The sequence below is a fragment of the Chlamydotis macqueenii genome, chromosome 10, assembly GCF_036417535.1.
Source record: "Chlamydotis macqueenii isolate bChlMac1 chromosome 10, bChlMac1.mat, whole genome shotgun sequence".
Lineage (NCBI taxonomy): Eukaryota > Metazoa > Chordata > Aves > Otidiformes > Otididae > Chlamydotis > Chlamydotis macqueenii.
Genome location: NC_141565.1, coordinates 20,596,685 through 21,173,400, shown reverse-complemented (window position 1 = coordinate 21,173,400; position 576,716 = coordinate 20,596,685). Strand labels below are relative to the sequence as shown.

At 42.0% G+C, this 576,716-nt stretch overlaps 4 protein-coding genes and 1 long non-coding RNA gene across 11 annotated transcripts; 3 read left to right on the top strand and 2 right to left on the bottom strand.

The window, feature by feature from the left end:
- The first annotated feature begins 35,647 nt into the window (after nt 1-35,647).
- LOC147599569 (uncharacterized) lies at nt 35,648-44,671 on the top strand. The gene is made up of 4 exons (XR_015259561.1): nt 35,648-36,430; nt 36,508-37,003; nt 39,342-39,485; nt 44,535-44,671. It is a non-coding gene; the product is annotated as an uncharacterized LOC147599569 (long non-coding RNA).
- A 22,496-nt stretch (nt 44,672-67,167) lies between these two features.
- CRBN (cereblon) lies at nt 67,168-90,396 on the top strand. Of its 3 annotated transcripts, XM_086755573.1 has the most exons (13): nt 67,168-67,321; nt 70,334-70,446; nt 70,599-70,801; nt 71,688-71,837; nt 74,868-75,030; nt 78,032-78,094; nt 78,829-78,913; nt 80,558-80,673; nt 83,692-83,756; nt 85,251-85,382; nt 86,903-87,496; nt 87,597-87,733; nt 88,324-90,396. In XM_086755573.1, exons 1-11 carry the CDS (start codon nt 67,255-67,257, stop codon nt 87,084-87,086), a joined length of 1,341 nt encoding a protein of 446 aa, XP_086611699.1. In that variant the 5' UTR covers nt 67,168-67,254; the 3' UTR covers nt 87,087-87,496; nt 87,597-87,733; nt 88,324-90,396. The 3 variants fall into 3 exon arrangements, with proteins under 3 accessions (XP_086611699.1, XP_086611698.1, XP_086611700.1); XM_086755572.1 differs by having other exon boundaries at nt 86,903-87,733; XM_086755574.1 differs by having other exon boundaries at nt 67,226-67,321; nt 70,337-70,446; nt 86,903-87,733.
- A 7,278-nt stretch (nt 90,397-97,674) lies between these two features.
- Nucleotides 97,675-102,744, bottom strand: TRNT1 (tRNA nucleotidyl transferase 1). Of its 3 annotated transcripts, none has more exons than XM_086755826.1 (8): nt 102,620-102,744; nt 102,380-102,527; nt 101,608-101,801; nt 100,886-101,024; nt 100,515-100,641; nt 100,106-100,299; nt 99,629-99,879; nt 97,675-98,495 (listed from the first exon to the last, which is right to left on the bottom strand). In XM_086755826.1, the coding sequence occupies exons 2-8, from the start codon at nt 102,525-102,527 to the stop codon at nt 98,247-98,249; spliced, it is 1,302 nt and encodes a 433-aa protein (XP_086611952.1). In that variant the 5' UTR covers nt 102,620-102,744; the 3' UTR covers nt 97,675-98,246. The 3 variants fall into 3 exon arrangements, with proteins under 3 accessions (XP_086611952.1, XP_086611953.1, XP_086611954.1); XM_086755827.1 differs by having other exon boundaries at nt 102,380-102,495; nt 102,620-102,738; XM_086755828.1 differs by lacking the exons at nt 102,380-102,527; nt 102,620-102,744 and adding an exon at nt 101,940-102,176.
- Nucleotides 102,745-107,169: 4,425 nt separating this feature from the next.
- IL5RA (interleukin 5 receptor subunit alpha) lies at nt 107,170-122,044 on the top strand. Its single transcript, XM_010123440.2, has 10 exons — nt 107,170-107,281; nt 108,626-108,771; nt 109,346-109,484; nt 110,009-110,141; nt 110,217-110,407; nt 110,806-110,951; nt 111,603-111,738; nt 114,766-114,862; nt 119,922-120,003; nt 121,907-122,044. The coding sequence occupies exons 1-10, from the start codon at nt 107,170-107,172 to the stop codon at nt 121,997-121,999; spliced, it is 1,275 nt and encodes a 424-aa protein (XP_010121742.2). The 3' UTR covers nt 122,000-122,044.
- A 3,120-nt stretch (nt 122,045-125,164) lies between these two features.
- Nucleotides 125,165-446,463, bottom strand: LOC104482062 (contactin-4). Of its 3 annotated transcripts, XM_086755278.1 has the most exons (24): nt 446,391-446,463; nt 407,852-407,896; nt 272,966-273,104; nt 239,310-239,436; nt 238,083-238,258; nt 218,801-218,896; nt 200,533-200,736; nt 194,063-194,165; nt 193,268-193,452; nt 184,017-184,153; nt 182,491-182,620; nt 179,211-179,361; nt 161,294-161,421; nt 139,680-139,855; nt 137,100-137,220; nt 135,388-135,546; nt 134,489-134,638; nt 133,497-133,567; nt 131,693-131,927; nt 131,047-131,162; nt 130,416-130,602; nt 129,810-129,922; nt 128,183-128,351; nt 125,165-127,002 (listed from the first exon to the last, which is right to left on the bottom strand). In XM_086755278.1, exons 3-24 carry the CDS (start codon nt 273,018-273,020, stop codon nt 126,902-126,904), a joined length of 3,090 nt encoding a protein of 1,029 aa, XP_086611404.1. In that variant the 5' UTR covers nt 273,021-273,104; nt 407,852-407,896; nt 446,391-446,463; the 3' UTR covers nt 125,165-126,901. The 3 variants fall into 3 exon arrangements, with proteins under 3 accessions (XP_086611404.1, XP_086611403.1, XP_086611405.1); XM_086755277.1 differs by lacking the exons at nt 407,852-407,896; nt 446,391-446,463 and adding an exon at nt 356,052-356,150; XM_086755279.1 differs by lacking the exons at nt 238,083-238,258; nt 239,310-239,436; nt 407,852-407,896; nt 446,391-446,463 and adding an exon at nt 356,052-356,150.
- Between the last annotated feature and the right edge of the window lie 130,253 nt (nt 446,464-576,716).

The following is a 576,716-nucleotide window of genomic DNA, read 5'->3' as shown; positions in this document are numbered from 1 at the left end:
CCTTCCTGCTCCGTTCAGTCCTGCCCCAAAGATCTCCATCATTGTTTGAGTTTCTGCTGCTCCCTCGTGCTCCCTGCTCGTGATTCCTGCCAAGTTTGGGGACAGTAGCCAAGTGTCGGGTGCCTTCAGCACTGCACTGTATCGGCAGACTAACAGACTCCAGCAGATGTAAACCATGTCAGAAAAGCTTTATTCAACTAAAACTAATACTTAGAGGAGCCATCTCCAGCAGGTCCCAAAAACAAGCCAGATGGTCACAGCTGGCACGGGCTGTGAGCTCACAGCTGGCTGGCAGTCTTGCCCCGGGGACTCCCGCTTGGTGTCTTCACACCAGTGCGGTGACATGGTCTGTAGTTCTGGAGGTTTCCCTTCTTAATTGTAATTGTGACAAACTGGGAGCTGTTTGCAAGCGCTGACCCCCGTGAGTAGCTGGGGAGCACATGGCTTCTCCTCTTCCACCACGTCCAGGAGCAAGTAGTCCCCTGTCAGGCTTTTGTTTCTTGCCGTGACAACAAAGCTGTCGCACGATGAAGCTCTGATGAGAGGTTACTGGCAAACCGCACGCGTTTGCCCACATGCTTTTGATCAGAGGCTGGTCCCTGTCACTGCTTTCTGGCTGGCTGGACTTTGAAAGTGCCTTTGATCCATCTGTGCCAATGAAATGGAGTTGTTTGAAGTCTTTGATCCTTTCTGTGGGCAAACTGTGCCCAGGAAACTTGATGGGCTCGGGATATTGCTGAGGATTTCTTCCATTTTAAAAGTCACAAAAAGCAGGATTCAGCAGCTTTTCCTGTTGACTTGTTTGTGTTGTCTGAGTAGACTCAAGCAAGGGCATTCTACACTAGTTGGTATGTTGGTGTTGAAACCCATCCCTCTGTTGCTCCCATCATCTACAGGACCATCCATTTTCAGGTGTGGCCTTGAGAAAGATGGAAATCTGGCCAGAACAAGATGGACATTTTAAATGTTGCTGCGGGTTTGTTGACAGGCACAGGCTCCTCAGATGAGACGAGAGCCGATGCGGGTGTGGGGTGCCCTGTGCTCAGGTTTTATTTCAGAGGTGCTTGGCGCACTGTATGATGCCACGTTCCCCAAAATCCCTGGGTTCATGCTGTATGCATGTTCTCTGCACATACATTTATTTTTAACTATAATATCCTGTGTTTCCTACCTAGCTATGTTACCAAAGCAGTTTTATTCCTTGGCAAATAAAGGAGACAGGTGGGTAAGTATAGATGTGTTTCTTAACAGCCACCTTTGTGACAAAATTGCCAACTAAATCTTCACACGACACAGGAAGTGACTGCAAGTATTCGAGTCACATTCGGACAGCGAAGCCCACTGCACGCAGCTTTAATTACAATATTTCTCTCAAACACAGGCTTTCTCTCATGGTTTGTTTTTCTGAACATTGTTTAAAGAACTGATGAAAGGGCTGAAAACTTTTCAAACTTTCCTTTTCCTAGGGTCTCTTCAGCTCAGTCTTTCATCACACTGTCAATAAATGGTTGAAAAGGACTCTTCTGAACTGCAGCAGGAGGGAGGAGGAAGAGGGGAAAATAATGATATCACCAAATGGAAACTCTTTCAAGTTCCCTTTAATTGCAGAGGGCACAGGGAGCTGATTCAGTTTTTAATTCTCTGATCTCTTGCTCTCCCCAAAGGGACCAGTCGCCCTTTTCTCCCACATCACACATGATTTTCCCAGAGCGTTGAGCCCAGCAGAGCAAAACGGGGTGGACACCCGGCTCCCTCCTTGGGGCTCCTGTGCTGCACAGAACCTTTCCGGATGGGATTTCAGCAGGGGAGCAGTGCCCTTGGCTGCCCACAATCCAGGGAAGGCAGGGCCAGGTCAATAGAAAAGCTCTCCTGCAAGCCCCAAGGGCTTTCTCTGGTTAAGGTGGTCTTTCTCCCATGGTTCCGTACCAGAGCTGGTCCACCTTCATCACCTGACCTTCACGTTTGACCTCTTCTTCACAATAACATAGCAATAAAACCAGATGTCCTCTAAACCTAATTCGAAGTGCTGGGACCTTCCTGCAGCCCTCACGGGCCCAACCAGACCCTGCTTGGCTACCGGGGTGCCCCAGCCTCACACTGGCTCTCGTTTTGCTATTGGTGTGCAGCACCCACCACGCAGGGATGCTTCCTACTCATTTAGGCACCTGGTAAGCTGTTTTCCCTGCTTTTTATCTTTCAGACAATAAGATAGAGGTTTTGGAGCAGAATGGAGAGGATGTGGGAGGGTACATCACATTTAGGTTTATTGTATTTAAGCTAGATAATGAAAGACCCGTGTGTGCGCAGAAGCATTTTGGCATTATTTTAGGAGTCTCTTCTAGATAGCTGGCTTCCTTAGTAAGAAGCTACGACATTTTTTTGGAACCTTGTGGAATATTGTATTTGTTAGAAATGTCCTTATGCAGTATCTTTCCATCTTGTCAGTGCTGGTTAACCACAGCTGCTTTGGTGCCTCACCTGCCCATCTGTGAGATGGCAAGAGTTACGTGTCCAACTTGACCAAGAGAAAACGATAAAACCCCCTAAAACTGCTGGAATATCACCACTGCCCACCAAGGAGCTGCTCAACTAAACGTACCAAGCATGCCCTGACCGCATCTTCTGGGGCGAATCATCAGGGGCTGAAAACTGCTCAAGGAGCCCTTTCTGCCGTTGAAAAGGCTGAGGATTATCATTGGAACAGGTCCGCGGGCAGAAACATGAAGCATAAAGCTTTAAATTCAAGTCACACTGATAAGTATAACAAATAAAAGAGACCAAATTCCCTTAAAAAATGAGATTACAGAGGCTGGGGGGAAGAAATATTTTGAAGGAAGTTAAAGAGAAGTTAATCTGCTTTTATGTAATTTGTTTCCCTATTCTTCCTGAGCTGACTTGCTTTGGAGACAGCTGCTTTCAAGGTTGACAGCCGTGCATATGGTTGGGAGGGCTGGAACTGGCAGCCCATCGCCTGACAGAATAACGGCTAATGGGAAAAATAGCAGGGTATATAATTTACAGATGATACGACCACATCAAAATCAGTGAAACACAAACTATTAGTTTTTACAGTCTCCAGATTGCTGTCTGTTGTGATCTGCTCCTCCTGACTGCTCCCCCGTCGCGCTGCTGGTCACCTCCCCTCCCATCGGCACCCGCAGCGGGGAGGACAACCATGAGCCGTGGGGCAGGACAAGACTGAGGTCTCAATTTTGGAGGTTTGTGTATTTTAGATATGGCCAGAAGCCAAAGCATCAGTACCACCAGGTCCATGTCTACACAGAAAGAGAGTCTGCGCGTCAGCAGCATGGTGGGCGCCCCGAAGTCTGTAACCCATAGCTCCTTCCTCTTCCACCCTTAGGAGAAGCAATCACAAATCGGGTAATAAAGCTGGTAAAGACACAGAGTCTGGTTACACCAGCAGGATTTGACCTTCTACAAATATCCCTATCTTTCCTGTTGGAAAATTTTCGGAAAAAAAATTGCCCTTGAAAAAACGAGTGTTTTTCTGAGCGTACTGTTATTTTAAATCTGGGCAGAACCTCTTCTTCATGCTGACTTTCTCCCTTAGTTTTTCTCAGTGGGGGAAATGACAGTAAAAAGCGTGAGAGAGTGGGAACCATGAAATGCAGACATGGAATCTGGGAAAAAAAAGGGCTTTTGCTAAAAACTGGAAATATTTAATGTCCAAATAAATGGCTTTCTATACAAATATCCATTTATTGTGAACACACCAGTTCCTATTTTTTCATTGGAAAAAACCCAAAAGTGTTTTGTTAACCCCTCTGTTCCTCTCAAAAAAACAGGAATGTGGCAAAACCCAAGGGCACGGGGAGGCGATCGTGTTGTGGACGCAGGGACTGCATCCCTTCCTTCCCGGGATGACAAAGGGAAGAGGCTTCTTCCCTCGCAAATGCCCGTGCTACCCTTGAGGTGATCTGTATGATTCATCCTGCGCTACGTGTTGAATTGTCCATGTTGGAGAAACAAATGCCAGTCTTACTGAGGCGTGAGTCTGAGCTGAATCCTGCCCCAGGGCTGAAGGTTTTATTAGGCTAAACTCAGCTCCTCCTGACATTACCGCTCTGTTTGTTATTCCCCACGCAGGGAATTCAGCTGGCCGGCGTGAGCTGCCGTGATGTTTTCTTCTTGCAGATTCACGGCTGCACCAGGTAAGCAGTATGTTACATCTGAAATATGTTCTGCATGGGTTGGAGAGTGTCGTGCCGCTGTTGAACCTCTCGAAAGCGCCCCGGCGGCACGCAGGCTGGCGTGGAGCACGGTTAATATCGATTCCTCCAGTCGCATTGTGTTACAGAGCATGGCCTCACAAAGGAGGAAATTACTCCGGCAGGCCCAGCGAGTGTAAAAACTGCCATGTCATTTAACAGACGTGGTGCCAGAGCTTTTAGAGTATTGTCCAAATCTTTTGAAATCCTGTTTGCGCTAACAAGGCTCTGTGCTCCCGATGAAGCAAGCCATGTACATTAGCTTTATTGTCAAGACGTGGCGCAGAGCATTTATTGCTTTTGGCTCGTGTACGGTGTGGGATTATTCTCTGAGTTTACACAAGACAGTCTATTTGTAGTTGAAAGTGAATTATTTGCTCATTAGTGGTTCAGAAAAGTCTGCTTGCTCCCACAACGAGAGGCAGCTTGGGCTTCTCAGTGTGATGGAACATGTTTGCTTTAGTCCATGCTTGACAGGCTCAGAGCGTCTTCAGGGGGGGTCCGGAAGACATGGGAGTAGGAAAATCTGCAGCTACTGTAAGAAAAATATCAATCTTTGTTGTTGTTTTTGCTCTTCTTGCAGCACCACCATCCCACTCTGAGGTCTGTGTGTGCCGGAGGAGGGAGGTGGAGGCAGAGACAGACAGTGATGCTCTGGACAGCCTCAGCCTCTCCGGTCACTTGGTCTTCCTCGGCGTGTTAGTTACGGTGAGCTCAGCCCAGCTGCAGCAGCCTGCCCTGGTCTTAGATTTTAAACTCACTTTGCATCTCTTAGAAAGTGTTCTCTGAATCAGAAAATATGGCAGATGGCAGCTGATGCGACGAAAATGCTCTTCAGTGCCAGTTTTAAGTAAGTACATAAGTTTTCATTATATGTATTAAAAAAAGACAACACTCTATTTCAAAGGAAAATAGGAATATGCCTAATCCTTCCCTGAGTTGTTCCCAGGTGTTTGAACCCCAGTCAGATAAAATCCCCTTGGTTTGATGGGGCAGCGTGCCGCACCATGCCCCCCCTTCGGCCGCAGCGGAAGCGGCCGCAGCCGGGAGCGGGGCTCGCAGCCCCGAGCCAGGCCAAGAGCTGCTGAGCGTGACGGGGGGGGACGTCGGCCGAAAACTGCACCCTGCCTTTTCTGCTGGCCCCTGGGACTCTGCGCAAGCTCTGTCAAACTGCAAAGCTGATTTTCTGAGTGTTTAGCAGGAACGCAGGCAAGCTTTTGGAAAAGGATGGGAATTTTCCACTGACTCATATTTATTTGTTTCATGAAACTGCAGCACTCGAACATTATAGTCTTTTATCTTACTGGTTGGTTTTTTTTGGTGTTTTTATTTTTTTTTCCTGAAAGAAAATACCAGTGCTGTTCAGTAGGCTTAGCATATTTTGCCTCTCCTGGCTGGAGCCCTTGCCGCTCACCTATTTCCTAAAGAATCATTTCTCACCACTGCCAACCTCCAGATGTTCACGGACAAACAGGGCTGGACTGCTTTGCCATGACACGGGCAAGTTCCTGATTTTCAGTTTCAGTTTTTTCTGGTGTGATTTCTGTCATACAAGGGTAGAATATTTAGAAATAACAGTATTGTGAGAATAAGCTGCAGCAATCCTCTACTGCCAGCCCCAACTGCTGAGTGACAAACGCAGGAAACCGTTGCCCAGATGTGGGCAGCTGTGTGGACACAGACATCGATGGATATTCGAGGAGTGGATTGCTGCGAGGGCTGGTTATTTGTGTGTAGACAGCTGCAATGCTGGGTATAGACCTGAGACAAGTTTTGCACGGCTCTGACTTCAGTGGAAGGAAAGCGTTTTATAGCAGAGACTGAAAACTCCATTAGGAAAAGCTGTAGACAATGACCTGGTGTCCGTTCACTGTGCCTTTGGTGTGTAGGATCATGGTTTTGAGTTCCACTTCCTCTCTATCTGTTTAAACCACTGGGAACAAGGATTAGTCTTTACTTGGAGATTTTAATATTCAAGGGTACATTAAGACAACAGTGTCCTGATGTTAGATGACTATTAAGCACTAAATTCTATCAAATCCTCCAGCAGCATTAGTCAAATCAAGCCCGAAGTCCAAAAAGCTTTATACTTTCTCCAAAGTAATTACACCACAGTATCACCTTCGAAGCCACGTTGTTCTTTGTTAATCAATAAATTCCTGGATACGTCGGCTGGAGAAGTTCTAGCCTGGTTAGTCGCAGCGCTCCCTTGGCCAAGCCATGAGTGAACAGCAGATTCTCATGGCTGAGTTTCAAAACCACTAAACAAAATGGAAATGTTGATGTTCCTTATTGATTTTATTCTTTGCTGCCATGGAATGGTGCTAGTGGGAGCTGTTGTAATCGCATTACTTTAAAACTTACTTACAGAAGGAAGTGCTTAATTTATCCCCCTTTTTCCATTCCCAGAGTGATACGATATCAAGGTATTAGCTGTGTTTAGTGTAGAACAGCCCTTCTCTTTTTGGTTTTCTCACTGTGTTTGTGTAATTAATTTCTTATCACTCCTTATGATCTTTTTTTTTAGAAAAAATTCTGCATGTTTTAATTTCCTAAAGTAATCACTCATATTCATTATGGAATAGAATAGACAATGACTGTTGACGATAGAACCCCCAAATATTTCCAATTTCTGGAAATATCTATCAAAAACTACATTTACTGAAGATTCATCTAAAACTCCCTGTGCTGCCAGGTCACAGATATGTGCCTGTATAGCCTGCGTGTCTTCGGGATTCCAGTCAGACAGACCGATACCGGTTTAACTGAAAACCTAGGAAATGCTGCATTTTGAGTGATATATCCTCTGATGAGCTGTGAGGTTAAATGCTTATTCTGATTTGATTCTTTACCGCCTTCTCCATTTTGCATCAGCTCAAGCCGGGTGTGAAATGATGGGAAATCCAAATGGCAGGTTTGTCTGCCCGCCCTCCACTGATTCATAGCAGTGTGAGTGATTGGAGCGAGCACAACAGAGAAAGAGTAATTAGACTTTAATTGCCCCTGATTAGTCATATTAGTGGCAATTTCAATGGGCAAAGTGTCTGTGGAAGCCATCCCCTGTCATTAATCAAAGGTGTTTGTGGGGCTGGAAGCGACCCTGACGCAGGTCACCAAACTGCTGATTTCCTTCCAGTGCAAGAGCGAACCCAGCTCATCAGCAGCTGCTCAGAGCCGCCTTGAGCCGCAATTGCGCTTCCCACGTTGCCCACGTTCCTGTTGCGTTCTGCTCGTGTTCATGTCCAGTCTGGCTCTGCATCCTCAGGAGCCCACGGTGGACACCTGAGCCTGAAGGAAGGGTCTAGAGCAGGACGAGTTACATCCCTGCTCAGCCCTGCCACCATCACTTCCCTGTGGAAAGCATGCCAGCTCCTTGCAAAAACACGTCCTACCATGAACAAGGTTTTTGATCTCTAGAGCCAAATTTCATAGAATTGTAGGAATTTTAAGGTTGGAAGAGACCTTCAAGATTGTCAAGTCCAACCGTCAACCTAACACCACCATGCCTACTAAACCATGTCCTAGAGTGCCACATCTACATGTTCTTTGAACACCTCCAGCTATGGTGACTCCACCACTGCCCTGGGCAGCCTGTTCCAGTGCCTGACCACTCTTTCAGTAAAGAAATTTTTCCTAATATCCAATCTAAACTTCCCCTGCCACAACTTGAGGCCATTTCCTCTTGTCCTATCACAAGTTATTTGGGAGAAGGAACCAACACCTGCCTCCCTACAACCTCCTTTCAGGTGATTGTAGAGAGCAATGAGGTCTCCCCTCAGGTTTAACCCTCTCCTGGCTGTGTCCTGACTGCATTCCCTGCCATTGCTGGGCAGCAAGCGGCTCTGAACCCCAGCAATTCCCCCCGGTCTCCCGCTGACCATCAGTAACTGCTTTTGGAAGGAGTAACGCGTTCCTGCTGACTTGGCTGGATGGCAGCAAATCTTGATACCTGCCTCTGGCAGCCTGGCTCCTGGGTTTATAGTGATGTATTTACTTTAGCACCTAGAGTAAATGAATTATATTAAGCCTCTGCAAATGGTCATAAATATGATCGTCTATGTGAGCTGAGGTAATTGCCTGCTTTATATATGTGTTTATCTTCACCACATTGCATACACAATGTGCATTGTGTCAAAAAGATGATGAAAAGCGGCCGTAACGCTCCTGAACCGCATAAGTCTCTTTAGTTTATGACTGAGGCTCGGAGTTATCTCATGCAAAGTTAGCCACAGTAGGTTAATATAAATTAACATACTTATAAAATGTCAAGGAGCATTAATTGATAATTTCGGAGGTGTACCTTGCTAAATACCAATTCAGTTCTGAAACCTGTCTCTGCAAGTTCAATAGATGGAAAATAATGCTTATTCATGAATGGCTTATGTAACCTGGCATTAAATTACATGGCAGCCAGAGCTAGCTGCTACAGATGGTCTTTTTATAAAACAAGGTGTCAAAAAGAAAGCTTCCAGCCCCACGAGGGAACTTCTGGGCTGGGTATTCAGCACTTCGGAAAACCAGGGCACATCATCTTGTGTGTAAATATCGACTTACTAACCTAATTCTGGACCCACTTTGGAAAGAGAACTGACCTATATAAAAACATCTAACATCAGCAGCTTCTCCTGCCTTCCAGCCCACCCGCTCCCCCACCATGTTCCTCCTCTGGAAGATGGAGATGACGCTGAGTATCTCCAGTTGAGAAAGGTGAAGCAAGCTAAGGTTTATTTATTTCAACAATTAGGAAGATGTTGCTGGGTTCCTTGGCCCATCCTACAGCCTGAGCAGTGTTACAGCTGGTAGTAGTCAGTGTAACGGGCCAGTTTGGAGGTGCCCAGACTAATATGAATTGTTAATTACCATAAGCCTGGGTTATTAAAAACCCCAGCTTCTCTCTTCCCTGCTTTTTGCCAGGTGCCAGAGAAGTGCTGACATCTCTACGAGAAGGTTATCTGCTCCCCTCTCCAGCTTCTGCTGCTTCCAGTATAAGTGTGGTCAGCTCAGCGCCGCAGTGTGCCAGCTTTCTGAGCTCCTGGGCACTTTATTGCCTGCCTAGACAAAGTTAAGTAAGGCTGAAGGATGAGATTTGAAAGCATTTATTGATTTATTTCTTTAATATTTTGTTATTTCTTTTCCATCAGTGCAGTATTTACTTTATTTAGCGTACTGCGGTGTAAGTGCATTCACAGAAAATGATGCACATAATGTTATTTTCACATCTAGGCATACGGATGTGAAATGAAAGATTGCCTGTAACTCAGTTAAAATAAGGAGCACAAACACCGTCGAGGAAAACTCTGCTCTGTGAGCTCAACGCTCTGCAGCTATCACGCTCCGACTGCCCGAGTTGCGGTGGGGAAGGGCAGACCTTCCCCGGCACGGCATGGAGGGGTGGGCATCCGGAGCATCGCTGGAGTTTGCAGTATTTGGGGTCCCAGAGCTGTGCAGTAGTGGGTTTCTATGGCAACTGGCTGGTAAAGCCAGAGATGGGGGAGCCTGCCCTGCTGCACCTGCAGCTTTTACCTGTTTTTTTTACTTTCTTTCATGTTTTTCCTCTTCTGGTTTTTGTGTCGTTGCTGTTGAAAGGCAGGGTTTATTTTCCTGTCTTCTGCCGCTCACAAACTTGATGAAGGGCTGTAGGGCGCCGGGTGCATTTGTCTGTGGGCGCTCAGGAACCCTGTTCCTGTGGCCACCCGCGTGATTCTCCCACCACGCCAGGGACCGCAGCAAGCCCTTTGTGTTGCCAGTGTGGGTTTGCCTTGGCATGTTCAAGAAACTGGTTGTGTTTCTTCCTTGTTTGCTCCCTGATGCCTGCACGGCACATGGGACACCAAACCCTTCCCATTTCGGACCTTCCCTGCTTCTTGAAAATATGGATGAACTTAAATTTCCCTAAGTCCACCTCTTTTATGCTGTATTTATATAGGAAGAAGCAACTGTTGGTTTAATTACCACCACGCGGTGGCAGGCGGCCTTTAGGGATGAAATATGGGCTGGACCCGTGGCTGGTGGGGTGGGCTGCAAGATGTCCCTGGGCAACCTGCTGTAGCTGCCCCTGCTTGATGAAGGGTGGGACGGGGTGGTCTCCAGAGGCCCCTGCCGCCCTTGGTTGCCCTGTGACTTGGTGACTCCACAATCCACATCTATAACTTTGGGGCAGCGTCTACCCCATCATGCTAGTGGTAGTTCCAGTGCATGGTAGGGGCTTGTCCACGTCCTGAAGATCTCCCTAGAACAGGGAGGATAGAGGAAGGACAGGGCAAGAGCAGAGCAGGGAGGCAAGCTGTGGTGGCCAGTGCGATCAGACAAGTGTCAGCCCCTCAAGGCTTTTTGGGAGCAAACCAGGCAGGTACGTGGCCCTTGCCGAGCAGAAATACCATTCAGCGTAACACAAACATGGAAACTGCTCTTCCCTCTGTACCTGCAACGTTCCCACTGCGCTCATCTCCTGTACCGCACCGTAATGGGGTCTAGTTTTATACGCGATACCAGTAATCATTTTGTCTTCTCTTGCTTTTGAAACATTAGGGGAAAAAAAAAAAGAAAAGCTTTAAACCATCTGTGAAGCAACTGTTTCAAATTAAATTTTGTGATAAAAACAAATGAAGTATCATTGAGAAGAGGCAAGGCAGACTTGCCCTGAGAACAGAACAATAACAAATTCACGGTGACGATGGCGCAATGTGTATTGTTCCTCGACAGCGCACCAAATGTCCCCGCTGTCATTAGGGCAATTAGCTGCAGTTACTGGGAATCTTAAAACGTGTCTTTCCCCGTCCACGTGAGACCACTCCTCCAAGGTCTTACGCATGCTAATGAAAGAATTCAGCTCAGCTATCAGGAATTATGTACTGACACATATTCCTAGAGATGCTGCTGGAAAAAAAAAAAAAATCTATTTTGCAGAGCTGCTGCGATGCTTGCTGCAGATATGAATATTGCAGAGCGTGCAGCCTGTCTCTGGTGGGTTGCTTGCCCATGAAATTGCCCATGAAATGGGAATCTATTGTTTATCATGCTAATTAGTAACCTGGAAAGTTTATTTAAAGGTCACTAGAAAGCAGGGAGAAATATCATAATGTGTTAATGGAAAAAAAATTCAAGAGGCCCTAGGGGGTTTGGATTCTTTAGTAGAATATTATTCCTAATATTTAAGATACTTTCAGAGATGTGCATTAAATTAATAATGGAGATGAAGGAATGTTTTAATGTAACTTAGTGTGAAAGTAACCTTTAGAATCTATTTTATTCATAGATTTTTGCATCAAAGGTCCTCCAATGATTAGTTTTCAAACTTAAAGGTTTTAATAGCAAAATAAGAAATAATAACTGTAAGGCTTCTTTGAAATACTTAATGAAATACTGTTCTTTAAAGCACTAGATGGCTTCCAAATGCCACTAGCACTTCAAAGAGCGGTATTCTTCACAGTATTGCTATACAGTGTTTCTGTTCAGCTTTCTGCACTGTGCACAGCTGACTCATTTTGTGTAGTGCAGAAATATTTTCACATGGGCAAAATCAAGGTATTGTTCTATTCCAGCAAATCTCTGTACTGGAAAACTGTGCTTAGTCCTGTTTAAATGCAAGTTAATTTGATGTTAGAGGCGGTTCCTTGGCCTTCCGGATTCCAGAACAAACTTTTTTTTTTTTAAAGTCATCTGTAGCTGCCAGATGTAATTATTGTAGCTGTAATTGCTTTCTACGCCAGGCCTCTGGAGGAGGAGCTGCACAGCAGGTCACTGGGTACGGGCACTCACAAGCAAGCGAGAAAGATCCTTCATCAGCGAGGTCCCTGGAAGGGAGCGTGTAAGTTTTGTCCGTTGAGCAGAAAAATTGGCAATTAAAGTGGGATAGAATCATAAAATCATTACGGTTGGAAAAGATCTCCAAGATCATCAAGTCCAACTGTCAACCCAACACCACCATGCCTACTAAACCACGTCCTGAAGTGTCATGTCCGCATGGTTTTTTAACACCTCCAGGGACGGTGACCCCACCACTTCCCTGGGCAGCCTGTTCCAGTGCCTGACCACTCTTTCAGTAAAGAAACCACCACACAGATACTGCAGAGAGAGAAGTTCCTCCTTGGATGCTATAAAATAAAAGAGCAGGATTCGGCCCCTTCCAGCAGCCCGGGGAGGCAGAGGGCACCACTGAAGGGCAGCTGGCATCTCATGCTTGAATCCCCTTACAGGAGGGCTGCTAATCGTAAATTCAAGCATGCAGAGGATTAATTGTCAGCTGGTGTTGGAGATAAGAAATTTCTCTCTGATCTGGGCAGGGGGTAACTTTGTGTATTTTCCTGTGTTATTCTCCTCTTACCATTGTTCAGAACACAAAGTGAACCTCTGTGTGAGGAAATGGGATAAATGATTTTACTGATGTTGGAAAAGAAAAAAGAAAAGAACCACCACAATTTGCCAGTGCAAGTCTTCAAAGAGGAGAAATTGTTAATTAGGAAATTACTACATAAAAAAATATAATTGTGGAGGCCAGACAGTTCTTAAAAGCTAGCCCGTAGTTTTACAGCCTGCCTGCAGCAAAGGGTTATACGTAATCTGCCCCAGCAGACTCAGGTTCCTCGCCTACTGGCATTGTAGGAAAATGAGTGAATTTAGGTAATTAGTAGAGCTGGTGATTGCCAGGGCCCTCTCGGTCATGACCAGCTCCTCACTGGCTTGTGGCTGCCCTTTTCTCTCTGTAAGTTCACGCTTTAGTTTGCTCTCCGTCCGGAATGGACAAATCCTGGTAAGGCCGCTAAAGCATGAACAAACTAATCAGACCAGTCTCGTACTGGTTTGCAGTATCAAACTCAGCATCACAATGAACAAGTTAGAGTTGCTGAATTTTAAACCATTCCTCTTACAGATTTGTAGGACACATGCAAAATACGTTATTTCAATATGTGAAAGAAAAATCATGGCACCACTGTAATAATGGCAAAGCAAATGGGGCAGTCAGAAATAATTAACTCCATGGAAAGCTCCAAAGTTTGTTCATCGGGCTGTCCCAGTAGACGTGGCTTCTTTACAGGAGTTTCTAACGCAATGAATGGTGCCAGTCAATGTGGTTTCTTATGTGGGGGGAAAATGTTGGTACTTGAAGTCATAAAACAACGTGGCCTTAGGAGTTTCACTGTCACCTTCAACAGGAGCTGAGACACAGTCACTAACTGGGAACTTCTATACAGCATTTACACTGATGAACATGGAGGATGGGCCTTTTCGGTTTATTTAAAATTTAAAAAAAAAAAAAAATTGCCTGTAGCCTTGCATGCCTTTGCAAGCATAAGGCTGCCAGCCCACATACCCCGTAAAAAAGCCAACGCTTTGTTTTAAATTAGCACCCAACTTCTTGCCAAAGGAAACAGAAGCAGCAAGCCAGTCATCTGCGCTTCTCTGCCTCTGGTCGCCCAACAGGCCGCTTGGGCTGAGTGTGGAAAGCAAACGCCTGCAAGGAAGGACATTTACGCAGTGCAGAAGAAACATGCTTATATCCATCTGCTGAACAGTACGTCCCGACTAACCATCCAAGGAATGAGAGATCCCTGTGCTTTTTGCACGCCTTCTGTTAAGGAAAGGCTGTATGTCTTTGACCAGTATATTCAGAAAATAGAAACAATGCTCAAATACCGTTTCATGGCATTCTCTGGTTTTCCTTTTTTTCCGTAAACGTTGTTGTCAGCACTTGTGAAAAGACATTAGCAATGAGTCCATTGCATCCCAACACATGAAGGACAGGTTTTAATTATTTTCCCTGTCCTAAAACAGTTTCTTAACAGTCCTACAGAAATCTCATCTTGATTTCCATCCTAAAGTAATTAAGGACAAATTGCAAATCAATGTAACAATGTATTTCTTTACTCGTTTGTTCATTCTCTAGAAGAATGGTGCTTAGAGGAGCCACTCCCTTGAACGAGTATGCTGAGCGAGATCTTAATGTCCTGAAAAAGCAGAAACTTGCCATTGGTCTTTGCTCACTCCCTGTATCTGTTTTGGACCATATCAGTGCATATCAATAAAGTAAAACCAAATGTGATTGATTGAAGTCTAGAGGAAGCTACAGTGGGCGTTTCTGATTTTGACAGCCGTCCTTATGCTCGTTGGTCTTCTCCAAGCCCAACCAAGTGGCTCCTGTAGTGCAGAGGAGTGTTGTGGAGTCCATTTTCCCGAGCAGCGGAAGAGGTAGCTTTCTGTCTGTATAGGTTTATTTTCCTTTATTACAGTAAAAGGAACACGCACTGAAGCGGAATTTGAAGTCACTGGCGGAAAAAAAAAAAGGCAGCAAGATCACATGAAGGCAACTGGAGGAACTGTAAAGTGTCAGCAATGGATGGAATAGTAATGAGGGAGTTAGATAAAAGGCAGGGAATATGTAACACTTTGAAAAGTAAAAAGATAAGCAAAGCAAAATGCCCAGTGAATATGCCGGTGACAGTATCCCAGCAACAATAAATTCTGCTTGTGATAGGGCAGGCTGAGAAAAAGCCAGGGATTGATGATTTTCTAATCTCCTGCCAAAAAAAAATGTGGTTGCTGGTACCACTGCATAGTCTCGAGTGTAATGTGGAGAAGTTGTATAGGTATGTATGACTTGTTTGCAGCAGCTACTGCCAAGAAAATTATTCAGAGAGATAGAAGCTGACAGACAGTACGGATGGTCTGCGTTAGAGCTTCTTGAAGAGCTATCTGTTGGCTGTGAGAATTAATTTGACTTCCAGTTCAGGTGGAAGATGCTGACAAAGAAGTCATCTTGCTGGATGGGCAATTCTGGGATTATGTTTTCTGCACAGAAGTGATGTTGGCCTCTTAGCTTATCTGCTCCCAGGAAAAAGGAATGGGATGGCTGGTTGCTGCGTGGATCGGTTTATCAATGTAACAGGGTCTTACGGATTAAAATAAATGGGAATTTCCTGTGGATGAACATCTGTGTGGCAGTCAAGGGTATCAAACAGAAGATGACTAGCACATTTTTTGAGGAAGGGGAGAAACGATGCTCGTGCAGGTATATTGGGTATTCTACTAGTGTAAGGAAAGAAAGTGATAAATAGTCAGATGTGTCAGAACCTGAATGGAGGAATAATAGCTGTCAGTAGTGAAAGACATTGAATTAGGTGGATTCCCGCTTCTAGAAATTTTCTATGTTTATTATTGATGGCACTGAAAGTTTTATTTCCTTGGTTTTTGTGCTTCTGCAGTGATCTGGTTAGTATATCAATATGGAAAGGCAGGTGACAGAAGGATTCTGGAAGGAAAGTGAAAAATGCCATCAATGAGCCAGAACAACAGCTGTGCACTGGCAAGGAGTACAAAGACAGGTAAGAAAAACTGGAGATAATCCTAAATGAAGACGAATTTGCTTTTCTAGTTGTCACTAAAACATGTTGGAAAGAGTCTCAGGAAACAGCAAGTCACTATTTCCACAGGCTTTCTAAATCTCTGAGCCTTTTTTCCCTTACCTGATGTCCTAGACCAGATTTTAAAGGTACCTGAACACCAAGAGGTTCTACTTTGTATATAGAAAATTCATTTGTCCCCTATTCAAACTCGTGCCCGTCTGTCAAATTGGAAAATTCTGCCCTGTATCCTCTGGTGAGGGATGCTGAAATGGGTGCAGTGGTTCTCACAGGGAGAGGCCATGTGCAGGTACTTCAGATTGCTCCATAGTGAAATGAATAATTTTTGGACTTTCTAAACATCATTTTAAGTTTCCCTGAACTTTTAAAGTTGGGTATTTAATGAAATAAAAAGAAAGAAATACTAGTATAGATAAATGTCAGGTGAGACACCCTGAGAAACGCTCTGGCAGGTCATGCCACTTCAGCACCAGCTTTTGGGGAAGAGAGCGGGGTCGGCAGCGCTGCCTTCTCTGATGATAGTCTGAAATTGAAATACCATCTCTCCCTCTTGGAGCATATTTAAGTGGAAGTGCATTGCCCTCTTGGGCACCTAGATTTTTATAACTGATCTCTGAGAAATTACTAAGCCAATCTTCTGTCTCCACTTATATAAATAAAAACCCAAAGACTGAAGGCAGCTACTTTTTTGAGTGGAAGAGACCAAGTACAGCCCTGCATGCTTCAAAAAGCTGCGATGTAAAACAGCAGAATTATGTTTTCCTTTTTTGTCAAGAGTAATTTCAGTTCCAGATATGCAGATATTTTTTTTTCTTCTCCAAATGTGCAATCAGTTTTTGCCAGAAATGAGAAATTGATTGGTTTTTGAACAGTCTTGTGCTCCAGGTCAGCTTGATAACCTGGGGAACGGCAGGCTAATGACAGTTTAACACCCATTAACAGACCGCTTTATAACAGATTAGCATTCCGGGTCTGTTCAATTGATAATTACAATTATTAAATCTCTGAGCTTGCGTGCACTTTTGAACAGGAGTTTGGTACCTTGGTTTACGCTGGAGAAGGAAATGCACAGACATGGATCATGGAAGTGTTCTAGCTGATCAGGACGGTAAGTGTACTAAATTTGAGCTTGCTCTTGCAGTGTGCTTGCAGGTGACACCCTCCCAGGTGGACGTCGCTATATAAACGCCTGTTTCAGTCTTGGCTGAGCACAGCTGCAAGCAGAGATGGAGATTTAACGTGTTGCTGTGGTGCAGATAAGCTGTGAAAGGCATTTGTGCTGCAGAACAGCTCTGTTTGTCCTTGCTCCAGGATCCCTGGTTTCCGACTGATGGATTTCCCACCTGCTCAGGCCAGTTATTTTCAACATTTAGCACTGGTAGCTGAAGTCAGGCTCTCAAATATGCACTTTGCTGTTGGGAAAACTGACGGTGAGAAGTGCTTGGTGAGAGGAGCTCCGTACTGACACTTACAGTGAGATGCTCAAACGAGTTCAACGTCCAGCGCGACTGTCTCCTGAATTCTTTGGGAAAGATCCATTTGGCCTTGATTCCTTCGGGAAATGCAAGTGCTGCTGCTGTAGTGATTCCCGTAAATGGTTTACGGCAGGGGGGCTGCTGGCACCCAAGCGTGATGGTGGTTATCTTTGGGCAGAGCATGGAGAAGTCAGTGTGACAGACCCGCTGGCTGTGGGGACGTGCAGTCATGTCTCTGGTCACTTTGTCCTGGTGGGTTACTGGTCACAGGATCTCCTTTGTAATTCTTGGCTTACTGTTGACTTTCTGCATCTCACTTAATTTCGTTGACCTCCTTTCATAAACACTGTGAAATCTCGTTATGAGAAATGCACAGGGTGAGCTCTCTTTGTGGTTATTTTTAAAATATTCAGGCAGTGGTCAGAGCTAGCACAGCAGGGGAGCTTTGCAAATGGAGCCTGTTTGGGTATTTCTTTGGCCTTGCTACAGATTAATAAAATAAACCATTTGATGCGTGTGGCACCAACCCTGGAGAGCAGCAATCCAAACCCCACTTCCTCTGGAGGGTGGATTTCAGTATCGCTAAGGAGCCAGGATCTGTCCTGGCAACGGGGCGAAAGAGGTTTAAAAGAAAACTGGATTTTTGAACTAAAAGTGTATTGTTTGGCTTGAACGGCTGGATTGATTTCATCATACCACACTGTACCAAAATGACTGGGTGTATGCGTGGTGCAGCCTCCAGCCTGGGTGACAGGGTTTTTTTTCAAGGAGCTAAACAGATGCCTGCAAGCAGAGGCTACAGTTAAAAATTGTCAACATCTTCCTTTACCCCAGCAGAGCCCACACCCCCTGTTCTTGACATTTCATAGAATGGCACGCGCAGTGAACATCACTGTTCTCGCCTTGTTTGAAAACAATCGTAGCAGAACAACAAGGAGGTGAAATCATAACGATAAGTAGCATTAATCATGCAACAACTGTAAATAAAAAAAGCCTTGCCTTTTCCCAGTAATGGCTCGCTGGGGTTTAAGTATGATGAGGGACAACGCTGTGATCTGCGCTGTCTCGCTGGGACGTCCCCGCCTGTAGAAATCCCAGCAGCAGAGAGGATCAGGTGGATCACAGAGAGGAACATCCCTGTGGGATAAAGTCCCCTGGGGCCTCTGGGTACCGCGTTGTCTGAGCACAGCGAGCCCTTCGAGAGGTGGCGGGGGCGAGGCAGGGATGCTCGACCAGCTTTAGCCGCTGCTTCTTGCTTGAGCCTGGGTAGGCTGAGGGTGCAGCTGGGGCCCCAAAATAATGTTACAGCTCCCCAGAGAGTGGCAGGGCTAGCTGTGGCAGGGGGAAAGCTGCCTTAGGACAGGAGACTTCAAATCGATGGCTTGTATTTCTAGTACTAAAAGGTGCTCCGAATTTTGAAAATCTATAGGTGAGATTCTTAAATTCAAGAAGAATTTAATGAGTTTGACAATCTTGTCAGAAGGAGATGGAATTAGCATACAACACAACTTGGTTACTAAGGGATTACAGTAAAAAAAACAGTGATGTGTATGTAGGGTGCCTTAAGAGAGCCCATATCATAGGGCTGAAAGCAATTTTGGGCTAAATCAGCTGGGAAAAAGAATTTGGCAGAAAAATGGGAATAATTAGGAAAGTTGACTAGAAGTACAGAATTTCTCAATCGAGGAGGTAGCTGCTGCTTTGAGAAACCTTTGCCTTGTTCAGAAAATTAGAAATTTGTTTCCCTTCGATGTGACCAGGGAAGAACTTTTCCCTTCTCCTGCATGTCACAGGGCGTTCAGTGTCATCGCTTGCTGCTCACCAGAAGGCAGACCAGACCCTCTGCTGATACACCTAAAATATAACTAAGTTGTGCAATGTGCTCTGTGGGGCATGGAACAGATGTTGGAGAGCACAGCTGCTAGTCGTCCTTATTGTTAGTCACTCACAGCTTTCCAGGGCCTAGCATCTCTCTGTGGCTGTATTAAGGAACATTTTCTATCCCCACCATGCCTCAGATGAGCTCTTCAGCTCGCGGTGTCTCCTGATTCCCCAGCTGGGACCTCCTGCCCTCGGTGTTGCTCCCTTTGACTTTGACATGTCTGACTGATTGAGGAGTCGGGTTGATGTGCTGTAAAAGGTGTCGCTTTTAGTTGTCAGCAAGAAGACTGATTGCTGACTCAGGTGGTAAAATGGGTAATGAAACAACGGGATCCTCAGATGCATCAGCTCTTCCCTCCCCAGAGGAGGTGGTGGGCCAGGTCCTCAGCTTGGGTGAGCAGAGGCAGCAGAGCGGCCACAGGTCAGGCTTGCAAGATGTTAACTCTTGCTAATAATACCTTATTTTCTGCTTTCTTTGCCACATATCAAATATTGTAATTGTTTGGGGGTTGTGTCCTGGCGAGGATAAGAGGAGGACGGATTTCAGACCTCTTGGAAAGTCCTTGTCTGTGATTGAAAGCCTGCAGACAAGACTGTTTCTTACAAACGTCTTCATAATACTTAACATTCAATAGAGTAAAAGGAGAATAATGAGCACCACAGCTATCCCAGGTTAGTAATTACCACCATCATTATTAATTTTCCAGAGCAATCTCGTCAAATGAGTCATTATTATCTCAATTCCTTAGCCAGGACTGATTGATTCTTTCTCCCTGTTGTGCCTAATTTCATGTAATGTCTGAGCACAATATAGAACTATAGAGCTGGTGTAATTCTAATGTAGAATAATTCTAAACATCCAAATCCCTTGCCTACAGCTCTGCTTAGATCCGATGCTTTATACTACTTAATTGAAAGAAATACCCCCATTAAAAAAAAAAGTCATGTTATTTTAAAGATGTCTGTGATTATGTCAAAGGAAGAAAAATTGTGTATCAGAAGTGATTTATTTTCATGTAAATTCCACAAACATATCTATCACTGTCCTTCATTCAAACTCTCCAAATAATTCTCTTGCCTCTCCACAACATAGTATAAGCTGCATTGAATTAGCCCCAACAACTGCACTGTTTCTGCAGCTGAGTCATTCTGTGCAAAAAAAGAAGTGTTTCTGCCCATTTTGGGTGTGAACTGATCCCCAGCCCCAGCTCCTGGATGCGTTCATCCCAGCTGTAGCCGGTAAGCAGGGAACGCACCACGAAGTACTGGTGAAACACTTGGTGGGTCAAGTGATGCTCTATCGCCTGGCGAGCGGCTGCGCAGCTCCAGTGCAGGCTGGAAGAAACAAGGGGATGGTTGTTAAAGGTACTGTCTCTTCTAACACAGCCCAAATCCTGTCACTTCCCGCTCCTTGGAATTCCACTGGAGACGGGGATTTATGCCCAGGATCTGGCCGGTGTGTTTCAATGTTATCTCTGTGTTGGCACCAACCAGGATCTTCACAGCGCCTTGCAGAAATGGGATGACATAGTCTGAAATAAGTGTTGATAATCTCATTCATTTAAACCATTTTCAAGGAAGGAATATCTTGGTTAGTCTTTGGTTGTGTGAATTTTTTTGGAGGAGAAGCTAAATGTGAAGTTTTTCCAGCTCTGTTTCATTAGCTCGCTCTTTGCTGTCTTCTGTCAGCGGCGCCAAGTGTGAAGACGCTCACTGCAAGACTAGGAGAAGGATCTCCGTAGGGGTGGTAACATTTCTTGCTTCTACAGAAATGTTGAGGTAGATAAGGTGGAGATTCCTTTTCCTTTGAAAAACTGGAAAACTTCTTGTTTGGTGGTTTTTTGGTGGTGGTTTTTTTTTTTTTTGGAGCTGGAGGGAAGGAAAGGAGAAGGAGACAGCAGTTATTTTACAACTTTGACCTTTTTGTCTCTCGGACTTCAACCATGATCAGACTGGAGAGGAAAAGAGTAGGCTGAAACCAGGCGCAGCAAGCACTGGACCTTTTTGCTTAGGCTAGAGAGATACGATGGTTTAATCCTGAACCAGCGGCTTAGGAATCGTGGTCTGTGTTGGCAGGACAGGCTCATGTGCCCCTTTGTCAGCGGCATGTGCACCAGTTACAGCTGTACAGATGTTAAGGCCCCCTTAGTGCTGCCGGACCCCGTGGGCCAGGGGTGCGAGCTGAATTTTATAGGCAGGAACGGGGCCTTGGGTTTTCGTGCCTGAGCTCAGCAACGTGCAAAGCATCAAAGAGGCTGCTCGCTTCTTCCCGCATGCTGAGCATCCTTTATTCCCAGCCCTGCTCGGGGAGGAGGGATGGGAAGCTCCGTGTCGCCATTTCTTGACTTTGCGTCCCTGGAACCAGCCCTTTTCCAGCGGCAGGTGCGTCCCGGTGCCAGGCTGGCCTGTGTCTGCGCTGACATTTACAGATAGCGGTGTAGGTTGCTCTGAACCGAATTGAGGGGAATCAAAAATATTGAATAGGACAGTAAATAGATGAGGAGAGAGCTTGCAGCGTCTCAGTATCTTGGCCAGTTCTCGCCCCAGGTACAGCCGGCCCCATATCTCTTGCTCCCCTGATGTGAGACGTCCTATTCCTCAAAGCTTATTGCATAAAAACTGTAACATGTATGTTAAAATTTTACGATTTCCAGATTTTAATAGGCATACTTCATAATATTTGTGCTGCCTTCTTGGAGATGTGTTTCTACTGCAAATTTCTGCTTTTTCTGCTGCTCCTCTCTGCCATACAGATTCAGTCAGTAAGGAGAAACTAAGGTGATAGTTTTACATACAATTTTTTCTTATTTACAGTAAATGACAATACCCTGTTTATAGTAATTGTCACCCAGGGCACTGACTAGGTTTGAGATGTGGAAACTAAAGCAAAGAGAGCCTTGAACTCATCAGAGAGTCCCTACGGCCCGTGGCGTCGGGACTAAACCGCTCCTGCCTCCAGGCATGTGAGTGGCTCAGCTGAAATCAGTGACAAAGTCTGCTCAAAGGGTGTGTTCATAGGGGCAACAGGCTGAGGATTGTGGCAACATGGCTTGGTTAAAAAAAAAAAAAAAAAAAAAACCAACAAAAAACCACAAAACAAACAAACAAAACCCCCAAAACCAACCAAACAAATACAAAACAAAACAAACAAACAAAAAAAACCACACACAAAAAACCCCAAAACTAAAGAAAACAGTTGTGGTATGACAGGAATCTGAATATAAGTTAAAGTAAATGCAACTTCTTGTGTACAACCAAGATAAATCTCCACATTTTTATAATAAATGTTACTTTATGGCAATCACCATATGCTACCTCTAGTCCTGTTTCGAGTATAAATCATAACAAGTGTGTACCTTAAAATGCTTTATTGTCTTTTTATGGCCACATATGGCTGCTATTCCTTCCATTTGTGATTAATTTTTTTAATGGTTCCCCCTAGAACCTAAAAAATAATTAAAACTAATGAATACTCTGCAGTGACAGTAAAGGAATGAGCATGTTGCCTCCATTCTCACTTTCCAGATCTGATCAAAAGCAAGCGTCGAGCTGTGAAGTGGTGACACTGACATTTTGTACTGAGCTTCCGACCACCTCCTGAGACCAAACGATGACTTTGGGGAAGATAATGAAATTAGAGTTTGCATTGTTTCACAGGAATAGTGCTGAGAGGATAGAATTAAAATTAGTTGAAGTCACAGTGTTTATTTCTTAGCAGAGTCTTTTTTCAGAAATTAACCTCAGACAGTCCTGCCCCGTCGGAGCATCTCCAGTGCCACAACTAATGTGAGCCTGGACTCACAATCCAGAGCTGTGACTCAAAGCAAGAACGCTGCCTCGTAAACGTGGTTTTATCTGCCCTCCAAAACTGTGTGGGTTTGATTTATTTTATTTACTTTTTTTTTTTTTCCTCCAGTACGCTTGGGTTTTGAGCTTATGCATGTGTTTTGCATGGAAGCACAGCTGGCTTTTAGCATTTCTTAAAAACCTCTAAAATACACTTCTCAAAACTAATATTTATCTGTAAAGGATGTAATTAAAGTGGAGTGGGAGGGGGAGGGTGTTGCTGTGCATATATCTGCCACTCTCCTGCAGCTCACAGTGGCTTTGAAATGAAACTTAAGGGGAATAATTGACAACAAAGTGCTAGACAGAGGTTAAAGTGTCATTACCGCAGGAGGAAACCTTCAAACATCCCAGTTGGTGGGGGACTGGCCAGGGCTGCGGCCGGTGGGCATGGGTGAAAAGCAAGCTCCCCAGGCAGCCTTGACCTACCTTCGTTCATTTGTATATCTGCCTGCACGTGAGCACGTGGGGGCTTGAATTTATCCTGAGTTTTGCATGTCTGTTGCGCAGGACATGAGCGACATTGGCTTCCCCAAACTATCTCCTCCTCCTCCTTCTTCACGCTGGAGCAGACCTGCAGCGCCGACCTTTCTGTCCCACTTCTTGGCCAGTTGCATCAATAAATACAGTTTTTCTACTAGAAAAGGTTTAATTACAAGAATAAGGAAATAATGGCTAATAAGAAAGTATCATCATCTGCGTAACTGATGGGGGAATAAGTAAGTTAAACAGCATTCAAGAAGTCAGTAGTAGAGCTGTGGTATTGAATCCCTCTTCTGAATTCCAGTTGGACACATTAAGCTTGATACCGTTGCTTACTCTTTTATGCCTCATGTTGATTCATTTCTGATTATAAGAGTTGTAACTATTTAACTCAACCTGCTTTACAAGCAAGGTAAAACCAGAGCTTTAGGGAAGTGCTTTTCCATTTCCAAAAGTATTTGCTAATTGATTCCAAAGGGAGAACCAGTAATAGTTAAAAACCAGAAATGGGTAAGGAAAAAAAAGGTTGTTGAGGTCAACGTCAAGATACTGCCAGGTGATCAAATCTTACTGTCCTGACTCCTTTTTAAAAAAAACACTTTGACCATAAATTTGCCATTTTCTGTATTAGGTTCTCTGGGAGCTTCCCCTCGTACAGCGATACAATATCATGAGTTAAAGTGAACCAAATCTAAACTGTTGTGGCACGTAAAAACAGCAAACAAAGGCAGGCAGCTTTTTTCCCTAAGCCCCTGAGATTTATTCTGACAGTTTGCAACTAGATGAAATGGATAATGGAAGTCCCTTGTCACAATAACTCAGTTTAAATGTATTGTCAGATTAATAGACTCAGTTATCCACTCTTCCAAGGAGAAAAATGACTTGTGGTTTCAAATCATGCCGTCGCTCATGGCATCCGATCAAATTAACCAAACGGGCCAAATCTGGGCTCCCAGCAGAAGCGAGGCATTTTATGCATTGTGTCATCAAAAAAAAAAGAGTTTATTTCATTATTTTTAATGCTGGCCAAATGATTTCCAATTGCCACAGCAACATCTGTCAGTGACTGCGCAGCTGATCGTGGCACGACGCCCCGGTACGGAGCCATTCTGCGTGGCCCCGCCGGCTTGGCCGTGGCTTCCAGAGGTGTCAGGAGATGGAGGTGATGGCGGACCATGCACATCCCCATCCCCGCATGCAGGGAGGTCGGTCCTGCGCGTTCTCACCCCATCTCGTTGCGGTGCGTGGCCCTCAGCTGAGCCGAGTGCCCAGGCAAAGGCGCGGAGTCAGCTAATTGAGCTGCTGCTTAACCAGGGTGATGGAACCCGCTCCTAAAGGGACTGCGGGGCTGTATTTTCACTGCCTCAGATGGATACGGAGGAGTGGGAGTTCATAGCTGGTGGAAACTTGGCTTGCTGACTTTCTGCAGAGTTTGTAAAGCATTCTGTAGGATTTAACCTGGCCGGCTCACAAAAATCCCTGCGGGAAAGCTCTCCCTGTCCTTCCAAATCCAGGGAGAAAGTGTGCTAGACCACGTCTGTTCGTACCTCTCTTGTCTTTTCGCTAAATCATCTCAGGAGATTATTTCACTCTCTTTTCAAGGTCACGACTTGGTTCAGCGTTACTCAAGACAGACACATAAGTTCTCACTGGGATGTGTCCGGGCAGGGCGTTCATGGGAATGAAGCTACAGCAAACCATTCAGGGAAAGGCCAAATTCAGGATAAACGAAGCAGCCCCTTTCTCCTGCTCTTGGCTGTGGTTTTTCAGCAGGGCAGGAATCGCTGAGCCGCGGGCGGACATCCTGGCTGCGGGAGCAGCAGTGATGCTGGTGGCTGGGGCTGCCCGGGCAGTGCCGTCCCCCAGTCCAGCTCCATCCCTGCACAGCGTGTGGGCTGCAGGCTGCTGCACATCTTTATGTGGGGCTGGCCGGGGTTTTTCAGGGGAGTTTTCATACTCTGGTTTGCATGTTGTCCAAAAAACAAATCCGACTTTGCAGTCCATCCATCTGTCGCAGGTGGTGCTGCGTTTAAGAAGCAGGGTTGTTTATTAACGCTCGTGGAGTGAATTATCCCGGTTTACGTCTGGAGAGCGGCAAATTGTTGGATTTAATAGCTCTAAGCTCCTCTGATCTGCAATCACTGTCTGCTGGGTTTTTTGATGTGACAAAGCATTGTGCGCAGTACTGCAAGGATCCTTCCTCAGCCTCTCCGGGGGAATCCTGCTGTCAGGCTGCAAATGTACGTTGTCTGAGATGTGTAATTTTGAAGTCTAAACCTCTGAGAGCTCACGACACTCTGAGGCAGCAGTTTACTTTCAAAGCCACCTCTCTGCCTGTACTTGCCACCACTTGTGATTTAGCGCTGCCGCTTGCATTTCCTCCACTGAAAGTCACAAGGTTTACTTCCTAAAAATCTCATCATCTTCCTTTAATTAGGCATTTTCACACAATGAACCATAGGGAAGTCAATGGAGAAGGTGTCATTATGCACCGCAGCCTGGTCCAGTGGATGCTGATTGATAAAGCTGGCAGATGGGTAGATCCTCGGCTTTGAAGACTGGATTTTCTTCTGAAACCATCAAATAAGACAGGCAGAAGAACTAAATGGCAGGGAAGATGTGCAGCGCAGCTCCTTCCCCACGTTACCAGAGGTTGCTCAGGTCAGTGAGGTTTCCACCTCAGCATTTCCTTCTCTGATTTTTTTCAAGTCTATTTTTACTGATGCCAGCTGCTGCTTGCCCCTAAACATGGCTTCATTTAAGTGATTGTCCCTGAGAGGAGGAAATGATATCCAGCTCGGTGCCTGAGCCTGAAGTCAAAGTCAGTCAGCTTATCTCCGTTGCACTAGTTGTCTATAAACCACTTCATACAGAAGGGTGAGGAGACACAACTTCATAAACAGAAGTTCATAAGGGGTAATGGTTTTAAACTAAAAGAGAGCAGATTCAGACTGGACATAAGGAAGAAATGTTTTACGCTGAGGGTGGTGGAGCACTGTCCCAGGTTGCCCAGAGAGGCGGTGGATGCCCCATCCCTGGAAACATCCCCAGGTTGGACGGGGCTCTGAGCAACCTGATCTGGTTGGAGATGTCACTGCTTCTTGCAGGGGAGTTGAACTGGGTGGGTTTTAACGGTCCCTTCCCACCCAAACCTTTCTGTGATTCTATTAAAATAATGGGATTTTTAACCAGCTTAGCCTTTGTTCTTGCAATTTTACATTTCCTGTTTCCCATCCTAGCTGTTGTGCAGGGCCTCCTCTTTCTTCTGCTTTCCATGAAGCCTCTATCTTCCATTTCATTTTGTCTTGTCTTTGCACATCTCCATCTTCCATTTTCTTTAAGAATGTAGATACTGTTCCACTATTTTGGATTTTTTTCCCCACAAAGCTACCAGAGTTGTTACGGAGATTGGGTCTGTGATCTGAATTCCTATGTGAAATTCTACACGTATTGGTTTAAGAAAGCTCTTGAAGAGCAGGTGGTCAACAGCAGGTTTGCGTTGAGCGCTGTCCCACACCAGGCTGTTGCAAAAATGTTTTGTCCTCTGAAACATGTAGGTTAACATGGCGTTTCTGTAAAACCTTCCCTAGAACCGTTGATTCCCAGGAATGCCTGGAAGGGTTCTCCACGTGGGTGCGTGGAACCCATGGCACAAACAGTGATGGAGATGTTTGTGCAACCCTCTCTTGAGCAGCAAAATTGCTGAGCATAGCATATCCCGGAAGCACATGGGAGCTCTTTTCTTTTAAACTGTAACAGTGAAATAAGAAAAAAAGCCCAGTGAAGCAGAAGCTTCTGCATTTTTATTTTTGCTCTTAACATGTAAAAATAGAAGCACCTGCTGCCTGCTGGGCTCGTTAAATGTCTTTATTTTCATAAATCACCACGGTAGAATTTGAATTATTTACTCGGTAAACTTGAGGCTACATTAATTTCCATTCTCCCATTTTTTGTAACCAGTTTTTTGTGCATTACCTTTGGAGCCGTTTCCCACTCACCTTTTGTTCAGTGCGCGCTTTGGCTTCCCGCGCAGTCCCCTCGGTGACTGCAGGGGTTTCGTGAACTTCAAAAGCTGCCTGAAATGTCAGCCACACGCAGCCTTTCTGCAGCCGCTAAATTATGGATCAGAATACAGCAGATCAAACCATTCAGAATTATTCACTTGTTGGGCTTTGCTTGGTGAAGCAATAAAAATCTCTGCATTTCTTCTTTGGCAATATGTGGGGTGGTTGTTTTACGTGCTCCAGAGTAACGTTATCGGGCTATGTGGGTGTGTGTGTAATTTTTTTTTTTTTTTTCAGTGAGGCACTTCAATCAAAGCTTCATTCTACTGTAAACCCAATTAGCTTCTGTCTGCCAAGTCAGCTTGACTGTCTGCAAGAATGTATGGAAGGCTATGAATAATTGCTAAACTCGGTTTTCTTTCTATCTAAGAAATGCCACGAGGCTTTTGTTACCACTAGATAAACCCTCTGCGCTTGTCTCTGAGGTTCCAGCTGAAGACACTCGTTCAAAAGTCATAAATGTGTTTGAATAGTATTCCGTGTGTGAAGAGGCTGGGTAAAAAGCGAGTGCTTTCTTTGCTTTGGAGCAGAGGGTTGCTGAACCCAGAGCCTGGGCTCCTCCAAACGCTCAGGGGTTTTGCCATTCGCAAAGTGGGAGCAGGACTGAGAATTAATATCGCCATATTGCACGTGGCTGCAGGATAGGGCCGTTACTGGAGGAGAACACTAGCAGGGCTGTCTCCTGTGTCATACAAGAGGAAAAGTTAGAAAATGAAATGCTCCAACAATACGCGTGGAAAATGGGTCACCTACTTTGTGCGAGGAAGCGCGCAGGGTGCTCTCACTGTATTTTACTGTGCCACGTGGCAGTTTCTAGCCATTTGGATGTGGTTTCGCAGCCGGGACGATATCATGTGAGAACGTCGGGCTGTGCTGGCGTACGGGGTGCTGGTTACTCGACACCCCTGGCTGGGGTGGGGGACAGCCAGCGGGCCGGGCTGTTAGGGGTGACATCGGAGGTGTCTGTGGGACTCAGCTGCACAAGCCACCCAAACTCATCCCATCCCTAAGGTGTGCGCTGTAGATCCTCTTGCTTTTGGCCAGTTAGTGAGTGTAGGATGTATTTCCTCAGGTAAGAGAGGTTGGCCATGCTGATATACTCGATTGGTTTAGATAGAACATGACTTGTCCATCTGCGATGGCTTCTCCCTTAAGAATTTACTTGCCTTTCCACTGTGCATGCATAATATCCCTATTTTTTCCTCTCCATCTACAGGCCACCTAAAAAGTTGTCAGAGGGAGGTGGCGAGTCACCCATCTAACTTGAGTTGTGAGTCCCCTTCTCGTTTTTCCCACTGGATTGTGATTTCTGTTAGCATCCCTCAAGGATGATCATATTCCAGTGACACCTTAAAGACTCTCCAGCTGTTTTCTTTCAAAAAAATTTTTTTACATTTCTTTTCCTTCGAGTCTAAGATTCAAAAAGTGATACAACACTCTGTGTGATGGCCATTGGTGGTGAGCTGTGCGACAAGATTTCGATGCTTCAGGGAAAAGGTTGGCTGTTTTGCAAGATTTGAAAATGCTCAGATTTTTATTACTTAAGTGTTAAATGATGTGTATTTACACTGACACACACATATAGGCAGCATCTTTTTTCCAGATGTGGCATTATATAAAGACTCACAACATTATTCCATTTGTCTTTTGTAGTGTCCGCCAAATGTTTGCACTAAGATTGAAAAATTTAGATATGACAATATTTCCAGTGCTACAGAGGAAGATGTGATTTTGACTAATTTTATTACAGCAGGTATGTAAGTGAACGCCTGCTTGGACAACTCTTATCCAAGTTGCACAACGCAGGAGTGACAGCGTGATTCCCAGCAGCAGAAGTCAGTGCCACACTGGTTTGTCACGGCTCCAGCTTCCCTTTTCCTACACGAATGACGGCGTGTCTGTTGTCCCCTCTACGTAGTCATCTGTCAACAACGGCTTTCTCAATTTCTTCCAGTGTCTATGTGGGGGTGGCACGGAGGAGCAGGTGATACCTGAGAATAGAACATTATCAACAGGGGAAGGTTTCATTTTCTTCAAATAGAAACCATGTCTGAATAGCTGCAAGACTCAGACACTGTGAAATCTAGAGGGAAATTTTAGTCTTGGCTCTTTTTGTGGGATTATCTAAAAATCACACGTACGGCCCGTTTATTTTGGAAAATGTATTGACAGACTGATGACTGCTGCTCCTATATCTGGGTGTGAACAACAATATAGAGCCCAAGAAGACTCGGTGGTCCTCTAGTGACTCTTCCAAGCAATGTAAAGCACCATACAGTGTATAGGAAAAGGGGGACAGCCCTCAACACTAGCCATGAGAGGAATTTCAGTCGATGGAGGACTTGTCCCAGGCAGCTCCTAGTAGTTGTTTGTTGCGGTTAGGGAATGAAACTTACAGGTTAATGTGATGAGCAGTAGTTCAGCATCATGATTCGGTGGGATCCTGCCAGTGCTGGAGGGCAGGACCACAGCGATGTTTGTGCTGTCAGTCCTTGGAGCCTCACTTCTTGCCAGGCAGACCTCCTCACTTCTTTTTTTTTTTTTTTGCTCTTCAGAGCTTCCGCTCTGTTTGTGTTGGTCCTTGGTCCTGGTGGCATCTAAGTAGGTATGATTTACCTGGGACGAAAATTGTCAAAGGACTGTGTTGGGGGGTCCAGAAAAATGGTCATGCTGCTGCTTCTCTAGTTCATTAGTAATTGTTTTGGTACATTCATTACGTTATCACAAACTGTACTTTGTCCTGGGAGAGTATGCCGTTGACTAAACTGTCAATGGTAGTGCATAGTTAGAGAGCTCCTTCTCCATCTGGACTGCCACAAGTCCATGGGACCGGACGGGCTCCATCCTAGGGTGCTAAGGGAGTTGGTGGGGGTGATTGCCGAGCCGCTCTCGGCCATCTACCAGCGGTCCTGGTTATCTGGGGAGGTCCCGGAGGACTGGAGGCTTGCCGATGTGACTCCCATCTACAAGAAGGGCCGTAAGGAGGATCCGGGGAACTACAGGCCTGTCAGCCTGACCTCAGTACCTGGGAAAGTTATGGAGCAAATCATCTTGGGTGAGATCACTCGGCATATGAGTGGCATCCAGGGGATCAGGCCCAGCCAGCACGGGTTCACGAAAGGCAGGTCATGCTTGACCAACCTCATTTCCTTTTATGACTGGGTGACCAGACTGGTGGATGAAGGAAAGGCTGTTGATGTGGTCTACCTGGACTTCAGCAAGGCCTTTGACACGGTCTCTCACAGTATTCTCCTAGGGAAACTGGCTGCCTGTGGACTGGATAGGTATACCCTTCTTTGGATAAAGAATTGGCTAGGGGGCCGTGCCCAGCGGGTGGTGGTTAATGGAGTCAAGTCCAGCTGGCAGCCTGTTACAAGTGGTGTCCCCCAGGGGTCGGTACTTGGGCCCATCTTGTTCAATATCTTTACTGATGACCTAGACGAGGGGATTGAGTGTACCCTCAGTAAGTTTGCAGATGACACCAAGTTGGGTGGCGGTGTTGATCTGCCTGAGGGTAGGGAGGCCCTTCAGAGGGATCTGGATAGGCTGGATCGCTGGGCTGAGCTGAATGGCATGAGGTTCAACAAGGCCAAGTGTCGGGTCCTGCACTTTGGCCACAATAACCCCATGCAGCGCTATAGGCTCGGAGCTGAGTGGCTGGAGGACTGTGAAGAGGAAAGGGACCTGGGGGTGTTGGTTGATGCTCAGCTGAACATGAGCCGACAGTGTGCCCAGGTGGCCAAGAGGGCCAACGGCATCCTGGCCTGCATTAGAAATAGTGTGGCCAGCAGGAGCAGGGAGGTAATCATCCCCCTGTATTTGGCACTGGTGAGGCCGCACCTTGAGTATTGTGTTCAGTTTTGGGCCCCTCACTACAAGAAAGACATTGAAGCCCTGGAACGTGTCCAGAGAAGGGCAACAAAGCTGGTGAGGGGTCTGGAGCACAAGTCTTATGAGGAGCGGCTGAGAGAGTTGGGATTGTTTAGTCTGAAGAAGAGGAGGCTCAGGGGAGACCTCATTGCACTCTATAGCTTCCTGAAGGCAGGTTGTGATGAACAGGGGTTTGGCCTCTTCTCCCAGGCAACAAGCAGGACCCGAGGAAATGGCCACAAGTTGTACCAGAGGAGGTTTAGATTGGACTTGAGGAAAAACTTTTTCTCTCAAAGAGTGGTAAGGCACTGGAACGGCCTGCCCAGGGAGGTGGTGGAGTCTCCGTCCCTGGCAGTGTTCAAGAGGCGGCTTGATGAGAAGCTACAGGATATGGTTTAGTAGCTGTGGCAGCAATGGTAGTGGGAAGACGGTTGGACTAGATGATCTTATAGGTCCCATCCAACCATGTGATTCTATGATTCTATGATAAAAAACAGCTGAGAAAGTAGGGATCATTTCAGTAGCTGTTAATGAACTACAGCCCTGCTTAGCTGATAGAGTCTTCAGAGAAAGGAAAGATAAAGAGATTTTGTCTTTTTTCAAGTAATATTACTATTATTGATTAGGTGCAAGAGAAGTTTTACTCCCATTTATTTTAATTTCTGGCCAATTACGGAGTCTCTGGGCGCAAACTCCATGCATCTCAGCTGAGGTCCTCAGGGCACGCAGCCAGGGCTGGCTGCTCAGACCTATGGGAAACCCAGGAGCGGGGCTCCAGCTCCTCCAGCGCGTTCTTCAGGCCTTTTACTTATCTCCTCTTCACATGCCACTGCCTGGAATGAGTTTTTATGACTTTTTGCCTATTAAAAAGGTACTAGGAGCCTAACTCGGGTTGGGCTTTGTGGTGGGAATTGGTGGGACGCACGTCTCGGCAGAATTGAGCACGCTTCTCTTAGCGTTTCGTACCTAAGGAGAGGTCTGGAATTGAAGAACATGTGGAAGCTATTTCAGAAGATTTATATATATGTAGATATATATATATAGTGCTTTAAATGCAATTAGGGAGATTCAACTAAAGGTTTTACATTAGCTCGTTAAAGCATGGCAGCTGTACCTGATCCTCTTGGCAAGGGACCACAGTTTGCTAAATGAGGAGAGATCACACAGCTGCCCTGCTCCCGGCCACGTCTTGGGCTGTGGTGTTCTGGGGTGGGAGGGTGGCAGACAGGCTCCTGCAAGGAATCCCAAAAATCTCCTCGGATGGATTTAGCAGCGCGATATTTTATATAATCAATATATAGATTATTGTTGTTGTTTCTAGTCCAGCAAACGACTCAAGCAGCGGGAGCGCAGCACGTGCAGCCGTGGATTTGTGTGGAGGAATTCTGGCAGCTGGGCTGACAACTGTACCCAAAGAATGAAGTGTGGGATTTTTAATTTCGTTGGAGTGTTGAAGCATGTGCTGCAGTTTTTGGATGTGTTAGAATTGATACGGAGGTACTCTGCAGCATGCAAAACCTGTGTGTGCTGCTCCCGGCTTTGTCCGCGGCGTCCATTGTCCTCCTGGGAGGCAGAGCTTGGGTGGCACTGCAGAAATGGGAACATGGAGACAGCCTGGAGCTCTTGGAGTGTCTTTGGGACTGCGGCAGTGGTACCGGGGTGGCTGGATGGGGCAGTTGGTTCTGCGGGAACCCCGAGTTGTGGGAGAGCCCAGTTCAGCAGAGCCGCTGGAAGATCCCATGGGAATGCTACGGCCTGGCCCTGCCAGTCCTCAGGGCCATCTGAGCGGAACGGAGACGCGTTGGCCACTCCTCGCTTTTGATGGCTCAGCTCTGCTCAGCTGCAGCTTAGAGCCAATTAATTTTATGAATCCTATTTGTAGCTCATGTTCCTCCTTATATAATCCTCATTTGTTTCAAATGAGCTGAGAGTGTGCCCCTGAGATTCTAAACATACCTCTTTATTAAAGTTTAAACAGGAATTGTTACCTACAGAACCTAAACTTAGCACTAATGTATGAAATGAGATGAAGAGGATGTGTTAGATAACACGGCACTGTAAAGAGAGGGGGAGCGGGTGACTGTGTCGTGTTACGAACATCGGCATTAATGATCTATCGTATTTATTTCTCCAGTAAGCAGAAGTAGATTAAAAACAAAAATGCAGGAGTTAATTGGGTGATTGCACAGCCATCGGTCTTCGCTTTTGTTCTCCGCTCCCCGGGAAGCCATGCGCTGCCGGAGCGACAGTTGTGAATAACAGGGCGCCGCTGGAGCAGCGTCTTTCTTACCAGCTGCATCAAACCCGGGGAGTGAAAACAATTTTAATGAAGCCTCATCCCATTTGGGTCTTGGGGAGCAAGCAGCCCGACTGGGGACACAAGCCTGGCTGCATGGACCTGTCACCTCCTCGCTGGCCTCCCTCTGTCCTCGGAAGGGGCTTGGAGAGCAGTTTTATAGCTGATAAAGGCAACTGGGAATCGTGTGTTAGCGCTGCTTTGCTGCACGACACATGTCCGACGCTGCTGAGGTCGCTGGGTGCCCGAGTCGGGACATCGATCTCGCCTGCCAGCTCCGAGATTCCTTTCGCAGGCTTGTGGCTCGTTTTCCAAGGATATTCCTGTTCAGCCCAAAGTGGGAGAGAAACCAGATAGTTTAAGGTATTGAAGATTTTAATGAGCCAAACCGAAAAATGTTCAGCTTTTCTAATAAGCACATGGTTAAAGAGCACGCGGAGGAGAGGAAGGCAGCAGCGACCTCGCAGCTCAGGAAACAGCGGCTTTTGCTGCCGTCGTGACCATGGCATACCTCTCTGAAATCAACAAAAGTCAATCCTGCCTCAGAGCGATCGATTGCTTTGAGACCGCGGCAGAATTTTTCTCCAAAATGTGAATTCAATGAGAGTCTTACAAATTATGAAAGCCCTAGATGTGAGGCACATGAATTTTCAAGCATATTTTCTCAGCTGTTGTGGGAGCAAGGAAGAGAAGTGGAGAAGATCAGTGGTTATCTGTGGGGCCTGCAGTGGAGTTTCTGTACCTGGAGAAGCAGTGCTGCTTAATTCCTGTCCCATCATGGAGTCTCTGGGTGCAAACTCCATAGCGTGGAGGTGCTGGGCCTCCTCCAGGCACAGGAACAGGGGGAAGGGACTTTTTTGGGGGAAGTTTTTGGAGATCTACTTTAGCAAGGTGTTTTCTGCCCTTCCTCTACCTCACTTTAAAGCTGGCTGGATGTGTGTGGAAGGCAAATTCCCTACTCCCACAAGCAGCTCTCCCTGCAAAACTTGTTAAGGTGAATTCAGTTGCAAGAGTGTGTAGGAGAAAAGATTTGTTTTTCCTTTGAGGAATGTTAGGATATTTGTCAGCTCCTCTCCATTAGAAACCTAACACATTCGGAGGTAAAGATGAAAAGTGAAAACCCATTAAGATCAGATGAAAGGATGGAAATTGTCATTCAGGTAACCCAGCTCCCTTAACACTGTCACCATGGAGATCCCCGAACATCTTCTGCTCCTTGCATGCCAAGTGCCCAGAAACGCCGGTTTGGTAATTGGCATCGTATTTCTCTGGGTACGTTGTGCTCATCTGTGGAATAATCCTCACCAGGTCCTGAATGGTTTCGGATAACTAGCGGTAACATATTGAATCAGACGATTCGGTGTTGATTTCCAGTCCGAGGACCGTTTGATGTGTTTCCATAGAACTGTGTGATCGATGAATCAAGTAGCATAACGTTCTGCTGTGGCTTGCTCTATGCTCCTTGTACTTTCACATTTCTAACTTGGAAAAATATCTTTGCATGGCAGTACCTGCTCAGAAGGCTGTGTGAACCCAGCCTTAACTTTTTTTTTTTTTTTGGTAGGTTGGTGCATGTGGGCTCAAACATACTTTACACAATAAATATGATTAGACGTAGCCTTTTAGATTGTCTTTATAATCTGCCTTCAATGCATTAGGTAGCTGTCTTTGAGGAGTTCAGCTGGTGCATTTCCACCTCTTCCCACCCAGCCTGTTCCAGGGTTGCCAGCAGAGAGGTGTCACGCTTGTGGCTGTACCTTTAAATGAAATCAAAATTTGTCTTTCATCCTCTTGTGTCCCTAAAACAAGCCAGTCCTACTGTCATTATTAGCATTGTCATTAAGACCAGTTTGGATACAAATCAAGACAAAGACGCAGTGACTTCATCAAAGCAACGCAAATCCAGATAAAGTTTCTAATTCAACTTCTATGCTTTGAAATAAATCCTCAGAGCATCAATTACTGTATCTGTTGTAAAGCAATTACTATCAGCCTCCATTGTGCCCCTTTACACGTATAATTTAATTATTATTTTTGCTTTAAAAAGTAGGATAAGGAATTTTACAGTTCCTCAAGAAGAACTAAAGCAGACAACAACAACAACAAAAAATTCTGTAAAAGCAGAAATTGCTTTCTTTCGTAATCAGGTTGATTAGACTCATGTATAATCACACACAGCAGGTGGGAAGATTAACATTTCACTAATTCCTAGTGGTCATTACTGCAAGGAAATTTAATCTGCGGAGTTCACAAGGATTGGAGTTGCATGCTGGTAAAGCTCATTTAAAAGACAGAGCAAAACCAACACAACTTTATATTCTGGAACCCAGTTTTACTCAAAACTGGTTTGGCCTGCAGGCAATGTGCGTACACCCAGTATCTTCTCCTTAATTGAAAAATAGATTTGTATTGATCAGGACCACTTAACAAGCACATTCAGAACCGGTGCCTGTTCTCGGTTACTTTGGTGGGGAATACTGGCAGACCCGCACTGGGTTAAGCTGGTTGATAAGATAATTTATTATTTTTTTTTTAGAGCAAATCTATTTTTTTCTATGTGGGGGCTGTGTTAGTACACAGCACTAATAGATTCATTTATCATATTTGGATCAATTCAGAATAATTCTGCTGAAGTTGAACAAGTTTTTCATTTTTTATATGAAAACAAAACATGACATAATTATTACGATCAGATTCTGCTTCACTAACCAGGATATGGGGTTTTTTCATTCAAAAGTAAAAAAAAAACAGTTGAAAAAAAAGCCCAGCAACTCCTGATGTGAAAGTTGTGGTCATCTGCCACTCCTGCACCTATACCTCTAACCTCTGGACTTCTTTCTTCTAGTATCCACCAGCAGCAGACTTTCCATTAACATTTGGTGGCACAGCTCAGGGTAGTGTGGAGCGCTTGAAGGAATACTGGATGTGGGTAAGTGGGGGCGACTACTCCACTTTTTCACTTGTGCGGGGTCTAGCTGAGATTTAGCTGTGTTTTCTGTCTCCCAGGAGGAAGAGTGAAAAGGAAGGCAGTGATAAGTCTAAAATTGACAGCGTTACTGAATGGGAGGTGGAAGCAGACCCCAAGTTCAGTAGAATAAGCAACACGCTCCTCATTCACCTAGGACTGGCTCCTTGTGCTGCATTGCCTGGGAGATTCCAATGGTACAGACCCATCTGAAGTTGGAGTAGAAAGATGGGGAGAAGTTTAAATTGGGCATGTTGTAATCTGTATACTAGGACAAATCATAATGAGATATGGCTCTAGCACCACAAAACAGGTAGCCCATGGCCAAGTACCTCTCTTTTCAACATCGTCGCTAGCAGAAGTTGCTTCGAAGACATCTCCTAATAAAGCATCTCATCCCACTCATACCCACTGAAGAGCCTTTTGTGCATATCTCAGAGCATCGCCCGTGTGAGAAGCTGGGAGGTGGGACCTGCACCGAGTCCATGAAGCCGTGTTGCTGTTCCTGTGCTGCTGCAGAGGTCTTAGAGACAAGAGGTAAGGTCTCACCATGGGGCAGAGCTGGCTCGGCTCGATGGTCGTCCCTCCAGCGAGAGCCCGAGCTGCTGTTCTGCACGGAGGATCTCCTCTGGTCCTAGGGCTGCAGCGACTCTCCTGTTGACTTGGTTGGGCCCATTAAGTTCATTTTCTTACCTGGTGCTTTAAGGGTAAAATTACACTCCTTCAATCTGTGCAGTTAAAAGTATAGTTGAGCTAGATTGTTAAAAAATTATTAAAAGTGACCAGATGGCCCAGGAGCTGGATTTGGCTGAGTTAGAATACAGATAGCGAGGTATCCCTCCAAACGTAACAAGTGACCGCTGAGCGTATGCTTTATTAGAGTTTTATTGAACATCAGAGATTTTTACTGTGATAATCACGATGATGACTTTACAGTGATACAATGCTGGTGTCCTTTACCCACACAAAGCTTCAGTCAGTCTGGTGGGACTGGAGATGCTTTCTGGTTCCTTGCAGGCCCACGGACTTGCACAAAAATGTGGCTGAAGCTCAAACCGCTGGCCCAGACCCGCTGCTCTGCCAAAATTATGCTAAGGTCGGAATTGCTGAGGTTGTTATGAGGGTAAACAAAATAAAAATAAACTCCTGCTCTTGCAAGAGTTACCGCCACTTGACTTTCAAACTCTGGGTGCAGAATAACAGCCACAAAATATGCAGTGTGAATCAAAGCAAGTTAAGCACAGCTAAACTAGGTTAGTAGTGGTGTAGATGGGGGTTTAAAAATCAGGAACAGCTAAAAATATGACTGCGCTAAAAATATTAATGCTGCATTAGCCTGATAAAGGGACTGATTTTTGTAAGTCAGCCTTCACTCAGTGTCTGTCCCAACCCACGAGTGCAGCCTGCTCTTTGAAAAGATAGGTTGAGCATTCTGCTTTAGTTGTGGCCAAAATACTAAGTAATAAATTCAAATAATTGGATGAATGCACAGTACTTAATCCTCACAGCCATGCACAGTTTGAAAACGTTACTGGGATTTAAGCGACAGAGTTGCCAAGGAGAGGCAGGAGGTATGCCCCCGCGGCAGAATTTACATCCCCCCTACAATTAGGTAGCTTGAACCCACAACGAACGGTGGGGTGACCCACCCAGACTAATGGGGTGCGCTGACCCACCGCCGGGAAATGATTGCCCAGCTCCTGCCCTCCAACAGTCCGGCGTCCCGGCTCCGTGCCCACAGTTAGGTCATGTGGGCACTTGCCAGAGTGTCCCATCTTTGGGATAAGAAAAGATGGACAGGAGACTTGCGGGGCTCTGGGAGAACTTAAGGGATGAGTGAACAGGGAGGCATCAAAGATGCAAAGATAACAAAATTAACAAGTAAATGAAGAGGCGAGTTATAACATCAATATGCACAGTAATGAGCGACAATGAATCACCAGAGATCTGCTGCTTTAATGACCCTGTTGTAAAAGTGACAGCCCTGAGCTATTTCAGACCACGTATACTGAATTTTGGCTGATGCTTATCAGTTTATATGCAAGAAAATTTATAGCATCCAACCTAAATGAAACAGTGCTTTGGACAAGAAGGAATGGATTGCAGGTGCAAACAAGCATGAAATGAAAATCTGCTAATGAGTTTCCATTAGCAGCTAAATACATAATCGAATAATTTTTAGCCAACGTAGGGCGATGAGAAAATCAATTTATTCCTCATAAGTACTTCTATATGGATTGATGCTCTAGTACATCCAGAGCTGGTTTTGTTAAGTGAAAGCTGAGCTTCTGATTCAGTTAAAGCTGGGCTAATAGCAGCAGAACATGGGTTTACTTTTACTGAATAGGAATGGAATATATTTTCTTTGGAAACCCTAAATAACATGAGGCAAAATGAGACATTAGTTAATATGGAGTACTTCCATCTGAAAGCTAGAGACTAAAATATTTCCGAAAGATTGACTAGCACTGGCACATCTGAATTTACTTACCAATATCTATTAGCATTGTTCTTCATCTGCTCTTGAAGCAATGGTTTCCTCAATTTCCCTTCTTTTACCTTAAAGAGCCTCTAACCTGAGTTTTCTTTGCGTGGTGTTTTCCCACCTTATCGAACAATGGTAAATATTTCTGCTTCACCTATGGAAACCCTGATTTCAAGGCTCTCAGAGCCATATACATAAACAAAACAGCTTTGAAAAGCTGGTTGGAAAGTGTTGGTGAGGATTCTGCCGCAGAAGACACTTCGGTGTTAACGAGGCACTACTCCAGCACCATGTGCGAGAACGGCAAAAAAATGGCATGTTTCATGAATGAAATTTGTACCAAGAAACTGGCTAAGATGTACAGCACCAATAATCTAATGTTTCTTCCAGGCCAGATTCTTCACCTGTACTTCCAGCAAGGTACGTGTCCATGGACCTCATGGGGCTGCTCATGGAGGAAGCACTGTTCCCCAAAGCGGAGCTCAGCTGGGCAGAATTTGGCCTCCGCTGTCCAGTGGATTTAATTACGGAGAGGTATGTGGGTTTCTGCTGCATCCCCTCGGAAGCACAGCCTTGTGAGCCAAAAGCACTTGGTACTTTCCAGGGCAAGATACTGAAATCAAGAGGGATTTTAAACGGGATAGGTTTGGAAACTGACATTAATCGTAACGTTTTAAGGCTCAGTAGTTTATTGGTCAATGTATGCACAATGTTTACCAAACCAGAAGTCAAAGGAAGTAATGATAATGGAGAAGGAGAAAACCAAACACTTTTTAGCACCCTTTTTTTCAAGGAGAGATTCATTGTGATAACTCAGCCTTACTAAGTTTGAAAAACACTGATTGATGTGGTGGGGATCCTAGATCAGCAGTAGTTGTTTGATCGGGACAGATTTCAGTGGATGTTATTTCTCAGTGGATCTTGTATGCGGAAGCTGCAGCTTCTAATAAGCTGAAAACCAAATAGACTTGTTTGGACACACAATATTTCTAGCCAAGCTTTCAATAAATGCATGGCTGCATATAAATCTCCCATTTTAGCATGACAAATACATCCCCTCATAACAGAAACTTCGGCAAACTCTGAATGGAAATGTTCTGGCTGGTGGCAGTCCGAACGAGGAAGAGACTGGAGCACAATCAGCCTTAATAATTGAATTAAATGCCTCGTGTTTGGTGGCCAGCTCTTGCACGCTGGTAGCTCCTTGCTCCACAAACGGCCGTGTTGAATCCAATGGAGTGACAGCTTGTCTTCATCACGCTTTGCATTTGACACCATCCCGAAAGGATTTGTGAATTTGTCAAACTGAAATATAGCCCATTCGCTACTGAAGTCAGCTTCCTCCGGTGTTGAAAGCCCATAACTCTGCAAGACAACTGTGTGGAGTGGGCAGTGATGAACAACGCGCTGCGGAAACCGTGAAGGACAATGGGGCAGGTGCAGTGCAATGATCTACCTTGACATTTTGTAGGAATGTGGGAGTTTTTACAAGCCAGTTTCTGAAAAATACAACATGGCATCTCTCTTGTATGCAGAATTTCAAGTGTGGGTTTGTTCTGAAAGCAGAGCCTTTAGCTTTAGGCACCTGCCAGATCCGCGGGCTGTAAGGCAGGAGAAAAAAAATCCTCTTTTGACCCCCCCCCAAAAAGATATATGAGAAGTGAATAAATGCTATATTTCCAACACTAGAAGAGATTACTGCCTTTAGTCTGGATCATACCTCTGCCACAGAGTATGGCTTCATCAGAAAGTGGTGGTGGCAGCGAGAACGTGGGGTGTCCCGGTGGGCTGCTGCCTGTGGCCACGTGTCATCCACGTTATCCTTGTCCCTTCTTTGGCACTGCACCCTGCTTCGCCCACACAAAGATGCCCAAAGATGGATGGAGAATTAATTCTCAGATCCATGGAGGCTGCTATTCTCGGGCTCACACGCGGGATATTTCCTCCTGAATTACTGTAACTTTCTGCAGAACAAATGCCTGATTGAGAATATTGAGAAGACACATCTTTTTTTATGGTTTTTACCCGTTATTACTGTAGTAATGATGGCTTTCAGGGAACTGGAGATGGCTCTGTCAGAGGTGGTAATGGCAGTTCTGAGCTGTTGATTGCCTCCACATTGTGCCATTTCATCACATTTGATAGAGACATCTCCGTTCTGTGAAAGCCGTCGGTGATTCAGTGATAATACAAAAATCAGAGCGGATTCCAGGCACTTTCCGCGATGTTCCGAGATGTTCCTGTACCGTACAGAGTGAGATTATGTCTTTATGGAGATTCAATATAAAACACACTTGAGAATACCTCATTTTCCTAAGAAGCCGTTTGTCTCTGTGATTTTTTTTTTTTTTTTTTTTTTTTTTAACCAAAGTGAGACATGAATTACTGGACACTATTTGGATATGGCTGAAATTTTTGAGGCTCATTTGCCTCAATTTTTCTGAGAAAATGCCTGCATTTTGGACCCATTCCAATGGCACTTTTCCATTGACTCCGGTTGGTGTTGTATGAAAACTTAGCATGCTCTACGGCTGGCAAACGAGAAAACAAAGTTATTTCTGTGACTTTCTCCAGAACTGTGATTGCTGGAGTCATTTGGCAATACTCACAAGCTCTTCCCAAATGCACTTGCATGGACGCTGTGTGCAGACAAGCGATGACAGGCAAGGAACACAAGAAAGCCAAAATATTAGTTGGTTCCCAAGTAAGTTTTGTGAAAGCATTTGAAATGTCTGCACAGCCTATCTAGCCCCATCCTGAAGCGCCAGCTAATGCATGTCTGCCTTTCCATCTTCCTCTAAAACTCTAAATGAGAAACAAATAGAATTTTTGTAACCTCATATAGCCACTGCCATACCCCAGTGTACCAGCCAGCATCCTTTATCTCTCACCAGCTGGAAATCTCGCATTTTCATTGCCCTGCATCACCAGATGCATTCATCAAACATGACAAATGCCTCCAAAACACTAAATCACACCACTTGATCTCAATGGGCTACATAATCATTGTCATACTGACAATAAATTTGAAAATATCTGTGTTCCATACCCAAATACCTACAGCTCCTGCCAGGGCTGAGAAACTGCAGGAGGAAAACTGAATCTTAAATTAAGTTTAAGAGTTTTTCAGTCCATCAAAAATCTGATAAACTCATGAATTTTTGCGAGGCTTTCTGATTTATTTTTAGGAAAAAAAAAAAGTATTTTTTTTCCTACCCACAGGAATGATTCATGGTGTAAGAGACGTTTTGCAAGGATAAGGTTGTAGCTTAGTAAGCGCAAAAATGCAGAAGGGAAAAACGCTGGACTGCTCTCCTGGGGAGGTGCCAGTTTTGTGGCTCTGCCCATGCATTGCTCCCTGATGCTCCTGCGTCCCAGAGGACCCGCACCTGCCCCAGGGTGGCATCCTAAGGGATTAGCAATACCTTTACAGCTTCCAGGGGGAGGGAAATGCCGCAGAGCATCCTCCTCCTTGCTCTGTTTGATGGGACCCTGCACCCGAAAGGCAGTGGCAGGAAAACGCTGAAGTTGTCGCAGGTCAAACTTTGGTATCGCTTAAAAAAAAAGAAGAAGTTGGGCTGTGGACACATGAGCAAATAGCCCTAAGGATCCAATTTATCAACTGACCTGGGAGAACCACATCTTTTCTGCAGTGAAAGCCAGGCAACTCAAGGTAACTTGATAACCTTAATTAAAGAAATTCTCATTTTCTTTGGAGTTGGTTGAGGCTAGCAGAGCGGCACTACCTCAGATAACCTTATTTCATCCAGGAGCATGGTGATAGCCCACAGTGAAGTAAACTTTTTACTTCCAGGGAGCCAGCGCTCCACGGTAAGAGTTTAAACCGATGCTTTAAAACGAGTTCAGTAGAAGGTGCGTGAACGTAAACGTTTCCTCTTCAGTGTTTATAACCCAAACTCAGAAGCCTTGTGTTTGTATGTAGGATTACAACATGGACATGTAGGAAGTCTTTGTTTTAAGTGCACACGTGAACTTTGATTTTTTTAAAAGTAGATTTATATGCACATATGTGCGTACACAAAGACATTGTCTCAAAAGCAAATATACCATTTGCTGCTGTGCCGTTATACAGCATTTTCTCAGGCCTCTACTGAGGGCTGTTTATTGCATTTTTAATTTTAAGTTGGGTCAAAACCTGCCTGGGATTTTTCACTGTGTTTTTGCCACCCCGTTCCCCCTAAAGCTGAGCGCGTGATTTTGCTGTTAAAAAGATGCTGATTTTGCAAGAATGCAAAACCTGTGCTGACATCAGTGGGAGCTGTGTATCGGGAGCGATTAAAGACCAAAGCTGATGATATGACTGTGTGGTAATTAGCCTGGGATCTGGGAAACGAGTACTCTTTGCTCTGCAACTCTTCTTAAGGTGACCAAAAGCCCAGTCCTGCTGATCATCTGCACCGTGAACTTCTGGAGTCATCTCCCGGCAGCTGCCCAGTTTGACCTTGAAAGCCAGGATGGACGTCCAGAGAAGAGGGCAGGAATCCAGCCTGTCCTTGACTCTAAGCCTATGTACGGGGCGCGATGGGCCAGGCTCCGCCAGCAGCCACGGCCTCGGCCTCTCCCTGTAAAGAGTATTTTGGAAGAAGCAGAAAAATGCTTTGTGCTGTTGAAATATCAAAAATGACTTGGGACAGCAGAATGTAAATAACTGAATGACCAAATCGGCTTTCTCTGCCTGGAAGAGATCCATAACATCTTTTGAATGGCTCTGACCTCAGCTGGCCTGTACCTCCTGCCCTGCCCTGACACTGCTAGGCTCCCGGCACTGCCACATTTGTCCAAATGATGGCCTTTCGAAGAATAATGCCCCTCTACTCAAGGTTGGGAAGTGGCTGAATCAGCAAAAGCAGCGCTTGGAAGTTCTCCTGGGAGGCTGTGGTCTCAAGCACTGGTCAGGACCACATCCAGCTCAGCCCCTCAGAAATGCCAACACTGCAAACCACGCTGGTGAGATGTCAGGCTGTACTCTTACCCGTTAAAAACCCCACGGATAACCTCCCTTGCTGTAGAGTGAAATAGGAACCTGTATTTTTTGATTTCCACACGGAAACCCGTTAACCTCTGGATGCAAAGCTGCTTTCCACACCGGCAGGCATCCAAGCCAGATGCCGTTTTCAAGTGAACTTGTCATTAATGTGACTGTGTGTGTACAACAGGCAAGTCGTTAAAGAGAATATTTATTTTAAAAATTAATAATGCTAGTGGTCATTGAATTATGTGAAATGCTCGCACTTATTGCTTTGACTTTTTCCATGGGTATTCCCGTGTCACTGAAAGGAAGGGGTGGTCCTCTAATACTGGCTGAAGCACAATCCAAACCCCGCCACTGTTGATGCAATACAGCTTTTAACCTGAGCAAACCAGTCCAAAATTAATTTTATTCCTTTAAATTAAATGATTTTTTAATCAAAATAATTGATTAGCTATGGTTATAGTTTCACTCCTAAAAATACTTAAGGTCTCGCTGCCTCTGTTTTAGAAGTATTTATTTCAGCAGAGAGAAGTTGTTTTCAACGACTGATCAGAACTTTGTCATTTGTCTCTTCTTCCTGTCGCTGACAGAAGGAATCTGCTCTTCCCACCTCTGCAAAGGTCGCGGTCAGAGCATTCACAAAACACCCGGTTTCGCTTGAGGTTTTGCGCTTAGCGATGTACAAGGGGTTGAGAAGGACTGAGAAACGGGACACTATGTGTAGGACACTGCATCCATATGAAAATGTAAGCACTTGGCTTTTTTTTTTAATGAGCACTTGTCTTTTTTTTTAACGAAATGTAACATAAATAATGGCAGAAGAGATATGAAGGTGGTGTGGGCAGGATTTGGAGAGGGAGGAAAAAAACCCTCATTTTATCCAATCCAGCTCACCAGTCTCCTGTGGGTGGACTAATTTTAGAGATAATTGTTACATGATTTCCTGAATATAATCTATTGTTATCTGTGCCCTGCAAAATAAAGCCGTGCCTAATTCTGGATAACCACAGGGATGACTTCATAGTTACACTGAAATGAGAATGAGGGCTTGTTAACGATCGTTAAAGATCACATCACTTAATCCTGTGCTCTTGGTAGCTAAACCAAACAAGTCACGAGGGGGTACGGGCTCCTTCCAGCGTGGGCCGCAGCCTCCGTTAATTCTGGCGGCAGGGAGAGAGGAAGATGCCTCTGGTCACGCATCTCACCTTGGTGCCACGGTACCAGCCAAGTGTTTGAGATTTGTCAATTAGCACGGGCTAATTTGCTATTCTGCTTGTGTAACTAGTCTGCAACCTGGAGCAAAGGGTTGAAAGGCCAGGTCCTGCTGCTGCTGAGAGCGCTTCTGAAGTGCTAAGAGCCTCTGCCTCCCCGAACAGCAGATGTGCGACATGTTCTGAAGGCAGGTGGAAATCACTGGCCAGAAAATGCTCCAGCTCCAACGGGAGCTGCTGGGAGCTTGATGGGCTCAAGGTTAAAAAAAAAAAGACCGCTGTGGAAAAGTACCAACAACTCAGGAGGTGATGCTGCTGTTTTTCCTGCTTTCCAGTGTTTTTGTAGCTTCAGGTGTGATGCTGCACTTTACTGAAACCTTTGAGTTAAGTGATGGAGGGAGAGATGATTCGCCGTAAGGAGCGAACAATAGAATCATGTTATCTGTGGTTTCCAGTAGAAAAGACCGGGGAAGCAATCAGCTCTCCTTTCCTCTCCAAAAACAGGTCCTGGGAGCTCGTTAGACTGAAATAACATGATGAAGAGCTAAAGTTCACCTAACAAAGTAAAGCAAATTATTGTCAGCTTACTGGAAATGATTAATAGATTGAAATTAATTTTGTCAAATAGTTGTGAACAAAAACGAAAGAAAATTATAAGAAAAAAACCACAACTTTGAGAGATGTTTCTGACTTTCCTTTTCAAAATGGTGCTTTCATTTCACAGTTAGCTAAAAAAAAAAATGCAGTCCTGGAGGCTTTTAAGGACTGTAACACCTAACCAAGCTGATAAAAGCTACTAAGTCACCTTGAAATATGTTTTTCACCTTGAAATATGTTTTTCAAATGATTAGCCAATGAAACTTTTTGGAGGGAGTTAGTCAACCCAAAAATATATTTTATTGCCTTTTTCCTTTACTTGCTTTGGCTACAAAGTGAAAAAAATTTCTCATGATTTTGTAGAGACCATCAAACTGGTCCCACCTGCACCGCCAGTTCAGAATTTACTACCAACTTATTTAGCTTTATGGTGCTCAGATTCAACAGAAAGGTAAAACTCTTATGAGCTTTTTTTTTTTTAAATCCTGCTCCTTTTTTTTTTTTTTTTTTGAAGCCTAGGAGGCACATAAAATGCAATTCTCAGCAGGACGGTAATTGGGAGAAAAATGTAATAGATGGTCCACGTTTCTCTTTGAAGTTCCCATTGATCAGTGTTGCTGAGACTATTTTTCTAATCCATAACTCAGGAACATGAAGGAATTGTCACTTTATTCTTTGGGTGTATGTGGTTCACCTCCTAAGAAAACAGACTCTGGGCTCCTGAGTAGCCTTTAGTGAGGTTTTTCTTGGAAGATGGTATAAAATGGGGAAGAATCAGGACCCCAGTTGCAGTATTTTCTTGAATACAAATTTTCCTGATGTTAACCAAAACAGTAGTGGTTTTATGATTTCTTTTTTTTTTATGTCTGAATTTTGTGTAAGGAAAACTGCATCTGCTTCCTTCCACCCAAAGAATGTGCTTTCAGCCAGTCGAGCGTTAATTAGGAGACAATTACTCCACCTCCTGTCCACTGGAGAGGCAGCTTGTGTTGAAAAACCAAACCTTTCACAAAGAGGGAAAAAACAGCTGTCCAAACAATGTTTAAGAAAGAGATTTTTTTTTTAATGTTCACATTAGTTGAATCTATGTGTAATAACTTGTTTTCATAATGAAGCCAGTTAGCAGGATGATTTTTCACGCCCCTAATTGCCACAGCTATGATGGCAAACCTGCCAAAGGAGCTGTGGCCACGGCTGTGAAAAAGATCAGGGAGATACAGCCTGATGCTTAACCCGCACCGGGCGCATTTTGCACCATTGCACTTACAAGATGGACTCTTCAGACCCGCTTTTTCCGGCGCACCTTGGCAGCTTTGCACGCGGTGGCTGGAAGGTACGGAGACTGGAAGCACTGCTTGAACTGGAACTAGCAGAGCTGCTCGGAGCAACCAAAGCACCCAGGCTGTGCCACGCTGAAGACACCAGCTCGGCTTTCGTCAGCATCTGTATGGTTGAGCAGCCGCGCTCGGCTTGGAGCAGCTCTTGGGAGTCTCATTCTCACTCTAAAATGAGTCTAAAATTCAGGGACTGGGAAACCAAAACACCTGACTTTGTCTCAATTTCTGTCCCTGTGCTAATGACAGGCAATCTAAATACTGGGACGCTGCGCAGAAAAATCAGGGGAGAACTGATCAAGGTTGACTGTAGAGGAAGCACATTTGGATCTTGCAGTCAGGAAAGACCAGGAGAGGGATATTCTATTTTCTGTGAGCTTTCAGGTTGCCTTGCAGTCTCCAAACCAGAAGACAGCGGATTTCTTGTAAATATTTAATGACGGAGCCTGACCTGCCACACACGGTGCTGCGCTGCGTGAAGGTAAAGACCGGCAGCAATCTTCCAATATTTAAATATGCCTGTTCTGGAAATGCATCTAAAATGTCTGCTCCTGTCACAGAGGCACTGGCTTTTTTAATCAGTGTGTGACAGTTTAATGCCACCTAACATCTAGGTGTTATTTCTGGGATGCTGGTTAACTTCATTAGTGAAAACTGTTCACACAAAAAAAGTGGCAGGGATGCCAAGCTGCTGTCAGCAGAGGCCAGTGTATCACTAACGTATATTTGTTTGTCTTCTCTAACGTATATGTATTGGTCTTTTAGTTTTTTCATTGTTTTGAAGCTTGCTGTGTAGTGGCAAAGGCGTAACCGCTATTCTGTCCATGGTGGACAGTGACATTAAATACGATTTTCTGGCTGGAATAGTCCCTCTGAAGTGAATAATCTATAGGTGTGTTGTGCACATTACTTTGCAGAAATAGGAAGGCAGCTTCCTATAAATTTTCACTGAGGATGGCATTGCTTCCACCATGGTGTGGGCAGCAGGGCTCAAGATGCTGGGAAGAAAATGCTCCAGGCGTTTCTTCCTCATCTTCCCGCACGCTAGCCCTGTGCAGTGCTGACAGCGAGCTTGCCTTTTCTTTTGCTCCTGTCAGTGGGAAATCAGTGCAATCCCAGCACATTGCCCTGTATTTCCTGTGCAGGGACATCAATACGCTCGTGAGCTGGTCTGCAGCTTGCATTCCCCCTTTTCCACCGTCCCTCCTCGTGCCGGCCGCAGACCTGGACCCGCGGGAGGAGGAAGCCCTTGGCTCCCCTCGCAGGGGTGGGATTTGCACAGCCATCAGCTGTGTTTCCAAGGTGGCTCTGTATATATTTTATTTTACCCAATCTGATTCTTATTATGGATTTTTTTTTGTTTGTTTCTGAGGATTCTTCACTCAAACCAGTCACCAGTAGGGCTTTACATGATAGGAAACGCAGGAAACTGTGTAAAAGGAATAAAACCCGCAGCACTGCTCCTCTTTCTGTTGCAGGGGAATCATGGAGGCAGGTTTTCCCAACCATCACCGCCGGCAGAAAGACCACGGACTTGTCGTGTGCTTGCAAGGACGCAAGCCACGTGACAAGGGTTGGGTTTGGTCCTTCTTGGCATTCCCAGCCCTCCTCTGTGAGCCTGGGGCTGGGGAAGGGCAGGGGAGGGAGGTGGGATGCAGGAAGATGGTGAGAGCCCAGTGGGTGAGCGAGGAAGGTGGGACAGGGAGTGTGGGAAAGTAGGAAGGGAAATAAAAAGAACAGAAAATGGGAAGAAAAAAGATAGTGAAGTGTAGCATGTGAAGAAGAGAAAGGTATTTGTGTATTCTTCACTCTTTCGGGTAGCTGGAGTGGGTGTCTATCATGGTTCTGTCTCCGTTTGATAAAACAGGTATTGGCGTTTGAGTTCTGATGAAGATTTAATGGTTTCCAGCCCTTGCAGGTGGGACGAGGGTGGTCGTTGTCCACTGCCTCTGGGTGCTCAGCAACCGCCCCGGTGCCTCAGCACAGGAAAAAACTCCGGGTGTGAAAACCCATCTGGGAGACGCACGGATACTTGCAGTTTACCAGGAGTTTGTATTGATCAGGGTGACGATGTAATTTTGTTTTGTGCCGAACAATCCAGCGTTTGGAATTGAGACCTGTCAGGAGCCGAATGACTTAGCAGAGCAAATGGAAAAGAGCAGGGCTGTAAAACCGCACGAAAATTCACGGCGTGCTCAACACGCGGGCGTGCTGTGAGAAACTGGACCGGACGCAAACTGCCCTGCCACGCAAATCCCAGTCAATGCGCTGATAAATTATCCCGCTGAACCCCGGTGCCTCACTCGATATTTCTTAAAATAGACGTGATTTCGGAGGCATGGGAAGGCATACATTTTCACCTTAAGCGATGCACAGTGGGAGGTATTGTGGAATTAATAAGGAGTGTACAGATGAGCTTTGTAGCAGCCTTACTGCATTTATTTCACATATAGACTGCTAAACCGCCCTAAAATGGCTGTAACTGAAAAGGGACCCACTTGATCCGTGTAACACCATTTCCCTTCTCCAGTATGTCTTCTGAAAGGACAGTACCATATTTTTTTCATAAGTATAAATCAAGGAATTGCCAGAAAACTACTAGTTCCCAGCACTACTGTATTGACCTAAACCCCCACACAGCAAGTTCACCTCACTGCGCCGGTCGCAGACCCCATGCCAGTTGGTCGCTGCGCAGCGTCTCTGCCCTGCCGTGGGCTCCCGTAGCCTTTCAGGAGCCCCAGGTCTCCTCCTGGACTTCAGTGCCGGCCTCCAAACTCTGCCTGAAGGTCTTAATCAGCTCCTCAGGCGTCTCAGGCTGGATTTTCATCCTCTCCAACGCTCCCTACAGCGTTTGCTGCGGTTGTCACCCAGCTCAGCTTCTGGCCACCCCCTGCTCCTTTGTGCTTAAGCAAAAGATAATGGTTGGAGAGACACTAAGGGTTCAAAGGCAATGGCCAAAGTGTTTTAATGTCCTATATCTTTGCTGTTTATCTTGGGCAACTAGAAAAAATCAGGAAAAATGAGCAAAGGCAGAGATATTTGAGCAAAAGAACCTATGAAGTCTTTGGAGTGGCACCACCGTGGGCTGGGCTGATGGCTGTTAAAGCCTTTCTGAGCAAGGAGGGTGTACTACAAAGATAAAGCCCGGTGGTTTGGATGCTGTTTGTGAGTTCAGCGGTTCAGCGTGGCAGCCAGCTTTTGCAAGAGTCCCACTTGACAGCAGGCCAAGCATCGACGAAGCAGCATCGCAGCATCGTTACATTTACAGTACTAACGGGAGTGAGAGCAGAGGGTGTTACACAGTTTAACGGAGGGGGCTTTCAAATGCAGTCATACGATTTCAGGAACTATTCAGATCCCTGTAAAACCCTGTCATCCCAGATTACACTTAGTTAAATTACAGACTATCTTTCCAGCCAGTGTGACCGTGCCACGTTTCCATCCAGGGGCAATTTGTCCTCTGTGTGGAGGGGACCCATGAGTGCTCTGAGGCCGTAATTCCCGGGAGGGAGCTGGCTCTGCTGGAGGGGGATTGATGCTCACCGTGCTCATCGGCTCTCCCTGGCCCGCGGCCGTGCGTGCTGGGAATTTGGGGGAGGTTTGGAGGCGGGGATGAAAACCACCAAATGTAAGGAGAAATTTGGAGTGACACTTGACAGCTTTTCTGTTTTGTGAATTCTGGAGGAATTTGAATTGCATGATATGCTTTCACTTGCAAATGTTTCAGATTTGTTATTTTTCCCTTTCCCACATATTTTAAGCTTATAGCATTGCATAATCTTTTTTTTTTTTTTCCTCCTCTGTCCTTGCAGAGGAACGAGCAGATAGCAATACCTCAGGAATAATTCCCTTGCAACAGCAGTCTATGTCTGACTGAAGACAAAATAATCCAGAAGATGTTAATAGTTTTAATTTCCAGTTGTGTAAGAGCTGATGCTTCTGGAAGGGTGTGATCTTTAAACCTGTAGTAAACGTAGGCGTGTCTCAGCAGAGCTCTGCGGGAGCTCCGTCTTTGTAAGGGGAGCAAAACGTTGGAGCTATGAGGTTGTTTTGAAGTACAGTAACTTATAGAAGAGCAACTGGAGAAAAATAAGCAGATATTAAATGGAAAGGACTGCAATGCAATTCAGTCCTGGGGTGGTTTGCGCAAAGAAAGGGCAGGAGAAGCCAAATGTTTAAGGAGGGCTGGAAGGGGATATTAGACAACAGTGGGAGATGTTTAGATAAACAATAAACAACCTGCTGAGCACAAGGATTAAGGGATCAGTGGGAGAGAGGCGTAAAAAGAAATGAAGGGAGGAAAAAAAGGATTGCAATGAAATGCTGAGAGGATGTGGCCCTCAACTCGTGCAAACTGCATGAACTTCCTTGCCGTCAGGGATGAGCGGCTCCCGGAATGGGCAAAACGCTGGTGGCCATCAAGGAGTTTTTCCAAACTAGTGGTAGAAGAGACAAGTAAAATTGAAACTCGTAAATGTTATGGTGGGGAGCAAGACAGAAGGAAATGGGCATTTTTTTCTTAATGCCAGCTGGTGCCTTGTCTTTCATGGAAGAGGAAGAGGAGGAGGTTGGCTTTTCCATGGGAGAAGAGAAGGATGGTAAGTTGTCGAGGAAACAATTATATCTCCTGGCATGATGTGATGGGGGAATTTGATCATCTCTTGATAACAACAGAAATGTCTCTGCAAAAATGCTGTGCTATCCTGGTAAAAAAAAAAAAAAAAGAGTCAGCAGAGTGTAGTTCTGTGCCCTCCTAAAATGACCATGGCCTTGGAAGGTCCTTTGAGGCCAAGCACGGTTACTGGAGCATCTCTGCTTTGCATCCAGCCCGCTGTGCGATACGTCACAAGCAGTGACAGAGCAGTTAGTACACAGGGACACTTCGCTGTTATTTCCTTTTCTCATTTTGGTTTTTTTTTTTTTTTTTTTTTTTTTTTATTAAGCTCCACTGCTGGAAATACTCCTAGGATACTGAAAATAAACCTCTCTTTCCTACCAGCTCTGATTTCTGCTTAGCCATTTACCAAACGCTGCTTTTAATTGATGGACCACCTCCGGAGCGAGGAGACCCGGAGCCGCCGCCGGCACCGTCCGGTGGCTGCCTCGCCACCACACTTCGGGCTCTTTGCAATCACGCTAAAAAGCATTTCAGTGGGAAAAGTGCCATCTCCACCTTCTTCCACTGATTGAAGCTTTCCTGTTAATGCCAGGCATTTTCCTTTCCGCTGTGCGCAGTATAAATCCCGTTTTAGCTTTGCGCGATGTTCATTGGGCTCTGTGGGCTATTGTGGAGTTATTCCACTGTTGCTGAGAGAATTTGGATCCCTTCCTATTATTTGTCTTTATTCTAGGGAATAAACACACCGGCATTTTCTGCGGATGTGCCTCCTCTACCAAAAAAATTCCCCCACCGCACCAGAAATCAGTGCAAGCACAAAAGACGGAGGTGGAAACAATCTGAAAATGCCAGACTGGCTTTTTGGAAATGACGCTGTTGACATTTTGTGTTTACGTTATCAAAACCATTGCGTGTGTGCTTTGGGGAGCAAAGCCGTGGGGCAAGGGGGGTTTGCTAGGGTTCCCCACCACCCCCACTCCTCAGACATCAGGCAGTTGCTGTTCTTGCTCTTCTTTGCCCAGGAAATTCCTCCCGGTAGTCACTCTCACTCCTTTCTTGTGTTTTATTTTGAAAAATTAAATTGCTATTCCAGTGTCCTGTGATGAATGTGGCCCTGTCGTCGTATTTAACGTCCCCTTGGATAACATTTAAATACGTAACGGCAAACCGAGCTGTGATAAACCTCTCGCAATGAGTCGAGAGCAGGCTCGTTTACAAAAGTACTTCAGTAGGAATTAGAATAAAATTTCCGTTTCCCACAGTTACATTCTGATTCTAGTTGCCATTAACCTACTCAAAAACCCATTTGGTATTTCAAGATTTAGTAAATCATTGTGGTTTCCAATTAACTTCCATACTCCAGACAACGTAACGTGACTAATTTCATTCAGCTCTGTTGTTTAATAAACATCCAAACAATTCCTTATTTCTGAGTCACAAAGAAATGTGCCGTTATATTATATTGCGCACATGGTAGTGGGCAAAAGGAAAATTACTGGAGAGAAATTCCTCTTGGTTCTTTGGTTTATCAGCTTCGGAGACGCGATGCCCTGTGAGCGATAGGCACCGGGAATCAGCTGGCATTATTTGCAAGAAGGACGCACTGGGAGGTTTGGCTGCCTAAGCAAAGGCACCGCAGGGGTCAGCTGGATGCTTTGCAGCCCGGAGGGTGTAGGGGTGACTCTGAGCTGTGATTATTTCCGTCAGAGAGACAAGTGAGGGGAGCTGGGCCGCCGGAACAGCCGTCAGAGATGGGACGGGCTGGTGGACTCAGGCTGTTCATTATTCCCTAATTAGAAAGACTATTTAAAAGACAAAAGTTATAGAATAATATACACCAGAAGATTTATCTACTTCCAAAGTCTCTGAAAACATACTTAAATCTTGGGAGTTACTGCCCACCTTTCGCATCGTTCTCATCGGCTGCAGCGGGAGCCGTAGCGCTGACGCTTCAGATAACTGCATGATATAGCTCAGCCCTAAACCCCTGAACAGCAAATACATCAGGACTAACTGTAAAACTTCATGGAGGATTAGAGAACATATTAAGCCAATAGTTCTGTAGTTATTAGGGGCTTTTAAGGTAATCGATACTTTCCAGCCATATTAGTGCCTATGATGATGAAAGATGACATTAATACCCAACTCTTCTTTTTTTTTTGGTGTATTTATGTATATCCTTTCTGTAGTCAGCCCTGCTAGAATCAATAGTGATACAAAGAATACGGTTATTTAAAAAATGTCATCAATATTGATTTGCTTATTACTGCTACTTTCAAGTGGAGCTTGATTTCAGGGAAAAAAAAAGTACTTTTCCACACCAAAGAATTACCTGTCACCCTAAAACTCTGCAGTGCCACCTGACTTCGCCTATGGAGATATTCATGGTTAGTAGTGTGCTAATGCAGCAAAAACCGGTTTAGAATTAGTGAATCCTAAAAATAGGATTACTAAGATTAATTCTCAGAATTCTTTAGAGTTACAGGACATTTTATGCCCACAAAGCATTGCACAGATGTTAATTAAATCGATATCACTCAGTCCTTATATGCATGCAGTTATGAATAATTTAATTATTTTGTCAATGGAATAGATTCTTTGCTTTTTGATTATGTTTCAAACAATTGAGACAGTCACCCTACGTACAACCTTTAGGCTCAATCTTTTTTATTCTGGCAGCTCAGGAATATGACCGGTCAAAGGACAAACTTTGTCCTTTGCAGCAGCAGTGTTATTGCATGTACTTTCTTTTGTTTCCCACTAATCATCTGCTGGCTTCCTTCTGTATTTCTCAGGTAGGAATTAGCTTAAAAATTCCGGTGGTATCTCAGTGTTCGTCTCCGCACACCCAGGACCTTGTCTGTGAGCTTCTCGTTTCCCTGCTTGTCCAGTTCCCCAAACTGCTTATTTATTTGCCTGATGGCAGCTTACAGTTTCAATGAGTCCAACCACAACAACAGAAATATTAGAAACCTGTCTGTATCTCTTCGCTTGCGATTGTGTTTGCTCCAGAAATTAATCAAAGGAAGTACTCAAGACAGAAACTGCCCATAAAGAAAAAAAAAATCCACGTGCCGCAGGAATATCAGGCTGTACCTGCTGGTTCCGTCTCTGGTAAGCAATATTGTAATGCGTTAATGGACACTGACACTTTCTCTGCCTCTTCTGTTGCCTTGGCGCAAGGGTTTGAGGGAAGCGGTGTCACCAGCACTGCTGCAGCACAGCAGCCACGCACGGCCGGTCCTCGTGTGCCCCAGAGCCTGCCCAGTGCGGTGGCTTCTGCTGAACTGCACCCCTTCATCGTTCCTGTGCAAGGAACCCCGTGTTGGATGCGGTATTCTCGATGGGGTCTAAGGAGCGCTGGATAAAGGGGGTAAGCGTTTCCCTTGAGCTGTTATCTTGTTCGTGCGGCTTCGGATGCTGCCGGCTGAGGCTCCATGCTCTCTCCCAGCAGCCCAGGTCCCCCTCAGCAGGGCTGTTCCCCAGCCCGCGTTACGCAAGGTGTTGTTCCTTCTCAGGCGCTGGGCTTTGCACGCGCCCATGTTCAGTTCGGTACGCCTTCGGTCAGCCTGGCCCTCCAGCCTGTTTAATTCTCTCCAAGTAGGAAGCGCATTGACTGATTGCCCTGATTCGATGCCATCTGCAAACTTGACAGGGATGCCTCCTCCAGGCTGGTGCTAAAGGTGCTACAGGGGACAAAGCTGGAAGGGAAGGCTGGCCCAACACCTTCAGAGAACACTGCAATAATTTCAGTTAATGTCTCCATTGAACGGTATCCTTTAGTTCTTCTGTAATTAACAAAATCATAAACATTGCCACCTAATTCCATCAAGACTGGCTGTGGGATCTGCAGGGCTTGCTTTACATGTGTTACAGACAACGTGTGTTGGGGCAATGAGCAGCAGGTCTGTTTAACCTCGCAGTTTTCTTGTTTGAGCGTGACTGTTTCCAGTGAAGTGCAGGGTTTATTGGCATGCAGCGGTTGCTCAGCCTCCGAGCGAGTGCCAGTGAATGAGGAGTGGATGCATTTAACTGATTATGGAATGCAGAACTGTGTGATTTTGGCTAGATTTAAATAACATTGGGCTACAAGAATCTTGTTTCCAACCCACTTGTATGTTCTGATGGACACAGGGACTCAGACTCTTGCAGCAGTTGCCAGCTGGAATTTCCCTTGGAAATTAGCCCCCAGATACCTTAGGATTTTCCCACACAATTTGTCCCTTTCTGACCAATTCTAAGGCAGCTGGAAGATGGTTTCTTGCTAACTACAGTGAGGTTTGAAAATGAAAGGAGCTCCTCCTTAAAAACATCCCTGAATCCACTGCTTTTAGAAGCTGTCTTGGGAAATGGTGCAAAACTGCTCCCAAAAATAAAATGGTTGGAAAGAGCAAGAGAGTGGACACACTGTGAAACCACTGAACCATTTATGCTAAAACCAGTTACCCCAGCGGGTCCTAGCACAAGGCATGAAGCACGTGATACGGAGTAAATCAGGCTGTGGTGCACTTGGAGCGTTTCCGACATGGAAACCTAGGAATTACCATTAACTTTCTAAACCTGTGCTTAGTGTTAAAATCCTGTTGTGTCTCTAGACTACTGGGGCAGAAAGTACCTTTTTCTAACAAACGGTAAACATCTCTGAAATGCAACGAGGAAGGCGTCTCCGTTGGGACATTGATTCTCGCTCCTCTCGCCGTCGTGGCCGGTCTGGGCTGAATGCAATTAGACACGATCCATGCACTCAGGGGAAGCAAGGCTGCTTTTCTCTAACTCAGCCTTCTTCAGCTCCTAATAAATAGGACGTTAAAAGAGAATTATTCTGTTTTACATTTTAGAAGATGGCTAGTTTTCTTCCATTTGAGTGTCAGACCCTGATGATCACGTCAGTGAAAACATTTCTAGTCAGGCCTCTTTTTATTTCAATCCATTCTTATCTGGGGGAAGAAGAAAACAGAAAGAAGACACAGCAAACACAGCATTTAGCCGACCTCCCACCATACATCATTTGTATAGCTTTTGCTCCATCTTTCCAAAAGGCCATTTAGCGTAATACCTCCTTCCATTTTTCATTTCCTCACGTTACAGGTGCTGTGGGGATGATTTTCAAAAGAACAATGGAATGACATTTTACCTGACTTTGGAAATGAATTCAGCAACGGTTTAGCAGTCTCAAGCCTTTTGTGCCTTTGATTTGCCTTCCATAATATGGGATGTAAGATACCTTAACAAAACAATAAAAAATTAAAAATGAGACAATACATACAGTTTTCTATCCCACTAGATTTTTTAAAGCCATTAGTAAATTCCTTATATGCCCGTATTTGTAATAAAAGATTAATTGACTAATTGAATTTTCAGAAATTTTGGCAAAGACGAAATGAACTGGCCTCCATTCTAGTTGGTTTAACTAAATGTCAAAAAAAAATACATGTACTAAATACATTATTTAAAAAACAGTCTGAAAAAAAGCAGGCCTAGCTGTGTGATACATATTTAGACACTATATATTTAAGCCATGTTAGATCCTACAATATTATATCTACATGAAATAGAATGAATGAAAAAGGGGCACAAGTAATGGGTATTTACCATTTGAAACATCTTGTGCAGAGTATTTCCATTTTTCAGAAGGTGTATTTCCCTCCCATTCCCAGCAGAGGTTTTCACCGCCGCTTTATCTGAAGTCCTTTAAAGCTGTTAGTTTGGCGTTTCACGAGGAGATTCTCTCAGGTAGAGGAATCCTCTTAATGTGAGGGTTATGCTGGTAAAGGGAAAATACTACTCTATAAGTAGTTTTGTACATGAGAGAGGGTGTGTGACAGAGGTTTCCTTATCCATACAGCTGCCAGCAGGGCCCTTTTTTTTCTTCCAGCAGAGACGAAACTGGATGGACTGCAAACGTAGGGCAATGGGGCAATCCGAAGACCTCTCTGAGGCCGTAACGACCCTCCCAACGGGACTCAGCTCTACCAGTAGTCACAGGTTCCCATGCTGGGTAACACCACAAGAGCAAGACTGGGATTGTCATCAATCTGCATGGCTGAAACTTGTGTGCGATGTGAAGGTGGCAGCTTTAAGATTAGACTATAGACTGGTATAAGCTTGATATAGCTGGTGTCTCCAGTACGAGCTGTGAGGCCTGATTCTCTGTGATTTTCCAGCTCTCTCATGTCACCCATGTTCTTTAGAGTGGCTGAAAAGCAGTGAAAGAGTTTCCTGAGATTCCTGTCAGAGTGTGAATGTTCTGAAGTATCCCACCAGGAGATGGTAAAGAACACGTTGAGGCAGATGGAAAGCACAGCTAATCTCGCTGTGCCTAATACACCATTACCTATGGTCATCTAGGTTGCTCTAATGTATGTGAGGGTCAAGGACGATTCAAGTCCTGCAAAAGCAAGAGCAAAATGAGAACTGTAAAAGTGTAAGAGATCAGACTGTTATCTCTGATAAACCTTCTTTGTGGCTTACACCAGCTGTGGACACACCAGGTCTGTGCCAGCCTCCATCTGAAAGCTATGGACACATCTCATGGTGGCCCATGCAAACCACGGTGGTTTCCAGGGCAAGTCAAGGAAGCCCTAACAGAATTTGTTGCTTTCAGGCTCTTGAATCAGCATGGTGTAGCTGGAGCTCTGCTCAACACCACTGCTGCTTTTCACCTTCTTCCAGTCTCTTCAAAGTGCCGTTCCCTACAGCCACAGGAGTGCTGGGAGCAGCTCAGGATCCGGCTGTAGGGCCCATCTTTAATTTACATCAGCAACTGTAAAGCTGCCCATGGACAACACTGATCTACAGCTCTATTTGTAAGAGCAGCAGTCACAGAGGAACAGGTCTTGGCCCCTTTTCTCAGAAGGGTACACTCATCTCTAGGCTGTCTGGACGCTCTGGATTTATGTGGAGGCAATACTCCCAAAGGACACGGGGTCTCTTTGACTTGGTATACCCTTCAGCTAGCATTACCTCAAATGGAGTTTTTCCTCACTTTCTAGTCTCTTTATCAAACGAAATTTCTGTTTATAGTCACATTTGCTTTCCGTGCCATGCTGTCTGTCACTTGTTTTGAATGTGGGGTTTGCACACATGCCAAGGAGTATGTTACTTGGCAAGAGTTCACTGGCAAGAGAATTTGCTCCTACGCATAGTAATAGGCATGTTTGGCTAATAGGCTCTTTGTCTGAAAGCCCTTTGCATATTCAGAGCTGCTCATTTGTCACGCTAGCCTGACCTAGACAGCAAATATTAAAAAAGGGTCGTAAATATGCCCTGTGCTTAGCAGAATGCCAACTGAAGCAAGCGTTAACTGCTCCATGATAAACTAGTCATCTGCCGCTCTTTAACTTCACACGCGTTGTCCAACCGCACTTATTTCTAGAACAGTTCTCCTCTCCATCACTGACTTTATTTCACTTTTGGAATTGCCTTACTCTGTTGTCTGTGTTCTCTCAGAGTACATTTAACACTGAAATGGACAACTCTGGTGATGACCTTTGAAGGTCCCTTCCAACTCTAACCATTCTATGATTCTATGATTCTATGTCGTAGTTTTGGGATGGCAAATTTGGTAACCTGGTATATATGAAGCAGACAGCTTAGGATCTGTTCCGGTTTTACAATGAAAAGAATTTTTCCCGATTTGCTGGGTGTGGAATCGGGAATTTTACCCGACTTTGCGGGTAATACCCGCGTTACCTGGCACGTCTTCCTAATTTGTGCAACGAAGGAATGTCCTTGGGCATGTGGAGATGGCAAGTGTCTTTAGTGTTGGGATCAAAAGGGATTTCAGAGCCCTGGGTTCTACAGTCAAAGACTCTGGGGCTCAAGTGGTATTCTCCTCTATCCTCCCGGTCGAAGGGCAGGGGCCTGAAAGGGCCAGGCGTATCTGGCAAGTCAACTCGTGGCTCAGGGAGTGGTGTTACAGCCAGGGCTTTGGGTATCTTGACCATGGGGCGTGCTTTGAGAAGCCTGGGCTGCTAGGGCCGGATGGCGTACACCTAAATGAGAATGGGAAGACTGTGCTTGGACGTAGGCTTGCCAGACTTGTCCGGAGGGCTTTAAACTAGTGTTGCTGGGGGAGGGGGAGCACAGTTCAGCCCACGGCTATCGGCATGGCGCCAGTGCCAGCACCAAGCGCCCAGAAGTCAGGGAAGGATCGCAGGTAGGTGCAAATAAACCTAATCTGTGATACCCACCTTTCTTACAGGGGACAACGAATCCTAGCACAGGAGCTGGCGGTGCTCATCGACAGATCTTTAAACTAGCTACGAAGGGGGAAGGGGACAAAACAAGGCCCTCAAGGGAAGAGCCCAGGGGAACGGTGCTCGATCTGGGGCTGAGGCAGCCGTCTCGGCTGAAGTGCATGTACACCAATGCACGCAGCATGAGTAACAAACAGGAGGAGCTGGAAGCGATTGTGCGGCAGGATAACTGTGACCTGGTTGCCATTACTGAAACGTGGTGGGACCACTCCCACGACTGGAGTGCTGTGATGGAAGGCTACAAGCTCTTCAGAAGGGATAGACGAGGAAGGAAGGGTGGTGGTGTGGCCCTTTATATTAAAGACTGTTTTGACGTTGAAGAGCTTGGAGTTGGGAATGATACAGTTGAGTGTCTATGGATAAGGATAAGAGGAAAGGCCTGTAGGAGTGACATCGTGGTGGGGGTCTGTTATAGACCGCCTAATCAGGATGAAGAGAAGGACGAGGCGTTCTATGGGCAGCTTGAGCAAGTCGCGCAATCGCCAGCACTCGTTCTTGTGGGAGACTTCAACTTCCCTGATATATGCTGGGAATATCATACAGCGCACAGGAAACAGTCCAAAAGGTTCCTAGAGGGTGTGGAAGATAGTTTCCTTATGCAGCTGGTACGAGAGCCTAGCAGGGGTGGTGCCCTGATTGACCTACTCTTTACTAACAGAGAAGGTCTGGTGGGAGACGTGAAGGTTGGGCACTGTCTTGGGCAGAGCGACCATGAAATTGTAGAATTCTCTATTCTTGGAGATGTCAGAAGGATCACTAGCAGAACGGCTATCCTGAACTTCAAGAGGGCGGACTTTGACTTGTTCAGGACGCTTGTTGCGAGGGTCCCTTGGGAGTCGCTCCTTAAGGGTAAAGGGGTCCAGGAAGCCTGGACGCTCCTCAAGATGGAGATCTTAAAGGCACAAGAACAGGCTGTTCCTGAATGCTGTAAGGCGAGCCGTAGGGGAAGAAGACCGGTGTGGATGAACCGGGAACTATTGTTGAGGCTCCAGAAGAAAAAGAGAGTCTATGTCCTCTGGAAGAAGGGACAGGCTACTTGGAGAGATTACAAAGAAGTTTCTAAGGTATGCAGGGAGGAAGTTAGGAAGGCAAAAGCTCAGCATGAACTCAGATTGGCCACTGCAGTAAAAGAGAACAAGAAATCCTTTTACAAATATATCAGTGGCAAGAGAAGAAATAAGGAGCATTTACACCCTTTACTTGATGCAGCGGGGAATGTGATCACTGAGGATAAGGAGAAGGCTGAGGTCCTCAACGCCTTCTTTACTTCTGCCTTTAATAGGCAGATCAGTTATCCTCAGGGCACTTTATGCCCTAATCTGGAAGTCTGGGATGCCAGGCCGAGTACACCCCCTGTGGTACAGGTGGAGACAGTTAGAGAGCTCCTTCTCCATCTGGACTGCCACAAGTCCGTGGGACCGGACGGGCTCCATCCTAGGGTGCTAAGGGAGTTGGTGGGGGTGATTGCCGAGCCGCTCTCGGCCATCTACCAGCGGTCCTGGTTATCTGGGGAGGTCCCGGAGGACTGGAGGCTTGCCGATGTGACTCCCATCTACAAGAAGGGCCGTAAGGAGGATCCGGGGAACTACAGGCCTGTCAGCCTGACCTCAGTACCTGGGAAAGTTATGGAGCAAATCATCTTGGGTGAGATCACTCGGCATATGAGTGGCATCCAGGGGATCAGGCCCAGCCAGCACGGGTTCACGAAAGGCAGGTCATGCTTGACCAACCTCATTTCCTTTTATGACTGGGTGACCAGACTGGTGGATGAAGGAAAGGCTGTTGATGTGGTCTACCTGGACTTCAGCAAGGCCTTTGACACGGTCTCTCACAGTATTCTCCTAGGGAAACTGGCTGCCTGTGGACTGGGTAGGTATACCCTTCTTTGGATAAAGAATTGGCTAGGGGGCCGTGCCCAGCGGGTGGTGGTTAATGGAGTCAAGTCCAGCTGGCAGCCTGTTACAAGTGGTGTCCCCCAGGGGTCGGTACTTGGGCCCATCTTGTTCAATATCTTTACTGATGACCTAGACGAGGGGATTGAGTGTACCCTCAGTAAGTTTGCAGATGACACCAAGTTGGGTGGCGGTGTTGATCTGCCTGAGGGTAGGGAGGCCCTTCAGAGGGATCTGGATAGGCTGGATCGCTGGGCTGAGCTGAATGGCATGAGGTTCAACAAGGCCAAGTGTCGGGTCCTGCACTTTGGCCACAATAACCCCATGCAGCGCTATAGGCTCGGAGCTGAGTGGCTGGAGGACTGTGAAGAGGAAAGGGACCTGGGGGTGTTGGTTGATGCTCAGCTGAACATGAGCCGACAGTGTGCCCAGGTGGCCAAGAGGGCCAACGGCATCCTGGCCTGCATTAGAAATAGTGTGGCCAGCAGGAGCAGGGAGGTAATCATCCCCCTGTATTTGGCACTGGTGAGGCCGCACCTTGAGTATTGTGTTCAGTTTTGGGCCCCTCACTACAAGAAAGACATTGAAGCCCTGGAACGTGTCCAGAGAAGGGCAACAAAGCTGGTGAGGGGTCTGGAGCACAAGTCTTATGAGGAGCGGCTGAGAGAGTTGGGATTGTTTAGTCTGAAGAAGAGGAGGCTCAGGGGAGACCTCATTGCACTGTATAGCTTCCTGAAGGCAGGTTGTGATGAACAGGGGTTTGGCCTCTTCTCCCAGGCAACAAGCAGGACCCGAGGAAATGGCCACAAGTTGTACCAGAGGAGGTTTAGATTGGACTTGAGGAAAAACTTTTTCTCTCAAAGAGTGGTAAGGCACTGGAACGGCCTGCCCAGGGAGGTGGTGGAGTCTCCGTCCCTGGCAGTGTTCAGGAGGCGGCTTGATGAGAAGCTACAGGATATGGTTTAGTAGCTGTGGCAGCAATGGTAGTGGGAAGACGGTTGGACTAGATGATCTTATAGGTCCCATCCAACCATGTGATTATATGATTCTATGATTCTATGACTCCCTGCTTACTGGTATGAAGATGGCTTCGTATATTTTTTGTAGCTGGCTTTTTTTTTTTTTTCATTACTAAGGTATAGATTTTCTTTTTGTCCTGCAACTGCTTTCTTACTGTCAGTATTGAATAAGCAGCCTGAAGGTTGAGAATCACTTTTTACTTTGAAATACTTAGACATATTACTTTGTTCTGTCTAGAACGAGAGGGTTTGGGTGTATAACAAGCCAATTTATTGGCAGAGTAGAAATCAATTGCGTACATACACAGGATTTTTTCTATTTTAATTAGATTATACAGACTAGTTTTTAAACCAAAGTAGTCAAAACAGCATGTTGTAGAAACACACAAAACGCCTATTTAAATGGATTAGGTCAGAGATCAAACTTTTCCGTTGTTTGCTGAGAATCCCCTAAAAATAGAAATCCCAGAGCTAACAGTGCAGCACAGCTGACTGATTAATTCTCACAAAAAACCAAAATCTGCGAAAGTGTATGTTACAGCACCATCTAGTGCCTCTCAGCTCAGCTGTAGAGTAAATTAATTTAATTTTCCACTTAATTCAAGTACGTAGGTGGAGAAGAGGGAGTGCATTGGCTGCTTCTACATTCTGACAACTTATTTTCTCTCAACCAGCGCTGAGATAGAAGGGAGCCAAGGGATGTAAATGAGCTTTGGCATTTTACGCGGCAAAGCTCTTGTCAGTGTAGCTGCTGTTAGTTCCTCCTCTTTTATCCTCTTCCCAGTCACATCGTTTTTCTTCCTGAGGATAGCGGGGAATTGGACACAGGAGTCCGTATGCTGAGAAAACGGGAGGAAAAGTACTGCGATTAAATAGCAAAGTGACCAAATGGTGTATTTTTGGGGGGTAGAGTCGTATTTTGGGTAGAGCATACATTCTGTTCTGTGTGCATGAACGACTGACAAGTGGGAGGCTGGTGTTCTTTTGCAAACACCTTTTGTTGAGAACTGCACCCCTAATTAATGTACTTGTCTCAGGTAACCAGCACCCAAACGTTGGTTTTCTTCATCCCAAGTCTGACCATTAGCAACACCAGATGAAATTCTAACCATTGCTACATTCAATGTCCTTTACGTTGCTGTCCTTTTCTGTGTTTTTTTTCTTTTAGATTGGCGATTAATGTCCTCCAACTCCAAACTGCTAAGAGGTTAATCAACAGCAGCTTTGCAATTAGCTATTCCCAACCATCAAGTGCGAGACGTACAAGAGGCAGTGTGAATGTGGGCATTAAACCCCACAAGGACTGGTGGCATGGTATTTAAACTTTGTTTCTACATCAAGATTCTTACAAATAGCACTCCTGAAATAAAATTAAAATTCATCACAGCTGGCTGTGTGTATCTGATAAACAGCTACTGAAAATAAAAAAAAAGCCCTTCATCACACTGAAGTGCTCCGACTTCATGTAAATTACAGTAATTTTTGCCACTCACAGACAGATTGGCACTGACCAGATTAACCAACACACTCTGGAATACACATATAATTGCCCTCACCAATTTAATAAAATAACTTGGTATTTACACAGTTGCTCTTTAATCTACAAACTGCTGCCTTCTCTTTTTAACCCAACCCAGGGTTAATACTGCTGGAAGAGGAGGAAATGCCTTCCAGTGATTCCAGTCTGAGTTCGGGAACACATGATAATAAATGTAAATATTTATGTTAAATGAATTTTCTAGCAGGTTTAGGTTAAAAACCTAAAAATCAATCATGCCTTAGCATATTTAATAAACATCCTGACACTAACATGTAACCTAATAGAAGTCACATATCCCAAGAAAAATCTTCTGCCCCTGTAGGAGAGGCTGGTGGATATAATGCCTGTAATTTATAGTCAGAGACTAAATTAGAGTTAATACCTAATTTGGGGTTTTGGATTTAGATTTAAGGCACTGGCTAGAATTAGACATGCAGCACATGAACATAGCTCTTAGCAGAGTTAGGATCATAAAGAGATGCAGGATCACCCAAAATAAGAACTAGGGAACTCGGGGTTTGGTTCCGGAGTTTGCAGTTCTCATCATTGTATTACAATTACTATCGTATTTAGCGTTTTCTGAAAGAAACTCCAGCTCCTTCAGTCGTGTGAATTATTTGAGAATCTCAGTAGCCATTAAAAAATAAGTTCTGTCCCTCAAGACTGCAGAAACAAGCTTAAAAGTGTGACTTAAATGTACCCGCAGCAATTAAGTAAAAAAACCAACAGAACTCAAAATAGATTAGCATATTAAAAGAAGCAAAAAATATTTAGCATAATGTTTTGTAATGAAACCCCAGGGTCTGGAGAAGAAATGGCTCATATTTTTGTAATACTTCAGTTTGCCAGACAGCAACCCAGCCTGACAACAAAAAACATTTTATTTTTTTTTTATTATGGTGTGTTTAACAGGTACAATACCCTGCAATGATGTTCATTACCCTGAGATAATGCAGAAAGAGTTATGGAACCATAACTTAACCATTTAAGTGATTATTGTATTCTTATACATGCTTAATGTATCCTCACAGGCATGTTTGTGATACATTCCTCGTTTGGCAAACATGATATTGACTGTTGCTCTAAAGGCTTATTCAGGTCAGTATAGATGGTATTTTGAAATTTCCCACCCATGATGATAAGGAAATTAGGCTGCTATTTATCTTTAAAATGTGTTTTTCTAAAATGCTTTAATTCTGGGGAAAAAAAAAAAAATAGTATTTTGCTTGCTGCCTTACCATTGGTTTACTCTTGTCACTGGTCCAGGGAGAATATTATTGCTGAACTGAAACTGGATATATTAAAGAGAACAGCAGAAAGTATAGAATTTTGCCCTGAAAAAAATAAAATGGCCGTATTTGGGAGACAACAGGGCTGAGGTTTTGTGGAACTGTGAAATGTTTGGGAGCGCTGTACAAGATTTTGTGATTTGTAACAGTCTCCAAAGAACACCAAAAGCGATAAAAAGTAAGCCTTTTAGTAGAAAGGGAGAGATCCCAGAGCCATGATCTGACAGGTTTGTTTGTTTGTTTTAAAGGGGAAGGTAATGATAATAAATCATGAGACAAGAGCATTTGTGTAAGAGTTGGGCAGTGCAGCCCTACCCAACTGACTTTTTGGGGCATATCAACTGGGTTTGTATCCCACTAGAAAGCAGAACATCCCATGAGCCATTTTTGGTGACAAGTCTCAACCATTTTCTCTCAGCAGCACTACAAAACACAGTCTTTTTTTTTTTTTTTTTGAGTAAACAATTATTTTTACTAAAATCTCACTTCTCAAAAAGAGGGAACCACTACTTGTGCACCAGTGAGGCACAGTACGTGCCACGTACACCGCAGCTGAGGTCTGGCACTGCAGAAGACACTGAGCCATGGATCCACCTCTGAGCAACCACCCAGATGTTTTTCTGAGGCAGAAGCCTGGCACTAGTCCTGCTTTTGGGAAGGAGGTATTAGAAGCCGGTGCCGGTTGGTACAGCGGCGTGCCCGAGGAGCGGAGCTGGGGTTTCAGGGCAGAAGGCCGGCGATGGGCTGGTGGGATCAGCTGGGTATTCGGTTGCAGGATGCAGAGCGGTGAGGCCCAGTTGTGTAGATGTACTGAGGCCTATCCCAGGAATAATTTGGGTCATTTCAACCTTTCTGTGTCCCAGCCCTGGCTCCTCTCTACCCCGCATCTCCACGCCAGTGAGATCTGGTCTCCCTTAGGGCTCTCTGCCAGGACTGCACCTAACGAACCGTGGTGTTTACCGTTTCTGCTGCAAGCTGTTTACCCAAACGGTGATCCACCGTGGATTTTATTCACACCCTCCCGCCCCCTCTCCCGGAACTCAAGGACGGGGCGCCAGGCACGAAGCGCTTTAGGCAGCCGAAGCGGCTGTCACCCCGCCAGGCTCAGCGCCCGGCCCGGAGCAGCCACGGCCGCGGCCCCTGAGGCGAGCCAGCACCCGGGAGCCGGTGGGGCCTTGTCCCCTGCCAGCCCCCCCGAGCCCTGGTCCCCGCCGTCCCCTGTCACCCTTTGAGCCCCGAGGGCCTCCAGACGGCGCCGGGAGACCCGTCCCTCCTCGGGGGACACAGCCCGGCCGCCCTCGCCTCAGCGCGGGACAGCCCCGTGCCTCCGCGCCCGTCCCTCCCGCTCCGCGAAGCCTTTCGCACGGCGTGCAGTATAAAATAAACCCGCGGGGAGCCGGGGAGTGATGGCTCGGAGCCCCGAGAACCAGCGGCCCCCTCCGGGAAGCACCGCTAGAGGCCGCGGCTCCCGGGCTCGCTCCGGCTCCTCCTCCCGCCTTCCCCCGCCCCGCGCCGGCCGCTTCCCAGGCTCCTCTCCGGGTAAACAGCGATGGCCGCCGAGGAAGGAGGTGGCGAGCCCCATAACAACATGGGGAATCATCTACAGCTGGTGCCCGGTAATGGCCGCGGCAGGCTGGCAGCGCCGGGATGGGGAGCCGGCGGGGCTCCGGGGTGGGCGTGAGGCGCCAGCCCGGGCAAGGGGGCCGGGCCCCGCTGCGTGGGCGGGATCGGGGGGGAAGGGGCGGTGGGGAGGCGATGTGGGGCGCGGGGGCTGCTTGCCGCGGGGCCGGGGGGCTGTGTGGGGAGCAGGGGGGCTGTGGGGAGCCGGGCGGCCTTGCTGGCTGGGTCATGGCTCAGGGAGCCACAGGGTGCCTGCGGCAGCCGGCGGCTGTTGGCCGCTTACAGCCCGGGCTGGTACCGGTCAGTGGTTTGTGCTGGAGGCTGTAGAGCGGCCTGGCTTCTCCGTCCACCTACACCGGTGTAATTCCTGGGGTGGGTACCTCTTGCATAATAACGTGCGGGGTTTTTTTTTCTGATTTAGCATTTGGTGCCTCCCAGCTGACAGGAGGCCGTATGGTTTTGGAAGCAGCTCGTGCTAAACTGGGAAAAAAAAAAAAAACAACCAAACCGTTTATTTCAGAATAAGCATTCAAAGGAGAAAATAGCAGTAAGCCTTGCCAATAACCATTGTAATTTCCTATAGCAGGAAATTCTATGAGCATTTTATGCCTGTATATCGAAAATAACATAAAATCATGGAATGGTTTGGGTGAGAAGGGACTATTAAAGGGCATCCAGTCCAACCCCCCTGCGAGGAGCAGGGACATCTCCAACCAGATCAGGTTGCTCCCTGAATATTTTAGGAAATACAGCCTTAATATTTCCTACCTGGTTCCTGTTTCCGGTTGGTTTTTCTTTTGTTTGTTTTGTTTTTTTTCTTTAATGAGGTTCTTACTTCTTCTTTTCTGCACGAAGACTTGGAGAGTAGGTTTGGTAGTGCTGGTGGACCAGGATGAGCATCCAGCAATGCCTAACCTGCCACGAAGGAAACTGAGCCTTGCCATGCAGTGTGCCTTTGGCACTTGCGTTTCCCTTGTTTCGGTGTGCTGGAGGTCTCACTAATCTTGAAATAAAATTAACAGAAATTATATATCATTAAGGGTGTAAAAGATGCCATTTCTTTTGCTTTCCATCTCCTGTTCCTGTAGTGTGATCGAGGAGGAGAGCGAAGCCGGTGGTGTTTTTTTGACGTTCACATGGTGCTGCTGCAGTGGAATGAGTCATCGCTCCTCTCTGCCACCACGCAGCAGCTAGTGTGCAGTTTTGGCAAGAAAGAGCAAAAGTTTGCAGGGCACAGTTATTTCTAATCAACTGTTGTTAATTCCTTTTGTGTTCAGAAAAACAAGTGAAACAGCGTCTCTCTAAAAGGCTATTAAAACTGCCAGTGATTGATGTAACTTGATGAGAGTGCATGCAGCCCAGAATATAGTTTTTAATGAAGTCAGCTTCCCTCCTCCACCCTGCACTGCTGCCCTAGAACCAAGCAAAAGCTTCCTGCTCTTTCCCTCTGTCACGCTAAGCAAAATGCTGGCTGTTTTGTACGTCTTAAACATTTTGTGATCGTTGGTAGTTAGGGCTTTTAACTGAATATAATGGAAGAGAAAATTAATCTAGAAATTGAGTAATTTTTATGGTAATTAGGAAGATGATATCTTATTGCTTTAACTTCTGTAACCTCCTTTGTTGTCGTGCTGGATAATTTTTTGTTGAGATAAATACAATACGGGATGGATCCATAGCATCAGCACGTCATGCAGTGCCTCCTACAGAGGAGGTTCTGTAAACTATGCAATATTTAAAGAAAAAAAAAGTTATGTGAAGCAGAAAGAAGACCGTGGACTAAACATTTTGTAAAGAATACATTTAACAAATGCGTCTGAAGGCTGAAGAGAGAAAGAAAAGATTCTCCAAAACCAACTTGTAATGTCTTCTTCATTGTTCTCTTGTCCTCCCACTCTCGGAAATAGTAAGGTCTCAGTAAAAGAGGGCGGTGGTGCTCCCATTTCTGAAGGAAGACTCCTTCCTTCTGGAGCATTTTTTTTTTTTTTTGTAAGATTTGCCTATAGTCCCTTTAAGATAATATAATCACCCCGCCTTTTAAGTTTTCAACTGTGGATTGTTTCTTAAGAAGATACTGATTGCAAAGACAGGCCACTAGACTGACAGTTGTACAGATATTTTTCTGCCTGTCTTGTAATCTAATAGCTTTCAAGATCTAAATGGTGTTTTTCAGCACCGTTGGGATTATCCGTTACCTAGCAGCTACTGGTGTAAGAATCCTGCAGATTTGGGTTGCAAAATTTATTATGAAATCTATTTTAAATAGATAGAGCACGGTGTGTAAATACTGTTTGCATGAAAGAAATAGGATCAAGTAATACAGTTACAAGAGTGTGCTAGTTACATTGCATTTGTTTTGGGGGACTATTTGCAGGCATACATTGTAGGGTAATGCACAGAACAGTCAGTGAAACCAGCGTTTTAGCAATAGGTATATTTTATTTTCTGTAGTAGTTGCCTTTGCTGGGGGTGTGTGTGTGTGTTTGGTATACACGCAGGGGAGGCTGACAATGAAATTGTTTAAAATACCAGTGGAAGTCTTCGCATGAATATAGAGCTTCAGATTACTTTTAACTCGCTTGTTTTATGTGTGCAGTTCTATTGTTCAGGTTTGTATCACTCTATTTTTTATATTCAGCATCCTACAGAAAATTAAGTTACCTGGCATATGGGTGTACAGGCAGAAGACATTTCGAATGGAGATAAGGAAATACTTCTTAAGGAAAATCTGAGCTGACAGAATTTATTTATTTATTTTTCATCCAAGCAAAGTTGTTCTTTAGCTTTTCAAAAATAAATTACCAGCTTTTGACCCTTTCTGTACATCGCTGATTTTGCTGTAACAGCCAGAAAATTATTTTTCACAAGTTTACAAATACAAAAGTTGTTTCCCTGTGAAAGGCTGTAGCCTGGGAGTATTGAATGCGTTTCTGTGATTCTCTGATTTTTCTCAGTATCTTAGGCTTTGCTGGTCGTTTTCTACACAGTATTCTGTATGTGCTTATTAGCAGAGAGCGAGGAGGAGGATGACAATGAAATGGAAGTTGAAGATCAAGATAGTAAAGAAGCTGAAAAGCCAAACATCATTAATTTTGATACCAGTTTGCCAACATCACATGTGGTATGTTCTTTATGTGTCATTCATTAAATACATCTTGAAGAGGTTTTGTGTAATTCTGTTGTAATATCCTTAAGCCAAAGACCTAATTTTATTTTTATCCTTGTCTGTCACCAAAACTTCTTATACTTCTGTCATTTCCTTACTGTTTTCAGTATTTAGGTTCTGATATGGAAGAGTTTCATGGAAGAACAGTGCATGATGATGACAGCTGTCAGGTGATTCCAGTGTTGCCTCATGTGATGGTGATGTTGATTCCTGGACAGACGTTACCTCTTCAGCTTTTTCGCCCTCAAGAGGTTAGCATGGTGCGGAATTTAATTCAGAAAGACAGAACGTTTGCTGTTCTTGCATACAGGTAAAATACACGAGTGGGTTTACTGATGGTATGCAGCATGTGTTTTTAGCACAGTTTCTTTGGATGCCACATCAAAAGCAGATGGTTGCATCAGTTCTGTGATGAATAAAATAAGTTGTGGTTTGAAATTTTTTGACAAAAATTGTCTTCCAGTACGTAATGAAAAAGTTTTCATGTCGTGCTGGGTAGCTGCTTGCCAGTAGCACGTATTTGTATAGAGAAACAGTAAATGTTGATTTGCTTTCCTTGTTTGAGCATCCTTTTGATTTCAGCAACTATTTGAATGCACTGATCCATTTTGCTTAAAGAATAAGCCTTGATTTGAAATGTAAAAATTAGGTTCTTGTTTTGAGAACTCTATTGTTGTAAAGGTGCATTTGCTTGTTTTGTGTATAGATTAACAAGCACAGACAAATGTTTCTCAGTAGAGTTGAGAGACAGGAGGTGACAGAAAAGCAGAAAAGATAAAGGCTAATCTGTGCCAAAAGAAGTTAGGAATATTCCTCCCTTTTCCCGGAATTTACTATGGTTTAATTACATAAGAGGTAGGAACAGTTACTGGTAGAAAGTCAATCTAAAGAATTTTGTTACTTTCAGTATCTGTGTTTCAAGTGCAGATACATAGATCCCTTTGTTCCCAGAATTTCACCTCTAGACCCTAAAATAAAACCAAGTCAGCTGCCAAAAACCCCCAACCAAACAAAACATTAGAAGTTGCTTTTAAAATGGAAAACTAATGGTTGCAGTGAGTTGAAGGTATTTTACCAAATTTACTTTTTTGATAAATCTTATTGTGTACAGTCAGTGCAGGTAGACTAACTTGTGAAATCAGAATGAGCAATGCTGTTTGGAGGGTAGGTAACCTTTCTCATTCTGTTACTTTTAGTAATGTACGTGAAAGGGAAGCACATTTTGGAACAACAGCAGAAATATATGCCTACAGAGAAGAGCAGGAGTATGGAATTGAAACTGTCAAAGTGAAAGCAATAGGAAGACAGAGGTTCAAGGTGCTGGAAATAAGAACACAGTCAGATGGGTAAGAAAATTCTGTATTTAATTTTACGTACTGTAAATCTTGCTTCACCAAAACATTTACATTTTATAGATATTAATCCAATGCTTGATCAGTAGCTTCTCTGCTCATTAAGGACTTCTGACATTTCCTGTTCCAGGACTCATGTTTTAGCTGTTCGTAATTTTGCTATAGAAATCTCTAAAGAATGTCTACCTGTAGTGTGAGAGAAAACATCTGTCAGAATGACTTTGTTTCTGAAAATTAAGTTGGGAAAAAGGTTTTGATTTGCCTGCATCAGAAGTTCTAAAGCTTTATTTCAAAATCTCTCACATCCTTGTTTCAAACCCGATGTGAAATGAGAGGATACAGTATGAAGTGTGTGCCTTCTGTTACCTCCCTGGTAGCAACCAGATTCCGTTCCTTTGAAAAACTGGAACTCTCATTTTCTGAAAGGCGACCTTTCCGGAGACGATCTGCATGGGATGTGTTCCACTTCATACCTTTATGTGCAGTTGCAGCTCTGAAAGGCTGGAGGCAAGATTCTGACAGTAGAGATGATAATAGTATGCTTGTCTATTTTTGTACTTTGAGTGATCTTTGACTACTGAGCCTCAACAGTGTCCGGAAGGGTTCAGCTGCACCTTTCAGCTGTGGAGAGGAGAGTAACTGTGCCCAGAGGGGCGGTGGTTTTCATGAGAAGCTGCCCATGAAGGGGGTGGACTGGAGTCTGGTAATAATAGTGGAGAAGCAAGTCACTTCTCTTGTTTTTTTTTTCCCTTTGTAAAACATAAAAGCACACTGAGATTTCTGGATAAATATTTGAATATGAAAATAGAGTCTTGATTTTTGCTAACTACAAGCAGCCCATCGTTTTGGGTTTCTCAGACACTACATCTTGTTCATTTTAACCATTGTCACAGTTTAGTACATCCTTACCTTCAGCAAGTCTTACCTCTTCCTTTTTGATGGTTCACTGATACTTCACTGATAGAAAAGTCCTACTTCTGTTACTGTTTGACACTTCTTTTCATGTGCTTGTCAAACACACTCAACTCAGCTTTGATAGGAGTATTCTCTTCTCTTCTGTATTCGAGTCCTGTTCTTTTCTGTATTGCAATACAGAAAATATTGTGATACCTGTGATATTTAGAGAATTCTCTTCTAGCCAGTTTCATCGTATTATGTAATTAATACCTTTGCCCATTTATAAAAGTGACTGGGACCCTTAGCTTTTAGTTAACAGTATGCTGAGCCTTCTGTCATTTTCAAGTTCTTCTTGACATCGTGCTCTGCACCATACGTTGCATCGTGGCCTCTGTCAGCGTCACTATCCGGAGATGCAGGCTCCAGACATTGATTCTGTGAGCACATAACAGTTCTTACCACAATTGCTAGTGGGTTTTGTAATCTTTTCTGCAAGGCATATAACATCTTACTCCAGATCTGTAAATCTGAAGGTCATTATCTGTATTCTGCTATTGTTCAGTATGGTGGCATTGCTTTAGAAGAGACTTAGGAGTAGTCTGAGCTCAACATTTTCATGTGCTTTTATGACCTGCAGCTGAAGAAGTTAAGCTACTTGCTATTTATCACTGTCTAACATTTAGTTACAAATAATATTCCAAATTTTACAGCTTTGAAAAAACATTGCTTGAACACAAGATGGCAGTACTTGGACAACTACAGTAACAACGGCGTGGTTACTGAGAATTCAGTATCCAGAAGCTGCTACAGCATTCTACTGTGGTGATTTTATATTTACTGACTAGCAGAAAACACAGCATGTTCACAAGTTTCATTCATAAGTAGGAATTTTTAAATGTATAAAATAAAGGAGGTGAGATTGATTGGCAGTAATTTGCTGCCACTTTTTTCTGTATGTCAGAGGGACTTAAGAAGGAAATCGGATGGAAGAAGAATGTAACATTCATCTGCACAAATAAAGCATTCTCATTAAGATCACGTTCCTATTTTTCATATATTCAAGGCAAGTAACAAAACCAACAAGCATTAACAGTCTAAAATTCTTTTTGCTAAAGAGGGAAAAGTACTGAGCTTCTGAGCAAGAAAAAAATTCCATAGTTTTTGGTGTTTCTGATCACTAAGTGCTTATTGTAAAACATCATTTCGTAATTTATAGTAAGCTAACAGAGTTCAGTGTTGTCCCTGTAAGTAGAATTGGAGATTTGTAATGACATACATCTTAATATTTCAGGATTTCTGATGCGTAGTAGTGTTAAAATGTGAAGTCCTTCCTGCTTGTCAGTATTCTTAATAGCCACGTAACTGTTGCTGAACTTTGTGGGATAGGTGACCTGGTTGATGCTAGGATATTAAAAGATCATGGGAATCTATATCCTATTTCTGCTGATTTGGAACTCTAGCCAAGCACATTTTAGCTGAACTTCCCTTCTGAGGGTTTGATATGTAGTAGCTGACTGTTAGTTTAGACCAGAAGTAACTTGAGGAGACAAAAATCTAAAAATACAATGCTGAGATGGTAGAATATCCTACTGTGTCGCCACTGCCAATCTGTCTTTAATTCTATCCACCGCAAACCCAACAGATACCTAATGCTCTAAAATACAAAGACAGCCTGTTGTATCCCATGGAAGAAGTAGCTGACTCTGAGACAGAGAGGAAAAAACCCAGCAAAGAAACTTTTGCTGAAAAAATTAAAGCGGTGATCTTTGTAGAGTTCTGTATGCCAGTGAAAAAAATATTTGGAAGACAGCTAATTCTGGGTTTTAAAGGAAAAGGAAAAACAGACATTGCTTCTATCTTCAATTTAGGTCTACCAAAGTCTAGTCAGTACAGTGGCTTTAATAATTTAGCAAATGGCATGAGATAATCTGTGTTCTAGAATAGCATGTGTTTGGTTTGCTACAGATATGCTGCGTGTTCCCTCAGGTGATTTGGTTTACATTAGTACAACTTTGAAAATCTGATGAAATGGATTGCTGCTTAAATTCTATAGTTCTATGTAGTGATTAATCTATTACGCATCTTTTCTTTTTTTTTTTTTTTTTTTTTTTTTTTCTCTTTTGTCAGAATCCAGCAGGCTAAAGTACAGATCCTTCCTGAGCGCGTGCTGCCTTCAACCATGTCGGCGGTACAGCTGCAGTCTCTCAGCCGATGCCATGTACTTCCTTCTTCGAAACCTACAGCGTGGCAGGACCGAGCTATACGTCAGTGGTGGCAAAAATATCAAAAGGTTAGAAGCTAGTTATGGACTTAAAAAAAAAAAATATGGCATTTTGAAAATTAATATAAAATTCCATCTGCTCATCTTTAGAGGATGCATAATTGGAGTTCTGGATGCCAGCCTCCTGCTTTTCTTGCACACTGTGATTGTTTATCAGCTGTCAACAATGGGGAAATACATTATTTGTATTATGAGTTCTCTTTGGCTTTATTCACAGTATTATTAGATTAATATTATTACATAATAATTCGTGTAATAGTACCATTATTTTTTTACATCATCAAAACACCTCAAAGAGAGCGCTGGTTGGTAAAGTTTGGAGATGATGTGTTGGTGGGGAAAAAACAGTAAGTGTGTAAGATTTTATTTGTAGGCAGGTCAAAGAAGCGTCTTGACTTTTGCTGAAACTGCTTTGATGATAAAAATATTGGCAATCAGTATTGACAGTGCCAGTGCTCTTGCTTTGTGCTTGTGCTAATGGCTTGGTTTTGAAAGTTAGAAGGTTTTTGTAACTGATATCAGCTAGAAGAGACTTTTAAAGAGCGGAGTTGGTTTAGAGGTGACTCCCAAATTTCAGTGATGAAACAGAAGACCTTTAGTGTCTTAGTTTGGAATCATCATTCTGTTTGCTAATTTGGCTTTAAAACTTGTATCAGTTCAAGGATTGACTTACATACCTGCAGCTACTTGTGCGTGGAAAATGTGAATGTTTTTTTTTTTAAAAGTATGCAGACTTCATGCTTCTTTAGACAGCTTCCAGAATTTTATTTACTTCACTCTGATTTAAAAAAAAACAAAGCAACAAACAACAGTAATGGAGAAATAGTCATTATCAAGATGTTGGTGTTTCCATTAGGGAATTAGCTTTTCCTTTTGCTTCACTGACACAGATTCTGTCTTTGCTTGTTTACACTTTTTTTGCATCCCTGTAGCTGTGACAGTAGTTGGCACTGGGGGAATTCACACTAAGATTGTAGGACAGAATTTTCAAGAGTCCTAAGTGGCTGGTGCCAGGCCTAAGCTACAAACTTCTGCATTGCTCAGGGGAATAATAAGGTGTGATTTGTGCTAGAGACAGCTGTGCTGCTTAAAAGGTGCTAAAAGATGCATTTATACAAGTGAATGTGCACTTTTACCAGTATACAGCGTTGTCCTTTAGGAGTCTGAAATAACACGTCCTGTCAAAAGGATCATTTTGCTGGGATAAGTTATGTTCCCATAATAAGGACCATGCTAGCATATCGTACTAGCGTAGTTATTCCAGGGAAAGCCTTTCGAGTGCAAACCTAACTCCTTTTCAGGCACCGTGCGGGCTTTTCAGAGACTCTCGTTAACAGTGGGCAAGTATGCACGGTAAGATTAGTAGGACAGGAGTTAGCGCTGAGGTCGGTAGGAGAGGGTGTGGTAAAACAGGACGACCTGAGACTTTTAAAAAAAAAAATTAAATTGTTACTTATTAATTAATTTATTATTTATTTAACCTGCCATTTTGGTCAGTGGCACGTAAGAAGAAAGATGTCTTGAAGTCTTCTGTATCTGTAGAGATCTTTGGAACTCCCTCCGGCAATTAATATAGAAATCTAGTAACTCTCCTCGTTGTCAGATGCAGTTAAGGTTTGGATTTGTTTGAGGTTTTTTTTCTTCAGTGGTTTTGAACTCTGTAGGGAAAAAAAAAAAATTAGTGATAACAAAAAGCTATTGATTCTCAGAGTTCATCTACGAGTTAACAAGCCCAGAAAACCCAAGCTTAGTGGGGGTGTGGACAGAAGTCTCTCTCCAAGGCTGAGTCTGTCTGATGGTAGCTGAAATGCAGTGTACCTGCTGTAAGAATGTTTGGTGGGTTGAGATACAGATCCAGAGTAGGGGCATTGTCCTACTGGCCTCTCTTACTCTATTGATTTCAGCAGAACTGTGACTGTTTCCAGTGTGACAGGCTGTACTTCTGTATGTTTGCTAATATAATGAGAAACATAGAAAATGGAATTTTTAAGACCGATTTCAGCTCCATACAAGACCTGACCTTGTGTTAGCTGTTAGAGAAAATATACTTGTTAATTAAAACAATAACTTGAGTTTTGGTGTTCTTGAGTTCTCTGTTCAGAGTACCATTTCTTTGCTGTGGATCTTAGTTTTTATTGCCTGATTTTTCTCATTTGTAAAATAAGGATAGTTGCCCTCAAAGGGAAAATGAAAATTTAATTTGTAAGTATTTATAGAACAATTTGAGACCTTCTTTTGGAAAGCAGTGGGTTTATGTAGTGTACTGCTTTTTAGATTTTTATTAACCTAAATCTATAATTGTAAGTGTTCTGAAGTCATTGTAGAGAATTGGTTAACTAAACAAATAACCTTACACTGCTGGAAATTTGGTGGGTAAGGAATTCAAATTTTGTTAATCAGTAATTGTTCTGCTGTGAGAAAGCATCCTCTGCAACTCTGAACTTGCCTGTTGGTATTTTCAGTTATGTTTTTAACAGATTCGTTTTCCATTTAAAAGATACTGTCATGTATCCTTTAAATTTACGTATGTCTGCTTAAAATACCTGATACAGCCCATTAGCCTCTTCATTTCATTTTGACTACAATGATAGGAATAGTTTAATCACCTTACATAGTGGTTTGCTGTGGTTGCTGAAGTACCAACAATTCATGGAGCTGAGGAACAGATGCACTATCTAATAGTACTTAAATGTTTTGAACTGTCTAAATTTCAGATAGATGCCCTTTTGAAAGGCATAATTTCTTATTCCTGAACATTAGAAATACTTTTAATGCTGAGACAGGATTTCTGAGAAAATCCATATATTGTCTGCCTTGTGCTGACATCTTAGCTCTCAATGCGTTTGGGAAGTGGTTTGGAAGCTTCACGTTCCGGTACTGGTCCTGATGGTGATAATTTGTTGTATCTTTAAATAATCAGGTACCTCTTCTCTGTTTTACTTGTTTGAACAAGAACTGTCACTAAAATCTCGTAGCGTTAAATAATAAATATTTGTGTGTTTGATTTTAGAGGAAGTTCCACTGTGCAAGTTTGACATCTTGGCCGCCTTGGCTCTACTCGCTGTATGATGCTGTAAGTTCACCCTATATATTAGCAAATAATCTACAATTAGTTGTATGTTTTCCAGTATCTATTTATTGGATAATGTAAAAGCTTTAATTTTGTTAGCTCATAAGTTGCATTTTTAAAAAGTGTATAGTTTTCAGTTTACTGTTAAAAGAGCAGGAAGGGCTTCCCCCTCTGTATCGTTGTTCCCTCACGCTAGAGCTTGTGTCTGGGGTGGAGAACAGAGATTCAGGCTCCTGTTGTGTTGTCTCAGAGCAAAAACTCCATCCTCTATCCCACATGCTCCAGGTGAGTGTGCTAAGCACCAGGGTGCTGGATAGTCCTAGGTTTCTTTCCTGTGGGAGTTGGTTTGCTCTTTAAAAAGTGCATATTTCTTTATATACATATGTATGTATGTTGATTAATACGTACAGTAATTGGTGTAGGAGAGGCAGAAGTAGGGAGGAGGCTAGCCCTCATCCCATTTGTACAGTTCTGGAAATTGAGCGGTTGTCTCCTTATCTCAAATGAGAATTACAACCACCCTGGGCCATGAGTTCATTTTGGCCCGCTTCCCATCCCTGTTTTGCTCTTAGTTTAGCATGCGTAGATACCAAATGAGTCTGTAATTATTGTAAGTCTTAAAAGCTAATGTCCACTTAGGGAAAATAGCTTACTCTACATTTTGCTTCCTTTTTTTTTTTTTCCTAAGAAAACAGAAATACTTATGTATTTAAATTAGGCTTTTCTTCTAACAAAAGGAAACCTTGATGGAAAGAGTCAAGAGGCAGCTACATGAATGGGATGAAAATCTTAAAGATGAATCTCTTCCGACAAACCCAATAGGTATGATGTTGTTTAGCTTACGGACCCAATATTTTCTTTTTTTTTTTTTTTTTGTGTTTCCTAAGAAGACAAAACTTAGATAATTACCAATTGGCAGTCTATCCCTCACTTCCCATTGCCAATAAATTTTGATGATTAACTTTGACAAAAGGATGATGGAGCTTTTAAAGACATAAACATCCTCAAACTGTGCAGAGACATGTTCAGTAAAAGAAATAGAATTCCATCGTGCTCCGTGGCAGGAGGAATGGGATCTGAATGTTTCATAAGAAAACGAGCCAAAAGCATACTAGATTTTAGAAATTATTTTCATGTCATTCTAAGTGTTAGTATATATAATCTCTTTGTTCTTACTTCTTATTGCCTCTTATCAGACATTAGGGAAAATACCACCAGTAACCTAATCTCAAGAAAGCTGGGATCAAATTTAATGCCTTAGCTGACCTTGGGGTTATGCCCTGGTGAACAAGTCTCTTCTCCCTGCAGATCTCTGGGATCTAATCAGATGGAAATTTCAGTTGAAGTCTTTCTAAAGGGAAAACATTGTTTCCTGTGTAGACTCTCAAATGCCTGTAAGGGTTCAAACCACAACTTTCAGCTAAAGTCAGTTAAGCACCAAATACAGATCTGGGCTCAAAAGTTTTGATATACATGAAACTCTCATTTGTGATTTGCCTAAAGTAGTGTTTGAAATTACTTCCCGTCTGCTTTGCCCAGAGCACCATCTATGGAAAGCATATAAAATAATCTGAAAACAAACAAAGAAATCCAGTATTTCTTGGCACTTCTTTTCTCATGATTCACAACACACTGATATTTTGCTGACTTAAATTTTCAGCTTTTGAATTCTTTCACAGGCTGTGAGGAATGGGATGATTTCCAGCTTAGCAAGGTTTTTGTTAGCTGAATTAAAGAATTACTGTAGTGAAGTCCTCTATCTTTTGTGTTTGTGCCTTTTAATAACCTATTGAAGTATCTGAAAAATTACTATCATATTAGAACTCTTTTTAAAAAGAAAAAAAACAAGTCTGTCTTCTTGACAATATTTTTTTGATCTAATTTTGGACTGCATTCAAATGTACCAAAAAACCTCCAGAAGGAAGTGTATACAGAGTGTATCTTTTTCCTTCTCACAATATAACAGTAAGGAATACTTTCTTAGTACCAATGTGACTAATATAACTTGGTTGTAATTTATGAAGGAGGTGTATGGAGGTTTTTCTCTTTATTTTTTCTTTCTCTTACTAAAGCATGCCTTTCTTTTTGCCAAAAAAAAAAAAAAAAAAGAGGAAGTGCAAGCATAAAGATAACCAGTGGTGGTTGGAAAACTCAGTAATTTACTGTCAGAGTGGAAATCTGTATCAGACGACGTTCTCCAGGTGTCTGTTCTGATTTTAGAATACATTACGTTACCAGTGTGGTTTGGTCTCTGTCACTGGTGATCTTTAAGTGGGGATTAGACAAATGTCTTAGAAGAGGTTTTACATGTACATGATCCAGCCTTAGGGCAGAAGGATGTACCAAAATGACCTTTAAAAATCTATTATAAACCTCAGTTTTAGCATTCTATCTGTAGCTGAGTAGAAGCAGTAGCTTTTGTTTCTCTTTACAATTCTAACAGGCCTGATACTTTCTCATTTCTAGATTTTTCTTACAGAGTTGCCGCTTGCCTGCCAATTGATGATGCGTTACGCATACAGTTGCTTAAAATAGGTAGTGCTGTTCAGCGACTCCGGTGTGAATTAGATATCATGAACAAAGTGAGTATTTCTTCTTTACATGCCATTAAATTCTTCTCACAAAAAAAAATAATAGAAGTGGCCGTTACAATCTGTAATCAAAATTTATGGAACTTCCAAATAATACTTCTAGAGAGTGAATCTGGGTGTTCTGTTGTTTCTTTAGAAGTTTGCTTAAGAGCGAAAATGCTCTCTATATGTTTGGCAGCAAGCACGAAACATATAATAATATTTGCTTTTGTTAGAAATAATATTTCAGCACCTCACAGCACATTTTTAGCCAAGAGGTGGTGCTAGAGGTCCAGTGTTGCTCATAACCATCTTATGAACATCATAACCCCGTATTGACAGTATAATACACCCAGTCAAGTAGCGTTGTGCCATGGAAACTTGTGGATTTTGTAACAAAAGATAAATCTTTGTAGTGCTGAGCTATTGAGTAGAAATCTAAGTATTGGACTGAAAGGATTTTTGCAAAAGACGTGTTGTTAGGCAATACCTTCTTAAGATGTTCAAAAACTTGTCTTCCCTTCTTTGCATGGCCGTGTAATGCTGTAGATGTAGGACATGAAAGTTATTTTTACATAGTATGTTTCTTACATAATACTAGTTATAGTATGTATTATTATAACTTACAGAGCAACTAAGTAGCAGTCAACCTCATGTTGAATCCAACTCTTCTAGGAAGGGCATTTGAAACATCATCTCCAACAGCAGTTCGGATTGCTATGTTCTTTCCAAAGAGAAAACATGGAAAGAGCCATTGGTGCAAATACAAGTTTTACCTGTAAACTTGCTTGTGTGTTTGACAGTAGTGGCTGCGATATTTACTATTCAATTTTTGAATGGAGAGACAAATTACTATTTTGCTAATACATTCATTTCAGAAAGAATAGCCGTAGACATCCTGCTTGACCTTCAGCTAGCTGGGGATACCAACGTACCGTCCCGAACGTCAGTATGGCGTAACCTCAGTCAGTGTTGGGTTTGTCTGCTGGATATAGGGCAGGGGAAATTTTGCCCGTTTGCCTAAAAAGTACTGACTGTTTTTGAAGAAAAGAGAGCAAGGGGATCATCTTAATATTGTTCCTCTTCCCAAAGTTCATGCACCAAAAGTCTAAAAGGGACTACACAGAGAAGAGGAGACAGAAAATCTCTCTTGCAAATTCTGAGAGAGAAACGGACAGCTTTTTTGTGTGAGGCTCTGTAACCGGATTAAACTTCATTTGTCTTCAGTGAGTCAGAGACTTAGAACATATTCTGATATTCAGGTACTACGAAGAATGGTTCATGTTCAGTACATTGTATATTTTCTATAAATCCCAAAGAGACAAGAGGACTTAAGTTACCCTCATAAAATAATAAAGTAAAGTTGATTTTTAGCCTAAACCAAAAAGATTTTCTTTGTCAACATGTGACATTTTGTTTTCTAAATGTGTTTAACTCTTCTGTATTAGTGTGAGAATGGTAAGTGCATTATGTTTTTTTACAATTTTTAGCAACATTTATTTTGGTGAAATGTACTCTTTTTTTAAGCCAGGGTTCCTTAATGACAGGGAGCGCTCTGGTAACAGCATGTATTTTGGTGTGCTTGGAAGGATGGTCCTAACATGTTTCATTGTTCAGAACGTAATGTACAGTAATGTCAGTGATCACAGGAGCTGATACGTTTGCTTTTGTCTTTGGTATCAGTAAATTGGTTTGTACTTTAGTAGCTCGTTCTGTTATTACAAACAGTTAGCTGTTTCTGTGCTCATTTTTAATGGAATGTACGTCACTCACAAGTATAATGCTTCTGCGAATTCCCCTTGAGAGTGCTACTTGTAGTAATTGGACAGTTTTGGAAATGGAGGGATGGAATGAAGTAGCTGTCTAAATTGGATTCTGAGAGGGATATCGGAGCATTAGATTATAATCTCTGAGTAGGGTGATTTAAAAGAGTGAACGATAGCAGGCATTAAAGGTCTCTGTAAGAGAGACAGGCCAAGTGAGCTTTAAGAAGGGAAGTGAAGAGAGCTGGCTTATGATAAATAGTATCTGTATAGCAGAGCAATTATCCTGCCTCAGTCTCCAAGATGAGTAGACAGTGTTTTTGAAGTGTGGGGCAGAACCCACGTCACCTGCAAGAAAGAAGCTGGAGGAAACGGAACTGCAGCAGCAAGGCCAGAGCATCTGTGCAGAGGAAAGGAGAGAGGAAAGACTGGCAGAAACCGGTGTAGTATCACGGGTGGAGTCAGAGCTCAGGGAGACTCAGAAGCACAAGCTGTGATTTACTCCGAGTTTTAAAAGGAAATGTGCTCACACAGCGACTTGTGCAAGTGAGGATCCTAGATGCAGCATTTTGTTCCGAAATCTAGTGGATCATTTTTGGGTCATTTCATATACATTCCCCTTAGAAAGAGGTAGAAGTAATGCACCTCCTGAAAATTAATAGTAGTGTTCTACTTAACTGATTTAAATGCTTATTTTCTGGGCAATGTCAGTGATGAACTGATTTTGTCCTACTTCCTAGAAATTGTAGGGGATATAGATTAATCTGTTACGATCTTTAAGCAAAAGATCAATACATCTTACATATTTTTCTTGAGGAAATTAAAACCACATACAGTACTCTCAAATTTTAGAAAACTTAATGGTTGCATTTGTACTCATCTGCCTTTTCTGTGTTATGTCTTAGAATAGCAAAGGCTTTTTTTTTCTGCTTTAACTTTTAAAGAACTTGGAAGGTTAACTAATGAGTCGGCCTTCTATTACCTTTGTGTAATCAGATCGTCTTCCGTGTGTGGATTTTTTTGGGGTGGGGGAAATATATAAAAGTTTTGTCTTTTAGATAACAATTATTGTTTACCATAAAGTGCACAGAAAAAACTTTTCTCCTTTGATAGAAAGAGAAAATGTAAGTAACTGTTGCCCAGATAAACAAAAGATTTGGTACAAAGTTTATTTGGAGGGAAGGGCAGAGACATTTTTATTAGTTGCTGCTGTGCTGACAAGCGTCTGGAAATTAATGAAATTGCCCTCTTTGTTTTTCTTTTCAAGTGTACATCTCTCTGTTGTAAGCAATGCCAAGACACAGAAATAACTACCAAGAATGAAATATTCAGGTGAGTTTATTGCTTTTAATCTTTGGGAGGTTCTTGATCAGAAACATTGGCACAGCAAAACAGATTAGGCTAGGTTATGTCTTACAACTGTTGTGTTTTCCACAATGTTAATAAAATTTAAGTAAATATTTATAGGGGAGTTTCTTTATGAAAGACGACAGGTTACTTGAGCTTTTTAAATAAAAAGTTAGTAAATCTAGGTATCAGCATGTACCTTGTAACAGAAATCAGTGGGAAAGGCCATGTTACGTCACCTAGTCCAGCACCTTGTCATTGAAGAGTGATGCACTCTGTGGTGAGTTTTGAAATATAAATTTATTACAGATGAAACTTAGGATCTCCTGAACTTTATTCAGAAATAATAGGACAAAAAATTATTTCTCAGCACTTCTTCTTGACTTCTGTCTGTCAGCAGCAGATGAAAATGCACAGAGTGGCTCCCAGGATGATGTTGTGTAAGGAAATTGCCTATTTATGTCATTACGCATTGTGATACTTATTTTTTATTTTAAGAATATAGAGTTTAATCCTAATAACTGCACTAGGCAGTAATTTCCCATTATATATTTGACCTGTGCAATATCTTTCATGTTCAATAATAAGAAGACCGTATATTTTCCAAATAATTCCTGGCAGTCTTGTCAGTATTTTAATCTTGAATGACTAATATCTGTCCAACACCTACGATAATGTGAAGGATAAAAGATGTATTGGTTTAACAAAACAAGACTCCCTACAGTTTTCCTGTATCAGTGTGATAAGAAGCTGATGTGGTAATTAAAAGCTCTTTCTTACCTTGTAATCAAATGGTGGATTCCAGAAACAGCAATTCCTGCTGTGTCAGTTTGATGTGCTTTAACAGAAGAGTGGTGAGAAGTTACTGTAATGAATGGACATTTTTGCTTATTTTTAAAGTCAGGTTTAGGAGTATCAATATAGATGTCACTTGTGTTGGAAGCAGCAGGTAAAATAAATGAATCTGTCCTGCTTTTTTTTTTTAACTGAACTGAGCTGTACATTTTTGAGGGAGAGATTAATAACTGCCTTAAATGAAGTAGTTTCCATAGCATCCTGTCAGCTATCTTCTAAGTAACTTGTCCCGTTTAACAAACAGCTGGGCGAGGTTCATCTGAACACAGGAATATTTTAATCCTTACTCCCAATAATATATTTTTAAATACCTTTTCTGAAGTAGGGACTTAAGTAGATAACATGAATAACTTATGTCAGTGAGGAATGCACTGGATTTTTAACACTGGACACTTAAATTTCTGAAATTGTAAGAAAATTTGACCAATGATATTTTACATTAGCATGTATTTTCTTTCTGTTTTCAGTAATATAAATAAAGGTACTTTTTTTTTACAGCCTAAAGTGGTTCGTTTGCTATGGAAAATAGTTTTAAGCATGATTGGCACTTTTGTTGACATTTGACAGCCTGTGATTTCTGTTTCTTCCTTGAACTTTGACAAAACTGTGAATTGTCTGTTGCAGTTTATCGCTGTGCGGACCCATGGCAGCGTACGTGAATCCCCACGGGTACATCCACGAAACCCTTACTGTATATAAAGCCTGCAACCTGAATCTCAGTGGGCGAGCGTCCACGGAGCACAGCTGGTTTCCTGGGTAATAACAGTTAAAAGAAATTTTGTTAGGAAATGACAGAAATTTGGTTGTAAGTGTATTCCTGTGAGTGTGGAATAAGAAATATACAATTTTTGAAACATATGTCATCATTTCGCTCCTATTAAAAAATAGGAAAGTATACAGAATAAAATGGAAAATTCATATAGAATGTTTTCAGAATTTTTCTTTAATTTAAAAAAAAATGTCTAAGTCTTGAAATTTTAAAACCTAGTCTAGCATCTGAGAGCTATAAACAGGATATATGTCTGGGAGTTTCTTTGTGTACCGTTTTGTATAAGCCACAACTAATATCATTATTGCTGTTTCCGTGCAGCTTTCCTTGATCATAAAGTAAATCAAGTGCAAATAGAAAACAGAATATATAAATGCAGTTATTCTACTGAGATACTTTTTTTTTTAAATCTAAAAATGGTATAAATGCTCCATTAATTTAATTTAAAAATCACTAACATTCTAATATAATTACCTTTTAATTTATTTATGGATGGGTTTTTTAAATTTGTTTTGTTCTCTGAAAGAGCAGCAGAATTAACTGTCGGGATGTTAAAGTTTGCCTAATAGTGAAGCTTAAACTGGTAGCTGAAACTTAATTTTTGTGGCTAGACCAACATGCTGCAGATGCTCAGTCAACTATATTTGACTTTTAGTTTCACAAAGATATTCTTCATAGCTTCATAAAAATATTCTTTAAATATATTTTCACGAGGTCACTTTTCTGTGTGGTCCTTTCTGTACCACAGTGTCCGAAATCATTCTTCTGTCCCTGTGCCTGTCATGTTCTGTTCTAAAGCAACATAAAATAATGTGTTGCGATATTTGTAGCCAGGCCAAGGTTCTTGACTAATGCGTGTACACATTTACTCTTCCATTTTCTCGTGTTCATCGTGGGTTGGGTTTTTTTTTCTGGGTTATCATGTAGCACTGAGTAATGACTTGGAGGGTGTGTGCCATATCTGTCACAAGACATGCACACTTTAAGACTCCCTGAAGAAAACTTGTGGCTTGTAATATCTGGAGTTAATTTTTCTCATCCTTATGGGTTTTCTCAGTTCTTTTCTTCTATGAGGGTTTTGAAATATTCATTTTCTGCCTTATAAGGCTGTTAAAGGAAAGCTGCATTGCTCTGGAAAGAGCTATTCTCAGTTAATCCAGGAGCAGTGCAAAAATTACTTTAATTTCTGTTAAGTCACTGACTCTCTGAGAACCATTTTCAGACTGTTCTTTAAGGCACACAGCATTTCATCATAGTGTTGAAATGTGCTAATAAAATGCTTTAGTTGCTTTCTCTACTTGAAGGCTGATTTTTTTTTTTTTTTAATATTTGAGTTGTTATTTTTCTAAGATATGCAGAGATTTAGTTGCGAGCTGAGCACCTTGATTCCCAAAGAGAGCTTGAGACTGGTATTCCCTTCTTACCTGATGAGTGAGCTGTGTTCCAATGTGTTTAAAATGCCTTTTCCTGACATGTTAGCATCACCCTCTTGTTTTGTTTCTGGCAGGTATGCCTGGACGATAGCCCAGTGCAGAATCTGTGGGAACCACATGGGATGGAAATTCACAGCTACCAAAAAGGATATGTCACCTCAGAAATTCTGGGGACTGACACGGTCTGCTCTCCTGCCTCGGATTCCGGAAGCGGAGGACGACTCGAGCCACGATAGATCACCGTTACTTTGCCTGTAGTCTAGTAACCTGCTCTGGAGATGAACAGGCAGTAGTCTCTCTCTTAAATGCATCTTCTCGTTCTGCTTCTGATGCTTACTTAAACTTAAAAACCCGAGAACCTACACCCACACACAGAAAACAGCTAAACAAGCAGGCTCACTACGTTTGGGGTTGGTGTGCATTCACATTGCTGTTGTTTCACGCACGGAGAACTGAAGGTTGAATCTTGAAAGTGACAGCTGAGGAGAGGAGGTGGCGCGGGACACCGAGAAACCGATCTGATCCATCTGGACAGACTTGAGACTGAACTTTCTCCTTCCTTGTATAATTTCAGAAAATGTTTGCTGCTATCAGCTTGCAGAAAGATGGTGGGGGGAAACTAAAATTACAAATAAACAGAGTATAATTTATGCAATATATGTGTGACGGTAAGATACCAGTTACTTACTGCGGAGTGTTTCCCATAATATACACGTTTTTGCTGAAAATCCCTCTCTCTAACTATATGTGGAATACTTCGAATTTTAGGCTTGTGCTATTTCTCAGCTGTGTGCTGAGTAAGCATGAAAGAGTATGAGACCGAAGTATCTCTGCTGACTGGTGTCGCGTGGGTAACGTCAGTGGCAGTGCGCCAGCGGGCAGAAGGAACTCGTGTGAAGTATTCGGTCCTTACCAGTTGTCTGATCTATTTAGTCTATTATTGACTTTAGTCTATTATTTGACTTTAGAAGTCTTAAATTTTAAACTATTTATAAAAAAAAAATATACAAATCAGTCCTAGAACATAAGCTACATTGTCATTTACTGTTGAATGTGCTTATATTTACTCTTCAAAATGATTTCTGTGAAGATGAGTTTGCCAGCATACATGTCCAGCGTTCTGTGAGTTGCTCTCTGAAACACATACCTGTGGAGATTTTTCAGTAGTAGTTATTTTGACAAGGGGGAGGCAACATCCCTTTCTTTTTTTTTTCTTTTTTTTTTTTTTCCTGTTTGTTTTACACTTTTGTGTCATAAAGTGAAATTTCACAGTGTTGCCCTTACCTTACAGAGAGGAAAAGTTTCTAAATAAAACAGAAATCAAAGGCAGTGCACGCTCTCTGTGTTACAGGAATCGTGTGCCAACGTTTGGCAGCTTTTGCTATCGATGCATCAGGATTTTTTTCCCTCAAAATGCACTTTGGTGACAGAAACTGAAGATACGCACTTTTTTTTTCTTTTGAAGCTTTCTCATTCACTCTTTATTTCTTCACAGAAAATCTTTGAGAACCTGCATTGTTAAATGTAACGACACAGAATTACTCAAGACGTGAGACATCAGCCGCTCCTTGCTGGTTCTCCGTCAGGCCCGTACGTCACACGTGTGGCACGGACAGATGGCGCGGGTGAAGGGCTCAGACCCCTCTTCGAGAGGAGGACGAGTAGCTGGTGTGAGTGGCAGTGGGGCAGCTCCTGCAGCGCTGCTGAGGAAACGCCCGGCTGTGAAAAGCTGCTAGGTGCTGAAGGGCCGTTAAGGCGGTTTGTTACGCTAGGTACGCAGAAACTAATGACTGTGTAACTCAGGTTCCGTTCTTTGAAGCCTTCTACCTCTGTGCTTCTGTGATAACTGGTGTTCTCTCCGTAGGCATCTCTAATCCCGCAGTTAATTCTGTGTGCTGCTCTGACTTGCCTGTGAACTGTGAAAAGCAATACTACTTTGAATAGAATTCTGAACAAATAGAGGGTGAATGATGGCTCATTTTCTTCAAGAAAACATTCTGGATTTTGGTTTTGTCTCTGTAATAAGCTTTCAAAAGGCTGAAAGGATGAGCACTAAAACTAATGCGAGAGACTGTGAAACCTCTGTACTCTGGTAACCACTGAAATCCTGCTTGGCTTTCCCCTCACGCCCTGCACATGCACACACACACACCATGTACACACAACACGCACGTGTGTGCATGCAGGCACACACACGACGTAGCTGTGGGCTTGGTTTGTTTTTCCCCTCGAGGATACCTGCCATCTCTTGTTCCGTTACCCTCAGTAGGGCTTGTGAGTGGCAAGACGTCTGAGGCTGCTTTGAGGTACCTTCTGCCGCCGCTCGATCTAAGCGCTCACTGAGGGTACGGTGAGTGAGGTTTTCAAAATGACTTTTCTCAGCTATCGCTGAACTCCGTCAGGTCTTTGGGGTTTTGGCTGAGCCTTTTGGGTTGCCTCAACTGAAAATGGCATTACGCTGGCAACGTTTGAATATGAAATACACATATTTTTGGTATTGTGTACATATAGTCAAATGTAAAATAATCAAGTGAGATGTCAGGAGTAAATTTAGCACTAATTGAATTTTATTGAAGATGATGCTGTTCCATCCTCCTAACCTTCTGTGTAGTGTTCGCCATTTCAAAGTCCACGACACTTTCCGGGTTGAAAACAAGGGTGATTCAGGTTGCTGCATAGAAGACGAATCCTGCCGTGGTGAGGCTGGCAGTTACAGTGCTATGCGTGTAAAACTGCTCAAAACGTGCAGCGTGTGACTTACAGGGTGGATATGGAGTCATGGATGGATCTACACGTTGGTTAATACTTTCTATGCTGCTTTTCTCCTTTTTGGAGAGGAAACTACTGGATTGGGATTGTTACTGACAAATACGGACATCATATGCTTTTGAGAGCTGAGTACAAAGGAAATCACATTTTTGTGGTAATTTCCTGTATTATTTACTATATTCATTGGTTGGCATGTAGCGTCTTGCATTAATTAATCAAATTGACTTGCTGGCTGCTGCCCAAAGGGGACATTTTTATCTCTCCCACCGTAATCTCTGTCCTTCTGATGCAAGAGCGAGGAATCAGGCCATCGCAGGGCTGGTGTCCTGGCTGCACGGCCACATCTGCGTCAGGTCTGACAGAGGGAGGAGGACCTCTCGGGGACAGACGAGGGGCTGCCCGGTGCAGCAGCGGCTCTTGGCTGCGTTGGAGGACACGTAGCATAGAGCTGCTCGTTTTCAAGCTGTCATTGCGATAGCGCAAAGCCGTCACACAATCTGAGCCTGTAATATCGCAAGATTTCATGTCTTTTAGTTTGGTTTTGATGAATGGGTAGAATCACAATAGGACATGTGCACACTTGGTCTGAAACATGTTCAAACGCTCCGCTGTTTGTTTTTAACAATGCTATTTTTGTATGATGTGCTGCAATTCACGTTGTTCCTCACTGGATTTTTCGCCTGTGTTTAATTGCTTTGTAAAAGCTGCGGAAGGGGTAGCACGTTCTCCACTTTAACTTTTCAGAAAACTCTTGTGGCTTGCAAACATTTGCAAAGAATAAAATTCAGTTTGTTTCAAAGCTTGTGGTTTTGTTGGTTTTTTTTTTGCTGATTGTTGTGAGATGCTGGGGAAAATAATTTTAAGCTGGATAAACATTGTCCTAGGCACTGTGCTGAGGACAGTTTAAGCGGGGAAGAAGGGAAGTTTCTCTTCACAGGTTACACCCATGGAGCTGATGGTTGTCGCAGGGCTGTTCCATTGTGGGTTAACCAGCAGGACCAGAAATGCATCTCAAGAATCTGGTTTATTCACCAGTTTTATGAGGAGGGTGCTCTCTGGACTGCGTTAAGATGGAATCAGCGACATCATACAGTTCTAGCTTAACGCACAGTGCCAAAGCCTGATTTGCTGTTAGAAGGCTTAAATTCCGTGTATGAAATAGACTTTATCCTGCTCAAAACACAACACACAGCTTAATTTTTCCTTTGTGGCAGTTTTCAAAATGTCCTTATTGCTGCCTTGGAGCTGGGACGGTGTCGTCTATTTTGCCTTTGGGCGGGCGGTCGCAATGGTGCTTAGTGCTGCTCTCCCAGAGCTGCGACGGGGAGGGATGATGGCCCCGCGTGGCTGGCCCAGACGCCGTAAGTCCGCAGCCCTGCGTGGGAGGCTGCCTCCCTGCTGTCCAGTAGTTCTTAGTTGACTTGCTAAACAATTTTTTTTGAGTAAACTCTCTGTTTTTCCAATCTTTTCAAAGCAGACACGCGAGGTCACTTAGCTTTGGCCTTTCCTTGTCCCAGATGAGACCTTGCAGGTTTCCCAGGTACCTGCTCCGTTTGCGGATGCTGTTTTCTTGCCGACTGCGCCGCTGATGCGGGATTTTCCCTACAGCAGAATTTTTTTTGTCTCACTGGAGCTCTGCAGCATGCCATGGGCTTCCCCTTTCTTCTGTATTTTCATCCTTTGCATCTTCTGAGAGCTCAGGATCGCTGTGCGATGGTGTCCACACCTTCCTTGGGTAGCAGGAATTCTACCTGCTCTGTTAGAAAAGAAGTCTTGCCCCTTTTTTTTTTTTTTCTTTCCCTAGGCATTAAACAAAATCGTGAACATAGAGTTTATGATGAGCATCACCACGTCACTGCTCCACAAAACCATGGGCAGGGGGCTGTGTGAGAGCCATGGAGAGGGCCCGCTTCCCAGCCGCCTCTTGCCGTACAACTGTGGCTAATGAAGCTGCAGGATGGCTAGTTTAGGCGACACGCAGGTAGTGGAACGTGTGAATTGAATTTCAGCCCCTTAAAGAGCTACTGTCTGACCACGTTATGAAGAAATTGTCTGAAATGTCAAAGCTTTACATCCTTGTCCTCTTGCTCGGCCCGATAATGAAGGACGCTGTGGGTCGCTCCACCACCGACGCTCTGCCGAGGTAACATCCCACTGGAACTGGAGGCAGCTTTTTAAGGGAGGAAAAGGCATTATTGTTATACTACAGCCAGTCACGCTTCATGGCGTTCCGTAGGTGCTCTCCCAGAAGTGGTAAATAGAACTTTTAGAGCACTTTTAGAGGACAAACTCCGGCTGTGTCTGGGTATCACGGCCCCTGTCTCCCTAGGGACGCAGTTGCTGGGCTGTGTACATTGTCCCCACCTGTAACACCCCAGCTCCTCCTGTCGAGGAACACCAGGGTGGTGGTGCCATCAAGAAGGTGCTTGAACCCTAAACCCTCGAGAACCCCCACCTTGGCATTAAGGAGCCATTTATGCCTTTATGAGGAAGTAAATTAAGGCTAATAATCCTGCTTTTATGTTCAGCCAGCAGAATGCCTGTGTACAGCACACATTTACTGTGTGAGCTACAGAGAGTGGAGGCCTCACTCTCGTTGAGCGGAACTGAGCCAAGGACCACAGATTGACAAAAAATTCCTAAATGTTTGGGAAATAAGGAACAGTTCCTGTGCGTGCTGGCAGTGTTTCTGGATATGACCCTGCTCCACTGTGTCACTGCGCTTTGGGACCACGGTGCAGTGCCCGGCCAGCCCCAGGCTTCCTGTGGGAGCAAGGACACGGAGGGGGCACGGAAAAATGGAACAACTGGTTGGCTTTGGAATGTTGTGGTTGTTCAAGATACATATGCGATTGATACATTTTATTTTATTTTATTTTAATTGTCCATGAGTAAACATAAAGGCAGGTGAAGCAGATGAGCGGACCAGGGGTGGGGGTGGCGAGGGCGGTGGTGAGAGAGAGATATAGCTAGGTATAGATAGAGAGATATAGATAGGTATAGATAGATATATATAGAGATATCTAGATATAGCTATAGATATACACACACACGTGCAAATAAATATGTGTGTGTGTGTGTGTCTCTGTGTGTGTGTACATACATATACACACCTCTCCAAACCCCCCCCGTGTGTACACAGACCCCCCATATATATATATGCACATTTATTAATAGCTAACTACCCCATATTCACACCTCTCGTGTGTGTAAAAAAAAAAAAAAAAAAATTTTTTTTATATATATACACACACAGAGCATGTGTGTATGTGTGAGCCTATATATATATATTTTTTTTTTTTTTTTTTTATCCCCCCAGTATAATGCACACACATGCCCCAACACACTCCCGTGTGTATGTAGCCACACAAGCGTGTGCGCCTTGTTAGACAGCAACCACCACCGTGATGAACCCTTGCACTTTGGGGATGACTCCCCTCCCCGTGCGCCCCTGCCCGCTGGGGCACTGTGGCACACACTCTCTACGTTATTTTTTTCTGTCTGGCTATCTATATATTTACTACATATATGGATTTGTATGTATATATTGGGGGCGGGGGGGGTGTACACAGAGAGGCTACAGTGGGGTTGTGTCTATAGATGTATAGACACAGCCTCCCACTGTGCACATGCATGCACACACACACATATATTGTTTAACTATGGCTCCTAAAGTATATATACACACACTCTATGTGTGTATGTTTATATATATGTATTTATATATTTTTAATATATACACACACTCTGTCTGTATATATATTTTTTAATCATAGAATCATAGAACGGTTAGGGTTGGAAGGGACCTTCAAAGGTCATCTTGTCCAACCCCCCTGCAAGAAGCAGGGACATCCCCGACTAGATCAGGTTGCTCAGAGCATCATCCAGCCTGGCCTTGAACGATTCCAGGGATGGGGCATCCACCACCTCTCTGGGCAACCTGTTCCAGTGCTCTACAACTCTCATTGTAAAAAATTTTTTTCTCATATCTAATCTAAACCTACCTCCTTCTAATTTAAACCCATTACCCCTTGTTCTATCACAACAGGCCCTACTGAACAGCTTCTCCCCATCTTTCTTGTAGGCCCCCTTGAGGTACTGGAAGGCTGCTATAAGGTCTCCCCAGAGCCTCCTCTTCTCCAGGCTGAACAGCCCCAACTCTCTCAGCCTGTCCTCATAGGAGAGGTGCTCCAGCCCTCTGATCATCTTTGTGGCCCTCCTCTGGACCCTTTCCAACTGGTCCATGTCCTTCTTGTGTTGGGGACTCCAGAACTGGACGCAGTACTCCAGGTGGGGTCTCACCAGGGCAGAGTAGAGGGGCAGAATCACCTCCCTCAACCTGCTGGCCACGCTCCTCTTGATGCAGCCCAGGATGTGGTTGGCCTTCTGGGCCGCAAGGGCGCATTGCCCACTCATGTTGAACCTCTCGTCTACCAACACTCCCAGGTCTTTCTCCTCAGGGCTGCTCTCGATCCAATCCCCGCCCAGCCTGTATTTGTGCTTGGGATTGCCACTACCCAGATGCAGGACCTTGCACTTGGCCTGGTTGAATGTCATGAGGTTGGCACGGGCCCACCTATCCAGCCTGTCCAGGTCCCTCTGGATGGCATCCCTCCCTTCCAGCGAGCCGACAGCACCATACAGCTTGGTATCATCGGCGAACTTGCTGAGGGTGCACTCTATCCCACTGTCCATGTCGCCGACAAAGATGTTGAACAGGGCCGGGCCCAACACGGACCCCTGAGGGACGCCACTGGTGACCGGTCTCCACATGGACATTGAGCCGTTGACCACCATTCTCTGAGTGCGGCCATCCAGCCAACTCCTTATCCACCGAGTGGTCCATCCATCGAACCCATGTCTCTCCTGTTTAGAGAGAAGGATGTCATGCGGGACAGTGTCAAATGCCTTGCACAAGTCCAGGTAGATGATATCCGTTGCCCGTCCCTTGTCCACCGATGCTGTTACCCCGTCATAAAAGGCCACCAAATTGGTCAGGCACGATCTGCCCTTGGTGAAGCCATGTTGGCTGTCACCAACCACCTCCTTGCTCTCCATGTGCCTTAGCATGGTTTCCAGGAGAATCTGCTCCATGACCTTGCCAGGCACGGAGGTGAGGCTGACCGGCCTGTAGTTGCCCGGGGTATGTATACATTATATAAAATGTATATATACATTATATAAAAATGTATATATACATTATATAAAAAAAAAAACCACACAGTCACCTCCAAACCCTATCACACATCGACACACAAAAAATCTGTGGCTCCTAAACTTCATATGTGTATATATATATATATATAAAATAATATTTAACTATATATTTAATAGTATATTGATATAAATATTACTTTATTTACTAAATATAGATATTACACACCCACAGTGTGCATCTCTCGCTCTATCTATGAAGTACAGGCGCCACAGATAGATACAGCTCTCATGTACATATGTGTGTGTGTATCCCACTATAAATCCCAGCTCTCAGCGAAGGGCAGCGAGGCAGAGCGGGGGGAGCGTCGGTGGCAGGAGGACGCTGGGGTCCTGGCCTCCCCGGCGCAGACCCCCGTCCTCCCCAGGGCCTGCGCTGCGGAGATCTCGGCGTGCTGCGGTTAGCATTTTCCTCTTCTCTCTGCTCCAGGCCCGAGGTTTATGGGCTCTGCGGGGAGACTCAGCTGTGCCCTTTCCCCTGCAAACGCAGCCAAGCCAATCCGGCCCTTTAATCATTTTTACAGATCATTACATCTTGAGAAAAATGGTAAAACCCTTCATTAATCCTCAGCAGCCATCTGCGAGGGGAAGCAGTTTGTGTTATTCACCATCCTGCCCTTCGCAGGCAGGTTCCTGCCAGGGCGGCCTGGGGTGCAGGGGGACGGCACCCTCCAGCGCAGGGGCTCTGGGTGCCCGGGGTGCTTTGCTCTGGGGGTGGGCTGCGTTCCTGTTCTGCTGCTCCAGGCAGCAGCATTTCTATTGAAAATTAGCTTCACCCATAGGTAAACCAGTTTGCTTCATCATTTGCAAACTTTTCAGGTAAATCCCCTTCTAAGGACAAGTGGGTGTCCGGGAGGTGTCATTCTTTAACCTTTTTCCAACAGACCCGAATAGCGATGGACTTCACCTTGCTGCTGGGGAGCCGGGGACAGCCACCAACCAGCAAAGCCACGTGGAAAAACTCTGATGATGTGTAACGTTAATCAAAACACATTGTCAAGCAATCCCTTGGAGAAGAGCGCTTTACTTGGCCATGTATGTATCAAACAGCTTCATCTCTCATCTCCCCATCTGATATTTAAATAGTTCGTACTCCGTAAGTATTTATTCAAACACATTTTTCCAGAACTCAAGATGGAGAACTCAACACTGCTTACTTAAGATATGCTGTTATTTCGATTTAATGCCATTTCATTTTACTAGGATTTAACTTCTTTGGAATGTAGCAACACAGGGATGCTGGATAGACCAACTGGAAACCTCAAGCACAACCCGATTTTTAAATGAGCTATTTGAGCAAATGTGCTAACTGCGCTGAATTCAAAGCAGGCCTGCTTCATTATGACAGTTACAGAACAATCTGTCTGTGCTGTTTTTCACGAGCACTGGAGATTGTAAAGGTTTCAAGCTTGTGTCCTTAAAAATCTTCCCTCCAAGTGGAGTTTGATCCTGACAAAAATTTTGGGTAAGGCAAAGGTGCTAATATCTTACTCCCTCCACAGAAGTTGCCTTAAAGGATGCAGTTTTGTCACGTGTTCTTTAAGATCCTGCTGTAGCAGGGAATTTTATTACTTGTCTCCCTCCCAACATTTCAGTAGTTTGATAAATTGCACAAGAAGGCTTCAATTTAATTACATAATTAAATCAAAGACTATCATATTCTTATGAGATTTGCCGTACTAACAAACCCTTTTTTCCTTCCCTTGTTATCCTGCTGAAATTCCTAAGTACTTTCAGAAAGATTTATTTAAGTAATTGACTTCCTAGGAAAAGGGGGAAAAAATGCTGCTGGGAAGTTAACTGCATGAAATCATGAAATGCTGATTTTTTTTTTTTTTTTGTGGCGCTGCTCTGGTGTTATTGCCATCTAGTGTTGCAAAATGGTATCTGAGAAAAATGAAATAAAATTATTAGTTGCCATGGTTTTGTAGGAAAACTTAAACCTGCAATAACGTTTATATACACAGGAGATGCTCTCAGTTCGAGCCGTTCCTTTGGGGTTGTTTAAGGCACACCAAAAAACCCTAGGGATGTTAGCAGCTGTTTGTTATGACCAGCCCGGAACGGCACTGCTTCAAAACCCTCTCTTCTGCAGCGTTAACTGATGGCTGCTGTTCAGAGTACAAACTCTTCGCTGAGCACAGCATGAGCTACGCTAACAATTCTCTCCTTGTCTTAGCTTCCTTCTCTCCCTCAGCTTTAACCAATCCCCTTTACTTCTTGTATTTCCCAAAATGTTATAAATACATTTCTTTATTAATTTTGAAAGGGAAAATTTTTTTAGAATTTCCTTTTGAATTTACTTCAGAGTGCACTTTTAATGTGGATCTATTCAGGCAGAAGAAACTTCTGGATAATGAACACAGAACCGACACAGGGAAGATGCTGATGTGACAGTAGCAGGGATGTCAAGACTTCTTCCCAAAATAATCCTACTGCTTTAAGCAGAACACCTGCAAAGCAGAGAGGAGGTGAACGCCTCTGGGTCTCAGTGCTGCGAGTTACCGGAAAAGAGGTGGGGAGAATTTCTGAGGGCACTGGTTGTTTCTCGAAAGCACTAGAACTCTGAGCGTGACAGAGCCACAGGCTCCAGTGCAGGTTCCCTCTGTTGAGGCACACCAAAACCATCACCTGAGCTCCACTTGTACCTCACTGGGAAAGAAAAAGGAAATAAAGTTGCAGTCAACTACCACACACAGCAGGGGAAAAGGCAGGGAGCCTGGATCTTCCTTCCCTTCTACTGCTAACAGTATATTTCACACGCAAAGCTGAAAACATCCTGAAGAACCCTTCACCAGTTTTCTACGCATTTAGTTATTCAGCGACAAACAAGTTACTAAAAAAGTACTGAATAGAGAAGAAGTTCATGATACTGACTCAGCCAAGTCATCCTTTTAATCTAAAATTGTTTCTGGAATTATGGAAAATAAAAATCTTTATAGAAAAGTCTTATTTTACATGGTAAGACTGTTCAGGAACCGCTGGAGTGAGTATTTCCATCTGGTATCTAGTTTGAATTACAAAGAGACCTAGAGCTCGTTATTTCTAGACACTTTATCACTCTTCTAGGCACAACAAACTCCCATGATTTTATCTAGGGGATAGAAACTTTTTTTTTTAATATGTAGCAAAGTCTGAGAAAAATCTTGGTGTCACCTCTAATGCCCCAGAGATAAGACAAAGTAGTAAATAATTCTCATTAAAATACTATAAAAAAAGAAGTAAGAGAATGTGGAATTTGGCAAATGACATTTTACATTACTACAAAATTAAATCTCTCCTTGCAGAAATCAGGAGTATCAGGAGAACTGCGTGGTCTGAAGATCTCAAATACGACAAACGCTATATTGGCTGCGACAACAGTGACAGAATATTTACTGCTATCTCAGTTACACTTAGAGCAGGGCAGAAACAGTTCTCTACTATGATTCAATTTTATAACTTCTTCAGGCAACTTAACAGTTCTTCTTTATCCATGTGGTAGCCACTCTTCTTCCATTCATCCCTTAACTGCTGTAACGCCGCTCCAATTTCTTTCCCAGAAGACACACCCATTTTTCTTAAATCATGGCCGCTAACAGGAAAAGAAGGCACAGTCCATTGCTGAATTTCTCTTAAAAGATGTTCTTCTCCTTGGTATTTCAGAAGCTCACAGATCTTGGAATTTGTATTAGCTTCCCTAGACTAAAAGACAAAAAAAAAAAGAGAGAGGATTTACTATGAAATAGAAGAAAACAGCTCAAACTGCTCAACATTGTATTATTCCCATGACATCTTATTAGGTATGTTATTAATCATCTGGATGATTAATTGGAACCTTGAAAGCAAGGATCTCTCGTGCCTCACAAGTTTTAAAACTCAGTCCTAACTTGGAGGCTCTGGGAGATCCTTGGGCACTTCCTGAATTCCAGGCAACAGCTGTAACTATTACCTCCACATAACCTCCAACTAGAGAGGAACCATTACCCTTCCTGTGGGAGACAGGCCTCACTGCAGACTGAATTTCACATAAAACATGAGACAGGATCTGCATCTCAAGAGATTCCAACTTTTTGAGGGAGAGGGGTAGATCAGCTGGGACAGCACAGCCAACTGTCTTGTCCCTAGGTATGTTCACAGGGAACTTCTGTTCCAGATGACTGAATATGGCATTTTTCAGCCTGACTTTTAAATCCAGTCAAAAAGTTGCTACGGAACACACGGTGCTTGGAACTGCTAAAAATATAGTGGGGTTGGTTGGTTGCTTGAAATAATTTCTAAAAAAATAATTTAAAGGCTCAATATTTTGGATGGGAAAGAAAAAAGCTTCTGAAATGTCTGCTATCTATCCTCTTGCAAAACTGAACTCTACTAAAGGCAAAGAATTTTTTTATACCAAAGTTTCTGCTTTGTGTTGCAGAGACATGCCAGAACGTTTGCAATAGCTCTTGTTAATTTCTGGTCCCCTCTCCAGAGGAAAAACAAAGGGGAAAACCAAACCAAACCAACCCAACCCTACCTTAGTTAACTGGAACTGGTATCAGCAATGCAGAAGGATATTCTGCCAGTTACTGTGACAGTATTACACTGGGAGCAATCCAAATTTGGATAATATTTTTTGTCAGTACATCCCATCTTTCTGATTAAAATATCACAGTCTTTAAAACCCTGGTAAAAATCTGCCTAAGGCAAATAAACAAGCCTGCTGATGGAATCGCTCTTACTTGACTCTTTGAGACCCTTTCATTCCACCAGGCATTGTCATCTCTGCTACTCCGTAAAACTGGAAATCCAGTTTACTGTGAACAACAAAATAAAGTAATAGGAAATGCACTTACATCCATTATAAAATCCTGATATGGTCTAAGCGGCTCCGGACCTGTAGCTTTTGTTAACTCTTGCCGGTGCTTCACTAAAAAAAGGCCAAGGTTTTTTTCTTCTTTTGAGATTTTCAGTCTCAGATCAAGGTTTGTGACATCATCCTTCACCTTAAATAACGCTGTCAGAACAGTCATTGGTTTTGGAGACAGATTTTGAATACTTTTAGTGACTCTGGCAAATTCCTCTAAATTTCCATCAAGAGGTAGTCCTAAAGGGATACACACAAGAGAAGGGCAAGAAAGAGTGTTAATGAGAAATCCGGATGCTAACAAAGGAAAAACAAAACAAAACAAAACAAAACAACATAAAAAAAAAAAACACGAACCAAATGCAATTTCTTTCTGGATAAAAACAAGTTTTATCGCACTTTGCTATGCTGCAGTTCTGTTTGTATGTGATATAGGAGTAGGAAATCAACCTTCATTTCACTTTACCTATGTATTGGGCAATATCCAGCTCATACATAAGTTGAATCAAATGATTTACATGGTTTCCAAGAAGAATTTTTTTCAGTTCCACCCAAATCCTTTCTCCTGATATTCCAGCCAAACCTTTGGCATTTTCTTTAATTGCCTGCAGTGTAGTAGGTTCATGATCACCAGGATCTTCTGCGATTCTTCCATAAAATCTGTCCAAATAAAACCCCTGTACGTTAGATGGAGAACAATCATTCCATTTATTATTGCTGCTCAGAGAATCAATATCATGACAGTGTTAAATATTCTAACTTACAATACTAGAGGAAACTTAACGATATGATAATTGCAACTCTTTTTACATGTTTCTGAAATCTTCTACAAGGCTTAGTTCGGTTCTTTATCCAGGAAAGGCAAAACCTCGTACCTGAAATATCTCAGGATTCGTAAATAATCTTCTTGTATTCTCTCACTTGCCTTTCCCACAAACCTGATTTTCTTGTTTTTCAAGTCTTCGTATCCATTAAAAAAATCATACAGCATCCCATCCAAACCTAGAAGAACAAAACCCAGAAGAATATGAATTTACAAACACGGCTGGCACAACTAAACACTCTAATTTGAAAATACAGAAGACAAGTTGTGTGGTTTGACCTGTTTTGTCAGATCTTCTCTCATATTTGTACAGACTTCTCAGCTGACAGCAGTACAAACAAACAAAACGGAAACAGACAGAATTTACTGGCTTAATTTGTAAAGCAGCGTTTCATCTAAATATTATCTTTTCAAAGAGTTTACCTAAGAACATGGAATTGACAGTCAGGTCCCTCCTTTCAGCATCCTTTTCCCAATCAGTGGTGAATTCCACCTCTGCATGCCGTCCATCGGTGACAACATCTACTCTAAGAGTAGTAATTTCAAAATTCTGTTCATGGAGCTGAAAATCCCACAGACATTGTTATTTCACCACAATCATGAACATAAACGTAAAAGCTATACATTTACATATTCTTTCAGCCTCATGTTGGTTTGCATGTACTCAGCTTGAACACTAACTATACAAATGCGTACCATGTTTTCACACAGAGCAGACAATCAAGAAATACAAACATCTGAAAATAATCCTTGCATTATTAATTTTCTAGATAGTCTGCAGAAATCTTCCTGCACAAGATGGAATGAGCAAGCCAGAGGAAGCAATACTCGGGACATCGGGAGCAGAAAACACTTGAATCAACTTCCCCACATTATCTGAACACGTGGGCAGCGTTTGTTATCTTTCCTAGTGAGGACACAGCAGTATGGATGGGTTACGCAGAGGTAACGTGCATTAAAATATGGTATTTAACTGAATTCCACAAACAGAGAGTAAGCAAAAACCCATTCCATACTTTAAACTGGGGCCTCCTTTAAGCCCTTACTGTGATACTTCAAAAAAGAAAGAGCGTGCTACCAGATTTCTACTGGTTATGCTGCACATTCACAGACACAGTTAGAACAGATCCAAGTAATGAACCAACCCTGGCAGTAATGGTTCCATGTTTTTCTCCTTTGTTATTGATCAGACGAACACCAGCAGATGTGAACATTTCCTTCATCTCTGATGGTGTAGCTGTAGTGGCAAAATCTATATCTTGTGGTGTCATTCCGCTTAGTAAATCCCTCACGGCACCTCCTGCTATTCTCAGCTCATAGTTCTTCTTCTCAAACAATTCTGGGAAGAAAAGCAAAACTATAAAGCACTCTCTAAAATAAAAGCCATAGCATGCTGTTAGCCATAGCCTACTTTTTCACAAATTAAGATCACAGATGTGGGAATACACACTCAAACATGCACTAAGTATGTACGCACCTCACAGCTTCACGCGAAATGCGCAGATTAGACACGCAGCTGAGCACCCACAGGAATTTTCCCAATCATTTCTGATACATTTTTCCGGGGTATTTCTGATAATCTAAACTAACTAGGTTGCTAATTGAGACTAGAGGACTCTGGGCTGTGGAACATTTTTAACATTTTAGCCAACACAGGAACAGTGCTTAGTTTCCTTCTGGCTGAGCACAGCGAACTGTGAACCCAAATTTCTTCAGGGATAACACCCCACCGCAGCCACCCAATCCCCTGCCCGCTTCTCCGGCAAGGGGACGGGGCCTGTGCCCGCAGCAGCGAGGTGCGAGGCCCGCACTGGCCGGCGTTTTGTCCCCCCGCCCCGCCACCGCAAGCGGGGCCACTGCGAGGGCCGCGGCCGGGCCCCGCGGATGCCCGGACCCCGGCCCCGGGGCCGCACTCACCCGCCACGCTGCACAGCCCCGGAGTGAAGAGCGCTTGGAACTGGGGGGACTGCAGCTTCATGGCGCCCGGCGCTCGGTGCCGCAACCGGAACGGCGGGAGCTGCCGCAGCCCGGCCCTGCAGAGCAAAAGCAACGCCTCAGCCCGCATCTGAGGAAGAAATACATGCGTCAGCCATGCCGGGCCTCGGGGACCTCCGCTCCCCCCCCCCCCCCCGGGCCCCCTGCCCGCACCCAACCCACCCGCGGGGTTCTGAGGCGGCGGCCCTAGACCCGAAGAGCCGGTTCCTGCCGCCCGGCCTCGCCCCGGCGCTCAGCGATGAGCTCAGCGGCGCGACGCGGCCCGGCCCGCCCCTTCCCCCGGCGGGGAGAGACCGGTCCCGGCAGAGGGGAGGACCTCCCCCTCTGCCGTGCGGTGGGAGCTCGGGGTGGTCTGTGTCCCGGGACAGAAGAGATTTTGCAGGGTTTTTCTGCTGAGGAGCCGCAGGAAGCCCTCAGAGAGCCGCCAGCCCGGGAACGCGGATGAGCGTTTGTCCCGAGAAATACAGCACGAAATAAGGGAGTTGCAAAAGAAACTGTACCAAACATTAAAGAATTACGTGGCTTGATTTCTGTTTAGAGAAAAAGAGGATCACAAAGGGAAGAAAGAAAGAAAAAAAATCAATGTATTTTGATAATGACACAACCATGACAAAAGAAATGGAATAATTACGCCACTGCAGCGCTTGTGGGATCCCTTCAAAAGGCGCCGAAACAGCCTAACGCTGGTGTTAGGCTTGGCGGCTGCTGAACTGCGAGAAGCAACTCAGTATAGTTTAAATATTATGCATACGTTTGTCAGCCTAGATTGATGTAAGTTTACTGTGTGGAGATGTATGGAGAAGATAAGATAATATGCGAGTCCTGGGGGGTTGGTGCAGTTCAGGGAGCCAGTCCTTCCCTCCTCACAACTGCAATTTCACTGCTGCGAAATTACTGAAATGTCACTGCGTTTGGCAAACTGCACATCCCCCGGGGCTCAGGAGAACCACAGCTCTCATCTCTCCTCTGAGGAGGCATCTCAGAAAGTCTTCTCTGCAAAAGTCTTCTCCTCGCTGGTGCTTTTTAGGCTCTCGCAGTGTTCTTTTTGCTTCTCTTCGCCTGCTCCCTGGCTTTCTTAAGCGCAGTATCTGAGCTGGACACAGTGCACGTGAGTGGAGGCTTTATCAGCGCTCTGCAGAGCGGAAGGATTACTTCATGTGTCTTGCAGAGGACACTCTGTTTTAGCTGGCATGGGGTGGCTTTTTCACACGTGCATGACATTGTTTTTTCCTCTTGTGACACTCCAAAACTCCAGATCCTTTTCTATGGAATGGATACCTCATCAGTCGATAATTGTTTATTCACAGCTAGTAATTTACAGTCGGTAATGCCTAAATGCAGTTGAGAGCTTGTCCATATTGAACTGCACCCAATTTCCACCAATTTGTCAGGAACTTTTTTAACTCTAGTTTAGCCTCCAAAGCACTCACCCCTCCCAGGTTGCGTCACCCGCACATTTAATAGCGTTCTCTGTACTTGCCATCCGGCTTGTTAGTGAATGTAAGTCAGTAGCCGCCTTCTCATCCTTTCTGTAACCCCATTACATACAGCCCCACTTTTTTCAGGGTCTTCTCTATGCCCCTGGGTTGGTTTCCGCTGCTTGTCCTGCTTGTGAGCCCGTGTTACCCAACCCCAGGATCACAGCTTAAAGCGCTCAGCACGAGGTTAGAAAGCTGGTCTTGCTCTGGTACGGGTAACTTCTCAAAGAACCACTGATGTCCACATGGCTGCATGGCAAGAGCGTTGGTATAAAACTGTTGGACAAAACCCACACAGTTTTCAAGCAACGTTTGGATTTGGTTTTCTAGGGGAAGAACAATTTGGGATACCAGCAGTGGTTTGTAGGTAGCTGGCTGTAGATTATTTCTTTGCACTTAGTCGTTAAACATTCCTGCTTTTGCAAAGCTATTAGAGAATTATCAGACTATGGCATATAATTAATCCTCAATAAGTAAAGTAAAACAATTTCTGGGCTATGTGCTCGTAAGGAGCCTTCCATCCTGTGGTTAAATCTGTAGTTCCCTTTTTCAATGCTTATCATCTGCCATCACTTCTGAAGTACCTATCACATTTGTACTTGAAAGACAGCAGTTATGAAAGAAACCCCCAGGGAGATGACCCAGAGGATGTCTGAACAAACGGAGCAGACTCTTCACGGAACTTTTGAGACTCCACAGGTAACCTCCTGGGATAGCTGTTGTGGTTTGTTTTTTTTTCTTCTTCTTGTGCTTTGTTTGAAGACTGCAAAGGTCCCGCTTTTCAAAGTCAGCTTTGCCTTACACTGGGAATTGCATCTGGAACCTGCTTCTGACCAGTGGCCTGAGGTAGTGGGACACGTCAGCTCTAAGTAAGAAAATAATCCCCTTTTAGGGGTGTTTTATGTAGTTTGGATTTCTGCCGTGTTTTAAGGAGTATTTGCTTTACGAAGGGAATCTATCTTTTACCTTCTGCTTATTACTTTCTACTGTATATAACCAAACCATAACATAATTAAGGCTTTTATTTGTCCTGAGAACTTACTATATCAATTTTTATGAGGAGCGTAATCTTCTTGTAGATTTCTAGTTAATGTCTTTACTTGAACACACTAATTTTGATTCTCTTTTCAGTAATTTCTCACGTGAAACACACAGAGGATCACAGGCTGCAAGGTGTTCCTATAGGTTGTGGTCTTACACAGCTATGGAAATACCTCTTCCAAAAGCTGTATTTTCTATCTTAGTCTGATAGCAAGAAAAAGAAAAATAGCATTCATGAAAACAAGGCAGGGAAATATAAGTTGATAAGAAAAACAGGGATAATAATTGAAAACGAATCTGTATTACAGTAACGTTTTGTATTCAGTTACAAATCAGTAAACTGCTGCTCAGAAAATGTTAGATCTCTGGCTAATACATGCATACTTTTAGACAGCAAAAGTACCTTTGAAAAGTTGATCTTTAGGATCTTTTCAAAAGTACAGGGAAAAGAATGTGATCAGGAAGAATCAGAATCCCTGTTTTTCGAGGACAAAGTAAAAAAAAAATCTATAGATAGCCAAACCCACTTAAAGTAAACCCAAGAGAAAGCACCAACATACTGACGTTACTGAAGTTAGTAGATGTGAAGCCTAAGCAGTTGTAAAACATGAGGCTTGTTAAAGATTAAAAAAAAAAATAACATACTGAAGTTATTTTTTTTTTTTAAGTGAGTTTTCTTAGCAGTGGAACTAATGGAGCTTCTTTCCCAAAATCTCGTAGTTGTACTGGATAAAACTCTGACTGCACCTGGGGAACGCAGCCTGTTCCTCCGCCCCTCTCCTACACGAGTGGAATGCCTTTGGTGGGTTCTCGTGTCTTTCTCTCCACAAAATGCCCTCCAGAATAATGTCATCTTGTGAAGCAGAGGTCTGCATGCTATTCAGGTGAGAAAATCCAAAAGAATAGGCTTTTCACACATGGTCATGCCATAGGAAACAGTCTTGGAGCCATGGTGTAGGCATACATGTACAGTGTGAGTAATAATTACCTGATTGTGATTCACGTACATTTTGGAAGAACCAAAATGTCTTTCAGTAATCCAACATCCATAAAAGCAAACCCTGCCTCCCCGGAAATAATCCATTAGCAAACTCCAGAGGTACAGTTGGCCTCGTGCACATTTTGGCTGGCAGAATAGTAGACACATACAAAATATGAATGCAGATAATGAGTGGACTTGGACATTAAGAAACACACTGCCTTGTAGATTGTGTATCATTTTAATGAATTCAGCATTCATGCACCATTTTCAGAAATAGTTACTGTATAGCAAAAGTACTCCAACTGTGATCAATTGGAGTGCTTCCAGTCCCTGGGTTATTTACTGGAGTACTGATGGGTTAAAGATGCTTTCTCTGCTCATTGCCATCTGAAAATATTATGTTTTCCATACGAGCAATTGCTGTAGTGCCCCAGGGAAGTCGTGTGATTGGGCTGGGAGGGCGTATTTCTCTTCGGTAAGAACATTTTGGAAAGCTGCTGTTCTGTATTTCCATGTTGTTTATATTAGGTTATACATGAATGATTACACACAGATTTTTTTTCTCCCCGTACTTAATGAAACAATCTGTAGGAAGCATAAGAACACGCTGGTTTTAAGCATTAAAAATAGTTGTTCATTTAAATTAGAAACAAACAAAATAGTTTCTCTTACACCCAATAATTAACACTGGAAAATTAGCCTTGAGGTGAGCACTGAGACTGCTTTGGTGAGCTTTACTGAAGTAGAAACTGGAACGTAAATTCCAGTAAGTAGCCATTTTCTATATAATGGCAGATAAAAATATGGTTATTTCTGTTCTTTGAGTAAATGGGACTCTTCTGAAAGCCAGTACACCTGAACCTGACTCACTCCTCTCTGTGGGGAGATGTCATAAATCCAGGACTGCTGCTCTGAACATCCACACGTGACGGTGTTTGAAACCAGTAGCTTTTTCCAAGAGGGCTGGCAAAAGCAAAGGGAGCAAAATGAAATGTGGTTGGTGGTGCTTATATTTAGTATAGCCATGACAAGTTACATTTTCCTGCAAGGAAAAGAGAAGAGTCTGTCCCCTGCAAGGTGGCAGTTTCATTCCTTTGATCATATGGATCTACCATGCTCCATGGTTTGCGTGCTTAATGCTTGGGATTGTGTTCCTTTTTAGCTGTCAGGCTCCGTGAAATGGTGACAAGGCACGTGTGCCGATACATTTCATGTCCGTTCTCATTTACCATCCAAAGACCATGGCCAGCACGATGAGAGTTTGTCTGATCCTCCTTTGGACAATGAACTTGGTTCAGGCAGACGTACCTCAAGCTGCAGGAGGTAAGGCATTTTCCTTCTACCAGCGTGTAGCCTTAGCACCAGTGGGTGACCGAGGCCCCTCTACGCCTTGGTCAAGTGTGCTATTCTACACATAAATAAGGCAGTCCATGGCCCACCATGAGTACAAGACCACAGATGACCATGCTGTGTTAACGTGCTTCCTGGGACAGTTGTACCCTGTCTCAGTCAGATTGCTCCAGCCAGTGCCTGAAGACCGTTTTGCTTTGAGCGGGAAGAACCATGAGGCACGTAGACACAACTTGTGCCATGCCGCTTGCCCTCTGGGTTGGAAAGTAGTTCCTGGTCTGGTTTGTTCAACAATTTAACCCACCCAGAACAAAGGCGTTATTCCAGATAGCGATTTTACTTTCAGGAACAAAACTGCAGCTAGCTGCAGAAACATGGCGACACAAAGTGTCACTGGTGTAATCCTGGTATATTGACTACCTTAATGGTGACATTTTTTGTGGGCATCTCAACAAGGAACATTGTAGGGGGAGCAGTTCAGGGTGGTTTGTGTCAGGGTTTTCTGAGCCTTTATGAGGCAGTTTTCCTAATGCAAGGTGCATGCTTGAACTAGTGGGCATCAAAGGTTGAAATTGTAGGAGAAGAGAAGTGGGGACTGATGTCCCTCAGCTGCCTTGGAGATGGTAAGTAAGGGAGGGCAGGCTCTGAAGAACTGTAGAAATGGAGGGGAGTAGATTGATTATTTCATTGCCTTGCTATTTTTATGCTAACATTTTCCCCCAGCATGAGATCTTCCTCATTTCCATATGAGCTCCAGGAATCCCTCTTGCTCTGTCATTTGAAATTATCATTCCCATCCTTCTATGTTTTCTTCCATTTGCTCTTAATTCCTCTGTTCATAATTTTGTTTCTTCTCTAACATATAACTTCTTGTGGCTGTCAGCCTTCTCTTTGAAAGCCCCCACGTTATGCTCTTCTGCAAGCTGATGTGGGTGAGAGAATTGTTCATATGGTTCATCGCTTGATCAGCCCCGTTTCAGTACAGATGCCTAGTGTCTATGTGGCTACGAGGATCAAGCTGAAAAATCTGAACCTAATTAACGAGCCAAATGTAATATATCATTGTGCTTTTCAAGTTGAAACTTGTAAAAATTCATTTTTAGGCTATGTTTTAAGTAAACTCTTATTTCATGAAATTTTGATTGTGATTTAAATATATTTTTCAAATATTAGAAACATTTTGTAAGAAGCTGATGAGAGAATATAATATTTAAATGAAATTATTTACTTGTATTGCTCATTGCTGGTGAACTGCTATTGCTCTAAACAGTTCACTGGTTTACTATGTTATAAATATTTTTGTTTTCTCCCTCACAGTTCAGGTTTTCCCTCCTGTTAACTTCACCCTTACAGTCTCTGCATTAGCACAAGTACTTTTACACTGGAAACCAAACCCTGATCAAGAACAAAAAAACTACACTATAAGATATGATGTGAAAATCCTAAGCCCTGTGCCTGAAGAGGTAAGATAAACAATAAGTCCAGTATCCTAAGAAGGTTAAATTCCTGTCAAGTTAAACATGTTGCACCAAACTGGGGCGCAGTAGGCATGATGTCTCTTGAACGATTGGCATATTGAATAATTTATTCTCCTATATCATAAACAAATACTTTGAGCACTGGATAGATTCCCGTTCAGCTATGCTTACGGGTACAGATCTGCTGGGACAAGGGTTAGCCTGGGAACTGGCAGTCTCTGCACCATTCATCTTTGAGGGAAGCTGGATACTGGTTTTAGGTGATATTGCTCCCTGTTCGAGTCAGCTCACTTAATTCACATTACTGCCAGGGTATCACTAAAATGTCAGAACACATTTCATCACAGGTGCATGCTATAGAGACGTTTTTGGTAAGATAAGGGTCCTGCTGTCTTAAAGGAGAAACATTACGCCCTTCTTGTGTGGATTATTTGTACCCTCTAGCTTTAGACAGTTAATATAACCAGCTAAGCTAGCTGCCTGGTTTGCCTCTTTGCAGGCTCCTTAATTCAGCTTCCATTGCAGGCAATGCCTATTTGATTTTTATTTTTATTTCAAGTATGATACAAAGAAGACTCACAGTATCCGAACAGTTGCACTTCACAATGGTTTCTCTGCGCACGTTCGGACATTACTTCTCCATAATGACCTTCAGATGAGAAGTGACTGGGTGATGGAAAAAATCCCGCCTCCGCCAGGTAAGAAGAAATGCTGGGGAGGTCTGAATTTTATGTTCTGCTCTGGTCTGTGGATTAGACATCAAAAGGTGACAGGTTTAATACTCAAAAAATGCAGCATTTTCCCCTCTGCCTGCTACACTGATCTTACAAAATGATTTAATCCAGGCCTGTCTCTACTGCTCTGGAGCCTGGAGTACAATCTGGAGGTGCAGAACATGGATAACTCATAAAAATTTTTTAAAAAATTCCTTGCTAAGACTAAGAGAACCTACTTTCATACACTCTAGGATATTAAAAGTTCATGTTGCCCTGGTGTACATGAAATATATAATGGTGCTGTGTGGTACAGCTGTACTGACACGGTTTGGGAATTTTCATCCATCCATAACTGATAGACCCGTGTGATAAGGAAGAGACGTGGATACAATAGACACAGACATATCGGACCAAAGACTGTAACCAAAGTGTTTTAGCAATATGATTTTCTTACGACTTCTGTAGTAAGATTTTTCTTTCTGCTTTATAATTCCTTGACTCTCTAGGTGCTCCAGAGACATCTGTCACTAATTTGTCCTGTGTCACTCACATCACCATTTCTAGTACTGTTTCTCTCCATTGCACTTGGCTTCCTGGCCAAGGGGCACCAGAAGATACCAAGTACTTTCTGTTTTACAGGTTGGTGTTTTCTCCCATTTTAGTCAGCAAATAATTTATTTAAGAGCATCATGTCTCACGAGTGTTTCAATTTAGATATGAAATGTACACTGAAGAATGTCAGGATTACATCAAAGACAAGCGGAACAGGAATACTGAGTGCAGGTTTTCAGTGACTCATATAGATCCTGAGGAGATTGACAATCTCATTGTGATACACATTAACGGGTCTAGCAAGTATGCGGCAATCAAGCCTTTTCAGCAGTTATTTAACCAAAATGCCATTGGTGAGTAGAAATATATATATATATTTAATTTAAAAATGTCAAGCAGGATTGTCAAAAGATTTGTGAGAGAATATTACTGGATTGAATGGTTCTTGATGCAGGTGAAAGTATGTGCTGGTTTTGCATAGGCTTCTTAATGAAATTGGAAGAGACTCTTAAGACAGAAATTGGGTGGTTTTAACTAGCTTTGATTTTAATAATCTATTTTAAATTATAGAATGACCAAAAAAATAGACTAGAAAAGACAATTAATCCTTATCTTTTCTGTACAAAATGTGAAATAAATTCCAGGACGATAGGTCCTATTTGGAAACACTATCAGGTTAACAAATGCTCCAATTTTTAGTATTTAAACTTTGCTCTATAAATAACTTACTAGCACAGTTTTCTTTTTGTAGAGAAAGTGAATGTTCCCAGAAATGTCACTGTACTCTTAGAAAAAAACGATCTCCTGGCCACGTGGGAGAAGCCAATTTCTCCTTTCCCTAAAGAATGTTTTGAATACGAATTTTACCTCCGCAACTTGAAGTCAGGTAACAAGCAGGTAATTGCTGCTCTGATGCCCAAGTATTACTTAGCGTTCCTGTCTCGGAGCTGACTGTCCTGTAGAGCTGGAATTTGCCTTTGTGCAACCTGAGGAAAAAGGTCTTCATATTCATGGATATGTTACAAATTTAAAAACATTTAAAATAGAAGCTCCAATTAATACATTTTTGAAACTATAGACTTTTGTTGAAACTTGTGTCTCATTTGTGACTAGGGTTCAGCCAAAGTCTCATCGTTTTTTTTTTATTTTTCTTCTTTTTTTTCTGGACATCATTTATGTCTGCAGCAAACTATCCCCAAGAGACCTAGGACAGACCTAGAAGGACAAAAACTGGAGTTACTCAGTTTTATGCATCTGGTTTCAGAACAGCAGGAGGATGGACAATCCTGAAAATCCAGCATTAAGTGTCTTAAGGAAGAAAGCAAAAATGAAGCATCTTTCAAGAATTAGTCATGAAATATTGGTGTATTATGAGAGAAATTACACCTATAAAAATAGAGATCTTACTTCAAAAGCAAAGCCAGATGCTCACAGTTACTCTAATAAAGGAGTTTTAAAAAAATAAAACGATAAGCATGATTAAAGCTTGTTTTCTGAATTGTTTAGTCTTAAGTAATCTATAACAGTAAAATATTGTTTTCCTAACAGATACTGAAAATATCCTCAAACGACTTCAGATTACGGATTGATGTTACCAGCAGGTATTCCATACAAATAAGAGCTAATCACCACATTTGTTGTATGAGAGGATTTTGGAGTGACTGGAGTGAAATTATTTATGTTGGTAAGAACAACACGCTTCTGTCTTGTAGTGAATGTTATTAGATTGCTGGAAAGCAAACGCTGCCTAATCATGAGCACGCACAACACCAAGGAATTTTAATAGAAGCAAGGAAAATAGGTATTTGAAGAAAGAACCTGACTTGTTAATGCCAAGGGGAGTTAAGTATGTGTTCCATTAAAAATAATAATTAAAAAACAATCTCCCAGGCAAGCTTTTGGACACATGGAGAGGTTTTTTAGACAGTGTTTTGTTTTTACATGCTTATGTTTTCAGAGACTGCTTTAAACTAGCTTAAGGCTTAAATTATAGGTAAGGCCTTTTAGTTGCATTATTTCTTTAGTTTTTACATGTGTTTCCCTGGCATGCATCGCGATATTCTTGATGGAAGTTAATATGAGTGATCCTGTCAAATTTACTGGAGCTATCTGAACTCTTAAATGTTTGGGGGGAAAAAATGAGCATGGTTTTAGCATCTTTAGAACATGATGATTTGCCCCACTTTGTTCTGTATTTCCTGCTTGCTGAACGTGTTTTTCTGGAAATAACAGTTTCCTTATCATGGCACGTTATCAACTGTTTCTTCTTAGACATCCTCCTTTGCTCTTATCTTTTGAGTTTCTTAACTTCCTGATTTTCACTGAAAAAAAAAAAAAGTCCGTAACACTCTCCTGTTTACTGCACTTTTCCCTCTTATATCTATTTGCTAGCGAATGTGATTAAATCTGCTGGTGTTTTGCTGCCTTATTCTTAACACATCCCCTTGACCTTCCCAGCTGGATCCATGGCACTGACCAGCCCTTGGGAAGAGGCTCAGCAACCCGAACACTCACCCAAGATGGGGGGTGCTGACTGAATATTAATTAAGAAAACTGGGTCTATTTATTAGCCTCACCCACCAACCAGAGAAATATTCTGATGAGACCAACTTCAAGACCAGTAGATCTCTTCTGAGCCTATACCCTGAGAAAAACACTGGCCTAGGCTGCCCGTCCTGCAGCAGCAATCCTCCAACTCTCTTACCGACTGAAACACAATTCTGGTTTCATGCCTTGGGCTGTGGCCATCAAACCCTGTGAGATGCAGCCATACGCTGCCAAAGCGGGCATTGTAAATCTGCACCATGACACCAGCTGTCTCTAAAAGGTTGTTGAGAAGCATTACAGTCAAAGAAAGCTAGATAAAAATCGTTAGTGTAGCCAGGTGGGCTGGACACCCTCATTAACTACGCATGGCAGCCCAAAACTAATCCAATCTGAAGCTGTAGGAGTGTGGACAGCCACTGCCTGGGCTCACGGTTTAAAAGATCCACAGGTCACATTTGGGGCTGAGAAGTACTTCACAGCACATTTGTACTGCCTGGATTCTGCTTTACCAGCAAGGCTGAAAGATTTGAGGGTCTCTCTGTGTCAGCTGGAGTATTTTTGGGGCTGTCTTGGCCCCACAGTGTGACAATGACTGAGGAACCTGGAAGTATCGCTGTTATGGACGCCTCTACTCATGCACTGCAAATATCAGATATGGAAAATTCATTCTGATGGTAAAAAAACCAACAGTTAGTCTTCCATAAAAATTTACTTAAATCTCAAAAATATCCAAGGACAGGTCAAATTGCTTCAGTTTTTCCTATGAAAAGGGGATTTTAGAGCTTGTTGCAGCTCACTGACACAAGACAAGTTACTGGGATGTCCCCAGAGCCACAGCACGGCCTCTACAATTCCTGCTTCTCCCACACCTTACTCCAAGTTACAGTGAGACTCAGTGTTGCCTGATCATGCCTTTTTGAGGCCGTTGCCAGCTGACGTAACATGGAAGAGACTTAGGACCCTTCCATTTTTGGTTTGGAAAACAGAGACACTTCCCAGCTGTCACGCTGGGAGGCTTAAAATTGGTTTATGGGACTTAACCACTTTCCACAGTTTGCTGCCCCAGTCATCCTCAAGACTTACACTCAAGGACATCCTAAATCTTATTTTCTTGAAAGAAAAGCTGTAACATTGAAGACAAAATAAACCATCCTGAGGCATTTGTAATGGCAGGATTGACTGTGTACCCCCGTGGGGATGGTACGGAGGCGCAGGACGGATCACAGGCCTGCTCACGGCACCATCCCCACGCTGCTCTCGGTGGAGACAGCAGACTCAGCTCCTTGTTTCTCAGAAACAAATCTGGCCACAGTTGGATATTGTTTTGTCTGCAGCACCAATAAACCCACCACTCCTGCCACTGGCCGATTTACGTCCTTTCAATTACCTGGTAATGGCAGTGCTGACACCTCGATGCGTAGGACAGGTAGTTATCGTCGGCACACATGGACTCGTCAGCCTTTTGAAACCGCAGTTCAACGTAAATGGTTTTGTTATGTGGCATAATGTGGCACAAAATAATGCCCGAGGTCACCGAGTGATGCCTTTTGAAAACAGAAACACTGACCTTGATAGAAATACCTGTGTCTGCTCACAGGCAGAGGCAGCAGAGAAAGTCTGCCAGAGGAAATGCATCAGCAGCCAGCTCACAAGAAAAATGGGAGGTTTCCATGTCTTTTTTACATGCAAGCTGATGAAGCTGGAGAAATCCAGTTCCTGGCTAGAAAGGATTAACAGAAATGAAGAATGGTTTAATGGAAAACATACAGTTTGTGCCAGAGATTATCAGCAAACCACGTCTTTGCTGAGTACCAGTCGCGTGCTTGCTGCATGGCATCACGTGTCTCAGGGTGGCAGCTACAGAGCGTGTCGTCTTCGTGGTGCTGGTGGGCCTGGCTCCTCACGCTTCTCGGCTTGTTCTCTCCTTCACATTAAGATGAAGAAAATTTATTCTTGAAATTAGGAAGTCCGTTTCATGGGAAGTGTTCTTGAAGCTGTGCGTTTTGTTTCTAATTCTAGATCCCAGGTCTCCATCACTGGCATGTTAATTTGTGATCTGAGCACAACCCCATAAAACAGCTGATGAAATTGTTTGTAAGAGTGTGTTTAAAACAATCTGCACTATAATAATATATTTAATTTCTTTTTTTTTCTTGAAATTCAGGGCAAAACAAACTGGAGAATTCCGTAGTCTGGATTCTCACTGCGCTTTGTGTGTCCACGTGCTGCACATTCTTGCTCGTTGCTATAATATGCAAAACGTAAGTATCACCGTCTTCTTTTTAATTACAATATAACTAAGGACTACGTGTTCAACAGGGGTGGGAGGATGTTACAAGCTTTGCTTAATTTTAAGAAAGGGCACTGATTTTGGTATTCACATATAATTATATTAAGCAAAAGCACTGAATAAGTGATAATCAGCCTCATTAATCATCAATAATAACATTCAGCAAAATTGGTGGGGTAAGAAGGTTATTCAATTTAATCTTAAACAACAAACCCTTATACTGAGTGAGGCAAATTTGTTAAAAATCTGTTTTTCCTTATCTCATTTCTTCACTTAAATGAGTCTGGTTGGGTCAATGATTTCCCCAGGAGGACTCTGTTTTTAACCCTGGTGAAGGCTGCCGAGAGCATCTTTCATGGCTAAAATGTACAGGCCAATATTTTCCCAGTCTTTCCTAGTTCACCCTGCACACCTACACTCTATATCAGGCCCTGGGCATGTGGTCTGAGTTTTGGTTGACATCAAGGAGTGCGGTAGATGCTTTGAAGAGGTAAAAATTTGGTGCTTTTGTGCCTGCTGCTCCTCTTGACCCCTTTACAGGAGTGAGTGCCTTGAACTATTGATTGCTGTGAGTTTTTAAACTATTTGTTTAGTTTATTTTTAATTACTACAGAGGCTATGGATGCCATGTAGTAAACACAGCTGCCATACAGCCAAACTTCCCAAAATGTGAAGAAACCCAGATACGCTTTGGATTGCTGTAGCTGTGACTAGTCAAATCATAAGTGATGAATTAAAGAGTCAATGTAATTACAAAGCTTCTCCCCTGAAACACGCATCAAGCTGCAATTATCAGTCCTCAATAGACACAGCTCCCAGTAATGTAAATGCTGTCCTCAACTCTGCTAATCTCTTATTAATTTCTTTAATGCCTTTTAATTTATTGGTCATCCTGATGTGTCCTTGGCTATTTTCCTTTCCATATTGCATTACCTTTATCAAATAAAGGTTTGTCCACAGGAATGCTATATTAGAATAACTGTTATTAACTCTCCCTAAAGTGGCTGGTGTCTATAATAACCTGGTCTGAAGTCAATTTAATTGGCGTAGTGCATCTCAATAAGCAATCCTTTCTGGCACAAGATAGATTAACTCTCCAGAGAGTTTATTCACGTTGTGCTTTGTGTGCAGCTGTTGCCAGCTATGCAGCCTGGATGTAGTGGTGGAAATCATAGAAATCCCCAAAGTGCTCTTACTCACACCACTGATTCTTTTATGGACTGACCTGTCTGTAAAGCTATAGGTCCTCTGCTGCTCCAGCGTCATCTTCATCTGCTCTCTCCTCTCAATTTGGGACACCAAAACACCAACACCAGTTAGTTCCAGCAGCAGCTAATAGCAGTCATACTGCTCCGTGTTTTCCCATGGAGTTCTGCAAGTGTTTGGATATTATGCAGTTACCCCCTGCAGAGATCCTGAAGTAGATATAGGGGAAGAGATCAGTATAAGGGAAGACTTCTACTCAAGCAAGGACCAGCTCAAAGATGCTGTGCTAATGCATTTTACAAATTTTAATACGTTAGGCAAATTTAAGCTAGCTTTTCCGGGTTCAGCTGCTTCATGCTACATTGGTTGCTTCCAGGACTGGAACTATATAATTCCCTAGCACCCAAAGGCTCATTACAGTCCATCTTCGCCAAAGTGATGACAATTTTATCTGCCTCATGCACTGAATTTCATGAAGTTGCTAGCTTTACTCCACCCTTCCCAAGCTGTTTCATGCTCAGTGTCCTTGCCACGTCTCTAATCCTCCAGCCTGCCCTGGGAGGAGGTGGGAAATGTGAGAAGATGAAATGCAGTGCTTAGCCTGCTCATTTGTTGTATCTGCAGATATTAAAAAAAAAGAAAAATAGAACAGGTTCCCAAGATCAGTTTCATTAATAGTCTCAGTTTTTACTGCTCTTGAATATTCACAAAATGTGCTATGCAATTGAAGCCACAGAATTGTTTCAAATTTCATACGATTTGAAGGCATTTAAGGAATTTCATTATGGCAAAGAGTTCTATATTTTTTTCTGTGTACTTCCTGGAGACTGCAGGCATCAGAGGTTCAGACCACTCTTGGTGAGAAATGCTACAAGGCAAAGTAGCCCTCTGGGACTGTTTGGATAGTCTTTTCCCTTCACTTGCAGCAGCTGATGGGATTACCATCTTGATAAAAAGCATGATTGAATGTTTTCCTAGTTTGCCCTGCATCTTTACGAATGAGCATCCTGTGTACTTCTTCAGGCTGTGCCTTGGAATTACATTTCTCCTGGAGGTGAGCCCACGGGAGGATGTAGTTAATAACTCGCTCCCAGCTGCTCTCCACTTAACTGACATGAGGCCTGCCAGCAGCCCTCCGTTCCCTGAAATCTATGCGGTCGCCCCCACCTCCGGCAGGTACCCCTCCCTCTCCTGCACCCCACGACCAGCACGCACCAGCCATCCACTACTGGGAGGTCATTTGGAAAACGTCACGGGGAATCTCAGGGGAGCAAGACACTAGAAAAGACACTCTAACGTACTGTGAAAACAAATATTTTATCAGTCTCATTGCAGCGGTTAGAAGAGGGAAAAGAAGAACTTGTTGTCTTACTTATTTCTCTTTATTTATCTTTGGCCTTTTCATGTCACAGCCTGTGGGAAAAGTGGCAAATTTCAGAAAGGCAGACACAGCACAACAGCTAGAGGCCCTGAAACGCTGAGTTAAGGCGCGAGGGTCCCGTGGGGTATTTCCAGAGCCTGAAGGTCCAGGTAGCGCTAATGGAAAGGGCCGTGCTCTAACCCGTGTAGAGACAAGCAGAGATATCTGGAATGTTTTTTAATCACATAACTCCAACTTTTCAGTGTTCTACAAAAAAAGAACAGGAGCTGTCTAAGGGCAGCACTGACACCACCCCCACCATCGCCTTACTGCAAAGACTCCTGCACCTAGGGGCAAGCAGCCCCCACGAACCCAGGTGTCCTTCTGCCTCATTTCTGTTGGGCGCTTGTGCGCCCCTCCTTAAGTGTTTCTGTTCCAGAAGCGACGTGTGACTTATGCTTTTTGCTGACTCAATAAATAATTTTTATATGGCTCCATCAACATCTTTTATTGACAAACAGCACAACTAGGAATGCGTCAGTCCCAAACAAAACCCAATCTTCTTGGCTACGTTGCACAGCAATAGCATAAACCAAAACCAGAGTCAGAGCTGAAATGAGACACAGGTCAAATAATTTGGGCATGGTTTAGTGGACATGGTGGTGTTAGGTTGATGGTTGGAGCTGCTGATCTTGGAGGTCTTTTCCAACCTTAAAGATTCTATGATGCTATGTGGCCTCCAGGCCCTTCCTCCTGAAAGGCTTGGGAGAAATGATGGACTGCAGGAGCCGTGAGGCAGTGGCGCTTGCAAACATAACCTGGGTATGGTCACAAAGACCTGACCCTTAGCAGGAAAGCTGGGAAGAGTCGAGATGATGCCAGGTGCTGCAGTGTTAATGTTGTCACTCATCCCCGTCCCACTCCTGAGTTACACCAGGGCCACGCTAGTAACGGTGACCACAGAGCTTGGCTTGTCCTCTGCAGCCAGCAATGGCTGGACTGCGTTCAGCATCTCAACAAAGGGGATGCAAACGTCTGCTAAAAACAACTCACACCCTGCTTTTCCTCCCCATATTCCCAGTTCTGGCTGTACGTCTCCATCACAAACCCTTGTCCGTGTGCAGCAATGGGGAGACATCCCGTAGCTTTCTTGGTCACATCTATCGTGCCAGCAGTGCTATGTCCCTTCCCTTCCCCTAATTATTAGTTAAACATCACTGTCTCCCTCAAGGCAACAGCAGCTCAGCCAGGAAGGTTTAGCTCCAAACTGATAGTCAGAAAATATTATTCCTCCTCTCCTCCCTGGTGAGGAGGAATAATAGGCTAAAAGACAAACTTGACAGAACTCAGAAAGCTTTTGGAAGAAGAATCGTCATAAGAACATAATCACTCAACTAACCAGACATCAGCCAGGAAAACTGCCACAAAATAAACGGGGCAGAGGAGCAGATCTGCCCTTGGTCCCAGCAGCGACGGTACAGGAGGGGTGCAGCTCGGGCTCTGCCTCGGCCACTTCTCTGCCCCACGGACGCTGGGCTAGCTCCGCAGAACAAGTGCTGCATACTAATTCTGGGCTAAATGCTATAATCTTCACTCAGGCCAAGTTCCCATTAAAATATGGCCCTATTTGGACATTGTGCTGTCCAGGGGTGGAGATAAGGAATGCATCTCAGTGATTTAAATGTGAAGTCTGTACTCTGGGATATATCAAAGACAAGAAAAAGTTCACTCTGCAGCACTTGCTATCACACAAATACACACACCTGCATGCTTGAGCCAGACCAAAGGGTGTCAGGTAGGAAAGGAGGATCTCACAGGGCATTAGCAGGATGAATTATTACAATGCTACGCAGAGCCGTTTGCTGTCAGCCATCTCCAGTCCCGTTCCTTGCCTCTTCCTTGTTCCCTCAGCACACAATTATTTACGGTTGCTCTCCTACCGCAAGACGCGGGCAGATTGTGTCCAGAAACCAAAGTCTGAGCGAGAGGCAGCCTGTCTTGAACGTCCAAACAAGGCACACGGCAACGCAGCCCTTGGGAAGAACATGAGCGTTAACAGACAGAGCAGAGCAATTAATTTCTCTCCAAGACAGACCTATTGCTGGCTGTTAAAGCTGCGGTGATGGCCTCTCAGATAAGACCTCCCAGCCCAGCTCTCTGCTGTGGCTGCGATGAAAGAGGATGATGAGGGAGAGTGTCAGCCCACCGCCTCTTTGCAAATCCCCCAGAAGTGTCCTGGTAGGGCAGGCACAGCTGCCCAGACCTCAGGGTGTCCGCTAGTGGACCATTATCCATTATGTTCATCCCTTTTGAACCTGCTGCTGCTATCAGATGCTGACGACTGAGGAGGGCTGGCAGTGCAAGGAGAGCTGCCTTCTCACGGGGCTAAACGTGCTGCCCATCGGGCACATCATCCATCAGAAAAAGCAGTTCTTTCACAGCCCTCCCCTACTGTTTTTTGCAGAAACCACATATGGAGTAAACTGTTTCCACCAATTCCAACACCCAGCAACAAATTCAGAGATCCCTACCCAAATGAGTATGAGGTAAAATAACATTTTAGTCACTCTTTTTCTTTTTTTTTTTTTTTTTTTTTTTACTAGAAGGAACGCTTGTGTTTGTGTGCTGCTCTTCCCCTGTAAGTTTGGGAGCTTGTTGCTGCTCAGCTAAAGCCTTTTGACCACTTAGAATTTCTGATGTCCATATTAACTGCGGGCTACGTTGTCAAATATGTTGTGAAAGTGGGAAATCCGTGGGTGCAGTTAAGGTAACGATGTGCACAGCCCTAACTGCGAGCGTAACATGGAGATAGCCATCGCATTTAGCAATCTGTGAGGCTGCTCTTGCAATCGTGCCTGCTGTGGTGGGGTCTCACCTGGCCGGCCATCTCCTCTGCCAAGGACAGGTCCCAGCCCGCAGTGGCTCTGGTTCTGGCTTTGTTTGCAAATGAAGTGTTTTGGGAGGGTGGTATAAAAACAAAGAGAAGGATTAAGTGCTATTGCCGAGTGCTTTTCTAATAGGCAACGAATTTCAGGCCCAGGGTGCCGTACCCACGGCTCTGCCTTTCATACGGAGACGCAGTGCAGTCGCTCTGCCCTCCGAGCACGGCCAGGCAGGCAGCTCTGCCTTGCCAGGGACTGCAGGCTGAGTCCTGGAAAGCCGATTTATTTTGTGAAACCTAACAATGGGAAATGTCTTGGTCCTACTGTTAAGCTGGGCTTAAGCCTTATTATGTTTGCTGGTACTTCCTGATAAATACGTTTGCCTCACAGATAAGAGAAAACTCCTCATTATCTGCTTAAGAGAAGTGCTGCTCAGTAACTTGATTTTAATTTGTCCCCTTAGAGCAGGGGTTTGATTTTTTTGGGCATTGTTCTTTCCATGGACTCATCAAGGAAACGGGCTTAAGAGATTATCATATGATGTTTGTTTTTAATTAAAGTCACAGGTATAAAATAACACGACTTAGGGTATCACAAATAAGAACAGGAGAAATAGCAAATATTAACACTGCAGCTAGAAAATGGGAGCTTACAAAGGCTGTTTCACATTATCCAGAGCTGCACTGGCTTGCATTTAGTCGTCTCTATTTAAAGCGAGCTGGGTGCAGGTAGGCGATACCGGCTGGTGGCACCGCAGCCGCAGGAGAGGTGGCACCGGCAGGGAGAGGTGACAGCACAGCCCGGGAGAGGGAAACCCCCAGCAGCTGTTTGTTGTGAGCACCCAGTTCCTAAATTCATGACGTAAACGGCAGGGTGAGGTGACGAAAGCCCAGCGCAGCGATGGTGGCAGCGCGGCCCGTGGGAACCACGCTCAGCCCCAAGGAGCGGCTCTGCCACCCGTCACCTCCGCGGGCTTCCCAGCAGCTCAGCTACGGCTTCCTGCGTCCTTCCATGAATCACCCCATCCCCACTTGCGCAACTCTGCTCAGCACCGAGGGGTCTGGATCTGGCCCCACAAGTGGGCTTGGCTGCTGTGTATTCGGACAAATTCCTGCGCCTCGTAACACGTCCTGCAGCTCCTCCCGGGGTTCTTTGTCCTTGGCTACAGAGACCTGTCCGGTGGGCCACCCTGCTCAACTGTGTTGTGCAAAACATGCCAAACGGGAAATCTGTGGCGCAGGGTGATGCTGGCCAGGGAACAGAGTGATGAGCAGCCTTGCCAGAAGTTCAGCGGGAATGTGAGTTTTCTGGCAAAACTCTTCTGTTGAACCCATTGCTCTTTCTCAGCTCTTGCCTTACGAAACATTTTGGGTGAATCCCTCTTTAAATGCACCAGCTTGAAACATGGTGTTTCGCAAAACGCACTGTTAAGTGAGGGCTTTGCGGCATTTGTTTCATAACAAATATTCCACGCAGTCGTGACTCCTCTCTCTGAATTAGTGCAGTTTAATTAGTAACCTCAGTTTACCTCCCAGCCCGCCAGCTAAATGTGGTCTTTGCTTTCCAGAGAGCACGTACCTGCACCAGCGAGACGGAGACCGAGTTCGGCAGCTTTGCTGAAGATCTCTACTGCAACGCACTCGACGACTCTGTCTTCTGAGAGGCCGCGGGGCTGGCGAGGCTGCGCGGCCCCGGCACGTCGCCCACCGTCACTGGAGCCGGCTTCGTGTCACCTCCGCGTTTCCAACGGGGGAGGAGGACTTGCTTCCACGAGGTGCCTTGCATAATGATAAGCTATTAAACAAAACATCCCTGTTTAAGCAGGATATATGTACATGGTACAAGGAAAAAAAAATTCTGGAAAAGAGCTAATAGCTATTTTTTATGGTTGACAGCTTAATCTTTTGGGTTTTTGTTTTGTTTTAAAGACTTCTGACAATGCAAGACACACAATGCAAACTGGGACTTGGCGCAGCTGTGCGCATGGCAGCCCTGGTCCCTGGCAGTGGCCACGGTGGGTCACGTATTAGGAAAAGCGTAGAACAAGCTGTAGAGCACCCCAGTGCTGTCATCCCCGGTGCTTCACGGCTGCAGCGCAGCCCTCGTGGGAGTGGGACTCGCACTTGCCTTCACCGATACACTTCGCAGTGACACAGCGTGAACTCTCCAGATAACCTGAATAACCTCTGTGGAAATGCAATGCATTGATGAAGGAAGCGTCTAGCGGCGCTGCGTGAGAGCGGAGAGCTGTGAAGCCAGACTGGTCCCGCGCGGGGACTGCTTGATCGGTGCCAGGCCGTACCCCTCTTGTACCGCATGAAGGTTTTACTCGGCGCTCGTCCGGGACTGCAGTCTGGGTGCTGCGAGACCCCGGCTTCAGTACGAAACAAGAGCTTCACCTGCGTCTCTGGTGCTCCCTTCTCCTGAAGGAGGGAGTGCCACAGGGATGGGTAGGCTCTGGAAGAGCACCTGGCTGCCCACCCGGCTGCTCACCCGAGGTCACGGGTGGGAGGAGGCACGGGAGATGCGTTGGCTCATTTTCAGTCCAAGGCTTCTTTGCAGGCTCTTACTTTTGACATCAGCTGGCAGCATCTGAGAAAGGAGAAGAAGAGGTCATTTGTGCTTCCTGGCACGAGAGATTAAAGCTGAAGAGAGGGAAAAAAAGCTGAAAAAAAAAAGAAAAATGGCACAAGCTCATAAACTTCCTCGATTGCACCTACAAAACAAAACAGCCTGGGAACGCAGAAATTTCAACTGTACAGTAATTAAAGAAATGTGCCAAGGACTTCTTGGGGCTCTTAAGAGGCTTTCTGAGCTGCAAGGAACTGGGCTTCTCCTTCGTGTGCAACTTCAGCTGCCGTCAGGGAATTTTGAAAAGCCAAGCCCAATATCGCAACCCATTTTTCTTCGCTATCTGTTGCTCCATCCTAAATGAACTAAGTCTGAGACAGCATCACTCTCTGTTTCTGATTTGTTTACTTGCATTGTGTAATCCACAAAGTGAGTTACCAAATAAACCTCCTGCCTCAAACCACTTGAAAACAACTTGGGCTTCGACTTCCCTGGCTCTGGACCACGAAGCTCTCCTGTTCCTGCTGCCAAGAAACCTCCTGCCCGTCGAGCTAGCCAGAGGTGGGGCTGAACACATTAACCAAGGAAAAAAAGAAAGATTTGACCCAGCAAGTAAGTTGTTTCAAAAGTGCTGAATGCAATGGAGGTCCCAGGTGCTACAGACCAAAAAAAAAATGGTAATAAATGAGCCAGTTCTCATCTGGATGAAATAGCATGGCTCCATCTAAATTAATATAGCTCATTAGTATAACAAAGTTTGTGTCTCAAATGTCTCTCCTGCCTGTGATTTTAATGGTTTTGAGGTGCCCAGCTTTAACAGTCTAAAATCAGAATTTCATTAGTAGAATCCTAAAAATGAGACTAGAGAGAATTCATTTACTGTAATGTATTTTATGTCACACCTTCAAATGGCCTAACAAATAAGATTTCTAAATATAATTCCATTCCCATGGCATTATATTTAGAATGGCAAGATATTGCAGAGCTTAATGCAAGGTATTTAGGTATATTTTGCATTTGAGCTGCACATTTGGCTGTATGAAGGCGCGTGTGTGAAGGCTCAGCACTTACTGGTGAAGGCAGCGGCAGGCTCAGGCAGCCGCGGCGTTCCCGGAGCGCACAGACATGGATCTGTGTTGCTGATAAGGATGTGCATCACGGGAAAACAACAGGTAGAAATGCAACGAGCCGGTGGTGATGAGAAAACCCATGGGGACGTTCACCTGATCAGCAAGGGCACGGCAGGCCCTCCGTGCTTCCAGGGAGGACGAGTTCCCTCGGGGATGGGAAGGGCTTGGTCGCTTGGAAAGCCGGCAGATGCGTTACGCTTATTCTAGAAAATAAAATGGAGCTGGTGTGAAGCAGCAGGAGCATCTTCATTTTCCCAGCCAGGATCTGTCCACGTAGGGTGAGGGAAGCAATTCCTGCCTCCTCACAGCCACAATACCCGGAGCAAAGCGGCTTCCTTTCAGGCAGCGAGGGAGGAAAAGCAACGTGTTCAGTACATCCCCGGCAGTTCCTTCTCATCGGCACGTGCCGCTCGCAAGCTCCGCAGTGGGAAGGATGCAAAGGCAGGCCACGCTCATGTTGCATTTGGCCACTCTTAGGCCAGCCCACACCACCTGTGAAGCTGCCCATCCCCAAACTCCTAGATCAGGGTTACCCGTTTTGTGCCCGGAGCGTACAGAAATACTTACTGTGCGGTTTTTCTTCTTTAAACCCAGCCGCAAACCCAGTGCACTCCTCCTGCTGCGGCTTTCCCCTCTGCCTCAGCCGCAGGAGCGTGCCCCTCGCCCCCCTCCAGAGACGGCAATTTTAAATTTGCTTTTTAAAAACTGAATTGTGTTACCAGGCCACTTTATTTTTAAGCTTCAGAGATTGCAAAAGTGCAATATTGCTCCTTCGAAACGCAGAACACAATCGTGCAACTCCTGCGCTGCCCCCCAAAGAATCAGAATTAGAAAAGTGCGTCTGGTGGATTTAGCGATTTCCAGCAAATTTCCACCCCAAATTCACCCACGCAGGTATTTATTTTTTTGGCCACTTTTGGAAGCGGTGTTAGACCAGAGATATATAAAAAGATTTATTTTTTTTTTTCCTGCCTCCACAAAAATAATATTAAACCAACTGTTCTATTTTACATCTTCACATCAGATATATCTTACCCCCCCAGCAGGCGCTGCCTAATGCTGTGGGGAAATTTGTCAGCGGGTACAACGAAACGTGGAGGAAAAATGCTCCCGGAACACAGGTATCTTTACAAATGACAGAATATTTATTACCAATACCTTTAAAAAAAGATTACATCTGCTAGATCACTGATAAATATCATTTACACTGGGGAGAAAACTACAGAAGCTTTTTTTTTTTGTTCCATTTTTCTTGTTTTTGTCGTTTTTTTTGGTGGTGGTTTTTTTTTTTGTCTTTTTTTTTTTACATAGAAGTAACCATATCAAACTAAGAAAGGAACACAGCTTGAAATACTGACAATATTTCTCTGGTCAACACCCCTGACTTTTACACAAGTGGAATCTTGATTATGAGTTACTGAATAAATATATTTAGAAGGTCTAAAAGTTAACTGTATTATTTTGTAAGCAAAAAAGACGAGTTACAGGCAAATTCAAGCTATCAGGAAAAAAAAATAATATTAAACCACTGCAGCGCATTTAAACTTGAAAATTTTATAGAAAATTCCGTTGCCTTTTACCAGCGTTATCCCATCTGAGTGAACTTACAAAATTACCCCGTAGTAACAAACAGTCCTTCTCTTAAGAAGAATTATTTTGCTGTGGATATTGGTGTTCTCTGGCGTGAGTCTCTTTTGCCTTCAGGCGTCCATGAAGAGTCTCTACAGAATGGCAGACTTCCTAGCAGAGAACTGCCAGGAGATCCCCCTCCCCGCGGACAGCCTGCACCTCCCGACGCATGGCACAGCTCCTCTGGTGCTCTCGGTCCGGCCCAGATTTCCTAAGCGTAATGACGAAGGATGATGAGTCATGACCCAATGCACGTGGAAAGCAAGCACGTGTTCGGCCAACAGACCTAGGGCAGCTTTACATCTCGGAGTTGCTGTATTCTGGTTTCCTTGGGATCAAATCCCCCAAAGGCGAGGTGGATTTAGCTGGGTTTACACCCAATGGTGAGAACCGCATCAGTCGCACGCTCCTTCGGGTACCTGTCCCTTTTTGTCACTAGAGGCAGAGCTCGCATCTTTGTAGTATCTTCATTCCTACCCAATTTAGTGCTAATTATGATAAAGACAAAGCTATTTCAAGACAGTAACCGTGGACCCTTGCTGCATGGTGCCGGCATATTAGCTACATGTCCTGTAGTCCACAACCAACCAAAATTCTTGTATTTTTTCAAGACTATAGTGTTCTTACTGAGTATTTTGAGTTTGTCTTGCTTAGACCTCTGAATAAAATCTTGTGTGTTACAAGCACTTGATTTAACACAAGAGTCATCGTAACTGCCATGTAAATACAGCCGCACTACGAACCCAATCTGGACCAGTTCTGCCTTGCGTAGCCTCGTAAAACTGTACAGTGAAGTTGCAGTCAATTTACCAAGAACAACTTTGAACTCTCCATCAGAAAGGAAAAAATTCCAAACAATATTCTCATGATAATGTCGTCCATAGCATTTTATAGCAGAGGAAAAATTAATATCTACATCATATGTTAACTTTAAAAAATTCTATAAAACACTAAATATATAATAAAAAATATGCATATAAGGACATATGTAAACTGCTTTGGTAACATCATATTACAGATGTTTTCAGTGCATTGCAGAGTTTCCAAGGAAACTTCAGACAAAGCTATATTTGCTTTGAGGAAGTACTGTATAATGCCATTCCTAAAGAAGCATAAACATTTTTCCAGTAGTAAGATGTACTCAGACCACAATATTACTTAGTACTGGGTGTCTTCAAAACAACTAGCTAAATGTTGCTTATATTATAAACAAGTCCGTAAGGTAATTTTTGTCATAAACTGGACCGAGCTGTGAGCGATATCATTATTGTGCTGATGGCTGACAGTGTACAGGCGTTGGAGGTCGAGGCGCCGGATCCTCTCGCGTACGCATCTGAGCCAAGGAGAGAGGGGGAGAAGAGAGGCCAGCGGTGAGGAGAGCAGCCTGCATTAACCCAAACCTCTCCTCCCTCCCCCAAGCTGTAATTCTGGTTCCTCCGATGAAGCGCAGGGGTGGCAGGAAGGTCGGAACTCCCGGGATGCTCGGAGCCCACGCGCAGTCCCCTCCTCCTGCCTCAATAACCCCCTGGTTACTGGGTTTCACCTCTCTAACAGACTTTTTGGTTTAACTTAAATTCCTGCTGCTGTTACATTGAGGCTACTTTCACAATTCTATTACTCCATGACCGGTTTACTACTTTTTTTTTTTTTTTAATGGCACCAGCCTGGCAGGATCTGGCTCCTGGAGGAGCTGCGTCCCTGCTCCGTGGCCCCACGCGTTTAGCCGAATAGGAACTGGCGTGTGTTCCCGCTCTCCTGTGTCTGCTGATTAAATCCCTCTGTATGGTTTATCCAGCCACAGTGCACAACCATGGTGGAGATAACTCTGGTCTCACCCAGGGTTTTTACATCGCTGTAATTTCAATGCCACGTTCCTGCATTGCAGAGGCTCCTGATTTAATGCAGCTTATAAACTCTGGCATTATTAATGGAAGATGGGACATGGAGATTTTACAAAAGCAATGTTGTGTAATAAAATACTCTCTTTTTTGTTTGTTCTTCCACACAACCTCATTTCCCTAAATAAATATTTATGCATCCAACACACAATGGAATATGGCGATACAGTAGCCTTATAAATTTAAAAGCCTCTGAACACTGCATTTTCTATTTTGTTACAGTGAATCGCAGTGGAACAATACATTCAACATATATATGAGTATGGAAGTAAGAGAGTGGAAAGCGTCCAGAACTCTTAAATCCAAATATAACTACTTATGATGGCATTTGTTATGGTTTAATCTTGACTCAGGATGAAATCAGAATTGTGGAATGCCATGACTGCAGGTCCCAGGTAAGCCTGGGTTTCAGCTCCCTGCCTGGGAGAGGACTGGACCCACAGCCTGCCCCTGCTCGGCTCCAAGGCTCAGGTTCATCCCTGTTTGCAGACGCAAACGGTGACTGGGGGGAAGTGGGTCTGCCCCACCAGCGCGTGAGGAGCACAGGGGCCGGGGACGCTGGCTCCCCGCAGCGCAGCAGGAGCGGGCACCAACCCCGGTTCCTCCCGTCCTTACTTGATATCTTTGGAATTCGGATTTGTTCGCTGCTGCTGCCATCGCCGCCGTCGCTGTACGGCTTTATCTCTACGATGTAGTCCTCGTTGAACGGCAGGGAGAGCTCCACCGAGGTTTTATTCGTTTCTATTACAGATGTGCTGCTCTGCCTGTTCCACCTGTACAAAACCTGCAGCAAAGGGGAGAGAGGAGAGGAGGCAGAAATGGCAGGGATGTCCATTGCCCTAAGGGTGTCCAGCTATGGGGGTTTTGCTGGTCACCAGCACAGCGGTGACCGTGCCCAGGCGGGGAGGGGACACTGGGAGGAGGGCGATGCCGATGCGCAACACGAAACGTGGCACCGGTACCGGGTGGAGCCCCTTGGTGGAATCTTCAGCTTCATAAAGCAAAAATAAATCCCTCAGCTTATGTAGAGAGGTCAAAATCTATATTTCTTCAGGAAACTGAGTTGGGGTATTTGATGCAGTGTCATGACCAGCTTCACAGAATAATTGACTTTTTTTAATTACCTTCTTAGATCTGGGAATTCTACTAATTTCAATCACAATTGTGACATAAAACAAAAGATTTCCAGAGAAAAAAGAAAAAAGTTGGGCAATGTTTTGCTGTGATTCAGGAAAGAAATGTGGCTGTGTTATCCTAACACTGAGTTAAAAGAGGACTTTTTAGAAACCCACTAGACTAGAGTTTGCTTTTTCAGGGTGATGAGTCTCTCTCATCCTCTTTCAATTGACTTCTTAATTTGCATTTCAAACATAAAATACATAGTGAAAAGTTGATCCAAACTGCTGAGGTTCATCTAAGGTTTTGACTGAAAACCCTGAGGAATTACTTTTGATAATCCGATACAGTGCCGAAATTCGGGGGAGCTGGCATGGGCTGGTAGCGTGAATGCCACTGGCATTCCAGCTTGTGAACAAAATAGGAAGCATGACCGGGTTCTTCATCGTTTCAAGCTCTGGTGAAAAACGCTTGCACAACTCAACCCTCAAGACAACGGCTGGCAATTGCACACCGACGTCTTCTTTGGGCCAAATTAAACCCTTGGGTAACGTGATGGAGCTGAATCCTTCCCAAGATTTCTCTCTAGTTAAATTTACCCTATTAACACTGCTCCTAATGAGGATTCTCTTTCTTTTCCTTTTGGCTTTGCTTTCTGGAGAAAATGGGACCTATTAGCAACAGTGTTTTGTTTATCTGCAATTAAGGAGTAAACGGCAGCCTTTGGAAGGTCTCCACTAAAGGCAGGAGAGCAGTCCTGCAGGTTGGGAGCTGCCGAGGGAAGGAGCAGGTGAAGATCATGGGCTCAGACCCCCACAGGTGCTTGTGGGGGCGAGCATCACTGGGGCCAGGGTGAGCAGCTGGCAGAATGTGCTCACTCTACACAGGTATGGCTTCTGTTTCTGGAGGAATGCTCCAGTTTTAACCTGGAAAACTATGCAATGACCATGAAAAACACCCCGTCTGGTGTTACTATAAACCCCAACTTGACACTAGATTCATGGAAATGTTCCTTATAGCCCCATACCAGAATCCAGCGACAGCTCAGTGAGGATTCACTGCAGGACCAGAGTGGTGAGGGAGGAGGTGCAGGGCAGTAGATGTCCCGTGCTGACAAAATACTCACTTTGTAGCCCCTCACTTCTGACTCGTTGTCCAGTGCTTTCACTTGGTCCCAGTTCAGTATGATCTTGGAGTCAGATGAATTCCATATGATGTTCCCAGGGGGCTGACTCGGTGCTGTACCGAAACATACACAGCATTTTATTACCAAAGAGCAGTTTCCTAGTTGGATCCCTTCCAGTACCAATGTGGCTTTCACCACTGTAGCTGAGTGTGCCCAGGCTCCTATCGCTCTGGAAAGCTAATGAGCTGTTTCACTGATCGGTGTCCTCAAGGTCACAGGAGGTGTGACACAACACAGTGCTCTAAATGAATAAAGGATTCAATCTGTTGCTCAACATGCCTGAGACCAGAAGAAAAAAGCCCTCTTGAATGAAGAGATAAATATTTAATTTTCCTGCACAGCTGTGGTTTCAGTTTTGCATGCTCTGCTTACTTAACACAGGGACGAAAAATAATAATAAAAAAAGGCTCATAAGCCTTGTGCACAAAAACTCAGCAAAGAAAAGTCTGACAGCTCCTTCAGACTCAAGAAAGCTTGAAAATGAGAGAGGGGATCGCTGGCAGAAAGCCTCCCAGGCAAGAGTCCCCCATCCTCACAGACACTCACGTGGCTTTTTGGTTGTGACATTGACCGCGGCGCTGGAGGGGCCGGTCCCAGCCGTGTTGTACGCTCTAACTGCCAAGTGATAGAGCGCGTTGCCTCTCAGGTTGGTGACTTTTGTAGACGTCTGATTGCCAACCGTTCGAATCCTTTTCGCACTGTCTTCCCTTTCATCGTGTCTCCAACATCTGACCTGAGAAGCAGAGCAGGTACGAGTTCACCTCCAGCCGCAGGCTGGCAGCACCACTGTCGTTTCCAGCGCTAACTCCGGCACTTCTGCCCAAAGTGCAAGTGCTATGGGGACAGAATCTGCACCAGGTTACAATCCCTTCTCGTTTCTTTCTAGAAACCAGCTTGACTGCAGCGCTCCCTCCCCAGGACCTCGGATGCCAGCTGGCCATGGAAGCACATTCACGCAGTGTTCCCTCAGCAAGCTCTGCTCTCTGTTCTCAGCCAGATTACATACAGAAAAATCTATAATCATTTACAGCATGTACTGAACAGACAAAAAAAAAAAAAGCAAATACGGGAACCCGTCTGCCCCATGGCTGGTGGGAGCAGAACTGAGATACCACAACACATCTCCGCATCTATTCAACACTTAATACTGAAGGGATGCTGCGCTGCGTTTCCATACCTCATATCCCTGTATTCTTCCTTTGTGCTGGTTCTCCTGAGGGGGAGCCCAAGAAACTTCAACGTCTGAGGCAGAAAGACTTCTGGCTGAAACAGTGGTTGGGGCTCTCGTTGGCTCTGGGTAGAGGAGTTAAAAATAAAATTAAGAGTTTTCAATTTTATGTTCAATTAGTCCCAAACGTCAAGGGATTTATTTTCTTCATTGCACGAGAAAAGAAGCAAGCGACCAAAACAAACTTCCACATCTCAAAACGATGGCCTGTCAGCCTGTGCCAGACGGCCCCACTCCTCTGCTGAAGAAATAATAAGATGTCATTACTAAGCTCAACCCAGGATACCATGTACTGTAATTAGGACAAGAGGGAACATTTTCTAATCAGTGGACATTAATTCATACCAAATCTCAGCGGAATTCTTTCCAGATTACATATTACTTTTCCGTTAATATCAAATTTCATTACGATTAATGTTATTTTAATGACTATCAAAAGAATTAATCATGGCTCGCCATTTATTATAAATCAGAGCAAGGATTAGGTATCAAAGGATATGTCAAGGTGGATACCAAACCCTTTCAGACCCGGTCAGCCCCCCGTGTCCAGCAGTGGGGAGGAGGGAGAGGCGGTGGGGTTGGCTCCTGGCTCTACCTTCCTCTGCCGAGTAGACGACTGTCACGGGGCTGAAGGACCCTTCCCCCTTGTTGTTGTACACCCCCACTTTAACTTCGTAGGGGGAGAAGGGCGGCAAGGTCTCGTTGCGGAAGACGTATCTGGCAGCATCCGGGGAGGCCACAACGGTCTGCATCCAGCTGACGGTGCCGAAGGGGCGGAAGGCCACCACGTATCCAAAGCCGCCTCCGTTCTGCAGCTCCTCGGGCACTGTCTGTGGGCAGGCAGATCGTGGGAGAAAGGGCACGCGTTTATCTCCTGGTCTGTATGCTGGCTATTGCTCTTGGTCCTTCTAAAGCTACTGTCCTAAACAGAGCATTGGAGACGGGAGGTGGCTGCATTCCTACTTTATTTCTAACCGAAATTCATCCCATCCCATCTGTGCTAGAGCCTCGCTGCTCCGCGAGCTCCCTGTAGTCATGGGGGAAAGCAGCATTTCTGGAAAACACTTTGCCTAAGACTTAATTCACCTTCATAGGCTCCCACGTTCCCCCAGTGACTAGAAGGAGCCTCCACTAACGAGGGCTGGTGGTCCCTCGCTGGCCCATTGCTATGCGGTGACCCAGATCAGGTCAACCGACTATCCGCGTCCCGTAAGACGTGACCTGTTAGAGATCGCAATGGCAGGGAGCAGCTTGTCACAAACGCCACGGAGAAGGGCAGGTAAGTGCTAGGTAACAGCTGAAAGAAACAATCTGTCACCTCCAGGTCACTTCTGGACACATGGACGCTTCCTGCTCTCAGGGTTCCAGCCCCCTAAAAGCTGCATCAAAAACCAAAGCCTCAATGTATTAAAATAATCTGTAATTATGGGCACTCTCCCACAGATGTCCATGGTGCTTGAGCACGTGCAGGGGTTACTTTTGGTAACTGCTTCCTATCTGCCTTGTAAAGCTCAAAAAAATACACCAGACCATAAAGAAAAGGCCTCTGAACATTTAAGAAAGTAAACTGACTGTTCTATCAAAATACAAATTATATTTTGTGCAAATTACCACTCAAAGTCACGGCTGATGTTCTTGCTCTGTGTGTTTTTGAAACATATTGTGCTATCTTTAGGAGACACGGCATAGCTAATTAGTCCAACGGAGGAGGAAATTTAGCACATTGAGCTGTGTGGTAAGGACAAAAACCCATTTATAGTTTTTTAATAACCTTAAAAATATCTCTGGCGATTCATTCTGCCAGCTTGGTCAGAAATAGTGTTAAGTGGAAGTGTTAGCATGTCTAGTGAAGTTCATTATTAGGAAAAATATGCCAGCTGCATCACATCATAACATGAAAATATGAGCAGACAAATGATTAAAGTTCTAACCCTGGCTGCCTTAAGGAATATTAAGCATTTTTCATCTCTGTATCTCCTCTTGCTGGCTTTCATTAGCAGCAATGAAAGCCAGCATGCAGCGCTTTGTGTAACTCTTAACTATTTGCTGCCACGTAACCCGGTACAGAGATAAGGGCTGCAGCTGGGGAGCCAGCCACAACGATTCTCAAGAAGGTCAGGACGTGGCAAGCCTGCCCTCACAAACTCTGTTTCATCCCTCAGGTGGTTTCTGCCCATCCATGTTTTGCCGTACGCGTACGGATGCGCTCAAGTCGGGGAGAGCTGAGCTTGCGTTGAAGCAGTGATGCGCAGCCCCCCGCAGTCCCTTGCTCAGTGGTAATAGCTGGGCTTTTTTTTAGCTCAAACTGTTTGAAATCTACAGAAGCTTCATTGGGGTCTTCAAGTGCGCATCTAGGTGAGGACCATATTAATGTTCCTCTCAGTTTGGACTCCGCTTACCTCCCAAGTAATAACCAGCTCAGACTTGGTTCCTCCACCTCCACTGACGTTAGCCGGTGTCACTTCAGGAACTGCAAAAAAAGATGCAGAAGATGCATCTGGAGACTTCAAAAACCAGAAAAGCGCGTTGAAGTGAAGCAGACCTACGCAGCAGCGGGGCTCTGCTGGCCTTCCTCTGCTGAGTACCAGAAATGCTATTAGGAAATGACTCATTTGCCATGGCAAACAGCACATTAAAAGTCTGTCAATAATAGTATGTTAAAATTGTGTCAATTAACTTGTGTATTCAGTCACTAATTGTTTAGTTTAAACATTTATCTTCTATAAAAATGGGCTTTTATTTATTTTCACATTCCACATTCTGTTCCATTACAGGCTAGAATTGAACAGAGGAGCCACCTACCAGGGGTCCCCCATATCCGAGGCACACATCCCTGCCACCACCACGCTGAGCCCGTGCCTTGAAGACAAACCTTCCATAAGCCCATGAAATGCTCCAACCCATTGGGCAGCCCAGGGTGGCTGCTCCAACACTGATTGCCCACAGGGTGAGGTTCAAGTTACTCCAAGAGCCACAGGAGCCCCCAGAATCAAGGGACAGCTGATGCTCCAGCTGTGAAGCTCAAACTCCTGCTCTCAGTGAGCTCCAGAGTTTCCACCACACTGATCATGGGAAACCACCTCATCAATGGATACTGGGCAGTATTTTCCCGAAAACCTGCTCAAATACCTTTTTTTTTTGAAAATCATTGCTTTCTGCAGGGAAAGGGCATGAAGTCTTCCTATACTCCAGGAGTCACGGAGCGAGCAACAAAGCCCATCAGGAGCTCCACAACTTCCCCTGCCTGCTCTGTGCACACAAATAACACATGTGAGGGAGGAGAGCAACAGGCGCAGAAAGCGCTCCTCAGCTTCCTCCAGCACAGCACACCCGTTAGCGCCGATGAGCATCTGTTCAACAAGATCGAACTCAGTTGCCCACCACTACTTACGAGCTTCTTCAGTTCTTCTCTTCTCTGAAGGTCTGCTGGGTTCTCCAATCCCAATCAGGTTGGCAGCCACGACTCGGAATTCATACTCGACCCAAGGGTTCAGCCCCACCACTGTCGCCGTGAACGTCCTGCCATCGATGATCTCTGGCACTAGGAGACAGCCACAGGTCAGGAAGGCAACGAAGCCCACTAAAATTATTAAAGCCTGCTGAGAAAAGGTCATAGGTATCTGAAACCCTTAAAAGGGAGGGATTAACGTAGACACCAAGGAATAATGACTTATAAACCTTTTCTCATTTTTCTAACATTTTGTTAACTGTAAAGAAGTAAAAGAGGCAGCATTAAAACATTGTGCTTTCAGCACAAGAATTCCTGCTATTAAAGGGTTTCTCCTAAATTGCCACTTTTTTGAAAACAAAGCGTCAAGACAACAGGTTTAAAAGGTTTTTATTTTGCTCTTTTTAAAACACACTGTTCCCTCTAATGGTTACTGGAACAAAATTAACCTCTGACGGAATGAGCAATTACATCATGGGATTTTTCCCTCTATCAGGAAATAATTCTACTTAAAGATAGGCCAGATGACACAGGCTGTCCCTGAGGGATGTCTTTATAGACCACAATTACTGTTGTATATCTCCAGCCTGGCAACAAAAGATAGGAATTCATTCTGTTTTCCCTTAAACATTCATGAGAAAAATGGATGAGTAATAGCACTGACTGTCCCCTAAATCTTTGGGTTGCCAAACTTGGAACTAGTTAATAAGACCAATGCTCTGCAGCCAGTGAAATTGCTTTTCACGTCAGGGCACAGAGCTGCTCTGCTCGGCCCACGCGTGGGTGCCGACAGATGTGTTTTCCATCGGCAGAGCTCTTTGGGGGCCAGGTGATGGACCTACCTGTGCTCACCGCTTGCCACCCCACCGAGAAGGGGGTCCTTGCTTGTACCACATACATGGTAATAGGGCTGTGGTTGTCTGCTCCTGGCCTCCAGGACAGCTGAGCGGTGGTGTCGGTGATTTCATCTATCGTCACGGCTTCTGGTGGACCTGGGGGACCTGTTGGAAGAATTACAGGAGAGCACGATAGGACATTCCCATCAGAGAGAGGACCTCTCTCCTGTATCGTATGGCCGTTACTGTCCATAGTGGTACCTGAGATGAAATCTCTCCCCAAAAGCATCATCTCAGACTCTCTTGCAATTCACTCCGTGGACTAAAATTATTCTCATATGATATTCAGAGAGCTGGACATGTTTAAATATCTCAAATACCCCGAAACCTTCCAATATCATGTCTTTAAAATGAAAGATTCAGCAAGTCTAGGCAGATTTAATTTCTCAGAAATTAAAACTTTAAATTGTTTTGCTGGGGGGAGCAGCCACGCAAAGCAGCCTCACGGGGCAGTCAGCTCCTCCAGTCCCCCAGCGCCAGTTACACCAGAGAAATGAAATTTCAGTGGATCTGTCACAAATTCCTCCTGCTGCTTGGCGGAGGCTGAAACAAACTGTCTTCACTTCATGTCGTGGAATAACCACGGTTATTCCCAACATTTCAGAATATATTTCTCTGCAGGGTGCAGGATACAGTAGGGCAAGAAAGGGAAAAATTATCAGTTACTGATTTACCAGATATTTTTAGGCTGCTGACAGACATGCAACAAAACCCCATCCTGAACAAGTGGGCTGATCTCTGCATACTGTAACTAAAATATTTTAAAAAAAACTTTTAAAAATTATTCTGAAGGCTCTGTTCCTGCTATTCACCTCCCCTCCCAGTCTCACACGGATATTTCCCATTTTTTTGCAGTCGGTGAGATGGTACTGCACAACTCTCAGCGCAGCCGCAGGACTGCTGACCTGGATGGAGACATCCCTGTTGATGTTTTTAGTAAGCGACAAGATCAGTATTTTTACCATCATCTTCTGAGAATTTAATGTTCCTTCTGTTTGTTTACAGAGCCAGCACTAGGGAAATTACCTAACCGAGGCACCCGTCAGGAGGCTGTTTTGAAATGTTTGTGCAAAACGAAAAAAAAAAATAATCTGAAGTCATGCTGCAGCAAAACCTCGAGAGTCAAAGTAATGGGGAGCAACCTCCTGGGGAGCAGAGCAGCGGCATCGCGGCCTCCGGGGCCCAGCTCTTCGTACAGCGCGCAACAGCGAACGTCTGCGCTTGTACCGCTATGGGGGAACCGCGGCAAACAGCGTAACAATATTGTGAGGAAACCAGAAATGCCCAGCTACAGACAAGGGCACATTTCTCAGTGGAAGTTCAGGGCCTAATCTCGCACATTTTCAGCAGTTCATCAAACAAATGAGCTCCGCTGGCACGAGCCTTGCATTCAGGACACGAACAAGTATGAGTGTGTTTACCTGTGCTGTTGTGTGAGTATGTGCATATAAAAGAATCTTTACCTGCACTGTTTGAAAACGTGATATGAACGTTTACATCATGAGCGTGTACTTAGAGCTCATTTCTTAGATTAATTACAAGATGCTGGGATCCCAATGCACGTCTCCGAGCCCAGGAATTGTCTTACCAGCAGCAGAAGATAGGGAAAAAAAAAAAGTAATTTTACAACATCAACAACAGTAACAAAATTCAAATACCTCTTACAATCAGGTCTGCAGCGGCCGATAGCTTGTCCACACTTGTTTGCACCATGCAGACATATTTCCCAGCATGCTTCAGCTGGATGCTCCTGATCATCAAATCGCCAGCTGAATCCTGCTGATAAAGTCGGGAAAAGTGGTTACAATCACTTTTTAACGAGCGCCAAACATCATTATCACATGAGGGACACTGTGACTAATGGATTTACTTTACACCGGCTGATGAAAACACTAGTAATGCAAGCCGTGGCCTATTAAAATTATGTGAGCCTGCCTTGAAGATAAGAGCGGGAGTGTTTCTAAAATTACAGCTCCTACCAGGGGCAGAGGAGCCTGGTTCCGGTCCGTTAAGCAGTTTCCCCATTAAAACAATGTGACAGAGCTGATGCAGGGCAGGTTCGCTCCGATTCCTCCTTTATCTCTCTGGATATCCGATTTATAGCCTCTCTGGCATTCAGAGGCCCAGGTTGTGTCTAAGTCTATCATGTAAATGGAAACCAGCCCAAATTATGGGACATCTGCAATAGTTTCACGGCTTTGTACTACGGCCAGCATTTTGATTGCCTGGCGTTTTTTGTGCTAAAGATCACGAGAACAGCACTCTCCAAGGAAATCTCGCACCACCTAACAGCAGTAATTTGTTTTCCAAATGCCGAGTGCATGTCTGATTAACTGTTGAATAGAACTAATTAGGTTTCTGTATGTAAAGGAAGCGGAAAAAACTCTCTCTAAATTTTTCTCCAGACACAAAGCATTTGATACTTCAAAAATCTCAGGGTAACCTTGTGTGATTGTGGCTTTCTGACTGAAGAATATTAATGAAATTTGTAATTTTGGCTTTGCAGGCCAATCAGGCACAGTCGCCAAGAAGAGCCGTTGCTGCTGATGTGTGCCCTAGGCATCAATCTTTAAGCACATCTTTTAATGATTTTTTTTTTTTTTAAGGGATAACAGCAAGGCTTGTAAGTTGTATTTCCTTTTCCTTTCAGTATTAAATTTCACTCCTGACAGATGTAAACATGGCCTGCCAGTCTGCCTGAAACACGTGTCTCTGTAAAACCTCCCTTGGACCAACATGCAAAACCCTTTCCAGTTTTCTACCTCTGCTGAAAATTTGTTGCATTTCTTTCCTTCTTCTTCTTGCTACCTTCACCCAATAAAAGTGGAAAAAAATCATCAGGAAGGATGAGAAAACATGTTCAAATTGCAATTAAGTTTGAAATTAAACTCCCCAAGTCCTGCCTAATACGCAACAGGCTAAATTAGATGAAAACTGAACTGCAAAAGAGAATGATTACAAAGGAAAGCAAGCTTTTTACTCATCTTTCAGACATAGCCTGTGAAACCGCTGCTCCTCTTTCAGTAAAAAACTATTTGGAGATTATTTTTTAGTTAGAAGAATGGCATGAGAAGCTGGGGCAGGTCCTGAGGTACCTCTTACAATACTGACCCTCTCTGATTCCCAAAATTTGCGCCACAACGTCTTCAAGAAATCTAAAACTACTAGAAAAGCCGTAACAACCTGCCCTTTACAACTGAGGTAAAAGCAGAGAAAACCAAGCACGGAAGGACCATCGTGGGCATTCTTTCCTTGCTGTAGGCTCTCTGGTCCTAAACCTTCCTGGAGAGGCAGAAAATGACAAATGAGCCAAGCAGATTTTTTCCTCTCCTAACGAAGGGAAGTGATTCCTACTCTCGCTGCCTTTTCTTCCCCACAGCTGCCGCTTGATCGTGGTCCTGAGCGACAGCGGTGGCCAGGGCTGTATTTAATGGGCAGCCTAACCAGCCTAACCATTTCACACCTGACTCTTCTCCTAGCTATCAGATTTCCACAAACACCATCTTTTCAATTTTCAAATACACAATCCTCTGGACATCAGAAAAGTTTGCATCGACAATGGGTACTGACTGTGTTTCCCATAAACAAATAAACATACAAACCAAATGACGCGAACACACCAGTTTGACATTGCCAGGAAACGTGCACACATAAGACTGAAAAGAAACGTCATCTCCGACAGCTGTGATGTTTGTAATGCTACGCAAGTTATTTTGTGTAAAGGAAAAATACTTATTCTAAGCGTGTGGTGGCAAGAGGAGGACACAGACGGAGACAGATAAACATGCCAGTAAGCACTGCTGGAACAAATTTGAGGCTATTGTCTGATTTCTCACTATTTTCTGTATAAATACAAAGTTCTACACTTGTTATATTTTACATTTCTTCTACTGCTATGGTCAGAGAAAAACTATTTTGGACTTTTTCCTTGAATGACAAGGCTTTTTTTTTTTTTTTTTTTTTTTTTTGCAATGAGAAAACATACGTCTTCTGACACACAGCTCACTGTAATGTGAATGCGTCGTTCACGTGAGCAGATCTGTCACGCCATTAAGAAATTATAACAATTTTACACCAATGAAGTAGTGTACTGGCAATGCTCATCTTCTCACTCTGTAAGACACAAGATAACATCTCCTATTACTAACTTAGTCAAGTCCATTCCTTCTATTAGTAGCCCTTTCCTACGTTATCCACGGTCATTTCTGCGAGGCGATTGCTTTAGTATTAATACTTACCCCTCCAACTCTTTCAAAGTGATCCCCATCCTTTTCAAAGTCTATCAGGTGTCCATTAAACGACCAGGTAAACATGATATCTAGCGAGTGATCATGAGATACCTGACAGGGCAAGACAATGCTTTCCCCAACAGTGACATCCATGCTGAAAGGTGACACCATAACCCGGGTTGGATCTACAAACAAAGAAAACAAATGGGAAAGAAAGAGCATTAATCCTGTCCCGAGAAATGGAGAGACACGTGGAGCTGAAAAAGATCGTGAGCAGTCTATCGCAACCATAGCATTGCCACCAGAACTCGAAAAATTTGCAGTGATCACTTAGGAAGATCATTAATGCAACAAGTGAGCTATGACATCTTTGATTTTATCCTCCGATACCTTTCTTTTTTTGTTGGATTGAAACACTGTTAATAAACCTTCCAGAATCCTCTTCCAGCCACTACCCTGACGAACAAGAAAAGAAAAGGCTGCAAAAGAGAGCAGCAGATCTAAAAGGCTTGGTTAACATTTTTGAAAAAACTTGAGAGATCAGAGATTATTTTATTGGATTCTTCTTACTTCAAAGATTTGTTTCACAGTCACACATTGCTCACCATGGTTATAAAAAAACCCCTGTTTTGTTGTTCCTAAATTAAGTGTTGCCTTAAGAAAACTTTCTCAATGTAAAATCTCCAAAACCAGAACGAAGAAGGGTATATAAAAAACATGAGTGATATGTGGTTGGACCTGGAAAGGGAAAGATCAGACTAACATTATTGTATGTTATGTTTACTGAAAACTCGGTGCTTGTTTAGAATACTGGCCACGTCCTCTGTCTGATGGATGGTTTTACATTTTAAATCCAGGTAGTTTTCTTCATGCGAGGAGGGCCCACACAAAGAATAAATGATGAGCGATACCAACCAAACCTTTCACACCATGGAAACCAAAACTCTACCCCAATAAGCCGAGTTCTATAGCAATGCCAGACAGAGGGGTTTTGGGGTGCGACGTAGCTCTGGGTGTAGTAACTCCTCTGCCTGACGTAAGGCTGATTTGGGTCAGTTCCGTCAGATTTTAGTCAGGCTGACTCTCTTTTTAGGACCTCTGTGGTCTTACACAAGATGTCACTGACCTGTTGAGTGAGAACTGAGCAAGTATTTTGGGGAGGTGAAGCAGAAGAAAAGTGAGAAAGGACATTGTCCTAAACACAGCATTTCCAAAGAAAGCCCCCAAACCTCTGGGTATCTGTGACATAGTGAGTTCTGTCTGTTAAATACCAGCAGCAGCACGTATCAGCTCCACCTCGGGCTTCAGGACTAATCCCTTTTTCACAGCTGGAATTCACATGGATCTTTTACCACTGGTTTAATTGTCTATTTTTTCACTTTAGTCGTGCAGTATGAGCAAAATGGTGGCACAGAAAGATGAGCCATGACACATTATGCAGACTTCAGCTCCTCATCTGTGCCCGTGAATTCCTTCTGCCTCTAAAGTTAACATTTGTCTTTGATTTCTGTTGACAAAAATGCCGTAATTTTTCTCTACAGGGCCTCAGAGGAAATGAAAAGGAGAAAAAATACTGCTTAACAATGAGACCAAAAGTCTGAAAATCAGATAGAGATAGATATTTTTTCTTATTCCATACACTATTCTACACAGCTGTCATGCTAAAATACTATGAGCATTATTCATTTTCTGGTACATGAAACCAAAATCTTAACTACTTCTTCCAGAGAGTATTGGCTGGCTGCTTAATTCTCTGCTAAAATAATAAGGACACAGCAACAGAGATACGCAGCGGGCAGAACTACTCACCGAAATTCAAGGGATGCGAAGCCGTTCCTGGGTTTTCAAAGACCTTACCAAGAGTCTACAGGAGGCAGTGAAAAAGATTTCATCGCTGCCTTGAACAGGCTTCAGATCAAGTCCTGAGGGACTCAGCTGTATCACCTTGGACAAATTTAATTCATCTATATTTTGGTTTCACTGCTAACAAAATAGAGTAACTCTTAGCAGAACCACAGTAAGTGTTATGGTGCTTAAGTAATTAATAAAAGTAAAACATTTTAAGTTTCTCAGGTGAAAGGCAGTATAAGTGCAAGTTACTAAAATATTGTTTAATTCTTGTTGAGACTTATGACATAGTTTTTGATTATAACCGATGTATCAGGGTTTTACAGTCACTTGGATGGCAACTACTGAAACTCAAGAAGCCTGGAGCGTCCCAAGCTCAGGATGCTCCAGCAGTGCCCACACCTGCAGTGGGCTCAGGCACAGAATCACTGAAACTCCTTTCAGCATCTGAAGTTCATCCTCTGCCCCGTTCAAAGCCTGGATGAAATATTTATGAAGAGCTTGACTTGGAGATGAAAGGGGTGCCTCCCACCGAGCCCGGAGCACTCTGACATGAATCCCACAATGATCCACGTAAGCCATGGTCCTTAACAAGAGCCAGCACCAGGTTTTGCTGTAGCCAAGCCTTGCCTCCATGGCACTTTCTGCATGAGGAGAGAAGTCTGCACTGTAAAGCTGATTCTTCACTCTGCAATGCATACGGTTTATAAACATATAAAGAATGAAAACATGGGTGTTTGCTAAAGACCTGCTTTCCAGAGCAGCTTAGCACAGCACAGTGGACGTAGGAACTGCAAGTGCCCGGTGCCACCGAAAATCAGGCCCCCAGCTCTTAATCCAGTCATGTCAAGAAGCATTGCAACGGAATTGCTGAGCACAGGAGGTTGCGGGATGGACTGACACAGTGTAGCGATGCATGGCACGCGGGAAGGGCTCTGACCCAAGCCACGCTCAGCAGCGGCGCGAGTAGCGGCAATGCGCTTTACAAATCACCCAGGGAGAACCCATCTCTTCTCAAGGACTGGGAAAGCTGAAAAAACAAAAACATCTCCCCCCCTTTAATAACCCTAGCAGGGCAGAAATGGAAAATGTTACTCGGAAGCCGGCTGTGGGCAGCCGAGTGTAGGCACGCCTTGGCGATCCGCAGCCAAGCGGTAATCAGAATTATTAGATTTGCATTTTCAAAACCTGTAACATTGGGCACTTTCAAAATGATGGCGAGTGCTTTAATGATACCAAAATCATGTCGGTTAGCATCCAAGTCAAAAATAAAAAATAAAACCTGATGATTGTTTTTTTTTTCTGAGCTAGCTACTCATTTATTTATTGTCCACTGGCAAGGCAAGAGAGATGATTCTAGGGAGCCAGATACTACGAGAGCGCTGATCTTAATGCCCTGTCACCATCCCGTCCCTACCAAGTGCAGGTTAGTGTCCTCAGATGCCTTTGCTTAGTAAGGGCACTATTAGCAAGGACAGTTAATTAAAAAAATATTGTGATTTTGGTGACATTTTGAGATGATAGTTACCTTTGTAGCACTCCAGTGCATTTTGAGGTAGTTTTTAAAATAATTCCGAAAGATCCACTTGCAGGTAAATGGTAAGAAGTACTAATGGCAATGTCACCCCTTATGGCTGGCTGCGGAGGGAAGCAGTGCCTGGCATTTCCCAGCTCTCCTTTGGGAAGAATAGACAGAAAACAAGTAAAATTGTTCCAGATCACTTCTGAGAAAGTTTGTCTGGCATTACTGAGAAATTTTTTTAGACAAGGAATAAGTGATTAGCATGTGCTAGCGGGAATGCTCTCAAGGGATGAAAAGCCCGCTGTCATCAGGAGGTAAAGTAATCTGGTTTTCAGTCTCAAATAGGAAACGGGAAAAAAATAACTACTTTGTAAATGCAAACCTATTCAGTAGGTGTCCTGTAGGTACAGCAAATGCAGTGATGGTGGAGATGAGCAGGTTTACGTTGGTCTGGGCTTGGCCACAGAGGAAGAGGAGAGGTGACCTTTCCTGCACGGTACTGAGAAGGGCAGGAGCGTGGGGATGGACACTCTGCACCCGGGTCACCGTGGTCTGCAGGTGTCACTGACGGCACAGGGAAACCAGAAAGCTCCCTCAGCCTGCTTTGTGTGACAGAAACAGCACTTTTTCTGTTCCACACGCAGTCTTCCTTGCGCGCCAGGCAGGCTGGTGGCTTCTGGAGCCGTCTGGTTTGAGCGGCATGAACACTAGCAGGAAGGGTCCTCAGCTGGCGGACCCACGTGGGACACCATTGCCATTGGCCCCGGCCTCGCTACGGGGTGCACTGGGGCGACCTGAGCTTTCCTTACCCGCTTTTGTCCTGTGTTACATCCCTTTGTTTTAACGCTGCAGAGAATTTGGTATATTTCTGACTTATTTCCTATATTTGGTTTATACTAGAAGAGATGTTTAACAAAGTTTTCTTGCCAGCTTTCCATTTGGAAGAGGAACCGGAGGCGAACAGCATTTCCCATCTGTAGGAAGGCTGTAATTGCTTCGCCTCGTCCCCTGCTAACGGGAGCCCGTCATTAGCTGTTAGCTCCGCCTGCGTTTGGCGTCTCGTTTCGGGAAGCAGTGATGCGTCTCCAAGCTGCAAACCAGCGGGCTGCGACGCCGCGGGTACTGTCTGCGGGTAACAACTATCCAACCTCAGAAGAAACCATCCCACCCTGATGTCCTATTGATTGCGTGTCCGTTAGGAGGGATTACTCGTTTGTGCGTTGTGGCTCACGCAGCGCCGTGTTGTGTCGCATTGATCTGAAGGACACGACACAGCGGGACACAGTCTGCAGTGGCACGACATAAGTGACATAAAACGAATCAGAGCCTGATACTCAGAAATAATGAAATAAAATACTTTTTTTCTTTTTCAAATAGGTCAGTCCAGAGCATGCGAGTATCTTCTGAATGATACAAGAGGACCAGTGCAAAGCAAGAAGCGCTGTCACATCTATTGTGCCCCTCAGCAAGATTTTAACTGACCAGAAGGTTTTTTTCCCCACCTAGAGACAGGCAGACCTGTTGGCGTTAGACGGCTACTTGGCATCCCGTTTCCAGATCTGCCCATTTCCAGTTTGGCTCAGCTGCGAAGGCTGCATCCTCCGCTCTGCAGGGAAGGGATTCAGCGATGCTCGTAACCGCAGTGCCTTTCATTTCAGGATCTCCAAGTGCTCAGTAATCAATGAGATATGCTTTGCCAGCCCTGGCTGCTGAAGGAACATAGAGTGTTTGACTATAATAAAAGGTTGAACTGGAACACGCTCAGGAGATACAGCTCCTGTTGTTGGCCTCAAATCAGTGGAACTGAGCATCTCAGAGACAGATTTTTAAAAAGGAGATAATGTCAGCATTTCCAATGCTGGTTTCTGAAACCTGTGCACCTAATACCTGAATGTTTATTTAGACATCTGCCCCAACCTAGAGAAGGAGGTCAAAGGAGAATGAAGAAAAGAGAAGACTCACATTTTGATGTATTTATCCAGGGTAAAAACCTGAAGAAATCAGAACTCCCCCTAAAACTTCGTGGTGCCTTCAGACTGTTCTACTTACAAGGGACATTTGCCAAGATCTTGCAAAGGCTTATTCCTTCCTTTCCTCTTCCAGCCTTGCCCATTTCACTTTATTCAACATTTGTTTGCACGTTCATGCTGCTAGGTTTGGTGAATGGATGCTAATGGGAATTTCGTAAAAGATCCTCCACTGAAGGTCTGCAGCATGTAGCCCTCTCCCCTTTACTCTTTCACCTCAGCAGGCAAAGTCTGTTGTAAATATTCATGGCTTTGTAGGGGAAAGCATTGCAAAAAACCACAAATCAGCCAGTGAAAACAGGAGAGGAGCAGACCATACAGCCCAAAGGCACTTCAGCACACGAGGCTCTGGCTCCCTGCATCCCAACTGCGACAGGAGCGTGTCCGGGCATCCGTTAGCCGTTTAACAAAAGCCAGTGCGGGTGGCAAAGTAATTTCGGGTTCAAGCGTGAATGCTCAAGTGCAAGAGTTTGTGTTCAATTAGCAGATGCTTCAAACAAGCAGGTAAGACCAAGGTAAGGGATGCCAAGCATACAGGGCTGCATCCACCACAAGAGAAAATGGACAGAGTGCTGCTTTTCCTCGGGCTGGATTTCCGTTCACATTGCTGATATTCCTTATGTGGCCCTGGGCAGATAAGCACTAGTTTCAAGTTTGATTAACCATCTAATTAACCAATTCTATTAAATAGCCATTAGGGTTAGGGTTAGGGTTCAGAGCTGAACTGCAGTCGAGGTACAAGTCGTTAACATATTTCTTAAACTGGCATGGAAGAAGAGCTTCCCACGGATTGAAAACTGCTTAAACTTGATGTAAGAGCCTCCCTCCCAGGAGCTGATGCCTCCCACCTCCCAGACAGGGACCAGGCAGGCAATCAAGGGATTGCATTTCTGTATACCCAAATACCTGTTCTTTGTGTGGCTGAATAACAAATGAAGGTTAATTTAAATCTGAAAACACATTAAGAATGGAACTGCATCAAAGGATACTGGGGAGGGATGCGCCATTATAGCAAATTCAGAGACAAAATACATGAAAATAGATCCACTCCACCGAGAGTACAGAGAGTGTTACTTAAATAACAAGAGGGCACAATACTTCATTTTAACCTCCATTTTACCTGGCGCGATGCAATCTTATCAAACTCTCTCCATGCAATTGTGACAAAGAAAATCATATGTAATGGGGTCTGGAAATGACAATCAAATCTGTCACTCACAGAAACGTGTACTTGCTCTTTATAGCAGCACGCTACAGTGCCTGATTGCACGACAAAACCCAAACACCTTCTCTATCTCTTTGCATTTCAGACTAAAATAAAAGCCACTTCACTTCAGAAGTGCCTTAAATGAAATCGGTGTATTTGACAAATGACTGAACCGTTTGTGACACGCTTCATAGATAACTCAGTGAATTCAAGGTGTTACCTTTTGTGGGCTATTGATTGCAACTAGCTGATATCTGTCTTTTCAAGTATGGAATAATCTACTGTCATTGCAAAAATGATGGCCATCTTACCGAGAAGGTTAATCAGATACAGGAGAAATCATATCTAATCTTTGATAAATTGCAAGTCGCTCAAGGATCAATCACCGCTCCCCTTGTCACATCAGCCACAGGTAATCGTGCCAATGTAATGCCAGGCAGTTTGCCGTGCAGCCCGTGTACAGAGTGGCCAACAGCACTTTTCCCCTTGGTACAGTTTAGCCTGCAGAGATGGTTGATTTATGGCACTTTTAAATATGTTTTGAATAGTAATGACCATAAATAAAAAATTTTCGAAGAGAAACTGAGCAGCAATAATATGATACGCAGGCACACAAACCACAAAATGTTGCAGGAGGCAGAAAGCTGAGACCTACTGAATAAATGGTCATTATTAGATGAAAAAACCACCTGGGATGATTCCAAAGTCAAACTTCTGCCATTTAGCAGCTTTACCACTTCTCAACCCTACTTCTAAAATACAAACCCATTCCAGTTCAGCAGGTTCTCTGCTGCTTCCAGAGGCCTTAACCCTCAGGTTTGGTGAGTGTGTGCTGTTGAGCTGTAATGAGCAATCAGGACTTACTCCCTTACTCTAACTTTCCCCATTTCTAATGTACAATTCCTTTTTGCCCTTCCTCCCTCCAGCTCTTGGCAGATGTCAAAGGAAAAAAAAAAAGTTATTGACTGAAAGCGAGCTATGAAGATTCACTAACTTCAGTTAAGTACCCAATGTACTTGTTTATTAAAAGAGTTTGAATCTCCATCGGAACACAAAACTCAATACAAAAACCCGAAGAACAACGTAGATAGTGTCCCACTGGAACTCAGGGCTATCTGTCAACAGGAAAAATGACCATTTCCATTGTCACCATGGAGTGTTCATCTCCTGCTGGTATTACAACGGCTTATCTGCTGGGTGGGTCGCTGCATCCATCCTGTGAATGTGTTCAACCCAAGGGTTTCTCTAAAGCAGCATCTGCTCCTACTATTTTATAATTAGAATATAATTAGTAGAAGTTCTCGCAAATAGCTCCCATAGAGAAATGACTCTACCACAGAAAGAAAAATCTAAAATTCCCAAGCTATTCACAATCTGCACTAAAAAGAAATCTGGGCACTTCTCTAGTGCCTCAGGAAATTACATCCAGACAACAAGACATAATTAAGAAGTTGTTACGCATTGGGCAGGACAAGGCATGATAATTTGCGGGCAGGCAAGGCAATCAAGTATGCAAATAACTTCCAAAAAATTATTTTCAGTTAAAAAAAATCTTAGGCCAGCTCAAAAAGTCAACCTCAAATTAAAAAAATCAAACTTTTTAATAAACTAAACACCTAGAAAAAGTTATTGCTGTCACAGGTAACATCTCATTTTCTTCTAGTTAAAATTATTTTAAATCAAAATTGAATTGTTTAAATGAAATGTGATTTCAAACAGAAAACGGATGCCTCTAGTTAATGATAACACTGGTCTCTTGCTCAAGTTGTACGTATAAATAACAGAAAAGTTTAAGCCTATTCAGGTCAACTTGTGGAAAATATACATTATCAAAAAGTACCTGCAAGTTTAAGTCAAATCAAGAAAGCCCAATAGCACTTACACCAACACAGCTACAAACCTCTGGAATGTACAAGTATCCAAAAAATTAAGACAGCCAAGAGGAAGAAAAGCAAGAGAGAGGCGGTGATTTTACCTCTCTTTAGTGGGGTATCCAAACCTGCAGGCTTGCACACGGCTCTTGTGAGGGGCAAGCCCCTTAAACACTAGTTTGACTATTTAGACTCTGAATCACAACCAAATACAAACAGGTAAGCTTAACAGAATTTCATCAAAAAGAGAATCAGATCAGCAAAAGAGGAGGAAGAGCAGAGAGTGAAGAGCAAGGCTGCTCGGTGTGGTAAAGGCCAGCACGAGCACAGACCTCGGAGCGAGAGGGAATGAAATGAGTTCTCCTCCTTACTTTCTGTCTGACCTTGAGCAAGTCATTAAAAGTCTCTGCTGCCTTATTTGTCCAGCCTATACAATGGAAATAAGACCTTCATTATAAACTGTTTTGTCGTCTTATACCACTGTGCACAGCAGATATTTTTATTTAAGATTAACTTTTTCTTGAAACCCTGCTGAGACTTCCACACTACCACAGGCAAGATGAAAGCCCAGACACCTATTTCTGAACAAATCAAGTGACAGTAAGAACAGAACCAACAAAACAAACCTTGAAAAAAAGATTTCTGGGCCACAAAGATCTAATTTGTTTCCTGGTGAAGGGAAGATTTCTCAAAGTCCTGTGCTGTCTTGCACAGAAGTGACTCGTGTCTCCATGTTCCAATTAATTAGTGACACACTGAGAAGGCAAATCCTTCTTCTGAGGGATGTGCTACTGTTTCACTCTCTTGTTGGTTGGGCCCTGGTCCTGATGTTACAGGAAGGGGCAGGATGGATCACACGTGAAATGAAAATAGCAACCTCCAAGACCATCCTGTCATTATAACTTGCTCAAAATCCCCAGCTCCTACTCTGCTGAATAAATATTCAATACAGAGCACCATTAAAAAGTGTCCCTGACATTTCTCCTGTTATATGACATTTCACTTCAAATTAGCCACAAGTTTTTCTTGTGTAAATCACTTTGAAACAAGAATCAAGATCCAACTTGCGAAGATACCCGCAAAGAGGAGGAGCAAATAGTGTGTCAGCGCTACCGTCTCTCCTCTCAGCCTGGTTTCAGTGATGGACGAGTTTGGTCCTGAGCACACAAGAGACTTTCTACTGCACACTTAGACATGAAAGGAACTGAAATTTTAATTGATTAAATACTTCTGACTTTCTAAATAAACTCAAATAAAGATTATTATTGAGCTATATTCACAATGAAGCTAGAAGAAAACATGGTACTAAAACCTACAACTTTGATCACTTGTTCTTCATGACAGAGTTAACTTCAAATATAATGAAAACAAAATTCATATTCCAAATGTATGCGTGACAGAGAATGAACCCAAGCCACGGCCAGTTAATTCAGTGACAAAACCTCCTTGTATTTCTGAGCCAACCTGCTTGAGTCACGAACACTCATATCCATGTCATATTCCCAAATGACTAGCTTGAATGCTGCGATACGCTACACCTAGAACTTCACCTTCTGGTGGTGTCTGGTATCAAATTCTCTCTGCCGTCATGGTTTCGGGATTAAGAAAAGGGACTCTAGACTCTGTATTAACTTTGATGGGATTGCTCATAATCTTACTTAAATTGCATGAGAAGAGGCATAAATCAGGTCCCAGGAGTCCCTAATACTGCAAGCACCACCTCGTCATTGTTCAGCAGCGACTTAGTTGCCCTCTGATGTGTCAAAACCCATCACTCCTAGTCTTAATCCATGCGCCACTTGGCTGTTATTATCTGATAAGAACTTTGACTAACCTGTTTGCAATCCAGCTAGGCGCAGGGAGAAAAAACTCACAACAGCTCAAAACCTCAGAAGTTCAGATCTGCTAAGCTGCTTCCAAAAATGCTTCAGAGAAAATACACAAAAGCAGTGGTATTTCCCCAAGTACTGTCCCAAATTCTTTTCTTCAACACTCTCATGCTTTTTCCTCCTGCGACAGAAAATGTGCTTTCTAAACACTCCTCTGTATCTTTGATGTTTAAGAGACAGCCTTCAGGCCAGTCTGTTCTTAGTCGCTATTTCCAAGGATATAAAGTTCTTAGGATAAGAGAGTCATTATCACTTTTCCTCTTTTTTTCTCCAACACGACTTCCTTCATCTTCACCTGAAACACAGACTGTCAGTCACTTTCTCAATTCATATCACGTTTAGATAATTATCTCCCCTATCCCTAACTGCACAGCAATTACTTTGGTGTGGAGAGAAGTGGCTCTAGGGAGACCTGCCCCTGTCTTCCTCAACAGGACCATACACTACAATGATCTCAGTTTTCTCTGTTGCATTGTTTTATCTTAGAGTATGGCAGTAATTTACCCAAGATTTCTGGGATTCCCATGAAACTAATGTCTGGAAGTTCATCTCACTGCATGCGTTGGAAAAGGACAAACTGTATCCTCCTTTGGGATGAAGATCAAACTCATAACGTTAGTAGACTTACAATGTGAGTTTCTTGAGCAAAGAAAAGACATGAGATACAACTGTCACATTTTGTTTTCTAGAAACCAAAATAGTTCAATGAAACTAAAAGCTCTAGGAGACAAATCTTCCACTGCTAGAAATTCCTGGTAACTCCACAAATATACACAAAGCTGCAGGAACTGAGATATGGCCCCTTATATCCAAGCCCAGTTGGACTCCTTATATCTTAAGTAGCCCTTACGTGTGCAGAGTCAGCAGCACGAACTGTGAACTGCCAGAGCCGCCGGCACGGGAGATGTCAACCAGCTCAGTTACCTCCAGCTGCCTGATTCTCTTGATTATGCTCCTGTCTTGCTCTGCGTGGCGGCACAGCCTCGTTAACTGGGTTGTACCAAGACGGTTCGTCCTGCAGATCTCAGCTTTTCCTACTTCTTGTAGCAGCTCTTCCTCAAGGGCTAAAGTAATCCTCTGTAACAGCTAGGGAAATGGGTGGAAAATGTTCAGACACATTCCCTTTCTCATGAATTTGTAACTGTCCCCAGTCTGATAGCAATTTCCAGTTAACAAGCTCTGGCTAAGTTTTTTTCACCTATGAAATTAACTATCGGATAGAACAGTTTGTTCCTTATGCATTATATACAATCCCATACATAAACACACACACATAATCAAATGCGCTACCTTTATTTTGATTAAAATATCTATCAGAAGTCCTTGATCTATAGCTTCATTTTAACTATGTTAGGTTTTCATTTATATTCAAAAACTGAAAAATATTTTAACCTTTCTGAAAGAGAACATGTTAAAATAAATTGAAGCAAGTTGATGAAAAGTGTTAATTAACCTGCTTTTGTCTCATTAAGAGTCTGTGTTTAACCTACAGGTCATCTCTGTCAGCTAATGTATGGATTTGATCTTCAGTGATGAGCTAAACAGCACAATCTTATATCGATGACTGAGAACTCCTGAACCTCTTGCTTTCCTGGCAGAGGACAAGAAAATTCCTAAAACAAAAGCACCGAGCTTTTTAAGGAATCTGTTCTAAACCTTTTTTATTTCAGGAGAGGTTGTAATAATGCTGACTCAGCAAAACATTGTGGGTTTAAGATAAAAATACAGAACAAAAATGTGAAATTTTTTTTTTCCCTTTCTACAAGGTATACAGACATAATGGTTGAACTTTTCTAAAAAAAAGAAAAGGATTTTTTTTTTTCCACATTATGTGCTGAATCAGCTGTATTTATAATCATCAGCCACTGGCTCTTATCTTGACTTCCTTATTTACCTCTGCAGTTTTCAGTTTTAAGACCCCTGACACGCCTGAAGGTTGGCTGGGGGTTGGAGGGACATAGAGGAGAAAGAGGAGGGTGGTGGGGAGAAGAATCTGCTACATTTGCCATTTTCCAGAGCAAATATTTCCCCCCAACTGGCACTCTCTACATCAGAATCAGATAGGCAAAGTAGCTGGAGAAGCTGCTCCTAAGAGTCAATATATTTATAATTCTGCTTTTAAAAATATAACTCTAATAATGGCAGAAACAAGTCCAAAATTGGCAAGAGAGATGGGCTGGAGATCTATGCTTTTTAATATCAAGCTCTTCACCAAGACGACTTTAACCATGTTAATGGCTAAATCACACTGATTGTAAACCAGCCAAAATGAGGCAATTAGTAAGGCCTCTGACGGCCACAGAGAACGAAATGCATGAGGTTTTCAGTGCAAGGCAGATGGATATCTTCAATATATTTCTTATTGTCTGGTTGTGGTAACACATTCAATTAAACTGAATCAGTACTACAGAAGACCCTTTGAATTGCGTGAAAAAAATTAATTGTCTGCTGCAAATTTAATGAAGCTTAACAGTTGTATTATGTTTACAAGTTTTATTTGCTATGATCAGTAAATGTTTACAAGAAAAAAAAAACCCTAACTTATTTCATTTAACTAGCCCTAAGAGCAAACCACTGATATTTTACAGCTGATTTCATTTACATGTTTCTTTGCCACTTACTGTTTTTGTCCTTAGCATCTGAACTGATTTTTTTTCTCTCCCAAATAGGAAAGCGACAGCTCTTGCTGTGCTGTTCAGTCATGAGTTGCTGTGAGTTAAGTCTCACTCAACAGTTTGACCACAAACTTGTGTTATGACACAGTTCCCAAAGGGGCCAATGGCAATGCTCAGAGATGGGTTGGTTCCTCCAGCGTTTGCTGTGCTCCTCATCAATTTTTGAGCAAGGTCACCGACCTTCCCTGGCACAACGCAGCCAATAGTCCATGGTTGTCGTGTTTGACAAGTTCACATCATGGAAATCAAAAGCCAAAGGCGTGTCTGAGCAGACCTGAGGAGGGGTGGCTTTGGGGAAGGCTCAACAGCAGAGGAGGCATCTGCCTCTCATTTTGCAACTTCTGTAATGTCAGAATAATTACAACCTTTTTGCTTCAATTACCTGTCAGAAAAATGGAAATGTTGACATGACACACAGCTATTTCATCTTCCCTGGGAAGCTTTGGGGGCTGACCTGATTTTTCTGATGACCTCAGGTTCTCACCTGAATGGAGCTGGGAGAAAAACCAAATGTTTACCAGACTCTGGTGTAACAACGTGCAGAGATGCACCCTCCAGCTCTGAAACACAAAGGTGAGATGCTCACAGCTGCAGAAGGCAATTTGGATAGGCGTCGTATAACAACCTTGACTGTGGCTTGCGGTTGGAAATGAACAGGTCAGTTGCCTGAAACTACAAAATACTTGATTAAACCTTCTGTTTGAAGTGCCATATGGAGAAGAGCTCCTTAAAAGCTCCCAGGACACTGAGGTATCTACTGGATACCAGCCCCATCATCAGCTTCTACTTGAAGTTTTTCCACCCAGGGTTTGTTAAGGAAATCCAGCAAAGTGCGGCCTGAAGCGTTGGAGTTACCACGATTGAGGGGAGGGAGGAGTACATGCGGCAGATGCACAGCTCGCTCATTTATAATTGTGCCTTTCATGCAACGCTTTGAGTCATAATTTTACTTAAACCTAGCAAAAGACTCTTAATTGTGTCCTAGAAATAATTGGTGTCCGTGGAAATAGTCCAATTAGAGCTGAATAAGTTCCTTTGCAATTTTACAACCAAAGATTATTGCTTTCATTGTCAATTGTTAAAATCAAGCATTTGCGACTAGTTGTGAGTTAGAAGTCAAGAAAGATTTTCAAACTTAAAAATAAGTTATATTTCCTAAACATGAGAATACAGCAGCATGCACTCATGAATAAATCAGTGCTTACATATCTCTGTCTCTCTCTAATCCTTTTTTGCCTATAAACCCCTGATTTAGACATTCTAGAGAACAACAGTTTATACTCTAAATTGACTTTTTCTGCCTGAAATTCTTTAAACAATGTGCTACACCTGATAAGGAATATTCATTCATGTCTGGACTACATATAAAAACTGTGTCCAGCAACTGCTAAAACCCCCCTTGAATAATAATAGAACTTCTTTTGCCTTTTTCAGAGTTCTGAGACTTTGGTTAAGCGCAGAAAATTTTGGCTTTGATACCAGCCGAACGCACACATCGTGTGCTATCCAGTGTAATTACAAAAAGGCCATAAAATATGGACAGCCCCGAAGTGCTGCTCTGAGATTATTCCTTTAAACTCTGCCTCTCTTTTTCAAATTATATTTTGTGCTATCAACACCAGGTGTCATTTAACCAGGTCCTTTCTTAGGGGCTGAGGCATAGCCAACATGAATTTAAATTAGATTGAGTTGAACAGTGAGGACAGAAAAAGAAAGACCTTGCATGACCTTAAACACTGCTGGATCAAGACCGACCTCGGAAAGAGCGACAGAGGGGCTGTTCTTGTTTCAAAATGACTAACCACCAAACCCACGACATGTGGAGGGATGTGTACAGAAAGTGCCTGCCTCAGCTTTCTGGGACAGCTTTCCATATGAGCAAAGAACCATCAATGTATGTGATGGGGAAAAAAATCAGGGAGGTGTAGAGAGGGTTTCTGGTAATGTAGATTGTGGTTAAATGGGTCAACAGATTTAGGTATCTGCTGCGTTGTTCCCCTGCTTAGTGTGAAAAAACTCAACAGCTTAAGGAAAATATGTCTTACCTTCCCTCTTGGGAAAAAAGTTAACCCCCCATCCGACGCAACTGATACTCCAGTTACTCAGAAGTAGTAATGATATAGTTGAAAACAGCTGCTAAAATTCATGGCACTAATTTGTACTCACTGATTAAAAACAAAATAAACCAAAAAAAGGGACATTCACGAAAATACACACTCCTTGCTGAAAGATTAGCATTTTGTACAACTGCAAAGTAAACCCACTGCACAGTTCCTCCGCGGCCAGATCCATCCAGTACACCCTAACACGGGGAGTCGCTTCGTTAACACACCCAACACCTCTGCAGAGGGAGGTGGACATATCTCAAAAAAAAGTTATGTATTTTTGACTAAGAGAAAATCATGTTTATTAAACTCCACCTCATTTATTGATGGAGTCAGTAATGGCGCTATTTGAGCACTGGCTTCGCTGTAGGCAAGTCCAGCATTTGCTGAGCTCAGTGGCACAAATGGCCAGGGCGTTAAGATTTAAGGCTGGCACTGAAGCCAGATCAGATGCTAAAGAACACAGTCAGCAATACCAGCTCTCTTATGCAGAATCAGTGTCTGTGATAACGGAAATAAACTACTTTTTAAGTATAAGCCAAGATATAGACAGACATACATCCTAAGGATGGAAATAATTATGTAAGATCACAACTGTGATCTAAAACTCATACAATAACACTCTGAATATTCATTCTGGATTGAGTTTATCTATGAATATCCAACAGAAAGAACTGGAGTAATGATAATGTGTAAACATTTCCTGAAGAATAAGAGAATTCTCTGAACACCTGTGAGGTATATCATTCAGATGGCATGATTTTCCATGTGATTTTGATCTATTTTGAGTTTTATTATTTAGACTACTAGAACATGAAAGTCTATGTGGACCCTTAATTTATAAACAAATAATACGCTGAAAAAAAAAATCAAACTGAAGGCATTATACTAAGTTGTCTTTAACACAATTAAAGGGGTTATGATGACATCTTCAAAGGTAAAAAGACCTACACATGACTGAAACCCTACTCCTGTGAAATTCAATAGCCGTTGTTTCATTACGGTTTCATGGTGCACACGTGTCTGCGACCAGCCTCTGCGCCGTTCAGCTTCAGAGGGCTGGTGGGTACGAAGGTACCACGTTCACCTCAGCCCAACCGAAGAACATTACGCTCAAATAGAAAAGCAATTCTCTTTCATTGTACATGTGCTCGTTAGCACATTCCAGCTTACAGTATTATGTGGAAATTAAGCCACAAATGACTTGAAGAAACCCTGCACCATGCGTTATCAGCCACGTTCAAAACAAAACTTCTGAAACATGCAATAGCAGACAGATGGTCAGTCATTAGGAAGCGATGTCTCTCCACTGGCACATACCTGTGGAGCTGGAGAACTGAATTCTTCAGTTCTTTATGGGCAGTGTACAATTGATAATCTCTGAAGATGAAAAAATGGTTATTCCTTATCTACTAAAACAACCCATAGCAGTACAAATCTACTCTAGCCCCATGGATATGAGGCAAGCACAAGACATTTTCCAAAGAACACTGACCAAGCGATGCTGAAACGGTGACAACCACCGATGGCAAGGTGGGCCAGGAAGCCTGTCGAATCCCACCAACACCGTTTTTACAGAGTGTGAAGGCTGTGTCCATACTGATCAGCACAGCACTGCCTCTGACCTATGAGCCCAGCTACTTGTAAAGGACTGGAATAACACAGTAAAAATTGCAGGTTTAAAGGCAGTAACGTTTGAAGTCTCTGAAAAGTTACTCGATAACGGGCCAGAATTTACAGTACTTCATCAATTGTTTCAATTTCAAATGCAATACACCAATTCAAATTCAACGTTCACACAAAGGAATAGGTGTGGAATGGAAAATATGCAATTTTATAGAAAATAATTTGGATTACTGTGCTGGATAAAATCAAGACTATCAGCCTATTCAGGCGTGAGGAAAAAATAACCTACTGACATTATTTTTGTATTCTTTTACTGCCATAGTGCTACGGATACCAGCTAACTAAAGTTCTCTCGCTTTCACTGCCTTGAGCCCTCCCATGACAGTCCAAACGAGACGAGCTAATGGCAGTAAGAAAATGTTAAAGGTGCATCATAATGAAACAGGCAAAGTCATCGGAACTTGCTCTTGTCAGAGATGCAACAACGTGACCGGAATTGCTGCTCTTCCTGACAAAACAGAAATGAACAGACTCTACCAAGCATTCACATGCTCTTTCTGCCCATAAAACCACAGAGATAAGGGGACTGGAAAGGCCTGGATCATCCTGCTCTGCAATCTAAGGCAACTGGATAATAAATGGTATGAAAAGCCGTTCCTGGCAGACCGGAGTGCTTTGAAACCTGAGAGCATCTCCAACGCTGTACAATCCCTGCCACGGCTGGTTCCATACCACACAGCTCCAAGTACAGAAGCAGCATCAGCCCTGCTCACCTCTGCAACCATCCATCTGCCGGAGCGCGACACGTTGCTGCTGCCCACTTGGAAATTACAGAGGACCACACCATGACGCTCCAGGCTGTGGAGTCAAGCTGAATGATTAGATTTAGAGACAAACTTATATATAAATGTATATTAAAATGTATATAAATACATATTTAGATAGACAGATAGATTTATTACTCAGAACACAGCCAAAAGGAAAGCAGATGTTTGAGAAGCAGCCACACGTGTCAAGGGTGGGTGCCTCCAACATCCCAAGAGCAAAGCTGGCCACAGGCTCATCCAGATATTTAGTGTTCCTGCTGGCAAAGAAGCTGCATGACAAGGGTTTTCTTATCCTGTGAAAGAAACAGTGGCAATACGCTATTGTCATCTGCATTCCTTATTCCTTTTCATTAGCTTGTTTGTGCTGCTTCTTCCACACCTAATGCTGCCAGAGAAACTTCATTTGGGTCTTGGTCATTGCTACCGAAGGGCACGAGCTGGGACGCTGGCACCAGGAACCTCTCCTCGCACTTCCTATAGTCAGAGCTTTTATTGCAACATCCTTGAAATTAGTTTCCTATTTCAGAGGTGCTGCTGTATTAGCCAGTTTATATCCCTGCATTACATACAACCTCATATTTACAGTCTGCGCCTGTTTACGCTATTTGTCATTTAATCCCCTGGTACTTAGAAAGCCTATAGTTTTCTTTGTGTTTGAAGAATCGAACATTTAGCCTCAAGTACAGGAAAAAATGGAAAAAAAAGATGGAAAATTAATATTTATATATGACATGTAAATACATACCATGTTTTACATAGCTCTGAACACTGGCTGCGGGATTCTCCTCTATCCTTACAAATTCAATCCTGCTTTTGAATTTAAAGGTCAAACTGTACATGCAAGTTTGCAAGATTTCAGGTCTCGGAGGCCAGAGCGGTTCTCATTTAGCACCAACCAACTGAACAAACCCAAACCACAATCTCACTGGTTTGGAAAACCACCAAAGTTCACCAGTTCTGACAGCAGCATGTTAATACACAGCCCTGTGGGCACCCATCAGAATTTCATATTTTTTAAGCTGTCTACTCATGCATAATATGAATATTTATTCCCCTCTCTCTGGTTGTTTGCCAGAGATTCATTTTAAGCTCTTGGTTCTGGTGTAACAGAAGTTCTCCTGCTTCTCCCATCCTTGCCTACACTGTCTTTGACACCGTCGCCATCTCTCCCTTAGAAAGACAATTAAGAAAAAACAAAACATATCCTGCAATGTTAATGGAAGAACATAGGAAGGTTAGAAAAAAAATGTCTTTCGACCTTCACAGTTTTTCACTCAATGACATACGATGAGTTAGAAAAGTATATAAGCATATCTTAAGGTCAAAAAACTCATCAGCTGATAAATTAGTCTTTTTGTACACCAGAAATCTGAGTTAAAATAAGGTATTCAGTCATATTTCCGTCAAAATTCGCCAGTGTTTTACTTAGGGTGGAGAAACTCAAGCATTTCAGTATAAAATACAATATTTTACACAGTTCATTTGGAGTTCAGAATAGTTTCTGCTCTTTTATACTTTTTATGGGATAGACTTTGAAATTGCATTTCTCAGTTTGCTGCTAATATCCACATCTTGGGCTTAAGAGTTTATTCTCTGCTTCATGGCCATGTGTCGCTCCCATTAATGCTAATGGAATCGAGTTAAAACGGAGCACTGAGGGAGAAAAAAGTACTTGCTAATCCTTTATAACCTTACGGCAAAGGAAAGTGGTTTGTAAGCCACGTGAACCCAAAGATCAGGTTCAATAGCTGCTGACTATTGTGCAGCAATAGTTCGGGGGGAGGTTCGGGGGTGTTCTTTGGGTGCTGCTGGGAAGAAAGGATAAGCCAGGAACTACAGAAGCATGGCTCTTCAAGAGCAGAAACGAAACACGGTCTTGTTTTCACCAATTGGCTTTTTTTTTACGGCGGTACAAGTGGTTCCTGAACTGGCGACCCTGATTCAACGCCCTTGGTGCCTTGCAGCACTCCGAAAATAGAGCGAGATAGTTAGATTAGATCTTAGGAAAAAATGTTTTACAATGAGGGTGGTGGAACACTGGCCCAGGTTGCCCAGAGAGGTGGTGGATGCCCCATCCCTGGAAATGTTTAAGGCCAGGTTGGCCGGGGCTCTGAGCAACCTGATCTGGTTGGAGATGTCCCTGCTTCTTCCAGGGGGTTGGACTGGGTGGCCTTTGAAGGTGCCTTCCAACCCAAACCATTCTATGATTCTATGAAAACTGGGATGTCCTCAGCCTGGAGTCGAGAAGCCGGTGCCCCCTGCTGTGAGCATGTGTCACCCTCCTGTGGTCCAGGGAAGGACTTTTGGGCTGTGTTCACGGTTTCATTCTCCAGTTTTGCTCTGGGGCAGACAGAAGCCCATTGACCATTTTAATAACAGACAAGGTCTTTTACACGTTTGCTTTCCCCTGAACCTTGCTTTTTCTTAGCTGTTTGCTGTGGGTGCCTCCTTAGGACAAGGCAGATTAAGAAAAGGCAGAGCCAGCTCCCACACAGATCTAATGCCGATCCTCACTCGTCTCTGTTTTTGTTTGCAGGGACCAACGTGGACAAATGCCATACAAGCTATCCAACCCAACCCCGAGCCTGGGGAAGCCTTGGTGTCGATACGCTACAGAAGGTCCGAAGGGGTAACACTGCCCTCCACCCCGGGTGTAAGGGAAGCAGAAGGGCCGAGTGCCACAAAGCACAACCCCCAAAAAAGCCCATCTGACCATAAATCTCTGACTGGACAGCTAAGGCAGAGGCAAACATTTTGCTCTGAGAAAAAGCTGCCGCTCTCACCGACAGTTTATAGCTGTGACAGGGGCTCAACCAGCTTTATCAGCGCTTGCTGGATCCTGACATTACTTGCTGAAATGTGCTCCGGCTATAAAAACCACAGATTAAAACTTGCATTGAAACACTTTCAAGTATTCCCTGTGTACCATAAAAATAATTGACAGGGAGAGCCTCTACCCAAACACTATCCATCAATGCCAATATATGGGAGAATTAAAACTGACAGCGTTAGAGCCCTGTGATTGATTTATTGCTTTGTAATCAATCTTTCCTGATTTGTTATCCAATATAGGTTTTTCCCTAAATAAGAAGGAGATGGAGAGTGATTATAAGTGTAATAATCTATATATTCATTGTCTATAATAATTCATCAGACACTGGACTACTCATAAGCAGGCCAAAAACTAATTTAAGACATTCGTCTGTGTCTCTCATTGTTTATCAAATTATTACTTTAAATATTTTTGTCACACATTACAGCTTTTCCTTTTGAAAAAAATATTTGACAGAAAAATTCTGAACACACATGGATAAACAGTTTGAACTCCTGAAATGCAGCAATTCAGCCCTGGATAAGAAATAATGAAATTAAATCAGAGTTTGTGCATCTTTTCAAAAATTGTGACATTGGATTGCAAGGGTGAAACTCTGGCATCATTCTGCAACAAGAGAAGATGTATTAAAGAGTTCAGAAGGTTTTCTAAAAGATAACAGAAGCTTAGGAACAGCAAGAAAAAATGAAGCTGAACTAGATAAGACGTTTTTAAACGACACCACCTTATCTCAGGATGCGGAGGGCAACCTTTCTCCACAGGTACGCCACGGCTTTACGCACGTCCTTTGGAAAACTAAATCCTAGGACACAGCTGGCTGCAGCCACAGCAAATATTTCTCAGGCACTATTGCTGGCCATCGCTAGACACAAGTCAACGACATGGACCAGGGACCTGGCATTGTATTACAATGTCCACATCATCCGCAGTATAATTTTAAACCACGTGTGAAAACAAATGCATTAACGAGCTGTAAGCACCATCAGTCAAGTGCCACCACAGACACCTTCTTGCTGTTAACGCTGTCGCCCACCCATGGGGCCCAGCAAGTTTCTGAGGTGCAGAAGACACTTTAATCCCTCTGGGCTCCGCTTGCATCAGCATCAAAGGGGATCAGCACGCGTGGGGCTGCTTGGGATGCTCTTAGACGGTAAAATGGAGTATCAGTCACACGCAATCACAATTGCAATTACCTTTCACAACCAAGCTTCCCGTGCTGCTTGCTGTCCCAAAGTGGTTTGTGGCCACGCAGGTGTAACTCCCCGCATCGGACTTGGTGACGTTGACAATCCGGAGGCTCCCATCGTCCAAAACGGTGATTCTGGAAAGACAGCAGACACAAAAGGTGTGTATTTTTTTTTAAGTTAACATAAAACTCTTTCGAGTCTGCGTTAATTATTGATGGTTCAAATAACAGACAATCCGTTGCCTGTTACAGCGGGAGTTTAGCTGACAGAAATCTCTCAGGACGCAATTCATAAATACTGAATACATCATTTACATTGGTTTTCTGTGTCTTTACTTGAGGGCAACTTTAATTTACACACCAGCAGCTTGTGTAGGTTTTGCACGGGTCTGTCCTTTGATATCCAGCGCTCACCATGACAACCCTTGCAACATGTGGTACACGGGCCACAGCTAAACATCTCCACGCTCGCTGCTTAACAATGTAAAAGCTTCTGCCAAACAGATGCAGTGAAGCAGGTGTTTCATGGGTGCTTTTTTTTCCAAAAAGGCTGATGGCTTTTCAGCAAGGGTACCACGCTGCCAAGCTTCCCCTCTGCGCTCTCCGCCTCTCTGCCTGCAGTATAACTCAGCTTATCTGCAGTTGCACTTGCAGGTTTAAAAAACAATTAAAAAAAAAAAAATCCTGTTTCTTTCCCATCCTCTCCTCACATACGTACTCCCCATACATGTCTCTCGGAGGGCGGGAGGCTGGCACGTTAATTCCCAGCCCCTCCTTGTGCACAAGGGCCGCACTTTAGGCTCGCCTTGTGTTGTGCTTTTGTTTCTCATGAACTGGCTTTGCCTCCTCTTCCATTTTCTTCTGCTCTGCTCTAAGTCAATGAAAACAGAAAACCTGATCTTGCCCAGTAAATCCCATCAAAATATGAATGACTTGTGTCCACACACTTGGAGGCATAATTTAAGGAGACTCCAGAAAAATCCTTCCCCCAGCCTAATATCACCTCCTTTGGCAAAACAGGTGGTTATATGCTCAATATCACATCTTGCAGCACGCTCTGCTTTCTCCCCTTCAGCCACTTTCAAACCTGCATTGAAAATTTTCTATTAATTCCTGCCTTCTCCTGCTCAATTATTTCCCAGTTTAACTAATTTGAAAGAAAATGAAGAAGCCTTCACGCATCCTTAATGCCAATCAAGCTCTGCGCAACTGGATTGAGAAATTAGGAGGAAAGAAACTTGGCAAACACCACTTGAACCACTGCAGAGAGACTACGATGACGGTACGGAGCGAGAAGGAGGAAGACTGTGCAAGATGCTCCGACAGCATCCACCAACCCTCTGTCCTGGCTGGCCTCTCCCTGACCTGCTCTTGCAGCAGCCCAATGACGGTCAGACCAGCTGGCAGAGACCGGGAACAGCGGTTGTATTTCACACATCAGTAGCGGTGATACTAATAGAAGTTTCTCAACTGGCTTATAGGTCTCCAAATTGTTGCAGTCAGTAACGTTCACTACTGTAATTTATTTTTTTGCAGGAGTCCAGTGCCATATATTTGCTTCTGCAGCAGTTACTCCAGCTCAATAATTGGAAGAGAGTAGCGTATAGCTACTTGTCTCTTATCTTTGCTCCTCCATTGGCACAAATCAATGCCCGTGTTACATCAAACGTGCACTGGAGCACAGGACTTGCCACACTGGCCTCCAGTGCAGGAGCCCAGGCAGCAGCAGCACCAGGCGCTCCCAAGGAATTATTTACTGCTGTTATCAATTTCAGGTCTTCAGAAACAACAGCGCCTTTCTGAAAAGCTGAAAGTGCCCTTGGGGTGCATTAAAATTCAAATCAATAGGAACGACAGCACAAGCTCAGCAATGTGCTGCAGCTCCAGCAGGACCACCTGGCTCCAGCACTGCCCCTGCCAGGCTCTGCACTCACTCCCTCAGCATTTTTGCCATCTCAAGAAATCCAGAAAAAAAGTGATGTTTTAGACTATTTCTGTACAGTTGAGATTTTTATTTTATTTATGTTGTAATTTCAGCCATATGGTTGAAACCTATTTACCAGATAATCTCTTCCATAGATCATTTTAATTGCATCTGTTGATGAAACCAGCTTAAATTTCAGATTTAATGCCTTTTCTGTCTCTATCTTTTTCATGCTATCGGTTTCCTTCTAAGTCGTCTTTATTCCCAATGCAAAATTAGTTTGTAGTTAATGTGGTCTGGACCACCCTAGAGACAACCTTTGGATGAGGACAGCCAATCCACCGTTGCCTTTGGCACATCTCTGGGAGCTACTGCTGTCTTTATTTCCTTCCATTTCCAAGCTGAAAGCCACGGCTGGCTGGGTTTACAATTTGAGCACACGGGCATCCTTTAACTCTGGTAACACACTGCAAAGGGTTCAGGTGGGACTTGCACCGAGTTCTTAAAATCCATCTCCAGAGAATCTCCAGGCGTGTTTAATTCTCATCTGGTAACTAAGTAATTCCCTGCACACTCCTGTAAATAACCAGCATTAAAACTGACAAACAACTGAGCAAGTGAACCAACTTTTTAAAAAGTAAATCAGGTCATTAAAACCTTACTGTGACTCATTGATTAGGAGGCTTTATGGTTATGTAGCTTTTTTTTTGCTGAGGGTGCTTTTTCCTGCGCTGAATGTTTTCTCCTCTAATTCGAACCCAAAGTGTTATAAGTTAACAAGTAATTATTTTAACACTTTGAAATTTGTTACAGTTAGTTGAGAAAGTAGGAAGGACTTTCACTGATTTTGCTAATTCACAATTTCTTTTTTTTTTTTTTTTTGCAGACATATCTGCATTAAATGAGAGGAGAGGCTCATTTCAGGCCACTGAGGGCTCTCAAACTGCTAATTGGCTTGAAAGCAAACATCCCTTCATCAACCACTTTCAGCAGTTTGGTTGAAAAAGTTCTTTCAAGACACAAAGTTCAAATTAAATGAAGCACTGTTGAGTACACTTTCTTCCTCTTCTGAAATACACCCTCAGAACGTTTTCTAATAAGATGCCTAGGAAGACATAAAAATAACCCACGTTTCCAATAAACATGTGTATTACTTCAGAGGGCTGGCTGCTGAGTATGCACCTCTTTAAACCATCACAAACTCAAAAAATGAGCTATTGATTTGGTACAGAACGTTCTGGGTTCCCTGACACTACTAACAACAATGGTGGTAACAACCACTAAAAATGTAAATCCCTTCTGGTACAGGTTAATGCAACTGCTCTACTGATAACGTGGCTCATGGTCACCACTAATATCAGAAAAATAATCAAAGAAGATAAAAATATCCATTTGAAAAAAGATGATATAAGATAGTTTAGCATCCTTATATAAAGAAAGGTCATCTCTTTTAAAGATAGCATTTGTAAGAGAGAATCTGTTGGTCTGTGTTGTCAACTGGAGATTTGAGGTCCACAGAGAGCAGAGAGCCATCTGAAATTAGGAGATAAAAGGATTGTTTGTTTCCTAAACCAAAGCTTTGGGTTCTTCCCCAGGAAGAGCTGACCTTGTCAGTGTTTTGATCAAAACTCTTCTGGGGACAAAGGACCTTTAAAAATGCTGAAAGCATTCCTCCCTAGCCTTCCTCGCCCATTTTTTTTTGTCACTGCAGCAGCAAGGTTGCAAGCTGAACACTTTGCATTTCCCTGAAGAAGCCTTTTCCAAAGCCAGCAGGCACACAGGTTCCACAGCAGCTTCTCGTTGGTTCTCCGTGCCCGACGACTGTGTGTGCCCTTTGCCAGCTCTGCCTGAATTGATGTGTCTTGAGCTGTTTGTCTATTTGGTTGGTGTGAACCTTGAAAAATACATCAAGGAGAAAGATGCATCTTTATGCTTGCCAAATACAGAAGTGTGTCCTCCAGCTGCAGAGTGGTGTCATTCAAAGATGCCCAAGCCACCTAGTAAGGATCTACCCTGGCATCATGGCCACACCTGCCCGCATGGCCAGCTGTCTGGACCAATAGAGCAATACCAACTTGCCCAGTACCTCCAGCACCAGCTGGAGATGGATGGAAGAGGTCAGGAAAATCTGGAACAGTATGAGGAAAAATAGCAGTGCATAATCATTTTGGTGTGATCTATTCACACTTATTTTTCAGCTCGTGATACATCTGCCATATCTGTTAAGTCGCCCATCAGCAGGTTATGTTACCTCCAACCCCAAATAGAGCACAATAAATCTGATGCGTGCAGCTCACCGCAGCATTCCCCACCACTGGGCAGGATTCCCAGGAGCAGATAAATATTTCTCAGTCCGTAACATATGCGTTTAGAGACAGAATACGTCCTGTGGAGATCAGTAAGAGTTTTATCACCGACTTTGTGAAAATGAGATCAAGCCCTTATTTGGAATATAAACGATGACTGAAAACTGCAAAACTCCCAGAGCACATAATAAAACTAAGTATCATTAATTATCTCCAGCCCAGCTCCAAGGAAATCTGACCTTTGGGTGTCAGACTGCATCACTTGCATCTACCAAAGCATGCCTACAACCTGCTACTCAAGTTTGACCCCATGCTTTGACGGAACACTTGCTTAAAAATCCCAGACTCATAATATCTACTGTAACATCTTGCCCTGTTATTTAATTAAAAGAAAATCTATGCAGGTCCAGGAACCAAATACATCACCACTGCAGAGCCAGGGGTTGCTCAACCTCACCCGCACCTTGCAGCCGCCCGGTGAAAGCCTTCGCGGGGATAAGTAGCAGGTCTACGCGCTAACCTTTTCACCGCGAATTATAGTCTAACTCGCAAAGTCCACACACCCCCGACACATCTGCACCAGACAGATGATACTGCAGGTATCCCGCAATATATTCTTCTCAGCTTGCCCTCTATTTTCCGTTCAGCAGATGGAAACCTGTGGAATACAAACGGACTACAAATGCAGTGCATGTGGCAGGCTGCGCGCAACGGGGCATCCCAGGGGATGCAGCGTGCAGGCGGGCAGCACACCTATGGGTCCACAGATTAGGGCTCAAGTGACTTTTTTTTTTTACCTCTCAAAAGATTTTATTAGCACTGTTGTAATGAAATAAGGTATGTTGTTTCTTATCTCATAATTTTAGCATTTTAATTTACGAAATACAAGTGTAAATGCACTTGGTTTCACTGTTGATTAAACACATGCATCTGAAATATTTCATGCTTAGCCAAGTGAATATTTAATTCCCCCCCGCCTCAAGAAACAATGCTTAGGATGTCTGATCTTTTTTTCTATTGCAGGGAGAAAAGACGTCTTAGAGTAAGCATTTAAATGAATTTCAGTTGGACGAAACACACACTGAGTGCAATTTGAGATAAAACTACCATTGATCCCTTCATGTACAGCCTTTGTGGCAGTGGCTGACATGGCTATTGAAAAATACTGTGGTGCCAGAGTTCTCCTAAGAGATAATCCATCTTCTGAGAGAGGATTTAGGTTAAATGTACCTGTGAAAAACAGTGTATTTCAGCTGACATGATGAATGGCCCATTGTCCATCCTCCGGAGCCTTGCTTCGGCTGGGGGGGGTTGGAAGCAGAGGAAGAAAGCAAAAGCACCAGACTCGACTGCAATCTCAGCGGTGTTTTGCTTAGCCTTTTCTCATAGTTCAGAGGCAGGAATATCTAGAGCAATTTTCAGCCTAACAGCAACTTTACTTCATGCCACAACTCTACTGCAAATGTAAATGATTCCAGGCAATTGCATTATTTATCAAATTATTTCTATCACATGTCTTTGCAGCAGGTTATTACCTTTTTAATAACGCTTCCCATGCAATGAGGCAGAGACTGGGATTATTAAAATGATCTCATAAATGCAGTATTGGCCATTAAGCTATTTCAGGAAAACACAGTGACATTTAGAAATACTCACAGGTTTGGCCGAGAGGGGGGATTTACTGCTCAGAGCACAGCCATCCCCAAAATCAGGGATGCCGCTCACGAGTACCTGCTCGTCACTTGAAGAATGGGCTGGTTCGGAGTATGGTCCACAGCTAATAATTTCTGTGGCCCTGGGATGCTGTCTTTGTGTGTGCCTACAATCTTTATGTTGCATAAATAAATAATAGTAAGGTCAGAGCTTTCTGCTTCATAAAATTAATGCCTGTTAAAGTATACGCCGAAGTCAAAGCCAACTTCTTGGAGCTTCTCTCAATACCCTTGATGGTCCCTGGTGTGCAGGGAGGAGAGGGCAATGGGAAAGCCCTGATCCTAACCCTCAGCACCTTGTCACGCCATCTGAGACTTCCCACTCTACATCAATACAAGCCAAAACCACTCAGCATTGCCCTGTAAACAGACAGGTCTTTCCAGGCTTGGGCTTCATCCACATCCTGTTACTCCAGATGTTTCTGAAAATGGGTGAGAAAGGGATGGTGTCAACACTGCCACTAATGTGGGACACCAACACATCCTGAGGGCTATGGCCACGATGGCAAGAAGAGCAAGGATGGGATATGTTGGGTCCGTGCCTAACATCTGTTATGATAATTCTGAGTGAAACACAGAATTATACTGTCCGTTGGATTGGCACTACAGGGGTTTCCATTTGACCATCCATCTAAACTCACAACTGATGTGGACAGTGGTCTTCTCCGGGACCTGTTAGTTTTGGCTCACATAACTGTCTACAGCTTCTTCAGTACTTATTTGTCTGTAACTACTTGTCTTTTCACGGTTCACAGAAAAGCCTGAGCTAATTTAGAGCCTCAGTCAAAGACCATTTAATTTAGTGCGTGTCTTTCTCTTGGTGAAAGCATGCATTAGATAAGGCCTTCCTTATCCATGACAACTGGCAGGTCTCTTAACAGCAAACTCTCTATAATTAATTTTCAGGTAAGAACTATATTTGCTCAAAATAAACTGAGGTAAAATCTTGTTCCGTTGCGTTCAGTAGAACATTTCCCACGAGCTTTGCTGGAGATACATTTTAAATAGAGCTAAAGAGCCTGAGAATTAAGTGTTTGAACTCCTGAGGTTGTGTGTGGCACAACTACGTAGGGCTGCTGGGGGTCTCTTGTTGTGGGAGTGCTTCTCATTCCGTAAAATATATATATTTTGTCCAAGGAAAAACACTGGCTGGATAAGACACTGAAGAACATGACCTTTGCCCCACTGTCACTAGTACGTCGGAGTCATGGAGGACACCAGGAGGTTTACTGCTAAATTACAGCAACAGTGAATTGGCTGTGCACCTACTGCACAGAACTTGGGTTCATTTGGCATTTTCTGAGCTCTGGGACTACAACAGGAAAGCATAAAGAATTGAAACGAGCCTTTTGGAAGGTCTTCCTAGGTAATAGCTGCCCTTACCTTGCTGCATCAAAAAATACGGAGTACTACACTTTTTGTTTTCTTACTTTGTTCTTGATATTGATCTCTGACAAAACACTAAGAACTCTTCTTCTAGGGATGTGAACTGTGTTTACATCTTAGGCTTTTAATTTACAGGCTTGCTAAGTATGAAGAATTAAAGCTAAGGAGAGTTAAATTGCAATTCTTTCAGATTATCACAAAAAACTGTAAATATTATGCTAGATAGAGAGGGAAAAAATAGAATATATTTTGCTCAGAAAAATATTTTTGAGAAAATAGTAGAGGCCCCCTTGGCAACATCAAACAACATAACTCCACCGAATTCAATATCAGCTTAAACTAGTCACGGATCTGGCATCCTAAGTTCTCCCACAATTTTCTTCTTCAACAAATTGTTTATCTGCAATGACGGAGTAGTCCAAATAAATAATACTGCATCCAGCCAATATAAACACAAAAGCTGTGCTTTGTCATCGTCTTCTCTTTTGTCCATAAATTTTTAAGACAAGTCTGGAAGTGACAAAACCTCATCCCAAAGGAACGGGGCGCCGGGAGGGAAAGAAGGGAGCATTTACAGCTATTAGAGACTTCATGTAAATTGTTTAAAGATGCCTAGAGTCATAATTCAAATACAGAAATATCCCTAGGTTATCTAAGAGCAGCAGCTCTCTACAAAATATCTTTCTTAAGGGATGCTGATAATGGGGAGAAACAAATGAAAACCAAATAGAAACACTTCTAGGGACCCTGAAGGAAATGAGTAGGCTGTCGTGAATTTCAAATAATAGAAATCTTCTGCCTTCTCTCCCTTACTGCTCTTTTTTTTTTCACTACACACAAAATAAAATAAATACAGTAAGAAAGATCATGTCATGAAAACAAATATTTGAGGAGGCAAAGGAAAGCTCGTTTTTACAGCTTTCATTCCTGAGACATGAGGCAACGATAATTTGAGCTATATGGGAAGATTTTGCAAGTCTAGAAGGGTCCAGTGGTGCAAAGAGCCAACTTTCCCTTGATTTTGGTGGGAAATGAAGACCATCCTCTATGGGAAACTGCCCTTTTGACACAGCTCTTCAACTTTGCTATTTATTTTTACAGACTAATTTCACCATTTGCCATAGCCGTGACAGCCGCGAGGACGCTGTGAAGGCTGGGGATGCTCTGCACCCACAGCCCCAGGACTTCTCCCCTGGAGCGGCTCTTGCTGGTGGCAGCGGAAGGGCAAAGCACACTTGCAAACCATCCCATGAAAGGCTGAAACATCTCTTTACGCTCAAGTTCCCACCCAGAGACACACTGCTCCCCACAAAGCGAGGTGAATCTTGTGTAGAAAGCAACAGGTGCTGTGAAGCATTCAGTCTACCTGATGTTCAGTGAAATATTTGCTGTGCTCATCCTTCCAGGCCAGTAACTATAGCCAGACGAACAGAGATTAAGTGACTTCTCCCAGTCTATGAAGAGGAACAGTGGAAATCCGAGGAATCAAATTTGGAAGTGCAGCCTCCAGCCACCCTCGCCAACAACTCCTTCCTTGATGAGGACAAGCCATCACCCTCTACCTACAGCAAATGCTTTGGATGTTTGGAGAACATGAGCATTAAAGGGAGCTCCACTGAAGCCCATAAAAATTATTGTATTATGAAAAAAAAAATCTGTGCAAGATTTTCTGTGCTGACACAAACCATTTCTGGAAGCATTCGTGAGATCAGAGCGGAAGCAGTAAATGCATTCTCAGCTTATTTGTTCCAGCTGATACCACCCAAATAGAAGCCCAAAGGCATGGTCTTTCAAAGATAAGACATCTTTTTCTCTAGATTTAACAAAAAAACCGCTCACAGTAAAGATAAATTACCCACTCCACTTGTAATTGATATTAACATAGATCTGCAAGATCCAGAGGCACATTTACATCACTTAAAAATGATGTTTAAATAATCATCAAAAATATCACCAAGTCTGGTAGGTTGGCCAAGAAGTTCATTAGGATCCTTTTTCCCCTGTAGACATATAATTATTTCATTGGATTTAAACATGTGTTTCTTAAAGTGTAAAATCATTTACACTTACAAGTTTCTCTAACTGTAAAATCATTTCCTTGCTCTTTATCATGAAAAAATCCAAGAGAAGAAACACTTGATAATAATTTTTTCCTTCAAAATGCGACAGACTTACTAAAATCATTATTAGTATTTTCTTCAATTGGAGGACAAGCATGAACCACGCATCAATTTCAAAGTGCATTTAGGAGACTAATTACAGGCATTTATTTTTGAAAGCGCTGGCTGCAGCACGCGCTCACAACGGAGAGAAATCTGCCTCGCTGCTGGGAGCCAGATCCTGCCGCCGTCGGCACAACAGCACTGCGGGGAGGAACGTGCTCTTTCCTGGAGCGTCCTTACAGAGAGGAAGAAATAATTTGTAGCTCTATGCATGGTACCTAGAGATGAATTTAATAATCGTAATAAAGATGAGACACCTCAAGCAGGAAAAGCGGCAGCTGTTTAACAGCACGCAGCAAGTGCCAGTGTTTCCGTTAAGGACGTGTAAACATGGGACACGTCCTGCCACGCTCTGGAGCTCTGACGCCTCTGAGACGGGGCTCTCTGGATGTTCTGTCCTCTCCTTTTGCCCACCAAGCAGGGCTCTACTTTTAAAATTAATACACAAGCCTCAAAGTAAAAGCCTGTTGACTTCTCTAGATACCTTGGGTCACAGCAGCACCATGAGTTTGGTCAAACCATGGCTGGGCTGTGGTCGCAAGCTCGTTCCAGCAGCAGCAATGATATCCTACATGTGTATCACCAAATACTGCAATAACACCACGCTGAAAACAATCTGCTGGGAAAACAGGAACAGATTGCTGATGTTACAGGAGATTGTGTCAAGGTGTGAGAGTCTCTCTCATTTCTGGAACACCAGCTGAAACTTGGCACAGGTTGGGATCACATTAATCGGCATCTCCGGTGTGCTCGACAATAGTTTGTGGCTGGTTATAGGAAATAAATTTCTAGCTCTACAGGGGTAGAGAAATGAAATTGCAAATTTTAGGGATCCCCATAATTACTTTACACGTACAAAACAAAACGGCACTGAGCCTGGATTCTACATAACTCTCTAACCCTTCTCTGATAATGTTTTGCTAGAAACATTTGCCCAAGACAAAGCAAGAATGAACTGGAGCTGCTGACATACTATTATTGAATGGTTTGGGTGGGAAGGGACCTTCAAAGCCCATCCAGCCCAACCCTCCTGCAAGGAGCAGGGACATCTCCAACCAGATCAGGTTGCTCAGAGCCCCGGCCAACCTGGCCTGGGATGTTTCCAGGGATGGGGCACCCCACCACCTCTCTGGGCAAGCTGGGCCAGTGTCAGTGCTGAAGAAAGGTTCAATCATCAGAAAGCTGCTAGAGTGAGGCAGATGGACAGCCAAGCATTGTGGAGAGACCATTTATAGGGTTACGCACACAAGTGTACAATAGATATCTCCAACTACAAAAGCAACACGACTTACTGTCTTTGCCAGATACACACAAATAAAACAGGTCCATTTAACTGTCCTCAAGAAGTGAGGAAAAGTTAGTGCCCTACTCCTAAAGAGAAGTATGGGAAACCTGACCGGTTTCCACCAACAGATTTCAGATCATACCAATCAGTGGTTTTTACTGTTGCACACAATAAACTACAAGTGCTTAGTGTTGAGCTGACAGACCCACAGCCACGATGAGCTTATGTTAAAGCATCCTGTCACGTTCCAGAACAACACAGAGCTAAAACCAGCTTCTGCTGGGAAACAAACAGTCCATGGACATGAGGCCACCAAGCCTAGGACGATTGCTTTCCAAGACCTCCGACCATTGAATCAAGTGGTTTCCTGGTTCATTTTAGCTTTCTTTTTGCAGAAAATTGATTAAAGTAAGTTGACACGCTGGTTATTTCAGATGTTCCAATGAAGTAGAGCCATCTTCTGCCACTGTCTCTGAAAACTAAGACAAATGCTGCATTGTCGATTCAAACTTCAAAAAGCTATTTGCAGGGTGTCATTTTTCATTTTGCCTAGGCAGGATTGTAATGAAAACTCGACAGGTTATTGATGGTTTGGTTACCTGTCTGCCTTACAGAAATTGCACAGGTGCTTTATTTAAGAAAAAAAAAAAAAAGAAAAAAAGAGAGTCAACACAATTAATGCAAAACAATGATAGGAAGCATCCTTTGTGGTTTTGTTTTCTGCTGAAGTGTCACTAGACTGTGTATTCAAAAACCACTTCTGGCAATTTATCTCTCAAGTAATCAGTATAAAGATATTACCATGGTTTGTACCCTGGCACCAGACTGGGAAAGATGCGCTGTCTTGTCCTATTGCCATTTTCTTTCTGGCTGTTTAAAGCAATTAACCACTAATTAGGAAGTTTGAGGCAACAAATAAAAAATTGGAATTTATACAACTTTTAAAACTCAAGACACACTGAAAGAATAAGAGAAAAGCCTTTCTCTTTTCTTATCCCATTCCACAGTTTTTCCTTCTCAAAATGACATAGCACTGAAGAGGATATGTTAAAATTCCTGTTACAAAAACGATACCTCAGGGGTCTGTAAAGCAACAACCCTGGTGAGGAAGCCCTTAGGATGTGAACTCTCGAGAAAACCACAGCTAACCTCTCCCAGAGATAAAAGTCTTTCTGAACAGTTTTGAAGTGCAGAAGATAACAAAAAAAAAAAAAAAAAAAAAAAGAAAGGGGAGAGCTTTCTGCTTTTCTTTGGCCACAGTCACTCCAGCTCCTGGGAGCAGACACTGCTGCGTGGGCAAAGCCCCATCTGAACAGATCCAAGAGACTTTCAGCTACAGCTGCCTGGTTTCCCACAACCCTGAGCACCAGGCTCCTGATCTTCCTGGAGACCTCAAGCAGCAAATTGCGTCTCGTCTGCCTAGGCTGGGATTTCAGTGCGGCCCTCTAAGGTTTTTGTTTGCGGATGGGTACAAAGCCTCACGTCCTCAGCAGGGTCCATTGCTCCTTCCCAGTCTCAAGTCCTCATCTTCTTTTCAGAAGCCATCAGGGCACCTGGAGGTTCAAAACTGAACTTACACTTCCAGATCACCTCAGACTGTAGGCTACAGTGTAGAGCAGCGATGAAATACATGGAAAAATCTGGACCTAAATTACTTAAATCCTGAAGCACAAAAGTTTTGAAAATACATCGTGACCACTTTTTGGAAGTGCAGTTCTCTCTCCTGAACGTTATTTGACAAGGTCCGAGTTGCCTGGGCACTCTTTACCCTTCCAAATGCTTCTGTGACTGGACTCAATCGGTAAACACCTCTATCTGCTGCTTTTCTGTGCTTTTATTGGTTTTCAGCTAAAAAAAAAAAAAAAAAGAATCTTCCTGCTTTAAGCAGTATGGCTTTGTGTGTGCAAGAGTGTGCTCGTAGATCATGAAGCTTGTCAAGAGTGCAAGATAATGGGACCAACTGGGAAAATTTCCATGAAGATAGCGAGCATGCCTGGAGTCTCTAGGTCAGATCCTGCTCTAACAAAGTGCACTATCAGGGTCCCTTTCCACGGAAACTCGTTTAATTAAGATAACAGATGTTGCTATTATACAAGTCCTAGTGAGTGGCTGTTTAATTGGACACTTTCATATTCTTTGCTACCAGCACAGAACATCATTTGTTTTTTTATGAATTTCCTTCCTTACAATTAAACTGTACAAACAATGCACTGTATATTCATAGCAAAGAAACAGCTCTAACGATGTAAGGCCTTTACGGGAACAAGAACGGGAGAAGAGCAATTTGTTTGAGGGCTTAAAAGTACAATTATTTTTCTGTCCCAAACCGAGTGTCTGGTGGCAGGGTAAATGTGACTTCCAATAGCTTTAGGAGAACATCAGGAATGAAGCCCGTTGTGTTTGTATTTTAAACATTCCCTTTTTCCAAGGGATCACACATTAGATTTTGAGGCATGCAAGCTCTTACCAAGTGCACGAGATAGTCAACAACACTGCCAGCCCCGCTCCACCCACCGCGACGATGCCCGGAAGCACCCCAAAAACCATAAGACTAGCAAAAGGATAGTATTTCTCTAAATAAATGCTTTCTTGCACACAGTCTACATTGCCTGGAGTTGAGGAGCAAGGGAGAATGAGCACAGCAGGAAGCCATGGGAGACCAGGAGACTGAAACACGATGTCTCCCTCGTCTCCTCTTGACCCGTACAATGCTACAGCTTCACCTTCTGGGAAATGACAGTATTTCTCTGACAGATGGGTATCTAACATGAAACACACTGTCAGAAATAAAGAAATGTAATTATTACCATTATGACATGTAAATAAAGTCCAAAACAAGCAGCTGAGAAAACAGGAGACTTGCAAGGAAAGTGATGCAAACCTGGCACGACCAAGCAGCACCCAACAACGCCTTCCAACGCTACTCTAGCAAAACCATTCCACGCCTACAGCAAAATACATCCCTTGGCCAATTCCATGAGAAATTTTCTTAAGATACTCGAACAAAATGGCCTTTGGCGTTAAGTTACTAAGAGACAGTTCAATCCGTGCAGTCGAATGACAGAACGCCCCAGTTTCTGGATGCAGATCAGAGGACCAGTCTCGGCTCCAAAGTCAAACCCCATAGCCGAGCCCTTGGACACCGCACACCTCTGTGACAGTACCTGCAGATTTGCTAGGCTGCAACAGTTTTTTCACGGGCTATGGAAAATAATATGAAAATCAAGGGAGATTTAATTGATTTAAAATGAACGGTTTTAAATTAAGTGGTGAATTAACTAGTTTAAAGTATTTTCAAATCTATAGTTCAAAGAGAATCACAGTTCCACTGCAGGACGCTCCTGCATCAGTTTGGAGCGTGGGAGCAGCTGTGACAGAGGCTTATTTTAATTTCAGCCGGCAGCGCTCTGCGTAGCTCCAGGATTTGCCTCTAATCACACACAGCCTGATTCTCCCTCCCGCACCCAGGAAATCCGAACGAGCGAGCTGGCAACTACAGCAACTTCTGATTTCCACCACTGCGAGGATGACCCCCTCACACTTGCAACCGAGCGCAGTTCTCTGTGGGAGCCGGGCTGTAATTATGAAGAAACTGAAAGGTTTCTGAGATAAGATCACCTGAAAATAAAGGTTTTAAAGTACTAGTCTCAGTAACAAATTTATCTAACGTTGTGGCATTAGAAGTAATTGAATTATTATGAGGGGATTAACAAAATCCTGCAAGAACAATCTGACTGCCATGACTTCCCCTCCTACTCCTGCCGATGAATAATATATACCATGTAATGCCAGGCAATAATTGTCACAAATGGGAAATACCGCGAACCGGAGGATGCTGGGCAGTAGGAGCTCAGGAGTTTAAAGGAAAAACTCTCCATTAAAGACTCCCTTTCATTCACTTGGGTGTTTTGCAGAGGTCGTCAATTAATGGAAGTTTTTCCAGACTTGTGGGTAACTATAGATTTCTATTTTATATTGGTAAATCTCACGTAAAATTACCCTCTACCTCTGTCACTCCCACTGACATTTAATAATGATTGATTTGGCTTCTGAGACAGCTCTGGAGCGAAGTATAGGCACAGTTCAAATCATCTGTCTTTCACATGGTGTAATAATTGCAGAAGACCATGTCTCTGATATAATGCCTGTATGATGCCTATATCCTGTGTATATGATGCCATAGACTCTACGTACGTTATATCCAAAAACTCACTTGACATTATTTCATAGAATCAGAAGGACGAAGATGCAACATTATAAGACCAAAGTGCCACTGAGATATAAATAAAAACCATAATTCCTGGCTCTACAGTCTGTGCACGCCTCACTTGAGGATTTTTTTGCCTGGTTTTAAATGCCAGCTGGGCAGCAACAGTCTCCTCGATCTCACAGGCATCACTTCTGAGTCACACTGATGTAGTTGGGACACGAGAAAAGAGAGCTTATGTAATGGGATCCCAGCTCCTCGACACCACTTTTCTCCTGTTGTATAGATAAAGAGATCAGAAGTTAAACATATCTGGATATATTACTAGAGGAGATCCAAACGGTAAGTGAAAAACATTCTGAACTCAACTCAAATATTTCTCTCTCTGAGGAACGATCTGACATGTCTCAAAGACACATGGCAGTTTTGCCATGACCAGAAGGCACCACTTCCATCTTGAGCTCCCAGTGCTTGGTGGCTTCTGGAACAACTCATCATTTGTATATTACCGTCTGCACAGCTTTGTGGTGACCATTCCTATCCAAAAGGTATCCCCTGATCCCAAGTGAGGGTTTCCCAGAGGGTAGGTGTATTTTAGTTATGTCTCCTGTCCAGATGGAGTGGAAGGTGGGAGACACTGTGGCAGGCAGCAGACTCACCTACTCTTACTGTACCAGAGGCCCTAGGAGGCTGACTCATACCGAGTGGCGTTAACAGGACTGAAGACCTTTCCCACAGAGTGTAACAGCCACTTTGCACTGAAATGTGAAGGCAGGATCAAGGATAGAAAGTGATCTCTGCATCTTTTCCCATATAGAAACAGTCCTTGTTTCCAAGCAGCATTTGCAGTACATCTATATCTGTGCTATAGCTGTTTCTATATACAATTTACCTTCCTGAGTCAGCCTACTAACATTATTTTGACTCAGTTAGGCCTCTGAGGCAGGATTTCCATTATTATGGAGATTAACTGCCTTTAATGACTGCAATAATGTAATTGTACCCCAGGGCAGAATTCCTAATAACAGAATTGTGCAGTTCTCAACCACCAGTAAGAGATACCCTCAGGGCAGGTTATTCATTAGGGGTGCAGCACACACTACCTGAGCCTCCAGAGAAGAATATGAAATCTAAACCAATAAAGCTCTTTTTTTTTTTTTTTTTTTTTTTTATTTCCATGGTAGTCTCTGCCCTCTAGGCAAACATTGAACACCACACTTAATTTTGCCTCCTGGACAGCAGTAGCCTCCAGAACGACAGTCCTGGCAGCAAAATCTGACGTCCACTATTTCTGTCTCTAGCAAGGAGCCCCTAACATTACACTCCATCTGAAAGTCACACAAGCCCCAGGAGAAATGTTCGAGCAATTGCCATGGTAGCCATCAGGCCGTACATCAGAATTGAGAGCAAGGACTGACACATTAATGTTGCTGTGAACTCCACCTGGAATTGGAAGGGCCATCTATATTGATTAACCTTCTTACGATCAAGTTCAGTTTGGAGAAGTATCCAGATATTCAGGTGCCTCTCAAACTCAAAGGACTCTTTAACGGCATTTTAACCAGAGATTTCCTTTAAGTTTCTTCTCCCATGCCTGTCTCAAAGTTCTGTTTTCTGCCCTAGATGAAGAGATTTCAGCAACAGCTTTTCTTGGCATCTTTCTTCCTAGATTTCAACAGATTTTTTCAGCAGCCAAGAAAGTTCTGAAGCCCACACATAAGTGTGGGTGTAGCGTGGATGTACTGGGACTGGACTCCAGTCACTGCTGCTGTCCCCTGGGATGATGGGGAGAAGATAACGTTTCAGCAACCGAAGAAACCAGAAATACAGCAACGTTAAGCAGAGGACCAGGCACTTGGCCTCTCCAGCCCCTGTGAAGTCAGACAGTGCTGATGAACAATGCCACAATCATAGAAAACAATATAATTTCCTAATCATATATTTCACACAGTCTCCAGGTAGAGACTGCAAAGATGGTGCTGCTAATAAACACGATGGTGAGGATTCAACACTCGTCCCCACAGGAGACACAATGAACCGCATATAAGAACTAAATGGGTCCAACTGCCAGGTCAACGGAGCGGTGTTCATTAAGACATTTTGCCAGATAGGTCCTGCTGGATGATCTGGCTGGCAGAAAAACCCCTGGGCTGAAGCAGCAGAAAATTTCACACCTGCTTGGGCACATTTCACGTCTGGTTTCCCATCCAGGGCTTGGTGCCTGGGTGGGAGGCTCCCGGTCCTGACATGACGCGCTTGGCAGAATGAGCGCCGACACCTCAGCCTTGCTGCCGTTTGCGTTTGAGCTCCGCGCTGAGCTGCTCAGAGGAGTGTGCTGTACTCACAACCCATCCTCCCAGGCACAGCCTAAAGTCTGCCTGCGCACGGGGACTATGCCCAGCAGACAGCAAGGTATGTGGTATCTAGTACACATTATACACCTGCCTATACGCCTCAGAAGAAGGTTGGTCAGGAAAATGCTGTAGGACTGCCAAATTAATTACTGACCCCAAATAATTCCTGTTTGTGGGACATTGAGTAATGTACCAGAGTAGAGTAACTTGCAGTGGACGGTTTTATCTCTTGGCAATTTTTTTTTTTTAAAAACAACAGCTATTTAAGAGGAACGCAGAGAGTAAAATATTTGCTTTTTAGAATATATCAGCTTCTTGGCAGGGATGCTTTACTGGTAGACAGAGACGGGGATGAACACAATAGGAACAGAAATCTCACCCCATCTCCTCGAGACCGAACACTGGCTGTTTTCACTTTTATCTGCAAGTCAATTTTGGGAAGCTATTAATGACAAACTTAGCTTGCATTGCTGAAAGCCCCTGGGTTGGAGCAGGCTAATGAAAGAAATGGTTACTGTAAGACTTTACCTCTCGTTTTCTCTTAGGATGTCTTTTCCTTTCTTCCAGGAATAAGTAGGTCTTGGGGAAGCTTTCGGTTTGCACTCAATGATTACTTCACCGCCCACTTTAACAAGAGTTAACTTTTTCAAGAGTGTTTTGGAAAAGTCTGGACCAATGGCTGAAAAAAAAACAAACAACAAACAAACAAAAAACCAAACAACACAAAACAAACAGATCAGAATCTCCTCTGGAAAAACCAAAGTCAGGCTTTTTTGAACATTACAATATTTCTCACCTACAGTTCCTAAATGATCTGACTTTATAAACTTTGCACACATACGGATGGTGCAAGCAGACACCTGAACGCTTCAGCTCTTCCCTCGTTCAGAAATGCATGTTGAGCTACAAACCTCAGACAGCAGCAACCTCGGCAGGCAGCAGAAACCCGGTGTCACGCACATCTTATTCGGTGCAGCACCTCGAAGAACCACGCATGCCTTCCAATTCCTGCCTCAAGAGACTTTTAATGATTTGTTTGATGGGAAGTGATGGCAGGCAGAGCTTTGAGGTGGCTGCCCCTAGACTGACTCTGGTGGTGAACTCCCCAAAGATGACCAGAAGGTTTTTTTTTTATATCAAGTGGACGATTAATTTTTTTCAATACAAAAAGCTCAAAGCGAATAGGTGAGGCAGCTTAAGAGTTTTATGAACAACTCTTGCCCTGTTACCCATTGATAATGGGATGGGCTTTATGATCGAATAGATCTCATCTTCCACTTTCACAAGTCAGAGTTCACTAATCTCTGAGCTGTCTTGTCTTCTATGTCTCATTGCAGATGGCTGACTTCACTTTAGCACAGAGGAAAACATGTATGTTTTTAAAGACTATAAAAGAACCATCTGAAACACCAGCTGTGTAAAATATTTCAAAATTAAAGGTGGCGTCTTGAGGACGACTTCACACCAAGCCACTCAGACACAGATGGATTATTATTTATATCACATTATCATAATTAATACACTATCATTTCTGGAAATAATTTCTCAGATGATTTTCCAATATTTATGGGCAAAACAGATTTTTGAATAACCCTGTTATTTCCATGTCTGTAACGAACAATTTAGACTGAGTTTTTTGCAAGTCATTTGCTGTCTCCTTCTTGGTCCCGCATGAGGTAGAGGTGTTTCACAATATGGGTTTTATTCTGTGATGTTTAAAGCGTTGTCATCTGATGTTTAGAAACTCTGGGCTCACTTCTCAGCACCACCACAGCTTCCCTGCGCTGCTTCAGGGGTAATGCATTTAATTTCTTTACACTTTGTTTGTAAAATTAGGATTTTAATTACCTTTTTTTTTTTTCCACTCTAAGCCCATCCTTCCTTTTTTTTATTTTTTTATTTTTTTTTGAACATTCAGCCTGAAAACTCTTTAAGGCAATGACTGCACCTTACTATACATTTTTACAATGCCTAGGGCAACAGGATCTTGGTTTTCACTGAAGACTTCAGGCAACGTAACTGGCAAAAATAATAAAGAATCACTCTGAGAAAAGCTCTATAATTTTCCATTTCTCTTTTTCATTTAATTTTGCTATAAGTCTCACTTGCTATTAGTGTTTTTTAATAATTTCAAGTGCTTAACTTCAGGACCTTTTAAAAGAACCATTTTTATACTCAAAGATCTGTTTAAAAGCTAGCATTTCTCAGTGAGAGCTCGGAATAGTGACCTCCTTTGAAAACACTAGTGAAAAGGAAAGCATGCTGTTTTTCTTTAAAAAAATGCCAAATTAAATCACAGTTCCATAGAAATTAACCTGCAGTGCACCATTCCAGTACTTTTCACGTGACGTGAAGAAGCAAGATTGCACAACCCAGATGAGAAGCCAGCCAAATACCAGTTACCTAGCAGATTTTTAAGAGCAGGCTCTCCAAGGTCTTTGCTTTTTGTGTGGACACAAGTTCAGCCCCTGGGTACTGCAGGGCTGCCAGGCACGGGGAAATACCAGAGGAACCCCCCAACATGGGCTAAGCCTCTGCCTTCCTCCCAAATGCTCATTTTTACCAGGGTTTTGAATAGACAGGAAAAGCATCAGTGGGTTTATTTCGATTTCTTTCACGCAGCAACACATCCAATAAATCTTAGCACTGTGAAGTCTCATTTATTGAGCATTATTGTATTTTTCTTGAACAGCAACAATGACAATCTCTCAAATGAATTTTTTTTTCCTATGCAGGCATCTATCACTGCTGATAAAAAATGACCGTTATTGAAAACGCCATAATCAGAAAAGACCTCATTCTTTGTTCTTCAGGATAAAGCAGGGAATGATGGTATTGAACATTCACTTTGAAAACAACTAAACTGCTATTTTGTAATCATGAATTCTATTTAACCCATTGAAATTACATATCTATGCTGACATTTCGGTTCCCAGGCCTATCACTTCTACAAGAGCAATGTTTGTGGATGAGGTACCTCTGGAGATGGTCCCATCCCACCCCTGCTCAAGCAGGGGCAGCTACAGCAGGTTGCCCAGGGCCATGTCCAGCTGGGTGTTGAGTATCTCCAGGGTTGGAGATGGCACAGTCTCCCTGGGCAACATGTTCTAGCATTCAGCCAACCACATAGTAAAGAAGTTTTTATTATGTTTAAATGGTATTTCCTATGTTTCGGTTTGTGCCCATTGACACTTGTCCTGGCACTGGGCACCACTGAGAAGAGCCTGTCTCTGTAATCTCTAATCCCTCTCATCAGGTATTTAACCACCTAGACTCACAGAAGCTTCTCCTGATATGAACTGGGACAAGTAGGGTAGGTGTACACAAGCATGTGGGACAGAAGTTGATTTTCCTTGGTGAGGGTTTGGGACAGGAGCGTGACAATTTTCATTAGAATGGTGAAAGGTCTATGCAACTTGGGTGGTTTTTCAACATTTCCTCAAGAGTATCAGACTCTGCAGCCCACGCGCAGGCAGTTACTGTCCAATATGCTCTGAACTGCAAGACTCTAGTTTCTCCATAAACATTCCGAACCAGCAAGAGGTTGAGTGAGCTTGCCAGCTCTCCATGCTCAGTCACCTGGGCGAATACAGGAAGGTGGGATGATTTAAAAAAAAAAAAAATAAAAAAATCTGTTCTCTGTCAATTCACTTTCTCAAGTTTTCATTTCATGCCTTACTTAAAACCAACAACTTGTCAAAGATCCTCAGTAGCACTTCTGCTTCAGATGCTGAAACTTGGCAAAACCAGCTTGGATGAAGGCTTTGCTGGTTTTGGAAGGTTTGCACGTACAGGAAAGTAAACTTACCTATGACACTCAGTTCTGCACTGGCAAAAATGATGCCGTGTCTGTTTTCCGCTACACACTGATACATGCCGGCGTCCGACAGGCTGACGTTCGTTATTGTAAGTGAGCCCTGCTCTAGCTGAACTCTGCCCTGTAGGAAACAGCCAAACAAATAAGAAACTAAATAAAGAAACTCCTCCTTGGAATAGAAACTCAGCAGTTCTTGTGCCATATTTTGTACCAAGGTGCACAAAAAAATAGTAGTAGTAATTGAAAGAATTTGCATGCTCCAATCTATTTGTCTGCCAGCTAAATTTATGTCATACTGAATGGTAAAACCAATACAGGAGTTGGTAAATGCAATTTAAGTTGGAGGACTTTTCCTTGACTTCTCATTGATTTACTACCCAAACCATTTAGATTAATATCCCTTTCAAGTAGATAAACTTGAATCAAAAATGCACTTTTGTTCCATGGCGGCATACCACAGCCAACCGTACTCTTTAAAACAATGGTGTTTTGTGTATATGTGGCAGTGAAGACAGGTTGCCATCTTAGCTAGCACAGAGAGAAACACTGAAAATCCTCTGCAGTTTTCTTAAAACAATATAGATGTTAATAATTTAACAATCCTTTACTTCATATCAGCCACTAATGTGATGAAAGTACAAGACCATCTGCTAGTGGCCAGCATGAAGCAAGCAAAATTAGCGTGTGGAACAAAAGAGCAGGGTACCATTTGTCAGCCTAAGGAAATGGAGCTCCTGTTATCCATTTTAATAAGTACAGCAAAGTGTTTTCTCCCTCCCCAGGAGTTTCATCATTTAAGAAAATAGTAACATAAAGAGCTATTGGCTTTCTACTTGGCTGCAGGGTGGAAATTTAATGTTTGTGCAATCTTTATCGGAGTTTGATCAAATCTGGGCTGCCACGTTCTTTCATAATAAAAGAAGGGGAAAAAATGCCAGCTACTGTGAAACCAATGCTTTGGTGACATGTTTTAGTCTGTGGTTCTAATGGGGGGGTCATGGGACTGAGCAAGCCCCTCCAGCAAGAGGCTGGGCAGATGAGAGGGGCTGTGTTTCCCTGGCTCCTGTACATCACCCATGGCAGAAGGAATGGGAACACCATTGGAGATCAGAGAAACACTAAGTTGACCTGAACATCACAAATTTAAAAAAAAAAAAAAAAATTAATCCAGGGGGATCATTTTCTGGCCACAGACTCCACAGTCCCACTTGGCCATTCCCTCTTCTTCACAAGGATCTCTCCACCCTTAGGTTTGTATCATGGCCCCTTCATTTCAGTGAGGACCTCTGAACTTAGAGCTGTTGTGTGTCCTACATGTCACTAAGACCAGCTCTCCTGAAGCCGTTTCAGAGGCATGGCAAGGAATTGCCTACACAGCGGGAGGATTTCAGAGCACCACCCTTTCTATTTCCACTCAAAAAGCAAAAACATGTAGAAATCAGAAAGCTGGTGGAGCATGAAAGCACTTGCAGAGCTTGCGACCCTCCTCCCGGGCAAAGGGCTCCAGTGGTGCCTACCTGGGGCAGCAGCGGCTCGCCGTCCTTCAGCCAGCGGTACGAGGGCTTCGGTCTCCCGCTCGCTCGGCATTCCCAGGCAACGCTTTCCTCTATGGCTGCGTGTGCATCGCTGATTTTCTGAATCCAGTTTGGCTGAGCTGCAATGCAGAAGTAATGAATAAAGCCTCGTGTATGTAACCAACAGCGTGCTCTCCAAATGGCCATTTATTTCTTTATTAGCACATTTAAGAGGTGGATTTAATAACATGCTTAATAATTATTAAAGATTAATTCTTTTTTTCCAGTTCTGCTTTCTGAAGTTGGCATGTGCGAGATCAGATCTTGTTTTCATTTTATTTTTAACAAAAACACTTAATGAAAAAAAGCAGCTTCAGAAATCCTGATCATCGTACAAAACCAAAGCAACAGTTCTCAGTGGAATAAACGACACTGTTAGACCCTGGTCCTTCAAAAAGAGACATTGTCTTCTTCAGGATCTATATGATTCGAAGCTTCCATCTATAGGCTTCAAAGCTCTAAAGTTTATCATCCAACTTCAATGTCTGTGATTTAGAACTACCTCTGCACTGAAATTAAGGTTATTCCAGAAACTTAGGCCTGCACGAATAAATAGGCACTACTTCAGGTCCAAATTTAAGTCTTTTCTTAGGTTTGGGCCACATCTACAAGTACTGCCACAGGAAGATCTTCCATGTACATGAAAAGTCTTTGGACTCAATAATTGTATTAATGTCATTGAACAAACCTGGAGTGCAAAAGCAGATACCAGAGATACATTTTGGTAGAATTTGGTGAAAACTGGCACTGTCAGTTTTCAGACACTTATGAAATTATATTTTTCAGTTGTGTTTCACATATTTGTAACAGAGTTTATTGCTGGTTTTTTTTTTTTAATACAGCTTAAGTTTAGCCATACAAAACCTCTGACTTTCATACATTACCTTCACAGACTCCATCAGTCTGACGTATCTACAACACTTTTCAGAAAGTCCCATTAAAAAAGAGAGTGACTTCAAGGTTTTAAATGCTCATTTGCCCTATTTTGACATGAGAAAAATCGGAGACCTAGTAGGAAGACATTACCAGCAGAGGTCTCCAAGAACCTGGTTAATACTTTTCCCCATGTAATCAGATGAAAAAAAAAAAAAAAAAAGATTACTCAAAGACAGGTAACAACTTTATACATCTTCTTTGGATAGGGACAAGGGGCAGAGAAAGGTGTGAAACGATAAATTAAAAAATAACACACCAAAATGGTAAGTTTAACACAGAGTTGGCAGGATTATACCTAAAATATTGGTATGGCTGCCATCACGTGATGCTGGATATACGCATTCAGAGAGCTGAGTGTTCAGGCTGTGACAGATGTGTGCTTAATCCCACACCTACCGCACCGCATGCTTTCCTTCTCGCAGTGCTGACAAACAACAGCGCATAGAAGAAAGAATTTTGCACAGCATCTTAACTCCACAGGACTTGCAAAAAAGCAAAGGCAACCTGAATGTAATGACAGTGCAGAAGCAAAAGCAGCAGCTGAAAAGGAGAAGCAAGCGGTGTTTACTTCTCCGACTACCCCTCCTGCCCCCGTAATATTTTAAACTTGTTTATTATCTGTCTCTGAAGAGATATGGAAGGGAAAGCGTTTAAATGTAGGAAGATGAAAGTCAATTCTGTCATCTGGAGTAAGAACTTTAACAATTCTGTCAAACTGAGACACCCTGTGCAACTGCAGCCCGTTCAGTGGCTCAAGGACATTTGCAAATTACTCAGGAATTTACATATTTACTATTCTAATGGCATCTAAGCCATCATTTTGAAGAGAGTCATCTGATACCGTTCAAAGGAGCTCTTTAAAATCACACAGATCCTTTTGCCTTTTTTTTTTTGCAGCACTGAGTGTTTTACTGATTTCCCACACGAAAACAAAAACATTCAGACAAAACAACTGAGAACAACCTGTAAAGCAAGAAAATCCATGAAAGGTAAGGTGTGCTCTGTAATATATAAATGTAAAAATAAAGAAAATTCTCCTGTTAGGAGCAAAGAGAACTCAATACTTATCCTTATTTCAGGCAGACTCTGCAAATAAGGAAAATTCTCATCCAACGCAGCAAAAGTCTTTCCCTGTCCACTCTTTCTGCTGCATTTTGCTGGTTACACATCCGGCAAACCGGTTAAACTTTCTATCCTAAAGCCATTTACGATGCAGACAACAACAGAATAAGCATAATAGGTAAAAAAAAAAAAATCTCAGTGAAAGGCAGAGGAGTCCTTTGTTTCACAGGAGCTTTGTTCTCTGCTGCTCTTTGGAAGACTTTTCTAATTAGGTCAACCTCTCCTTTCAACAGTTCATTTCAGAGAATAGCAGGCACGCTCTTGACTTAATCTTGAATAATACACAAGGGTTGGTTCATGTAACAAATATGTCTGAGCCACCAAATGAGAGGCACCATAATATAATGAAATTTGACAGCCTCCCATTGGGGATCATGCCAAGACATGGTAACGTGACACAAGATTTCCAGCACGATAATTAAAGTAATTCTAATAAGGCTATGAAACCAGCTCCACGCTACAACATTTTCTGGTACAGTGAAACTATTTGAGATAATGATAAGGTTTAACTTGTGACTGGTAGTAGGTGTTCTAGAAAAAGTACTTCAGATCATTTCAGTGGCACTAAGCACAGAGGAATTACTTCATAGGATGGGTTTGGAAAGATTTTGGCCCTATTAGGAGTATTTACATGTTACTGGTCTTGGTTGGAAACATCCCAGAGGAAAAATTTGGTACTGAAGAAAGAAATTACGTGGAATCAGATTAAGAATTCATCTGAATTGAAAGAAAAAAAATCATATGCTAAATGTATAAAGTGGAAAAGAAAGCTTAAAAATATAAGCCTGATATACACAAGGACAGTAATTAGATTAAAAAAAATCCCCTTCCTAGGTGATGAGAGCTGTCTGGAATTTACACTAAGAGGGATGGAAGAAAAATTATGGCAGCAGCTAGAAAAAAACCTGTTTACCTTTGATCACCTTCCAGTTTTCACTAGTGCAAAGTGAGGCATTTGAGACCAGGGAAGTACGCCCAAATACACTCCTACTTCTCTAAGACCAAAAAACCAGAATGAGTCTGCCCTTCACTGTAATAAATTAAAAGGCAAAAGTAAGCACTGGAAACATGGACCAGAAACCATGTCCTAAAGGTATTTGAAAATGAACAACAACCGGTGATGATACATCACGTCAGAAACGAGAAACAAAAGCAAAGAATTATGGGAGCTATGTGAGAAATAAACCAGAAAGAAATCTGCAGGACTTTGCGATCGTCAGTGAGTTCAAAACAACGAAAAAGACCAAGGCAAATGAAGTACTAATACATATACAGAATCCAATTCTCGGCCGGTGTATATTGATTTCAGTGTTCCTAAGCCAATTTATAGCAGCTGATGACCTAGTGCAGGCTGTGCAATTCATCATTAATGGCAGATGAAAGGCTGAATGATTTGTCCATTACTATATCTCTTCTAAGGAGATTGAGACTGAGCCCAGGATCAGAAAAGTCGAAAGACCAGAAAGCCAAGCATAAGTAGTAAGAAAAACAGATGGGAAAAATGCATAAGTAATTAAAAATAAAGAATGCAGCCAGTGCATAAGGTTTGTGCAGACAACTGCACACATCATCCTGGTCCAAATGAGGATGTAGCTTCTGCAAACAAAATCCATATGTCCCTAATTTGTTATCATTCCCAATGATCACAGGAACATGAAACAAGACTTCAAGTTATCACTTTTCCTCTTCTCTTCCTTTCCTCCCCTTAATCCCTTCCTCCTGACCTCTACTGCCAATTAAGGACTATTTGAAATCTATACAACTCTAAAGCTGTGCAAATCCTCCACCAAAATAATTTGCTTGAATGTTGCCCCTAAATGATCTCCATTTGTCTGCATCTTTGGAAAGTTCACCGGATAGTGCCACTCAGGCAGGTTGTTTCCTTCCTGCCTCTCCAGAAAACTGACCATAACAAACCAGTCTGGGAGTTCTGCTGGGGACTAAAATATTCAATATCAGAGGAAAATCTGAAGGAGTTAACCTAGCTGATAAACACTACTTAAATTGTCCCTACCTCTTATTTACCTCCTGTTCCATAAGCTATTCTGCACCATTATGTGATTTTCTCCCCAGTTACGCTGAGCACCACAGGACTGTAGGTATTACAGGCAAGTTCATAAAGACCAGTCCTCAGGGATTTAGTTTTTTTTTTATTCCTGATGCTCTAGACTTCAGCTACCCAGGGGAGTAAGGAGGATGTGGGGTGCTCTATGAGTAGCCTTCACATTTCATTTCTCATACCTATTTCTATTTTTGCTTCTCCTGCTGGAGAGCTATTTTCCAAGGCAAAATTATAATAATTTGAGCACTTTTTCTGAATCTGCTAAAAATTGATTTCTCTATAAGTAGGTTTCCAGCAATCCCTTGGAAAAAGAAAAGTGAAGGAGAAACATGCCTGTTCTCTGTGCAGAAACTTGTTCTGGATGCCAGACTTCCCTCGGGCAGTGAATTATTCAAAACTCAGGAGTTACACCCTCGTGTGCCGAAGTCTGAGAAAATGCATATTCCACTGGCACGAGTCAAGACATCCTCCCTCGGAGCAGTGATTTTCCTCAGGGTGAGTGTAACCAACCAACACCCGGCACTGCAATGATTGCTCCCAAGCCCAGCTGTCCCTTTCCAGAAGGACGGATTTGGCTGCTGCCAAGTGTTTAAGGGGTGGTTAACCAAAAGTTAAATTGGTACAATATTTTGAAACACCACAAGATTTGAGAACTTTAAATAAAATGAACATGGAGAGGCTTGTAGGTGAGAAAACAATTGGTAATTTTCTGTGTAACAGGTAGAAAACTGGGTTTTCTAGTGAGGCATGTAAATTACAATTAATTATAATACATATTTGGCCTATTTATGTGAGTTTTCTTGTATTTTTATCAGTCCAGAATTCACTTTATTTCAAGTGGCTTTGAATTTTCAGGAAATTATTTGTGACCTGGGGCCTAAATGGAGTACAGACATGCAACTCCTTGATTTTCACTTATGCAAATCTCATTTTTAGACCTTTAACCATAACGAAGAGCATAACACAATTTACGTTTTAGGTTGTTTCATAGAATGGCATAAAATAGCTTTCACACAAACAAAACACAGGCCCACTGATGAAAGCGGGACTCTTTTCTCTGCAAAATTAAGGAGCTGCATAAATTCCGCGTGGGACTTTGATTTGAGAAGTATTTAATCTGAAAAGCAGTCCAGCCAATTAAATGGCTTCTGCTGAATATCTTACAAAATGCTGCAAAGAACTGTAATTAGTTACAAATAACTCCATGTCTCTGCTAATGCGGATGCTGCTGCGCTGACACTTTTATAGAAACCATTTTAACTGCAATTTTTTCCTCCTTGCCTGGGCTTGCCACCAAGATGCTGGGCAGGAGCAGATGAGCTCAGGCGAGGGAGATACTGGAGGACCCCAGAGCAACATTGGTGATGCCAAGTCAGTACCCACATCTTCACCAGCCGAAACCAAATCATTTAGGTACTTGGATATTTTCCGTCTCTTCCAGGCTGTGTAAGATAGTGTTGATCTGACTTGAAAGCTCTATGCCAAGCTGGGGATGGCGAGGCTCTGGTCCATCATGGGAAAGGCATTGAGCACAGGTATAAGCAGCCTCAACACCACCTTATGAGTTCATTGTGCTTCTGCCCATTGCCTCTTGTCCTATGCTCAGGATAACCTTTGGGTTGTGACTGACTGACAAAGGAAGACTGAAATGGCATCTAAACTTCACATGAATGAAACAATATCCACAACGATAATGAACAAGCATCTCCTTGATGCTGGTTTTGTGAACAAAAAGGAAATGTCTTTTTAAATTAGCTAGCTAAGGTAATCTGTTTACTGTATGTCTGCCAAAAGAGAAAAAAAATTGTTGGCGTTGCATTTTACTCAGGATATAAATTTTAGCCTCGCAGAGCGTTATCAAACTTAAAATTTATGAGCAGCTACATTAAAAATAGAATCAGGTCAATGGGAGTGCTTCCGAAACGCTGCGGATCAAAACACACAGCCGACGGCGTGGCGGACCCTTGCTGCCAAGCTCAATGGAAAAGCAGGTGCTTGAAACAGAGCTGTCGGCGCAGCCGGCGCCGTGGCAGCGACACGCTCAAGCCGCGACGAGGCAGAGTCCCGCCGGGGACCTCACCTGCCTCAGCCGCGGGGATCAACCCGGCCTGGCTCAGGAAGACTGGGGTCCACGGGGAACAGGCTGCAAAGTCAGGAATGCGGCACGACGTGCATTTACAGCTGCTAATGAGAATGGGAAATAAGAGGTTCTGCACTTCAATTTGCTAGTTCTCAGGAGCTAATGGGAGGTATGTGGTGTCTGGTTAGGAACGGCAGACAGAACAGGAGACTTATGGCAAGAACACAAGTAATACGTCGTTCAGAGTTATAATAGTCAAGGAAACAGGTATAAGTCACTGTAATTGCATTAACATTAACATGTTTTCTGTTGTGTAGCTCTATCTATCAAGTAGGACATACAGCACTCAGAACAAATGCTCCTGAAGAGCAATAAAACACGGCCTGTTGCAGGGGCTCGAAGCACAGAAAACGGAGGAAGAACAGATCTAGCACATTTAATTAACCTTTCCTGCTGCAATGAGAATGTCAAACAACTTCGGTGTCACTGATATGCTAAGAGAGGAAAAAATAAACATTGATACAAGAACAAAATACAGAAAAAAAAAGTCAATCTTCCCTGACAACTTCCAGGAGCACTGAAAGAAGCTGACAATGGAGACAATGCTGGGTTATCTACAGCGAGCAGGCAAATTTGTATTTAATTTTCTTTGTCTTCTTTTTTTAAAATTTATTTTGTACTATGCAGCGAGGCAGATAACTGAGTTTAAAGGAGTCATGCTGTTAGACCAAGATCACAATCTCCAGGGTACGCGTGGTGACAGAGCACGTCACTGTGTGGAGGCCGCATGCCTGACTGCCGCATCGTCCTTCACAGTGTTCCCTTCCCCGGGAAAAGCTCTGCCAATATTACAGTTGTATTTCAATAACAATATAACACTTCTCAGCTTTAAAAAGAAAATTTAAGGAAAATGACTTACTTTCAGTTTCAACTATTCATACAAAATGTTATAGTAAGTTACCTTCCCTAAAAGAATTCTGCTGCCACGTGAAAGCCCAGAGCCTAGCTTGCAGAAAGCCAATTTTTTTTTTAGAGAGATCTGTTTTCAGTACTAAATGACTGCCAAAAACAAGCTATCCTTGAAAACTGAATACTTATAAACTAGTAACTCATCATCCTCAAGACAAGGACGATATTTTAGTCAATTATCTTTAAAAGCAGTAACCAGCAGAGATGGCAGGCTAACACCTCTCCATAAGGAACTCCTCTGCTCACATGAAGAAAAGCGGATGGAAAGATAGTTCTCCGCATCACAGAGAGAGGAGGATGCTCCTCTTCCCATCAAATCTTGACCTTCTTTGCTGAAATGCCATCTTGAGTGTGAAAACCAGCACTAGCCATGGTGGCAGCTTTTGTGTAGGATCTGCTGTCCTCCAGGAATGGCATCCAGACTGGTAAACTCATTACAGTAATTAGATTATAATACAATATATGCTGTGGTGGGAGTATACCAAAGGCCCGATTTACTGCTTTGCAAGAAAGGCAGCTTTGGCCGTGGGTTGAGCAAAACAGTACGAATGACAAGTCTTTTCATTTACTGTTCACATGGGAAAACTCAGGAGAAACAGGCATTGTTTGAGGAACAGAAAAATAAATCTTCAAGTCTTTTAATTAAAAAAAACCAAAAAACCTAGTCTGAATCAACCCCAGATTCTTTCCTCAACATGGAAGATTTCACTTTGTTCTTGCTATTTCACTCCTTTTTATTGCTTTGTCATTTTTGTATTTTACTGAATTTTAAAAGAAGTGTTCACTTAAAATGAAGCCCCAAAAGTTCTGATTTCTAAATGAAATGTCTTTTAGAAGTATTTCTAATTTTAAAACATCCCTATATATGTCTTTAAAAAAAATAATTACATTACTCACCAAATTCAGTCCAGTTTTGCCAGGAGGGTTAGTTCTCAAAATCTTTTTCTGTGGCAAATTTACTACAAATCAAACATATTCTTCTCATCTCTGGAGTTCAACCCAGTCTTCCCTGCTGACAGAAGTTGCGCCCTCAGGAACATTTTTGGGGAGAAAACATTAAATTTTTCTCCATGCGTTCGATAAAGAACGACACTCTGCTACGCTCCTGAAGATGATATCAGGGCAGTAAGAAAACAAAGACTTTTATGGTGGTGGGGAGGTCTCTGCACGCTTTCTTGCAGGGTTTGTAACCTGCAGCCTTCTCCCCTCCAAAAAATACCAAACAGAAACCAAGTACCGAACCACCAGCCCATTTGTACCCCTAAAACCCCTCTCTGTGAGTCTTCTTCACCTCTAGGCGGGTAAGTTCACAGGTAGAACTTTCCTCCCACAAGTTTGGTTCATCTCCTAGAAGCATTTAATTCACTTCACAAGATGGGGCTGTTTCCAGCAGAAATTTGGGGATGGGCAAACGCTTCTACCAAGATTAGAGATACTAATGTGTCTTCTACTTAACACAGAAGGGTGAGGAAGCTGATCTTTTAGATTTTTGTCGTGCCTGGACCAATGGCTCTGCTTTCAGTGTCAGAAGAGCAGACGTAGGAAATCTCTGGGTGAAGAGGACTCTGCCAGCTCCAAACAAGGTTAAATCCCAACTTCCCAGGCTGTGCAAGCAGTGAGCCCTCTTGAAAGCAGTCCTTAATTGGTTGTAAGCAATTAACATTTATTAACACAAGCTGAGGCGACACACAGATAATAAATCCCAAGTTGTAAGCACCAGGATACCTGCTTTACCCTCACAGCCACAAGAAGGCAAACGAGCCGTTTGCAAGCGTTCTCTGCGTGTTACCATGCCAATGTCCTCCTAGCAATCTGCTTTTGTTCCAGCCGCTTCGATTCCCAGTGAATATGCATCATTCAGACAGGTTTTATTTCAAATTACACCCTTTTTGAGATGTGCTGTTTGTAAAAGAAAGTAATTTTAAAAATACCCCCTCCCCCCAAAAAAATGACTTTCTCACAAAATATTTACTGCATATTGCACTTGGTACAATAAAACCCCCTGAAAGCAGGCAGTCTGCTTACCATAAAATGTCAGCTGTCCTCGTACCACGTTTTTCCCTCTCACATTTTCGGCTACGCACTCATAGAGCCCAGCATCTTCTTGCTGAAAATTTGGGATTTCCAGAAGCCCGCTTGATCTGTGTCTCCTGGCTTTTCTGGGTATCTGCTTCCCATCTGCTCTCTTCCAGCTAATGGTAGGAACTGGGCTAAATAGGAAAAATAAAGCAAAATAAGACTCACAGAAAAAAAGCTATGGGACTTGTCCTGATAAGCTCTTGTCTGATCGACTTAACAGTTTCACGTTTGAGGATGAAGAAGACATGGTGAGTCTGAAGACTCTTGTACAGGATCTGGAGCAATTTTATTGAGTGCCTTGCATATAATATAAATATACATATGTATACCAATGGTGTACCACTCACATAGGCTTAAAAGTAAGAGACTGTATATTATAAACGTGCTGTTTTGAGAAAGTTGAATTTTGGGCTCTGCTGTGACAATGCACCCATTTTCCCACCTGTCCCACATTTCATTTTGGAAGCGTTGCCAGCGTTTACTCTAGAAACAACAGATGTGTTTGTGTGAGAGCTCCAAAACAGGAGATGCACAAACACATCTTTACTAAATAAGTCACATCATCTCTCTTCTGTGGGAGTTTATATTTTTGGTGAGCAAAGCCCCTGCTCCCCAAGTCCCTTGTGTTACGAATGCTTGCAGTAACTCCTGCTGAGGGAGTTTGCCAGCCTTGCAAACGCTACAGTACAGCACTATGAAAGCGAGAAGCTGGAGGAACAATATGAATGGATCAAAACTTACTTCCCCAAGGCAAAGCACTCCAGTTTCACCGTTGTTCCTTTTGCAGATGGAACTGTTTCTGGAAACTGCACTTCTATTTTCGGCTCGTATTCTCCCATCACCCCTGTGAACATAAAATAGATGCTAAGGCTTGCTTGAATTTTTGCAATAAATTTGCAAGTGTTCCTGTGCTAGCAGAGAGCTGTTCTATACATCATTACTTGCCCAATTAATCCATTCATTTTAAACATGGCCTGTTTCTAACAGCCGTGCAGCGTGTGCTCTTTTCCCATTTACTGCCAGAGGAAAATCTGAACCAGCGCTCCACACCATCTGCCAAAGATTAAAATTTCTTCATGGCTCTGTTACTTTTTGCCTTTGACTACGCAGGATTTTTGCAGGTGACTTGTGAAATAAGGAAAGCAATAATAAGGGAGGTTCACTACCTTCTAGAAAATGAAATGCGGAACAAATAGCCTTTAGAAAAAGTTTTAAAAGCACTGGCGCTAATCAAGGCTTCTATTAACTTCAATGATTCAGATGCGCAGAGATCATATACTCTTCGGATAATTTCTTTATTTTTACTGCCCCAGTAAATCACGGATCGTGGCAGCCTCTTTACGAAATTGTGTTTAAAAATTTGTGCACATAAAAAGGCCATTATATTCATGATAAATGGCTGCATTTCCAGTCGCTGCACTGTCTTAAAACCAGCACATATAATCTCACCAATAGTGATTATCAGCTAATTGATGATTGCAGTTTAAGTCCTAACTGCGCGGCACGTCCTGGACATTGGCCAAGTGCGGGGCAGGCGGGGAGCGCGCGGGCGGCGAGGCGGGAATGGAGCTGGATCAGGGCAGGCGAATGCCGCCGGTACGCACAAATACAGAAATGAGAGCGCATGAGTAACACTGAAATGAGATAGCACGGGTTTGCAGAGATATTCGGGGAAGTCAGGGCTGCTGAGGGTGGCCTGTGACTGCAGAGCAGCTTTCTGTCCCTCTGCTTTGCAAAAAGGATGCCAAAAAAGCCTTTTTTTTCCCCTCTACTTTTTCACAGTTAGAGTTTAAAAGCTGAAAATGCTCAGTGTGAGGGCTTGTTGACCTGTATATTACCTGTTCTGGTGCAACAGCGGGTTACATCACCTTTCTCCCAACCCATTAATTGAAATGAGCATTGCTGATACGTTATATAAAGAGCAGTTGCTGCACGACATTTGTTATCAAAATCAAATGCATTTATTAACGACGTGAATATTCCCTTCATCGTCGTGTCCTGGTCAGCATGTATATCAGGAAATCCATGAGCCACTCCAGCATTTACGCTGTATACAAACAAGAATTAAGGGGCACACTACATGTTAGCCCTCTGCTGTTTTACCAGCGTTACTGGAAACTCCAGCCAGTTAAAAATCAGGACTCATACCTGGAAAAATCCCAAGGCTCCCACTGCGAGTATAACCTACCCATGTACATATAGATATAGGGTACGCTGCGAGTCCTGCCGCCTCTGCTTTAGAGAAACATCAGTGCAGCTGAGATACCTCCATCCCGAACCCAAGACCACTTCCACGCAGACAAGCCTTATTTTTCCTGCTGTTCCTGGGCGATTCAACATCTGACTTCACCGTGCAGGTGGAAGGGACAGGGAAGGAAATAAAAGACTAAAATAGACAGCCGGTTTGCAGCTTAGAGAACGCTTCCAGTGTCATGGCACATCTACATGTTTGCATTTCAGAGGCTTTCATATTTTTCTTCCAATTTCAAGGCTTTAAAAGGTGCTTTTGGATGAAAGTCCCAGGAACTCAGAAGCAAGCTAATTTGTCTGAGGAGATGATATGCATTTCCTGACAACACCTGTGAAATGTTAAAGTTTAATTGGCCCATACAGCTGCCGCTGATGGTAATTTTATTCCAGGACTATTTCATTTCTTTCCTACAATTACTGTTTTAATTCTGATGTAAAAATCCAAAGTGCATTTTAAAGAGAAGAAGTAAAATGCACTGAAGAGCGGTGGCTCTCAACACCTGGGTGCTCCTGAGAAGCTTTGGCTGGTGTTCGCTGCAGGGTTGGGGTGGCCCCACAGGGTCCCAAAGGTGTGGTGGTGGCGGGGGGACGGCACCACCGGGTACCCACTGCCCTTTTAGGGGGATGCGATGCAGAGATTGTGACCTTGATGGGGATGGGGCAGCCAGGCGATGGACACTGGTTTGTTTGGAAAAGAGCCACTCAAATTTAAATTCTTTTTCCCTCTGAGCTGCAGTAAGTGCTACAGTCCTACTGGACACCTTACTTCAAGCTTTAGGATCATTCTCAGCCTTTGGTCCCATACACATTTAGCTATCTATTGTATTTCCCAGCATGAAAAAAGCTCAGAGAGCCCTCTTCTCCACAACTGGTCCCAACTGGTATGAACGATGAAGGGCAAACTCCCATCTGCAGAATCCAAGCCGAAACCCAGTCTCAGTACCTTGGGAAATCTAGAAAACCATCGTAACTCTTACTTTTTCCTTTTGTACGCTAGCACTTACATGATGTGAAAGGGGAAGCTGCTCGTCATTCCTGAAGACCTGTGCTGGAATATGGGTGCACAGGTCCCAAATTATAAATGTCTGGTTTCAGAGACTGCTGCAAAAAGATTTAAATCTGCAAGGAGGCAAGCATCCTCACCTCCACAAATCCAAACAGCTCCATGAAAATACTTAAAAAGGGAGTGCTTGCATGCATTTGTGGGAGGGAATTAAGGGGGAAAATATCCTTTTCCCAGCACACACCGCACTTTGTATGCTGTATTTATCATCATCAGATAAGCTCTGTCCACAGAAGCAGAGAGCTCACACTGGTCACAACAGCTGTCTCTGCACGGTCTGTTCCTACCACCATCCCATAACCTTCTACGATATTTATCTCTCCAAGGAGAAAAACTCCCTGGGGATAACTAATGGGATAAGAGGCACCTTCTGCTTCCGCAGCACAGCAGCAGGGAAGGAACACGAGTTTGGGCGACAAGAGCATCTACCACTGGTTACCTAAAGCTGCTGGAGATCTGTAACTCCCAAGCCCTGCGGCTGAAGACATGCAAAGGAGAAGCACAAAAGGCACAGGTGGGGAAAGCAATCTGCCTGCAGGATCTGATTTCATCCCCCACACCTGTATCTCTTCCTTTCACAGATTACAGCTCAACAGCCCGACATTGTGAAGCAAGCAGCACTTGAAAAAAGAACATGCTGAAAAGCTGTTTTTCCAGGCTGATTATATTCAAGTAAAATAACCACGACAAAGACAGCAGGTATTCAACGTATAAAGCCTAAATGATTCATGACTTGGTCTGGAAAAATTACTGCCATAAACTGAAGATGAAAAGTGAGAAGAAAGCTCAGGGTTCTTGCTGGTGAGGTTTCAGCCCTGTGCATGCAGCCCTGCGCACCCGGACCAGCGAGCAGCTCCGGGGAACGAGGGCCGTTCGTTAGTTCGAGGAGCAGTTTGAACACTGGCTACAGTAAGAATACCCACTGTGTGATTTGTACACTTCTCTGTCAAAAAAAAAGAAAGAAATTCTTGATATAGAACAGCATAGGTTCAGTCAAACTGAGCATTTGAACTCTGCTTTCTTCCTGCAGCTCTGCAATTGAGAATTTTTCAAGTTTTCGAGGGAGAGATTATCATCAGTACAAAAGGAAAGGGACTTCTCTTCTCTCTTCAACCCAGTGTGAAATAATTAAAACAAAAAAAACCCCCAAATATAGGCACTATCCTTAGTTCTGTGTAACCAATATTCCTTTTGGGTAGTATCTTACTCCATCATTTGTTTCTTTCAAGGTAACAGGGCTACATATCAACTACAGGGACCCATAACTAATTCTGCATGACAGAATTAATTGTTTTTCAGTTTAACAAATACATTTTCCAGTTTAAAAATAACTTTGATTCTTGAGAAAAACAGACATTTCACAAGGAGATTGTTGTAAAGTATCTGGATTTTTTTTGAATTCACTAAAAATATTTCAATACGAAGCCAACCAGGCAATAACTTAGCGGACGTCCCCCACCCTTTCTTCCAAGCTGCCGCTGCGGTACCCTGTGCCCACCCCGGGCAGCAGCCGCAGGAGCTGCTCAGTACACGTGAAGCCGTCGGGAGAGGTACATGCTGAACTTTTTTTCCACTTAACTCACTAATTGAAATTAAATGGAACTGAAAAATTAATTGTTGATGAGCTAGCCTCAGAGCCTACTAATTTAATGATAAAGTGTTGTAAGGAAAACAACACGTCATATATATGAAGATACACTGGACATGTCAGATTTGAATATAAAAGATAAACAGGACAACTTTGCCAGGGGAAATACAATGCGCCTTGCATTTTACTCATTTCTGTTGTTCTCACTTCTGAAGCAACATATATAATTTCTCTTTTCAAGTGTGACAGTGTGTTATATCCAGATTTTACAGGGTTATTCTATGCAGAATGAAAAATTGAGACCTGCTGATTTTTAAAATGAAGCTTGCCTGTAATCCTAGTGCAATCCTATTTTTGAAAATACAGATTTAGCCCATGTTCAGCTTTCCAGTACAGCCATCTTTGGCTCTACAGACACACCAGCGCCTTTCTTGTTTAACTCAGGAACGTATTCCCCAGCCCCTCAGAGGTTCCATTAAAGTTTCAGATCTTTAACAAACAGCAGAGTGCACTTCAAAGGAGTCGGAGGACGTTCCTGCGAATCACCTCAGGAAGGCAATCGGTCCCTGTAAATAAAGCAGAGCGCGCGGCAGAGCGAGGCGTTGGGTAAAGCCCTTGGTGAGGTGCTCGACAACCAGGCCGCCTGGCAATCATCCCCGCACCGGCCCCTTCGCAGAGCAGAAGCAGACATCGACCTTGGCTGTGGTAAATGGAGGCACTTTCAGCTAGGTAAAGTTTGCATAGAAGTCAAAATATTTCTTCTTCAATGTTGAAAGTGTTAATATGAGACAAATTTAAATATTCTTCTTCATCCTTCATACATTATCATAGAATCATAGAACGGTTAGGGTTGGAAGGGACCTTCAAAGGTCATCTTGTCCAACCCCCCTGCAAGGAGCAGGGACATCCCTGACTAGATCAGGTTGCTCAGAGCCTCATCCAGCCTGGCCTTGAACGTTTCCAGGGATGGGGCCTCCACCACCTTTCTGGGCAACCTGTTCCAGTGTTCTATAACTCGCATCATAAAAATTTTTTTCCTAATATCCAATCTAAATCTACCCCCCTCTATTTTAAAACCATTACTCCTTGTCCTATCGCAACAGGCCCTACTAAACAGCCTCTCCCCATCTTTCTTGTAGCCCCCCTGAGGTACTGGAAGACCGCTATCAGGTCTCCCTGGAGCCTCCTCTTCTCCAGGCTGAACAGCCCCAACTCTCTCAGCCTGTCCTCATAAGAGATGTGCTCCAGCCCTTTGATCATCTTTGTGGCCCTCCTCTGGACCTTCTCCAACTGGTCCATGTCCTTCTTGTGTTGGGGGCTCCAGAACTGGACACAGTACTCCAGGTACTTACTATCAGACTTACCCTGGACCTAGAGGGACAGATTTACTGTCACTGCGTTTACAGAAAGGCAGCCTCCCCTGTCACTGAGAGCAAGCAGATGTGGCACAGACCTGGAAAACCAGCTGTCCTCACCCCTCCCAGCCTAACCCTGATGCTTTCTCATCAAAATGTTTCCCAACTTCCCATTCACAGGAGCTGTGTTAATAGGAAAGGGACGGCTACGGGCAGAAGCCTGGCAGCAACGAGTTCGTATTTTACAAGCGAGGAATTTTTGTGAAATTCCACTAGGTGACAATGGATATTCTTCTAGAATAAGTTTCTAATAACGCATTTCTATTTCTGGAACAAATGTCCGATCTGTTATCCTTTAAACAGACAAATTTAATTTCTTCTTAATTGCAAATTAACATGCAAATTTATTTTTCTTATCTACTCAAAAATGATGACGATACAATTCAATTGTCTGTATAAATTTAGAAATCCTCTTTTGGTTTCTTCTTGCTTTTTTGTATTATTCCACAGACTACTAAAAATAGCACTAATTCTGCTGGGAAATACAGCCTGAGCTAACAGTTACCGAAACAACAAAGTGTTTTTGTTCGCTTTTGGGCTGCATAAAATGAGCAAAATTGTAGTGTAGAAAAACTCTAAAATCTATTTTAGTTCCTGTCTTGGCCAAGCGTCGCCAGGTTTTTCTTTTGTAATTATTTTCTGATACTGAGAGTTGTTCCAGTGGTGGGAAGAGCAACCTTGGCCACAGCATCATAAACCCCACCACTGTCTGTGACTTTGAACCACAGCTAAAGCGGAAGACTCCAGCCTCATCAAGCCTCTGGGAAGGGGACAATCTCTCCCTTTACTCTGATATAAATATTTCAGGCTATTTCTGAATTTCTGGGTGACAGCCAGTCAAAGAAAAAAAGAACTCTCCAACCTCGGCACCCAATTCCCCTCCTCTAAGGCCTACCGTCATTCCTGAGGATGAGCGGGGTGGGGGGACCCAGGACCCTGCTGTTGGTCACTGTGTTCGTCACCACGCATGTGTAGTTGCCCACATCTGAAGCTTCTACCTTCGCGATGTACAAATTCCCAGTCTCTTGTGAAACAAAGCGGCGATTGTCCTGGTGTACGAAGGTCGGGTACTCGTTGAAGATCCAGGCATAGGTGAGCTCTGGAAGCAGAAGGTACCACCAGCGTTAGTGACAGGATGCACATCCCCACGGCGCATTGATTGATCGCTGGGTCCATCCTGGACCAGAGCTAGAGCCCTGAAAATTATTTTTTCCCTGCCCGCTTTGGTTAGGGAACTTGGATATATCACAGCCCATGAAATGATAAAAAGGCTAACATTTTGCAAGTTTTCATCTTTATGGCTAGAAATATAAATTTCCAACTGGGACACTTCTGAGCCTGCACGTGGATCTACTATTCACATTGTTCCTTCAGATTCTTCCAATCCAACATCTAACGCATTTATAAGATTCTCACCATTTTGTCACGAACATTTCAGCCTCACTCATGACTTTTTTTTCTTTCTTCTTATTTTTTTTTTTCCTTTAAAGAGAGTTTGGAGGAGGATCTGTCATGCTGTCCTATCACACACTATACATTTTATTCCTTTGGAATTTCTGAATCAGCAAGAAACCCAATACTAAATTAAGCAGCTGTAATCTTCTATATGACTAATTAGATAGTACTCTGTATTTTATAAGGTATCTTTGGAAGTTATTTGAGGAATAAAAAAATAAGTGAGAGATGCCACAAGTGGTTGCAGACTTTGTAAGCAAGGTTATTGCAATATAACCCTATTATATTTGCCTAAGACTATGCCCAATCACCCTTTAAATGCTTGAAGAACTAACGTGAATACAAGATTGCTGCTGTTTTCCAAGCAAACACTAATTATACTAAAAAGCATATTCTTAGTTTAATACTCTAATGAGTTATAACTGTAATTGACCTCAACTACCATTAGGCACTTTGGAAAATACATTCTGTCCTCATGTTCCACTGTTTACATATATAAGAGGCTGAATGCAGATTGTTGGTTTTTAGTTATTTATTTTTAACAACGGGATTACAAAAAGCCTGCTTAGACTTTTAGGAAGATATGATAATTACGTTTATGTGGGAATATCTACTCATCATATTTACACATGTGCATCTAATTATAAGTAACCTCATGCTGATGTCAAGAGGATACTCAGAGCAAACAACCTACCACTTCTCAGCTGGCTTATTTTTTCCTGCAAGTAGCTAAGGTTTGGGGTTTTTTTTTAATTTACTCTTGATGAACAATTATGTTCTTCCTCCAGAAGCATCCAGCAATAGTGCAAATAAACATCACTGCCCTGGAATGCACAGAGGCCTTTAAATTTGAGAGAATCTTCACACAGCAGGCTTCTGCCAAAGCCCCCCGAGCTCTGTGATACGACAACCTTTTGCATTGAATGTGGAATGGGGAATTGACCACATGTTCCACAGAAAACACAGAACTGGGAGGGTCCTTCTGGCTCAACAATCTCCTTCCCACCCTGTCCTCCCTCAGAAGGACATAGGTCTATTCACAAATACACCCTAGAAGCAGCAAGGTTTTTGTTCCTACTTCTCTGTTGTAAATTGGTATTACTTTAACCGCTAAGAACCCTCTAATTTCCAGGTTAAAAATTTTCGTTACTAGTCTACAGCTATGTGCTTCTGTGCTAATGATGCCTCCAGCTTAAAGTGTTCTTGCCTCTTCGCTGGTGAGAGCCATCAAGAGCCCTTCTGCCTTCATTTTCAAGACAGGCTTTCCAACCTTACGAGCATTGTAGTAGCTTTTCCTAGCCTCTGCCTTAGTTAAAAGTCTTGAATATTCATGTCCTTTGAGCTAGGTTGGAAATCCCAGGTATGCAAGTCACAGCAGAACAGAAGACAAATGTAAAGTTGTACAATAGTAAAGGGGTCTGATCAAAGGGAGCACCAAAGGGTGATGCTCTGGGATTCCTCCACACAGAGGAACCCAACGCAAGGAGTACTAAAGGAGCCCTATTTCTAGAGTGCAGAACATCAAAATTTCCCCGGAAGTCATCTTCAAACTCTATCAATCTGGCCACATAAAACTGAGGAACATAATGGAAATCTGATGTTACAGCTCTGCTTTCCTTTCAGTGTCCAGAAAAAAAACCTGCCTGAATTACACAGAATGGGATATTAGGAGCAGTCCATTATCGCTATATAATATTCAAAACAACTGGGTAATTCTTTCTCTCTTAAATAACATGGGACTGATGGAATATAGAGCACAGGGAATAACACAGATCAGAGCATCTGTAAGTGCATTTGCTTGTGTAGCAACATGTAAATAAATACTATATCAAACTCACTTTGATTTCCTTGGAGATCCTAGTGCAATATTTATGGCTTTTCAAACTTGACGGATTTCTTTTGATAAGGTTTCACATACTAATTGCTCTGGAAGTGATAGACAGTTCACATCCCATAGGCAATTTGTAACAACTGTGTAAACAGACACTTGAAATACAGCCCGAGTCGGCTCCTGGTGACTGCGCGTGATGGAAACGTTTACCGAAGTTACAGACACAGTCTTTCAGTACAAAGAACCAGCACTAATGGGCAATTCATGGTTCTCTAATTACACACTAGACTCTACATCCTTGAGGAATTTATTACAAACTTCTCCATTCTAATTCAGGTCCCCTTTTCATGCAATTTCCCCTAATTTACAACACTTTTAATTTCCCCTTTAAAGCACATTCAAGTAGGTCTCTAAAACACAGAGTATTATCCGATGATTTCTGACCCATATTTGCTGTTTTTAAAGAGAAGAAACCCTGCCAGCTGCAATCCCACTGCTGGCACAGAGCACTTGGTCCTCCACTGCTAAGACCCATTTTGTACTTTGATACCGTACTTTTCTTCATTGTCCTGATGGCCTGGATTTCCATGATAGATTAGAATGAGATGAATATTTTTGGGTGGTAAATCTTCACTTTTGTAATGATTATCAGCAAGGACAGGAGGATGGAGAAATTACTTGTACATTTTCGGTACAGATGGTCTATGCATCCTGGCTCAAGCCACCATGAAACGCAAGATACTAAACCCCAAATCTTTTCTTGCTCTACCAACCACATGAAGAGCCTTTTTCATCTACACAAATCCATGCTGATGGACTACATGCACTTGGGTACTTGGAATACCCACACTACCGTATGCTAGAAGGAGGAAAGTGGATTTCTTTTTCCCAAACCAATGCAGATTTCTGTGCACAAGGTCCCAGGTTGCTAGGTATTTGATCGACTGGTTCAGAGCAGAGACAACAGAGATGGGGAAGAGTATCCTAAATTAGTTAGCATCACTCACCTATTGCAAAGGAGCCTATGGAAAACTCGGGCTTGTGAAGAGCAGTGGAGGAGGCGAGCACACGGGCATGTTAGTAGAAGCTTGATTTGACCTTGGCCAAGATGGATGGTGGAAGCGATGGGCACAAACATGCAGAGCTGTGAATCACTCCCAGATCAGACACATGGCAGGAAGGCCCATGCACACCAGCAGATCATTGACCTCTTCTCCATGCTCCCTCCCCTGCCACTACAGTACAGGCTTTCGGGAGAAGCTCAATCACAGAGATAACACTTACCATTAATATTTATGTGGCTAGGCTAGTGATCGGCAGGAGAATATGAGAGGCAGGAGGTGGCTGGCAGGCCGTACGCCTCAAACTTCCATCTATGCAGCATCAGGCAGGAACAGGCTTGATTGAAAGCCCCGCCACCAGCGTTTTACTGAAGTTGCTATTTGCAAACTTGTGTTACTTCAACGTGCGTGGCAGTAATGCCAAAAAAAGAAGCCAGAAGCCTTTTTCTTCATTTCTTTGATCTCTCTCAGAGATAAAAATCTCTGAGATTTTATATCTTACCTCACACCAGTTGCTCCCCCACACGCTACAGAGAACCCTGGGCTCAGGCTACTGCTGCGTTTCAGGACCAAACGTACCAGCCACAAACACATACCGTGTATCGCACACAAATATCAATGAGTATTTGAAAATAAAACCCAAGGCCTCTGCCGCTATTGCATGGCTAGACATCACAATTTAACAAAATTCAGAGCAGTCAGCATTTGCCATCAACTTTAGCAATTAAAAAGGAAATAAATTATTCAAGCCACTCGAATATAGATTTAGGATGTTTAAGGATGCCTTTTCAATTTTATTACTAGAGTGCAGACAAATTTTTTCTTTTCTTTTCTCAAGAACAAATGGGTCTGAGCAGAGAAACACAGCGGCCGCATGCCGCACTGCAGAGTGGAGGGCGGCTGCGTTTCCGGAGCAGCCACCCGCCACTTGGCTCACCCCGGGCAAAATGAGATGCCAAATATAGAAGTTCCATCACTTTGCCTTGCTGCACGGTTTTTACCTGGGTTTTTATTTGCTTGGCAAAGCACGCAGCCCTCTCTGGTCTGCTTTTTCCCATTGCATTCAGATCTTGTCGTTTTGCTAAAGCTTTTGGTGATAAACTTGATTAAAGCACGAGTCTCTCCTGTGCTCCCCCAGAACACTCTGCTCCGGACAAGAGACAAAACTAAAGACACTGTAAATTTTAAACTTTCTCTAAATGACAGCAAGCAGTTAAAAAATGTTACTGAAAGCTGAACAGAAATTCTGCTATGAGTAATTATTATAATTAGACCATATGGTTTGCCAAAATAATCTCTGGTCTTCTGTCCTGTTACATGCATACTATTTTGTCTTTGCCTTGTCTTTGCTTTTAGTACAAAAAACTTTTTTCTTGACTTTTTTGGTTTTTTTTTTTAAAGCTCTTTTCCATAAAGTCAGGGCTGCCACTTAAAAAGGTCTCTGTAGCTATTATGGGAAAAGCTATTAAATCACCACGATTATGGTAACCAGAAAGCTGAATAGAAGAATGAAATTTTGAAATTAGTATTAGCCAAAAAATGGGGTTCATTTATAATTTTTAATAAGAACAGTGTGTTACAATACACTATTATTTTTTATACGCATTACTGAAAGTTACGGGGATGAATCCAATCTTTGACTATTCCCATAATTTCTATATTATCTCCTACTATGTCACTCACAAGTTGGACAGGCAGGAACTGTTTCTCAGTGTGAAATAAAAGATTTGCAGCATTTCCTGTAAATCTTGATGCACAAAAATTATGGTTCATTACACATGGCAAGAAACAAACATGAAATTAAGAAAACCCTCCCTTCCTAACAGTCCCGAGCAACCCAAACAGTAGTTGCAGTAGCACAGCATTTCGGAAGAGCAGTCTGTAATTTTGAGATGTTTTCAAACGAAAGGTGAAGCTCAACCTGCTATGTTATAAATCATAGAATGGAATAAATGAGAATTTAAATCCAGATACGGCGAACACAGCTCTGACTCAGGTTTGCACTTTCCTTGACGATGTACTTCCATAAAATTATGACTTTTTTTTTTTAATTTTTCAAATACAATTTATTCTTATTTACTGTCTACGGGAAGTGCTGAAGTTTTTCTCTCTATTTTACTCCAATCTCTGCTTTCCCTGTCATAGATGGGATCTTTCCAGATCGAGATGACAGCAATAGGGAAGTCACAGGAAGTTTTTCCTGGAGTGAAGCGATTCCCTTCAGCCCTCAGCTGCTGCAGTGCAACCAAGGGTAGTGAGGAACTGGATCCAGCATCATGCTTTTATATGATTTAGTATAGAAACACATCTCTTGGCTCTGTGTGTGTTACCGTCTGTGCCTGACGCAACCCAGGTTTCCATGAGAGAAGCTGGTACACACGTGAGCTCACCCCCTCTTCACCTTCCAGCATTTGCTGCACTCCAGACTGGGAAGTACCAAACCTTCACACCTACTATTCATTTTATGTATTCAGGTAGTATAACAACATTTTGCCATAGAAAACCCAACCACACCCCACGCCCACCTCCAGCACGCAGTTCACAAAAGCCACTCACACTGCAAAGTCATATCCAAGTCTGGCCAATACAATTTTCACTGATACAGAACAGGTTAACAGAGCGAGGGAAGAACCTGGCCATCTGTAGCTTCAGTCACTTGCAATGAATCCTAATGAAAAACTTTGCCCTGGCAGAACAGGACTGTGGTAAAAACGCTGGCACGTGCAGCTAACGCCTTGTTAATACGCCCTGCAGACACCTCTGTGCACCCTGCGATGGGCTCGAGTGGGTAATATCTGTCAATAGCAATGTTGTATAAACATCATAAAAGACTCATTTTTGGTAACAATTTGTAGACTTTTCTTTTTTTTTTAACTCTGATTGCTTGCAGTCCTTGGTGTTCAAATTTCTCTTAAGTGGCACTAACAGGGTGTTTTGATGGTGACAGTAAATTTGGGCAATGAGAGAGCATAATTGATTATCTGATGAGCGTCCTGTGAATTTATTCTGTATTCTCAACTTGCTTACTAAATTTTGCTGACTGCTTGTAGGGGACCTTCAAAATTTCAAATGTCACTCTGATTTGATTAAGCAATCAACATCCCATGAATAACATAACACGAGCTGGAAAAGAAGCTCAATACACCACAATACGCTGAGAGTGCACTGGGAAAAAGAAAGGATTATCAGGCAAAGACAAATCCCTGGCACAACGTAGGATGTACGTGGCCCTACCCAAACCTCCGCAGCTCCTTTCCACCCATATCAGTTGTCTGCTGGCAAGTGCGCTGCAGTTTCTGGGGTTTTTGACCATTTTTCTCTTTTCTAGTTTTATTTTAATAATAAAGCTACCTGAATTATGTCTAGTACGTATTTTTTTTTTTTGTGGGCCTACAGACCGTTTCACTGCCCTGCTAGCACTTTGGATCAATGTGTTATCTTTGCTTCTTAAATAATTGTTGAATAATTTAAAAGAACCAATATGGATGCAAACATCACTCGGTCATTCTCCTCTGGACTCTTTGTCACACAGGGCCACCCAGCCACACAATACCACAGCTTCCGTGCCTTGAATGCAAGTTTTAATAAAAAGAATAATTAATTGTGAATAAGATTAAAGTTAATAACACTTTTTTGGATGAACCCTCACCTATGCTAAACCTGATGATGCAGTTACTCAGCAGCCAGCGATAATTATTCTCGTAAACGTAACTGTGCGGATGTGTGCGTTAGTGCTGGTTTACGGTAACAGGAAAGTTGGATACATATGTACATGGCACTAACGAGTCCGAAGTGTGCAAGAATGAGGAAAATGTATAAATCGGCCAAGTTCTGTGTCAGACTCATCCTCACAGCAATTTGCAACGCGTGCAGGGCTGTGGTTGCTTCCCAGCCCCTCAACTCCACACGCATAAAGTATGTAGAGCTTCATGTATGGGTAATTAAAAAGGTGAGAGGTCTTCATTACCTGAAGCCTAATCAATAATCAGCTGTATCTGCTCCATCTCTATTTTTCTCTATCTCTAAAATAGTTAAATATTTGATGGTTGTACACAATTGACCTGGCTTATCTCTTGCAAACAGCTTCCAGCCCCAGTCGATGGCTGGCTATGCCGGCTGCAGTGCCACTGGGAACATTAATGACTACAGCACTGCGCTGTCGGGGATTTGGATGAAATTTTAACTTGAAGTTTCCTCAGGGAGAAAAATCAACAGCAGCCTTTATCTATGACTGAACGGAAAATGTTATGAGATGGAGAGTCCCATGCTGTTTTATTTACTACAATTAAATACATAAACCCATTTCAAAAATGGCTGATGGGCAGCAGATACCCTCCAGCAGCCCTGTCAATCCAGCATGCAGGCTGCCAGGTTTTGGAAGAAACTGCACAGTTTTTTTGTCTGACAAACTTCATAAACTATCTTATAGAAATTTACAGCTTGGCTTGTTCTTGCCTGAAAAGAAAACCCAACCCAACCCAACTCAAGCTGCATTTGTCAAAAGGGCTTACAATGCATTGGGGGAACCACGTTCAGTGTTTACTGAAATTGGTGAACCTTGTCCAGGATGAGATTTGATGCCACTTAGTTTCATGTACCTCTGGTTTAAACTTAAATTTTTGGAGTTAGGATCAACCCAGTAATGACTCAGCTGCTCTTAGACCAGAGTCTGGTCAGTCCCCCTGGTTGTGCCCCTTCCAACAGAAATGCAACCTTGACCTGCACCAACCAATGATGATGCTCCAGACACTTGGAAAGCTGGGTTGCTGGGCCTGGCAAGAGAGATACTGTTCCACTGAAGAAGGAAATTATGAATTGGAAGCTTATTTCTGCTGAGGAATGGGAAATTATCAGACAGGCAATCCTGGAATGGAACACTACCACCCCGGCATAAAGGAGCACTCATGGGTAGACGCAGCAGCTGATTCATGGTGAAATAAACATTTCAGGAAAATCCTACCAGCATGCAACGTAATGTGCCATGTAACTACGTCAAGCCAACCTTAAAAAAGAGCAACAATGCAGAAAGCACCCACAAGTGGGTGAAGACCTATACATTTGCTCCAACCTTCATCCTTACTAATCACGCAGCACTGTACTTCTGGAAGCCAGGAGACGTGTGCTTGGTCTCCTGTGACACTGATGCCAGCCCTAGATGATTCCACAGCTTTTCCCAGTGAGCAATGTATAGGTGTTTGATGCCCTCTCTGTCTGTAAATTGATTTCAATAAGGGAACTTGAGTTAAAAAAAAAAAAAAAAAAAATCTTGATGTGGTCTACAGAGTGGCATCAACATCCTTCCAAAGAAACAGTCATCTTCACCTGTCAGCCAGAGATAAAGCACCTCCCTGGCAGATACTGTCAGTGGCAAATGGAAAGGAGAGAGAGATCAGCCCCAACAAAGATAAAGGGGGCTGGACTGAAGCTGCTAATTACTTATGGGTAAACATAAAATGAGAATAATAAGCTGTAAGCTGGGCATGTGCATAAACACCACACTGATTTTTAATTCTGCGCTGTGTTTTTCCTTTGTAGGATTCAATCATTTCTCCTATCTTCCAGGCTTGTTCTACATAAAGTGCTGCACACATCACCTTAAGGAATGACTCTCAGATTTAATCCATCAGTTTGTTTTCTGTTTAAAGTCAGAGCGAGTTAGCCTAAAAATCTTTTTTTTTTTTTTGTGCACTTGCTTCAGTAAAGCTAAGGGTCCCTGGACTTGTTTTAAAACGTATTTCAATGTGACCTAGCTAATCCTTTAATACCAGCTTTCACTACCTTTGATCAGTCTCTTACTGTAGCTAGAAGAGATTAGATCAAACCTTTAAAAAAATAAAGTTGGTTGCAGACAATTTTCTTACTGCAGTGAATTGATATTATGATCAACTCCAAGGCTGAAATATCTGGCCAAGCTGAGCGTGTGGCGTGTCCTTTGGGGGAGATCTCTGCACGGACAGGCACCGCTACGTGATGCCATGGCACTCGCCTGTAGTACACAGCAAAAACCCATTCTGTCCACATACTTCATAGACAAACAAGTGTTTTGATGTCTACCAGCTGAAAACAACATCATGGTTGCACATTCAGACGTTCTACATGTATCAGGTAACAGAAAATGCCAAAACCAAGACCCCCATTTATATTCCAACAACAAAATATCACCTCCATAGGAAGGAGTGCTCATGCAGCCAGGACAATTGACTTACAAGAAGCGCTACATGTATCCAGGGATCTGGAAAACCAAATTTTATTGCAAAAGCGGAGATACAGCAATGCTGTGTTTGTGTCCACAACACACTTTCTGCTATGGCCATTTCAAGGGGGCTGAACGTAGATGAGGCTCTGGCTGCTTCTGAGAGCTTTGTCTGAGGAGGCCGACTAAAGCTGGGTTTGGGGAGTAAGGGTGGTTGCAACGTGGTTAGCAGAGCCTGGGAGCTTGACTCAGATCTCTAATTTATTTCATAAAGAGATCACAAGATGTTACAACTTTCGATAAATGCCTATCGACTGAATTCTGTCAGACGACAGATTTCACTCATCTTTAGCCAGCCTCTGCCAGCTCTACCCCCAAAATGCCATTTCATTCTTCATTTAGTGCCGACTGCCGCTGAACAGGGGAATAAACCACATGACTAGCTCACAGATGATTCCTTTTTAAAGATGTCATGAGCTGTCACTGATAAATAAAAAAAATCCATTAATGTCAGGTTCCTTATTATTTCAGTATTTCCAAGGTCTTTACTGGAGAGTGGAGCCTCTTCCCTCGCAGCCTGTGACAGCCCAGCTAGGGTATGAACGGATAATGGTAGGTGGTTGGTAGGAACCTTGCAATGGTGCCGACACTGAAGGTGGTGAACGACATATACTGGTTAAAAATTTGGATCTGAACGCCCATGCCGAAGTCCTGTTCTTGACTGTGACCTTATTCTGCAACTCCCGCTCACAAAATTCATCCCTGCTGAAACGAGGCAGATCACCTACACCAACTCAAGTGCTTAAATCAGTGTAAATCTAAAATGATCTTGGCATTTGTGTTATTGGAAATATTAATAATTTCATAAATTTCTGAATTAAAACACCACTGCATGTTCTCTGTGTTGTCAGAAATATCAGGTCGAAGCATTCCCAAGTTAGGGAAGAGTTTATTCGTATCCCCAAATATGTTGATAAAATTGAGCACAAACTGAATCAGCAGTTTTAGAGAAAGGATTATGTCAGATTAATTTTAATCTAATCCATTTCTATCTCCTGAGAAGCTTTTACTTCTTGCTTTTAATAATTTAAACAGTGACTGTGGCACAGTATAAAAAATAAATGATGTGAGATGCACTTTAAGTAGAAGTTACAACTCTCAATCACTTCTTATTTAAATGAGAGTTTCATATGCCTGATTTTAAGTTTAATGAAACCTATTTTTGCTGAACTGTAATAATCTTCAACACATGGAACCAGATGCAGATTAATTACGCTCTCCTTCATCTCCCAGAGCCGGTGAGGAAGCCCCGTGTCTGACTCACTGGCTCTCCGTAACGCTGCTACAGAAGGAGGTATCTTAGTAAATTTTGGGCTGTCAAGAAGAAATGCTCCCAGGCACTGATGGTTTTCAAAGATAACAGAGAAGCAACTGTATGGTTGCCACTATAGGACGGGGAGTAAAAGGGCAAAAATACTTGACAGCAACTAAAGAAAACCTTGTTCCAAAGCACTCCTGGCCAAGCAGTGCTGCTCGGGGAGTGAAAGCCCCATACATTGATGCTCTGAGGGTACGAAAATACCTGATAATTGCCATTTTCCTTCTGCACTGTTCTGATTAGTTTTCTCAATTTTTCTCCCCTCCTTCCTTGTGCTACGCAGTGGGGGCTGTATAAACACAACAGAATACAACACGTGGTCTGTGCGATAGATTATTTACAAGACAAACCCTTCAAACCATTCATCACAGAAGAGAGGCCATCAGCCATACTTACAGCCAAAATATTTTCACTGTTTCCAGCCCATGAAGTGCCCATCATCACTTAAAAAAAAAAAATAGGAGAGAAAAACTGACCAGATGAGTAAGCATGCACTAATCATTTTTCTGCAGAGCACAGAAGTGGTCTTAGCAGCATTGTAATCAGTAAAGTGCTTTCTGAAAACATGTCTGGTGTCCACACTTCACTACCTGCTGTACAGCACGAAAGGCTGAGATTGAGATGAAATCAGAATTGCCATCTCTTCTGTCAAATGCTAAAATTTAGTTAGTTCTACTTGATTAAGCTGTGCAACAGAACTAAAAGTTCTCCTAGCTACTAGGAAAAAAAAAAGGCAGGAGAGAAGGAGAAAACCTGAACACATCCATTATGTGAAAAGATGTGAGAATAGTTCTCTGTCAACATTTCAGCTCACAGACACCGACTCCACGGCCGTGATTCAAACAGGAGTAATGGCATCAGATGGGAAAGAGTTATTTGAACAACTGAGCTTTAATGTATCTCCTCCTCTTTGGGAAGATGGAATTTCACAAGTGTATTGAGAACATGGGCACTGCAGAGAGACAGAAAACTTACTTTCCTTTAACTCTTGCCTTTTTTTCAGTCATTGACATGGTCCCTAGATGCTCAGGAAGGTCACCCAACTCTGCAGCAAGAAGCAGAGACATAAGGTGTCCGGGGAATTGAGGTTCAGGACTAGAAATCGTGTTGGGAAGGTTCAGTTCCTGGGTCACCAGGAACTTTGTTAGAGGCCCTAAGCAAGTGGGCAGGAGAAGACACACTGTCTAGAAACATCAGCAGGTTTCCATCTGCATATCTAAGCACTTTGCTATCTAAAAAAGCTTTCAGCTGACTTATTTCTCCCATAGATTACTGAGATACATTAGGACGAGTAAGAATAAATACGCTACAGATGTGATGAGTGATGGTATGGGCTACGGACAGAGAGATCTCAGAATAATACATACCTCTAGGGATTGCAAAGGGAACACAATTTAAACCATAGAATCTTTAAGGTTGGAAAAGACCTCTAAGATCACCAAGTCTAACTATCAACCCAACACCGCCATGCCTACTAAACCATGTCCTGAAGTGCCATGTCTACAGGTTCTTTGAACACCTCCAGGAATGGTGACTGCACCACTTCCCTGAGCAGCCTGTTCCAGTGCCTGACCACACTTTCAGTACCGAAGTGTTTCCTGATACCCAACCTAAATAATCCAGTAAGTGAGAGATAATTTTCACCAGTTTTCTGTGTACGTTCACAATTTCTCACAGCTCTTGGAAACCTCAGTCTCTAACTCTATAGGGTTTTCCCACAAGGGCAGGAAGGCAAACGGCATGGGAACATCGTGTATAGAGAGCTTTCTAAAGATGAACCAAGAGAAAACTGGGGGAGGTGGGGAGTGAAGGAAATCTTAAGAAAAGTTCATTTATCTTCCCAAAGAAGGGAGGGGGAAGGATTTACAGACTCGTTTAATCTGCATGCTTATGGGTGTGCTTCCAACCCATCACGTGAAACGTGCATACCTTCCTAGGATTGTATTTTTTTTAATCTCTAGACTCACAATGAAATCCCAGGGATGTTAGAAGATATTTGAAAACTGCAGTTGTTAAAATATTAACTAACTTTGCCCTGACTCAAATAAATCTAATAAATGTGTCAGCTAAATGACGCAGTTCCCACAAACTTCAATGAAAAGAACTATTTGGCACAAAGAAATGTTTTGGTCTTAAAATTTGGAGATGAAGTTAAAAGGACAGCGACCTCCAAATACTTCCCAGGCATATCCCCTATGGAATGTAACTCATATTCAAAGCCTTGAGAAACGCAATTGAGTGCTTGCTTAATTTTTTTTTGAAGGTTTTTGTTGTTTTTTGGACTAACTTTATCTTGCCAAATAAATATCTCTTGCCAAATTTGATTAACAATTCTGAAAAAAAAGTAAACAAGAAAAGCTGACCTGTTTCCCCCTGCAAGGGTCCTCTGAAAAGAAAAACATTTTCACCAACAGCTTCAACTGAACACTCTATTTTATGTTTTGAAATGCTTCATGGTTTCTAAACATATCTAAGTGTAATAAAAAGGCTTAAAAATACAATGGAATGAAACACCTTGGACAAACCAAAGGTTGTTCGTTCTGGTTTTTTTTCCGTTTTGGCTGATAACCCCCTCCCCAATCGATTACCGCTACAGCTCCTCTGAAGAGCGATAGGAGATGATATTGATCCAGCAGGGCTTTGAAAATGTAAAGAAAGTTAGCATTGTTTTTACAGCATTCAAATTATACAGCTCATCCTACGGCATGCTGAGATACCTTAACTAGTCCCATCAAAAAAGTCACAAAAACTTCCTGGCGTTCCTCCCATTCCCAAACCAGTTATTATGATTCAGTTACTGGGGACTGCCCAGTTAATGCTGTGGTAGCAGCCAGCGCCTGCGATGGGGACACTCGTATGTTTGTTGTGACAAAACCAAAGCCAAATTTTAGCTACATGCATACTTTTAGGGTTTTTGTCTGTTCTCTCTTATCCACTTAAATACCTCCACAGCTGCTCATCGTGCTGTTACACAGATCCCGATGCCATGTCCCCATAGCAATGCGTACTCTTAGATTATTTTTTCCCCAGAGCTTCACAGGCAGAATGGTCAACACACATCCATCGTTAGGCTTTTGATTAAAAAAGCAGTGGAAATAATGAGGGAAAATCCTTCACGCGCAGGGTAATTATCTCAGAAAAATGCTAACGACCCAGGTAGGTTTCTACGCTGTTTTTCTAGTTCTTACATTGATTTAGTGCACGTAGGTGAATAAATGGGGAAGGCGAAAAAGGAAAAAAAAAAAAAAAAAAAGAACGGAAAAAGTCTAACAGACAAGGCACTGTAAATACAACAAGGCTGGCTTTGGGTTCTTAGGCATGCATTGCTCCAAGATACAACAGAAAGCAGAAGATACAACAGAAGCAAATGTTTGATTTGCATTTATTCTGTTTTTCAGTCCAGCGACTTCCTGAGCTCCAGATGAACAATTATTTTTCAAATTTCCAGCACTCGGCAAGCACTTCATCTCAGGAGGCAATCGCATCATTATGCTGCTTAACAAAATGTAACACCAGGACGCACTGACCTGACAAACCAGTGACTCCCTGCTGAAACCAGGCTGCAAGAACCACACATTTCATTTTCATCCCGGGGGAGTGGGGTGGGGGGGGAAGCCCGGATTCATATGCTGCATCTCCAACTCATTTAAACTAAAAATTGAGACCAGACACGGTGATGCCCAAACTGTTCTGTGCAAGCTGTACGCAGCCCATTTGATGATACTGAAAATACTTGTTAAGCATTTGGACTCATTTTCAGGATGAATTTATTGCAATATTTAAATAGGAGGAAGCTATTTATTTGGCATCGTTAAGAAGGAAAAAAAAAATCCTCAACAACTAATGTATGTAGGCCAGCATTATTTCACTTTTAGGTGCCAGCTCTTTAAATATGGATGTTTTCAAGAGCAAAGTATTAGGGCGAACTACAGTTGAAAGAATAAAGGTCTGGATGCAGACAGACTTATTTTTAAATTAAATCCACAAATTTTAAGACCAAGATGACCAGTGACACAACAATGGACAGGAAATCATTCCCTTCTAATTTACTACTTTCATCAACTCTCTTCAGCTAAGGGGGCTCTGAGCCTTGCCACTTGAGCCACCTCAGAACAAAGGAGACCCCCAGAGGCTGTCCTAAACTCTGTGCTCAGCAATCGGCCAGGGTGTGGTTGTTTTGGTTTTGGGTTTTTTTTTTTTTTAACAGTTTTACTGAACATCCTGATCATCAAAACAGCAGCTACTCTCAGATTGAACACTTTTGCTTTTTAACATTTTTAAGATGTCCTTTTCAACACAGAACAGAAACTAAAGTCAAAACCTAAAAAAAACCAGGGTAGATTTTTTTTTCCTGTCCCCCCAAGACAGTCCTGCACTTCAGTGTTGGTCATTAATGTCCCCAGGCACTTTTTGCAAGGATGATGAAGTTAGGTTTGCTGTCCTAATCGAATTGCAAAATAAATAATTGCATTTTCTCCATCTTAATGCCACTCGCACTGTCAATGAGATATATTATTTTTCACTTCTAACCCAAATGGTTTTTACTGTTGCACTCCAACGTTAAACGCTTGCAATGTTATATCCCAGCGGCGGGATCCTGGGATATTGGAAGGAACTGATCTCTACAGCTTTGCTTTGCAAACACTCCTCGGACCCTGGGGATGGGAGCTGCCGATGAAACACGGCAGTTTTCCGACATGCAGCTACTTCCCAGTGACATCTGATATTCTCTTACGAATCTCCATCTGCCCAGAGCTGCAACAGGAGACAGCGGTGGTAATTGTGCAGTGACTGCTAGAGACCAAATAGCTTTGGTTACACTGGGAGACGTGCAGTTGGCTAACGGAAACACGAGGCACACGACTGAAAAGCATTAACTTTGCAGTTGTGGCTTTTAAAATTCATCCTTATTTCTAACCTTGGGAAGAAGGAAAAGGAGGAAGGAAGAGAAAAAGAGAATATTGCCACAGAGAAGATTAATTCCTGCAGAACAAGAGTCTCAGCCTGACTTTACTGGGCCTATTTTGACTTTCCATCAAATACTTTCTATGCAAAACAGAAAACAACCACCGGCACAACTCCAGCCCAGCTTAGTTACAAAACTGTAATAGTATCAATTTAGACTAATTGTGGATCTGGCTACAATTGAGATAATTTTCTAGCTGGAATAGAGCAAGTCATAGATGCTAGTCATGTAGGATGTCATCTCCCATCCAAATGACTGAGGGAAATAATTACCCCTCAGTTTTCTGGGCACCAGAAACGCGCTTACCTCCTGGTTACTGTAGGATGCTCTCCCTACCGAACCCAAACTGGAAATAACACCAGCACCTCTCTGAAATGCTTTTGTATCACCAGCATATGCACCAAGGCCAAAACTTTCTCCTGAATCACCTGAACAAACGTAACACCACGTCCTTCTCACTGCTTACACAAACCACCACCAGACGCCACATGTCCACACAAGAGGTTCTTGCTGCAAAGACTTCTTATGGCAAACCAGAAACCTCTCAGCAACAGCAGAGCGAAGCTTTGCTAAGGAGACAAGGACAAACGTGCATGATTCCTGCCTCATCTCGACATTCTCCCAGCCTGCTCGCCTGGGGAGAAATGGGAGTCAGCTCCACATGGCCATCAGTGCCAGCAGGAGCGGGCTGTGTCGGTGGGATTTGTTCTTCTAACTGGAAAAGGGCATAAAAACTCATGCCTTGGCTCTTCAGAGAAGCACAGCTCCATACCCAGCCACCCCAGGCCTTCCTGAACTTGGCCTGTTGCCACTGTCCATCGTTGTGCAGCACAATTTGTTTGGGATAAGGTGAGGGAGAGCACTGCTCCCTAGCCTCACGTTCAAGGCACTGGGATGAATGGGGTTTAAGGATCATGAAGCCTTTCTGTCCCAAATTTCCCCTTTTTTTTTTTTTTTTTTTTGCTATGGAAATAAAGCTAAAACTGATGCTTCACCCATAGCACTGCAGACTGAAAATGAGATTGTGACTGATCGACAACGTGTTTTCAGCAGTTTTTGATATCTAGCTTTGGCAGCTTCCTCATCAGATGTGCCAATGAGATTCACCTGAAGGGGCTGAGGGGCCAGCTCCATCCATGCAGACCAGAGGGCACCTAATTTGGGGGTATAGTTAACACTAGAGGAGCCAGTTTCATAAAAGTTAGATACTGTGATGACGAGTAATTTCGTGGCCTTGCTATCACAGGTGCAAGAACACCTTCAAGTAAAGAACATAAAAAATCTGAGATACTGAAACTCTCATGACAATCTCTGAACTAAAAAGAAAAACGCCATCTGAAGGCAAAGGTGGGAGAGGCCCTAGCTGCATAAGCATGTGGGTAGGTATGTTTGCCATGTAGCCCCTTCCTCACACTACATAAAAGCAAGGTTTCACGCTGGTCTGCCCTCCAGCTGGTCCGACACAAGTGAAAGAAGCTCTGTAAACACTTGTCTTTTCCTATCTGAGCAATAAAAGCAGCCTAAAAACAAACAGCTCGCCAGTCAATTTTCATCCCGCTGATGAGGACAGACAGATTTCAAAGTAGGATTGCAAATTTCTTTAAAAGGGACACAGATCCATAAGAGATGACCGCTTGTTCATGACATACGGAAAGACCCCCTGATGAGAGAGCCACTCGCAATGGCTGGTTGTTGACTGCAGCGGTTAGTGGCTCCTCTCCTACAACACTCTTCCTTGTCTCCACCTCCCATAAAAACAGCAGGAAGAAATTTATTCCAGAAATAAAACACCATACAAGACGTGGACAATTGCTAACAGATCCAGAGTACCCGGAGACAAAAACAGTGATAATGAGTGTTTGAAAAAAATAAATGATAACGCAAAGATGATGCACAAAAGTGGCTCTGTCAGCAACCTTCAACCTTTTTGCAGAAGACACACCTAGGCCACCTAGAGAAAGGCTTCTAAAAGTTGCACAAGATCTTGGTCACACCTTCTATATAAGCACACGTTGCTTTAGTTTCCATCAGCTCATCTCCTAAGTGCATATTTGTATGCAGTAAAATGAGGCTCTTTCTCTGCATTTACACCCAACTGGAGATCCCCCAGTGCGTTCAGTCAATAAGACCATGAAGAATGACCCATTTAGTCAGGCTGGCACTGCCTTGGCCTTCTCGTTAAGGTGTGCCATTTTAAACCTCCTGAAACATACCCCGAGAACAAAAACCTTGTAAACGGCTCCTCAAGTGCTGAAAGTAAGAGAAGAAAACTGCTTTACCTCCAGAATGCGGTGGTGGTCCACACAGCAGCACCATACCCTGGCCCTGGCGCACGGACACTGTGCTTCTCGTTCTGGTTTTGAAGTTCTCAAGATCTGCCAAGAGATAAAGAACTCAATTAAAGGGAGATTAATGGGTTTTACTCATGGGAAGGAAAGAAGGTTTATCAGGAGTTTGCTGCATGACACAGAAACAAAGCAAACATCAGCTTGGAAGGTGGGGTGGTGGGACCTGGGTGGAATACACGGGGCACTGAGAAGCTGCTGTGGCACCATCAGAAGAGCAAAAGGATCAGGAAAAGTCTCTACATTGTGTAGAAATCCTTCCTTTCCCACAAGGACACCTCTTGTAGTAGCTGTACGTTAGCCACACAGGGCTTTAATTAAATTAAATTCCTCCTGCCACCCCTCTCTCCTTTTCCCCTCCTTCAGGGACCATGCACTGCACAAACGCAACTCCCTCTCTCCTCTCCTTGCACACTGAATTCACAAAACTTGCTGTTAAGTGACGAGGTGACTCCGTGAGCCAGCAGCGGCCCCAGGTATCGACCGTCACCACGGCTGCTGCGTGGGAGCACCAATGCACGGAATTGCTTCGGTAGCCTTTTATCTTTAACAGCCCTCTGCATTTCAGTTTTCATTTTTTTTTTTTTTTTGGCTTTCAGTGCAGCTGAGCTGTGGTTTGGTGATTACAAACCTGTTGCCAATGCAGTTGGGAACCAGAGAAAACACACAGGTGATAAATATTGAACAGCAGGAACTAGCAGGAACATCATTATAAGGTTACAAGGATGAAAAATTAAGCCTTGGTTTTCATCCTCTCTTGAAAATGTTTTCTGGAAGCACTGGCATGTGTGGTTAAAATAAATAAATAAATAAATAAAATTAGAAGAAGTCACTGCTTCGTTTTAGAAACCTTATTCGAGGACCCTTCCTGCTAAAGCCAAATTCAGGACAAATCCAGGCAAACGGGGAACTACAGCGGAAGCAGTGAGCAACAATTTTGTACAGCGCTAGCAGTAGCTGTGGGATTTCTAGCACAGCTCTGCCATACCCTTACGCTGATGTTACCTAATTCTTGGGATCTTATTATTAATCCAGCTTTTTCATTTGCATTTTAGCAGATAAATATTGGGGGGGGGGGGGCTTAAAAAACCTGCTGCACTGCAGGGAATTGCTTGTGAAAACAAAACTGCTCCAGACTCATCACCCTCCCGCCTCTCCTCTGCCAATGGCCGCAGACGGAGGCAATGCCAACCAAACCCAGGCGGTGCTGCGCTTCATTAGGTGCTAAGGGTGCTGCATCGTCAAACCCTCCGGGCAAAAGGGGTTCACACGGCAGGTTCAAAACTACACTTGAGTTTAAAAACAGTCCAGTTTTAACCTGAGCTGCTTGTCCAGACTCAGTGTAGCGAACAAGGAGACAATCAAGCATGAGTTTCCCAGTCTCAAGTGACAGTCTAAATCTTAAACTTTATACAGGGCGATTTTCTTTGTCCTTCTGTCTTTTTTTTTTTTTTTTTGGACAAGGAAAAAAAAAGACAAAAGGAAAACAGAAGAAAATTCATTATTAATGAAAATAAAAAGATATAATTTTTCTATCTTAAGTTCTACAATAAGTAGAATGGCTCTTTTCAGGAACCACTATTACATTGCTCTGGCCACCAGCCAGTCCCACAGATTTAAATATATTTAAATAAATTTTGAGTGCATACAGGCACAAGAGTGGAGCCCATCCTCACTGAGGACAGCTGCATAAGGAATAACATCCTAAAACCAAAATATCACCTGGAGGAATACATGTGGTATTGAGAAATATTTTTACATAAATATTATTTCCAATGAACGAGTAAGTAAAACCAAAACAAGTCTCAATCAAAGTAGATGCTTTATATATATATATTTATACACATACACACATATATATGCATTAGGAAGAAAATTGCAGAAGCCTTCATAAGTCTCAAATAATATTTAATGGAAGATTCTCCATATCTCTATTTAGCTACTAATATCTTCATGTTGACAGAACTAATACATTAAGCCATATACAAACACACATAAAATATTTTAGAGGTTATACGGAATTCACTTTTCAGGCCCAAATCTTAGAAAAAGCCAATGACATGACAGGAAAATTGCGTCAGCCCTGAGCCTGCGTGTTCGAGCCCGCTTACGCAGCGCTCCCGGGAATTGTCCCGTTAATCACAGGGGAGGGGGTGGGAACGGTCTTTCACTGATCATAAAAACCAGCCACCTGCTTGGTGACCCCACAGCTCCTGACTGTGAGAGTACAGAGAGAAAGTGAATGACTAAATAGTTTAAATGCAAATTTGGTCCTCTAACCTTTTTTTTTTCGCAAGGAAGAAATAACCCTATTTGTGAAAAAGCAGATAGCCATGTATTTATGACAAGAAAAGGACTGCTACCAGGAAAAGAAGTCTCTGCTCGGATGAACAACTAGGAAATGATGGAAGAACAGTCAAAATCAATTGGAGGCAGCAAACAAAGCAGAGCATACATCACTGTCGCTCGCAGTGCAAACTATCAAGCTTTCAAAGTCAGTTGTCAATTCCGAAAAGCCTCCTGCACGTGATTAAAATCCAAGTAAACCAAGGAGATTCAGTAATAATAAGAAAGCCTGATGTCTCATCAGACTGATTAGGCTGATTATGCTCATGCATTCCAAAAATCTGCACTTGAAATTAATTTTTGCAATACCTAACTAGTAACTTGAATTAACAATTATATCATTAAGATTTTATTAATAAGAAACTTCATTTAAACACCACCTTGCAATCTTTCCCAGGAAATCAGGAACAACATCAGCGTTGTTGAAGGGTTACAGAGCGCACAGATGAGCAATGTGCGGATTCGAGAGGCTCTCCTCTGCTGTCACACGCTGACAAAAACCTTTCCTACAAACTTCTGCAGAATATTGCACTGAAATTTTGTACCACTGAATTCCCTGCTAAACGAAATTAAACGCACTTGCGGAAAACCACCCCGCAGGAGGCTTTAACACAGAAGTAGCACTCTAAGACTTTTTTCCACGTGTTTGTTATCTTCCTCCAAGAGAAACACAGCTTCTAGTGCCTCTCTAACCCCTGCCCGGAGAGTAAGAAATTATTCTCTATACTTTTGACATTAAAAATCAATGGGACAGCAAAAGAAGAAGAAGAAAAAATAACCGTCACAGCTGCAAAACGACTCTGAATCACAGTGTAAATTGTTTGGCTGTATGTCTCCCCTGACAAGAGCCTTAAGTTCCACTTTGCCTTGCAACCAAGCCCGAAGATCCTGGCTAACATAGATTTTTGTTCTTATTTGACAAGTTAAAAAAAAAAAATCATAAAAACACCAGAAGACCTATTAAGCCAGCACGCTCAATTATTTCTTGGCACACTTACAACAAACAGTAAGCGTGTTTGGAAGAAGGCTTGAAGCAAGACTGTCATACCTCTGCATTTCCTTGATAAGAGCTCTTTCCACTGGAAATTGCACTTGAGCAGAAGTAGGTGGCCACGGAAATCAGAGGTTTGCAGGTATCTGGCTGTGGGATCTGCCACTGTGCCTGAGCAGATGCCCCCACAACACACGCATGGCCACGCAGCACATGCCATACAGGACTGGCCTCTACCCGTATTCTTCTCACTGTGTCATATTTTAACTTCTTTAAAAAAATTTTTATTGTTTCCTACTCCTTCTTGTTATGTTCTTCCACACTTTACTGTTTATCCATTTCTCCTAAGTACATTGTCAATGAGATCACCAACTCCTGACACAGACTTTTGCCTGTATTTTGGAAAAAAAAAACAAACAAAACCCAACATCAAAAACCTCACAGACGGTGATAAAAAGGAAGCCATGTTCCAGGGTCCTGCACCCTCTAGCCCTCAGATGCACACCATACTGGGAAGGAGGAGGGGGTCTGGAAGCCAGCGTGATGCCCACTAACAGACCCGAGAGTCCTAGAGGTTTTCTTCCTGGGACTTGGCTACATAGTATGTAAGAAACCTGAAAATAATTGCATTATGATTAAGTACCCCACAGGGTACTAAATACCTTATAATAGAAATAAAAGACACTGTCATTTAGGTGGTTTCCAGTTAAATGTTAGACATAATGCAATGAGCATCGGCAAACACAAGAGAGAACAAAATGAAGCAAAACAGTGCCTGGAAGTGGTAAGTTCATTAAGTTTAACATGCAGGCACCTTTGTGACTTAATTAGAGTTTTCAGGGTGTGAATTGCTTCAATTACAGTGATGTATCATTGCATAGATCAAAAAAGAAAGGAGCTTTAATTTCAATAAAAATATTTGTACATGTAACTAACAAAACGCGACCAGAATTGGCGACTGCTTACGCGAATAGAAACTGCTTCTGGTTGGAGCCAGGATCCCCACGTCTGCTTTTGGCGAAAATACGCCACCAGCTCAGGGATTTGTGGCACTAGGCACTATATGTTTCTATTCATAGGGTCAAAAAGGACAGCAGAGGCAAGAACGATGTACACTTACCCCAACTAATCAAAGCAGCACATCTGCTCGAAAAATCCTAGGTCACCCGCACCAATGAGTAACTCCCATATTGGGCTTTTATTTTAAATGTGTGATCTGAGACAATCAACATCGGATATTTGTATGACTGTTAAGAAAAGAATACAGTTGCATATTAATTTTTGGGCTATAACCTGGGAGTTCTCTATTTGGAAAGCAACTTTCAAAATTGACTAAGGCAAACCACTGAGGAAGAAAATATTCACACTTTCCAATCCTGGAGGTCAATGTCCTGCCAAAGCTTATCGGGAGCACGCAATACTAAACCAATGACTCCACTGAAACCAGAAAAATATTGTGTAAGTTACTCCAGTAACTCCAGCATCACATGAGGATGTGATTAGTAATGTTCTCAGTGCAAAGAGGAGAATACAACAAGGAGGCTTAACAGGAATGGAAACAGGTTATCACAATTAATGCTGTTACGCAGATCTCATTTAATGAATGAGCAAGAATGCCATTTAACCTTCATCATCTCCACAGCATCACGTCTAAATCAGACTTAACAGAGCCACGTGAGTATAAAGCCGTACGTATTTAACCTGTGAAGATGACATTCATTTGTACCACTGACACCGCTGTCCCAGCGATTGCATGACTTTGGGGAAGTCATCTAAGTTCTCTGCGTCAAAGTTTGCCTGTCGCTAAGGACAAGTACTTTGTGCATCTCAGAAGAGACTTAATTAGCTATTATTTGCACAAAAACTTGACATCTGATGCTGAAATGCACTGCAGTGCCATACGCTATTAGCACGTGCACACCAACACTCACCCTTTAATATGAACTTGAATGTCTTCTCCTGCATTGCTAGATTTTTCTGTAGCCTCCATTGAAACTCTGCCTTAATGTTTCGTGACACAACTGACACAGGTCCCGCTAAGTGATGCCAGTCTGATACAGATGCTTATTCCTCAAAAACTCTCAAAAGCCCAGAAAGTGCCAGCAGGAGCTGTCGATCCCATCAGGTTTTCGGTTTGGGTAGGGTATTGCACTGAATGACCTCCTTCCTGAACCTCAAATGTGGTTTAATGAAAACTTAAACAACCTGAAACGATCCAAAGCCCCTTAAGACTGGGTAGTTTGTTTCAGTAAACGGCATACGGAAATTTTAATCAAAAACATATGGCTTTTCATAGTTACAATTATCCAACTTTGGCTAGAGTAATGCAAAATTTCCCCGAGTTTTACACAAAAAAACCCCAGTCTTTATAGCAAAGAAGATTCAATTATAAGCAAATAAAAAGTGCTGTAGCCTTTTATCCTTCATTAGGACCTATTTGAGTTTGTACTTTATTTATGAAACCTGTTAATTCTTTTTCTAAACAACCACTAGGTAAGTCCTAGAAATCAAAGTTTACTCTTTAAAAGAAATAATTCACAGATGACATCCCAGTATGAGCAAGCAAGCCCAGATCAGCGCACTTCCCTGCAAGGTCCCACTGCTTGAGCAGAGTTTGACCTCTGCTTTTTGTGTTTGCATCCCTTCTCATTCACAGCTCCACTCATTGCTCTGCTGTTAAGACCTCTGCCCAAGCAGCGCGGTTCCAGCATTCGGACCCGAGGCCGCCTTGGTACCCGTTACGGGCTACAACGTGGAAATAACTCAGCTGCCGAACGCGGCGTGCCCTGGGAACCAGACCTGGAAACAAGGAGGCTTCCCTCAGGAGGCTACATGTCTCAGGTTTTTGGTGATTTGACAGAGATCTCTATGTTTGATGAGAGCTAAGCTCTGTTTTGCCTTTCTTTGTTTGCTGGAGGAGGGTTTCCATGGTTTGCCTTTTTTTTTAATGCATAGCATATTTTTAGAATCCAAAATCCATAATTATACCAGTTCTGAAACTGAGCTCTTTAAGCAAGAGGGCTATTTTAGAACTATTAAACCCAGAAATCTTATAGGAAAAGTAGATGAATAGTAGCTGATTCAAATGGATGGTGACAGGTGTCTGCACGTCTTTTAGAAAGCCAATTTCTGTGACTACACCACGGAGAAGGAAGCACTGCTGTACGCTGCCTTGAACGGCATACTGTCAAAAACTCATACACCGCTAGCAAACCCTTTGTCATTACGTTTAACGGGTTTTTTTCCTAATGATTAGAAAAACAATGTCAATGCTATTTTTATCTATTATTCTTGTTCAACTGGTATGAAACGATTTCTCCTTTTACTATATTCTAATGAAAACATACACACATCAATCATTTCTTTATACATCACTGAATTCTAATTTCCAAAAGAAAACACGACTAATATTCAGGCTTAGAGGAAAAAAAAATGCTAGTGGCTTTTATGCTGCTATATTTTACTTAAAGTCTATCTCTAGAGACTTCTGTAAAATGAATTTGATAACACACCAGTTATACTCCTCTGCTGAGTCGATGTTAATAGCAGGTAGCTACCAAAGCATAATATCTGTATGTCTATCGCTGTTTTCAAATGGATCAGAGTGAGCTATTCAATCAACCCTGACAGAGGATGTGTGCTTGAAGGGAAAACAAGGGATGGACCCCGAGAATACAACTGCAAGGTAACCGCAGAGGCCTTGCTGGTGCAGCCGCGGGATGGAAACAGATGCGTCCAAGCTGCGAGCACAACCCGCAGCTCCCCCTCAGCACAGGAAGGCACCTTGGGACGGAGCAGAAAAGTGGGTTTGCGTGGAACATGGAGAATCACAAGCAAGAACACATCCATGTAAAACACAGTAAAACTCGGAGATCGCAGAGGCAGGAATCAGTGAAGAACGAGCAGTTGACACAGCACAGTAGCAAACTTATAAAAACATCCACAAGTCAGGCCCAGTCAGGGGGAAAAAAACCCCCACCACCATCACACTCTCCAAAGCGTCTCCAAAGACAGGCCAGGGGCTGTGGCCCCCTTCTCCTGGGAAGGCTGACAACGGCCAGTTTTGGTCCAGGAGCAGCACAGGAAGGGAACAAGGCAGATGCCACCCACACGTGCTAGACTGTGTGCACCATTGCAACTGTGTAATTAGTGGGAATTAGCAATAATGCGATACTATGCACTTTAGCCTTAGTATCATTGTAACTGTACTAAAAATATGTCTTCCATTACGTTATTAATACTTCAGTTAGAAGTATGAATCTTTTCATCAGAATTTTTTAAAGGAATTTTTAGCCCATATAAACTGGACGGGGTCTTTGGTACTTTACCCTTGAGGTTTGCTTGTAATTTGGATACAGAAAACTTGAACGGTTAAAAAAGAATTTGATAAGAACTGACAAACCAGAAGACTAAACCTTGTTCACCGGCAATTTTGAGTATTCTTTAGTGGACAAAACACCACCTTCACTACATACAGTAAATGAACTTTGAACCACCCACACAACAGGAAATAAAGATATTGGTAAGGGGTTGTTACGTCTTCATAGATGTGAAACGCACAATCCACTCATGTACACAGACACAGCCAAGACTCCTGAAGTCAATTTTCAAGCATGACTTAAAGAGATTTATGGAGCATAATGGGGTTTGCCTTCTCATAACCCTTCTATAATTTTAAGATGATCCCAGCAATCTAAGATTCAGAAGGATGTTGAAGGTCATACGCAGTCCTAGAACCAAGGTCAATGGGAGATTTTTATTATTAAAGACCACATGACTTATCTTCAGGGTATTCTGAATGGGTTTGCGATGACACCTCGTTCAACAAAAAAAGAGCGACCAGAGAGCTTGGCCAGCTTTTGCTGGTTCAGACTGAATAAAGAACCTTCTACCAAGAGACAGCTATATGCCCTCTCTCAAATTGTTTTCATCAAATTTGCATAACTCTCCACATATAACAGAGCATACTTTCATATCCTGGACACAATACACAACCAGATGGACACAGAAGTCATTTGCATCGCTGCCCATGGAATAATACAACTTCATTGGCTGTAGACTATAAACTATGCCAATTTGGCCCATAAAATAGTCTTGAAGATGAGATTCTAGTGCATCTCAGTCAATTTCAGATTTTAGAGGACATTGGTTTGAAGAAATCATAGCCCGTCTACACGAAGGCAGGCTGAAAGCACTTTAACTGATGACTAGCACCCACAAAAGCATTAAAGCTTTTTGCTCTCAAAACACTTGACAAGATTTGCCTCCTGATATTTACGACCCTAATATCTCTAAACACTCTCTCTATAAAACCTGTGTGTGACTTTTTGAAAGCAGGGTTTTATGTCATCCCTTTCACAAACACACAAAGACTAAGTTCTTCTGCCCATGTCCTTGCTGGTGTGTCAAGACTACACAGCGGGCTATGCCGCTTGGAATAAAACCGCCTTTGATACAGAGCTTAATAGAATTTTAGTTTAAGAGCTGGTGTTCTAATGAATAATTTTTAGAGTCACTGATTTGAGAAATAGTTTACAAGTCTGGGGATGAAAGCTTTCTAATATGACCTTTAGAACAGAAATTTCACTGGGGTTTCTACTTCTCAGGGAAAAAAAAAAAGTTTTAGAGGTAAACATCTTGAATTTTCCTACCCTGCCTCTCCTCTGGAAAACATTTTTGCTTGGACTTTATTATTGCAGGCATATATTGAAGGTATTGCCTGTGCAACTTTACCAAGTGGCCAGGTCCAGTTTGGACTTCTAGACCTTTCCTTTCCCTGATCTTTCCTGCACAGAAACTGCTATCGTTCTCACAAGACACAAAAATTCTCAGATGAGCCTTTGCCACGGGGGCATCTGCAGCTGAAGGATTTTCATGGTGGGCTTTGCTTTGAAGGCTCAACCTAGCTACGTAGGAGAGATGCGTAGCTGGAGGAGTGGCAGGTCTGAACTCCAGCCAGACGTCCTCAGAGGAGGCACGCTGCCTCCTGCCAGGGAGAAGGGTTCACAGCTCCTCCCATCTGAGCCAGGAGCAAACTGCAACGGCCACACTTGGGTTAGAAAAGGAGAAGACTGGCGTGTTGGTATGCGAGCCAAGATCCTGTTTTTCTCCCCGGCTCTCCCCGTCACTCACATCTCTGACCTATGTATCATCTTGGACTTTGACACCTCTATCTGGGTTCTCTTATTGAGGCTATGTTTAAATCTTGACAGGTCTTCCTGACCACCATCTATCAAAGACAAACTGATTTGTCTACCTGCATGGCTAAAATTCCTCCTCAGGCTTTTGCCTTGCATTCCAAAGCCTATGACAGCTTTTCCTCGAGCGTTACCAATGCTGCTGGCCAACACGCAACTGTGGGAGTCACGGATCCTCGTGCTATGGTTGGATCTCCTTCTCCTTCCTCTGCCACAGCAAGCATGAGCTGCTTGTCCTCGCCGGGACGGCTCCTCCTGGCACACCGTATCCTCGGTGCCTCGCTGGGATTTGATCCGTGCTTTCAAATAGGCAACAAGGCTTTTTTTTTTTTCTTTCTTCATGCCACTCATCTTACTGGGGAACAGGGGCTTTCAGCAGTACCTGCCAAGGCACCTACTGTCCTCTTCCTAAACCAAACTACTCTTTTTACGATGCTACCAAAATAAAAGAAAAAATCCTCCTTGACTTTATGTTCCATTTCATAAAAGTTGCCTGTTTACTATCCTTCCGTAGGAAATATTTCAAACATTCATTTTGAAGCAACTCTCCTGCTTGAGACAAAATGCTGAGGACTCAGAAAATTTTATTTTACTGCTTTAATCTGGAAAATCTGGGCAGATGTTTCCCCTTGGGTTGACTTGAATGGAGTCACTTCACTCAGAATTTTTTTAATATTTTCCTAGCAAAACAATGCCTTATCCTCACACTTTCTTCCAGCACAGAGGACTTTGCAGTATTTCTACTGGCACCAGGAGATACTGCACAGCCCCCTCTCACTTCATAGCTGAGCATTAACATTGCAGATGCCCCGTGCGTTCCCCACCGGAGCATGCTCTGCTGCACCTTCTTACTTTGCGCAGCTAAACGAATGCAAATTCAGACCTCAGATAATGTAAAATAATGTGACACAAGCTAGATGTTTCAAAGAACAATTTCCCTTTACTTGATAGAAACACAAATGAAAAGAACCCCACAGAGATTCTGGTCCTCAGACGGTATCTGGCAGTTCAGCTTGCCGATGGAAATGCACATTACGATGCTACGCAGCACCACTTAAAGGGGAGAGATTTTTTTATTCTGTTCATCTCTCACGTTTAATGAATTATGAAATGGCAGTCACGTTTGTTGCAGACAGGAAAACTAACATGGGACAACTTCTGACAAACACATTTAAAGCTCTGCTGTCCTTCGCATGCCAATACTGACTCCCTGTTTCTGCTCTCCAGAAGGAAAATAGGAAAGAAAAAAAATAAAACAATGAAAAAGCAGCCACTAGCATAAAATTGTTCTGTATTGGCCTTGCATCCCAGCAACAGGAACAGAAATTTTCTTACAGATTCCACCTCCGGCCTTTGGGTACAGTCTGCGCTTGACCAGGGGGTCCTGTAACTGCTATTTTCCATACGTTTAGAGACAATCCTGATTTGCACTGATACAGAAACGGCAAGAATCAACCTAAGGTCCTTCCAGGTCCAGTTGGAGTTTTTCACAGCACCCTGAGATGGTTTAGCACAAAGATGATGTTCTCAAGACTAGAAAGAGTTTCACCTAACGACAGAGCTTTTTGGAAGGAAAGCTTACATCACTGGACCTTGGCACACTGGGACCAAATCAGTCCATTTAAGCGTTCACTTTAAACAAACACCTACAGCTGCATTTCATTCTTAAAGATCCAGCCCCTCAATATAAAAATATGAATGTATTTTGAATACATGTTATTTCACACATTAAAGGCAAAATTAATAAATATGGAGAGAGACAGGAAAAAACTGTGAACAAGCCTGTTCCCTAAATTTCTAAACTACAAGAGAAGCCACGGCCCTGCGACCGACCAGCGGTCCCATCTCACCACAGCCCAGCGGCCGCTCTCTTGCCCAGCCCAGCATCTCCCAGCCGCAGCCCTCCAATGCCTCCCCATGCAATGCTCCCGGCTCTCCGCAGAGTTATTTTTGCATGATACAGACCGAAACAGACTTCCTAAATAACACTGCAGGATCACAAGATTACTAGCTTTGAGAGAAGGTGATTAGTTACAAATGCCCTGCCACTGCTTTAAGTATTCGTCTTATTTATAACCCTTGGGTGGAAACAAAGCAAGTGTAAATCCTACGTTTCTGTTCTAAGTCAAGGGTCCTTCTATCACAGATGAAAGTAAAGTAGGTTACGTATCTATCCTCTGCTACATACTCCCTGTTGGTCCTATTCATTAAAAAAAACAAAAAAAAAAAACCAAAACGAAAAAGAGCAGCTTACGTGAGGCCTAGCCTAGTTTTCTGCCCATGGGAGACTGCCTGGCAAATGTGCAGAGGTAGGGAGCTGGTTTTCTAACACTGCTCACTGCACTTTGCACAGCTGAGTTAAGATTTCAGAAAAAAAAATTTGCTTGTTCCCTTGTGAAGAACACAGCCTGCGTCACACCAAACCCAGTCACAGGGGCTCAAACACAGCAGTGTCTAATTTTGGGTAAAACCATCAGGCCCTTCATGGATATAAATGGTGTTTTTCCTGTAAACAACACCAGAGGAGGAATTAGGGACTCCATTTACATGCATATAGGAAGAATCATAGCATCACAGAAGGGTTTGGGTGGGAAGGGACCTTCAAAGCCCACCCAGCCCAACCCCCTTGCAAGGAGCAGGGACATCTCCAACCAGATCAGGTTGCTCACAGCCCCGTCCAACCTGGCCTGGAATGTTTCCAGGGATGGGGTATCCACCACCTCTCTGGGCAACTTGGGCCAGTGCTCCACCACCCTCAGCATAAAATTTTTTTCCTTATATCTAATCTAAATCTATCTCCCTCTATTTTGAAACCATTACCCCTTGTCCTGTCATAACAGGCCCTACTGAAGAGGTTCTCCCTGTCTTTCCCTCTAGGCCCCCTTTAGGTACTGAAGACACTCTCAAATTTGTTGTAACTAGTCCCAAATCTTATCTGATGGACTAGACAATTTTAACATAGCTTCGCAGGAACGGGAACACCACAAATAGCTCATGTCCTACTCTTACAAGCCGTGAGCTGACACAGCCTCCCCCACCGCAGTGCAGGCATGGAGCTCCCACCCAGGACACTACAGACTCCCACTCCATGTACCCTGCGGGGACTTTTCATGAGTGCTCCCACAGAGAACCAGAACAAGGGAGGAGGCAGGAGAAGGTGCCGAACTGGGTTTCTGCCATTCACAAGCAGAAAGTCCTTGAAAAAATAAACTTCCTGAAGAGGGTGAGGGTGGGTGACCAACGGGCTGCCGAGGGATAAGCAGAGCCACGCACGCCCGCCGTCCCAGCTGCAGTCTGACTCCAGGAAAAGAAAAAAACCAAACCCAAACCCTCCGTCTCCTTAATTTCCAGGAGGTTTAAAAACACATCATCTTTTCTCAACACTCAGACGTTAGTAATCACTGCGGAAATGATTTAATTTGCGTGCCGAATGCCTCATTCAGCCGAGCGGCAGCGCATCGCTTCATTGATCAATCAATGCGATTGTTGTTGCGCTTGTTTGTTTAGGCAAGGCAAGGCAGACACTTTGGCGGTTTTCTGAAAATGTTTTCATTATTAATTGTTCTTGAAAGAATTACTTCATTGATCATTTAATCTCCAAAAAGAAAATGAATGCACTTCAGGGCAATAAGAGGGTACAACAGTAAAGAATTTGAGCAGCAATTATAATTTGTTTCTTAGCAACTAATAGCAAAAATTACGGGATTTGCTCGGATACAAGATATAACAGGAATCATTCCAGCAATGGGAATACTGAAAAAAATCCTTTTCAGTATAATGTTGGGAGCGATTTTCTTTTTCTACAATCACAGCGAAATTATTTTGGGACGGTAGGTCAAAGCCCCAAAGTATTCTCATTACAACTGCATTATTACTGTATTTTCTGCTGCCATTTGCACTGCACAGCGCTGAGCCCTAGCTACTAATTCATGCAGAACAATTATTTTCACAGAAACACTTCTATAAAACAAATTCCTTTAACAAAATGTGAGTTTTCAGGAACGATAGTGTGATTCCCTGCAGTTAGGAGTATGTTCATGGTAATGAAGAAGAAAGGTAGAGTTTCTACAAATGAATAACCCAATGGAAAATGTACAAAAGTTACGTCTGAGGCTGCTGCCCTGGTCAGAAGTGGAAAGAAGCCCAACTCCAAACCCTGCCCTGCAGGCAGGGTTTAATCTTCAAACAGAGTAAAACAGTTCAGGCTAAATTCCACGCACAAGATCAGCCATTTCGCTTGACCGGGGCCATCTGCAGGAGGTGGAGGAGGAGACCTTTGCCCTTTCATTTCATCTCATCTGCCCGCAGCGTGCGACAGTTTGCTGCTGCTCCAGCACCCTCTGAGGACACTCCCCTTCATCGCCATCCTTGGGCCTCATTTCTGTTCAGTAAATTGGTACCTCAGCTTTCTGCACACCTCCCTATCACCTTTGCGAACTGCAGAGCATACCCATAGCATTAGCATAGACCTCAATTTACAGATTCGAAGGAAACTCCTTCATAGACAATTGCTACGGTTTGGAAAGGCACCGACTTCAGAGAAGGGTCGCTGCGCAGAGCAGAAGAAAGGACACGGACTGTCCTCCCAGTGCGGGGGCACGACAATGCGCAAAATGCTAAAAACCCTGGAAAAGTAGATCCCATTTCTCTAACAGCTCATGTTTCACAGATAGCACTTTTAGGTAGTTTTTAAAACAACAGGGGAAAAACAATGGTATGACCGAAAAACTGCACTGATTTGAACTTGATTTTTCTCTTTGGACACTCATTTTAAAATCAGCAGCATGTGACCACAGCACTGATGAGAAAGGCAATGACTACTGCATGGCTACTCATCCACGTCTCTGGAGGGTTTATTTTTAAACCACCATTCCAGCAGGTAGCACCATCTTTGTGTGTTTTCAGGTTAAACTGCAAATCCTGCTGAGGAGTTTAGGGCCAAATGGAGTCTAGTTATCACAGCAGGGAAAGGATATTTCATCTACCAGCACTGGGGATGGCTCCACGGGAGAAGACAGGGGTCATCTGCCAGGAGAGCAGAGCAGAGCCTTGGCCCCATCCCCATGATGAATTAGCTGCCGCAGGTGGAGGCAGTGATGGGGCAGACACAGTCCGGAAACCCCTCAGGACAGGGGGCAAAGAGGGGCCCAGACTCACGCTCCACACTGCTCCTGGAGATGTGCAAAGCTTTGGCAGTAAAAACAAACCGCAGCCTCAGCAAGGTAAAATAAATATCAGAGTTAATCTCTAATTAGAGTTGTTATGCTATGGGCGCTCAGAAATCAGCTGGAAGGCAGGATAATAATCATCATTTGCTTTGCTGGGGAGAGTCCTGTCTCACTCATCCCACCCCACCAATGGGATTGTAAAAAAATAGACCTGGCCATCACTTAGCAAAGAATTACAGACAGAAGGGGAAAATTTACTTAGTCTTTTCATCCCGTAACTCATTTCCACCAGCGTGGCTCATTTTGTGCAGGTCTGACTGGCCGGCCCTTTTCTTCGTTACCAGCCTTCGGTCAAGCAAGAGCAAACCCAAAGACAGTGGACGAGCTGCAAGCCGGCACTGGCTGTGGTCGCCCACACACAGCGACAGACTGGGGGCTTCTGCAAAGACACATCTGGTGAGAAGCCATCGGGGCTGGGCTGCCCGAAAGCACAATCCTTTGGACACCTACCACACTCAACAGTCGATAGAAGGGGAGGAGCAAGAGATTTGGAAGCCCTTGGGTCATCACCCGCACAGGGCAGGGAGTACACACGTAGTCCGGATGATCAGTAGTAGCTGCAAGCAAGGAAGATCAGCACTGGCAGAGGCTACCAAAATAAGAGAAACTAAATCTTCCTATGTAGTCCTCCAAATACCCACTCCTGAGAAGGGTCTGTGAACGTGCAGAACAGGCTGGCGAGCTTCTCCAAGGACGGTCATCAACACTGCCTTGCACTGGGCACAGACAAACTCTTGGAGCCCTTCCCAGCACTCAACTTTGGGATTTTATGCCTACAGAGACGTGAGTATAAATGCAACTTTCAGCACCTGTGTGCACTTATCTTCCATTTTGTAAATTATCTCACAGTGAGTGAGATATTTCAGTAGAAATAATTTGGCAAGGATGCCTGTTCAAAGTGCACCCCACTCCCGGCGTCCCGCTCTTCTGCCCGCAGCCAAGAGCCGCTCAGCATCTTCGAGTGCTGCCAAAGGGACGGGAAGCTGAGCAGGCGGAACAACCTGCAGATTCATCGCTTTCCGAGGGGTATGGTCCAGCCCTGGTGCCACTGAAGATCAATACAAGTTTTATCTCCGACTTAAATGGAAGCAGGATCCGGGCCATGGTAAACAGCTTTAATCACATGTCTGAACGGGTGGGTACATCTCTAAACTGCAGCATCAGAGCTGCACTTCTTTCCAGGCATAACTTCTTATTGATTTCAGTGTTATTTCCGAACAGAAACTACGGTACAGTGAATAAAATTGTCAAGCTAAGCCCCATCCTCTAAAATAAAAAGCCCATAATTTAATCTAGTTCAGCTGTGTTTTCGTATATCATTTTGGAGAAGCCATTATTAGAATCCATACTCAGAGTTTAAGGATTTTTTTTTTTTTATTTTCTGAGAGCCTGTATTGCTATAAGCACAGGGTTTAGGGTAGCATTAGTCCATATTCTGTTTGGCACAGCAGATTCCTCACTTTACAAAAATATGTTCAATTTCAGAGACAACTAGTATCAGAGGGAAAAAAAATGAGAACAAATTTGAAATGTAAATGATATATCACAAAGCAAGTATTGGGGGAAAATATTAGCACTTTTATCATAATGAGTTTGTAACCTAAATACATATTTCAAGGATTAAATTGCTGACCCTCTCTGACCTCCACAGGAGGCTGAATAGCTAGATCACAGTTTAATCTTCAGTGAAAACGCGAGAGAAGAATAACTCAGCCCTGGAAGAATGAATGAACGTATATTAATGATGCCTCAGGATTCAGAATTTAACCCTTAAAAGGAGGAAAAAAAGCTCAACCCCAGACATTAGTTTCAAAAGACTCAGTGATAACTTTCCTCAGAAATAAAAATGAGAACACAAAAATCACGCAACATACCGGAAATCTGGAAAATAACAGATTGCTGGGAGAAAGGGGGGAAGCTACGGACAGGTTAAGCAGTACAGTCCTCAGGCTCTAAGCAAACCGCTTTCCACCGTTAAAGCATAACATGTAACACAGCGGGGCGTACGCGACCACGCTGAAGCCCTGGAGCTGAGTGGGAGACTGTGTGTGCAATCCAGGTGCCAGACAAGGGTGTAAATTCAAAGACAATAACTTGATAAAAGGGAAAAATCCTGAGAGAGCAACCGAGAGCAAACAGGTTTAAGAGAGCTCTCCAGTGGTCAGAAAGATTCCTCCCCATACGGTGTTTCAGGTTAGTCCACGCAGAACCTACAGAAGACCACTAAAAAATGATCACGTTTGGAACAAAACCCCTTAAAGGTGAGCAGTTATACTAAGCAGTGCTACTGCATCCACATGTCTTGGACGTCAAGGCTGAAAAACACAGATTACTAACACAGATGCTCATTTTTATTGGTTCTTAGAAGCAGAGCTTTTATAATAAATTTAAGCCACTCTGCGTATTTCATAATTCAGCTAATTCTGGTTGCAATGCCTTTGATTATACACAAAATGACTTACTGTTTTGTGAAAGCAAAGCACAGAGTCTACCTTGAAAAATGCTGGTTTTTCTATTGAATCCAAATGTTTCTAAACTGGTTATGCTATTTTAGCAATCTAAAATAAATTTTAGAAATCAAAAATAAAAAATTTATTCAAGTTCCCCATCATTACTTTAACTGGAAAATAACAAGCTTTGGTTTTGAATTCAATCTTCTTAACTAAGAATCAGTCAAATCAAATTTCCATTCGGTCAACTAGAAAACCTGAAAGATTTTTGCCGGATGTATCACTCATCAAGACAGATAAATTAATCATAGAATCATAGAATACCAGGTTGGAAGGGACCTCAAGGATCATCTGGTCCAACCTCTCCTTGCCAAAGCACTGTCTAGACAAGATGGCCCAGCATCCTCCCCAGCTGAGTCTTAAAAGTGTCCAGTGTTGGGACAGACAGACTTTAATAAACTTTCTGTGTCTGAAGGAAAGATAAAATGTTAAAGGTTGATAGTTTCTCAATTTTCGCACAGAACTCTGTGTTATTTAGTGTCTAACAATTCAAACTAGCAAGGAAGTTGACATATTTCCACTCAAGTGAGTAGCAACTGCAGGTGCCAGCATCAGCATCCTCCATCCCAGTCCCTTTGAAGCCTGGGACCGGAGTATAAGTAGCTGCAACCCAGTACCCAGCTTGTCCTTCAACAATTGACTCCAGCAAACAGTGCGACCCCAGCCAAGGGGTGCTGAAGTGCTTGGCTTTCAGTGATGCTTCCCAGGCTCCCCCCGATAGCTAGCAGAAGGCCGTGAGCTGTAAGACGCGCTCTCTCCAGAGCAGCAGACCAACGCAATATTTATGAAGTGATCACCTTGACATAGCTAAATCTGGAGTGATGAGATTGGTCTGGAGGAAGCTGTTTATTACTCATCCAGAGTGAAAATGCACCTTCAGTCACCACAAAACACACGCAGGTCAAAAGCAAGTGGATAATATATCGTGAACTACGTGTGGAGACAGAGGACTTGCCTTTACTCCCAGTAATATTTCTCATTACAAATTGCCTCTCTATATTGTGTGAACCCGGTGTTTATCGGCATTTTTAGCTTTTTACTTTCGCAGCTGGAGCACATCAACTTATCGTACCAGATGGTGAAAAGCATCTTTCATTAAGCTCTACCGTTAGTGATGGCTTCACGCCTGGGAATGGGCTGCTTTGAACTCCCGCACGCGCAGACAAGGATATTTCATAGTAGGTCCTGACGCAATTACTAAGCTGCTCTGTACACCCCTCCCAGGACAACGGCACAGAGAAATCGCAGAGATGATGGGTGAATAAGCCCCTATATCTATTCTCTGCCTTTACCTCTGCAACTACCTGAGAAAAAAATATGACTCATGGTCCTGTGTTATCATTTGCCCATTCTTTCAGATTTTATTCTGTACCTCAAAACGGCTTTTCGTAATTTCATATAATGCTGATTCACATCAAGACCTGTGTCTTTTGTTGTCCTTAGCTTTCGGCAAGAAGCTGCAACTCTGATTTTAACCCAGAATAAATACGAAGCAGCCTGTTTTCCCTTTTACACAGAGTCAAAAAATATCACCCGTACCTGAAAGGACATATACCTAAGTACTGAAATGTAGGACTTGTGAAAACTGTCGCTGTGAATTTATTCCTTATAAGGAGTACACTCCTTCAAATATTTTGAAGCTTTAACTCTCCAAGAAAAGGAAAAATCAATGGTGAGACCTCATTTGCCAGAAACTTTCCTAGGTGGCCTCTTTCTCAAGGAAGAAAACATTTTGCCCCACATACTACATCTAATTTTAGGTAGACAATCATAAACCAAGGCATCTATTCCTCATTCACATTTCCCCTCTAAATCCAGGTGTTTTCTTTACTCCAGGAACAGCTCAGAGAATACCACATAACGCGTTAGAAAAGGTTAGGGAAGCAGGCATTGCTCTCAGTTTTCCTAGCACGCCGCAGGAACCGAGGCCACGTTGTTACTTACAAGCAAACTGAAGCTTTGCTTCTCTGCTGACAATCGTTCCAAACGGGTTTGTTGCTACACACTGGTACGTTCCAGTATCTTGCGTTTTATTGGGATTATTGATCAACAGGTTGCCTTCCACCACGCTGTAGCGGTAATCCATACGGATGTCAATACTGGTTCCATTTAACTTCCACCTATAGGACAAAATGCCAAAGTTAAATTCTGCTAATATTAATGGATACTCTTGGGTATTTGAAAATATAACATGTAGTAAATAAAGACTTGAAATGTCTTTGACTACTTATTAATAAAAAAAAAGCATGAAAATTGCAAATTTCCTGCACAGCATTGAAATATTCCAGTATTTAACCGAAAGAGCAATATCCTTGACACATATTTCAGTCTCTGATATGATTAATATTTCTGTCGTTGCTAGTGCTGCTGCTCTTTGGAATTAATCATTTTGCAAAGTGAAGTCCCCGAAACAGGATCTTTAAACCCTTGGAGTCCCCTGAGGTTTGTTTTCCTCTCCCAGCTCACTGGCTGGCTGTTTTTAAATTTAAGGAAATTCACTCACAGCAGATGTTGTCACAAACCAGGGCACAGAGAAACTCCAGCAACTCTCATCCCCAGAAGCCCTTGACGGAGCACGGGAGGCAGCCCCAGCCGTGTAGCAGCTCCCTTTCCCAGAACATACAGAGGAACAACTTGAATTTGTTCACATGAGTGAACCAACAGAGTTTATTGCACTAAACAGTCGGTCATGTCAGAAGACAGCACAGTGGCTGAGGTCTGATAACTCTAATCGGTTTCAGAGTGGCATTTACTTTGGTGAAAAAAATGAGAAAGGCAGTAAAGGAAAAAAAAAGCCAGCAGCCTAAATGATTTACAGAAGCACTGTGGTAGTATGGCATCTTTTTTTCTAAGGATCCCAAAGCAGTTGCTGAAGTTGAAAAAAAAAATTTTTGGTCCGTATTTATGGAAAAGGATGGTTAATCTGGGAGCCAAGACTATTCATAATCCCTTTCTAACCTTTTGGAACTCTTGGCCAAATTTTGCAATTGTGTGGCAACACATGGCAATTTCCTGACGCCCCTATTTTTTTTTCCCCCTGTTCTCAGCATTGTGACAGACTCCAGGGGCATCACTGAGTTACACTGCATGATACACACAGGAGAAGGGCTCTTGAGGGATACGGCTGTAGCATGGAAATTGGGCTAAAGAACACTTAAACAGGCAACAAACCCAATGGTTGGTCTGGGATTTCCTTTTACTTCGCAGCTCAGCTTCACTTTCTTTTCCTCTGAATCCAAGGGGAAGATCACGCTGTTGGGCTCCTGAAGGAAAACTGGCCCGTGCAGTGTGTTGTCGTCTGTGTTAAACAGAGGAAAAACGTGACAGATACTTGATGGAAACTCCACATACCTGGTGTTAAAACATAAAATAGTTTCTTAGCAGCAAGAGGCCATGCATCATTCACCCTAGAAAAGATGTGATAATGACAGGTTTTTTTAGAACAGCCAGATTTTTTTTTCCAAAAGCCATTGAACCTCACATGGAGTCAGCATTCATAAAAACATTTGTGCATTAAATAAAGCACAGATTGAAACTTTACCTAAAGTTCAAACAAAGGGGAAAAGGCATGATTCCATTGTGACAGCACAGCTCACTTGAAATCAGAATGCTTAGTTTCACTTTTAAACACTAAAATATTTTCTCTGTAAATTAAAACCTCTCATTATTAAATGTAGCTACAGAAAGTAAGGGCTTTCTGTCTTTTAGCTGAAAGGAAGGAGTCTTGCTTTTCTCTGATCATTTTCTGTGGGGCAACGAGCAATCGCATGGGCCATCAGGGTGCTGCTGCCGGTACAGGCGGCTCCCTCGCTGCCGAGGGCAGGGACACGCGGGGACGCGAGCATGGACATCACTTTGGCCGTCAGGATGGATACGCAGGAAATTTGCAGGTATAAGAGGTCAGAGGAGAATGAATAAGTGAAATATAAAGATGATGGGATGTACAAAAAAAAAAAAGAACAAAAAGGAATGAAGAGAAGATGATGCATCTTTCCGCTGGGAGGAAGGTGAGAATGAATGTGAATAGCCCTCCTATCTCCCAACACTGGAAATCAGTTGGATTTGTTAGGGACAGAACAATAGCTCTTTACTCCAGGGAGAAAATTCTGTCATCTCCACAGAAGGATTTCAGAGAGACTTTGCCAGAAAGATTATAATGGAGCAACCTCTCCCCCAAGTCTCCTCCTTCAGGCACCACCACAAAAGGGAACGCACTAAGCATACAGTCGTATCAGTTGTATTTATCTTTATTTTTAATTATATGTTAACAATATCTGACTGAGACTCATCTATTATTCAAAACACATTTCACATAATCTCTAGCTTTAAAATTATACCTGTGTGCAAGTTACTGCTGCTGGCAGAAAAAGATAATAATAACCATAAAGCATACAGGGCTAGATGATGATATCCTGACTTGTTTCCTGGACTGAGGGCTGCTTCGCTCCTCAGTCTCATTCAGTGTAAGAAAGAACATTACAATCTGGACCATAAAGATCATAGCTCTGAGTACTGTATTAATGGGACTGAAAACAAAAGAATAAAAATACATTTTAATTTGTTTAGTTTTCTAATTGTAAAATACAGAAGCTGTCCTGCCACTCACGTCCCATGTAAGAGTCGCTTCAAGTCCCATAGGCAAGGAGCTTGATCGTGCTGGGACAGGGACAAGCCAGAGCATCCCAGCTAATCCAGTTAGCAAACTGTGCTGACTGAGACATGTGTTGCATCAGCTGCGTCATCTGCTTCACACCCCACAAAGGAGTCAAGACACGCTATGCTGTCGTTCGCAATTATCGTGTGATCATTTATACTGATCACACCAAGCGAACGGTCAGGTTCTTGGTCCTCCTCCCATCATAGCAAAAGACACCTTGCATTAAAAAGTAGACAGCTCATCTGCTTGAGTTGGGAAACAGACACACAAGGGTCCAAACGCAGACAGAAAACACGTCCCCACATGTCCAGGACATCACTTCACTGCAGGATGAGGGCCCAGACTGCTGTGGTGTCGTGTCTTAGGGTGAGACGTTGGCCTTCAAAGTGCAGTGAAACTGGTCCGTACAATGGCACAGGTGTTGGACAGGGAGTTACATTTGTAAGAAACATTACAACCTGCCTTTATCATTACTGAGCAAAGTACAGTTTAGAAAAATATCATCAGACACGGAAGACAGAGAACCACAAAAGTCACAAAAAGGTTTTCACATAGGTGAAAAAACTAAAAAAACTTCATTTGCCTAAGCTAAAACGGAAGCCCACATGAAACCCCTCTCCAAATACTACAACATCTACTGTTGACACTGTTAAACGTTCAAGTTTTACATGGCAAAAATGTTCTGCCCTTCCTGTCAGCCAGCAAGAAGAAAAGCCCTGGTGCAACTTTTTGGCTTTCAAGAGACCAGTGTTAGGTCAGGCAGGGAGAGGCTCTGAGAGCAGCTGACAGCGTATCAGAACATGAGAGGAGGAAAAACCTTGCAACACTGGGTAGATAAAATTATTTTGAGTGCTTTTCGTCTTTCTCTCATTAGTGCCTGTGTACAACCACGATAAGCAAGTCTGAACCATTTAATGTCCAGCCTGTAGAGCTCTTTTGCTCCAGTCTAATGAGTGATTGAAATCACTGCAGCCCAATTCCCAATGCAGTCTGTGACAAGAGCTGAGTCACAGTACCTTGCAGAAAAGGAGGATTTGGTTCAAAGAACACTAAATATTCACTAATAAATAAAACAAATGGCTGTCTAGATTCTTACAGACAGAAAACTAAAAGTACCTGTACCCTATATCATCCGTTTTTGACTGACATACAATGCTACTCCTTACACATTTGTTACTGTCCTGGGAAAATATAATAAGTAACCTTCCCGGACAAGCTAAGTGTTGAGACACTCTCCCAGTGATAGATTTTATTTTTCTGAGTTACATTTCTTTTCCTCGAGCCCGAAATGAGTTAACCCAGAATAAACACTGAGCTGCCCTCAGCTTAAGACAAGTTGCAAACAAGATTGGTTACCAAACAGCACTTTTTTTTTTTTTTTTTTTTTTTACCTCCTGTCAGATGAAACAAATGTACTACTGCTCTGGGTCTGCTTCCTTTGAGAGAAGTGTATTTCTTTCAGCGAGACGCAGGATATAGGAAATTTCAGTAGATTTCACGATAAAAGAGATTTTTAAACGCAGTACAAGGTGGATGCCCATATGCTGCTGGACAGAATGTGACAGATAATTCAGAAGAACATTCTGCTATCCTAGTTTCTGCTGAAATATAGGTTGTTTTTTTTTTTCCCTAGGGAATCACAAAATCTACTTAAAATGTCAGATTAATTTAAACACATTCCAAATGAAGCATATTTTCTGTGTCCTTCCACCACCCTGAACCTGAGAGCCAGCAATCCAGAAGGACGCTCAATGCTTGTTGTCTTTCTGTGCTTTTGAGGAACTGAAACACGAAGAAGGTCAAATGAGGTTAATCCACATGAACAGGTGAGGCCATGCCTGTTCTCTCTGAACATTCAGCCCGGTGATGGATATCGTTACCTAAATAGAACTGCTTTAATTGCCATTGAAAGTTATGGCCAATTTGAGAGGAGGTTTAATTGAATATTCCACACTTTAGGGAAAGATAATAACCAAACTGAAGAGAGAATTCTTGGAGTATATCCAGTGTAAATGATAAAAATCCTTCCCTTGTTTGCTGCCGAGGGAATTGGTTTCTGCTACGTACGCTGCCGTGTTTTTGTACAGTGCTACAAGCTGGTATTTCTTCAAGACAAAACTGCACCTTGGGAAGAGCAACTCTTCAGGAAACTGGAAAGTGAAATGGAAAGGACAGCTCAAGGGCATCGCTGATTAACACAGCAGCCTGCTCCTCAAGGTTAGATAGCTGCATTACATCCTCCTGAGCAGGGAAAGATCAAATTGGCTGGTTCACTCTAATTTTTTTGCCTATCACTTCTATTAACATCAACCGCACGCACAAATGGTGCTAATGGCTTTGAAATGATAAGAAAGAAATTTTTACACCAGATATTCCTACTAAAAACAATTCTGGAGAATTCTTAATGAACAAGACCTGCTTAAGGTGCTTCCCACACTGAAGCAACAAAAAATGTGTTTCCAAAAAAGGCAATTTTAAGAGTCCTGTATGAAGCGTTATTTCTAAGGGAAGCGCCTCGTAGCTCCACATCTTCGGAGACAGTCACCCCGTCGGGCTGCTGATCGTTCCTGTCCACCACTGCACTGTGTTGACCCACACATTTAAGAACGAATTAAGAAAGAGAATAAACCAACAAAAATCACATACTTTAACCAGGAGCAATGGGAGCAAGCTAGGAGGCTCCTTCCTTCTCATCATCACCACCGCATAAGCTGCACTTTCTGCAGATTCACTGTAATACTCCGCGCCGTGGGAGCAAAACACCCTCCAAGAGATCTTGTCAGAGACTTTCCCTGCACGCTTGCTGCCAGGCCGAGAAGCTGGATGAGCAAGAGAGCCACCACCTCTCTCCAAAACCCCTTGCAGCACCTGCCATCCAGCTGCAGGATTGGGCTTTTGTTTTGTTGCACCCTTCAAGTCTCCAAGAGGGACCACGAGCCAGATGGCTCCTCCCACAACCACCTCTCTTTTCTGACTTTTATTGTCCAGATCGCTGTTGTACAAAGTACAAGTGCAGTTAAAGTGGAAAGCCATGCCTGACAGGTGACATCTGACAGGCCAGCATCTGATACCCGAGTTCAAAAGCAGTGTCAGCTACTCCTCAGAGACAGCAACACAACCATAAAAATTCAGAGGCTCAGAAGACAGGAAGAAATAAATCTTCACTCTCCTAAATGCCAGCGTGGAAGAGCTCCAGAATTTGAAATGGAGACAGTAATGGTCTGATGACTCTATTTACGAGTGATCCGAGTATCTGGAGCGGTTTGAATTAGAGGCAGGGTTAAACACATCCACCTCGCCGTGAGCGTGCTCTGACCCCCGTGGGAAGCCCGGGGTCCATCGGTTAGGGGAGGTCAGGACCCAGCCTGCCAGCTGCTTCCGCCCAGGCCCTGTGACGCCGGAGCCAACACGCAAATGCCAACCGCGGGTCAGGCTCCAGCTCGAGGAGCTCATCTGCGAAGCCTCTCATTCAGCCTGTACCGCAGCGGTATCGTAATTTCACTTATTTAAATACCACATGATTAATTACAGCAAATGTCAGCCAGTTAGCACTTTTCAAATCAAATGTTGCTACCTAATCTGTACAAGCAAAAGCAAGCTTTCGCTGTGCCTCGTCTACTGGGTCTAGACAGCCAGGAGGAGGCGATTCCCAATGCAGCATAATGAGTGACTTGTCCTACGACAAAAATCTTATTTAATAGAACAAAATTTGTGTTCTCTTAGTAAGTCAACAGCATGATTATGATCACAGATGTTCTCTTCAGCATATGATAAAAGTACACTTCTCCGCTACCGCAGAAAATCACAAGTTTCTTCACCAAGCAGACTTCTCCCTGAGTCATCCCAGCTGACATCAGGAAAATAAACAGACAAACTTGCACTGCTCTGGTAAGGATGCTATCAGCCCATGATAAAGCTATGAATAATTAAGACAACAACAGTAGTAATTGTAATAAAAATACAACAGAAGAGCATCGGGGCACCTGCAGGTCCTCTGCCAAAAGATCAGTTACAAAAGACAACACAGAACCGGCCACCGGCTCATTAAGGATCAGGTTATTTCTCAATCCCCAGTGCCGAAATAGTAGAAACAACAAAAGGGATATTTTTGAAAGGTACTTTAAAATACATAAACAAGAGTTAGGCTTGTTCTGATGTCTTATAAGTTCAGCTCTAGCCCTGAGGAAATCATTCAGCAGAGGTATATATCCAACACTAGAAACACAAGATTGTGACAGGAAATTAAAATACTGTCCCTACCCAGCACAATACACTTATTGTTAACACTGGGCAGTAATAAAATAAAAAAGAAGCACATTTTTCTTCTTGAGGTAACAAAGATACACATTCTGTTTATAGGAAATGAATAATATCACAGTTTCATCACGGTTCTCAAAAGCTGCTGCATAGCACGTCTGTTCTCAACGTGTTCAAACAAGTTCTGTCACTCGGAATAAGGACACTAAACCCGCGTTATCTAAAAACCTACTGTAAACGGTTTGTTTCTCTATTATCTAAATAACGATCTATGAAAGAAGTGATCAGCCTTGTCGTGCGCATTCATCTCTCAGACTTGAGCTGTGACCAGAAATCCAGGCTCCAGGGTGCCACCAACACATAGCTGAACCGAGCCCAGGTTGCTTGCTGGATACATTTTTCCTTGGTTACTTTCTTCATTCTCCCCTGAGGCCATCGCTATAACAACTCAAGGTTCTGTGTCATTACTTAATTGGTTAAATCTGCTGGTTACAAGAACAAAAACAGTCACACACTTGCATTAGCTCATGTTTCTTTTGTTTCACCAGTGTACACATAGACAAAATTATTCTAGGGACCAAACACCGGGGCTACTAAAACCCCTCTGTGAAAGGAAGTGAAATGCCAGGGATGCTGGACATCACCCGCAAGGGCTGTGCTCATTCACAGAAAACTCCCTGCTGCGCACTTCCCCAACCGTACCTGAACATCTTGAAAATGGCACTTGCCAATGCAAATGTTGTCGCTTTGTCGCTCTGCTTTTGAATACCATGGGTTTAAGAACTGAGTTCAGGGCATCTCCGATGACTGGATTACACAGAGCCTTAGATGAAATATTGGTGTTTAGTGTATTTCATGGGGTTTTTGGTTGGTTTTTTTTTTTATTTTTTTTTTTATTAATTCTTTCAGCTCTCAACGGAGCAGGTCAGTCAATAACAGAGAAACTGTGAGGACTGTTCCCAGGGCCTACAAGTCCTAACCGCACCTGTCTCTCAAAGCTGGAAGCTGATACTGGGCTGATTTTTTTCCATCTCTGTTGAAAACAAGTCCTGGACGCAATGGGAAAAGATGGGCAAAGACTGTGGTTCAAGCGGGAAATGGCTTTTGCATAGTAAGAGATCCGAATCTGTGAAATTCGTTCAGAAAGCTGTCGCCAGCATCCTAGACTATAAAGAAACCTTTGTATTTACAGCTGGTTGGTGCGGCATTGCCTTGGTCATGTCTGACCAAGCCCCAGAACAGCACATCACTGCAGTTACATTCAACCGCTCCTTCCAACTCCTCCCGAAGCCTGCAGATCCCTCCAGCGCTGGGTGTCTCGTGTGGAGACGATATTATAAATGTTTCAAAGGTCTGTACTAATTACCTATTGACTTATTAGTAAAATTTAAGGTGCTGATATAATTGCTGCCTTCCAAGAACACATATCGTTATTGTAAGGTTTTCAGTTGTCCTGAGTATGACAGGGAGGATAAAGTGGATATAAAAAAAAAAAAAAAAAAAAAAAAGAAAAAGCAGAAGTAGTAGGTCTGTCTGCATATTTTAAAGCCACGTATTTCCTTTCTGCAATACCTCCCGGAACTTCAACTGATTTTAATCCTTTGTGTAATAAGGAAGGTGTGTAAAAGTCAGGCTAAGAAACGCTATCCTCCCCCACCCCACTAGCGGACAGTAAAAAGTCATGAAATACTCATATCAAAAAAGCCTCTTTCCCTTAAAATCCTGGAGCCTTAGAAAAGAGAAGTCCCTGGGGCAATAACCTATAATCTCTGTATCATCTATTGCTTGAAAACCAAAGACAACTCTGGCAATGTGTACAGGCTCCCAATTGATTGAGGAGCCCAGCTCTGCAGAAACCTTCAAGGTGAAAGGAACTCTCTGGCACGTCGCTTCAAGGTGAAGCCCATTTTTTTGGTTTTCGGTTTAAGGACACTGACAGAAGTAAAGCTGATTCCTGCCAACCTTTCATCTGGCTATTTACAGAGAAATTCAAGCAATGGATTCCCTTCTCAAATATTTGTGAATAAGCAGATGAGTTACCAGCACCTCGCGAGTGACGCAGCACTGCACTCGGGTAGCAGCGCGCGAGGGATAATCGGTCTGGCACACTTCAAGCAAAAGACTGGGGAACTTAATTTGCACTATGTCACTGGCCAGAAAATGCACGTACGGCGGTTCAGTTTGTCAACGAAGCACTGTAAATCTGCTTTGCTGGGTCACGGGCACACATTTTGCAATTACAGCAAGAAAACACAGTGCTGTGTACAAGAGAATACATCGGAGATGACTTTGACATTTAGTTGCACAGTATTAAGAGAAGCCATGCTGAGAGCTGTCGTAACAAGCCCTTACTTACGCCCGGAGCAGGCAGTGCTGCTGAGTAATTATGGGAATACCAGGAACGCTTTTTCCCAGGAGGAGACCAGCACTCAGCTAGCATGTCTTACTGCCACCACACAGGCAAAAAATTTAAAAAAAGATGACCAAAGCAGAGGGTAAACCACCGGTTTGTCAACTCCACACACAACACGCACACTTCTCCTTGTCTGCTTGGGTTTGCCAGTGTTCGCACATTTCTGTATCCCTGGGACAACACTGCAATAGGACAGAGGTGGTGGAGTTCCATCATCTCCTGTTGGAGCTGTGCCTTCTCCAATGTCAGCCATCTGAAGGCGTAGTCAGGTGCAGTCAAGGTGTGCAGCTTTTATTTCATTGACAACTCTTTAACAGAGCTGAGTGTGTGAAAGCAGAGACTGTGCTACCACAGCCATGGGTCTGCCCATCACTGAACGCTTGGAAGAATGAGGTACCTGTCTCTCCTGGACAACTTCAAAAATCTCTCCTGTGGTGCGCTCTCTGCCTCTGGTTCCTCTGCATTTGCCTGTGATTCTGCAGAAGAGCTATTTTATTTTCATCTAAAATAGCCTAGACTGTGTTAGATGCACTCCGTTTAAATATCTTCAAAAAATAATTCTGACCTGGCAAGCCTGTTTTAAAAAAACCTGAAGAATAAAGGTAGTGTCCATCTAAATCAAGGCAGCTGGAGTTGTTTACTTAATTCTTTCAACCTTTTAAAAGCATACAAACTTTGGAAGAAAGAAGCTGCTTTTCAGAAAGATTTTTTAATATATAAGGGCTACTTTGAAAAAAATAAGAGAAAAGAAAAGGCTGAATTAAATTGTTAACACATTCCAGGGGAAAAAAAAAAAAAAAAGCTCAGAATTTGCAATTTTTCTAACTGAATTTCAATATAAAGAAAGAATAAGAAAAGAGTACAGGGGAGAAGAGAACAGTTTCTTCCAAAATACACGCACATCTGCAGCTATTAAGGACAACACTTGTTTCTTCTCAAGCCCTGGGAAGGCTTCAGGGACCACCCCACCTGTACTTTGGTGGTGGAGCCCTTCATAGCCCCCTCCAAACTCCTCCACTTGGGATACACGTAGCTCCCTACATCATACAAAATTCAACAAGATGTTTCACACGTGGCTCCATGTGCAAATACCTGACGTTCAGTAACGTGGGAATAAGGTGAGCACAGGTTTTGCGTCCTCTCTAGCACAGACTGCCGGCACAGAAGTCTTTTAAGCATTTTCCTCATTACAAATCAGCATTTTTGTTACTATTTCTAGGAAGTTCAGCCCTTGCCTTAAGGAAAACAGGCAATATATCAACGTAACAAATTACAGCGTAACCAGAAGAATGATGAGAGAGGAAAATCTCATGTTTGCAATGTTATATGTTTATATTTTTGGTGCAAAATTGCCAGCATCACCTTGTAACGGTCTCTGGCTGCCTTGGATACAAGTCTGATAGCATCCTGAGTACCTGGGGTTTAAACAGAACCAACTTATTTAGGGAAAGACAATAACCACTCTTTTAAAGTCATACAAAGAGGCAAATCAAAGCCACCCTTGCAGTCACAGCTGTACTGCACACCCTCTCGAAATGTGCCAGGCATCGCGCTGCACTGCGTGACGATGCTGAGCAGGCTCCTGGCCGCGGACAGGAAAACCTCACCAGCTCTTCCCACTGCTGCTAAGGCAAGAAAGCGTTTAATCCTCTAAACAGGATACGACGCTATAATCTCCAGATGGTTACGTTACATAAAATGGATTTAAGGTTTTTGAAGTCTGCTGTTGGGACACCAGGCTGGCACCTCAGCTGGTGTAAATCTCCAGAACTTCACTGAAGTCAGTGGAACTGCACGAATTCAGGGCACACTGGAGGAGCTGTCCTTCAGTATTTTTTTAATTATATTTTTTTAAATGTTTCTGTAATCCTCAGCAGAGGAAGAACACAAAGTGTTCCCGCTCTACAGAGGGCGATTCCCTGCACAGAGAAGCCGTGGGGCACCGGGAAGCTGCTGCGGCTCCGGCTGCCGGCATGCACCAGCCTCCGGTACCGCGTCCCGCTCTGCGCAGCCGCCCCCAGCACAGGGACCTGCAGCACCCACAGAGACTGCCCAGCTCTTTCTGAAAGTCACCATTTATCCCCATTTATTCCGTTGGGTCACCTCTGCAGAGGGACCAGACCTTCCCACGCGCATCTGGCATTAAAATTAACACCACTGAATGCCAAATTGATGGGCAGCTTTAATAAAGTTCCCAGAGTTCAATCCGTAAAACATCAAAAGAGCAACCGCGAGTACAATTTGTACAACCTGCCCAAGTATTCCTTTAATTTTTTAAAATGTTATGAACTTTAAGTAATGCAGCAGGGAAAAGATATTAGTAATAGCTGTCAGAAACCTGACTTTTATGACTTCTTACACTGCAACCTGGCACCCCCGAAAACTGCTCAGATCGATGGCATTTCTAAGTAAAAATTTTTCCCTGTCTGGTACAACACAACAGGTTAAGCTTTCAAACATTCTCTGCTCACACTTCAGCAGCAGCGTGGTGTGGTTGCCCCAGAGGCAGAGTTGATCTTGAACGGTCGATTGAAACCTCCACCACCCCGCGCAGCTTTGGGAAGAGACGCTCCTTTTTAAGGTGTTTCTTATAAGAGGAGAAAACTGCTCCTGGAAAAAAAAGAGTCCTTAATGCAATGTAAGGACATCAAAGACCAGCAATTACCCGGCCCATCCAAAGGATAAAATGTCACTTTTATTTGCTTATGGAGACATCTGGTTCTTCACCTGGAGGATGCCAATATTTCAAACACAAATTATCCAAAAATTATCCAAAACATAGTGACTTATGAACACGTAATTCAGATTAGACTTTGTCTTGACGCAAATAGTATTTTTCTAGCAACTATTCGCAAAATAGTGTCACCATAGTACATACAATGATCTACCACACCTTCCAAGGTGTTCCCACTACCAGGGAGAAGTCAGGCGAGTAGCAGGTGGCAGCAGCAGCATTTTACGGGAGTCTGTCCTCTCCGCGTGCCCGCACGGAGAACTGCCTGCATCCTATCACCCAGGGGCACTGAGGATAAACACGAAATAATTGCATCTCCGGAGATGAAATATAGCTGGTTGCCTCTTGTTTTGCTGCTAGACAAAGGACATTGCAAAAAGCTCTGAAGCAGTGCACTGCAATAAAATGATTACAGAGATAAAAATCAAATCCAATATCAATAAGGAGAGTAAGTTAAAAGTCAAATGGAAGGGAGATGACATATTTTTTTTAAGAGAAAGTAATCTGACCAAGCTTTATTACTTTAGTATTAAAACCCAATTTATTTTATTGTTCAACATGAAATTATATGTTTTACTGCGTCGCTGTGATCCAGTGAAATAAATCAGCCACTAACGTCCACTTATGCCAAACCAACAAGTCACTGAAGCCTTTATAAAAAGTCATATATTAGAACTCCAGTGCAAACTAATGAACGTTATCCTATGCTGTGTTTTACTATCAATAGCCCAGAATATCAGGAAGATGCCAAAATAGTGAGGCAAATCATCTGCAGCACTTCGGCAACTGGGAGACAACCAGCTCCAGGATAGCATTTGCAATTTTTCTTTTGGTAAATCACATGTCAGAAGTTAAAAGTGAGAAAATTAATGAAAATCATACAATTTCATTCTAGTGAAGAGAAGTGTTAAAGGGTAATCGAAATAATGTGCACTGCTTCAGCAATTTTTTTCATTACAATTAAAAAAAATAATAGCTTTCTCTGGTTTGAAGACTAAAGATTACGCGGGATTGAGAACGCACTAAGAACAACCTCCTGACTGTTTTTTTTCAGATGTTTCAAAGACAAAAAGGAATTTCTATAAGCAGCCTTTTATCTGGAACAGAGAGCTCTGGTTTGAAGTTCTTCAGGAAGTACACCGCCGCCCTTCCTAACACCGAATATGCAGCCAAAGTAATTAAACCCAGAACAGCTCTTCACCAACGGCTTTGGTAGCACTCAGCTGTCTCGTTAGCGCTCTGTTCCACCAACAGTAAGAAATCAAAACCACGGAGGAAGTTTCTCTTGACCCGTTTGCTGCTCAACCCGTCGGACCTGAGAGTGCTTCAAACGAGAAGTGCCAGTGCTCGCAGCATCGCGGCTGCCGGAGAAGTTTGTAAGAGCGCCGAGGAGGCGGCCAAAAATAGTTCAAAGACCCGAGGATGAATGTGTTTTTTTTTAAACTGCTGCCTTTTTGAATATGCAAGGGATGGAAATAATACTACATAATTAATACATACGAGAATATATAACAAAAATAGTGCTACGTTATCTGCTGATGCACATTAGCAGCAGCATTACTGTGTAATAATATAGCGTGGAAGAAAGCCCCCAGCCAGCTGGATAAACAGGATGGCTTCCTTCATGTGGGTTGGACACAGCGGTGGCTTCATACTACAAGCACATTTGTTACCCTCAGACCTTAAATACACACATCCTTCATTCCTCAGTCACAATCCCCCTCATCGAGTAAGATCTTTGCCGAAGTTGGAAACGTAAAACGTGACCTAAACCTGGTCTTGTTTATTCCACACCACCACATCCCTTCGCACCACCGTGCTACGCAATGTAGCTGTTTACAAAGCTGGATACTCTACCACCTGGAGAATTTTGCTCGTCACTCACGAACCAAGCCCACGGCAGATTCACCACCCGCTGCCGGCGCAGGCAATGGCTGTGGCTCCCTGAAGAGCGGCTTCAAACACCATCCCTGCCTTGGGCATTTGGAGCTGGGGAAGCCTTTGCCTCAGAATGAGTCCCAGATTCTTCAATTGCATTTTTTTTTCATCTCCATCATCCATTAGAAAACTATAATGGGTTCCAATGGCAATCTAACTTGTTGACTGGATATTGTGTAACTTTAATTAGGATTTCAAAGAATGTACCTGAGCTATGCAATGAAAAAAAAAAATTTAAAATGTATTTTATACACAGTTGCAGCCATTTGCAGCCCAGAAACGACACCTTTTGCCTGCTATAGTGTAAGTGAAAATGCAGCCCTATAATTAGAACAAGAATTGACTGCAACAGTCAAGCTGTTACAGTCATGTGTTAAATGCTGACTTCACTGACACCTCAACAGGTTTCTGGTCCTTGCAATTAACGAGATTTTTTTTTCCCTATATTAAGTCAACTACTAATTAGTTACTATATCCTCCAACAAACAGACTTAAAAGCTTGTAAGTTGGGGTTATTTTTGTTAGTATTGCTACCATTTTAACTTTCTTGTCCTTTGAACTTCTATGTAAATTGTTCCTTAACTCCTTACTCAGTACAAACACCCCCTTCACTTCTCCCACGTAAGCAAACGCATGCTGGGTTATTGCCACAGCTGTATTACTTTGCTTACCTCCAGAAAATAATTGCAAATATTTTAATACTAACGAACGAATGTGTACAGTGAAAAGGACACCGTGACCATGTCTCTATGCATGGTAATGCAGTAAATACTTCCCTTAAATATTTCTCTAATCCCACAGAGGATTTTTTGCATCCTGCTGGGTTTATTCAGTGGAAAACCAGCAAGCGCCTTCTTAAACAAGCCAATGCTTTCCTCCTGAAGAAGAGGAGACCGACCAAGATAAGCAGTTGGGGACAGGATCCATGCCCCATGGCATGTACCCCACACCCTGCGTGGGTACCGGCAGTTTGCTCGGAAAACTCCTTTCCACCCCGTGCCCCCGGCAGGTCCCACCTCCACTCCCCACAGCTGTTCCACCAACTTCCAATTCACAAAAGCAAAACCTCTTTAGAACCAAAATAAATACTAATCTTAAATTCAATGTACCCTGACAGCAAATAAGTTTGCTGTGCTTACTTCAGCATGAATAAAAAGCCCGCAAGGAGACTCCTACATAAGAGTATATTTACAAGTTCCATTACCCACTGGAGAGATTGATGCAATAAACCTATAATAAAAAGCCTCGTGTTATGGATTTCTCTAATGTTTCTTATCAAACAGCCTGTATTATCTTGGCTTGTGTACTCAATTTAAAATAGGTTTTCAATAAGTGCCTCAGAGCTAGAGGTCATTTTCACTCCGTTCTCCAGCGCGCGGGGATGCGTGCTGTCTTTTCCTGCCCTTAGAAACCAAAAGCTGTTCGTAGCTTGGTCAAGCACGGTTTACAAAGCAGGCAGGCGGAGAGATTAGAGAGAACAAGCGAGGGAATATATTATCTCTATACCTATTCACACCATACCGCTATGCCAAAGCTACTGGGGCACTGGCCGTGTTACACTGTTTTTATTAGGAAGCAGAAGGGTGTAGTTGCTCCTCATGACATAAAGCCAGCACACAGAAATTGTTTTGCCACCGGTTGTCACCTTGTTTGTATTTCACGTCATCCAGCTGCAACATAGCTGGGGTGTTTCCCTGTGTCCTGCAGGCAGACTGCCCTGGATCTGCAGCTGTTACTGCACTTTTTAGGTGGAAATAGTACAAAATGGCACAACAAATGCAGCATTTGGAGATGCAGGCAATTGCTAAGCACTGGTATCTTTTTTTTTTTTTTTTCCCTCGGCACCAGATTTAGCTGATAACCAATAGCTGCTAATTAGGATCCAATGCATTTTTCCTTAGGATATATTTCAAATCAGTGCAACGTAATTATGGTAATATTTTCCTCATTTATTAAATCATTTAAATACGTTATTTTGTAAAATTAATTCTTAATCCCTTACTCCGCAATGCCCCCTGCTCAGTTGGAAGCAGCTTCATGGACCTACGTACGCCGATTTTTTGTTCATCTCCCTTTCACTGACACAATTTCTGGTAAAGCCTCTTGAACTAACTATTCCGTCCCAGTACGATCCATCCACTGTCATCACGGAGTGTTTTTTCTCCGATTTCAATGAACATGGGATATGCAGCCCAATTGTCTACTGATGTCAAGCAGAGAGAAAGAAACCATATGGATTTTTAGGCTTTGTGTGTCAACTGTTTGTAATCATAGAATCATAGAATGGTTAGGGTTGGAAGGGACCTTCAAAGGTTCCCCTTGTAATCAAGTCTTCCTGTCATTAAATATCCAATAGTAGTAATAAAAGCCCACAACTCTTATACAAAGAGAATAAAAGTGGGTTTTTAGTAACAATTAACATTTTGCAGAACAAGCTGCTCAAAATGTTGAAATCAAATAAAAGCTGAGATGTACAGTTAGGCAAACATGCAATAAAGTGGTTGGGAATTAAACTGAAATCAAGACCCTTAATTTTATGAGGGCAGCAGATCCTCTGCCATCGGTCGCATTGTGACAAGGGTGGAAGGCACTCGGAGGGGAGCAGCCAGCTTGCCATGAGAAAAGGTTAAAAATAGGTACACTATTGTACATCAAATTGATGCACTGGAGAGATTGCTTTTTTTTTTTTCCTGTGTTATTTAATAGCCTCTGAAAGGGAGAGGATGCTCAGGACCAAGTTTTAATGCCATCATCTTGAACAAATTATAATAAAAGAAAATTCAAATCCTCGATAATGTAAGTGTTTTTACCACTAATGTGAATCCAACCCTAACAAATTAAAACAGGAAGAATTAATTGGATATGCAAATAAGATTATTCAGTATATAAATCTAATTACATACCAATTTGCTTTAACAGCATGAAAAAGAAAAAAAAACATTCTTTGTAAATTAATTGTTTTAAAAACCACCTGTAGCACAACAAAGTGGAAAGGTTGTATCTTAAAGGTACTCATTGTCAGCACTAATAAAAGAAATAATTTGGAAGATCTCCCGAAGAGTACCTTTCTAATGGGCACCCTGCTTAGTCCTCTGATTTACGATATTCTGTTATTGGTTTTCAAACACACACCAAAACACTGCCTCGCCTTCTGTTTTCCCCTCCAGCAAGAGATCCAAACACAACAGGTTGATCTTCAAAATACGAGGGGACTCCAGTCACAAACCCTGACTTTGCTGAGCTGGGGCAGACTGACACTGGTGCCTGACCACAGAAAACCAGTGACACTGACTCTGCAGACTGGGGTGGCACCAGAGCCACCACGGATCTTGCCAGCAGCGATCATTCACCGCGCTCATACCCATCCCTTTCAGGTGTCTCTGTCACCTTTAGAAAACAAAAAGGGACAAAGGAGTAATTAGCAGAACACCACACTGCAGCGAGGGAGATTTCTCCAGGGGAAAAGAAGCCTGTTAATTTTGAGCCTTTTGTGTCTGAGAAGCAAATTACACAGATAGTCAATTTACTTCTTTGAATAAGTACTTGTCAGTAAGAGTAAAAATCATAAATGAGATCACTGCAATTGATTAAGACACAGAATAGCTGATGCCGTAATTACTGCCCGGTGTGCCATCTCTGATAAAGGGTCCCAATCACCCGTTTTCATTGACTGTACATTGAATTTTGTCATGTAGCTCTGGTTCCTTGATTCACAAATTGGCCATCTAAAATGCGCTGGTCCACGGTTATCCGTGGGGGTTACTTTGTACCTGGAGGTTTTTGAAAGCAGCAGCAGCTGTATCCAGACACACTGCAATCCCTTTACAGGCATCGTCTGCTCCATCTCCATAGGTGACGTGGCTCCATGCTGGAAACAGAATAATCACCGTACGCACCCGCCGCAGCCTTACTTCGGGTGAAAACTAATGTGATCTTCAATATGGCTGATCCTCCCGCGAAGGATGCGCGCCGCAGAGGATTACGTTTTTATTGCTATATCACAGCTTCTTTAGGGAAATCAGAGAGTGTTCTAATTAACCAGCCCCCACACAGCCACCCCTCCACTCCTGCTTTGAGTGCATGTGCTGAACCATAAACACCTAATTCTGAGTCACATTATCAAGCAGGTTGTGGTTATGCTTATCCTTGTATGTATTCTTCTTGTTTTCCAGTCCAACACACACACAAAAAATGTTTTACCAACATGTATTTTTTTTATTGCTCACATTACTGAAAGAAAAGACTCAAAATTCCTGTAGTTTTTCTTTCATCCCTCTGCATTTTCAAGGGGTACTTAAAAAAATAACTTTTTAAAAAATTGACTTTTAAAGAAATTTGTAAAGCCTTGTCTTTTTCTACAATTTCTCTGCTGCTGGGGAAATCTGAGCTGATTTTTAATGGAAACACTGAGATTTACAAATTAGCACAGCCTGACACCTCACACTTTTTGGCACGTTCCCTTGGGCAATTTGGTCCTCCACCCTTGTTACTGTTTTCTCACTGGGTTTGGTTCTTCACCTCTCTGCTTTTTTGGGAAGCGCAATGAATCAAGCATTGATGACTCTCTGGTAGAAGTCCAAACAAGCAAACATTTGTACACAAACATTTTCATGACCATAAAACAGTTGCACAACAAGCAGAAATAAAACTCTGCTTCCTACAAGGGCAATACAACCCCAGCAAACAAAATCGTGCTCCTACCCACAAGAATGCTTTGCTCTCCTGGTGCTCTGTCACAACGCGCTTCGCTTTCCTTGCGTTGCCAATAAATGCAGAAATTTGGTGAACAGAGAGGGGTTTCTCTTCACTTAAAGTCTCTGTACAGAGTTTGTTTGCAGCATTTACTGTATATTTTAGATTGTCTTAATAATGAAAGAGAGTTCAAGTTGAGCATTTTATAGTTACAGAGACACTGGCGAGACATTTGTATGGTTTAGCAAACGCATTTTTCATTTCAGGACAGGCTGGATGCTAACACATTTCTATAGTGACATTAATACGTATTTTATTCCTTTTAATGCTATGTGGGCAGCTGCACAGGAACTAGTGAATTTACATGAGATCTTCTGAAGTCTTCAGAAACAACTTAAAGACTTATTAAACGACAACATTCTGTCCACAGCAAACAAGGACTGCGAGGGACGAGACGCAACTCCTGCAGAGTACGCCAGCGGGGCTTCCTCTGCATCCTCGAGTATGATGGCAGAAAATGCTTTGTTGTTTTCTCTTAATTTTTCCACTTCCCCACGGGCTCAGTGAGGCAGCTCTCAGGTGCGTGCATCTCATGCCTACGCTCAGAGCCTCCAAGCACCTCAAGGTCCTCAGGCACCCGCGCTCCTCAAGTTCCTCACGCTGTCCCTGCAGCCCCAGTACACGTGGAGAACTTGGAGCGGCACAACCCCTGCTACCGGTGACAAGGCCACATGCACGCCCAGCAAACAATGCCCAACAACCCCGGTGCCGCTGCTGCACCAGCGGGTCACAGGGACCAGAGCCCGAAATACAGAGCAGCCACCCAGCCACCACACCCCAACACCCAGAGCCCCTCTGCTGCGCTTCCAGATGCCCCAACTCATTTTCCTCACACACAAAAAAAAAGCTTCTGAAAAATGTAAACAGAATTAAATCAGGCAAAACCACAATGAACATTAATGCAAAACTTCAGCCTTTTGGACTCTGCTTTCCTACAGGAAGCTATTTTTGCCAGAATCTCTGTCCTGGTAATTATTGAGCACACAAAGATCTCAGCTCTTGTAATTTCACTGATTTGGACTGGCATGTTTTATTAGGTGACATACATAAAAAAAAAAAAGGCATTTTTAAAGCTCTGCTTTGACATCTCTCAAATTACATAAAATCCTTGCTAACTGCTGTAATGGTAACTGCTATGTTTCCCCATGTCTTCTCTTAAATACTTTTAGAAGAAAGCAGTAAAATGCCAGAGAACATCTACACTTAAAAATAAGAAGAGGTGATTAAGTTTTACCAGTAATTGGATCTCACATTAAGAAAAGTTAAATTTAAAAAAAAGTGTTAAAAGCCTCTGCCATCGTTTTAAACACAACACCTTGCAAGAACTGTGAACGCTGCTGCTGACTCCGATGTGTAAGACCTCGCAGGCTAACAGCCTTTCACAAATCAATCCTGCAAAACACTGACAAGCACATTCAGCCCGCGTCGTCGAGAAAAAACAACGCTACAAGCACACTTTGTACACAGCAAGCACGTTTAACAAACAGCACAACCACACCTGCACCGAAACACCGAGTTCAATGGGCGATGCAACAAACCGAACTTGCGACTTCAAATAAAATTTTAAAAGTTTGGTTCAATATCACTTAAAAATCAATAACGAGAAACACAGAAATTGGATTACTTCCTGCAATGATGCCGTTAGAACGTCTTTATTCCAGTAATACCTTCCAGTGCCAAGGCGGAGGTGAAGATTTCTCCTGCCCAAACCCCAGGTCAGATTCTTGCCTTTATTTACCTTGGTTAGGCAACTCCTGACCTTTTCAAACTGTCCAAGCAGCACTGTAACATCAGGACTTCATCCCACAGACACGCCATGCTCCACCGGCACACGCTACAGATGTTTACAGCTGCATGCCCACATGAAGTCTGTCCCAAGCTCCTGCAGCCCTGCCCATGGTTTCCTCAGCTCCTGCCTCTGGGCTGCACCGGTTTCTGACTCCGCTCGGGACGGTCGCAACGCTAAATGCAACAGCATGCTGAAGACAAGACTGGCCTGCTTTCTCTCTCTCTGAGTTTGAGCTGATTCCCGATGACATTCATAGAGGGAGAAAGGGTATTTTGGTTTTTTTTAAAAGCAGGATCTCATTGATTTTCAATGTCATTTCTACTCCAGGATGGAATTCACCATTTTGGGGTGAGAAGAAATACAAAATTTTGACCCAACAGACAATTTGTCAACTCTTGCTGACAAAGCACTTTGATCACACAAGTGAGCTCCAAAGCCTTCACCAGTATAACATCCAAGTACCCCATTTCCTGCACCCTGTAGTGTTTGAATTAATGTAATACCTGACAAAGGTTGCTGTTTCAGGAGGAAAGAATTGCATGCTTTGCCTCACACACATCTTGTCCTTTGCATTCATTGGCATGCATGGACATTTTAAAAAGGAGACATCAGCCACGTGCTTTAAACGTGGTCTGGGTTATGAAGGAGCAGCTAAAATGGAGTGCAGAATGCTTCTTCTAGTGCTTTTCAGACATGGATATGATTTTAAGTAATTCTACACAGTCTTACCTAGTTTGTACTACACACGTACAGTACCTTCTAACTCCTCTTTCCTCCTAAGTAACTTTGGCCGGCTTTGCAGCGTTCCTCTTGGCACGCTTCGGCAGCGCGGATGCTCGGCTCGGTGCCCTTGGCTCCCTGTCCCCAGGCCCCGTGATGCAACCCAGGCTCACTCTTGCTGCTTCTCCCTCGTTGCCATTTCACAAGTCCCAGTAATTCCTCGTTCATCCACCACTCCTTCTCGCAGAACAAAACATGTTTGTAAACAAACATCCATCACAGTTGTTTGCACACTTCTGTATTTTTATTCCCCTCGACCTTTTTTTTGCTCACTGCTGTTTTGATAAATACAACTGTGTTTGAGTAACCATCATCTGGTGCTGCACTGCAATTAGCACCAAAAGGGGTGGTAAATAATTACAAGATTATTTAGTGATTCATAAGCTGCAGAAATGATTTAGCTAGTGGTGAAATACAGACAGAAAAGCAAGACAGAGTAAACCAGAAGAAGGACAGCAGAACGTGGAAATCCTGTGTCATTAAAACACAATGAGCCAGCTCCTCAGCTGATTTAAACTGGCATTCTCTGACAGAAGTCAATATAATGACTTGCACTGTTGGAGGACCGGGGTTATTTGTCAGGTCTGACAAACATTTTCTTCCTCAAGCGCTACAGGGGATGCAGGACTCTGCAGGGAGCGATGGGGAGGGCTCTGCCAGGCCATCCAAGAGGCCGTGTTCCAGGTGAAGCATCTTTCCACAGCACAGAATCATGGAACGGTTTGGGTTGGAAGGGACATTCAAGATCATCCAAGTCCCAACCCCCCTGCCCTGGGCAGGGACCCCTTCCACCAGACCAGGTTGCTCACAGCCCCATCCAACCTGGCCTGGAGCACTGCCAGGGATGGGGCATCCACAGCTTCTCGGGGCATCCTGTGCCAGTGCCTCACCACGCTCCTAATGAATAATTTATTCCTTATGTCCAGTCTGAATCTACCTCCTTCTAATTTAAAACCATGACCCCTTGTCCTATCACAACAGGCCCTGCTGAACAGCCTCTCCCCACCTTTCCTGCAGCCCCCTTTGGGCACTGGGAGGCCACTCTCAGGTCTCCCCAGAGCCTCCTCTGCTCCAGGCTGAACAGCCCCAGCTCTCTCAGCCTGCCCTCACAGGAGAGGTGCTCCAGCCCAAATCTGCACCAACTGAAGCTGTTTATCTTATGCCACTCACATCAGCGCTGATCTCAAGTGCTTGCGATACACAACTCCGCATAAAGATACTGCGTTGACCAAACATCAGCAAAACATCTGTTGCATGCATCAGTGCAAGCTCAACATTTACCTGTATGGCTGGAGCTTTGACAAATTATAAACTCACGTTACAAAGTCGCTTCCTAGTTCTGGGAGCTGGTGAGACAAGCATATTAAACGAGCGATAAAATGCAACTTAATGGGGTCGATGTTAAATTAGTTTCAATTATCAAAACCCACTTTAACAAAATGAATGCTTGGCTTGCATCCAGTATTCACATAATTCACATGGGAAAGTGCTAGGTTCTCTCCCCTCCCGCTAACTGATGGCACATTGCTCCTTTGCCTTTCGTTAGGGAATAACTTCCATATTCCATCCGAAGTACATGAACGTACCAACAAAACCCAGAAAAAAGAAAACGTACGAGTTCATGCAGAATTGCAGTAGAGATCAAGAAATATGACTGTAAACTTGATGGAGCAAAGACAGTATTAATAAATTTTGGAAAATTCTATGCAGATTATTTTCCAATTAGTTGCTTGATGAGTGTTATCACAAGGATATCACAACAACTAAGAAAATACAGAGAGAACCTCTGCTTTTCACTACGACAAGAAGGGGACATAGGCTTTATAATGTGTACCAGGCTATTTAGATCTCGAAAGTAAAAAAAGCCAACATTAGTTGGCTTAGACCCAGTGCCTGCCCCCCCAACACCACTACCCACTATCACGTATGGAAAACATGAGAACCTGCACAGTTTTTCCAATTTATAAAACAAGAGACATAGCCATTACCAATAACTGTCCTTGACCACTTGACTTGAGAGCTGCAGTTGGGCTTTCTGACTCAGAAGAGGCAGCATCTTTATATTGCTGCGGAGAGTATTTTTATTACGGTTGAGGAATACATATTTCAGTAACAGTTTGATTACATGCTGCACTGCCTTTTAGACTTGTTTTCTCTGCTTAAGTACTTCAGTATTCCTAATCCAGAGGACCTGAATAGAGCCAAGACATGCAAACATACACACAGCTGCAAAACACCTTCCAGCTCGCTTCCCACATCCAGGCGCCCTGGTTACAACAGGACCCCTCGGGCTGTCCTTCAAGACCCTATGAACCCTGCCCACCCTCAACTCTCCCTTTTTTATGTCCATAAGAGATTTTGGGGAGTCTCTTTCAATCATTCTTTCAGAGATGTTAGCCATCATTTCCATATGGGCAGATACACCACTCCTCAGCCTGCGCTCTGGTCTCACATCTCTACCTCTTTCATAGGTTATTTCTTCCCTCAGGAAGAAAACTGTGAGAACAGAGCTTTTTAAGTCTTTTTTCCTACTTTTAAAAACTTTCATTATCAGTAAGTATCATCCCTTTCAGCGATGTCTGCAATTTGAAAGTTACCTGTATTTACTTTCTCTGGCTATGGTCATGGTGTACTTGTGCATCAACCAAAAAGAAGTCTGGAGACCACTGACACACTACGGGCATTAGATCTGTCATGTTCAACAGGATTGTACAATCACAACAAATGTGCGAGATGAAAGAACGCGATACTTCCATTTATTGCCAAATCACCGCAACCTGGACTTTAGCAGTAAAGCTCAGAAATAAAACAAAGTCGTCATTTGTTTCATATATAACTCCCCATTTAAGGGACATTTTAAAAAATAATCTGATGTAGGTTACTTGACATTTGGAAGCAATTTTTCCATAGCTGAAGAAGTGCATACTTCTCATCTTCATTCCACCCATGCGTCCAGCCGCCTCCTCCAGCCCCTTTTTATCTTGCTGTGTCTTCTGCATTACTCCCTGCTTTCAGATCCCAGAAAGCCCAGCCATCAACCTCCCTTCTTTAAAGTCCCTCTTCAGATGTTTTCTAGCAAAACCCACACAGTGTGAACCCAGAGAAAATGCCGTTCCACGTGGACTGTATGAAAAATGGAAGGTGAGTGAATGCTACAGGAATAAAGCTTGATCCGGCTCTCAGCGAGCTTTTCATGTTGTCCGTTTACACAGACAGCAAGCTTGCAGGGGCAGGAATAATTTATTCTTCCAAGTCTCTCTGAACACCCATTATATTATCTGCTTTTCAAAAGTGAAACCAACCATCATATTCTGAACTTTGTCAGAGAGCTATTTTGCAGCCATGAAATGCTTAGAAGGTACAAATTAAAAGATGGTATGGCAGGTATTTCAGAGGCAAAGAGGAAGCCACCGAAATTCATGCCGTACCCAACACGCATCAGAGTTGAAACAAAGCTTTCTCAGATGTACTGCTTTTTCCAGCTCTGCGACACGGACAGAGGATGCTTTTTATAAATGACAATTTCCCGTTAAACAGATGCAAATTTTCATACATTTAAACTTGGAATGAAGACACATCAATATATTAAGACAGATATATTTTTCATACTTTCACTGATACCTGGAAAGTTTAATTAAGTTGAAAGTCACCAACTTCAGCTGAAAATGCTGACTGCTGGCTGGTTAATTAGTTGCCTGTCTCATTGATTAGCAACTTCTGCAGTACGCGATTATAAATGGTTGTAATGTCTGCCTTGCTTCACAGCCTAATTAATATGATATAGGCTATTTAAAAATAGTGTCTTAGTTTGATTTATGAAATTAAATATGTATATTTTACTGCAAGATAAAAAATTTCAAATACAGAAGAAAAAACAAATTGAAGCACTGAAGTGATCATGTTCAGATTTTGCTTTTTCATCATAATACACAGGAAAGCTTTTCTAAAACTTGCAATAATGAGTCAGTACAGCCTGTCATGACTATATCCTTAATTTCAGGGCACGGACTGTCACAGCATTTGACAAACGCTTCCATAAACCAGCTTTAAACAACGTTCAGATGAATGAGCTGCACTACAGCATTCTGTGCTCTATTCGTTAACGGCAGTATTTATTGCGAGCAGCCCACTTCCTTGCCATAGACTGACTTTGAGCACAAACTTGCAAGAATCTATCAGCACTTGTTCTATTAATGTCCCAAATTCCATAAGACCTAGAACACTTGCGACAACCAGCTGCAGAAGGCAATGTGTTTTTCTGTGGGAGACCCTACAAAATCACATGGATGTTGTGAAAAGCCTCACTTTCTGCTATGGATGACATCAGCCAGTGAGGCTCTGCCAGCCTATTTACACGTTTAGCTGTCAGTGAAGGGTAATTCTGTTATCACCCACATTTATAGCGTTATAATTATCAAAGTTGAATTGACCCGTTCCCCTTTTATTCTGCTTGGATGATCACCCTTGATTGCTGCTTAGCCGAAAGACCTTTATCCAAATAATAACGATCGTTGCCAACATCATTTTCAGTCAAGTTAACGCTCCGCGGCATGAGGGAAGGGCAGAAGGCAAAACCAAGGGATTTAACCCCACAGGTCTGAGTGGAAAACTAATGGTTCTCCCAGTGGCTCCGGTTACTCTTCTAAATGATGAAAACATCCACGAAAGCATGGAGAAACAGGAAAGAAATGTTGTACCCACACAGGGCAGTGTCAGGGGATGAAATGTTTACACAGAGAGGTTTCTGACTAGTTACGCCAGACTTTCCCCAGCCATTCAAGATAAACAGCAGCAAACACAAGCTTCCAAACAAAAATCCCAGAAAGTGGGAGAACAAAGTTTTGCATGCAATGAATACATGTATCATTATTTCTAAATAAACACTGTAGCCCAGTACTGCAGTTCTCAGACCACACAAAGATGCCGTTGCCTAAATCCAACCCCAGAGACAGAGCCAGCAACAAACCTCAGCGCCCATGCCGGCAGGTTTTGCATTGCACCGCATCTCTCACCTTCTCGCTCTCCCTCAACGACCACGCAAGCGTTACCAAACGAGGTCCCTTTCCAGTAATATTTAGATTTTCTAAGAATCATGCAGTACTTTACCTATACAGGAATACACCAATCACCTCAATTTTTGCCATAAAACTTCATTTTTATGGGCAATTAAGAAGTATTTTGGGTCCATATTCTCCCCAATTTGATAGATGTTTGGAAAAGTAGGTATTTTTGTAACTCCCTAAATGAAATTTAATTTCAATACCTACATACTAATTCAAATGCAAAGAAGCTAAATTGAAAAGAGACATCACATAAAATGCACAGGGGAACAATACATAGCCAGATAGTTTGAACATCTGCTTATAAAAATGTCTGTATAGTCTCTTTTTTATTTAAAGTGCATAATCTTACCTCAATAACTTTGAGAAAGATCTAATTAAACTTGCCCAGATGGACTCACGATTTAAACAGAGAAAAACATAACATACCTAAATCATCTGTATGTAAAAGAGAAATGAGAAAGTTGCATTGATATGGCCTCTAACTTTATAATTTGGGAAATTATGGCCTAAATCAGCGTCAGGTCACATTTGGCAAGGGCTTCATTGCTGCCAGATCAGGAATGTGAAATGTGTACAGACCTCTTGTGAGGCTGTCAAATCCTCTGCAATCACAGGGAAACTTGCCATGTAATCCCTAAATAAGCATAAATTACACATAACCACATACATTTTCTTAGCTCCCCTTTACAGCTGAGTGATACTGTAGAATCCCGTTTTGGCAGCTGAAGTCTTCTGGTTTCTGTTTGAACTCATTTTTGCCCACCTCAGATATATAATTTTTCTTATCCCAGTGCCCTCTTCGCTTGAAGAATTCATCCCCTCTGAAGCTTCTTCCCCTCTCACTCTTTATTTCCCTAGTTTAAGCCCTTCTCTTTTTACCTCCAGCTTTGGTTGCTTCCTGCTAGAATTACACGTCCTCTGGCTTCAAACCTCTGTACTATAATACGCACCATCATATTAATATTAGTTATTACTATTAATGTCACCCATCACCACTGACAGCACCTCAAAAGCACCTTTAGTTCTGTTTCCACATTTTGACATATTAAGGAAGCTTCTGTCCATCCTTAGAGACAGTCTAGGCTTGCCCAGGAAACACAGCAGACTGGCATTGCCGAAGGAGAAGAAAGCACCGCATGAAGTTCCTAGCAGGGTTTTCAGTGCAGCAGCAAAATTTGACAGGCTTGGAAGAGAAGACGTGGGCAGGTGCACTTGGCAGTGGTGACGACCCTGCTTCTTTGACGTTTTGTCCCAAATTGAAATGAGAATTTTAATTGTACGAAGTTTGTAGAACTGTTCCCTAGCATTAGAGGAATGCTTTCTGGCTGGAGTTCAAGACACCTTAGCTCTAATGAGCAACTAAAAGTAGAAGGAAAGGACCTTCCCTGGTGTCGATGAAGGGAATGGACCTCTGCCAGCTCCTGCATCACTTCCACGGCATGTCTCGGGATCCCACACTGCCAACCATTATCCACAGCAAACTGGAATGCTCACTGGCTTTGCTTCACCACTTACAGCTGTTCTTACCTCAAAAGCTGTTACTTTTACAGCAGCATGTCCCATTACACCACAACAACTATCAGCTGTAACTAAATTGTCCCTTGGCATGGCGAAAGCACATTTATCACAGATCAGTTTAACCATATTCAACAGGTGGCAGTGGTGCTGGGGACACAGGTGGAGCTGATGCTGGAGTTGAACCAGTGGTTACCAGTTTCAGGGATTTTAATGTCACCCTGGAGTCCAGCCTCTGACAGGAAATAGATAAAACATAATTCCATGACCATTAAAAAAAAAATTAACAGAATTTCCCACAATAAGGGCTGTCCCCCTGCAGAAGTGACCTGTATCTTCGTCCAAGCGACCCATCTCCATCCCACCATTTACTGTCCTCTCCTGCCGGCAGCAGCCTGCCCCAGCTGTGACTAAGAGCAGCCTTTTATTCCAGAAGATGCCTGCCCAAAGCCCTTCACTGAAGTAACTATTACACACCACCCTTTATTGACAATTTAAAGCGCATTTTTAGACAGTTTTAAAAAACTTTAAAAGATTAAAACTTAAAAAGACTTTTTAAAAGTCTGAAGCAAAATCAGTGCAATAATCTCCAGCAGCGTATTTGCTCAGGTGGTAAGGTTGTATGATGCTAAGTACTCTATTTTCAGTGGAAAATCTATACTCCCAGCCAGCACACCGTGTTGTTGGTGTTACGTCACAGCTCTCCCGTGACCTTATCACCCACCAATATGGCAGATTCTTTAGGGAACCTCAGTAGAACCATGACATGAGAAAGCTGTTACAATCAAACTTTATTTTAACCTAGACCCTGTGCAGAGTGGGTCATTTTGCAAAACTTGTCCTCGAGGCCCTCTGCAGATCAGGTCGTTTTAACAAACACCCAAAACCCTCTGCGAACCGGTCATTTTAAGACATTCACCATGATTTGAGCTCAGAGGAAGCTTACAAAACTCACTCAGCCCTTGGTGGAGCCACCAATGGCAGCGTTTTCCCTCACCCCAGGCCCGTGGCACCAGACCGGCAGCCACTCTGCCCTGTCCCTGTTGCTGCGCGATTTTATGGGTGGCATGGTCTTGTATGTGTTCCCTGTCCTGCTGCTTCCACTGTCCTGACCCAAGGACTCCTTTAAATGAGAGGCGAGTACGTGACCAGCCCACCAACGGCTAATAGCTGCCTGCCCCAAAATGGCGCACTTGGGGTGAGATGCAGGGGGGGCCCTGGTCACAGCTCTAAGGTATCTGAAAATACAGGAGCTTAAAGTGAACAAAAAAACCCACTTGAATAATTCAGGAAAAACCCCAAACCATTAAGGAGAAGCCAGATCTCATCAGCAAAGCCTTCTCCAGCGACAGCTTACCAAGTGCCACGCAGCCGAGGGCCGGGTCGTGTTTGAGAAGTGATTATATTAATCAGCATCATTCAGCGCTTTATCTGTTCCAAGTGCTATGCAAACATTAATTAGGCAGTCGGGTACAGAAATGCAAAGTGCTGCAAAACTGACCAAAATATAAATTAATTAATTATGGAACTGCAACAGATTAATCATTTTCCAGCTACCCGCTAACATCAAAGCGCCAGTCGTGGGAACTACACAGCACCAGAAAAAATGCTGAACAAATTGAATTGCTGCATCGCTTATAGGAGACCATCATTTAATATGTACAACAGTACTTCTTGGTTTAATTATTTATATTCAGACATGAAATTAGCAGAATTTCTTTTGTACGTAACCTACATCTGCTTGAATAGAAGCATGAATTCAAATAGGCCTGTGAATATTCATCTTTGTACAAATTTTGAGGTTTAATTTTTCACAGAGCTGGATGCCTGATTTCATTGGAATGTATTGATATAAATTATGGTGATTTTTATCTAACAATGGAAAACACTTGAATATATATATATTTTTTTTTTTTTTCTCCAGGAATTACACAGCCATGCTTTAAACATTCTGGTCTGAACCACTGCTGAGGTATTGGTTATGCTGTATCAGCGTGTGACAGAGGAGAAAGAATGCCTGGACAGGAATTCATAGACTATTTTCCTACTAAAAAATGTTTTGGGAAAAAAATACCAAAAAAATAACCCACATTGAAAATAAGCTCTATAGAAATATTTCTAGGGTTTTTTTTTCTGTTTTTTTTTTCCTCTTGTGTGCATATTTCTAGATTAGCAAACTGCAGTTTTCAGCAGATAAAATCTGAAAAAATGCTTTTGTTCCACCTTAATAAAAAATGTGATAGAATTTGATATTGAAGCAATATTGTCCCTAGATTTGCAGAATTAAGTGCGAGTGTTGCTGGTATATCAGAAAACCAGTAACAGGCTTCTCTGTACAGACAGTCAAACAGCCCATTAATAAATACCTATCTAACTCCTGCTCTCATGGCTGAAACGATCTATAAATGTACATGTGGTCTTCTTCATATTAATTCATCCTAACCTTTCAGACGTGCGAGGCAAAGCAGCTAGTATCTAATTCTGGACAATTGTGAAACTCTAGCTTTTCACCTCACAGAGCATAAATATGTACAGAAATTGCCAGGTGACCTATGCAAACCACTCTGGGATGGCAACGCTGCTATCTCTAAGTTTCAGGATCACCTTCCATGTTCCAATAAAAAATTGCCAGTAACCTTCGTCCAGCCCATTTAATGTGTTGACAAACTTGTGGAAACAGAAGCGTTATTATAGAGCTACAAGATAAATTCCTTTATTGAAGTTATTGTGTTTACGCAGTGCTTGCTAAGAAAAAAGGAGGGCCAGACTTGCTGGTGTGATGCGTTTGTTGTGAGCAAAGATCTTTCTTTTTAAACGGCAAGAACAAATGGAAGGCCAGAAACCAAAGGTTTCTGAAACCAAGAAAAAGCTGAGACGGAGACCGGGGACAGGAGAACAAGCCAGACTCTGGCCACATGCACAGCGGAGCATAAACACTTCTCAAAAGCTACTAGGTTCCTTTTTTGTTTTCTGCCAAAATACAAGTGGATCTTCACGGTTAAATTCCATTATAAAATATGCATTGCACACTCACACAGCTAATGCGTCTATGCAACTGCAGCTTATTAACATGCAAATATGACTTCAGCACGGAAGCTCACTGCTACAGGAAGTTAATGAGGCAAAGAATTTCATAAGAGTCACAAAAATACAGAAATTTTCCTTTCATACTTGTCCACTGCATTACAGGCCTACGGCCTACGCCCCATCCCCAGTAACAGAAGCCTGTTTGGCCTTTTCTCTCCCCGTCGCTGTTCCCAAGCTGTACACAAACGCATTGAGGGTACACAACAGCTACGTGTTTGACGTTAACAAAGTCATGACTTGAAGACCTGTGTGTTATTTTTCACACCTCTTCAGCCTCTCATCTTACTCTCCCAGACTTAAAATGATCACCGCCACTACTGCTATTTAAGGAGTCTGACAGCCCTAACAAATCAGAGTTATTTGGCACCAAAGGGATAATTTGCAGTTACTGCTTCCAGAGCTGACACCTGAAGAAAAGACTCCTGAAAACATAATCAGAAACCCTGAACTGATATACATCAACTATCGGGTCCAAAGAAAGCATCGTTAGTTTTTATCAGTATGACCTCAGAACAACGAGAGAGAAAAGCAATCTGGAAAATACAGTCCCAGGCTGGGTGATGGATTGAAAGGGGGAGACAAGCTCAGAAAGACCTTTAGCAGCACTGCTGCCTTTCCGAGGGAGGCTGCATACCTCCCAAAATTAGTAGTAGATTTGCACCCCTACCTAGCTGGCGTAAGTACGTCCCGGGATTGATTTAGCTTTCTGAGTGTTTTATCCTGCTGTGAAGAACTGTAATATCTGAACACCCAGTACATAAAATCAATAGCAATATCCCACGTGAACTGTGAACAGCTCTGGCACGTCTTCCTTCTCCCGGCACGTTGGGAGCGGCCGATAACTGGTACCTTTAATGACACGTTTGGATGCTCTAAGTGCTTTGGGTTTGACAGCTGTTTAATGGCTTGAATGGCACGAATTTGGAAGTTTGCATGCAATTTCTAATGAACAGATGTTCATTTAGGAAGAGGAAAAAAAAAAAAAAAAAAGAAAAAAAAAGCCCAAGTAGCTGCTGGGACTGGCAGCAGTGGGAGCCCACCGGCTATGCCCAAAGTGGCACTGGGGCCACTGCCGCACGGGGACAGTGGGGCTGCTCGCCTCCACCGGGAGTTTTGACAGGGCAACCCACAAAAAGGTCATCCTCTACTAGCTGTGCTGCTCTCTGCGGCAGAGACAAGGATGAGAGTGATATCCTGGGCTGTGTGTCTGACACTGGGTAGAAGAAAAGTATTCCATTTTCAGGTTTAAGCTTATTGTCACAGGTAATTCAATACTTAACAGTTTCCCAGTTATCTGAGGGTCCACAAGGCCCTATGGAGGGTTGTTAGGTAACTTTTCTGCATCTTATTTTTACCTTTTTTTTTTTATAATTCAACAAATAATCTTTTTTTTTTTCTCAAGGATGAGTCAATAGTTTAATCAACATGAAAATAAAATACTACTTCCTAATTGTTTTAGGTTTTTTTTTGTTTGTTTGTGTTTTTTTTTTCTTTTTTAAACTTAGAGAAGAATTCAAGAGAAGAGTAACGAGTATCTATTGTAGACAGAAGGAAAGCTTCCATCCCTCCTGGGTAGCTTCAAAGTAGAGCCACTGTGGAGGGCAGCGGGAGGAGTGGTGTCCAGGAGAAGTGGGCAGCCTCAGGCTCCCCCATGCCTCCCTGCTTCTGAGCAGGACACAGCTTGGGAAGTTACCAGTCTCCTTTCAGCTTTTTCCTTGGGATCCACACATGAGGTTCTCCAAGAACCATAATTATCAACAGAGGCAAAGAAGCATCCTAAAACTAGGTCAAAAAAAAGAAAAAAAAAAAAAAGAACATAAAAAATAAAAATACCAAAATTAAGAGGGCTGAAGGTTTGTCTACAACCTTTTGTTTTACAGCTTTGTGCCTTTTGCATGAGACTGTGGAGCTGCTAAATAGCAACTCCTAAAACCAAGTACTTTACGGTCACCTCCTCCCATCTTGCAGAGTGCATCCATGCAGAACAAGATGATGCGAAGTTGTCCAGTACAGATTTCTCCTTAATTTTGGAATATTTAACAGCCAGATCTGAATGTTTTCACATAGTCCATAACACCACAGCGCTATGGAGAACACTCGCACAGTCCAGGAAGCATCCTGAGAGCATTAGTGAACAGCAGTGTCAAAAGAAGCCAGCTCAAACCACGTCCTTCAGCAAAATGAAACCTCACTCATCACCTAACAAAAAACTCAAAACTTTTGGCACTCCTCACCCCATAACTCTATTAAATCTCCCTCAGCAGGACAGAGAAACCGATGTCGTGCCCTGAAGATTTTCAGTGCACTGCAAAGATGAGAAAAAAATGCTGTTGCAGAATAGTGTGGGGAAAGTCAGTACTCATGAGATGCATTTTTCTACAAAACAGATGTTCAAGATAAGGACAATCCCCCAAACACATCCTCCTGAAACTTTATTTTGCTGACCCTAGACATTTTGCAGTAAATATTTTAAGTAAATTACAGTAAATATTTTGCATGCTTTCGTTTTTCCACTATTTTGTTTATTTGCTTAAAATAAAGGCTCATACTTCATGTATTCCCGCAGCCTGACTTCTCTAGGGTTGCAATTTCTGAAACACGTGTGGCACTGCATTGCAGAATCTCTCTGCCTCCAATTTTCTGCCAGCTCAGAATCTGTCATAGCACATTTAGAAAGACTTGAAACCCAATTTCCAAAATAGGTACCTGTAAGTACCGGCATAAAAGTGGCTTTGTGTTCAGTAGAGCTAAGTAAAAGAAAGTAAACACTATTATAAGTAGTTTGCTATTACCTAAAATTCTGAAAAAGTACCCTGACAATGTGCACGTATAAAAGGGAAGAAAGCACAAGGTACTAAAAGCAGTAGAATATTTGAGTGCCAAGCAGCAGATAAATTAGAGCAATCCAGATGAACACCAAGGTGACATAAACATTAATTAAAATATTAACACCCCCTCTCAGAACAAAATACATCTTAAAGAATAATGATACCAATTCAAGGAGGAAATAAGCAATAATCTCTGAATGGGAAAGACAGACTCAAAATAGACTTTGACAGCCCAGAGCCAGGGGTGGAACAACATAAGCCAGGTTCCCCCAGCTCACCGAGCAGCAGCCTACAAGCATCTCCTTGCACATCAGAATCGCAGAATGGTTTGGGTGGGAAGGGACTGTTAAAGCCCACCCAGTCCAACCCCCCTGCAAGGAGCAGCGACATCTCCAATCAGATCAGATTGCTCAGAGCCCCGTCCAACGTGGCCTTGAGAAGGTCAGCAAGGCTTTGGTGCAAGCTTTGCTGACCCTCTGCAAATCTGCAACATCTTCCAAGAATTGTTTCAGCTCCGGGAAAAAGGCACATTCCTCGGAAATTTTTTTGCCAGGAATGCTCAAAACATTGCAACTCTCAGGGAAGAAAAAGTTAAACAAGGGCAGTTATATCGCTGAAATATGTTATTCTAATTATTTGTTAAATGGAGCAAGGTCTTAGCTGTAACATAACACCGTTTTAATGGGATTTAAAGCTAAACTCCATGTAGGTTTAATTGAGCATTGAAACACATAGCACAAAACACGGGAAAACAACTTTCATCAACAGCAACTTTGAACTGGAAATGTGTAGAGCAGACCTTTGAAACATTTCGCTTTTGCTGCAGAGATCAACAGGAAAAGGAGCTTGTTAAGAGCATCAGCTCGATCTGTTCAGCACCCTTTCGTAACGCCGGGCATGGAGCAGGGACCTATTTTGCCATTTCATCACTGGCGGATAAAATGCGGTGCACTTTTGCATTAGTGTGAAATACAGGAGCATTCTTAAATCAAAAGTTTTCAAGTGACACTTTACCTGCGAGGCACACCATGAATGATTGCAGCACAAGCAGTTCCCATAGCAACCTCATCTTCAGCTTCCTGGGTTAGAGGAGATGAGTCCGGTAACTACAGAAGAGAACAGGGCTCCTTGGAAATTTTAGGCAATCTTTAATCTGTAAAAGAGAAAAGACAGATTACAAGGAGACTTTAGATTGCTGCTCCTTCCCCTTTTGGCAGTTTGTTTTTCTTTCCAGGAAAGTTGCATCTGAAAGCCAACAAAGAAACTTTTTAAACATTTCATTTAAAATCATTCTGATGAATGATTTGTAAATTGGGTTTACTCTGCAAGTTCTACTAACAATCATCACCACCATCTTCAGGTCAAAGCTGTAGATCTGAAGAACAAAAAAAAGAAGATTGTCAGCAGAAGTAAACAGAAACTTCCAGTGTAAATCAAATTTGCAGAAGTAGAGGTCTATGTACACTGGGTACCAGATGAGAATTACAAACTGTAATCCCAATCTGCATCTTCCACTTGGCTGCTGTGAGATTCCTTCTGCCTCTCAATTCTGTCACCAGCAGACTCACTCACTGCCTCTCTGGAGTAATCTGAAGTGTAGTTAGTTAACTCCGCAGATCACAGTTAACAGGACAGTTACAGGAACTGCTCTCACTTTTCCCTACAAACATCACACAGTACGTGAAGGACACTGTCTCTGTTAGGTGACACTTTCTAGGAAATGTTCCCACACTGCTCGGAAAAGGGGACAATTTTCCCATTTCACCCCCATTGTGATTGCCCAAAAATTCTTCCAAAAAAGTCCTTATATCATCTCCAGGTGAAACTTGATTTTTTTCTTCCTTGCACTCTATCACAACTTGTAAATAGTTTACATTTGTAAGCAGGCGATTTCAAGACTTCCTCAGCTTATCAGTGCAAAGTACCCCCCCAGAGCAACCCAGAGGGGACAAAAAATGCCTCCTTTTATGAAAGGAACCTTTTCCAGAGCAGACATTTAAATATTAAAAATAACTAAATCAAGTCAGACACACATTCTTATAATTTATGCATAGCACTGAAGGCTGGAAGTTCAGGGACCTTCATGCTCACAAGACAAACTGCGTGACTAATAGCATGTGAAGGGGTATCATGAGAGGTCTCAGATTGCTTTTGTGAGTTAAAATTGGTAAGATTCTTCTAATAAAGTCAGGTTCAATGCACTGAAAAGACTAAGAATCTTCATCTTCTGATCTGAAGATGCAACTTGGAAGGGGCAGAGATTAATTGAATATATTCCTCTATTCTCACATGGACTGATTAGGCTGGCTGGGGGCCAGCAGGAAGGACTAATCAATGAAAACTAATAACATCTTAAGTGAATGATTAGAGAATTACTTATTAGTTTTTGAGGAAAAAGTCATCATAGACCTTTACATTGATTGACATCAATAAGCAGTTAGTCTCTGTGTTTATAGCAAACTCAAGAAACATAATTTTTACCCTATATAGTTTTCAAACATGGACAAACGCTGTTGCTCCTCTGAGCACCAAATTCTGCTGGTTGTAGCTGCACCCGTTTCTACCAAAGGCAAGTCACTCTTGGTTTGACACTAGCTTGGGTGAGATTTGAGATAAATCTTGTATTCACCAGCCGCTGCTGAAATTCTTCTGTGTCCTCCTTTTCCCACGTATTACTCCCATCAATAAGCCCATCGTGCCACTCGTGGGGCTCTCCCCTTCATTACACCACAACATGTTACGATTGCTCTCCTTGCTCTCTGCAATAAGCTACATGGGACTGCAACAGAACAATCACTTGCAGCCTTCGATACCTCATTAAAAACACAAGAGGCGCAGCACTTACCAACTTAACCTAGTGCCAGGAACCCATTGACAGCACCTGCAGACCCGTCTGCAATCTGCCCGCGCAGGGACGGGCTGAACAGAATCACTCCTGCTATGTGGATTAATAACAGCAGCACTCAAGCTTCTCACAGTGCCGGTGGCAAGAAAAGTATTATATCTGCCTTTTGGTTAAAAAAAAAAACCCCTAGGAATATAAAAACCTGGACCTGACCAAAGTCCAGCAAAATGCCTCCATTTATTCCGTTTGCTTTGGGGACGGTGCTTCTGGAGACCTGATGGAGACGAGGGACAATACTTCATGGGAGACCACGAAGACAGCTGTCCCATTTGCAGTTCCCAAGGCTGTCTGCATAACATCCCTGACACTCCCCCTCAAATGAGGATTGTTCTTTTGGTATTTTATTCCCTGGTTTTCCATAGATGCAAGAAAATTCTTGGACAATCTTTAATTTATTACTCCTTCCCACTGCAGCTTCTTCTCTTACCAGAGCTTTTCCTGTGTCACCACCCCCTTTGGGAAAAATTCTAGCTACGTCGTGGTTTTTGCAAACTGATTTTTTCTCTGCTTTGGAAATCATGCTTGTCTAAGCATTTTAAGCACTAATAGAAAACATTTCAAAATTACTAATGTAAATTAGTTTTTCACTTATAAGGGCATTAAAAATAGCAGGCTCTTCCTTTTCTCCCAAGATGTTTTGACACAATCACTGGGTCTTGCTTTCAGCCAAAAATAAAAGCTACGCTAAAAATATACTTTTTTTAAATTTTTTTTTTTTAGTATTCAGCACAGTTAATTATTAAGCCCAGTGAAAAAGCTGAAAGTCTTCCCTATTACTTGGTTATCCAAAACATAATCCAGAGAACTGGCAGGCATCAGAAGGTCACGCATGTGCTTCAAAGAAAAATTTCTGCTATCTGAATAGAAACCAGTTGCTTCCAGTATCAATGAACTGTCTATACATGGCATTTGTGATGCCTGTTGGTATTTCCATCGATGTTAATGGGAACTCCATGCACTTATAGCAAAGTATATACTCTGTGGGAATTACCTTAGAACGTATTTCTAGAAGAGGCGCTAGCATGTATCATTTTCTAAATACATGGAATAGTACTGCATTCTGTTGTCATGGCCAGAATTGCTATCGCTGAATTAATATTGAAGCTTCAGAAGCACCATCTTCTCAGTGTTCTGTAATATCCCTCCCAGAAGCAGCACTGAAAATGGGCACCTGGAGACCAGCGGGTACCATCAGACCTGCCAGCACAACCACAAACCAATCCACACCCCAACTTCATGGCTCCATCTCCTAACACGGGCTCATACATTAGAGAACGTTTCCCTGAAGAGAAATGATGCCTGTCTTGGCATAAAAAGTAGTGAAAAGTAAATTAGATGATTACCATTAAAAATATTTTCTTGAGGTTAAAATATGGTGGTATTCAAGATATGGCTGCACTTTCATTTCTCATGATAGTTCCCTATTTCACATGTGAATGAGTCCAATCTTCAAAATGTTTTCCTGAAAACATAGCTGCTATTCGTATCATCAGGGCCATTGTTCAGAGCTGTGTAAAAACCGTTGAAACACCTTGACTTTTTATGGCAACAGCTTTAGGAAAGGCAACATTTGTGCACGAGCAAAAGATATATAATTGAAAAGATCCTTCCCGTTTCTAAATGTTTTCCAACTATGAAGTCCCAAGGGAGTTTGCTCTGCTTCTGAAGGAGAATATGAGACACCTGAAAACTTGCAGAGTTTAATATTTCATTTCTAGAAGGAAGCATATGCAGTTTCAGCACTACACAAGTTATGTTTTCAAGATGAAAATGAGATAGCTGTGCTTCGGTTTGGAAGTGCATCCCATTAGAAAACGTAGTGCCAACACGTGTGTGCAGACATCTTTTTAACTTCACTTTTGGCAATGCAGCCATCGAAAATTCTTTTGAAAGGCACCTTTGTTTGTAATTGGATTCTGAGGAAGAAAGTTGACACTAAGAGCTCTGACTACGATCTGGTATAAGGGAAAGAAGAAAAAAAAAAAGATCCATGCAGTAGAAGTATTTGTGGTGAATTTTTCTGAGTTAGTAGGCATAGCTCTATCAGAAATTCCTTTTGGATGTTTAATAATTAGCACTTCTGAAAAAAAAAAACCAAAATAGAAATGAAAAATCTAAGTCTAAGGTACATGGATGCATTCAGAACATGAAAAATACTTTTGTAGATATAATTTGCACTATATGAACTCCTAATTTTGTGAATAATCTGAAGGAAAATTCACAAAACGTGCCTAAGATCCCTAAGTATTGCAGCAGTAGCAAGAAGCAAGCCTTAGCAAACACCTCACGTTTTCCTGCTGCACATTGGTGTGCTGCACAGTGCCAATTCTGCTAAACTCCAAAATAAATCACTGCTAATGAAGCATGCTGCACATACAGACAGCAACAGGCATCTTTTAATCACCTCAAAGGAAGAGCTAAGGGTAAGCACAAAACACACTGAGCGCTAACATCTGAGTTGTCAGATTTAAGGTGGTGCCTACCCTCCGACTGTCACAGATCGGACCTGAGGGCAAGAGTAAATATCTGACACGAATGCACTGCTTTCCTGAAGAGCAACATTAATTCATGGTGCCAAAACGTCCAAAAACTTACTTAGCTTTTTAAAGAGCAGCACAGTATCTTAAAAATAATCTTCAGGCTTGGATGCAGAAGAGAGAACCACGCTAAGGGTTACCCAACTACTGTCTGGTTACACAGAACTTGGGGCCGTACAGCTTCTGAGAGGACATGATGTTTCCAAGCTTTGGTAAAAGGGCATACGGCAAACGTACGCAAGAACGTACTGGATGCACATCGCAGGTCAAGTCTAGAAAGACCAGTCTCAGCAAAATCTGAGCACCAAGGTTTAGCCTAAACTCAAATTCATCTCCTCGACACAAAAAAAAAAAAAAGTAGAAAATAAGCCCCAGAAAGTTTTCTGAGGCTCAAAAGAAACCCTTCTCCCTAAGATGAAGATAACTTCTCCAAATAAACACATACAAAAAGGTCTATTTCCATCAAAGGTGTGGTTGCTAGATGCTTCACAAATCTTAGTAACATAACTAAAAAGAACTCTGCAAAGCTACACTAAAATGCCGTTATCCATTCCCACGTCTCCAAACATACTTTCCAAAAGTTTACAGACTTCACAGACCCGGCAGTGCAGGAGTCAGTCCTGTTTTCTGATGGGACACTATAACGTGTGTTTGTTTAAGCTTTTAACACCCAAGGAGCAGAGTTAAGAGAAATATTGGAAAGGAAATACTTCGCTGTAAGTGAAATGATTTAACTTCAGAAGATTTTAAACCTTTTACTTGAACTTCTGATTTTTGACCCCTTCACACCACATCCAATGGACAATGCAGTCATTTTTGTCACAACAACTACAATGAAGTAGACTGGCCACCAGTTCCTTTAGAGTCCCCAAAATGCTCCAAAGAACAAGGCATCCTCTCTGGGAAGAGACATTCACGAAACCCAGTGTTCACTGGTAGCACAGCTTACCTCGTCCTCCTTAGGGTACGCCTGCCACACTTCCCTCAAATGATTTTAAGGAGGGAGGATTTTGAAAATTTAAATTCTGGGAGAGGACTTAACACCAAAATTCATTTCTCCTCCTCACTATGTGGCAGGCAAAATTATCTGCTTATTTTTAAGGACAGATACACACACAGTCTGCCTGCATGCAGTCTATCTGTGACCGGAACTCACCCTTGCAGATCTCTTTGCAGGACAGGTGGTTTTTCTATTTTATCACTTTGGAAATCTCCAGTTTAGACTTCACCTGAGGCCAATTCCTTAACTTTACTGAAGGGTGGCCAAAACTGACGGAAAAGTCATAGTTGGAGGGTAATTATTGAAAGTTCACTGACAAAATGAGTCTGTCCTTGGTCTCAGCTTTCCCAGCATTTTTATTAATAGCGATGGTGGAGAAGAAGGTGTGCTTATTCAGTCTGCTGGTGACACTAAGAGGCTGCAGGTACCTCTGAGGATGTGAACGTAATTCAAAATCATCTTGACCAACTGAACATAAAACCAGACTAAAAGAGAAAGATGGAATCAAGTAAAAGACAAGCTCTGCGTACTGCATTAAATAGTTTGCTGTGTTAAATAGCACAAACACATGCTGGGGAGCAACCGTCCGGATGACAGCTCTGCACCGACCCACACATGTCTGAACATGTCAGCAACGCCCTGTGACTGCATGAGCAAAAAACCCTGCCCAGGATGCGTAAACCAGGTCTGCAGGTCCTTTTCATCTGAAGATTCCTGCTAGGTAAGCAACCTGTCACTCTCCCCAGCACTAGGGGCTCAGATGCAGTGTTACATGTATGCACATAGTGCTGCACGTCAAGGAAGATTTGCCCCAAACAGAAGCATCCAAAGCAGAACATCACAAAGGATTAGAGGTCCATAAAACATGTCCCATAGATAAAAACCAAATAGACTTGCTTAGCTTGAAGAATAATGAAGAGAAAAATACCAACGGTATTAAAAGATGTAAGAGACTGTTGGAAATAGAAAGAAATTTGGAAGCGGATGGAGAGAATTCCAAACACTGGGATTCTCCAGACCCATTGCTGCTGGGTATGAGGCAAGATTGTTCCCCATCTGACTCAGAAATTGGAAGAACAATAACCTCAAGCCTGCAATAATTAACTGAAACTCACTCAGACTAAATGGTAGCATGGAGATGACCTCCATAAATGAAAGTTAAAGAAACTGGTCAGCTTAAGTAAGGGGTCACGGAGCAAAAGTAATGAGGCTTATTTCATGTAACAGACAAACAAGGTTTTTCTTAAATGAAATTGCTTTATCTGTGAAAATGGTTAAACAGTGTTATTCCAGGAGACAAGCACGAGGAATTCATTCACACCAAGATTGTGGCAGATAGAAAATGCTAACAGCAGTTAGGGAAAGGAGCAGGATTAGATCTCATTCAATGGGACTACAGTTCAATACGTCAGTCCATAAGGATGCAAAAATACCCTTCTCACAGCTTACTGTTCAAAAGCAATGAGGAGGTTGGACACTTTTGTGAGCATGTTAGCGTGAGGGGCAGGAATGGCATCATCTAGGGTAGACCAGCGAGACCCCAGCAGTCATGGAAGAGATGATTCTGAAGGGCTCTGAATCGTCCAAGATGCTTACACCACAGGCGGCTTTTGAACGTGTTGCTCAGAAATAGCTGGTAGCCCATGCTGCTAGAGAACATCGCTGTGATACACTCCTCCAAGAAGCACCCTGGGTATGGGCAGCTCTGGTCCCTCCCTGGCCCTGGCCCAGATTCAGCAAAGCTTCAGATTTCTAACCCGGATCCAGCCTCTCAATACTCCGCTGAGTCCAGGCCTGTGCGTTCGGAGAGGCACAGGCTCTCTTCAGCAGATGCAATCAGTGACCCGCAAAACTGAACATCCAAAAATAGAAGGTGCCTAAAAGATTTGTCCCCGAAAGTGTAAATCTTCAAAGTAATAACTTTTTGATGTACACATTGCTGAATTTTTTCAGCACTCAAAAGACAGGTTTTTTTCTGCTGTGGTAGCTGTTGTTATGTGTCCTGAGATAAATACTGGCCTTCCCTTTCACATAAGGGAAGAGAAAAGGGAATTTGAAAAGACGGCCCAGGGAGATGAAGGGTAGGGGGAGTGTGCTGGTGGCATCTCTCACCGAGCTCTCCTCGTTCTCACAGCACGTCTGTCAGATCCTGATCTATCTCAAGCTGCTTTGCTGAAATTATCCCTTCTGGAGTTGCACTTATACACAATTCACACATTATGAAATATATACAACATATTGTGCCTGATAAAACAAATGACACATATGGAGCATGTTTCTGAGACACACTTATGATAAATGGGAATGAAATGCTTCAAAAAATTAATTATCTTAAAAAAAAAAAGAGACTGAGAAAAACAATGTCAGTTTTTACATCGTGTTTCCTCCTTTGGGCATTCATTCATATTCACTAGATAGAGATTTCATTTCACTGCATCAAGGAAGTTACAGCACCTCAACAAGATGCAAGATCCCAACTCTCTCCAGTCATTTGTATTTGTCAGGCTGCTGGGTCTTTGTCAGTGCGCTGTGACTGAGCCACCTCCTCACCGTCACGCACCCGCCACCGCTCGGTCCCCACCCAAGGAGGATGCCGAGGGACACATGCACACGGGAAGCGAGGGTTACATCCGTCAGATTAAGACAATCAATATAATTCTAACAATGCCAGCACAGATTGCTGAAGGAATAACTCAGTAGGCACCCACTGCTGTGAATTACAATCCCTAGAGTTTAAATACAGTTTTTTCTACTCCCTTGCCTGGATGCAAGTGCTCTGTAACATGCTCATGCTATATATCCCCTAAGAAACTGGCTGGTGGGCCAGCTCTGCTCATAGTGGGGCACGTAGGGAGCATCCTTGTTGCTGATGTGCATAGAAGGAACCATCCCTGACACCATCCCTTCCTGATTTGTTAGATTAGAAACTCTTAGAAGCAACACACCTACTTTATCTTTATGCAGAATCTTACACCACAGCTTAAAACACAATTAGAGACTTTGGATTATACAAAAATAGTCAGCTAATAACAGGCACGCACACTTTTAACATTTTACCTGACCACACTTAATCATCAGCCAGAACAACTTAACGGAAGCAAGCAATCCATCTCAAACGCTGCGTATTCCCGGCTGCTCAACACCTCCCTTTACCCTCTGAACCCGTGAATTAGAGCACAACTTTCCAGCGAAGAAAAAATGAAAGCAATTAAAGCTTTTTAATTACTAGCCACTAACTACCACACACCAGCCTATTACAACCCTTACTCTTTGTTTCTTGCTCCCAGGAAACGATAATTGCCCTGGAAAACCTGAATAATTTGTAAGCATGCATCATCTCTAGGTAGGAAGACTTGAGCAACTAAAGGCAAGTCTAAATGAAGGCTACTGGTGTTAATTAGGGTCACTATATATTGTTCTACCTTTGCCATGGGAAGGGATGTATCGGGAAACACTCACCTGAGGCAGCACCTACCAGATAACACCCAGCTTTTCTCAACACAAGAAAAGTCCATCACACTACAAACTCAGGAGACACTTGTCTCAAACCAGGAGTAACGTTATCGTAATAAAAAGCTGCAGGCAGTGAAACTGCATAGCCTGGCATTTTCTACAAATCAGAAATTACTCTTTTTTAGAGAGTCTTTTACTGAAGATGGTCTAGAACAGTTACCTTAAAACTCACCAATTCTAAAACAATTCCCAGCTTCACGCAGAGTACAATTTTCAGTGCAGTATTGGAAATGAATGGCCATCCTGTATATCCCAGCAATAAAGGATAAACTCTGCATAAAATGCCAGCTTTAGAGACAGCAAAACTAGCTTGAAGTGAAAACGATATTTGAGTTGGTATTCTGTAGATCCAGCTCTTTTCTCCTAGCCATATCACTGATCCATCACCAATGGAAGCAGTCTATGAAGCCCATTACATGTTCAATTTTTTTTTTCTTCCTTTTTTTTTTTCCTGATAGCAAAGACCGTCAGTGACAGACCTGAACGCAGAGCAGAGCACACGACCAAACCTGGCTGCCAGGCAGGACCCTCCAGCCACCTCTGAAGCAAACCCAGCCCATCCTGGTCTCCCAGCAGCCTCTTCCCACCAGAGAATACATATGCGCTGGCAAACACCAGGATACAAAAATAAACTGTCAGCCAAAGCAGGGTATAAACCACCATCTGACTTCTGATCATAAATTTCCTAAAGAACTAAGGGTTCATTTATTGCTGTTTTAGTTCAACAGAACGTTGCACCAAAGAAACAAGGCTCAAGGGATTCTGCGTGACAATGAAGATGTTTTTATCCCTAGGTCACTGCTTCAAGATAATGAATCGAGACAGCTTCTCTCTCTGAACAGAGACAGATGAGTAACATTCCAAGTTATCATTCACATTTGAATGGGTTCATTCCCAAAATACACATTAGAGAGCATTATCTTGTCCAGAAGACAAAAAAAATGATGTGAAAATACTGAAGATATTTCTGGAATATCAGAATCTAAAAAATCAGCATCTTAATGACATTTTACTTTTCACTTCTGGAGCTTACAAAATAATCCATTGTACTTCAAAGACGAAAGGAGAGCTTTCTCCGTGGAAGTTCCACAGGGGGAATTGAGCGCATTGGATACGCATGCACGTTATGAAGAGCGCTTTGCTCGGACCGCCAACTTCCTTCAGTGCTACAAACTGGATGTTTCTTAAGAGAGCATAAAATGGAATTTTGAAAGGAAAAACAACAAGCAAGTTTATTAACTTTGAAAAGTTGATAAGCCAGTCTCGTACTCAGCGCATTCCTGGGAACGCGCACTATAAAAACAATTCCCTCATCACCTATTACCGGCAGAAGGTTTCAAAACCAGGTAATTGAGGTGTTTGGACCCAGGATTGTTTTTAACTGTTTTGCTAAATTCAAAAATCATCTAGGGAAAGGAAAAAAAAAACCACTAACCATTTTGATATCCCTGTTACAAGATTATTTCGTGTTTTGTTTTCCGGTCAAAGTTTATTTTAAAAGGTTGACTAGAATTCAAGTGTTTGAAGGGAACTGCTTTCCCCCTCTGACTTTTCCAAGGACAAGGTTGAGAGCTTAGTGCTTTGTTTCTGCTGGGATGCCATTAAAGTTTCACTCATCTCAGACAAAAAGAAAACTTCAACTGATTTTTCAAACTAATGGCATCCAGTGAGCCATATATATTTTGTTCTTACTGACAAAAAAAAGGCTTCTACAGCAGTTGGAAGCAGAAGTAAAGGAATAGATTTAACTCCCTAGTATCTCCTGGCAGACTGAGGCCTACATTCTAGCTCTTAGGGGATCTTTTAAAAAATTAACATGGTCCAAAATTAAGAGCTGGGTAAAGAGTAGCTAAAAGTTCAATGTGCCTGTGTTTATTAAAAAGTGAAACCTATACTTCAGTGATTGTATCTCATAACAATTTTAGAGGACTTTGAGGTGGCACTGCAAAATATTTTCTGAAATATTTCCAGCTGACAACCCTTTGGTATGTTTATTCACGTTGAATTTGAGATTCACAGCCTGGGAAGAGTAATGTCCCAGAAGACTTTTGCAAATAATCAAAACAAGTTATATATCAAATATTCAAAACAATAACCAAGCTGATCTAAATGATCAGCTACGCACGGTGGGCGCCAGAACGGCACACGGCTGAGGCCCATGGCCTGACCCCTGTGACCCATTGCTCATCCGGGATACCGAGTTCTTCATGAAACCCCTCAATTCCTGAACTATGAAAAATCAGCTGCAGAAAATATTTCTCACAACTTCTTGTTACTCCTCTTGTATAAAATATTAAAAATATATTTTAAGCTGTGAATACTTACATAAAGTTCTAAAAAATCCACTAAACTTATTTTGTGATAAATGTACCTCATTTTTCACTCTTTAAAAAAACCCCCAGATATATTTACTTCTAATGGGCCTGTCCAATATACAGCTATATTTAGCATTATCTATATAAAATTTTTATTCAAGCAACACTAAAATACAAATCAACCATGTACAAAATCTATTTATTTTTTTTTTAATTGCTGGCAGTAAGTAGGATTGAATAACAAACGTAAACTCCTGGGCCTGGCTCTCAGAGGATGCAATGCCCAGGGAATAGCTGCTTATTCTAGAACTCAGAGAAGACATTTTGCCCCTCAAAGCTTTTCAGTATTTTCCTCTAGCAGAATTTAAGGTAAGAAACACCAGAATCATGCAGGAAAAAAAAAAAGTATATACATTTTGCACATTTTACATGCGTTGCGTGGCCAGCTCACACGCTGTCTGGTAGCTTAAATCTGTTTCACAAAGGTACCGAGCTGGGGTTGCTCTGCACCACATTTCAAGTTGGTGAGGAGATCCCGGCAATCTTAACTCTGCATTGTGCTAGCCCAGAAATCTTGATGCATCTTAGTAGCACTCTTATTTACATAATCTTTAAAGCAAGTTTCTGTATGCATATTTAAAACACAACGTGGCTGCTCTACCCTTGCCTCCGGCTGTCAATTGGTTTGTAAGAGACAAAAACTATCTTGGGGCGGTTCAAACGCTGTACTACAAATGAGCCCTGACAAAAGTTTGACATGAGGTGTCGGAAAGCACTCCCTGCTCTGCAGGTTGTCTTCCCATGAACCCTTTCCTTGAGAGGCAAAGCTCAGATCGCATGGACTCCTTTAACACGGCTGCCTTCACAGTCATGTCTCCACCATGCCTGGCATCCTGTTTACAGGATTAAATCCTATTTTATTTGCATTTGAAGGTGGCGGCAGTGCCCTTGCCTTCAACCTTACGTTTCGGCTGCTCTCAGCAGTTCTCCTGCCTGCAGCATGCGTTCGGTACTCCATCCTCACCACCTTCATGTCTGGAGTTGGCGGCGGCACAGTTTTAAGGTGCAAAGCCAAACGGCTCTGCTGTTTTTGTGAAACTAAGGAACCCACGCAATAAGACAACACAGAGAAATATGAGAATTTTACAGACTCCCAACCTGCTTTTCCTCCAGCTATCAGTGGACTGTTTCCAGCAGTGAGGCCGGGATCACACACGGGTTTATCAAGTGAAGGCGCTGGACGCCTCTTGCACGTCCTTTGGGATCTTTCTTACTGCAGAAATAGTGATGTAACCATTTCCTTTGCCAGTCTAAAGACACAGCTGTGTAAAATCTTGTTTGTGATATTTTGCTATCAAGTAGCCTGCTTTTAAACCTAAAAGTGTTAGTTGCACAAAAAAAAAAAAAAAAAAAAAAGGGAAGTTAAAAAGTTAAAAGGGAAGCAGATAAATGGAGGTCTTGCCTTGACCATGGACATACAGAATGGGCTAATTTAGCCTCAAAATCAGTTGATTGGAATGGTTCAGATCTTCAGCCTGGACTAGACTGAAGTTTTTCCTCCCACTGGGAGAGTAAATCTTCCAAAACCAACCACGGAAGCAGCCATAGGAAGAGCACCAAAGGCTAAAAGGATCTGTTTGCCATGGCAGTACCACCACCTGATAGCAGCTCTGACGGAGAAGCAAACCAAGGCTCAGTGTAGAAAGAGAAGTGAGCGCTGCTGCTCAGGCAATGATGTCTCCTGGGGTTATTGAGTTTGAACTCAGAGAAGAAATAGGGTGTAAGAGGAATCATATTGGCCTCTTCATAGATAGGAACTTCATCAGCAATTTTGAAACCTTCCCAATTGCAGATGACTACAGTTGAAAACAAGTGCCGTGGGCATGGCAGTGGGCACCTGCCTGATCTGGCTGGAGGTGACGGCCACCAAGAGCCACACCTGCCCATCACTGCTGGGGACACCCGGAGCTGGAGGAGTCATGGTCATGCTTGGCTTTGCGCCTAGGAGCTCCTTGGAGATACCTCCTGCCGGGACAATAAATCTCTGCAGAAGATGATTTAAAAACTGTATCTGGGCCCCGAGTGACTTGCTATAAAAGTAAGGGGTGGGTAGGAGCTCCTGGCGATTTCAGGTGAGGCGAGTTGTCTCCGTGATGCAAAGCGTGACCAGCAGACCAACAACACGCAGGGCGCACAGCAAAACAAAATGGCTCCTGTGACACCTCTGCGTAATCACTGCCGTTATTTGGTACGTTCCATAATGCAATCCTTTTGCTCTGATTTAATTACTAAACATAAAAGGAAATAAACTTCAGAACAAAAACGAAGAAATTACACTGCATGTAATTTATGGGCGCTATTCTTCAGCTGAATGCCATAAAACCCTGCGTGTTTACGATACCCTATTAGGGGGCTGAAAACAGGCTTGCATTTGCCTATATTGACTATTGCAGATGATGTGATATTACTGCCTTTTCCTGCCTCTGCCATTTTTCATAAAAGTAGTGTATTTGTTTAAAGACATCCTTGAAAAAGGAAAAAAAAAAGAAAAAAGAAAAAAGAAAAAAATTGAAAAAAAAAAAGGGGAAAAAAGAAAAAACGGGAAAAAAAAAAGAAAAAAAAAAAGGCTGGCTGTGTTCTCCCTCATTGCCTGAGGCTGTCAAGCTGGAAAGTGTCGAGCAGCTGGCAGAAGTACACAAAAGAAGGGGGCACCACGCAGTTTTGTTTGCAATTTGGAATCAGTTATTGGAGGAAGCAACCCCACGGCCAGACAAAACAAGAACCACCTCTGCAGTGGATAACTATGTCAAGTGATCTGAGCCGCACGGTGTTGCAGGAATGGCTGGGTGGCAGCGTGAGGATTTATTGAGATATCACATTAAGCGTTTGGTTTTCTTGTCATAGGAAACAGATGAAAGGAAATAAGGTTTGCAAACTTGACTGCAGCATTGATTTATGTATAACAGCTTCAAAACGCATGAAGAGAAACATGTGTTCATGCTATCCCCGGCTTAGGGCTCCGCGTACCCTCCACTCCTGTGAGCAGAAGACCTGCAAGGAACAGAGGATGCTCCCGTTGCCTCTTGGAAGCTGCTCCCCCTTCCCAAGCCACAGCCATGGCCCAGGAATTGCTGCCTGGACTCCTGGCTCCTACAGGATCCAAATTCAGCCCGTCCTCCAAAGAAGCAGCATCTCCTGCCAGCTTGCAGACAGACCCCGCTACCTACCAAACCACACAAACCATGCAACCTGGTACTTCATCAAAACGTTGCTTTTTACTGCTTATTAAATCCCATTGTAATATCTCCTAAAGCACTAATTGTCAACTTTTCAACTTTCATCTGCATCTTATCTTTGTGTGCCAACTCATTTCCAGCCATAGTCAATATTTTCCACTTTTCATTTTGAATGGATGGAGCTGTCAACTCAAATGTAATACATTCAATATTTGGCAAAACTTAATGATTTCAAGGCATTTCTGGGACAACTTCTTTAAAAAAAAAAAAATTATAACATCTTGAATTGAAAATAAAATAGAGTCCAAAAGCAGGAAACAATGAGTACGGAATTTAAAAAGGGATGAAAAGCATGCCTGAGTGAAAACATCACCCACTTCAGCTTCATAGGTTTGAAGTTAGGAATCCGATCGTGCCGAAATTGTCATCCAAATTATTTCCCATAATCACTCCAAAGGAAGACACAGATCCCCAACAGCTCTGCTGCTGTTTGAGGTTTTTTCCGCTTAGCCTTTTCTAAATCATTACCATAAAGCCAGGACTGAAAGCAGGACAAGAAGTCAGGTTATTCAACTTGTGGAGGTGAATTTTTAATTTAACTTTTTTTTTGTTGTTGTTGTTGTTGTTTTCCAGCACATGATGGCGAGCCATCCTAATGCGCGGCCTTCACCATGTCCATGGCATTAGAGCACTGGCCAGGCGCAGGGGTGAGTGGTCCCTTTGCGAACTGGGAGAGAAGCCACCCACCACATTGGGGTGTTCCCAGAGGGGTATCGGGGGGCTTGGGAAGGGAACTCCCAAGGACAATACTGCTGGAAGGCAGAAATAAGGACATCGGGCAGATGTGCGGCCTGGTAGGAGAGAAACCCGGAGCCAAGATCAAAATCCAGAGTCGGGAGGGTGGAAGAGGCGCGTGAGCAGGTGCTGGCATCACGGCACCGGAGGCAAAGCTGGCAGGAGACACTGGGAAAGCGAAGAGCCAGACCTGAGGGGTGGTTTGAGCCTCCAGCTCAAACAAGGAGGACAGACCCAGATTACGTTGGGGTTCTTCCTCGCCATATAATTAAAGTGGTCTTTTGAGCAGCTAGATAAGAATTTACTGCACGTAGTAAAACTTAAATTCTGCAATTTAAGTTACAACAGTGGTATGTTAATTTATCTCCTGTTAAGGCAGTTAAAACAATGACTAGTAGCTATAACCAGCGAGCAGAAATAGCCCATTTTACGGCTGGACTTACAGATCATTGATGCTAATAGAAGCCTATTAGGTCCAATGGGCTTTGGATAAGACCAGAGTGGAAATAACAGAAACAGCACTGGATGGAAGAAATATTGTAAGCTGATAAATAATTGCAAAATGGAATTTATCAGTTAAATCAGTTCTACGTATGGGATACTCGTTGCAAAAGAACTACACACATTATAAACCTTCGTCAACATTTAACAAGGAGCCCTTACTTCATTTTCTTTTAATTAAAGAAGTAGCTAAAAGCACAACCATTACATTCCCCAGTATTTTACGACTACCGCATTATCAAGGGGAACTCCATGAGCTAGAAGTTATAGATAAAACAGGAGAAAGATAAATACTTCCATCAAAGTGCTGCTTGTAAGAACCGGCTCGGTGGCGTGACACGAGCCAGAGCTGGGCCGCGGGAGATAAGCCGAGATACCGGTTGGGCTCTGCTCGGAGATGCTCCAAGCAACGCACATATGCTGATCCCAGCCTCTGCAGCGCAGGGAAGCTGTGGCTTCCCGAACGCACTAGACAAAAGGCAAAGCAGCAAAGCTGGTAGTTACAAACACAGCAGGAAAAATCCTATTTCTTCCCTTTTATTTTTTTAAATCACTATGCATGAGAAAGAAAATCACAGTGAAGGCACAGCAGGCATCGCTATCGAGCGCTAATCACAAGACTGAATTGTTTTGAGTTTGGAGATACAAAAATATTTAATTTCAGTCTCAAAGTTACCAGTTTTAAATGTCCCTTAGTTTATCTGTCTGTTCCTTCTGTCTGCCCATTTCTATAGGGGTTCTCTAGCACAGCAGCCCTCAGACTTTGAGGTGCAAGAACTCCACACAAAGATCAGCAATTCTACAGAGCTCTGTCTGCTTTTATGAGGTGAACCTGTTGCTTTTTATAATGATGAAAACGTGACTGCTGATTGTTTTCCACGTCTTCCTTCAGAGAAAGGTTCATTCAGCTAACAGGGAAATTCAGAGAAACAATTTTTAGAGAGTCATGCAGAGGATAACTTAAGTGTATTTTATAATTCAGACATCTTCCATGAATCCTGACCTACATTTTAAATTTATTGCAAAAAAACTACCACCAGGTAAATTCTCTTTTACCTGGAAGCAATTCTGCGAATGTTTCGTGCTCTGTGATACATGATGCTTTGGCTTAAGAGCACACGGGACCGGCGCGTTGACCTCTACACGCTGGTGGGTTCAGCTCCACAAGGAGACGTACCAGCTGATCTGACACACCTCTACCCAACGGAAACGCAGGTCTCCAACACAGCCTGTGACTTCTAACACATGGGACTACCGTCAGTGATTCTTAACTCGGTGTTCCGCAAGGACTGCCCAGTGAGCTGGATTTTGCAACAAGAGTCTGGGGGTATTTAACAGGATTTCAAACCCAATATCTCCTGATTGTGACCACAGTCCAGACCAGCGGTCCCCGAGCCACCCCAGCAGGAACGCAGTGCCCGTCAGCCCAGCAGCTGTTCTTTATGGCCACAGAGCTGCCATAAGCAAGGCTTTTTTTGCCTGCATTTCTATGGAATAAACTTAAATATGACAAATGATAAGAATTTGAGCCTTGATGGGGAATTCAAATTATCATATTGATTACCTTTGCTACGTACAAAGTAGAAAATATTCAACAAAATTGAATGACAGAATAAAAGCTGTCACACTGTACATGCAGAGCAGCAACGCAGGGTAGAGCTAATCAACTGGCAAACAGCTTTCTTCTGAACCAAGGAACACACACCCCCCCGAAAAATCACACCCTCAAATTATTTCAGTGTAGTATTTTGAGTATTGACTGGTTTCCTGCCCGAGACGTGTCCTCAAACCTCATAGACAGAAAGTCGATTGTGCCAATTTCATTTTCTGAAACTGGAGCGGATTTGTTAGTGACAAACTTGATTAGAAAGGTATCTCCTGGCAACCTCGGGAGCAGGAGGTGCACGCACCGGCACAGAAAATGAGGGGTGATTCAAAACGGCTAAACATTTTCTAGACTTTAAATAAACAAATAAATACATTAACTTTGCACAACACAACTGAGCACTGGTAAAGAGCTCAGGTTTTCTTCCTCTTTGCAAACAGGGTTACGCTCAGCACTCAACCTATGCATCATTTAGAGCAGGGGTTGGGAAAGGAGCTCAGCCAACAGAGCCTCCCCAAACTCTGTACATTCCACAAGCTTTTGGACAAACTCAGTTTTATAAGCCTCTCAGGCACTGCTGGAGGAGTCTTGCAGAACACGCATGGCCTCGGGGCATGGGAGCAGAGCCCTTAGGTCCAAAGAGTGAAGCAAGGACTTGCCTCCAAGATGTCCTACTGTCATTGCTTTCACCAGCACTAGCACAAAGCCTCCGCTGGCATAAACTGCATGAATCAGAAGCAAAGGATAATTCAAAGCAACTCAAAATAAGGAGACTTTCATCCACACAAATTTGAAGCTCTCCTGGCTCTATCTCCTACATCATCTCCTCTGGCGTTCCTTCACTCAGCTCCAGGTTCTCCACATCACACCAAAGCCAGGCCAAGCAACTATCACGTATTTTTAAGAATCACCCTTCCTGAAGTTCTAACACAGAAAATACGTTCATTTGGAGAACTCTGAGAACCCGCTTAATCCTTTCCCTTTCTGGTACATGCTGTCATCATATTGTGATAGTGAGGGGAAGACAAAAATACTAAAAGACTAGATGGTTTTTAAAAATATCAGAATTAAGAATATGAAACCCATAAAACATGGGCTCTTTAGACACATTTCTCTCTCCTTCTTGCCCTTTTCTTCCAGCTGGAAAGAAATCTTTCCATAGCACGACCTTCTGCAGACCACCCCAGAGTACGGCGATCTGGTGGCACCGCACTCTGTGCAGCGTTGAGCGAAGTACTAGGTCTGCTTCCATACTATGTCCAGGTGCTCCTCAACAACGGCACCTCAACGCCCTGCAAGCAAAATTTTCAGCAGAACAGATGAAATACAAATGGGAAATGACTTATTGCTTCTCTCAAACTCAACCTCCAACTATTTTAGTTGCTAAGCTAAACTGTACAGAACTTTGCAGAAAGAGCAGCGCTAATATATAATGTTTACGTGATTATTGAACTGTTGTAATACACACAGCACGTTACATTTGACATCCTGGGAAACTGAAAACCTAAACTCATGTGTGCGTAATTCAACGAGCTGATGAAAAAACTTAATTCATTAAATTTATATCTTTAGCCATGACAGAATGTAATAAATTATACTTCAAATCAGGCAGGATTTTAAGACAAAATATATTTTCTGTGTCTCCAGCTAAGCCAGTTGGTTTACGCACTTTTCATCCTGTTGATTCATTTTTAAGAAATATGATAGGTGTATTTAGAGGACAAGGATTTTTTTTTTCTAGTATAATAGAAAAGATGACGTTTCCAGCTGTTCACGAGCTTGGGACATGGGAGGCAGCAGTATAACTGATGGATTAGGGAGCAGAGTGCAGGCGAAGTGGTCAAACTTGCGTGTTAAAGACAATTTGTCAGAGAACTCGCACAGCTCTGCAATGCATCCCTCACAACTGCGTTAACTTTTTCAGTATGTTTCACTGCAGCCTATCACCTCTTAAAAAACTAAAAAGCTCCTTAAATCACTTTTCCTTTCCTGGCTTCTCGTGGTTCTTGCTCATCCAAGCACGTCTGTAGCAGGAGGCCTTCTTGCAAGCCATTCAGAATTGAAGTTCAGCGTAATTCTTTCATCCGTCTCTGGGCAGGAGGGATTTTTCACACGTGTCCAAGATTGGACACAGCTAATAAAAATCAGCAGTTAACCTGGGCAAAATTTAATCCATAGTCATTTGGAGAATTTACCTTGATATACTTCTCAAGAGGTTGCTCTTCAGAGGGTGGACAAGTAGTAGCCCACTGAAAGACTATCATGACGCCCATCCGTAATCGTGAATCTCAGCCTGAGGACAGACTCATAATTTAGTGTGCATGGGTATGATAGACAAGTTTTGGTTGTAGTGACAGAGGAAAAGCCTTCACAGAAAGAAGTTTTCTGAAGCCCTGGCTGCTGCTCAGATACAGCACGTGTCATTTTATGATGAATAAGACTGTGTGATTACGCTTACACACAACTTAGCACAGGTAATGTCTAGGCAATACGTGGAAAGAAAGAGCATTTAAGGAAATAATAGGTTGGAAGTAAGCTGTACTGCAATATCAAGCACAGAGATCACTCCGGAGATTTCTTGTGGGAGAATTACACTAAACCATAATATTGACATAAGGGTAAAAGATATTCTAAATCAATTGCCATTTAAGGCTGCATCACTGTTAATGTGTCTCAAAAAACGCAAAAACCTTGTTAACCCTCATGTATGGATCTTTAACTTTTAAATGCTACCTCCATTTGATACTAGGAAAAACGTACTTAGTATAATCAGGAGGTTTTAGGCTACTGAGAAAGAGCCAGACAGTGTATTTTCATTTAAATAGTACAGGCTAGAACCTCAACTTTCACAAACCAACTGCTGATTTCTCCCCTGTGGAAAAGCAGCCTACCTGTGTCGCTCGCTCATCCAGAAGAAGCTCAAGGACTGAAAGAAGAAATTACTTGTACAGAGTCACCCCAGTTTTCCTTTTTTTCTGTGGGCCCCTTGCCATTTTCCTTCCCCAGCTTGTGTTTGAGAGCTGCAGCCTATCCCTACCATCATCCGCTGCTTCGCGTGGTGTTTACGCTTTCCAGCCTCTGAAGAGAGCTTAAATGATTTCCTGTTTCTTCAATCTGGGATGTGGTCACTCGGCTGTCTCCGATGCTTCCACTCCAGTAAATACCATTATGGTTTAATGGCCCTCTATCATCTCGCTCCTGAAAGCAGATGGTGAGTACACGTACACGGAGACAGCTAAAGATACACAACTTCATCAAATCTCCTCAAATCCATAATTTATATGCAGGGAAGCTCACCAGCCATCTAACCTGATTAGGTTCTCATGCCCCACTTGCAAAAGCTACAGAGATACTTCCAGAATTATTTATTAAATCAGTGAGAGATGAACCCAGTATGTAAGGCAGAAAAGAAGTTGTATTTGAAATTGGTGCCCATTAACTGAACTTTCAGCTGCATAAAATCTCCGAGGTATGCTTCATGCCTTTCCATGCAAGAGCCAACATGGTGTGGAGCCTTTTGCTCTTTAACACAAATTTGTTAATCTTTTTTTCTAAGTTCAGTTTTGACAAAAATTCAAATAACCTTTTTAGAAGCCAATCCTTCATCTTGAGGAAGACCGGACCAAATGTGGAACTTCACAGTTTAAGGGCTGTAAGAAATAAATTCAGCATCGTGAAAGCATCATGACAACTCATTAAGCCACAACCCCTGTCTTTTTAACCAGGAACAGAAGCTTTGTGCACAAATCAGAAAATACACTTGTCAAGAGAAGAGGATAAGTGGAACAGCATGTTTAAATATACACACTGCACTTACAATATGGTTTTGAAACCAATGCTGCCTAAATTTCACAGGTCACAGTAATTTCAACACAATTTTTTTAATATATGAAAAATATTAGTATAGCCTAATATAGAATGCTTTATGGTTTGACTTTTATTTTGTGCCGTGCTCTTCCTAAAGACAACATCTGACAGAAATGAGAAAGCCCTGCAATATTTCCAGTCTTAGCGCAAGGCAACATTGCTGAATTTGCACAACTCAGCAACTACCCTGTTGCCTTCCCTCCAATGTCACTTCTCTCTGCTGGCAAACGAACACTCCCAGACAGTTGTGGGACAACCGGTAGCTTTTTATTAACTGCAGCTGCTTGGTTTTACTTGGGCAAAGAATTCAGGAAGCTCTGTAGATTTTATCTTGTAGGACACCATTTCCATCCTGCGGACAACTTACAAGCTGGCAGTATCAGATAGTCTCAAGTCTACGTTCCTAACAAAAAAATCTAGATTGGTTCCTTAGTTTCATTAGATATTTCACACAATAATCCACAAAGATGAAAACTAAAGTAATTTTATAACATCTGTTATCAGAAATGCAATGACACATCCACTCAGACGTATTTGCTGAGTAGTATCTCATATAGTTTTGTAACTTTTGTAACTTTTAATATCAATTTCCTTAATTTTAGCTATAATACATGGTGTTTGCTTTGAGTTTTTTGGTACTCTATAAGCTTGGCAGACCAGTGTTTCCTTTTGAAAAAAAAAAAGCTTAAAACAACAACAGAGTAGGTTTCCCTAGAGGGACCAGGGCAAAAAAGGTGCCTGTCCAGCATCTCCTGGGCATTGCAGCTCCCTTTGCCGTAAACACATCCAGAGCTGAGACAAACAACTAAACACTTCAGCACATCTGAATTTCCAGAAGCGCTGAAAGGGAATAGCTTTACCATTACTACAGCTAATTAGTAACCTTGCTCAGCACAAGTCTTGCATTCAGCAGGCAAACACCGCCTGTAACTCTCAGCCACGTTACTTGGGCTCAGATTCTTCAGCAGGGAGACCAAAGCACAAGGTCTCCTCACTAAGCACATTTACCCGTATCTGAGTCATCATCCGCGCACAAAAATGTCCTTGTCTATTAGAAGGACTCTACGCTTCCTTCACACCCATCAGGATAAGTTTCCGTGCTTCGATTGTCTACTTCGTACACAATTTCTTCTCACTTCCTGACATCTACCAAGCAAATGGCTGCACAGAAAACAGCAAAGATCCTGCATTCCAACAGCCAAATCCTAGCACACATCTATGGGCAGTGTTACCACGTACTACAAAACCATGAGGTCTGCTTTTTCTTTTTCTTTTTTTTTTAAGCTTATGCAGATCTTTTTCACATATTTAGGCATCAAAAGAGGCAATTACCTCTTAAACATCTCTTCACACTATAAACTATTCAAGTTTCATAATCATTTCTACGGTAACTTACCAGTGCATGTGACAGCTGCTCCCCAATTCCTCCCAGTGCTCTTATACTTAATATTTTTCACAAACAACACATCCTCTCTCCTCAGCATGAAGCCATTTCTCTGCGTTTGATTTGACCACAGTCCTCTTCGACGTCTGTTGTCCTATTTACATTTTCTTTGCAGAGCACTTGAATTTCTATCCCGATATAGGGTTTCCTTCTGGCAAGTCTTAAATTTGTCGTCTTTAGTCCATTTGCCAACTGCCTGGGATAGTCAGCTTCTGTAAATTCTGCCATCTCCTTTAAAATCTACACCACTGCATTTTATATCTTGCCATAAGATATACTTTATTTCTTTGGTATCTTTCTGATGCTTTCCTCTAACATTAAATAATCGTTTTTCCTTACGCCAAACCAGGCTGATACTGGTGCAGCCCTTTGCTTTATAAGCAGAACTATTTTATAGGTTCCTTGAGAATATGTACCTTTTAATTGTAGTAAAACAGATCTCTAACAAAGGCTTTCTGTGCAATAAACACGGGCAGGGCTTTCCCGTGATTTATAGTTTGCCTCCTGCCGTACAATAAAACTGTCTGCGGCACCATTGGAACTATTAACTAAGCAGCATTCAGCTGAACGTTCAAAAATCTTCTGATTCATTGGGTCAAAGCCAAATGAGTGATGCTGCTGTAGTCAATACATAAAATTGCAGCTAAGGAATTATCAGCTTAAAGAAATCAAAGATCCCTGTCATCGCTACACTCCGCGTAATGGAGCCTGGGGAGCTGGAAGTAACTTTGCTTTAAATGGATATACATTTCTAAGATGGAAAGAACGCAGTAAAATAGGGCAGATCTTGCATCAGTGCTTGCTTTTAATTAGCTTTGACTTGTTCAGCGAGGATATTGATACTTTAAAACCCAAAAGCAATAGGATTTTCATTGAGCTCATAAAAATTTTAACTGTTTCATGGTTCAATATAATATACCATATAAGTTTAATCAGAAATGACATTACTAAAACTAAACTAAAGCAGAGAACATCTGAAATGGTATCTATCACTCTCAGCGATAAAGGGATTCAAATTATGTGCAATAAAGCATTTAAAAGATAGAGAAAATGCTGTTTTCTCTTATGTTCCTCAGTGGTTTAAGAATACTGGGGATTACTTTATGCAATCTTTAAAAAAGCCTTTCATTAAATAAATTTATAGCCTACTTCAGAGTGTAAAGCAGATAATTCCACATTTTCTTCCACCTGCTGGGTGCTCCTGTCCAAACTTTTCACTTTTTCAATAGGAGGACAGCACAGGGAACCCCGTGCCCTGCGAGACGCATGATCGGCCTCACGTAAAAAACGCTGGAGCATCCCCTGCACGTCAAGTCTGGAAGTACTCTTCCCAGCTTTGGGCAAGAGCCGCGTCCTTACAGGACACCCGCGTGTTTCCGTAATTTCCTAACTTGATATACCGCTCTTTTTAAGACTAGCCAAACCATTCCTTTGCCCGATCGTGCCGTGCTGACAGCGGATGTGCTGCTGTTGCTCGGCGGTATGGCTCTCACCCTATTTCTCTCACAATTCTCCATTTTCCCTCTTTTGCATGTTCTCAATCACAGATCCAGCACAACCCCTTTGCTTTCAAAGACACTGGTACATGGCGCCTTTGCTAGGAACGGCACGGTTAGCGACCACACGTGCAGTATGGGAAACGTTTTCCAGCAATTCAACTTCTGCTTTCAAAACAGCTAGGCTACATTTTGCAAGGGGATTGCAATGGTTTATAGATCAAGGTTTTCAATCGTGTTTCAAATTTCTCCTCCATAAATAACAGCACAAGGCTACAAGCATTCAGTATTTTTGTTATTTAAGGAAAACCAGAGCAGGAGGAGATTACCCCATAGCTCATCCTAGCATCTAAACAGCGAAACCAAGATGATTTTAAGTAAAAGCAAGATAAATGATGGGCATAAAAATATTACTGAGATAATTCACTCTACAGTGGTAAAGTTTTGCTTAATTGTGCTAGGAAAGTTTGGCAATGGGGTCAAGTTTCATAGCAACAAGATAAAAAAACCCTCTTAATATAGAAGCTTTGGTCTTTTAAAAGTACGACCTCAGTGTGGGTTAGTTTGTTTATTTATGCTTTTAAAGGAAAATATATTTGCAAAAGTCTGACACATTGCTAAGTATACTGGTTTTTGCTAATGTGATGCATGCTGAAGCAGTACCACTTTCTTTCCTGCATCTGCTTATAATCTTTAGAGAAATGCTGAAATTACAACATTCTTAAGAAAATAAATTATCATCATAACATTCACATCAGCCCTTTCACAACTGGTGCTCATTGGGGATGCCTTTTATTCTGAAATGAGGGCAAGTTCTTCTTTCAATTTGGAAAAAAAAAATGCTGAAAACAAAAAAAAACATTAAACGTACTCATTGCACATACTTAAATCCGACTTGCTGTTTTCCATGAAGGCAGAAAACTTCATAACAAAACCCCAGTGCACCTTTGCAGGTTAGGATGCCAGTTCCCTCAGGTACACACCTAACACCGCATGGATATTTCACCATCTCCACTCGCTGTATGTTACATTTCCCTTATTCTACCCCCTTGGACTCCCTGGCTCCAGAAATATTTGTAGCACATCAGTAACCACATCCTGTTGCTCTCCTCAGCCCAATTTAATGAAAATATACTCTGTCCTTACTAGCAAGACACTTCCAGACTTCACAGCCTGTGGCCTTCCCTGCTTTTGAGACTTCTTGCTTATTCCGGAGAAAAAAATATCTGCTCTTTTGTATGTTCCTTCTGCACCACAGAATTTCACACAAACTTGTGCAACCGCTCTGCCCCTCGAATAAGACCAATTTCATGCTGTTATCAATCTTAAATGTCACTACTCCTACTTAGAAATCGCACAGCCTTGCAAAACCCACGCCAGGACCCAAGTGCTGGGTTGGTGTTAAAGGTGTCGGCTCATGCTCTTGGCCAGGCAGTTTTCAGAAGGTTCATCAGCACACGGTACCACGTATGTGATGAGAACAGTACAGCTCTCAGCCATCGACGGGTACTGCAAAAATGCAGTGACACCTCTTTCCATAAGCACAGCATTAGCTTAATGCAGCTTTGTAAGTAATTTAAGTTGCTCAGAGTTTGCAGTGCTAGGGGTATCTCGGCACCCAAAAGTATTTGTAAGAATAAAAGCAAAAAGTTTCAGCCATTTATCACGGAACTCCCTATTTCTGCTTCCATAACACTCCAAGAAATCAAAGTGAAAAGTCTTCCTGGATAAAGCATATGCTTCTCTTAACTCACTTCTCAGCATTTAATTGAAACAATCAATATTGCTGCCGTTCTATCAACAAAGCCACAAACAACCCCAAAAGTTTTACAGCGTAATGACAGGTGTCAGAGACTGCCCCTTCCCACCCCTCCATCCCGACGGCTCCAGCGAACGGCTGCTCTGTCAACAAGTCATTTCTGCATTTGAGCAGAGAATGCAACAGCCAGAAAAATTCTATTTATGCTAAATAATTTGTCCTACTTTTGTCCTTGATATACCTGGCTCACCCGCTTATGCTTGCTCTTAAAGAGTTTTATTGATGCTTGGCTCCGAGACGATGCAGCGCTCTCCTGCACGACACGATCTTTAACTTTTCCGCAAAAGTATTTGCGCTAAAGGACAGCTAATTTGTTTAGACGAATCAATTACATGCCTGTAAAAGAAAAGCCAAAAGACCTGGAGAGCTCTGAGCAGACAGCTCTGTTTCACCAGCTTGATTCAGCGGAGAGCCGCGGAACAGAAAACCCAACGGCAGCCGTTTACAAAACGGGCACTGCGCGCGTGCTGCGGAGTGAACCGGCCCAGTTCTGCTGTGCACATCGCAGCGAATCAGACACAGGATTCATCCCCGGCTCATCCCCACCACCGTGTCCTCACCCTGTCCCCCAGGATCTCCGCGATGAGCAGCCGCATCCCAGTGGCACCCCGGCGCCGAGTGCAGCCATCCTGCTCGCTCACCTACTGCTCCAAAATTCAGGGTGAAAAAAAAACAAAACACCCCCATGTACTCGCTCGCAGGTTTCAGTGCAGGCATAACCCTGCTGTCACAATTGAAGGATGATTACAGAAATCCCTATAATTACACAGGATGGCACCAAGCCCCTGCCACCTCCACACCCCCATTTACCTGTACGCCCACGGAAGCATCCCCTCGCTGCCCTCTGCAAACCCCTTTACGTTCTTTGCAGGTTTACTCCTTGAGGAGCAGACTCAGATTTCTGAGTCTTCAATGACACCAATAGAAAATACCTTCATACATCATTACAGTTTTTCAGGATTTTTTTTTTTTAATTGCAGTGAGAGCAGCTGTATAGATGAATCTTTCTCCTGCAGCTTTATTGCTTTTCATGTTTTACTTAAGCATCAAACCCACTAGTTGACAGGGTCAACATAACAAACATTTAATTGTCACATTTATTTTTAAGTAAACAGATCCTTTCCCCACGGTTCTTTGGAATTGGTAAAAGGCTGTATTTAAACCTTCTCAGCGCAGCCCCGGGAACCCAAGAACTAAATTCACATGCTTGCGGATGTACATAAACACGTACATCAAGCAGATGGTGAGAACTAGTTAGGGAAAAGTCAGGAAGAAGATTTGCTGAAGGAAATATCTGGAGGATACCTGCAGTACTCCCAGCCCCAACCCGGAGGCTGCCCAAGGACACGGATCCCAGACTCGGCACAGCCGCTCCCAGTTTGCCAGTGGGAACAGAGACCGTCAATGCTCTAGGGAAACCGCTTCCAGGGCTTCAACAAAAGCAATATTTATCTACGCAAAATATGCTGGAGTAAATCAAAGCTATTCACTTCAGATACAGGAAAGGACTGGGACTAAGCTCGTCAAACGCGTCAGAGGGATGGACCAACACCCAGCACCCATACAATCAATCCAGCACTCACCATAGGGCGCCTGGGAGCATTGCACAGCAAATTCTTTGTAACTGAGAGCAGAATACATGTTTCAATTTTGTTTCTGTGTCAATTAGATATTTCTACATTCAGTTATTATAAAATAAAAATTATATTATCCCATTTTTAGTATTCTGAAACTACAGCTTTTGAGAAGATAACTGTGCTTTTATTATAACTTTATGTAAATTGCCACAGATCCAGTGAATTCAATTAACCGAACTGAATTCCAATTTGCAGAGAAGCCTGGTCCAACAATTAAAAAACTGCATTTCTTGAGCATTTTTTAATTGACCAGTGCTTACAAATCTGTCATTTCTATTTTCACTATTGTTACATAGCTGTCAGCATACATATTTCATCGAAATCGTGAGATGCCCACAAAAACAGGTTAATTAAGGAGTTCTCGTACATCCCAGTCATATTAACAAGCAGACCCCATGAGCAAACAAAAAGCGAAGCAAATGAAAATATCCTGAAGTATTTATTCAGTAATAAAATGGAAATAAAGACTTTAATTGCCTTTAAGTTCTATTCAGTCTTCATTTCCTTAGCAATTACATAGATTCATTTTTTTGTTGTTCTTTGGGTTGGATTCACTGCCGTGCCCTGTGACTCAGATTTGTTTCTAAATGGTGGTGGCAATTAGTAAGCACCATTCCTCCCAGTTCTGTTTGTCCCTGTTGGGATGTATTCCCTTGGAGACAGACCATCAAAGACAGGAAGACTTGTAACTTTAAATTGTGTGATGTCTCAATGATGTCTTTAAAGCAGAATTCATTGCTATACAGTGAACACAACACTGCGGAAAAGAAAGGATGCATTCATTATTAAATCATTCCATACATAGAAGGCAGACCAACAAAACAGGAACTGATGGATCCTGTGTAAGAGAACGCTATCAGAAGAGAAATAAAAAAGAAAAAAAAGTACATTAACTGATTCAAAGGAAACCGTTGAAGTCTGATAAACAAGCCACAGCAATCTCGCCTAACAATGTTTTAAATTCTCTATTTTGTAAGCATGTATAAAGCAATGGATGTTTCCGCTATTAGAGCATTGTGGCAGCGCACAGAGAGACTGAACAGAAGAAAGGAGTTAATTATTTTAACACAAACACAACAAATCTGTAGACAACCTTCCCAGGGGCTGCAGAGCTGCTTTCTCCCAGCAGCATCCCACACATCGAACCGTGGACGTGCTGACTCCCGCACCCCTTTCACAAAGGAAAGGTGATTCCTTTCCTAAAGGTGGAGCCCTCCCCTAAAATAAATTTTACACCCAGCAAACTTATATCTATTCGCTAAAACTCTCTCCTCCTGTTCCTGAAGTTCCTTTCATGTTTTCCAGATGTTTTGTGTCTCTGTTGAAGGACAGATTCTCCTGCTTGTTGGGAGTCAATCAGCTTGCAGTGTCATTTTTGTCCTTTGCATGAAGGAGCCTATACTCTCGGATAGTTATCTGGTTTTAGAGTGATAAAATTGAAACAAAAATAATTGAAGAATCCAGGTGAGAAAAAAAAAAAAAGACCCTGTGATTAATAATGTATACCAAGCGTCAAGATTAGTGATTCTGTTTCTCTGCCTTTTTTAAAGGGTTTAACATCCCACATGTTCCAGTCTGGGCTCACAGGAAACCGTTTTGCATAAAAGATGTAGGCCAATGTTTGGAAAGCAAAAAACCCAAGTTTTGCAGTAAAAAGATCTTTTTATCCCTTGGACACATCTGAGCTAAGGGTCCCCAACCAAACCAAGGGGAGAGACTGGAGGGACAGATGATCCACGCACCCAGATCTGCCTGAGGACACGAGGAGAACATCGCACTGCCAGACAAGGCCCCCTCATATACCCCCTGGGAAAAAACAAACAACTTTTCAATATTTTTTTTTTTTTTAAATATGTCCCACCCAGGGAATTCCTGTACCGTCTGTTAGAAGTAATGGCTCACTACATCCTATTCCATCCTGTTCAGGAGGGGAAGGTGAAGCTGTAGAGTGTGCAGAAAAAGAAGCTGAGGTGCTTACAGAAGACAGAACACTATCTTTTAATGGCAATATTAGATTTTAAATAACACTCAGAAAACAAAAAGAGACAGAAGGGTTTGGGCAGTACTATGATAAAGCAGCACTTGCTTGATGGTAGACACCTACCACGTATCACTTCAGCTTGGGCAAGGCAAGGATGCTGAAAAACAAATGCAGTTCAAGTGCCAGATTCCTTTCCAGAAAGTGCTTTTGTTGTTGTATATGCCACTGAAGAACTACTTGTTAGGAACAACTATACAGGAAAACATTCAAAGTACAATCCTTATTCGTTTATGATTCAGCTAAGTCATTTCCAGTAAATAAGAGAAGTCAAGAATAACGTTAATTATTCAGCTTCAGCAAGTTGTCCCATAAAAGATGAGAGCTATCAACTCAAAGTATATACCGTACGACTTAAAAAAATCATACTGGAAGATTCACAGAAAAGCACTTACATTTAAAAAAGAAGGAAAATTACCCTATATGTTATTTTAGACTATATAAAGACACCGGTCATGAAAGGGTAGATTTATTCCCTCTTAGATCTCTGATGACTTACCAAATGGATCACAGTCATCAAAGACAGAATAGTGATGCCTGGTAAAGCTCGTTCTTTTAATGCTACCAGTATTTTTCTTCCATTAAGACTTGAAGAAATAACATTTTTAAGATTACCAGAAAATATTGAACTGTTAAGATAACTGGTTCATCATCCCACCAAAACAAAAACTGTATTTTTTCAATCTGCAAATGCTTTATTTCATAACAGAAAAATGATTTGTAAAGAGACAAAGCTGCACACCAAACAAAAGCGAATGCAAGTCAGCAAGTCTCAATATGGCAACGCTACGATGAATGGTTTGTCCCTTTTGTATTATTTATTGTGCCTTTATATCTATGAATTCCAAACTGTCTATTACCAGAGCTGGTGCCCACACTCAACTGATGTAATATTGTGACAGTCAGTTGTTTCCATCATTCCTAAAAGCCACTTCAACTGAAGCTGATGTTAATGCACAGATCTCAAAGTTAGGATTTATGCTGCCTCCCACATACGCTGTAATTGTGTACAGAGGCAAAGTCACTATGCTATGGAATTACTTTTGTTCACTTTCTCAAGTAAACAAGACCTTGAATTGCTAATTGTTAAGACTATGCATTTTAGATAATTGCTGATTATGGTATTTGAAGTGTAAGTGATTGTTAAATGTGCCGTTTGGCTAATGCCCAGGAAGCCAACGTGCTATCATGGATAATTATAGACAGTTTAATTGCTTTGAGTCTTTTAATTGTCGAAGTACACGAATGATGAGAGATAAGATGAAACCGAAAAGTCTGCTGAGCCAAGGAGGCCTCCAAAATTTCATGCCATGAGCTGACCCTCTGTACTTTGGGTTGATTCTCTAGGGACCAAAGTAGAATAAAAGGAGAGAACATTGTTTTCAAAAGAAAGACCTAATCTGTTCTGCCTTAACAGCTACGCTTTGCTTGCGAGAAATTCTTCTGCTTGGCTTTCCAAAAGCTGCCTGCTATATTCTTTTCAGCCCTGTGTGTTATGCAGATGTGAATTCCTGCAGAGACACTGTCACTGCATCTTGCGTTGCCCAGTCCATCCTCTGGTGAGCTTGCTGGTAGGCTTGTTGGTAGCTTGCTTTCTGGTAGGAAATGTTCTGAAGAAGTATAGCTTTGAGTCACAGCACTGGTTAGATGTGGAAAAGCAAGAACTTACAGAGTATTTGAGCTTGCAAATTTTCCTAAGTGGCAATGAGTTTTGATTAAGAATTAACCCCCACTATATCTTCCAGTACCTAAAGGAGGCCTACAGGACAGACAGGGAGAAACTTTTCAGTAGGACAGGACAAGGGGTAACGGTTTCAAATTAGAGGGAGATAGATTTAAATTAGATATCGGGAAATTTTTTTTTATGCTGATGGTGGTAGAGCACTGGCCCAGGTTGCCCAGAGAGGTGGTGGATGCCCCATCCCTGGAAATGTTCAAGGCCAGGTTGGCCAGGGCTCTGAGCAACCTGATCTGGTTGGGGATGTCCCTGCTTCTTGCAGGGGGATTGGACCGGGTGGCCTTTAAAGTTACCTTCCAATCCAAACCATTTCATGATTCTGTGATTCTATTACAGAATTTGGCTCACGAAGTAACTCCAGTCAGTGGATGAAGCAAAGTCACCTTCGTGATTTGGATAACCCTGTTCTAGCACTTACGACAATTCCTAAATCTCTCATCCCCAAAAGTTACTAAAGAAATTTAAATCTATGAAATAAGTCAGACTGGCAGATGTGAAAATGTAAGTCCTCCTTTTACCCACAGAGAGGTAACTGCGCAAAAATCCCTCGTACTGGTTTGCAAATTTAATTTGAGTTTTTCTCTCCAGTGGCTAAAGGACGAGCCTTCTAAAATACCATTCTGCTAATAAAATATATTGCTGGACTTCCTGCATAATAGCCTTTAGTCATTTAGAGCAGAAACCTGGGACCGAAGTAATGGGAAGTGCATCTGTTTCCCAGGCACGAGAGCCCGATGCATATGGCTCTGTTCAACTGCGTGGCAATGGATCAGTTTAAAAATTTTATTTCTTACATAGTTTTTAAAAAGCACTAGCTCACAATTTCAATTTATAAATATTTTTCCAGGATCCATTTCTGTTTGCTGTTGATCACAATAGAGACGCACGTGAATCTAATTACAGCGCTAATTTGTATTGTCATACGTCGAGACTTATAATGACGGAATGCGTTCAGGGTAAATTAAAATGTTACCAACTGCAAGAGGGTATTTTTATAAGCTTTACCCTGTGATAAATGGCTATACAAAAGCAATGCAGAGGATCAGGATGTCAACAGTCTCTCGCAGGTAAATAAAACCTACAAATAAATCCTAATAAATAAATAAATAAACCCTAATCTGAGGCTTGGTGTAATTTCTAAGTCTGTGTTTTTCCTCACATGAAATAGCATCCGTCATTTCAGGTCTCTGAACAGTCCTGGTTGTAAAATATTATTGTTTTGAAAATGTTACACTAGAGTTTGTGCTCAGTGGTAGTGCCTTCCACTGACTGCAAACATTACAAGTAAAAAAAAAAAGATACCATAAACTTAAATTAATTTTTAAAATATATACAAATGTATCCACATAGGTACACACATATATATTTACTGAACTAATTCAGATCCCAGAAAATTTTCTGAAGCCACCTCCTGATTATAGTCATTATTATGAATATTTGAACTGCAGAATATTGCTTTGCAGAGAAAAACAAATACATTGAGCCATAGAATCGAGATGCAGTTGGACAGAGTACTAGATAATCTCTTCTCAGCTCCCTTTCCCACAACAGGTGAGACCAGATGATCTTTGAAGCTCCTGGGCTGTTCTATGATTCCTTCACCATGGTCAGTGCCCAGATCTCTTTGGGGTTCACCAAGCCCCCAACCCTCCCTGCTGCTGGGAGTCCCCATCCTTCCTCTCCAGCCAGGCTTCTCCATCTCCTTCGTTTCCATTTCCCACCCCAAATCTCACGTTTCCCCCCACCAGTGGCCACATCAGTAAGGACATGAGAGCAGATCCCTGCTCTGTGCTAACCTAAAGACTTCCATTTCATACGTGCCACCACGGCCAGCGTGGGCTGAGCCTGAATTTGAATGGCACCATGACAGTCATTTAGTTTTCCTGATGATGTCCTAATGGTATCTACTTTGGGCAAACCAGCAGAAATTAGAGCTGGAGAAGACACATTAGGTAAATTATGTTGAATGACTGGAATGGGATAGATGGAAATAACTGGCTTAGCATTTCTTATCATACTGCACTTCTGATGAGTCACGGGAATGCTGTTGGAATATTGTGTTTGGGGAAGAAAACATCAGAGAAAGGGGAACGGAATCATCCTACTTTGCACAAAAATTATAGGACACTTTAAAAATAGAGTTAATCTGTGACCATATTTCAAATCATTGTTCCCCAAATGTCTGAATTATCTCCGGCTATGATGAATTATATTTTCTTTCCACCCTTTCACTGAAAATAGCCAAGCAACAGACCTACCATCACCTCCTTGAGATAACATCCTACAGTTCTGTAAGTCTTACTCTCTGAAAACTTTCTCCATTGTCATGTTTTCTTAATTATATTTTCACCTTTTGCTCAGTTATACTCCTCTTTGCACAAGTCTAAATGGATGCTTTTCCAGTTCACAGCTTCTCTCTGATGGCTTTTGTCCTTTTGATTTTCAAAGGGGCTGCTTATTCCCTGCTCAGTTTTGCCTGTGAAATCCTGGAAGATAGTGAGGTTCCACAGGTATAAGTGAGAGAAGAATTTGTACTGTGGATTCGTTATTACTGATGGAAATGCAGAAGCCTGAAAGATCACAGCGTGAGTTTCAGAGCTCCCGTACCATTGGCAAAGCTAGCAGCCAGGAGAATGAAAAATACCTTTTCCCTGTAAACTGAACAGATTGAGGAACAATAAAGCATGAAATCACACACTGTACCACTTACAGACATTTCTCAGAAGCACATTTTGATATAAAATACAATATAGCTATTTTTCAATTGTCCTAGCCTGGACATTTTGTTTACAGTCAATGGTACCTAAAAGATTTTGAGCCTTGTTCACTGTGCCTACGACTGTCTGCGGCCAAGCTGAAAATTGTCATCTTCACCTTAAAGCTGGTTTCCTGGGCAAGCACCAGTGCTTTAAGCCTGATGACGGAAAAACCAGGCTACACGCAGGTACTCAACACATTATCTGGAGATGAAAAAAATTTATGGTTGTGTTGTAGGCTTAGGTCGACCTTAACCCACTTGTACTTGAATGGCTCAGTTCCCAGCCCCAGACCTAAGCCTCCTGACTCCGGATCTGAATACCCTTTGAATACCAGGATCAGCAGCTTGTCTATACAAGCTAGAAAGCTTAAACACAGGGTATTTCAGGTATCTCCAGGCTGCTTCTGCTGAGAGTTTTCACAGCTTTCTTCCAAATACACTTACCCTTAGACACCACCTACTTCCCAGCCTCACCAGAGCTCATCTTCCACTTCGCAGATTGTCAAGTAGTGGCTCAAAGACTTGGGAAAAAATACAGTCTCCGCAGAGTTTTAACACAAATGTTAGTGGGTAGCTATGAATTAGCAACGATCCATGGTTATGCAAAGACAATAAGAATTAACCCCTTACGGAGACTGAGAAAAGCTTCATAAACCATCGCTTCTCTAGATCTTTTCTTGTCTGCTGCTACTTGTCTAACCACGGTTCCTACAATCGCAGCAGTTAGTTACAAAAGTGAACAGAACTGACGCTAGATTAACCACACTTAGCACATACTAATACTACATTGTAAATCATTTATAATAGCTTAATTATGTGTCTGAATCTCTGTTTGAATTCAGACAACACTGAGGAACCAGGTTATTTGTGAGGTCAAGTGGAGAACTGTGTCACCTCTGTCACCTGTCTGACTTGGCAGTGGCCCCGGCTCAAGAGTTCAGACACACAGTGATCAGAAATCTGGGGAGCTGCGGTGCTAAGAGGAGGCTGAGTCTCACCCTCCACCCATCCCTGACCTGCAGCTTCTGGACACCACAGTTAACCTTGGCATAAGCTGAGCATCTCCCACCAAAACCCAACCCTGTGGTTATGCAGCACTAGACAAAGGGCTAAGCGCATTATGTCTCAGTCTTTTTTTTTTTGCTGCAGTATGTACAGTTCTTATAATTTGGTATTGCATATCTAAAATAAGAATTCAAAGATGAAGCAAAGATTTAAATGTGGCTGATGAAGACTTTTCAGGCAATGCAGCTGAGTGAACACAAGACTGACAATCTCAGAACAGTAATTCCGGTTCCACCATCAACTACTACTAGTTTACATTAAAAGTAAAATAAAATAAAAAAAAAGAAGGAAGAGCATTGAATAGATTACATTATATAAATAGATTATGTCAGATTTCCTATTCATGATCCATTACATTAGGGGTAAAAAAAAGCCGTTAATTTATGCCTGTGATGGAGAAAATTTGCAATGATCCAATATACCTTGATAGAATTCATAGTGTCATCTACAGGAAGGAAAGAGTGACATTACCGGAGTATCAAATGTAAAGTACTCTGAAATAGATAAAATTATGGTTTGATGCAAGAGATTCCACCTAGAAAATACTGGCTATCAGATTAAAAAGTAATCTCAGAGACAAAACGGATGGTTGATACGTGCTGGGGAGACACAGCCAGCAAAGGGCTCCCGTCACAGGCTGCAGCACAGGACATCCGCAGGCAGTGCTGGTACCACTTCCCCGCAAGATTTCACCTGAATAATTTGCTGTGGACAGTAAGTCAAAGTACTGAATACTGTTAGCTGAAAGTTAATTCCCTTAAAGTCAAACATCTTACAACCCAACAGCTCTTTCCATCTGAAAGAGCCCAGCCCTCCCTATGGCGGGTCAGACAGCCCGGTGAGGCATAGTGGAGGTTTTTAATATTAAATAAGGAGCAGACAAGCACAGCAAGAACACAGCCTCAGCTCCTGTTCTTACCCACTAAAGTTCTGACCTCAAACGCACCAAAACCCACTGATCCTCCATGTACACGTTTAAGAACATTGCACACCAAATGCCCTCAGAAAGTTACGTGGGTGAGACCAAGTAGTGTGGATGGGAACGAGCTTGTAGAAAGCCAACGAAGGAAAGACATTGACTTACTAGTGGAAGAATATTCTTTGCAAAACAGCTTCTGCACATCTAAACTCCCGTCCTTGGTTCTAATAGGAGGACTAAAAATGCCTCAAAAAGTTTGTCTTGTCAACTACAACTCATGAGTTTGGAGGACTCCAACACTGCCTTCAGCAAACTGAACTCTTACACCCAACCTGTAACTTGTCTTGAATGCTGCTGTTTTCCAGCCTAAAGAAGAATAAGGAACCAAAAGTCTTTTTTTTTTTTTAATGTCTCTCTCTCAATTTCAGCAGTTCTAATGAAAGCTGTAACTTCTGCCAACAAACCACATCTAAAATCTACACAGAGACGTCCGCTGCCTGCTGGAGAGGCAGATTGTCCAACACTGCTGAAGAGGAAGACACACCTCCATGTCTCAACTGCTGCAAATTCTTTAATAAACGGGATTGGATGGGGTTTTTTAACATGTTGAAGTACTTTTGGAATTTTAGGACTAGTCTGAAGATAAAGATAATTTGATTGCCTTAAAAATACAGCAATAATATCTGAAGCTACAGTAGAAAAACCAAACTATGTCAACTGGAGGAGAAAAAAACTGGAAACAGAGATACAAGATAATCACAGAAAATGCGAGGTTTAGATGTCAAAGATCTTTGCAGACCGCCATGGGTAAGTCTGGATATAGCTGCAAAGAGGATCGATTTAAGCAGTTTTCTGTAAATAAAAATAGAAATAACTTTAAAATAAAATACTGAACTGTGATTGTAACATTGTAAGCACTAAGGCTGACACAAAGCAAACACAAAGATGAAGCTTTAGATGCAGCAAAAAGATGATGACTATTTAAACCAAAGTGAAAAGACTGCAATTAATAAAGCTGAGCGTAATGTCTCTGAATTGAAAAAGGCTGATGAGAGAAAATAAGAAAAAACCTACTACAGAAAAGTAAATTCACAGCATAAAAAAACAGAGAAGCAACATGAAAAGCTTGCATTAATGTTTTAAAAAGGAAGTAACATAAGTACTGTTTGGGTACAACTGTTTGTGTAAGTTAAATGCAACATAATTAGTATAGAACTTAATTTAAGTTCTGTGATCTATGTGACAATTTACATAATTTAGTTACAGAAATTATTTTTAAGGTATCATCTCTATTTTTCAGATTGACCTGAGTAGGAATAAAAACAGTCAGGAAAAAAAAAAGGGTATAGCAGAAATGTGCCCATCAGTGGTGGAAGACGGGAAGAAAGGTAACATAGAAGTAAAGGGAAAGCAGAATTTTTTTTTTTTTTTTTTAAAAAAAAGAGGAAAGCAAGCCGAAATCCCAAACGCTAAACAAGCCACTACCTAAAAAAGTTGCTTGGTAACAGGAATAAAAACACAGAACAAAGGAATGCAGAAAGCCATCCAAGATGAAAGACTCCAAAAGCAAAACCCGGGTTGTGCTTCGGCACGCAGGTAAAGCTGAGGAGCCAGGCATGGCAGAGTGATGCTCTAGTCTGGCCCTGGGCAGCCGCACAGCCCTGAATCAATGCTGGGCACGCCATCCCGAATTAGGTTAGCGAGAGGAAATGTATATGGCTATGGTATGATAGTTACGAGAAAGTACTGTTAAATAACACTGGAAACAAAATACTGAGAAATGATCACATGGACCTTTGGCTTGGGCCAATCAGTTCTGCATATTAGATTTATCTGAATCTCTCCTACCTAAAAAGTTGCTTCAGACTAAATTTCAAGGAAGCATTAGCTTCTTGCGGGAAAGTTTTTATAATTGTTAATTAGAGTTATCTGTTTTGCTATGATTAACATCGAGTGATGCTTTGCCTACGGGGCAAACGGGAGGGGGGCCTACGGGAATGACAGGGAGAAACTCTTCAGCAGGGCCTGTTGTGACAGGATGAGGGGTAATGGTTTTAAAAATAGAGGGATGTAGATTCAGACTGGACATAAGGAGAAAAATTTTTATGCTGAGGGTGGTGAAACACTGGAATAGGTTGCCCAGAGAGGTGGTGGATGCTCCATCCCTGGAAACATTCCAGGCCAGGCTGGATGGGGCTCTGAGCAACCTGATCTGGTTGGAGATGTCCCTGCGCCTTGAGGGGAGTTAGACTGGGTGGCCTTTAAAGAACCCTTCCCACCCAAACCATTCTGTGATTCTATGATTTCAGCTCCATATCTGTATGACCAAGGAGATGGATGAGCCAGGCCCAGTACCTCTCATAGGACAAGAGAGCTATTAGAAAGCCACAAAGTCTTTCATCAGCTTCCTCCCACTGTCATTTAAGGTCAGTGCAAATTTTACAATTCACAAGCAGAATACAATAATAGGAGCTGATTAAGATTGAACGAGAGGATTAAAGACAGATAAGAGTTCAACCGTTGAACATGCCCTAGCTTATAAAGGCGTCTGCCAGTCCATTTGGACAACGTGATAATCAATGGTAAGCAACTCCAGTTTTTTCCTAACATATGTTAAGTACATCAGAGCTAGGGATAAAAGAATAACATTGAAAGATCACTTAAGGAATAAGTAGTTTGGCCTTTGTTCTGCAACAATACGGTCATTGAACCAGCAGCAAAGCAGATGTTCCATATTGGTGATGTGCAAAATCCACGGATGGGTTCGCATCTTTATCTTAGCTGAGTAACTGACAGGGGGAAATTAAGCTTTACATTTTCACGCACATTTGCAATAGCTCAATTATTGTTTCTATGTGCACAGTATTTAAGGACTGCAGTAATTAACTAGGTATGCTAGCAAAGTGTCTCACAAAAGGGAAAGACAGTCCTTCTCCCCAGGAAAGGTCAGTCAATTCTTATAGTGGGGACCAAACGGGGGGGGGGGAAGAGAGAGAAAAACTCACAGAAGTGATTTCCAAGGAACAGGGAAACAGATTTTGTCAGTATAACATAGATAAATCCTTTTAATAAACATAAGTATAAAATTTACCATTGCTAAACTGCATAGCATGAAATAGATGCACTGCCTCACATTATCATATCAGTAATAGCTATAAAACAATCACGTGACCAACACTTCAAAATAATACCTTTCAAACTACTCATCTGAAGCCGTGCAATACTAATAGAAATGAGAATAGAAGCAAGAACTGAATATTTTATGATGTACCAATATATTTAATACTGTCTTAGTAATCGAGCACTGCGAAAGATTACGGCTGGCTGGAAGGACACTACAACGGCCGATGTCACTTGAGTTCTCATTACTGTCAATGGCTGGCAACATTGAGGGGTTAGAGGCACAGAAAGGGTGTGCTGTACACAAGTATAACACACAGAGGACACACATGCAAAAAGAGCCAAGATCCTCACTCATCTTGAAGGCCAAGAGCAGAAGGAAACAGCCAGCCTGCTATTTTTCATACAAGTGAAAATCAATAGTTACCAGCTACTTCAGATCATAACATTGTGCCTTGGCTTTCCTCATTTCCTTACCCTCCAAAATCTGAATTCTCTTGTATTTAAGTTTCTGTGAAGTACTAACTTTCTATTAACATAGTGAAATCGAGTTCTTATTTCAAGCAACACGAATTTCAACCATCTTCAAACTCCAGGCTTCCAGATGTCCGTGTCTTTATTTCCCTGCTTCCACAGACACAGTAAGGATATAATTCATCTGAACAAGAGTGTGACAGATTTCAGGCTAGTTTTGTTCACTAGAATTACCCTGGTTCCTAAGAACACCACCAGTTATCAGAATAACTTTTTTTTTAATATATATTTTTCCTAAAATACACTTTCTCTAATATCACATGAAGTCTCTCAATGTCAAAATGTGCTTTATTAACAGAAAAAAAAAAAAGCTAAGAACATTTAAGTTCTTCAAGTGACAAATGCCCCCTTTGATACGAGCATGGCACACCTGCAATAATTACTGGAGAGAGATTAGCAAGCCTCTTCTATGCTCCAATGGCTTCATGGAGTGTTGGTTTAGTGCATCGATGTGCGTGTAACAGATTGAATTCCCTGCTGTTTTCTGCAGACAGCCAATTACAAACTACCCGCACACTTGATGCTTTTGACCTTGCCCATAACAATATCTGAACTGATGGACTGAGTCACTTTCAAATGATAAAACTTTGCAACAAAAAAAAAAAAACCAAAAAAAACCAGACACTCCATCCTCCAAAGAGTATTAGGAAATTTACAGTAGGATTATTTTAATTAGTCTTTTAAACCTATACTATTTACTTTAAATCCCTCTATCCCATTTACTCTGGCTTTACTGGAAATGAGGAGTGGGAATCATAGAATCATAGAAGGGTTAGGGTTGGAAGGCACCTTCACAGGTCACGTAGTCCAACCCCCCTGCAAGGAGCAGGGACATCTCCAACCAGATCAGGTTGCTCAGAGCCTCGACCAACCTGGCCTGGAACGTTTCCAGGGATGGGGCATCCACCACCTCTCTGGGCAACCTGTTCCAGTGTTCCACCACCCTCAGCATAAAAAAAATTTTCCTAATATCTAATCCAAATCTGCTTCCCTCTATTTTGAAACCATTACCCCTCATCCTGTCACAACAGGCCCTACTGAACAGTCTCTCTCCATCTTTCCTGCAGGCCCCCTTTAGGTACTGGAAGACTACTATAAGGTCTCCCCAAAGCCTCCTTTTCTCCAGGCTGAACAGCCCCAACTCTCACAAAGGTGAGAAGGTAAAATTTACTTTTTGCAAGTCAAAATTTTTATCATTTCCAAATAACAAAATTCATACTCAGTGCCAAATTTTACTGATAGCTTCTGCCTAAACTGGACCAAAATATACTCACTTATCACCTACAGTTAAACATCTTTCATTGTTATTAGTGTCTGATTCAGACTGTGCTTCTGTTCAAAAACAGATGGGAGCTACGTGGGCTGCTAGAATTTCTTTCAGCATATTATCTTCACAAGTCCTTCATTAGCTCTAAGACTGAGTATTTAAAGCCAGGCGTTCAGACACAGTAGTCAAAGAAAACATGCTATTTTTGTTTTATACAAGTTGGCGTGTTTGACTGCCGTATCCATACATAAATTCTATTCTGCTTACATTTATGAAAACAAGTTAGAACAAGTTTCTTTGGAAACGTTCTCTCCTCATTTTTCATTTTCCTCCTGTCAAAAGTCTTCTAAATGAAAGTTATTATTGGCTTTATAATTTGTAACTTCTAAAATCCCTCAAGGTGAATACAAAAAAAATTATTTTCTGTTAAATGTTATTGTGCTTTAGCTAACATTACCTTTTGAGAATAGTATTTCCTAAAGAAGAATGCTTAAAATAAATAAAAATAATTTTAAAACATCCCTCAATGGACAATCCATTTACACTTGAGATTACTATGGTATGGTTTTACACAAAAATAGGTTTATGATTGCTTATTGGGTTTCTTATGTCCCTTAAAATCATGTAGAGCACGGCCAGTGAGGCAACCCAAAGCACAGTGACACTTCTTGTTGGGACATCCTATATATATTTAGCACAGTGATGGATGCATCCTAACACCATCCCATCAAAAAAACAGTGTGGATTCCATTTGTACAGTCCATCACTATTCTCTATACAAACAACAGATACGTAAGGAAACAGCGTATTTACAAAGAGGTGCCATCACTGAACAGAATTCCTTATACTTTCCATATATTGTTGAAAAAAAATAATGCTTTCTTTAACATTGCTTTCTTAAAAATCACACCACACTATTATCAATCTCACTAGCAGCTGAAATCCCAAAAGCCAACGGCTCTGACTCAGGGACTCATTGCACCCAAGGTGCGCAAGCTACACAGCTAAGCTCCACACCCACCCCCAAATCACAAAGTGCTCTGGTCTCCCCTGTGCAAAGACATCCTCAAAAATGTGGACAGTGGTGGCCAGGGCCATGGGGACAGTGTCCAGGTTCCACACGGTACACTTCCATCCCTTCAAACACAGCAGAGTGGTAAGTGGTGGTGGTTGTTTCTAAGATCAAATGCATGTTATCAGATCCAAATCACCTTAAAAAGGCAGGCAAGTACTGGCCTGGGCTGCTCTTCTGAACATTTCATCACTTCCAGTAATTCCCTAGATCCACCACAGGAGATCTACATACATGCCACCACGTATGGAGCAACCGCAGGCACCACACAAACCAGCCGCTTCGGAACGTCAGGTAAACAGAGTCGTGAAAGTGTCACAAGTTATTTCTTATTTTGTACTAGAAAACAATGGCATGGCCTTGATGACGTGGCCAATGAACTATTCAGTGTGCTTTGGAGAAGGGGCTGCGCATGCATGGAACACCCACTTGAAATTAATATCCAAAACCATGGAAATATGAGTAATTTCATTATCCAAATTTTCTGTTAAAACTGCATGGACTAATAATGTTTGGCTTATATTAGTTTCTTTAAACAAACATATTCCTAAATTCTACACCAAAAGTTATCTAGCATGAGTTTTTAAACCTCTGTAAATACAGAAAGATGCTAAAGATTATTCCCTCCCATTAGAGTTACAAAGAAAGTGTTAATACTCCTTTTTTTTTTTTTTTGAATGATAATCCTGCTCCTTCTAGATTATTTTGCTGAGATTGCATCTCTGCTGCCTTGGGTATTAAGCCTATGTAATTTTCTTAACCATGGGGTATCCATTTATCAGACTTGATGCTGATGCCTTTTAGTTGCTTCAGCTGGGAGAAAAAAAAAAAAAGAGCTTCTTTTAGAAAAAGGTTATTTAAATGTGACTATGAATAACTAGGGAAAAAGCCACCTGAAGCTATCAATAGATCTAACGCAATAAAATTCAGTGACATTTGGAAACACATTAGGGCAAGTCAATAGTCTAAACCAAGGCATTATTAGCTGTATCTAGCAATTCATGCCGGTCCCCATTACTTTATTTGCAATCATTTAGTAGAGCTTCTAATGAAAAAAGGCCAAAAGAGAAGTACTTTTAATTCCACAAAATAAAGTCAAGAAAGTTATTATGCTTTCTTTTCTTCCTAGTCCACCTAAAATAATTGCTTGTGTTTATTGATGCTGCTTTAGTGGAGAAAATTAATTTGTGGAAAATTCATTAAGGCGCTGCATTGATGTGCTAAGTATGGCCACCACAAATGACCACCACAGACTGCTAGTAAGAGAGGAAGAAAGATAACAGTCAAATAAAATCCTTAGTTTTAATGAAACCATCATATTAAAGTCATTTATTTGACTATTAAGGTTTTTCTATATTTTTTTTAATTATAAAATAAATAGCATGCTGAAATAAAAGAAAAAATCTCCCTATAATGAGAACACAGGCACCATTACACTGGCCAGCTCAGCTCTGGTGTAATTCCACTGTCCTTCTCCTGAACTTTATTTTAATAAACATATGCGCTTCGCAATATATTATGTAAACCAAATTCTTGATATTAAGGGCACTGCACATTTCAGTGCATCTGCTAGCATAGGTTAATTATCTTTATACAATTTGTACAGTCAGATCATCACTTGGATAAAAAAAACCACTATCAATTCCTAGGACAAGATGATTTCAACACTTGTTTTTCTTAAAAGAACGCTGGGTCCTCCTCAGCCAAAGGTACCACATTTCCAAGGCAGGAAGGTGTTGAGGGACCCTTCCTTGAGGTTTAAACTCTGAACAAGGTCACTTATCTTACACTATAAAGTAACTCATTTGCTTCCAAACTTGAGCAAAGACAACAGAACAGCCAGCTCCGCTCTGGAGACAAGTCTCTTCAAACCTTCCTAGCATTTGCTGTCCCTCATCCCCACTACGCACAGGAGGAAGGTTCAACACCCTTGGTAACCCAATTCCTCACAGGCTTCCAGTCCAGTCAGAGAGCTGACAAAAAAACTGAGCAAGATATTTAAGTATCTGAATGGTCCTTGAATTGGGCTCAGGTTCCAGAAATATTTCTGGGGAAAAAAAAAAAAAAAACAAACCACAAAACATAAAGGACTTGTGGGTCAGAGTTCTACAGACTCATCACGTCTGAAAGCATCTTCAGGGCCTGAACGGTGGCAGAGTGCTGTCCGTCCCTACACCCGGCAGCAGGGACATCAGGGAGGAAGTGAATGACAGAGGATGCAGAAGGCTTTGGGTATAGAGGTGGCCTTGGAATGAAAACGCTAGAGAAAGGTAAAAAACTGTAAAAGTCAAATTAAAGAAGAAATTGAATTATCCCAAGAAATGGAAATAAGAACAATAGAACCAGTGATAGGATGCTATAAACCACATTATTTACTTCCGGAAGAGTTAAGATTTCAAGTGCACAATCTTCTACAAATTTGAACTCAAGCAGAGGTTGGCACTCAGGCCTCTGGACTCAAAAGTGGGGAAGCAAGTCAAGTCCTGCCTGAGCGGGGTCACCTCCATCACTTCCTCAGGGCTGTTGGGAGTGCGACGCAAAGCACACGAGCCAGGACTTGCTCCCACGCTAGGGAAGGCTTTTGGCTTTGCGGGAATGGGTACCTGACACCAGCTCCCTCCCCATACAGCCCAGTGCCTGCCTGCTCAGGACAGTTGGTGTCAGCCAGACCACAACTATTTCTAGGCCTTGTTCAGAAGAAAATCAGCATTCTTCACTTTCTTCCACACACAGAGATCTCTAGGACAGGTATAAACACCACCTTTGTTCTTGATTCAGTTATATACATCTTGAGGGAAGTGCTATTTAACGTTTGCTAAGAATATTCTTTGGAGTCCTAAAATCAATTCTCCTCCAGTATCTTCCCTTCTGAGTTTATTTTCTATGCATCATGTGCAATCTCTGTCTATGCATTTTCAGGTCACTGAAAACACATTGTAAAACTAAACTTCGCAGAAAGGAATCTGAAATGCATTTTCAGCACGCGTGCCTGCCACAGGGTTGTTTGGGTTTTGGTTTTTTTTGTTTTTTTTGTTTTTTTTTTTTCCAAACTGGATTTGTGATTACTCAATTAGAAAAGAGAAATAATGAATGATAGCCAATAGAAACTGTGCGCTGCTATGAGAAATTGAATCAAGAATAATTGATCTAGAAAGAGAGGTCACGGAGTCATTTTGAATAAGTACATTTGAGATAATTGTTATATGCTTTGAAGACATTGAGGAAAAAAGGCAAAATTAATCAGATACATTAAATTATTAATTATTAACTCAGTTCTATTAAACATCAAGTAGGATGTTTAATAGATGTTTTTAGGATTAACCATGTTTTTAGAAATTTTGCTAACTACAGAGTAGATTTCTTTGATTTAAAGAATGATTTTTATTTACATCTGAAAAGCAGAAGAGTCCCTCTGGGGCAAGCGAGGCTTTCTGGAAGTGGTGGATCACTTCTTTGGATGGGGCTTCCTCTGAAGCAATGTAAAGACCTTAACCCATTTAGGCTGAACCTTTTCAGGCTGAAATGGAGATGGTTCACATAAAACAAAGTTTATAAGTACCTAAAGACAGAGGTATCAGACAGACTCTCAATATTACAAGCACTGGAAATCTGCTTTAATTACAACGTTTGCAAACCTGTCAATATCTAAGTGACTAGTGGCAGCTCCCACAATGCTGCATTCATCCCAAAATAAATGCAGGAGTTGTTTCACATCTCCCACAATGCTTTGGTTATTTCAGCTGGTTGATGCAAGTTTTTTTTTAATAACAAATTCCTTGGCAAGACCAGCCTTCACACGGAACAATGCCAGAACTACTCATGAAACAAGTTGTCATAGCCTTAAGTTAAATCAATAATGCTGAATGAACAATGGTTGTTGCTGGATGCTGATTTTTCCTGGCTAATAAATAGTTCTCCTGTCATTTCCTGAACCACCGGTCCAGCTCCAGCCACTCAGCACAATGAAATGCCAGATGTGTTCCTTCAGCAGAGAGGATGTGAACCCGCCTGCTGAACGGCCTGCTGCAGATCCTTAATTCTATCCTGGCTTGTAATCAACGTCCTGGCTTGTATCAGGAACAGTGTGGCCAGCAAGAGTAGGGAAAGCTATTGTGCCCCTGTACCTGGCACTGGTGAGGCTGCATCTCAAATACTATGTTCAGTTTTGGGCCCCTCAGTACAAGAATGATGTTGAGGTGCTGGAGCACATCCGGAGAAGGGCAACGAAGCTGATGAAGGGTCTGGAGCATCAGTCTGATGAGGAGCGGCTGAGGAAACTGGGATTGTTTAGTCTGGAGAATAGGAGGCTGAGGGGAGACCTTATTGCTCTCTCCAGCTACCTGAAAGGAGGTTGTAGGGAGGTGGGTGTTGATCTCTTCTCCCAAGTAACAAGTGATAGGATGAGAGTAAACGGCCCCAAGTCGCACCAGGGGAAGTTTAGATTGGATATTAGGAAAAATTTCTTTACTAAAAGAGTGGTCAGGCACTGGAACAGGCTGCCCAGGGAAGCAGTGGAGTCACCATCCCTGGAGGTGTTAAAAGAACGTGTAGGGGTGGCACTCCAAGTACAACCATCAACCCAACACCACCATGCCTACTAAACCATGCCCTGATGATTTTGGAGGTCTTTTCTAATCTTAAACGATTCTATGGTTTCTCCCTTCCATGCCATCTATCAATGAGTTCCTTTGTCTCTGCAGCTGCCAACAGATGCAATGTAGCTCATATTTAGCAAAAACCCACTGTGCTTTCAATATCTATAAAACAGTCGAAACTATAGCCCTTTCTATTTTGAAATGGTTTACAGGTGTACAGAAATAATAGATTTTGACCAAAGTTAAGTGCTACAGGTTTTGTTAGCTCTTTAAAAGTGGTATTTCTATTAGAAGAAAGTTTCCAATGGTTAAACGCCTGATTTTTCTTATTTATTTTAATTTTTTTTCAGAGCCTGTGACATAGGAAGGCAAACTATGCAGCAGCACACCAGTGCCTCGGCTGCCGCATGGGCTCTCAGGTCACCAGCTCCTCTTGAGCACCAGCCCCGCTCCACCGGCCCCTCGCCATATGGAAACCCTTCAGCACGCGTGCCCGTAGTCTTTCTCCTTCAAAGCTTAGAAATAATTTCTAACACACTAGACACTTTCCTTGCCCATTTGCTAGTTAGTGCTGATATTAAATATTTGAACTCTTGCCCTCGGAATCTGCATCTTAGTTTTCAACACTGGATTCCCAGGTAGAGTTCAGTGGGAGAGTTACAGCGGTTGCACAGCACTCCAGGCACTACTGCGAAACTTGCAGCCATTTATTATATTGTTTGATGATTCTGACATAATTGATTTTGTTCTTGGTGAGTTAATCATATAATTACAAAGTAGTGAATTATTTTATACTAGAGGATTGTTTCATAAATTAGGTCACTGTCATTTATCATTATTCTTTCTTCAACAACACATCTGATCCTTTGATCCATTAACATTTCTACTCTGCAATGTTAATACACACTCTCGGTCATCACCGTGACACAACGAAGAAGGAAGCTCAAACTTTACCAAGCCAAGAAAATGCAGTTTATTAATTTTCATCATTAGCAGACACACATGAAGAGGTAACAGCAGCGAATCTTTCAAAATTTTCTCCTAATACAGAGCATGCCCTGAGAAACCATGAGTTTCACCTTACGACTGAAGCTCACCCTGGATAAAGCACCTCTTTCTTACTCCTCAGCTAATCAGCTTGTTTTATAATCCCCACTCTTCCCCTAAACATGCCTTCAAATTATTCTGCATCTTTCTTTGCCTCATATTCTTCAAACACTTCCAGCTTTCTTCTTGACAGACAGGAAAATGAAAAACCATCACTACTTCTTTCCTTTATAATGAAAATAAGCCACTATCATCTACATTCCTGCAGTGACACGCGCTACACCAGGTATAGAGCAGATGGCCATCGAGCGAGTGAGGACAGTTCCTGCCTTGTATTGACCTTAGAAATGGGACTCGAGTCCTTGGTGCAAAGGCTGTCTAACAGAAGGAAAAAACAAAAATCCTAATCCTAGAAAGCTTTTTAAAGTATTTCCAATAAAGTATTTTTCTTTCCGTGGCTTACCGCATTATCTATAAAATGCGTTGTGACAATAAAAAGCAGTTGTGGCTGCACTTATTTATTTTATGAGAAAGGCTTAGGAATTCAAAATAGTATTGCAGACAAAACACCTTGCTTCAGTTTCTTTTCAGAGTGCAGTGAAATGGATGAACTCTTCTGGCATTGCCACTGAATTACATAATCCTAGAGAAGACATTAACAGCTGTTCTAAAAAACTAATTAAGTTTTAGAGCACTAGTAATGCAGCCATAAGGCTCATGTAAGCCATTATCTACATTAATAAAAATTGAAGTCAAACAATACCTATACAGTAATAATATACCTGGATTCAAGGTCACTTTAATTCCCTTACTCCCATATTTTTCTTTATTGTTGCTATAAATACTATTATTTAATCAAAATTTCAAATTTATGTATATTTGTTACCCTGAAGTGTTCTCTTAATACACACTATTGAGACAAGAATTAATTTATTTTTCTTAATTGTTTATTTTATTGCCTTCTACATAATATAACTCCTATTATTAGCATATAAAAGGGCAAGAAACTGGGACAAGCTACAGGTACTTTACAATCAATCTTAATGAAAAACTGGAATCAATGCAACACAACATGGGCATGACTCATCTCAAACCCAACTCTTCTCTTGCATGAAAAGCAAGAACAAGAAGAAAGTAGATAGAATCATGGAATGGTTCGGGTTGGAAAGGACCTTGAAAGCCCATCCAGTCCAACCCCCTTGCCAGGAGGAGGGACATCTCCAACCAGATCAGGTTGGAGATGTCCAGGATGTGTCCAGGGGTGGGGCAGCCACCACCTCTCTGGGCAACCTGTTCCAGTGCTATGACAATGAATAAAAGTAGAAAATTAATAAAAACTAACAGGAGAGCTGACACAGAGTTGCTGTTACCTTGGCAGCCAGGGTTTTGTGCCTGGGAGGAGAGGCATCAGCTGGCCACCGAGTCTGCTCCTGAGGCAAGTGCATCACAGCCACGAAGGGGAAAAGTAACCATTCCTTGGAAAACAGTATCAGCTAAACATTTGTGGCTGACAATGTGAAATAATAATTCCTTATAAAAATAATGAATTCTAGAGCTATGAATGGCTTGTAGCCGATGGGCAAATATTGACTAAAATGAATGTTTTTAATTCAGAGGTACACTATGACACACAGTGTTGATGAACAAAGGAGCTGGTTTTGCAGTATTGGTCTTCCCTTTTGCAAAGAGCACTCTATTTTCTATAACTGCACTATATGGTCTTTATGGGCTGTGTTTAACCTTGTGCCAGTCCTGGATGGTTTAGCTGAGAAAACCCATGCTTACGATGCTTCTGAGTTCTTAGGATAATCTGAGTTGGGAGGAGTTATCACTACTGCGCTGAGAATAGTCTACCTAGTCTCAGCCAGGAATTGTGCCTTCTTCATAAAGAGCAATAAAAAGAACGGTCTGCAGCAATTCCTGGCACAAAACATAAAATGAGGCCGGAGAGGCTGCTGACCTGTCCCAGCGTACGGCACTGACCCCTTCGCTAGAAAATGAAGTCCACCTAATGAAGTAGCAGTGAAAGTCACATTTTGTCAGACAGTTGAACATTTTCTACTTGCTGAGTGAAAAATTCTTTCTGTAGCATGCTAACAGCTTGAATTTTGCCTGGGATGCTACGTCTGTGCAAGTATATTTGGATTTTATTTCTGTGCTCTCTGTAGATTCAAACAAATGGACTTTATTTTCCTACTCTGAACGGCAGAGATTACCGTGCATTTAAACAATCTCTCTACCTACCACGGCGTATTGTAAATGACAGAACAAATTGCAGACATAATTTTGGAATAATATCTTGAAGATGGCGGATTTACTTCACTGAAACTTCACTTTGATTTCTTTGGAAAGGTTGTAAGCTGTTGGAAAACCAGAGAGTGGACGATCTGAAGCAAGATCATCTGCATTGCTTTTAAACCCTTCTTCAACCCTTTTCTTCTCATTACTGATCAGGGTGAGACTGTTCCAGCCGTGGCAATCTGTAGTTAGGCTGCATTTAATGATCTCCCTGGTTGTTGTTGTTATTATGTGTAACTGCATTTTAAGAACGAAAATATAATTAAAAATGCCACTCCTAAGGTTATGCCACATCCAAGTCTACAGCATGCCAGCAGTGTTTTAAATAAAACTGAATATAACATTATTTTTGAAAATTATTTATAAAATTTAGGAATCAAAGTATAATCAAAATGCTGCTCCTAAAATTACAACAGTCTGAAAAGGAGAGGAAGGAAAAAGGAAATGTTTGCATGAGATGAAGCATCCAACTCCAGGCTCCCCGCACAGAGCAGGGCAGGGACCGGGCAGGGGGTTCCCACTTTGCTCTCCCAGCAGCTGTAACGCAGCCAGCTCTGCAGGTGCTTAAAGAGTGGAAACAGCTCCCAAATGTGAACAAAACAGTCAGAAATACATGGATTTTCATCTAATCACCAGTATGCACAAATCGTTTACCCAATGCGTAATTAAAAACTCAAGTGTTTTCCATAAAAATATTTGTAAATTAGGTGAATAAATTATTCAGTGGTCATTATTGAAATTAAATCTTCTCCAAGTGAATTTCTTGCAAGTAGAATTCAGAGAAACCTGGCTAAGTTCTCTCAGATGTAGCAGTACAATATACTGATGGTACTTCAGTGCTGGTCACAGGAGAAAAAAAAAAAAAAAAAAAAAAAAAAAAAGAAAAAAATCTCAAGTTCTGTACTACCCATGTCAGTTTGGTACCTGCAGCTCCAGTCCTCGCCTCTTGAACAGTTATTGGAAAGGCACACTCCAGGTGTTAAGTCACCAGCAAGACCACCAGACCTTAAATTACTACTTCTACTTTCCAAGACCATTCATCAGCATCTCAACAAAAAGATCAAGGTGGCTGCTGTGGCTGTGTCACCTCTCCTAATGACCTCAAAATGCTTAGATCTTATGCCTAAAGTGATCAAAGTAAGAGACTTCAAAAGTATGTTAAGAACCCTGAGGAATGGGAGGTGCTCTGCTTTTCAGCACCAAATCCAGCTCAGGGAGCGTGACCTGCAATGATGCTACCTGTACAAAAACTGCGTCCAAGAATAACTAATACTCATTCATTTTTTAAGCAGATTCACATTTCTGGACTTAAGTTCAACGTCAGAGACTATCCATTCAAAGAGAGGAAGGCCAGATAGGGCAACTACGGGGATAATGTACTGGGATAGCTATTTACTGGGTTCTGGCAAGAGGACGGAGAACAGCTCTACCTGGGATAAACATTATGAGAGTCTCTCTCGTATTGTTCACTCATTTCCAATTCTAATCCTAGCTGGCACCTGGGGAAATTAAAAAAAAAAAACTCCCTCACATTTATTCACCATGAGAACCTCTCCTCGTGCAGCCGTGGCACCGAGGGTAAATACTCCAGGGATGGAGAGAAGAGCAAGGAAGAGAAAGGGTGTGCTTTTTTCTGGAATAGTTCATTCAGTTCTAGTAAACATACCACTTGCTACATCAGTTTATAACTATTTTTAGGCTATGTATGAAATTCAGTATACACATCCAGACGATCTGTGTTCTCTTGCATATATTCCTCCTGCTTTGCTTCTCAAAAGTGACAATATGCAGGAGTTCATAAACAACCTGAAATATCAGCTCACCAGGGAAAATGCATTCTCTGCTGTGCTTTTCCCTTCAAGTTTAAAGAAAATTAGTTAACCACACAACAGCTTTTATAGTCCAAAGTCTTTCTCCAATTAAGTAGAAAAATCCTGCCAGCATTATTTCCTTCAAGCAGTCATTTCACCACTGGGCGTGTTACAGAAGCAATTTTTTTTTGCCGTCAGTGAAAAATTATTTGTTTTAAAACACCAATTCTTAGAAAAAACGCTACAGATTTCATTTAGAAAATGTTAGAATTGTTTTTTTTTTCATTCAAAATTTTTAAACAACTGGGCATGAGAAAGTTTAACTTTGATTTATTTTGATTTGTTATTTCACTTGAAGCAAACTCTTTGATGCACTATTTCATTTTTAAGTACAAAAAGTACCACTTAAGGACCGTGCATTACACAGGGAACTTGTAAAATAATAATTCAGCTTTGAGTTTTGTCTCCCCAAATTCCTAGCTGTTTGTCCTCGCTGGTTCATGAACCTCAGCAGGGGAGAGAGGAGGACGTATGGTTGGGAGGAGCAGGGGAATGCTGAGGCTGACAGAAACCATAGGCTCCCGTTACAAATTATGCCATTCCTTGCACCATTTCCTCCTGTCTTCAGGATGGGCCACCAGTAGCTAGAAAGGAGCCCATAAATCAACTACTACTACTGTTCTGTAGCTTAGGCAAATAAATTGCTTCAATAGCTCATTGGACGAAAATCATAGAATGGTTAGGGTTGGAAGGGACCTTCAAAGCCCATCCAGTCCAACCCCCCTGCAAGGAGCAGGGACATCCCCCACCAGATCAGGTTGCTCAGAGCCTCATCAAACCTGTATTTCAAGTGATGCCTGCACTTGAGACTCTCCCTTCAGCTTAGCTAATGTTTAGCTTAGAATCCCTCTGAGATTTAAAAAAAAAAAAAAAAAAAAAAACCAAACAAAAAAACCAACAAAACACCAAAACACAACCACAAACAGAAAACAAACCCTACATATTTGTCTTGTGAACTCCAGAGACACAGCCCTAAACATCTGGGTACCCCAGAGCGCACCCAAAAATCCGTGCACGTGTTAAACTCTGCTGCTATGGGCTCCCGTGACTCTCAACTTTGCAAGCAGCCTGGCTGGGAACAGCTGTTATTTTAAGACAAATACATTATTACCAGCCCTTCAGCAAACTGGCAGATTCTAAGGTAATGATGGAAGGATGCCTTAACATCACACCAGGTAATGCCTTTGACCCAGAACAACCTCAGACTGCTTTGCCGCTATTTCAAACTGATATATTTACCTTTCCTTGCTCAAACCTATTTTATCGGCTGTTACAATGTGAAACTGCATTACAAAAGTGACCAGTGTTGAACCTTGGCCGATGAAGACTTTGGAAGGAAGGAAAGAGGCACAAATAAATCCACAGATTGATCTTGCCAAAGGCCACACTGCTCCTCCTGGGTTATCCCAACAGGACTGAAGGGACCTTATGGGAGGGCGGGGTGGGATGATGGGACATTTCATGGCATTAAGACCACTGTGCTTCACCTGGGCCAGGAGGGAGCGGGGCAGCACATCCATGACCTCCCTCTTCTCTCTCCAGCCACCCAAAAAGTCCTACCTCAAACCACACAATAGCACATGAAAGTTACGATATTCCCTGTTTGTAGTACAGATAAAACTAGAACATGAAAGATCAGAGCACTACTCCAAACTTGTCTTTCTAGTACTCTTCATAGAATAAAATTACTGTAATCTAACCTGAAAAGCAAATTCTGAATTACCTCTAGATGTGCCATTAAAGGCAAATTGATTGAAAGACCTACTTCATAAAGCCGCAACGTGACTTCTGAATGAATCACATCTTGGAACCCACCATCAACTCCATGGTGCCTGTGTGGGCACTAAAGCTAACGCTTTGTGACTATAACTATGACCTGGTGATTTTATTTACTCTTATTAAATAAATCTCCAGCTTTATATCGGTGGAATGTCTGCAATATTTTCTACTTGAAAAAGACAAAGCAATGTACAAGTGGTATTTTGAGTGCTGCAGTTATGAGTTATCTTCCCTTTACCAAATGTAAAGCTTTCTAAAAAAAAAAAAAAAAAAATTAAAAAAAAAGTAGGCAAAAGACCTTGAGCTCTTTCAAGATCTGTGCCTCTCGACCTGAGCTCTAAATCGGTGAACAGTTACGTTATTCCCCAGACAGTATAAAAACAGAGCAAGATCTATTTCCAAGCAATCGTCTTTCCTCCTTCCACCGCCACTCTTACACGAGCTTAGCCCAACATGAGGTCTCAGGTCAGTGCTTGAACAAAGGGCGTTGTGCAGCAATGGTCTGCTCCCCAAAGGACAGGGACCAAATTTTAGGGTCAAACCACATACTCTTGCAGGAAAGAGTCGAGACCCAGGAGCTGAGGTCCCAACACATTAACTTCTCACCCGTGCATTGCTGATCCTTTTTTTTTTTTTTTTCCCCCTTTTCCCTCAAACTCTCCCAGAAGCTGCACTGACTCACCGTCAATAGAGGCTGGAAATCAGGAGACAGACACCACAGTTTGCTAGAAAAGGGCTCAGCCTGACTCACTCTGCAAACCCCACGTCTCTGGGAAGACATGCCACGCTTCATTTCCCACGTCCTCAGTGTTATTTGCATTTCAGGACTCTTTCCCGGCCCTCTATTAGTCAGATAAGAAATGAAACATGTAATATATGACACACACTCCGCACACTTCATTCTGGTGATTTGCTCCCTAGCTCTCCCTGAGACTCCTGAAATCCACACAAAGACAAAGAAAACACAGGAGCTTCTCCTTTTTAAAGCACTTTTGGTACGAGCTGTTCAGTGACAGCTGAGCAGATCCGCATTCTGCAAACCCCAGATCACAACAGCCGGGCAAAATTTTTAGAAACTAAAAATATGAATATAATCCTCATGAATCAAATATCGTTAAATATTTTAGTTAGTTTTATTACATACTTAATCAATAGTTTCATTTACTTGCTGCTAGAGGTTCTTTTTCCTCTAAGCCTCTTCCCCTCTGGTGTGGAAAGGAGAGGTTCCCCCCCTCCCATCCCCGTTTTCTCCAAATTCATGGCGTTGCAAAGCACACGTGAGGTCTGAGACCTCTTCAGGCTGCCAGATGAACTGGGAGCCTCAGGCTGCGGAAATCAAAGATTATAAGTAGAAGCCTCTAAGAACCCAAATATTTCTGTGCGCTTTATTGCCTTCTCACTTGACTCAACAGTCTCATCTACCCACTGCCACCGGCTGTCTTTATCAATGATTGATCTTTGTCTCCCTTCAGACCTGATGGGGAAATCTGGACAGAATATATACTTTTATTTTATATAATAACAAGACTTATTGTAAAAAAAGACTGCCATGCGTTGAACACTCTGTATGTGACCTGACTCATTTATCGATATTCAATATTCTCCCCTCTCTCTCGCTATAACCATCGGAGGAACGTGGAAGCGCGGAGGAGTGGAACACAAAACAAGCGAGCCACCATCAATCTGAGCCCCGGGGGCCTTCGGTGATGACAAAAACGCTAATCAGCTCCACCAATGCAGGAGACAAAACCCCATCCATCTTCCCCTGGCTGCCCACTCGGTGAGATTCTACTTTAACCAGTGCCTTGGAAATTCCTTTTTAAATCACGGTTCCAAAATATCTTTTTTATTTGCAAACACCCTAACGAGAAACACTAAAGTGACCGCTGAAGGAGCGGCTCTCATTTGTACAGAAATGCAGTGACAAGAGCGCGGGGAAGTTGTGGGCACAGTTTCACTCAGGGCAATGCACTGCACTTATTTCAAAAGACAGAGAAATACATCAAGACATGAAACAGGACTTCACATGGAGCCGTGGGAAAGGAATAAAGGGAATAAGGAATATAACAAGAAAAACAACAGTAAAAAGTCTCACATCCCTGAGCAAGTACCATCCTCTGTGTGGAGGGTGGGACCCTGCTTTGAACACCTCGCTGGCTCCACCAGCCACAGATTTTGCTCCACGCGTGGTACGGTTCCAGGGAACAGCACTGATGCCATCAGTCCTCGCCCTCCAGCCAACAACTCCTGAGGGGCTGCCACTGTCAGACTAACGCATGGACTGGTAACCTATCCATAGCGCTCTGCTTCACCGATTAGCCGTTCCCTTCTCAAAGGGAACGTAAGATCCCATCCCTTCTTCCCAGCTTAGTTCACTTCCATTTTAAGTTAAAAGGACAGAAATAAGAGGCACTATTTAAGCCAGGACCTGTGCTGGACCTAGCACTGTGTTACATTGAGCACAAACAGGCAAAAGCGGATTTCTTACTACTAAACATCCCAGGGATAAAATTCTCCCTTACAAAAAAATGGTTCTGTGTGGGTCACAAAAAACGTTTTTTAATAACTCTCCCCCTGCAAGGAGAAGAGCAAGTCATTCTCAGGCCAGTAAATCAGAGCGCCCGCTCAAACAGCATAGCTATAGCTCCCAGTTTGCCCGATTCAAACACGAGACTTGAACCGAATCCCTCACATCCCTGCCAGGAGCTCGCACCTTTGCTCCGCAGCATCAGTCATCCTCTCTCTAGCGAACAGCTGGCAGAGCAGAGCTGCTCTGATGGGAGGCAGCAAGGGGAACGTGGTCCCAAGAACCAGGAATTTGCCAGAGGTCGTGGCTGTGAGCAGCTCTGCCCGATGCAATCCCAGACCATGTGCTGCCCCAGTTAGGTGGGTCCACTGCCTTTCTGCCAACCTCAATTACAGCCTTGGAAAATGCCATAAGCACCACAAAAAAAAAAAAAAATCACATCATAATTGAAAAGTTAAAAATTTGGTTGATCAAATTCCGATCAAGGGATCGGATGTGTGGATAATCACTTGTAGGCTACTGGAAGAGATTTTATAGGCTTGTTTCAGGCAATGCTGAAGGCATTCAATAATTACGTCTTACCATGAACCACAGCGATACAAGGAAAGGAAACTGCTGTTACGAGTCCCCAGGTGGAAATGAAATGCAAGCGCTTCGAAATGGGACACTATTTCTACACATTTCCGCGGCAGGAACTAGATTTCCATGACGTTACATGAGAAGGTGGCTCCAGTCCCATTGGGAAGGTCCACCCTCCAGTGACATCTGGCACGACCAGCCCCTGGGCAGCTTTTTTCTGCTTTTTCCATTAGCGATGGAAGCCCATGGTCTAGATACAACACACTGCAAAATACTTTGAAACTAAAGAAGAGCTGAACTCAAATTTTTAAGACTTTTTTTTTTCCTCTGGCAAAAAACCCAACAATCTGGCTATCGGATTTCAAACTGCCGCTGCTATGTAACATTTAAAAGAGGGGAATACCTGTGGGCAAATTGTCAAGTTTTATAACCACAACAATCTTAGAAATATTTATTGTCACTTAAGAATTGTCAGGAATTTTCACAGAATGAATTATTAGCTGGTTTACTCTCAAGAGAGCCGGTTAACTCACAAAAAAAAAGCCTAAAATAATTTCTTCAAAGGAAAATGACAAAATTTATGAAATTAATGGTAATTAGAACTCTGATCCTATCAGTCTAACAATACACTAGATTATGCCAGTAGGAGGTTAGGTAATTAGGATTATCATCTGATTGCTCTACTTTGATATTCCCTGTCTTCCACAAATTCCAAGCCAACTCAAATTCAGAAGGTTACTACTAAACTAATTGGAAAAGCAAAGTGAGAAGAACAAAAAAAAGTTTAAAGTCTATTGCATTGCACTTAGTCCCTGAAGAAGTGAAACCACATCTATTATGAGGTTTCTATCTTATTAAAACCAACATATTAAATATTTTTTCTCCTTCTGCAAAACCAGTAGGTTTTGTTTTTTTTTTTTTTCCAGTTACACAACTCTCACTACATTTGTTTAGAAAAAAAAAATATTGGTTTCTCTTTTCTGTGACTCTAACACAATAAGAAATTTAAGTTGCCATGATATATTTCACAGTATCTACACCTATTTTAGGTACTTTCTGTGAAACAACCCATGCAGAATTGGGTATTTAATGAAAGAGGACTTAAAATGAGTGTGGCATTTTTAGACCACACAACAGATTTCTTCTCCGTGGGATTCCTGAAAATTATTTGTTGATTATGGGTTTCCCAAAAGATCTGACACATCTCCATCACCACCCCCACAGTTTCACTTTGTGTGTGTTATAGGATACAGGCAGCAAACTGTGCCCTACATAGGAGGGAATGGCTCTTCCAGGAGGATGCAATTGCCTACTTTATTAACTGGGTCCCCATCTGTCTACTCCGAGTGCTCAGTGATTGAGGGCACAAACTCTACAGATCCTCAAGTCTTTGTATGCATTTGGCAACACGATGCTCCTACATTTCACATTTTATGTCTCCTAGAACAGTCCTAAGCAGCAGAAGAAATCTGGTAGGCCAGACCTTTCCCTGAAACAAGCAAAGAGGTAAAGGTTATTTCCCCAAATTGCATAACTAAGTTCTACATGAAGTGCCAGAGAGATGTTCACTTTCCCAAGGGTAATACAAGGGATTATTTAAAGACAACTTTAAGCCACAGAGAATAAAAAACTCAAACATGTAGTTGTATCATATATTGACAAATTATACTCTAAAGTTTAAACGAACCTTCACAAGATGATTGATGTGAACATGCAAATCCCTTTCTCTTTAAGTAATAATTTTTTAGAGATGGGAATTATTGGATAATGGTCTTCCCAGGTTCACTCTAAAGACTATAAAACACTATGAAAAAAAGGAAGAGTTCACACTGTGTTTTTAAAAATTACTTCACATTCACTTTATTCAAATGAACGTCTGGGTAAACATGATCAATGTTCATTAAAAGCTCCAAAGTGACAGGTACACAACCGGCACTTGGCATTTGCACAGCTAAGCTTTCACAGCTGTAATGAATAAATGGAGCATGTGCCTCCACATGCGGCTGACACCATCCATAACTCTGTATTTGACACTTGACTGCCCTTAGGAAGCAGCTGTTTTTCAAAAATAGTTTATATGCAGGAAAAAAAAAAAAAAAAAAAAAACCAAAACAGAATAACCTTCTTAGTAAGAAGGTTTTGAAACGCAGTTATAGAAGAAATGTCAGGAAAAAAATTCTTCCAAGTGGTAATGTTCATGTGAGCTGAAACTATTGCTTAGTGCATACACTGGAGTTCATTACCATACAAGTTCACTTTAAATATCATGTAAAATTGCATTTATGTGATTATCATATTTGCTCAAAGTAAGCACCTTAAAGAGGCAGGCACTGCTTTGGTGGGAAGCAACCCAGTGGGAACCCACGCAGCCACCTGTACCAGCTGGTCCAAGGTCTCACTCAGGACAGGAGGTAAAACTCAAGTCCTGCTCATCCTCTGCTAAAATCCCATCAATTCCCAGAAAGTCACAGCATTCAGAACAAGATATGCTTTCTAGCACATAATTTCTCTAATTATTACCAGATGTACATACGTGGTAGCCCTTCTCCATGATAGAAGGACCAACACAAGACTTAGGATTGCTGGTGGGAGCCAGTCAACTGCATGCTCTGTCCTCAGAGAGAGATATCCTTTTGGATGGCTCCTCCAAAGGCATTTCAGACTATTAGCCTCCTTCCCTGAATGATCCCTGGCACTCCAGTCCTCTAACAGAATGCTTTGAAGTGTTTTGGTATTTTTTTTTTAATAAAAAAAAAAAACAACAAACAACAAAACAAAAAAAACAAACCTACCATTGAGGCAGATTTTTAGATGACAACTTTTCTCAGGTATCATTTTTCTCTTTTGTGATATCAAAAGCACGAGCAAGGCCAGATAGGAAAATCCTAGCAGTCTGCACAATGGATTAGAAGAACTAGAATGAACATCTCTTACATCAGCTCCAAATATCACACCGTTAACCTTGGGTTTAGGAAAAATGAGTGAGGGAAAGCAAATCAAAACATGTACCAACAAATTTCTTCTCGCTACTCCTACATAATAAACCAACTCAAACTGCCATGAAAATCTGGCCACAGCTTCTAATTGCAGACAACCAAACAAACATGCAGAGAACCACCAGTGTTTTGGATTTGTGAAGAAATCTCCAAGCAGAGGGAAACAACTGTGATTTAACCCTTTTTTTTCCCTTGGGTCTATTAAGGAAAACACTAGCATTCAGCACATACCTCCCCCTAGCTGGGACGAAAGCACCAAAACGGAAGAGGTTTGATTTGCCATTTTCAGCCCTTTTGAAATCTACCTGTCTACTTTATTCACAAAATTCATTTTGAGGCATGCCTTTGTAAGAATTGGCATTCCCTGCGAGCTGCGCCCTGGAAGTGGGACACCCTTTGCCGTACCCCACCTCATTACATCGATCAGCAAGGGAAGATAGCAATGACTTGTGATGGACAAACCCTGTAGGTCTAGTGAGTTCATACAAAGCTAGCCAGACCCCTCAGGGTTTGAATCTTGGGAAATCAGACTCCCTGGAGATTTCACCATTTTGTTGAGGTTTGGCAGCCCTGGGCATGAAGCGAGACAGATGTCGGTCTGCCCACAGCACCAGTGCGCCTGAGCACTCTCCCACCAAAAGAGATTCCTGGTTTGGGAGGAAAGACTGAAATCTGCCATGCGCAGATGCCGAATAGCATTATGTTCAGTCTTAGGCTTTAAAAGAAATAAAATGTATTTTAATTTTATTTCTGCATTTTTCTTGGTCTATTACAAATAGCGACAAAAAATAAATAAGAAAAAAATACTTAATCATCTGTGAACTACAGTATTTCTTTTCTGCTCCTCTGAAAAAACTTTGAAGACTGATACCCAATGTTTTTGATAAACTCAGAAATATTTTAAGTGGTTGATAACCATGCAGAAACTGATTAAACTGCATAATTACTGCATGCTCAACTGTAAACTGTAATCACACGTAACAACCCAAGAGGCACAAACTCTCTTCCTTACTCTCAATGATTTCTATTTCAATTTGAGCAGAACGTTAAGGGACCTTCATAAATCAACCTCAGCAGTACCGATATGACAGGGAGCATGTCCTCATTCACTCTAAGGGTCACAGTAGGTACCCGTACTCTCTAGGTATATATTCATTCTTAAAGGTTGGAATATATACAAAGCATACACCTTGTGCAGCTTTTATGCTATATTTACACAACCACCTTAAATGGTGGTTAATGGTTCTTAATTAAAGAACGGCTAAAATCTGATCGTCGCTTCACTCAACACCGGAAAGCCGTACATACAACAACCGGAATTACAGAGCCAAAGTTTTTAAGTGTTAACGGCATCCTGCAGCAAGAATTAATTAATAAATTTTGACTAAGACTAGGATAATTTAAGTACTGATTGACTCAAAGGCTAATCTTAACGTAATCTCATTTGGTTTGCAATCTATACACAAAAAATCGGGGTTTTCTCAGATTTCATAGATATTTGCCAAAGAATTAGTGATCCTATAAAAGAGCGATAGGAATCACACACAAACCTCAATTTGTGCTATTTATTTTCCAGTAGATGAAGAGACAACATGCACTTTTTCTCACCTTTAAATAGATGTGACCATTTGCTTTAATTACCTCTGAAAATGTGATTGTTCCTAATTCAGGTTCATTTTTGGAGATGGTTTTTAATATTGTCTTTAAAAGCAACCATGTGCCACCCATGCTCTTGCCATTAACCCCACCAACAAGAAGAAAATTGCTGAGAGCAAAAGTAGCTGGGTTCAAAAGCAGGACATGGAGCAGGAGGACAGGGAGGCAGGAGCTGGGGCAACAGAGCTGAGCAACTGTGTCCATCGCATGGGCACACCACCCAAGTCCTTGGTAAAACCAGACTTAAGCCTTGGACCATTTAATCTCAGTTAGTTTGGCATTTATCATCACCACCATGCAACATGGAATGTCCAGGAAACTACAAAAACTTCACACATCTCAACCTCCTTATGCATTTCTCAGTGTGGAGAAGGCAACGTGGATCTACATAAAATTGTCATGCATATTTGCCACATACATAGAAGAGAACAAATTTTTCATATCCAAACCCAGAGTCACAAAACAATTTAAGTAGCTGAGATATTCTGCTCAGCTGGTCAACGTCGTGATTTTTATACAAACTCAGAAATTATCTGAACTAGAGCAGATCTGAGCTAGAACCGATTCCTCAAAGCGGCTAAAGCCGATCTTCCCTACGCTACTAAGAATAAAAGGTGAATTGCCTCCCTCTGCAGCAGACTGCTATAAATACTGAAAGACAGTTACATTATTCTAAATCTTAATGCAAGAACACACTGAAATATTTCACTTCACACAGTAAATGGTTTGAAGATTGCAGACAAAGTAGTCAGGCTATGAATAACTGACAAGAAAGTCTCCAGATAAGCATATGAAATTAATTATCCCGTACCCAGAAATAAATAAAAAACACCATCTCCAACACTAATAAAACAGCTGGTAATAAATAATAATGTGTACACATTTTAATGCACTTATTTTGGTAAAATTAAAATCAATGTTCATGCAGCAATAACTATTAAATAGTACTTACTGAGGAAAAGTCTGAGAAGCTTAAAATCCAGTACCTTATGTGTCAGAAACCAAACCGTACAATGAGAAACAGCTGGAGCTCATCATTTATACCATTTTGAGGTCTTAAGGAAAAAGCCTGCCAAAAATATACCATGTACAGATCTTTGGGGAAAATTGACCTCATAAAAAAAGGATTAGCGCATGTGAGGGTAATCAAATGCTTCATGTTGGATTACAATTCCACTTAATAAATCAAGCTACTTCTACTCATGAAAAGGTTCGTTTGATTCACCAATGCTATTCTATTCTATACTTATTTGATTAGTTACACTAAAAATAAATCCCACACAGCAGAACCAAAAAATAAATGATTTGCCTTCTCAAATAAATGCCACCACAAGTCCTTGCAGCATCCCCCGACTGCCTAAACTGCCACACTAGCCTCGTATCTCTGAGAAGCTTGGAAAATTCCAGCTCAGCCAAGGCACATCTCATTACACACACTGAATTTTAAACTTTTTATAATGGCATCCACTCGACTGGCCCAATCCTTGCTTTAACCTCCACCAAGCACCAGCTGAGAAAGAACCTGAGTACGCAAGCAGGGTAAAAGATGGAAGGAAATAAAACAGAACAAAAGACCTTCCAAGATCTGTCTCACGAGAAGGACTAGAGAGGGTTATCATCTTAAAACCACCAAGAAAGGATTAATTTCACATCATTTTGTGTTCACTGCCGATGCGGCGAGGTTGGGTAAATGCAATGCAATGTGAAGACGGCTTCAAGAGTTTTGCATTCTGGTGAGGCTGTTGCCAACCTTTTCCAGAGGATGGATGGTTGCTGTTGAGCATGTTCCTCTTGCAGCGTCAAGTCCACTATTACTCCAATATAATTAGGGACCTCTATGTTCTCGGGGTAATTTTCCCTTACAAGTGATGTCAGCTACTCACTCTTATTTTTCTCAGGACAACATCTGTGAGTGACAACATGGCTTTACAGCAAAAAGGACAGGTAAAAATGGTAACCTAGTTTCTTTTTGAAAAATAAAAATGAGTTTATGCTCTGGCAATGGTGTGCACTCCCTCTGAAAGATGAGCCTATTCAGGTTCAGCAATTCACACTTGCCGTGAATCACGGGAGTTTGCTATTTTATTTTGACCTTTTCATCATTACGCAGCTTGATTAGCTAGCTGAGCCGATTGCTTTCATATGAGAATGAAATCAGCTACTTAGAAAGATAAAAGGTGAAAATGATCAAAGTATCATTTCACATTCTCGGAACAGTCGCGTTTCAGAAAAGAAGTGCCACCAGCCTGCCATCCCCAAGAAGTAAACACCTCTCGGTACAGCAGCAAAGGACAACGGCTCCTCTCCACCAACATCTTACCTCTGAAAAGGCTTTTCAGCAGGATAATATACCCCAGAGACAGCAAACTCTCAGCTGAATCACTGCTGAGCAGCTGAGGGATGTGACAGGAACTCCACGGGTGGAATAGGAGCAAGGAGCTGAATTTGCAGCATACAACAGCGGCTGCAATCACAGATGCAGATTGCGAGAAATGAAGCAATGCTCTGCTTGAGATGCCTTCGCAGGCGTGACGAGTCAGCAGAATGCTGACAGGATGCTGTGGGTACCGGGACCCAGCAGGGCTGGTGCAGAACAGGACAGCCCAAGGGGAACACAAACTCACACAGGAGAACGGCAACGTTCAGACTTCCCTGGGCAACTCTGCACAATTTATTTTTTTTTTCTTTCAGATTTTATTACAACGAGCCACAGGCCCAGATACATGCACTGCAAACTCCATGCATCTATTATCTCTATTTATTACATAAAACCACAATGATGCTTTAACAGTCCCTTTCACTGCACTTCCATTAGCAAAATATTGGCACGACTTCCTCTCCCGCTCCCCCAATGACAATTATAAAATATACCCCCTAACTACTTCTGTTTTTTAAAAGTACATTTTCCTAATATTTAATTTATAAATCATTTCCCGCATGTATTAGTAATAAATGTTTAAAGGCGGCAGACAGGAATACAACAGGAAAGCATAATGCTTGCTGTTTACTAGGAGGCCTCATTAAAAAGGCATCAAGAGCAAGGAAAATAAAAACAACCTTGTGAACCTTTATAATTGCTCTCAAGAGAAACGTAACACGGAGGACATCAATGCAGAAACGTTCCAGCTCGTCCTAGTGCTGGAGATAAGAAAGAAAACCAGTTCACTGTACACTTTGCACCCCTCAGTTCTTACACCGATTTTTATTAAAATACAAAAACTTTTTATATTTTCCCATATCTGTAACTCAGGTGTTTGATGCTATGATATTCAATATCATACTTAAGTAATCATTATTTCCCCCTCTCTAAATTAATTATTTCATGCCCAGAATAACTAGAGGCCATTTTTATTTCATTTAATATTTGCAAGTTCCAGTGTGGTGGAACTCCTCAGTATACTGCCTGGTACAGCCACGCTTTTTTTAAAAAAAAAAAAAATCAAATCATGTATATTATCCATACTTGTTCTATTTCAATAATTATAGTGGATAAGTTTGTTATTTTAACTTGCTGTTTGTAGAACACATCACGAACATCAAGAATTGTTACATAAGACACTTTTAGCAAAAGAAAGGGTTAATCCACCTCCGAAATGAACAGTTAATTCGTCTAGTCATCCCTCTTGCCAGTTAGCTTCCAGTTAGGCCCAGCTGTCACTTGCAAAGCTTATTTTTTAAACCAAATGCAGCACACCATCTATCACTGAGTAGACTTCAAAATTCATATTTAAACCCAACAGGTCCCCGAGGCTCCTTTCAGTTACTTCTGGGCTTCCCAGAAGACTCATGAAAGTTGATTAAACTAAAAATTGCATTCATTTTCCTGTTTTGTTTGCATTTAAATGGAGAAACTTGCAGCTGGATAATAGCCATATATTTTCTCATGTACTTCCATTCCCAACAATAAGCATTTTGTTACGTTTTCTGCCATCTGAAGTATATTCTTACTGTTTCTCCAAACACAGAATAAGACTTCCTGAATGTAAAACCACACCGCAGAAAGCCAAGACTTTCCTAATAGGCTTTATTTGTGAGATTCAAAAGCCATCTAAGCACAATTACTTGTCACGCCTTCACTTGGAGACACATTTTCAATGCATGATAATTTGCCCTGCAAAAATTAATTCTGTTTAAGCAATCTAAACTTATGGGTCTCTGTTTGCAGGCTGGCTGGTTTTCCTCTTCTCCAAATCCAGGCAAAGCCACGACATTGAGCCAGCTCTGCTAACGCAAGCTTGAGTACGGCCATCCGCTGTGTGATGGCCTCCTCACCTGTGGTGTAGACACAACCTCAGAGCTGGGCCACTGACGTACATGTGGAAGGCTGCAGGTCACATGAGCCTTTTCCATCCCCTTACAGTTCTCAAGGGGGTTCACTTTGGGAATGATAAGGCAACAAAGATGGCAGATGGTCACCTTGCATCCACGCGTGCCTGGCCCTAGAAGGGCCACGCAACAGCACAGACATTGCCAGCCGCCGGCTCTCCTTTCCTCCATGGTGTTACAGCCCAGCAGCTGCCATGGGATTCAAGAAGTGTCTGAACGTATTTTAAATTCACAGCTCTCCGAGGAAAAAAACATTGTACCCCTAAAAGCACTGATAAGAAAAAGCCATCCAAATTTGTTTTCATCCATTTAAAAGCCTACAAACTTTAGTGTTATTTATTGGCACACTGGTCTGCTGCGAGCCAACGCTTTGCAGAGACTTGCCGACACACACTTCGGCGTGCTTTCACAGGGCGCTCCCAGAGCCGCACGCAGCCCTGAGCAGGCTCCAGTTGCATTTTAACAACCTCTCGGCACATTTCTGGTTGGTTTTACCATACCATTTTTTGCATGCACTATAGCTTCCAAGATTAAGAAGTGTACCTTTAATCTCTTCCCTTCTCCTTATCCTTCTTCTTTCCCCACCAAAGGGCTTTTTCCAACTTCTTGCATGAAAGACTCCAGTTCTGGTGGGTCCTACGTGGTGGTGCCTGCCTGCACTGGCTGTCCCGGCGCAGCAGGAGAGCGGGCACAGCTGCTACTGGGGCGGCTGCTTGCAAAGCACCATCGATCCGACCCACTGCAATGCCAACCCATGAGCCGCCTCTACTGCGGATACCAGCTCCTCCTCGCCATGTCTTGATCCATTTTGCACAAATCTACACTATGAAAATAGTTTCAATTCATCAGAAAAATAATTCTTAATGGTCTTTGTCACATTAACTTGGGTAATGTGCTGCATACAAGCGCAGCTCACCTGGAAGGAGTAGGTAATTAATGCACTCACTCTCTCCACCAGCCAGAAATGAAGAAAGCGCGGTGATTACTTTCACGTGTTGAGCGTCATCTGAGCGTGACTGTGCACTTAATAATGGAAGAAAACCTATTTCCCATACCAAATGAAATTAACTCTGCTGCCTCTCCTCTGCTTCCTCAGGTAACATCTAACCCATGGCACAGAGAGGAACAGCATCCACACGCGGCCACAGGAGTTACCCGTGGCTCCTGGCAAGAGGCACGATTCCCACCGCTGGTCCGGATCTTCCCATGAGTTTTAAGAAATAGCTCTACAAAATTCACTAATTATCCCAAATAGGAAATCAGGATAGGAAAGGTATCATAGATCAGCTTTCCACACCATCCCTGTCCTCAACTAATGCCTCCCTAAACCAAGCAATTAAATCTTCTGGTATACGAGTGTATTTAGCTTAAGAGAAACATGTAAGAGATATGGTTATTAATAATTTCCCATAGATAATTTGTGTTTTGCCTATATATTGTACCCAAAACCCCAGTAAAATTTACAACAGAAAGTAGTAAGAAAATTGAAGAAAGATTTCCAAATTTTTCAATATCACCTACCAAAAATCTTCACCTTCGCCATTAAAAAAAGGAATTTACATACTTCGTCTGAATTTGTGCAGAGTACTTTTCTGCAGTGTTACACGCAGTCTTTTCTTTCCTAACCCTGCCTGCACTGTCTGCATCAACAGATGGGAGCAAAACGGTTTCTGTAAATCAGACACAAGTGACAGCGACTAGATTATCTCACAGTCTTGTGAAACTATCTCAGGTAAAATTCACATTAGAATGCCATTAGGATTTCTCCCTGAAATATCGCCTCACATAAATTTTGTAGTGCAATGGTTATTAAAAACCTCAATACAACAAGAGACCTAATCAGTTTCTTAATACCCTCTCCTAATTTGTTTATAAGTTAAATCATTTTTTTAAAAAATAGATGATGATATATTGCAATAGAGACTCCTTATTTTAATAACTCCTCTTCAGATATGGAGAACAGTATTGTAAAATACTAAAAATGTTAAAATGAAATTTCAGAACTGGAAAACTAAGTGCTGAAGTATTTCAGTTTTCCATTACATGCACTTAAATTTTGCAAGATGGGATTCAATTAATCAGCTACCGCACTCAACTTTCAAACTGCTAAAGACAGATTATATCCGAGGAGGACAAAGTTTTGGTGCAGTCCTAAAGGGTCTTTTCAAACACAAAAGTCATTTAAGACAAGAAACAAAATTACTCTGCCTTTTTTTTCTGGCCAGACTAATTAAATGAGAGGACATGAGGGTCCCCCAGTACCACTACCAGTACGGCTTCAAGAAAATTAACATTGCAATTACGCGGTACTGCAGTATTAAACTGGAGAGCTACATTATTTAGGAAGGAAATTTTTACTTACAGTACCAGATGCCTTTGTATTTGGTAAATGCTACCTTTCATCCATTTTAGCTTAATTTCAAGCCTCCATGGATTTCTTCTTTTCTTCTAACCAATGCAAGCAGCTGAAGCCTTGCCTTTTCAAGCGGGCTCTTTGAGCTGCTGGTCTCCCTCGCAGCGATGCTTCACAAATGGAACAGCTTCAACATCTCCACCAGTCCAAACCCCTGAGAAATCCATGCGTATTCATCTCTTTGAAATTATTTCAGAGGCAAAAAAAAAAAAAAAGTGCAGCGCTTCCTTACTTTGTGTTATATTTCAGAAAGTTTAAATGGTCTAATATCCTATTCCTTTTCAGCGTACCACAAAGTGCTAAATGGTAAGAATCACATTCCTGCCACTGCTTAGATCCCGCCTGATAAGGTGAGCCTTCCACATTTATATTGACTTCTGAAAAAGCTGTTGCTATACTGGTCTAATGATTAATAATTCATGGAGCCAAATTACAGCTCTAGAAGGACACGGTCATTTTTACTAGTTCTTTCATATTGCTCTGATTTATGTATGACTAAGGAGGAGACTGAGCAAAGGAAAAAAAAATTAAAACTTAACATTTTAGGTTTAAAATTAAATTGCTATTTCATACTCAGAAAGGATGGATGGTGCAGGATATAACAATGCTTCTTTTGAGACAAGCACATGTACAAAATTTCTGAGCATACATTAATTTTGTTACATAAAAATAGCTTTTACAGCTACTAAAATTGTAGATATTTAAAACTGGAAATATTTATCACTAACGGGACTTTTAGTGTCATGGAAGTGCAACACAACACATTAATATTTTTAACATCTTCACAACAGTCCTTTCGTGTTGTCCTTGACGGACTATTTTCTCTGCTGCCGTATCTATCCTATCATTGTTAAAGACGCATTTTGATTGATCCATGTACAGAACAAGATCTACCTAAAGACAAGGATCAGCCAACGAATCAACTTTGTTCCAGGAAAAAATAATAATAAAAAAGATGATTCATAAAATAATCTCTTTCTCAATCTACCAAGCACACCTTAGCTGACATTTTCAAAAGTGCCTAGAAGAGCATGATAAACAAAAACCAAACAAAACCAGTAGTCATCTAAAGATACGGGTATATACTGGGGCTTCCAGAGGTTCTTAAGGCCAATGCAGCTTTTTATTGACTTTTTATTTTTCAGTATTTCAGCCTGAGACACCAGCGCTGAGGAGATGCTGTCTTGGACCTTGGGAGAACAAGGAGACCGTTGTTAGTAAAAGCACCAGCCTCATGTTGGAAGCACACAAAGCAGCATCTGCTTTGAACAGCCATGCTGATCTCCATCAAATCAGTATTTCAGCATTTCAAATCAGGAAATTTTGAAGTGGTTTTTTTTTGTTTTGGTTTGGTTTTTTTTATTACCAATTAAAAGATGAATTATTCTCATTTAATGAGTTGAGAAAATACTAACTCTACACAGCTACTACAGACTCTAAAAACACACAACTCTAGGACCATCTAAAGGTCAGTATACCACCTCCTGCCCTCTTGGTTCAACGTTGTATCCTCCTCAGCACACGTAGCCTCTGGTTATTTGCTGTTTCATCTCAGTAGATGCAGATACACAACACAACCACTATTCTGCTGTTATGACACACAAATTAACACTAAACTTAAAAAGCTAAAGCTGCCTCCTGTTACGTCCAAGCTGCTGAAAAGCCTGCAAGAAACACCTCTCTTTAATGGAGTTTAAGGGCAGATAACAGCTGTTAAAGTTTCTGATTAGCACATGTTTCAGAGCTGCAAAATACACCTGGACAATCATACATCTTCAATGGAAACAACATTTGTTGGAAGTTAACTTGTGTTAAGAGATTCAATTGAAGTCCAACATTTGGCAACGCTGTAAGAAAACTTCTGTTTTCTAAAGGATGTCCCAATTGTTCATACTCATATGGACTGCTGAATTCCTGGCTATTCACTCAGCCTTCGGTTTGCTATCACAAATAAAAATCTCAGAGAACCTAATTAACGCGGCTAGATTGTTTAATCTTTGAAGAACAAAATTTAAAAAAAAAAAATTAGTGCCAAGAAGAAAGAAACTTCTTGCTTTGTTTTTTGGGGAAAATGTATAAGGGCAAAATTTTCATAATTGTTCAAATAATTACGTCTTAAATTGAGGTTTAGCTTCCTAAGAGCCTAAGTCACTTTGAAAACTGTTAATTCCACATCATATGCGATCATGTAGCAGTTTTACATTACCACTATCTACTTACATCTTACTTATTTTGAGCTCCAGTATCTCATGATATGAAGTTATTTAAGCAGAGAACACAGAATTTTGGAGGTGCCCACGTTGAGCCATGTTGCACAGGAGTATTTATCTCCACAAGCATGCTTCAATGCAAACAGCAGCAAAATAAGGTAAAGGTATCACTGCAGATTGTTCTGCTCTGCAGAACAAACTGATCCAAAGTGCCCTAAAATGAATCCTTTGCCAGCCTTTTGGAAAACAACTATAAATATCTACCAGAAACAATTGCTGGGTGTGTTAACTCTAACATTAATTTACTTGATTTTACACTGACGATGAGAGCATGACAACGCTATTGTGAGTATCTGTGCATGTTCTCCAAGGCTGACTAATTACTGCAGCTAGAAAAATTAATATTTTTACATTTGTCCTGGAGAATACTTACTTTTTTTTTGTTGTTTGGTTGGGGTTTTTTCATTGTTGTTTTTTTGGTTGGTTGTTTTCTTTTTTTACACTGGCTGGTAGAATACTGCAACAGGCTGTCCACAGAGGTTGTGGAGTCCTTGGAGATGCTCAACACTCAAATGGAAAAGTCTGAGCAACCTGACCTAACCAGACCTGCTTTGAACAGGAGGCTGGAGTAGACGACCTCCAGACTCCCTCCAATCTATGTTATTTTATGATTTTTAAGAGCAAAATACACACAGAAACTCCCTGAGTGTCAGAGGTTGGAACTGAGAATGAGCAGAAGAAAAAGTGGATATACACAGGCATGCTTCTGTATTAAAAAAATCCCAGAAAACACATTGCTGAGCAGTTCATTCAAAGAACTTGAGTTATGTATTAAATCTATTGTTTGATATAAAATAATTTGATTTGTTACTAAGACTAAAAGATTTATTTCAAACAAAAATTTGTTTTTGACACTAATAGGAATCAAAGATGTTCAGTGCATGGAAGTATTCAGCACCCTGAGGCACTTTCCTGAATTTGAACCAAGCTTTTAAATTAAATCCTGACACCGTATTTGGCCAGTGACTGATCCGATCACACTGGAGAGCAACTACAGAGAGGGAGTGGGTTAGTGTTAATTCACCAGAATTCAGTTTTAAAATCTGTTCCATTTACGTTAATTCCTGAGGAATCTGAAACTTTGTTTTTGTTTCTGAAAAGGCTCAAAGTGCAAAATAATTGGAGAGCCATCATGGTTAAGAGAAAGAAACGGCAGGAGATACCTCAGAGAGGTGTTGCATCTTTTTGTAAAGCAGAAACATCACAGAAAAACCTCTTATGAGAAATGGTGACCTTATCCTCAAAGAATCTAACTCAAGGTGAATTTAGATGCAGAATTTTATCAAAGACTTTCTTTTCACTAACAATTTTGTTTATGCCTTGTTTTTTTCTATAGATTTAATAACATCCCCTCCTCAACGTGAGCTGTATCTAGCGTGTGCAGAGGGCAGCCTTGCTCCTCAGTTCGCACGTACCGATAATTAGAAGATTTGCAACTGTACTTAGCTCCACTTACTGTGATGAAAGATGCAGATGTCTGTTTTAAGAGGCTCTGATAAGCATTCAATTTGATCAGCCTGTACAAACACCCTGCAACTTGTACCGTGCAAAATTTCTTAACCCTCTATTCACACAGAAGTGCACACTCCCAGCATTTAGATTTCTAAAGCTGAGATTTCTAGGCCAAACAGAAGATCGAGCTGTATACCATAAACATCTCAATCACTAAGACTGCATTTTCCAAAACCATTCAGGGCTACAGCAAGCTTCCAAGAAGCACTCAAGCGGCCCAGCAATCGCTGACGGTACCCTATGCCATGCTGAAGCACCTCTGAATATTCTGCTGTTACTTATCTCCATATTTACATTTATCCCAAAGTCCAAAAGCCAGCAGTAGAAATGAGTTAGGTTCTCAGCACGAAAAAGTAAATCTTACATATATATATATACACACACACAAACAACATACGTAAGCTAGTCACCTAAAATGAGCTACTTAGCTTAAATGCATTGCCATCACTTACACCACCATTATAACTGCAGCTTAAAACAATATTAGAAACCTCTGGAAATACAGCTTCTTAGTTTTTGGAAGTGTTATGACCAATTTCTGGTTATTTTAATAAGAATGATTATTTAAGCTTCCTCACACCATTGAAAATCCTACACTAACAATAGAATTGTCATTTGTATTGGCTAAATAAATTGGCACAGTAAACAGGGGCATTAATATTTCATAGAATCATAGAATCATATAATCACATGGTTGGATGGGACCTATAAGATCATCTAGTCCAACCGTCTTCCCACTACCATTGCTGCCACAGCTACTAAACCATATCCTGTAGCTTCTCATCAAGCCGCCTCTTGAACACTGCCAGGCACGGAGACTCCACCACCTCCCTGGGCAGGCCGTTCCAGTGCCTTACCACTCTTTGAGAGAAAAAGTTTTTCCTCAAGTCCAATCTAAACCTCCTCTGGTACAACTTGTGGCCATTTCCTCGGGTCCTGCTTGTTGCCTGGGAGAAGAGGCCAAACCCCTGTTCATCACAACCTGCCTTCAGGAAGCTATAGAGTGCAATGAGGTCTCCCCTGAGCCTCCTCTTCTTCAGACTAAACAATCCCAACTCTCTCAGCCGCTCCTCATAAGACTTGTGCTCCAGACCCCTCACCAGCTTTGTTGCCCTTCTCTGGACACGTTCCAGGGCTTCAATGTCTTTCTTGTAGTGAGGGGCCCAAAACTGAACACAATACTCAAGGTGCGGCCTCACCAGTGCCAAATACAGGGGGATGATTACCTCCCTGCTCCTGCTGGCCACACTATTTCTAATGCAGGCCAGGATGCCGTTGGCCCTCTTGGCCACCTGGGCACACTGTCGGCTCATGTTCAGCTGAGCATCAACCAACACCCCCAGGTCCCTTTCCTCTTCACAGTCCTCCAGCCACTCAGCTCCGAGCCTATAGCGCTGCATGGGGTTATTGTGGCCAAAGTGCAGGACCCGACACTTGGCCTTGTTGAACCTCATGCCATTCAGCTCAGCCCAGCGATCCAGCCTATCCAGATCCCTCTGAAGGGCCTCCCTACCCTCAGGCAGATCAACACCGCCACCCAACTTGGTGTCATCTGCAAACTTACTGAGGGTACACTCAATCCCCTCGTCTAGGTCATCAGTAAAGATATTGAACAAGATGGGCCCAAGTACCGACCCCTGGGGGACACCACTTGTAACAGGCTGCCAGCTGGACTTGACTCCATTAACCACCACCCGCTGGGCACGGCCCCCTAGCCAATTCTTTATCCAAAGAAGGGTATACCTACCCAGTCCACAGGCAGCCAGTTTCCCTAGGAGAATACTGTGAGAGACCGTGTCAAAGGCCTTGCTGAAGTCCAGGTAGACCACATCAACAGCCTTTCCTTCATCCACCAGTCTGGTCACCCAGTCGTAAAAGGAAATGAGGTTGGTCAAGCATGACCTGCCTTTCGTGAACCCGTGCTGGCCTGATCCCCTGGATGCCACTCATATGCCGAGTGATCTCACCCAAGATGATTTGCTCCATAACTTTCCCAGGTACTGAGGTCAGGCTGACAGGCCTGTAGTTCCCCGGATCCTCCTTACGGCCCTTCTTGTAGACGGGAGTCACATCGGCAAGCCTCCAGTCCTCCAGGACCTCCCCAGATAACCAGGACCACTGGTAGATGGCCGAGAGCGGCTCGGCAATCACCCCCACCAACTCCCTTAGCACCCTAGGATGGAGCCCGTCCGGTCCCATGGACTTGTGGCAGTCCAGATGGAGAAGGAGCTCTCTAACTGTCTCCACCTGTACCACAGGGGGTGTACTCGGCCTGGCACCCCAGACTTCCAGATTAGGGCATAAAGTGCCCTGAGGATAACTGATCTGCCTATTAAAGGCAGAAATAAAGAAGGCGTTGAGGACCTCAGCCTTCTCCTTATCCTCAGTGATCACATTCCCAGCTGCATCAAGTAAAGGGTGTAAATGCTCCTTATTTCTTCTCTTACCACTGATATATTTGTAAAAGGATTTCTTGTTCTCTTTTACTGCAGTGGCCAATCTGAGTTCATGCTGAGCTTTTGCCTTCCTAACTTCCTCCCTGCATACCTTAGAAACTTCTTTGTAATCTCCCCAAGTAGCCTGTCCCTTCTTCCAGAGGACATAGACTCTCTTTTTCTTCCGGAGCCTCAACAATAGTTCCCGGTTCATCCACACCGGTCTTCTTCCCCTACGGCTCGCCTTACAGCATTCAGGAACAGCCTGTTCTTGTGCCTTTAAGATCTCCATCTTGAGGAGCGTCCAGGCTTCCTGGACCCCTTTACCCTTAAGGAGCGACTCCCAAGGGAGTTTTCAGTTAGACAGTGAAAGCAAAGTCAAAATGGAGAACACAGAAAATAATCACAAACTTACAGTGTAACACAACGCTAGGATTCCCAAAGCCAGTTAAACATAGTTTTTGTCTTTTCCCTCAGATTTAAACAGCTGCCGTAGCTTTCTAGCTATGAAACCACCATAGCCATCTCCAGCAGGAGAAGACAGAGGGAAACTGAAATGGCCCGTTAACCTCTACACATGCTGAGATTATACAAGTGCTTAACAGGAATAAGTTACCACCATCTCAGGTATGCACTCATAACATCAAGAAAATAATTTTCCATGACAAAGCTGAAGGATTCAGCCCATACAGGACCAGGCGAGCACATACAGGGGTGCGGGAAACCAAGCGTGCTGGCTTGTAGCTAAATATATTTGAAATTAATCGTTCATTTATCGTACATTTGAAATAAACACATTAATTGCGTTGAAGATACCAAAGGATGCTCGGAGTACGTAAGCATTCATTCCTAACTTCCCACCAATGTGCAAGTTAAATTTGACAGTAAAAGAATAAACTAGGAAAACCTCAAGCTCCAACCAAATTTACCTATTTCAGACTAAAGATGTGCAAGGGGCACATCTGCTAAAGCTACAGGGTCAGAGGTACAAGCTGTACTCTTAACTTTTCTTCATAAATTCAGATTTTTGCATGGGTAAAAATTGTTTAAAATTGTTGGTCTCTGCCAATCTTTTCTTTGGCACAAGTCTAAGAAGTAGATGACAGGAATATCTCCGGTATTAACCCTCAAACTCAAGGTAGAGCTGTCCATCAGTGGACCCTAATATTGCTAAGGGAGCATTAGACAGCCTGGCAAAAAGCCACATCCAGCTTGAAACACGGACTGAAAATTTCCTCTGTCAGATGAATCTTTAATCTATTTATAATCTACAACGTTTCCTCTAAACAGCACTCCATGTCTTACCTTGTATCATTTTCCACATAAATGCCATGCCGCAGAGCACAAACATACGTCCAAATAGAAAAGTGGATTTCTATTTATTTTTTTATTTTTAAAGCTAAAAGTTTAAGAGATGGACCTTGTTATAATTCAATCTATAGTCATTATTACCAGAACAACTCAAAAGCAATTCCTGTCATCTTCCCCATTGCATCTTCCCCTGCTACAAGAAAGCAGTTCTTTCCTTATTGCTCATCTTTTAATTAGGGAAACAAAATACTAATAAAAATTATTACATATCTTCTGATGCTTCCTTCCAGGAGCAAGCATCTTCAACCCATGTTGTTGTGAAATTTATTTAGGTAATTCAAATCATCTCTTGTAAATTCTTCATAGACGAGGAATTTATCTGAACCTAAGCCAGCCAGCCGCCTCTTCCTCTCCTGAGCGCTCTGCTCTGCTCCCCAGACTCCCCCCTTTGCTGTAAAAGAGAACCCAGGTTCTACAGCAAGAATCCATCCAGAAATGAGATAAAACTTTTTATCAGCAAGTGGAATTAAAAAAAAAAAAAAATGCTGTTGTGGATGCAAATGCAAACATTAGGGTTATTCCCAACTCATACCTCACTAACAACTCACTAGGACAGCAGACATAGAAATTAGGTTTCCTTGCACATATTTCACTGTCTGTATAGAACAGAGGTAAATTAGCAACAAACAAGTTAGCAACTACAAAGAGCCTTTCAATAGTTATTTTACTCTTGTACTACAACCTACACAGTACTTAGTTTCTGCAGCTTCTGAAAGAAAATAACAAAGAACATTCATGCTGAGGTTTCATTATGATTATTTAGGACCTATTTTATGTATCTGATCATTCCCCATTCACAGAAGCCAGATTTAAGCTTCTTACGCTGCATGCTTATTCAACGAAGACGTATGGGTTTAGCTCTCCTCTCTCTGAGAGGCTTCTGGGGTTGAATTTTGAGTTGTTCGTAGCACTGATCAACCTCACCCAAGACCAGACACCACCCATCCACAGCACAGCCCTTGACCAAGAGCTTAGAACATAATTTAAGAGAAATGAGATAGCAAGGACGTTGGCCTGACCTCTCCCAGATGCACACCACCCATCCAAGGAGGAAAACTGCACAGGGAAGGCTGCCACACGGGTGAAACAGAGATGGCGCACAGCCGAGACGAGCAGGCATGGCTCAGCATCCCATTAGCGTCCCCTGCGTTACGGCACAACCTGGTATCTATGTCCCCGATGCTCAGATAGAGAGGTACTCAAATCCATTTGGTGTCTATCAGATAGCAGGGTTTATCAGGAGGAAAATCTTTATCTGCTTCGTGTTACACCACTGGATGGAGTATATCTGGAATTCAAGCATTACAGTAGTACTTTTGCTATTTTAGTTACTCCAGCGATGCACCAGCCCTCTATCTGCATCTCATATGGATGAAACACAGAAGGAAGGCAGCAGCTACGTAGGACAATGGCAGAGGAGACATCTCACCGCACTGAAAACAGCAAGCCTGGAAAAGCAGCAGTCCTGGCAACAATGCTGTGTACAGCCTCGCTGCTGCAGACTGGAGAGGGCTGGGGTTTTTAATTGTAAATACTTGAAATACTTATGTCTGAGACAACATGATGCTGTGTATTTCTATTCACACCTGTGGTAATTATGCCTGATTGATATAGTAATTATTTTTATGATGCCGCTAAAACATTACATTTTACCATGCATACTTAAGCAAGAACATCTTCACTTTTTTTCTTATGATTGACAAAAATACACTCTCCTAGAAAAAAAAACCCAACCCTCTCTATCTATATATCGCTCAGGTTCACCAAGTTCCAAACCAGTCACAGGGGTCCTTCCAATCTTCAGAAGTCAGATGTCAACAGGGAACAGAGGAAAGGATACGGCCCTTAGTTTCTGTTTTATTTCAAACTTCCAGACTACCTTTTTCTTCAATGTTCACAATCTTTCATCTCTGCTACTGATATGTGGATGTTCCTTTAATATCTTTCTTTTGGTAGGTCATATTCTCATTACATAGAGATGTTCCCTAAAAGACACTGAATGAGAGCTTATTACTCTACAGTTATTCAGATGTTTTGGGATCCACGTTGCATGACCCACAACCAGGCTGGCAGAGAAGACTGGCGATGTACTGTGAGAGGAAAATTCTGGCAATGTGAGACGAATCACTTCTTGTCAACAGAACTACAAGTTAGATGAATATCTGGAGAAAAACCAAAGTATTTAATACATCCAAGAAACTCAGTTGCATGGAAGAAATTTTTCTTCCATCTACAAGAAAGATGGGGAAAGGCTGTTTAGTAGGGCCTGTTGCAACAGGACGAGAGGTAATGGTTTTAAAATAGAGGGGGGTAGATTTAGATTAGAAATTAGGAAAAATTTTTTTACAATGCGAGTTATAGAACACTGGAACAGGTTGCCCAGAAAGGTGGTGGAGGCCCCATCCCTGGAAACGTTCAAGGCCAGGCTGGATGAGGCTCTGAGCAACCTGATCTAGTCAGGGATGTCCCTGCTCCTTGCAGGGGGGTTGGACTAGATGACCTTTGAAGGTCCCTTCCAACCCTAACCGTTCTATGATTCTATGATTCTCTTTTGCTGTGGGTCATGTTATTTTATGATTTTAGAGAATTCAGATAACAACATAAAATTTAGTTCCACATGAGCAAAATAGTGTTAAAGACTACTAAAAAGAAAACTCAAGTCAAGAGAAAGTCCTGCTACCAGCAGCGTAAGTTTTGATTCAGAGAAAAGTCTCTCTGCTTGGAAGGGCCAGGCTCTATTCCCAGAGCTTTTGGTTCACTCCTCAACAGGAACACTTCCAACTTGGCTCTAAGCTTCCAGATAACAAGACAGCCATTAGAAGGGAAGTAGTCACTGCAACAACACTAATTATGCCCTCCCTGTCCCCTCCCCTCAATACAGCAAGGACTGTAAGGTCTACACTTCCCTCAGTCGTGTAAAGCTTGAGACAGCAGGCTGGTCTGAAGGAGACACAAGGGCAGCAGGTAGGATGACTGAAATATGAAAAGAAACTAAAAAAAAACCCTGAAATTCTTATGGAGACACACAAATAGATCTCAATTTTTATAGCCTTTAAGGGCAACATATTATGAAATCCAGTCTTTCAAACTGAATTTAAATGCATCCTTAAATTAGAAAAAAGGCTTTTGTTCCCAGAAGACGGCAATCAAAACCAGAACCACTAAATAATGTGGCTGTTATGAGTCTAGGCAATGGTATTTCCAATACAAAAGAATCCTTCTTATGCAAAAACTTTGTTTAATTATTTTGCATCAGGAAGAATGAACCTTTTTTTTAATTGCAGAAAAAAAAAACCTCATTATTGATTAAAATGTCATTTTAAGTAAGACATTATGGAACCAAAAGATCATTTCTGCTCTTTCCAAATTAAGCATACAAAACTAAAATTTAAACCGTAAGTAAAATGCCATATATTGCATTGGAATGAATTTCCAATAATAGTAAGTACTTTATATTGGTACAAACAAACTTTGTCTTAATTAGATTGACCTTTAAAAAGCTTCTCAGGCATTTGAGAAATGTAAATACTTGAAGTATGATTCATTCATATTCCCGTTTGCTCAGGCAACTCTGAAAACTTGGAAACACAGAGCTGGGGCAAATTCCACCCATCCTGCAGCTATGTCAGGGTCGGTCCAGCCAGGCTTGGGATGAGTTTGGTCCCTTCCGGCTGCACGGTGGCCCGGGGGCGATTTGGACCTCGCGTACACATCAGCATGGCTGTGAAATACAGGACGAGCTACAGCGAATAGGTTCTTGTGAGATGAGCAATGGGTTGATGGGGTTGAAGATGGGGTGGCATCGCTGTACCAGAAGAGATACAGTTCATGTTTGCCTCAGACCATGAAATTAAGAAGAAATCTTGAATTAAATAGAAATCTCCAGATTTCTAGTATTTAGTGTGAGCATACAACTACAGCATGTGTCTTCCCATACAGATAGTCCGTGTGTTAGCTTGTTAAACTCCACATGAAAGACTTGCACATCCACATAAGTGATCGCAGACTCCGTCTCAGAGCAGTTTTATTGATGCTGAGCTTATCTTCGCTAGAATAAGTGAATTTGATATAAGGGAATTTATTTCACTGTTTTACGATGCTGTTTCACAGTACGTGGACCTCACACATCAGAGGGTAACAAGAGCTCATGTTTCAACGCTCAGACTCATCATCTCTCTCTTTCCACCTCTTCTTCTGAGCAACCACAGCACAAACCTTGTGACCAGCGTAATAATAAATAATAGATGATCTGACTCAGCAAGTGACCGTGTACAGAAGGGCTGTAGAATTTGGAATAAAACCAACAAATATAGTAACAAAACCAGTCTTTGCCTGAAACAACAGCAGAGATGGATGTATATTTTATCAAGGTCTAGAAAAACTACAGATCCTTAAAAAATACTACTTGCATAGTCAACTACATAATTATAAAACCAACTCAGTCCTGCACAGGCTGCCTGCTAAGCGTAGGTATGTGCAACCTTCCCTTCAAAGGTAACCTGCATCCTCAGGATTCAGCAGAGCGACGTCACCGCGTCAGCCGTTACGACTCGCTTTACCTGTGCCCATGGAAAGCCCACGCTGCCTCATTGCCGCATGCGCTCCTGACGGTTCGTTTGAAACTGTCAATTTAAAACATTTCTCTTATGAACTCTAGCTCTAACTAGACTACGGAGGCTGCGAATGTTCCCGGCAATAAAAGAAGATTAAGGCTGGGAAGGACAAGCAAGTATCATAAAAATAACAGTGCGTAATTGGGTAGCCTACCAGAGCTCTTAAAGAGAAACGAGCAGGTTAAGCAATCGAGAACCAGGAGAAATGACCTTAAAAAGTTCTGTCTGGGGACAGACTGCCGACGGTCTCATCAGCATTCAGCTCCACTGCCACAGTCTGGAGGAGGAAACATAACGCAGAAAATGGAAAGGAGGGAGATAGAGGAGCAGTGGGGAGAAAAACATCTTTCTTAATTCAGCCAGAGAGGAGATGGAAACCAGCCGTCTGCAGCCTTTTTTCTTTCTCTTTTTTTTTTTTTTATACAAGTCCTCTGGTCTGTGACCAACCAACTAATACATTTTCACCATCACATATAATCTTAAAGAAGAAAGATTAGCGACTTACAAAGAAAACAGTTGGTAGAAAGGTGCTGTCAAATCTTTTGCTCCATATTCCCCTTGTTTCATGCGAACCGAGAGGGTCTCTGGGCAGGATTTTCAGCACCACTCAGGAGATTGAGGTGCTCAGTGATTTTCAGCAGGAACCAGACAACAATCTGCCTTTTATGTCTTTGAAAAATCTCCTTTTACTTGTAAGCTTTTCAAGATAGATTGTGGTTTCCCAGGTGTTTATAGAGCTCCTTCAGCATTTGGGTGTTACAGCAACATAAAGTAATATTGAGTAGTAGTTATTTTCTGTCATCTAGCTTTTCCATCAGGTTTTTACAGCTTTTTATAATGAAAAAAGTATTTTTTTTGGGGGGGGGGGGGGGAAGGACAATTTTGTAAATGCATACATATACACGATTTTCATACATGTTTACAGGTTATCCGTGAGAAACTAAAAAACTCCTCCAGACTTATGTCTTCATAACTTTGATCTCTTACTGGACAAGGGGTGAAGAGCGATGGAAACACTGGCAGTGCTGCTTGCCTTCAAACCCGTTTAACTTTTTCATGCCCTGGCACGAGTTGTGATCCAAACCTTTGGGCAAGAAATGGTGCAGAGTGCCTTTACACACAGTTATTCATACGTTAAGGATTTTTTCCCCACACCGTTATTTCAATTACATAAAAAAAAAAATCCAGTATTAGTTTTCAGCAAGGAGAAGCACTCTTGTAAGAAAATACCATCCCCAGATGAAACAAATACGCAAAAAGCCAAAAAAAAAGTCAAAAGACAAATATTCTCACTAGGCAGGTTCCCTTCTACTCTGCTCAGGTCAAACATGAAGACAAGCTGTAGGAGGTAAACCCGGATCTGCCGTATGTCACCCTACCGTACTTATCCTTACCCAAATGCCATTAGAAGTGACTATATCGAAAAATGCCTTAAGATCACAGCATCTGCACTGCTCCTGACTCATGGTATTTAGGTCTGGAAAAGACTCTCACCAATATGCTCTAAGAGAGCAGGCACGCACTCTGTTCGTAGAGACACAAGACTTGGTCCTGCGAGGTGGTGACAGCCCTCAGCTCTCATCAGCCTGAACGTGATGAAGACAACCCGCATCGCACGATCTGCCCTGCGCTAAATTAAAAAGGTACACGTTTGGCTCCAGATGCTGGCCAAGTCTCTCCCACACAACTTATTTAACTTCTCACTGCAGCTAACAGAAATGTAAGACTCAGGTAATTACCACTGTACTCTTTGCATATTAATAAGCAACAATTAAGTGAAGCATTCACTCACAGCACATTTATTACATTCATTTTTTCATAAGGCTTTTAAACAAGTATACAGGCTGAAAACTGTGCAAAACCTAAAGAAAAACCTGCCAGGCTATTTCTCCTATGGGAAGTTGCACAAAATCTATGCTGGACTCAATATGTCCCAACTCATCTGGAACCCACCAGTCCCCGTTCCGTGTGATGTACCTGCCACGGTGGGCACGTCGGCTCACCGGTCACATATTCCCGGGCTCCCACACTCCAGGAGCCCAGCATTTTCACTGCAAGTCCAAACCTCATTCTGATTTTTTTGTTTTGTTTTGTTTTTCATCCACCCACAGCATGCTGCTTCTGGAAATTTGGCTGAGATTTAAGAGATGAGATCTCAGGGGCTTTAGAAAATGTGAGGAAAACCATGTGATTATTCTTATATTGATTCACGGATTCTTCAGCACTCTTTTTCATGTAGAGTTTATTTCAGAAAGGACGAACAATCACATTAACAGATTAACTCTGGCACTTTAAAATACGCCTTGAGTTTTCAACAAGTCTTATTTTGCAAATGGGAACAAATAAATACAAAGAAACGTTGGTTTTGGTGAAAGAATTGCTATATATTTTACATACGCAATTCATTTTGGATACTATCAACCCCAGTTAAATCGCACGATGCTGAAGGACAAGCCACCAACTTGACTTCTGCGAACCACTTATCCTACAACTTCACGGTGCTCTAGGAGCAGAGTTTTCAATGAAGACCTACGTTCAGCTCAGGCAGGCGAGGAAACCGCTGAACACTGGCACAAAACCCGCTGGTAACAGAGCAGCACAATTAAAAGCAGAGACACTGGAAAGCTTACGGTTCATTTTCAGCACACCTCCCGCCGCTCTACATCACTCCTGGGGAAGAAACGCCATTCAGAGCGAGACACAGAGGTTGTGTTTCTGGCAGAGATTTGTTGTCAGGATTTCCAGGGATACCCACGGGCTCAGCTGGATGGCACAAGCTGGAGCCCATCTCCTTCAGCTACCGCTCTCCCGCAACGCCATCCACGTGCAGCGGTAGGTGCCACTCAGAGTTACACCTGAGTAACAGATTTAGGAAATGAGGGGCTAACAAAACAAGCAACTAAATAGAGAGTTAAATTCCCACGGGCTTTGGCCATCTGCACTGGAATTTTAGTGAAATGAATCCATTCAAAATCCAGCACAATGCTGCAAATAGCTACAGGACCGTCCAGGAATTGTTTCCTGTGAGCTATAAAAAGCATCACATCGCAGGTGCAGAACTGGGATCCAGCTCGCTCGCTTAAAGTGGCTATAGTTTCAGTTCACCTATAATCAAAATGAATTTAATACTTCTTTATAAAGCCTTTGCACCTGCTATCTTCAACCAAGGATCAGGTTTTCATTGTGTTATAGGCTGCTGGGTATGCTTGCACTAAATTATGTGACTTTATCCATTTAGTAACGTGCAAGAGGCCCACTGCTGACAGAAATCTCCTTGGGCTAACATGGAATAAAATAGATTGCTCCTATGCCCAAGTTCATGCAATCAAATGTAACACAGGTCCAGGCATACTTCTGCAACAGATCCATTACAAAGCACAAATTTCGTTAATACTCAACTACTGGGAAAAAAAAAATGCCATCTTTGCGCAAGTTGTTACATATTTCTCCTTAAATCCTTCTTTAGAAAAAAAAATAATAATTTGGCAATGTTAGATTTAAGAGAGCTGAACAAAAGTACAAAGGTGGCATGCCATACAATTGTCCTCAGTCCCCCAGCAGGCTCAGTTCTCATCCCCCCTATGGAAATTTGGCGAGAGGAGCTGTGATTTTCATCAACCATGAAAAACACAGTTGCACTAAAAGCTTTTTGCCTTCTCTTGCAACTTACGCAACACGATGCTCTGTCTATCTGCTTTATCCTATACATCAGAGATGTGCACATCTCAATTATTTGTTTGCTCAAGAGACTTCTCCAAACAGACAGTAAAGGCTGGCTGAACATTACCTCTCTAAGGGCTGTGTAGCCCATTCAAATAACACACGTGGGCTTTGCAACACGAGATGAATCCACAAGCCATCAGCTGCGCAAGAAGCATGGAGCGATGTCCTTCATTAACCACATATCCTTCTGGATTAGTACTGCTGCTCCAATAAATAATAATTCCTGCACCTCTTACTCACTTTGAAAATCCCAGAGAATTGCCCAAGGAGAATAAAGAGTGATCTTTCTTCTCCTCTGCAACATGGCACCACGCTGGTCCTGAGGAGAGTCCAAGATCAGCTTCTCATACTCCAGCTCTTCAACTATTTGCTCTTCTACCCTTCTACTGTCAGAAATAATTCCACTGCACTTGCACACGTGATTTTCTTAAAGCAGGTAGAGAGCACTCTTGAGTTGCAGGAGACTAGTCAGACACTTACTTGTGTTTTACAGTAAGATGTAGGAGAGCAAAATTACTTATCCTAAGTTATTCACAACGTGGCAGTTGCTTTCAGTTGAGGAACATGACTACAACACTATGGAACTGGAGCCGTTTCTTATTTTCTATACCATACCCACTAGAACATTTTCACAAGCCATGAATGCAAGAAAAACACCTTGTGTTCTGGGAAGTGTTTTCATCTGTACAGGTGATGAGTTAAGTAGGTATTATTAAGGCTTGTCCATTTGCTCCCGGAGACTTCAAAACACCCCATCACTTTTTGGAAGAGCCCTAAGCTCAAGTGGTTAGCGATGCAAAACACTAAATTTTAAAAATGATCAGGTTGCCAGCTATGAAAAAAATCAATTGCTGAAGTTCAAATACAAAAAAAAATTGGCTGAAAGGTTTCTTATCACTACGCTCTGCTTCAGTTTCACAAAAATATTAATTCAGGCTGGATTTTCAGCCAGTGCAAACAAGGAAAGGAGAAAAAAACAAAAACAAAACAAACAAAAAAAACCCCAAAAAACAACAAACCACAAGCAAGGTCAGATTCTTCATTGCCATGAAGTGACATCCACAGCTACGATTCGTACAAACTAATTGCACGACAAGATTATTCAAAACATTTCAGATCTATGTAATAGTTTTGTCCGTAAGCTTCCTAGAGAGCTTAACAAGCAATGTAAGAAACAGAAAGCCTGCATTAACTTCAGACTAGGCTAATAAAAAGTCCATACTCAGTTTCTTAGCACCCTTTTATCCCCACCAACAACGCGCAGTAGGCTCTTGACTCCACAGTAGGAACAGCAAAACTACCACCAGTGACCTCCCTAAATTCAGACAGAAGAGACTGGATTTCATTAGTACTCCTATTAAGATGATAGACCCTCACTAAATCACTGGGTATTACACCAAATTAAACGGTACAGGACAGATTGCAGCATCAGACCCCACTCTGCTGCTCAATCTCACTGTCCCACTTGTCAGGACAGGCTGTGATGGATTGATCATGCAGTGCTGGGAACAATTAGTACGTCGTGGTGTTACCAAGCTTGGAGTCTCAAACACACAAGTAAGTTTAAGTACATTTGCTACTTCCAGAAAATGATAATCAGCATCTTCTCACCATCAGCTGCGCTACCTCACCCTGGCATCTTGAGCAAGTAGCACATAGCTGCTGTCATTCACTGTTGCTAATTGTTCTGGTCATCTCATGAGATAAGCTTGAACAGCTCTGAAAGAATCAAGCTGTGAGGCCAAGGGCATTGCTGCTCTCTGCTCAGGATGCTGTAACTCATCTAGGACACGTGAAGTGAAAAAACCAAGAGAGTGACCAGCAGACCAGGAAGCCATAATGAGCCCTAGGCATGAAGCCAGAAAAATCAGAAGCAAGCCAGCTTTTTTCAACCTAGAAAGGAAGGGAAAAGACCCCGCCACAGATTGCAAAGGCAACAGCCAAACTGCCAAGGTGGCTTGGTGAACATTGAGAGTTATGAGACAGCACCAAACCAGGGGAACAACATTGTTAGGTTCCTTATCTTATTCAATACTTTATCTGGGCTCTGGACCTTCCAGTTTCACTCACAGACATCACTCCAAAATACCTTCGTTACTTAATACAGTTTCTCTATGTGATTCACACCGCATGGCTTTTCCAGGTTTGTTAACTCCCTACACGTGGGTCATGGCCATGTACAAGGACAAAGGGCAAAACCATCTCATCTTGTGAAGGATTCCCTGGATCTCCTATTCATCAATAATAATAATTTTTTAAAAGGCCTGGTAAGTAAAACCTTCCTTTTCACACAGCAAATTTCAGAAGGGACTATAGATTTTTTAATATTTTTATATGACAGCATTACTTCCCTGGTTGACTTTTCCCTTCAGATACATCTTTTCTTTTCTCTCATCTTGGTCCTTTATCACACAATAAAGATTAATTTTGGATTTCTGCTGATTGGCTGATCTTGGACTTCATGAGCAAAACCCTCTTTTATGGGAGACATTAATATTCACAGTGACAGTCCTGAACTTCCACTTTCAGAAAGGTTTAATAATTTTTTAAAACCTCTTGATTTTGTCACAATGAGTTGCATTCAGGCTAACTTTTCTACTTGTCTTGGGCTATGTGATTTACCTTGAGCCCTGAGTAATAAGCACTAGGCAAATCCCTTATTCATTATGTCACTAATTGCAATTTCTTTTCTTATTATTTATAACAGATAGATTCTGTGCAGCGCAGAAACTTGGGAGAGAAGCAATATGAAAATACCTTTCTCTTCAGGCACTGTCCATGCAATCCCATGCCTTTCATCCAAAAAATGAACTTTAAAAGTAGAAAAGGTGACTTAGGAGCCCATCATTCCATGCTTTTAATGTCTTGGGATTACACCCGCTCCAGAGATGGCCACGTCCTCCTCTGAGGCATCAGCAAAGGGGAAGAAAACTCAGCTCTGAACATAAATCAAGTAGTTGCCTTTGAAATATGGCTCTTTCTGCCAGACCAGGCAGCACTTCAAACAAAAGCCTCTTTCCCCAGAAACCTGTGGGCAGATAACCCCATTTCCACAGAGGGCTTCTCACAGCAGGAGCTCAAGGTAAAAAAAAAAAAAAAAAAAAAAAAAGATTCAGATTGTAATACATATCACTGAGATGCCTCCTCCAACGAAGTCAGAAAAACATATTTTTCTCTTGAGCTGAAGTACTTTGTTAGTAAAGATTAGGGAAAAAAAAGTTATTTGGGCTTTGAGAAAAGAAACTGGCACATACCAGTAGTGTCCCATAATTAGTAAAGTCAGCTTAAAAAAAAAAGTGTATTTACTTGGCTATTCTGAACTGCAGTGTACAACACAGAATTGGGGACAAAAGCACCAATCTCCAGGATGCTGAGCATCATCCAGCTGCTCCCTCCCAGATGCCTCAAAGGGCCATTCCGATGGCAACATAACGTAGAGAAACTGGTTTTAGCCTCTGAAGCAAGACATCTTGTTTCTGGGTGTCTACCACACGCATTGAGTAGCAACAGAAGGAAGCTCAGCTGCTGTCTAAATGACACAGCTTACTCTGAACATCAAGTCTCTGATGATTTTGTACTGATAAAAACACTTTGAACCACCGTCTAAATATTTTGTTCCTTAAAATATTTAATAATCCACTCATTTATTATTCTGTACTGATCAAGAGATTTCAGAGGCTCCACAGCACGCTTCTGTAAGGAAGTTGTTAGCGCTGGGCACCATTAACTTTCAGAGCGCTGCTCCGCTGGCTTTGATCTCCTTTTTGTTTCATTGCCATTAGCGATACAGGCATTCCCCCATCCCCCTCATTTTTGCCCCGGTTGAGTATCGATGAGGTTAAGAGGATTATTCACTAACTGCATCCTCCACCCGCTCTTCTGATCCTTGGCTTTCAGGGCTTTTCAAACATCGTACACATACCTTGGGCTCAGTTATTACAAACACTGATAATCTCCTACTTCCTCAAGGCTTGTTTCCATCTTATTTGAAGATAGCTGTAATTACTAATCTCCTTTTAAGGTCTAATTTCTTTTTAGTTAAAGCCAACTTTCATCTCGTTACTAATCTTCCTTTTATTTCAAAGGAGACTCTAAAGTTAGAGAGTGAGCAACGACATCTGTAGAAAATAATGACATCTGTGAAAAATAAATTGCTTTTTTTACACAAAAAGTTTTAGTTTGACTTCCAAATAACTATAGATCTATTCTGATACTAGTGTTCATTCCTCCCCCAACATTTCTCTGTGCTTGCTGACAAAAAAGCCTCTATAGCCTATTGTTGGAAGTTTTTTTCATATCTCTTGCCATTTTATTTCACTTTGATTTTTTTTTCCTATCACTTCCCCTTGTACTGTTCCAAACCAATGACAACCATTTCTTTCAGTCTGAAATATCTGTGGCATTGGAACAGGAACTTTTCGGTTCTCGATTTGGTTTGGTTTACATATGGAAGACAGCAACAGGTGGCAATTAATCTTCTATATTTGCAACAAAACCCCCAAATGAAACAGCACTCCTCAAATCCTTAAAGCTCTACTTTCAGAATGCAAATAATGAACTCAGTTTATGGCCAAAGGGCATCCCTTCCGACAATAGAAAAACTTTTCTTATCCTACTTTTCCATCTAGTTAAATTTTCTACAGGTGGAGCTGACATTTGCTAGCTGCTTTTTGTCTTGACATTCTCTTTAATGTCTCAAGAACACCTAGGTCCACCTAGGGAAATACCACACTTGCTTTCTTCTCCATACAGAGCAAATAATAATCAGTAGACTATGGCCAGATTAACTCCATCATATAAATCACGTACTTGTAGGTCATGTAGCTCATTTAATACTTCTCACTAAAGGAATGGATTGACTTCAAGAAGGACTTACAGTTACAATGCATGGCAGACACCAAGTGTGACCATTTGGTCTTGGGACTGGAACCATTTGGGATGGGAACATCCCACAAAATGAAGCCTTAGAAGGACAGGTATGAAATAATAGTGTGTTAAAAGCAGCAAAAAAACCATCTGATCCATACATAGAGCAAGATAATTCAATAAACTAAAATACAGTATTACATATCCATCTAATATTAAGTGCTGGACAGAAATTCCAATCTCCCTTTCCCCTACTCCACCATCTTAGTGAACTTGTATATTTCACCATGAGGAGACTCAGCAACCCTACCCCCAAAAATTATGGATGTAATTTCTTACATTTCAATCTTCTGTAAGATTAAATGTGTGACATCAAAAATTGTCATTGACCTGAAGCTGACTGGTTATCTGCTACGAAGGTGGTATTTTAATTACCAAAGTTAATTACCATCTCCATGGAATGCAATTTCCTAACTTCATGCTGTTGCAAAATAGGAAATGGAAAGTACAAGCAATGCAGAATCCACAGAAGGCCTACACAAAGGCTTCTGTATGACTAATTGGTCTGAAATGTAATCAGTTAAATTTCTGTTTCATGTTCCTTTGATAAGATTATCTTAATTACTTTTTACAGTATCTAAGTAGGAGAAATAAAGAAATAATCTGCTGAAGGGGAAAACTAATTCATAAGCCTAAAGGGAGAACGGAAAATAAGGGGAGAAGGAATACACATCTGTTGATTAGGCTACACAAAGCTCAAATCTTGTACTTCCAACACTTCACATTGCCAAATAGTCACGAATATATGGAATTCTTCAGAAATTTGAACTTCTACTCGTTCAAATTGCACAGAATTTTTAGTCCCCATCTTCTTTAAAAGGCTTCATACGTGAACTGGTTATACATAAACATGCCAAAATAAGGGCAAGGATTGTATGCTCCATCGGCACCCACACTGCCCTTGTGATGTACTAATATTGTTCTGACACTTTATGTGGTGGCCATACAGCCTCTACCATCAAGAAAAAAAAAAAATTAACTCTGAGACAAAAGATTTAAGATAAAAAGAGATTTCATCTGCAATATCAAAGGTCCCACAAGGACTCAGTCTTACTGGAAGAGAATTCAGGGGCGCTTTCACTTTTGACTCGCCTCGCACTAAAACATGAGTCATGCTAAGGATGCCTACGCTGTCAAAAGCCGAAGTCAAGCCCGGAGTAATCTCAGTGAACATATCTTTGGGATTGTCTCAAGAATTGTTTATACATTCAAAATGACACATCAATTCGCATACTCTTGTAACATCCAGTGAAGAAGCAGCACCACAAACCACAAGCACCAAAAGCCCCCGGGGAGGCTGCAGTCCGAGTATTCGGAGGCTGCGGGCAAGACCATCCCTCTGAAGCGCTGCACCAGGAATAACTCCATCACGCAGCCCCACAGGGAACAGCAAGGACGCAGATTTATTTTCTCCTATCACTGCTAATCTCTCTTCTCTCCATCATTTCCCTGCTGGGTACTAAGGTGACAGATTTGGGCTCCTCTGTCTTCATAACGCTCCTCAGAAAGAGGGCGAGCTCTCCGAGCGCTCCTTACCCAATTCTCACAAGTTTCAGCCCAAAAATGATCCGGCACATCACAGTAAACACAGAAACACAGCTTTCCTCACACCTGGCCCTGGAGAGTCTCTGAGCAGGGGAATGCTCCAGGAAGCCCAGGAAAAACAGCTATTTATGTGACCACAAACAAAAAATCCAGCCCCACATGAGAACAGTTTTGAACTCTCACTTACAAAATTGTATTGCGAGAGTGCGCTTATTAACCCCTGCAGATCAACTGAAGTATTCCTTTGGCAGACCATCGCCATCCTCCCGCAGCATGAGACCTTGGACAATGCTCTGGGAGGGGGGGAGGGGGGACACACGACACACACCAACACACACGATCCCATCACATTATTTCAGTATTATTTTAGATGAGATTTGTGATAGTTTTCCCCAAACTCAGCTCAACAAACTGCAGATTTAATATCCAGACAGGGACTGAGCCACCAAACACCGGTTCACCCGGACTTGCAGGGTGCTTGAGAAGACCCCTGCAGGTGAATTCCTCTCTCCTTCCCAACTGCTCTACAACCTTCTGATTTTGAAAATGTGTTTTGTTCTCTATTCAGAGACAAACTCTTGTACTGGAGCCAAGGCGAGTTACTTAGCGGTATGTAAAAGCTGTTCATTTTTAATTTGATAGAAGAGCTTTCCAGTGTTTCCAAATGTAAGTTTTTGATAAATGTGATTTCTATGAAATTAAAACAAAGCAAAATTAATGTCAGTACTTATTTTGTTTCAATTATGTCAACATTTCATTTGCATAAAATATTGTTTTCATTCCTCTTTAGTGCAACATATAATAAAGCTTTGTATTTTTAATTTATCTAGATGAAAAAATATGAATGTTCTGCATCAATGTGAAGAATCTTGTTTAAGAGTAATTTCAGGTTTGGTTCCATTTAGCTGAACAAGATTTGGGACCACCAGAATTTCTCTTACAATAGAAGTATGATTTTTTTTTTCAGAGAACTCTGAATTTATGTTATTTTAGTCTGTACCTTTTTAGACAAATAGTCACGTGAAGTCTGTCTGTTCATTATTACTGCAGGTCTCATCCTGATATTGTTTTGCTTGCACAGCAAAAATAATACATTACATTATTAGCACTGAGATATGTTTCTATTTAAAAAGATTAGATAAAAATAAAACCCAAAAGAAACCAGAAACCAAAACCAATCCAAACCCTCTGAACTGAAAAGGGCTGTTTCCACCCATACTCATGGATACTGGAGCAAGGTCCTGGTCCTCTCTTTCTGAAATTAAATGAAAATTCTGAACCAGCCGAAGTTTAATTACACCACAGGTTTGTCGACAAGTGCAAAGTGGAAATTGTGAGAGACACATCGCAATCCCAAACTTTTGCTCCTTCAGTGCTAGAAATTAAGGAGAGAGGAGGCCTTTGAAAAATGTTACATTATAATATTTATTCAGGAAAATTGAATCCTGGAGACACTTGAGCCTCCTCATTCTTATGAGATTTCTGGTCCGTGTGATAATTAACAGAAAGATGGACTTAAATAGAAGACACCTTTCTTGTTGCTGTCCACAAACAATTTCTGAATTCGATAAAATTGCTACAGCTAAATGCTTCAAATAAGCTGGCACTCCCACTGTTTTCTAGCAGTGCTATCAGCTATTTTGATTCTCCAGACACATAAAAGACAGGAGTTACGCATTAATTATCATCCAGTATTCCTAATCAACATCAACTATAAAATTCTTAGTCAAGCTTTTGATCACAAACTTAATCACGCCTAGCCCAAACGGACTCACCCTGTTAAGCAGGATTCATTAAAGAGGCTCTGCTACCACATCATCAGACACTTTCCAAATACGATACTTTTTAAGTGACAAACAACATCCAGCTGAAGCAATCACTACAGGGGCAGAGATGGCCTTTAATTAAACAGGACGGACATTTGGCTTTGCTGTACAAGAAAGAGAAATATAATGCTCCAGCTCCATGGTTCATACATTTCTAGCTATTTCTGAAGACCCTCGGAGACACCCACTGGTACAGCAAAGAGTAGAAACCTGATGAAGAAAAGCAGTAATGAAAAATTAGAACATTTTTGCAGTTGTAAGAGGTATCAAGTCATTCTCAGGGAAAGCAATAATTGGAAAAGTAACTACAGCTCCCTTGGGCTGTTTATGCACATCTTACTCCAGCTAGTTTAAGTACTGAGCTTCATTTGTAACGCGCTCTCTTCTCGTTTAACCGTACAATGACTCTCAGCACCACTGAGGGGAGCTGGGGGCTCTCAGGGCCGCCCACCACAACCTGTGCATCCGTAATTGTGGTTTCCACTACTGGAAGCGGTCGCTGGTCCCTCTACACATTGCAGTTGAACACCCTGGATGGAAACATGAGGCTACCCATTACAGAGGATCAGTGGGATATGTGCATATTCCGGAAGAATTCACTAAGAAATAAGTTTTTGTTTCCCCCGAGTTTTATGTAGCCACAGGGAAGAGGACAGAGGAGAAGCATTACTTTTGATGACTCGATATCCGAAAGGATGAATTCAGTATTACTAATATAGGGTCAATCAAAATGCGCAGACTGGTAGTCAAATACACACTGGGGTAGGAAGAGAATCAGGCATTTTTTCTTCTGTCAAACGCAAGTAGATAATTCTTCCTGATAGACAGCTTGGAAATCCAGGCTGGCTGTTCTGTAAATCACAACAGCCTATAAAACAACGCTAGGATAAGGTATCCATTACACCAAATAAGTACTTAATAAAACTTTGAATTGTTTTTTCTACATCTCAGGGAAAGACAAAAAGGAATCCGAGAAATGAAATCACAATATGTTGACAACTGAGAAATTTCCATTCATCTGATGCATTATATGTTCTAAATACAAGTGAATTCCTGGGACAATTATGAATGACTGGTTACTATCTGAGAAACAATCTTTTTAACATGCATTAAAAGATTTATGTCACTCAGAAGTAGTAGAACAAATGGCACGCGCAGTCTTTGAAAATGAAATGCAAGCTTGTACCTGATTTATTACAGAGATGTTGTAATCAATAACAGAATTGAAGCTTAAAAGCACAAGGTCTCATCTGACAGTATAGCATCTTCTTCATGTGCCCTCCCCACAGCAGCTAACTTCTGATCTACGCTATCTTCGGTAACAAGAACTACTTTCTGCTAAAGGAGAAGCATCTCTTCATATTGATTTTTTTTTTTTTTTTTAAACTGAATACCTAGGTAGGTGTAATAGTGCTCTTTCACCCTGTTTCGTATGTGTGCAGACCTCACTTTCTATGTAGTCTCTTATATAAAGAAAAATGGTTCTGAACTGGCACTCAGGGAGCAAGAGCATTATCTCCAACGATCATCCATTGGTTACTCTGGTTACTTAACTCAAGCATAGTCTTTCTTTATCAACGACAAAGCCTGGTGGCTTTGATCTCTCAGGTCCCAATCAGATGGATGTTCACTATTTCTGTTGTTAAAATTTCCCTGCTTAGTAGAGTCTCACAAGCTTAAATCTACTTTTCTTTGTATTGGGCCATTGATTTACCTGGCTGTGCTTTTCCTTCCACACCTTAAGAGGAATTTCCTTTCAAATGCTGCATGGATACATTTGCCTGCAACGTCCTGCAAGCCTGTTTTCCACCTCATGCTCTCCATCGTATCTCCATGAAGTACAATAATGTTATTTTGGACACAGGGTCTCCCCAAGCAGCAAGTCCCCATCCCTGCAGGAAGGTCCCAGAGGAAGCAGATGACTTTTTCCTGTCTGATAACTTGGCAGCTTACATGTACAACATTTCCCACTCGCAGGCTGACCTTCGACTAAGACTCGAGGGCCAGTTGCGTATCACAGATCTACAACTCAGCAAGTAATATGCTGCATTAAGGAAAGGCCTGATTAACCAAAAAAATCTTGCACAGAACAGTTAACCTCTGCTTCCTGGATAATGTGACAAAAGCAATGGCTACCTTTATGTCTGGAGATCTGGACATCAAACCTCATGTTAAGAGAAGAGAAAAAAAGATGAAATTTAAAAGATGATACTTAGGGTCAAATTCTGAAATTGTGCACAGAATGCTTCTTATAGAACGAATAAGAATTATTTTTGGAGTAATGAGTAAAATTAAATTACTGCTGCACTTTTCCTCCTTCAAAGGGAGTTCTTTAACTGATAAGTACTGTGATTGAAATATAATTTCAGAACTTTGCATTGTTCATATACATCTAGTACATACTGCAGGTTAAACTTCACGTTGCCTCTGTGCTATATATAGATACAGAATGCACAGAACAGATATATACAGGAATGTCACGTATCTAAGCTTTCTGCACGATAACCTCACTAACAGACAACTACTAAAAATCAGCTATTAGCATGCCATGCATTAGTCTGCAGCAAGAGCATACTTATTTTTATTGAAAAATATTAATAATTGATTGTATCAACACATCAGTGCCACTTTCTATATATTTCTAGGTATATACATTGCGTCTTATTCTTAAGAGGAAAGTTTACTACTTCTTGTTCCTGCAGAAATTTCAGAACTTTTTTCATATCTTTTTCTCCAAAATAACTTGGACCTTCCTCCATATCTTCAAAATATCCCCAAATTTTTACACTAACCACACGCATCCATGCTGGGCTCGAGGCTGGCTCTTATGACAATCCCACCTCACAACCTGGAGCACGTTGGCTCCACGGCTCCAGCCCAAGACCCACCTCAGCCACAACCCCTTGGGAACTCTTTGAGCTCAGATGAAAACATGGGGCAAGGTTTTATCTCAGCACAGCTTTCTCAGGTGACTGGCAGCCCGTGTTGATCAACCTGACCACATTGCTGCTGTTTCTATGCAGCAGAGGCTTTTTCTTCTAACACACATGGCTAATTCACTCTTAAAAATGTTCATGGCTGCAGCTCCTACTGTACCTCTGCCAACACACAGTAATTAGCTAAAGTATTTTCTCTCTGTTTTTTAAGGTACCATCTCTTTCTGGCTTCAACCAAGTTTTCTACTAGACTTATGCAAGACATGAAATATTTAACCTAATTTAGCTCCATACATGGGGGAAAAAAAAAAAAAATCAAGTAATAGGGCAACAAAGCATACAATACGAAAATAAGGATAGGAAGCTGGGTTAAATTCTCATTCCCTGTAAATTCAGTTCATACAGAAGCAGAATTTGACCTCACTTAATTAAGAGTGTGCCAGCAAATACAGTGCCTAGAAAAGTATTTCTAAACAAATCACAAATCTGCTCTCAAGGTTGTTTTTTAAAAAAAAAAAAACAAAAAACAAAAACAAACAAAAAAAAAAAGGCAAAAAATCCAGCAACATTCAGGCTGAGAGAGTTGGGGCTGTTCAGCCTGGAGAAGAGTAGGCTCCAGGGAGACCTGATAGCGGTCTTCCAGTACCTCAGGGGGGCCTACAAGAAAGATGGGGAGAGGCTGTTTAGTAGGGCCTGTTGTGATAGGACAAGGAGTAATGTTCTTAAAATAGAGGGGGGTAGATTTAGATTAGAAATTAGGAAAAAGTTTTTTACAATGAGGGTTGTAGAACACTGGAACAGGTTGCCCAGAGAGGTGGTGGATGCCCCATCCCTGGAAATGTTCAAGGCCAGGCTGGATGATGCTCTGAGCAACCTGATCTAGTCGGGGATGTCCCTGCTCCTTGCAGGGGGGTTGGACTAGATGACCTTTGAAGGTCCCTTCCAACCCTAACCGTTCTATGATTCTAAGATTCATACTTACTAATCTTCAAAAAATATTTAATAGATATTGTTCATCACATAGCAATTAAGAGACTGCCATTAGTCACAACCTTCTTAGTGATACCTGAATTTTCTCAACGATCTCTGGAAATGCAATTAGTGACTCAAGGACACAGCGGTACTTACAAGATCCTCAGCAATGCCAGACCTGCCAAGTATTGCATTATAACAGTGGGATATGAGGCGTATTCAAGATCTCTTTCTACATAACATTTTGTTAAATCTGAAGTTATGAACTATTTTCTTCTACAATTCTTAGAAACCCCTGACTAGGGTGATGCCCACGCAGCAGGTCAGGAGTCTGGGACACTGGAAAGCTCTGCTCTGGGAGCACAGCACTAGCAGAGACTGGAATTAATTTCTCTCTGCCTAACTTCAGGCCAGGAGATCATCTAGCCCCAGTACATTTTGCTTATAAATGTGCTGATATACTTCAAAATAGCTGTCATATTGAAACCCAGTCTGCTGGCTTGGCTGCCTTTAACATTGTTCAAGCACTGTATTGTCATCTTAAGCTTCAGGCGGCTTCAGAAAGTCCAGTGGTGCCATCGAGGCATTAAAGAACCAACCTAAATTTTCTACAGCAAGGAAAGGTCGTGTGGATTTGAAACAGTGTGTTTGTTTCTAGAATCCCTATTACCTTTGCCTCTTTAAAGTCATCGGCACATTGAAATTCCAAAGGAAGGAGAGGTTATTTAAATATATTCACTTTTCTTCAATACCTAGTTAAAAACATTTTAGGCTTTAATCTGGCTGCCTGATACCAGCAAGTGAACAGTCACTTTATTCCTGTCATTACCACAATGAATAAAATCAAGCTCAGAGACTACAAATGCTTTCTCCACTGTAAGTGAACAACAAAGCCTAACAGGCTAGAGAGATATCAGGAGATAATCGCATCCTTTGGACATTTACCGGGCGTGATAAATACCTCTGCCAAAATATGATTATTTTCTGATAACAAGAAACCCTGGAGTTTTCACACTGCAGCAGCAAACTCATTACTGGGATGAAAACTTCTATTTATTGCTCCTGAAGATGGAGCTGGCAGCTGAGCGTGATGCGCGGCAGTTGCAGCGGAGTGGCTTGTTTCACGGCACAAGCCCAAGGTGACTACCCTGGGTGCCCGGTTGAACGCCTTGGTTATCCTGAGCTAAAACTGCACAGGACACACAGAAACGAGCTCGCAGAGCATTTAACCTCCATTTAACCTCCTCCCATGAGTTCCCTCAATTGACTGAGATGCAATGACTCACAGGGAGAATGAAGTTGTACATGACCAGCAAAAAAAAAAAAAAAAAAAAAAAAAACTATAGGGATACAGGATGGCTTGTGGATAAGAGGAAAAAAAAAAAGTCCTCACAAATTCTATCACTATAGTTGCCCCAGAGGCCTTTAGAAGTGTGTAATCTTTCTCATTCCTCTTATAATAAGGATATAAATAAGTCTGTACATGTAATGGTTTTCCCCTCCTGCCCACGCAGCCTGAGTTCCAAAAGGAAACCCAACTGCTGCCAACGTACCCTCTGCTCCAAAAATAAAACCAGTCTGTTTTGGGACAACCTCCCCTAGGAAACTCTCTACAAGTGTGTGAAGGTCATCTGTTCCAGAATAGCCATTCCCAGAGATTGTTTAGAGTACATTAAAATTAGCATGGAAGGTATTTGTCTGATCTCTCATCCTCCTGTCCAGTTCTGGGCTCTCCAGGAGTGGAGAGACAGGGACACACTGGAGCAAGTCCAGCAAAGGGCTATGAAGATGGTTGGGGCCTTGGAGCATCTCACACAGGAGGCAAGGCTGAGAGAGCAGAGTCTGCTCCACCTGGAGAAGGGAAGGCTCAGGAGAGATCTTATTTGGCGGGGGAATGTAAAGACAGATCCATACTCTTCTTATTGGTTCATTTACACATAATAAATCACTTTCTTCTTGACTGAAACACTGGAACAAGTTGCCCATGGAGGCTGGGGCTTCTCCATCCTTGGAGATGCTCAAAACCCAACTGGACACAGCCCTTTTCCCAATTAAACGCAAAATGTATGTTTGGGGGGGGGGGGGGAGAAAGAAAGGTTTTCTTTTGATGAATTCATCTTTTTAAATTAAAAGTACTGCCAAAAATTCTCACAGACATTTAAGCATAGCTTGCGGCATTCAGACAGGACTCCTCTTTCCCCACCTGCTACCAGGCTCACCAACTATAGACACAAAGAGGAGGAAGACCTAATTCAGCACCTTCAGCTTCTTGCCAGAATCAAAATAAAATTTAAGGACTGGATAACTTCCGCACTCTTGGTATTTTGTTCTACCAACTATTTCACTCAGCAAAATGTCAAGTGTATATATCTGGACAAGAGGCTTTTGCATCATAATCTTCTCTCGTAAGTACTTGAAAGCACTTGGACTCACCCTCTCTGTGCACCAAAGGCAGGAATTCACCTGCAGAGAGATGCCCTCTCTCCTCTTCTCTTTGAGGATGCTATTCCCTTCCTACAGCCTCAGTCTACTGAACTGGTACCAACTACAGTGATTTTATTTTTAGTTATAAGTGCTTTATTTTATTTGTATTTGTTTTATCCAATAGTTAACCCATCAACCAAAAAGATATCCCCCTTTGCAGCTGCAGGGAAGCAGCCTTTCCTCTAAAACAAGAGGAGAATGAAAAGCAAACAGGGTTTCGTTCACCAGCAGTGCAGAACGCCTCCAATACGAATCTATCAATTCACATCCTATTTCCTCCCCACACCTTTGTGTCACAGCACTGCCAATTAAGGTGTCACTTCACATGATAATTCCATAGGTATCCACCTGCCCTCTCATATAACAAATATCTAGCTTTTTTTTTTTTTCCCCCCCATAGGGAGCAAGCAAGTTTTGGAAAAACCCAAATTGCTCACAAGGACTACCAACCAGATTATCATTCTGAACAAGATCATTCAATACTCCATTATTATAGATTGATTTGCTTACTCAAATTTAGGACAGATTAAGTCCTAAAAACAAAAACCAAAGAGATTTGGTAAACAAGCCTAATAAAACTTTTGGATTTTTTTTCTTTTCCTAAGCCAAGAGCAATCTTTTTCTTATCCTAGATGTTTACCTCCAGCACTTCCATCCAAGCTCCCCTCAAAAAAAAATGTAAACAGCATTATGTTTTAGAATTGAGACTTTATTTATACTTGAGGCATTACTAGCGAAAAATATTTCCATAAATTCATATATTATACACAAAACGGGCCTGATGCTTTTTCTACAGAAAGTACATTGTCAACTATAGCTTCCTTCCTGATAAGAGAATGAATAAGCAGCCCAATTTTTGTCATCTTGCATATTATATTCGAGACATCACTGTAATATTACAGTCTAGTCCATGTTGAAACGCGCCCACCATGTGAGAACCTTGGCGGTCCAATTAGGAGAACATAAAACACTCTTCAGAAAAAGCAAATCATACAAAGCTCTGGTTATATGTCAAAGACTTGATACACGCCCATGTGGGACAGCAATTTCAAAAGTGGAAGTTGCGTTGCTCCCTGTTCCTGTGAAATGCTTTGCTGGTTCCAAGCGAATTACTGCTAATTACTGCCATGAAGAACACAGATCGGCAGATCTCTCTGCCCGTGTTTACGGAAAGCTCGCTGCACTAATCCAAATGACAAATGAAAGTTTTCCACAATATTTTAGGAAGATAATTGTGCCATCTGGGAAGCTATGTCACAGCTGTATAAGAGTGAGCAGGCCCCAAGATGTGTAACAACTCCTTCTGTGCTGAATTAATTTCAGCTAATACATTAATCTTGGATTTTTTTTTTTTTGAGACCATTCTGGGACTTGCAGCATTTTAACAGGGCTGTCTGAATATGGATCAAACAAGCTGTCTCAAACTGGAAGACACAAACATGAGTTATAAAAGCACCAGAAGTCCATATATCTATTTTCATATTTGCATGTACTTTTTAGCAAATCGTGAAAAGAATCAAGTCGGCAATGTAGTTGTCAAAAGAAAAAAAAATACAGCAGGGAAGTATCTCCTCAACATTGTAGTCAAGTTTTCTGGAACTCCATAGGTATGATTATTTTTTTTTCCCTGAGCTTTTATTATACATATTATACCAGCAGTATATCTGTATCTCTTCACAAGATCATTATCACAAAACTACAAATAAAATCTCATTTCAAATGAAATGCAGCATCAATGAGAAATTCTGTCTTTGGATAGACCTTAATAAAAATACACACAGAGAACATCCACCTGTTTTCTCACATTTACTGAAGTATACTGTAGTTACCAGAGACCCCAAGTACTGAGCTTACTTGCCCCCGCACCCCTCTCCCCCCATTCCTTTTTTTGGCAATTCCCTTACTTTAATATCTTCATCACTGACCACAACTACCACCTTGTCTCAAAAACGTGCCTTTTAATGCCTGCTCGTTCAGCCCCAACACCAGCGGACAGCCCATCTCTCCTTAGAGCCATTATTAGTTGTCCAAACACCTCAACATCTTTCCAACTGGAGGTCAATAGCTTCAGCTACAGCCAGTGCGATTCTTTCAATTTTCTCATAGCAGTAGATAATCTCCAAAGTAAAAGTACTAACAAAAGAAATAGGAAAAGATATTGGAAGATATTGACCTTGTATGGACTCCACTCCCTGAATCTGAAGTCAGCAGATATTAAAAGTGGTCAGAGAAAGAAAGTTTGTCAGAACATCCTTCTTGATCAACCAACAAACCTAGTGTCATACTGAAAGGGTAGAAGTGAGTCATGCGCAGTCAGTGTTTTTCATCTAAACCAGATTGAACCAATTCATGTAATTCTTTGGAGAGAGACCTTCTAAAGTAGGATGGACTCCAAGGCGGACCCAAGCCTGCTTATAATCTCTTCAGGATTCCAAATCCAGACACTTGCCAACGCCATCATAAACATTAGAGCTACCAGAACCACTGCTCTCTGAAAGCTCTATGACTAACTGCTGCAGCAGATTTGTTTTTATAAAAAGAAATATACAAAGATTACTGAAGTTAATTACTTTTCCACTTACACAGGCAGTTTCAGCTTATGCTCTAGAAATGAAAGTTCCTCTTTGCAAGCCATATTAATCTAAAATTCTCATAACAGATTATAAGCCACAATTTATTTCTGAAAGATTCCAGGCATTTGCATAAGATTAAGTAGCGAACATTATCCCCAGACAATGGTGAGGTACACAGAGTGACATTAACTACAAAAAGGCTTTTGCAAAAATCAGTGGAGCCATAAATAGTGCTCTTGGCACAACCCGCACCTGGATTTTCTCCCATGGAAAATACATTGAGAAGATTTCTCTATCTGTGGCACTGGAGCAGCTTAAGTCTAACTAGATCAGCCTTAAAAATATATATATCTTTCTACCTGAGTGCAAAATTAGGGGATTAGATCTAACCAGGCACTCCCAGGTATTCCGAATTTGGCAGAAAGTCTTCATGAAAATGCCAAAAGGGGCTTTCTCCCAAGGGCTGGGGTTCACCTTCATCATTTCCTAGTGAAACAGAGAAAAAACCCCACGGCTGTTAAATACTTTGTCTAGAAAGTAATATGAGAAGCTGCAATGCACAGGAAGCTCCGAGGATGCAAGGATACAATCAGCAGCCTTCACCATAAGAAACTGGGGACACTGTGGTACCAACAGCATAAACTGCTACACGGAACTTAACATTTGCATTGAGTTCTTATTAAGACAAACCCACAGCAGCTGGGATGAGTCAGTACACGACAATAATTTAATACATACAAGAGTAGGAGGAATACATGTCACACTGAGACCGTGAAATTTCCATACTGGGACCTTTAAACTTCCCTTTCAACAGCTGCAGCTCATATTGCAATGCTTATTTTAGTCCATTATTCTCCATGCTGTGGGATGTAAAGACACAATGAAGTACCAGAGCTACACTTCCACAGGAAGACCTTATAAATCTCAATCCATTTGGTCCCAGCAGACCAAGCCATCGGAGCACAGTGATCCCTGGAGCCAGTCTTGGGCCATCCTCCCACCACCACCCGGGAAAAACCCCTCATGGATTTTGAGGGAAATGCTGAAAGGAAACACGGGACAGGAGCAGCAGCCCTTCACATCTCCTTAGTTACGCTGAGTAAGTGTAATGAGACAGCACAAGCAGCCGGATTCCGACAGACTTTATTTGCTTCTGTGCTCATTTTTTCCTCTTCATATCCAGATTTGGGGTCAAGCTAGCGCTCATGGGTTTAGTTTCACAGCAGGCTTTTTCAACACCAGACTCTAAACAGGAAAAATCAGAATTTGATGTGTGCTCAAGAAATTGAAATAAAAAGACTCATTTCCCTGGTGCACATCCGCTTTTTCTGACAGGCGCTCAAAGCTTCTTGCAAGAACCGCCGTCACCAGTGATAACATCTCTGCTCATCGACTCCGGGCCCCCAACACTCGGTGCGGCTCCTGGCCCGCGCAGCAGCGACGGCAGGGCAACCGCAGCAAGATCCAGCGACCCGACACGCTGCCCAGCCTTCAGCCTTACCACACCTCTTGATTTTAGGGCACTTCCCCACCACTGCCACTCTTTAAAACAGGTGCAAATAAAATATGTGGAGATGCAACAGCATCAGAATAAAGAAGTGCAAGGGTGTTGAGACTTCAAACACCGCTGGGAGAGAAGGGCTCTTGGGTGACAGCCAGAATATGCACAGAAGAAACATCCAAAATGACAGGTCTAGAGAAAATGTGTAATTAAAGACTTATTTTGGAAAAAAATATACTGTAACTGAAATGTAGTCATACAAGCAAAATTTTTAATCTTTTTTTTTTTAGCTTTGCAAATCCAAAGTTATTTCAATGTTTCTTTGTGTATAAATAATAATTTACCAGGGAAAAAAAACCCCAATTCATGCAGGACAAGTAGGTAGATAATGTTCTTATCTAGTCAGTAGGAATGTTTAGTGCCTTTTTTTATAAAAACATGCTCAGAACATCCTACAAAAAGGACCAATTAGCCGCAGATTTGTGCATTTGTTCTGAGCAGGAGCATTAATAATTTGAAAACACAGTGGTACGCAGAGAGCTGAATTCTTACTGATAATTGCTTCAAGTGTAATTTATGTCAGTAGGTGCTACAGGAGGAGTATGGTACACTAGCAGATAATAAATACAGTAAATTAAAAACAGAATTTGCATAAAATTAACGTGCCATTAAACTTAGCAATATCAGGAGAAGTACCCTGTGAAGGTCACCAGCAAGAACCAAAACCTCTAAACACACACTTGTATATGGACACATGAAGAGTCATCTGAAAACCGCAGTACGGACGTTTCAGATCAAAGACGAGCAAGAGGTCACCGAGAGAGACCAGAAGTCAGACTCAGCCCTGGTGTAATTCCATTAAGTTCAGGGAAATTGCATCAGGCGCCACCAGAGATGCTGAATTTGGCACCAGCTCTGACACATACACTGAATAAACGCACGGGATTTACTGCTTCCCGCTGGCTCGTTCAAGTTGCCTTGCTTTCACTGAGTTGTTACAAAAGTCACTGTTACTTGGATGCATTCTAAAAGGATAACACTGATTTTTAAGATAAAGCATAGTTATTCATTACTCTAAAATGCAACCAAGTATTTCCCATAATGTAAAAATATTATTTATAATTTCTCCATTTTCCATCATTTAATATTTTAAAAAAATATGCAAGTGTAGTAAAACACCATCTGAAAAGTATATTTATTTTTCAAACCACACAGCCATGAGGGGCCACACTTCTCTGCTAAATCTCTTTGCACTTCCAGAGAAGGATAATTTTTGGTTCACCAAGCTCTTTCTACAAGGAGACCAAGAAATAAACATCATGCTAAGAGATATTCTACCTACTAATGTGGACAAAAGAGGAACAAAAAGACAGACCAACGAATATATTCTCTACAGGACTTCTAAATAATGGTGACTCCAGGAGAAATGGTGAGCTTCCAAGCAAGGCTGGAGCCCACGCACACAAAGTGAGGGGATCAGGACTTTATGCTGAAAGGACAGTGAATATTTTAACTTCACTTCCATCACATATTTCATTTTATATCTGAATACCCCTATAGAAGAAAAATAAAGTTTAAATTCACAAATTCTTCTTACAAAAGCTACAGTTAGAAATAAAGAATGCTTTTCAAGTGATTTTCAAATTTCCTCATAAATTATAAAGTGGCAAACGTGAAATTTTCAGTCTATTCTTTCAAAACATTGCAGAAGCAAATGAGAATAATAGAAGATAACTAATCAAAGTGAATTATGACACAGGAATGTTTTCAAGTACACGTTCAGCCAAATAGCACTGAAAACACCGTGCACCTCAGTTTCCCACACTTCACAACTTCTGCTGTCAGGTCCAAGAGTTGGAAGAGATACTACACTCTCTACAATTAGGAAAATAATAAAGTAGTATATTTTGTTGAAAGCAGCGTTGCTCTTATAATAAAGCCCCCACACAAGTCCATTTTGGGAACAGTTTCTAGGAAAGCGGTGTAACATTTTTTTAGCTGACAGATGTTGCACTTAGGAACACCTTGGCATTTCATGGAGTTTTCCATACCATTGTGATCGATTCAGCATATAGCTAAATTCTAACAGGAACTTCTTTCATTTTCTATATGTTTGAGATGCAAAATGTGAACAGAGGCAACCATGTCCAATACTTTAATAATTAATTACAGAGGTTTTTTTTAAAGAAATCAAGTTTACAATGACTTCATAAGCAGCTCTACAGGCAAACCCTTTACCTGCACAGATAGTGACAACCTACACCCACAGCTCTTTGGTCACCAATATCGCCACTGTAAATCACAAATCCTCACTGCTAATCTGTGTTATGAAATCCCTTTGGGATCACAGAACAAGGTGTCTTCTTGCCACAGAGCATTTGCTATTATGAGGAATATTTCGCAGATCAAATAATGAGGTTGGAGTTGAAGCTACGCATGCAGCATTCACACGGTGGAGTTTGACTTGCGTTATCACCGACAAATCAGACCAGGTAGAGAGTGGAATCATTAGAAACAAGAAACTGGGTGAAAGCTCCCGAGCACTGCCGAGTGTATTTAATAGGCACCTCCAAAACATTGAAACAAATGAAAAAACAATGCAATCCTCTTCCAGGAGGCACGATGACAGCTCCCTAGAAGAGAGAATTGCAGCACTGGAACATCAGCGATTTTAAAGAAATTACCAGCATGCTGTGTTTGGTTTACTGCCTCTCACCTTGCATTTTACAAACTGTATCAAAGCACACAGTATAACGACTCCAATTTCGTTCACAGCAGCTACACCACGTCAGGAAAATGGACAGATTAAATAGAATGTAACTGCCAAGGCAACTGTGAACTATGGCTGCCCAAGAGAAAAAAATTATGTTATGAATATCATATTAAGAAGCACTTTTGTGATCAAATGCAACAAGAATCCATTTCATTATAACACTCCCCTAAAAAAAGACGACAACTCTTCCCTCACTGCCATGGGCAAAAAACATTTACTGCAGCTCATGTCACTCTCCCATCTTCTCATCTGAAGAGGCTGTCGAGTACAAGTGACACACACAGAAGAAACCCACGTATTGAATTTTTTTTTGCCATGTGCACTTTTATTTTGATGAATTCTCAAGTCTCATCTGCTTCAAGCAGAAAGAAAAAAAAAAAGAATATCTGGTCCTAACAGAAACTGATGATGCTACATTGAATGACCTCCCCACTCCTTCACCGAAGAGATGAGCACTAATCTAGTCAACGCACTGGAAGTTCACTACTTTATCACTGCTGACATGCACATGCCTAAGCGCCAGTGACATACGCGTACATGCGTTATTTATCTTGCTCTGCATTCATTAAATGGACAAATTGATAACTCAGACATCTTAAACTCATGCTGTCTTCTCAAAGTACAACGGGCTCAGCACAACGAGCCACTGCTGCTTCAGAGGCCAGAGGCATTAGCCTTGTTGAAGAGATAAGATTTGAAAAGATACAGGCATTTTATGATATTATTTATGCAACAGATACCAGATGATAACCTAAACCAGGGCACCGCCTGACAGGGTCACTTTGTCCTGCATGGTACTGAAGATAACATTTAAAAAGGGAGGGTTGAATAGCTTATAATTTAGCCACTAGGATAAAGCCTGAAATAATCCACTGCTAGGCTGCATTCTTGTTAAATCTACCAATGAGCGTGATTTCTTCAGCCCTTACTTTTACTAAAAAAAGAAAACCAACAAGTAAAAATAGTTGTCCTTTGAGAGGTCTGACAAAGGCAGGCAAGAAAGTCCCAACGTTCTCCAGAGATGGGTGGGATGAGCCCAGCTCCAGAGCCGTTCGACAAGGCTGGCTGGGCAGCACAGCTCTTCTCTGGCATGCCAGTCTCCAAGCTAAGGAAAAATGGGGTATTTTAATGAACCATCTGCATTTCTACAACTTCAAACTGAGCCCAAGTGTAGTCTTAGTGACTCATGGATTTCCAAGTGGACTATGGTCCTTCATCAGCAAAATAAAATACCAAAGAGTCAACCTACAGCATCTTTATGGGAAACAGATGCTTCCAATCCTGTGGCCATTTACCATTTTGTTGCCTTTTACTAGACTGCAGACAGGAGCAAAACCATCCATGCTTCAGCCACCCAAGCTGGCAGCCAACCTCATCTTCCGATTAGACATTCCCCTCCCCACGCTGCCTTCTGTATTGCTTGATGGGCTCTATACCTGCGCAACAGGATCTGAATTCCAAACTGAAACATAAACATTAATCCAACAGTTGAACCTCAAGGTTCTCTGTTTTGCCAGGATTTTTTTTTTTATTATTTCTAACTAATGAGATTTCTTCACTGTAAACAAGAGGCAACTGGCCAGATTATTAAGAAAAAAGCGTTAAGAAGTTAACTAGTGGAATGTTAAAATATTTGAATTATATATTAAATAGAGTACACCAGTCAATACAAACCAAATACTGAAAATAATATCACGCGGTTGATTTTAGATGACAATTATGCAATGTATTTATGAGTATTACCAGCTCAACCTGATATCCCCTTATTTCTAGTTTGTTATCCACAAAGTGATTTACAAGAAGGAATATTAAGTGTACCTGCATGTACGTTAACTCAAGCAAAGTCAGCTGTATAGCATCCAAATCACCGATGTACTAGTCAATAACTTTGAAAACTCTATTGCGCAAATGCTGGAATCTGTATTTGTCATCATTTCCTGCTGCTTTCAGCTACGGTGCTAGCAAACAAACAAATGAAATGGAAGATCAACCAGTTTGCACTGGGCCCAGTGCTCCCACCCAACGGCACTGATAATTAGGCTGCAGCTCAATAAATGTTCTATGGATTCAAGGACTAAAGCAACAGCTGTACACCTGTACTCGTCTCAGTACAAGTTTTCTGTTTCAAAACATAAATAATTATAGACTGGTGGAGCAATAAAAAAAAAGATGGAATAAGAGCATGATGAGTATCACAAAAAAAAAATACCAGGAAGGCAATTATTTCTAACCAAAGTACTTTGGACTAGTCCAAAACATTTTTTGTTTTGAGTATAAGTATCTGATGGAAGCTGAAGTTCAAGCATTTTTATTGACTGGTCTGTAGAGCGGGATAAGGTGCCACAGGCTTCCATGCACAGGTATCTGCCCTCTCTAGAGAGATGGATACGCTAGTGCGCTCCTCCCCGTAGTCTGTCTTCCAGGAGCAGGTAGTCCAGGCGAGCAGCTCATTTTAGAGAAGGGAAATTCCAGGCCAGGTTGGACGGGGCTCTAAGCAACCTGATCTGGTTGGAGATGTCCCTGCTCCTTGCAGGGGGGTTGGACTGGATGGCCTTTGAAGGTCCCTTCCAACCCAAACATTTCTGTGATTCTATGAAATTATTTGAGAGCAGTGATCAACGATAGAAAACTGTGACCCTGGGATACAGCTACAGTCCATAAAATACCATCATAGATTATCAGGCTCAAAGGTCGAAACAACTGAAATGGAAGCACTTTGAGATACATATTTTTTCCTTAAGCCCTTTACATTATATTTTTCACACAAGATGGTGTTGAACGCCAGCCTGCAGCAGCATTTCAAGGACTTCACTCCTGCACGGCTTTGATACAAGGTAGGTGGTGGGATTTCTACTACTACACAAGGGTATTTGGTTCAGAGTCAAAAAGATTGTTTAAAAATCTCCAAAGCAATCTCATTTTCTCCCCCTCTACTCTGCCCTGGTGAGACCCCACCTGGAGTACTGTGTCCAGTTCTGGAGCCCCCAACACAAGAAGGACATGGACCAGTTGGAGAAGGTCCAGAGGAGGGCCACAAAGATGATCAGAGGGCTGGAGCACCTCTCCTATGAGGACAGGCTGAGAGAGTTGGGGCTGTTCAGCCTGCAAAAGAGGAGGCTCCGGGAAGACCTGATAGTGGTCTTCCAGTACCTCAAGGGGGCCTACAAGAAAGATGGGGAGAGGCTGTTTAGTAGGGCCTGTTGCGATAGGACAAGAGGTAATGGTTTTAAAATAGAGGGGGGTAGATTTAGATTAGAAATTAGGAAAAAATTTTTTACGATGCGAGTTATAGAACACTGGAACAGGTTGCCCAGAAAGGTGGTGGAGGCCCCATCTCTGGAAACATTCAAGGCCACGCTGGATGAGGCTCTGAGCAACCTGACCTAGTCGGGGATGTCCCTGCTCCTTGCAGGGGGGTTGGACTAGATGACCTTTGAAGGTCCCTTCCAACCCTAACCATTCTATGATTCCATGATTTAGACTAGCATATCCATACATAAAGCTCTGCTTTATTTCCCCTTTGAAGAAGTACTGGAGTATGTAAATGTTTTTTTGCAGATACTGTGCTGTTCAAAGTGAGGCCAGTGTGTGTTACCAATACCAGTGTCAGGAGAAAAACAAAAGGAATGGAAGACTGTTGGGTAGGCCTTGCTAGTCATTCCGCTGAAAAACAAAACAATAAAAATACGAGTATGACAAGAAAATTCGGCTGGTGTCTGGTTTCTAGGGCAATGCAGTAAGCAAGTGGTCAATGCTGGCTCTTTCCTCGAGATAAATGTCCACGTAAAAGCATTTTAAATCATAGAGGGCACTACTCACAGTAACACTGAGTGATGGACGTTTTACGGTATGCCAGAAATGAAGGTTATTTCTTTGCTGAACTAGCCTACTGAGAAGCATAAGAGCTTAAAAAAAAAAAAGGCAAAGCTTATCACACCTACAACACTTCCAAGAAGAAACATAAAATAAGACAAGATAAAACATATTTTAGGCTAAGTAGTTCATGTGTGCTCACCAGAAACCAAGATGACAGATGTGTCTGTCTCCAGCCAACCTCCTCTTCACCCAGAAATGTTTTAGAAATAAAACATACGTAACACACCAGTGTTGTTTTCCTGTCATTCCTTATTACTTACACCTTTAAAAAAATAATCCAGATTCTTAGACCAAATTAAATAGGCCTAAGTCTGACCTGCAGCTGACGTGCCAATATGAAATGGGCTGCAAAGAGCTTTGACAATATTCTTTCCACCTGGACTGACATGTCTCCAGGCGAGTTACAGTCCTAAAATGAAGGGGGGAGTTTGTGCTGCTTATTTCTGCAACTTTAGCCCATTGCTGCTCAGGAAGGAAGCACAACCTGCAGTCTCCTTACTATCTACACACAGCATAAGTAAGCAGAAACATCATTGATCACGCATCCCAGATCATCCCAAAGTCATACCTCCTGTTCTCACCCTTTCATATCCATGCCTAAGTAAAATAAGTCTTTTCTGCCTTTCCTAATATTCTTGAATTTTTTTCAGATTCCAGTATAACAGATAACTATAGAACGTGAAACTTCTTAACATTTGTTTTTCCAAGCTATCAACATACGATACTGAAGGTACTCGAGCCCTCCTGCAGCAAAACCCTCTCAGAAGCGGTGGCAGCGCATCACCCAATGCTGGGCCTTGCTCCCATGCTCCTTCACGTCCTCACTGACACATGAGCTGGATCCTTTGCTACAATAACCATAATCTTACACATGTATTTCTCTGGCAGCTGTACAGAGACTTCACATTTCCTGTTTTACCATGTAAACACCCTAAATAAGTGGGGAACATTCACTAGAGAAAGGTGTCAACACTGAGAGCGCTAGACATATCTAAACATGGTCTTTACTCAAAACTGAACTCCAAACAAAAACCCTCTCAAGCAACATGCTGCTATGGATTTCTCTGCAGTATACATCAAGATGTCATACGACAGATCATTTTATGGGTCAGATCACACAACATGCCTGGCTTCACCGTCTCATTTTTCATAATTACTAGGACCACCCCCACAAGATTTAAATTATGCTGCAATCTGAAGCAATAAGAAGCTACTTCCACCCCTTGTGCCACCTTCCACATCAATTAAATAGCCGATAGTTAAACTACTTCATGCAAGTCAAACTATATCCAGCATTCCCAAACAACAAATAACCTGCTGAAGCCTCAGACACCTTCCTCCTCCTCCAGGATGGAAGATGCTCACTACCACTGATGCTGCTGTTAGGTGCCAAGTTTCCTTCTGATCCCTGGGTACACACGTAATAGAGATAAGGAAGTATTTGTGAATGAATGAGGTGGTTGGTGGCTCTTCAAATGAGGGCTCCAAGCCAATGTAAACAAATGATATGGCCTCTCCCTGACCATGCACTCCAGAGACGAAGCAAAAAAAAAACAAAACAGAAGATCATAGGATGGAATCATAGAGTATCTCCAATTGGAAGGGATCCATAAGGATCAAGTCCAACTCCCTGCTCCACACAGGAGCATAACTGTACACAATTTCACACAATTGTAAAAGATTTCAGTTTGCTTTTAAATAATTAAAAACTTTTAACTATGGCAATAAAGAGCAACAGTCAATGTAGGGTTAAGAAACTGTGCAGAGCAATTAGATAAGAAAGCTGTTGCACAAGGTATCTGCTGAATCTCCTATGACCCAAGGCTTTGGATTTCGGTTTTTGGCACTGGATTCCAACAAGTCTCTTGCTTTGGATCACCTACTTTGTTACCTAGTAAGGTGATCCACCTTTATCAGGATAATTCAAAATCCATTATTCTTCTAAGGGCTATTCTGATTTTGGCCTTGCCAGCAGACAGGCTTACACTTAAGACTAGCTTCTTCCCTACTCGTTTTCTGCTCAAGTTCTACTTTACAGCACAATTAAAAACTAGAAACCAAAATCCTCTTTGCTGTTTCTGTAATTGCCTGCCCCAAGGGTTTCCAAAGGTGGAAAGCATAATGACCTGCAAATGTAACCGTTGCCATCCCAAGTCCAATGCAAAGATAAAGATGGAGATATTTTTGTTCTGAGACCTTGACTCTCCCCTCCTTCTGCCTGCCTAATTGCCTGCAGTTTAGACTTTCAAATCAGTGGACTTATCCTAGTTTATACCAGTGGAGCTGCTGCTCCTTGTACTGCCTCACTCACCACAGAGACACTTGTTCTGCCCTGGGGTCTGGTTGATTTTCACAGCACACCAGCAGGAACAGATTTTACACTAATAATCCCTTCAAGTGTTTTCACTCTCCATGTTTTGTGCCCCACACCATGAATTCACTCAGCTTCAACCTTATGCCTTTAGAGCAGAGGCTTGAAGCTAATCCGGTGCTTCAGTGATGCTCTGAGCCTGATGCATCCCGCAGCTTTCATTTGTAACTCGCATGAGCAACTGAAGTTTGCCAACTAAATCCCAACCGCTGCCACTGGAGAGCATGTGTAACATGCAGCAAAGTTTCTGCTCTCAGCTACACAGAGCTCCTCAGCTTTCTCAGCCCAATAAAGCCAGTCCCAAGGAAGGACCATGGAACCAAGATACTAGCTCTGATTTAAACCCAGAATGTCTTTTTACACAGAAAGATGCTCCAGCCATTTTAGCTTCAGCTCAGGCACTGGATGAGGTACCACAAAAAGGAAGAAGTGGCTTTCTGAAATCAGGTCACTGGATTTCATTAACCGAGAAAAAAATGAGTTCACAAGCAAAGGCAGACTATGTTAAGTCCAGCTCTTCCTTTCTCATATACACATACGGAAAAAAAATACACTCACATAAAGAAGTGGCCTTCATCACTAGCAGCACATAGGACATGTAAACAAGCTCAATGTTGCACAGGAGGCATAAGAAAACAGGATAAAAAGGAGAGGAGCAACTTCTACATAAGCATCTTCAGAAACCAAAGAGCAAATCTGAAAAACCAAACAAAATTTGGTTTGCTGCATCAACTGCAATTTGTTCAAGTTATGTTTTTTATTCTGCAAGTGAGGGGGGAAGTTCTCATCTGGAAGAAACTCACCTTTTGGAACCTTTTTTCTTCCTCCTCCACATTTTGGGGAAACCTAGTACCTGTTTCAAAGTTGTGATTGCAACAATTGTAAGAATAGAAGGCAAAGTTTAGGTATGCATTTGGCAAGGTTGCTGTAGAATCGGGGTGGTTACAACGTTGCGCAGCATCCTCTAAGCTCTCCATCTTGCACGATTGAAGGTATTTGGTACCATCCCCTAAACAGCTCCCCTTCTCTTGCTAGGACTATGGCTAGTGCTAAAGGCAGATAATCAAATCTCTACAGAATCAAAATGAATAAGACATAGGTGAAGCTGTTAAAAAACAGCCATCAACAAAAAGGTCAGGGCCTCCGGCAGCAAAGCAAAAAAATTACTCCTATAGTCTTCAGATTTATTCTTGATATAAAGCAGGACCATTTACAGCTCAGCAAAATTTTAAAACTGGTAGTAAAGCACATTACAAGCTTTCTTAATTCAATTTTCTCTGGCATTTATTGTGGTTAATGAAATACCTAAATGTCATCGAGATTTATAAAAATGTATTTATAGGTTAATAAATGCATCAACTGGATTATTCACAAAAACAGCTTACGGAAAGCCTAGGATCCTAAATTGATACAGATCTGGGGTTTGTTCTCTGTTAGAGGGGTAATTAGTGCTTATTTACAAAGCTTTTACTTTACAGCACTGTAAAAATGCACCTGCTTACTTCCACTATTTTCAGAGTTCACGCTCAGCTTCACAGGATCTACGTTATCTTAATGATGAACTTTTATTCACCTAAATAAAAGAATAAGGGCTTTTCAAAATATCCTTTGTAGTGGATTCTTTCAGGAATACAACCCTACTACTCAGCGAAATAAAGAGGGACCGTAAATACCTAAATACAGGATGAAGATTTGCCTGGCATGGAGTGCTGACAACTGCTTCTTGTGGGAAAAGGGTATTTGCTTTGAATTTAAGAAAATAGTGTTAAAGAAAAAACAAAACACTTGTGGGTGCTGGAAGAAAAATGGAAGCACTGATGGGAATGACCGTCATCTTTGCACTGGAAGATTCTACGTGTTCCAAGTACATAGAGAAAGAGCTACAGACCTACACACACCACACTCAACCCAGAACAGGATTTTGTCCTTATGGTCCCATTTTCTAACTCAAGTAGACAAATCCTCCTGAAAAAGTTCTGTAAAACATTTAAACTTCGGTTTTCTCCCGTCTCTTCATTCTGAGGATCTTAAGTTCAGCCTTTTCCCTTCTGTTCTCAGCTGTCTTGCCCTGAGTCAGAGCTTCCTTGAAATACATGGTAATGTTCTTTAATAGTCTCCACGCTAATGATGATGATTGGGAATGGCCTGTTTTTAACAAGTACTGGAATATTTAGCGTAACCAAAGCTTTTATATGTAATTAGTGCTCCGAACTGAATTCTGGTACAATAGCATTTATATCCAAATTATTTTTAATGAACATTCAGATGCACCAGACTAGAAGACTACAGGTTTAAAAGAAAATATATTAATATTTTATATTAAACCCATTTAAAAATGTATTTCTGTAACTAATAAAAACAAAAACAATAAAGGGATTGCGAAGATAATTGACTGAAACGAGTATTTTCTAACTTACAAAGCACTGCACGAAGTTTCTCGTTGGTTAGTGCAGCACTGTAGGAGAGATTTATGAACACAAATAGACGTAATTTCAGGAAAAGAACAGAGAGCAGGGATGCATATATACAGATAACATAAAACACACTAACTTACGGGTGCACGCTGAGCCTTTTAAGCACTGAAAGGACAAACATTTCACATGCACTCATCCTTTCTGAAAGGTATTTAATATAATGTAAAAGCATCCCATTTCCCAGCAAGCTTTTATATACAGGTTGTTTTTTTTATACACACACTTCCTGAGCTCCCACAAATACAGTAAGTTATAAAAATTCTGGGTAATATACCACTTCTTCCAGAAGCTGCCATTTTTAAATTGACACTTCTGCACAGTGCTTTTGTTTTGGGGTTGTTTTTTTTTTTTTTAATACCTTGAATTTCCCTTGAAATCTGTCAGGGAATCACAGACATTTCCAGCCATTAGTGTTAAAAGACATTAGCAAAGAAACATTTTGGTCCCTTAGTGACACAAGTTGTAGCAGACATCAAGCTCTCCAAAGCCAAAGTAAACCTCAAAATGGCTAAAACTGTCCATTTTTAACATTAAAAACAAACCCAACAGTCAAACTAGACCCGTTGGAAATTGTGTTTGTTCCAGCAAAGACTCTAGTCCATTAACACAGCTCAAAATTATCAGTCAAAAGAAATATTCACAGTCCTCTAGAGCCCAGCACCGTTTCCAGTAGATAAACACCTCATACGTAAGATTTTTTTTTTTTCCTAAATGATGCAAAAAGTTGCAGTTAACTCAACAGTACAGTTGAGCTGCCAAAAGGAAAAAAGAAAAAAGAAAAAAAAAGATATTTACTCAAACTTGAATTTTTGCAATTGGGTCCTCAAGTATCACGTTCTGAACGCATCTGCATCCTTGCAAAGCTAATAAACAGCTGGAGTTCATTAAGTTTGAACCATTTAGCATCAACTTTATTATGTTTTTGTTTATGCTTAGCCAATAGTCTGCCAAAGCAAGTGCCTGTACTCAACTTTCACAATCTTTCCTTTCAAGAAAACTCATTAACAACTGGTTCTCAGCAACACTCTTTGCTGTCTGAGCTCAATATTTCAAGATCTCATTCACTGAGCTGTTGTTTTGTGGCACAGCTATTAAGTGAATTTATGTTAAGCTAATTAAGGTCTGCCACCATTCACAAACCAGTTATGACAAACAAAGCTTATTGCAAATTCCACCACTCCTAAATTCAGCAAATTTCAGTCTCTAAATTCAGCAAATTTCAGTCTTACAGGATTGATGGCCCATTTGTTGGGATAAGCTGCACCTGACAACTTAAAAAGTCATAAGTTTTCTGTCTCTCTGGAGTTTCAAAAAGGTATTTGGTGATTTTCTGTTCTATTTAATCTTAAAATCGTACAGCTCCATGACACAGAGTTGCTTTTCCTACTCAATGTGATGGTAAAAGTGTTTTGTAAAATCTGTTTTATTGTTACATAAACATCTGTTCAGGACTTCAAAAAGCTCCACTTCATTTAAAAACCTTGCAAGATACAGTATGTCTCCACAGTCTCAAGTTTTCCCTTTCCAAGCTAAAAGAGAAGTGGTCATTATGGACAATTATCACCATTAGCACACTTCTTAACAGCAGGGGTTTATTTTTTTTTTTTTATTTTCCCCCAATAATGCTCCCCACCACTGTGCCACATAGACATGTGGGTGAGAGCCCCAGAGGTCACTCCTGTCCTTTACCAGCCCTTAAACTTTGCTGAAGTTAAGAGCTATACAAAACCCCAAATTTTTGCTTCCCTGGTTTCCTCCATCTGTATTGCCAGCCTCTAATTAGCTCTAATTATAATGTTTATCATTAGCATTTTCTGTCTTTTCTCTGGGTATTCACCCTTCCCTTGAGGAATACATTGCTTTAGCAATGACTAGCAAAACAGTGAAGTTGGGTAGAGTCACTCCAGAAGAGCTCCCAGAAAACACACAGATCTGTCAAGAAAAGTTGAGGTTTATTCAAAGTCTTTTTGATAAAAAAAAAAAAAAAAAAGACTGGAGATTCCACAAACTTTTCTTGGCAGCTTCTTGGCCTTTTAAGTGACAGCCTTTCTAAAAACAGTCAGGCAATAAAGTGTTCACTGCAGTCTCCCTTTTCTCTGTGTAAGATTTTGCCTCCAGACTGAATGAGGAGCAACTATGCATCCTGCAAACTGTGGTTTGTTTGTTTTTTTTTTTAATGGCTTTCAAGACTAGAGGCCAGTTTTCAGATTATCTAATTAACTCAATCATAACATGGCTATCTCAATTAACCCAGCACAATTCAAAGAGTTTGTACATTTGATGTGTGGTACAGCTGCATGGATATGAAAAATATATTTATCCTAAAAAAAAAAAAAGTCTTAGAAAACAAAGTTTCATGTCTTAATCCAAAGTCCATTTGACCCAGTGGAAAAACACCACCATTTCTGAATGAGGCTCCAAGAGCAATTTGCATTATTTTTGAGACAGATTATCTTGGAGCAAAGATTCTGAAACACTCTTCAGGAGTCTGAAGTACCACTCAAGACTCAGTCACAAAAGCTTTATGCAGCCAAAATTCTCATTGCAATCAGCAGGGGTTAGCTTTCATAATGAATATTTGAGTCAACTGATTGGAGTGCTCAACTTATGAGGCGCCTGGTGCAGAAGATACCCTTGACTCTATAATTTCTCTGTAATGCTTCATAATATACAACGCTGATTTAGAAACAAGCAATTTTGACAGGGCTGAAAGGGGTGCAAATGGGTGAAGTTATATCCAAAGAAGCTTGCTTTGCTGTTCAGTGTTCCTTGTCAAACTTCTGATTGTTCTTACCGAAATGATCCCATTCAGAGTTCCCATCAAGAGAACGATCTGACTGTTCTAACTCTTTGAAGCAGTACAGTTGGGCATGAATTCTTCCTCTCTTGTGCAAACAAACTTGGAGAAAAAAAAAAATTAAGGAGTTCTTGTCCTCTTAAAAAAAAAATACCTAACTTAATTCACAGGATAAGGACCTGAACTGTCACATACAGAGCAGCAATAAAAAGAAGCTAAGTTACAGTTTGTAATAACCAAACCCCACACTGAAAGTTCTTAACAGTTCATGCCATTCTCAATGGATCATAACATCCATCTACTGGTTTTAATGAGCTAAGAGCAAATTGCAACTGCCCAATAAAAGTATTTCTAAAAACACGGCTGCATACATTTGTATTTGGCCACCTAAAATCCTCAGCATATAAGCCAGTTGCACAGAATGTCATCGCAATTAATTTTATTGGTTGCAATAAACCACTGAAGTGTTTCAGGATGATTTCAGAAGCTGATTATGTTTGCATACAAACGCCCACCAAAGCTTTTCGGCATGTGCACTTTACCAGTATGACTCCATGTACATCCATTTACTCCTGTGGAGTTAGAGCCGCGTAAAGGATCAGGCTCAGACTGCAGAGGCTCTTAACGTATTTTACCACCACACAGATCCCTGTCCAGACCCGTGAGGGATGCTCTCTGCATCATCCTCCCCTGAAACACTACTTAAGTGTTTCCAGCCCCATCGCACTCTGGAATTGGCCACCTCTCAAGAGAAGTTTGACAAAGTGCTGGAGGAACTTCTCCGTGGGATATTGGAAGTGGTACAGGACAGTTTATCAGTTCTGGTGGAACGGGGCATGTGGCACATGAAGGAGAGGACTCTGCTTTTTGAGCCGAGGCTCTCACGTGCCCATCCTGCACGCACCCCACAGCTGTGGCACCGTGCAGTCACAACTTAGCCAACATGGAGGATATCTGCAGGCAGAATCTACTTAAGGTAACAAAGCCAGAGACAAGATTTATGAAAAACCTGAATGTTCACAGCACGCTTAACTAGCATAGAAAATACTCAACTGCGTTAGGAACAACAAATGTATTGAGGAGGATCGTGCTGCATCTCACATGGCCCCTCTCCTTTCCTAGAGAGCTTCCTTCTCTTAAAAGTCAGAGTTCTTCCAAGTCCACCCTTCTTTCCCAAGAGTTTAATAATAAACCACTTTTGCCACCAATATAAAATATTTGTGTGTCCTCTCCTTTCCCCAATTTCCTCCTCCTTCCCCATGGTCCAGTTTCTATCCTGTTCTCCTACAGCTGCTTGCTGGGCTGTCTTGTCAACTGGATCACTGAAAACAACATCTCTGTAATTACTTTTAATTTAGTTTCACTTATTTAAATTGGTTGCTTCACTAGAAAGCTGGCACACTCTTGTTTCTTCATTTTTTTTTCCCCTGAAATAGAAAATATTCCTAATATATTCTCATATTTAAACAAGCATGGTAGATTGATGTATTTAGTATCTGGAAAGCTTGTAAGTTCTGTCTAGCAGGAAGCGGCCATGAAATTTTCTATTTTTTTCTGTAATTAGACATAATAATTAACAAGGGCATTATTGTGCTAACATTCCTAATTATATGCAACTAGTACACCAGTACCTCCTAGAAGGAAGCTGGTTACCTTCCCTGTCTCATCTGGGATGCTCTGCATCCCCGCAGGCACAACGAACCAGCATCCTGCTTGCTGAGCAAGGACGGACTGCAGGAGCCAGTCTGGCATGCAAATCAAAAAGAAAAAAAAAAAGAGCCCTTACATAAAAACTACTTATATAAAATGCAATGAAGTAGCTCCCAGCCAGGCAAAAAAAAAAGTTCAATAAACCCAATGCATCAAAAGCACCACCAGGTTCCCCCAGCGCTGAAGTTTCGCCACTCGTTCTTTCAGACTCGACCTACTCGTTAATCAGCTCCAGCACCGGCCGGGGGTTTTGCCTTGGGTCTGGTGACACAAACTCAGGGATCGCTTACATTTTTACTGCATATTGCCGTGTCACCAAGCTGTTCAGATTAGCTCTGCTGGGAGGCTCTCTCATTCCAGGAATAGAAATTAATCAGTATATTTTCCGCCCCCATGCCAGGAAAAAACATCTCTGATTAAAACAGTGTACTGAAGTTTTTTTGCAATCACTGCTGACGTGACTATTGATTAAATGAAATCCTTGCGAGCACTTACTTGTTTTATAGGTGTATTTATTTCACTCCTCTCAAGCTCCTTTGTTTTAATTAAGGGATATATTCTAGATACACTGTGATTATTATATAACGAAAACACACTTGGAAATCTAAGACATCTCCTTTTTGAAAGGACAGTGCTCTGCATCAGATGGAAATACTTAACTCCTCAGTTCAGATTCTTAAAGCCAGTCTAGCAAAAAGCTTGCCTAGGAGGCAAAACTTAGCATTGAAGCTCCAGATATATCTACAACCTCGTTTCTGGGCAGGAAAAGTGCTTCACATCACTATGCTGAAGAGCTGGTGCAGCCATAACCGAATTCCACCAAGACCTCAAAGTTGGCAGTCTTTGCATCTCACCTGGACTGAGCTCCCAATTCTCAGAAGATTTCTACCCAATAAAGCCACACTTAAATGAACAATGATTGCTATCATCCCCCTTTCAAAAAATACTGGTAGGAGAACCCCACTAGCTGAGACTTTATATAAAGTTGAGACAGTACCTCATCCAATGAGTGGGTGACCCGAGTCCTCCTGCTCCAAAGGCATTACCATCCCCATCTCCGCCGCACAAAGGAATGCCCGGTATCACATCATTTCATTCCTTCCTGCGGCTGGGACCCAGAGGGGCTCCAAGCCATCAGGAATTTAACTGGGCTGGGTTGCTGTCAGGCTTTAGCGCTTGCTGCCACTGCAAGGTGGTCATCAGACCACTCTGCTGAGGGCTGGAAAGCTTGGGTTTCCAGTCTGGCTACATTTATGTATTTTTAGCCAATATCTTAATGCATAAAACAGTACGTAGAGCTGAGATTAGACATCTAGCTCCCAGGAAGGGGCTGCAGCCTGCTTTAAAGGAGTCAGGCCCCTCTCAAGAGGTGGAAAAACTAAAAACAAAAATCCAAAGGCAACCTCTTGTAACACTTAAATGGAAACAAAGACAGGGACCATCCTTTGGCCCCAGTTTCCACTAACACAGCTCTACTCATACACATAGTACACTTAAACTCCATGTTCTCACTCCTGTACTCCAAAGCAGAGGTCTAGAAAACACCCACCTTCTCTGCAAGACACACCAATCGGTCCACACACTCTGTTAAAATAACGGCCTAAGCTCGCAATATCAGAGGCTAACTTTTGACTTTCACAGCATACTGTAACGCATCTTTGGTGCATTTCAACAGGCTGGGAAATCCAGAAGCGTCCCAGGTACGGTTCCAGGAACCTGGCAGCTGCTTGGGCACACGTTCCCATAGTCACACTGCAGGACATTACTTCTGCGTTACTTCCCCTGTGCTTTTTTAGGGAAAGCCATTTGCTTTGCCACATCTCTGCTTTATCCTACTCATTTAAGTACGGACTGGGGTTCCTCATCCCAGCTTGTTGCAGAAAGGAGCCGTTGACCTTCCATTTCTTCTCATGTTTCAGGATTTCAGGAGCATTGGACACTTCAGCTAATTTCAGTGAGGACAAAAGGCTGCTGTGTTATTCAGGGACTGCTTCTCCAATTACCAGCATAGGAAAAAAAATTATGACATCACACTTGACCATACCTTTTCATGTCTCAGTGCTTTCCTCAATATCTTTATAGAGATAAATATTCACTGATTAATTTTGAAAATATAAGATAAGATATTAATAACCACACATTCTGTCATAAGGAAATAATGCTAAATTAGCCCAATAATTAGAAGGTATGAATTATCTGGCCAGGTCTGATAAACTGAGAACAGCAGGGAGCTTTAAACGCCCTACCCAACATATCCCATATTGCCTAGCATTCTACCCAGTGCACAATCACATGCGTACACCCTGGGAAAAAGCTTCAAATGCACATACATCTTTAGCCATTTTATCACTTTTCACCCTTACCAAAACTGCACATCTCTCAAAGATGCCTAAAACATTTTCAGACCCTGATGCGCATAAATTAGTGGTGCTGCATAAGGCAACCCTAATTTAGGGCTCACTACGGACCCAATTAGTTCTTCCGTAACAGAATGCCAAACAGATTTTCTTAATAAAGTAGAGCATATCACATCTAATACTGATATAAAATGCAGAGCTCTAACTCTGTCACTTTGTGTTACTAACCCCAGACTTTGAGAAGGGAATTCTGAAACTGGCTTTTTTTTCCCCCTCCGTAAGGCACCGCTGGCAGAACATGGGACAGATGATCAGTTTGGACAGATCAACGTCACTCCTGCGCAGTTAATGGAGTGACATTGATTTACATCAGCCAAACGCACAGCATGTCTGGATGCTGCAGAGAAGCTTGGAAAGGTCCTACAAGACCCGTGGGTCAGGAGCACATGGAGGGGGCTCTGTGAGCTTGGGACAACCTCCTTCACCTCTGCCAGCGTGGGGTTACACCTAAGGGAACAGCAGACAGCTGTCAGGGACTCTACATCTTGATTCTACTCACATTAATATTTTAATCTCTTCCAGGCCAGATGGCTTAATTCCTTGGTTAAGGCTGAGATATGCCTGAGCGCTTGCAAGCTGAGGCTCTTTCAAGAGAAGTGACATGGTGAACTGGGAGGAAAAAACCCACAAGATAAGTGGTAAGCACATCTGTGCCTCTGCTATTTCTCACTCAAGTTGGAACCAGAAATCCCACCAGGTGTCTGTGCACTGTGATGATTGCACATCAACACCTTTGCATTTGTAACCTACTGCAGGTGTCTCCCATGGATTTTGTCATTGCCCCCGATGCAGAGGACATCAGAGTGCACAACGTAGCACAGCACACTGGCCCCCGATGCAGAGGACATCAGAGTGCACAAGGTAGCACAGCACACCGGCCAAGTCCTGGGCCAAAGTATCAGAGATGGGCTCAGGTTTGCACAGTTAAAACTAAACAAAAATATTTACGAGAAAAACCAATGCTATGTAAGTAACCGAGAAGATCAGTGTCAAACGGGTTATGTCTATCAAATGGACCATAAACTGATCCCGGAAAAAGAAAAAAAAAAAAAGGGAAATGGGGACTGCTGCTCTTTGTCCTCGCTGAAAACGGCAATTCAAGATCTTGCTATCCCACATGAAATATGCTTATGGTGGCTACAAGCAAAACCAGCACATCTGATGTACAGCAGCAGAATCAAGTGCATTAAGTCACTTCAGATGATAAGCAAATAATTGTCTTTTTCATATTTATTTCAAGCAAATTCATCAAAATGAGCCATTTTGATTTTCATGGATACAGAGATTAGCTTCATTCTTTTGCCTAGCAGCCTCTAATCAAGAATCTTCTAATAGACTGAAATTCTCACATAAACATTTTAGAGCAGAATAACAAAAAAAAAATTCACATTCTTTTTATAGCCATAAGGAGAATCCCCCACCACCAGACGGGTAACAGGATCCACCTGCGACACAGTTGATCCAGTCAGTGCTTGCATGTCACATCCCACAAATACCAGGAACCTAGCCTTCCAGACCTGTACGTGCATCCAGGATTTGGGATAAACACACACGTACGTTTTGCTCAGGTATGTTTCATTTTAAGTGTACAACAATGAAGTTTGGCTTTCCTTAAGCAGAGGGCAGTATTACATCAGTAAATGGTTATTAAAGTTACCTAATCTACAGTATGTGAAATTACATTCCTGCAGCCTAAGGATACATATTCCAGTTACCTAACACAAACACATTATATATATATTAAAAAAAACTTTCAGAAACTACAGCTACATTCAGTTACTGCAGAAAATTACAGTTTCCTTTTCCCCACACACACTCGTTGCTAAGAAAAAAATATTCTTGTGAATGTGTTGCTTTACTTTGACCAAGTCCTTTAACTCCTTCCTCAAAATTAACCCCAAAAGGTTTACTCTTCTCTCATTGTACATCACAATTGCCAGTTCATTAAATATAAACATGAGAGCAACTCTGTCCACTATTATTCTCTAAACCCACGCATTCTCCTGCTCCTCACACACCTCAATCCACTAACGAGAGTAACTACTCCTGAGTTTCCCTCTGTTTCCATGATGCTTTTTGTCCTTCCGGCTCCTGTAATCCCTAAACACTCTGCTGACGCTGCCCCTCTTAATGGAAAAGCTGGGGCTGAAAAACCTGACAAGAGATAACATTCACCAGCAAAGTCTCAGCCCTAAAACTTGTGCTAGGGCTTCGACTTCTGTGGAACATCCAGAAGCCGCCTGCTCGCACAGAGATGCTATTCTCTACCAGTGAAGCACTTCAGATGGAAAGTATTATCTATTCCTAACTGATATCTCCCACTAAATGGAACATTTAATTAATTTAGTCCTAGGCCAGTCTGATCTCTTCTGCTTGCATAAAGACGAACACAACTCTTAACTCTTTGGCACCGTTTCTTCTCCTCCTCCTCCCCCTTAAAAGGCACTTTTAGTTGTTTACAGAATAGACACAAGAAAATCCAAGCTGGTATGGGGACACATCATTAGTTAAAAATACACCGCAGCATAAAGCACTTCAGTACAGGGAGCGCGCTGGAATGCAGAATTACACAAAAATGCCTTAGGAAGGAAAGTGAAAGTCATCTGGAACTGATTTTTTTTTCTGCTACCAGCTGTAGCAGAAGAACAAAGACTGCAACCACTTTGTGTACTACTACAGAGAGTGAACTTGGTACAATTAACCGAGTTGAAAATCCAGTATAAGCGGTTACTAAAATACTTGAAATGTAATTCTAAAATGCAGATGGTAAATACAGGGTATAAGGTGGGGGAAAAAGGTCTCAAAATATAAAATTAAACCCAAAAGCCTACAAGAGTGTAAATTGCATGTCATCGACCAGAGCCAGGCTCGCCTTACAAGCAAAGACAACGTGATTTGTGACTCACAGTAGGTCACATAAAGCACTAAAGCCAAAGAAACGGAAATTTAGCAAAGGTGACAGCATCTCCTTGGGAGATTCACTCTGCAAAACCCCACAAAGTTACTTAGCATGTGGATGTACGTGATGAGTTCTGACAGTAACAAAGAGACAGCACAAAACGGGGATGCCCAGACTTAGTCCAGATCTACAGTGCTGTCTGAAAACCGAAGCAACTCTCAGATCTGAGCAACGCTCCACCGGAGAGGGAGAAGCAGCACATCTCCTGTCTGAAGCGATTTGCAACGCCGCGTAACAACAGCGAGCTGCGGCAGACTCTCTTGCCAGCCGAGAGCCACGATTCTGAGACAAGGCAGCACGGCCAGAGGTCCTTCGAAAAAGGCCACTTACACCTTGCTTAGACACACAAAGCTCACATGGTCGGTCATTCCCTTCCAATACCCTCCTCGTTTAAAAAGCAGCCTAGCCAAGCTACTCAATACAGCCCCCATTACAAACTGATATGAAAGAGCATGGTTGGCTATAAAATGGTACACAGTAAAATAAAACAGAAGTCAACAATAAGGCAAAAACAATAACAGAAAAACCAGGGTGGGCTTCTACATGCATTGGTGGGAACGAGGAACACATCGACTGATCTCAGAGCAAGGTTGCACCAAATCGGAAGAGACATGAGCTGGCCCTAAGAGCATACAAGCTGTTTAGGATGCCTGAATGCTAAAGATCAGAAGGTTTAAGATCGGGATGTATAAAAAGAAGGTATGAACAACATATTCTTGTAGCACTATCCAAAAGAAGATTGTCAATGGTGAAGGCTGAGGATCATGTTCGAGTGGCAGAAATTAATGCACAGCCTACTGCAGCTATAGCACTGTCTACCTTTTGAAAAAAGTAGAAAAAATAATCAAGAAATGCTATAGTGACATTTTACAGGGGCGGGGGGGAGAGGTAGCTCTACTCATCAGCCTCTGAAAAGGTGTTTTAATTCTAGGATAACAGACTGTGGCAACACCTAAACAAAACCAAAGAAAATAGGACGCATCTGTTCAGCATGAAAACAGTTTTTTCCATCTGCTTCCTGTGAAAGAAAAAAAAAAAAAAAAAGACTTCAAGGACTGTGCTGAGGATAACATCTCACATATCAAAGCAGGTGATACTGTAGAATTGTGATAATTCTTGCGGAATGAGAGGGACGGAGATTAAGAGGAAAATAAGAGATCTTTGAACTCCTTTGAAGTAGGGCACCACAAAGCTGATCCAGCTTCCCATTAACTTCAGTAGTGCATGAAATACAATTTATTAGCTGTATATATGGCTCCATATTCAGGAAATACTAATATTGGGCAGTTAAGCTATTGAAAGCTATTGAGTACACCACAGTAAGCGACAACTAACATACATTGCTGCAGGCTTGTAACCGGTAACGAGTCCGAAGCACAAGGAAAATACAGACCTAATAGTAAGAGCGCTACAGGAAAGAATTGATGGAAAGGAGTTGGTTTATGTGAATAGGAATGAAAATTGTGGCTGTGAGACTGAAGTGATAACTTCTAAAAGATTTAAATGTGGGAAGGGAGCTGAAGTGATGAAAAAGGACCAGAAGGAATTACATATTGGCAACAAAAAAATGAGTCATATTCCAATTCCTTCTTTATGCCACATGGTGTATTGAGGACAGCAGCCACTCTAAGTACAAAAATAACATTTTCCTAGAAAACCTTGGGTGGGGCAGTTGCACTACATCATCTCTACAGATCCCTTCCAACCTCAACTGTTCTATGAAAACAAAGCTTGCAACATGTTAAACAAGAAGTTTTAATCTTAAAAAAAAAAATTGCAAAATTGAAACAAAATACATGTTTCCAAGTAAGGAGGCAAAGATGTTCTTCCTAAGATGACATAAATAGGTACAATTATCAGGTTGAATGTATAAAGCAAAACAAAAGATCTTATTTTCCTTCTCAATAAAGACACCAACTTCAACTGTGCTCCCAAGAAACTAAGAATCAAAACTCAAAACAGACTCCAAAATTTGCCCTAAGGAATATTTTTCATTTCTTCACTTGGCAGATTGATCCTTTGAAGCAATGCATCAGCTTCCCAAAGCACTTCTGCTGGGGCAAGGGATGCAAACACGTACCTCAAATCAACATATGTAATGACAGAGAGACCAGGCACACAGTTCCCAAGTCATGCTGTAACATGTCCCTGCAGAATCAGATTTATAATATTTTGTACTGTTAAAAGGGTGACAGAATTAGGTTCTAGTAAAGATTACACTACATATTTTCATCTGCAAAGCAAAGATTAATTTTAACTCATTATGGATTTCCTGAAGCACCTTAATTTATTAAAGTTGTTGACTTCTTGGCAATCAAAGGTTAAAAAAAAAGAGAAAAAGCATAAAGCATACCACAAGGAACCATGAGGAGTAGACAGGCTCTGGTCTTTCATCCAGACATCAGTTTAGTTTTTGGATTTACTAATTTCTCGCCAGAAGTATCACTTTTTTCAGTTTGCGCGGTTCAGCTCCACGAATTTGAGCAAAACACTTGACTACACTAGTGCAGTATCAAAACTGGCAGCAATCATTTAATATTTCATAACTTCAGCACCAACACACATCATCTTGTTTGCTGACTTTAGCACTTTCTGCCTTACGAATATTCGGGTTAAGGGCCCGGCAAGAGAAAGTTGGTGCACCTTATTTACATTTCCGAAGTAAATGTTTAATATTCTAGTAGTCTGAAATTAATTTCCTAAATGTTAATTGATGCCATTGAAAATTGCTAAGGGCATACACAAGGCATTTCAAATTATATTTGATGGCAAATAAGCCATTTTATTAGTGGTCAAAACCATTGCCATACCTCTTATCCCACCTGTAGCAAGAAACGCTTACTTTTTTTGCTTACTGAAAAACAAGTAAAAGTGGTGCAATTTAATCAAACTAAAGTTGATACTCATCTCAAACCTGATTTCTTCTCATTCACTTGAGATCAGGGCTCCTTTTATGGGTGTTTCAGGCCTTTCCTGATTCGTACCATGGATATCACTGATTAAATGAGTGGGGGTTATTCAAGCTCCTTTGCCACTCAGCCCCTCAAACATCAGGAGCACATCTGTTGTGGTTTTGTTTAGTAGGGGGGGCCTAAGGTGGTAGCTTCTGTAGGAAACTGCTAGAAGTCGCTCCCCTTTGTTCAGGGGACTTGGCCAGGCCTAGGGCGGACCCACTGCTGGCCAAGGCCGAGCCGATTGGTAGCAGAATGTCTTGTGATGACGCCTCTGCGATAACGTATTTAAGAATGGGAAAATAGAAAAAAAAAAGAGAGAGAGAAGAGAAGATGTGAAGAAGCTGAGCGGGGGCAGAGGCGCAGAGGGGGAGGCGCAGGCCTCATGGGCCTTGCAGGCCTCACCCTCTGGCCTCTCGCCAGGCAGCCGACTGGGCCCGACTCGGTCCAGCCCGGCTGCAAGAAGTGGAAAGGAGATGAGAAGTGAATGAGATGTAAAAAGGATCCTGAGAGACACCTACCAACCTGTTGTGAGGAACGGCTGCAGACACCAAGGTCAGTTCAGAAGGAGGGGGAGGAGTAATGCGACTCCTGGCCAAGATTCCCCTGCAGCCTGTGGTGACGACCATGGTGGAGCAGGTTGTCCCCCTGCAGCCCATGGAGGTCCACGGAGGAGCAGAGATCCACTTGGAGCCCGTGAAGGACCCCGTACCGGGGGAGGTGGATGCCTGAAGGCAGCTGTGGCCCGTGGAGGGCCCGCTGGGACAGCTGTTCTGGAGAGACTGCACCTGTGGAAGAGATGACCCACGCCGGAGCAGTTCCACAAAGGACTGTGGCCTGTGGGAGGGACCCCACGCTGGAGCAGGGGAGGAATGTGAGGAGTTCTTCCCCCGACCATGAAGCAGCGGCATAAAACAACATATGATGAACTGACTGCAACCCCCATTCCCTCTTTCCCCCTGTGCCGCTCGGGGAGGGAAGGTAGTAGAGATAATGTTAAGCTTGGGAAGAGGGAGGGGTGGATGGAGGTTATCTTGTTCTCTGTCTCATTATCCTGCTGTTTGTAGTAATAAATGAATAGTTTTCCCCAAGTTGAGTCTGTTTTGCCCGTGACGGTAACTTTAAGGATTTCTCCCTGTCCTTATCTCAAACCTCGAGCCGTTTTTCCTTATATTTTCTCTCCCTGTTCTCTCGGAAGGTGGGGGGAGTGAGAGAGAGACTGCGTAGTCTGGTCCCGATCGGGGCTGAACTACGACAACAATTTTTTAAACAATTAAAAGAAAAAAAAAATCTTAAAACCAATTGATTTTCAGCTCCCAGTTCCTGCAGGACTACAGCCTAAGCAGTGGAAAGCAGAGATGACCCCACTGCCAGGGTCGGGGTCTTGGGCTCCCAGGCACACGGCTCCTGCACTGAGCATCCCAGAATTCCCACTGTCCTCCTTTTGTATAGTTGGACCCTGGAAGACAACCATCACCAGACACATTCGTACAGCAGAGCGTAGACCTGCTTTTCCCCCTCATCTTCCCCTCCTGCCAGCAAGCTTCCTGCCACCCTGCTCGTTCCAAGCCTCCTCTCCAGCCTGACCTCACAACCTGGGGAACTTGGGTTAAAAAGAAAGAGACCAGATTCCCTTTCTACAAACCCATTTAATGCTTATTGCATGTGTTGTCATTGGGCTGCAGTTTAGGAAGGAAGGCTTGCTGAAGCAGTCATTTACCTTCTGAGCCTCTTCTTCCTTCAAGTAGGCTGCCTCCAACCACTATCTCCCTTATTTTAAAGCCTTGAAATTTATTAAAACTTTCAATATTTATAATTACAACAGTCATTGCTTCAACCCAAGAAGGATTCTGCTTTTAACTTTGCTGCATTGCACAGGGCATTTGCACGGCTGTATTTAGACTTCTGTATCTTCCACACCTGAGAAAGCTCTTTCATGTCCCTTTGATGCTGGATTCTGATCAAGACACTTGAGCTGAAGAAACTTCTCCCTCTCAGAAGGGCCCTCTAGATTGCTAATGCTTTTTGCCCCAGCTAACTACAAAACGTTGAATACAGAGTCATGGAGAGTCTGAAATTTACTTACCAAGTTAAGATTAGAGATTGATTTTATAATTCTCCAATCCCAAGGAGGCAAACGCACTTTTTCAAATAACTCGCACTGGCACAGGTCCTACAATGAGCCTTTTAAACCCATGTGTTCTAGCAAAGTGAGCAACCGTTCCAGCTGAAATTGCTTCCTAAAAAGAAATTCTGAACAGAGTAAAAATTGCTTTTGATTTTAGAAGTCCAGCCTATATCCACTTATACTTGCAAGATCCTAAATACAGCAAATATTTTTGAATTTAGCTATCCACAACATTATCCTGTTAATGACTATTTATCTGCAAGAAAGCATGTGGTGTCCCTCTTTCAGTTTGTAGTATAAACTACGACTCCTAATTCAGACTAACAATCTGCTAAAAAGTGTCAAATGCATGAAGACCATGCAGCAGTCCAAACTCAACAAGTGTGTTGGGGAAGACGTACCTGCCTGTGAGCAAACTGAGAACCACGCCATTCCAGACCTGTCACTCCAGCATTTTCCAGGAGCTCTACACTCACTTAAACATCCCTTGAGGCACCAGCCACCACGAGATACAGGATGATGGATGTACCATCTCAAACAGCAAATCCTACTGTGATTTTAATTGAATTACAGCAGCCATTTTATTTTTTTTTGCAGAGCCTCTAGACTCTGTATCACTTACTTGCTTCCAGTGATTCAGCAGTTTATTTCTCAATACACTAATCCCTTCTTAAGACAGTTTCTCATTCCTTTTAAGCAGTGCTTCTGACAGCAGCAACCTATATCTTTGTTGTTTAAGGCTCTCCTTTTTTTATTAAATGGAAGTAGTTTATCTCAGACATACTTCTTCTGCTTTCAGACTCTGTCACTTTTACATCCATGAGAAGGCTCCATCTTCTAGCATTTCAGGACTTGTCCTCACAATATGCTGTTCCTCTATCCTTTTGAGCTAACCTGAAGACAGTGTTGCAGAAATTAAAAAAGGAGATTGAAGAAAGGAAGCCTGAAGCCCAGAGGATAAGATGATGACAGTGACATCTGTCTATAAATATAAGCCAGCTGTGAAACACTCTTAACAATATCTAGAAAATGTGTTTACTATTTACAGAGGAATCCAATAAAACTGCCAACTAGCTATTTTAGTTGCTAACCTAAAGGGTGCAGAAAGTTCAGTAAATAGGGAAAAAGGCAAAATATGCAGAAGTGACTACCAGGACCCGCCTCTGCCAGCACAGGTGGTAGGGAAGCATCAACAACTCCATCATTCAATAATGCCTTTGAATCAAGGCTGATGCATCTTGCCCTAGCTATTTAAGCTATGGCTTAAAACTTATTCAGTTTAACGACTCTTTATTGTAGTAATGAACAGTTTAAAAAAAACCGTCATAATTGCTTTTGGCCATCATCATCCAACAGCCATTAGCTGTTTATCTCAGAATATTAATCCTCAAAAGGGTGACCCTCACGTCTAAAATATGCTCTCAGTCATGAAGAGTGATTGATAAATTACGCCCAGCTAGTCCACAGAACCACTTGTAGTGCCGTTTTATCATCAAAGTTACTTTCCCCTTAATCAAAGGCTAATGCAACATGAAATCCTTAAATATGGGCCGCACCATAAGATGAAGTAAGCAACCTTGAAAAGCCTGGAAAATAGCAATTTGCACACACAAACACAAGATTCAGAACAACCATCATAACCAGCATCATCAATCACAAGCAACAGTGGCTTTAACAGGACTATTTTCAGAGTATATTAAACTTCGTGACATCTTAACCTTCTTGTAAAGCCACTGCAATTTCTTTACAATATCAAATAAGTGCAGAAGGGCAGATATGCTCCATGCAGAAATAGTCTTTGCATCCAATTTCATGAATATGGCATTACTGCCTTACCACACATTCATTGGCATTATTTTCAGCCCCATACACCCAAAGAACACAGACAACACATCTCCATGCGTATTTTTGAGAAACAATACACTCAAAGTTTTGCACAGTTGCAAGAGAAAGCTCTCACTGGAGCGCACCAATAGCTCATCTTCCAAAACCTGCTTGCACAGGAGAGATCCGGGCAGGTACCCATGACTTAACAAAAAACTAAGTTTTGTTCAAGTATCTGATTGGTGCCTTTGTATTCATCATGTTCTTCTGAAAAGTCATGTGTACTCCATCCTAAATATTACTGTTATGTAAGACAAAGAAAAAAAGTCTCAAGCAAAATGCTGTCCCTGCAATAATTAATTATAATCCAAATTATACTCATCAAAAAGTTGCCATTTCATTTTGCTGTAAAACTAGCAAGCTATCTCTGAAGTGCAACTTCAAGGAGAGCAGAGACTTATATTTTAAAAAAACACGACTAAATCCACCACAAAATGGCAATTTTGCTAATTCAGTTTTTCAAATTATTTAGAACAATTGATTCAGCTGTAATTGTTTGGGCTTTCCAAACAGACCAGCACTGGTGGCAGGAGAAACTCAACTAATACAAGAGAAGGAAGTGTCTAAGGAGAGGAGCAGAGCAGGAGGCAGAGCAGAGCAGGAGAAAGGAACCAGGATGGAAGGAAACCAGGACATAATAAGGAGGAAAGGACATAGTAGATGATCTTCAGAGAAGAAGTAGAGAAAGAGTAAGAGGGCATGGTGGCAGACAACTGGCAATAAGGAGTTACTTTTTATGGATCTTGAGAAGCAGAGGGGTGCCTGGAGATCACAACCAACTCCTGTCTTTGAAGGAGTGATCTAAAAAACTTACATGGAGTAAGCTGATCTCCAAGTAATCCTCTTACACACTGATCCACAGCACTTCCAACTGAGCAAGTTTCCACCTGGAATGACTGGCAGTTCTCCACATTCAAGTAGCCAACAGCTAAAAGACACAAACATTCCCACACCAAGCAAATGGGAAGCTACCACTTTGGTGCTGGATGCCAGTGGAGGAAGAAAGACCCTACAGTTTCAAACTGTGCCCTAATTAACTGCTATTCAGACTAAGGCAGAAAGCATATTCATTATAATTTCCTTTCCTAGAGCTATTACATTCAGTATTCCTATGCAGGCAAGGACATTTCTCCAGCGCAACTGTACACGGTGTCTGCTGGTAATAGTTCTAATTAAAATTACACTGTAAGCCTGGTTGTTGAATACAATGCACAGATGCTACAAGCTTTCCAAGATGACTGTTAGCCTGTAGCTGTTTTAATTAGCCTGACAGGTAATAAAGTAGAATTTTATAATTATACTATTACAAGGCACAAATGTTTCCTTTCAAATCTGTACTTACCGAGTCACTTACGTAAACAACAGCTCACCAGACCAGAAGTAAAACCCCAAACTTGGCTTCCTCTATGCCTTGCTTATGGCTTAGCAAGGACCATATGCTGTGTAAGAGAGTGGGTTAGAAAATCCTTCCCTCCCTTAGAGCTGAAATGTATACAAAAATCTTAATTTACCATCCCCACAAGTGTACTTTTGTCAAGCACATCAAGACATGTGACCCCTCACTTCGGTATGCGTGCTGTGCTTAGTTCTTTGAAGGCACAGTGCTGGATCTCAAGGTAGACTGCTGGCCAAGAGTCCCAGCAGCAAGGGGCAGAGTTTAGACGCACACATTTTATACAAGTTCTCTGCTCAGGACATCTCCGAGATTGCTATTCTGATTCCCTTTTCCATACACCACAAGAACACGATTCTGGCTTGTGGTCCCTTCATCAGACCTAAACACTACCCACCACACCATCGAATGTCTAAGCACTCATATTCGCTAAGTACTTATCCACACTTAGCTTTTTTAATACCACTTCACTACAAATGCCACACCGGTTATATCACAGAATCGAGGCATTTAACACAAATTCCGATCACATCCTTGCTAATGAGAAGTGTTTACCAAATACTTACGTTGTTCTGTAAACAGAAGGCAATTTCCATTCTTCTGTCTATAGTGCTGTCAGCATTTGCAAGCCATTACTCGTATGCATATAGCTGTCTACACCAGTCATTCACACTTGCTATCAAACTGGCATTCCAGGATTTGGAATGCAGAACACAAGTCTGCAGCCGAAAAATAATATCCTGAGATTTGATCCTGCACTTCTTATTCAGGCTCAATTAATCAAGGTTGCCTAACTCTTCAGAAGTACTTTTCATCTGCAGATTGAAAACACTTTCCAAATGAAATGGGTACCAGTATCTCCTTTTTACTACGGGGAACCTGAAAATGAGATTTCACCTGAGAAAGGGCTTTGAGGCTAATTTAGGAGTACTGTCCAAAGGGATGAGGAGTCCATTATTCAAAGTTATCTTTTATATTAAGAAATAAGCTTTTTCCTTTCAGACCACTAGAAAGTGATCTATCACAAAATTTATCATACTGTCTTTGAAAACCTCACACAAAGATAGATTTGCAAATTTAAGAAGCCGCAGGCTGAATAAGAATAGTTTACTTTACCTACAGCAGTAATTCAGTTTTCATTGTAAACACCACCCAAGACTATGGATACACTTCTGAATTACTCCAAGGAAAAGAAGAATTAAGAAATTAAATATTTTGAGCAGAAGGCGTCAGTAACCTTTTAGAACAGATAGGACAATAGTGTTTAAAACTAAGAGGGAAGATCACATTTATTTAGTATCTCATCGTAAGCTCTGAATAGGTTTTGTTCTCCTTTGGAGATCACATAACTCACTCAAAAGCATGTTCTTCTTTGATAGCAGTCTTATCTGTGGAGATTGCCTACAAGGAAGCCAAGCTTGAGGGGAGCCAGTTTTGGGAAAGGAAAAAGGCAACGTAGCAGGGATGCAGAGGAAAGGACAGAAAGGCACAGCCTTCTGCTGTTGCCTGGACCAGTGGACCAGAGCCAGACACTCCAAGGAGCAAATTATTTCACAGTTAAATCTGTTTCATAGTTGACACTGTTCCAGGGGGAAAAAAAAAAAATAAATAAAAACAAGAGAATTTCAGGATATATAGGACAAACTCCACCTCTCAACAAACAATATTGATTCCTTTGGACATTCAAACTGAGATGCCATTATGATATTTTGAGTTTCAGAAGTACCAGTTTGGTTTGTCTAATTCAACCACAGAGTCAATCATTCAATGATTAACTAAACACCAGTTTTGAAAATCTCATGACCAAGAAAACCTAGAGAGAATCCACAAAAAAAATCCTGCTATTGATAACAAGATATCGATATCCTTTTGTAAAAGATTAGGTTGTATACATTCTTTTTAACAACAGTACATTTACAAAAATAGTTTTCTGAAAGCAAGCCGTTCCACGTTTGCTATAAACCTTCCAATGTAGAATTGCATAAATGCAATATATACACACTAAAAAACTTAAATGCAGACTTCTGACATACACTCTTTTCAAAACGGTTAACAAAAGCCACTGTCAATGTGCTGAGAAACTAAAGGGCAGATTCTTTAGTGTAAGGCACAAAACGCAAAGAGGATCTTGACACTCAATGCAGTCACCTTAGGAAAGAAGACACATGAGTATCATCGACAAAGAAATGAAAATTAGCAAAGAATTGTTACCTTCTCCAGTGCATGATATGTAGTCTTCAGTCAAATTTCCAATATCTGAAAGTAGAAATTCATATGGAAAGTCTGTTATACTGATCTTTTAATTCATTAAATTCTTATCCATAAAAAAGAGGCTGTCTGATCATTTTTAGTTTGCAATTTTCAACCTCTCCAATATGCACTTAATCATATCACTTCACATGTTCCGTAGCTGGCTACGGGACACACAAAATACACATGGTAGATGCTGAAGATACATTCATGGAGCTAGAACTGAGTGAGCACCGTAACAAAGCAAACATACTAAGAACTATAAGCTTTTTTCTACTATCACTGCATCCCAGATGGGAGAGGCACACAACAAGTCTGACATTTTGGCCTAAAGATAAACATATTATGGCTTCATTTAATAAATATGCACCACTTACAAGCAATCAGCAGCTTTTAGTAAAGACTTGGTATGACATTTTCAGCCTGCACCCCTGTGTTACACTCAAAGAGTCACAGACTGGCTGATCTGTGGTTTTGCACCCAGATTTGCTGGAGGGAAGTGCTCCCCTTCCAGTTCAAGAGACCTGATGGGCAACAGGTGGGATCCAGCACCAGTGCTGAGCACAGGCAGGCTCCTTCAGGGAGGAACAGGCTTTGAGGCAGGCAAATACAGATGGAGCCCCACTGAAGTGAGCACAACACCGGGTAGAGCGGATAAATATTTGACATTCAGAGATACACTAATTAGACATCAAGAAGAAATGAAGGGTTTCATACCAATCAAAATATTACTCTATTTACTGTAACTGTTCAACTTATCTCTTCAGTCATTGGAAGTTTAGGAGAACAACTTGCATGAGTTAAGAAATGCTCTAACACCAACATTGGTACATGTTTTTAGACACCTATGAATCCATCCCTTGCTGCTGAAAAGAAAGAACAAACCTCCAGTTTTTTTACTTTGAAAGTTCTGAGCATCTCTATACTTGCCTATCCATCTCTAAAGTATCCCTGAAGTTACGTGGGTATATAGGGCAGAGAGCCAAAGCAGAGAGAGGTTTCTTACAAAACACCTGTCACACAGCCTTCAAAACTGCAGTTGGTTTGGTGGTATTTTTTTGTTTTGTTCTGGTTTTTTTTTTTTAATCTGTCATGCCTGTGTGCATAATTGAGCTAGGCTGGTTTTCTTGGCACTCATGTGGGAGACTCTGGATCAAATCTTCATTTTTTTTCTCTTCCCCCACAATCGCAGCAAATGCACTGACTACCAAGCCTATTACTGCTTTCTTCTGCTGGAGCTGCTCATGTTGGTTAGATGTTCACTCAGGCAGGATATCTGATCTTCCATACGCCCATTGAGCACTTTGAATACTGAGTAATTTTGGAGTAGAACAAACAGGTAACTAGTTAAAAATTATCTATGTTATGACTTCTGTCTACTCAACAGATCACACCAGCACCATGTACCTACTCAAGTCCTTCAGAAGTTTCAGCTTCCAACAACTGAAATGGCTTTTCTGGGCAATTCCTTAAAATGCTTTGCATTGGCAGAGAGATACTGACTTAAACCACGGAATAGGCAAATTCAGAATATTTTCCTTTCGGTACAGTATTTCATCCCATAGTAACTATAAAAGGCCAAACGCTGCTCTTCATAATCACGTGTCTGAGATGGCAATTAAAGTAATTGTCCCTTATCCTCACCAGCAGCACTAAACTTGGACTTCCAGGCTTGAAAACCTAAAGCATTTAAATCACGTTACCCCCAAACATTCAGCACTGCCCAAGCAATTTTCCTAAATCATAAAAAACTTCCCATAGCCTGGAGGCTTTGGGCACAGGTTTCATGCAATTCAAACACACAACTTCATCCCAAGAGAAGAACAGACTGGAACAGGTACTGAGGGAAACACAGTGCTCTCTCCCCTAGGTGACACTATAGAAGACAGCACACTAAAAATTGAATTTAGCAGCTTCACTATTTTCTGCGTCCCTCGTCAACAGAAGGCTTTGAAAAAACTTCAGAACACAGATATGAAGTTGTCTCCAAAGGAAAAGGCAACAACTCTTTTAATGTGGCTCCCCAGTCGCCACTCCAGTTGTTTTCGAAGTGACAACCTCCAAGAAACCTAAAAAGAAAATCAGTTTTGTGCATCCCTCATTTCATGTAAAGGAGCAGCATGTACTTCAAGTAAAAAAATCACTTAGGGATAGAAAACAAAATAGAGAGGTACCACTTCATTGCACAGAAATACTGTGTAATTGCACCAAAAATAGAAAAAAAAAAATCTACTTTTCAGGTGGAGGCAGCTCTTTGGGAGCTAGCAACAGGGAGTACTGACGGGAGCCTGAAGAAGGGCTTATCTCATCTGCTGCCAGCAGAAATCCGTACACTCCACTCCAAGTTTATATTGACACACTGACACAGACTGAGCTGAAAGAAGCTATCCCACAGGAAGCTGAGGTGCATTTCCCACCTGAAAGTTTATTAGCATAACATGCAAATACTGACATTGCTAATGCATCTTTCCTCGGAGCCTTGATGTGAAGTAAGACTGCAGAGGAAGGGTGATGGTATTTCTCTGTGGGAGGAAACCAACCTGGTCAACACCAGCGTCACTACTGATGCTCCAGGCTCTGAATCTCCAAACCAAAACTTTGTCTTGGCCACTTCAAACGTGCAACAATTCATTTGCTGATGCTTTTTCATCTTTTTACTGGCCCTAGCTCTATTCTGGGCTTACGTTTATTGAACTGGTCTACTCTGGCACTGTTTTGTATTGCCTGCCAAACCACAGACTAGTCTTCTCCTTTCTTCCAAATTCACTGGTTTTAAGAAAGCTTAAATAAGGAAACTATGAGACTTTGAATCTCTCTGCTTCACTCCAGTTTCAAATTAGGCACTCCAGAGCCTCTCAGGCTGCAATTTGTCTTTATCTGAAACTCCCTATACACTGTTTAAAAGCTTTCCCTGCTTCTGTTTTCTAATATGAGGTTGACATCCTTCAAACCTTTCACTTTCTATAAACGCAATATTCTGCACTGAACAAGCTAAAGAACTGTGAGAACCACAAGACTGCTAGCCTATGGGCTTATTAATACAGGTTATTAAATAATCAAGTGCATATGAACCTGCACTTGCTTATTTTCATTTCCAGCAGTAGTACCAGCTTCCATGAAGAAAAGCATTCCCGGCAACTGCTCCTATTGCTGTCCCTATTCCTGGAGGGCACCTCTCAGAGCAAAGCCTGTGCCCACCCACCTCTGCCCTAGACCTGGCTTCTCAAAAACAAAGCCTGAGGACACTAACTCTTAAGTATCACCCAGTTTTACTGCCTATATCAACAGACAAACAGCAAGTGGTCCAGCAAAGATGGTATCAAGCACCAGCCACATAATTTCCTTGCGGAGGCACACATCTCGCGCAACAGGAACCAACGCTGCATTCAGCATCATCTACCAGCTGCAGCTGAGACGTGGTGCGGCCCTTCCTCAGTAACATCTGAATCCTTGGCTTGCCTCCTGCTCATGAATTCAGACATTGTCATTAACACAATAGATGGATTATGGGAGCTGAGCGGAAAAGACAGTTTTCTGAAGCTGCAATATAAACCCAGTACGCATTTGTCACAGAAACAGTTCCTGTGCATTTAAACGTTGTTTAGCGAGTCAGCCAAAAGCGTGTTGCAAGTGTAATCCATCTCATAGAGGAAAAACTCAAAAAGCCTAATCACCATCATAGCTCTCCCAGGGTTTGATAGGTTTAACTTCAAAGTAAAATGCTGTCAAAATTGAGACCCCACACAGTTTATTATAACAAAAAAAAAATTCTGAAAATTAAATATTTCAAAGCATTATTTTGAGGTAGCAAAATACCTTAGCCTCATCAAGTGGGGATGAGCACTATACATTCATATTGGATTTTTTAGGCTTTACAATACCATTTGTTTGAAGTTATTTGCTTCACAAATTAAAATAACATTGACCTGCATGACTGCATATGGATAATAAAATAATCTTTCGACGTCAGAATTCTTTGGAGAGGTTGTCAAAGAAATCTCAAAGTGATTCACCAGCTGGTTCATAAATTGAACCTGTAAGCTCTATAACCCTTACAATCGTCTTCTATTACTTAAAATAGGCTTCCCTGCTCCATCTGAACAGGCTCAGAATGACTGCTTACTGACTGTACACAGAGAAGAGGCCCCCATTTGAAAGAGATGTTCTTTCAAAGCTATTTTCCCATAGAGACACAGGTGAAGAGTCCACAGATCAGTAAAAAGCCCAGAATAACTATGGGAGGTTGCATTCAGAGAGGATGACGTGTTCATCACCTTTCCACTTTAAATGCAAAGTAATGAAATGCATTAAATTGTTTTGCATTGTCAGTGAGTGATACTCTAGCCTCTCCAAACTGCTGATTAAGAGATCCTTTGCTCATTTGCATACAGTGCATCAACCCAGCCACTTACCAAAGGTTATTTTAACTGAACATGCCAGGCTTTGATGACACAAAGGGAAAATACACTTCAGATACAGTCAGGTTTTTTTGCATGTGTTTTTTTCATTAGCAGGATATAACATCATCTTCAGAGTCCACTACAGCTTGTTTTCCAGGCACCAGAAGGAGATGGGTTGGACCAGCTCCTCATTAAGAAAAGAGCCACATTTTATTCTCCATCAATGTAAGCTGCAGGTTTGTAATCTTCTTAATCTTTAACGAAACGTCAAGAGCCCACGTCATAGCTCTAAGGCTGTACAAGACCCAAGTTTAACTCCTTCTCCCCAGGGAACAGAGGTTATGTGAGCTCTCCAAACCAAACCCAGCCCACGAGCTACCGCTTGCTAGTGTGACTCTGAAAAGAGACCACCACCCCTTTACAAAAACAGATGGGGTCTTCTAACACTTATGTATTTCTGCACTTTGTTTTCCAGTTTCTACCTGGCCAAAAGCCTGCCTCAGCTGAAGGACACGGCACAAATCAATGTCGCATCGGAGTGATTCTTTGCATGAAAGAGCAAGCAGAAGTTACAGGCTCTACCTACCAGAGAAGGGAGGGGACCATTAGTTCCCCTTCTTTTCTTGTTTCTGTCACTCTTATATTAAACCTTTTCTTACTGGGATTGAAGTGCCAGAAGCAAAAACTGTAAGTGATCAAAAATATCTCTAGTCACTCGTAACCAATTACAGAATACCAAACAAGAAAGGTCAGCGATTAAAAAAAAAATCAGGTACCAGGTAATTAGCATCTACACAAATTCTAATAATTAGCAACCCTGACGGTTAATTTCACATTTTACCATTCAATTTTTATTTGAGGTGACAATTTAGTGCTTATTTGTAAGCTAAGGTATGTATTCACACAGTCCCCTGATTGCTGTAAATTATGGCCCTAAATATTTACCACTAGTAAAACATTTTAAACTTTTAGCAAGACTATCTTCTAATACTCATCACTGAGATTTTTATGACCTTCTGTGTTGACAAATAATCTTCTGCAGCAAGATAAAAAGTGGATGTACGCCCACAGTCTATCCTTGCTGGAGCTACAGCTCCATCACCATTAAACTGTTTTTCTTTTTTTAATTTGTTCCTTGTCCTTGCAAACCAGCAGACATTTCAGATCGCCCACATACTCCCTCAGCACCGCATTCTCCAAAAAACCAAGGTCTTTTGCTTTCTAAGTTGGTTTCTTTTAAAGATGGCTATGTTACCTAACTAGGTCACACAGTGCAGAGACACATGAGGGTTTTGAAGTCAAACATCTCCACACCAGCCACAAAACAAACAACTCCTGGTGCTTGCTCCCATTTTTTAAATATAAAAATGCAAGTTTTAATAAGATACTTAACCCTATATTGCTCTATTCAACCAATATGGATTGACATTAGATGAACAGAAGACAGGATAGATGCACCACACAAAAAAAAAAATTCAAGCCTGCAACATTGGACCAGAAAGTCCTCATGGGCTTTGTGAGTGCCACCACAAACTCAAACTATGGGGTGTTTGGTGTGGGAAGCACACAGCCAGGGTGAAACTGCTTATCTCAAGGGTGCTCAACATACCAAGTAGCATTTCTAAAATTTTTTTTAACCCATTGCTTTCTGCAGTCTTGAGGAACAAAGAGGTGGACTTGAAGTTTCTACAGCCCACACACTGCTGTATTTCCAGTTATTAATGCTCTGATAAGTCAGAGCACACTGCTCTTGCTCTGGGAGTCTCCCTGACAGCTCAGGACAAAGCCAGGAGAGCCAACGTCTTACTTGAAGAGCGGTACTCGGTGGAAAGGCAGCAGGTACCCAAGGAAATGCCTCAACTTCCACCGCCTTGAGAAAAAACTTGGTTTTAGAAATGCTGAACTGAAACTGAACTGTTGTGTAATCAATCTTTAAGACAATCAATTTAGCAAGTCCTGGATGCCACTAGGGACAGCTAGCAGCAATACCCACAAAAGCCACCTTGACCTTAACAGCCAGCTAAAAAAGGTGTTTATACACAGTATTTTCAGAGCAGGAAACTGATAAGTGAACTGCCAATAGTTTGCAGTCTTAATATTGAGCAGAGAACTATATATATATATATATTTTTTTTTACCGTATTCAGACTGCTCTAAGTAGTGCACAGCAAGGAAAGCAAGTAAGTGTAATAAAATTGTCAGGATACACAGCAACAGCAAAAGCCTCATGAAAACTTCCCAAGTGCAGAAGAATGGCATTAGCGGCTGGGGTACAATAAATCCCACTTCCCGGGAAACAGCATCCAGGATTTCTCGTTCAGGACAATTCCATCACTAATCAGAAACCCACGTTAGGAATTCTCTCAGTCAGAGGTTTCTTCCAAAGGATGCACACAATACCTGAGAATAATGAAGAACTGGTAACAAAACGCAGTCTGTAGTTTTCTAAGATAAGCTGCTTCTAAATTATCAGTTTATAGGTGAAGCTAATTGGTACATCCAAAACTCTCCATAGCAGCAGACAGCAAATAAAGGTGAGTACAGGCTAAGAGCAGGAACCAAAACAGAAAGGCTGGTGAAAGTAACTGAGCAAAAACTTCTCAACGGAAACAAACCAAAGGAGCACACACCACGCGAGTGGCAGAGATCAGACTGTCCCCCATCCCCGACAACTGAAAGCAGTACATGAAGACAAAGTCCAGAAAATTCGTTTATTTAGTTTAGTGCCATCTGTTTAATGCACAAGTTACGTATTTTTTTAAAAAAGTATAAAACCAGGCAAGTGCTGAACAATAAGACTAAAATACTTTGAAGCAAGAGATTTAAGTGAAGGCCACACACACTTATCGTCTCCAACCAACACACACTCAAAATCCTAACTGTAACATCAGAGGAGCTTAATGTCCAGCAGCAAATTGCTTCCTTTAGATGTCAACTAATTTTCTAACAGCTTTCCCTCAATCTAAACAAACCCTAAGAGATCACAAGTGTTTTCCCTTCCTCTTTCTGCCTCTTTCTCATCCCCTTTAACTTCCCACTCCTGCAGCATCACCCTGCAAAAAAAAAAAACCTAGGGAATATTTTATCAGTTTATTCCCTCAGAGTCACTAGGTTAGGACTAGGAGAAAAAAAAAAAAATCTGTTGCAATGTAATCCATCCACATTCAGAAGCATAGAAAGCTATTAGTCTGCAGCCTAGTGATACCAAGCCCTTTCCGTACAAACAGGAGAAGAAGCAGAGCTACCCAGCCTTGACATCTGTCAAAACAGAACAGGTCTCAAGTAGTCATTTATACGGGTAGCTTTTCTCCTCCTCTCCTTCCAAGAGTTCAATTATTGCAGCAATATCATGAGTAAGTGGCATTATTTGCAGGGGAAATTAGAGAAAAAGAAAAGGAAATATAATAAGCATAGGATTTGCCAAAAATCCCTTCTTTTTTTAATATATGTATAAATTACTCTCCTTCCATTCATTGTATTCTACTGCTGTGAACATATCAGTTCAACAACTCCCCCCTATTCCAAATTCATCATTTTGCCATGATGTCCTCTCCATTATTAAGTCGTATTAACCTTAATCACGAAATTAGTTTGACTGCATTAAGAGATGTCCAGGATGCACAAAAAACCCCACGCAGCTCTTGCTCCTGATGCCTACAGCCTGGGTAATCCAAAAGTACTAATGAATTTAGCTGTAAAAATTAGTATGTCAGCACTAGGCTGGGTCATTGTCGACCTAGTAGAGCATACCCATGCCTTCAGGCTGTGTTTTCACACGCAGATAATTTGTGTTTTAAGCAGCAGGCCAGGTTTGTTTGCGCAGTCAGTGGTCCACGTAGATCAGCCCAGCACAATGCCTCCTTCCGTGGGTACTGATGCTGGTGCAGAGGGAAAGAAGGCTGAAAAATTCTTTGATTGTTTTGGTAACAGCACCATTTTAAATGACTGTGAATATAAAGCACGGGATTTCTCCACTTCTTAGCTGCTCAGTTCTTTTTCATTCTTAGTAACAGGTACTCCTGCCTTTATCCATTGGCACCTGACACCAAAACGCACGCAAGAGCTAAGGCCATGCTTCGGTAAGAAGAGCACATCAGCAGCGACATGCTTTCCAAAGGCTAATACTCCCAGCAGCTTCGTTTTGCTGGGGTGATGGTCTCTTAAGCCAATGCAGCCTAGAGGGTAGAAGATGGAGATCGAAGGAAAGGAGGCTGGCTGGAAGCCACGGATGGACCCGCTCGGGGATCACACAGCCCCTGAAAAGCACACAAAAACCTATCTGCAAAGGCCAAAACTGGGACTTGGCAACCGTGAATCCCACGAACCAGGGTGAAAGACTCTGCCAAGCACACCATGTTTTCATCGGCACAGGCAGAACGCCTAGAAGGGCAAACCTGGTCCTGAGCGCAGGAAAACATCACCAGATCACATTTTGAGCCCACCGATATCGGGGGGGGATCTGAGCTGGCTGCAGGACAGTTACAGCACAGCGCTGTCGATAAGGGCAAAGCATCCAGGATCTCAAAATAAAATGAAAAAAAAAAAAGCAGTAAGAAGTAAAGAATGTTGGGGTCTAAATACAAACAACCAAACTTCAAAAGTACTTATGTACTTATGTTTTAAAGGGGGAAAAAAAAAAAAGCACAAACTTGTAACTTCTTTCTCACTAAGAAATAGGAAGAAGCTTCAACCCACTAGAGATGGGTGGAAAAAAACATCAGAGCAGGGCCGGTGTTAACAGCAAATGCCAACACTCAATGCTTGGCCAAGACACTGAGATGGATGAGCAGAGCTCAGGAGAAATGAAAACCAGCAGCTTTTGGGGGTTGTTTTCTAAAACTGCACACTTTTCCATTTCATCAACACGTAGCTTGAAACCCTTTAAGTTAAAGCGCCTTCTTCCGGCTTGCAGCCGGCGCAATGGCAGCGGGTTGTCTTCAGTGAGAGCATCCCAGGCTCCTGGATGCCACCCAGCCGGCCTGGTTCCTGGCAGCACTGGCTCAAGAAGCCGGAAGAGTTTGGAGCAGGATTTGATACCCTCCCAGCAGCTCCAGTTCCTTAACGGCAGCCTCCACAGCGAAACAGCCAGTTGGTTAATTACATTGTTCCACCCAACGTTTATTATTAGTAAAACAGATTTGTTGTGGCTGCCGGGCCGTGATTGGTGATGTGAAAATATGTGTTGAAAGCAAAGAGGAGAGTACCAACTTTCCCATAATATGGAAAAATCTGAAAATAAGAAGAGATCTTCATCTAAAATGTCAATGTTCAAGGTACACACAAAGTATAAAATTATCTATGTATGCATTCAAGTAAATATGCTTCTTCATAAAAATAGCGAGGGCTCTGTAAGATGGTATAAATATATTTTTTACATAAATATGTCGTGCATTTTTTTTATATATCCTGCATGAAACATGCTGAGAAATTTAGCTCTATCAAGACAAGCACTCACATACTTGAAACTTCCAGAAATTGAAGTTTTAACAAAACTGAAGTTTTCCTCCTTTGCGCATGAATTACAGTTCTTTTATAGAGCATATTTAACTAAAGCCTTGGGTCAAGTGCAGCTTAGAGGTAAACAAACAAGTAACAAAACAGTTTTGCTACATCCACGCAAATCAGACTCTTTCTCCCTGAATCCTCTATTATTACTGGAACAGAGCTGGCCAGCAAGTATTTGAGAGAAATTAAAGCAAGGCAGATTAAAGTTTTTCTACAAATGTTTTAAGGAGTACGGACTTCTTATAGAAGTGCCCATCTCATCAAGTATATTTATTTCTCCTGAAAAAAAAAAATAAGTTATGTTTTTCCCTTTTTTAAAAAAGTTAAAAGTTTAAATATTCAGCAAGTAAGCTAATTTTTCCTGGGTTTCTGTTTTTCTATCCCATTCTACTAAACATGAACTTAATTTAAAATTCAGATCAGTGTCAAAAGTCAATCCTGCCTCTTACTTTTAATTCTACTTGAATCCATTGCTCCAAGGTGGAATGGAACATTAGGGATCTTGCTGTGATCTAGCTGTGATCAGCACAGCTGATTCATTTCCCCTCCCACTCCTCCTGAAAGGCTTAAATCCAATATCTCCATCCCCAAAGTCATTACTCTATCGATACTCTGAATAATTCAGTAGGCAGCTGTTTGACTTGACATTTTTATACAGGTTATAAACTCACTAATACACTGAAACCTGTGCCTTAACCAGTGTTTCCGTGGGGTAACGCGGCTCAGGGACTAAGCCACATATATGCTGCTTGCAATTATACACTGCAAGACTGCCTGAGCGTCGTCACCTGGCTTTCTAGCTATTTTATGTGTATTCTGGTGAGCAAAACCCATTTCCCTCCTATAGAAGCCATACATGGTTGTTTACACATTTGTATATGAACACCGGTAACGTGAACTTTATAATATCTGCACAACATCAAGGATATTACTTAATCCTTGAAGGCTAAGCAGCTTATGATTAGCATTGGGCTATCTCAGAAGCAGGAGTGAGGGGAGTCAGGGGTTTCATTTGGGCAACAACTCTCAGCTGTTCATCCCCAAAGCTCTGGGCAACCGACCAAGACACAAGGGATTTGGCCAAATACCACATTTAAGAGATGTGGGTGAAAAAAAAAAAAAGCAAACCACCAAACAAAAAACCAACTTATGTAGTAGCTTATTTACTAGATAAGCTGTTCGTATTTCTTTTCAGTATTCCTTTCATACCCTTACCAAAATACATGGAAGTTTAACTATATGTAATAGATAGATGAGAAGGAAGGAACGAAAAAAGGGAAGGAAGAGCCAGGAACAATACAATGATGTAATGCACAAACTCCAGGGAAGAACATGTAAAGCTATGATACACAGAGTAAGTCCTCTTTATATACTGCTACTACAGCTCAGTGATGGAAAATACTCATCTTCTAGTGCTTTCCTATAGCCTGAGCAGGATATATATCTACATATCCTCTATGGTTTTGACCAGCTTTAGACCTTAATTGACCACTATATGCTGTGTATGGCTTGCAACCCCATCATGCAAACAAATATCAAGTGCACTGTTAAAAGCAGACCCACACGAGTAGGTGAGAGCCAACTCCTAGACAATTCTCAATACAAATTAATCCCATTAATCCTTATTTACACCCGTGAGAAAACCACCAGATACTAGGGACCACCTTCCAGAGGTCAAGAGCATGCAAAATGTTTTACAGGAGTCTCATTAAGCCACGAGGCTTCTCCAACTGACGTAATAGTAACTGCTGCTACCACACACCCGGAGATCTCCCACCACTTTGTGTTTGTTAATTCTCGTATCAGAACTTATAGTCCTATGTATGAAATTAAGATGTCTTGTCTGCAGGACACTAAGCAGCAGGTCAGTAATTAACTCCAGGTACACGCTCATATCTTCTGGAAGCCAAAGTATTATCTACATAATAACATTAGTTTTACCAACGGAGCTGTGTAGGAGATATTAGGGTAAAAAAAAAATTAAAGTTCTGAGAAATGGAACTCAACAGAGACAAAAATAAACACAGAGCCTAACCCTGCTTTTTGACCAGAGCAATTTACCCAATCCTGCACTTAATCCTCAGAAAGACAGACACCACCTCCAAGCAAAAGTCTTATCTCACCACCTTCTGCAATTCCCAAAAGCCTTTTGACAGCAAGAAGCCTTCCCTGAGCAGGACCAGCAGCGCTCCCCCAAGAGCTCCCTGCCAACTCACCGGAGATGGGGATGGGTCCGGGGGAGCCCCTTCTGCTCAGCAAGTCAGCACAGAACCAGCAAACAACCTGCTCTCTCCTAGCCACCCTCTCTAATGAGCTCCTGTGGAGCTTTGTCTCCTCCCACCTTCCTTCACGTGTGCTTCACGACACACCCAATTGTTCCCAGCTGGGAATGGGAAGGCAGGGCCACGGGCAAATCTGCTCCGAGTGGGCACAGCATGTTATCGTTAACACGTATTACTTCTTCCACCGCACCTGTGCGAAAATGTTGGGATGGGGAAATGCTAAATGAGGAAGAAGACTGCAGTTGAAATGTGGCTTTGATGCCACCTACCATTAACTCAGGCCAAAGAGGAGAGGCACTTCTTGGAGCTTCTCCATCAGTCCCCGTAATGAGATGATTGGGATGGCGCAGTGTTTCTGGGCAATATGAATCTGACAGTGGCATGGCTGGGAGCTGTTCTCTTAAATGCAGAAGCAGCAATGAGAAGTGAAAAGAGACTCTCCCTTGAGCAGACACAAAATCTGTTACTAAACTCAGGGGTCTCACCAACAAGGCGAAGAAAAAAACCCTTCATTACCAAGGCACCCAGCAGCTCCAGCCCGAGAGGAGAGATAATACTGTCCTTCCGGCGCTCAAAGCTGTTTTGCGAATCCCAAATCTTCTCCCAGATCTTTAGATTAGAGACACACAAATGCTAATGAACCAGCTTTGAGCAAGCAGCAGCAGCATGGGGCATCTCCCTTCTCCATCAAACCTCTTCCCAGCTCGCTCAACAAAGCAAAGACTTTTCCCTTTGTGCTATATGTGATGGGGAAAAAAGCCCCTAACTGGATCTCAGAGATCCTCTGTTATGGTAATGCTCAGAAAACACTGTATTTCTTTTAAAAGGACAAGTGCTGGAGGGTGGGACAGCAGGAACCGGGCTGTGTCTGTAGTCTGCATCAGGGTGACTCTAAGTGGGGTGACAGAGGACTAAGGGTGTGAGGGGAGCAGCGAAGGGGAATAAAATTACCATTACTGGTACTGGACATGAATGCCCTTGACAGCATTCATAAAGTACACCCTTAGCAGGAATTACTGTAATAGGGTAATATTTTTTGTTAGAGCTACACGGAAAGCATCCATCCATGCCAAGAACGGAGGTCACTGTCTCACCGCTTCCTCACGGGCTGTGTGGGGATTCTACTCAAGAGACCCAGCACTCTCCCCTATTACAAACTCTCTTTGTGAGGAGGAAGGGCAGGTTAGTCTTAGGAGAGAGAGAGAAAATATTTTAAAATGGAAAATGAATACAGGCCAAAAGCAAAATACAATTCCGCATGCCTAAGCCCGCGGAAAGCTAACCTAACCCATCCAAAGGAGACCCAACTTCATCTAGACAACAGCAATTTTGGCCATAGAAACTGTTAGACACATCGAAAAGCAAAGTCAAAAGATTTGCTCTCAATTGCAATTATTTTAACTGTGTATAACTACATCACTTTCTTTACAAGGTATAAATAACTATACACAATTACATGCTAATTACTTACAATTAAACCGCAGTGTAAATACAGCAGTGCACAAAGATAATCAGATGGTTACTTGTACAATGTAAATTAATTGATAAGAGGAGATTTACAATTGCAAATCAGGGCGATTACATTTCGAGTACTTGGATAGAGGTTAGGTGTTAATCCCTCAGCTGATTCCCCCCCCCCACGTGGTAACATCACACCTTACAGGGGCAGCGGGTACCCCACTCTGGGGTGACAAAGGGAAGAAGTCAGTGACAGTTTTCTGAGTCAGCACATACACCCTTCGCTCTTATTTCCGACATAATTATCCAACATAATTTCCGTCGCTATCTGGTATCTAAAACATTCTCCATGCTGCTGGCAGTAGGATACTTGGCTTTGCAGAGAGAAGCTTCTACAACCTTATCTTCCACTGGCATTTCTGATTCCCTCTCCTCTCAGCTCCATCCGGCACTCAATTTAGTTTCACTTGTGTGGCCATCTACAGCTATAAACATAAATTGTCTGCAATTTTACGCCTTCAAAATCCCGGGATTCTTTCATTATTGCACCAACATGCAGAAGGCAAATCCACCATCTATTCATAAAATAACAGCAGTGGGTGGGTTTGCTGCTTACTGGGATGCGCTTGTCCTTTGCTTAAAGGTTGCGCATGCCTGCGTGTGTGCATTTGTGTTACTCCAGAGCATCTGCCTGTTGTCCCTGGTCCCTGCTAGAAAAGGGATGTCTGTGGGAGCCATTTCTTGATTTTCTATTGACTTCTGTTTGAGGGTGAAGGTGTTGCTCATTACTTTCTTACAATACAGTGAGGACACCAGTTTAGCTCCATCAACCTCGTAACGATGTTTATTTCTCCTTGTATTTGTGCTTGCACTCTGCGTAGGTTTTATTACCCATTCGGTGTCTGTGTTTTGCTGATGTGCGATTACGTGACGCAACCGGTAGGCTCGGTGCGGTCAGTAATCTTGAATCACGTCTTGATTTGAGCCCTGCTGCTTCCAGGGTTTTGTGATGTAGCTCAGCGGATGGGACAGTTTTGCTTAAAAGCATCTGACCTAAAAGTCAGAACTCTGACTGATAATTTAACTAACACTCAATCAGTGTCAAATTAGGCAGCTACAGTGCAGAGAGAGAACAGTAACCTGCAGAACATCATGGCCAACCCCAACCATTTAAAGCAACTTTCAACAGAAATCTGCAGGAGTCGAGGTTTTTTTGCCTTCTGGTTTATGACCCTTTCTTTTTCATTGTATAATTAAACTTTTCCAACTTCATCCTGCCAATAGCGAGAGATGTTATTTCAAGTGGAAGGGGAAAGCGCACCATGCTGTGCCAACAGAAATAAAGAATTCCTCCTAGGGTTGTTAAGGCATGTACTGATTAAAACTTCAACTGCACATTGCAAAAAGTGGACAGTCGGGTAGCCTAAATGGCTGAATTTTTTGTATTTCCTTCAGTAAAGATAAGAATGGTGCCAGAAGGATTATTAGAAACAGAGATCTCAGTTCTCTCTGAATGAGGCTTTTGCACCCCACAATGACATATGTAAGCCTCACAAATTTGAAACGTGAATAGATCCCATGGGAAGTGCATAAACTCTGGACAATCTGGAGGACTCTCTGCTTAAGCAGGACTGAATGGATCCGTTACTGAGATCTTCAGGATTTTTAGGGTATTCACAGACAGTGAATTTCAAGTAGAATGGTAATTTTCTGACTATTTTTTCCCTGCTGGTAGTCACGAAGATGCGAAATTATTGCAGGCTCACATAACATGGTATTTGTGAGAAAAGCTGTTATTTTCAATTTATAATTGTGTAACTTTTTTATTACCCTAAAAGTAATCTATAAATCCAAACCAAATGCTCCAACAGCTTTGAAAATAATTTGTAGCATGTGAACTTTTTCCCCGCCTCTATCCCCGCTCTTGCACCATACCCTTCCAAGCCAAAGCCTGGTCTGTCTTTGGTGCCACAGATAATAATTGAACTAAGATCAAGTCTACAAAACAGCGGAGGGAGGGAGAGGCAGTCTCGAGCATCTCGTTCTCTGCAGACGTCTGCAGCGAGTGTGACGCCCATCAGCACGCAGCGAGATCTTCCAATGTTCGTGACCACAGGAAAGGAGAAGGTTGAGAAGAAACCTGTTGTAAGCAGCCCATCAGGTCACCTGGAGCTTGTTTTTTCCTTCATATGGAAAGGAAAGGCTGACAAGGAAAGTGTGCTGCTGCTTTCATTTCGCTGAGGGGTCAGGTAAAAGACCAAGGCATGATGCTCTAGATTATGACTGCTTTACTTCTGTGGTTTGGTTAGTAGCTAGGTAGGAACCAAGGCGGGACAATTCAACTGGAAATCTCTATTACATTTTTTGCTTACAAAATAAGAAATTATCAGCTCTGTGATCTGCAGGTCACACAGCTAGCTAGGCCGTGTAACCTGCAGGTTAAACATGCATGATTATATATGGCTTGTTAGGAGTATGACTGAACTAATTGATGGAAAAATCATGCTGCACCCAGCTGACCTTATTATTGTTCAGATTAAGAAAAGGTCCCCGCAGAACAATGCCAGCCAGCGCTTCGAGAGCGTTTCCAAATCTAATGCAGTATTTTACCAACACGCAGAGATATTTCACGCTGCAGTCACCCCGAACAGCGTCCTGTATCAGATGACAGAAAGGAACTTGCCACCCATCACGGGGAGACGGCGCAGTAACCCTCGGAGAGCTGTTAGGCAGGATCATTAAAATGCATGACAGATAGGCTGTCTGCTATCGGATCAGCAGCGCACGGGGATGCGATGGCTATAATAGGGAACATACTGGCTCCAACCTTCGTATCCATTTGGGATGCCTTCACTCCATCGGGGCTGGACTGACTTGTTTCATAAAGGGGAACGGGCCGTATGCACAGGTCTCCTGTTGGCAAGCAGCGCGAGGAAAGGAAACGCGGAAAGCACAGGAGCAGCTTTTTACAGCAAGTCCAGCTGAGAATGAGGTTATGATTTCCAGTTTGCAAATTATCAGTGTATGCATGGGTAAGAATACAAAGGTTCCCTTACAAAAGAGAGAGAGAGAAACCCAGCGCATTCTACTTATTCTCCAGCTCTATTATACTTTCTCTGTAGGAGGTGAAAACTGGCAATTACCCTTGAAGATGCACAGATAGGAAGGTAGAACATAAATCAAAATAAAAAGAATATGAATGCATTCTCCAGTTATTCAATGGATATTTATTCAACCAAGGTGCTTGGGAGAAACTGTTACACCAGTCGCACGGTACATTTCGAGAGGTTTCTCCAGTCTGCTTGACGTTACTTGGCAATCAGAAGAAAAGGAGATGAAGAGAAGCGGTGGTATGGTATGCAGCAGACAACACAAATAAAGCCATTTGGAAAGAAAAGGTCAGTACTGGTCGGGTTGACACGAATAGTATTTCTGTAAGATGCAAGTAGTTCATAATAAACACACAGATGAATTGTAGGAACACTTGTAACAGCTCTATTCTTGCACTCTAAGGGGATTTTAAGAGCAGACAGGAGGACGTTCACACGGGACGTTCACACAGACAGTACATAATTTTAAAAACCATATTCTTGCTCTAAAAAAAGCCTTTGTGTATTTGAAGGTCAGAACCGAGATGAACTTGCTGGAATTCATATTCATCAGGAAGAAACAAAATAAGTCCTGGGAAGCCCATTAAAAACATATAATGTGCTTTTTCCTCAGGAATTACTCTGAAATTGGGTGTCATGTATCTGACTTAATGCTCTAATGGTATGGCTTGAACACCAGGGGAGGATTTACAGGAAATATCTGTTCCTTATCTGATTATAGAAGGAAACCAAAGTCTCACAGTCTGACACTCCAAGGTGGCTTGCTGTCAACCTAAACCTCCAAAATTAACTATTTATCATAGGATTACAGCAAAGCTCAGATCAGCCACATTGTCTGAGCTCAAAGACTACCAGACCCCAAAGGAACAGACGAAAAAAAGCACAAAGCCAGGCGGGAAAGTGTAGAGGCACAGAAAAATGAGGTGACCTGCCCACTATTTCAGAGCAAGAAACACACCACCAGCCACGCCGGACAGACCTATAGACACCAGCGCTTTCCAAGTTATAGGCTGGAAATTGTGACAAACCAAGCTTGGTGGCCGCTGTTACTGGAACAAAACACCTTGAAGAACAATTTCAGTGTAAGTAATGATTCAGAAGATTGCCAGCTATCAAGAAATCATTCAAAAAAAATCTTTTTGGAAAGTGTCTCCTAATGGAAAATGCAGAAGCTCATCAGGAGAGCCTCGCTTTTCAAAACGAGCAGGACGGAGGGTTTGTCGAGGCCGGAGCTTTGCAGATGCGATTTTCTCTTAACAGCAGGTCCTTGAAAACAACCGGGACCACGCCGAGGAGGCACACAGGCACTTCAGGGATCTTGAAAAGATATCACAGTGTACAGCAGGGGACAAATTATGAGAGCCGAGTTAGAAACGGGAGGTGCAGGACCCAGTGCAGCACCTAACGAACCCCCCGTGATGGGAGCAAACGCCTGGCAAGGGCTGTGCTGGGTCTACGCCTGGCTCCAGACCTGCTGGAGATCCCATCGGCCACTACTGGGAGCAATCCAAGGGATTTACATCCCAATTGCTACACTTGCTTGGATTATAGTCAATTAAATAAATTATATTATTATTGTATATTATTATTTTATATTACTATGCATTATGAATTATATACTATATTGCAGTCAATGAATGAAAACAGCAGCATCAACAAACTATATACCCTAAATTTACAAAATCTACTGATAGTAATTGAAAAGAATTATGTTAAAAAATCAAGGGAAATCCAGGGAAAATCACAAGACAATGGCACTTTCACAATAAAAACTTCAGCAGTACACTTAGAGTAGCAGCAGAGCAGGACAAAGAGGAAGGTTAACGTTTAAAAAGCTGGGTTTAATTAACTAAAAAGAAATATATACTGAGATATACTGGAAGCGGCTTCTGAGAAAACTGTGCCTTCCAAAGCTGCAGACCCTTGAACCGCAGCGGGCGGGCGTCCAGAGGAGCCTCCCCGGGCATCTGGGAGCAACGCGGGCTGGGCGACAAGAACACAGAGGAGAGAGGCAGGGAAGAAAATAATAGATATTTTCAAGCATGTGCAGCTTTTCTGATGGGATATTTCTAATGCAAATGTCTGGTAGACTGGGGACAGAGCTAGGGTTTTTTTTAGCAGCAGGATAACTAAGATGAGATTATTTATGCATGAATGCAATATTACTATGCCAAAAAAGCTAACAGTGAATTAATTCCCCTGCCTGCTGATTTAAAGGACCAGGTCACAGCCTTGTCAGATGCTTTTGCGTGTCACAGAGTGGTCTGCAGGAGTCTTGTGCTTCTTGCTGGGTTTTGTGCCAGGCCCCCACCGTAACAGACAGCTCACAGACAGGCGGGCAGAGCCCCTGCCCTGATTTCCTCCCAGACCCACCGACCCGCTCTGAAGGATGCCCATGCCCGTGGCCCATGGACCAGGCAACCACAACCTACGCTAGGCAGCTGCAACGGCTGAAACTGTCTGATCCTTCATCCTGAGAAGCTCTCATAATCCAGTCCTCCAAGTTTATCTCTACTTTCACCAGCCCTGGACTCCAGAACGTCTTGTTATATACCCTACGACCATCAAATATTTAATGCACTATATGCACAGTACTTGCAGAAGGGAGGACACAAAGATCACGATGCATCAGTATGTGGTACCTTCTGTATCACTTTAAAGGGGTCCAAGCTGCCACCTCCAAAAAATTATTTTAAATAATCTTAATTGTTGGGGTTTTTCACCTTATTTAAAGAGTACAAGGCACTCCATCCTGAATATAGAAGTGTCCTGGTTTTGGCAGGGATGGAGTTAATTTTTCCTCTCAGTAGCTGGTATGTTTTGGATTTTGTGTGTGAAGAATGTTCATAAACACCCTGATGATACCAGTTGTTGTGAATGAGACCAAGGACACCGTCCTGCTTCCCAAGTCTCGCTAATTTGCAGATGCAGGAAGCTGGGAGAAAGACAGACAGCATAATTGATCCAAACTGGCCAAAGAGAGTATTCCATGCCATAAACGTCATGCTCAGTATATAAGTGGGGGCAGGCGAGGGTGGGTATCTGCCTTCCTGGCATCCATCCTTCCTGCTTGTTTTTGCTGGCATCGTTCCCCCTACCTTGCTGGCTCCCTTTTGCTCCTTTGCTTGCTGCTCGGGTTTGTTTCCGTGATCGCTGCTCGGGACGGGCTGTATCGGTCATTGGGACATCGGGTGGTGAGAAAACACATATTGTTCACTTTGTATATTTTTTAATATCCTTATATTCTGTTATTATTGTAGTTTTCCCTTTTATTTTAGTAAATTGTCTTCATCTCAACCCACGAGTTCTCCTTCCTTCCCAATTCTCTCCCCCATCCCCCTGGGGAGGGGGAGAGTGAGTGAGAAACTGTGTGGTGATTTGGGCTAAACCATCACAAGAAGTCATGTGTCTTTGCCCAAAACAATATGCAGCATGAAGGAAATTCAACCTGACACTACTTCAAGACAGCAAAGACAAACTGATTTAGCAACTCTGACAGGCATTTATAAGCAAAAGAAAATGTGAATCTAATTTCACCCTGCCGTACTGAAATAATATGCAACATGTTTTGATGTCATAAAATGAATATTTCATATATGAACAGCATCTTGTTTGGTAGTGAGATGCTTCCAGACACCCGTGAGAGGAGGTCCTGGGAGACAGAGAAACCTTAATTGCTGTTTCTCAGTGAGCAGCCTAACAGTACAGTAACTTTCAGATCCTTATTGACTTCTTAACTCTTTTGCCAGATATCAATATGTAAAAGTTGAGAAGTAAAAATCATGACCGAACCTTTCCTTCTAATTAATGGCTGTATCGATCAGCTAGGTTTTCCTCTTGCCTCATGTCACAAAAACCACTGGATTTCGGAAGGATCCCTGCCAAAGAGGTATTTATACTTATGGCTTGCTAATAAAAAGCAAAGACTGAAATCTCCAGCATGCTAACAGCATCACTTTTTAAAAGTGCATTGACAACGAACAGCCCAGTGAACTAGGGCAAAGTTGGGTATCTACAGTCTCCAGAGCATTTCGGTTTGATTTGCATTGAGTTTCAAGGTTCATCAGTTTAACAGCCAGCACGGCCACATTTTCATTTCCTTCATTTCATATTTAGAAAGAAAAACAAACAAACAAACAAACATCACAAGGTTACATCTCGAAGAAGAAGTCAATCCCAAATTCCAGCTGGCAGCTAACCAATGTATGTAGAAAATACAGCCCAGCTACTGCTGAAGTTTTGCTGAATTTCGTCACAAAACATTTGCACAGCCCTTGAAGTTGCCCAATATCTCCCAGACTGGACTGAAAATATAAGCAGTGAAAAAAAATGCACATAATTTAAATTATACTGAATATTCAATAATGGTAATGACCTAAATAGTAGAAGCTCTTTGATGCGTATTTCTGGAGAAATTGTATTTGCCCTTGACCTTTGCTTACTCATTATTTTGTCTGCACATAATTAACACACTCATAATATCATATAAATGCCACTTATTGATACTGTCCCAAGGGCAACTAGTTATCTAGGAAGAACATGGACACATTAACATTTACTGACTCATTTAGCTTCTCTTCCGCATTAAACTGGAGAAATCCATTTGTCAAATTGCACAGAAATGTATATTAAACAGGCAATATTTAACAAGGTGATGTTTTAAATGCTGTCAGACAACAGTGACAGTCATTTAAAGGAACTAACGAGAGCGGCAGCGATCCCGCGCTGCCATGGCACCGCTGCTGCTTAGCACACAGACAATCCTATCACACTGAGATTACGTGTGCAGGTTGTAAACAGGTACAATCTCTTATCTTTTTACATTTTTTCTTACTTAGCAACACAAAGTTGCTACGTATACTGGATAAAAGCGCCAAGTTCATCTTCAGCGAACTGCGCCCGCCCGCTTAAGAGGGTAACGTTACCCCCAGGGCACCAGCTCAACAAGGCTTGAAGTCATCTAGCAGTTCAAGTGTTTCATCATATTGTACAGTATCTCCTTACCTACAGATTTCATTGCTTTGCAAGATGTTGAGTATCTCCTGCCGTAAATCCAAACCCAAGAGCCTGGCAAAGGGGTTCAAGGAAAACTAATAATAATCTTGCATCCTCTCTTTTTCTCCAGAACACATTCTCCATTATTCATCAACACAACTAAATATTCAGGGCTGCTTAAGATTATTTTGAGCATTTTGTTCGCTGCACTTGACTTTTAGCTGGGAATTCTTTCGAAAGACTTTTCGTTACAAGTATCTGGTAAAACACGTCAGCACTTTGGCAGGACTGGCAAATTTTTCGTGAGTCAAATTTAAAATGGAAATGGGGCTAATTAATTAGCTGAGAGGGAACAAGAGCAGGATTTCAGCACACGACCACGCCAAAACAATGCAAGAAAGCAACAGCTGGCGTGATTCCAGCGAGAAGAAGCACGAGCAGCGCTTCCCAGCGAAGGGGGAGAGCAGGCCACGGCCTTCCACGACTGAGATGGAAATGACCCAGAGAAAGGCACAGAGGAGTAACGGGCTTTCAGGATGACACCATGACATTTTCTCTCCTAAGGGAACGAAAATAACAACAAGTAAGATGTCAAACAGAGAACCGATGGATGCTGGCAGGCCTATCACCAGTGCTGGGGGCACAAGCGTCCTCGTGTCACGCTCATGGGACACGTGCAGGGCCGGGCTGCAGCGATTGCTGCTTCATCAGGGAAAGATAGAGAGAGTGATGCTGAAAACCCATCTGCGTCCCGGATGCATTGGTTAGGCTACAAGTATGGCTCTGAATAATCTGTATTAAAAGTTCACTGCTTCCAAGGCAGATTCTTCCCGTTCCAGAAAAAAAAAAAATTGAGAAAAAGTGCTTGGTAAACAGACAAGGAATGCACTACGTGAGGCTCCAATGGGGAAAAAAAAGAAATGAATAAAGCAAGCAACTGCTAGCAGGTTTTCATTTTGTACTTTTACAATAGAAGAAGGAACAGAAATGAAATATAAGCTAAGTGAGTAAGAAGCAGGTGATGTAAAGAATCAATACACAAAGTTATCAAATAAGCAAAGCTGTCTGCTAGAAGAAACGTTCCTGACAGATCCCACTGGAGGATATCCTGAGCATCTCAGCATTAAAAAATAAAAAAATCGTAAGCAGCCCTAGGCAAATCATGGATTTTTCTCCCTGCTGATGTCAATTTAAAATATGTAAATATATTCACAAGCTAGAAGGTGGGGATGATGGCTGTTAAACGTGCAGAACAGTGACCATTAAAAACAATAGCAGCAAATATGCAAAGGAAAAGTTTTCAAATTTGTTTTTTCTACATTCACCATGGAAACCTCTCTCTAAGCATTATCATCAAGTTCAGCGGAAGAAATACAATGGGCAAAGTTTTACTCTCCTTTTTATTTGTGTAGTACAGGGCACAATTTTCCCTTATGTGTTTTATCAAAGCAGTTAGCAATAGGAGTGCTTGTCTATCCACAGAAATGAACCCACAAACTCCTCACAGGTCAAAAACTACCCATCACAAATCCTCAGGTTCTGTTTTGGGGGAAAGTGGTGGAAAAGGCTAATTTGAAGATGAAGTACAGCCAAAATGGATCAAGCCTCTGATTTGTCCAGCCCTCTCTGCATAACATTCCTCTCTTTCAGCAGGACCAGCACAGAAAATACATCTGGAAGTGGCCAGGGTCCCTGACAAGTTACCGACAGCTGATGGATGGATCAAATCCAATATCTGGAATATTGAACGATAAGGTTCAGAAATGAGGAAGATGAGTGACAGTGGCTAAGGTGATGAAGGGATGAAGGAACCTTCACAGCAGGAGGCTGAGTCTCCTATTTCTTCATGAAGAGGATAAGGAATGGGTTGATAACAGCAGGAATTAATTTCCCGCTATAAATATTGGTCTTAAAAAAAAAAAAAAAAACTTTTCAGTGCTTTTACATTTGTTAGCAGTGTTGTTAACATGTGCAAGGTATTTAAGACTTTATGCAACCTAACCGTGACCAATGATAACAGGTGTTTGTGCCAACAACACGCCGCCACGTTTGAGGACTGGAAATGCTCTCCCAGATGAGAAGTCCAGCCCACTCGTACCACCGACACACCATCACTTTACATCCCTACCTGACACCATCCAAGTCACCTCAAAGGCAGCTTTATCATTTCTAAACACGTTCAGATTCAGAAAAGGATAAGAAAGTATTTAGACATATAATATGACCCAAAGAGTAAAAGGATTATAAAAAAAAAGAAAGCATGAAAGAAAAAAAAACAAAAAACCAAAAAAGTCATTTTGAATGAAAGCATATTTTCTGCTACGAACCACTTTCTCCAAAGTAGTTGTCAGAATTTTTAATAATTTGGTATGCTTTATCATTATTAAAAATAAACAATCTTATAAGTTAATTCTCAGGAGTGTCCTATTTCATTGACATTTTCCACTGGAGAAAGAAATTGCTCAAAGGGAAGTTTCAAAAAAACAATGCTTCTCTGGACTACTACGCATCTTTTTTTTCCTAATGCAACCGCCTCTCCCTGAAGCCTAGCGTAACTCCTGCTATTTCTGCCACGCTTCTATTTTCAGCTAATATATTTAGCCATTTGCAAAAGTGGAATACAAGGAGCCATCCAAAACAGACGCACATTTCCTGCTTGTTTTTCAACAAACTAATTCTTCTTTCTTCCATATCCTGCCTGTACAAATTACATCCTCCCGACAAACCAGTCTACAAGACCACAGTACCATTTAGCAATCAAGACCTGGATGCTCATTATCTGCTTCTCCTTCTGCTATTTACCTTTTTGGCCTCCGTTTGCCTTTTCTTCTCAACCTACACACTATTTGGACTGGTAACGTCCAACTCTTTTTACTTTTGCATTGTCTCTCACACACTGCCAGGTGTTACGGGAAATGCATCTATTCTAGTTGTATTATTAATTTATGAACATTTACAAAAATTACACAGACATACAGTCTGCAAAATCAAAATACCCTTGAGATAGTTGGCCAACTTAGTTCACAAATACTAATGACAGCTTTCCTCCCTCCTCTTTTCAGATTATCTGTTTAATTTAAGAGGATTATTTTTTCCTACAAAAGAATCCAAAAATCCTGAACAGAAAAAAAAAAATAAAAAAGGTGTCTGCTGGGACAGAGAGAGAGGAGAATGAAGCTGAAAAAGTTATTTTTTCTGCTCCCCAGTCAATCCTGTGGGAAATCAGTGCAATTCAAAGGGCTTTCCTTTCCCAACCAAACATCTAAGTCAGCTCATGTTAATCTGAAACTCAGTTTACTCCAGAAAGGCTAAAGAAATAAAGCAGCCCATCAATTATTTAAAGTGTTTGGCCCTGATCCTGTAAGGGCTTGGGTACACGCTTAATTTCACTGCAGTCCTAAAGCTGAAGCCTTCCACAGCCAGAGGCTGGGTCAGTGAAGCGGCTGGAAAAGAAAACGCATGAATTGGCTTTTTCAGTGAAAAGAGTTGTTGTGGCCGTGGACGAAGGATGCTCTGAGCAGCCAGCCAGGATGAACCCAGACCCGGTTGCTCAGGGCATGGTCCCTGCCACCTCCATCGCCAACCATCTCACAGAGGGGTCAGAGCCGGACCACGGGGGTCAGCCGTGGACTAACAAGTGCCAAGGGAGGGGTGACAGTCGTCCCCCCTCAACCCCTGGCACTGGATTGTGCTCAGTCTGCAGGGTCCCTGGGTCCGTTTCAGCAGAGATATTGAAATATAGATGTAGAAATCCAGAAAACACAGGTATATAGCTGATACATACAAAAATATATGACATGATATAAAAATAGAAGTACAGATACTACACAAGATCTTTGTCCCCACAAGAAGTGTATTGCAATGGAGAAATGCATTCTTCTGTTCCATGGAATCTAATTAGTGACTAAATTTAGATACTGTCAGTATGGCTACAGAGGATTCACTGCACTTGGATTTAAATATTGCATGATATTTTATGTTTTACACAATACTAATGGATGACAGTATGTTAGTATAGATATTGTCAAGTATTTCTATATGAATGCTTAGGTCTACTCATAATGTTTCAAGCAGCTAAATTATATTTGATTACATCATCAAAAATATACTTTCAGTCCCAGGTACCGGTAGTTTTAAAGCAAGTGTTCAGAATCTGAATCCCATGCAGTTGGGAAGGACTGACCCAAAGCAAAAACACAGGTGCAAAAATAATTAAATCTGTTTTAAACATAAGACAGAGTTATGATGCAATCCACAAGAGATAAGAAGAGGGCGTTAAAATTTTTCCTCTGCCATAAACTTATTATTTTTAATAGCTCAGTACCCTAAAATTCAAAGAATTTGGGTAGAGCTCACTAGAAACTGGAGTACCTAAGTATCTCTGTATCTCTGACCATCTCAGCACGTGCATCTCAGTTCTTCATCTCTAATAAAACAGCACACAAACCGCTCAGGAGGCTTCCACCAGGATAATTAAAGGCCTGAAATTTTAAATCCATTCAGAGATGACAGTAATAAGGGTCAAATAAGTTCTCAAGCCTGATGCAAACTGCTTCTACATCAAACTGCAGAGCTTTACAAGGTCGTCTTCTCCTGGAGACATTGGGCTTAGCTATAGTCTGGCCTAAAATTTTTGGAGCCATCTTAAAGTGTGACCCTGAAGTTTATTTTTCACAGATGGGATTCCCCAGGGTATAGAACTGCGTAATCCCCGTAACATCTGAACTCAGTTTCAGTTCGATCTATAAAATTATTTTCATTTCATCCCCTTTGGATGCCTGCAACAACAATACTTCCCTTCTCCCTAAACGAATTGAATTTGGTCGTGCACTGCAACTCTGCTCAGAAAGCTGTTTAGTGGCAATGATTTAGAAATACGAATCAAATTTTCTTGAGTGAAATAAAATTAGCTAGCCAGGAAAGGATAATCCACTTTTCTAGGGGGAGTGATTCCATATTTTAGGTAATGGTTCTAAAATGCAATAATAATAATAATTAAAAAAATAAAATTGTTCTGAGATACGGTGTGTGCTGATAGCAAGCGGGCTATCGGAGGTAGCCGTGCTGTCTCCGAATACACTGGGAATGGCTGGAAGCATTAGCTGGTCCACAAAACTGTATATTTACACCACCAATCTCTCAGCTTTCTGACATGTTAAAATAAAGCAAAAGGACATCAGTGTAACACCTGCGGGTTTGGTCCCCGGGCTGGTTTTGATTCGGAGACCACTCCGGTGCCAGGTTGAATGCTTTGAGGATTTGAAGGATCTCCCTCCTGGACCAAAACAGAAACACCTGTGCTAGATGTCCTCTTCAGGCAGGAGGGATGGCCTCTTTCCCCTGCACCTCATCTGAGGCAGGAGGAAAATCCCAGAGGATGGAGGAACAGGATGGTCCAGCTAACCACTGCCAGTCCCTCCTCTTCTGAGGCAAGAGAGCCTCTTCGGCAACAGACCCACCAGAAACAGGTTTTTTGGCAAGTCTTCCTTGGATCATGCTGACAGAGGGAAGCATCCATATCTCAATCTTCTATGGGACTTCGTTCTTACTGCTAATTGCATAAGCGGCGTTGCATGAGCCACCACGTGAATGGAGCCACCAAAGCCATAGATGACAGAGGAGTCTGAGTAGAGGAGAATAGAATTGAAAGAAGGAATTTTTTTCCTGACCTTCTGAAGTTTTCTTGCCATGCCCCAGGCTCTTCACACTTTTTCTATCTCCTCTGTAACTCCCATGCCTTTCTCCCCTCAGAGTAAAGAGGTCACAAAGCCTGCAACTGTCCTAGTTTCTTCAAGCACCTTTGGTCCCACTCAGCACAGCTGTGCAGGCAAGTGTATGCAGAGAAGCAAATCTAAAGTAAATAAATAAACAGCAATACTGTCACACTTCTGTCCATTTATGCTGGCTGTTGCAGAGTAGGCTTCTCCATAAAATGTTGGCACGGGAGCCATGATGTATCAATCTACTGTAAGGACACTACTCCTACCACCCAAGGTTGGCCAACAGCATGCTCTTCAGCTCTGCTGCAAGCTCCCACTTACAGGGCATTGAACAAACCAGAGCTGTTATCGGCATCTTTAGCCACATGATGTCAAGTTTCTAACTTCAGTGGTCCAGAAGATTGAAGCAGAAAGGCAGATGAGACGGTACAATCATGCGGTAGAGTTGGACTTTATACTTACACATGGGAAAAACACTGACTGACCTTGAAGCTTGTTCTTCAAAGGGAAAGAATCAAGACTGAAACCTAATAAACAAACAAACAAACAAGACCAAACACCCCCCCACACCAACAAACCCACCCCAAACTGAAGGCAACAGAGGAGCAGCAACCAAATCCGCTGGATCCATGCCTCCAGCACAGCAACGCCACGCAATTATTTCATTCCAGCACACTCAGCACATGTTGGGACACAACCATTTCATTGCCTTACATCAGGTAGTTTCAAACACGCACCTTCCAGAGTGCATATCGCTTTTTAAAAGACTGTATCAGTCACAATGGTTTGTTTTCTGGAGAAGGGCATCTCCAGCTCATACATAAACCTGTGGTGAGAGCAGGTGACCTGTTTCTGGTGTTTTTCCCTCAAAAGAGCAAACGTGGGTGTTCTGAACTGCCCGGTACACTGCAAAGCAGCTCTGGACAGCTGACTAATCTACCAAACAAGGCAGAGTTTTCCTGAACTTCGGAAGTGCAGGTTCAGAGCTCACAAAACTGCCTGATGTGGCCAAAACCGTGCAGTGGCAGCATTTAGCAGCTACCCAATTCTGCACGTTTTCTGAAGCCCTCTTAGTGCAACTCAGCTGCAGTTCCAACCTGTCCTGCACCACCGTCCGCCCCCCTTCCATCTATTTGCTTTCTCAGGCATTGCCGCATGTTTAACTTCCAAGCCCTTGAGGGTGATTGAGCCAGTTACCAACCGTACAGTCAGCTCTCCACGCCGAAGTGCAAAACACTCCCATTCACATCCAAGTTTCAGGAGCTGCTGATCATTGCGAACAGGCTGACCACACCCTGCTTAAAAAACACAACACCCACTAAACTGTTGGTTTAGAACATCATCTCTGCTCACCCCCTGTTTCTCAGTGATGCCCTGCCTGTCGCCACGCCCAGTAATTTGGTAACTAAAAGAGGATAGGAATCTTTTCAGGAACCGGCTTCATCTCCTGGTAAGGGTGGCAGAATCAGGAAAAAAAAAAAAAAAAAAAAGGGTAAGAGCAAAATCAGGGCCGGGATGATGTGAGGCTGCAGCCCTCCTGTGGCCAACAGTCTAAAACATGAGTTTGGCTGAGGATGCTGGAGAGATTTCTGGTTTAAAACAGCCTGCATGGGATTCAGAGCAGTCTATGGACAAAGCTCTCTGGCAGTCTAGACCAGACTTGGAGAACCCGTCACATGAAGGTGATCAAATATCTCCTTGCAACACGCACACCTCTCCAGTGGCAAAAATTGTCAGCGGTGGTACATGTCCTGTACGTGTCCTGTGAGTGTTACTCGCTGTGGCTTTAAGTTTTCTGTTGCAGTGTGACACGATAAAATCTAGAGTAGATTCAACCTTCTCAATCAAATCCTCTCTTTCCTATGGATACATACTAAAAACAAATTTCCATTAAAAAAAAATTGCTTCACGCTCCCATAACAGCCAACAAGTTGTTTGGGTTGGTTTTTTTACACCCCTTGAAGTCATTCACAGTGAAGCACCTTCAAAAGCAAAAACCACCAGTCACAGCCAGTTGGTAGAAGAGCTACACTTTTAATATCCACTCCAGAGACAAAGGACATGCAAACTCCCAACCCATACACCTGTTGCGGAAAGCCCTCGGCCGGTGAGGCCACACCATTCCCAGGTTCCATTCAGCTGAGCAAGCGAAGCCAGGAACCCATTAATTTGCTGCGTGAGTTATGGTTCCCTGCAGTACCTTTTGTTCACTGTCAAAGTTCTGCAACAATGACGAATGCAGCTACATCCAGCCCAAAACTCTAGAATTTGATATACTAAATCATTCTAGATATTAAATGTCTCAGCAATAAGCCTGGCAAATGAATTTCTCGGGAGCCTACACTTTGTGCTGTGCGCTAGGCAGGAGGGACTCCTGATATAGTCCCCTGTTGTTTCATGGAAAATTACGCAGTTTGGTAGCCTTGTGGCTCCTAGGAAACCAGAATCCCAGGAAAATTCACACAACTTCCAGTGGCTACTAACGGAAGCTGCAAATCCGAATAACAGAGGCAGCAGAAGGCAGTTTGGGGTGTTAGGAGCTCACCAGTTGTTCCTATTTCGGTAGCAGTAGCTGTACACGCATATAAAATTTCTACTTACCCTAGTAAATAAACAGAAAAGACTGCAGCAAAATAAACAAACAGGGGAACACATTCAGAATGCTTAAGCAACAAGATGCAGGCAGGTTTTCGGTCCTACTCTTATCAACCTCACTATTAATCTTTTTTGTTTAAAAAAAAAAAATCACCCTCCTTCAGCCACAGCACACTGAAGTCAAGAGAACAGAATAAATTTCATCTCAAGTAATTTGGAAAGAATATGTAACATTTCAAAGGAATCCGAAACCAAAACAGATCAAAGCGTGAAGAAGGCGGAACAATCGCTACTTCATTTTTAATTTCTCAAAAATCACCATCAGATACATCATAGTGGTTAACACCGGAAAGATTTTGCAAGCTTCATAAACAATCGAGGTATTACCCGTTATCACACAAGTACAAATTAGTTTGACCTTTCCAGCTTTCTCATACAAGGCTTCCTTTTTTCCACTTGACTAGAGAAAATATTGAGTCAATCCATGTTCTGCGCTCTTCATTCTCAGACGTATTTGTCTGGTGTTTTTTCCCCTACATCTGCAATTAGAAGAGACCCATCACACAACGGATTCACCCCAGTAATTCTTCGACTCAAATCAGCGCGTTACGAGTGCTCTCTAGGACAGACTCAGCCTTAGGCTTAGCATTGCACCACAGCTGCTTTTCCCATCTCTGCCTCCCTGGCAAAACGACGTGCGAGACGTTCATTTAACATTCAAGTACTGAAAGTCGTCAAGCAGGAGAACTGCATGTGGACAAACTATCCCTTGTGCCACGCACCTTCTGGGACAGCTTCTCCACTCAAACTGCGTGCTCACAGCTTGCAGGCCCTCATTTCTGCAAAGTTTAAAATCATTCTTGCTGGTGGACGAGAAGCTCAACACAAGCCAGCAATGTGCCCTTGCAGCCCAGAAGGCCAACTGCATCCTGGGCTGCATCAAGAGAAGCGTGGCCAACAGGTCGAGGGAAGGGATTCTACCCCTCTGCTCTCCTCTGGTGAGACCCCACCTGGAGTACTGTGTCCAGTTTTGGAGCCTCCAAATCAGGACATGGATCAGTTAGAGATGGTCCAGAGGTGGCCACGAAGATGATCAGAGGGCTGGAGCACCTCTCCTATGAGGACAGGCTGAGAGAGTTGGGGCTGTTCAGCCTGGAGAAGAGGAGGCTCCGGGGAGACCTGACAGCGGTCTTCCAGTACCTCAAGGGGGCCTACAAGAAAGATGGGGAGAGGCTGTTCAGTAGGGCCTGTTGTGACAGGACAAGGTGTAATGGTTTTAAAAAAGAGGGGGGTAGATTTAGATTGGATATTAGGAAAAAAAAATTTACACTGAGAGTGGTGGAGCACTGGCCCAAGTCGCCCAGAGAGGTGGTGGATGCCCCATCCCTGGAAACATTCAAGGCCAGGTTGCTCAGAGCCTCATCCAACCTGATCTGGTTGGAGATGTCCCTGCTCCTTGCAGGGGGGTTGGACTAGATGACCTTTGAAGGTCCCTTCCAACCCAAACCATTTCATTATTCTATGATTCTTTACGAATAATCAGGGCTTTCTATCCAGCAAGTCTGACTGCGCTGGATCCAACAGAGGAATCTTCTTGTTCTCTTGATGATCTTGTGTTGAAATCAAAGGAGCTGGGGAGGAGCAGAGCAAGGGTGATGCTGAGCAAGCCACAGAAAATCCCTTACCTGTTAGCCAAAATGTAAGACCTGCTGCATCAGGCTGAGCACGTGAAGATGGATAACCCGGAGTATAACAGCGGTGGGGAAAAATCAGGGGGAAACTGAGGGGCAGAATAGCTGTGTGGGTCAACAGAGAAACATGGCACCAATGAAAGAAATGTGTCAAGGAGAAAAGTGATGCATTTTTTTATAGATTCTGCAGAATTAGGAATCCTGAGAAAATTATACTGTAGAAATTGTGATTTAGGTTATGGACATAAAATCCATCCTGCACCTAAAAGCCTGCAAACCAGCACTGGCTGGTTCCCAGGCCAGCGCAGAGGGGTGTGCTCCCAGAGATGGCTGCAGGTGCTGGTCCAGCACGGGATGGAGGGATGTGCTGCAGGAGGGATGCGCTGCCACCAGCCAGGGGCCAAAGTCTCTCGGGCGGCAGTGGGAGCCGTGTGGGTGCTGCTGCCATCCCGCGGGATCAGGGCCACGGGTGTCGGCACGTCCCACACTGCTCTGATGCTCAGCAGTGCACCCAGATTTGGGAAATCATGGTTTGAAGCCCAGACAAACTGGTTTTAGAAAAGCCTAACACACTGGGACAGGTTTGAATATTTATTCAAGAGTTGGAAATATTTATAAATATGATTTGGAACAAAAAAGGTTACTGAATTCTGGCCAGAATAAGAACAAATATTATAATTCAAAATAATTTGCATGTCGAAGTTAACGGTCTGATGTATCTACGCAATTTGTAGTTACTCACGCATATCCAGGCCTGGATTGAAATCCTGTTTTGTACATCACTGAGAGCTGACTCCGTCTGAAATTACTCTTCTGCTGTACCTCATATTTCATTCATTTCTACTTCCAGCTATACGTGCACAACAAAGGGCATTATACATCTCCCTAATTGAACAACACAGATCAATTAAATATGAAAAGTCTTTCTTGGACTAAAATCCTCTTACGTAAATATTCTGCTCTTATGCTAAGTAAGTCTCTTAAAAAACCTAGGAGTTGAGTGCTGTTCACACGCTTTTTTTTTTTTTTTCCAGAAGACTGGGAGACAAAGACCAAGAAGATTCATCCAACCGTTCATGACAAGAGGATACAGAGCTTTTGCCTCCATTTCACAAGAGCAGGGTAATAGTGATTAAAAAAAATCGTATTTGATGAAAGCTATTCAGTGCTCTGCGCAGGAGGTGAAAAACCCTCCTCTGCTCAGTGCTGAACATGCCTTTCAGAAACCTCTCGTGGGTCACACCATCGGCACAAAGCACAGTGTTACCAAATCATATCATGGAAAAAGAAAATCACTTGAAATGGATTTACGCACCATTGGATAAAATATGGGGGTCCCGCTAAAGGTCCAAGGGGAGAAGATCCATCACATCAGACTGACCTGAAGGCTCAAAAGAACAGACCACGGCTTAGTCAAAAACCGGGCATGGAGCAAGGTGGGACTAAACCCAGCGGAAAGATTTTTGCAGAATTCAGTTTTGATACTGATTGCCGATTAACGGAGCCCAGGAAGGGGGAGACCACCCAAACCGTGGCTATGGGACAAACTGGAGAAAGATCTCTGCTCAAGGTTTTATAGCTGTAGCTAGGAAGATGGAAAAATGGGAGCTCAGAACCATTAACATTTAGCCAGGGAGCAGGGGAAGCCGCATGCGCTGCATATCCTCAGCAATCCTGTGCGTTGGGTTTTTACACTCCTATTACTGGAAGTACAGAGATGGAAATGTGTTTAATTGTTTGGGTATGATGTTGTTTGTAAGTCTTCCCAAATAATACTCTGTTATCTGCATAAAAAGGAGTTTAATAAACCAGGCACTTACAGTTCGGTTAAAAAACCACCGGTAGGTTATTGCTATTCAGCACTACTCAGATTAAACCACCATTCGTAACAGAGGTTTTTCCATCACAAACACCAAGTATGCTATTTGTTCCCTTTCTTAGGCTTCTAATTGACTAAAATGACCTGCTAAACCTTATGAAGATTGGGTTTAAGTACCACATCTCCTCATTGGCTAAACATTTACATAAATAAATTATAAACACAGATTTTGTCTGGGGCCGACAAAGATCTTGCGCTGATACAACTTACAGAAGAGTAAATCCATCTGGAGGTAGAAGCAGCTCAGCACTAACTTGTCTCCTGAACAGCTACCAAGTGCCAACAGCTGTTGGAGACTCTTCCAGCAAAAACATCTTTGGTCCAAGATCTCACCAGTCTCTTACACCAAGTTCCACCAGCTCTGGCCAGGTCCTCTTGACCTGCTGCAGTTCCCATGCTCCCCCCGCCAGTCACCTCAGAAATATATTAATTCATGAAATCCCAGCAGACGAGAGTGGTGACCAGGTTGGAAATTAAACTGCTCTTGAGAAAGACTGAAGACTGCAGGAGGTGCAGGGACACTGATGGAGGAGTGCTCTGGACTGTGCTGCTTCTGAGCAAGGACTGCAAAGGAAGAACCATCACGGCAGGGAGTGATGTCATATTGCCTCCTGGGTTAACAAAAAAAATGTGGAGAAAGCCAAGCCTAAGAGTTGGCCTTTCAACCACATCTTGCTCTTCAAAAAAGAATGGAGAAAGCCTACACGAGATGTGTACTAGTGACTGTGTCCACTGAGCCTCACTGAAGCCTGGCTCAAAGCCTTTGCAAAAACCAAGAGGAGAAAAGGTGGTGAAGTGCCATCGTGGTACTTTTCTTTTGATCTTTAGTGTAATGCATCTTAGGAGAGCTTGGTACTGGATATATCAAAGCTTGTATTCATTAATAAAGATGTTGGGCTGTATCTGAGACACCTCCAGCAAACCTTCAAGGTATAGAGCATCAACTGCTGATCAGCTGGGAGCATATGGAAGAATCAATAGAAGAAACAAATGTAGTAGAACCTCATTTTTGAAACCTTGAGCTGTTCAACACAATTAAAAAAAGAAACCTGCAAAGGCAATTTTTAAAGTGTAATGGTTGTAGATTATGTTCTTGAGTCCCCAAAACCTTTTTTTTTTTGACGTGGAATAATGCAATAAGTGTATCACTTACCTTACTGAAGTCCATGTGCTGATACATCTATGCTCTAATGATGTACCTGAGCAAAAATCCCAATTTACATTGCAGAGTCAAACTTGCTCCTTATGCTCTAGCTTCCTAGATTTGAATCATGCACATGACAAAGTCACTAGATGAATGAATTGTTTCCAAATACTTTGACCCTGTTGCTCCTGAGGGTTTGACTTTCAGTGATTTAACCCAGCAGTTAAAAAAAAAAAAAAAAACAACAAATCTTTCTTTTTCTCAGTATCCTGCTGAAACAGATTTTGATCCTGAAGATTCAGATAAAAAGTGACTGCTTGTGTCTAGGGAAAAGCAAAGAATGAAGTTATTTCCCAAGTACAACACACACAGTACTGGAACCCCCAGTTTAGTGCAGAAGAACCTGTTGTCTCAGCTCATCGTGAAATGTGAACCTCATTTATGCTAACACTGCAAGCAGATTTGACACGAGAGTTTTTGTTTGAATATCACCAGTTTTGGTGGATGACGGGAGGGGACAGGGAATAGTGGTCTATTCGCATGAAACAGTAAATCAGCTGGATATCATCACCGTGTGTTTGCTTTGCTAATAATAAAAAGAATGAATCACTACTGTCGTGATATTTGTATTTATATTTGAGTAACCACTGCAGCAGAAAACAGTGAAGATGTGTGCAAGTCTACATCTTGGCAGCACACCTGGATCGGAGCTTCGGAGCCGACGTTGGTGGATTTTGTGTGATTCAAGTTACTTTTCCCTGTTTGTGATTCCCTTCCTGTCAGGGGCTGCCCATCGCTCATGCATCCGGCAGCAGACTTCCAGCTTCTGCACGCGAAGGGAAATTCCCAACTGTTGCACCAAGCCCTCTTCAAACGGAGCCCCATCCTCTGCGTAACAACGGGGCCGAGCAGCAGGTCACCAGCAAAACCAAAAGCAGTGCACAAACAGCTTTCACAGGGACGTTTTCGGGTCATTTTAGGCCACAGACAGAACGTGTGGGAAGAAACCCCAGACTCCCTCTAATCTAATGCGGTTAAAAATAGCCCTGTGATGATTTATGAACTTTCCAAGGCAGCAGAGTATTTTTAAGCGATAGCATCTTCTCCCGCCCCGCACACAGCCTGGGAGCTGGCTGCATGGTGCCGGGGCTGTGCCCACCCGTGTCCCCGATGGGGACCACACACAGGCTGCTGACACCTCCATCACTCTTCACCCAGATAAAATTCAGAAAAACCATCAGAGAAAATAAAATGCCAATGATCCAGCTATCTTGCGGTTAATGCCTTTCCTTCAGCTCTGCCTTGTCGTTACCTCTGGTTATTATTTTTTATTTCATCAAGCTAACTACACAGAACTGTCAGACAAAGCCAATTCCCCAAATTGAGGGGGGAAAAAAGTTAACTTTGCACCAGAATATCCCCAAAATTATTCTGAAGCTTTGCACCTGCGGTAAAAATTGTACAGGAGCTTTAACTACCACACCTGATTTCTCAGTTGTCCCTGATGGGGTAACGCAGGAGTGCCTGTTACATCAAAGAAACATTAATCCCAACAAATACAAAGACCTGGGTACCAACAGAAGCACTTTCAGGCACGAGGGGGTACAAGTTTGGGAACCGAGGTGAGCTCTCTCACCAGTTGCCTGCTGTCTTGCAGCGTTGTTGTTTTTCCCTCTAGGACAAACACACCTCAGCTGCCAGTTAAAAATCAGCGCACGGGAAACAGGGAATGGAGGGATTAATGCTGGAAATTCAACCACGGCCAGCCCAGGGAAGGACAGCTGTGGTGTCAGAGCCCACCTCTCCATCAGGGCTTGTGTCACACCACTGCTGAAGGTGTCCCCACGGCCCAGAGAAGGGGACACACTGCCACTCGCCCCCTCCCACCGCCCTAAGCACACAGAAGGCATGCTTGCCTCTCGCTGCCTGTCCATGGTGACCTCAGGCTAAGGAGCTCCCGACATCACTGTCAACGCAGGTGAAGTTGGGGTTTGAAGGCAATATCGCTTCATCATGCTTACTATTTACACGCTAAGAGAGGTGAGGCTTCTTGCAAAGGCAAGCTTTTCCTCTGCTGTCATTCACATTCAAAACATCTATTTTGTCATCATGTAGGGCAGCACAAGCTTAACATTTGGGGAACACTTAGACAGGAGCTCAACTCCACTGCAGAAGACAAGGACGGGAAAATTTCCCAGCCGCCAGAGTTGTGCCGGGACGGTTCAAGTCCAATTGGCCGCAGGCGGACCCTGCCCTGCTCCAGCCCTCACCACCCAGGTGCTGCCCTGGGCACGCGAGGCAGGAGGGTCCCTCGGAGCCTCCCAACAGGTGGTCTTTACCCATACGCACAAAACAAAGGGTTTGGGGTGGCTTCCTGCCAAGGGGTGAGCTCACTTGAGGGGAACCCGACAAAACCCATCCCGAAAACAAGCTCAATCTTGACCTATGTATTTTGCTCTGCCCGGAGTTCAGCGCAGGAGGGAGAGGTTGCTGCCCGCCAGCGGAAGCCATTGTCTAAAGCAGGCTGCTTTGGGAAAATTAGCAGCGTGCACACCCCTAAATGAGGCCGTGCAGCCAGCAAAAGAGGTATTAGCCATGTAAAGTAAGTCCTTTTGGTATGAGATTAAAGAGGGGAGGTGACTTTGAGGGATTATTCAAGAGCCATTTAAGCAGTTTTCCGGGACTTACAAATGTAGGGTAAAAACGCAAGCTCCTCACGCTCAGAAAAGAAAATTGAGTGTCCTGCCACGGGTGGGTGGTGGGTGGCCGTGGACCCCGCGCTGGGAGGGAGCGCGGTGGGCGCCGTGTCAGAGAGGATCTCAGGATTGGTGTGGCCATTTGAACAGGAGGCTCACACCCGTCCCTGTTCTCATCTAAATGATTTATCGGCTAGGCTGCAGGTCCTGAACTGAACCGTGTAAACAGGAGGATGTGTGAGCACAAACACAAACACTGACTCCTCTACGCTCCCCTTCTTCCCCGCACCTCAGGGTGCCTGATCAACATGCTGGCTCTTAATCCTTTGCCCACGTTAATCCAGCACGGGAAAATGAATGCGCTGCTGCAAGGCATTAGATCGTTTTATTGAACCCTCCTTGCAAGGGAAAAAAAAAAATGTTTTGCTAAAAACTGGTGGAGAATTAGTATGTAAGATACAAACTATATCCACTTGTTATGCAAGCAGCATCGTTTAATTTGTAGTTTGGAGAGCAAGCCGTGCCTGTCCGGGATAAATAAACCAACACGCCGCGTTCTGCTGCTCGGGGCAGCGACACCAGCCTGGGGGGAGCGCAAGGAGCCAAAAAAACTCGAGCGAGGAACGGCGGCTGCATCCAGCAAAAAGTTCTGCGCGCATCTCCGCCAGCTCCGGCCGGAGCATCCCCCGGCCGGCACCGCCCCAGCCCCGCACCGCTCCCTTCTCCCGGGGCCCGGGGGCACCGGCCCGGCCCCAGCCCCGGCCCCGGGGGAGCCACGGCGGCCGCGCTGCGCTCCGCTACCGGTACCGCGGGGACCCCGCCGCAGCCTCGGGTACCGCGCCCCACATCCTTCCCGTCCTCCTCCCCGCATCTCCCTTCCTGCGGAGCCGCTCGCTCCCGCACCCACTGCGCGCCTCCCCGCGCAACCTCGCCGCCACCGGTTATCCTTATTTATTCCCTTTAAAAAAAAAAAAAAAAAAAGAAAGAAAAATCCGCCTCCCGGTGCAAAGCCGCGCCGCGCTTACCTGGGCGGGGTGGAAGGAGGGGGAATATTCGGCTCGACTCGGCTCGGTGGCAGCCCCGGGGTGCACAGCTCCCGCAGCCACCCGCGGGCGCAGCATTGAAGCGGCAGCGGCTGGAGAGCCGGGCGGGCGCCGCGCAAACCCCACCTCCCCAACCTGCGCCGTGCGCGGGGGGCGGGCGGAGGAGCCGCGGCTGTCCGGCCGCCCTTAACCCTTCTGCTCCTCCGCTGCGCGGCCGCGGTGCCTGCGCGCAAGGGGTAGAGCCCCGCTCACAGCAGAACCCCGCCCCCCTCCCGCTACAACGCTCGCCGCCGTCCTGCGCGGTTTGCTGCAGCGAAATTCCCCCTGCCCTGCTCCTTTTTTGCGTGGGTTTTTTTTTTCTTATAGCCCAGGTGAGCCCGATTGCATCCAGCTCCCAGCTTTTTTTTTCCATCCTCGACCGGTCCCAATTCCGCTAACGAGAGACCTGGGAGTCCCAAATTACAGCTTGGAGCGGTTTGTTTTTTTTTTTTTTTTTTTTTTTTTTTATTTCCCTCTTTGCCTTGGCCTCCGGCATTAATCTCAGATTTGCCATAATTTTTCTCACTCTTCAAAAAGCCGCCTTCCCTCCTTCATCTGTCCGCTCTGCCAGTCTCTCCCTCACCGCTTTGCATGCCTGGTCCACCCTCGCTCCTTTCCTCCCCTTTCCTGACCCTCCTCATCCCAGAAATGAGCATCTTCCAGTGGGAGATGAGACCAGAGGAGAGCAGAGCATCATCCCTGCTGCTCCCCAAGATCCTTGCCCACTGTGCTGGGACCCTTCCCTGGGTCCCCTCATGAGGGTCTCTACTTGCTACCGTCCATGCAAATGGCAAGCCACGAGCTGCTTTGAAAATCAGAGGTCAGGCTTCATAAGCAGAGTGACCTAAAGGCAGGTAGAAATGGAAAAAAAAAAAAAAAAAAAAGTGTTTTCAGAAATGGAGATGGAACCTACCTTTTCCCCCATCCTGGAATCTCGTGCCGGGAAGCGCTCTTAACTGGCTGTGCAAAAAATGCCTTTCAGTGCAAAGAGGGTGTTCAGTCTTAACTGTGCCTCCCCTGGGTTTTGAGGGATTAAGTGAAACCCTTATTATGTTTAATTATCTCTAGAGTTGCTCTCTGTGCTTGCTGCCGTGCTTTATGGTTTAATAAACTGCGCGTCGATATAAACTGAATGACAATTAACATTAGTGCAGGTTGGATTCGCCTTTATTGCCGCTTACAGGTTCGCGCTCGACGTGCCTTCACTCGGATGTTTCGTTGCCATCTATCAGCCCCTCTTTATTAGCGCAGCTCCCAGGTCCGAAAGGCACTTGAGAAACTCCCTGAGCTGCTTGGAAGGGCAGCCGGGACCCCAGGCTCAGCCCCACACAGAGCTCGGCCGCGCAGCGGGGATTCTCTGGCAGCTGGAGATAACTGAGCATCTTCAGTCGGCCCTATCCTGAGCAGTGGCTAAGTACCACTGCTCGGAGTGCCTTAGGAGTGCCCAGCTCCCATGTGATGGAGGATGGCCCAAAACAAGAGTCCGCTGCTCATGGAGAGGGCAGGAGGAGCCAGTGCTGCCTTTCCCGGATCCCAGTGAAGGTTTAAGGTTGGATCCCAACTGCGAAACATGGTCTGGAGGAAGCAGGAGTGTCATACTCGAGCCGTGTGTGAAAGAATCCCCTCATGTTCTGAAATGTTAGATGAATGGTATATATTATTTGTGTAATCCCATTCTGATTTATACAATGGTGGAGACTGCTCAGCAATCCAAAATAAATATATTTCAAGTTTAGCTCCAAGTGTTTTCAATTTGGGAGTGCCTGTGTCTCCAAGGTCACCTCATAAATCCTGGCACTGTGGCACGGCGCTGCCAATCTGTGTGGGGTGTAATAACTCTTGAGGGAAATCAACGCTGAAAATGCTTCCGAATTTTTCAAAAGGAACATGCGTAGAATACATCATCATAACCCAGCTGAGCATGCAACAGCCTCACAAGAGCCAGAGAAAAACATCACCCACCCTCAGCTGGGTGGCACCCAAAAGCAAATAAGATCTGAAAGGTAAAGCCACGCAAGCGGTGTGTGCAGACAGATGGCTTCCCTGAAAAGCCATTTGGTTCTGCCGCCTTCTCTGCGTACTTTATAACTCACCGCCGAATGAACAAGCAAACCAGGTCACCTGTTCCCCCCCCCCCCCCCCCCCCAACGAATCCACAAATAAGGCCAAAGGTAGAAAAGTCGGAAATCAAAGACTCCAGTTTAAAATTCAGACATATTCTTTTTAGCAAATAGTCTAAACTACTTCATAAATCTGGCAAGAAACACTGCCTTGCGGGTTTTTAAGATCACTTGGAATAGTAAAGCTGACACTTTGAATAAAGCCTTACAGCGCGACCTTCAGAAGCACGCTGCTGCACAACCGTGGCCGCGATTGACAACCGGGATGTTCGTGCCAGCGCATCACTGCGCTATTTAGCATGGTCACATTAATTCTGTAAAAACAAACTATTTTTAATTACCATGAAGGTGGCACCATCCCCGATGCGTTTCCAGTGCCCTGCCCCACTGTCGCGTCACAGAGGGGTCTGCCCCGCGCGCTACCCGAATCGGCAGAGCGGTGCGCAGCCCTGCGGCTCTTCCCCAACAATTTACGGGGCTGAAGCAGACACGGGGCAGACACGGGGCTGTGATTTATGGGTGCTGAACTCGCAGCCTGAACTTGGCGGAGGCTCCTTTGTTTAGGCTGCAGTTTGTGTAAATCTTAGAAAGGGTTTGGGCATTGTTTTACTGATACAGTAAGGCTTCGTTAAGCAACTCTGCTTTAAATGACTGCTACAAAACATCTCCATGGTTTACACTGTTGTTTTCTCTGACCTTTAATTAAAATACCAGGACCATCTTTACAAGGTGATGGCTGCTTGCAGAGTCCTTTGAGAGGCTGTGTAAGTCTGGGGCTGCTTGTATCTCAGGGAGCGATAGAGCTTGCAAGGAGTTTTGGAGAAATTTGCCTTTCTTTTTAACCATCACCACGCTTACATCATATGAGTTTCATTTTAGGACAATACATCCAATGCGTCATTTTTTAAGTAGACAAAATGAGAAAAGAATAATCGTAGAATCACAGAATGGTTTGGGTGGGAAGGGACTGTTGAAGGCCATCCAGCCCACCCCCCCTGCAAGAAGCAGGGACATCTCCAACCGGATCAGGTTGCTCAGAGCCCCGTCCAACCTGGCCTTGAATGTTTCCAGGGATGGGGCATGAGAATTATTTGTGACGCGATCTGTAAATATTCCCAAGTCCACAGGTAGGCGACAACATAGATGGTGATGTGGAGGAGAATAAATCTTCTAGATGAAGTTGAAGTGATTTTAGTGCTGTGGAAAGGTGGTAGATAGATGGCCTTGGAGGCTGATGTCCTGGTTAGGGAGGAAGGAAGAAATAGAAGCAAAACCTCGGTGTTTTGCCAGCATAACCCAGTGCTTGTTTCAGAAACCATTGCTTGGATCTGCGAGGCTGGGCTTGCTCCAAACTGATTCAGTCTTCGGCCACTCTGGCGAGGTCCTTGCCGAAGATGCCAGCTAGTGCCAGTTTCAATGAAGTGTTTTGAAAATGTGGGTATTTATCACTAACAAAATGGTTGGGAGCAAACTTAGTGTTGTCAAGTAGTCTTCAGACTTTAGCTTCAGAAACTTCACTGTCCAAGGATCAAACACAGCTTTCAAGCCACAGATTTCTAAAGGAGTCTTAATTTTTTTTAGCGTAATTCCAAATTTTTTAGGTTTGTAAAGTCTCTGGAAGACAATAACAGTTCTGCCTGAATCAAGGGGCACAGGAATGGACCTAAAAAATTATAGCTGGAAAAGAAAGACTTTTACAATCTAAAAAGGTCCACCTTAAGTAGCAATTGAGTCCAAAATCTCTGTGGGGCATTCGTTGGACTTTCCATACCCAAACTTTCCCTGAACCTTTATAAAAAGCCTTTAAGGCTCTCGCTTTCTAATCTCATCTGACAATAAAACACATTTTTATGACCAAATCATGAAATTCAGGATTTTTGAATGAAAATGATGCAATTCTCAGATGATAAAACTATAATTTAGAACTCTAAATTAAGGCCTTAGCTTACAAAGCAGAGAAGTTTATCATTTAAAAAAAGCAGAACAGGAAAACCCTGAAGCTTCTCAGTCTAATAATTATAACATTTTTTTTTGTCATTATTAAGATTCCAAGGTGACACTTACTGCTATATTTTAGTATTTAAAGAAACACATTAATATAAACTTTATTATCTGCACTGAATTTTTTTTAGACTAGATTGAAAATGTAACAATCTAATTACTTCAGAAATCAAAAGAAAAACTCACCATATTTCTGCATCATTGCAAAAGGGAAGTTTCAAATGACACAACCTTAATAATATGCATGTTAAAAATGTTAAAAATAAATACCCTTAAAACCACACAAAATTCAGAGTGTGTTGCCACGATAAGGTGCTGACATTTATAAATGCCATGTGATTAGCATGTGAAGAAGAGATACACATTCATTGTATGCTAAGACCTATTAATCATCCATCGCCCGATAAACATACCGCACAATGCCCTCCCCGTTCCCTTTCAAAGTCTTAACAAAGATGGCTGTTGGCACTGATAATCAAACACTTCCTCAGATCTGCTAGTTAGGACTTCTGATCACAATAACTTTGTGCACCAGCCTTGTACAGCTGGGATCTTGGTAAAGAATACAATACACGTGGACCTTTGTGGGTCAAAATTAAAGATCAGGTGAAAGAAAGAGTGTCAACCAATTGCCTCATCAACCATGGTGCTATGGTTCTTCTTCCAAAGGTAGCTGAGGCCTGCAGGCACTCTTGTGCCTGTTCTGTTGTAAATGTTCTACTGAAAACTTTGGTATTTGGCTTTCAGGGAATGAATCTGCAACTTTCCTTCCCAGGAAAGCCTGTGGAGATAGGCTCTCCAAGCCAGATAAAATTCCAAGTATCCAGAGAAAAGTCAACTCAAGGCACTTAGGACAAGAATTATCAAGTCAATTGTGATCTGTCTTATCTGACACCTTGCCTCAAATCATGGTTGTCATGAGTTATTCCAGGAAAAGGAGTGAGAAATGCTTCTTCCTCTAGGACACGGGGCGAGTGGACATCCTAAAGCGTGATGTTCAGTACTTCTGTGTCATCGAACATCTTCCTCATGAATCTGGTTGCCATCAGCATCATAATTACACTAAGGAACGTAAGAACCCTTGTAATGAACTGCCACGAGGAAACTTTTTGCAACGTACACCCTGTATTAATACTACCAAACGCAGGAACTGTAGTTCTGTGAATACTTTTGTACTGGCTCTTCAGCTTTTGTCATACATCTCCCACAAACAACATGCAGACCTGCCCCCGTTCACCAACAAAGCCTCTGATTTCAGAGCAGCGCCGTGAGTCTGGTATGGTCGCTGCACATGCCACCCGTGGAGTTTTCACTGATTTAGAGATAGAGGATTGAAGTTGTAGGTAGCTAACTAAAACCCCTTCAAAATATGAGCTCAGTAATGAGAACGGGAAGGCCTTTAAGACTTTCCCTAGAGCAGGAGCCACGGAGACAATTCTGAGCAAGACATAGCCTATTGTTAACGTATAGATAAGGAAGGACAAAAATAGAACTGTATTAATGTCAGCACAGAAATACAGAGAAAAATATATTTGTGCCAAGGAGAAAGAAAGTAATGCAATTTTTTATTTGAAAGATTTCTGTAGAGGCCATTAAAAACAGCAGAGGTGGGGAAAGAGTAAGGGGAAACATCTCTGCAGCTTATGAATAACAGATAAACTTTATTCCAGTAATGATAGGGTACAGTTTCATTTGAGGAGTAGTAGCCTGCCAATAATACAGGCAAATACTTTTAGAGCTGTTAGAAGAATAAAACCAAAGCTGACTCTTTTTTTTTAATTGAAACAATTATTTTTTCCCGAGGACAGTCGGGTACATTCGACAGATAAGTTATTAACTGTCACTTTTGAATTTTAGCTTTACACAGCAGTAACTGACACACTTTCTGCATACATAATTTCCTAAAAGGGATCATATTATTATGGAAGTCATGTTAGCGGTATGTGAACACGCATATTCCCATTTAAGTCATTATCTGAAAATAATATCCTGAATTGGATATATCCTGTGGGAGGAAACAAAAGCAAACAGCTTTGCCCCAAATGTATTTATGATATTTAAGTAAACACAGGAGATTTTTTACATATATGATGAAGCCAGAAAAAAAGTCAAATCAGTGTGAAAATGTTGTAGAGGGTTCAAAATGCTGTGCCACCAAGACCATGAGACATTCAACGGGTGCTAAGTGATATATTGATTAATTTTATTAATCCATGTGTCCGTATCTCCCAAAACTGCAAATATTTATGAGAAATTATAATCACTTTTGGGACTACATTAAAAGGAACTGTTGTGGAGCTGCTATATAAACCCAAATCAGAACATAGTATTAGCATCTGCAGTTGCCTGATGAAACGAATGCAAGTTTTCGGTGTGGTTGACTTCACCTGAGCTGAGTGGTTATAAGATGATGTTTTGCTACTGAAGTGAAGGCTTCTGGGATGCCTCTGTCTTCAGGAGAAAGAAGGCCACAGAAGCAAAACCTCAGCTGCAGGATCAGGGAGTGTGTTAGCGTTAATTGATGAACGTAAAAGGTCCCGAGTTTGGCTTTTGTGTATTCTGCAAGCTTTATGGACCTTCCTGCAGCGACAGAGCAGCTGATCATTCATTACAAGGAAACACAAGAAAAGGATGGCTGAAATCTTTGAAAAGCTAAGTGCTTTTTTTTTTTTCCCTAAAGAATGGATTTAGCTCTGTCAAAGGAAAGGCGAGCGAACCATTTGAAACCCTAAGGAAATGCTTACTCCTTCCTTTGCAATGCTGGGATGTTCCACTAAGGCTTACATTATTAAGAGTCTTCCAATGGATTTATGAACAGAAGATTACATTCTTAATGCTGCTTCTCAGAAATTGAGTGAATAATTCAAGGCACACCAATATACTACGGAAAACAGAAAAGCTTGGTACCTTAGAAAGAAAGTGAGCCTCAAGCTCACTCAAGCTATATAAATGTGATATATGTAGCATAAAGACCGCTGTATACAAGGCAGCAGTATGAAGTGAGGCAGTGTAAAGCCCTGAGTGGGAGCTACAGCGTATGTAAACAATTGCTAGCAATAATGCGCATGTGTAAGGTAAGATTGATAGCACTACGCATGGAAAACACAGTAGCTGGACCATTAATAAGATCCTTTTGTGCTTCATATTGACAGATTTAGAGCATCTGCTCATCAGAAGTCAAAGAAATTAGAGAGATAGCCCAGGGCAATGAGTCAGCTACCAGAGGAAGTTCATCTTCACGTCAAGAGGAGAACAGAGCAGCAGCCAAAAGCTGCCTCTTTAAATACCTGCACTGTACTCTTTAACAAGGGGTTTTTTTCCCTTTAAGAATGCTTCTGGCAAATAATAGGCTTTCATCAGATCTACCAGGATAGAAAGAAGCCATATTTCTTACCTGAGATATTAAAGCAGGGAGTGGCATTATTCTGCTAGATTGGACAATAGGGAGCTGCTAACATGGGGGTGGTATGAGGAAACTCCAAAATGGGAACAGTTTGATTGATGATTGTTGTAGACAGCCCAAGTTTTTCTGAAGTAAACAGTAAATCAGTCATCCCTACCCATGAATGGTAGTGAAAACAGGCTGAGGTGTGAAAACAGGCCTATATCCAATGACTGGTGGAGGTAGATACCATTGTGGACCTAAGCTAAGACACTAAAAGAAAGGAAAACACATGATCATCAAGCCACCGTATTGAAGAATTCAAGGAAGTACTCTTCCATTCTCTTTCTGTATCAGAAGTTGGCATCACTGATCCTTTCTGTTCCACCCCAGATGCTGACAACAGACCTTCATCTCCATGTGGAGAAAGATAGCTTGACCACACAATCCGGGAGCCATGCTAGCGGCTGGCAGTGCACCGGGAGGCAAAGACGTGCCGAAGGGATGGCATGTGTACTGCCTTTCCCGGAGGTACGAGCGCTGCCACCTGAGAGCAGGGTTGGAGAGAAGCTGATGCAAGGATGTGATGAGCCAGCAAAGGGATCTCTGGGGAAACATCTCGTCAAAGATTCGCTGTTTAATTGTAAAATGGGAACTGGTGCTGATTTGCACATCTGTCCCCTGTGAGCACTTCTTCTTCCCCAAGGACTCAGCGTCCCTGAGTGCTAACCCAATGGCTTTCTCATCAGAGTCATTAGCTGACAAAACTGTCCTCAAAATGCTTATGTGTCTGCTCAGCTGGTCGTTTGAGAAGTGCACCGGGGACACCAAATCTGGGATGTCACGAGCTTTCTGCGAAGCATTCCCCACGAGAGCCGAAGTTGCTGGGCATGTGCCAGGGCTCGCGCTGTGCTTTGCCAGGCCAGCCCAGCCCAGCAAGGAGAAAGGACATTACCACGGTACTGATCATAAACTTACTGATTCAGCGACTTGGTGCTTGTGAGACTCAGGGCTTAAACAATCCCACTAGAAAGGTCCCTCGCTGGTTTTTATGCAGGTTAGAGCACTGGTAGCTGTTTCTCCGCTTTCAGCGTAACCTCTGCAGGAAGACAAAAGATGGCATAAAAGAGCTGATCTGAGCCATTCTTATCAGAAAGGAGCTTTCCCCTTCTCAAACACGCATGTCTTGACATCCAACTCAATATGACAGCTAGAACGGATCCCTGTGCGATGTCCCAAAGGCAGTGAGGGTGAAGAATGTGAGTCCTTTACTGCTTTGGGGCTACCTGCTTCCTTGCCTTTACACAGATACAGATGATAAGTAAAGAGAAAGAATCTGCAAAAGAAGCCTGTAAGAACAAAAGCTCGTAATCTTTTCTGTCCTGTGGAGTGATCCAGCTGATTTAACTATACGGAAATGTTTGATGCCTGCTGCAAGTTACCTTGCTGTGCGCCCCGTTTAGCTGTCTGTGGTTTGTCTCTCCACTGTCTTGCCTTCTGGATTATTTTTAGATCAGAAAAATGTTCAGCAATTAGCTGCTTTCTTACCGTGGTTGTTCTCTACCAGGCATTTACAGATTGCTTTTCTTTCTTGCTGGAAGCATAACTGTAGCTGCAGAATAGCTTGGCTTGTGCCATGCAGTCAACAGCGTGATTACTGACCCGTTTGCCATCCATGGCCTCCTGCACAAGTTCGGGCGATCTGAACACACTTAATTTTGTGTTACGCACAGGCACTGTACTGCAATAATGATTCTCTTTAAAAATTCTCTTTTCCTACGCAGTGGCATGAGTGTGGATATGTTCAGTATTAATGAATTTGCTACCATCAAGTGAAAAAACCAAGTAGAGGTAAACGTTATACCTGAATGTTAATTCAGTGCTATTTGACACAGGGAAATAATTTCTTTTGTTCCACAATCCCATACTCCTGAGCTTTCTAAAAGTCTCAGAAGATCTACCCCATGCAACATTAATCTGACGTGCCTTACATGGAGCACGTGTAGATCTAAGCACATTGACAGAGGTTGCAGACAAGGCAAGTATCTGGATAGTTGTTTAATGCTTTGGCAATATTCATGATGTTCTTATTTAAAGTCAACTCCCTTCTGGTTTTACAGGCAATTATGGCTCAGTTATGGCTATCGTATCAGCCTGTCTTTCCTTCCTCCTTCTCTCCTCTCCCTTTTTATTCCTGCATGTTAATCTGTGGGAAATCTGTGTCAAACCTGTTTACACTCATTCCCAACTACCACTTACATGGGCACTTTGATAATGTGCCTTTGCTGTAAGCACATCACAGAGGCTCTGTTTCATGCGGAGAGAGACAGAGACCACAAATGAGTAAACACATATTACATCCTATGGAACTAATTTATTTCCAGTCAAAAAGCCAATGAAGGACCACGTATTATTTTTGCCCTACTTTGAGCTTCAGGATGTGAAGCTGATACAGTGAAATGTCTCCAAGCTGATTCTTGGCAGAGAGTTTTTTCATATTTTTGTAAGTTTTGTTCTCCTTAGAATTAGTTGAATCACAAATACTATTATTTCCCCTCAGAAAGGAGGGGCCATGTTGATAGGTGACAGTGTCCCTTTGGACAGTAGATCCCTATAAAGCTATTTCACATCCCTAAGCACCGAAGACCACATTGTCTCACCAATAGAAATTTTAAAGCAAGGTAACTTAGGTCCAGTACTTGAAAATGGCAGTTCTTTTTGTTTTAAAACACAAAAGTGTGTAATTTGAGTATTAAGTCCTTATCTCATGGTTGACAGGCATACCATGCACTACTTGTCTAATGTGTTTTACGTAGCAACTAAATGGTACCAGTTCCTCAAATAAATGTTCTATGCCTACTTGATTATGAAACACTGTGTGGTAAATAGTAGAACAGGTGGTAAATAGTAGAAGGAATAAAATAAAATCGATTTTTTTTTTTTTTGGTGGAAGCAACTTCCTTTCTGGAAGAGAAGTCAATTAGTACAGTCCCAGTCTTCCATCAGCTACGCTCTAGTTAAGACACGGCAGGCACGTGTGTGTGTGCAGACATATGTGCTCACCCCAGTCTTTTTAAGGAACATGGATTTATAAAACAGAAGGGGGCAGGAGGGGCTGGAAAAAAAGCGACACTGCTTGCTAACAGCATATTGTACATTTTCACTTCCACCTCCACATTTTGAGCCTGTGGAGATGTTACGGTCTTGGAAGAGCATCTTTTCACATGCTCGTACTTGCTGAGAGATACCGCTGCTCAAGTGGGGCCAGGAGGGCTGTCTCCAGATAACCAGTGTGCCCTGCTGGGATTTCACCTCCGGCTGCCCGTGGCAGACTATAATCCATTGCACTGCAGCCAAGTCGGGTAGAGAGGGAGCATTTCTCAGCTGGCGCACTATTGCACTGCAAAATTAAATCTGCAGAGGGGGAGATGCAGCCCACACGTGATGGCAATCACAGAACCCACTGCTCGGAGGAATCAGCTTCTCCCAGCAAAGCCGGACAGGGGCTGTGAGAGAGGAGGATACGCCGCCGGCTGCCGCTGCCTCCAGCTCCCTGCCAAGACCACGGAAAGCAGAAAGCGGTGGTGGCGGCAGCGAGGCTGGGATTTAGTCCGCACATCTCTGCGTCTGCAGAGCTTGAGTGCCAAACGCCGCTTGCTGTCTCTGCTAATCGAGGGGAGGTCAGCAGGGCTGAGCTGGGTCATCTCCATTCATACTTCCCCTGTGTATTCCCTCGGAGCGCGTAAGGATGAGCAATCCTCTGAAAAGTCCTACTTCACCCAGCCTTAAATCTCTGCTGTTGTGCCTCAACAATAAAGTCCCACAAGCGAAAGTGAAGCCATCTCATCTAAAGCAAAATAAAATACGAAAACTATGTCGCTCCCTCCTATCTCCCAACTTTAATAGTCTGATATTCACAATCAGATCATAACAGCTTGGATCTTCTCTGTCATTTTGCCCAGCAGAGACTCTAAACAGCAGTGGAATTTAAACTACTGTCTGTAATATTTTTATTGAAAACTGTATACGAGGAAGGATATCTTGCTGAAATAAGCACCTTGGCCATTTCTGTATTTCGGGGGTTTTCATTTTTGATGACACGCACTGTGTATGAACCTTCCTGACATACTGGCTAGGCAGTGGAAAGCGAGCAAAGTCCCATTCAGCCAAAGGTGAATTCCAACATTGCTGATATTTGTAATTGGATTGAGGAAAACAGATGAAGAAAACTTTTCATCTCTAACCTTGCTGACACATCAGCTGAGCCTTGGATGACCTTCGCGAATGAACGTTTTGCACAAGCTTGTCTGAATCGATAGGCCGGCTTACAGTATCGTCAACAATATGCACACACACCTTTCACTTTATTTTGTTCATCGAAGACTTATTTCAAGATTAAACTAGATTTTTCCAGAAACCTATGCTAATGCTGTCTCTGATGGAGGAACTCTTACCTCTGTTAACAGGGGTCTCATTTTCCAGTGTAGGTATCAACATTAAAAGCTGTTACTAGGTCTCCTTCCAAGATGTGTCCAGAACACCAGTTGTGCAAAGATATTTAAAATATGTGGAAAAATTGTAGCCTTGATTGTACTTTTAAAAACCTAGCACCATCATATATGCACTACTTTCTGAGGTAAGACAACTTGATTAGTGTGCAAAACATGTTCTTCATTTATCTTTTGTTTTCTGCTTGTTGATAGTGTTTGCTTTATAAATAGGCAGCATCTCTCAACATATGTTTGCTCTGCTTTATGTTTTGAACAGAGCATACCAGAGTAAGGGAAAAATATATAATCTAAACAGGAGGGCTGTATTCCCTTGGGAATTATTTTCTGTTTATTTTACGTTTCCTAAGACATCTTTTAGGGTCCTGAGCTAACACATTTCCAACTTCTGTACTTCAGCTCATTGAACTCACTTTCCAGTGTCACACCACCAGCAAGAAACAAGAAATTCTGAGGGTCGTTGAATGCAGAAAATATTCCCATTGCTGCAAGTGAGACTATTGAGTTTTGGACTATTTGTATCTGCGATGCGGTATGCCAGTAGGGTAAGACACTCTAGGAACAACACTTCCAAAACGCAGTTTACCTGAATTGGCGTTGGCGTATGGATTCCTACTGTGAAAAAGTCATAGCTCAAAACTTGGAAGAGGATATTTTTATTTTCCATTGCTGCTGTTTTGCTTGTTGACATCTATTGTTTGGTTTTTTTACCTTATTAAAAACCAACCACCTGTAGACACCACAAAAACAAATCTGAAAGATAAAGCTGACCTCTTCATCAGTCTGTAGCTGTGCATGTATGTCGGAGCCTTACAAAGTCAGGGTAGGCAAAACAAGACCTGGTCTACTGTTCAACTAGCAATGCTTCTGTTTTGGCAAACCTTTCAAGATGTGGTTTTGCTCTGCATTGGAGCAAAAATCCCCCTGCCTACTAAAATCAAGTAAACCAATATGTCTTTGTCAAAAGTCAGATGTGTCAAGACTACCTGTCTGCGTTGAGAACAGTTTATTATACTTACAGCATATAAAAGTTCCTCAATCTAACTTCAAAATGTTTCCTAAAAATATGTGCAAATTTTGGGTGTACAAAAAAAAAAACCTGCTAAAAATCAGGACAGTCATAGGCACAGTAACTTCAAAATGTTTCCTAAAAATATGTGCAAATTTTGGGTGTACAAAAAAAAAACCTGCTAAAAATCAGAACAGTCATAGGCACTCTGTAGAGTGCAGGGAGTCTAGAAAGCTGATACATAAATCACCTGGTCAACAGAGGACACATGGCATTGTTCCAAGTCAGGTACTAGTCCTTCAACCTTCTCCTGGTGATGCTGTTTATAATTTAGTTTGTGATATGGGCGACCATAAAATTAAATCCTGTAGGGCTTCCAGCTTACTTGTTTGGTGTATTAAGAATGTATTAACATGTACATTTTTGAGTCTAAAATATTGATTTGGTTTTAAGGTCAAGTGGTGGAAATACAGAGACTAAAATATCAAAACGGCAGAGTAAGTGTCTCCATAGTAATCATTTACACAACCAGCTTGGAAAGAGCAGTCAACAGATCTCTTCCTATCCTATCACCTGTCTCAGAAACCCTTACCGAATAACTACATTTATATTGAACGCTTACGTATCACTCATATTTCTTCTAGAACCAAACGTGCAGCATAAGTACACGATACTAGGATCTGTGTAGTTGTTTCTGATGCTATATCTGAGTGTGGTGTGTTCTCCTTTGTGTTCAAAACTACTAGAGAAAACCTGAGCTGACATGGACACTGTGCCCAGCAGAGCATGGCCCTGCCACACCACTTCCAGCCCCAGCACGCGAGGAGGACTTCAGCAGCACCATCACCACTTCCTTGGGTCTTCATCTTGGTGAGAGGGATCTGGTTATTGCTGCTTGTTTTTCCTCAGCTTATTATACGGCCTCAATTCTTTTGCTCTTTGTGGTTTTGCTCACTAGAAAAAACACACTTGAAGCATAATACTGGTCTTCTTTTAAAAGAGAGTAATAAAGGGAAACCCTGGAGCGTTATAGAAGAAGGTTACCTTGAGCTATGGGAACTGTCAACATATCAAAGACATATAAGCTAAGCTTTTGTTTTGATTCTCCCTTACATTTCATGGTGAATCTTTTGCTCCTGTCCTCACTGTCTCCTTAAAAAATTCCATCAAATTAGTGAATTTTACTTATTTTTATAAAATCAGGAGATCCACACAATGGTAATTCTATTCACTCTAAGCAGAAACTTGATTGACATTAGTACTGTAACAATACTGTAATGAAATTTTCCCAATTCAGATTTTAACAGAAAAACATATGCTATGACTAACAAATAATTCTCAACATCCTCAAAAGCCTTGCCCCCCAAACACAAGTAAAGAAAACAAATGGCTCCAGTAATTAAATTCTGCATAAGTACGGTTTATTGGTGGTGATTAATAAAATAATGGCAATATGTAGCTCTTGAGGGCTGACACAACAGTTAGCTACCGGCGTTGTTCTGCTGAAGTCGGTTGAGTTACAGCCTGAGACTGTAGTCCAAACAATGCCACTAAATTAGCTGCCATTAAAAAGTCACTGCCAGCACTTTTACTATTTCAGACTTCATTATCCTTTTTTTAATTTGGATGTTCTCCTGTAGCCCTGAGGGCTTAAAATGTTGCATGCATTGTCATAGGCATACTATTTCATGGTACAGGTAGTTCAATAAAGAACGACACTTCAGGCTGGTCTTTTGAGAAAGAGAGCTTACTTTAAGAATATTCTTCCCATGAAGTTATAAATTTTTATTACACCTATTTGTATATATCTATATTAAAATGTGTGTATATATGTAAAATAACTATATATACTATATATATGTATATGAACTACTAACAAAATTAGCAAGAACTTTCTGGAAAAAGAAGACATCAGTTCATCTGCATGTGGTTTTCCCTTCTGGTGCTTGCTCTTGGGGTCTTGGGAAAAAAGCCTTTGGACCCGCACCTCCCGCAACTTGGTTGGCTCAAACAGCGTCAGTAGCCGTGCCATGCCACAGTTTTCCTCAACACGTCCAACCCCATCTAGGAATGGGTTGGATCTCATTGTGCCTCCTCTTCTGATCGAAAGACTGTACTAGAACCTCACTCCTAAAATACTTAGATGCCTTCTAATTTCCAGTTTGATTTAATTGCTGAAAAATCCAGACCCATGTTTTTACACATGCGTATAATACTCCGGCTTAACAACATCTACCTGTCGGGGTGTTTAGAGAAAGCAGCCATATCCCCTCCCACCTCTGTGTATCCAACTTTAAGTTATCCAACCACACTCATCTCTTGGTTCCCTTTTACAGGGTCCGTCATCCAGTGCCCACATCCCCCACACAACCCTCCTCTGCACCTGCTTCAGTGGGAATTCAACACTTCTCAGAGGTGTGACCAGAACTGCAAAACTCAGGTAGGGAAAGCATGGAACTTCAAGATAAATTAGATGCATCTGGCAGACCTGCTCCAAACTCCTTTAATTTGCTCGACCAGCACTTACTCGGGGAACAACTGAAGGCCCGCGTGACCTTGGTTGGGCAGGGTTTGTAACGCCGCACGGACAGATGCTCTGCGATAGTTTTGTTAGAGTACCAGCTACGGCACCCGACAGCAGCCTGTCACCATTTCACCTGCACAACGTATTCCCTCACCTTCGAGAAGGTCAAGGAAGTGTTAAAATACCATCTTTTATTTTAACGCTAGATAGATGTATTTAGAGGGCAGGTTATTCTTCCAGCACAACTCTGCTTTCTTTCCGCCTCCTACCAAAGTGTTGGTTTGGCCACAGGTACGCTTTTGAGGGGACAGGTTCTGCTCATTCAGAAAGCTCAGGCTATGGCGGAGTTCCAACAACAATCTGCTGTATGGATCTTTCATATTTCTAAAATGAATAGAAGGCGATCTTTTCATCACTGCCTGCCCTAATTAGACCAACAAAATATTTCTGGGGAAAGCACTGCTTAAAGAGAGAAGTGATTATTGAAAGGCTGTTCCTCAAAAGCATCCTGGCTAAAAGCAGGACCTGTCATTATACTAATGTGTATTTTATAATTACTCAAATATTTTTCCTGTTGTAGAAGTGACAGCACTGAAAGCCAGCGCTGTACAGAATGAAGCACCTAATGATTGGTTTGCATGGATTTAGCCGTACAACCCTGGATTTGTCATATTTTAACAACAGCAAATTATGGAAACACAAAGCCTGCAAATAGCTGAAAATAATTCGGAAACTACTAAACAAAGGATGTATCACTTTGTTGCAGCAATCTGGAGCAGATTTCCATGAAGTGAGCGTGGTGTGTGCAACGTGTGACTGTCGGTCTGCCTTCGTGCTGGCCCCACAAAAAGCCGCGGGCAGAAGGTGGGTTACTATGCCTCGGCGCTTGGGCACCACTGCCTTGGTCTGCACATCCAGAAGTTGGCTAAGCAATTTGGGAGGACATACTTTATCGACCTAGCCGTTTCTACTGGCCTGAAACCTCAATCATGAAAAGACTATTTTCTTCCTGTACATACAGGCAAGGAGTAATTACTCCCAGTTTACGGATGAGGAATTGACCACAAGTAGCTTAAATAATTTGCAGAAATTAGGCTGGCAGATGGTGGGGGAGACAAGAACCAGTCCCCTGTTCCTGAAGCCTCTGCTCTCTGCTGCTGTGTAAGGGTCCCACGAGCATTCCCTCCGCCCCAGCTCCAGGGTCCGGGACTCGACGAGCAATGATGGGAAACTTCGGGGCCCAGCCCAGGGCAGCACGCGGGCCTGCTCTGTGGAGATGGGCAGAGAGCAGGAGAACAGGTATCAAGAATTCTTCCCTTCGCTGCCGTAGACATTTGGGCATGAGTACATCCAAAGTACATCTTGATTTTCACACGTTGGGCCTGGTCTTCAGGGATGTTCCTACAGCTGCCTCGGCCCAGCATACAGTGCAGTGGGAGCTCCCCAAACAGCTACCTTACTTTTCATCCAATATTCCCCAGTAGCTGCTTTTCTCAGAGCTGTCAGTTGCCGGTGACATGCAGCGTGACATCACACAGGTACAGTCGTGGCCAGAGGATTATTTATCCTTCTTCACTCTGCTTCATGTAGGAGACACATTATGACAACAGCAGCGATTGCATCTGCGTGATTTACTCCTTGCGCATATGCTGTGTTTACAAGAACAGATTTCATTCTTCCACTGGTGATTTATATTTAACTGTAAAAGAATTCCATGGGAGATCTATCAAAAGTAATAGGAGACATAATATTTTCTAAGAAGATAACATTTTCTATTTGCACCGGCGAATGGATGTGTAACAAGTTGGCACAAAGCGCTGCCGTACGCACAGCCCTACTCAGCAGAGCACAAAGAATTGCTCGGGCGATGAGGAAGGCTCCACACCGAGATGTGCACGCTGACTCCAGGTGCCCACACCTTCCCTGCTCTCTGAATCCTCTAACTCTACTGATTTATAATTATTTATTGAACTTCTTGCCTCAGGACTGCTTTTGCAGGCAAATGCAGTGACCAGAAATTTTGCTGGATTTCAGGGAGAAGGATGGAAAACCCGTCCCCTCTGTTTGAACTGTTCAGGCAGAAATAGAGAGGTAGGGCTTGAACCCCAATTACATTTGAATATTTACATATCTTTGGGCTCAGTCTCCTTTAGATTTCCTCGTGGAGCAATTTACATGTTAATGAACCCTAGAAATAATTCCTGAACCAAAACACATTTCTTATTTAAAAAAAACCAAAAAACAGATGGACCCTGAACAGAACCGTGTGGCAGCTTCTGATTTGAACACTTTAAAGTTGAAAGGGATCAAGATAATTTGTCACTTTTAGCTTTTACTCATTTTCTTGGGATCTATTTTGAACAAACTCGTTTCATGAAGTCATGGTGTTAAAAAAGAAAAAAAAAAGTCATTTCAGATAGTGACAGTGAATATTTGGCATATTTTGAAATTTGGGAACCGTGGCTCATTAGATTGAGACCCTTATGCAGCACAGTACAGGTACAAGCATGTTCACCTGTACTGGATCTGTTGTCATGCACCGTGGTCATGACAAGAGACATTACACCCCCGTGAAATGCTGTTTTCTTTCACTGAGATTTGGTATTTTACGGAAAATATAAAGCAACAAGGATCAACAACATATGCAGGAAATGGATTCTGACAAACAAAGTCCATGAGTCATGATGTCAAAGCTTTTTGTGGTTTGAGCTAGATTATATTTACCATGTGAAAAAAAATGCACATGAAAACTGAAACAAATTTAACCTACAAGTTCAGCTAGCTTAGCTACTGAAATCTGCGGGACAGGTGGGAGAGACCACGGACTGTCCGAGCACTGGGATGGTGTTGGCCTCTGCCCAGCCAGGAGCTGGTAATTTGTTGGTGGGAGAAGAGGGAGACGTGACCTTCCTCACCTTCAGTCCCTCAGCTCTCCCCTCTCTAGGTCCACCCATCAAAAATTTAAAATTCAGCCAAAGAAAACAGGCATCCTGACAGCAGAGAGTGGGATTTTGAAGGCGAGCGGGTTTTTGAAGGGTGAGGGAGACCGTTTCCCAACGTAGTGAGCCGCTGGAAGCCGTTAGACTTGGTCCTGCCAACACAAATTAGTTATGGAATACGTAAAGGTAAGACCTTGCTTACAGGGGCAGTCAGTGTCGTGGTGTGTGCAACGTTATGCTCCATTATTTTGTTGTGCAGAAGGGGTAGAAATGTGTGAAAGTAAATCAAAAGTAGCAGCAAGAACAGCAAGGAGCCTGTGCGCGCTGCTGCAGCGTAGGTGAGCTTGCCAGTTGGTCTGGGCTTCACGTATTCCCAGGAAAAGTTGCCCCAGGCAGATCTGGGTCTGGATTTTGTCACCGGCTCAGATTGCCAGTGAATATTCAACTAAATCTCCAGGTGAGCATCCCCATGATTTTTAACTTAACTGTGCGCAGTGAAGGATGGCTGTTTATTGTGATGACAGTTTGTCTCCTCAGTGACAAGTATTAGAAGTTCGGAGGTTTTTTGCATACAGATATACTGCTGTGCTAGACTAAGCTTGAGAGCAACATCACAGACCAGATGTAGCCAAACGTTTCTACATGAACACAACTTCCATGCAGCCCCAAGGCCGTATTACAACTCCTCTTCCGTCTCACACAGAAAAAACTGCCCACTTTGTGCACGCCAGGTTTGCTTTCAGCTTCCATCATGGCCCCAGCGAGGCCTTTTCCAGTAGCTGAGCTAATTCCTGGTGTGTCTATGGAAAAGTTTGACAAACCAGGACTCGCTGATGCAAAGTATCTTCCCAAACATGGGGCCAGCTGCTGCCAGTGGACATCTTCATAATGCCTCCTGAGATGCCAGTGTCAGTGACCAAAGCTCAATGGTTTGAACCTCTCTCCTGGTGTCTTCCCGCTGTTCATTTTCTTTAACTCATCAGGCAAATCATGTGAAAGGTACTCAGTATTAAAATGGATTTTCTTCTGGGCTCATTTTGTCTAGCAAACCAACTTGTCCTTGGTTTTACCCACCTGAGTCCGAGATGAACTGAAGCTCCTGCGTCCTTACTGAATTTCCTGTCTGACCCTCAGGTCTCTCCATCCATTGCTACGATGGCACCAGGCCTCCATAGAAACATCTGTCTCAGACAATCCAATTTTTTTCCCCTCTGGAAAAACTCCTCTCAGTACCTATTTCAGCAGAGTTTCATGTCTGTAGGATGGGACGTGCCCTTTGTACACAAGACCAGCACAGTGGCTATCCACTACCCCACTACAATCAAGCCTGAATTCAATGGCATGGGCGCTGCTGACACTTAAGCTGGCAAAAATAAGAATATTCAACTTCTGTGCTCAAATTCCTGCTGATGAGCTGCATTTCTTCAGCAAAGCTGGTGCTGTTTTGAGATATCCATATAACGATGTCATAAATAATTGCTTCATTTTTCTGCATTCTCTTTTTTTGACATTGGCAAGAAATTATTAGAATAAGCTTTAAATAAGATGATCTAAAATAACTGAAAAGGCTAAAAAAAAAAAAAAATCCAGAGCATTCTTTTCTTGATCTTGCTTTTTTTCACATCCTGCTTTTTGGTTAAAATCTGGATTCCATTCACTGGAAAATAATGATTTTTTTTTTTTTATCTTCTTTTTCTTGTTCCATTCTGTAAACTAATCTGCAAGTTAAATAAGATCGACAAGAAAAGAAGAAACTCCGAAGGGCACATGTAAGGTCACCTCTGATGTAGCATACCCAGCGCTAAGGGCAGGCGAAGAGCGCTCCTTCCTAAGATCGTATGCAGATATCACGGGGTGCGAGGGGGAAAAGAAAAGATGTTTACTCAGGCTTTACTTAGGTGGACGTAACACAGAAAGGACAAGAGCAAGCAGGAAAATATAAGCTTATCCAGGGCATAATTTGTTTTAGTCATGCACCCGTGGAACTGGCCTTTATTTGAGAAGCAGCCTAATGGCTGAAATTACTGCTGCTGAAGTCCTGCAGCACGGCAAAGGAATCTATATATTCTCTGCCTAGAGAAAGTTTCACACATTTCCATCTAAGTTTCAAATAGCAATACTGACCAGGCAATTACCAGATTAAAAACAGCAAAGCCCACGAAAGAAAGCAGAATCTCTCTGCCCAAAGCATCGAAAGCACATTAGTATACGTGCATGTGTGTGTTCTCATGTAGTTGAAAATTAAACCGAACTACATCTTGGGTTCCAGCAGGTTCCGTTTTTCAAACGGGGGAAGAAAGAAATCTTTTATAAGAGAAAAGCTGCCCTGATGCTGTTCAAAAGGCTGGAGGCAGTTTCTACCCCATTTATTCTTTTGGATTTTTCTCAGCCCCATCTGTTTATTTTCTATCGAGCAATCATAGTGGAGCAGATAGCCAGGCTATAAAGATCTGAGAGCAGGTGGGACTGGGAGATAATTTGTGAGGCACAATGCTATGTTCTCTGCATAGAGCATCGCTGAGTTGATGACTTGACTGGTAACCTAATTTGTCTGCTTTTATTTATTTATTTGAAAATAAATACACTTTGTGTGTTAGGGAAACACTTATTTGTGGTTAAACACTAAATGAGATCACACAGACACTATGCTGAGGAAAATATTTTTTTGCCAACGTACCTATTTTTTTTTAAAGAACTGTACCTCGTACTTTTGCACAGAAGCCGAAAGCAGCCTTAAGATTCTTTTGCACAATCACGTATTAAGAACAATTTGTGCACAACGTGTTACTCAATTGGATGGCAGCACACGGGAGAGGTGTTGCCTACCACCTTGTAGGACCAGAGCACCCCATCTCTATGGGCAGAAGTAGGTATACACATGCAGCATCCAAATACACATACATATATGTATTTAAAATGGGTTTAGGTAAAATAATTTGGTGCTTAAGAGTTTTTCAGTGGCGCAATATCTGAAGTGAAGGTTGCTCTGATGGTTGAGCAGGTTTCCTGACACGTACCTGGGTCCTGTGAGGATCGGTCGGATGTGCTCTGGGTTCTTTTCTGCTGCTTTCCCCGTGTGGACAACAGTGTCTTTCTCCAAGACACGCTCTTGTTTGGGAAGTCACGGGCTATGGAGTGCAATGTCACCCACCCCAGCGGGAGCAAGTCCTCCACGGTGAAAGGATGAGCACAGAGCAGCTGCAGTGAACGCACGCCCGGTTTTGGGGAGGAGGTCCTCTTGCTGTAACTAGCTGTGCTCTAACTTTTCACCATCCATTGGGGAAGGAAATGCAATGACAGAGTCTTGAGAAGCATAGGATGCTGTGACGTCCCCGTGGTATGGATCTTAGCCAGATTCTGGCTCATACCTGTCCCTTTGCTAAATAATGGAGTTTTCAGTTCTATTAAGTTCTATTTTATTAAACAGCTTCTTTATTTCTAAAGTGAAAAACACTAAGGACTCCTCCTCTTCAGATTCTCATAAAATTGGCATCTTAATTACATTAACCTGATCCATGTACTAATAGAGCAACTGTGCTGCTTTTACCTTTACCAGAGCTATCAGGCTGATGGTGTGGCATGAAAATTTAATGGTCCTATTTCTTCTGTCTTAATCGTGCCTAATGAGCTACTTGCTTTTATAAACAAGCAAACTCCAGTATGCTGTCTGTATTTTTCCCAGCAAGACAACATAATGTTAGATGAAGTTGTCTTTCTCAATAATTGAACAAGTTTAAGAAAAGTAAGTGATAGGATCTATAAAGGTGCCGGTGTGAGATAAGCTGGTTCCCTCCATGGGCACCGATGGAGAAGTTTAGTTTATTCATTTGTTTATTAACAAATGTTTGTCCCTTAGGCAAAGCTGATCCCAATTAAGAGCCATATTTTCAAATGAGAAAAGTAAGTATTCTAATAAAGACACGAATTGACAAGTGTGTTCTTTAAAGATAGTCATAAATTGGAATATCTCATGGTAAGTGATGCCACTTCTATTAGCATGTCTACAATGGAAGAAACAATTCGCTTGTTAACCAGGTTTGCCTTTTACAATGTTGAGGATGCCAAATGCAATACCCTCCAGGACATCAGTAAAGCAGCCGTACCTATGAACTTACCAATGCGTAATTAGGGGCAGTACCTAATTATTACTCCTTCTGAATCCACAATTACAAGGAAAGTAAACTCTTACAGCCCAAAAAGTTATTGAGGGATCAAGCACAAGTGAAAATAACATCAGAAAGAGGAATGGCAGAAAGGTTTTATACAAAATGAAATGTGTATAAAGGGAACAAGTAATTGCGAGTATTTTTGGAACAGTAGTCAACCTAGCTGAATCCCATTAAGAATCCCATTGTTCCCAATTATATAATCTCTTCTTATAGGCATTTCTAGGCAGAGGGGCATAGAGATCACCGATAAGTAAGAGCTAAGCACAAGTTCCGCAGCATTGAGGCAGCTGCACAAATTGTATTATAACACACAGAAAAGTGTGAATTTCCTTCATTCATGGGTAAGCAGCAGCTTTTGCACCAGCTCTGTCACAACTTCATTTTAGTTAAGGATTCAACAGCCTAATAATGATCGAAATCCATTCCTCTTTATTCTTCACAGCTGCCTAACCAAGAGAGAAATCCTAGGAGGCTGGCTTCATGCAATATTTTTTTGCAAAGAAAAAAAAACCACTTACTGCAGTATCTCTTACTCAGTCTGGCAACTTTCTTTTTTCATTGTTCACTTAAGATACAATCTAACTAACGAAGATTGGGAAAAGTTAGTGAACGATGGCAGTCAGGGGCTGGGATAACAGGTGTACCAGTAACAGCTGCCTTACGTAGAGAAAAATTCACTTAAAACAACAAAGCTTGATACAGATTACTACTGCATGGCTTGCTCCTCCTTACCTCTCTGGCAGAAAACCGTGGTCAGATGCCTCAGCAGGTGCCTCTAAGTGCCAGATACCGCTCCTTGCTGAGATCACCTTTCCAGTCTGCTCATAAGTTTCTCCCCCATCCTTCCCATGCTCTTTCTCCAAGGGAACAGTTCCTTTTATTACCGTTCCTTTCTAGATTTGGTCACTCTTTGTTCACATGTGTGGATGGCCAAAGATGCTATTTTCATGGCTATTCTGTAAGTGACAGAAAATTTTTCAAATTTTCTCCCCCATTCCCTTAACACAGAAGAGCTGTTGTGTCACAGGACGAGAAGGTTTCTCCTTTTTATGTAAAACACAGATGTGACCTCTAAGTGTCCTATGCACTGTACCTGTGTATAGTCAGGATGTGCCTTCACAGGGTAAGGATGAGGACAGAAGGAAATCACGTACACCTCCGCTCTATCCAGTCCCTAAAGCTATCACCTTGGGGTCCTTCTTGCCTGGCAGTGGCTGATTGAAGAAATTCCACAGGTAAAGAAGGAGCAAATAGGAATGAAATAAAAAAAAGTTGGAAACACATTGATATACTTCTTTAGTAGGCTACAGCAGGTTTAGTAAATACTTCAGGCTTTACTGGTTGTCTGCAGGTCTACTTCAGACAAGCTTTTATGTAGGTAAGTAAAATAAGAATCGTTTCAAGCCCTGATTTTTGCTGGTGATGTTGGAAAACGAAACAGATTTGCTTCCCTATAATAAAAAAACATGGCTTGTCAAGTCAGGTGTGCTAGTGAATGTTCTTGCACCCAGTACTTAACGGGAATAACCTGACTGATGCAATCTGGCATCTCAAGTGAAACGGATAGCTGTGAGATGCGTAGCCGTCTTTAAAAATGTTTGAGACAAAATGTTAAGAAGTTATCTACCAATAGACGCTTGTTTAATACATGAAATTGGTGAAATCTCTCTCCGGAATTCAGAATCTTACAATGCAGTAAATAATTATCATTTATATACTGGAGGTCTTGTAAATTAAAACATAAGTCCATATTTATCTATTCAGCTGTCACATTTTCTGCTCTCTCATCTCATTTCCATATTGTCTAAGTCCATCTCTATGTTAAGAGATGTATTACTTAGCTTGGTTTAATACTTTCAATTTATAAATCTCAAAGCTCCTCACAAGGCACAGTGAGCATCTAATTGCTTTGAATAGGTGGTTATACTTTATCTATAAAAAGTTCTCAGAAATTAAAGTGGCTGCATTTCCCAGGTGTTTCCCTCCACACTGCCCCAGGCTCAGCAGCCCACCCAGGGCCAGCCCAGGGCTTCCTCAGCAGATCCATCCTCACGGGGCCCTGGCCCGTGCTAGTGATTTGGGGTGTTGTGCCACAGACCCAGAGGTTTCCCCAAAGCTGTTGTTGCTCTGTGTTGATCAACAGTTGCACAGCTTTGGCTGATGGGGGATGTCTTCAGGAGAAAATGAACCACTGCAGTCATATTTCTTTTTGGAAGAGGGGGAAATGCTTGTGTCTTGTACCCGAGCCAATAAGGTGCCATACAGAAAAGAGAGACACACAGGCACGGAGAGCTGTATGAGATACAGGTGGCTGTGGAACAGGGAATAAATCTTCTGGGATTTTCATTCACTCTTTTATACAATTTACAAATGTCCATTTACATTTCATATATGGAGAAGTACAAGATGACCTTTAAAGGTCCCTTCTCATCCTAACGATTCTATGATTCTGTATTAAAAGGTGACGTAATTAAAGGGAATCAAGTAACTACAGAGAGCAGTACTAAAACGAGCCACGAGTGGGCAGATTTTTACCATGAGGGTTTGATGCTCATCTTCATTCTCTTCTCCCCGGTGGTAATCCATGCATTTCAGTGGAGTAACTCTTCATTTTTATGAGATTGAAATCAGACTCCAACACTCAATACTTAGAAGTGCATCAGTGCTTTTGGAAGCTGCTTGAATGACTCAAGGCAACAAAATGAATTTGTTTTGGCATTTCTTGATTTCTAGGGGACTTAGGTGGTGAACAAGATCAGGGCTTAATAGGAAGTGGAGAAGTTGCAGAGTACTATCTACTATATGTTAAAGTTTTCAGTAGTTTTTAACTGGAAAACAAGAAAAACAGCCAAAATGAATGCACCAGGTAATATTGGTGCTATGGGTACCAAATACACGTAGCTTGTAAAAGAAGGATATTCAGGATTACATCAGGTAAATCAGGTTAATAAAACTGCACATATGATAGAAACAATGTATACTTGGAATGAAATTCTAGCACTCCACCTTACACCTGTGTATTTACATACTCTTCATTATGAAAATAATAGCATTACCCTTGCTTATGGGAAAGAGCGACAAATTAGAATCTCAATGCATTTGGTTTTGGTTTTGCGCTATGGGGGGCACTGAAACATTTTCTCTTTGTTTCACTTCTGGCCATCCTATCCTGATATCCAGATATTACCCAAGAGACTATTGCTGAAGTCCAAATCTACGACCCCAGAGACTTACTATGAGACTGCTCTGGCCCTTTGTTTTGAACAATTTATCAACTTAAGGAAAAAAAAAAATGGTGCTAAACTAACTAAATATCAAACACATAGCCTTGCAGTATGTGTGTAGACAGTAGTGCTGTGAACCTTCACTTTTTGACCTAATGCCGACACACAACAGTTAATCACTGCTTTGTACCATTTCCATGGAAAAGTCTTAAAGCTGTGGTTACTTGGACTTCTTACAGTTTCCTTTTTATTTTTCTCCAAAACATCAGAAACTTTATATGTCTATATATTTATAAAGCATAATAGAAAAAGGCTAGATAAATCTTACGTTTAATGGCAGATTTTGCGGCTGTTGGATCATGAAAGCTAGAGCCAAATTACAAGACAGACCAGTGATCTTTACCGAGTAGCGGAGCAGTTAGTTTTATGTTATCACTGTCAATGAGATTTTGCAGAATTGTGTTACACTTTGGTACGGATGAATGACCTGTAGTGTTACAGAATTTGTGATGCTCTGCCTTTAATTAACCTCCTCCACGAGTGAAGCCGAACAAGAAAGAATTCAGTCCTTTTCATAAAGGAATATTTCTACAGTCATTAAATACACATTAATACTCTTCATAATATATAATTTTGTGGGTGACATGGGCACTATTTCTACAGCTGTTCTTTAAAGAAAGAATAAGTTTCTCTTCATTAAAGACTAATAAGTGACATTACATTTAAGTGCTTGCATTAGATATGCTTCTTTGAATTTAATGATGGGGCAATGAGGCCTTTAATTAAATAGTCAAAAATTTCTACTGGGAGAAACAAAACCAAATTTATCTACAGGTTTTCTTCTCAATATAAAAATAAAACAGAAGCAATCTGGTAGATAATCAATGCTTTTATCCCTAAAGCTAAGCCTCACACAATTTTGTCTTAAAAAAATTTTTTTCTCATTTCTGAAATCCACATAAAGGGATGAAGAAACTCATCTCGTTAGGAGACGTAGAGCTATATTCGTCAGTGCCTGCCTCGTGTCTCTACAGAAGGTTCTTGGGGGAAGAGGTGGCAGAAGTACAGATCTATTTAGGAATTGTTTATACACACACAAAGTTCTCTGCTGTAGATAAGTGACTTATAATAAACAGCATTCTGGTGTATTTTCTAGCATTCTATAAATATCTTCCATTTTAACTTAAATTTGTCCAATCATTTAGAGCCCCAGTAGATACTATAGCCTATACGTATTACCAGACTTAGAAAAGAGGCTAAAAATTGGCCCAGTTACCATATTCTGGTAACTACAGTAACCTGTAATGGACTTATTTGAAATAAAAATCAAATTAGGTGAATCTCATTAATTTTTCTTGGTAAAATTTTCAGGTTTAGCAAAACTTTCTGTTCTCATCAACAAGAAAAGAAGTAGTACCAAAATGAATCTACTTGTTAAGTGAATTTAGATTTTAAAACTGTTGCTCGTGTATGCTGCTACTCCTTAGAAATAGCATTGCAAGACATTGCGTTGGAGAGTAATCCAGGAGCTTCCCAGAGCTGTCAACCAGTGACAGTTAATGAAGTCTGGAGAGGAAGTTTGTCTCCTGGACACAAATGGTGATCTGAATCACCCCATTTCTTCATTCTACGGTATTTTTCTGTTAACCAAAATGAGATCCTACTGTTTCCTTATTTTTATCACATTAAAATTTATTTGATGAAAATGCAGCAGATGCTACTTAATTTTCTATCACAGCTCCCTCCTGCAGTACAAGTCAGTTGCAATACTAATGTCTTTATTAATTTTTATATTGATTAGCAGAATAACACCAAGTTCTGAGTGGCAGCCAGCATGTTTGTTAGATGACTTTGTTAGATGCCGTATCCTCTAGATGACATTGTGAGAGGCTGTATCTTCTCATCCATGAACATGGGACTTTATGTAAATAGTGCGGTTATGAAAGCTCAAACAAGAGCGCATGGATATTTCTTATTAGCAAGAAAAGAGACGGGACATCCCTTAAGCTGGAGTCCCTCCCCTTAACTCCTCCACATGGTTAGAGGGATAATATATTTTACGTGCTTTCATACTAATTCAAAGCTTGATTTTGCTGACTGTTGAGCAGGCAAAGATATTCACTGAAAAAGCCTGGCACCTGAGAATCTAGTATTTCTCTGCACTTGCTCCTGGATACCGCTTAGCTTGCCTCTGAGCTTGAAATTCTTGAAAAATACCAAAGTTTTCACTTTTCTTGCTGCAATATTGTTTAATGAGAAAATGAAGAAACAAAGCAACACCATCAGCCAGAACCAAAGTATATTGTCATGTAGAAAACCATTTAAGGCTTGCAGCTCCATCTGCTCTAGCAGTGAACATTAAATATTTTTCAAAAATTCTAAGCAATTAAAAAAGATTATGACCTTAGATGGTGGCTAAGGCATATTTTAATTTTTAACATCATACTTGAAATGGATTCCTATTACTATAGCACCCAGAAAGCTAAAAATAGTATATGAACTGTAAAGAGATGCTGAATATCAGATCTGATCCAGGAAATAATTACATATACACAAACATATTTGCACACAAGCGGTCGCAAGCTTATAGATTCCACTCTGAAAATGCATAAGGCCATACTGAATTTTAACTTCTCAGATGGTGCTGATTTTCACGTATCACCGTGCAGTAATCATCTCCAGCATACACATATTTATTAAGCACGTGGATGACGCCCTTTCTGAATTGGATTCTAAGTGATTACCTGTACCCTAAAGCCCCAGACCATGATTGCTCCATCTGAAAACTAATTTTCCATAATAACTAGAAATTCACCAGTATCCTGACAATTGCTAGCCAGAACTGTGACACAAACACGTTATTATCAACACCTGCTGTCACAGCTATTGTATATTGGTGCAGCATCGTGTATTGTGCAGCCATCAGTTTCAGAGGCATTCAGCCATACAACTTGACAATTCTGAAAGCAGAATTAGCCACACTTAAAACAAAATTTAAGATGTCACCTATTAGAAGTAAGTAGAATAAAAATACTCAGAGACTGCGGATGTTTGGTGTTGGTCCTAAAGACATGAAGAAATTCACAGAACGTAATAAAAGAAAAAAAAAAAAATCACAAAAAGAGAGGCTTTTTAATTGTAACACAGAGCATCATGAGATCTGCACTTTCCTGCTTCACACTCAGGTTATATATAGACATGATTAATCTGTGCCTATGAGCCTAATAACCACAGCTGCATTTTGAGATTTCCGCGATTTTTAAAGGCCATGCTTTGAAATGCTAAAAGAAAATCAGAAACATAAAGAAACTAGAACAGGTGCATTAGGCAGAAAGCCTGAGAAAGAGCTCCAAGAAGTCTTAATATGGCCTACATTGCGCAAAGTATTGGAAAACCAGAAATTTTATTTCTGCGCATAAACATAACATATACTCCCAATATAACAGGATAATACACATATTTCCATGCTGAACATAGCTCCCCATGAGAGATGAGTATGGCCTATGCTAAACATATATTTGCAGCACTGCAGGTGCAGACAAGACACAGTGCTGCTTTCATTATTTTAGGAATTTGTCTAATTTACAGCACTCTGCTTCTTGCAGCTTGGGCTACTGCTTAATTGCTGGAGTGAACATTTCTTTCTCTAACACTTCAGGGTGTGCTGAAAGCTACCATTGGACCTGCAATAAGCACTGAAAATAATCAGAATTGAGAGCTACTGAACGAATTGTCAAGAGTGGAAAAGCATAGTTAGGATTTGGGGGCATGCAGAACTCTTCTGAATGATCCAGAAAACCAGGACAGTGTGTTTAAGATGTTTCTGTTGGCTTTACAAAACCACGGATGCTCTCCCATGGACATTCCTTGCTAAACAAAAATTAGTGTTTATACGATTCAAGTCAACAGCCTCTGCTCTGGCTGCTCTCTCTAAATATTTCAGGTCGCTCTCCTCCTTACCGCTCTTGCAAACACATTTTCTGATTAGAAGATATGGTTACATTTACTCTCTGTCGTTATCTTTTACTACCAAACGTTGTCCAATGAGACATTCCCTGCTAAGGTAATGCTGTATTCGTGGTTCATCTCAGCTACAGAAGCATCCCGGACCTCTGCTTAAATCAACACTAACAGAAAATCTATTGTGCTTTTCACTGTAAGTTTGATCCAGTTCTTAGCTTTAGATATGTTAGCAGCATTAGTGAGAATAAATAAGACCAGAGTGTGCATGCAAAGAAAAGGACGTCTGAGCCACAAAATCCATAAAACACGTTGTGCATGAAAAGAGATTAAAGACACGGTATAGCAAAACGCTCAAGATTCAATAGTAATAAAGAGTTGACCTCCCCATAACTCTGCCCACCTTCCCAATCAGGATTTCTGTATTGGCTTCTAATTATCTAGCTCTTCATTCACCTCTCCAACTTCCTGTCATGAAGGAGTCCATTGAGAGTCCACCATTAAATGCAAAGTATGGATCTCATTAACGTCACCGATACAGACACACACCTCTCTCTTGTGCACTTCATTCTCTGTTCATTGTTTATGTACAGTATTTGTTTCTTTCTGGTCTTGTTTTCCTCGTTTATTTAAAATGTAAAATATAAAGATCACCTACTCTGTCATCCTGTGTCTTTGGTATCTAAATCCACGGTGCCCTGATGGGTTACTGCTTCTATCGCTGCAACACAAATAACGATAACACTGATCGTATCTTCTCAGCTCTGCCTCATATAGAAGAGGACACGTAGAAGCCAGTTGCATAAAAGCCATAAATGTGAGGTATCACATAACAGATCTTCAAAGATACATCAATAATATATTTCAAATCACTGCTGCTTGTACAGTGTTACTGCAAGGGAAACTGCTGGGGAAGAGGAATGCTCTGAAAATATCCATCATCTTTTACTGTCTGTGTAAATGTTTTGAAGATAGGCTGTAAAACTGCATTAAGTTTACAATAAATTTTGGGGCTCCTAACCTATTACAAAGTGCCAAATGCCAGTGTTCATCCACTGAGGCACCAGGCTGCCGTTTTTGTGAAGCTTTTATGCTTGATTCCCCAAACAGCATCACCGCCTTTCACTTTATTTCCACTTTATTTTGTGATTTCCAGTTGCTGCCCAGTAGCAGGCTGATTTGGGAGAAGTAGAAAAGTCAAATGGAATGAGTGAATTAATATGTATTTTTAGTTTCAAGTTGTATTAAAGAAAATTACTAGAAAAATATATTTTAAAATACTTTTTGTGTGCAATCTGTGTGAATATCTCCCTACGGAAATCTGGAGATGCTATATATGACAGAGCAGATAATTTGGTTTGCCTGAGATATTCAGAAGCAGGGAAAATGCAGATATCTACCTCATGGAGAAGTTAAGTCCTCTCTTACTGCTCATATCTTAGCAATCTTAGTCAAGTCTGGCAAGGCTTTACCATACTGTGCTCTAGGAAGCAAAAAAAAAAATATCAAGAATATCATCTAGATAACACTGTAACAGGCTTTTTTTTTCCTCTGGAGTACAAGGTTTATAGGATAATGGTTTAGTAGGCATGGTGGTGTTAGGTTGACGGTTGGACTTGGTGATCTTGGAGGTCTCTTCCAAGCTTAACATTCTATGACTCCACGATAAGCTAGCTACTGACTAGCTATGCTCACCAACTATGCTCACCAACCCCTCCAGTCCCCAGTTGTCTTTTAAGGAAGAGATTGCTGCACACCCACTATTCTGGTTCCTTTAGTGTTCTTCATAGTTCTCCATCATCCACTTTGAAGCAATTTTTCCATCTCTGGGAGGGATTAACTCAAGGTGTAGAACTCACTGCTTCTGCTAATAAGCACGTGTTCCCCAGGGAGCTGACATGCCAGAGCTGGCGCTGTCCTGCAGAAAGCCGGCTGGGGTAGAAATCCATCTTTAGGGTGAGTAATTGTTTCTTTTATGCTGTATTTTCATGTCATTTTTCAAAACCTTAGCAGACAGTGTACCTTTGGAATATATCTTTGCAAATATTGGTAAGCATACAGAGATAGCTAATTAAAAGCAAACAGCTCTATATTTAAGGAAGTTTAATGTAATAGATATTTAAATTAGTTTTCCTAATATTGTCACTTGAAGGTTGTGCCATTTGGAATAGAGTGGGTAAGTACTGAATCCTAGTTACTGTGGGGATGGGGCTTAGAAATGTAACTACCAGCTTTATGAGGAACCATACTTACAGTCCAGGAAGTACGATTCAAGTGCTTGTACGTACACCAGAAGTGTGATTCACAGTCGTATAATTGACCATTCCGTACATTTTGGCATTCAATGACCTCCTGGTTTTTTTTGCGGCTTAAACCTGTAGAGAACAGGTATCGCAAGGTTAAAAGGAATACCTTTTAGGACGCAGAAGATGCAAATTAGGCATTTGCCCAAAATTAGGCATTTTGCTGCCCTCTAAACTTTCATTGAAATCTCAGTTTATTTAGAAGGTCCAAGAACTCATTATCTTGGCCATACAAGGAGGAACAAGTTGATGTGAAGTATCAGACTCTGTTGGACTGCAAACAGGTCAGCTTATTTGGGAGCACTAGTGGGTGATAAATCACTCAAAGCACCTAATAATTCTTTCTGTTGCTGTTCTGGGCTAACCGGCCCATACCCTATCCAGTTTGGTACTAACCAAGCAGCAGAGACTTTCCACCAGCTTTCTCTCATCTGATGCTGATAGATGAGTGCCTTTACCAATGAAGGGTGATGGAAGAATTTTTCTCTTCTGCAACTCACATTTTCCCAGCTTTCCCAAAGCTCTATAAATCTACAATTTTTGTAGAGGCTAGATCTTTCTGGAACAACGCTTGTGCATTTGCCAGTGAAAACTGTGAATGATTGAGCCCAACAAGCAGCTTCCCAGTTCTTTCCTTTAAATTAGCCCAGAACACACCTGACCAGACCATTGTATGAACATCTTGTATCCTCCAGCACTTTCTCAGACAGGTGACCCCAGATCTGTGTTCTCTCGTGCAGGTACAGCCACCTCCCACCCTACATGTCCTGGCCTTTGCAACCTGCGACCTCCAGGGCAACTTTGCCACCAGCCCTTTTCTGCTGCTTGTTGAAAAATTTAAGACCACTCACCAGAACAGGTCAACAGTTTGGTCTAAGCACCACTTTATCTTGCTGTGTACATCGACCAGCACTGTCAGATTCCAGTTTGTTTATACCATCTCCAGTGGCTGTGTCCAGACAATGGAAGAAGATAAAAGGAGAACCACACACCAGATCAGTAGGACCTGTGCAATAGCTGCTGAAATAGCATCAGCACTGACAACGCGGCTTTTTGGAGTGTGGGCATCTACTGATACAGAGAGCAAGCCAGAGGTAACCTTTCTTCTCCAAGGGGAGGAGAAACCGAAGGCAGATAACGCCTCAATAATTTCTTCATCTAGGCTGTATTTAATTTCAGTCTTTAATTACACCTTAGTTAGATATATTTAAATCACTGTCTCCGTAACACGCACTGAAAATAAGCAGAGATGCAGTCTCTGAGAGAGATATGGTTAATTTACACTTCAGCCACTCTTTTTGATGGTGTTACTGACTGAGTAAAACTCTGAAGGGTAGGCTGGTGTGTTTTTATCAGACTGTGATAGTCCTCATTATTCAAGCCATCTTGACTCTAATTTCACCTGATATCAGCTTTGTGGTCATGAATGACCCCATCCCAGTATTTGCAATGAATCATGAGGTGTATGTAACAAATTGCCATGAATTATTTTCAATGTTTTTAAAGAAATTAAGAGACTATTAACACTTTCTGTTTTCATAACTACATAAATATTCAAGTGATACAGATAACATCACTATTTACAACGCTCAGAGGATTTTTTTTTTAAACTGAAAGCAAGGAAATAGAAGGGGATGAAAGCATATTACAAGTGCTAAAAATGAATGAGTGTCTCTTTTTTCACTCTAAGAAATTCACTCTAAGATTTTCTTTACTGTTTTTCTTTTTTTTTAACCTTGTGAATTATAAATATTTCAGATAGATATATGCCAAAATCTATCTTTGCTTAAGGTTTCTGTTTTTACTTTAATTGTCACACAAGCATTGTTGCTCTATACCTCAAATGTTAAGTAATTTGTTTTCACTTGGATGACCAAAGGGATAATATTTCTGTAAAGAAAGGTGATTAAAAAGAGCTTTCAGAGTAATTGGCAGTTTAAGACTGAATCGGAGATCTATAATCTAAAACTTATGGTAGGCTTGGTTTTACTTGTTTCTAGGTAGTATCATGTTTGACAGTGACTAAATTTTATTTTGTTAATTTTGTGTTCATTCTATTCCTAGGACATAGTTAGGATTAGCTTTGGATGGATATTTATAATGAATATCAATCTGGGTCCCACAATGTGTTTTAGATTTAAAGTCTTACTGGAAAATCATGGAAGAAGGAAAGCAAAAATTTACAGCAAAGTCTGAAATCAGTACTGAGATTCAACCATAAGTCCAACAGAATTATGCACCAGAAACTGCTGTTTGACCACTTTTTGTATAAAAACCAATTGGAAGCAGAGAAGAAGTCATGATAATGACAAAAGATTCATTAAAACATCAACACCAAATAAAACTCTGCATTTGAAAAGAGGTGTTGGGAAACATTTTAAAAAGTAAAATCATAAGAACTTCACTTTCATTGGAGAGTGTGAGTCTGCTTTCATATTGTCTTTATACTAGTCCTTAAAAACCCTCCCAAAACAGATTTTTTTTTTTTGTGGAAATGGAAGCTATCATAAAAGTTTCAAATTAATCAAAGAGCTATTTCTGTGCTCAAATATTTCTTTTTAAATTACAATTTAAAAAATGAAAATAAAAACTTAATGGAGTTAAACAATGCCAATAAGTGATCAATAACTCCATTCAGATAACCTAGCTTTTATAGTCAAATTAGATATTAAAACAGATTTTGAGATATAAAATTACTTAATAGGCTGGTCTGTCAATGGATTATGTGGAAAACTTGCTGCTGCTTCATCTTCTGAGAGTTCTGAAGTTAATGAGAGAGGATTTCTTCCTTGACAAGAGACAAATAGACCTTTCAAACTCATTTTCTTCTCTCAAACTATAGTTTAGTTCCCTATTTTAACCTAAATATACCCTAAAACCCAACAACTACAGTGAAAGCATAGTTGTAACAAGCTGTGGCTGAGCTGCTTCACTCTCAGTTCTTCCTACAATAAATCAGTCCGGTCATGAGGGTTAGAAAGCCCCCGTTTTAGGACATCACATGTTTTCCATTTTCCCTGAAGACGAAAGGATGAAGTGCCCAGAGAACACCCTCGATTTTGGGGGCTGGATACAACATACTTGATCCCAAACCCATAAAAATCAGCGGAATTATTTGGAATTTAGACTAACCTCATCATGAAGTGCTTGATCCTGTAAGGTGTGAATCTCACTTTTGCGATACAAAAACTTTTTTTTGGATTCAGTGAGCAGTTTTGCACTTGGAGCTTGATCCAAAGCCTGCTGAAATTAATAATCAGCTTTCTGTTGACCTTAACAGGCTTTGGATTATGCTTTATGTGAAAACCGGTTCACTGGCTTAACCAAGGAATATTTATAAAGTAAAAGCCCAAGGAAACTTACTAAAAAAAAAAAAAAAAAAAAAAAAATCTTTCATTTCATGTAGTATCAGTTTTAGTGCCAAAAAATATAATAAAAATCCTGCAACATTTTTTCTCTTTATAATCTTTACAGGCTTCATGAACCGCATTTAAAAAGGTGCTGTAAGTAAAAAGTATTGTCATTTTGATGAATGCCAGCCCTTTGACATGAGGAAGAGGCCTTTTATTCTTTGACAACGTCCCTGCCAAGCTCAGTAGAAGATGTAGGCAGAAAGCTTTGGGGAAACCCTGATGCTGATGAATCGGAGCTCCCTGCTGAGCAGCAGCCTGATGATACCCGCCATCTAAACAGTTTAGTACCTTTCAGCAGATATAAGAATCAGGTTTGCCTTTTTGTAATATTTTTAAAGGCTGAAGGCTGAACCTGAATCTGGCTCTTCACAGAAGGAATGGAATCTGTTTCCCATGTATGACTCTTTCTTCCTGTATTTTCACTCTTAAACCATATTCTTTTGCTACCTTGTCTGAGGTATAATGCAGCAAACCATCATTGTGCGTTGCCAGTCGTGGCGGGTGGGGTAGCAAAGATGTACACATCCCATTCCCAGGAGCTATGGACCTGCAAAGCCCATCAAGACTACACAGACCTAAGGCAGAAAACTCACTTTTGATTAAGCCCTTATGGTGCTTTATATCTCAAATTAACTAGAAATGAAAAAAAAAAAAAATTAACTAGAAACCCCTTCCTTAATTTTGGATTACCGTTTTGCATTACATGGACGTTAATGACATTCTGAACAGCAGAGAAGAAATGACAGCAATAGAAAATATTAATCAATACATTAAAACAACAAAAGCCCTAAAGACCACTTAGTTTGATTTTTCACTTTGATTTTTGGTTAGTTACATTTTTTTTTTCCTGTGTTCAGCCCTATTTCTATCTAAAATTAAGTGCAGCAGCTGTTTATGACAGATTATTTGTATGAATGTAGAGCCTGAAAGCCTTTACATCAACTGGGAGATTCACTATGCCAGGCACTGAATAAACTTACTTTCCTGTTAGGAAAACCTTATACGTAAAGCCTAGCCAGAGAGAAAATCGGTTTCCATCCTACATCTCCATTGTCTTTGTATGTTGTTACCAGATAACGTAAATAGCAATGTATTCTTTATTTTTCCCCATGATAAGTGAGGGACTGTCCCAGCCTGAAAGGTTTACACTCCATGTAGATGTCAAACTCTGATATGGGAAGCAGAGATACAAGAAATTGAAATGAACTTTCCAAAATATCAAAACATCCCTGCACCACAGGACAGGTTTCTATCAAAATATGTGGGAAAAAATTACTTTTCTGTGCACTGCTGATTGGAAATAACTGAACTTCTGGTCAACCAGAAATAACTGTTTAAAAATGTCAGAAAAACAGATCTGTGCCTCATTCCATGTCCAATATCCTTTTGTCTGGCCCGAGTGCCTGGGGTCCAGATTGCCTCTTGGCAGAGCTTGGTGTCATTTCAAGAAACGTGGTATTTCCCTTGGCCTGTCGAGCAGAGTGCATATTAGAGTTTGTTATTAAATATTTTGGCTGCTCTATCTGTGTTTCTTGTTTTATCCCCAGATCGGTAACATGTCGTGTATACTATATTATTACTGACTTTAAAGCACACAACAAGATCAAGCCTTGAAAGAACAGTTTCTTTTCGGGAAGTGGAAAATTGGCAGGAGAAATCACTTCTGCTTTCAGAGGCAATGGCAGAAGCAGATGCTGAGCACATATTGTGCAAGGGTAGTGCAGCAGAAGCAATTGGAAGAGAAACTAATATAGAGATCACACATAATCTGCAGAATTTGAGAAGCCAGATATATACACTGCCCAGCTACCGCTCAAAGCACAAACTGGAGCCGACAAGGTGGAGGAAGAAAGAGAACAAGCTGAACACTTTAATCACTTCATGTGAAGGAAGCTTGCTATACGGGTGCCAAAACTGTGGATGTTTAGAAAGTAGAAAATTTATTATGAAGAGATAAGAGTGTGCTAGCTTAAAAAAGGCAACTTGGATACAAATGAAACAGAGGAATCATTGGTATGAAATTGTTTGTCATGGTGCGAAGGAGAATTTGCACAAGGTAATGAATCAAAACTTCAAAGTCAAGGACAGAAACAAGGAAAGAAGAGACCAATTACAGCCATCAAGAAAAGCTCATTAGAAGAGCTTGACTATATACATCAGAATTTTTAAATCCAATGGGTTTGGCTTAGTGAGAGCTTGGGTGGCTGAACTTCAAAGAGTTATTAGATCTTCTGAAAGGTTCGAGAGCAGTGACTGTGTCTACACACCTGCTTTGCCTCTCGTTATCAATACTATGAAGCGCAAACAATTCCATCCATGACAGAAAGAGAAATATCTGATCCAATATTTAGTGTATCCCTGGGATAACTGAGAAGGAAAGGTACGTTCTTCTGAATTACTTTAGTCAGTGGGATTCCAGCAAAGGAGCGATGCTAACCTCAGCTCCTGGAGGAAGCAGCAGCTCATATCAGCAATTTCACCACCTCAGCAGTTTCAGCTATGTCTTTACTACAAGGTGGTTTCTATGATGGCGTTAACTGGGTTTCTATTACCTAGAACGACGTGTGCAACCTCGTCTCTAGCGAAATAACAGCAAATAACTGTTCTTAATATGCCCATTCTAGTTTTTGCAGCTTCCCAGTAGGAAGCACAGAAGGTTGACCATGGGTCCATCCCTCTAACTAAACCTCTTGTCCTAAATGGCTGTTCAGCATCCGTGTCCAGAGGTAATCTCCAAAATTGCCAAATGGGGGATAGATTAGAGAGCCTTGGGTCAACTTCAGGCAAAACCTTTAGATATGGGTGAAACTGGGTTATTCTACATGAGAACGTGAGCACGGCTAGAAAGGATCAGTGAGTTCTTTCAGTCTCAGAGTCCAGACCTAAGGCTGATCATATTCTAGTGCATTAAAACAAGAAAAAAGTGAGGGCAAAATGTTTGCCCACCCAACACAATGTTTGCCCACGTTGCCCACACAGTGTTTTATTTTTAAAAAGTGATTTAAAGAGCTTATTTCTACACACACCAAATCCCGAAATTCTAGTAAAAGGCATCAGTGGTTAAATACTGTAAGAGTAACAAACACAAAATATCTCAGTCTGATTAAGTGACAGGTGTAGCAAAGGCTAATAACCTTGTAAATGTAGGAGTGAGAAAGTCAGCCAAATATTGTCCAATATTTTCCTCATAGTTTATAATAATCCTTCTAGAAGCTTGAAGTATGTTTGCTTCCCAAATATTCATTAGCGAATATTTGTACAGTGCTTTGAAAATGTAAAGCACTAAATATGTGTTAATTATAATTACTTATTGCCATCAAACTCTTTCTTTGTTCTATGAGACTGTGTCTGTGAGCAGGCACCGAGGTTGCTGCCCTGGAAGCATCTTTGCCTCTTACAGAACTGAATTAAAAACATTTGTTTCACAGGGGAAAAGAAAAGAAGAATAACCAGGACAGGCTTGCAGAAGGGTGGGAGAGGTAGCGAAGACATAGAGGGTATGAGCTTCACTGGGGGTTTTTGTTATATTTGCATTTACAAGCCTTAGCCAATGCTGTATATAGGTCATGCTCTGTCTGGAAGACAGGAGTTCAGATGAATGCCTTGTTTTCTCAGGGACAAATGATGGCCTTTTGAAAGGCTGTTAAGCTGCCTGGTTCACTCCGGTCCCATCGAGGAGGATGCTGTGAAGATGCTGCATGGGCGCTGTGCCCCTCCACCAGCAACGGTTCCCAAGAGCCTGCTGTCCTGCTCATCGCCAGCGCCTTCCCTACACAGACAGCTGATTGCATTGCAGCTTTTTGATATAGTATAGAGAGGAAATTAAAAATAAAATTAAAAAAAAAAAATCCCATTCTGCTAACGTCGGAGGCCTTTGCAGATTGCCTGGCAGTGACACGCATGGGCCCGGGTGCCCGTCCTCCTCCTCTCATTGCTACCCCTGCGCAGTGCAGCTGTTCTGAGGGCCTTATTTCTTCTGCCATCCATTTCCCCAACTGATCTAGTGTTTTGCTGTCACTATCTAAAATTAAACTTTCCCATTGCCGTTGTCTGGTGGCCCCAATCCAGGCTGCTGCCAGCACCGTGCCCTCCGCCACTCCTTCCTTCCCTTCCCGCTTTTTGTTTTCTGTGTGCTTTTCCTGACGCAAGTTTAATGAACTAAATGTCGTGTTTTTACATGTTTTTAGTTTCAACATGAATGTATGCACTTAAAAAAAGAGCCCAGATTGACAGTGCTGGAAGATGGGGCCTTCTGCAGGTTTGCAGAATGGGGAGAGGATGATAAGCCAGGAAAGACTTGGGAAGAGATTTACTTTCCCGTGTTCCCAGTTTTGCTAACTTTGCTCCTAGAATAGCATGGCAGTTTTGGGAGGAGGAGCGGGGGGGGGTTTCCATGTTTTTGCTGTCTGTAAAGGATATCTCCTAGTTCTCAGCAGAATGTTAAACAGATCTGCTCTGTGCAGGCATCTGTGCAGCCCTTTTTTTCTGCCTTGTCTAGCATGAAGCGACACGAGAGCAATACTTTCTATAAATAGCTTCCAAAAGGAGCTACTAATTATTAATGCAGAGAATTCTGAAAGAGAAAGAAAACAGTGTTTCACAGTAAGAACTTTTAATGAGAATGCCATTAAGGCAATCAGTCTGCAAATCACAAAGTGAATTGGAGGGCAACCTTTCCATTTCTTTCCTCTCCGCTGAAGACACACCCAAAAAAGCAGTTGTATCTCCTCAAATGATGGCCATTGCTGCCAAGGTGAACCGGAGGGATGGTGCCAGCACCAGCACACCGGAGGGGTTTTTTGGATGGTGTGTTTACCTTCAGCTCTGGGAGCCCAGCGGGCCAGGCAAGTGTGGGGTTAAAATTCCAACCCATGTAGAGACTTGCAGTTGAGAAGCCTCAAACCTTCACCAGATGTTGTCTACATGTCAGCAAGCTTACACCAGCACTAGGATTGTGCTGGTGGCTTTGGAGCCAAACGCAAAGCAGCACTTAGGTAAACGCCGAGTATCCAGGATGAAACATGAAGTAGAAAGAGATTATCCAAGCGCAGGGAGTAACTGCACCGCACAGAGGACCTCGACATTCTCATGTACATTTCTAAACTGCCTTCTGGTAAACTGTAAAACTGTTCAGAAAGATTATATTACCAACAAATATATTTTGTAAAAACCCAGTGCAAACACATTCGTATCAAAAATAAAGATTCAGAAATTTGCTGTCTAATCTAAACATCTGATTTCCAGTATTTTACCATGTTAAATATTTGTATCAAGAGTATTTTTCATTAAATATTTGTATTAAGACTATTTTTTTTTGTTAAATATTTGTATCTTTCCAGGGAAAACAGTGTTTTTTCAAGATTAGTTTTAAGCACAATCATACTTTTAAAGTCAAATGTTAAGTTATGGTCCCATCACCTTTAGGGATTTAACATCCGTAAGATGTGCAGAGGTAAAAATCTATTTATGACATCAACTCAAGATTGAGGAGAAAATAAAAAAAGGGATTGGGGGAAAAATAAACTATATACATACACTCTGGCATTGCATGAAATTAAGTAATGCGAGTGAGTGGTATTTTGATAGTTAGTCTGGAGTGTTTTATCACAGCTTTCCAACCAAGATAGAATGTCCAAATGAGGAAATAGGAAATGGCTTTATGTCCTCTATACTTTAAAGGTTTAAACACTTCATTTGCACTACACTTGTTATTACTCTGTTTTCTTGTAGGTGGATGAATACTGAATGCTTTGCAAGAGAAAAGGTCCCTGCTGTTTGGTGATTTTTGTCAGTTTTGAAGCATCCACATTTCTTTATGATTTCTGATGTTCTTGGGAGACCTCGTTGAGTTAAAAAAAAAAATAAAAGCTTTCACCTCTTACAAAGTGATTTCTGTTATTAATATTTCACAACTAAGGCCTGAGGATTATGAACTTTCTCTCACTGCAGTATTAAACAAATACTTTAAGAGGCATGGTGGTTATGCTGAACAGAATGTGAGCTGACAAATGACTTAATCTGACCCCAGACAGGGCAAGTTATTAAAACAGAAGTCACATTTGTTTAGAAATGAATGATGTAACAGAGTAAATGAATGGAGGAGATCTGGAAAATCCAGAGGGAAGTAGTTCCTTTCAGATAAATATAGTGTAAAGGAAGGGAGAAAACCCTTGAATATTAGCCCTAAAACCTGAAAGTCTTCACAATGGCTGAAAAGTCCTATTCAGAATAAATGAGGCATCAACATACTAGTGACATGTCAACTCTCCTGTTGTTTCTTTATTTAAGAACTCAGATGTTTCTTTTTGATAATCTTTAGCTGGACAATGATTTGTCATGCGGGCGGGCGAGTCCAAAGAAGCAAAACTGACACTGCTGTGTCCATGTGTGCTTTCTGTCATTCCCAAGACAGCTTTGTGTTGGCAATGGATATGCCAGCCTTCTGTGAGAGGCTTCACCATGTAATTTTTTTACTACTGGACCAGTAAGTGGCAATAATTAAAGAAAAAAGGTCTTGGGAGAAAAAAAAAAAAATCTTTGAAGGAAGATTAGAACAGGTAAGATCTACATGAGAAGGAAAGAAAAACCAAGAGATTAGGCAATTTCTTTGCCTTGCAACACATAATAGCAAAGCAACAAAGAAATACAATAGGATGTTTGGGTATACTGCCAGAGGAATTAAATATAAATCAAGAAAGGGAAGCTTTGGTACCAGTGCAGCTTTACCTAGGGTAAGTTTTGAATTGGTCATCAGAGAATATCTTGTGGATAATATAATGTCTTTTGAAAAAGAACAGTTTTAGCAGAGAAACTGTGTGTCAGAGATCCTGGTTCTGAAGGAAAGGCTAAGAAAATTAATTGCAACCTCACTGCCAATAAGAAATAAAAAAGACTATTTCATAATAACTTAATTAAGTGATTATAAATAAATGATGAGGAAAGTGTATATGATCAGCCCTCACATTCTTATCAGATTGGCACCAAAACTCCAATGGGAAAAATGTCTCCCATACATACACCTGCAGCAGTGCAAGGAGTGTATGAAAAATTCAGGGCAACTGAATTGAAAGCATCTATCTTTCTGCGCGGACCTCTTCACTGTTCTTACCGATCTAGCCTCTGTTTTTCCTTCCAGAACTGAAAAACCATTGTAAAAGAGCTTTTTATGTAGTCCTCATGGTGAGAGCTAAATTAATCTTGTATCAAACTCAGAATTACTCAATCCAAGGGAAGTAAGAAGCTTCACACATCTTCGAAGTAAAAGCAGGTTGAAATATTACAGATTTTTTTTTCCTAAACCTCTGTGATATTTCGATGCAATGTCGTGTCAAGAAATAGTCATGTCAATAAGCATACAACTAGACCATAAATAGCTTAAATTTAGAAAAAAAAAATCTCATGAAATTATCTAAAAAAAAAAAAAAAAAAAGAAAGAAATAACTGAGCTTCGCAGATAGAAACGATAGTCACAATCATACTGGGAAGTGATTGCATTGCAGTGTTATCACAGTCACATCAAGCATCTGAGTCCGAAGACTGACGTTACAGTGCATGCTGCAAGGGAGATGCTCCAGAAGCTCATCCAGAGCAAACGCATTTGGCCCTGCTCCGATTTAATTTCTGAGCTCTGCCAACTATTTCCTTGCAACAAGCACTTTTCTACATGGAAGCCATGCCCTTGCCTTGCTGAGGCTCCAGATTTGATAGACATGGGCTGAGCAGGAGATCAGGAGGGCCATGGGGATGGCTGCCCCTTACAGTGGGTTGGAGAAGGCCACCAGCTAGGGACTCACAGACAAAGGAGGCTCTGGAAGAATCAGAAAGGTTATCACAGGGCTTCCCATACACAAAGGATGATAGAGAAGAAATCAAAGGTGCCCCTCATCGCTGCTGGAAGTGGCTTGGTGGCGCATGGCATGCCAGCTCCTCCGCCCCGAGAAGCCATTCATCCTGCACAGATGGTACTTTTTGTCCTTCTCATAATGGAGTTCAAAGAAACAGTTGTAAAACCAGTAGACAGCACTGAAATGGATTGTTCAGCCCAGAGAATGAATATGACGTGTGCCTAAGGTTGCAGGAATAGTTTCAGCTGCACTCTAAATAAAAAGTTAAAGATATTCAGCTACCAGCTTCAGTTACTGATTGCAGCAAAAAGCAATTATTGTAACTACGCAACCTTCTCCGGCTGCTCTCGGAACTGACTAGTCCGAGTATATTGACCCTTAGGATAAGAAATCACATGCTTCCTTTGGAAGAGATGAAATACCTCACATGCAGTCAATTTTGTGCTTTTAAAAGTGTTAGTTAACAATTAAAAGAAGCTCATGTCTACTTACTTTCTCAGTTTCTACAAGGTTTAAAAAAAAAAAAAATAGATTGGGGACTACACATTAAATTCCAGTCAGTTGCTCCTCGGAAAAAAAACAACAAAAAATCAAAAACAAAAACATCCAAGACAAAACAAAAAAAATAAAGCAAACCCATCTCTATCAATTGATTAAATTTAATCTAAAATTCATGCAGAATGAAGTTGATTGTTCACTAGACTAGATCCCATTTCTGAAGCCCACAAGCCTCTAGCAAAAACAAGTAGCTGCAGCTCAGCTCATCTATACTTCATCGAGCTCTGGTTGGACTGTTTTACTGCACTACTTTTAGTTGTATGGATGAGTCCTTACCATTGTACATTAGTTTTCAACAAAATTTTGATTTTGTAAAGTAAATTGTACTTTCCTGATCTGTCAGCTGACTGCCACAAACTTCTTGTTCCCACCAACCACTACTCTGCTTGTACAACCCCGAATCGCATTGCGTGCACAGACAGGAGCACGTCCAGTTCTCCCTGGCTCACACCAGCAATGCGCTTGCTCCAAAGTAAAAGGTGAGGCTGGGCAGGATCCTAGGGCAAGTCAGTTTTGTCACTTCGACTCAGATGCAAACTGACTGCTCAGTAATGGAGGACAAAGTTGATTGATGGTCTTCACCCTGGCCTTGTGCTGATAATGAAGCTCATATGGCCACGTTCACATATCTCACACATCTTGGCAGCTTGTAAGCTTCCACGCTTTGTAGATGCCTGTTGCTGGGAACACAAGAGTCACACAACACTGGCGCATCTGTGATTCACAACTATTGTGTGGACAGTAAGAAATTAAAATGTTAAGTCATAAGACTTAAGAAAGAGCTAGTTTCTTCAGCACAAGGAGTTACAAAACATACACTTGTGCAGATGGACTTAGAGGTAGGAGAATGAAAAGAAAAGCAGATGTGGAAGCTCCAGGCATTTTTTCTTAATTGCTATTAATTAATTATTTGCTCTTGTAAGCTTGAGCGGCTCAATGGCACATTTGCTTTTACTGAACCTTGCTGCTTGCACTTTATGCAATCATATAAATCAGGGTATATTTTCTTACGTTTCTTCTCAGCTGGTCATATATAAGTGTGAAACAGTAAAATTTGAAAGGTCTTTTACAAAACAAGTACGCCTGCTGCTCCTCAGCTGCTGCAGCACTTGCCTGAAATGACCTGCTGAGGGGTCCACGCAGTGGTTTTCGAGATGTGGTTCACACAAGAGGCAAATCAAAAAAAGCAAACGTATTTCTAGTAGGTTAAACTCTTTATGAAAGTGGTTTGTACCTCACTTGGAAAAATCTTGAGGGTCTACAAATGTTAAAAGGTTGAAAATAGCAATTTTAACAACAATGACATTACAAACCAACCAACAGCGGCAGGACCCAAATATCTCTGCCAAAAATGTATTAGAAACCTGCCTAGTCGAGGTAAACACATTGCTCTTAGATCATCATCAAGGTAATTTCTCAGAAAAATCTATGAAAGGACATAGTCTTTTCATGCACTGTCTTCCAAAAACACAAGTTTAGTGGCCTCAAAAGCAATAGGACAGTGGAAGTGGAAGGAAAAAATCACCTTTTCTGCAGCACTATATATTATTTATACAGATATTGAAGGTGTACGCTATGCTTGTTTTAATTTTAAAAACATTGTATCCTCATACCTGGATGAAAAATAAAACTTTATGATAATTGATTAAATGAGATAGGGGCTTGTGAACATTGCAGCATATCAGCTGAATCAAGACTACTTCAGTTAAAGCCAGTGAGTCACATGGACAATAGACTTAGAAAAATTATTGGGAATCTGGTCCATCCATTCAGAAACACAAGCTATTTGGGTTTTCGTTGTTTTGGTTGGTTTTTGTTTGTTTATTTGGTTGGTTGGGTTTTTTTGTTTGTTTGTTTGGTTTTTGTTTTTTTTAAACAGTTTAACACATGACACCATTAATACAAGTCTGACTATTACTGCACTCTAAACAATAGAGTTGACAAAACAAGAAGATGGCATCATTCTTAACTGGAAAGAAAAAGACGGTGCTTGCCAACCTCCACTGTTGCTATAAAACAGCTACACCTCACCCAACTCTTATTCCTCAGTATCTGGGTCAAATTTTTACCCGTGATTACCCAGCATAAGTTGAGAGCAAGTCCATTGACTTCAAAGTCTTGGGGTACCTTGGAGTGAGCGTCTTCTCCAGCAGCTGAGATCAGATTCCCATTTTCCACAGGCTACACAGCCTATTTCTTCCCAAAGACCCAATCTGCTCTCATTTCACCAGTAACTGTCCACCCACTCACTCTTAGTGCGGCTCTAAGGTTTCTGCCAGACAACAGAAACAGTGACAGAGAGGGTTAAGTCTGGATTAGTGTATTTTGTCTTGAGCAGAACAAAACATGTTGAGATGGTCTTTTCCTTTTGGCTGCCCAGCGGATTCCATTTATTTTGCTTTTAGAGAGATGCTCTGTAAAGACTGCAAAAGTAATTTAAGGTTACTGATACTTTTCTTTGTTGTGCTGTTAGAAAGGGAATGTATTGACATGGGCAAACAAAGAAGGATTCCTACTGGATATTATCCTATTATCTTTGTCTTCATCCTCTCAATTGTATATATTCAGGTGTTCTCAGGTTTAATCTCTAAACTGAAAAATAAATGAGGAAATTTTCAATATTGGGAAACAGGGTAAATACCAGGGGCATTAATAGTGCTTACATGAGGTTTTCTCTCACTACTTTTCAAGTGTTATGACTTAAATACACTTAAATACAACCCTTACTGTATTAAAGTGAAGGGGAAAGTGAGTTATGATCCAAATAGATTTATTTCCGTCTTTTTGATGGGTAACCCCTAAAACTGTTCACATAAAATGATCATTTCATACTTTTCCACTTGAATGACTACAGAGCAAGTACACATTTCGAGTTAAAAAAAGAAAAAAAACAAAACAAAACAAGAAAGCTCAGATGTGGCACAATTTCCTTAAGTTGGTTTCCACTAAATCAGATCTGTTATTATTTCTTCAGTGTAAGTGCTAAATACTAGCGTAAACAGTAACATTTCTATGGTGTCTCAGCCAGAAACAAAGAGTAAGTGAATTTGAAATAGGCTGCTATCAAAATGGCAGACCAAGCCAGGAGCCGTACACATAGACAGTAAGGCAATCCACTTTCACTAAAGCTTACAAAGCTTGTTCAACTGCACAGATATAAAAATTCATCAAGTATCACTTAATAGATATTCAAAAAGATATCTACAGTATTTTGAAAGGGAAACTAGTTTATTGAATTTCATATAAATATTAGAGTACAGATTATGTATTTTGGAGATTTTTCACTTAGCCATTGCTGTAATTTTTGATGTGGTAATAAAAATTAAAAAGTGTGTAAATATCTTGTAGAAATGCTAAATTACCAAGACCAGGAAGAATCTTACCTATGCCATCCTAATAAGTATTTGTGACAATGATGTGAACTAAAAGTATATATTTGTTCAGCAGGTTGTGACCTAAATGAAAAAATTATATGTCAGTGCTCCACATGCAATTACGCATAGCCTTTGATAGACATACCTTCCATGGATCTGATAATTTCTTTATCTGCTTTTCATTTGAGGTTTAACATGGGGAAAATGTAGTAGTAGATCGCTTTGGATGACTTGCACTTATCTGAGAGACTGGGTTAGCTATGACCGTAGGCATAAAACTCTTGTGGTCCAAAGACAACGTTGTATAGAACCAATCCATAATACTGCACCTGGACAGAAGAAGAAATCCAACCCTCAAGCCCAAGGCCCTCCAGCAGTAATATCAAATATTATTTACAAGACGCTTTTTTCCTTTACACTTCCTACCATAGATGAACTGGATTATCACAGTGATGCATTGAATGCTTGATTTCAGGATGCAGGTGTTTCTTTTCAGGAGCTCACTTATTAAGGTCACCATTCTGAAGATGAAAGTGAGACATGAAACATTTCCTTTTTTTTTTTTTGTTGCAAAGCCTCATTTCTCAAGAGATCATCCCATTTGGGATGTGTCTGATTCACTATAAATGATAGCCCCTTGCTTGAAAGGGAACCACTCAGGTAAGAGGAAAAAAATATTAAGAATAAAGAAGGTGTATAAAGCACACTTCCTTTTATTTTAATTAATAGATATAAAAATTTATGTAGAATTTAAAGATTGAAGGAATCTAATGTGCCAGAATGAATAGATACAATCAGGTAATTACTGCATTTTAATGAATATTAGAATATAAAATATTCAGGCCTTGAAGTTCACTTTATTTCTATAATTCTCTTCTAACATTTTAATTTTACTGTGTGTAAACTCAGTGAAACACATTCGAGCGCAGAAAGCTGGCAGCTAGATTTGTAATATCGCTCTGGCCCTATCTGAAATCTCATAGAAAGCTTAGGTGAGAATTTAAGAGTTACATGAATTTGTACTCATATCTGCAGAGATGCCAGTTCCACTTTTTATGACAGAGTAAATGTTTGCCTCAGATCCTTAACCACCAAGATATTGCAAACCTGGGCCACTATATCCAAGTCAGAGAGGCACTTGGAGAAGCGGTATAATAAAAGCTATTGCTGCTTTTCCTCTCACAAACATCCCCCCCCCCCCCCCCCCCCCGCCAAGTTGTCCCCATACACGTTTCTGCAGGTCAGGTGTTCTCACTGGTGGTACGTCGCGGCGAGAGCTCACAGCTCTCCTCTTTGCCCAGCTGTGGAGCTGCACCAACACTATTTTAAGAGATCTCTGCATGCAACTTGTGTCTGCTTCAGCCTGCACCCCAGGGCTCAGGAGGGGTTCAGTACAATTTTTCTGGTGATTCTTCAAAAACACCACCCTGTGTCCTAAGACTCTAATTAGTCTTCCTTGCCAGTCCAAAACCTCTTTGCATAATTGTTGTTCAACCCTCAACTCTATACAGAAAAGGCCCCATAATGATTTTGCACAGCTAAATATTTGTCTTTCTTAATGGATTTCTGGAAATAAAAATTATCCACAGAAAAAAGAACAGGTATTCCTTCTGTATAACTGTACCAACGTTTTCTCCTTTATGAATTTGCATTAGTAACTAACAGCACTATGTATTTAAACTCCTTAAACAGCGTATATCTATAGTTACTGACTTCTGGGTAAACAGCTTCAAGGTTTTGTTAACTTATAATTATCAAATTAGTTTTACCTATTTTTTCAGACAATGTACCACCAAATAATTCATGAGTAACAGAATAATAGCTAGGAATAATCTCAGGTACTCTGAGCTTTGCTCTGCAGCAGGGTGTCAACCATGGTGACTGCAGACCGCAGTGGTGGTGATAGGAATCAGAGTCATAGAATATCTGGAGTGGGAAGGGACCCATAAAGATCATTGAGTTCAACTCCCTCGTTCTTGCAGGACTACCTAAAAGCAAACCATGTGAACTGTCAAGTGGGTTCTGCAAAAGTTCGAAGGAAAGAAGAGAAAGACCGAAAATATCCATTCTAGCTCTATAATTAGAAACTACTCCTTTATTGACTCATATAAACGGAAGAAGCAGTGGAAAAAAAAATTGTCGGAACAAAACATCTCAAGTATAAGAGCGTTTCCTACTGCATGACTGGTCTGCACTAGCATATCATGCTATTGACTTCAGGTCTGTTATGGACTGGTTAAGGTCTGAAATACAGAGATCTTGTATCTCCTACCACTCCAATAAGATTCTAGATATTCTGGGATAATTCTCCTTTTCCTGCCTTCCACCTGCCTTTTGTTCCTCTTCTTAGACCGAAGAAAGGAAAAGGAGGAGGAGGAGAAAAAGGAATAAAAGGATAGCAGAAGCTGGGAAGAGAGGAAGAGAGCCAAAGTTTAGTGCTGTCCTGGTTAAAATGAGCACAACAGCAACAAAATATTGATGCATATGTTTCTTGGCCTTTCACTCAGCCATATTACACTTATAAAAGTCAGACTTGTAAGTGCTAAAACATCAAGGCAATCACGTTTGGATAATTCCTTTCTGCTTTGAAGTCTGCCATCACTGCTGGATGTACTGCTCATCTCTGAATCTATAAATGGCAGCAGCAGCAACTTTGTCCACATCAGCTGGATTAAAAGTCTTTATTTTTCACTTGAAAATGTCAAGCATGTTACATCTATCCTTTTCAGATAATGATTTGTGTGCAAGGAGACAGTAGGATTCCAGTAAAAATCAGATATTTAAGTGTAATGAGAACAACCACTCCTTTGCTACTTAGGATAAAAAATAATTATATAAAGAAACATAGCCTTCATATTCTAACTTCTTACTGAAAGGGATGGGAAGTTGCACCTTTGTGTGGTGTCCAGGTAACATCTACAGGTTTTCCCCTTTTTTCTATTACCTGATTGACCCCTGTGGGCCAAATAAATGCAATCAAAGCATCTGATCCCACAGAATTTGCAAGAAGTCTTTTATCGTATCCAAATAAATTATGATTTCTAAAACATAGGATATTTGCTCTCTAGACCGTCAAATGTTACTGTGTGCAATATTTCCCTGTAACACTTAATACATGAGATCACTCACAGCCTTGGAGAATATCACCACAACCATCTTTCCTTCAGCCCTTCTTAACATTTGAGTATTTCTTTCAACATTTTCTGATACCATATTAGTCACAACATCCCATAAAGTGGTGTAAGGAATAAGCCAAGTTAGTCAGCACGAGGGTAATACTGAAGAATGGGTCATTGAGTTACTATCAGTATCATAATCCCTTAAATATCTTTGATAGATATCATAGCATCCACACTTTATTAAATTACTTTATTAAAAAAAAGGAATAGTGGATGTTAGTGTTTGATGAATGCTTAATTATACATGAATGAGATTTGGCAAGACTGGTAGTGAAATTCCTAGGACAGCAGAACAGCCAAAACACCCACCACCCCTTTTTTTTTCCTGGGTGGAGTATTAACCACCCAGAATTATGCTGATTCTTTCTGAAAATTATTAGAAAGAGTATGTCCAGAGCAAGATGCACTGGATCTTGAAGAATGACTGTGTAGTTTGAAAGAGTGCAGGAGATAAAAAAAAAAAAAAAAAGAGTTCAAATTACTGATACTGTCTTTGAGTGCTAAACGTTCATCTCACATGGAAAGAAACCAACAAGATATTACAGTTATAGAACAATTTAGTTTGAAAGGGACCACTGGAGGTCATCTGGTCCAACCCTAGTGCTCAGAGAAAGACCAGTACTGAAAGTGGCTCTAGCTTGGCCATGAGTGACCTAAATTCTGATCGTCTTCAATTAGAGTTTCCACAGTTTCCCTAGGCAACCTGTTCCAGTATCTCACTATCCTCACTGGGAATGTTTTTTATTCCCCTAATATTTAACAAGAATTTCCCTTGCTGTGACTTTTGTTGGCTCCCCTTTGACTGTGTGCCTCCAAGAAAGAAATCTGACCTTGAGTTCTCTAATGTCACTCACTATGTAGCAGCTTCTGGGCCAAGCATGGATTGTCTTCTGCAATAAGTTCATCAGATTCCCACTCTGCTGTTAAATTACTGCAGTCAGCGGCTGCCATCAAGGGCAGGTGCCCATTCCTGATGGCTGAAAAATAAGCACTGGTTATTCTCTGCAGAGTCATTGCAATACAGCTGGCGGGTTTTCTGTTAAAAGGGATGGAGGAGAAGAACAGTCCATGAAGAAGAGATTTCCCCAAATATTAAGTATTTGGGAAATCAGAACACTATAAGTAAAAAAAGGAAAGAAAAATAAGAAAAAAAAAACCCTTTTATGCTTTCAGAAACTTAAATGATTCTCACTGACATTTTTGATTACTATCTCAACTTTTCTTATCTGAACTTTGTACCCTTGAAAAATTCGATAAACCGAGTTTGGCAATTTTATTTCAGCAAGAGGGAGTTTGTGTCATAACACAGTGTTATATAACGATTAAAACCTGGGAAAATACATGGAATCTGGAAAGGGCCCAGATTTCAGCTGCATCCTTGGAGCTTATCTATAGCAAACACATAGCTGTAATAAAAATGAACTGGATGGGAATGCATGAGTAAGCTCTTCAGATGTAGCAAACTGACTTGTGAAAAGAGGAAAATACAGCGGTGCTCATGAAACTGTGCTTCCTTCTGATCATAACTTTAATGCCTGGTGGAAGAGATGGAAAGCTCCTGACACAAATGTATTCCCAGCATTGTAATTTAAATAACGCATCTGCACTGCAAGACCGTATCTACATAGACATAACCAGCACCACTGCTTTTCTGATATCAGTCATAGGGAATGAAAAGGACTGGGCAGAAAGCATCATTTATTTTCTTTAAAACTGAAGAATGAGGGGCTATTTATGCTGTAAGAGCTGTGTAAGAAACGTCTTGGGAAAGCAAGTTGCCCGTGAGCAAGATTCTCATTGAAGTTGATAGCGGATTGTTTTGATTTGAAGAACACTTGTGTTTCGGGGCTCCCTGGTTCTCTCCACTCTACTGGAAGGGCCAGGCAATCCTGCCCTGGAGGAAGCATGTCTTCACAGCAGTACACAGCCTTCGCCCTGCCCTCAGAGCTGATCTCCTGTGCCAATACATAATTTTGGTGACTCCTTCAATTACTGTAAACAGGCACTGTGGTTTGCTTATTTACTGGAAAGCTTTTCAGTCTTGTTTTGTTTGCCTTAGTTGTATGGCATACAGCATTTTCAATTAATAGCTAGGAGTGCCCAGAGCACATGACACACAATTCTTACACTTTTATAAATTCAAACAAATAAATACATAATTAAATGCAGAAACAATGACCTGTAGTAATTTTTTTTTTCATTTTCTCACGCATGTGACTGTAGGGGAGAAGAATCAGACAGCTGTTCACACATCTCTTATGTTCATTTATAAATGCTGTCATGTTCCCTTGACTATTCTAGAAAGTGGATACTGAAGGATGTGAGAGGGAAATGGAAGGAACAAGGCAGATGTGGAGAAAAAAAAAAAAACAAAAAAACACACATACAACCCAAAAAAACACAATACCAAAACCCCTGAAATAGTGCAATGCCTTATAGTAGGGGTAAGCTCTTTTTAATGATCCTTAATAGCACAGTCTTGAATGTGTTTATTCTCATAGTGCCCTGAGGGCAGGGAAGCTATTCCATTCTATAGGACTAAACTTTGCTCAACTCTTATTTTAAGAGGCTAGCGCAAAATAACAATCCCTGAGCTCTCACTAAACTGCTGCTTATTCTGGAGCTGACCAAACTCCGAGTGCCTCGGCAGCCTCACGAAATCTTTCCTCTTCCACATCTCCAGGAACGCCTCAGTCTTAAGTGTCAAGTAGCCTCAGTTCACGCTCACACGTGCGTTCTGTCGAAGTACAGCAGAACAAGGACATCTATCAGGTTTTCATGACCTCAATGCCCAGAGCTTGGATATTCACTTGAGTTGAGCCCACACAAGTTTCAGCCACAGATAACATCTACTCTGTGTGATCAAAGCCCTCGAAGATAGCTCTGTGCACCCATTACTGAGTAATTGAGCCAGAAAGCAACACCCAGCTCAAAGCGTTTCTCAAGAGCTTGAATGGATCAACAGTCTCGGAGCCCATCTCCTAAGCCCCACAACAGCAGCAGCAGGAGGAAGGACCAGACATTTCATTGCATTTCATTTCTACAGGGCGCTTAAAAATTGTCCCCGATCCTTCAGAAGATTTGTCCCAGCTCATGGAAAGGGTCTGCAGCAGACCTAGGTCTCTCCTGTGCCTCCCAAGGCCATGTGTTAAACATCATCTTCCCAGATATGGCAATGCATACCTGTAATCAGGAGTTCTGCTCTCAAATTTGACTGTTTAACCATTTTTGTGGAGTTCAGATCACTTGCAAGAATGGTTTTGTCAGCCGATTTGGATTATGACAGCTCCAATTAAAGTAGAAGAGTGTTGTTATGTTTTCCTTAATTGTTTTAATCCAACTTTCTCCCTGCTACCATGAGCAGGTACAAGAAACAAAGTCACTTACTGTCCCTGCTGAATGCAGCTGTAAAATTATCTCCAGTGAGCAAGAACATGGAGGGACACAGCCTGTAATTAAGAGTGGATAGCACAAAAAAAAAAGTGAACTCCTTTAGAAATTTTTAGGCAAAACAAGCCACTTCCTAATCTTTCCTTCTTGTGCATACTAAGTCTAACAGATTTGTGAAGAAAGGAGAAGGAAACAAGCCTGATACGCAGCAATGTTTTCTGTCCCTTCCTGTGTCATTCATTATCTGCACAGCACAGATAATGAACAATCCAGCACAAATTCTTTGTACTGGTCAGGGGCATGAGATGTTGCTTGCCAGAAAGAATTTTCACAGGAGAATAAGCAGAAGGCATCCTATCTTCCCGCTTAGATCATAGCAGGGCCACAGCAACACTGTTCCGTAAGAGTTAGTACACATCTTTGTTAAACTTGCGCGGGCTAAGACTGCTGCCCTTTGATTTTAAACAAGCATGCAGATAGAGTTACTCAGATGCGTGTTCCAGTTTTCCCTATCCCAATGGACATTTTTGTGAGAAAGAATCATGCTCTTTATAAGAATTTACATTTCTTGCAGAAGTAAAAATAAGCAAATGCTTGCAAGCAGCGGCCTGAAGAGCACAGAACTCTTCCACTGGTGGATGGAAGCTTTTGCTGGCTTCTGATGCCTTCACTTTCACTTTGGAGAAAGGGCTAGTGTGTCACTGCAAGCAGATCCCATCCTGCCCTATATTTACAATATAATCAGAACCTAAAATCACCTGCACTCGCCCTCCAAATTCTTTCCTCTTTCTTTGAATACACCTTCCAACTACTTCTTTCCCCTCCTCTACTTCTTAAAGGAAAAATACTCTAGGGAAAAACACCAAAACAAAACAAAAGGGTGGTGGAGAGGAGTTACATTTTTCCAAGCCCTACCCTATAGCATTGTCAAGGAGGAGAGAGAAAAGGAGACTGATCAATGGCATCTGAAGCGGCAACGGGAGACCAGCCTGGTCCTAGTGCCAGAGGGCTGGTCACAAACTGTGTGAGATGGTCCATCAGCACTGGGGGAGGCTTTGAGGAGAGAAAGATGAAGAAAGCTGATAACAAAGGATGTAAATAAGTGAAGGTTAGGCAAAAGATCAAATAAACATGTTCAGCAGGTGAGGAAAGTGAATATGGGATTGATATTGGAGTTTCAAATTGACCTGGGCATAGGAGATTTGGTTGAAACTGTGCAGGAGCATGAAGTGAGCAATCAAAACTGCAGTGAAAAGAAAGTCATTAACCAGACAACTACCTCCAGCATTTGTTTATCTATCTCTATTGCTGTTTGCCTTGTTTATTAGGATTATAAACTCAAGAGGCCATACCAGCTCTGGAGTGACTATACTGTGTTTCTCCCAACACAGCCTCAGTTCCTGATTACAATGCTCCTCCAGGGTCCTACTCTAGGCAAATAATACAATAAATAATGGAAATGGACCCAGGAGGAAACTTAGATTTTAACTGTGTAGAAACAGGAAACCTGAGGCTTCATCGCTGTATAAATTTAATGTTGGATTTAAAGCTCATGCTGTTTGACTGGTAGGTTTTTAGAAACCTGAGCAGGAATACGATGTCACTTTGAAAATGAAAAGCTCCAAAATTTCCATTCTGTCTGCTGCCGCATTAGGGCCAGCTCTGTCTCTTCAAATGTTTCCTGCTGGTTCTCCTAGAGCACAGGAAGCAATGTTCTGGTGATTAAGCAGCAGTATCATTATAAAAGCCAAATGAATAATCATTGTGTTAATGAACTTTATCTTCGAAAACATTAGGGGTTTTTTTAATGTTAAGCCTCTTTCCGTATGAAAGAGGAAATGCACTCTCATTCCATTTAATCAACCCTGAGATGATCATGATCTATACAATTTAATTTTCGTCTGCATGTATTCTTCCATATCTGCATATCCTGTTGCTTAAATGATGGTGTCAAATCATTTTAATACCGAAACAATGCACTTTCCTGTTTAGATAAACAGTGAGCGGGCCTGGCTCTGTTTGCCAGATTACTATTGCAGAATAATCTCTCTTGAAGGGATTTCAAGAGGCCAGAGAGTCCCAGACCACTGTTTGGCTGCTTTGTGGTAAGCAGTATACTGTCTAACTAGTAAGTAATTGTGCTAAAAACCATATAAGAATGGGATACTACACAATATAAGGTGAAAACATTTAACAAGTGAAAAGATTAGGAAAACTAAGGGTTGGAACCACAAAATTACAGGGGAAAATGATAGCTTGGTGACATCCTGCTTTCCAGCTTAAGAGAACCACGATCACTTATTTCCTCTGCCTGGGAGCAGCTAAACCTCATTCTTCAGGAGAATGACTCAAGATAAACTGCTTTGCAATACATTTTGAGGTGAGATAGTTAGCTCTTGACTCTTTGTGCATGTCTGGCATCTTCTTTAAGAATGAAGAGTAAGACATGAGTGACAGAGGTATCACGGTGTGCAGTTGTTGCAATAAAAGGTGATGGGCTGTGTTCAGAACCATATCAACCACTGTTTTCATCTTGTTTCCATGAGAGCTGCTATTCAAATCATGTCCTGAGCTCCTAGGAAAATCCAGACACATGAAAAGTCAAAAGAGAAAAGCCCTTCCCAGGAGCTCATTGTGGCTGGATGTGCCTGGTTGCTTCTCCTGCTGCCTGGGAAGCCGAGCCTGTCTACATTGTCTTACTGAAAAGCGCAGGGTGCGTAAAGGGGAGAGAGAAGGAAAAGAAAAAAAAAAAAAAAAGAAAAAAAAAAAGCATTTTATAGATATAAACATCCTGGATTGATTTTCCAAAAGTGAAAAGCACAAGGTAATAGAAATGGTCTAAGGAATAGGATAGTAATTTTTTTTACAACAAAAAGAGTTTCTGAACATAATTTGTAGTCAGGAAAAAAAAAAAAAAAACAAAAACACCCCACAAACAAAAGCTAAAAACACACCACACACAACCTTAGTTTTACTAGAACATAAGCATCTCAGATTCCAAAGTGGCTTTAATACAAGAAAGCAAGAAAGTAGCTGCAGTTGGAAATTTAATATTAATTTAAGTCAATGGATACCAATCAAACCAACACCCATAACCACTAGCTTTGGACTTGAGAAAATATCTTGTGTCAACCAGTGTGTAAATATAAATTCTTTATCAGTCAAAATGGTACCTTTATTGGAAACATAATGGTAAAGATTCATTAGGTCAAGGGAAACATTTATGATTCATTCTGTGTTCTCAGAAAGAACCATTTCATAATCAACTTGCTTAACATCAGTGGAAAACAAGCAGCACATAATGTGTTCTCTTCCACACATTTCCTCCAGCAACAAACTTGCACCACCATTGCACCTGCCACCTTCTTCCCTTTCTGCTCATAATGCAGCAAAAGATGAAATTGTTGAGCTGTCTTTAATTAGTATATGTTCTCTGGTAATCAGTACATCCCTTCATTACCTGTAACCATAGCATTGTGTTGCCATGGTGTTTTTACCCATGTAACTTAATGAATGACACGATAAACAAAGACCACACTGCACGTGAAAGAGTAGTTGCGCAGACTGACTCCGTGTAAGTTCTTTTATTGGTTTGTAATAGATTTGGGAAATGGATAGCATATGCTATAAAAACAGAGCCAGACACCAACACATGCTAAGAAGTCCAGAGGGAAACACTCAGATAATTACAAGCTTTTTGAGGATTAATCAGCCTGCAAAAAATGTTAGAGTGGTGTTAAGCACCCAAACATCCTTCCAACTTCCACTAAAATAAAAGGCGAGTCGTCATACCCCCAAATCACCCATAGTCAAGCTGCTGGTTTCTCTTCTACCAACAGAAAAGCGACCATATCTGCCTTAACAGGAGCCCAGACCCATTGGTGCAGCTCCGTGGCACTAACCTCCCTGGAAGGACAGCAGTAACACCATTGCAGTGTTATTTTTCGCTGTACCCTCCATGCAAGGCGCTGAGAAAAGCAGCAGCATATGGAACTTCCGCGTTGGCACCATGGCAAATATTGATCCCTGCTGTGACAAAACATGACAAAAAGTTTGCAAATGACAGGATGGTCTGGCATGAACCTTTTCTGTGTTATTGGGACAGACAAGTATCACAATGCAACGGAATATAGTTTTCTCTTATTATTCTGTTCATGGTAAATCCATCAAATAGCCCATTATCAGGGAAATAAAAAGTATTCAAAACAGAGTCTGGCTTAAAGAATGCCTTTAGAAAGAGCCCCAGGTTCATTTGAAAGTCTTTAATGACTTTTTTTTTTTGAGTACTTCCAAAATGAAGTATGATGTTTGGAAGAAGATGGAAGAGCTTCATTTCTGTTTTCAAAGTGCTATATTTTAACTTTTACATTGTGAACAGTATTTTCCTCTTTATTTTTAATACTATGGTTATATAATTATTTATTGGAAAAAAAAAGTTTTATTACAGATCAATCTGACACCCCTGCTCCCACACAATTTCATTGTAAGAACTTTCTACAGATTTCGCTAAACTGATATTTTTTCCCTGCCAAATTTTAGTTCATGCATGAATCTCCAAATTCAATACCTTCAATTGTGATAGAGAAAAATGGACCCAGTGTCATGATTATAGGTAGAAACCAAAACTGAAATCCATACTTTCTTTTTCCCCTGCCCTCCTGTTTTTATTCCCCTTAACTCCTCGCTTGTCTTCTGTTCACAAATCACGGTTACAGAATTATAAAGAACAAAATTTGTTAAGAAAAAAAAGAATTTTGTTGAAAGGCATGAAAGTTACTCTTTAACAACTGTTTTCTCCGAGTTCTAGGAAAAGTTGCATAGAAAAATCTGACAAACAAACAAACAAAAAAAAGCTTTCTATGTAGGCAGATGAGGTGAACCAAAGGTAACAAAGTCAAATTATAGATGTGAAGAAACAGAGAGGAAAAGCAAAGAGAAATCTGCCATTTTATTTTTAAATACTCTGTATTGAAATAGAAGAGCAGAGTGGGAGAGGGTATTAACCCAGAAAAGAGAACAGATTGGGAGGAAACAAGGCAAGAGCAAATGCCATCTGTATTTGTGGTATTACCTAGCTAAATAATAAAACAGGATGGAACTTTTCAAATAAAAAAAAAAAAAAAAAAAAAAAAAAAAAGAGAGAAAAAGAGAAAACTATTCAAGTCTTTCAAGTGATTTCTAGGACTAGAGAAAATTATTTGAGGATGAAAAAGTTTTAACTCCTCCTCTTCAAGAAATAACCAAACCCCAAATCCCACTTGCACTTTGGCAACTGATTTCTTATTGTTTGTTTTATGTTTCTTAAGTAACCAGCAACTTCAAGTTACTTCCTAACCGCATTACCAGACTTTCCCCTCTCTTTTGTCTTTGTCCTTAGAGATCTACCCAACAGTTTCCAACTGAGCATCTGATGCTAATGTAATTTATAGGCTGTTTATTTCTCCCCTTCCCTATCATTAATAAAGGAGGATCACTGCTTTTATAGTTACTGTTAAAATAAATGAACATGTTAATTGGGATTCAGGTGGAGACCTGCAACAAGGATGGAAGGAAAAAGATCTTTAAATTTGAACCGTAGCCTTTTACATCTGGAGTAGGAGATTACAGTTGGGAGGCGAGGCCGGGGGAAGATGGTTATTCTTCAGACTTGTCAAGTTAAAACACACCCATCCGCCTCGCCTAGCTGTAATTCCCCTGCACGCACACACCAAGGCTCTGCAAGTGCTCTTTTTTTTTTCCTTTTTACATCTCTGCCTCACCCCATGGCACAGCGAGCACCAGGCCCAGCCATGTCCACATGGCTAACTACCATTTTGTATCTCATTAACACGCACGTGCCTTTCTTGAGGCCATTGCTCGTAGGGCCACTGGAGGAAGAGGGGTTTGGAAACAGATGCTTTGTCAGTTTTAGGTTTTGCTTTTAGTGACGAGATCAAAGAGAAATAGTTGTGAAAGAAAAAAAAAATCAGATGTAGAATTTGCAAAACTTGAGACATTCATGGTCAATAAATGTGCACCAGTCACTTCTGTCCTTCAAGCGCAAAATGAAATACGAGGTTACTGGTCATGAACCCAGTACTGCCAGAAAATGAGACCATATACACCGTAGAAATGAAGTTTTAACCAATCGATTCAGGGAGTCTGGGAGACATTCATACATTGAGAAAAATGTGTCTCTGCGTGCTTTTTAGAGTTTTAGAAAGATCAGTTTGGCTGTGCACAGCTGATCTCCTTAGGCTTTCTAAGCTGCATGCAGGTTTCACAATTTCAGAGAGGATCAGAAACTGCAGTAACGTCCAAGCTTACATCACAACCACACCGTGTTGGCACAGAACACACTCTTGAGTTAATGGCTTTATCACCACTGTCTAATTGGGTAGCACAGGCTGAAGCCAGTGTATGTGCATGAGGGATTGCTGCCCTTCATGAAGCTGCTCACCTGGCCCCAGTGACTTGGCTATGCGACTCATTCCCACCTTATTATTATTTCCCCTCTCCTCCCTTTTAATTACTACATTCCCAAATACAGAATCACATTTCAAGTATGCTTATATAGAAAACATTGAATTAGCATTAGCTGGGACACACACACACACACAAATCACTACTTTAAGCTACTTTCAACAAGCAGCAGTTAAAATGTACAGAATGTGTAGCCTCTGTTGGGTTACTCTTTCCAGAAACAGTGATAAGAGAACAGATATGCAAAAAAAAAAAAAAAACCAAACCAAAACCAAACATAAAACTGGAAAAAAATACCATAATTTATGCCATTCAATTCCAGTGAAGCCCATGTTTCAGTAGTGATGGAGCCAAAGCATTGTTTAACCTAACAGGTCCAAACCTTTTGAAACCAGTCTCTGTTCTCCAAGTTTTCCTCAATTCAATCTAAAAAGATCCTAAACAAACTAAAAGACATCTTCATTTATTGTACTGGTATCGTCCCTTTTCATCAAAATAGAAATTAATGCACTCAACCTGGTTTACCTTTATAGACAAAAACCAGCTTTACATTTTGTTTAGATTGAACAAGTCAACAGAAAGCAAAGATGCCAGCTACCAGAAGAGCCATTTACCTTGCCCCACTCAGACCATGTGTGAGGAAAAGAGGTTGCGAGAGCCAGTTAAAGGTTAAAAATCTCAAGACCACCCCCCCTCCCCCATACTCTTTTTCTATTAAAATACCAGCTGACACAAAGGTTGGACACGCAAGCACTGAACTGCATAGCTGGACACAAATACCAAAACTTCTACACGCACAATGACAAAAATCCATACAGCAATGGCAAGTTACATTAGAGCAACTACCAGTAAGGTTGAAGATAAGACGACAGTTTTTACACAACCAATTAAAACTATTATTTAATGACAAGTTGCCATCTGTCTCTCCAAAGCCTACCCAGTGAAAAGCAAGCCAACCACTAACCTCAGCTTATAGACACTTCTCTCCAGGGCAAACGTTTTAAAAAGTGCCTCAGCCAAAAGATGTCACATCAGATCTACATTTAGCATGCCCCCCTCCCAGACTGCCCCCACCGCCCCCGGCACCTACCCTTTTGGAGCCTACCTGGCTATGCAATGGGCTTCCCTCTGCACTGGGGTACCAACAGCGACTAGGAGCTTGTGACTGGGAGGCACTTACAGCACAGCCTCCACCTGCTGAAAGGAAGGTTGATGAGAATCACTTGCATGCCAAAATGATTTGGGTGATGATTGCCCTCGCCCCTGAATAAATATTGCCGATGGAAATCAGGTGCCCATCAAAATATTGTTATTAATAGCAAGGGCCAGCTGAAAAATCAATATCCCTTTGATGGGAAAAAGATACATCATTTTCACTGGACATTTCACTATAGATAAGCACATCTCTGCTTTGTTTCCTTGTACTGCAGAGCAACAATATAAGAGAAATTAAACTGTTTCATGCAGCCTACAAGGTTATTTGCCTAAGGACTGAAAAAGAGAGTCTGGAGAGAAACAGATTTTGTTTGTTTGTTTGTTTTGTTAGGAGATTGTCTGATTTTATTCTTGCTAGCAGACTTGCTCTACTATTTTCAGGGCAGCTTAGTGTCAGATAAAGCACACCAAAAACATATTATTTAAAACCTGTCAAAGATAACTTGGTGATGTCTGTATTAAGAATTTGACACATTGCTGAATCCTGAAGTTTGCTTCTGCTCCTTGAAGGGAACACAATAGACTGTGCTTCAACGACACCGGACATCTTTCCCTTTTGTATGCGGGAACAGACCAGGCAGCAGATTAATAATTCAGTACTCATTAGAAAGTAGAACATGCAGAGAGCAATCAGACATAATTAGGCAAAAATGCATACATGATTACAGGGTGAACAAGATCTAGGAATCTATTTCAGGTGAAACATCACCGTAATTTCATCAGAAGGGTCAAGAATAAATAGAATCCAAGAAAATACTCAGGTTAAACACATTTTTATTTCCTTACCATCACCTCTCTTAGAATAATTTTTCACAAGGAGCACACTGCAAATACATCCAACATGTTTAGACTCACTACAACTTTCTTCTCGCTCATTAAAATCACTCAAAAAGTATGTTTCTCCTCAAGATCCTTACATCAAATCAGTACACCTCGAGGCAAGTATATGACCACATAATTGAAGCAGCAAATTGATGACAATTAGCGCATTAGCAGTGAATAGCAGCAAGTGATAGTCTTAATTGACAATGCAGTTGTTAGTAATTGATGTTAATGACTCACGAGAAGAGGAGAATAGTGACTAATAACCGCATTTTTTAGCTGTTTTCCCTGCTAGTAAGCCTTGTAGGAGATCAGGGCAGGTGGGGATGTAGGCTGGTCGGAGAGCGTACAGAATTGCCACCTAGCAAAGAAGCAGCTGGGGATTTAAGCAGGAACTTTGTGCATTACTGGGAGGCAAATATAGCTTTCTATGGCTTAATAAAAAAAAAAAAAATCACAAATTGCTCTGGTGTCCAGCCACTTAACGAAAGCTCATGTTTTTTGTTCACCACTTCCCCAAGTCATAATTCTCAGGCATTTGTGGAAGAGTTGTGCCAGTTCCTCACAAGGCTGCGAATGCAGCCCCTGAGCAGCGCACGCAGCAATCGGGGGGACGTTGTCCCCTCTTCAAAGTGTGTTAATGCATGAGGGGAAAAAAAAAAAAAAAACAGGCATAAAAAACAATGCCTATTAAAAACTTCTAAAATCATTGGGCTCTGTTTTCTGGACAGATGGCAGATTTTGAGCAGCCTGCCTTATCTGGGGGACCTCCTGTCACTATAAACAACTCATGGAAATGAAGACATTGATGCCATTTACAGGGCTGAATTTTACCCAGGAGAATGGCAGGATTAAGGGTTTTATTTTTCTGTTACACAGGAATTTTCCTGTTCGTAAAGATGTATTCCCTGCATAAAAAACTTATTGTATTGAAGAAGAGGAGAATGAATCATACTTCACAGTAAAACATATGGATAACCATGTGGGTAGCAACAATTATTCAAAGATACCTAACATGATGACACTGAGAGATGCCTAATTATAGCCTTGGACTTTCCTGCGGTAGGTGAAGCATAACCACATATATGGAATAATCCTTTCTTTAAAGATTGGTGCCAAGACTGTAGATTTTTCTACACATAACATGTCTTCCTTACATCAAAGGCAAAGATGCTTAAGAATGAACTTGTTATGAAGCTTTTTATTTTTAATATTGTAGCTCCTATACTGTATTTTTAACTGGATTTTGAGAACGATTAAAAGCCAATCCATGACTGGCTTCTCTATGAGCGTGGTAATCTTCAAGGCAATCATTTCCATTGGAGTTTGAATGATAAAGGACTCCCATAAATTTTAAAATGAACTCGGTTCTCTTTATATTCCTCCTTGAGCGCTCATTACTTTGATCCAAATTGTGGAGAGTATGTCTCTGCAGCCTTGACATACCTTCCCATGGCCAGTCTTTAACACACAGAGCCAGATTCTCAGCCGCAGTAAATCAAAGCCGTGAATCAAAGTCGATGCGTTTAGGCTGATTTACACCAGCCAAGGCTCTAGCCCTGTCTTTGGACTCCTGACGACTCCTTAAGAGGGGAACTAACCCCAGGAGCCATCCCAGGAAATGCACAGTGGGTTTTCCCAGCATCGCCAATGCAGAGTGCTTCACCTTTGGACGAGTTCTTGAGGCAAAGGACTTTCACAAGTACTACAGAGATTGTGTTGTTTTTTTCCCATTAACATGATAAGGGAATTTTTTGCCCCTTTTTTCTGCAGTTGCAGACATAGAAACAGAGATGGAAATTCTTCCTGCTGCAAAGCTGCGGGATAAATATTCATGTTTTGTGGGTTTTTTTCCCCCTTTCCCAGGGGATCATCCCTGGGGGAATCCTGTGCTTCTGTGCTTGAAGAAGAGTCTGGTGACAACAGGTTTTACAGCAGCTTGTCTTTCTGCTTAGATTTGGAGGAAGACAGATGAATACTCTATTAAGAAAAAAGAGAGTGAGAATAGCTAAGGGACCACTCCCAGTTGCTGAGGTATATAGAAAAGCAAAACTGAAAATTATTGCGGTGCATTGAAAGTGAAAACTTTTTTCCTCCTCCAAGGTAGATTTTGTAGGAAACTTGTGACCATGCAGACCTGCAGGTTGGTGCATTAATGAAAGAAAGTGTTTGATTCCAAGAAGGTGAAAAATAACCTGATATTTTGGAAAGTATCTTAACAACCAAAATCTCAAGGACTTTTACACACAGTTATTACTTCCTACAATACAAATATTTTAAAGAACATTTTAAAAAATGCTGTGTTCATATCCTGTTCTGTAGGTTTTTCAACTTCAACGCCTAAAGATCATAACAGTATTTGTCGTCAGTAAATGCATTCATTAATTTTTCATTTTGCAAGAAGAGTCATTCATTAAGTAGTATTCAAACAATACTTATGTTTGTGACCTCTGATTGTGGCATATGTTTCCAAGCGCTGGTACATTATTTTCTTAAAACTCCAAAGCATATAAATGTGATACCCATCTCTTCTCTGAAAATTGCAAACCATCAGGTAAGGCTGAAAACAGAAGCTAATAAGACCAACCCAGTAATTCTCAGAAAGTGAAAGGCTCCATAGCAGGTGTTGGACTTCCGCTCGTTGAAGCTAAACTGAATTCTGGGGATGCTCAGGTGCAGATGCAGCTTTTCTCCCACTCAATCAATGCTCAGGTCTAGTAAGAGTTGCACAAGAATATCTTCAACAGAAATCACAGGAATGGTGTTTCCAAAAAGACAGGCATCTGTCACACAGAGTGAAGAAGAGGTTCTGTATCACAGAGCTGTAAAACTGCTGCGTGGTGACAAACCTCTCTTTTGTCTGGCTACTGGTACAAACACAAAGAAATCTCAAATTTCTCAAGTCTACCATGGAACACAAGTGACTGAAGCATCTTAAAGAGATGTCGTGTCAGGTTTTAACAGAAATGATCAGAGGAGCAAGGAATCTTCCAGTACTTCTCTCATTTTATTTTGAAATTTTATTCTCGGCAGTGGAATCCTATTGTGGAGTTGAGAACAGACTTTCTCATAGCTACTTTTTCCAGCCACCAGTAATTTTTTCAACCTATCTAAGGCAGAACTGTGAGAAAAGAGAGAAACTTGTTTAGCTAGGAAAAAAAAATGCAGTCTCCCTTTTTTCATTCCAAGTGAACGCTGCAGAGTGATGCACAGTGCTTCAATACGCGCCCGACAGCGTGGTGATAGGATCATTCCGGCTTCACGCACAGACTGGCTCAGATGCCTTCCCCCACCCTAAGCTGGGCAGGTAGGATGCCTTTGCCTTGTGTGCCAGAGAGGCGGCATGCCGTAACAACACTGGCCTGACAGGAGAGATCATCCCTTTGTTTGTTTAATACCATTCCTGCAGCGCAGAGGCCCCGTGCCGTGAATTACAGAGTCTGGGCAAAGCGTTTGCACCAGGCGGTCCATCACTTGCAAATCTTATGCTGAGGACAGTCACGAGTGAAGATGCCAGACTTTTAGTCGGCGTAATTTACTGCTGCGCCGTTAGCCTCAGCAAAGCTGCATGGGTTCAGGCCCTCTGAGCGAGTCTCCTATAAATCTGAGGACTATCTCTGGCAGCTCCACCTGAAACGACGGACCCATCCTGCTGTGTTTTGCAGCCGTGAATTGCTTTCCTCAATGCCCGTGACAAATTTTTATCGATGTCAATGTAAGCCAAGGATCTGAAACAAGTTTTACTTCTGGTACTGATTAAAAGAAAAAGAATGATGGAAGGAAGGAGAGAAAAACCTGAGAATTTAGTACAATGTTTACCTATTAATATTGCCATGATTTTATCAGTTATATATTGAAAATAGACCCAACATAACTGAAATACATCTCAGTAGCATCTCAGTGTCCAACTCTGCCTGTTGCAATTTCTTGGAATTATTCATTTACTTTGATCAAACAAACATTTCAAGTAGCTTGTTAAATAAATGCAAGAAATTTGAATTTGCATATTACTTGAATGTATGAGTTTTTATAAATCTATTTTGTGCAAAACTAATTATTATCATGATCGCTGACTAGATGCACCACCATACAAGATTTAATTCAAATGACATTTTTGTTGTATGCTCTTGTTTTAATTTTCTAGCTTCGTCAAATAACTAGAAATCTTTGCAGCTGTAGCAAAGTGCCTCATATATAATGTATGGATTGCATCCTCTTGCCATTTTTCACAGGTGCCTGGCTATTATACAGTTCAGAATTCATTCATAGTGCCTATTAGAGGTCTTTATATGTAACTGACTTCCTTTCTTGAATATTTATAGCTTTTATGAGACATTTATGGGTAGACTCAACAGGAGTTTCTAAGGAAATACTGGGAAATAGTTCTGTATAACGTCATTAATATACTGTTCTTTGATGGTAATGGCCACAAATGTCATCTAATTGCTATATTCTTACTTTATTTAAGCTTTGTATTGATGAGGAGACTGCTATAGAGAGCCTCTCCAGTCTAAAAGGTCTTCTGGGAAACAATTTGGCTCCCATGGAAAGTAACATATTTCAGTTTAGAAATTAAGTATTCAAGTCAGGATATCCGTACCAGTGATCACCGTGGGTTGTGTTGAAGGTTGCAAATATTTGAATGAAAGACAACATAGATTGTATGTGTGAAAATATTTGTGAACCAGATGAGATTGACTTGGCTCATGTTGTGACAAAGACAGTCCTAAGAGCACAAGAGACATTGCAAAGACTAATGACTCATTGTCTGAAAGAAAGAATCACTGTTTTGTGGAATTGTACGTAATAGTGAGATTGAAATATTAGATAATATCTGCTGGCAAATTCAGAAAGGCAATGTTCTTCATCAGAGACACCTTGAGGGTTTAAGACAACATCTGCTCCTTCTAATAAAGTTATATTAATCAGTGTGGTCAACGAGGTTATAACAAAATGACACATTTTCCTGCTCTACCCTTATTAGCCACTTATGTTAGAAAGGAGGATTGAAAATATGTGTGTGTATATATACACACACATATATCTATTATTTCAAGCTTTGTTCCCTGTGGATTTATGGATTTACCTCGAGGTGGCTTTGGTTTAGAAAATGTAGTATCAAAACCAAAGAAGTATAATGTAATTACTATTTGTATGAGCATAGGGCCATATTTTTCCACCCAGAAGCACTGTAGTGAGAGCATTTCATACAGGAGGAGCTGCCAGTCAGCATGGTGTAAAGCAGCAACTACGGCATCCATGCTCTCTGAACCCCAGAGCCGGCCGAATAATAGGTGGATTATGAGATAAGTTTGGGTATGTGCTAAGACCTTTAATAAATTAAGTAAACAGTACTTAAAGAGTTTCTATAGGTGCAAAGGAAAGTATGTATGCCATAACTTATGTACATACACTGTCTTGTTTTTACTCACTGTCTTAAAATGAAAAATATCCTTCTATACTTTCTAGATAGGATATTAATAAATAAGGTGTGAAATTTTGTCTAACTGCTGATATGAGGGTAATTTATCTTTGCTTCTTTTAAGTTTGTTTTATAATTTTCAAGAAATGAGGAGTTCAAAATAATTTTTGCTTATTTTTGGAGGCAAATGTTAAAGGCTTTTTCCACATTCTTCCCTTAAACTGCTCCGTGTACTTCCATGCTGCTCCCCATTGCCGGAGTGAGACTGCTCTCTGGAGTAGCTCCTGGCATCTGGAACAGCTTTTCTGCAACTTCCATGCTTCACCAGTTCCATCTATTTTTATATCTCATCTCTTCTCCCTTGACTATCTCTTTTAATTTCTCTCCATCTGCTTTTTATATTAACTTTATAACTCCATATAACATTTGTGATGCAGTTTGCATGAAAAACACCAGCTACTCAAAATAACTTTGAAGCTTACTGTTAACTCTGTTGAATGGATTTGCTCCTGCAGAAGGCTGGTTCCTCCTCTGGTGCACGCAGGAGCAGCTCATTGACAGCAGTCAGAGAAGAAAATCTCAGCATTTTAATATTTCAGTATTAATCCTCAGGACGAAGAGTTGATTGCACTAGCTATTGGGCAAACATATAAAACAAGAAAGCAGAGCTTGCAGCCACAAAGTGTAAAATATTTATGAGCACACTGATGGCAATGAAAGAAGAGGCACAGAGAAAACCTTTTTTATTTACCCAATACAAGACTATATCTAGAACATGGCTCACTAATTGCACTGGACCTGTTTTGTATTTCTTGCACAGGATAGAAAGCCCTGTTACTGGAAAACACCTACATCCAGTGCTTCAGTATTCAGCTTTTTACCTTCTCTAATTTGGTTCAGCACATGCTATAAATTTTAATAGTATATCAGCAAACCTCTCCTATATAGAAAAAGTCTACATCGTTCAATTTATGGAGGGATGTTTATGTGCGATGTTTACAGGAGGTTCCAGGTCGGTCATTCCCAAATTCCTACACTGCAAGTGATTTAAGGCTGTTAAAACAAATAAAAAAGAGTAGACTCAACCAGCAGTTGTAACTAATAATAACATAGTACAGAACATAGTAGATTTAGAATTAATCTAGATTACATTCTAGAGATAGAATGAATTTAGTCAGTGTAGGCTGATTTTCTCGTGCTTTGGAAGCCCTTCAGTGTTTCAGTTGCTACAAGCCGCCTGTATACCTACACTTTTTGGTCTCTAGTCCAATAACAATTATTTAATACAGCTAACAAATCTTCAAGGCCATGTAACCCGTGTTTCACCTATACTGACCTCTCACACAACTTATCCTAGCAGTGTAAAATACTGTAAGTATATTTCCTTGTGGATCGTGCAATGTCAATTTTTCTTTTTGATGTTGCTGAAGTTCATTTTATCTAGTGCCAGTATATTAAAAATCTATTAATGTTTCACACAGAAAATGAACACAAATTGAGCTACTGAAAGATTTATATTGCAACCTACAAAGGCCCAAAAGTAACTCTAGTATTATTACGCCCCTGCCCATGCCAAAGTGAACTCCTAACGCTATTGACAAATGTTTGAAAATTCACGTGTATTTCTTCCTGACCGCTCTCCCAGCCGCGAGCTCAGCGCCGTTCTCACCGCAAGTCAAGCCAATGAATTACACTTGCCAGAGCTGCTTTCCAGTCCCTCTAAGCAACCTGCAGAAAGAAAATTCCTGAAGGAAGTCCAGGAGTATTCAGAATTACTTCACTAAAATGGATATAAGATATCCCTTGGAAATCAGACAATATCAATCTCCCCATTGCTATTCACTGCCTGCCTTTGGAAATACTAACACGGAGTCTAAATGCCGGTTCTTTGCTCAGTCTTCCCATGATTTCTTTCTCTATGTACTCATGGCTTTAAAATTTATTTATGCCTCTTCTTTTCAAAATACCATGGATTATAGTTATTTTCTTGGCTTGCCTTTTTTGGCGGTACTTGAAGATGTCCAGCTTAGCCTGTTATGACAGTTTATGAACTTAAATAAGTGGTACAAGCAATCTACTGAAGCTGAAATCACTTAGGCTAAAGAATTAAGGAGTTTTCAGTGTTTGTACTCTGAGTACAGCAGGAAATTTGTCTAGGAGAGCTTCAGAAACACTATGCAGCCCTTTCCCAGAGAGGACCAGCTCTCCCTGAACCAGCCTTCACAGATGCTTCTCTGACCTGTTCTTGTCCTCTGTTTTGGAGAGTCCGCAGCTTTCCTTAATAATTTTTTTTTCAGCAATTATCTTTCCAAATTATTAGGAAGATTTTTTTTTCTTTAAAACTTAAGTATCTCTTGCTGCAATCTGGGTTCATTACCTCTTTGTCTAACTCACAGTAGGCATGGAAGACAGCCTAATCTCTTCCCTCAAGGGACCTTTTAGGCATTTGAAACTTGTATATCCCTTCAAGCTATTTTGTCCTGACAAAATAGGTCACGTTCCTTCCATCTTTCCATATATAGGTCATGTTTTTCATAAAAGGAAGAGCAAGAAGGAATAGTGTTTGGTAGTTGACATGTAGACGTGCTGGTCATGGTGCCCCGGTGTCGCTCAACTTGGAGAGTGGGTGTTGGCTGGATGGTAAGGGTGAGCATTGCCCTCACTGCCGCTGTCCTTCCCGCAGGGAAGCACCCATGACTTGCTTAGTGTGGGCCAGAAGCTAGACCAGGGCTCTTTTATTCTTAGAATCTACTGACTAAAATCTATACCTTTCCCTAATGAGTACAGGTTATTCTTATATCCTAGAACATTTGGATAGCAGAAAGCAAATAGAAAATCACGTTCCTCTTGTAAAGGAAATACTTGTGTTACATAGTTCCTTCCCACCCTTTTTACTGTTCTTCATATTGATTAAATCTTCATTTAGCTTCATCATTTTTCTTAGTTTCCATCTTGTATGCTCACTACACCTGGTTTCTTAATCTGTTGTCATGGAAATCAGACAGATGTCAAAAACATGGCTTTATCACTTAATTGTGTGATCCACACAAGAGAAAGAATAACGCAGAGAACCTGATGGGAAGTCTTGCAGGTTGAAGCAAAACAAGAAGACAATGGTGAGTTAAAACAAAAAAAAAAATACCTTTTAAGCGTAACAGTGTTCTCATTATCTCCAGTGGAAAATGAAAATTTGCAGGTATTGTTTTCTGTGTTCATTTTTGTTTATTATTTTACGTGTTGAACCTTAAAAGCTCCTTACCTCTGTCCCTGATAGGAATTAGTGGCACAGAATGAGCTGTGATTGTGCAAAGAGTGTCCCCATGTAAGCTGCTTATACAGTTAGGTCTTTGTGGGTGATGTCCCATGGGGCGTACACAGACGTTATGCTTGCCCTGAAATGCTGTGTCCCATCAATGTTTCTGAGCTTAGCTGAAGGATGGGGTGAAAAGCCAATCTCCAGGTAGAATGGGATCAAAGGAAGCCAGTGCTAGGGCTAGAAGCTGAGGCAGCCATAAAAAGTTGTGCTCCTTGTTCAGGATAGAGTCCTCTTACCGCCAAGGCATTTATAGAATCATAGAATCAGAATGGTTTGGGTTGGAAGGGGCACTTCAAGTCCCTCTAGTCCAACCCCCCTGCAAGGAGCAGGAATATCTCCAACCAGATCAGGTTGCTCAGAGCCCCGTCCAACCTGGCCTGGAATGTTTCCAGAGATGGGGCACCCACCACCTCTCTGGGCAACCTGTTCCAGTGTTCTACCATCTCAATGCCTAAACAAGCAAGTTAAAGAATTTTGTGCTTTTAGTGCCAACACCTCATCAGCTCTACTGAAGATGTCATCTTCCACGTGTGTGTTCTTACAGCAGTGTTCCAATTAGCTAGTGATGTTATTCCCTTATATTTTTTATCAAGTTTCTACTAGGTACAGAATATGTTTTTTAATGCTTGTTACAAAAATAGTCCCACGATATCTGCTTATACATCTATTTTGAAATGTCAGTCAGACAAATGAATCTACCTAAAATAATGCTGGATCTACAGAAATTTCCTACATAAAGGAAATTTGCAGTGCTTCCTTGTTATGTCGCTTTTCAGGGAGGGTATGCATTTTCTGAGGAGAATGGGTGCAATTTGATTCTGTTTTGTAAATTTAGCACATCAACATAGTTGGAAACATGTAGTTTTCTTGAGGGAATAAAAATACATCCGTATCTTGTTAGTCTAGATCAAACAGTGAAATGAAAGACTGAAATCGAGATGGAAGAAGGGAGAGAAGGAAAGAAGGAAGGAATGAGTGAACCCAGCCTGAATCTCACATCTTAGGATGAATTTGCTGAGTCTGGCTGTTGAAGAAACAACCTTGAATTATAAATTGGACACATCTGTACAGGACTCACTGAGAGACAGGGCACATAAAACTCCGTGTCCGCACTTTCACACAATCGCTTTCCAGATGAGAGCAGCATTTTCCATAGCACAGGATCTGCAGAATACGCACCGAGACCCTTCCTTCAGGCTACCCGCACTGGTGTGCTGAGACCTGCTCTATGCCATCTATATCCGCTGCACAAATCGCTTAGCTTCAAACCGGCAGAAGCATGATGACAACTATATGGTGTCTACCAGCATCTTAATATTTTATGCAACAGAATGAATCGTGGCTTTTTGGTATTTTTGGTATTAATTCATATTGCAGCAACAACATTGGAGAAGGGTAAAATTAATATGTTATTTGTGCTGAAATTACACTGAATCACAAACAATGTTCCTGGAAGGCTGAAAAACTGCATAATTTTGAATAAATTATTGATGATTTTAAAACCCTTTCTTATTGATTACAGGTTATACTCTTAGATTAAAAGACTGCAGCTAAGTCCTGTCAGAGTCTCTCAAAGTCAGAGTTCATCAGAGTAAACAAGTAGCACCATGCTGTAATCCAGATCGGCCAAAGAGGGGTAAAATGCTAACAAGTGCTTTGCTTTGTAGTTTTAAACCTTTCTGTTTATTATTATTTTGCTTTCTAAAAATTACTCTACAACTATACAGAACAAAATTAAATAAAAGTATCAAAGGTGCAGCAAGTCCTCTTCAGTCCACCCTTGACTGGATGAGCGTTGGTGTTGGGTGACACCTTGGTCAACCGAAGGAGATGCACCAGCAGTGAGGCACGGAGCAACCCCAACAGCAGAATGGCAGATGCCCTAATAATATGTAGCTCACATATTTTTCTCCAGCCTCTTGCAGCCTGCTTACCAACTGGTTCTCTAACGGTCCTGCATTAGCTCTGCATTGTTACAAACATACTGGCAGTATTACCACAGGCTGTTCCTAATTTACTTCTGGGTAATTGAAGTATCCTATTACTAACTATATTTTGTTTCTCATTCTGTTTCTTCATACAGTGTGCTGTGGTCATGTGCATTTCACCCTAGAGGTCTTTAGCAAATTCCTGTAATTACTTCTCCACATCTCTCGTTCATTCATTCCAACAGAAATTATCTCTGAACATTAGTTCCATTTGCTAAATCTGTTCTTGCTTTATTAACCTTAATCAAACTAATATACTGCTAACTGAAAGGTGCTCTAGGATGCCCATACCTGGCTCAGCCCTCTTCCCAGGGGTAAACACCCTCTTGAAACAGCAACACAAGTTAATGTTGCAATTATCAGAATACAATTTGGCTGCTGTAATTTCGGTTATTGAACAGTTGCCATTGATGCCATTTAAAAGCTGCATTGCTGTTGCAAAGTAGATCTGGAAAAAATTCTATGTATAGTCACCTGAATATCAAAGTAAGTCCACTCTGCAGTGGAGATTGCATCTCCATTAATGTTTGCTTTTCATGAAGTTTTGAGTGAAAGAAAATTCAATTGGGCAAAGTGCACTCCCTACTCATGGAGAGGTGTGATTAAAGAAAGGAAAGAGAAGGGGTTTGTCTTTCATTTGTATTTATTTTTAGAATTCGTGAGGTGCACAGGTTCTATGGTATTGAGAAAACACAAAAGACTGAATACTTTATAACTCACATCGCTGTTAAGAAAAAATTCCCAGAGAAAAAAAAACATGAGAAGTATGACAGCTTTAAAAAATCCTCATTAAAATCAACCTAACTAGACCTCTAAAACCATTTTGACTTCAATTAGTCTGCTTTTCTATGTCAAATACACATTAATGGCCCAATCCTGTTCCCCCGGTAGTCAGCGGAAATATTGCCCCTTGTCTGAGTAGAAGTGAACGCAAGTTCAAGAGTCAAGCACAAGATCTCTGAAGAGCGGATAAAAGCTGAGCCTCAAGCTCAGGCTTTCAGGGACCGTTCAAACTAAGATGATAATTAGAAAAGTTGATTTTTTAATATTGTAATATACAAAATACATAAGTTTATCAGGGACATTGTTGTTGTTCATGGTATATTTGAAATAATTATTACATAGAAAGATGAAGGAGAATGGGCCATCATAACTAGCATGAGCTTACAAATAGCTAGATGTATTTTTGTCAATTATAAAGGCCTTGCTAAAGCACACTGATTATATATATAAGGTATGGATTAGATTCTGCCCTAGCCAGTTAAAATGGAAATGTTGTACAGTGAGACATGTGGGAAACAATAGAGGACAGGTTGTCCTGACAGCCGAAAATCTTGCCAGTCACAGTCCTTTCATGTGAACTACGTGCTACAGGAATTCTTCAGAGCACATTGGAGGGGAAACTGGAGGTGGCTTTTCTCCAACAGCTACCTACCATGGTGCGCACTTGTGCTGCGGTTTGAAAGGAGGAGAGAAGGTTTGAGGAGGTACTCTAATGCCGCACGAAAAGATCACCTTGAAATTGTGGAATAATAATGGCTGTACCAGATACATAAATGAATCCTGCACAGGACAAGACTTGTGGCCAAGTAGCCTTTGATCTTGGAGGGTTATGTCTTCTGTGTCAACAAAAACCAGCAGAAAGACCAAACCAGATTCTTAATGTGTGATTTCTCAATCATGTTATGCTGAGACAGCTACTGCTCATCTTTTATGTTTTAAGGCTATCCTTGAAATGTGGATGAAACTAGTTTTACTTTTTAATTGGAGAACAAAAATTGTCAAGCTCATGCAATAGCACTGAATCACCAGCTATATCAAATATGACTTTGAAAATGACTGAACTTATAGTTCCTATGGAGTGACCTATTTCAATAGCAGAATATACATTGTTAGCGAATTTCACTGAAGCATTATGGGTAATAGATTGAACTGAGAAATTTTCCTGACTTCTGGGATAACAGCAGGGGATATTTATTGATGTGTTTTGAAGTTATTTCAGCTTTTTGTCTTAGCCTGAGTGGAATTTGTAATCCTACAAACAAACAGGGCAAAAGCCTGCTATGTTACAGTGCAAGCCAGGACCCAACCGCCAAATTTGATTCTTGCTCTCTACTACGCTGCATGCAGTATATACCTTTTTCTCAGCACAAATAACCTCCTTCTTGGTGGCAATGCTGTCACAGGAGTGGATACTGGCAACATGTAGTTGAAGACTCATCCCACTTTGGTCCCCACTCCAGCCTCGCGGTGGACTGGGATGGTCTCTATAGGAGTTACCTTCCTTCCTTTCCTTCCTGGGAAGGGAAACTCAGACAGACAAGACAATTTTAGAAGAACTAGGAAGAAACCTAGATTATTTTGCAGAAGAGTCTGAGCTTGCCAGTTAAAAATTAATAAGGAAAAGCAACAGGGAAAAAAAAACAATAGCAAGAGCAAAACAAATTTTAAAAAGATGTTTCTGAAACTTCTACGTCTTCAGCTTTTTTTTTTTTTTCCAGGTACATCTATAATCCTCCCTTTGCCTCCCAAAGAGAGCTTTCCTGACCTGTAAAAGTTAGATAGCTGCCCTCTTTTGTCCTGAATTTATCTTTATAGGAGTCCCCTTGCAGGTTTTAAAATTAATAACAGCACAATGTTTGTACCTTACCTGAGTGAATTTGGTGTATTGTCATGCTGTTCATCTTCAAATAGCTAGACGGGTAGTTTCCACTCTCCTTTGAGAGAAGATTTAAATCTCTCAGTCACATACTGGGAACCAAGTTATAATTTTTAAGGCTGTGTTGTAAGACCTAGACCCTTGCTGGCCTAACAATATGTTAGGTAAAAACACAGAAGATGTACACCTTTTACATCAGCTGTCTTGTAAAATCAGATATCTAAAATAATGCTATAAAAGCTGATAAAACAAAAGGAAAAAAAAAGCCCAGGTAGTGCATATGAATAGGACAGATCTACATTAATGTGCATCTTCTGGAAAGAGCTAGCAAATGTCGAGAGTAAGGAGACAGTTTTTGATGTCTCTGAAGTTGTTGCCTTTAAATCAATAGAGTCAGACTTACTATAAAATTTGTAATAGATGGATTATTCCTGAAGTTTTTAAACAGGAAAAAAATATAAATCACTTGGAATCTCCATTTCTGGTATCATATTATGTAACATTTATTATCAGTTCCTGTTATTATTTTATGCCATCAAAATGTAAGGCTGAAAATATAAAGATCTACTAATTAACATTTCATTGTGATTGATGTGTTATTTTGATTACTTTAATTTCACAAAATTTGATTTTCAACTGTGCAGAGGTCTCTCTTGTCAATAGCTGTATCATTTATACAAAGAGTGAAGCCCTCTTTAGCAGCAATTTTTAGTAAAGGAAATTACTCTGATCCAGTAAAAACCATGCAGGTTGCTGCAACTGGTTGTTTAAAGCATTGTGTTTTCAAGAGTATTTTAAAACAGGAAATCCTAATGGAAGGTAGCCAGTGTCTTCACAGAAGATATGATTAATCTTCCTAAGTAATAGTCTTCTTTACAACGAGACTATAATTGCCATGGGGAACAGCTAAGAAAAACTGATTTTGCTAAAAGTCAAAATCTGAAGTGTTTCTAGTGAAGAAAATTATAAAGCTATATAAAAATATTTTTTTTTAAATATCTCTCTATTCTGGTATTTTATGCTCACAATGGTGGAACCAGCACATGTTAAATTATGCAATTTTAGTATTTAGGAGATGGACAGAGCACGCTACACATGCCCGTTCAAGTAGGGGGACAGAGGTGGTAGACTCTTGGCCAGGCCACCACGGATATTGTAAAGGTCTACTAAAAAATATAGGCTTCAACTTCAGTAATTTAGGTGTGCAGTGAATGGGTGCCTTTGATGGGCTGACCGTCCGGAAAGTGGCTTAACATCAGCAAGCTTGTGATTGAGAGTTGATCTTAGCCTTCAGAATACAAGAAATGAGCATGAACATCAACCGAATGCCCCAGGGGATTTGGGTCTTCCTGATCGTGGAATCAAATCAATTCTGGCCAAGGACAGAGTTCAGATATCTTATCTGCAGAGCTTTTGCTGAAAACTTTTCCAGATAGGTGGCAATGTTAAGACATTATCTGTTTTCAGGGTTGTAGTTGTATCAGGATCAGGAGAAAGAAAGTAATAAAGCATGGATAAAGCATTCCTCTATGGCCCAAACTTCTCGGAAATACAGCTGAATGCTGCAGCAGGAGCACTTCTCAGACCCGTAGTACAGAAATATCCTCAAAGACATTCGGCCAGGCTAGGGAAGAGGGGACACTCTTTCCTAGCCCTATGTACCTGTTTGTCCTGAAAATAAAAACCACACAACCCAAACTGGCAGCTCACTGAATCTAAAACACAGCTCCCTTGTTCTTCCATTCACTGATAGTCTGGCTTACAAATAATAATAAAAAAGAGTTGTCTTGAGAAGTAGTGCAGAATAAACCAAAGTTGATGGAGCTACTCCTATCTGAATACTGCAGGGCTGTCTGGGAGATGGGCTGCAAAGGCCGGAGTGCCACCCAGGGTTACGAAAGACCCACTTAAGACCTAATTTCAACATGGAAGTAGATGGAAAGGCAGCCATTAGACTTACATGGGTATTGAGTGAGTTCCCACTACAGGAAAGTGTTGGTAAGCGTATTTTAATGTCTTGCAAAAGACTTATATTCAGAGACAGAAAGAGAGCAAGGTTTGAGTCACCTATATTACAAAAATATCCAAATGAAGATAAGCAAAGCAGTTTTCCTGGCAGACTAAACACAGCTTAAAAAAAAAAGCTTCAGTACGTCGGCAAATGCAATGCCCCAGTCCACATTACTGTGCTTGGAATATGATTTTCTTTATGAATCCCTACCTCAACTCTTTAAATGGGCATAAACTTCCCTCCGACGTTCCTACAGCCCTGTTCTTACCTGATAAGCAGCCCATGATAAGCAGCTGGCACAAGGCTTTACTCAACAGATGGCTGGCAGAGGGGCTTACGCGCGTTTGCTCGTCCCTGGCACTAGTGAGGGATGAATGACATAAAAAAATTCCTCACAATTGCTGGATAAAAAAAATACAGCCTAGTCCATCCAAGCAGAATTGCTATTGTCAATGAGTGTGCTTTTGAACTTGGTACATTTTCAAAGGTCAGTTGAATCTTTGGGGATCTGCGAAAGGAGATAAAGAAATTATCTGCCATCATTTTTATTAGGATTAATAACAACAATGCTGCTCATTTTTTAACCAACAAGGATTCCTCCAGCTCTTGCTTCAGTTAGCAGTTAAGAGAGCTGAACGCATGCTTCAGGGTGATTTTCCATGACACGTGTTTTCTTAGGAACACTCTATCTCCACTAATACAGAGAGATCAGCTTTTAATCACCCTAACCGATTGTTAAAAGAAACAAGAAATGGTAGTAAAATAGCAGACTTGATTTCAGTAAGTGTCTATCTAATTGGTGCCCTAGTAGACTCTGGTATTTGAATGCTAGGCTATTTTAAAAAACAACATTTAGTGTACGGTCTATGCACATTTTATATGTGCCCTAAGTAATATAAGAAAGAGAGGAATTTGCAGTAAGGAGCTCATGGAAGAACGAATAAAACACAGGACTGTTTTTCCAGCCTTAGGAAAATGAAAGGGGAGGAAAACACTGTGGAATTTAACTGGACCTGATGTGCTCTGTGATATTCACAGTTTTACAGTGCACAGCTCCTTGCGTACATCCCTGCAGGATGGCTGAAAAAGTGGGAATGCTGTGGGAATCGTGGTCCCTAGCAGGAAAGCAAATAATAGTCTCCCCAAAGCAGAATTCACACCAGAACCAGTGCTGACTGCAAACTATTTCCCTAATTAAAGGGTCAGGAGAAGTTCAGAAAGTTGAGCTTAGCCATGATGTGCTGTCCTACAGATGTGTGCGTGAAGCATGCAAAAAGTCTCACTTGACAGGCTGAAAGAAGTTTCTTCTCATTTCCAGTGTGCACTTCATCAAATGCTGTAAATTTAATTATTTTTCTCTTGCCTGCTCAGGATATGTATCTGCTGATATCTACTCCCAGAGTCCCAAGCTCTGATAAATCCTCCATCACCAGCTAGAACTAGTCCTTTCACAAAGCAACCTGAGAGCCTTACCCTGGTCTTTGGGACGGCTGTGGAGGTCAGCTACACCGGCAGCAGGTCCCCGCTGGACGACGTGGCCAAGTTATAACCTGCAGAGTTGCTAAAACTCTGGGGATTTCAGCTTTCTATAATGAAAATATATGAGCTGGAAACCCTCTAAAATGACAGAATACGTAGTCCACATACCCAGCTTTTTTTCCAGACACAACACACATCTAGAAACCATACAGAAGTAATTGAATTAAAGAGGTATAATAAATGTAGCAATATAATTGGGGCACAAATAACTACAGCTCAGTAGAGCAACACAAATGCAATGGATAGAGGTCAGGGCAGCATCTGCTTTCCCGATCTTGTGTATATGGAGACGCAGGTAAAGCAGTTTGTTACCCGGGAGCCATTCAAGCATACACTATGCGGATTTCCAATAAACGGAGACCTTCTGCTTGAGCTTATGTTGCTTTCTTCTTGCCGCTGTTCTGGGATTTATCTGGAGTTCACAGGCTGGGTAAAGTGTCCACTAATCTTAAGGCAGCACACTGAGAATATTTTCGGCAGTGCAGCCGGCACAGGGGAAGCTATTCATAACCTGGCTCAGGCCGTGCAGGGGAGCCAGCAGCACGGATTTGGGAGGGGTTTTCTCCACACACAGGTGAAAGCAGATTTATAACCTCCTGAAAATTTTTGGGGAACCCATTTTAGGCTCACTTCAAACATCGCTCCTCATAGGAATCAAACATAAACATAAACTTGAGTTTTCAGCTTGCTCATGCTGCTAATACTCCTGTACTGTTAGAAGGATTTTGTGTGTGAATCGAATTACAACATCCTTGATAGCTTTGAGAAACCACATGCATTCACAAGAACTCCTCTACATATAGAACAAAATTATAAGAGGAAGGTACCAAACAGAGGAAAAAGTACTTTTTCAGAAAAATCTGGGGAAGGCAGGTGGAAACGAGAGTTGTGTCAAGGGTTACAGTGCCTCATGTAGTGCTACTACGGATGTATAGTTTGTTTTGCAGGTTGCACTTAAGTAAAACAGAGAGGAGCAGACTCTTGATTAGACATCCAGTGTGTTGTGCCACCGATCCATTTACCTCCACACTTCCCTTTGCTTCCAGCCCACATCTAGTTATTGTCTTGGATGCTTATGTTTTTAGGTCAAAGATGTGGTTTCCTGTAGCTGTTTTGTGCTTGCACCACTGCTTGCATGGCCAGCCCTTCATCTGCCACTGCCTCCAGAAGGTGATATGGAAACAAAAGCAGTAAGTAGTAAAGGGGCCTCCAGGAGTGATCTCCACAGAAGGGCATTGATTCCCAACAAGGAAGAAAAGAGGTGGTTTTGCCCCAGACCTGGATGCTCCTGGGGAGTGCAGGAGGGGGAAGAAGGCCTCCAACAGCAGTTTTCAGCATGGGACCTTCCGAGATGCTTCTAAAGTATTCCAAACAGTATCGCAGATAAGGGGTCACGTTGTTTAAAACGTCACCATGAATCACTGACATAAAATTGAGAACAAAAGCTCAGAATCATGACCACTGGTGGCTCACCACCATCTGCAGGGAAGATGGACGTCCCTTCGAGAGCCACAAAACCCCAAAGGACCAAATCCTGCTGCCACTGTCCCCGTGTGCACAGAGAGAAACCTGGGGCAGGTCTCAGGGGAAGGGGCAGGAGGGAGCTTGTTTTGTCAGCAAAACAAGGGCAGCTTCTGACTATAAATGCGTGTGCAGTCACCCAGGGTTCCTGTCTTGGATAAATATGTTGCCAAGAACAGCAGAAATCAGATGTGCTGAAATAATTCCCCCTTCTGGATCTCCACTTCCTACGGTTCAGCACTGTAGGCCGGCCTAAATTTAGCAACAGTAAATTAGACATAATATAATTAACTCAGAATGTTCTGTATTTTTCTATTGTAAATGGTAGTAACAGTAAATTATCGTAAATAATTATGGACTGCTTAGAGAATTTCCAAAGACAAGACAATGCACTTTTATTTGATAAGATTTTATAACCGTACAGGCTTTATAGCCGGAGAGGTAAATTACCTTTCCTGCGGTTTCAACATAATGGGCTGCACAGATAAAGTATTTTTGCAGAAATATGAATGCTTCCAGATGTTTCACATATTTTTCTCATTGATTTAAACTTAATCTTCACATGATTGTGCATAGGGAGTTCATGCAAGGTATGCAGGAAAGGCACGAATGCACAGAGGTAGGGATTTGGAACAAGAAAATGTAGAATTTTATACCAGTTTTAAATGCAAATGATGATTTGATTGACTACAGCTAGCCAGAAATGCTGTTAGGTGTGAAACTTTGTGTTATTTCTGATATCACGCCAAGAGAATTCAAATCTATAAAACTAATAAGCTAATTGGAATTGTGCCAGCATCGATATGCGCACTCTAAATTAAGCCTGAGAGTATCTGATGGCCAATTTTAAGATTTGCCTTGAATCCAAAATTTACTAAATAATTATTAAGATTTTTTTTTTGGGAAAAAATCCAAAATTTAATCCAAACCCATGCATCAAATAATAGAGGCACAGAGACTGCCCCAAAGCACAGATCTGTGCATTCGGTCCGTGTGCGTTATTTGTGCTAATAGACAAAAAACTTTCTATGACACAAAGTTTTTTATGTCCATGGATATTCAAATTTAGGAGGAGAAGCAAGCAATTAATAGGATGGCATTTCCTCCTTTTTTATTGCGAGGTACATGTGCAATAAATCATAACGCCAGAGCATAATGCTTTGGAGGAAGGTATTTTACGGGAATAATACCAGCACCAAGCTGATGGCTGAAGCCAGCCTGCAGGAGCGCGGCGTGGAAATACTTTTCAGACCAGACAGCTGCATCTCGGCAGCTGCGAGGGGCGAACCGCCACAAAAGAAAGTCATTTTCTGATATAATTGCAGTCTGCTTAGGGCCAGGATAGTCACGCTTTGTAAGAATGATACTGTATGCAGTGTTTTATTGTGACTTCTTTATTGTTGAATTAAATATATCATGATTTTTTTTTCTTTCTTATTTACTTGGATCAGGGGAAAACATGGTATTCTGTTGAGATCCCCTTGCACATGGGTTCATAGCTCGGTACAAGAAACCATTTAGTCACCAGCTTACCTTCAAGCACACACTTAAACCCTGCTGAAATCAGAGAGCTTTAGAAGCGCGGTTAAAGCTAAGTGCATGTGCAAGGCTTTGCTGCAAAAGGGCTGTGTGCTTGGGAAAGTATTTAATGTTACACACACCTTGAATTAGACAAACAAACTTTAGGCTGGTATTTTGTTAAATGAAGGCTATTTTGTTAAATGTACATTTCCCGTCAGTGTTAAATGGATTATCTGCAAAAGTCTCACAAAAATATGTATCAAGAATAAAATGTACAGTTCTCAATGAAAATAGTCAGCCAATCACTTTTTATTTTAAATAGTAAATGAATCCTGCAAATTTTCATTTAAAAAATCAAAGAAATGCCATTCTGTTATATTGGTGATTTACCAGCTGAAAGAAAACACCACAAAGTGATTTGCAAGTTCGTTATAAACTTTGCAAATAATTTGAAATGAGATGTAAAATGCCCTGTGACAGAAAAGCAGTTTTTACTAATTTTTACTTGAAATATTCCAGTCCTAACTAAAGTGAAGAGCAGCACTGAGAGGCTCTTGTGGGGAGCCGGGGCTGTGCGCTGGCCGTTCCATGCTTTACACTCCCAAACCCCAGCTCTTGTTATGGCCCAGTGTTCCCCATGGAGGCCCTTGGTTCTGCTCCAATCCCACTTCCACCAGCATCCTTGCAATGAAATCGCTAATTTCAGCATTTTTCGGATGTGAGAATAAAAGCTGGTCAACGAACTGAAGAGAACATGCAAGAAGGGTTTACTTCTAAATCAGGTTTTAGAAAGGTTTGAGATGATTCTTGCTATTATTTTCATGAGAATGCCTTACTAACTCCATGTGAATGTTTCTGATGGGCAGAGGATAGCAGTGTGAAAACTGTGCCTTAAAATGGCATCAGCTATGGCTGAAATGATGTGTTTTTGATAGGTCAATTGAAAGCAAACAGCGGTGCAAGAGGAATATGTAAACATGCAGAAGTTTGACTTGCTGATCATCTAGCCATCTTTTAGCCCCGAGCCAAGAGGATATTGGCAAACATTGTTAAGTACAAAATAAAGTCATAATCTTAATGAGACTGTCCATGCACTTCTAAACCTGTAGGGTCTTCAAAACCACAAAGAGATTGTGAATATAGGGCTCCTGGGTTAATAGCTGGAAATCAAATGCATTAGGAAGTCCAGCCGGAAGACGCTGATAAGAAATATTCTTTGTTCCTTTGGAAATAGCAATACTTAAGATAAAAGTAGAGTACATTTTAGAGTGGAGATGAATCTAACTTCCAAATAAAACATGAAGTGAATATTGAAAAGAACAGCAGGGAAAGCAGTTTTGATTTTCTTCCTGAGTTCAATATCCGAACTTCAAAAATAATTTATTTTTTGTTTGTGTTGATAGCCATATAGCAAAACAAAAACTCATGTTTTCCAGGCTTTTAATAGTTCACATCAATTCTTTTGTATCTCATTTGCTGTTGTGTTTTTTTTTTTTTCCCTTAAAGCAATGCTTTCTGTTTCTAAGTTATGGACATAAACCAAAGAATATCTGACATAAAAACTGCACAATAGTATTGGAAAAAAAGGTGTAAGCTGATGCCTAATTGCTAAAAAGTTAAATGTCTACTCTACATTAGCGCAAATGGGCTGATTTCAGTAGTGGTATTTGGGATTCACACCTCACCCAGCCGCAGTTGTGGGTGTTTGATGTTGCCACCTGCTGATGCTTAGAGTGACTTAGTAATGAGATCGGTTTTTGTGAGGGAAGGAATTACACACTGTAGCCATCCATGATAGCAGGAGATGACTTTCAGAGGTACTGGGTGGCCGCTGTTGCCCTAACCTGCTACATAGGCGCTGCCAGGGAGCTGGGACAAAAATGAGATCACTCACTACTTAAGCCTATAGAGAACCTGTGCTCCTTGCTCCTCTTGCATCAGCCCAATAACCGCTTTCTGGCTTTACACCAGTTAAGCCCATAGCAACAATGACAGGGGAATCTCTTCTTCCATCTTTCTCCTTTACAAGCAAAATATAATTTGGGGGAAGCACAGCGAAATGTATGTCTAGCACACCCAGAACTTTGCAGAGAAATTTGAAGCCAATTCCAGAGTTCTTACTCTTTGTCAGCATACAAGGTACTTGTGGTCCCGGTCACTGGATCATTTCTTTCATTCGTTAGCCTAATTCTCAATGATTTCTTTTCCTAGTTATATTAAATCAGTCACCTAATCACTTCCTTTACACGCGCAGGCACTTTGTTTCACTTCACAAGGAAAATTGTAGGCATTGCAATATGCTCAGAATATTAAATATGGGAGCTAACCTATCTGTCTTTTACGTGTTCTTCACATCGGAATATTAGTAACATTCCTGAGGTATTTAAAAGAGGCATTGAAACCTCATTTACTTACAAAATGCATCAGGTTTTCAGTGCTCGCTCTGCTGAAAGCTGCACATCCCATTTTTCAGCGAAGGATAAGTAAATGGGTCTTTTCGATGGAAGGGTAAGTGAAGAACAGAGCATATCTCTAATCTGGGTAAAATACAACTTCATGGGCTTTTGATATAACTCTTATGAAAATGCCCTTCAGAAGTCAGGCTGCAGCTAGCACAAATGTAGGGGTAAATAAGCAACTCCTTGATGTTAAAAGTCCCACAAATTCAGGATTTTGGAGAATCAAGAATAGAAAAAGGTGGAAAGAAAAGCCCTATGTAGAAATCCCAGTTTCCTTTGTCGTTTCCGACCCTCTCCCTCTCAGATTTAAAAAATAATCCTCTAGAATTCATCAGGGAATCTCAGCTATATGAATCTGCAATAGTCAGTGTCTCAGCTCCCCAGGATACTTCATAGACTTTTCTCATAATGGAAAGTCTTTTTTATAGCTTAAATTTATTATTTTACAAATGACCTTTTGCCAATATTAATACTGGTAATATTAACAGTACCTCTCAGTCCTCCCATGAACATATTGAGTGTAAGGGCTATGGACTCCAAAGCTTCCTTTGCCCACTCTGCTCCGGTTCAGTGAATATCAACCCCGGCTGGACTTCGAGTTGAAGAAAAGGAAAACCAATATATTAACACTTTTGAAATAAAAGTCTTCAATCTGAGATCACCTTGTGTTGTGGGTGGTCTTTTGGAGGGATACTTATTTCTATCTGAACCAAGTTCTCCAGACATAAACATCAGGGATTTTGTAGGGTTCGTATTCTTTTATCAATAGAAAGATTTTTGGAATTGGATGGTGGGATGAAACAGAATTTAATCTCCTACCTTTGGTCTTTGCAATGAATATTTTTCTTGCAAACTGAAAGTGCTGAAGTTCCTGTAAGCCTCACAACCAGACATAGGTGTTACAGAGTAGAGGATAACTTCACCCAATAGAAAATTTGCCTTTTACTGGTAGGTTTTGGTATCATGGATAACCTTATGTGATAGACATGAAATGTGAGTCATCTGAATCCTATGAAAGCCAAGCAAATATTTAAAACAAGTGTCTTCAGTATTTTGGCCTTTAAATCATCTGCCCTTTAATGGGAAAGGCTGTCAATATCTTCAATTAAAATAGAATTTCATAGTATCAGTGAAATAATTTAGAAGACGTGATGCTGATTTCTTGTCAATGATATATTGCTTTTCTTACCATGGCGGCATACTGATGTTATCTGCTGCAGAAATGGAACTGAAGTGGACAGTTACTGTTTCCTCATAATGCAGATATTGTCTTTTTAAACTTTTTTTTTTAGCTGGTAAATAATTGTTATTTCCCAAAGATGAATGAAATGATCTCTGATGAGTAGTGTAAAACTAAGGATAGGACACAGGGAAAGTGAGTGTTCCTTGTTCAAGTTGAGGGATTTTATAGCTTGCTCTTTCTTATCTTCACGAAAGGAGGAAAACACACCTCTTTCAAGCTTGGCTGGATTTGAAATTATCTATTGTCATGCTTCCTCTAGCTCAGCATCCTCGTGGGCTGTTCTTAGTAACATCTTCATTTTAGGATTATATAGTCTATTTAATGCATATGCAGCAGACTTCTAATTGCCTTTGTTGCGGCAATCCTCGGTCATCAAATCTCTCTCTCAAAGGCTGGCACACACGCGTAGAAAATTAAGTTTCCCACAGTAGGTTCACAACTGGCACAAAAGTGAGGAGCTGCCAGAGGTTGGAGAGGAAGGGAAGAATGCTGGAGCATTTCTGATGAGGCTGGTGGATGGAAGAGCACAGCCTAATCTCTATGCTACACAAAAACTATCAGAAAGAAGAAAACAGGAGGTGTCTGCCAAAGCTGAAGTAGCAGTGCAGTCACAGGCAGAAGTAGGTCAGGTATGAGGGGGGCTGTTATTTCAAGGATTTATGACTTACAAATATTTTTGAAGTAAACTTACCAAGTTTGGGATTTTTCTTGGCTAAGACAATGCTCCTTTTTTTCCCCAATGCATCATTTTTGTGGAATCAAAGTGGAAGTGCAGAAGCCCTTTGAAAGCTCAGATGGGTGTAACAGAGGCAATTCCATCATTTCATTTAAAATTGTTGACCATCAAATTAAGGTGGAATTAGATAAGCTGCAACTAGCATGAAATGGTTTTCTATTCAATCTCTTCTAGTGTTTCTTTCACTGAAAGCTTGGCTGAACTGGACGCGTGTATATCTTCTATATTTCTCTCTATAGATCTCACTCATATGGCTTTTAGAGCTTACTTTATTTTTCATATTCATTTCTCAGTAATACTTATCAGTCCATTAGGGTATCTATTTCTTCTTAGCTAGCAAAAGCAAGCCTTCCTCCCATTTACATCACACACACACTAACAGCATCGTTCAGCTCACACCAGTACTACAGCTTGACCTAGCGACTGCTAGGGAAGGGTGGTGTACAATAATCTTCACAGTTTTATTTAACTATAATAAATCCAGTTGTGAAAAGCAAGACTAGCATTCAAATACAGGAAAAGCATTGCAACCTTTTTTTCCATCTTTAACTGGCAAAAAAGAGTCACTATAATATTTCTCTATACAGTAAGATAACACGTTAATAAAAGATATGAGGCCACCATCCTCCCCATAACATAACTTACTTCTGTCTGGTGACTATCTAAGAGCTACTTATTCCTTATGTGAATTTTTTCTAAAGGAAAAAGCCTCATCAAGATCAAAAAGATGTCCTGTGAGATTGGGCTATTGAGCTAAAGCATGAAATCTGAACGTTGGAAATGTCTGGACTAGACGCTGTGTGTAAGACTCATTTCTAGCTCCATGACCATTTCCCACTGGCCAGAAAGCAACAGTTAATTAGTACGAGAACAGCAGCCGCTGGGACAGTCACCTGCCACCTCTCCAGGGGCTCCAGCTTTCATGTGAATCGTGGGACCTAAAGAATGGTGACTTATCACCTGTGCTCCTCCCTGAAGAAGAATAATATCAGCCATACACTGCGAGTGGCAGAAGGTCACAGCCATAATGCTGAGCGGCCATTTTTCAACAATAGCCTGAAATGTGTCTCTCCCGTTACCCTTTCTCCCCAGAGGTGCTATTTCTAGCTTTTGCCAAACCATATAAATCAACGACTACCACATCACCATATCAGCGTTTTTCAGCTTTCTTACAGTAGGAAGACGCACCATCTCTAAAAATAATCTCCAGTGAGAAAAAATTCCTTTTTCTCATCAATACCAACTCCACCGAAGCCTAACTTTTTGCCACCATCTTTTAAGACAGGGCTTTAAAAGCCATTTTTCCACCGAGCTTTAGAAAACCCTCCAAAATTAGATTTATGATCACTTGAGGTTGCTGCAGTGAGAGAGATATATGCAATTGTTATAATATATAATTTGCTAATATTGTGCATATTTTTAGCTTGTGACCTACATCTAACAAATATATGCAATGTGACACATGCCATCAGAAATTAGACATGTCATTACGAAAATATAAAGAATGCGACATGCACCATTAACACTTGTCAAAAATAGTTAAAGAGTCCTTCTCCATTAAAGCTAGCCAAGCACTTCTAAAATGAGGAAGCCCAGCCTCTTTACAAACACGTAGTTTAGCTGACACACCTTTTATTTTGCCTTATAAAAGCTCCTGGCTAAACTCTCTGTCATCATTCTACATTCTTTGGTTGATCGTGTTACACCCAGTCTTTCCTGTAATCCGTGGTCAGAGAAGTGGCAGCACAAAAGCATGTTTCTGGTAGCACTTGGCACATGCTGTTGGTATTTATGTAGATTAAAACACAAAGCAAGTTAATAATCTAATGCAAAGCATCTTTCAGCCCTAAAGCAGAAAATGCAGCAGTTCTGTTTCCCCTCTCACTAAGTCTTTCAAGAAGTCTTGAACTTTGCTTTTCTTCCCCATAAAAGCAGGTGATTCCTTTCTCGCTTTCTCCGTTCTCAGTACAAAGTAACTAATTAAAATTAAATTCCTAGAACCATTAAAGGGGACGCACCAACAGCATGTGTTAATATCTCCAGTGCTATCAGAGTCATCTCCACTTTAAAAAGGCTCTGTGTTGCTAGGAAAAAGTAGATGAAAAGCTTTTTCAAGCCAAAATAACTTGTTTGGAAGGGCTACGCTAACAACTCAGATTTAAGGAAACCCACCTTTATGATCACACAAACAAGAGTTTATCGAGGAATAACAGTGGATATATATGTATATAGTTATTAAGGGAATAAAAATGCTTTGAGCATCATGTTGGGCATGTATAGAGGGGACTTCTGGGCTTTCGCATAACCAGGCAGGCGAGATGGGGTAAGATGCACACATGCATGCTGAATTTGGCACTTGTGCCTGCTGAAGGTGTATTTTGATACCCAGGATAATCCTTGTCCTGCCCCGTCCTCTCCCATTTTTCACCTTTGAAAATCCTTCTTTTGACTTGGGAGATGATGAAAGTTATTTTCGCTCTTTCTAAATTTTGGGAAGGAAAACACAAGATTGCAAAGCTCCTTGAGGTCATTGCGTTTAGGGATTCTAAAAAAATCAGTCCCACCCTCTGTCAGCATGCCAGGAGGAGGGAATTCCCCAAGTCTCCCCAGGATGGTTTGGAACAGGTGGGCAGAGCAAGATGAAAAAGTTGGACTGTGAACACGGCTCTTTTTGCAGAAGGTGGCAGAACGAGCAAGCATCTGTCCTGACAAACTACCAGTGAGCGGGTAGATAAATTTTAAAAGCTTTGTCAACGTCAATTTGCTTCTAGCCTTCCCTGACGTACAGTCCGGGGAGTCTTAGGAGACATCCTCAAGAACCTCCCATCCCGAGATCTCATGCTCTATTTGTCCCTGGTGACTGCCGGCCTTTGATTCATTAGTGCAGACAAATGGATTTCTTTCCGCCCCTTTCCTCCGCATCCCGAGCTGAGGACTTGGCTTTTCTGTGCACACAAAAACATGTCCTAGGAAGTCCTAAAATGAAAAACGTTTACATCTCAGCTTGCTTGCTAGAAAAGTCTTACTCTCCTGACACATTGATCTTTTTCACACTGCTTTTGTTCTCTTGTTAGCATACACGGCTGCCTGCATTACGCCATGCCGAATGTAACACATGCAAGATGTGCTTGTCAGTGTGCCAGGCTTGAAAATCTAGGATTAAAAACTGTGTTGCTCATTAGTCATTACATATCAATCTGAGAACAACGCTCTCTGGCCAATTTGTAAACAAACATCCTGTTCAACCTGTTCTGCAATTTCTCTTTAAGGAAGAGAATAGGAGACCAGCTCATAAATAACTAACTACCTAATTCTGCTGGAGACACACACCCAGGGAAGCTTACAGGACAGATAAATATTCCATAATTTAATTTTCTACAAAACTGCCTCGGATTAATTTTGGGTTCAGATATCCCTAATGCCAATAATGATTCATAAATATTTTATGAAAGCAAGTGCAGTGTATATGTGATGTATGCCTGTTCTCACGTGGACAAAAAATTATAATTACAAGTAATAAATTAGTATCCTGAGAACACTGTCAAGAACATCACACCTGTAAAAAAGCCTTCAATCTGAAGACAGATGCATGTTCCTCTTCTGTCTTTGAGCATCCAAAGCCTATGTGGAGAAAGTGTCAATGTTACAAAAAAGGGATTTCCAGTATAATTCCCGCACATTTTCTCCTCCACAAAGAGTTCTTCAGTTCTCTTGGGCACCTAGAGGTCTAGGAAGAGCTTTGAAACCAGTCACATCATCCCCCATGTGTGCAAATTAACATTCATGGCCACAGACAAGGCTGAATTCAGACACCAGCCTGTGCCTAAGAGAAGCACACTTTTAGACTTCCAGTGGAGTTGAAGAGAGCCGATGATGGCACAGTAACATTGACCTTCCTGTGCTCTCAGGCAAGTAGCTGCTTACATGTGGAAAGAGAACACAGTACGTATGATATTGAATATATATGAAGATATTAAATTAATTGAGCAGGCGCCATGAAGGCAGGGCTGTGGTCCCCATCCTGCCTATTACCAGCATCTGTCATAGGTGAATCGCTTTGAGAGGCTCTGAATCTTGCCAAGGGATGGCTTCATTTGCAATGCAGCTCTTTCCTTCCAGTTGGAGAAATGGCTCCGGATTTGGTTCAGAGCACAAATTAGTATGTAGCCGAGCTCCCCTGATGTCCCGTTCTCTCAGCAAAGGAAGCCAGAACAAACTGGAAAAACCTGCTGCCGTGATCTCCGGCAGAAGATAACACGCTTTTGTAGAAAAATCCTTCCATAGCCCTATTCCTTAAAGGCCTATTCCTTTGCTGAATTATATTCTCAAAATGACCGCTTGGGTATTTTAAGTCAAGTCCATATGGAAATAGTTTTAGAAGTTAACCCATCATTAAGACCGCAGCATTTTGAGAATACTGCCTAAACTGCATGATAAAATTCTGTTGCAATGGAGTAAATAGCATTGACTGTCAACTAGTGCTTTCCGTAGTGCTAACAGTGATGCTAATTACACCAGCAAATCTTTCTTCATCAGCCATATTCTTCCCCTGGTCTTGAAGTGAGGAAGATTGTATTTTGAGGTATATGGATAAAACTCCACTGCTTCAATAAATATCTGTGGATCAGATACAAGCTATGTTTGCTGATAAGCTCCTCATTAAAACAAATGTATTGACAGTAGCATTGTCTGTTAAGACAACATAATATATAGACAGCTGGATCATATATAATTTAAACTGTTCTCACTTTACAAACCTGACAACTGAACAAATGTAATTGATTCATGTATTGCAATATTCCTTCCATTAGTTAGAATATATATCCAAAATTGCAGATGTCAATCAAATGAAATGAATGCATGTTTTCATAGAGCACTGTGATTCCTTTTATTAAACCAAGAAAAAAAAAAATCAACCACTTTTTGGATTCAGATTCAACAAGAGTGTGACTCCTGCAAGTTAGGTGGCAACAAATATACACATTTATTTTAGCCATGCTAGAAAATTACTCTGGATACCTTTAATGCATTTAATGTGTAAGAAAACAAGCTATTTATGATCGCAGTGTCTATAAACACTTTAAACAAATAGTTTCACTGACGTATAGGTACGGAAGATAGCACTGATTCTCGCTTACACCAATTTTACACTCCATTGGTTTCAGTGAAAGTTACTTTTGATTTACACCAGCACAAGTGAGATTGGAGCAGGCCCTGTATTTTAACTGCTGTCTTTCACAGGCTGATCTGCAGCTCTCCCGAGTTGCCGGATGAATAATGGAGAGGCAAATATTACAGGTTCTCTCTGCATTTTTGTAGTAATTTAGTTCTGAACCTTGGGAATAAAGCCAGAAATCTGTCATAAACAAAGCACTCATTTCCTTCATCTGGAGCTCTGTCTGCGCTCGCTGAGTGGGTCTGCTCCGCTCAGTGTGTAAAACATGCTGTAAGGCATTTTCTTTTTCAAAGAGGATGCACAAATGCTATTTTAATAAGTTTAAAGTTCCTGATGCCTGCTCTCAGCTGCAGGCATGGTATGACAGCCATGTGCACCACCAAGAGCGGTGTGCAGCTCCGACCCCAGCAGACATAACCCATCGCGGACATGTGTTCAAGCCCTGGTGCCACTCACAGCAAACCCCTTCTTGACAGAGATGCAGCGAAGGAAAATGGGAAGGAGGGAACTTTGCTGAGAAACCAAGAGCCACAGTCGTAAGGGTTCTGCAGTGATTTTGTCTCATCTCAGGCCTTTTTGCTTTTCCCACTAAGCTTTTCCTACAATAGCTGTGGGCTGTGTGGTACCCAGGGAAATGATGAGCCCAGGCAGCTTTTCCCAAAACAAAAAGTTTATATTGTAGTGGCAGTCTGAACATTTACATGGAGTATTTCAGTTTTGACCCGTCTCTGGTATCTGTTGCTGCCTTAGATACACAGACACACACAGCGTGTTACTGTGATGCCTCATCACACATGGAGAGATAAAGGTATGGAAGTCCATATGTGTGCAGGCTCTAACATTATAACTAAATTTGTATTATGTTGAAATTAGATAAATTATTTTACTGTTAGTATATAGAAATATTAATATATTACTTTAATATAAAATTTGTATTATTATATAGAATATATATTATATTATCATATTACAATAAATGTTCTCCACTCCTTGAAATAAATGGAATAAAAATTCTTATTACATGTCAAAGCTCTTCCAGCTGGATTCAAACTACAGGTGTGCAGTGCAATCCCCCAGGAAGGAGAAGATTATCCCAGTCCCAGAGAGTTTAGCACGGTCACCTCTGCTCCCCACCTAAACAGGATCTCAGTGAAGCAGTGTGGCCGCAGTGCAGGATGGTTTGGGAAGGGATGCAGAGAGTGATGCTCTGCCTTCGAGAATGCAGTGAATAGACCCACTCAGCCAAGCATGACAAAATACACACACTAAAGGCTACATAATATATACCTAACCACATTGACTTTTAAAAATTAATACTGCTTGCAATTTATTTCCTAACCATTAACCTGTGGCAACAGGCCCTGACATGATCTGCAGTAAAAGTGCTCAGTATCACAGAGAATTTTTGCATCCAGGATTTTATAAGACTATTTCCTGGCTCTCCAGCCAGCCACACCAGGGATTTCCACCAGTTTATCCTGCCACAGCTGTGATACAGCAGACCTGCATATCTCCTTGGAATATGACCAAATATAATATTGCACAGCAATTGATGGACAAAGAATTATCTAAACTGTTTCATTTGACTTTCTCACGCTGTTACCTGTGGTACAGTGACATGGTGCACGCACCTCTCCACGTAATAACATCTTCATTGCCTTCATCATGGCTCTCTGCTCTAACACAACAGTCTGCCACTGGGACAAATGATTTTCCTTCTTGCAGGACTAACTCACTGCAGAGAGCAGAGCAGGAAGGCAAGACCCACCACCTGCCCACAGTTAGGTTCAGCCTACCGGCTCAGCTTTACTCCAAGTACATCCTTCCATTTTCTGCTCTCTGTTCACAGCTTGACACACTCGCTGCAGCATGGAGCTGGGAGCAATTTGTGGGGTCAGGGGAGGTTTAGGGGGGAAGGAATCCAGGCTGTGAGCGCTGGCTGCAGAGTCTTGGCTTCAATTTCCCTTACCGTGAAGTCATTTAAATAGCTATAAAACTGGCAGCATCCTTTTCACAATAAAAAACAAATACAATGTTTGGTGAGATAAGCAGTCTACGTAACAATCTTTTCTGTCTGCAAAAACCTTACTCCTCCAGAGATATGCAGTATTTAACTGTCACTGTAGATTAAAATCATACACAACACTACTACAGAATCTTTACGTGAAGACTAGCGGCTGCGTTAGGAGAGAAAGACAAAAACCTCTTTATTACATCAAATTAACAGAGTCATTGATATGTTTCAGTAGGGAAACCCTTTACATATCCACAGCTCAGCTCTTTCAGCAACAGGCTGTGCTATGGCCAAGTCCTGGGCAGGGAGACTGCGAGGGAAAGGAGATGCCATACAATCCCGCACTCTAAATACCGCCCGAGAACATTTCCTACCGGTCCATTTTTCAAAGCCGAAAGATTGTCCCTTTTATGTTCTTTCAGGTATTAGCCATCCTGAAAAGAGAGAGGAGTGAGAAGCAAACAGCTCACACAACATAGCAGGCAGTATTTTCCCTCCCAGCTGTGGAGGGCTCTGACAAATGCCCATTAATCACCTCTCAGTAATTTGGTAGATGCTAGATTAGGCTTTTCCTCGCCTACAATCACACAAATTCCTTATACAAAAGCCGGTCAGCACTGGGGTGACCAGGGTCCAGGAGGGCTCTGAGCTCACTCATGTCATGACTATTTGTGGAGGACACAGAAGGGGGACTCAGGGCAGCAGAAGCCATAGGGAGCAATGGCATTTATCAGATGTTTGAGGGGGACACAGCTCCTGAGTGACTCTTGATAAATGCACAGGAGAGCCATTGGGCCAGACACAGAAAAGTGGTTATTTTCCAAAGAGCAGCAAGGAATTATTTAACCAGAGAAATCAAGGCCACTGGGTGGGATAGGCCCCTTCCCTGCCAGCCCACCCTATGCCAGAGGCAAGCTCTGCTTTGTATCCAAGCAATTTTAATGGCTTCTGGGTTGAACCAGATCCCTAGGGTTCATCCTGGCCCTGGAAGAGCCATCTTCCATCCATCACTCCTGCGTGGGCCCGCTCCCTCCTGCCAACACACCCAGAGCTTTTCCCAGGGATTTTTTCTTCCATCTCACCCACTGTTCCCAGGCTGCCTTCAGTCCCTGGCCATTCCTGCAGAAGTCGTCCCCATCTCTCCAGCAGGTCCTTTGCCACAAAATGTCATCCAGGAGAGCACCAGGCAGCAATTCTCCCCTGCCTCTGCTCAGACGTATCTTTTTATGTAAAACACAAAATCTGTAGTACATATAAGGTAAACTGTGAACAACGCAAACAGCTCAGCCACCCATCACAGCACCACATGGTTGAATGTAAAAAATAGGTCTTAAAGATTATATCATAAAAACCAGAAATGAGTGTCCTCATTATTATAAATAATTAAACCTTTGTATATTTTTTTGTTTATGTATATATAACTACATATACAAATTCAGATCTAAATCAAGCAATTTAATACATATTTACAAAGAGAGAGAATACAAAGCACCCACAGGAATATGCTTCAAAGGGTCCCAAATCAACCCCCCAAAACCACTGATTTCTTGATTAGTTTAAATGAGCCTAAATTTAAAAGAAAAAGCACTGCATCAAGTCACAAATGTCAGTGTGCCTGAATCCACCTGGTAAAAATAAGTTTCTTAGGGAGAAGAGGGCTGGTGTTCAATGCACCATGCCCTACAGAGGAGCACCTCAAACACTTTGCTTTCTCCAGCTGTAGCTGGGAACACACCTCCCAAAACAGACACTAACAGGCCCGCTTTCTTCTCCCCAGGCAAGCTCTTCACAGTGAATAGAATTGATTTCTTTTCTTTAAACTACCTTTTTCTTAAGATTTCAGAAACTGAAGTGCTCTATAACAGTGCTGATGGTGAATCCACTTGTCCTGTGCTTGTCCGTTCCTGCTCTGCCATGTCCCCAAATGGTTTTCAGATCTACTCTACTCCAACTCTGCAGCATCATGAGAACTCCCCTGCAGGATTTCTATCAAATGCTAAGCAGAAAAGAAATGAAGTCCCCCAATGGAGAATTTTACTAATTTGGTCAATCTTAAATGACATTTCTAACAATAAACCTGATATTGCTGTAGTATAGATGAGGAAGAACAAGCTTGTTAAGGCACAACTGTCAGACTTCAAAAGTCAGTCTTCCCCGCTCTGCCACAGAAATGTCTGGGAGAAAGAAGCAGGATGAACACCAAGAAAAAAAGACATTTTAACAGGGAAGTCCATTAAGCAATACAATTATTTCCATTCTATGATTCTAAAGCTGCAGGATCTCTATCATTGGAAATTCCTATGGACAGGTATGATGTGGTTAATCCTATCTCTGGGCCAAATTAAATATATGGCTTCCTGAGGTCCCTCTACCTGCATTTGCTATAGTTCTGGAGATCTTGATTAAGTGTCTCAACCATAAAGCTGTGGCTCTTTGGAGGAACTCTTTTTCCTCTCTTATTTCAGAGCACCACTTCATCCTCAATAGGAATGATAAGGTTGTTGACATCAAGACAAAGAATTGCTGCGGGATGGGAAATAGCCCTTTTCTTACCCATCTGTATCTAGATTGCTGGGTTTTCATCTCTAAAAAGTCAGTTTTGACCAAAATGGCTTAAGTGATAAAAATAGCCAATATGTTCTTTTCATTATGTCTCCATTTTTCTAGATTTCTGGGGAAAAAAAAAAAGCTCAGAGGAATTGCCTGGGTAAGATCAGGAAAAGTCCTGGCTACACAGTTTCTACTGCACTCACGAATGCTACTTTGCTAATGAGGAGAGAAGAAGCTTGAGTCTTGTTCAGAGTTCAAACAGCAGACCTGCATTTTGGGGAAAAAGAACCCCAAACTGGGAAAGCACGAGATCACAATTCAGCATGACTTTTTTTCCCATCTGTAAAGAGGAAAGTTTTCCTCTTGGCGTATTTTCCATTGTATCTACAGCATGTAAACCTGTTTCAAGGAGCTGCAAGCAATGGGCTAACAGACTGTAATAGAGTTGTTATCCTTTATTCTGCAGCAGGCTTACAAGTGAGTAGAAATTATTTAGGAATGATACTGAAAACTAGATGTCTTCCTGCCTTTTACACAACATGAACATGGAAGGACAACCCAGGACGACAGAAAGGGCTGCGTGCACAATTAATGCATTTTCAGGCTAATTTGCCCATGGACTGTACAGACACAGGAAAGTAATGAATCCAGAAGTGTATCAGGAATTAGTAGAGGACTTTTTCAGCTTTTTCTCTAGACTAAACAGATCACTAACATTAAAATATCTTTGCTCTCTTTCTGAGCTAAAGACTCCACGTAGCTTTTTATTTCAGTCTTTATCACAGGGATGCATTTCTTCCTACCAAATTTGTGCTGAAACCTCAGTGGGAGTCCTTATTGGCCTCAGTGCTATATAGACTAATACTGTATTTCATAACTACTCATAAGAAGAAATGTATTTTTCCTGGAAAAAGCAGAATATTTGGAAGTATCTGGGAAACTTCTACTCAGCTACCACGAGGACAGAATTGGCTACAAGCAAACATCTGTAAACAGCTATTTCCTACAGCACATGGAGGCAGGAACTCACTTCTAAGTCTCAATTTCACAACTCAAAGGCAACCCAGATCAGGAGCCTAGAGAATAATTAGCACATCAGTGTGATGGGCTTTGTTTACACTCTTATAATTGTTTTATGAAGCCTGTATGGTAGTTTGGAAAGCAGTTTTAAAGTGGATGGTTTTAAGAAAATTGCTGAAATATTACAGGATGGGAAAGTCTAATTTACTTCAATTACTGTGGCTCAACATTGTGAAATGTTGCAACAGGCAAGAGCCCCATTTCTTCATTGATCCCCACTTTATCTAACCAGGATCTGGCATAAAGCAATCTGATGTGATGATGGTTTAGACTCTGATCTGAAGGACTAGTCCATCAGACCAGACCTGAGGTTGCTCCATGAGTGCTGGTTTTGCCCCTGTTACCGATGTTGCATGCTCAGAAGCCCTTTTGCCAGAGGAAGCTTCAGCTCTCTGAGGCAGGGCTGTCAGTAAAAATATGATGTTGGTTCTCACTCTTTCACAGCATTTCTGGAGTTAGAAAATTCTTGCACTGAAAAATACAAGAGCCACAGCAACTACATCTGCATTATTCAAGTGCTCCTGTGCAGGGCGGGGCACTGCTTTTCTCTGGAAGTTCTCTGCCATCCTCATTCTCACACTCTGCTCCAGGTCCTTTAGCAGTTCACCACCACCTTCCTGTGCTGTCTGCAGGTTTCCTTTGCTTTAATTTCCTCTTCCAACAATCTCCGTTGGCTAGAAACTTGCTCTTTCTAAACTGTTCCTTCTCAGATTGAAGGCTGAAATTCTTTTAGAAGAAAATGAGCATTGTAAGGAAACTCAGCGACAACAGCTGGCTGATCAAATATACATATGGAAGAATCTACTGCCTGGTCGTTTACGGCTCTTTTTCCTGTAGTCATCATCCAACTCTTTTTCCCTGGTACGACATTATAGCATATTACACGACTTGTCTGTCAAAGGCCTCGCCTGAAACACCCTCTCAGCATTGAACAGCTCCTGACTTCCAGATTGCCGTTGCTCAAGATCAGGCATTAGCTCAGATGTTTGCTAATCAATAGGCTTCAGATATGTGACACAAAATAAAAACATTAACAAGAGAAATAGTTACAAGATTGAGCTAAAACCGAGTTTCGCTGCAAACCGAGAAGCAGCGCTCAGCTGCCTTGTCCTGAGAATGAAGCAGGGACTGCGTTTTTAGACTCTGTTCTTCTGTTTTTAACAAATTTAATTCTAATTATTTCTTTTAAGAAAAAGATCTACTGGGCAGGTGGGTGTAAAGCAAAATTTGGCTTACTGCTAGGCCCTTTACCCCACCTCTGTGGATGGTTAAGCTCTTACTTGTGATGTAAGTTAGTGGTTTAGGACAAGAGTCAATACTCCACATCTTTACCCAGAAGACAATCAAGACAATGTTGAAATACTGCAAGCATTCCATAAGTCCACATACAACACTGCCATATTGCATAAAATGAATTTAATGTACTATGACACAATAAAAATAATCTTGCAGAGTATTTCTGTGCTAACAAAGATTAAAGAAAGGCGCAAAGACATCATTCATTTCAGGTTGACTGAGTTTTGCACCACTTGAACCAATTTGCATTAAATTTGGGGTAATGTACTACATCACATTAATTTAGAAAACTGAACCCATAACTATGATCAGTGGTGTAGTAACTGACTCTTTATACAGTAACCAAGTTACCTGAAAATTAGAATTATTTCTTATTTCCAAGAAAAAAATAATCTGCACATTTATGGCTCTTAATGACTAGATCAAGTGGAAAGACTGAATGCATATCCATCAGGAATTATATGCATAGTTAATTAAGTATGAAATAATAAATGCCCGATTTCTACAGGATAGGGTAAACATCCAATTAAAATAAGATGCAGTGTACACTCTCTTCTCATTAGTCAAAGCATAAAGCATTTTAACATTTCCTAAATAATTTACTTGTATTAAAATAAAGTGAAATGCTTAAAACATTAATAGGGTACTTTACAATGCTGTAGTCAATAAGTTGCTATATGATGGCGATGTAAATAATTCATGGCTCTATTCAGCAGAAAGTCTGCAGTTCTCAGCAGAGCAGGGTCCCACCAAAGCGAGGACACAGGCACCTGGCCAAGTTACACTAAAATCACAATTAAGCCCTACGAACAGTGGCAAAACCCACTGGTGACATAAAACTCAGTGACCTGAGCCTGTGGGTGTTAGAAGTACCTGATGGAGCTCCCGGTGCCCTGCGCTCCCTCCAAAGAAGAGAGTGCTCAGGACCAGCTTGGTGGGTGTGGGTTTCATCACACCATACCATGTCCTCAGCCGTTGGTCAGCTCAGGCTACGATAAAAATGGGACCAGCACTTTTTGAACATGGAGGAAGAAACCCAAAGATGGGTCTAAAATGATAGAATGGCACGGACTGGACGTGTGGGCTGCTGAGCCATCTTCCTCACGCCAACCACCAGCTCTCCACAGCACATCTGCAGGTAGCCTGAACATTGCAGACAATCACTGACACCACCACCACCAGCACTCTCCCTGTACCCCCACAGTCCAATTAACCACATAAATATTCTTTTTCGAAGTCCATGGATTTATAACACATTTGGTCAACTTCTGTAAGCACATGTAGTGTTGACACAGCCTGCACGTGCTGACCATAACCCTTCCCTGGACACAGGGCAAGGACAGAATTCTCAATTTTCAAAAGCTGGACAGGCACCAGTGGTTTTAGAGCTGTGAATTTGAATAATCTGAGTTACTGATACACAAAACAGCAGGTATTTCAGCTTCAATTTTCTGCTAAGACTCAAGGTATGGATGCTAAAGCTGGGCTCTCCGATGAGAAAACACATGTACTGACTATCCAAGCAGATTGCTGCATCCAGTGAATTAGGACTGCAGTATATTACCAGTGAGTACATAATAGGTTTGTGTAGCTAAACTGAATTAACATATTTTTCCCATGGATCATTTGGAATGTAGAGGAAATTTCCCTAAAATGTTTCATTATGTAGCTATGGCTATAATAAATAAGAATTCATTTCATAATAAGAAATTATTAAATACTGTCTTTTATCAAGGGATGTAGGTAATATCCTACTAAACCTTAGATTTACAGCTCAGATAATATATAGAAACATGGCATTTGGCTGGGACAGCTTTTAAGATTTTTCAAATGCTAGAATCACTTTTCATTAAAACTGTGACAGAAACTGAGAAACTGGCACTGTGCTTTTTCTTATGTGTACATTAAATCATGCATTTCATGGCAAGATTTTTACTTTTTTTCCTGTTTATAGAAGCCATGTACAGTATCTTCCCTGAGTCACACCAAGATCCATCTGTACAAAGATATATTTGCCTGGTAAAGAAGAGTTTTGAAAATGTACTGCCCCCCAAATCCTTTGTTGCAGCATGCTCCTGCAGGTATGGCTTCCCAGGGCTGGTTGCTTTGTGTAATCGATAAATTAAATTACTGAAAGGTGATTGTGAATGATGCTACGCCAACCTTACTGGTGCTGGTGTGCACAAGTGAAAAATGTCTCTCTGGGTATACGGGTGCAAGAAAGCACTTGGTACTGAGAAAAAGCCCTTTATTTTTGTAAGTCCCATGTGCTATTAAACATTCAGTGCTGCATTCAATGCTGTGACCCTTCTCTTTTCTTGGGACTCACTGTGCAGCACAACCTTTTCTTTACTAGTTATATTTTTTATGAGAATCTATTCTTTAAAATGCATTTTAAGGACCTTTTGTGGTATCCTTTTGTAAGCTGGGTATCATAAGCCAGGGAAAGAAAAGAAAACCAGCTTTAGTCCTGAACAGACCCTTTGCCTCAGGGAACAACTCATTATTTGAAAACAGAAAAGATGATTAGCACAAAACAAAGCAATTCAGGCTGACAAATTCTGCCTCTGGTCTCCAGAGCCTTGGTAAGGTAAGGGAAGAGGCAAGGTGAACCTTTCCTGGAGCTGCGCATGCTGGGCTTGCTCTCTTTGGGCCACAATGCAGGCAGTGTCGCTTTGCCTCCCCACCTTCGGTTTACAAGCATCACTGAAACCCCCTGGAAGTGAACACTTTTTATTCTCATGATCCTCAGAGAAAAGAAATGCAGACACCATCTTCAACTTCCCAAACTATTCTGTAGCTATCTGAAAAGAAAGGACCTGCTCTCGATGTCTGCACCTCGCTTCTTTCTACCAGAGTCTCATTTCTATGACAAGGTTGGTGGAAGCCTAAATTAAATTTGGGACCTAATTTTCAAGAGAATCTCAGCCTCCTGAGTAAACAATAGATGGAGCCTGCCTATTAAATCATCATGTTTTAATTAAATTCTCTGCAGCTTGTGAGTTCTTTGAACTGAGCTAGGTGATAAATGCATTGTAATTTTAATAGGGTTATATTTTGTGCTAAACTCACGTAGAGCGGTGACACAAGACATATACTGTGTTACCACAAAATACTGCATGGTATTTTGCTGATAACTGCACACTTGGTATACGACAGGGTAACTTCACATTGCTTTTGTTTCTTCTGTGAAGTGGGTTATTTTCAATTACAGACTTAAAGATTCAGAAGCACATGAGTACTTGTGGTACTTGAAGGAAAAAAAAAGATGAAAAAAGCATATAGTCTTCATATTAATCATTCAGGCTCCACTGAAACCAGAGGGGAATCCACCTATAGCTTTGAAAGACTTTTGGATCAGGCCCCTAGTGAGCTATTGAAATAAGGAAGTAAAACAAACAAGAAATTCACAAAAAGGAAAGACACAAGTATGGCTTCTTTCAGGAGTAATGAAATAGTATTAGATCTGAATGAAAGAGGCCCAAAGAAAAATATTGACAATTCGTTTTTATTTAAACATAGTTAGGCTTTGGAAGTCGATTAAAGAAAAAGTTGTAACTTTAAAATGACCTCCAGCACCATCACTGAGTATCTCTGCTTCTTTATCACAGCCTTCGTGAAGCTATCTTCCCACAATGCTGCTGGCATCATAAAATTTCCCGGTAGGAAATATGACACACTCTTAAAACATATGTCAGAGATTTCCAGAATTGCAAACACTGTATTTTAGATGGTGAGATTCCTTTCCTCATAAAAGCATCTTTAAATTGTCTGACAGAGAAAATTCATATCAGGTATAAAATCCTGGCCCCAACGGAGTCAATGAATTTTACGTCTGATGCGAGTGGAACCAAGATTTCATCTCCGCTTTTTGTGGTTATTCCTGTACGTGAGTACATGCTGATGGTGCCAGCATCTGTCTTGCCATGGAGGCAGGATGAATCAAAGGGGCCACACTTCTCCCCCAAACTGCAGCCCACCGTGTTTCCCCTGCAGTAGGCCTCTGCCAGCACCAAGGCTGTTCTGGCATCCCGGGCCTACAGGTGGGTGTAGCTTTAGAAACCTGAAAATAAGGCACAAGCTCCATACACTGACATGTGTGACGGATGCTTCGAAACCATAATATATAATGCCATAGTTGATAGGTTTCTGCTTGTAGAGACCTGATTATTCCACCTGGATAGTGGCTTAAACAAAAGAACAACCAGACAAAGGAAATATATGTGTAAAGTCCAAGAAGCATGCTATTATTTTCAATAGAGGTGTTGTGGTTTTTTTTCCCTTCCCCTGGCATTAGCTGCAGTAAAATGAATCATGCAGAGCAACATTTTTCACAAAACCCAAACATCCTACATTCACATAAAACTGAGTGTTCACTGGGCTGTGGAATGGGAACAAAGAGGGCTGCAGACACACAATTTGTCATCCTGATTTTATATAATAACAGGATATAAGCATATAAATGGATAGGTTTGGCAGGTGAAAAGGAAAATTACAGGGAGAGAGGAATATTGTAGCTAACCCAACAGTAGCCATATTGCCAATAGATCCTTTTGCCATTTGACAGCTGTCTTGTGAAAAGCCTGAAAAATCATGTTTAGTGAGATCAGCCTGATCTCTTTCAGTTATTTAGGACTCTGCATATTCCACAGAAAAACATTTTCATTTTCTAACTTCAGTTGAACTACCATGAAATACTCATAGTCGAGTAGGTGCTTTCTGAACCTCCAGCCATAGGTCTGAGTGATAAGATGCTCAGGTTAGCCCATTCTCTTGCACACAGGAGTTTTAACGCCATGTAAGAAAATCCCATTTTCTACACAGAAACAGGAACAAGCAAAGTTCAATTTTTCCAGTCTGTTATCAGTATTTCTTTTAGAGATCAGCAGGTGGTCAGGATGCAAAGGCAGGCAGTGAGCTTGAGAAAAATCTCTTTTTCTGTACAACAAATAAGCCCTCACAGGCCACCCTCTTCACCGGTGTATAACAAAGCTCAAGTCCATGCCTCTGTGGACAGGTACTGGGGACAGCAATGCAGGAGTGAGTTAAGGAAAAGCTCAGTAAATATCTGATGGATTACTGCTGCCGCTTCTTTTCTGGAGGGCTTGTTTTGTACTGCACTGAGAAACATGTAATACTGGACTGAGCTGAAGTGGTGACATTAAACTAGGTCCTTGTGCTTCAGGCTAGGTCTAGTGTTTCATCCAAAATCGGATCATGAATAGCGCTAACTTCATTGTTGACAGACCTTTCATTCACTGTGAGCAGGTGCTTGGGGCAGTTTTCTGATGTTGACCTGATCATTGGCATTTGGGGGAAGAAACTTGGAGAAGAGAGCATTATTTACTTTCACTCCAATGAGATGGCATTTCTGTGAGCTATCGTCTCCCAGTGAGAAAGGATCTGGGGAAATGAGGGATACTACGCAGTGCAATAGTATCTCATTCTTTGAATTTTTTTCCTATAATTTCCAGAGTTTTGTTGAACAGTCTGTGTCAGGGGAATTTTTTTAAAGGGTGTTGACCAAACAACTGATTTCACAGCCTTGAGTGTTCATACCTGTAAACTATGGATTTTAGACATTCACCATCTGACAAGCAGATGCAGTCAGGTAGATTTGATGTTTATTTGAATTGAACTGGCTTTAAATGGGAGAACAAAACTAGTGGCTCAAAAACCTTTCTTCTGTATATGATTTATCCATTAGGCCAGCTGAAAGCGGAGATAGCAAGCCAGCCAAGTACATATATACACATAAACATAAGGTCAGAGAAAGAATGTGAGGTAGCTATTACAGAGGGAACTCATGTTTATAAAGCATAGAGGATAAGAATAATGGATGAACTCAACAAAAGCCATTAAAGCACCAACAGTTACCTCAGCAATAGGTTATCCGGCTTATAGTAATGAACTTGGAGTGGTTCACCTCGTAATAAATGGATAATGAGTGTATAAGAAATTTCATACATTAATATCTTGCAGGTTAAAAAAAAACCTGGTAAATGGTTCCTACATGTCTCCATACTCAGAAGCAGTGGGACAGAGTAGGTGGAGAAGAAAGCACACACTATACCCACATCAATCTGCACAGAAGCACCGTAGCCTTCTTAAATTTTTGTGGTGGGTAATTTAACAGAGTAAATTAGTAAATGTATTTTCTTGATCCAGGACCTCTGCAACTCTGCTTGAGGATGTTATTCTATCTTGATGCAGATTTAAGTGTGTTTTTGTAAGTTTGTGTGTAGCTTATTCCAGGTCTCCTTCTATCCTGGGCACATTTCTCATAACTGCTGCCAGCAGTAGGTCAATGCACTTTCACCTCCACTCACATCCAGCAAATCCCATCTCTCATGTGAGAGTAAGAAAAAGTAAGGTCTGCCAGGGGAAAGTGTGTAACTGAGGAAATGCTTCTCACATGTGAAATTTAACACACAGTGAAGTGAATCACTGTGTGGTGGAGTGGGAGGTTCCACAAACAAGGGCTGGACTTCTTGTCCCTCTTTCGGATGGCAGTTAATATCTAAATAAGTCTTATGAAAAGGAGACATTTTCCATTTGGCTATCTGCTGCAGTTCTGGAAGTATATAACACTGAAATGTTCATCATGGCCAGTGAAGACTTTCATGCAATGCATTCATTTAAGGAATAGTGGAAATTGGAGCCCATAGTTATCTCTGCCAATGAATTACATGGCATTAATATCTCCCTTGCTATTAGTAAGGAAAAAATAACATCCATTTGTAAATCATAGGGAAACATGCAAGGCTAAAAAGATCCTTCAGACCTCTTTGCAAATTCCAGTGCAAAGTTAAATTACCTCATAATTCTGACAAAAAGGCTTTTTCACCCATTTAGACACATCAGTGTCAGAAAGAAAGAAAGTAAACGAGTTTTGAGAAAGATGTTTGACTGGTGAGAAGTTGTATGAAGACTTTTGTCAGGTTTCTCTTGAACAACTATTGGTTGAGTCAGAGGCGGTAGAGAACCCAGCAGTAGCAGTCTCCAAAAGTGGAACATGAGAAGCCTCAGCTTCAGACCACACAAAGCAAATTGCCCTACAATTTAATGCAGCTGCCAGCATACAAACCACCCATGAGCTTTCAGTAAATTTCAGTAATATCTGTGCTTTCAGTCAGACTATTTTCTGTGCAAAACTGCCAAAATATGGAAGAAATTCTAAAACACAGAATGAGAAATCTCCCAGGGAGTTACATGAAATAAATATTACAGAAGAGTTCATTTTAACAGAGTTAAACCACCCCGAAATGGATAGCAGCAAGATATTTAATCATGGCACATCCAGTTTAATCACATTTAGAATCCTCTGGAAATTAAGCTTATACAACTTCCTTAATTTAGAGGACAGTATAATGCTTAAGTATTTAATCTCCTTAGGATTGATATTGGACTCGAGTCTTTTGCAGAGTTTCATGAATAGATATAACACTCTTCATGTTAGAAAACTTCAGAAGGAGCTCAAGTTAATAAATCATTCATTTCTGGTCCAAATAAGATAACACTTTAAAAATATTTTTCCCCTCAAATTTATCATGATTTGGTTTTGGCTTGGAATATTGAAAATTCTGGCATTAAGACAAGAGTACTTCTGTTGGCTGGTTTTAAGGAATGGATACTCCAACACAACGGTTGTCTTCATTAATACATGGCTAAATGAGTCAGTTTAGACCCTTCCAATGCTTTCCGGAGAAACTTTACATTTTACACTTTAGTCTGTGCCTAGAATTCAGCTGCATTTTTAAGCTACAGGTATATCTTAGTGATATTTAGGATGTATACAACAGGCCATGAGGTAGAAAGCATCCACTGCTTTGATTTTGTTTAGCCTACTCTGGATTTCCATCCTGCTCTTCATTTTATCATATAGACCTTAAAAAAAATGTTATGTAAAATGCCTCAATTCTGGTAATTCCAGAGGTGCTTCAGAATAATATTTAGCCCTGTTCTGTCCTTGTTTCCAGGAAAGGCTCTTAAGTGACCGTGATTGTTGTTGATAGTGCAAGTGATGGAGGAATACAGTAGCTATAAATACAGTATGATTTTTCATCCTTTCTATTTTCCTGAAGAGAAGTCTCACCAGCTGCTAATGGCCTACATCTGCTTTGTGTAACAAGGACCCCATAGACAGCACACACCCTCAGCCTTCTCCTTGCCAGGAAGGGTAATTCCTGGAACAGACCTGGTCAGCACTTACTTGCAAAAATATCTTCCTGAAAAGAGCAAGGCTGCAGAAGGCAGTTACCACTCATCAGTATGAGTAATACGTGCAAATTTGGATCCTAATTAAAAATAGCCAATGCAAAGAAAAAAAAATAGAAGCACTGAAAATAACAGAAACAGAAGCAAATTAATAGTAGTAAAAATTTTCAGTAGTGGTTACTTGCCATACCAATCTTAAAAAATATCACTCCAAGTGTCCTGTATACAAGGCTCTAACACCATCCCAGCATTGAACTACATCTCATAAAACAAGATGATGCCTTGTCTCAAAATGTACTTTTAATAATATAGTATTTGGGGGGTTTATGCCTAACAATAATTTGATTTTTTTCTGAATTTACTGATGAAGAAAGGGCTGTAAATTCAATGAGTTCTTTCACTAAAGAATACAAAATATTTCCTACCAAAAAAGTGTGGGGAATCAAATTGAAATAATAAATTCCAAACTCATCCAGGGAGGCAAGCTCAACACTAAAGTAAACTCATTGGCAGATTTACAATTAAGTTCCATGCAGAATTGAAATAATAATAATTATAGACTCCTAGAAATACTAGAGCAGCTTGTATCTTGGATTCAGCAGGGAGAAGTAACTCATTTATTTTCAGTAAAGATATAATTCCTGATACCTTCAAATACCTTCTAAGAGTGGCTTAATTCAGCCTATTATTTGAGAAATGGGGATGTGTTTAAAATCAAGTACTCACGTAGGCAAATAAGATGTACAAACCATTTCATTTCAGAGGAGGGAAAGCTCCCGCAAGCCTCACCTGTGAAGGCAGGGCTGTCCTGCCCATGGAACACTATTTTTGTCCTATATCAGGCAAAACAGACACATGAGGGCAGGTGTGATGTGACAGCCACATGAATTAACCTATTATTGCCCTCCCAGCATGGGCACAGGTTAGTAAAGAACTATCTCCACCACAGCAGTTGCTGTGTTAAGGCAGGAAGAAGTCTCCACATTTTTTCTGCACTTTGATTCCTCAGAATGTTATGAAACTTAAATAATTTGCAGGGGTTACATTTTTTTCCTAATTCTTAGCACATGAAGCCCTTTCACACCATAAGCTTCACCTGGATGTTCCCTAATCCGCAGGGTTTATCACTAGCTGAAGCAGCTCATCAGTGCACCGACATGAACAACCAATGGAAATTAGCAAATTACAGTGTTGGCCTTGGCTCTAATCGTTTGGTTCAGATTCAATTTCCTTCTCTATCACAGCATTTTCTGAGGACAGTTACAGTGAGTCACTGAGCTGTGTAAATCTATGCTCATGTGCTTTGGTTTACAGGAGGTGTGAGGTGCTGAAATGCATCCTGCAAGGCCTCCAAGTGCCAAATCAACCATTGATTTGCACTGGGAGTTCCAGGTATGTGTGACCTCTTCTACAGCCCAGTAAAAACTAGTGCAGTTTAGATGGTCAGGCTAACAGCCTGCAAACTGTGGCTGAAGGAATAATTTTTAGGGGAAGCCCGACACGTGTTTTTTAACTCAATTCTAATAAGAACTATAAAGTATATTCACAAGGGGAAATTTCAATCAAAGTGAAATACAGAAAAACAAAAGCTACAAGTAACTTGGTTGCCCTGACAGTCTATCAAAATTGCTCTGCTTTTTGATTGTTTCTCACTGCAGATTCCGTATAGTCTCTTATCAGTGTTATTACTGCTCTTATTTGCCCACTCCTCTGGCAAATTTTACATTCTACTGTTTTTAATCCTCAGTTCTTTTTTTTCTGGGTCAGCCATGTGTCTATTATTCTAATAATATTGTACTCATCCTTGAAAATGTTTAACTCCTATTCAGCACTCTTACAGTGCTCCTAGCATTTGTTCAAAGATAGAGAACACGTGAGAGACACATACCAAGGACAGATTTTCTCTCCCACTCATCTTTTGCTACACATCTTATGGTACTTTTCATTGTTAAACAATTGATGCGTTACCTTTGGAAGTGGTAAGTTACCTTGGATGTTCACTACTCTTGCTATCAACACAAAAAGAGGAGACTGGCCTGAATATTTTCCTTATTAGCAGCATGTCTCTTTCTCTTCCTACACATGAAACAAAGTTCAAGGACAAGGCAAATGACTGCAGAAATTCTGAGTCATTCAAAGTACCAACTTGTAAAACACAGGAGACAAAATGGGTCACCTCTTTGAGGCCAATTCTGACTCTTCCATTGATGTTTAATAAAGTCCTGTCATCTGTCAACTTCAGTGGATAGGAATTCTTATAGTCAGTATAAGAATGAACCGTAATCTTCTGCAATTAGGACTTTAAAAATGAAAAGCACCCTTCACGAGAGATTTCCCTTTACTACAAAGCCCTGATGCTCTTCGCTCTGCTCAGTGGTAACATCACAGCCAGACCTTGACTGACATACTAGGCACTGACAGTGGTTTCTAGTAAAGACAGAAGGAATTATTTTCCCTTAATGCTTGAATAAAGCTATTGTACATGCTTTGGATGATGGATGCAATCAAACTGTTCCAGGTTACGCACTTAAATGTTGGATCACATCTTATACCTACTACTTAAATCTCATTAATATAGCAAAGCTTCACTCAGAAAATGGTACTATTTTCTTTTTTTCCAGCAATTTCAGGTCATAGCCTGAAACAAAACAAGGAGGGTTTTTTTAAAATGTCTTTTCAGTTCTTGTTTGGCCTACCAAAAACAATTAAACGTATTTCAAATATGTGAAAGGAAAAGAATGGTTAATCCATGGGGTTACAAGTAACTGCAAGAGGAAAATAAAAGCAGCAACTTTCTTTTGGAAATTCACATACTATGCTACAATATTATCGGAGGTGACAAAGATCTTGAGGGAAGTCACAGTAGAACAAATCTACATTGAAAGAAAAAGATTCATCTCAAGAATACAAAAAAGCCACAGCAGAAGTTAGGACATAATTAGTATTCATATCATAAAAGCAGACAAAACTGTTTCTGGTGATGGCTCCAGGCATCCCCTGTGTGCTGAATGCCCCCAAAACAAGACTTATACCCGCTTCTACCTCAGGAGTAGTAGAAGAGAACACTACTGTTTAGGGTAGATAGAAAATAAGATGAGGAAAATATTAACATTTCAAGAAAACAAAAGCCACAGGAGACCACTGATGGTCTCTTTAGCCTACTGAGTATTTTAACGGAGAGGTTTAAATATGCTGAATGAATCACTGTTATTTATTGCCTCAGAGCATGATAGGGAAGGGCTGAAGTCTTAGTGTTTCCATTCCAGCATATCTCTTCCTTAACAGATGTAAAAATTAATACACACTGAATCTTGGCATTAAAGACTCATCAGCAAGCTGCAGCACCTAGAAATAGGAAAGACAAGTATCACGTGCATCTAAAGGTGAAGAACAGTCCATTCACACCACTTATAAATGTAAATATCAAAAAAAAGTCAATGGCAGTTGCTTGTAAAGAATCAGCTTTTCTTAAGAACTCCTTCTTTCATCAGCACCACAATGGTCAGACATTCAGAAGTGTTGATCTAGCCATTGCTTATGAAAATCTGTTCACTTGCACTGAGGGGGAATTGTTGAATTAGGTAATTTTTCATTTGATCATCCTCTTTTTGACACCTCCACTTCCTTCACAGCCCTTATTACATAAGCTAGTACTATGTGTTTGTGTGTAAAATCTATTCTAACCTTTGAATACAAGTATGTGGAAGGTTCATTCTTCTAAACCAGACATTGATAGCTACAGACAGCACAAGATCTATTATTTTCAGAGAAGTTTGGTAACAAAAACTCAATCTCTCCAAAAGTGAAGAATGGCAGTAGCTGGTGTTGCAAGCTCCTGTGGACAGCAGAAATGCCCTTGGCCAATGTGTTTACCAGTAGCTCTGGCTTTAGCATCCTATTTCTCTCACTGCTTCCAGAGCCACCCAAGGGAAAGTTTGCCTGGGCTTGGTGTTGGCAGAGCAGCACATGTGCTGGCTGACCCCATTGGGTTTACACATTGAGATGGTTTCAAGGAGGGTTTGTGGTACCAGTGCTGGAGGAAAAGAGTGCGGGAGGAGGAATAGGAGGCCTTGCTAAGAATTTTGGAGGTGTATAGAGCAGAGTAACCCTTGGTATTACCCACACTGAGTGACCTGAGCCCCAGTGTGAATATTGGCAGCACAGTCCAGCACAGACATTCCCTGAGGCAGTTCCTTGGGACGCAACTCGGTGCCCATAAACACACCCTCAGCCCTATTGAGCACCACTGTTGATTACGGAGAGCACAGCATAACCACGGTGCATGTCCCTTTAAATATTTTGATTGCCTATAGCTGCACAGTTAAGATACCAGTCGAGTACACTTTAATTAGCCCAAAGGAAATCACAGTAGGGATGAAATGAGGGTTCTTATTCTTCTGTTTTTACTAGCAGCAAATAAAAGGATGTAATTAGCTTTTTTAAGGCATTTTCAGGATCTTAAGGTTATCACAACAGTAAACAACAGTATATTTATGTAATCTGAGTGGCACTTGAAGTATATTTTTGTTCTGAATAGGAAACATTAAAATTACAATTGGTCTACAGATTTCTGAAGAATTGTGTTCAGGTTGAAACACATAGCTTAGCACCAGTTGCAGAGTAGAGTTTTAAAGGTTTTCAAACAATAAAGATATTATTTCCTGATTTAGTTTAGCAATGTCAAAATACATCTTTAGCATAAAATAAAAACATTTTGGTTTTATTTATTCCAGTTCATTTATACTAAAATATTGTTTTGAATAATGTATTAATATGTTAAATATTAAATAATTCATAAACTGTGGAAGACTAAGACTTACCACAATAGTACTCAATAAAATTTTAATCGCTTCAAAATGATGCAATTTTGGTATAACCAAAATAAAATAATCTGACGAATTAATTTGAGGATTTTTCCCCACGTATTTGTCACATCATAATCTCCTATGCATGTTTCCAACCAGGTTATTCCACTCCACTCCTGCTATCTGTATTTCAGATGAACCCTTCCAGTGTGGTTTTCCTTTCAGTGATCCTGATGTAAGTCAGGAATTGTTCTAGGAAGTTAGATCAGCATAGTCAAAATGAGAATTGGATCACATGCACTTCACTGAAGTATCATTCATGAATTGTAATAACTTCCTCTTGCAAGCTTTACCTGAAAGGAAATTCCCAAAGATGTCACCTTCTCAAGAGTCTTGTGGGCAGATTTGAAACCCAGAACTGGGGAAGTGGTTTGAAATGGGAATTAACAAAAGCACACAGCTATAGGAAACCACCGCAAACTGGCTTTATCAAACAAATATTGAATGGGAGAGATTTGTACCATTATCACCAACTGACCCCAGCCTGCAGCCAGCCAAGGCAGAGGTGCATCCTCAGGATGACCAAGTAAAACTTCACAAGAAAGCTGGTTTGCTATTTTCTAGAGAAAACAAGGTGCAAATTAAGCCTCTGAAGGAAAATTATCACCAACAGGTTCCTTAAAAAGGAATATTGTTCCTTTAATGGAAAAACCCTCAGTGCTTAAAGTATCCATATTACAAACCTAATGGGACATGGAGAATGAAGCGCTGCTCTCCTGCTGGGTTTGCTATTGGTCTTTGTCTTTGCATTTCATCTAAATCCCACTCTGAATTACACCCGATACCAGCCTCCTATTTGGGGCACAGCAGGAGCCAGCCGGTATGAACCAGTGCCTTTGCTTTGGAAAGATCCAAAATTTTATAACATTTAAGTCTTACTATTAATCACCTGCTGTAAAGTGAAAAGTATCCAAAACCCATTCCCTTCTCTCTCTCTCTAAACTCTTAGACTGTCTTTCAAGACGTACATCAGGAATCAGTTTCCTGCTTGCATATGGATACAAGCTCTGTCAGGGTGTCTCATCTCACAGAAAAAAATCCTTTTCATTTATTCATGTATTTTGCAAGGTAGATAGAATTAACTGACAGATGTGCTCACTATCAATACTACAAATACCAGCCCAGAGGGAACTGGGTTTGTGATCATTCCTGGTCAGAGGGATTAACTCCGAGTAGTCTGGACAGGAATATTGCAATTCCTACAGAGTACATCTACCTAGCGAGCACCAGCGTCATACACATATATTCTTCCTTAGTGACAACGCAGTGATTTTTTTTTTAAATTATTTTACCCCACATAAGCAACACATCCATGCCCAAATGAAACATTTTTGCTAATTTTGCTGATTATACATTAAAAAAATCTTAATATTGTTTCAATTATCCAAGATTTCAGGTGCCAAATTCTTACTAGGGCACCTATTCTCCATTGAAACTGAGGGGAATTAAATATCTAATAATGGCTTTCATGATCTAGGATCATTACTGCAGCCTAGTGAAAAATTAGTGGGTGGAAAAAGAATTACCAACGCTCCAGTTTGTGCTGTAGAAACCCCCCAGTAGGCATGACTGCTGTCACTACTAGGATGCAGAAGGATTTAACCAATATGGGAAAATAAACTCTCCAATAATTAAAAGCTGACTTTGCAGATTGAAAGCATTACAAGGCAATTGCCTCTGATGATGCAGCTTGCTGGCTGGGTGACCACTGGTTCTGAACCCCACAGAGCCTCTTCTCCTGAGGCAGGTGTCCCAGTGAGGGGGGACTTCTGCGTCCAGTGCATCACCGCAGCAGAAGGCCCTTCACTTCTTAGACAGATCCCCAGCAGTAAATCGTACACACTTACTGACTGTTGAACATCATATTCTGGATGAAATAACCTAACGAACTTTTCCACATATCACAGTGCCCTTTCCTAAATAAATGCAGTAACAAATGTGTTATCTTCCTCCAGATTAAGAATACATATTTGTCCCACAGTAATTCCATAATAGATAACAGCACAAAAACTCATGAGATTGACCTATCTGTAATCATTTCCTTGTAAAACATCACTAAATTCTGTCCCATCAGCATATATCAACAATACCACAGCTGACTACATCTGCAACCCCACAAAGCGCACACTGCTATACAACCCTGATGCTACACTCATAAGGTTCCTTTCTTTGCTATGTAAAAAGCTGCAAATAGCAGGCTTTTTTTTTGCTTAGTATAGAAAGAAGTGGTACTCTGTTCTTTCCCTGTTATCCAAAATCATGAATGCTCCTCTGAGCCTCTAGAATCTCTCATCCCCCAAGAGAGGATGAGATAAAGGCATCAGGGCTGAAGGGTATTTCCAGGTTCAGCAGCTGAGAGGTCAAGTGCTACACAAAGACAAATTAGACACCAGCTTCTGCTAGCTCCTGCACAGGGCAAAGATTTTACAGTGCAAACTGATATCCATAGGAAATCTATAGGTTTTGATTTTTATCCCTGATGCAGTTTTCCAATGAAATATTCCGGTTTGCAGTATTTGCTCCATATGCCTGTTCTCAGCAGATCCAGACAAAAAGCCAAATGGACATCAAATATCAATCCCTCATTGCCGGCAATGTATCGCCAGCCTGAATGTCTATTTTAAGTCAGAACAATGAGAACATTTAGTTCGTTTAAGTTCTGGTTTTACCTCAACTAAAGCAACTACATATCAACTTAACGTCTGTCTTTATTCAGTGGCACAGGGGTCACTGCTGTGAGATTTATCCGATTTCACAGTTTGGCTAATTAATTTGCTCATTCTGAGCATACACCATCAGCATTGCTTTCGGAGCAGTACTACCAAAGCAACAGATTAATTTACATGGTACAGTGCATCTGGGATAATTATTACCCCACAGAATTGTTATTGCTCAAAATCTGAGGGGAGAGGGAAGATTCCTACTGTGATAAAAGGGCTTGGTTGTGGTTTTACCAGCTGAAAACAACTGTGTGGAGTAATTTACAAAAGCAGCTTCTTGCAAGTGTTAAGCAGCACAATCCAGAAGTCCATAAAGCTGTTACAATACTAAATTGGTCTGATTTAATTCTTATCAAATAATGTTGACAGGCTAAAAGTTCTTAAGCCACTCCCATTCCTCCAGCCATATTATCAGCCACTTCACCAGTCAACACCAATTAATACAGCAGCAGCTTTCTCACTGCTGAGGGGGGTTGCTGACCCCACTTGGGAAAACAAACTTTTGTACAATGATGTGCTTGAAATCAGTGGGAGCACAGGGACAGAAAAAAAAGAAGATTTTAGGGACCCAGTAAAGTGTGATTCAAAGCATCAAGATAGTTAAGTACTTTGAAATCTGGACAATTGATTGTGTAAGAAGGGAGCAGTTTCTTCTTTTGCCATAGAGAGCTGATCTAAATTCTCTGGTTCCAGTTCTTAAGTCTTTGATTTGCTGGAAGCTCTTTGCTATGACTAACTTACTAATTATTTTCACTACCCTGTGTGAAGCAATCATTCTTGACTTCTCTTCAGACAACCAATTCGTACACATCTTTCCTGTTTCTGTAATTTGCCATTCGCTCAGTGAAAAAAATTAAAGAGATGGGATGGATCATATGGAATATTTATTTTCCGGTATTCCTGGAAATTTATAATCTACAGTTTATTGCAGTGATACTAAATGTAGGTGTTTAATCTTCCTACCAACTGAGAAGAACTGGCAGGATTTTTAAGTTAAAGATCAGAACCGTATGCCACTTCTGTTCACCAGCATTTTCAGTATTACAGTAGTGATATCTACAGCACACGTGGAAACTGGGCAAAGCAAAGCCCAGAGACTCAAGATCAACCTCCCCAAGGGGAAGAATTCACAGGCAGGAGGTCAGCAGATCTCACCAACACAAGGAAAAGTAAGCAAGTTTTAAAAGTGTGAGTTCCCTGATGAAGATGTGAGCAGTTGGCAAGTGAGATGAAGTAGAAGGTAAGAAGTCAATGATTACACTTTCCTAATTAGCTCTGGGAAGAATTTGAATAGCTGTCATCTAGTCAAGTGAGCTAAGAGCAGGTTAAGACCATTGAGTTTTAACAGGTAATTGGCAGACCAAGTAGCATGTAATTTGCAACCAATTGGAAACTGCTCAGATTAGCACAATACTCCACACTACTTCCAGTCTCCCTGGGTAGCATCACATTGACCCACGCACACCCTACATTGACCCTTCCATCCCACTCCTAGCTTCACAAAAGCAGCAATAAGTATATTCATAGTAGAAAATAATAAGTTGAAGGACATTTGCAGGCCTGTAAATGCAGACAATTAATTAAGAATAATGTTTCAAGTGCAAGACATTCAAACTACTAACAATACAAACAGTTTTTCTGATTTTTTTTCCTCAAGATGTTCTTATGACAAAAGGCTCCTTCTATCGTGCTACAGGAGCTCACAATTGCTCCATCTTACGGAGGGGAAATGGCCTGGGCTACGAAAGCATGCAACAAGCAAGAGGAAAGAGTAACCAGAGCATTTATGTGTCAATGCTCCTTATCTGCAAGGACACAAATAACAGTATCTGTTGGATGGCTTTTAGGGATTACAGTAAGTGTCAATATTTTCCTGCAACTTCCATTAAAAAAAGCAGCTGCTGTGTTGACCATGTATAGTTCAGAGGGGTGACATGGGCAACAAGAGTCTTTGATAAAACAGGCTCAGGAAGATTTTTTTTTTTCTTCCTCATTTTGGCAAAGTTACCAAATAGCAGTGTAAAATAAATATATAACATCCTTGGACAAAGGGTGTATTTGATATCAGGCTCTTATTAAATATGTTGACCTTCTAGTAGTAGCAGTAGAAACAGCTGTTTCCCTACCTTTGGAGTTTATGTCTCTCTACCTCAGGCTCAAAGAAGAGGTCACTTGCAAGTGTAATTTGTCCTATTTTGACCCCATTCTTAGGGTCAGAAATAACACTATACATCTACTTCAGGGGATTTTGAACTCCATTTGCTACAGCAGTTTAATATGGCCACAGGAAAATCAACCCATCAGTGCACATTAGAAATAAACGCAGCATTGACCCCATTTAAAACAAACTGGTCAATTGAATTGAAGTATTTGAAGATTAATAACACAGAAATTTATTAACACTACTTACACACCATAATGCTGTCTGCATATAATGCAGACCCTGCAAATAGAAAAAAGCATTTACTCTGCATGAAATACATACTGATCCTTTCAATCAAGTCTCCTCTATAGTTTCCAGGAACCTCCAAAGCTTAAATACAACCAGAAGAATATCTGTTCTTAGTTGCAGATGCACAAGAACTTGCCTGATGTTAATAGCTTAAAACTGTAGCCCACAGTGAAAGATGAAATACTTGGATCAATTAAAGTTTGTACCTTGGTGGGTTTGCTTTTAGAAAGGAAAAAGGCAGAGTTCTCCAGTGCAGCCTGCTTACCCAGCCTACTTCATCAGGTTTTTGCAACTACAGCAAGCAAATAAGTACAACATCATACCTACTACATCTTCCCCCTTCTTTGAACCTGGACCTTAACTATCATCCTCAAGCCTTCACTCCCCAGCAAGCCCATATCTAGCAGAGACTCCATCTCCCAGGCTCCAATAATTGTGGTATATGAAACATTCACAAAACTCTCTGCCTACCTTGCATTCCAAGTGCTTCCCACATCAGACACAACCTCTCCCTGCTTCTTGTACCTAGGCAGCCAAAAGAGCAAATGCACTTGCCTTAAATAGAGAGCAAGGGTTCAGCCCACAGGTTCAGTGAGATTTGACAAAATGGAGGGGAATCAAAATCACCTGTGTAACTCTGGATTCCTACCAGTGAGATGGAAGTAAGGTGTATGATGTGGTAATTGAGAGTATATATAATTACAGCCACATGAAGGTCAATGCCGGACTGAAAATGTCTGAGATACATACACATATACACACAGGTATACTTATCTATACATCCATACACACAGATATATATATATATAGTATTTTGTATGTATGCATATAAACATATATAGATGACAATTACATGCATACACATTTACACAATATGATATTTTTCCAGCAGCCTAGCTGTACAGTGGAAGCCAAATGAACAGTTGTTGTTCCTTCTGATGGTTTGATTATCTCTTTGCTTACAAACACCTCCCATCCACTTTTCTAAGGGCCATCCGTTAGACTTAATGCCGATGCTATGGCTTGTCATGTTCTTCATGGTTCTTTGCTTTCAAGTAATGCGTTAACAATAGATATTTTGAATTCCTGAATGTTAGATATAAATACCGTACTGTAGCTGCATGAACCTGATTGAAAATGCATTATCTGGTAATGGTACACAGAGCTTATTTCACATCTCTCGCATTGCCAGTCTTTCATTCGAGACCAGATCAGACCAAGAGCTGTGACCATTGAATGTAGAACTAATAAACTGTGTAGAATGGGCTGTGATATTGATCCACAAATGGCATATACAGCGCTGTTACGTACAACACCTTGAGAATACCAGCTAGGATCCAGGCTGCAGTTACAGTTGTGTTGAATTATTGGGGCAGAATTGCTTAAAGCATCATAAACTGTTTTGCAAAAGTAAGTTTTGTACTCCAAGCTGCTGTTTCTGTTTACCCCCTATGTAATTGCCTTCAAGAATTTTTCTTTTGGCCCCCAAAAGCTGTCTTTGGCTGCAGGTGAGGCAATGAAAATTATAATGTCATCACCCAAGCACCTCCACGGGTGTGAGATGCGGTGCTGGTGACACAGAAGCACTGGTCAGTTTGAAGGAGCAGGCATCTGGAAGAGCAGAATAAATTCACTTTTAAAAAGAATCTGCACATGATAGTGACCTTTGAACTACAACGGAGTGGAATGGCTGCCACTGCTAATCTGGCACTTAGCTTCACGGTCTGCAAATTATGACAATATCAAACAAGACCATCTACTGACAATTCATGGTGTGTAGAGCATACATGATGTTACAGAAGATCTATTTCTTGCTCTGTCTTGTACAAGTTCACTGGTTTAATGAAATACTTCATTCCGACAGCTATTTCTATTGAGCAAAAGAAAAACCTTAAATTTTCTCTTCCAAGTGACAATCATCAATATAAATATACTATGCTTATCAGAGTGCTTATATACTTATCATAAAAAAACCATGGGAACTGAACTCTGTACTGAGCACTGCGTGATCTGTATACAGAGCACTATGCCATGTTTTTATTTGTTTGGTCTTTTCAAAGTGTGGAAGAATATGAACTGAGTGCCTAATTAAAATGGAGTGTAACTCATAACAGTTTATTTGCACTGCAGTGCATTTGCCGTATTATTCCATGGCATTCAGTACCTTACTGTTTAGTTACAGTACCCTAGAACCGCCACTTAAAAAGGAGTGTAACATGTTCTTTGATTTGTGTCAGGAGCCTTAATCATAGGCTTTACAGGGCTTCATCAGTTTACACATCATGTTACTAACTGTGACGAAGTTCTAATTGAACATGTGATGTAATTAATGAAAAGCATTCATGTTGTTTAGCAGTGTGCAAAACTGAAGTGATTTACTTCTGATAACCTTTCTGTATGTAAAGTTGTGCTGGTCTTTCTTACTTTTTAATGAGTCCAAAATGAGGACAAAGCCCCTTCTATCCATCTTTTCGATGATATTTCTTGTCATTCTTCAATTTGTAGTACAAACCAAAAGCAAATGACTCCCGTCCTCTGCAATCAGCGACTTAACGCCATCGTCTCCATGGCCTGATGGGCACACAGAGCCTGCACAGACAGCTAGGCTCTGTTCAGCCTGAAGGATTTATTTTTCTCCTAATTGCATCTGGTGATGACAAAGTTATGAATCCAAGATTTCAACCAGAAAGCAGCACTCTCCTAAACCAATGTGAAAAGACAGCAAATCTGCATATTCTTTGAAGAACTGTTTCAGAGAAAAAAAAAAGTAACAAGTGCATGTGAGAATATTGAATTTTTACAACAGTATAGAAAATAAGAGAATTTTCCTCAAGTTAAATAACTCTTGTAAAGGAAATGATGTGCTACCTCATTCACTAAACATCAAACACAGGTATTTTAGTTCAACATCAGAGGTTGCATAAGCAGTATGCAAAAACTGGGTCAAAATATTTGCTTAAAAATGTTGCATATCTAAGTAGGAAGGGGAATTGTTAATCCATGAACAGGGTAGATCGTTCTGTTGCAGCTGATTACTTTTTCATAATTGTTTTATAATTGTTTCCACTGATACTGTACTGACAATAACTGTGGGCTTAAGTAATTGTACTTTAACAGATCTGGTGAGTAAGTTCTGGAGATCTATTTACTTTTTTAAAAGCCCTTTCAAAACACTTAAAAATCAGAATATTCAAAGAAGTGTAGGCAAATTTTGGACCTATGTGATTGAGCAAAATTGCTTCTCTATTCCTTTAGAATTCCCATGCACCTTGCACCTGCTAGGGAAATTCATACTTCTCAGGTTTTTGTATCCCAATTCATTTTTTCACTATTTTTTTTTCCCCAAAACTCTTAAGTCTAGAGAGAGAAAACGCTGTTGTAAACATGACCCAGATATCCACTTCAAGTCTGGTAGTGATCAAAATTATCATACAGTTTTTGCAAACTAGTTTCCAAAGTTCTGCTTGTAATAGCTTCCTTTGTATTTGTTTCCTTTAATACATCTTTTTAGAATATTTATGGATACCGTTCTACTTCTGTAGAGCTTTTGCCCTTGTAAAGTAAGCAGCCAGTGTTGCTTAGGCTATACCTCGGTATAAATTATTTATTGAAAGCATAAAGTATTGAAGAATATTGTCTTAAACTTTATACTCTGGCAATATAAAAAGCAAAAGAAAGCATCATCTAATTAAAATGTTGTCTTTATATGAAATGGAAAGAATTTGGTTTCTCTGACTCACGGTATTGCAACCTTTGACGGGATTTTTTTTTTTAATAAAAACCAAATATGTTTTCTGGAAAGGAAACAACAGGGATGACTTATCCCCAAAGTAAATATCTAGCCTGTGAAACATAAATAACAAGACTAATGGAGGAGGAATATAGATAAACCAGATTAACAGAAAAGATGAAAGCAGAAAAAGCATGAGTGTGCTGTGAAAACTCTCCTGGGCTAACTAGAGAAACTTGTCAGTGTGCACAGGGAGAAAAGCAATAAAACATTAAAGATCAAACAAAAAGATCCTGAAAATTGGGTAATAATTTCAAGTATTTTTGTGTACTAACTAGGTAGCTACACATGTAAGAAGGACTGGCAGTAAAGAAAATACTAATGATGAGTAAGGCAGAACAACAAAAAAATGGAAATAAAATGTCATTTTGCACGAAGACTCTGGTACCGGGTGCTCCTACAAAATTCAAGTACCCTTATCCGAATTTCACATCATGTCTTGTTCCACTACTATTTCTACAATCTTGGGCTTTGGTTTTACTTGTTGTGTTGGGTGCCAGCGCAGGAACCCCCCATGCAACTGGGGGGACTTAACTGGGACAGGACTGTGGGGCGGTGCATACGGTGGGATGGCCTCTGCACTTCAGCAGAAATAATGCCCCGTGTGCACCAACACTGCAGGAAAAGATCCTTTCAGTTCTTTTTTGTGGGAGGATCTTTGTGTTTGGGGGGAAAAAATCACAGCAGCAGCCTCTCGGTGTTTAAAGGTGCTGGGCAGAGCAGCTGTATTCTTCCCTTGCTGGCTCCAGATCCAGTGCGTGAACACCTGGATGCTCTGGATCAGTTCAGGGCAAGAGATGCACAGGGTGAGCGCTGCACGTGGTCAGACAGAGATCTGGACCTGATGGCTGCTGGCTGGTACTTGTGCTCAACATGGACTTGGACTCGGAGGGAAGCCAGAGACTCATCTAAAGTGGTTAACATTGGAAAGCTAAAATAAAGGGAAAAAAAACCCTGAATTGAGAATATTTAAGTATTTTAGTTGGGTCACAGATCAAAGCACCCTTTTGTATCAGCATACATCTGAATCAATACCAAAGGACAATTTCCTCAGGTTCTTCAGCCTGCAGCCAGCACCACCTGAATCTCCGAAACCTCTGAGAGAGCCATCATGCTGCATCCCCAGCTGCCCTGACCAGCGTGGGACGGAAACTTCACCCACTGCCCAAGCCTGGGAGGTCTCAGCCTCTCCCTGTAGCCCAGCAGAGATGGTGGTGTCCTCCTCACAGCAAGCTGAGATCCTTCTCAGCAGCTCCAAAGTAGTTGTCCAGGCTTGACATTTACATTAATTTTATTATAGCATATTTATTTATGCTGCATATGAATAGTATAGTGTTCCTTAGACAAATTATACCCACTGGGACGCTTGGCAGCACCAGTGGCACCAGCTGCCACCCACATCTCCTAAAGGCTGCTTGATCTTCCAGCCCACCTCCCATGAGGCCACATCAGCTGGAGGGAGGAAAACTTCTGTATCTACAACTCCATGGGTAAGTGGGGCAGCTCTGTAGCAGACAATTTGTGGTACCAAAAACCTCCTGAATGCAGTTGTAAACCTTTTTGAGTTTTGGTAGAGCAAAGCAAAGCAGAACCACTTCATATGCAAATATATTTGCAATGATGTCCGTTCGTGGTCCCTCAGTTTCTGTGCCCAGGACCTGGCTTTGCTTTCTGTGCTGGGCTCTGCAGATAGGACTTCAACTCAAGTGGACTCTGGGCTCACAGAAGCACATTTCTATTTTGCTGATAAAAACAACTTAGTAAATGTCAATTCAGAATTAAACTGCACTCCAAGTCTTTTGTAAAGCTACATTTTAAATTACTTTATTGCCAGATTAATATCTGAGATACACCAGATTTTCTTCAATTATTGGAGTTCAGTAAGTCTGGAAACCTCAGAATGAGCTATTTCTGCCTCTTGGCCAGGAGGCTGGGATCCTTCGATTACATTATGTTTTGACTTTTTTTCTGTAGTTATATTTTCCTTTCTGTAAAACACTCTTTTTATTACAGCCCCAGTCATCCCTTTACACACAACAGAGCTTAAGTGCCTGATCCTCTTAAATAAATGAAAGTATATCCACTGTGTTTTGATCCAGCCCTTAAAAGAAAAATAGCGAAGGATGAGTGGGTCATATTGATTTTGTTTCAGCCTCACCTAGCAAGCCCAAACTCATCAGAACAACTCAAATTACAAAAAGGCAAATAACTTTGGGTATGGGAAGTGCTAGGCCATCCACCTGCAGTGTGACTTCTACCACCGCGCACCGCAGGATTTCAATGTGTAATGAACAGTCTCAGGGGCAGTGTTGAAAGCATCAGTTTTGGTAACCTTGAGACAGGCGGGATGAGCCATCTTTGGAAAAGGTCGGATTTGAGGAAGCAGAATGGCTGTCACCGACAGTGTGACGAAACACGGCGTACAGACTATACGTAGCTTTGGCGTGAGGCAGCTACCCTCCATACACAGCTTTTAAAAACTCGCAAATCAAAGATGAGTACTTTGAATTCTCCATAATGGTCTATAGCTTTAAAACAATCCAGCCATTACTACTCCAGCTGAAGCAATTAAGAAATGTTGGGGTTTTGTTGAGGTTTCCTTTTTTTGCCGCTGTTTTTTGCTTAATTAGCTGATCGGTTACACTTGCCTCTACTGCTTACGAGAGAGTGAGGTGGGCTCTGGGCTTTTACTATTAATAATTACTTCAAGTTCTGCCAAAAAGTGTTATTTAAAAAAAAAAAAAACGCAAGCAATTTCAGCACTTTGAAGGATGCTAGTCGTGACTTACATAGATTTTCTCATGGATGGTTTCTATCGTCGTTTTTGGCTAGGACAGACAGCACTAAGCCATCGCTGGAGAGACCTGCCCTCCGTCTGCAGCTTCTCCCCGACCCAGTGCGTAAGCTGGAGCAGGTCCGTTTCCCACCAGGGATCTGCATCTGTGATTCCTTTTGAGATGCACCGTGTCAATCTGCTGTTAGTAACAGGTAACAGCAATAACAGTCATGTATTTGTCATTGCTAACACGAACAGAGCCGAATCTTCCTGGTAACTCGCACTGAAGAAACCTGGTTTTCATGGGGCTGGTGACCAGGACTGGTGCTACTCAGTGTGAGTAAAGATGGGCAGAACTGGTGCTTGGCTGTTATTCCTGCGTTGCTGCTCCTTTGACAACCATAGTGATCTTTTCATACAATCACACTTGTCCAAACGATGCTTAAGCTTCTGTGCTCCACCTATGGCTGTTTTGGTACACTGCTGCTCAAGCTCACAAAACTGACTCCATCATCCTGCCTGTCTGAGTCAGGACTTTCTGCAGTGACCTTTAACAAACAGCTTTTCCACAAAAGCCATTAAGATTTATTCAAATGTCTCTCGCTTATTTTCTAGGGGAAAAATTAAAAAAAAAAGAAAAGTAAAAAAATCAAAAGCCTTGATGCAGTGTCAGACTTCAAATCTGGAAGCATTCCTATTGCCGCAGCAATTTTGCTTAGCTCACGGATTTCACAGGCTAAAGCACTGTTGGAAGCACCACCTCTAAATAGCAAAGCTTTCAGAGCTGGCATTTCTGCCTTGTCCATCCTTGTTTCCAGGGTGGATTTGTCATTCCCTGGTTACACAGAGCATTGCTCAGTGGAGTGAGGTCATTTTGTGATGCCACCCTCCCTGGAAAGGGGCCTCAAGATGGTCTGCTGGCAGGCACAGACCCTTTCCAAGGGGCTGCTGGCTGGCTTTCCGTGCTCCGTGCCCACCAGAAGCCGTATGGCCACATGGAGCGGTACCCCAGTGAATACACGGCGGCTTTCTGCAGGGCTCGCTGCTCCGCTAACCACCGCCACATGGCTGTCGGCTGGCTCCAAGCGCCGGCACAACAAGCTTGCATCTGTCTGCAAACTGCCACCCAGCCATACCTTGGGTCTCGCGGGTCTCCTGCGGGTTAGGCAGCTGCCCCTAAAACTGACACCGACTTCCCGTCGGCTCTCTAGAGCTATGCCACTAGGAAAGGCAGAGATAAGCCTGCATCACATACAGAGTGTAAAGTTCTGCTATGGAAATAAAAATGGCAACAACCTACAAGTACTAATCCAGACCCTATGGTTAAAGAAAATATTTTGGTGTTTAATAGTTATGACAAAATGTTATTGCAATAATCACAATAAATAATACAATAGTAATACACTGAATAGTTCTTACTTTTTAATTATCCATCTGTATACATATAAATACGTAAAGTGGGAGATGATCATATCCTCTTCTCTTGTGGGTGAGAAACACGCAAAAATGCTAAATAAATGAAGACAAAAATCCAAGCCTGGCGCCAGGAATGAAAAGAAATCCAGGTTTTATGCACTGCGATGTTCAACAGAGTTGTTTAAAATTCATGCCTACTTAATAAAAAATATGTTTCACAATTAATATTGGAGGCCAGTTGAAAAAAATAAATCATACTGTGTGAACGTGAGTCATCACAAAGGTGTGTGTCAGAGGAGGAACGGAGAACCTGGCAGAAGTCAGAGACTTTGAGTTGCCATGTGATGCTTTGGGCAAAGGAGTAGTAAATGAAAAAATAGTGAGAGATACCCTTCCTTAAAGAGTGCTAAAATCCTGGTTGCCCTTGAAGGCAATGGAAAAAACATCTGCTTCTGGTTTGCTCAGATTTCACCAGATAAGAATAAAAAGAGTCTGATTCTGCTCTTCCTTTGGTCTTTTGTGGGTTTATTCCTGGCCACATCAGGAGAGTTTTCTCAGATTTATATCAGTATGAAATCAAAGTCCATCCTCGTTTAATCAGGACATTCAATTAGGCATTTCAATACCTTAACTTTTAAGTAGTTCAAATGGAGGTGGTGTAAAAACATCCTCCACGATCTAACAGCACTAAAAATCTCTTCTATAATCCTCACACTAGAGTGTACCACTACCGCCTGAAAATGTCAGCATAAATTACAAAACACATTAATATTACCCAATTATATGAGACAACTCTTTTTCTAATATCCAATATTTAACAAAATATCATTATTATTTCCTCAACACCTTGAAAGATCTGGGTATTAACATGTGAAAGTAATAATTAAACCAGCTTGTTCAGAACTTAGAATAGAACCTCGGTTATAATTACTGCCTCTCTTGACCCTAACTGAGAAAGGGGATTTAAACACACTGTAAAATATAATCCTTTCTTTTAAAAGGATCTCAGAAAAACAGAGGAAAAAGTAGAAAAAGAAGGGAAGAAAGCAAATATTCCCTATAAGTGTTAGCTTGGAATCAAAAGACAGAGTTTAAGGCCTGGTTCACAAGATACTTAAAAGCGCATGTAATTTAACCGTGGAGCAATCCCGCCTAATTTATTTAAACACTTTTAGGCATTCGCCAAACCACAGCCAGACAGAGCCGGAGCTGCATCCAGGTACGCTCGTCTCCACTTCATGATCTCAGGACCACCAATCCTCCCAGAAGCATTTTGGAGCATCTCCGAGCTTGGTGCGCGTCAGGAACTCCCATGTATTGCGATCATCATTTGTACAGCAACACACTATAAGCACGAAGAGAAAGAAATGTAGCTTCTCCTCTCAGCCACCCCAGCTTTGTCCTTTCTCTCTGAGATTATGTGGAAAAAGAAGTCTTCATGGCTTTGTTAATGCTACTGTTGCCTTAGTAATTGGAAACTGAGGCGGTTGGGAAATGGTAGAGATAATATAGAATAGGGTTAATGAACCAATCTGTCCTCTGCACTGGGTTTTTGGTTCACAGAGCAGGAGGACTATGAATGTTTATAGCGCATTACTCTCATCTGGTTATCAGTGACAGGTATCAGTCACCGCTATCTACTGGCCTTCCTTTCCCTCTACGGAAGAAAATTACCTGCGCTCCAGCATTCGAGGGAGGACACTGCTGCGCCACGTAAACAGCAATGTATATTTTTATTCATTTTCAACTTGGCCTCCCAGGAGTAATAAGATAAAAATGAGTCGTGCAAGGGTCAAATATATATGTCAGAACACAATTCACCTGATTTCCCGCTTTGGCTGCGTTGAGTTTGGAAACCTAATGCTTTTTATTGTGACCTTTAGTACCCGCACATACGGGGAAAGGAACTGAGAGCGCGTGGCTGTACTCTAGGCTGTGCTGGGAAAAAAGCTGGCTTTTTGCTGCAGGGTTGAAAAACACCCCGTTACATCTCAGACTGAAATGTTTTGCCGTTGCCACAACTGCCCTGACTCTTTACTGGAAATGATATACGGCTCTTTGTGTGGAGGGTAGGGGGAGGAAAACCTCATGATGACAGCAATGGTGAGGGCCTGCTGCCACCCCATCCTGCTCTTTGGGACCCTACGGCGTTCACTTCAGATCTCTAGGGTTGGCTGCATTGCGGTAGGAAACGTCCATGCACATCTCAAAACTCTTCAGGGGTGACTCTGAATTATTTTTTTCCCTGTTTGGCTATGCTGTGTGAAAGTAGCCATTTTTTTCACTTAGGTAAAGTAGGATGCAACAGCTCTTACCGTCACATGATGTAGCTGGCCAGTCCCTCCTCTTCATTCCTGGGCTTGCCATCATCAGTGTTCACACAGGGTTGTATCTCCACAGCCTTTCCTGATAACATGGCATTTATATTCGTGTGCTGCTGCTGAATATGTAGCACAGCCTATTTCAGTGGGTAATTGCTTTGTCTTCAGCGAGTGTGTATGGAGCTAGGCTGCAAACTGTACTTGCAAAAAAAAAAAAAAAGGAAAGAAAAAGGAAAAGGCACCTTGAAATGTTGTGAATAGAGACAATTTAAGTGTGAAATGAATTAATAAGAGCCTGGGTGAGAAAGCTCATGACACAGTTCCTCCGGTTTCAGCCGCACTTCCTCACCATGCAGTGTGAACCTAGACAGGAGCGCCAAAAATTATTGCTCAGTCTCCCTTTACCTGCTGAAAATCACTGTACCTAACACTCAATTTCTGTGCCAAACTGCCTTGGAAAAAAAAATATCTCAACAACAAAATCACCACAAGTAAATGCTTTTATGTTCCGCATTTCTGCAATTGTTTCTAATCTTCCTTGCTCTGCTCCTGGGTAGAGAGGAGATACGGATTTCTCCCCTGTTGTTTAGATGGAGAGGACAAGCTTTCTGAAGTGAATTACCCACTTTAACTCTCTGTTCTTTAGAGGAAACCCTCTGTGAGTTAGAGACATAAGAAGTGGACGTGATGCCGGCAGCCTCAGCGAGGTCAGTCCTGTCCTGTCCCCCGGCTCGCTCGCACAGCAGGAAGGAGATGCCGCTGCTCCTCAGAAGTCTCCAGCAGCACTGGCTGAGCATTTCTTTAAAGTCTCATCAAGTATTTCCTTTACTGAAATCATCTAGAGACAACTTTTTTCTTTCTTTTCACAGATCTCAAGGGTAAGTGAGCAGAGGAGTTTCCAGTAGAAGTGAAGAAGGAGCAGAGAATGTTCTGGGGTGATGCTCCCCTCCCCAGCCCCATGGCCCACGCAGAGCATCCTCCCTACCTACTGCATCCCCATTGTCTTGGGGGACATTACTCCTAGCAGCACTGATTGTTTTCAGCTGGTTAGAGCCCAGACAACCTGTTCAAAATTTTTAATTTTTAGGCCTAGGTAGGTGAGCTAAATTCTGCTCCAAGAAATCCCGTCTACAATTCTGTACATTTTATCTTAAGCACTGTAGCAAACTGCACTGTTGTCCAGACATGAGGTAAATTTTAATGCCAGAATTAACGCCAAATCACACAATACATCTTTAAAATTAACTCATTATCATAACACTGGAAAATAGAACATTGATCCGCTCACACAGCAATCCAAAGGGCCCAATTTTATGGTTTTCTTCAGATAATTTACTGAAAATTGTCACTATAAATTTATAAAACAAAGCACCCAGAATGCTCAAATGTTCAGAACACAGAAATGAATTACAAATTCAGAAATGAATTACAATAAAAACACACGCAGTTTAGGCATGCAAAATATCAAGTATTATTTTCTCAAATATAGAGTTCTACATCTTCCTTCACATTGTTTTCATACGTTTATGAATTCTACAGAGAGAAATGGTTTTGACTGTAAATATGCACCCATTAAAAATCCATATTTAATCTTCTCCCTTGTTTTTGTGGAAGCATGGTGTGCATTGCAATATTGTTCCACCTTTTTGATCATCTTGAAGTGAGTATTATTTTCTCCATCTCTTTGATCCCAAAAAGAATGCACTATTTTCACTTTCAGTTTACTAAACATATCCATCCAGCAACACAATATCAGGTATTCATAAATCATCATATTTCAGATAACTAATTGACAGAAATCAGCCCCCAGAGGAGTCTTCTTGTAGATTCAACAGCTCTTTACAATGAAGGACTCTCTAACTTGAAGCTAAAATCCGCTTGAGCTTTGAACCAAGACCTGAAGGTCAACAAATGTAAGCTTAATCAGACCAACATGAAAACAAATTTCATCATAAAAGCTTCTGTATTGAATAACATGATTCTCAGCTCTGCTTGGTGAGGAAGGCATTAAATACGATGAGTGAGGTCTTCAATTACACAAACTCAAGCAAGATCCATCACATAATTCAGATGCAGCCAAACTCTGGAAGGAGAAGAGGGTTTGTGTGGTTCAAATGAGAGCCATAAGTCAATGAGAGCTGAAAGGTGTCCTCCCTCTGTGTCAATGGGCAGCTGTGGGCTGCGCTTGCCACAGCTCGCCGTGCTCTCAGAAGAGGTACTGCCCTGGAGAAGCCCTGGAGAAAACTCCACTGGAAATGCTAGAAACAGCTGTTGGAGCTAGATGTCTGCTGGAAGAGACACCTGTAGTGCAGATGGTAGGAAAACTGTAAAATATGTTCACTTTTATATTAATTGGGTTTTGCATCCCAAGGTGGGGTAAAAAAAAATTACATTGTTCTGTAATTACATTGAGCAAATTCCAGTCCACTAATCTGCATTGATAATTTTGACTTACAGAATTTTTTAATTTGTTTTCTTTGTTTCCTTCTATACGCAACATGCTTCAAAATAAAATAAGACTTTTAGAATGAAAAATTATTTGTTTATCAAAGGAATTACTGAGATCTGAAATATCTGACTTTCTAGGGATGAAGAATGTACCAGAGTCCCTTGAAAATTGTCATAAAGATTAATTGTAAATCTTAAAATGTTTAGCTTGAACTTCCAGCTGTTTTACCTAGCTACACATCGGCTAGACTGACAGTCCGTTACTTAGAAATCCCCTTCTCCAGATAGATGCTCGTAGACTCTAAGTTTAGCCCTTGATCTTTGCTTTACTAAGAAA

Coding starts and splice junctions, on each gene's coding strand:
- CRBN (XM_086755573.1), top strand. CDS start 67,255: ATGGCCGCCGAGGAAGGAGGTGGCGAGCCCCATAACAACATGGGGAAT. Junction 70,802..71,687: donor TTTGCTGTTCTTGCATACAG/GTAAAATACACG, acceptor TGTTACTTTTAG/TAATGTACGTGAAAGGGAAG. Junction 78,914..80,557: donor TCTTCCGACAAACCCAATAG/GTATGATGTTGT, acceptor TCTCATTTCTAG/ATTTTTCTTACAGAGTTGCC.
- TRNT1 (XM_086755826.1), bottom strand. CDS start 102,527: ATGCGGGCTGAGGCGTTGCTTTTGCTCTGCAGGGCCGGGCTGCGGCAG. Junction 101,025..101,607: donor ATGGAACCATTACTGCCAGG/GTTGGTTCATTA, acceptor TGGGATTTTCAG/CTCCATGAACAGAATTTTGA. Junction 98,496..99,628: donor ATCAGGATTTTATAATGGAT/GTAAGTGCATTT, acceptor TTTGTCTTTTAG/TCTAGGGAAGCTAATACAAA.
- IL5RA (XM_010123440.2), top strand. CDS start 107,170: ATGTCCGTTCTCATTTACCATCCAAAGACCATGGCCAGCACGATGAGA. Junction 110,952..111,602: donor TGAAGTCAGGTAACAAGCAG/GTAATTGCTGCT, acceptor TTTTCCTAACAG/ATACTGAAAATATCCTCAAA. Junction 111,739..114,765: donor GAGTGAAATTATTTATGTTG/GTAAGAACAACA, acceptor CTTGAAATTCAG/GGCAAAACAAACTGGAGAAT.
- LOC104482062 (XM_086755278.1), bottom strand. CDS start 273,020: ATGAGGTTGCTATGGGAACTGCTTGTGCTGCAATCATTCATGGTGTGC. Junction 139,856..161,293: donor GGGAAGCTTGGTTGTGAAAG/GTAATTGCAATT, acceptor CTTTGTTTGTAG/ATCCAACCCGGGTTATGGTG. Junction 134,639..135,387: donor GTGGCAAGCGGTGAGCACAG/GTAGGTCCATCA, acceptor GCTGTCTCCTAG/TGCCAGAGATCATCGATGGC.